General features: G+C 44.7%; 2 protein-coding genes across 3 annotated transcripts; one reads left to right on the forward strand and one right to left on the reverse strand.

Annotated features, from left to right (window-relative positions):
- The first annotated feature begins 25,356 nt into the window (after positions 1–25,356).
- BTG4 (BTG anti-proliferation factor 4) lies at positions 25,357–42,499 on the forward strand. Of its 2 annotated transcripts, none has more exons than XM_085646442.1 (5): positions 25,357–25,493; positions 28,511–28,745; positions 33,388–33,525; positions 36,000–36,204; positions 42,121–42,499. In XM_085646442.1, the coding sequence occupies exons 2-5, from the start codon at positions 28,573–28,575 to the stop codon at positions 42,313–42,315; spliced, it is 711 nt and encodes a 236-aa protein (XP_085502568.1). In that variant the 5' UTR covers positions 25,357–25,493; positions 28,511–28,572; the 3' UTR covers positions 42,316–42,499. The 2 variants fall into 2 exon arrangements, with proteins under 2 accessions (XP_085502568.1, XP_085502569.1); XM_085646443.1 differs by lacking the exon at positions 25,357–25,493 and adding an exon at positions 25,610–25,759.
- Positions 42,500–114,118: 71,619 nt separating this feature from the next.
- On the reverse strand, positions 114,119–354,358 carry LOC146861488 (zona pellucida-like domain-containing protein 1). Its single transcript, XM_085645813.1, has 11 exons — positions 354,192–354,358; positions 317,295–317,412; positions 288,721–288,947; positions 263,105–263,292; positions 261,059–261,131; positions 259,312–259,409; positions 243,329–243,415; positions 140,501–140,672; positions 134,656–134,791; positions 119,571–119,600; positions 114,119–117,025 (listed from the first exon to the last, which is right to left on the reverse strand). Exons 2-11 carry the CDS (start codon positions 317,386–317,388, stop codon positions 116,820–116,822), a joined length of 1,311 nt encoding a protein of 436 aa, XP_085501939.1. The 5' UTR covers positions 317,389–317,412; positions 354,192–354,358; the 3' UTR covers positions 114,119–116,819.
- Between the last annotated feature and the right edge of the window lie 222,358 nt (positions 354,359–576,716).

Genomic DNA, 576,716 nt, shown 5'->3' on the forward strand with positions numbered 1-576,716 from the left:
CCTCTGCTATGTCGTTTTCGAGTGCTGCTACTTTGCTGTGTCTTTTGTGAATAGTTGCCATTTGATGGGATATTGCCTACCCTCTCAGGACTGTTTTCAGTGCCTTCCAGTGGGTGAGTGAACTCTCAACTAAGTCTTAATTGATGTTTAGGTAATTTCCAATGTGATGTTGATGAAAGTCTGCGAATTGAGAGTCCCGCAGCCACCAGACGTTTAGCATGCAGTGTCCGAATTACCCTTGGCTGGTCAATTGAGTGCTGTTGTTATTGGAGGGTGATCGGATAGGGCTTGGGGGAGTATGCATATGGTTGCTAGCTTGAGGGTGTGGACTGAAGGCATAAATAAGTAGCCTATTCTGGAGGAGTATCAATGTGGGTCAGAGTAGAACGTGTACTCAGCTTCTTGGGGATGTAGCAGGCGCTAGGTATCAGTGAATACCATCGAGTTTGCCCTTGTATATAGTATTGTGGATTTACGGTTGTGGGAGTTAGCGTCGGCCTCTGGGACCATTACCACATTGAAGTCATCCCCCATGATCATGTGTCCACAGGTGGATTGTATCAGGATATTTGTATCCTGAGGCTGCTGTCTATTTGTGTTTGAGAGGCATAGACCAAGATGATGGTCCAAAATATCTCTCCCATGTGTCCTTCTATCTAAAAAAATCTGCTGAGTTCATCGTGACATGTTTGTCACAGGTAGTGGAAAGCGCTTATGCATATGATAGCGATCCCTCTAGCTGTGGTAGTGTAGCTGGTGTGGTACACTCTAGTGTATCCACCTTGAGAGAGGACGCTGCAATTATTTCCAAGTAAATGCATTTCTCGGAGTAGTACCACTGGTGGTTGGCGCCTCTTAAAGTATTGTTATGTAGCGCCTTTCTTGATCTTATTATTTAGTTCATTGACGTTCCAGGAAAGATCTTGGAAAGTGTTGTTCATTATGACCATGCCAGGTCTCTGGTGTGTGGTTTTGTTTAGGGGATACTCGCTTGCTTGTGCTCTTGTTGTTAATTTTAACGTAACAAAACTGAACTAAGTAAATAGAATACATCCCAACTTCCTCTCTCCCTGCACTTCTCAATGTGAAGTATCTCTCACCCTTTTCCAACATACAAACATTTGTCACAGCTCGTGTGGCTTAATTCTCACTTCAGGTGATCAACCATTTGGATCATGTAAAAAGTCTGTGCGAACACCCCAGCCTATGTGTCTGAGGCATGTCATGGTGGCCCCATGAGGCCCAGCCATACCCACTCCCAGCCTCCCTGCCACCCAGCTGCCCAGCACCCAGAACCCAGGTATGTAGGTGAGCCATTTAGAAAAGGATATAGAAAATTCAATTTGGGGGGTCTACGTAGAAGTCTCGGAGAGGGTTCCTCCAGGTCTCCAGAGATCATTGGGTGGTCTCTTGCATCGTCGTCGTCTTCATCTGTGTGGCAGGGTTGAATGTTGTGGGTGGGTCCTTCCCTCCTTTTAAAACTCTACTGCTGATTTCTTAACGCCCTCTAGTGGCAGATCCCCGACTGGGGGTTCCACATCTCAGTAACCAAATATACAGACAGTCTCATAGAGCTTGCGGGGATTCAAAGAAGTGAGTCTTTCCTTAATTTATGGTTTTCAGCTTAGCTGGGAACATTAGCATATATGTCAGTTATATTTCTCTCAGCTTTTGTTTAACTTCAGAGAAAGCTTTTTGGTGGTTCTGCACCTGTAGTGTATAGTCTGGGTATATGGGAACTGCCACTGAGTCAAGTGTGAGTAGGGCTTGGAGCCTGCCTTGGTTCAGAATAGCATCTCAGTCAGCAAGTTTAAAAATCAGCCAATCATCGCCTATGGGGAGGAGGACTCCTGGAGGTGACCATGCCGCCAGGGATGTGTGTGGCCCCTCAATAACAAAGCATGGTAAAAGTACATCTGTGGAATCCATGTCTTAAGCCATACAGCAGGCACACTTTTCGATGAGTGCCCTCCATACCCTCTGGTATGCTGACAAAGCGTAGGTTATTTCATCACAAACACTCTTCTGTGTCTTCCATCATGCGTTCAAGGTAGCTTACATTTTTTTTCAAGTTGGCGACATCTGTGGATAATGTATGAACTGTATGCTCTGTCATGGAGATGTGCTGCTCAGCTTCTGTAACTCTGTGACTTTCTGTAGGTCTTAGCAGAGCAGTCCCAATTCTAGTCCAACAGTCTCTGAGTTTCTATGGTGGAGCACATTTTAACGAATAGCTTTCAGAATTTGCTCAGGGGTGACTTATGAGGGGGTGGCTTCTGTTGGGGGAGTCTGCTTCTCATGGTGCCTTTTGGTGTTGAGGTGGCATACTTGTCTATTTTGGGCTGCTGGGTAGCTGTCATTGCTTGTGGTCTCCCCATCCACCGCAGAATATGCAGGGAGAGGGGTCTGAGTCCCAGGTAAGTTCGAGAGTTGGATTATGGTCAGTGCTGGTTGCCCTTCTGTCACGCGACTCTCTTCTGTCGTGTGATCATTGCCCATTATCCGTTCCGGTCATACCCTGCTGCTGAAAAGTGTTGTCTGTGCTAGCCCCAAATCTCAGCTGTCATGCAGCGTGTTTGAGGGGATGTACCCAGTCATTATGTGGGCAAAGGTTTCTCTGGTTCTGCTAGCCCAAGGTATCTAAAGGTAGAGTTAGGTTGACTCAGTGTTATTTCCCATATCAGGAGGCTTCAGTTCACCCCCAGCTCTCAGTGGTCACTGCAGGTCTTGCTCAGTGCTTTCTGAGTCCCTTTCATTTGATGGAGGATGGGGGGAGTCACCTCTTACCAATTTTGAGATGTGCTACTGGGCATGGGGAGTCAGCAGATCCTATTGCACCTGGGTGAGGCAGCTGGCTTTATTGCCTTCTACGGCCAATGCATTGTTCTCTGGGTTATCTCCGGGCCCCCCTCTAATATGTCTTGAGAGTGTGATGGGGTCCCTTGATGCTCCTCTGGTAGCAAGATGTGTCTCATGTCTGGTGGGAGACAATTGCCTTTGGTTGGGGATTGTGTCACTGCCCCCCTCAGCTCTATTTTATGGACATGGTTGCATGGTCTGGCACCAATGACTGGCCGCCAATGCGGTAATCTCTGAATCCCCATTATTTGTTATGAGTTAGCTGTGGGGCTACTGCAGTCCACTTCCCTGGTATTAAAAAAGCCATTGTGGAGGTCAGTGAGCCCCACGATGCATGGCTCTCAGGCAATGCCCTAGGCGGGCCCCTGCGATCACTGACCGTCTTTTGGGGTATTCTCCGGGCACTCCTCACCTATATTCTGGGGGCGCAGTATTGACAAAGCACTCTCTGTTATAATCAGGTGCTTTGATGACAGGTGCTGCGCACATTGCTTCTTCAGGCGTCAAAGGCCTTATGAAACTCTGGGGTCCAAATAGCTTTCTTTGGCTGCTTACTGGTAGTGAGTTCTGTGAGATGTGCTACTATAGAGCTACATACTCTTTCACAAACCTTCTGTATTAACCAATCAGGCCAAGGAAGGCTCTAACCTGGTTTGAGCCGCGGGAGGGTCCTAATCTAGAATTGTCTAGATATTGGCTTGGAGAGGATGCTCATGGCTTCTACCTACAAGATGGCTCATGTACTCTACAGTCCCTTTCCTTATTTAGCACGTGCTTGCCTTAATAGTCAGGCCTGCTGGCTGAAGTGTGTGAAGCACTTCCTTCAGATGGGTGAGGTGGTCCTGCCAGGTGGAGCTAAGTAGAGCAATATCATCCAGAAATGTTATGTTGATTTGTGTAGCGCACTAATCATCAGAGATGGTATCTAGCCGCTTGGGCAAGTGTGTGGTCGCCAAGGTGCTTATACGAGGAACTGAGTCATCAGCTTCTTGCAGAACTCAAGAAGTGAGGAAGATGGTCTGATGTGTTGAAGGAGGTCGTACCATGTCTTGGGTGCCATGTAGGAGAGTGACCAACCTCCAGGTTTGCTTGTGCAGATGTGGGGAGCGTGTGCATGTGAAAGCGAAGCAGAGCGTAGGTGTCTGGTTGGTTGGTAAAAGTGTATTTGGCTGTTTAGGTATTCTGGTCCTGTATGGTGTAGGGCTTTTTATGTCTGTGTCTGACAAGTTTGAATTGGCAGGGCTTGGGAATGGGGAATGGGGAGCCAGTGAAGCTTCTGAGGAGCGGTGTGATGTGGGTACAGCATGGGAGGTCAAGTATGAGTCTTGCAGAGGTTTTCTGGGTCCTCTGTAGTCTGTGTTGGAGTTGTTTCTAGAATCAAGCATAGAAAGTGTTGCTGTAGTCCAGCCTGCTGGTGATTAGTGCTTGCGTCATGGTCCCTCTTGTGTTCTGAGGTTGACATTTGAAGATCTTTTACAGCATGCATAGGGTGTGGAAGCAGGAGGTGCACACTGCATTGACTTGAACCGTCATGTTGAGCTTGTCATCTAGGATGATGCCTATTTTTGTCTGTAGGTATGCGTGCTCGTCCTAGCTCCAACAGCCACAAGATGGGGTGCCATTGTGAGGTTTTGTTGCTGAAGACAAGTACTTCCATTTTGACGGAATTGAGCTTCAGACATTTGGTTCTTTTTAGAACTGGGGTCTCTAGTTGGCAGAGGTAGGTACCTTTGACCAAATAGGGACCCTTGCTTCTAGTCAGGGTAAGGGAGATACACACTTTAGATAACCCCTGCTCACTCCCTTGGTAGCTTGGCATGAGCAGACAGGCTTATCCCAAAGGCAATGTGTAAAGTATTTGTACTAACACTCACAGTAACACAGTGAAGACACCACAAATGGACAACACACCAGTTTAGAAAAATAAAATATCTTTATCTAAACTAAACAAGACCAAAACGACAAAAATTCAACATACAGTTACTTAGTAGAATGTCTTTAAAAAGGTTGTTGCAAAAATAAACTTGTAGATGGTAAATGCAACACTTTACTCTCAAAGTACCTGGGATACATAACGCAAAACGAACAAAAGGGTCGCAGAGAAGGCGATGCGTCGATTCTTCCTGAGCTCCGGTTACGATGTGACAAGATGGCGCCTCGATGCATTGCGACGATCAGGTGTGATGCGACAAAAGGGCGTCATTGATGCGATGCGACAACTTGAAGCCGATGCCTGCACGCCCGATGGCCATGCGGTGAAATCGGTGGTTTCCTGAGCCGCGACAGGCCCTGCGACATGCTTTTCCGGTGACAGGTTAGAACTCCCAGCAAGGAAGTTCAGGGAAGCTCGGGGTGAAGTCCTTTTGTTCCTGGGACATCAAAAACAGTAGGCCAGCTTTTCTCCGGTTCTTGGAGACTTTTCTTCAGATGGACACAGCACACAGCAAAGTCCTTCTTCAAGCAGGGGGACACAGCACACAGCAAAGTCCCTTTGTTCTCTCCTCATCAGAAACAGCAAACTGCAGGCTAACCCCAGACACACAGCAAGGGCAGTACTTCTCTTCAGTCTCTTCAGCTGTCCTCTTTGGCAACGGGTTCCTCTTGATCAAGAAGTAGTCAGACTTACAGGGGTTTCATCTCTCATATTTATACCCCAAACGTCTTTGTTCTCTATTTGAGAGGGGTCCTGGACCCAGTCCAAACCAGTTCTGGGTGCACTCTGACAGTGCACAACTTCTTTTGTCATTGTGGGCCAGATGCTTCAGACCCACCGCAGGAGGTGGAGTCAGCAGTGTGGAAGGCAGGCACATCCCTATTCAGGCCCAGGTGCTACTACTCCCACCACTCAAAATGCACATCGGCCTATTCAGCCTAGTGCTGACTCATCCAGACTCCTGGAGCCACCCCAGTCCCTGTCACTCTCAAACCAGACAGTCAATCCACAAACAGGCAGAGGCACACAGAGAGGTTGAACAAGAAAATAGCCACTTTCTAAAAGTGCAATTTTCAAACACAGAATTCAAAAACCATCCTTCCTAAAAGATGTGTTATTAAATTCTGAGTTCAGGGATACCAGACTCCAGTTTTCTATCTCACTCCTATGGGAAGATATGCTGGTAATATGTCACACAGCATTCCCCATTCTGTCCTATGGGCAAGATAGACTTTCAATATTGAAAAACGAAATTGGCAGTATTTCACTACCAGGACATGTTACACACACAAGTACATGTCCTACCTTTCAAATACACTGCACCCTTCCCGGGGGTGTACCTTGGGCCTACCATATGGGTGTCCAATGTGTAAGAAAAGGGAAGGGTCAGGCCTGGCAAGTGGGTACACTGCAGTGGCAGGCCTGAGACATCTTTTTAGGGCTACTCGTGTGGGTGGCACAAACAGTGCTGCAAGCCCACTAGTAGCATTTGAGTTGCCAGCCCTGGCACACTTAGTGCACTTTACTAGGGACCTACTGGTAAAGCAAGTATGCCAATCATGGATAACCAATCACAATAATAATTTACACAGGGAGCATATGCACTTTAGCACTGATCAGCAGAGTTCTATAGCCAAAAACCACAGGTCAGGAAAAACAAAGGAGGAAGAAGCAAAAGGTTTAGGGATAACCCTGCAAAAAGGGCCATTTCCAGCAGTTCTCATCCAGTCTGCTACCATGGACATCTAGTTAGTGAAGTTGATTCTGGTGGTGGTTGTCTTCCCCGTCAGGTAGCTGGTGAGTTGGGTGTCATTGGCATAGGAGATGACGGTGATGTCTTCTGATCGGATGTTGATAGGGAGTGGTGTCATGCATCTGTTGAAAAGTGTGGGGCTGAAGGACAATTCCTGTGGGACTCCGTACATCCTCTCTGGGTCTCTAATTTGAAGGGTGGCAAACTGACCTTTTGGGACCTTCCTGTGAGGAAAGAAGAGATACATTTGAGAGCGTATTCTTGAATGCCAATCTCGTGGAGTCGTCTGATGAGGGTGTTGTGGGAGACAGTGTCGTAGGCCATGGAGAGATTGAGCAGGATGAGGGACGCTGTTTCTCTTCAGTCCAGGATGATTTGAATGTCATTAGTGGCCCCGATGAGTGTTGTTTCTGTGTTGTGGTTCTCTCTGAATGATTGATTGAGTGTTGTCTAGAAGATGGTGAAGTTTGAGATGGGTTGTGAGATGCATGTTGATAGCCTTTTCAATCACTTTGGCTGGATAGGTGAGGGTAATGAGTTGGAAGTTGCTCAGTTGATTTGAGTTGGCTATGAGCTTCTTGAGGAGGGCACAGATTTCTGCAAATTCTTCTTCGTTCGAGAAAATTGCAGACATGCTGGAGGTGTTGATGATGTGGGTCAGGGTGGTGCTGATTGGTCATGTTCTCAGGTTGTAGATGTGATGGGTGCATGGGTCTATTGGGGCCCCTGAGTAGATAGTCTGCATGCTTGTCGCTGTGTCGTTTTGGGTGAGGGTTGTCCATTTGATCATGTGACTGTCTTGTATTTATGGTGGTTTGGTTTGCAATGATATCTCTAGGGTTGGGTTGGTGTGTGAAGTTGCTGTAGATGTTTATGATTTTGCTGTGGAAGAAGTTAGATAGGTTGTTGCACAGTTGTTGGGAGGCAGCGATGTTGACAGTGACTGAGGGCGAGGTGCACTTGAAGATCGGAAAGCTCTCCTTGCAGCTGTTGGCACTTCCTATGATTCAGTCCACTAGTGCTTCGTTCCTTGGTGTCTCCTATTTGCTGGTGATAGTGTCTGAATGCAGCTTTGGAGGTAGGTCCGTCTGCGGTGTTATGGCTAGCTCTCCATTTAACTTCTAGCTGTTTACAGTGTCGTTTGGTGTCTCAGAGGTCTTCTGTGTACCAGCTGGCCTGCTTGTTTGATCTAATATTGTCATGACTTGTAATGTTCTTGCCAGTTCTAGCATGTTGGAGAGCTTCTTGACTGCGGTGCTTGAGGGTTCTGGTCTGTCTGAGGTAAGGGCGACCCTTACTGGTAGCTGCGGTGCTGCCAACAATGAAATGCCAGAGCAGACTGTGCCGTCCAAAAGGAGTACCAAGAGGAAAAACCCTTTAGGGAAAACCTCTGTTGAAGGCGGAGACTCCAGGAACGGAAAGGAAGGAAAGAACCCACAAATAAGAGCAAACACCATCAAGGAGTGGAGAATAGAAGGCAAGAATTCCAAATAGGAACGGAAGGTTAAAAGGAATCCAGATTAGAACTGGAAACGCCAACCAGAAACAAAAGTGCGCCAACAGAAAGCAAAAATACACCAAGCAGGAGCAAAGGTCACCAACATGAGCGAGGACAGACCAGCAGGAGCACGGAGTGTTACAACGCAAGGCACTGAATGATTCAGCCCCTTAAATACCCTTACGCAGGAAGTGATGCAACAGGAAGTGATGTAACAGGAAATAAGCAGTTTCTATTTTGGATAGGGAAAAGGAAATGTAAGGAATAGGAAAGTTCGCCATCTTGGAAAGGGTAAAACAAAGAACCTTCCCAAGGCCCTCTGGGAAATAGGACTGAGAACTCCTGGGAAGAAGAAGTAACAAGATGTTACTAGGAGAATATACTGGAAGCCACAGTGAAATGTGCAAAACAAAAGGTGAGTGAAAATATGCCCCATTGAAGTCCTGGAAGCCGGAATTGCGGTGTTCCTCCTGGGTATTAATGAGCATCAAGGGGCCACCACATGGTGCTGCGGCATGCCTGAATAGACATTAGCGTCGCAGAGTGTAACCGCGATGCTGAAACAGCGTGCAACCATGCAGCACCGCAACACATCTGAGAAGAAGGAGGTGCCGCGGGGGCGGCACAGGCTGCAAAGCGACCCACGATGATGAAACGGGCAGCGCCACGGGCTGAGTCATGGCCCACAGTGCAACAGTTATGCTTGCTGGATTTGATGGGTGTGAGGGAGTCCTCGCAGTTCTTGATCCAGTTGAAGTTGCTGATGTCCTTGTTGAGGTTGTCTGTGGGGCTAGGTTGATCCATGCTGAGGGTGCTGAGCCAGTCTGCTTTTGTGATTTTGCACCAGCTTCAAATTGGAGTGCTGAACCTGGTAGGGGTGTTCACTTGAGATATTTTGATTTTGAAGTGGAAGATGGAGTGGCTCGTCCATGTTATTGGTATGGTAAAGTTGTATTTTATGCTGTCGTTTGAGGTGAATATGGGGTCCAGTGTGTGTCCTATGGTGTGTGTTGATTCAGAGACGAGCTGAGTGAGTCTGACGTTGCTCAAGCTTTAAAGGAGTGCTGTGGAGCAGGGCTTGTGTTGGTCTCTCAGGTGAAAGTTGATGTCACAGAGGAGAATGCAGGCTCTGGACTCGGTGGATGGAGTGGCAAAGTCGGTGATGAGGTTGGTAAAGCTGACTGATGTCCAGTGGGGGTCAGTAGTTGAGGGTCCGATTCAGGGTGAAATTTTCCTGAGATGTGAAGCTTAAAGTGCAGGTGTTCCATAGATAGGGTGCGCAGCATTTGATCAATTTCTTGTAGATATTAGCGAGCCCTCCTCCTAGCTTGTGAAGGCGGTCCAATCGAGTGACCTTGTAGCTCACTGGGATTGCCATGGTGATGTCCAGAGGGGGAGTGAGCCAGGGTTCTGTGATGAAGAGGATATTGAGTGCTTTGCTGCTCATCAGGTCGCATATTTTGGTTGTGTGTTTGCTGAGTGATTGTGTGTTGAGAAGCATACATGCAAGTGGGATTGATGAGCGGGTTTGCTGTGACGTGTGGTGTAGGGTGGGCGGGCGTGTAGTCATTGTTGGTGCTTGTGTGGCGTGTGTGTTGGGAGGGAGTTTTAAGGGCATTGTGTGTATTTGCATGTGGAGTGTAAGTGGGTGGCTGCTATAAAACCAGCAGTGGGTGCAGGTGAAAGCTTCTACTGTGGTGTGAGGGGCAGCAACAGTTGGGGAAAGGCATCTGGCATCTAGCAACCTAAGGGGAGCTGCAGAGGATCACTGAGTGATGATCAGACCAGGGTTACTGGCAATAGGCGCAGTCCAGGTACAGACATGCGCAGTCAGGCTTACCTTTGGTGCACCTTTGACTTGCCAGCAGCGTGCCCGCTGCATGTGTCCAATACACATCCTTGTAGCAGCTGTAATTAAGTAGGTCCTCGGAGAGGGAGGAGTGAAGGGTGCCATGATGTCATTCCTTGGGCTGATGGGTGAATTAATTGAAGTCCTCTTTTTTTGCTTTCTTAGTTTAAAGATTATTTTGGCGGTGGGAAAATCGGTAATGTCAATTCCTATCCAGATTGATGATGTAAATGTAAATTGATACTTGTATAGCGCACTACTCACCCGCAAGGGTCTCAAGGCGCTTGTACGAATACCGCTGTGGAACCCATCCTGGCTTTCCCTGTGAGGCGTCCACTCCTGGGCACCCCCAAGGTGGAGGCCAAGCATCCTTAGCGTTGTGGGGGCCGTTGTGGAGATTAAGCAAGCTATTGCCCAGAGTTGCAGAGTGGGACTCCATGATTGGAATGGCACCGAGGCGAGAATTATCAGGTCCGTGGAATTTTTGAGCCCAAGACCCACCGAGGCGGGGAATTGAACCCTGGTCCCGGGCTAGACCTCTGCATCAGGGTCTGCCGCTCTAATCATTGAGCCACAATGATGGGAAATTCAGTGATGTCACTTTCTGTGCAGGTGAATGATGGCCGATCCAGTGATGCCACTACATGTGCTGATGAGTGATAGGAAATCAAGCCCTCTTGCTTGGCTTCTTTTAAAGTCAGTTTTGGTGGGAAACCCAATAATATCACTTCCTGTCCAGATATTTTGCTATAAAGGCTTCCAGCTTAGACAGAACTCTGTTCACCAACTGTTGGAAGGTGGCAAGGGCATTTTTTAAACCAAACGGCATTACCCTAAATTGAAAATGGCCCTCTGGTGTAGAAAATGTAGTGGCACATGCATCATTGGAAATTGCGGTCGCAGCGAATCTGCCCCTTTGCAACTGCAATTTTTGCATTTGGGATGCATCATCCCAAATGTAAAAATCATTATTTAAGTAATCGCTAAATTTGCGATTACTTAAATTGTGATTGCATTTAGGGAATCGCAAATTGTGATTCCCTAAATGCTATGCAACAAAAAAATAGCAATTTCGCATTTAAGAAACAAAAATTAACATCAACTCAAAGTTATATATCACAAAAAATAGGGATCAAAGCATAAATGCCCGCACGAGTCTTAACATCCTATAATTTAAACACAAAACAAGGTGCAAAGAGCCTGGGACACAATCCCCTAGGCCCCAATATACAGAAACCAGGAGAAACCCAATTGGTTCCTCTAGTACCATACAACAAAATAGCTCAGCACACTTGTGAATATTAAATATGGACAATCCACAATAGAATATGTCTACAGCACAATTGTTTTCCCAAAAAGGAGTCGATATGTTCTGTTGGTATTGAAATTCATCCTTTATTCACATATTTTTTGCAACCGCCAACGCGTTTCGTCCACAATCGGACTTCTTCAGGGCTCACAGTATAGACTTTATCAATTTTCAAGTATCCATTTCCCGTGTATTTGACCAATTGATTTGAAAGTAAGTATATCCAGACACAGTACATCTATAATTTTCAGAGAGTAATGAAACATTTTGTTTTCATTTTTTAAGAGCAAGCAGTGGTCCGCGTGGTAAAATATCAAGGTTTTGTGACCACATTTCGGTCACAAAACCTTGATCCATAACACTGGAAATCACTATTTGGAAGGGGCGCCCTCCTAAATAGTGATTTCTACACCCAAACTGTGATTCTGGAGAAACGCAGTTTGGATGTTTGTACATTTGGAAAAGCATTTTTGCCCTATTAAATAGCCCGATTTTACAAATTGGGCTATTTGCGATTGCAAAAATGCTTCGTACATTTGGCCCATAATCACTATTATGTATCAGTTCTAGGTAGGTATCTTTAAAAAAAAATGTAGCCCAATCCTGGGTAGCTGGAGCATAGAGCTTAACTCAAAGGCAAACAAGTGGATAGCATTTATCAGTATCAAACAGTTAATAAGTAACAAAAACAAGACAATAAACATCCAACAATTTATAAAAATAGTATATATTATTATCTTCAAATAGACACCAAAATGACAAAAACCAGATGCAGGGATCCGGATTTATGATTTTTGCAAGTTTTCATAGGTCACTGCTTCTTAGTCTAAAAAGTTTACAAAATTTTGTAAATCAATGCTTTTCACTCTTAGTGGTAGCCTATGAGCCTCGAGCGTTAGAGTCTAGGGCAAAGTCAAAGTTTCAGGCTGACCTTGATGGAAGTCCCGTCGGATGCGGGCGCAGGGTGGTTCTGGTCAAGATTTTCACGTAGCACTTAGAAACTGCAGCTTGTTGCAAGCTTTGAGCTTGACGTTGATGGAAAGGTGAAGTCTAGTGGTCCATTGACGTCTTGGTTCTGTACGTTTTTCGAGGCTACCCACCAACCAACAAGTATGAGCCTCAGACTCTGAAGCCAAACATTTTTATTTTTGCTGTAGGCTCATAAGTTCTAGTTCTTGGAGAGAAAGACCTGATGGGCACCTCTTGGGGGCTTGGACATGATCTCTCAGGCTACACTGACGGGGTTAAGGGCAAGTCCAGCGGCTACTGATCAGGAGGGCACTGTGCAGGTGCAGGATAATTTAGTTTTTATGTACTCGTAGCTTAACAGAAGGCTAGCCAAATAGCCCTTAGAGTACACTCACTGGTCCTTGGCACAAGTAAGAGCAGGTCCAGCTCTTGCCACAATGTGCTCAGTAAGAGTAGCCCTTCTCTTTCTGGAGTTCTGTCGTTGGGCAGGTGCAGCAGATGTAGTCGTTCTTGGTGCAACTTTTCTTTCTGGAGTCCACATGCTCAGCAGGTGCAGCCCTTCTTATGTCATTTCCTAGCTCAGGGTTCTGAGGATGGGGACCAGATGTGCAACTTCTATGCCAATTTTGAGTTTGTGGGTTTGGAGGATGCACTAGCCAGTAGGGCTACAATTCCCATAGGAAACCACTACCTCTTGCATTATTTCCTGTGGGATTTACACTATAGTCAAACAACCAGCAGCATCAGTTTGAAAATGTGGTGGTCACTACACAAAAAGAGGCACTTTCATACAAACATGAACCCAACCTCTACTTATCGGGTTGTGGTTCCAGTTTTGGGCTGGACGTGCTGTTAAAATGTAGATCTAATATTTGGGAAGCCTAAGCCTCCCTCACCTATGGTTCTATATAGTGTTGCTCTAGGGACTATAGGTGTGTGATCCTTCTACGCAAAGGCTTGAAGTTTTCTTTGAATGTTTTCTGTGGTGGATATGGGGAAGCAGAGGAGATGAGTTTGCACTAGATAAAAGGAGCCTCTGCAAAATGTTAATCTTCACTGAGGTCACCTGGCCTTCTTAAGAAATTTTTAGCTTACCTCCACGTATAAATTCTTATATAAAGTGCGCAGGAGGGAATGGACACTGCACTGATACAAAATCAATGTGGTACTTGGAAGAGTAAACCCAGGTATATGATTGAATCATGCGCCCATGTACAGCCATTTTGTTCAAGCGTCGGATGTGTTTTTTTAAATTTGCCGCTATGCCCATTCCACATGATTTTGTATAATTGCCAAGGAATCCTGAGGCCTCTGTGAAGTGTGGCAGTACCTTAGACTTCGAATCTGGGAAACTTGGTTCGAGTCTCGACAATGATGCTGAACATCCTGTGATTCTGGGTAAATCAGTTAATCTCACCGTGCCTAACAAAAAAATGAATGTGTCCTCATGTAATGCAACTGGTGCTATGTAAAGTGCTCTGATACCCGATTCGGGTCAAGTTTGCGCTATATAAAACTCTGTAAAAAACAAAAAAAAGTACCTCTTTCATTGCTGGAAGCAGGGTCTCTAGTTCAGTCAGGAAGAAGAGAACATTGTCTGTATATAATGCAAGTTTGAATTCTTGCTTGCTCCCCTAAATCGCTTGATAGATGTATTATTCAGCACCCTATGGATGAAGAGTTTCATTGCTTAAGAAAATATTAGCAGGGACAATGAGCATCCCTGCTTGTGCCCCTCATAATAGGTACCTTGAGGGAGTACTTGCCATTTGATGGGTTCTGATAATTGGCCAGGATCAGGCACTTCATTCACAGGCCAAGTGGGATCTTGTCTAGAAGTTTAGTAATTAATGTAAGGCCAACTGACCCTATTGAAGGCCTTCTCCACACAGTGAGAGAATGACCATCAGTTTCTTAACCCTCTCAGCCACTTCAATTAATGTATTGACAAGTCTAGTGTTGTCCCTCGTGTAACGGTTTCTTGCGAAACCTGCTTGTTGTAATGAGATTAGGCACAGGCAACTAATATGAAGGCAAAAATATTTACATCTGTATTAAGGAGTGCAATGCTTATATACAATGAACAGGCTGATGAGTCTTTCCCAGGTTTTAGTAGCAAGATGAGTTGTGATTGTAGCATAGTGTCTCTGACAATTCCTCGTGCAAGAATGTTATGTTAATGTTATGTTAAAATTATTTATATAGCGCTCGCACACCAATTGGTTTCTTGGCACTGAAATGTTATATACTGCAGCTAGAGGTGTTGCTAGAAGGGTGGTGAATGTTTTAAAAAAGAAGGCTGAAAATCCATCTGTGGTCGGTGCTTTTCAATCAGGTATGTTGCTGATAGCTGTTTTAACATGCTCCTCAGTGATTTCAATCTCTAGGGGCAAGAAATGTTCACACTGTTATGAGGCATTATAAGATTCCTGCTCTTCTGGTGATAGATGGTCTCCTGAAAATAGTGTCCTGTAGTAGGTGGTGAAGCAGTACAGTATGCTCTTAGTGTCTGAGTGAAATGCGCCATGCATATCTCCTATGTTGCAGATGTGGTTCCTCATGCACTGGGGTAACAGTGGGAGTTGCCTCTGTGACTGTGAGCCCAAGAATAGATGCTGCCTCAGACACTTTGCGAACTCTCTGCTGCGTACCTTTGAAGGCAAACAGTAGTTGGAAGTGGAACCCCCACATGTAGAGTATATTTTCTCTGCAGAGGAGAGTGGTGATATGAGTGACTTCCCTGCATAGCGCCAGTGTAAACGAAGAGGCATCTAGGAATAATGACATTATAGAGTCCCTGAAGAGGATTGGCTCCTTGCAACAAATGGCTTGTAAAATGGCTTCTGTTGGACTTGGCCCTCTCTGCAAAGTCACCCACAAAAATGTTGCCTTCACTCCTATTTTTGATGAATTCATTTTTGCTGGCCTTAGGACTCTGTACACTTTACTATGGTTAACCAGTGCTAAAGTGCCTGTGCTCTCTCCTCTAAACATGGAAACATTGGCTTATCCCCAATTGGCATATTTACTTTACTTATAAGTCCCTAGTAAAGTGATTCTACATGAACCCAGGACCAGTAAATTAAATGCTACTAGTGGACCTGCACACCTGATTGTGCCACCCACTTAAGTAACCCTTTAAAACATGTCTCAGGCCTGCCATTGCAGCCTGTGTGTGCAGTTTTAAACTGTCATTTCAAACTGGACAAATAAACCTTTAGACAGGCAAAAACCTTCTTTTTTAATAGATATAATGAACCCCTAGATTAGGCCCTGGACAGAGGGTAGGGTGCAGTGTATTTGGCAAGTTGGACATGTACTTGTAAGTTTTACATGTCTTGGTAGTGAAAAACTCAAATTCGTTTTTCACTACTGCAAGGCCTATCTCTCTATAGGACAACATTGAAGTTACCTTATTACATTTAATTAGCTGTAATTTCAAAAATGGGTGTAGGTAACCAGCTTATGTCTTTGGAATTGTAATGTAAAATTCATAACTCATGGTGAAGTCGGATTTTAAACTACAATTTAGAAAATGCCACTTTTAGAAAACAGGCATTTTCCTGCCATAGCCATTTAGTGCCTGTAACCTGTCCCTGGTTCACATGCCTGGGTAAAGATGACAGTTGGGCTTTGTGTATTCCTTCTAGACAGCCACACACAATAGAGAGCTTTGCTGTGCCAGGATGGGCCATCACAGGCAGGATGAGAGGGAGGAGCTGAGCACAGCCCTACTTAACTTGAATAGGCTGTGCCCTTTCTCTACACAACATGGTGGTGCTGAATCCTTGTCACTTCGCACAGTCCGGCAATGCGCAGTTCCTTTAGCCCAACCCTTCATGTTACAGCATCGACCACTCGCGTGGAGCCACACAGTGAAGCACTGGCCGGATCCCCATTGATGACAACATGATCTTCACGCTGCTGCGACGACCTCCCGCGGCACCCGACCATGCTCTTCGAGCTACATCGACGACCATCTGTGACTCTTCCCCGCTTCTTGTGGCCCCCTCCACCTCAAATGGGACTCTTGGAGCTGGACTGAGTGGGTAACTTTTCAGCGGGACTAGGTCGGTCCCTGTATCTGACCTGCGCTCCATCATGGTGAGCCTGAACTTGTGATTTTTTCCTGATCTCACACCACTAGAGAGTCATGGTTGGCGCTTTGGGCTTTTTGGTGCTATTTTTCACTTAAATCTTTAAAAACTCATAACTTCGGTTCTACTGTTTGGGTTTTTGTCTTTTTGGTCTTGTTGTACTTATTAAATATTCCTCTATTTTTGTAAACTGGCGTGGGATCCATTTGTGGTATATTTTCACAGTGTTATTGTTGGAAGTGTTGCACAAATTCTACACACATTGCCTCTGAGTTAAGCCTGGCTGTTCTCTGTCAAGCTACCCGAGGGTTGAGAACAGGTTAATTTAGGTTTTGCTTGTGACTTCACCCTGAGAAGAACTGCGGCGGCTGCTTGACCAGGGCTCACATCTCAGTCAACCAACAACCTCATTTCTTACAACTTCATTGTCTTTTTAAAAAAAACACTTGATGAGCACATCTGGTGTTGGGTTTCTCTTATGTTACAATGTTGATAGCACTCTGCGCATGCAGTCGAAGTGTAATTAATCTGATGGCGGATTTGGAAAAAGTTGTTGGAATACGGCAGACACATAGTTCTTAAAATCTTTGTTGAGGATCCCCCTGGGAATGCCTCTGATGAGAATATTGCTCCTTCCGGAATGATTTTCAGTATTGTCAGTCTTACCGACGAGGTCTTTGTGTTGCTTTTTAAGGGAGGAAAATCTTTGAGAGAGTTTGTCTTTCTCATGCAAAGTAGCCGTTAAGTCATTCTCAACTTGGTCAATGTGAGTTTCTGTTTATTAGATGGAGTGCTCTAGATCTGAGATGGCGCCGTTATTGTCTTAGCACTATGCTGAACGGTCTTTGCCGAATTCCGCTAAGAGTGACTGAATATCCCCTTTGGGGGTAGAAGCGTGTAGATTAATGTCAGAGGTTTCTGATGAATCAATCGAACATGAAGTTTTGAAGTTCTCCCAGCATGTCTCTGCTTTTTGGGCTTATAGCATGTGCAAATGGACAATTCTTTGTGGCTTTCATTTTAACTACTGCCATGGTGTAGACAAAGGAATCTGTCCTGATGCAGATCATTGATGGCTGGTGGCCCTAGGGAGGCCGGTGCGATAACCAACAGGAAACCTCTCAGCAAGGCCCCTAGAGCACAGCCACGGTTAAGAATTAGGCATCTCATGTTATGTCTTTTGGCCACAGGTAGAGTGGTGGGGGTAGGGTCAGCTGGTATTATTGGCTTTAGACAACAGGTAATGGAGAGTCCAAAAAATGGGTGCTCAGGATGTCAGTCCCAGCAATCCTCGCACCCCTCTCCCTAATTCCTGCCTTATCGCATGGGCTCTGATGCTTTCTAGACCTCCTAGCTGGCTCGCTCCTCCACACGTTCATCCAGTGCAACCTCTCCATACATACCAACTCTCCCGATTCAAATAAGAGGCTACCAATTTCATGGCTAGTTTCCCGCCTCCTGATTCCTGCATGCAGAAACCCATTTTGGATTGCCGAATCATGATCTGCTGGAAACAAGGCAGCTTGAGCATGGAAATATATGTCTTGAGACTGAACGCTATGTCCTTAATTCTTGGAGGGGGAGATTCGAGGGTATGACATGCATCATACAGGCAGTTTTACATAGCGCATACAACAAACAGAGTTTATAACTCTGTTTTTGTTTGTGCCATGTTCTTAAACTGCCAGAATTTAAATGATGTTTGTCTGTCACCATACCTGCCAATAGACCTGATTCAGGCAGATTGCCTCTGCTTCAGTCTAAGTAAATGGGGAAAATAAATTGTCCTGCCTATTTTTTCAAAAAAATCTCCCACTTGCCTTCTCTAAAATATTGACATGTATGCCTCTCTGGCAGAAGAAACCCTAGCCTACTTCTGTCTGCTCATGTTGTTGTGAGTTGCTGATCACCGTAGTCGGAGTCCTCCTCCCCCTTGATAAACCCAGAGCTCAGTGGCTGCGCTGACCCCGATCACGGACAAAATTTCGAATTTGAAACCATTCCACCGGTAAGTTTGCGAGCCTCAGATATTTTGTTTTTACATGTACTTAGGAGGAAGAGGTGGACACCTGACTCCCAGGAGCCCTCTCTCTCAAGTGAAGTGTCCCACTCCATTAATTCGCTTGCCAACCATTGCAGCCAGAGCTCATAGCACGGAGCTCAGCCAGGACACGTCTTCTCAGGTCTGATCCCTGCTATGCCCTCATCTCAAACCTGGTATTTCTTTTGTTGGATAGTCTCTTTGTAATTTTAGGCTGTAGTGACAATGCACTGTCTACTCTGAGTAGGTGAATTTGTTCTGCTGTTCTGAAAACATTTTTATTGGTCAGTAGAGAAGTTCCTAGGGTGTGTGGAGTGTAGGGTTGCTGTAGGAGCAGCGTAATTTTGGCTCCACCCTTCCATGTCACAAACATAACATAAACGTGCACCTAGCACTTGTTTCCTGTGTGGCCTAATGACATAACTATTGTAGTGTATTCACTGTAGAATTAGAGAATTATTATACAGTGTGGCTTAATTAATTAAACGATATTTACTGTTTAGATGATTAAGTAGAAACCATCCTCATACTATAAAAATGTAGTTACTTTGTATGCCACATGTAATATGAATACAATGTACTGACATTTTACGTTCATTTGTGTTTGAAAATGCACACACATATTAAATGTGCACCATTGAATTAATACTTTAAAGTTGTCCTGACTAGGCCTGTTTCCCATTCTGCATAAAATGCTGTTTTCCATTTCTGCATGCGTGTCCTTTTTCCTTGCAGGTGCGTTCACATGGTTTGTTGTTAGCTTGAGAATAGATACAAAACTGTACTAGCAATAGAGAGAGAGCCTGAGAAGAAGACCTTGACAAGGAAGATGGGGAACAAAGCAAAACCAAAGGAAATGATAGACGGAGGGTTGAACATTGCAATCACTCACCCCCAGTCAACTGATCTGGGTTTAATCCATCACCGTTCTTTAGCCCACTCTGCCACCCCAGTTAAGACATGGCCATATGCAAATCAGTCTGACCCTGTGCCTCATGGGAACAGTCCAGCCTGAACTGCCAAGCCATATCTTCCCTGGACCGGAAACAAGCTTCCTAGGACCGGTTTCCGGCATTTCAGCCGTCTTCAGGAAGATGGGGAGCCAGAGCTTTAACTGAAGAGTTGTTTTCAACACTATTGCAATGTTCCCATGTTCAGTGAGGGACATTTCGTAAATGTTGCAGTTTACAACTTGAGAAGGAAAATGGACAAACAGAACCCCGGATAATGCAAACAGAGGGGTAATATCTAAGGGATTTTGGTGCAGTAACTGAAGTCTACACTATCTGAGATTGCTACCAGTTTCCCTTTGACTTTGAGAGTTTTAGACCCCTATGCTTATTCCCTTTGACTATTGCTGAGTGTGGCTTCAATTTACACACAATTCCCCTGGCCCAAGAAGTCTCGTGACCAAGCTTCTGAGATACTGACGCCTTTCTTCAACTTCCTTTACGTCCTTTACTTCCCAAACTTTTCAATATTTTTCTGCATTTCCCTGAATTTTAAGATCCTTTTAGACAATTGGACCATCCTTTTAGTTTAGACTTTAACCTGGATGATTTTAGATTTTACATTTATAGAAGAGAGAACCAGATACTCTTCTCTGAGCACCAAATCTTGTTATTGATCCTTTGCATTGCCGTGACTGAATTACTTGTCTGCCTCATACTAGTACAACTAAACTTGTTTAAGAGATTGGGTTTCCTGGTTCTTATTTGTACCTTTACAGCCTGGTAATAAGATTTGTTTATCCTAACTTGACTGCAAACTTGTAATAAACCATTTTAACTGCAGTCACTGATTCCTGGTCCTTATTGTGCAACCAAAATGGAGTACACTGTTAATTGAAATTGGTTGATGTCCTGTTAACTCCCCTCTCCTCTCAGCCAGTGAAGAAAGATCCATTGGAGGACCAATGGCAAGAGGGTTGGCCCAGGGCTCTGGACCACTATGAAACAGAGATGTCTGCCTCACGAGGTGAGGTACAGACGCCTCTCTGAAGCCAATCTGCAGACTGCCGCATGAATAGCAGTTTCCACCTTTCCAATTTCTTGCAAGCTAGATACAGGGGACCCCATGGAAAATGTATTTGTGAACAGAGGCTAGTCTGCCATATCGCATGCTTGAGGTGTGGGTAATTAACACACATGGTATGGTATTCCCTCATCTCTCTGGTGACCATTGTGTGATACTGGTATTAAAGCTGTTCCTTGGCTTTGCTACATCCTCAGAGAGTAAGTAGACGGACGAGAAGTTTTGGTGGTAATGTCCTGATAATTCAAGGATAATCTCATTTTTTTATTCCTTTGCTTGTCCAGGCACTTACTGCTCATCTTCTTCCCTGGTATCTTTTACCACTTCTACTTTGTGTTTAGTTGTACAAGAAGTGTTGGTGGAGATATGACTTTACATAGACAAGCAGGGTCCTACTTAATGACTCAGATAGCTAAAAATGTGGCCCATATTTGGAAGTTAGAGCAGTTTTGAACTTTTAGACACGCTGCAGACGTATTTTGCACGGTATGGGAGACTGCATGGAATTTGAACCTGCTGCAGCAATGGTTTCTTTTAAAGCAGGGTAATCAAAAGTAAATACAGGTCCACCGGACCATAAAACAGGCCTACAAACAGCCAAAAACCACCAAAAACCGGCCCTCACACTGATCTATCAGACCAACCCTTTGGGCACTGCCTGATAGCCCTATGTGCCTGTGCAACCCTGTAGACAAGATCGGAGGGCCATGTGGGGCATTCCGAAGACTTCATTGTTATTGCTGTTCTGTAGTGTCTGAATGAGGCACACTAAAAGCTCTCAACTTTCCCAGGTCACTGCAAATTTCATCCAGTCTAGATTTTTGCTTTGTGGTCTGGGGCTTGTAGTCATTATTTTATAATGGGTTCATCAGGACTACAAGCCAGAACAAGCATTTACAATGCAATGGTCTCGGCATTGTTAAAGTTAGAGCTATTGGCATTGCTCATGTCATTGTTTTTGTTTTTAAAACATTTAAAGAAACGGCAGTTATTTACAATGTCAATAGCTTAATCTCTCTCAAATGCGAGACCTATTGCATTTGCACCCACACACAGAGCCACACACACAAAGCCACCCACACACACAGAGCCACCCACACACACAAAGCCACCCACACAGAGCCACTCACACAGAGCCACCTACACAGAGCTATTCACATAGAGCAACCCACACACAAATAGAGCCACCCACACAGAGCCACCTACACACACACAGAGTTACCCACACACAGACAGAGCCACCCACGCATAGAGCCACCTACAAAAAAAGCCACCCACACAGAGCCACGCACATACACACACACACACACACACATAGAGCCTCACACACACACAGAGCCACCCACAGAGCCGCAATGTGTGGCGCAAGCTGCAGGGGCCTCCTGAGGAGGGCCCTGGCACTTATATGTTTTTTACTTCTATATATATTTTTTTTTCATAAATTAAGCACTGCAGTAACCACGAACTGTTCTGAGCATCAGTATGACTGTTCTTCTTAAATTCCTGAGTCCGGCCACAGATAAAAGGATCGTAGCTGGAGAGCTTCTAGTTGGAGACGCCTGGTCTAACTGCTCATGGTGGAGAGAGCTTTGATGACACATTGAGGCACCACGTTGATGTCATACGTATGTTGTGTAAATTCATATCAATACATTTGAACGGTGCTCGTCACCATTGTTACAAATTCGTGGCACACTCACAGTCTGGATCGTACTGACCTAGGAGCGCCATCAAACAAACATGCCCGTTTGTTGGTGTTAAGTTGCATGAGGTTAGTAGAAAGTTATTTCAATGCGGAGTTAAAAAGGGGTTGGCCAACAACAACTTTAACTTGCATTGTTCATTTAAGTCAAGTCTTGTGTTATATTGTGTATGTATTTACCAGAAGGTGAAAAGCCTACAAATCACTTGCTGAATAATGTATATTTTTAGCCGCTTCTCTGGCCTGCCCTCAAGCTACAATGCCCACATCACATTTAAAATCGCAGCACCCATACATTTTATATACACTTGAACCTTTGGATGAATTGCGAAATCCTTTGTACGAGACGGTCCCTGAAGCCACAATCCCTGCACAGCTCAGCATACATGTGCGTGTCTACTGCTGATATGTTTTAAAATGCAACATGGCATTGAATTCTCCTAAAACGCATGGATGCAGAGCCTTAAACACCTTGTAAAGAGTGTATGTCAGTGACACCAATATGATCTTTAATTCAATATGTACCATTTAACACACCCTTTCCAAGTCAGATTTCTAACGCCACGGTGTACCAGGACAGCAATTGAGTTAGAGCGCACAATAAAAGTACAAGCTCCCGGTATTCAGGCAGAGGGCGCCCTTATCGATGGTCGGGGGAGAAGAGGCAGCCGCGGGCTGGAGGACACTGGCACCCGAGGCTGGTCGCCTCCAAATGTTCCTCCTCCGACATGAAAAATTCAGGCTGTTTTGCTGTACCCAAACGGCTCTTTAACCCATTTTCGGAAGCCCGGGCATTCCCAGGGTGGCTGCTAATGAATTTCTGCTCCAGCGGCTCAAGTGAAGAGAGGTCGGAGGAAAGGGGAGCGCGGAGAGGGGAGAGGTGGGGGGAGGAAGCGACAGGAGACGGGGGGGGGGGATAGAGAGAAGGGACACCGAGCAGGAGGAAGGGAAGGCTAGGCACATATCAAGTAGGAAGGGACGAAGGACGAAAACAAGAAAAAAAGATTTAAAAAATGGAAGAGACAGACACACGTACCCGGACCACTAAAGCTCATAAGAAAGAAGGTGACGCCGGGTCTCTGTCGGGCCGTCTCACAGACAGGAGGCCTGGGCGACGGGTGCACCTCACAGCATGCAAAGCAGGTGTGAATCCGAGCTTCAGGCGAAAACATGAACATGGGAGCCGAGAGCAGGGGGAGAGGACGAGCACACCACTGCCTTTCTCCGAGGTTAATGCCTCAGAGAAACGAAGCGTCGTTTTGGGATTCGGGGGCGTGTTTTTCTTTCTCAAACACGCCCAGAGAAAGAATCGAAAAAAACACACCCCCGAATCGCAAAAGGATGGGGCTTGTTTGGAGAGACAAACCTCTTCTCCAATGGCTGACCAGCATTTCAGAGGTCAGCCAATGGAGAAGAGGAGAGTAGAGGGGCGGGTTAAAGCCCCACTACTCCAAGTCATTAAATCTCGCGAGCGAGACTGCGCAAGCGCAGCCTTCGCTAGCCGAGACCTAAAAAGTATGATAGGGATTAAATGCTCACACATGAACCCTGGAAACTTGAAAGTTCTGTGGATGCAACTGAGTGACATAGAACTAGGATGGAGAAAGGAATCAGAGAGGAGGAGAGGAGTTGGCCTAACGGCTAGGGCGGTCGGCCTTGAATCTGGGGAACTGGGTTCAAGTTTCGGGAATGACAGTGAACATCCTGTGATTCTGGGAAAATCGCTTAATCTCCCCGTGCCTAACAAAAAAATTAATGTGTCCTCATGTAACGCAACTGATGCTATGTAAAGCGCTCTGATACCCGACTCGAGTCAAGTTCGCGCTATATAAAACTCAGTAAAATAAAAAAAATATATTAAAAAGTATGAGATGACTGGTAATATGTCAGGGCATACCATGTGTTGGAAGGAGGTGATTTATACAAATAAATCCTGGCAAAGTTGTCCGAAACTGCCCATTTCGTTCAGACTCCTGCAGCAGATATTCAGGGTTGCCAGATCTCTTCATACCTGCAGGACACCAAGGCCCATGTTTATAATGATTTTGTGTCTGGTTGCGTCACTTTTGAGATGCAGCGCAGACGCCAAATCATTTTTGGAATTTATTAAGCCGTGCAAAGCGTGGATTGGTAAACAGAAAGTACCGCAAGGAGCCTTGCATTACTTTGCATTGGGTAGGCATTACATGGGTGGAGCATGGGCATTCTCATGCTTCCACCCATGTATTTTCACACAAATTCAGCTTTCCAAAGACTTGTAAACCTGGGTTTGTGCCAAAATGGTGAGCTTAGCCGACAGGAGTAACAAGGAGAAATATCTTTATTTCTCCTTCTTACTTCCTATTTCCGTGTGTGGTGCATTCTGCAGAATGAAGCACACATTCAAAGAGGAATATGCCTCTAAGGATTTTTTGTGTAGGAAGGTATCCCAATTTGCAAGGGACACCTTACTCAAGGGTGTCTACACTGTGCTAGGCAGCAGGCAGAACACCAGCACGAGGAGAAATGCTCCATATCTTTGTGAAAATGGAGCATTTCGTTCACGTGAGTCCCCTTGCTGTACCGTGTTGCATAAACAAATAGTAAACGTGATTCCAGGTCTAAAGCCCTGGGCTTTCTTATCAGAAATCAGTGCATTCTGGGAGTTGCAGTCTTCCTTGTAAATACTACACAAACAATAGATCGGTTGCATCCTTATGACACGGAGTGATGTAGCAATGCCCATTCCTTGATAAAATCTGTTTGCTAATACAAAAATCACATGTTCAGTCCTGAGAATCTATTTAACATCCTAATGCATTCTGTCCTTCTGCTGTAACTTGCAAATTGTAAGGCCGGCCCTGGACTCGTCGTGATGTGCCCAGTGGCATGGAATCCTCAGAATAACCCAACCGCCGCTGAGCTGCCAATTAGCTCAGTGTAGTGTGCCACATATGATATGACATGGGACCACGTGGTAATGAATCGCTGCTAAGAAGTGTGCAAAGATCTCACGTTGACACATGGCAGGTGTTACCTGCTCCTCTCAATTCTCCTTTTCTTGCAATCCGATGCGTGCAGGGCGTCAATGATAACGGAAGAAGAAAAACTAAAACTACCAGAATTCAAATAAAAAAACACCGAAGCAAGGTGAGCTACTCGTACGGCCACGTGACGACTTGAAACCTTGGATTGTTGCCTGGGGTAACGTTTACCTCACAAAATAGCATGTATTTCTGTCAATGAGGCGCGTGCGGTGCCGAGGCGGAGAAAAGCTTCAATAACATTTTCTGATACGGGAGAGGGATTCAGCTCTCCGTCCCAGGTTTTGGCTAGCCTAATCAGTGTCAGGCGACACACCTGTGAGGCTGGCTGTTTGCCTCAAGCAAGCCTACCTCAGCCTGTATAAAAACGTGATTCGGTGCTCGCAGCGTTAGTAGGGAGGAAGGACTGGGATCTGAATTCGAGGGGTGAGTTTAAGGGGAGTCTTGTCACATGGGTGTCTCTGAAGTCGAACCTTGGCTGTTCCTTAAGGCACCGGTTTATTTGTTTTCTTTCTACTCCGACTCCGGTGTTTTCGTGTATGGAAGGGGCGACCAGGAAAACCTGACTTTTAGGGAGAGGGGCTTTCTTTCCAGACTGAGCTGGTTTAATTCCCTAGATTCCTTCACCTTTTCCCGTACAGAAATTGTCAGTACTTGCAATGCGCAAGGTATGGTCTCCAGGCCTAAATATTGTGAGTAAATGGTGGCTGCTTTTTATATAGACTTTGAGAATTTTATTAGTGTTCGCAATGGTGGCAGACTCCATCCCCTGGCACTCGAATGCACCCCGATATGTCCCTGCAAGTCTCAGATCCTGATTAAATGTGGTTTTTCAAATATACATTACATGATGTATGTTTACCTAAACTCGAATATTTTCACTATTGCTACACGCTTTGCAGAGGTTTGTAAACCAATCCAAAAGCTTGCCTTGTTCACATAAATAACATTCCCAGCCTTCCGTAGCCCATTTTGATATCCTTAAACATAACCCATTATTCGGTTAGCTTACTTTCCCCTTGAGCGCGTCCCAATTTTGGTGTTTCACCTCTTCTTGTTCCAGCAGGCTGTATATTTCATTGGTAATTGACCCTCGGTTTGAGGGGGCCTCTAATAGACGCACGGTGTCTTTATTTCCTATTTACAGAACTTGGCTTTTCGCTTCCAAATCACTGTCATAGGGTGTCAGTTCAAAAGGAGCAACTGCGGACTACATCTCCCAGAACACTTTTCATGTTGGTGTTTGGTACAACACGTATTTGTACCTAGTGGTATGTCGAACACATTACACCCATCCAAGCACGTGTATTTGGTGCTTTTTTTTTTTTTTTTTTTTCTGCTTGGCGTAGACTGTAGCTTGTAGCATGGCCAGCGGTGTCCCTGTTCAATGTTGCCTGCTAGGGCAGGGCACAATTAAGACTGGACTTCCAAACGGACATTTGAAGCAGACTCTGTATTGCAGGTGGCTAAAAGAGAAGCCTAGCGCGGTTGCCTAAAGGAGATTTTACAGAAAAACTGTGTAGTACGTTGCCAGTGTGCTTTAGAACATCTCTTCCCTCTCGGAGAGGCCTATGTTCTGAGTCTGCCTTGAGGCTGCTCCCACCACTCAAGAAAGCAGGTTCTCAACACAGGCTCCCCTGCTGGGAACTTGCCTTCGAGCACTGACTGGGGCCAGTGTAATTAGCTTAATGCATTTACCATCAAGGTAACTTAAATTTCCCGTCCCTGAAGAGTGCTGGATTGTACAAGTGTTTCTCGTTCCATGCATTCCCCCTCTGCGGTGTCCAAGCAATACTTGTGCTGAGAGGCATTCTGACTCTTTGGGTGTGGGTACAGCTGTCAAACATAATTATTATTAAAAATATGCATGCAGGGATAGGCCCTTTTCACCCTATGTTCTTTTTTAGGTTTCGCTTGAGCTGTGCTTTCGAAATCTCTTGTATTTAATATATCTTAAAAGGGGGCTCTGATCAGTTCCCGTGGCCGAATTACTGTGTTCATTCACTTTTGTGTGAAATTTTTTTTTTTTTGGGTTAAACTTCCCCTGTTTGCCCACATTTACCATACGAAGTATCACAGCTGGTCACACTATTTTAAGTCCCATTCACTGTCAAAATAAGATCTCTTCCTGTGGCAGAGGCAGGCTGCTTCTAACAGTTTACTGGATTGCTTGCGTTTGTGGCATTTACTATTAATGTCTCAGTACATCTCATTGCACTTTGTAGGCAATATCGGATTTTTTTTCCCCAACTTAATCTATTTGGTCATTACAATCAAATTCTAAATGTTGTAATGGACATTGTGCGGTAAAAATAAAGTTAATATACATGTGCCATGCAGTAGTTTAATACCAAACAGGCAGGGCCCGATTCACAGAACTAACTTAAGACAAAATCCTAAACTTACTACCATTTTGGTATTCACAGAAGGCAATTACTCATTTCGGTATTCACAGAAGTTAGGACTCTTAACTTTAGGACTCCTAAACTGAGAAAAATCCTAACTTTAAGACTTTTGGTATTCACAGAAGGCGTTTAGGAGTCCTAAAGTTAGGGCTCCTAACTTCTGTGAATACCAAAATGAGTAAGTGTCTTCTGTGAATACCAAAATGGTAGTAAGTTTAGGATTTTGTCTTGAGTGAGTTCTGTGAATCTGGCCTGCAGTCACTAGTGCTGTTACCTCGCAGACAACAGGGTTATGATCTGAATGGTGCAGAAGCACTGGGGCCAAAAGTTGTCATAACTCCTCTTAAAAACATACCGTTATTACAGCAATTCTATTTCCCTCATTTAATTTTTTTAAAAGTTTGCTATTAATTACCTGCACTGTACAACAAGTAACAGCACAATATATTGCCTTTTTGTACAGAAACCAGTCATAACACTTAAACAGATTTTCTGTAACTTGTATTGTACAACTACTCAGCAAGTTTCAACTTGCAACAAAAAACAGTTTATTAATCACATAGGCGAAATGTAATGCATTTAGCAAGGCTTGTTTTTTTGACCAGTTAATTTCAGCCAGTGGCTTCAGATCTCGTCAATCGTAGCTTGACTCAGTCAAGGTTAGTGCTAACTCTATGAGGGCCTACTTTTCAACTATAGCTCTGAGTCCCTCCCATGTGTTTCTCTGTAAAATCGCTGTTAGACCATTATAGTCAGAACATTATAGTCGGACTTTAATGCTCCATTTTAATCTCAGGCAGGCAATGTGAATATTAGCTGAATTGCCTGTGGTTTCACATTTGTCTAGTGTGGATTTAAAAGGCAAAAAACAAAACTCAAGCAAGTTGCATTACCTCAATCCTATTTGGGCTCATTGCCACACCATAACCATTTTTCCAAGAAAATAATTCTGGACCTATACATGCAGACTTGTAATTGGGTGTGGTGTGAACGTTTTCACTGCTTCGGTTTGACCATTTTTTATTTTTATTTTGTAAGGTTTTTAGTGTTGGTGTGTCCTTTTTATTGGGAGAAGTTGAAAAGGGGGTGAAAAAAGAAAAATGAAGGACGAAATTGCTGCCACAGTCGTTTTTGTCACCAGACTGGCAAAAAAACACGAGAAAATGAGCAAGCAGAAAATCGAGCAGTTTGCAGCTAAACTGACAAGTATCCTGTTTGCAAAGTACAGAAACCACTGGTATTTGGAGAACCCGTCGAAAGGGCAAGCTTTCAGGTGAGCAAAAGGGATAACTGGTTCAGATTTGCAATGGAGGCCAAGGTTACAAGATTTCTCCGTGGCATCAAGGGCACTATATTCAACTGGTGTGTGGTCTGTTTTTTTTTTTTTTTACCTTGGTTTGAGGTGAGCAGAACTATAAATCCCAGAGTTCATTGTATGGACATGTTCTGGATTGAAACACGGTGGTACTTTTGACATGTATGTAGTCCTTAATGGAGGTTTAATTTGATGTGAAGCTTAGGCATTGAGTATTTAGTTTTAGTTATGATGCACAGCTTACATTGAGGGGTTTATGGCTTTATAGAGTGCTGCAAATCAACAGTAAAGAATAGGAGCTGCCATGTAGACCTCAGTGGAACCAGATCTATACTTGATATCTCGCTGACATTTTCAGTGAACAGCTTCCCTTCCAGCACAGCTCCGCCTTGTTGCTGCTGCCAATGACCCTTGCAGGTCTGTGTTCAAGGCCCTCCTCCACCTGCACCTCATCCCTGGTGGTCCAGTGGTGATCTGTTATGCTGCTCTGCCCTCTGTGCAGCAGATGCATCAAAGGCAAGCCTGTGAACGTCTGCACTGTGCCCAGTGCCATAGAGCCTGGTCCTTGGACTATCCACCGCTATGGGGCCAGCACTGTCCACGCCCTCACAACCAGACACTACTCTGCCTGCTAAATTGTGTTGCTGATCGACACCCAGGGCCCATTCTCCTGCCACAACTGCAGCGGCACCATCGCCTTCCATCGCACATCAAACCGACCCACCGCACGACACACAAAAACCAGACCTGATCGCCTTCGCTGTATCCTAATCAGCACACGCTCCCTCTACAAACATGCCGTGGAGATCTGGTATCTGCTCGACTCAGTCTCCACCAACATCGCCTTCCTCATGGATCTCTGGATGAATGCCAGCTAAGGCCCCAGATGTAGCCATCCCAGAAGGCTACAAAATCAGGTCCACAAAGACCGTTCCACCTGAGAAGGAGGATGCATCACCATCGTACATAAAAACCCACTGCATCACAACCAGTTTGGACGACCACTCTACCACCATGGAACACCTCCACTTCGAGATCCAGCACACCTGAATACCACCCTCTGCGGTTCCCTCATCTACAGACCTCCTGGACCCCCACCCCCGTTCAGTGAATCCTTAGTCAACGTTATCGCACACCCCACTCTCACCTCCATTGACTACTGCCTCCTCAGATTTCAATTTCCACCTGGACAACTACAACAAATCATCCCTACTGGAGAACCTTGCCACCATCAGACTAGAGCAACTGGTCACCTTTCCAACTCACTCAGCAGGAAACGCTCAACCCAATCTTCTCCAAGCAGCAACATCTCCTTTAGCCACACATCCGAACTACAGTGAACCGACCACCACTGCGTCCACTTCTCCTTCACCAAACCCACTGTACACCAGCACACCCCATGCAAAACTGGAAGGTCACCGAAGACCAACTCACCACAACCCCACCACGGCTATCCATGAACGCCAATTCCTTTGCACGCAACCTCCACTCATAGATCTCCAACTGCGCCACCACAGTGGCCCCCCTCAGGAAACACTCAGGCAGGCAACCCTCCAAGAAAGCCAGCTGGTTCTCTCCCTCCAAGAGTCCAGGTGCACCTGCAGATGGCTTGAAAAAAGATGGAAAAGCAGCACGGCCTCAGACCACAAAGCCTTCAAAACCCCTGTCAATAACACCACCACCTCTTCAAATCAAATAAGAAAATGGCCATACAAGAACACATCAACTCCAACACACAACAGCAAACTACTCCACCGTGTTCAAAAAGTTCACCAAACCTGGCAAGGAGATGAGACCTAGCTCACCCCCGACCTCTGGACAACCTTGCCACCTTCTTTTACCACAAGATCAAGGCTCTCTACAACCAACCTCCCCACCCCTCTTAGCTCCTGGTGACACCACTGCACCCAACGGACCCAGACCCTACTCAACTGGACCTCTCTAACCACTAATGCCCTCAAGTTCATGAAGAACATCATCTCTAAGCCCCCTCTGATCCCTGCTCACATCACATATTCAACAGAGCCAGTGCTTCCATTGTACCCAACTTTGCTGCACAGTCAACTGCTCCATCGAGTCCACCACCTACCCTGTAGACTAGAAACATGCTGAGATCAACCCCCTACAGAAGAAACCTTCTGCCGACCTGACGGACCTCAAGAACTACAGACCCATATCCCTGCTCACCTTACCAGCCAAAGTAATTGAGAAGGCCACCACCTAACTATGAGTTCAGAGACTCAAACAACATCCTGGACCTCTTCCCAATCTGGATTCAGAAGCAACCACAGCATCGAGACTGCTCTCCTCACCACCACAGACGACATCCACATCCTCCTCAACAGAGGCGAAACCGCAGCCCTAGTTCTCCTTGACCTCTCCGCTGCTTTCAACACTGTCTCCCATGACATCCTCTGCACTAGACTTCATGATGCCAGCATCTGTGGCCAAGCCCTCTACTGGATCCACTCCTTCCTCACTGGCTGAACAGTCTGACTTCAACCTAGTGCCAAGGGGCTTCTCCCTGAGACTTGCCCATTTCAACAGCTACATGGCCCCACTTGAAACCTTTGTCAGAAACCACAGACTAAAGTCTCCTATGCCGAAGACACATAGTTTATCCTCTTCCTCTTCGACAAACTCACAGCCGCCAAGAACCACTTCCATAGCAAAATGAAGGCAGTATCCAATTGGATGAATGACAGCTGCCTCAAGCTGAACTCTTAAGACAGAAGTCCTCATTCTGGGCCCCATCCCTCCGCCTGGGACGGCTCCTTTTGGCCTGCAACGCTCTAAACCCCCGCGGACCATGCACAAAACCTCAGCAGTATCCTGGACTCCTCACTCTCAAGGAACCACTAGATCAATGCTGTCTCATTCTCCTGCTTCCACACGCTCTGCCTGTTCCGAAAAATCTTCAAGTGGATCCCCACAGAGGCCAGGAAAAGTCACACACAGTAGTCTGCAGCAACACACTCTAGGCTGGCACAACAAATGCTGCAGAACATCCAAAATGCCTCTGCCAGACTCTCTGAACATCCCTCGCTGCAGCCACTTCACTGACAACCTGAGACCTCCACTGGCTCTGAGTCAACAAAAGGATAACCTACAAGCTCTTCACGCACGACTACAAAGCCCTCCACAATGCCCGACCAGCTTACTTCAGCCACTGCCTCTCCCCCCCCCCCCCCCCCGCCCCCCCCCCCCCCAACTGGACATCTCCGCTCTGCCCATCTGGCACTGGCCCCCATCGGCAGGACCACTCGTGGAGGAATATCCTTCACTGCAAGAACCTGGAACTCCCTTTCTCTGCATCTCGGGCAATCGCCATCTCTGCCTCAATTCAGGAAGGATCTCAAGACCTAGCTCTTCGACTGAACAGCAGACCCATACGGATGAGTAGTCATGCTCTACAAAACCCGGGTTCATCCGCATATTAAACATCAACCCGCTTGTAGCCATTTTGCCGCTTCGCCTCCAGTCCTGGACCGCATTCTTGCACACCATTCCAGAGCTGCAGGGATTCACCGCTTTATCAAGTCCCCTTTTCTCTGCATCACCTATTCCTCCCTGTGAGAGCTAAAGTTGGTTTCAGACAGGCCTGCTGACATTTTGTTTACTGTGATCGAGTAAAGCGGCTCCTAGTGTAGGACACTGCACTGTGTATTTGATATAACTGCAATTTGTAAATTTGTGATGTAATGTAGTTTAACCTGAGATTGTAGTTTTTTGTCTTTTGTTGTCTTACTCCGCTGGGACTGGCCTTCGTTCAGGTTTTTCTTGTGATCTGCACTTTGTCATTTGGCTTTGACCATACCACTCACAGAATGGTTTTTTGTTTTGCAAACTTATAATCACTGTCTTGGTTTTAATTTGGTACATCCAGTGCACATGGGATAATGTAAGTGGCAGGAGCAGGTTTATGAGCGAGATGTGGCAAAGAGGACTTTGTATTGCTGTGGCTTATTAGCCATTCATAATAAAAAAACTTGCATTTATCAAAGCTAGCCTTCTTATGTGGTGATGTACAATATGGATCCATGTTAAGTTTTCAGACCTAGCATTAACTTAAGATTTAGACTCGTTCTATGGAAATTTATTTGATGTACTGGTCTGGGAAATATGCCATGGGCAGTCTTTCTGCGCCTATGAGGGACACCATGTTGTAATGGGACTAATGCATATTGCAGTAGTTCAGCCTGGCTGACACCTCTCATGCAGGCATCCGTCCAAGACATAGGTCAGGAGCAGATGGGGTGATGGTGTGTGGAGGGGCCCTGCTGCATCCCATCTCCTATGGAGGGTTTGGGATTCCCCTAGTACAATCACACATGGAGTGTGCTGTGTAAACTTGTGCTAATGCATCCGGTTCCAATGCTGGGTGGGGTGGTAAAAGCTGAACAAAGTGTCCACAGATGTTTCAACCCCTCTGTCTGACCCCGCAGCAGTCCACGTTGCAAACCCTCCTATTCTGTGGTATTCTCCTTCGCTGACCTTTCATCATGGTCTCATTGCCGCTAAGGTTATTCATATTCACTGCAGAACTTGTTATTGTGTTTGAACCCGTTCTTGCTATTCCTTTCGGCTTTTGTTCCAATAGGTGCATCCGGATAAACAAGCAACAGCCCACTGATTTGTTGATGCAGAGGGCGTGTGCGGAGAGCAGTGTGCACTTCAGTGACTTGGGTTTGCCGGCAGAGATGACCATATGGGTTGATCCGTTTGAGGTGTCCTGCAGGTAGGTTCTCCTTGATTCTCTATTTGCATGTCTGAGTTGGCATGCAAAGCCTGTTCTTAGTGCCCATACTGTATGGCCTCTGTCGTATGTAGTAGATGCTGGTAAGGCTTAATACCCTAAAGTGTACTCTTGTTGTCAGTCCTTTCTGCATGTTTGTGGCTAAAATATGCAGGGACTCCTGACCTTCTTGCAGTACCACTCTGAAGTTGGCAAGACCAGCTTTCAATGGATGATTCCACTCTTGGAGGTTGGTTGAACCTAATTATTCCGTATGTCTTGATTGTTGGAGACTAGAAGTTTTAGATAACCTGAAGGCTACAGAAATGATCAACAATCTAGTCTTTGAGGACGGACTAGTTTGAGGTCCAAATTTTGCTGGTTCTCTACTGCTGCTTGCACGGTTGTTTTTAAATTTGTGGTGCTATCCCTGAAGGACTTACTTCCAAATTGATAGTGGACTTGCCAGCGGCTGGAAACATGGAAGGCAGTGCAGCCATTTTAATCTAAAATGGAGTGTGCGCTCAAGAGGTTTTGGTATTTGGAGCTCCATGTGGTACAGGAAAAATCTGGTCTATTAGGGCACACAAATGCACAAAGTTTTGAAAGATGTCTTGACTTGTAAAAAGTGAACTAGTTACCATAGTAGATATTATTGGGTTTGACATTTGCCTTTTGAAGGTAGTTTCCTGATATTAAAGAAGGCTTAACCCGTGATTCCCTGTGGATTAGAAGAGGCTGATGGGTTTCCAAAATGTTGGACAGAAGTTTCTCTGGGGCAACCTTGTTTTGAATATTTGAATCTAAATTTACTCTTTAAGCTAGTGTTCTGCACCCAGGTTATTTATTTAATCTAATGGTAAGGTAACTACCTTTTTAGGTCAGACCTGCATAATTTATTAAACCAGTTTGCCTGGCTCCTTGTAAGAATATGCATGCATCCAAACATCAGTAGACTATATCCTGGACCTGTCTTACTTTACCCCTCTGCTTTAGGTTGTTTTTGGGAGGCGGTGCTTTATTTTATTGAGTGCTCCCTTTTAACCTTTTAAATGTTGGCTCTTCATAGAGCTGTCCCAACGTTGGTATGAAAAGCCCCTTGTATCCTGTTTTAGCAGGATATGAATTGCCTCCCAATAGAAGAGCCTCACCAACGTTTGCCCTGTGAGCCACATTGCCATTGTGTTTCTCTTCTAAAAACAAATACCCTCCAGTGCTCCTTGCCACCTACGTTTGTGGAACAAGTGGAGCTCTTTCCCTAATAAGAAAAAGGAAGCTAGTGTGATTGGCGAGGGTTCCCGTGAATGCCCCTTATAGCTGGTTGCAGAACAACTACTGACCATGTCGAAGAGGTCCATTAGATTAATTGTGTACAAAATGTATTCTGCAAAAAATGTTGTGGACTTTCGTGAACCTATGCAGGAATGTACCAACCTAGCATTTTTGAAAAGTGTTAAAAGTTGACTGCCACCAAAATGTATGTCCTCCTTTTTTGCTGATTGCAAGTATGGGTTTATCGGGAGAAGTCCTGCTTTCCATATATATGCATGCATTAATGACTGTTCTTAGGAAGTTGCTGCCATTAATGTCCATTCTATTTACCCATTGTAATGACATTGAGTAGACTACCAGGCGTGGTCCCTTAACTGCTCCATGAGAACCCTATCTGGGCAAAGTTATTGCCCCTACATTCAGGATGCCACTGATCTATATATTTAACCAGTTGTATTCTTTAACTTGCACAAGCTTCGCTCCAGTGCCTGAAGGTAACATCAGTGCAGCTAAAACTATAAAAATATGGTGAGGCGCCAAGGCACCAACCTTGCAATATACTGTGCCCCTGGGTGCGCACCTCTCTCCCTGGTAAGCGTCCACGAGCAGGAAAGGGAAGGACTTTCTTCCTACTCAGTGGACACCATTACAATCCATCCTGGAGCTGCTCTCCTGCTGAGAGCAGTTCCAGGATTTGTGAGAGCAGGCTAACCCAGCACTCCTTTTGTGGCTGGAGGCCTTTGCCAGCAATTTCTCTCCCCCCCCCCCCCCCCCCCACCCCCCCGTCTCTCTCCAGCGCTTTCACAGCCATGCGATTGCTGGGTGCGCCTTGCATGTGTTGGGCTGGCCGTAGCAATAGAGCTGGCCAACCTGACATGCACACCATGGGGGCAGCTGTAATCCTGCAATTGCAGGATTTCGCCCCGACTGCGGCATTTAAGTAAAATAGCATTGACCTGCCATTTTACTTATGTGTACCTGCTGTAAGCACAGCAGGCATGGTAATGCTCGTCGACTGCACCAGAGGTGCCGCTCCTGGGTAACATGCCGGCTGCCCAAAGGTGGCAGTTTAACTTGGGAAGTGTAGTGTTGCATTGCTCCCTGGCTTAATATAACCAGTTTGTATTGTGCATTGTAGGTATGGGGAAGTGTAGTGTTGCGTTGCCCCCTGGCTTAATATAACCAGTTTGTATTGTGCATTGTAGGTATGGTGAGAAAAGTCGGCCTTTCACAGTTGCCCACTTTGATGGGGGTGTGAGCAATGAGTTATCAAAGTTCGAGATCTCCAGGTGTATCGGCATTGCTGTTGAAAAATCCACTTTTGATTATTCTGCAATCTCCTCGGATGAAGAAACCTCCATCGAGCCGAAAACCATCCCAACTGTCAGCAACCCAAATAGTATCTACCAGGTATGGCTTGCATAAGAGAACCTATACACATGGATTTTCCTTCAGTATATCCATAGTCGGTGTAATCTATAGATTTAGTCTTGACAGAGGGAACTTGTCTGTTTTGGGGCATTACTGTATTGCGTCAAAAGCGGTCTACTTCATAAGCCGCTAATGATTTAGGGATGGGCACAATTGTGGGGGTACAATGCCTATGGAGTGCCTTTGCCAATTTATAGCCACTAATGGCAACCGGTCTGCCTTTAATATGCTTCACTTGGAAAGGCATACCTCTCAGTGCTATACAAGAGTAGTTTACCTCTGACGTACGAGGAATAGAGAACCAAGAAAAAAAAAATATTTTTGCTCTGGTGTGATGGAACTGTGGCCCAACCAAAATGAGATGCTCAGGAAAAGAGCCGCCAAGTGCATAGAGCACCATGAAGTGTCCTAAAACAAGATCACTTTATTCCATGGTAACCTGTGGAGGAATTGACAACATTTTAGAAGTGTTAAGTAACAGACGCAGCAGCTGCATTTTGCACAGCATGAAGGTGACGGATAAGATTTAGGAAGGCCAAGTGAGCCTGCTTTACTATAATCCAAGCTGGATGAGATGGCTGCATGGATCAGCAGTCTTCTCTCTAACTCTGAGCGAGGGAATCCTTTTCCCAAGCTCTTCAATGGAAAGGAACCTGTAACAGCTTTTTTTGTCAACATGGGGCAGAATGGAAAATTGGGCGGGTGGGGAGGCCTATGGCTTAAAAGATTCACCCCCCCCCCCCCGAATTTTTTTCTTAGCCCCCCCGAAATTTGGCTCTAGTTGTGCCTCTGTGCCATACTTTATTGATGCAGGGCGTGGTGCACCTGTAGTGTGTAAAGTACATTTAACTCCATATTTCTGCAGGTTTGTGCTTTGCAGTCTGCACACTTCCGAAACAGAATGAACCATAGTTAAATGCTTTCACTTTATGCCCGGCAGGCACATAAAGCGCTCTGCACCAGAAAACTCCATTATATAGCCCCAGAGTTTACAGTACCTGTTAGACCAGTGGTTTTGGTCTGGTTAAGACTCATCCAAGCCAGTCGGAATCCTCCGTTCCGATTAGGAGAACGATACACTTGCCCGATAACTTGTGCTTATGCCTGGTAGCTCGGCAAAAGCAGTCCGGCTTATCCTCGGAGCTCGAGTGTAAACTATTGACACACCTCTCCCCCATGTGGCACACTACATATGCTAAAAAGACTACACCGTTTGCAGAAAACACTTGTCTTTGTATTTTACACACAGACTAGATACGCATTGTGTATACACTTTACTTTTTTTATGCAATTGTTGGACTCTCCCATTACCAGTTCTTAAACTACACATCATGACCCAGCCCCTCAGTCTTCAAGAACACCAGCCAATGATGCATGTTGCCCCAACTGGCGCCATGTGAACTAGACAGTTGGAACCACCTAACCAGGAAAATCTGTTGGTTTTGTCCATTCGGATTAGACCTCCAAGTGCCCGACAGCACCTGCACGAATGTGGGATCGCTATCCTCCCCACCCCCCCTCTCTGTTTACAAAAGGCAAGAGGTTGTGACCTGCAGTAGGCCCCTGAAGTCTGCGTTAGATGCCCACAAGGCACTCTAAACCCCATATCTGGTCTCTTTCGGGTTTTCTAAAACAAAGCACCCTGTGGTGTGGGTCCAGGGAGATGGAGCCAACTTCCTTGGACAGAGGCTGCAATGCCATGCACTGTCTTCCTCAGTCTGGAGGCCGAAGACCATCTCTGCTCCAGGCTCAGGTTTACCCAACACACCTTTGATATCACACACTCTGGAGCACAAGCACAGGTCCCTTGGTTGCAAGCATAGGTCCTTCAGACTCTGCAAGCTTCCCCCACACTCCTTGAACGCCTCACGTCCTGGTTCCTTAGCTGGCTGCTGATCTTGTGCACACTCCTCTTGCACAGTGAGATGATGGTGTATATCCGGACGGTCCTTTCCCAACCACGATCACTTCCACCTGTCTCCACTGCACCCAGTGTTGTCCTCATGATCTTGTGGAGTAAGTGAGATCAATTGTGTCCCTGGCACCATGTGGACAGGAGGGCAGCTCACTCACACCTTGGAGAGTACTTCAAGACTTGGGCCACAACAGATGACACTTAGCTGCTGGCCAGCAATATCCAGGCTAAACCCCCGAAGTGATAGTTCTCCCCCCCCCCCCCCCTCTCCCCCGCCGCCCCCTTAGAGCCCCCCTCTCCCCCGCCGCCCCCTTAGAGCACTACCAGCTCCAGGTCTGCAGATATTCCACTTGCAATTTTTCCTGCCCTAATGATTTGTCAATGTGCCAGCATCAAACCAGCATAGTATGGTTCCAAATCCAAAAGTGTATGTACAATGGAGTTACTTTAGATTTCAATAGAGAAGTTTGCCAATTGCATCTGCTTTCGGAGGCCGAAGACCCAGTAGTTATACCCACCATGACCTTTGAAGATACAATCCATTCAAAAGGCCACCTTTGAAACGCACAGGCACTCTAAATTTTGCCCAACCTCTTCCCAACTCCACACCCTGTCACCAGGGAGAACTCTGATATAGCAGACATGCAGAACCTTGGCACTTAGCTTTTTAAATGCCATACTGAGTAACAGTAACCCGTGCACACAAGCCCCACCGGGGCAAATGTGTTGTATAATCGGAGCTACATCTGTGGCAGCCCATTCAAAATGCATGCCCCTGGTATAGGTCTTACCCCCATGACAAGGGACTTGCAGCTAACTAGCAAATCATATATACACTGATCCACAGTATGCATGTGATGAGCACAGCTTTTTGATACTGCACAGCAGTGCCAAACATGCTTTCATCCTAAGGTTAGCGTCCAGAGCAGCAGAAAACTGGAAAAGCAAAAAGTCGCTGGAAAGCTCCCTGGAAAGGACAATTTCTAACCGGAACATCAACCTTTTTGGTCATGGTGGCAAGAGTGAGGAGTGGGACAAGCCAGTAGCTGCCAAATGGAGGCCTTGTTCCAAGGAGGATTACCTAGAACCAACACCACTTTTCTACATTCAGCTTGAAGAATGAATTAAAAAGGCACTTGTAAAGCAGGCTCTCTCAAATAGAGCATACTGTTGCTAGCGCATAAACCAACCTAATTTACCAACCAATAAACAACCTAGAATAAGCAACAAAGACACCTCTAATCGTAAACTAGTTAAATTAGGCAAGGAGTCAGTTCCTCTGGGGTGATGTGGGCTAGATACCTGGAACCGCAAAACACAACACTCAAATTGTGGTCCATCCAGTGCTTTATTTTTAAATTGGCAAACTTTTTTTATAATACACACACACAACTAAATACTATAATCAAAATAACAAACACTTGCACGGTTTCAGGCGTAATTACAAATTGGAACCCCAAGTAGATAGGCCTTGCAGATTAACCATGCTACAGATCATGTACTCTACATAAATATCATAGGGAAGGCACAAACTGTAAATGTAGCATGCTCCTTGACTGTATATTGGAAAATGAGGCTTTTCAATCCAAGGTTGTTTATGCTTTGTCAAGTTCACAATGTAAAGGGATAGGCTATTGGGTTGTGTCGCATTAAAAAATAAATTGGCCCATTGTTTTGTAATGTAAACATTAATCTTGTCTATGCCTAGGGATCATCGAACATTTTAGGCTGACCCAAAGTATACATGAACAGGATATCTTCTTGATACCTCAAACCTTTACAGCGGCCAGACATAAAAAAAAAATCTGACAATGTAATAGAATGGTGTCCAGTGCAAAGTTCCTATTTTGTCTAACATTAAAATATGTGATGTCACTTCCTAGAGATTATGGAGTTCACAATGTAAAAGTAATTTCTATTGCTTTTGTCCGAGTAAACCATGGAAAGCCACTGTGAATGGTTTTTGTGAAACAGTTTAATGTAAAACACATTCTTATTGTACTGAGAGTTGGGTAACGCAAAGCACTTCCTTTATTGGCTCTGTCTGCTATTGATGAACTGTCAGTAACCGCTACAGATGGCCTGTCTACTATGAATAGAGCAACTGCATAGGCGGATTAACACCACTAAATTTCAATCCAATGCATGTAGACCAGATCAACACCTGAGCTCAGCCACGGTGCTTCTCTTGGGGTGAGTTCTCAGACGGCTGTGCTGCCAAGCCTAAAAACAAAGGGTTTGTCAGAAGGTGTAACCCAAACCCTTGCCTACCACTTCAGCTTTAAAAAAAAAAAAAAAAAAAAAAGTTGGAGAATGTTTGTCAATAGGTAGTCATTAAGACTGTTTAACCATCCACCTATAAAGGTCTATTGGCATAACGTATGCTTTTCAAGATGAGTGACTGGGTTACTGTCTGTCAGATCATAATAAACAGTAGGCATTCGTTTTCCCAATCTCGCCTATAGTTTTGATGTTTGTATTGCACAGATTATCCTCGATATGGTAGGTCTGGGTTAGCTTTGGTGACCAGCAAAGCATTTTCAGTGAAAGCACAACTTCTGCCCAATCCTGTAGGGAGAAGATCAACATGTAAATGTAACCCAAGCCCCCGCCCCCTCAGTTTTTATTTTTGGTCTGGAAATGGATTAACTGTCAAAATTAATCTAAACACCAGTATCCTTCAGAGGTGAATTGCTATAATGGTGGTCGATGCAAACTATAGGAAAGAACGAATGTCGACAGTCTATAAATGACTATGCATTCAGTAAAGTGTGGCACAACCTGACTAAAGTTGTCAGCATTTAACCAGCAAAAGGTGGTTTCCTTCATTTGCAAGATTAAATGTAACTCATGTTTATGAAGCCTAGCTAGATAAGTTACCCATTTTGCTATAACTGGAGATTAATATAAATAGTCCCAGCAATATTTAAACTGCCTACCAAATTGTAGGTTGCATGTAGGCATGATTGAGTCTTAAGTGGTGTGGTACTAGAAGAACAAAGTCAGGAACAAACCACTGTGGTCAACGTAGGCTACAATCAATGGCTACAAATACAGGTGTCTCATGAATTTGATTCTTTGCTGTCTGAACAGAGGAATCCAAACGTAGAGTAGATTTATTGGAGTCAACACCTGTTAGACTTCCAAATGGAACTGAGTTGATTTTTTTTTTGTATTTTTTTTTTTGCTGTGTGCTAGAGTATGGAGTTGAAGGGACTTGTACTTAATGCTTGTATAGATCAGCATCAAATTATACTTCTTGTTTTACTCTGATATTGAGTGGTTCCCTTCCAAAGTTTTCAGTGACTTGTCACCTGACATCTCTTCACACCCAGCTCATCTAAGTCACTAGCTTGAATCCAAAACCTATGTTTACTTGGTAGCTTAAATTACCTTTTGTCTTCTGAAATGTATTAATTCAGTTTCACAGTGCTTGAAATTAAACTTGTGAGGCACATATGCAAGATGTTTCCAAAGAGAACTGGGGCTAGTAGAATGGTGTGGTGATTAGGCAGTTGAGCAAGATCGAAATGGCGGGGGGCAGGAGGGACAGACCTGTTGTGATTCAAATGCCAAAAAGCCATTCATTGACCACTTTTCAACCATGAACTAAGAAGTAGGTGGTAGTTGGTAGCAAACATTTGGATTGTGTTGGTCGCTTTTGGTGACATTTCGGTTCTGGGAAATCGTCCACCTATTTAGCTCTTGAACAGGTGTGCAGTGTCTTTAGCCCCCCCCCTTTTTTTTTTTGTATGTCATGAGCTGCTACTATTTGGCTCAGCAAGATGTTCAGATGGCCAGAACAGATATGGAGATGTTTTGCCTTTAAACTTGTTGACCTCACATTTACACACATTTTAAGTAACTTTGAAATGAGACTATTTATGAACTTGAGTATTTCATAGAGGCATTCTTCAGTGTGTAACAAGCCTCTTATGTTGGATGTACTAATTTTACGTTATTTCCTTTTTTGTTTCCAGTCTTGTGATTACAGCCATCACACTAGCCCTGTGTGGTCCCAGTTTTCTCGGAAGAAGGTTCACCCCAATGATGGCTACCATCCTCACAAACAGGGCTTCTATCCTCCTGCTAAAGGCTTCAAACCATACCGCCCGTCTGCTGCATTTACAGGTCCCAGAGTGGACCGCTACCACTGGGTGAACACTAAACGCTGAGGAAGCACAAAATGCTAATTTTTTAAATTGTTTTTAATCTATAAAAAAGAATGGCACTTTTCATATCCACATTCACTTAAATATTTAAAACCTAGAGTCTAATACTTATTTACCTTTATGTGTTTGTATTAACCAACTTGTGTGGTTGACGAGAAAAAAAATAAATTGCATATTTTTATCTTCATATGGTGCATTATCTGGTTTCCTAGAGTGATTTTAAAATTAAATTATATTGAGCTCCTTTTTCTTTAAAGGGTCTCAGTTGCTTTCTGCTAAGGTGGTCAAAATATGTGGCATTAGGGGTTCATTGGAACACTTGTACTAATTGGCTCACATTCCAAGAAATATTACAAAAGTGTAAAGAGAAAATGCCATGTCACCACAGTACAATGCAGCTGAGAGAACACTGATATTTGTCTTTAAATTCATGTTATGTCATGGAGATCCGTTTATGGAGTACAGATCTAATCTTGGGGGTGTTTAATTTTTTTTAAAATTTTTATCCCAGGATTTATTGCCTTGTATTTATGACAAAGCCGCATGGCATGAGCAATATATACGCAGATTAATATGCAATTTAATACCAAAAGTTGGAAGTGGAGGGGCCTCATGATACACTTATGGCCATTCTCTTTAGTAATGGCCCCTTACCACAGGCAACTAGGGTAATACAGGCCATATTGCCCTCTGTAAATCTGTATGTATATACTATAGTATCCACTTTTTTGGTGCCTTCGATTTGTTGAGCAACTCTTCAATTGTTTTAAATTTTTATTTCAGGATATATAAAAATACACAGTCCAATCCCATGCATAATCCACATTGTGCATAGTGGATGACAAAGCGAGTTGTGGTTGGTGGGGTAAACACCCACCTTGACATGGAATGCAACTGAAACAGTTCCATAGTTAATCTGTTTTCACTTACCAATGTAAACTAAAGAAATAATCTAATTTCTGCGCACTGGGCATTTCCTGTGACTGGTATGTTAGCAAATTAACCACGTTGCTATATAACTACTGGTATGAAATTGGTAGCACTCTGTCAATTCCTTACCTGGAGCATAATGAAATGATCATATACTCTGTTTATCACCATGGTAGAATTCTACTTTCCATTTACTCTGTTGGTGCTTGTTATCTCGCTTCGATCTATTGATTGTCGCAGCAGACATGTTAAATATTATAATGACACTGGTTCAAGGGGCAGGGTCAAGACTGATTTGCATATGGCTCCATTCAAACTCGAATGGCATTGGAAACAAAACCAACGATGGATTTAGGCCCACATCGCTGTACTGGGATGAATGTTTGATGTTGTGCAGCATTCTTTTCATCAATTGTTGTTTTTGCATTTGCCACCCAGAGTGGGAGTGTTCTTCCCAGACGTGGCACCCGTGCTCTCCATGCCACTGGAGTCCAGCTACCCTAGCTGATTGGTGAAACCATTAAACCCGTCCTTGGATGCTTGTTTCGTGTCCAGGGAGAGCCTGGAAGTTCGGGCTGGACTGTTCCCATTGGGCGCAGGGTCAAAACTGATTTGCATTTGGCTGGGTCCAAACTGGAATGGCATGGGGAGCAAAACCGCAATGGATTTAGGCCCAGATCTCTGAACTGGGGTGACTGTATGACCTTGTTCTGCAGTCTGTCCCAATTGTTTTTGCATTTTTTTTTTTTCTTTTCAGCAGGCACATTCTTCAACTCAGTAAATTGAGTAGTCTGAATTCGCAATAACCACTTTCCACATATTTTGAATATGTAATCTTTGAAACTCCATCAGGAGTTACAATGTGGACACCCAACAAATTTCGTCAGTGTCTGTATGGTACTTCTAAAGAAGCTATTGAAAGAGCTTAGAAGCCATTCTAGGTCGCTGCAATTAGTTATTCAGATGAGCGAATGTCTTTTAAAAAGCTTGCAGCCTGGATGGAGGCAATCGGTGCCTGAAATCGACACCAAACAATTAGTGTTTCGGTGGTGCCAGTAACTGAGTGCAGTCAGTCTGAGGTGAAGGAGAAACTGAGGCTGTGTTCAAACATCAGAACTGATCTATATGCTGAACATGATAAAAGATCATTCCTGCACAGAGGGCTCTGTATGTGCCAAATTTCACGATAGCCACTTAACCAGAATTTAGATAGCATGGGCCTTTTTACTGAAGCCATTTGTACAAGCAAGTCCAATTTGAGTACAAAATGTCTTTAGATTGCACATGTAATTTCAAAATCATGAATTTTGGTTTTGCTGTTGTAAATACATTGAAGGTCTGAGAGTGAAAATCTAATCCCATGAAAGGATATTGGGTATTTCAGAACAAAAATGCTTTGGTTTGTGCCCACCCACAGACCTCATTAAGGAGAGTTGTTATATTCTGACACTTTCACCCCTGAAAATGTCAGTTTACTTCTGTTTAATGGGAAGTGTAAATCCCCACACAAAGTGGGAAGGGGAAGCCCATGATATGAGGGGGAGGTCTTGATGTAGATAATTGAGTTGCCATGGGGACAGGATGATGGAGGGAATGTGTGCTCTGGAGTAAAACGCAGCAACTGAATTTCGGGATTATTAGAATGCATGTTTTCATTTGTTTCATGAAACTGGAATAAGCAAATTTCCATAATTGTGCCTGGGTAAACTAGGGCGGAAACGGGTTTTCAGGAACGATTTGAAAGATGAGAAAAATAAATCTGCTCTATAAAGGGTTGGAGTTGAGCTGATGATGTGATAGAGGTGCTGAAGATTTAAATGCCAAACTACTTGGGGGGAGGGAATGAGGCAGCACAAATTGCTTTAAAAAATTAAGGTTATAATAATCTTGACCTTTTCCTTTTTTAAATGTATCTTTTATAGATTAAACAAAACTGGACATCCAACAGGGAATATCTCCAAGTAAGCTGGTGCAGAATTTGTAACTTGTGTTCCTGGCTGTATACTTATTTTGATTTAGTACTAGGATGCAGGGTTTGGACCAGATTAAATGTCCGCATTTCTCAGACATGCAAAACAACTGGATTAGCAAAAAAAAGAGATCTGGGTCTTTAAAGCAACAAATTCTGATAAAGGGAAGGCTCCCAGTCTGCATGGTTTTCATTGTTGCAACCAATTTCAGTATGTACTGATTGCATGCTATCCAAACAGTTTAAGAATGTGATGAAACCAAGTGGTTTTCCATAAATCAAATCGAAACCATACACAGTGCTTTAAATCGTGGAATTTCCCTCCCAATAATGTAGACCTAAAGGTACTTGATTAATCGGTTACAAGGATGGAGAAGTGCATTACTGCCTTTAGGTTCATTCCAGATTCCTTGAAAGAGGAACACCAAGGTAACAGAAGACTTTGTACAAAATTGATTCAAATAACTTCTCAGTGATGAATCCCTGGTGATATTCTAAATTCCAGGAAGGCCAATGACCATGTGAAAGTATTTGTAGTCCACAGTATGCCCTATTTGTAGTGGTTCTAAAGCCTCTATATGGGGAACCTATGACTAGTGTACTTATGACAGGGAAGCGAAAAGACCATCCTTGACGGAGCAATGAAAGTGGTTGCCACTTTTCACAAGTTCTCTTTAAATATGGCAAAGAAGGAATTAACTGACTCATTGCCATGGAGTCACTGTCGAAGTTCAAAAATACAAAGTAATTCTTCACGCTGATATTTTCTGATAACCAGTAGTTAAACAAATTCTCATAATTGTACAACTTGATGACCTTAAGTTTAATAGTATTACATTAAATGGACTAAGTCTGTAGCTAGAGAATTATTGGGCTGAAGAAATTGTTAATAACTCAATGTTTAGAGAAACCAATTCCATGGCTCAGAAAATTATAAAGCAATTAAATTATCTGTTGGACTGACCAGTAAAGGGATTAATGGAATCGTGGGACTGAGTGTGGGGGTAAAATTAGTATCTTAAAATGCTACATTTTCAATAACGTCTTTGTATGCTCACATTTTGTGCAGGTTAGTTATTTAGAGATTTGATTTGGAACAAAATATTTCTTTCTAAAATACTAAAGTCGCTACAAGCCATTGTGGGTTTGGTTGTTATAGGTACTGGATGTCAGATTGATCTGATATCTTAATTGAATTTATTGATTATCGAGGCCAGCTTTTGGAATACGGTAGTTTTTCTACATAAACCTACTAAAAACATTAAAATGTCTTTAGAAATTTGAAAGATGCATCCAAAATAACATTTTAAATTTCAGGTAGAACCTACTGCTCTCATTTTTCATAGCTTAATTTTTGCTTCCAAGAAATTGCCCAGACGGGGATATTAACCTATTCTGCATAAGCGAAGTGGCGATACAAACTTGCAAAAAAAGACAGTGACTATCACTTTTAAAAAAAAAAAAGCATTTTCGTCACTTAACCATACTTTTTTTATATATATCTTGCCATTGACTTTCCCTGGCGCTTTCTACTGTAGGAAGTAAGGCTCAAGAACCCATGGCATTTGTGTTGGAGTATAAACCCCCCCGCCCCCCCTATGGGTATTAACTTGTTGCCTAATTAACAAGCAGCAGCTCCCAAATTAAGGAGTACTTGTCCATCACAGTTTTGGTCGAATGAACACACTCTTTAGAGAAGTGTAAAGTGTTAGGCTGTGTACAGTCATGATTTTTCGATTGCTAAGTTTCTAATACTTTTCTTTATGTAAACATTGCTTGTCGATTAGATCAGTGATCCAGAGGTGTGATGTGTCCATATTGATAACTCTTTTGTTTAGTGAACATTCTTGGTGCTATACATAGACCGATGTAGCAGGGGCAAGAGTCATTTTAAATCTGTTTTCTATTTGAAATGGTCTTAAGTTTGCATAGCCCCATATGACTGGTTCTAGACATTTTTAATTTTTTTTTAAATTATTATTTAATACCTAAACTTGTAGGCAATGATAAAACTGCACCTTAGGTTTGTGAAAACGTTCAGATTTTTTTTCTCTAACTCTCAATATTTAGTTTTTGCATATTTAGTTTTTGCATTATCAGTATAGCACCATCAACTGAGGATGTAAAATTGATTGCTAAGGTTTCAAAAGACCAGAATCAATATAGTTTTGAAGGCAGGAGGTTGACTATGGCGGGAGTACAGCATCGTCTGAATAGAGAATTGGTACTGTGCCAAAGCCTACTCTTAGTGAATCTCAATCCAAACTATAACTTGTTCATCCAGAACATTAATTTAAAATGAACTAAGCCTATGAAATAATGCTGCTCAAATCTTCTAACTTGACAATAAGAGGCCAGCTTACCCTGCCTCCTTTTCTAAATAGTACAGGAGGAGGCCAATGCTAAGGAGGATCTTGTGAAACTTCATACCCTTAACAGATTGCCTGACGACAAAACAAAAAACCATCTTAATTAGTCTTATCAATGGCGCTGTAAGAAGCGGGTCTTCTGCTTAATTTAGCCAAATAGCAGAAAAACCAACTTGTCTTTGTTAAACTTGTAAGACAACGTTTTCCAAGTCTGCATGATCAGCGGATAATGAGCTACAGTGGAGAGCATTTCACAGGCATGTGGTTCTAAACTGTTAATTAAATCTACCAAAAGCTGTAATGCTAAATGGCGTTTGGATAGAATAAATATTGTCCACAATGTAGTTCAATAAGTAGAGGGAAAACAAAAAATGTGAATGTGTACATAGCCCCCATCATTTAAAACAATATCCCGAAGATTAACATGGGATGAAAGGAGGTGGGTTGAAATGTGATTTGAGATTGGAATGTATGGTTCATTTGATAGTAAATTTAACATTAGGGTTAAAGTCTAATTTACTTAAAATTGAAATTTCCTTAAAGTAAGGAACACTAACTGAACAGACTTTGTCTGTGTAAATTGTGGAAAAAGTAAGTCCTTCTTTGAACTAATCGACCTCTAGGTGACAAAGGCTGAAGTTTAATATTGCACAAAGTTGTGCAATAAGGTAATTGCTAAATGTCTATACTTTGGATTGAGAGGAAACCCTTTATGGAAATGTCAACTACTTTAAGGAATAGCATACACTAGTATTCTCAGGGTTAATTCGAATATGGTGGTTATTTTTATGCACCAAAGGAATTTTTGTGGAGCAGTTTGGTCACCAGCTATAATGCATAAGCTCCAGTTAATTAAAGGCAATTAGGAAACCAATTGGAACAGACGCGCTTATATTTCAAATATATCCATCCTGGTTTTGGGATATTCTAAAAAGCAATGTCAGTGGTATATCCTCCTTTCAATACAATTCATTAGAAATCTCATAGACCAATCATATTACAACAGTCACATATTTGTACTGTGAATTCTTCCTTTTTCTTTAAAGCCTTAAATCAGACCAGCCAACTCGTTTCGTCTAAGGGATTCATCAGGGTTTCAGATTGGTAGATATGAAAAAGTAGATTCAAGCAGTCCTATTAATATCTGCATGCTATCCTGAAAATTCGCTCTGTATGGTCACCCAGCTCAAAACTGTTCCTATAGAAGTTTATTCATTATATACAATAAGGCTCAGCATTATGAGTGTCCCTCCAATCAGTAGTCAAAGGTGTAACATCTTCACTGTTCGGGGCAATGTTTGACACATCTTACAATCTCCAACGCAACGTGTGAAACGGCACGTTGGGTTAGCGATTGCTCAGTGTTGCTTTGGACATGTTTTAGGCTTGAAGGCCAATTTACACAAATAGCTGTTATGATTTGTTCAACTGACTGAATGTGAATGCTAAAGACCTGCATGAGGTGTTCCTACTGGATCAGAAAATCGATTTCTGTAGGATGTTGATTTATCTATTTAGATCAGTTCCCTCATTTGAAGAGTGGGTTAATAAGCAGGTAGGCTACTAAGCAGCAGTTTTTCATTTATAGAATAAGTTGTGTTTTGTACGCTTTCCTATTTTAAATCTATTTTTATGTCGTAGATTAAATATAACACAGTTCTGGTTGGAGCTATGTATTGTTGGATGCCTCTTGGACTTGGCCCGTTCTGCAGAGTTCTCCTCAGACCTTTGTCTTCACACTTCTGTTTTCTGGACCCATTTTGTTGGCTTTAAGGACTCTGTGCACTTTACCACTGCAAACCAGTGCTAAAGTGCTTGTGTTCTCTTCTTTAAAGATGGTAGAATTGCCTCGCACCCAATTGACCCATTTAATTTACTTGCAAGTCCCTAGCTAAGTGGTGCTACATGTACCCAGGGCCCCTAAATTGAATGCTACTAGTGGACCTGCAGCACCCATTGTGCCATCTACCAAAGTAACCTTAACTTTTCGCAGGCCTGCCACTGCAGCCTGTAGTGTAGTTTTAAACTAATTAAATCTTTTTCCAGGTCTAAACCTTCCTTCTTAATACATATGTCACTGCTCTAAGACTCTTATGCCTCATATGGCATGGTGCATTATATTTAACCCCTCCGCTGCTAGGCCTCCCCGTGCTAAGCCTTTTTTGGGCTATTTGGGGTAGTGCGCGCTTAGGCCCCTGTCATTTTTTGACCACAAGGTATCCACGCCAAATTTGCGTCCTTTTCTTCCAACATTATGGGGATTCTAAAGGTACCTAGGGTTTGTGGATTCCCCTGTTGGGGTCCCAGAAATTAGCCAAAATACAGCAATTTGTTTTTTGGGGCAATAATGGGGGAAAAACGGGCTGCAAATGAAAGAATCTGTGTTTCTCTGCAAAGGGTATCAAAAAAGGGTTTGTGGGGTTGAAATCACTGTTTTCCCAGGTTTTAGGGAATGACAGACTTTTGTCAGAAAACCAACATTTTTTTACAGTTTTGGCATTTTTCTGGGACAGCCTTTTTTTTTGTTGTTTTTTGTTGTTGTTGCTATTTTGTGTTCTTTCAACCTCCTTCCAGTTAATGGTAGAAATGGGTGTGAAAGCAATAATGGATCCTGGAGAGCTATACATTTTAGAAAGGTAGATAAAATTCTGAATTCAGCAAGGGGTCATTTGTGTAGATCCATCAAGGTTTCTTTATAGAAACTAACAGTTAATATAGGGAAAATTAGTTGAAGAAAACAGCATTTTGTGTCAACGTTTTTACCTGTAAATTCTTCCAATTATGACAGCTCTTTGACAGCAATATACCGTTACATCCGCTGGACCTTCCTGGTTGTGGGGATATATAGGTCTTGTAGGTTCACCAAGAACCCGACAAACTCAATCAAACTGAGCAGCAATTTACAATGGTTTTTTATGTTCCGGGTATATAGCAATTACTGTGGGAAAATGTATACATGGAAAAATCGGTATGAAAGACCAATTATCGGTCCTTTTTCAAAATGACTACTTTTTTACACAATGTCCTTCATTTGGAAGGCATAAATGCATCAAATCAATAGGTAATAACAGTTGCTTTACATATCTGAATTACCCTAAGTCTCCCGATAAAAATGGTACCTCACTTGTGTGGGTAGGCCTAGTGCCCGCGATGGGAAACAGCGCAAAACGCAACGTGGTCACACCTCAATTTTGCAGTGAAAAATGACCCTTTTTTTGGCAAAGTGCCTAGCTGCAGTTTTTGAACCCTAGCTCTGCGGGCACCTTGGGAAACCTAGCAAACCTATACATTTTTGGAAACTAGACACCCAGGGGAATCCAGGATGGGGTGACTTGACTGCCTCGCACCAGGGTCTGTTACCCAGAATCCCTTGCAAACCTAAATTGTCAAAACACATTTTCCTAAAATTGCTGTGGTGGAAAGTTCTGGAATCTGCGTGGATCTACACTTTTCCACCCCACCCGCGTTCCCCAAAGTCTTACAAAAAAAAAATGGTACCTCACTTGTGCGGGTAGTTCTAGTGGCCGTGACCGGAAACTGCGCAAAACGCAACGTGGTCACACCTCAATTTCACAGTGAAAAATGACCCTTTTTTGGCAAAGTGCCTAGCTGCAGTTTTTGAACCCTAGCTCTGCTGGCACCTAGGGAAACCTACCAAACTCACACATTTCTGAAAACTAGACTCCCGGGGGCTTCCAGGGAGGTATGGCTTGCATGGATGGAACGTTTCCTTACCCAGAATCCCCTGCAAACCGGCAGCCCCCACCCCTAATACCCCATAAGAAAATCACTGGTGTCTAGTGGGCTTTCTACCCCCCCGGGGGGGCTGATTGGGGGGGCTACTGTCCATCTGCTCCCTGGTGGGGGGCAGAAATGCAGTAATGGTGGTGGGGGCATTGGCATGCCCATTTCAGGCAGCCCCACCCTAAAAAAACAACTGCGCAGAAAAAATCCCTGGCGTCAAGTGGGCTTTCTGCCCCCCCGGGGGGGGGGCAGATCGGGGGCTGCTGCCCCATCTGCTCCCCACGGGGGGAAGAAAGGCTGTAATGGTGGTGGGGGCATTGGCGTGCCCGTTTCGGGCAGCCCCCATCCCCCCCCAAAACAAAATCTCTGGCATTTAGTGGGCAGAAAGACTAATTCTGTGCCGGGGGAGGGGGTATTGGCATGCCCGGTTTGGGCAGCCCCCACCCCTAATAAAGTACTTATTAGAGAATCCCTGGTGTCTAGTGGGATCTCTATCCCCCTGGGGGGCAGATTGGAGGCTACTGCCCCCATCTACCCCCCCCGGGGGGGCAGAAAGACTGATGGTACCAACATAATTTATGGGGGAAGCAAAGGCCCTTGCCCAAGGGGCCGCGCCCCCCTCCCTGGTGCCTAGTGGGTGGATCCCTGCTTGGGGATCGCCCTCCTGGGGTGATCCCTAAGTAGGGATCCACTAGGGAGGGGTACTATTGGAAAGGGGAGATTCTCCCCTTTCCAACGATACCTCTCCTGAGTTTCTACGTGCTCAGGGGGCTGAAATAGCCCCCTGAGCACTTAGAAACTGAAATGAGCCTCTTGGCTCATTTCGGTATCGCTGAAATGACGTTGGCGCGACGTGCGCGCCGATCGTCATTTCAGGGAAACCAGGGGGGGAGGGGGGTTACTACCCAGCTCCTGAGGCCATTTTAGGTTAAAGGAAATCCCTCTGGTGCCCGCACCAGAGGGATTTCCTACACAATGTTTCATGACGAGCTGGACTCGTCATGAGCACACGACCACTGTGTGCCATGACGAGTCCAGCTCGTCATGAGCATCGTAGGGGTTAAACAGGACACTTCTTCAGTTTTACATGTCCTTGAATTGTTTACTAACATGGGTTACCTTATTATATTTTAGAATGATGACTTTGTATTGGGAGCAGATGGGATATGCTGTTACAATTCAAATGAATTGTAATGTAAAACCCTCTTCAATGGTGAAGTCTGATTTTAAGTTACCACTCTGAAAATGTCACTTTTACAGAGTTGGCATTATCTTGTCCTAGCAGTTTGTGCTTGCTGGGTCTCATGACTGTGAATAGCTCTGTTTTTTGGGCTTGTGTATTGCTTCCAGATAGTTTATTTGTAAAGCACCAGGATCTACCCCCGAAGGGGCATCTCTGCGCTCGGACGGGCAGCGTGTAGAGAACGGTCTACTGAGAATCAGAAACAAAGGAGAGGTCTTAAGCTGTTTCCTAAAATGGAGATAGTCTGTACACTGTCTTAGCTGTAAAGGGAGCTTATTCTAGTAGCGGGGGCCCAGATAGGATAGGTACTTCCCACCCTGTCTGGTCCTTTTAATTCCAGGTACCACAAGAAGGGATTTGCATCTTGAATGGAGAGACCTCCGAGGTGTGTAAGGGATGGATTTATCAGCAAAGTAAGTGGGGCCAGACTTAAACAAGGCCTTCTATGTAATACAACAGACCTTGAACTGCACTCGCTCCCGTATGGGGGAGCCAGTGGAGCTGATTAAACAAAGTTCGAGAGGCATTCCTGGGGGGGGGGGGACATTAAGGATCAGGCGTGTCGCCGTGTTCTGGACAACCTGTAGTCTGTTGAGGGCAGCCTCGTTGGCGGAAACCAACAAACCATTACAATAATCCAGGTGATTTAGAAAAAGTGCCTGGGTCAACGTCTTCCGGGTCGAGTCAGGGAGCAGAGGGAGGATGCGGCGCAGCAGACCAGCACATGAAAACTGGAGCCGGCTATCTGGACAGCATGCTCCTTCATGGTGAGAGCCTGTTCAAGACGAACGCCTAGATTTTTGACACTGGTTTTTGCAACGGGGGTGGGGGTGGGTTACCCAAATCAGTTGGCCACCAGAGAGGGGTCCACAACAGTTGGGCCTCACCAAAAAGCATGATCTCCAACTTTCCCACGTTGCACTGAGGGAAGTTACTCCTCATCCATTGTGAGATACAAATGGAAAGAGCCACTGGGTATTGTCAGCGTAGGAGATGGGGAAGGGGGTAAACCCACAACTCCTTAACAGATTGGCCAAGGGAGCCACAAAGTCTGGCTTAAACAGGAGCCCTGTGGTACTCCCTTGGTCAGTTCTGTTGGAGCAGAATGATAAGGACCGAGGTTAACCGCCTGTGAACGAGAAGATAGAGATTTGGCTCTTCAGTGGTTGATGAGTTTTCGAAGTCCAATCTCCTGAGCAGTATCTTATGGGAAACCGTGTCGAATGCGGTGGATAGGTCCACCAGCACCAGAATCGTGGAGTGGCCTCTATCTAGGGTCATCCTGATGTTATCGGTGACCGCTAGTAGGGCGGATTCTGTGCTGTATTTAGGTCGAAAGCCTGATTGTGAAGGGTCGAGACTACCCGTCCGTTCGACATGGTTAAAAAGGTGCGTGTTTGTGCTTCTCCAATAGCTTGCTCAGGAAAGGGAGGAGAGAAATAGGACGGAGCTTAGAAAGCTCAGTCAGTGGGGCCTTGGTGTTCTTACGGATAGGCATCACCTGTGCTGCTTTCCATTCCAAAAGGACCAGGCCCTCTTTGAGGGAGAGGTTGAGAAGATATACAATGGAGGGGGACAGATGAGAAGAAATGGAAGTGATGATCTTAGCCGGGATGTTATCCAGCGGTGATCCTGATTTTACAGTACGAATCAGTGATTCTACCTCTACCTGCGTAACCAGGGGGAAACTTTCCAACAATTGAGTGGCTGTCTGCATAAGCACTTTGGGAGGCATAGTGGTGGTAGAATGCTTCCCTGACCGAACTGATTTATCATAGATCTCTATTTTTTGTGTGAAGAAAGTTCCAATGTCATCACACAATTTTTGTGTAGGAGCCACTGGGTTCTCGCACGCTTTTGGGTTGGTGAAAGACTGTAGAACACTGTATAGCACTTTTGGATCATTTTGAGCCTGATCTAATTGTAGTGCTATATAGGCTTTCCTTGCTGCCCTAATTTTCTGGTGGTCGGCCAGAGCTGTATTAAACCGGTCTCTATCTTCCTTGTCATGGGTGAGACGCCTCCGTTTTTCATGCTTCCTACAAATTCGTTTTTGAGCACGAAGTAGGGGGGAATACAAGGCATTCTGGGGGCGCTTGGGAGTGCTAGGGATAGATTTCAGTGGAGCTAACTGATCAATAGCACTAGAAACTGCCAGATTGTACTTGGCGAGCACCTCCTCTATATTATCTGATTCTGATATCCGTGGCTCTGCAAAAAAGGCTATAAAGCCCTCTGAGGTAACTCTTCTATTGTCTGCAAAGATGATGGGTGGCTTGGATAGTGTTGGTTGTCTTCCTAGGGGCCCGGATGAAAAATTCTGGGTGTGGACAGGATGACTGGGAGGGGCTGAATACAGCACTATTCACATTTCAAATAGCTTTCCCTCTTTCCCACACAATATTTGACACCAGGCCTGCCCCGCCTTTTGTTACCTCCAGACAGTTTGAATCCTTGACAGGAAAGTAATGTTCCATAACCAGCAGAGCTGTGTGTATTCCCCCCCCACCCCCCCCCCCCCAACCGCCCCACCCCCCCCCCCACCCCCCCATCCCCCAGGATTGTTTGGTCCTTCAGAGCACTCCTGGATGTGTGGAAGTTACATAAGGGCTGCCTTGGTCTGAGAAGAAAGACTGGACCGGCTCACCTTCATTTCAGGTTATCCTGAGTGACCCCAAGGGTCAGTTGGCCAACCTCCAGTGTACGTTAAAGGGAAACGAGATTCAGAGGCCCTCCTCCAGCTGGCCTGCTGCACTGGACCTTTCTGAGCCTTGCTGCTGGCCTCTGGTTCTAGTGAGTCCTGATACCCCTGAGGTGCCCCCAAGGTCCTGGACCCTTGTCTGGCATCTGAGTGTACTCCTTCCTGCTTAATTGTGGTTTCCATCAAATCTGGTGTGATGCACCTTGACACAGGACCTTGCATTGCAGCTTCTGATTGGTGGCCTCATCAGAACTGATTCAGTGTGATGCACCCTGATGCAGGACCATGCATCTTGGCACCTCCTAATGGACTGTTTCATCTGAACTGATGCAGTTTGGTGACCCTCGATGCAGGACCTGGAATTGCAGCCCCTGCAGCTCCTCAACAAAGGACTTTGCATTGCAACACTGCAGGGGTCCTGATCGGAACTGATTCAAAGACCTGCATCTAGGACTTAAGGTACAACTCTGGAACTAGCCTGGGCCCTGTCAACGGCCCATGCTCCATTGCGGTTGTTCTGAACTTTGTCCTGGTCTGGCATGACCAGATAACCGCAGTTAACGCTTGGTGCTTTCAAGTGCTATTTTTAATCTGAACTTAAATTCTCTGGTTCTACTGATTGTATTTTTGTAGTTCTGGTTTCTTCGATTTTTCTAAATTGATGTGAGATTTTTCTTGTGCCTTTAATTTCTTGCATTTGTGGGCTGCATAAATTCTTTACACATTGCTTTAGTTAAACCTTACTGCTTTGCGCCAGGCTACCAGAGGGTAAGCACAGATTAATTAAGCAACTTCTTTTTATTGGTGTCATCGGAGCAGGATTGTGGTTGTTGCCTGAATGGTCTCCCCTCCCCCCCACAAATAACCTAATTTATATCACCACTGAGCCCCACTCATCACTGAACCCTGAAAACCCCTTACCCCCTAAACATCACTCAACCTTAAAAGACCTTGCAGTCCTACATTCTTCCTATCCATGACTCCTAAAAACGTCACACCCCAAACCTCCACTAATTTGTGAACCCTAAAAACTCTCATTACCCCTGAACTCACCTATCCCTGAACCCTAAAACCCCCCTCAGGAATCCTAAACACCATCCATGACCCCTAAAACCTTTACTCGCCCCTAACTCCACTCTGCCCTAAAAAAAAAATCCTTTGTAGGAAAGTGACCTTTTTTTATATGACCAGACCCACTTTTTGGTCCAAATGCTGATGGCTAGTACCCCGACCAGAGTGACTGTGCTCTCTCCTAAAACTTAAGTTTGGCTTGGTGATCCTGAACTCAACTGCGTCATCACCATGTGTGGCACAGTCACTTACACTGCCTTTAATGTATGCAAGGCACCTCTAAGGTAGTCCTTGAGGCAGGATGCATTATTTATAAAATATGGACATATAAGTGCAAGCCTATATATCCCTATCGTAGTGTTCACAAATGGAAACTACTATGTGTTAGCGGTCCAAAGGATTAAAAGGGCTGCCAACCGGGCACCCTTGAGATTGGCAGCTCCATTATGGTACCACTGTCATGTTTGCTATCAAACAACGTGCCTTCTCACACCTGACATTATTCTCATGTTCTGGGTGACCTGGCGTACAACTAGAGTACACCTAAGAGGTTGTCCCCCAGCTTCACTGTACTCTGGCAGGCAAGCCCGCGCTTGCTGCCGCCGCCAAGAAAGGATTATGACCTTCTTATTGTCAGTGTGATTGTTCCCAGGAGCGTGAAATTAAGGCTGGGCAGGAAGGTCACACCTCCCTCCTCCCCAGCTGGCTACTGAACTGGTACATCAGAGCGGTGAGATTAAAGGCTGCACTCCTTGTATGTCCCCTTGAGGAAGAACCTGCATTCCCATTGCCCCAGGTGAGCTTGTACCGAAGCCAGCAGGAAAATTAGCTATTTAGGAGGTGTACACCCCCGGAAGGCTGGCCACACCTAGTGTGTGTAGCCTGGTCTGTATGCCTAAAATTGAATTTTGCACCTACACCACTGGATGTGTTCACCTTGGGGTGAACTAGTTGCCCATTAGCTACGAGCTTCCACACCACTAACTCCCCTAAATCTAGAATTTAAGAGACCCTCTGACACCAGCAACTCTGATCTGAACAACTTCTAAGAAGGACCAAGAGGATACCCATGTCGCAGACAACAGGACTTTGCCCACTAGCTCAAAGCAAAAGAGGGATACTTTGTTACAGAGGCAACAGAACTGGAACTGAGTGAATGACCTTGGCTTGAACTTAACACTCCTGAAGAGAAGGACCCATGTGGAAGCCAGGATCACCCTCCATCTCCCCTGAACTAATGCCCTGCAAACTGCAGGTACAAACGCTCACCGGTTCTGAAGAATCGCTGGCCTTTGGACCCTTCAAAGGGATCCCTTAAATCAGGTGGTCTAGTGCAATGAGGGAGTTGTAGACCCCTTAGTTTCATGCCAGTGTTACTCATCTGGGCTCAGTGAAGTTCCAGAAGCCTCTTGTTGTCCTTTCTGCTGCCAAGGCTTGTTGGTCACCAATCGGGTAACAGTCCTGCTTCACTCTCTCAAAATATCACTCCCACACGGTGGCTTCAACACGATGAAGCAAAAGACATACAACACAATAACACCTAGAATGGGGGTTCACTTTATAGAATTAAACACATCAAAGACTTTCTTGTTAGAAAAAGGCTTGGGGTTTTATTTATGCAATGCTCTCTAACAGAAAGGCCTTCCCAGATGTTGAAAGAAGAACATTCAAATGTGTATATAGAGATATATATTTATATGCAAGCAATAACACACTTGGCAAATGCATGAATAATAATGAATAAACAAGCAGCAAATAATACTGGACGTCCTGCAAGAAATCAGAAAGATATATACACTAAATACATCCGATGATTACACTTGAATGTGCACACAGGCACCCACACATTATCACTGGACTTGGATGTGCATACAAAATCACTCACACACATCCCAAAGTCAATACTCAAAGAAACAAATCACCTCACCCGATCGTTCGCTCGACGTCCTTGCCAACTCAAGCTGGAGGAGCCTGTTGACAGCCAGGCAGGGACACGCGATCAGGACTCAAATCCCAGATTATTTTTTGTGATGACCGGTCTGCCCCACAAATGAACTCCCAAGCTGCCTGCCAAGACCCTCCGCCTTAATACCTTTCGCTCAATCTAAGGCGAAGGTTCTAGAAACCTTGCATCCTTTAGTCTGTTACGAAAAACAGACCTGACCGTACTGGTCTGTGTTAAGGTCAAGACAGAAGCTGGCCAGGCCCCTGTATTTTGACTCCGAAACAGAGCTTTACATTTCACGCATTTATCCGACAACAACTGCTCTGAAAGGCACCAAGCCCACTTCCCACACATTATCCCAGCAAAGCTTTTTTGTATTTTTTTAAATTTTTTTTTGAATTTCAAACAGAGACACAGCAAAACGACATCACAGATGTTGTCACACAAGGCACCTGAAGCGATCATGACATAATAATCGGAAGAGAACAAATCATGACCAATGAGAGTTGCACATTCTCTTACGGACCACTAACCAACCTAAATTTGAGCATCCTACCTCCAGTGACCACTAAAAAATAAAAATTTTTAAAAAAAGGGCAATCAGCATTCAATTTAGGGACCCTCTTCCTCAGTAGTGGTGTAAGTCTGCAAATATTGTCTGAGTGGCTTCCATATATCATTAGGTCTAGATGTGACCGGCAGCTCCTCAGCGTAAAGTGCAAGAGTTTCTCTACAGTAAATCAAATCTGAAATCCAATTTTTGAGCTGAGGACCCAGCCGTCCCTCCCAAGACATGGCAACACGCCGTTTGGCCAGCAGCAGGGCAATACGCACAAACCTTCCCATCACCCCTTTCACGTGAGGCACATAGCAAAGCAAACAAGTGACTGGTGTACATTGCAGCTCAACCCCTGACATCTTGTAAATGTGACTGAGGATCTCTTTCCAGTATGTAAACACCCCAGCACAGTTCCATGCAAGGTGAGAGAAATCTGCGTCGACGTGTCCACATCTTGTACACTGCGCGGAGTCACGGAGCCCCATCTTATGTAATTTGCGGGGAGTGTAGTACACTTGATGAAGAAATTTTATATGAATAATACATAAGTTACCGTTAGGTAAAAGTTTACCCATCAAGGCACATATTTGTTCCCATTCCTTTACCGTTAGCGGGACCTCCAACATCGCATTCCAGCGTTCTAGGCAACGATCTTCCCCCCTCTGCGCCTCCTCCTGAAGAGGTGTGTAAAGCCTAGTAATTAATTTCTTCTTTGTGGGTGCAACTAATAGCTGCTATAGAGAAAGGAGAGTCTGCGGCTCTGCCGGAAACCCCGGGTAGTGACATTGCAAAGCCCGCCTAAGACGGAATATAGTGTATGTGAATAGAGGTGTTGGGTTGGTGATGAAGTCCAACCCTGTGTCCAGCATGCACAAGCCTCCTGAATACAAATCTCGCATGTGTGTTAGTCCCACATCCTTTAACGCCCTGATTGGGCCTGTCTCCCGCATCACCGACAGAGCCGCATGTCCCGCCAGGGGCAACACCGGTGCATATAGAGGAAGCTTTCCCGTTATCTGGCCCATTGACTGCCACGCACCCACTGTCACATCAATTGTATTAATTTCTTGTTTCGGAGTGCCCCTGTGGACATGGGTAAGTATCCCTGAAAGTGGTATATGGTATGCATCCCAGTCCTCCGTTGCTACATGCGGGGTAAATTCATGTGGCCTGAACCAATAGTAGGCGTATTGCGCCTGTGCGCAGAGATAGTACAGAAATCGATCAGGTGCCCTGAATCCGTCCCTTACATACGGAAGCGTAAGTGTGGTCCAGCTGATTCTCACCAAATTCCCTCCCCATATCAGCCTTAAAAGTTGTGTTTTAACTTTGGCAAAGAAATGACTGGTTAGTCTGATAGGAATGTTACAGAATAAATACAAGAAGGGAGGTAATAGCACCATTTTAACCACTGCCACCTGATCCGCCAAAGATAAAGGAAGATGTAACCACCTTTCCACCTGTTCCTCCAACTGAAGTAGAGCCCTCCCATAATTCTCTTTTATGACTATCTCTGGATCCCGATGCACCCAGACACCCAAGTATTTGACAGGTTCAGTCGTCCAAATCAGTGGAAACTCTAAGTGGGGGGGGGGGGGGGGGGGGAAACGCGTGCACCCCGTTAATGGCAGTATCACTGATTTCTCCCAGTTAATAGAGAGTCCAGAGAAGAGACCAAATCTGATGCATTCCCGCAACACTGTGGAAAGGTAGGTCTGTGGTTCTCGTATAAAAAGGACCATATCATCCGCATATTGAGAAATCCCAACCGGCCTTTGATTAAAATTAAGTGCTGCCTTTCTGTGGCGTTGACGGAGAATACAAGCGAGCGGTTCGAGCATAAGAGCAAATAATAGAGGCGACAGCGGGCACCTCTGTCTGGTGCCTCTGTCCACCCTAAAGGGAGCCGATGTGAGGGCACCTACTCTCACCCTCGCCGATATGTCCCTATATAATAGTTGCAGCCAGCGTAAAAAGACATTGGGAAAACCCATTCTCCTTAAAATATAAGACATGTATCCCCATGTGATGGAGTCGAAGGACTTTGCGGCGTCAAGCATGACCGCCGCGGCTTGGAGATCGGGATTTAAAATATGATACATGGCAAATATTGTACGGAGGTTATTGGATGTGGAACGACCCGGCACGAAACCAGATTGGTCCGCTAACACCATTATCGGGAGCAGTGGTTGCAGCCTAGTGGCCAGTATTTTTGCTAGTATTTTAGCATCAAGATTTATCAGCGATAAGGGGCGATATGATTCACATAGCGTCGGGATCTTTATCCTTCTTTAACGGAGTGATAATAAGCGCCTGTCTGAGTGATGGTGGCAGTATCCCCGAGTCGTGGGCATCCGCGTATACCTCTAATAAGTACGGTGAAATAATATCCGCATACTGTTTATAGAATTCGGAAGTCAGCCCGTTCGGGCCAGGGGCCTTGCCGTTGGGAAGTAATTTAATGGCTTCCCTAATATCAGACTCCCCGACAGGATGACCTAGGTATTCCCGGTGGCGGTCCGCAAGCCACACACAGGCCACCTCCTCTAGATAGTCAGACAGAGCAGCTTCATCACAAGGCCCACGAGAGGTATAGAGCTCGCCATCCCAGCGAAGCTTATGAAATCCTCCATCCAGCAGAAAAAAAACCCACCTTGAACGTGGATAAACAGCTTGAGCAATCTGGGGGCCTGCCTGCACGTGCAGAGCAAGACAGTCAGGATTCAAGATGAGATGAGGCCATGTCAAAGCCAATAGTAAGAACGTCATAATACTTCCAAATGTACAACACAATGCACATTTGAGCACCACTGCTCAGAACACTGCATTTCGAGACCAAAATGTACATTCCACACCTCTCTCTCATACTTTCAAATGCACATCCCACACGTTCTGTTCTTGGTAAGCTATTCTACTCTGTGACAGCTCCCACTTCAAGACTGCAAGATTAAATCTTCAAGAGAAACATATGCAGGACGTACATTCAGGCTAGGGTAAAGTAAAACACTGAAAGTCAATTAAAATGATGGTAGTCAAAGGTCCTCTCGTGGTGTCAAACCATAAGGGTGCCTCTAGCACTACAGTAACCGACCCCCCCACACTCTATGCTGCATCTACAGAGAACACCGTGCAGCCATCCTCTGATGTCTTGCAACACCTTGTAAGCGGTAAAAACAGCACTACGTGCAGCTACAGTTCAGCACTAAGGAAAGCCAAAACAACTCTGCAATTGGACTCTACAGGCTAGGTAAAATTGATCTGACTGTTGTAGCATGGTCTTGGGGCTTTCATGACCATATCCCTATAAGGATTCCAAGTAATTCGACCGCAAGTGACCAATTGTCAGTAGTTGATTTTTCATTGACTGCAATGTTATTTTGTCTGTGTTTTACTGAACTGATTTAATATTGCCTCGATAACTCCGGTTATATATATGCTATTCCATTCATTCTGGTTTCTAAATTAGGTTTAAAAATACACTTTTGTATAAATTGGTGTTAGATTTCTCTTGAATCATGCCAATTACTTATTGTTCATGTGGTACACTGAAATGCTTAACATTTGTTCTTCTAGTAAAGTCTGACTGCTCTTTGCCACTCTATCAGGACTGAGCTAAGGAATTTGTTGTGATACTACATGGTAAGAATACCTAGCCCTACCACATAATATTCCACTTTCCTACATTGGTGTTAGTGGTGGTGATCCTGAACCTATGTTTTTATAGTGCCACTTGGTCACAAGTGATTATTGCATGAGACATCTACTTAATTTTCTTAAGCATCAAAACTGATTTTTTTCAAATGTTTTAAAAATCTTCTAATTGGATTGTTGGGGGGGCATTCCATTAGTACAATTTAAAAGTCTCAGTAAGTTAGGAAAAAGTTTTTCCAAATTTTTTATACGGTCCCAACTACTAATTAAAAGTTAGACACAGCGGAGGTTGGTCACAATCTTAACATGGCAGTCCACCCAGCCCTGAGGGATCTAAGGGTATTTTGTGTATAGCAAGGGGCTTTAGCTACAAGATGCCAGCTAAAAAGGAGGAGAGTGAGAGAGAGAGAGAGAGAGATAAAGAAAATGAACGGAGAGTGAGGGACATGCCTCCGAAGATGATCTTGAAGAGGATAAAGCCCTGGCCCACACGAGCAATTATGGGGCAGAAGGTTAAGACTTCCACCCTTTCCCAGACCATCCTTGCCTTGCCTCACCAGTGGGAAGTGACAGAAGTCACTCTAGTTAACCCCTCCCCGCTCCCGAAGGGTTGTGGGCCTCATTGAGGATTAGCTTGCCAAATCTCCCTGAAGGAGATAAAGCTTGAATTTGAGGAGGGGAGACTAGCGCTTGAAGAGAAAGCTGTTGGCAGCAATAATAGTACCAGGGTCAAGGAGTAATCATTTGACCCTAGAATCTCCCAAAGGGATTGTCTCTGAGGTTAGTGATAGTAATGATATTGACAAGTGGTTTGCAGCTGTTGAAACGGCGTGCAGAATGAGGAGAATAGCACACAAGCACTGAGGCTCTGTACTTTGGGTGTTGTTCTCAGTGAAGGGCAGAGAGACTTGTGTCCCTAATGAAGCAGCAGCCAAGTCCTATCAGCATATAAAGGAGACCTTGATAGGATTTGGACTCACTACAGAAGAGTACAGAGTAAGGTTCAGAGACAACCACATAAGTCAAAACCAGAAAAATGGGTGGTCTTTGTGGACTCTTCAGTCAAATCACTAAGTGAAAGGCAATGAGGTGGACAATTATGATGGGCTGTATAATTTAATTAGAAAGTAGTACATTTTAACTAACTGTGCCACATAGAAAGTACATCAGCATTTAATGGATTCTAGGTTGTCTTCTTCCAGAGAGCTGGGTAAGATAGCTGACAAATGGGTCAGTCAGAACCAGGGTGTCCAGAAAGACTAGTGGTGGAAGTGACCATAAAATGGGTTAAAAAACTCCCAAGTAGGGGGGCGTGGCCAACCATCATGGCTGATCGGACGTGAATCCGGTCGGCTCCTCTCCTGTCCCTGTACTAATTAGCTAGTCTACGGCACTTTTAGCTCCCAAAACTGCCTCACCTGCAGGGTGTGGGAGTCGAGCCGCAAGGGGTATCCCCAGAGGCGACCTGGAAATCCCGGGGGCTGAATCGTGAAGAAGGTGCATCACGGAGACCGGAGCCCCCGGCGATACCCAAATTGGCGGCTGACTTCAATTCTGCTTCCTGCTCCAAGTGCGAAGGCCACGAGGCATAAGAAGACCCAGCAACACCCGAGGAGGCAGCGGACATCGGGACACTACATTCCTGAACCCCCTGGCCGCCCTGGCAGTTTCTTTGGTGATGCGCGACCTGCAGAGACGCCTGAGCCTGGAGGGTGGCGCAAGTGTTGAGACCCCCCTCCACAGAGAGAAGAGACCTTCAGGGGCACAGTGGCCCCCAGCGCCTGACGGTAAGTGGTGCATCTGCCCAGGAGCGAGGTGGGAGGGCGGGCTCCACGAATATAAGCAGGGTCACTGGGAGCTCCCATTACCGGACCGGAGCCTCACCTTAAGATGGCGGCGGTCAGGCGCCATCTCCTATCCTCATGGGGGAGCTCGGTCTGCGGCCCTATATTGAGGCTGCTGCCTCTGCCTTGAGCACCAAGAGGTGGACGGCGCATTCAACGCTATGTGCACTGCTTCCCGCCCAAGCGGTACTTCCAGCCTACACAGGGGCGCAGGGACGGGGTGACTAAATAATCCCCAAGGTCCCCCCGGAGTGGGGGACTACCCTCCTTCCTACTGCAGAGCGGCCCGACCAAGCGGAGGGCGTAGGTCCCTATGCCACCCAAAAAGGCGTAACCCACAAAGGTCTCCAGCTTCTTCACCCACTCCTAAAGGCATGGGCAGTGACGGGGTAACACATCCAGACGGAGCGATGGCACTCTCACGGGAGGATCTGATGGCCTCACTGCGTGAATTCAAACAAGAACTTAGATATGACATCAAGGCTGACACGGGAGCCTCTTTCGATGCGTTCAAGGCTGAATGGGGTGGCGACTGGTGTCACTGCAGGCAGATGTCTATTCGATAGGGGCCCGGGCTCTAGACCTGGAAGCAAAATATCAGGAACTGGAGGATCGCGTACATCCCTTGGAGGCCCACTCTCATGATTTGAGTTCCCAGCTGAAAGCCACGGTGCTTCGATGCGAGGACCTTGAGAACCGCTCTTGGCAGGACAACATTTGGGTGAGGGGCCTGGAGGAGGGTTGCGAAGGTCCCGATCTGGAAGCCTTCATGGTGGGTCTCTTTTCGACGGTGCTGGGAGACTCGGTGGACCCGCTCAAGACCTACCTCTGGCTCAGAGTGGGTTCCCGCACTGCAGGTGAAGCAAAGAAGCCCACGGACGTCCTAGCAAAGTTCAGCTCCTTCAAAATCAAGGATCAGGTTCTCCAGAAAGCGAGAGGATCTGACAAGATATCCTTCCAGGGCACGACATGTTCCCTTTACCAGGATGGAGCCCAAGTCATTCTTGCCAGACGACAACTATTTCATCCAGTCACGACAGCACTGCGAGACCGCAAGACGAAATATAGATTGACTTACCCCTTTGGAATAGCCTTCTCCCATGACAATAAGAATTATCACTGCACGGAGTTGGAGGAGGCGGCATCCATTCTGGGTACCGATTTGCTAGCTCCATCCTCAGCTCCACCCTTGAGCGGTGGAAGAGCCAACGGGCCCAAGGAAGCAAGGGGGGGTCCTTGGCTACAGCAATGGAGGTCTGGCAAGAACACTACGGGTTGAAGAAGTACCTGCTCCACGCTATACACATGACGTTCTTCATGCAGGGCCCTTGGTCGGGCTCGCTGCTGATGGGGCCTGCAGGGGCCACAGATTCCTGTCATTCGGACATCGTTCACTTTGTTGATTGAAGCTGAGATTGGAAAGGGAGTTGGGAGAGGGTGCTCCAATCGTCATTGGCACCCGAGGTCTTTCCTAGGTCTAAACATTCAGGTGTCTATGTAACAGGACAATGGGCCATGAAGGCGGACTTTGGACCGCCCCAGATAATGCTTGATTTACGGTTCTCTGTAGTGATGGAGGACCCACGAGCGTACAGTTATAATATGTTTTTGTTCTCGTTCGTATTGTTTAGGTGTCACGGTTCTTTACTTTTTCATTTTAGATTGCTGTGCTATGACGGGAGGGGGAAATGTGAGAGTGGAAGGTTAGCGCTCCTCAGAGCTCAGTGGATGAAACAAGCGGAGGGGTCGCACATTAGCTGATTGGTGTTAACTCCTTAACGTGGAACGTGAAAGGCCTTTATTCCCCTAATAAACGGAACAAAATTTGGAAATTCTTACACGATCATCAGATTAAAATAGCTGCCCTACAGGAGACACATCTCCCACATACGGAGGAACAGCGCTTGAAGCATAGGGCCTATCCACAAATCTTCCGTTCCGCTGCACACATGAAACACAACGGGATGGCGCTCCTTTTTCATACCTCGGTACCGTTTCATCACTATGACACTAAAACGGATAAAGAGGGGAGATTTGTGATGGTTAGGGCAGAGCTACAGGGACGGGCCTGCACCATATCCACGATTTACGCACTCAAAATAGGGCAACACGACTTTCTGCTCTTTTTTTTAGCCACGCTAGAGGAGTTTGCACAGGGAGAGATCCTACTGGTCGGAGACTTCAACTTGATATGGGACTTGGAGTTGGCCACCTCACACTCCCAGAGGGCTCCAGGGGGGATATTTAGCAAAACACTGAAAGAAGCTTTGATGGAGCTGGGAATTGTAGACGCTGGGAGGGCGACCCGGGACTATTCCTTTTTCTCACATTCACATAGGACATACTCCAGGATTGACCATGCATTTATAAGCCAGTCCCTTCTCTATACAGTGACGGGATCTCAGTTTCACGCGATCTGCCTCTCGGACCATGCACCGCTAGAGCTGGTTCTTGTCTGGCCTGCCCCACGCTCCAAACTCGCTAGGTGGTATTTTCCCAACTTACTCTGTCGAGACAGACTCCTTAGGGATGACTTAAGAAAAGAAATTACATAACTTTTTGACCTCAACAACCCGGACTAAACCTCACTAGCCAACAATTATTAGGGGGAAATGTATTGAGCTAGAGGCCACGCTCAAGGCGCAACCCAGGGGAGAATGCCTTCTTCTCGAGGGTGAACTTTGCTCCGCCGAAAACGATCCCAAGTCCACTCCTTTGGTACAAACACTATGTAAGGTTTCACAGGTTAAAGGGAAACTTCAAGCTATCTACACTAACGGCGCGAAAAAGACCCTTCTACGACTCCAAGCCCGCAATTATGAGGGAACAAGGTGGGTTCGCTGTTGGCACATCAGCTACGAGTGCAGCAGGAACTTGTCCCCCACCTGGTGATGCTTTTTAATGAAATCGCTGCCACACACAAGGTGACCCCTTCGATGGGTGAGGCGCTGATCTCCGTCATTCCCAAACAAGGGTAAGACCCCACCGACTGCCCTTCTTACCGTCCTATAGCGCTCCTAAATCTGAATGCTAAGCTTTACTCCAGAATCTTGGATACCTGCCTGGAAAACATCATGCCGTTTCTCATGCAGCCCGACCAGGCGGGCTTTATCAAGGGGAGGCAGACCCATGATTATCTATGAAGAGTAGTTCACCTCATTGAGAAAGCACAGAGGAAGGCCATCCCTGCGGTCCTTCTCTCGCTCGATGCGGAGAAGGCCTTTGACTGGGTCGACAGGGTCTTTTTGACGCGTACCCTGCGTTGGTTTGTCTTTGCCGAGACCTTCATCGGCATGATGTGGGTGAACTACTGCGCTCCACGCTCAAAGGTCGTGGTAAATGGGGTCACCTCGGAACCCTTTCTCCTCTAGAGGGGCACCCATCAGGGGTGCCCTTTATCCCCTCTCCTATTTGCGCTCAGCATAGAACCTTTTGCGGAGCGCATGTGCTCCAACCCGGACATAGGGGGGGTCCCATTTGGCACATACGAACACAAGGTATCCCTATTTGCCGATGACATGCTTCTCCTAGTTACGAGGCCGCATTCCTCTCTCCCAGCAATCCAGGCTGAACTCGCCTCCCATGAGCAGGCCTCTGGCTTTAAGGTAAACCTCTTGAAATCCTTCCTCCTTAATATCACGCTGCCTATGGAATCCATGCAGGCTATTGAAGGTACGACCCCCTTCTGGAGGGCGCACAAAGATTACCTACCTGGGCATCAAACTCACCCCCAAATCGGAACACCTCTACAGAGCTAAGTAGCCTCCTCTCTTGCGTCAGCTTAAAGCTGATTTTGCTAGATTGCGGACGGCCTACCTCTCCTGGATAGGGCGGGTAAACGCTATAAAAATGAACGTTCTCCTGCGCTTACTATATCTTTTCCAGGACCTTCTGATCGGCGTGGATCGGGCGCTTTTCTCCGAATTGAAAACAATGATCACCTGCTTTCGATTTAGTTCCTTTACAGGCAAAGATCGCCTTTTCCTGGTTATACATCCCTAATAGCCTAGAGATCCAAATCTGAAAATTTGGAGGCTCGGTATCTTTCCACCGGGCGGTAATTATTATTCTATAGACTGAAGTACCCAGGAAAAGAGATATTTCTTCTGCCTTAGTATGATTAAGTGTGTTATCTTTACCCAAAATATATAATGTAGGAGATTCCGCTACAGGGTGCCCAAACACTTCCTGCCAGAATCCAGCAATCATTGTACGCAACATTGTTAGTTTATCACATTCATATAACATATGTATTAGATTAGCTGCTGTTCTACCACACCTTGGACAGTCTGATGTAGGCCTTTTCCCCCAGGAGTGAAGTTTGGCCGGAGTAAAATATAAGTCAAAGATGGTTTTATAAAGTTGAGCTTTCAAATTAGATGACATAAACACCTGGGTCGATAGGGTCAGAGATGAATCAATATCAACATTAGGGTTATTTAATTTCCGAGACCAACCTACTTCGGTGGATTCCAAATCATCTTGCCTGTTTTCTATTAATATACCATACAAAGTGCCAATCCTTGACTTGGATCTTAACATACAGTCGATTAAAGCGATAGTATCCAAAAATATATCAGCGGCTTTGAGATTTAAGATTGTGTTGATTTGTATGAATTTGAATACACTATTTATTGGGATCGAAAATTTGGATTGCAGTTGTTGAAATCTAGGCCCTTGGGGGGTGAGTAGAAAATCTCCTATCGTTAATACTTCTAAATTTTCCCAGAGTCTAGAGATAGCGTCATACATATGAGGTGGTAATATTGATGAATGCCATAAGGAAATATATCTGTTATATTTTGGTATTTTCATGTGTCTCATAATTTTCCTCCATAAAGACCAGGCGCTTGTTACAACTTTAAATTTTACTTTCTTGAAGTAGGACGGTTCAATCTGTTTTATTAGCAAGCCATTGGCCCTTTCTCCAATAGATAATTCAAATATTGAGGGTATGTAATTTGTCACTCCTTCATTTCGAGTCGGTCTAGCCTCGAATAATGGCTTCATCTGTTGAAGAAGTGCAGCCCATAAGTATAAGCTCAAATCCGGAATTGCTAACCCTCCTCTAATAATGGGTAGGGAAAGCTTCCGGGAAGATCTCCTAATCTTCCCATAACCCCACATGAATTTACCCATATGGGATTCGAAGCCCCTTAAGATTATATCATCAACTAGAAGAGGGACCGCACGAAAAAGATAAAGAATCCGGGGTAAGATATTAATTTTAAGATAGTTACCCCTTCCTATGATCGATAAGTGTAGTCCGTCAATCCTTTTCAGGTCTATCTTTACTTTCTGCAGCAATGGTTCGTAATTGATATTAACTATCTCATCTATTTTGGCGGTTATTCGAACTCCTAGATAGACAGCAGAGTCGACCCTTCTGAAATCAACAAAGTTAACATTGCTAGTGCAGATAACCATCGTTTTATCCCTATTTAAGGAATAACCAGATATCTTGCCAAATATTTGAGTGATATGCTCTATTTCAAGTATAGCCTCCGTTGGTTGTGGTGTCATTACTGCAACATCGTCAGCATAAGCTAATATTTTTGTATGATGATGGCCCAATATTACCGGTTTGATAGCCTCTGATTTTAGTAATTTCAGGATAAGAGGGTTTATATAAAGGGCAAAAAGGATAGGTGAGCATGGGCAGCCCTGCCTAGTCCCTCGAGATATTTCAAACAGTCCTGATTCTTGCCCCATTACCACTACCCTTGCCCTTGGTGAAACATATATTGCCTTAATAGCTTTCATGAAGCAGGGTCCGATGTTTGTTTGTTCTAATATGGCCCACAAAAATGCCCATGATACCCTATCGAAGGCCTTTTCGGCGTCTAGGAGGATCATCGACACCTGATCCCCCGTAGCATTCGCAGCATTGAACAATGTAATAGCACGTCGGGTATGATCCGTAGTACCCTTGTCCGGAATAAAGCCATGTTGCCACGGGGAGACCAAGTGTTCGACGACCCCCCTGAGCCGATTAGCCAGGATCTTAGAATAAAGTTTAGAGTCTGAATTTATAAGGGAAATGGGTCGATACGAGGAGGGCAGGTGAGCCGGTTTATCTTTCTTTGGGAAGATTACTATGTTCGTTTCTTGCCAAGACCTAGGTGGAATTCCACATACCTGAATCCCAATAAATAAGTCGAGTAATAGAGGCATTATACTATTGCCCATAATTTTGTAGAACTCAAGGGGTATTTTATCCGGCCCAGCTGCCTTTCCCGTTGCGAGTTCTGCTAGGGCAATTTCCAATTCAATTTGGGTTATATCTTGATCTAATTCAAGCCTCGTGATATTATCTATACCTGGTCCAATTTCATGCTCGATTGCCCATCTAGATAAAATTTCCTTAATTGTGTAAAAATTTAAAGAATCCTCATTTTTATATAATGTACCATAATAATTTTGAAAAACTTCTAGAATCGATTCTGGTGTAGTGTATTCTTGGCCTTCTTGTTCAATACGCGTGATAGAATTAATAGATTGGCTCTGGCGAGTTCGAAGTGCCAGCTGCTTGCCCACCCTATCCCCCATTTCATAGATCTTATTTTGGTGTGATTGGTATATCTCAGCCTGCCTTTGGGTGAGTTTGGTATTAATCTCAGCTTTAAGTAACGCCATCTCCCTTACAATTGGACCACCATCCCTACCTTGTGCAATAAACTTAGTATGTTTCTCTTCTATTTCCGCTAATTTTCGTAGCTGTAAGTCATTATGGCTTACCTCCTCTTTCTTCTGTCTGGCTACATAACTAATTGTCTCCCCTCGTATTGCAGCCTTGAAGCAGTCCCACACCATGCCTCTGGATGTGCTATAACGATTATCGTCAATAAATCTCTGCGCCCAATTTTTCATATAAACTACGTAGTCGTTGTTTACCAGTAGCTTCCTGTCAAAAGACCAACTTGAGCGGGGTCTATACATGTTATTTATATATACGGTGAGTATTAGAGGATTATGATCCGAAATAATCTTTGGTAGTTTACTAATTTGTGCAGTACTCGTCTGAGTTTTTGATATCCAAATATAATCAATGCGGACATATTTCTGATGTGGATAAGAAAAGTATGTATATCCAGGGTCAAAACCATGCTTCAGATCCCATAAATCAACCAAGCCTAAACTCTCTTTTAGTTGGACGGCGGCATTAAATACCCTCGGCTTATGACCAGCATATATTAATTGATTTTGTGTCTGTAGTGTATTTTTTCCAGGGAAAGAAATGTTAAAGTCTCCATAAAAGATCAGCTCCTGAGGCAGCTTGAAAGTTCAATCTCGAGGTCATTAAACATTGTAGGATCATCGTAATTAGAAGCATAGATAGAGCATATTGTCATTCCACTTTTGAGTTCAACAATCGCCCATCTACCAAGAGGATCAGCCAATTTACGCGTAGCCTCCCCCAAAAAGGTTCTTGCTAATATGGCGACCCCCCTTGTCCTTGTTGTTTGACTAGTACAGACTAATAGATTAAACCCCGGAGCCTTTAGAGCTTCTCGCTCTGCCCAAGGTATGTGGGTCTCCTGGAGACAAATTATATCTAATGTGTTGGACCTTATTAACCCCCACACTTCATCCCTTTTTTTCCTGTTATTTAACCCCGCCACATTCCATGAACACAGTTTTATTTTCGCCATATTATATTGTAGTTGAATTTCGAACCAAGTCTACTTATCGAAAAGATGAGAAAAATCTTAACATCTTTAAATTTAATAGCCCTTTTTCTATTCTTAACACCATATTTGCAACTGTGACCACCAAAAATATTTTTAATTTTTAGCTCCCTCCCCTCCCCCCCCCACTCAAGGTCCCACCCCCTAGCCTCCCACCCCTTCCCCACCTATGAGGCAGCCTGGGTTTTGACTCACCCAGTTGTAGAAGGCTGTGTGGTCCGTGCGCCTAAGCTTGCCCCCTGCCTGATTCTGTAACAGTATATAAATTGTCGTCCCTATAGTGAATAATAGTACATAATCAGCATATTCAATTAGCTTGTTATTTCGATATTCATTGCCGAATATTTAGATCATATTAAATCTATTTCGTGTTCATATCATTTATATAAAAAGTTTGTGAGTATCGACAGATAATTGTGTCGTATCTATTCCATGGTGCTCTTCCTTGTCTCTTTACTTATCATTACTTTGCTTCGCTCTCTCTCCCAGATCCTTGAGGTATGCCTCCGCCTCAATTTCACTTATAAAAGTTCTCGTGGAGCCTTTGTAGATTACCTTTAGACGTGCCGGATTCTGCAGAAAGACGGTAGCTCCCAGTTTTTCCAAAGGAGTGAAAAGTTGGCGCATACGCCATCGTCTTTCCACGGTTGAATGTGCGAAATCCGGCCTTGCGAAAAACTTAAAGCCCTTATATTCTCTTGTCGCCGTGGGTCTGGCCAGATCATATAAAATGTCACGCAATAGATAATTTCCAAAATTAACCAAGAGCGCCCTGGGATATTGCGATGGTTTATCTGAGCATTTAGGTAAAAATAGAGGGAAGCGATGTGCTCTACAAACTTCTCTGTCCATTTCCCAGGAGTTGAGCTCCGGGAATGATGATTTTAACAAATTACACATGAAGCCTCTCGGGTCGTTTCCCTCTGAGCCCTCAGGTATCCCAAGAAATCGAAGATTATTCCTTCTAGCTCGATTTTCTTGATCTTCAGATTTTATCATTAGGTCCTTAATTAATCCATCATGTTCTTTAATCTGTTTTTGTAGTTTACCCACGTCTGATTCCAGGTTCTCTGCCCGGGTTTCAACAGAGCACATTCTGTCAGAAATCTCCAGACATGTGCTGCCCACTTTATTGATAGCACCTTCCAGCTTTTTGATGGCGATATGGTTCCTTTGGCTATCTTTTTTAACGTCATGATGAAAAGTTTTTATTGAATTAAGAACTTCGCTAAGTAAGGGCTCCCTTTGTTTCGTCTTCTCGGGATCTTCCCGTGTGTCTATAGAGTTCTCAAGTCTTTTGGATTCAGGATTTATTTTCCCGTGAGGGCTTTTTCGTGTCGATTTAGATCTACCTATGATTTGTTCGGTATTACTGCCAGGATCTGTAGTTTCATCATAGTTTAATTTTGGATATCTCTTGTGTCTATTTCTTTTTTTCCCTAATTTTTTTATTGGTGTAATGTCATGTATGTTAATGTCTCTTTTATCGATATCTGTAGTAGAGGATTTTTTTCCAGCTAGTTCCTCTAATCTCGACTCATCACTCGTATCGCTCTCCTCGCTCGATTCACTTGAGATAGATACTCCGGTTTCGTAAATCTCAGATTCGGATCCATCGGAGATTGCACGTGGTATTGAAATTTGGAAACCAATTGAGGATTGGAAAAACGATAGTATAAATTGTATATAAATAAGCTTAAATTGGATGTAACTATTATTCATCTTTTCTAATCATGCCCTTTTCTTCTGTATATTAAGTCTTAATGTGCTTTCCTTAACATCATTACTATTCTATATATTTTATGTATTGAATTTTTTTATGATTTAAGCGCAAAAACATGTATCTCATTGGTTACTTCATTATGTTTATGCAACTGTGATTTCCAAATAAAAAAAAAAAGAAAAAAAAAAAAAGAAAACAATGATCACTAAGTTCATTTGGCAGGGGCAGAGAGCACGGCTCTCTAATCGGGTGCTAGAGCGATCAAGGGAAGAGGGAGGTCTGGCCTTACCGGATCTCCTGGGTTACTATAGGGCAGCTCAAATTAGGGTGATTATAGAATGGTCCCTTCGAGAGTCGGAAAAGCTCTGGCTCTATATCGATCGCCAAATAACAGGGAGAACGATCTGGGATCTCCAGTGAAAGCACAAACAGCACCGACCACGCAATGCCTATATCAGCACCCCTACGGTGACCACCTTGGGGGTTTGGGATGCACTGAACAGATCCACTCCTCTCACTATCTTCCCTTCCCCATACACACCCACACATTTCAACCCCGCACTATAGGAAGGCCCCTTTGAAGCTTGGCGGGAGGGGGGTTGTCTCATGCTCTCACACCTGTTTGAGGGGGGGAGGTTGTTAACCTTCACGGAGTACTCCCAAATCTTTCATCTTCAGCCAGCGGAGGAATTCCACTATGTGCAGCTTTAGCACTGGGTCCTTCAACCACAGATAAAGCAGGCTGCCGCCAAGGAGCTACTCCCCATTGAGAAATGTGTCCAGTCTCGGGCCTCCTCAAGGGGGACCATCTCCTTCCTCTTCTCACTCATACGGGCGTTTGGTTCCCATCACATCCCTAGATACCAAAGGTGCTGGGATGCTATCCTGGACGCCCCCCGCTACAGAAGAAACAATGGGCCTCCCTATATAGAGACATACCCAAGTTCAATCGCTTAATGTTTTTAAGGGACGCACACTACGAAATTATGTACGACTGGTACCTACATCCCCAGAGGCTTCACACTATCTTCCCTCACTGCTCAGACAGGGGTTCGAGAGGCTGCGGGCTCCTGGGAGACTTCAGGCACATCTGGTGGGATTGTCCCCTCATTAAACCCTTCTGGAAGGCGGTTCTGGCACAAATCAAACTGATCTTCCAGACACACTAGAACACACACTCTTCGGGATCCGGGACTCCACCTTGAAGCGCCAGATGCATGGGGACAGGTCTGTAATGTGGCTCTGCCTCAGGGCAGCTAAGATGGCTGTTGCGGCCGCATGGAAGAAAACAGAGGCCCCCTTCCTCACTCAATGGCATGCCAGGCTCTGGCGGGCATTGGTGATGGAGAGAATGGCAGGCATCGTGGAGGACTCTCGTAAGGGATTTGACTATGTGTGGGCCCCTCTGGTCGAGTACCTCTCGGAGGGGTTGCCCCTGTTTGCTTGTGGTCCGAGACTGCAATCTCTCCATCTTTTTCATATCAAGGACTCCTAATGATTCCCCCGACATGTGGAGGAGGCTTCAAGGATGGAGGGGTTCAACCTCCCCTTGGGGCCAGGCCTTTAACAGCAACTTTCCTTGGATCTACTTTGACCGTGACACCTTAGTTTGAATATTTTGTGTTGTTTTTCTTTGTTATAGGGGGAGGGGGAGGAAAACAGATCGCAAAAGTTATGTGGATCTCCATTGGGTTTAAGATGTTGATTGTATTTGGGGGTCCTGGGGGAAACCTGGGAGTTGCACGTTGAGAATATCAAATAATATGCCATTCCTAGTTCACAAACTGTATACGATACTATAGCACTCTGTAACAATCGATGTACACATCGCGTTGGGATCGCCTTATCCGCTATGTTGTTTTCCTTTCCTGTGTATTGTTATATCTTTGAAATCAATAAATAGATCTTTGACAAAAACTCCCAAGCAGGGTAATAAGGTGAGCAACAAACAAAATAATGAGTTCTCTAAAGGACCTCAGGAGGGTGGGCCCAGAGATTTCTCCTAGTCCATAAGCAAAGGGTACCAGGATAGAAACTGGGATCCAGCAAAGGCTTCTGGGTTATGTCCTGCAGGTCACCAGGTAGGTCATAAGAAAGAAGATGCTGCATGCTCCAAAAATACCCCTAATGGCAGACAGTCCAAGGGATTGGCTAACATAGGAATGGGGTAGATGCGTATTCTGGAGAGCCCGGAGCTCACACAGAGGCTACTTTAATTTCCCTTGGTGGGTTGGATATTGAAGCCCTGACTTTCTTACCTCCAAGCTTGGAGAAGTATAGACGAAGTCCAAAGAGCAATGAAACTTTGGCCCCTGTATCCCTTAGAGCCTCTACCTGTGTCACTATTCTTGCAGCTGGACTGACACCAGGCAACATCTGCTCTGGGGGAACCAGAGACCAGGTTACCAATGCTGCCAATGAGACTAAGCTCCATCCAATAACGTTGGTAAGGTATGAATGGGGAGGGGTTACTGGTCCAAAGAAGGTGGTTGTGTCCTCTGCCAAACCGGTGGAGTGTCTATTGGGATATGATCTTGAGACTTCTGCATGGGCAGAGGTAGAGAGGAAGCCTCATGAAGAAATGCAGGATCTCCCAGAGTGGGTGTGTGTTACTACCAGAGCACAGGCAGCACACCAGGGAAGTCATGGGGCCTTGAATCCTGAAACAGTGGACCAAGTGCCCCGACAAGAGAAAGGGCAAGAGGTCTGCTAAGGCCGCCTCTAAGATATCACAGGAGCAGGGGGAGATTTCTGCTGAGGGAGATGCCCTGGTGCCTCAGGAGGGAACTGCAGCTGGTGGAGTCTAGCCTAATCTGGCAGAACTTTAACTGCAGAGTGGCCCTCCTAAGAGGACCTGTGCCAAGGGCTAAAGCAGTGCCCTACTCTTGAAGGCCTTAGGCAGCGAAGCTGCAAGAAAAGAAGCAGGAGATGTCTGTGGTACCCGCAGGTTCTTTTGGTAGGATGGGCATATGTACACTGAGGCCAGAGACCCCAAACCTGGGGTAACCAGGAGAGTGGTGGTCCCCCCACATGTACAGAGTTCATCCTTACTTTTTTTATTTAATTTTATTATACAAACAACTTAAAATACAGATGCATCATGACCAGGCATAACAGTACATGAGGCTTTTTACAATCTTGTTGAATTACGTTTTAGGTGTCCGTATATAGGTTTCCCTGATACATGTCCTTCTATAGGCACAATTATATAGGCATAGGATCCCAGTCCTTATTTAGGCATTAGCCATGTTATCCAAATCCAGGCATGGTCACCTACATCCGTCCACCCCAACGTCACAGCGAGTTCTTAGAAAACAGACCCTTAAGCTGTTGGGAGTTTCCATAGCCCAGGATTATTGATTTCTCCAGGAACTCATTTATTATGAATGAACCGCTATACCCTAAGGGTTCATTCATGACGTCTTCCTCTGTCCGACTTTACGTCAATGCAAACATTCCTAAGCACCTTCCAGGTATAAATATACCTTCCCTTACCATGGCAAGCCACGGCTTGGCAGCAAGACTTGACACTGCTCGCCACGGCAGCAAGCAAGGAGGAGACATCGACTTAGAGGAGCCCGAGTCCCGGCCTGATGCACTGACAAGACGCTGTCATCCCTGCTCACAGAGAATCCAGCTTCCAGTGTTCTGACTCCCTTCGCGGGGTGTTAGAGTTCGAGAACTGGATAGAGATTCCAACCTCTCTCATTCTTAAAGTATGGCACTGACTAGAACCTAGAGGGACTCTTGGCATACAAACGTGGCATACAAACTATAGCATACCATACTATAGAATACGGCACCTACTTCTGACCTTGTCCTACACTTAGGTACACTGGAGTAGAACTAGTTAGAGAACGCATCGTATGAGTACTCACATTTTTAGCCTATGTTATTTATGTATATGAATATCTGCGTCATAGCTAAAAGATAATGCTAGCGCAGTATTATTTCTTTCTACTGTTTACGCTGTACATAATATATCTTGCATACTGTGTAATGATTGTAACAGCACACATCTCTTACACGAGAAATAAGACTGTTCAATAAATCCTTTTATTGAAACGCCCGTCTACTCTTTCTGTGTAAGCTCTGCAGAAAATAAGCATGCACGATTAGCTGAGTGAAACTGCTATCTATTGTTTCTACGATTCTGAGAGTGTTCCGATTCTAAAGGGAAACAAAGTTGTCATGTTTATGCGGTTGACAGAAACTACTCCCTTCTTGTTTCACAAGGAGTGTCTAGTGGCCTCTGAGTTAGCTGGCACACAAAGTAATTAAGTTTAATATACTCTACAGGGGCATACTGACCTCAGTCCTATGCCAAAACTATAGTGTATATTATTCCAATGCGTAGAGCCTATTAGGGAAATAGGAACTACACTACAATCTGGTACATAACAAGGCGAGCATATGAAAAACACAGCGTTTATATAAGCACCACCTGGAACAAATAGTACATCCGCATGCTATCCCCCAATCAATTCTCCTGACAGAAGACGTAGCTGAAGCCAGCTTCTCCCAGGGCTGCTCACGTACCCCAGACAATGTACCTGCACCGTCATGCTTGTGAGGCAACTTCAACCTCCATACTCAGTGTCCACCTATACCTGTGTCTCAGCGGGATCGAACCCTGTACTTGCAGTCTTACTAAGGAGATAAGTTTGATATGGACCCCAGCAACTCTCGGGCCGACTCGTGGGAGGGAGCAGCTCATTGTATATATCAGTGTGTGTGTTGCAGTATAGCATGTCTGCTTGCCATTCTTTTATTGTTGGTAGCGGGCCCCCAGCCCATCTAATTGCCACTCTGCGCCTAGCGAGAAGACGACCAATGGCTAGCAAGGGGTGCACCACTTTCTCCACGTTAAGATCCCAACCCAGCAACGCCCGTCTACTCTTTCTGTGTAAGCTCTGCAGAAAATAAGCATGCACGATTAGCTGAGTGAAACTGCTATCTATTGTTTCCACGATTCTGAGAGTGTTCCGATTCTAAAGGGAAACAAAGTTGTCATGTTTATGCGGTTGACAGAAACTACTCCATTCTTGTTTCACAAGGAGTGTCTAGTGGCCTCTGAGTTAGCTGGCACACAAAGTAATTAAGTTTAATATACTCTACAGGGGCATACTGACCTCAGTCCTATGCCAAAACTATAGTCTATATTATTCCAATGCGCAGAGCCTATTAATCCGGTACATAACAAGGCGAGCATATAAAAAACACAGCTTTTGTATAAGCACCACCTGGAACAAATAGTACATCCGCATGCTATCCCCCAATTAACTCTCCTGACACCAGACCTAGCTGAAGCTAGCTTCTCCCAGGGCTGCTCGCGTACCCCAGACAATGTACCTGCACCGTCGTGCTTGTGAGGCAACTTCAACCTCCATACTCAGTGTCCACCTATACCTGTGTCTCAGCCATGAAAGTGCTCTCAGCGGGATCGAACCCTGTACTTGCAGTCTTACTAAGGAGATAAGTTTGATATGGACCCCAGCAACTCTCGGGCCGACTTGTGGGAGGGAACAGCTCATTGTATACATCAGTGTGTGTGTTGCAGTATAGCATGTCTGCTTGCCATTATTTTATTGTTGGTAGCGTGCCCCCAGCCCATCTAATTGCCACTAGGCGCCTAGAGAGAAGACGACCAATGGCTAGTAAGGGGTGCACCACTTTCTCCACGTTAAGATCCCAACCCAGCAACGCCATCTTAGGATCAGGTTCTAGGTCCGCACTGATAATGATCCCTAGCTCCTGGAACACTGCACCCCAGAAGGATTGAATCCCGGGACACTGCTAAGCTAGGTGCCAAAAGCCCGCCACATCTCTCCCACATCTTTGGCAATGGGAGTTCTCTGATAACCCATATCGAAACTGCCGCTCTGGGGTACGGTAGGCTCTGTGCAGGAATTTAAAGTGGATGAGCCTATGTCTCCCGTTAAGGGAGAAGGACCAAGTTTGGGAGCAGCAATATTGCCATTCTTTGTCGCTTAGTGGAGCACCCAATTTGCGCTGCCATTCTCGCCTGACTTTTAGAACTTCCACCAAACGGGTGTCCTGCATGCTAGTGTAGAATCTAGTGATCAGTTTAGAGGGTTCACTGACTTTGATGAAAGTGGAGAGGGCACCCATAGCCTGCAGGTTTCATCATATCACCACCCAAAAGGGCGTGCCAAGTATGCCTAGCCCTGAAAAAATGAAACGGCGCTGTGCCTGATGGCTGAACTTCCGGATTTTGTAGAGCCTCCCGGCTACGCATCAGTCCATCCATAAAGAAATCTCACATTTTTTGGATGCCCACAGTCCGCAGGGCTTGCCTGCCCCCACCATCTTGCCCCAGTGAGAACCACAGGCACCAGTTTAATGAGATCTCTGGTGAATAAAAGAAATCCCCGGCCGGCATGTGTAGCAATGTTTGCCACGCCTGCGCTGTAGTGGCCAATGAGTCAGAGATGTGCTGTCACCTAGAGACTGGTTGGAATAGCGTCTGGAGTAGGGTAAGCGGTCCAGCCACGTTCCTCTCCAGGTACAAACAGGGCGTGTCATGTGGGCCATGTACCCAATAATAAGCAGATGTACTGTTTGCTGCTCTATAATACTTCTCCAAATCTGGGGCACCCAACCCACCCAACTCGTAGGGCAAAGTGAGGGAGTCCCACCGAATCCGGGGCTGTTTCCCCACCCGAGCTAGTCGGATTAGCTGTGTGCACAATTGCTTAAATAGGGTGCACGGTAGGGGGATTTGCATGTTTTGAAATAAAAAGAGAGAACGCGGCAGAACCACCATTTTCATTATGGCAATTCTCCCCATTAATGACAGAGGGAGCCTAATCCACCTATCCACATCTTCTGTGAGTTTCTGTGCGGCAGTTGCGTAATTTTCCCAAATTACTACAGCGGGGTATTTGTGGATCTTGATGCCTAAATACCACACTGACTTAGCAGTCCACGCAATGGGAACTCCAGAGTCGTCGTGGCAGGAGTGAGAGGAAATATGATGGACTTGTTCTAGTTGTTACGCAGCCCCAAATGCCTGCCAAATTGGACCACCTTGCGCAATATAGGGGACAGGTTTTTGTCTGGATTGCAGATGTACAGCAGGGTATTGTCCGCATACGCAGATGTGTTCAGCGTGTACCCTGAGAACCCCAGCCCTCTGTGAGCATGATATTTGCTGATAGCGCAGGCCAATGGCTCAGCCATGATCGCATACAAAAGTGGGGACAGGGGGCATCCCTGTCTTGTGCCCTGCGTGATGGTGAATGAATGGGAGACTACATCTCCAATCCTTACTCTAGTGGTGGGAAATGCATATAAAATCGACACCAAGCGTAAGAATATCTCCCCGATGCCAGGATATAGATCGCCAGTGTCTGTACTGTAGTTTCTTTTTCATGCCAGTTCACTGTCAACCCAGCTCATCCACGGACTGAGCCATTACTCTCGGCAGCTCTGTCTCCGAATCCTCTGCTGCATGGGAAACAACCATTACAAAGCATGCGCTACAACGCATGCCATTACCCTGCATGTAACCACAACGCGAAAGGCTTGCTGCAGGGGGTAGAAGGTGTTGGATTTAACTCCAACATCTTCTCTACTATTTCACACACTGGAGTTGTAATAGTAAATTTGACTATTCCAACTTCCAGCGCAACCCCGACAACAAGTCGAGGTAAAGGTATGTGTTGTAATGGCATGCAGGGTAATGGCATGCGTTGTAACGTCATACAACCCTGCTGCACTCGTTACTGGGGAGTTCTCCAACCGTCCGTCTTCCTGGTCATTCCATGTTGAGCTAGGGCTGGATACTGATTGGCTGAGCTCTGCCACCACTTTAAGGATCTTGCAACTTTCCTCCTGAGCTTCTGTCGTGGTCGGTGTCCTCGTCGTACCACAATCCGCACCTTTCCCCGTTGACGACCCTGGTGAGCTTCCTCTTGATCCTCGTCCCAGGCCAGAGTCCAGCCATTCTCAAGACTCCTGCGGTGTCTGGAAAAATTGAACTCCCTTCATCCCAACCACTCGCAGCCTAGCGGGGAATAGCATTGCATATGGGAGCTGCAGCTGCCTCAACATCCTTTTCACCGCCGCAGTGAAATCTGGAAACACCATTACTATACTATTCCCAATCTGTAGCACAGTCTTCTGCTGAGCCTGCTTGAAAATATGGTCCCTGTCTCTGAAATGAAGCGGGCGGCCTATTATTGGTCTTGGTGGAACTCCCGGTCTAGATGGCACTCTATGCACCCTTTCCAACGCATAAAACGGAGAGAGTCCCTCTGGAGCCACTTCCCTTTTGATCCACTCTTCTAGGAATTATACCACATCTTCTCCTTCCTCTTTCTCGGGTACTCCAACAATGCACAAACTATTTCTGCGCGACCACCCTTTGCTGTCTTCTGCCCATGCCTACAGTACCTTTATTTTCTCGCTCGCAGGCGTCCCAGTAGAGATGACAGACCTGAAGAAATCTCTCACTGCTGTCATCTCCACGGGGACGACTGCGAACGTTTTTTCAGTCCCAGTTATTCTCCGCTAGGTGGCGGTGGTCATCTCTTAAGAGGTTGAGGTCGGTGCCAAAAGCATCAATTTTCATTTCAAGTGCTTCACAAGATGCCGTAATGGCCTCCATAATGTCCGCCAGTGTAGGGTGCGTAAATACTGTGTCCTTCCCTGTTTCTAGAGTCTCGCCCTCTTCATCCGTCTGGAGGCTCCCGCCTCCTGTGGCTATGGTGCCATGTCCCTTCTTCTTTGGTGTTTCCCCATGCTGGTCGTCCACTTTGCCTCTCTGCCTGCGGGCCTCTGTTTCTGTTCTGGTGCTTATTTTTGTGTGCTGGTTCTATTAAGCCTCCTTGCAGTGTCGGGCTCAATATTTCGTTGACCGCATCACGGTTCACACTCTTCCTGGTACTGCCTGGCCTGACCCCTTCTGACATCCAGGGTCCCGTCCACTCCCTTCACTGTGGGCTCGGCAGGTCTCCACCCCGTCAGCAGTGTTCTAGGGGTTCCCCAGTCAGTGTCTGCAGCTGCTCTGATAGTTATGGCACCCTCATGCACTTTTCATGGGTCCTTATACTCTCTTATACTCCTCGCCTTCTCAGTACAAGAAAAACTGCTACTGTCCTGTGTAGCTTCCCGAAGTAATCCCAGGGTACTCCTCGTCATATCCGCACTCTGAGCTTGTCACTCTCTCAGTACTGCCTCTCACTCTGCTACCAGGCCTGTTCTCGTTAGGCCCCCGCTTCTTCCGCTGGTAGAACCTCCATATCCATGGACCTTCGGCCCTTCACCCTTCTCCTCTCCATCCTGCTTAGCCCTATCAACTAGGCTCGCCCTCCCCAATACGTCCACTCTCGGGGTGTGCCAGTCTCTTATTATTGCCCCACATGCTGCTCACAGGCCTTCTCGTGATATGTCCTCGAACTCTCTGCATGTAGGCCCTCCAATGCTACACGCCTTCCAGCCATTCGTCGCACTCCTCCTCGTGCTGCTCGGCTCCCCTACATTGGTCCGCGTCTCTCCATATGCGCCCTCTTTGAGCTTGCCAGCCTCCTATTACAGTCCCATATGATGTGCTCAGAGCTCTGCATGCTAGACCCCCGCTCTCTGTTGTTGAAGGTTCTCCAGCTCTAAGTGTCTTTTCGGTCGCTCAGTTCATTTTCCTCCACGCTGGATGGTCCGTCCAAACAGGCTATAATTGTTCCGGGCTACTGCTCCAGTCGAGCTCCCAGCTAGATATGCACCCTCTTCTTTAGTGCGCTCCCTCCTCTACAATCAGCCGCGTTCAGATCTGCTCTGGTCTCTCCGATGATCGCACCTGAAAGCAGGCCCTCAGCCTGTCTCCTGCCACCTGCTGCCTCTGCCGTTCCGTCCCTACTTCCGCTCTTCGATGCGGCTGCCTCAAAGCCTCCTTAGCAAGCACTCACTGCTCTCGGCTATTATCTGCCCTCAACCACCAGCATGGCGGGTGCTTCTTCCAAGCTGCCCCATGTCTCCATCGTTCACTCGTCCCTGGTTTCAGGGCCCAACTCACGCTGCGGCCGCCATTTTGTCCGCCGTTTTTCGCAGAGTCTTCTTGCAGGCGGCCGCGGGTCTTCGGTTTCCGCTGCCAATTGTCACTCAGACCCACCGCATTCTACTCTGGGATGCTTCAATTGACAATTCCTCTACTTTGTAGAGGGGCAGGGGATCAGGATCTTGCCGGATGGGGAAATCGGAGACCGATGCTCCGAGGCCAGCTCCTGTCATCTTCGGCATCAAGTCACACCCCCGCTAGCCTGGCTTATGAGGGGTGATCCCAGAAATCCCAGGATGCATGTTTCAGGTCCAGGGCGGACCTGGTCTGGCAGTTTGGGCTGGACTGCTCCCATGAGGAGCAGGACCAAGACTGATTTACATATGGCTGGGTCCAAACTGGGGTGGCTTAGTGAGCAGAAGAAAGATCATAGATTCAACCAGATCTGGGGGTGAGTGTCTGAAAAGTTTCAGCACTCTGTCCATCAGCATATTGTTTGACATATATGTGCAAGCCTATATGTCCCTGTAGTGGTGTTCCCCATTGAACACTGCTATATAGGAGAACATAGGCTGCCAACTGGGCACACATCATATTGGCACTCCATTATGATACCACTGAAATAAGTAATGTTTGGTATCAAAGAACGTGCCTTCTCATCCCCTGACATGATTCACATGCCCTGGGTGACATGGCATGCACCTAGAGGGAACCTTAGAGGTCCCCCCACCCTCCAGCTCTACTGTGCTCTGGCTGCCCAGCCCACACTTTCCTGTTCCTGCTGCTGCCCAGACAGTATTCTGACCTGCTGGCAGGCAGTGTGATCACTCCCAGGAGTCGGAGACGAAGGCTGGGGAGCAAGCAGGTCACACCTCCCTCCTCCCCAGCTGGCTAAGGAATTGGCCCATCAGAGTGGTGAACTTCAAAGTCTGCACCGCCTCTGATATGCATCTGGTCTGTCCCCCTGAGAAGGAAACAGCCCTCCCCTGCGGCCCAGGCCTCCTACTTCGCAGACCAAATAATGGCAGCAAAATCAAAATCCAAGGAAATCTTCCATCTGGTTAAAAAATGCATCACCGTTAATACTGCCCCCCCAGCTCCCAAAACACTAGATCAATGCAATGAACTTGCAGACTTTTTCCATAATAAAGTAACCCAGATTTACTCCGCATTCCCGGCAACAGCCAACAAGTCAATAACACCCAATCTGATCTTTTCGGGCGACGTCCCCCCCCCAGGACAGCCTACGCTGGACCACTTCTCTCCATTAAACCTGGATACACTGCAACAACTAGCAGGCCAAGTCAAATCTGGCTCTCCCCTCGACCCTGCCCCACCAGAAATATTGCTGCAGGCAAGCCAAACCATCCTTCCAGTGGTGCTAGAGCTTCTCAATTCATCTATATCCTCCTGCTCAGTACCCATTGGATGGAAGAGAGCGATGGTACGGGCTTTGCTAAAAAAACCCACCCTAAACCCAGAAGATCACTCCAACTACCGCCCAATCTCTTTACTTCCTTGGGTAAGTAAGGTGTTGGAGAAGCACATAAATACGCAGTTGACACAATTCCTGGAAAGCCATGCACTTCTTGATCCATCCCAGACAGGTTTCAGGCCTAAACATGGTACCGAAACCGCATTGCTGGCAGTTGTCGAAGAGTCGCGAAGGATATTGGATCAGGGAGGATCAGTGGCAGTGATCCTCCTTGATCTAAGCGCGGCCTTCGACACTGTCAACCATGCCACCCTGTTGAACCGTCTGCACAACATCGGGGTCGGAGGCAATGCTCTAAAATGGCTGGAATCATTCCTGTACAACAGATCCTTTCAGATCTTCGACGGGGACATAATATCAGCCAGAAAACCCCTGAACTGTGGAGTTCCACAGGGCTCCTCATTGAGCCCGGTGCTCTTCAATGTATATATGAAACCATTGGCCGGGCTCGTTGAACCGTCAGGAATAAAAATCGTATCATATGCTGACGATACCCAGCTAGTGGTTTCACTGACCCAGGAAGGCGCCGATCATACCCCAGGAAGTCTGATGAACTGCCTAGAGGACATAAAAATGTGGATGACAGGCTCCTCCTTAAAACTGAATGGAGATAAGACCGAGCTTATGCTCTTAGGCCCCGCAATACCCACATTAATTCCTTCCATGTGGCCTGGATGTCTGGGCTCCCCTCCCACCCCCAAGGAGAGCGTTAAAAGCCTAGGAGTATGGCTGGATAAAAACCTTTCTTTCTCAACCCAGGCTACTAAATTATCCGCCATCTGCTTTGGCCTTCTGAGAATGTTAAGGAAAGTCCTCCCCCTCCTCCCTTTGGAAGCCAGACAAGTGGCAGTTCAGGGCCTCATTCAGTCCCGGTTGGACTCAAACAACGCCCTGTATGTAGGGGCTCCCGAGATGTCCATGCGAAAACTACAGGTGGTCCAGAACTGTGCAGCCCGCATCCTGCTACAGACCCCAAGGGCGCAGTCTGCTAAATCCGCACTAAGCAGCCTACACTGGCTTCCAGTGAAACAGAGAGTGGCTTTTAAGGCACTATGTATCGCGCACTGAGCTTTCTGGAAGTCAGGTCCAGCGCTCATTAACAAATTGGTTACTCAATACCATCCCAACAGAACCCTTCGGTCTACGGAGGCCTTCCTGGCCGTAGTCCCGAGAGCCAGGACCGGAGGAAGGTCGTTTTCCTTAAATGCCGCAAAGATGTGGAACACACTCCCGCTACAAATCAGGTCCAATTCTAACCTACTCTCATTCCGTAAACAACTGAAGACCTATCTATTTGCCAGGCCCACCTAAATCTTATTCTCTGTTACCCCCCTAGCTCTGTTCTCTGCACTCTAGCGCTTGGACGCCCTTGGGCAGCAATCGCGCTTTACAAATTACAATACAATACAATACAAGCACGCTGCACCCGGGCAAGGTGGGAAAACAGCTATGCAGCAGGTGAACCCCCCCCCCCACCCCCACCCCCTGGAAGGCTGGTCAGACCTCTAGGGTTTGCAGCCTGGTCTGTACACCTAAAATGTAATTCTGCCATCTTTAGGAGGGCAGAAATAGTGGATTCTGGGTTGAAAAGGTGACTTACACCACTGGATATGGTCACCTCGGGCGACTAGCTGCAGGGACTAGCTGCACGTTGGCTACTAGCTCCCACACCTCTTACCCCCCTAAATCTATGATTTAAGAAACCCCCTGACACAAAAACCTATGATCTGAACCACCTACTTCAAAGAAGAACCAAGAGGATGCCCCTGTTGCCTACAAGAGAACTTTGCCTAACAGCGCAAAGCAAAAGAGGGATACTTTGTCCCAGAGGCAACAGATTTAGAACTGAGAGAACGACCCTCTTCCGTGGTTAAAACTTGACACTACCAAAGAGAAGGACCCTTGTGGAAGCCAGATGCACCACCAGTCTCCCTGCAGCCTCGGGTGACCCCTTTACCACCAAGTGGCAAAAGTCCTTTGCAAACTGTAGGTAAAAACACTCACCGGATCTAAAGGATCACTGGCCATCGGGCCCTCTAAGGGATTGCCCAAATACAGGTGGGCCAATGCTTTGTGGGAGTTGTAGTTTCACCTGCTCTGAAGTTTCAGGCCACTATGTCACTCTCCTGGACCCAGTGAAGTTCCATAAGCTTTTTGTTATGCTTTCCGCTGCCAAGGCTTGTTGATCACCAATCCGGTAACCGACCCCCACACTTGACGCTGCATCTACAGAGAACACTGTGCAACCATCATCTGACGTCAGCAGCTGTGTACCTGTTGTGTTTTTACTTATTGTTTCTTGTAGCGCCATGTAAGCAGTGGCTCTGTTCAGCACCATGGAAAGTCAGAACAACTCTGCAAAGACTAGGTAAAATTGATCTGACTGTTCTGGCCTGGTCCTGGGGCCTGCATGACCTTATCCCTATAAGGGTTCCAAGTACATCGACCTGCAGGTAACCGATTGCCAATAGTGAATTTTGCCATTGACTGCAATGTTATTTTGTCTATGTATTTTACTGCACTGATTTAATATTGCTTCACAAATCTGTAATTCCGGTTATATATATGCTATTCCGTTCATTTTGGTGTCTGAATTAAGATTAAAAATACTCTACTTTTTATAAATTGGTGTTGGATTTCTCTCGAGTTGTGTCAAATACTTCTCCTCTATATTGTTTCTCTGAAATGCTTAACACATGTTCCTCTAGTAAAGCCTGACTGCTCTTTGCTACTCTACCAGGACTGAGCTAAGGATTTATTTGTGTAAATCCAAGGGCCATTTTTGCGGTATTGTAATAATATTACATGGTAAGGCTACCCAGCCATAACACATAATATTCTACTTTCCTAAACCTTTCTTCATCCGAACTTCATCTTTGTACCTGTAAAACCAATCACCACCCTAATCTTCTCCCATTCCTGAACCCTAAAACTGTTTCTGGCCATTAACTCAATCCATTCCTGACCCCTAAAATGCCTCAGCACCCCTAAACTCTGACCATTCATGAACCTTGTACTTCCCCTAAACTCCAACCATCAACCAAACTTTAAAAAAAACACAGCCCTAAACTTTGCCCATCGATGACCCACTAAAAATCCCTTGCCACCCTTACCTCCACCCATTCCTGATCCCACCTATACCAGAACTCTAAAGAGCCCTTAGTACACCAGAACTCACCCATCCTAACCACTAAAAACTCATTACCCCTAAACATCACCCATCCCTGACCTCAAAAGACCCCTAAACTCCACCCAATTTTAATGTAATTTTGGATTATTCCTTAATTATCTTTCCTCTAAAATGTTTCCTTTAATTTTCGATTTTCTGCATTTCCTTAAAATTGTCTTTAAGTAAAATTAGCTTTCTATGATTTGGTTTACTCCAATGTGGTTTCTCTTTTTTTGTTTTAATATTAATTCACTTGTGCTGTGAAGCCTCAATATGTTGAAGTGACAGATGAGTCAGTAGAAGTCTAGCGTGGAACTAGTCTTACTAGTCACACGATGCACCCATAAAACCCTCAACAGAGCATATCCGTTCACACCAGACACATACCAACACATGCATCTAAAATGTTGTATCGTATTGTATAGCGCTTACTACCCCTGAAGAGGCGTTGAAGCGCTTTTTCGGCGAGTAGCGCGCTACTCCGGAACCCATAAAGGATTAGTGTTGAGTTAGTATAGTGAAATATGAAAGTAATTTGAGTGGTGGATAGGTTAGTCAGTTATTTGGATTCAGAAGGCTAGCGGAGGGATAGAAAAGGGGAAAAGGTTTGCATTTATATATCGCTTGTTACCCCTGATGGGGTGTCAAAGTGCTTTTTTCTGCGAGTAGCACGCTACTCCGGAACCTGAAGCCTATTAATTTATTCTTAAATATTACGGTAACAGAAATTGATTTGCTGACTGATAATGTATATAGAGCATCACAATCGGATGGAAATGCCTTACCATAGAAAAGATGAGCTCCAACAGGGTAACTAGGGAATTTAAAACATGCCTTGGGCAAAATTGTGAAAGTGTGGTATTACCAACATTTTCGCTTGCTTAACTGGGCCATGAAAGTCTCTCCTGTGTACATTGATGTCTAATCATGTTTGCCACTAAATGATACCTTCCAATTCATGGGCACAAAGGGATGTTCCCACAATGGTGAAGGCAGTCGGTGGCTGAATCCTCACTTTGGAAGGGTCCACGTGTTCCACAGGATGCCTTTAAACGACAATGGCACAAGGCAGGAATGCAAGGTCAATTTTTAGGCTAACGTTGTGCGCATTACAATCCTGTTCCCCTTTCTTAGACATGGGGTGCCTGCTTTTTGGATAAAGTAAAATGTGACACTATGGTGGTACGTTCTCGTTTTTATAGTGTTTCATGTACGTGAGCATAACCATTCCCAAACATATTCTGATGGAAATTGTCATCTGCCATGGTTGCAGTTACAGCAGGTGTATTTTCGCTTTCTGTAAAAACAGCACCTGCTCCAGGTGAAAATATGAACACAAAAGCCATTATGGGCCAGGCTCGGTATCTGTGTATTTAAAGGGTCCATAGATCTCAGTATCACTGTACCACCATCTAACGATCTGAGTTTGGCTGAACTACAGAAATGCCTTACACCAATATGCCCTGTCCAACTTTACAGAGATTGCAGGACCATCAGAGAGAGAGCGAGAGAGAGAGCTCTGTAAATGGGGACTAACATCAAAAGTGTTTCTTCTGCAAAGTTCCTGAGGCTAAAGAGTCCTGGGACTTATGTTGGAGCTAATTGTAGTGCTCTGGGTGAGACTGGGAAGACGTCATGGGTGGTAAGTATGGAAAGAAGGAAAGGGAAGTGTTGCAATGGGAGTGTTCACAGAGGATCACGTGATAGAAGACTGTGAATAAAGATCATGTAGTGAGAATAGGATAGGCAGATCAGATGTCATGGAAGGGAAGAATGGAGACAGGTGGGAATTAAGTGAAGCAAGATAGATGCGTTACTGACTTTTTGAAAGCAGACGTGGTAAAGAACGAAGACCTCGTCCGAACGTTAAAGATTTTTTTTCTCCTTTTTTTTTTTTTTTTTTCCCTCACCAAGAGGACTCACACCTGCTGAAGCTGCTACCGGTCTACCAATAAGTCTCCTGTTAATCTAGACGTAGCCTTAAAGAATGGCTTTCACATTGCTTCTCGTATTCCAAACAATCTTAAAGTGGTTTCTATCCTATACAACTAAATTCCACTCTTGTTTTTTAGTATATTCTCACAATTTTGCAGCGAGCTTTGGAACAAGGCTTTCCTGTTCCTTTTCCTGTATTCAGATTTACCATTTACATTCCTACTGCCCTATCCCCGAAAGCTCAGTGTTGTCAATAAATGTTTAATCTTTTTGCCCAATGATGTTCTCTTTAACCTTCTAAATGACTTCTTCATCTTTAGTTTATTTATTATTGGCATACCTTACGTTTTAGGATTGGTACTGTGCGGAGAGGTCCCCGAGGTCCAACATCATGTATACTTCATGACACATGGTTCAATACGCCTTTAATCTTTTCTGAAAGATTCAGAACCCCTTCTACAGGGAAAAGGGGACCATAACGCACATGTCTAGTCATGCTGAGTGACCTTGCCATGCCGAAAAAGGGCATCGATTTCCACCGTTCAATATCCATTGATCACTGCAGACGGATTTTTGACTACTTTCCGCTCCAGAATTTTTAGACACCTTGTTGCATGGTAATTTAACCTGTAGGCAAGGTAGGTCCAATAACCAAGCTCTGACTGCATGCGCGTTGTCCCTGTAATATGGCAGTAGATTAGGAAATGCACATTGGCGTATTTGACTGTTATTTCATTTGCAAAACGTGCATGGACTGTAAGTGGCAAAAGCAAATGTGCAATATGGGATGGAGAAGGACCTTATGCCACACACACGTGACATGTAAAACATGACATAATGGGATGCCAGCCAGCCATGTTCACTACAGGCAAGGTTGCAGTGCTGTCATGTCAAACTAAGCTGTTTTTGAAATTTGAGGCTTAAGTTAGACACCGGGTCAACTGCAGGTGTACTCTGAAACGGGGGCACCCAGTGTGTAACAGTCCGATGTAAAAACTGGAAGTTGGGCAAAGAGCAAGTTTCAGGGATTCTGTTAACGTGGAAACTCTGGCAGTTTATGGTAGAAACCTGCACAGTGCTCTAAAACGTCAATATGACACTTCTGGCCAAAAGGCAACTAGGAGCACCTTTTGAACTACTTTGTAAAAAACATTTTTTTTGCAAAAAATAGATTTTAAAACAAAGTCACATAATGAATGTCTGACATTTTGTTCACTTTTGGCTTCCATCAAATTGATTTTAAAACCAGACTGCTCAAAGTGGCTACTGTTGCAGTAACATTTTAATGAGTTAATGTGCAAATCGAGAGCGCGAGATTGAGTGCAAAATTCCTCCATATTTAGTACTTGCTCAGTGACAAAAAGATGTTCTGGCCACACTGTGGTTATCAGAAAGACAGGTTACCTTGATTAAAGGATTTGACACAGACAGATCAGCATTCTCTGTGCTTAACAAGCACTTTTGAAAGAAAAGGATTTTAGGCTGTATAATTTAGCCATAAACAGAATTGTCCATCTGTCATCCCAAACAAATGCCAGAGGAAGTACACTGCAGGGGTCGCTTTAGAAGAGAGTTGTGTCATACACACCTTAGCACCACACTTCAATGTTTACCTTTGATGGGGAATTGTCTGCCCCTGATAAGCATGGGAAAGTTTTGAGGGAAATGGAAAAGGATAACCTGACAGCTGACCTTGACAATCTAAAGAATAGAGCTTGTGGGATAGGTATTGTCCTAAAGCAAAGGAAGTCCTGCAAATGGGAGGTGGGATTTGCGTGTGAATTGTATTAGAAAAGGCTCATAAACTCACCAGCCACTAGAGAAATATTCCCATAAAAAAAGGATGGAAACGAGAATACTGATGAAACAGAAAAGGAAAGAAGAAGCCTGCAGGAATCATTCTTTGTCAAGCTGGACGAGGATTGTGGAGTGATTTACTTAAGCTGTCTCTTGAATGGGTGCTTCTAGGAGCTAGTTTCATGGCCAAGACAGCAAGACACTTGCCCACCACAAGAGGAAAGAGCTCAGGACCTATCCTGTAGAGCAACTGCTGTCGTTCATTTCTGGTGTCCGCTGAGGAGGAACAGGAAACCAACAATCGAGTACAGGCAGTAATGCTATGGTGGCCAAAATCAGCAACATTATAAGCAATAAGATATTTTGCTGTGGTCTTGAAGAGAGTGATTGATAAGCACGTCGCTCACAGTAATTATGGCATGGCAGTCCCTGAATAGTTTGGGAAATTTCGAGCATCAGAATTTGCTGATAAAGATCTTTTTCTACAACTTTTTAAAGTTTGAACATTTGTGTTCAGCACTTACTTTCTTAAGATGGACAGCTGCATTCATAGAGTTTTAAAATACAAAAACTATTCTCTTTCTGTAGGAGAATTGCCAGGTTCAGTGCTAAAAATTAATATACTGCAGCCCGTGACCAAGATGTAATCAATCAATCAAACATTTGTAGAGCGCACTACATACCCGTGAGGGTCTCAAGGCGCTGGGAGGGGGGCAGCTACTGATCGAACAGCCAGGTCTTGAGTAGCCTCCTGAAGGTCAGCAGGTCTTGGGTCTGTCGTAGGCTCAGTGGGAGGGTGTTCCAGGTCTTGGCGGCGAGGTGGGAGAAGGATCTCCCGCCGGTGGTTGTTCTTCGGATGCGCAGGACGGTGGCGAGTGCGAGGTCGGTGGAGCGGAGCTGGCGGTTGGGGATGTAGAAGGAAAGTCGTATGTTGAGGTAGGCTGGGCCGGTTTTGTGGAGTGCCTTGTGTGTGTGGATGAGGAGCTTGAAGGATATCCTCTTGTTGACGGGGAGCCAGTGCAGGTTTCTCAGGTGGGGGGTGATGTGGCCGTGGCGCGGTACGTCAAGGATCAGTCGTGCCGAGGCGTTTTGGATGCGTTGCAGTCGTTTGATGAGCTTGGTTGGGGCTCCCGCATAGAGGGTGTTTCCGTAGTCAAGTCTGCTGTTGACGAAGGCCTGGGTGACTGTTCTTCTTGTATCTGTCGGGATCCACCTGTAGATCTCGCGGAGCATGCGGAGGGTGTTGAAGCAGGAGGAGGAGATGGCGTTGACTTGCTTGGTCATTGGAGTGCGTTGAGACGAGGATGATTCCCAGGTTGTTTGCGTGGTCGGTGGGTGTCGGGGCTGCCCCCAGTGCCCTCGGCCACCAGGAGTCGTCCCAGGCTGAAGGGTTGGAGCCAATGATGAGGACCTCCGTTTTGTCCGTGTTCAGCTTCAGTCGGCTGATCTTCATCCAGTCGGCGACGGCCTTCATTCCTTCGTGGAGGTTGGCTTTGGCGGTGATGGGGTCCTTGGTGAGGGAGAGGATCAGTTGAGTGTCGTTGGCGTAGGAGATTAAGATCCCTGGGGTATGCCGCAGATGATCTCGGAGGCTTCGGATCAGAATGGGGGGAGGCGGATGCTCTGGGTTCTGCCGAAAAGGAAAGAGGTGGTCCATTCCAGTGCCTTGTCTCGGATCCCTACGGCGTGGAGGCGTGCGCGTAGTGTGCGGTGGCAGACGGTGTCGAAGGTGGCGGAGAGGTCCAGGAGGATGAGGGCTGCGGTCTCACAGTTGTCCAGCAGGGTCCTGATGTCATCGGTGGTGGCGATGAGGGCGGTCTCGATGCTGTGGTTGCTGCGAAACCCTGACTGGGCGGGGTCCAGGATTCTGTTTTCTTCGAGGTATCGGGTTAGCTGTCTGTTGACGATTGTCTCAATGACCTTGGCCGGGAACGGGAGCAGAGAGATGGGCCGGAAGTTCTTGAGGTCTCTAGGATCTGCCTTGGGTTTTTTGAGTAGGGCGTTGATCTCAGTGTGCTTCCAGCTCTCTGGGAAGGTCACGGTCTTGAGGGAGAGATTGATGACATTGCGCAGGTGGGGTGCGATGGAGCTGCTGGCTTTGTTGAAAATGTGGTGCGGGAATGGGTCTGACGGGGAGCTGGAGTGGATTGTGCTCATGGTCTTGATGGTGTCATCGATACTCACGCTGGCCCAGGCTAGCAGGGGGTTGTGGTCGATGGTGTGCGGAGAGTCTGTTGTGTTGCTGGCTGTTGGGGCTGTCTGGGTGTTGAAGCTGTCTGCTATCTTGCGGTGGAAAAAAGTGGCGAGGGAGTCGCACAGGGCTTGCGACAGCGGGATGTCGTTGGTGTTGGTGTTGGAGCTGGGGTTGGATAGTTCCTTCACGATATTGAAGAGCTCCTTGCTATTGTGTGCGTTGTTGTCGAGGGGGTCTTTGAAGGAGGTCCTCTTGGCAGTCCTGATGAGGTGATGGTGGTTGCGGGTGGCGTCCTTGTGGGCTGCGTGGCTGTCCGGTGTCTGTTCGCTGTGCCAGTTCTTCTCTTTTTTCCGGCAGGCTCGCTTGGAGCCTAGGAGTTCTGGGGTGAACCAGCTGGCCCTCTTGCTGATGTCTCTGTGTGGGGGTATCGTCAGCGGGGAGAGGGTGTTGGCGCAGTCGTCGATCCAGCGTCTGAGGCTTCGGGCAGCATCGTCGGTGTTGGAGGGTTCGGGGGGTGGGCTGAGTGCGAGGTTTGCATGTAGTTGGTCTTCGGTGATTTTTCTCCAGCAGCGGCGGGGGATCTGTTGGGTGCGGTAGTGTGTGGTGGGTTTCTGGAAGGTGAAGTGGATGCAGCGGTGGTCGGTCCAGAGGAGTTCGGTGGTGTGGCTGAAGGAGACGTGGGGGCTTGAGGAGAAGACTGGGTCGAGCGTGTGGCCGGCGGAGTGGGTAGGCGTTGTGACGAGTTGCCTCAGTCCGAGGTTGGCGAGGTTATCGATCAGGGTTGCCGAGTTGCTGTCGTTGTTGTTCTCAAGGTGAAAGTTTAGGGGACGCAGTGGCAGGAGCGGCAAAAGGAATGGAAGGCAAGGGTACAGAGTCACTGGGGCAACGATGGGAACAGAAGGAAAAACTGGCACAGAATCACGGGGTAACGATGGGAACAGAAGGAAAGAAGGGTACAGAATAACGGGGCAACGATGGGAACCGAAGGAGAAGGGCACAGAGTCACGGGGGTAACGATGGGAACAGAAGGAAAAACGGGCACAGAATCACGGGGGTAACAATGGGAACAGAAGGAAAGAAGGGTACAGAATAACGGGGGCAACGATGGGAACCGAAGGAGAAGGGCACAGAGTAACGGGGGTAATGATGGGAACAGAGGGAAAAAAGGGTACAGGAGAAAATACAGGCACAGGGGGAAGACAGACAACAGCAGTCACAGACACCAAAAAACAATAAGGGCAATACAATGAATGACACCGACAACAGGACAGACCTGAGGCCTACCACTGGCCACCAGGGATGAGGTGGTAGCCTGATGGTGGAGGAGGGCCTCAACTTTCCTCAGCAGCGGCAGCTGGGGCAGGGTCAGGATGTACGAGCGGTGCTGTGTGGAGGGGGAGCGATCTACCTAACAAGGTTAAGGGTCGCTCCACTTTTGTTCTAAAATTCCTGGTTCGGAAATTGCTTTAGAAGCAAAAGGCATCCAAATACCCTTTTTTCTTCATCTTTCGTTTATATTTATTTCAGGGTTGTGCCATTTTTATCATTAACATGTTTTCTTTTACCTACGTTGGTTTCAGAGGTTAATAGTTTATTTCTTAACTTTAACATTCTGGCACGTCTTTTCATACCCCATAAGCACCTGCTCTGAAGGAAACCTGTCTGTTTATGCCAAGTTATCACATGAGTCTTCTCAGGAATCTGATTTTGCTTTTCTTTCAAATCTGTTTTATTGAGATATGCATAAAACATGGATAGACAGAAACATCAAACAACAAAAAGAAACTACAATATTAATAGAGAAGGAGGAGTGGAGAGAAAGAAAAGAGGGAAAAGACCAAGACAGATTTTGCTTTTAATCCTATATTGTTTAACTTTGTGGAAACTCAGCCACAGATCACATAAAATGTGAGGCCTGCTCGCCCAGTGTCATCAATCCATTTCCTTAAATGTGTATTTACCAATTGGGATGAACCTGGGTCAATCAGCTGAGGATAAAAATGAGCTCGTGTTTTCTCTAAGCCAATCATATCCCAGTGGTTTACTGTTTGCATATGTTAGGGCGTTTAAATAAAAACAGTAAACACAATACTATAGGTTATAGTAAATGTGCAGAATTAATGTACAACCTTAAATTAAAGGAAAGTGCTTTTCAAATTATGAAAAATGTACACAGCTGCCACAGTTACACCTACTAGCCCTCAAACTGTTAAAATTGCACTGCTAAAAGTTGTTCACACAGAAATGCTTAACATGAATTGATTTTCTTAGTAAAAAGAGGAAATCATGGACAATGAAGATACTGCAAAACGTGTAACTCTGACCTCCACAAAAGATGCTACTTCATAATAAGATTAACATTTTATAAAGTGATTCACATATTTCTTGTAGATGTGTTTCTATTTGAATAGAGCTTATTTTTTTATAACTGATTAGGATTAAGGGCCATATGTAGGAAGCCAAATTGCGATCGCAAATGCAGAAAATCGCCGAATTTCAGCGTTTCTGATCGCAATTTGGGCAGTGTGCTATGTAGCACACAAAAACCCACATGCAAAATAAGGAATCGCAAAATCTGCGATTCCTTATTTTGCTAATGCATTTAAGGAATCCCAAATTGTGATTCCTTAAATGCAATGTAGGAAGCACCCAAGTTGTGCGATTTTGGCTTAAGGAATTGCAAATTACCACCAACTTCAGGTTGGTGGTAATTTGCGATTTCTTTGAAAAATGCACTTTTTTGCATTTTTCAAAGTGCCCTGTGGAGCACATACATGCCCTTAGCGCATGTATGTGCGCCACATGTGCACACATGTTTATTTCAAGGGTGCAAAAGGGTGTCCTATTGACACCCTTGCAACCTTGAAATTGCATTCTCAATTTGCGATTCTCTAATTGAGAATCGCAAATTGAGAATGTCTTCCTATTCATTCCTATGGGCCTTCTAGCCCATAGGAATGAATGGCAAGGTATTCCTTATTTGCGATTCTTAAATTTGGGATTCGCAAATAAGGAATAGGTGGGAATCGCAAAATATTTTGCTAATCCTACCTACATTGCGTTTTGCAATTCTCTAATTGCGATTCCCTAAAAATTGCAATTAGAGAATCGCAAAACACGTTTTGCCTACATATGGCCCTAAGTCTTTTAAACGGGAAGATGTGCAACCATATATGAAGAATTAGCACATGATGTAGACTTTGACCTCTCCAACTAACCTGTATATCCCTTTTAGAATATGTAGTTGCAAATTATTTTACTTTTCATTAAAAGATGTTTCAGCTTTTACATAGTTTATTGTGTGGACTTTAGTTTCGAAGGATGGATTGGTACAAGTGGACTTGGGAAAGCTAAATCTTAAGCAGAGCTGAACCGTGTTCGAAATTAGTAGCAACAAATATACCCAATTATTTGATAGACTATTGTTCTCTCGAAGAAATGATGAGGAGTAATTTGGTTCCCAAGAAAATCTCGGACGATGATTGGATGGAAGAAGACAGGGGAGGCAACTGTTGCAGATTCTAACAAATGTGTTGTTCATATAAGTGCGCGTTCCTAGATTAGGGGAAGACTTCTCTCCTTACCTCCCTTTTGCAAACGTCTTACACTGGCTTGCAGACACTCTTTGTCCTCAGAGCTTTGATTGAGAACCTTATCCCATTTGCCCCAGACCCTGAGCTATAGTGTGCCGAGACTCTATTGAGTTTTTTTAACTTCTCTCTATGGGACGTTCTGCTTTGATTCAGCATGAGAGCTGCGTCTGGATTGGCATAGGGGGGGGGGGGTCTGGGAACCTGTGCATTAAGCCTGGGCGTAGTGGGCGTAGTGGGGCTACGTGAAGCAGCACGTAGTGTGGCAAAATCTACGCACACTCGCGCACTCCGCGTAGCCCCACCACCCGCCTCCCGCCCGCCCTCATTTTAAACTAATTTAAAGAAGGTTAAAGGTAAATAAACCACCTTACCTTCAGTGCGGCGTCCCGGGGCTCCCTCTTCTTGTTTGACGGTAACTTTTTCACGCAAATGCGCATGCGCGGATGCCCGCGCATGCGCATTTCTCGCGAGAAACGCGCATGCGCGGGCGTCCGCGCATGCGCATTTGCGTGAAGAAGTTACCGTCCAGCAAGAAGAGGGAGCCCCCAGGATGCCGCACTGAAGGTAAGGTGGTTTATTTACCTTTAACCTTCTTTAAATTATTTTAAAATGAGGGCGGGCGGGAGGCGGGTGGCGGGCAGCTCTGCTTCGATGCGGCGTGTTCGTAGCGCTGCCTGCTATGCCTACTTCGTAAATGGCGAAGCAGGCAGCGCTACGTGCACTCCGTGGCCGAAGCGGAGCACGACGCCCAGAGTTACTGTGCATGCACTGTCGGTAGTCGAAGAGGAGCAGTAGAGCACTGAGGTGGTACCTGGCAGGTAAGCGCTCTTTTTTTTCTTTGTATTTTTCTTCCCCGTGCTTTTTCTTTCACAACAGCCGCCACTGCATTAATGGTGTCATGGAGTACCTGCTGCTATAATGGTTAGATCATTCTGTGTGACCCCAATTAAAGACGCCGCAGGGACTGCTTGCAAATTAGAAACTAATTAAAGGTTTGGAGACCAAAAAATAGTAGGTTTGTTGAGAAAATGGGTAACAGAGAAAATTTACCAAGAAAAATGAAAGGCTGCACATTATCACATCACATAATATCCTGCTTAGCCATGTTTAACTTTGTTCTGTTTATTATAGATTTTTTACAATTATACTCCCTATAAGTCCTCCATTTTGCACATGTGATGGCATCAAAATGATGGAAAACACTTCTGTTCTCTGGATAGTGATATTATTTACACACTGTAGGGGATTAATAAAGAGCACAGATAGTCCACCCTATTGATGCCATCAACACACTGTAGGTAATTGTGTAGCAGCTCAAGGAGAGGAGTGGAGTCTGCACCTGATGTGTTATGTATACACGACATGTGGCTAGTTAACTGTACAGACAGTGGAGAGGAGTCTACACTCAGATACCATCTGCACATTCCAGAAGGCTGGTTAACTGTGCAAGAGGGGTGGGAAGTATACAACTGTGTTGGCATGAGTACACTAGAGGCGGCTGTGTAAAGTGCATAAAGTGGAGAGGCGTCTACAATTGTGAAGTTGTTTCTGGTACTCTACAAGAAGCGGTTTATAGTGCAGCCAGGGGGAAAGATAGGTGTTGCAAACCTTCATTTGACAAGCACACAACAGGTGGATTCACAGTTCTTCAAGAGGACAGACAGCTCTGTGATTTCCACAGCCGAATACCAGTGGTGATTAACAGGGCATCATTTTTTTTATTTCTTCTATTTGCTTTAAGTACTTCTCTGGCCGGTGAGTTGCACTGCCAGCATTCAGTTTGGTATGGAGACACAAATGCTGACTATACTGTGCAGTAGTTGCTAAGTAAGCTTAATTTATTGATTTAAAATAAAGCAAAAAGAATTGTACACACTGAAAAAATATGTAATTCATTTTAAATGACAATTGATTGTAAAAGGCAAATGGATTTCCAGGTCGTGTATTCTGTTTTGTAGGGTTACACTTCACTAAGAACTTTGCAAACCTCCTCAGTGGCAAATGTGTGTTTTTGTTTCATGTAAAACCTTGGTTCAGAACATTGGCCAGTAAGATATGCTAGGAAATATGGTAGAAACATTCAGCATGCTTATAAAATATTTTCTGTTATCTATGCTACCCAGGGACTTATTTAAGAATTTTTTCACTGGATCAAAAACAGGACAGATCCTTTTAGTGTTCTGCTTTTTATGTAATATGGATTGAGACAAAGAACATTTTCTCTTTTTCTTCAATCTAGGTCTTTGTAACATGACAAAAATGGCATACATTCTGATAGCTGTTTCTAAACATATATACATATATATATATATATATATTACCTACTGGCGGTCGCCAGTAGGTAGTTATAGTTAGGACCCTGTTTCCATAGGAAATCCGCAACATTCTATTTGGAATAACTTTGGCGCCCGTCGACGAATCCTCGCGAAATTTTCAAAATAGGTGGGGCGCTACGCTCCGCTCCTACCCTGAAAGTCTCGGGGGGATTCGTCAAGCAGGGGCCGAGAAAAAAGGGGGGTCCCAAAACGCATTTTCCCCATGCATTTTTCCATAGGACCTTTAGACACAGCTACAGCCCGAACGGCTGAACAGAATTACTTGAAATTTGGCAGAGAGGTAGCCATAAGGTCAAGGAAGTGCCTTTTGCAGGTCTGGTGTAAATCTGTTCAGTATTTCCTGAGAAAATAGCATTTAAAAGCATATATATATGTGGGCGGAGCCTAACCACACATCTCATCCTGAGATCTGATTGGCTGTCAGCACTTCATCCAAGAAGTGTTGGCAGCCATCTTGGGACCAATATACATGATAGCACCTCATTAAAAAGCATTGCAGTTAATAGAAGGTTTTAAGACTTTAGTTACATTATAAATCATTTGTTGATGGTACCATACTCATTTTAGGAATTAAGGTATGTTCTAAGGTGATTTCACCATGTGAAAAAGCCTTCTGCTGGGATATCATGATTGAGAGAAAAATATTTTCTCATGCTTTTACCACAGAGGTTTGGAAGGTGATCTATAGGCTAAACTGAGAGCTTATTTTCTGTAAATTCACATTATCTTTCTCAGTCATGTGAGAATGAAGTCTGACATTCTCAGTAAAACATGTACATCCAACAAGGGCAGAGACTGTCAGTTGATTCCTTTGTGTTCTACTGCAGCTTCCCAGAGTGTTCCAAAGAACTACTAGAGCGCTAACAGTCCTACTTATGATAAACGTATGGCACACCTGAAGCCATCTTGCTTGGATTAAAGTGGTAACTCTTAAAACATTTAATTTAAAAAGGAACAAAATGAGGGGGCTCATTTTTCCATAAAAAGTATGATTAGTGCTGCAGAAAGAAAAATTAGGGCACATTTTGAGTGACTTCTCAAATCCTCTTCTATTTCATTAAAAAATTCTGACATGCAGACTGAAACATGCACTTTCAATACCAGCAGCAGTTTTCCCTGGTGAGCAGTAGCTTTACTACAGTGATCTAATGAGCAAAAAGAGTGCTAACATTCTGAATTTATGGCAAATGTGTGACACATCTGAATGCCTTCTTGATGGAATCAAAGTAAAAAACTGAAAGTATTTCCTACTGAGGAGACTGCAGTAAATGAGGAAATTAGGAAACTTCATAACAAATAAGTCTCCCAAGATGGCCACCAGAGACAAAAGAGCCCAAATGTAGCCCAAATATCACCCAGATGTAGCCCAAGTATAGCCCAATGACAGAATGTCCCAGAATGTTCTTAAAAACAACTAGAGCGCTTACTGTCTTCATTATGACAAAAGTATGGCACACCAGAAGCCATCTTGATTGGAATAAACTGGTAACACTTAAAACATTTAATTTAAAAAGGAACACAATGAGGAGGTTCATTTTGCCATAGAAATTATGATTAATGCTGAAGAAAGAAAATGAGGGCACATTTTGAGTGACTTCTCAAATCCTCTTCTATTTCATTAAAAAATTCTGACATGCAGACTGAAACATGCACTTGTAATACCAGGAGCAGACTTCCATGGTGCAGTAGTTTTACTACAGTGATCTAATGAGCAACTAGAGTGCTAACATTCAGAATTTATGGCAAATGTGTGACATATCTGAATACCTTCATGATGGAATCAAAGTAAAAAACTGAAAGCATTTCCTACTGAGGAGACTGCAGTACATGAGGAAATTAGGAAACTTCATAACAAATAAATCTCCCAAGATGGCCACCGGAGACAAAAGAGCCCAAATGTAGCCCAAAATCACCCAGATGTAGCCCAAATATAGCCCAATGACAGAAGTGTGCAAAACACTTATTATTTTGTGTTTTTGCAGTGTTATATAGTGCAGACTTGTCAGGTATTGGAGTGCTTTACATGAGCATTGGTTACATCACACAAGAACAAATTCATTTTGGTTGTAGACATGGGGAGACTAAGTGATTTGACCAGAATCACAGAATGTCGAGCTGAAGCAGAAACTTCAACCTGGTTCCCCAGTTGCAAAGTCTGCAGTTCTGGAAGTAACACCACATCCTCTCCCCTAAGTGCAACATTTAATCAAGTGGTCAACTGGATAAAAAAACATAAAGATAACAAATAATTTAAAAGTGCTTTGTCGCTATTTGAAAACTCAGAAAATATGTCCTTATTTTAGTCTTTTAGAGCACTAACCATAATTTTGATGCCAATAAGACCCTCTCATATATGTAATTTCTAAAGGAAATGCTCTAGGTATTACAGTTTTGATTACATCAAGATGATGTCAGGCGTTCCACACTTTTGTAATAAATATAGAATGTTAGCAATCTAGTTGTTCATTAGGATACTGTTGAGAGGCAGAGGCCAGGGGCACGGACTCTGAAAATTGAAGGCAGGTAGGAGGGTGCAAAGGCAACAATTTAACCACACTGAGCAGGCAGGAAGGGCCGTGGAAGCACAACAGACTATGGAGGGCAGTGGAAAGGGGGGCAGGGGCAACAAACCAACAATACAGGACTTGCAAGAGAGGCTGTTGGAGGGAAGATCTATTACGGGTCAAGGAAGCTAGGGGCGGTCCCCAGATCCCCGGGAGCCACCACAGAACTGAGCAGGAGAGTGAGTCAGGGACAAAAGGGGCACCTTAATTTGAGCCGGGGTGCCTAGGAACGCTTGCTCCAAAAATGAAGAAAACAGACATATGAGACATGGAATTGGAGGCAGAATACAATGGCAGTTTAATGAGAAGATGCAACTTCAAAGAAACCGCAGAATAGAGACATAAAGTACAAAATACAGAATCCAGATAATCATACAGCTGTCATAATATTCTCTGTATCTCAATTAATGTACTGACAGAGAGAGAGAGAAAACACATCTATAAATGCATCATGGGAAACAAGTTACACCAAGGAAAATGTTACCTAGGAACACTCACGTTTACTCTTAGAGCAAGCATTCCTGCAATTACAATACAAAATCTTTTAAATGCAAAAGTAAAGAGAACAATGGTTAAACATAACATGACATTTCATATAGGTAAAATAGAATAAGATACTTCAAGCAAAGCAGAGCAAGACATTTTAAGCAAAGGAAGACAAGAGCTCCCAGCTCTTGGGGAAAACCTGCACTGCCTGTTAACCTACATACAGACGGCGAGGTAGTCCGTCGATATCTGTGGGTGCTCCCTTTTTATATCATTTTGTGGGCTCCTTTGCACGCTACATCTACCTACGTATGCTACCCAAAAGCTTCGTCTGCAGATTTTACCAGACATTTCGTCATTTACCCACTTAATGCTGACAATGGACTGGGTGAAAAGGTCAGTCTCTCAGGCCAATTGTTTATCATAAGTTCCATAGAGCAAGCAGAAAATAATGGGTATTGTACGGGAATTCAATATATTCATGTATAAAATCTCCTCAGTTCTCCTAACTTGACGCTCTGCGGTTGCCACTTCCTTAAAAGCGGGAAACCTGCCCAGGAAGCAAGTACCAGTCCAGGATGCAGCCTACTGTATGTCGACAGCTTCAGGGGGATGTTGAACTTTGATACCGAGCACGGAGCACTCGGGTAGGGTGGGGGCTACTAGTTTGGATCAGAAGGCCTCGCAGACCTGCCTTCAGACTGCTATACACTAAAATTGCAGAGCTATGGTCAATTTAACAAAGAGGCCTACATATTGAACAGAAGGGCCTACACAGGGGTTTTATGCTGGCTGAGTGGTAAGGATGTCTCAGGATAATTATATAGCAACACAGGACCCGCTGGTCAATTTAATACGGCCTACAAATGCAGCTGGCAGGGCAAGGACAAGGGTCTCATACTTCAGGTGTGGACAGAACGGGGCAGGGGCCCCCTGTGATACAAAATCTACCCTCCTTCAAGGCTGTGGCAATGTAATAGACCATTGTGGGCAGAAGGAAGAGGCAATGGTAGTAAAACCATACATGCCAACAGACCCGATTCAGCCAGGAAACGTCCAATGTTTTAAAGCTCAAATGGGCTTTATTTGATCTGTCTCCTGTCTACAATATCCTCTTTTTCAATGTAACTCAAAGGGGAAAATCAATACCCCAGTTTTTTTTCAAAATCTCCCTCTTACCAAGTTCAAAATGTTCGCAAGTATGGTACATTGGATCATGGAAGGAAATGGGATAGGGACATGGACTTGGATAACAGAGGACAGGAGGGACATGGAGAGGTGCACCAAACTGACCCTGCAGGGAAGGCATCAGGGTTTGCAGCAGCACAATACACCACACAGGGCATGCAGGACGGGAGTGCAGCACAACAATCCATAGAAAGCAAGAGGGAGGGGACAGGACCATGCACATGGACAACAGAGAACAGAGGGGCAAGAGGCAATGGTAGCTAGCTGACCATAATGGACAGACAGGAGAGAAAGCTGCAGCATAACAGACCATAAAGGGCAGGAGGGACGGATCAGGGGCATTACAATGGAACAGACAAGCCAGGAGGGAGGGAGTAGGGCTGGGGGCAAGGGGGCAGGGCAGGAGCAGCAAGATAGCCATGGAGGTCAGGCAGGATGGGCACTAGAAGCAAGACACACCATGAAGAGCAACAGTGAGACTGTGATGGCATACACACAGACCATGGAGGGAAGGTGGGAGGGGGTCAGGGGCAGCTAACTCACCACACAGGGAAGGTGGGAGGGGCCATGGCAGCACGGAAGACCATGCATGGCAAGTGGGAGGGTTAGTGGCAGCACAATGGCTATGATGGGCAAGAAGGAGGGTGGAGGGGCATGCACAAAGGACGATGGAGGATAGAAGGGAGGGTCAGGACCTGTGCACAGACAAGAAAGTTCAGGGGAAGGGACCTCACAACAGACCACACGGGGCAGGCAGGAGGAGCAGTTGCAGCACAACAGACCAGGGAGGGCAGAAGGGTGTGGCAGTACAATGGACCATGTAGGACAGGAGGAAGAGGATAGGGGCATGGCATGTGGACAGGCAGGGTGGAGGTGGCAGGGACAGGTTACAGTCATCTGACAATGCTAGGCAGGTGGGAGGGGAGTGGCAGCTCAACAGAACACTCAGAGTAGATAGGAGTGGCAGGTCCATGGGACATGGTGGGCAAAAAGGATGGAGCAGGGGCATGCACAAAGACATCGGAGGGCAGGGGGAAGGAGAATAGGGGCAGCAAGCTAAGCACAAAGTTTAAGCAGGAGGTCAATGATGGGGCATAGAATTGGGCAATGGAGGGCAGGAGGAGTGGACTGGTACATCATACTAAATTGAGGGCAGTGGCAGCACATCAGACCATGCATGGCAGGAGGGAGGAGGCTAGTCCATGGATTCACACAACAGAGGATAGGGAGGAAGGGGATGGGGCAGCAAGCTAACTGTTCAGAGAAGGCGGGTATTAGGAACTTTATTGTTTTTAAAACATTGTGTCTGTGCGAACTACTTAAAATATGAACAAGTATGCAGCATAATCTCACTTTTATTCAGGAAGAAGAGGACGTTTGTGACTGTGACTCCAGGCTCACTTGGCAGAAACACCCCCTGACCCTCCACCCCCTATCGCAAAATGTAATGCCCGTGAAAAGGGTAGGTGAACACAGTGTTATATAGAACATAGTCCTGAGAGCACGATTGAAAATGAAAACTAGATATAGTGTATGGTATAAACTATGCACCAAAAAGTGTGATATAAGATGAACCGGGCGTGAAATATAATATGCAATACATTGTGCGCAATGACAGATTCATTGGAGAGCGCGAGATAGCACAGGCACTAGCGCGTGCTATGCGATATGCGCCTTGGAGTGTAATATGCACAGGGCAGTGTTGTGTAACCTAACTAGTCTCTAAAGTTGTAATATAAAATATGTGCTGGGGAGTGTAACGTTGCATATGCACTGTGACAAAGATATGGATCCCAGATTGTAATATGTATGGCATAGCACTGTGCGTTATAACATAGGCATCGAGAAAGGCACGTTAGATGGGGCAATATAACCCGTGCGAAGACAAGTGTGGCATGACATATTCACGGGGTGGTGTTACAGTGCACATGGGCTAGAGAGTGTCATAGCATATGCACTAGCTAGTGGAATACAACACAGAGGTGTGTGGCACTCGGCAGGCAATGGTGGGTGTAACACAGCATTGGGCTCTGTCAGGAGCACGCTGTGACTCTCAAGTGATGTTCGTCCCCTTTCCAGAGAGTAAAATAAAAAGTATTACACATCCAGCAGTGGATGTGTGTTTTATTAACCGTGAGGGGGGTTTCTTGCATAGTTTTGGTCGAATTTTTGTCGAATCCCCTTTGAATGGCTTGGTGTGCATGTGTATTAAATGTGCCCGTTAATAGCTACCCATGTTTGTATAAATAAACGACAAGGGTGTCTACCAGGATTAGGCACGGTAGGGCATCAGACATGTCAGAGCTTCACTAGTGGTGTAAATACATTCCACGTGGATTCATTGCATGCATAGTCGCCTTTTAATGAATATCACGCAAATCGTCATGGTGATAGGTACGTACGGTTTGTCCAGCATGTCCTAGGTGTGTCTATAAATATATATTTTTTAAAAATAATAAAAAACAGTGGCCGGCCCTGGGGATTGGGGTCAAAAAAATATAATTAGGAGACTGGCCCTGGGGGATGGGGTCATCAGGGCCAATAAATTAGAATAAGAAGGGGAACCAAACAGCCCCCCTTCTTAAAAAACTAAAATAAATAAAAGACTGGCATCGTGCCGGAGGCCATGCCCCCTCCGTGCAGCACTCTGCAAACGCGCCCCCAACAGGCATCTCCAGTATGCGCCAGGGAGCTGCGCTGCAGCCAGGTGTTCTGAGGCCAAGCCCCTTTTTACACCTCTCTGCAACGCAGCTCTGTGGCGCTTACTGGAGGTACCTAGTGGTCTAGTTTGACCCTAGGGACCCTTAGGATTCAAGGGGACTTAATCTCTCAACTTAGAACAGCCACAGGGCGCGTTTACACAGTGGTGAAGGGAGGGGACGGGGCCTGAGGTGACGTGTGCAAACACGCACTATGGCACGTTTTAAATTGGGGATATAATTTCCCTTCAATACTGAGGGCCCCTGGGGGCTAACTAGCCCACCAAGTGCTTCCAGTAAGCGCCACTGAGCTGCATTGCAGAGAGGTGGTCCAGGCCGTGCCACTTTTTACACCTCTCTGCAACGCAGCTCTGTGGCACTTACTGGAGGTACCTAGTGGGCTAGTTGGACCCTAGGGACCCTCAGGATTCAAATGAACTTAATCTCCCAACTAAAAATGGACACAGGGCGTGTTTACACAGTGGTGAATGGAGGGGACGGGGCCTGAGTTAACGTGTGCAAAAACGCCCTGTGGCCTGTTTTAAGAGGTAGTTTTAATCTCCATGCCCTATTATATACTAGGGGCTTACAGAGGAGGTCATGCTAATCACAGGGGGACCCCAACGCATAATGTTCCCTAGTGTATGTAGGTGTTTTCACTGTATTCTAAGTGTCTTTTAACATAGCACTGGCTCTAGGACTGGTTAGTCAGACTCAGTTACCACCAGTATCCGTCTGAAAAAGTTGAGGGTACAGGATGATTTTGCAACAAGGCTTCTTTCTGCTCTTCTTTTTGTTCTTTCTGCACGTTATCCTTCTTCCTGCACTTATCTTCGTATTTGAGGACTTCTGTTGCTTCTTTCTGCACTTCTTTTGTTTCTTTCTGTGCATTTTTTCTTCTTTCTTCATATGTCCTATCTCTGTAGGCATAGTTAGAAATTAGCATTTAAAAAACCTTTGAAATTCACAGAAAAAACCATAGGTTTCAGGCACGTTATAGTTAGGAATTAGCATTTAAAAAACCTCAGAAATTCACTGAAAAAACCATAGGTTTCAGGGGTGTTATAGTTAGCTGGACTTTTCACTTGTACAAAACCATTGAAATTCCCCCGTTATAGTTAGTTCAGCTAACTATAACTCGCGCGCCCGCAATGCACTGCTGATGACGTCACATATTACATCACTCATGACATGGTCAGTGACATCACTCATGACATCACTGATGACATCTCAAATGACATCACTGATGACATCACTGATGACATCATCCTTGTGATAGAGTGGCAGACCTCCTCTCACCCTAATATAACCTTTGATACACACATTCAAAAATAGAGACTAAATTTTTCAAAACAATGGACATACCAATACCAGTTACAACAACCTCTTCAGTAATTCTAAGATCCACATACACATCCACTCATTCACCAACAGTCCTATACAGTCACTCATACATGTACTCACTCATCATATGGACTCATACACCTATACATCCTGTTACACAATGCCACTCATCCATAGAGTTACTCACACACATAGTCACTCATGCTAATAAAGAATCAAACATACATTTACTTGCATATACAGTTATACACACACCACCATACTTACTTCTACGGAAACTTACACATACTTATTCTTTTAAACAATCACTTATAGAAACACATACTTATTCATACAGGAACTCTTTCAATCTCTCACTCTCACATATACTCACATATATACACCAATAGTCACATATACTAGTTTAAAACATATGTAGTTACTCATAAAGACACTATTGAGACAGTCATTCACTCACTAACACACCCATACACACACTCATCCACCCATACAGTCCTGCACACATGCTGTGTTCAACACATACAAACAGTGAGTCACTCATTCATGCACCTATGCACTACGTAATACCCCCCACCGAACCATGCAGACACTCAGACTGATACTCAAAAAACCAACTAATAACCTATATAGACACCCATGTAGCTACTCACCAACCCATGCAGCCACTTATACACAAAGTGAGAGACTGATACAGATATTTACATATTTAAACATTACTCACTAAGCCATGTATTCACTATGATACACTTAATCAGTCAGTTACACAATCAATTTTTCAAAAACAAATCATCCATTTAGACACTTATATACCCATTTATTCTTCCATCGACCTTGAGATATACATATATAAAACATATTTAATTTTCAGAAAAACACACATTCACTGGATGATGTCATCAGTGATGTCATCAGTGATGTCATTTGAGATGTCATCAGTGATGTCATGAGTGATGTCACTGACCATGTCATGAGTGATGTAATATGTGACGTCATCAGCAGTGCATTGCGGGCGCGCGAGTTATAGTTAGCTGAACTAACTATAACGGGGGAATTTCAATGGTTTTGTACAAGTGAAAAGTCCAGCTAACTATAACACCCCTGAAACCTATGGTTTTTTCAGTGAATATATATATATATATATATATATATATATATATATATATATATATATATGTATATATATATTATAGTTAGGCTGACATTTCACTCGTACCAAACCAGAGATATTCAGCCGTTATAGTTACCTAAGTTAACTATAACTTGCGCCCCCCCTAGGCACTGCTTATGACCTCACGTATTACACCACTCATGACATGGTCAGTGACATCACAGATGACATCAGTGATGACATCTCAAATTACATCACTGATGACATCATCCACATCATCTCTGACGCACCCACTTACCCCCTATAGAATCTTTTATACACCCACTGCCACTCCCACACAACCATTCACAAACCCATTGACAGAGTCATACCAGTACTTACACAGCCACTCACTAACTCATTGATGTACACACACATCCACTTGCTCACCCATACTGCCACTCAAACACCCGCTCAGTCACCAATACAGCGATTGACATATCCACTTGTATACCCATACAGGCACTCACACACTGAGTGAGTCACCCATTGAACTAGTCACACACCTACACACTCACACATACAGTTAATCATGCAGGTACATACTAACCCAAACAGTTACATACACATACACTCACTTGCTTATACAAGTAGTAACCCACACCTACACAGTCACTGACAGAAGCATGTACTCATCCATATAGCCACTCTCACATTCACTCACTCATGCATACAGTCACTCATATACCCAGTCACTCACCTATACTGCCTTTCCCATATCCAGTTACTCACCCATACTGACACAAGCACTCAATCACCGACACAGCCATACAGACACTCACTCACTCATACACCTTCTCATACATGCACTCACTACCCCATACAGGCACTGACTCACCCACTCACTCATCTATACAGGCAGGCACTTACCTCCTCACCCAGACACCCATAGAGATAGTCAACCAATCAATCACCTATGTAGCCATTCAAGTACCCACTAACACACTCATACACCCCCTTAGACATCAACTGACAGACAGATACATTCACACAACCAGACACTCATCCATACATTCACTGAGACACCTAATCACTCACTTATACAGTCAGTCACGCACCCACTCAGTCTCCAGGCACTGAGAGATGATGAGCGTGGCAGTACGGAGGAAATTGAAAATAGGAGAAGGGTTGTGCCGCAGCCCTCCATCTGCTAAAGTCTGAGATTGAAGACACAGCGAAGCACGGAGATCGGCGTACTACTCGAAGGTAAGGGAGTGATAGGAACGGGAACCGGAGGGGACTCAGGAGATTCACAAGCTGCCAACGGGTTAGTGCGTGCAGCTGTGAGGCGCATTTACATTAACTTAGCGGGTATAGACTCAAATTTACCGCGAGGTAAGGAGAGAAAAAGGGATCTCCATGAGAGCGGGAATTGTAGCAGCAGACTCAACACAGCATACATGAAAAACAGAGTCGAAAGGGTGAAAACATGACATGGATCAATAGCGTCTCTTCCTGAGGTAAAGAACACAGTCAACGATAAAGGGTATTTAATTACTGAGGTCATTGTGTCAACACTGGAAATATTATACTCACGAAATACAACCTGACTCTAGAGGGAAAACTGTTCTCAACAAAAAACGAATGGAAACAAATACGCATGAAACAATTGAACACTGTTGCTTTCGAAATTAAATTGATAAAAGGAGCAAGGACAATAAATAAGAGAACAAACGACTGGAGAATGGAGGAAAGACAGGCCAAATGGAGGTTGGCAGCAGAACGTGCCATTCAAGAGGGTGCGAATGTAAGAGGATTGAACGGAACAGATAATGGAAATAATAAAACACCAATACAATTGGTGAGAGACCTAGAACGCGCACGACGCGCAGAGGCCAAACAATGGTGGGAAATGACATCACTCACTAATTATCTGGAGTGTAAAAGAATACAGAGGAGGCTAAGGATAATGGTGCTACCGACATATGAAGACATGTAAGAGGACTTGATTAATGAGTGGTGTGGGAATACAGAAAAATGCTCAGTAAGACTAATTAAGACCCTCATCGAACATGCAAGAAGAAAAATGAAATTGCAATCAGAAAAGATTGAAATAATTAATAAGGAACTAGAAAAGTATAAAGAGGCAGCCAACATAAAAGACCAGATGAGCAAAATGGAGAAATCCTTACAGAAATATGATGAGGAAATTATGGAACGCAAAGCTGGAAAGTTCAAAAGGGACAGATTGGATTACCAATATGGACACATTTATACGTTTGCCAAAAGGTTTGATAGCCTTAGAGCAAAGGAAACATGTATTCCCTTCACAAGAACACCATAGAGGGAGAGTGACATAAGCTAATTTGCCGACCATGTTATGAGTGATATAATATGTGAGGTCATAAGCAGTCCATCGCGGGGGCACAAGTTATAGTTAACTCAGGTAACTATAACGGCTGAATATCTCTGGTTTTGTACTAGTGAAATGTCAGCCTACCTCTAACATCTCTGTAACCTTTATTTTTCTTAGTGAATTTAGTGAATATATATATATAAATATGTGATCAAGACAGTGTTTCACTGTCGAAACGCGTAATGCTGGGCACTTGCCACAATGTATGGTGCTGATATCCCTGCAATAAACGCACTATAAGAAACCCGTGATACATATATATATATACATACATATACATGCTTTACATATAAACCATTTTATGTGTTTGGTGTAGATTTTAACAAAGAAATACTATTCGTGAAATACAATTGAAAAATAATGTTTTTCAGAAAAATTAACTACAAACTGATTTTGCACTATCTTTCTTTTTTTATGATAAGAAACAGAAATACCCATTTCACCACAATCTTAGACCTGTACTTTGTATTTGCAAAGTAGAGAAAATGTATCGTCTCAATTTTGTAAAATCTAAAAACATTAGAAAGAACATAACACATTATCTATTTGATTCATGTTCTGCTCAGGAGCAAATACACCTCTCCCCCTTTGCGTATTACACAAGCAGCAAAAATGGCACTGGTGGGTTTGCCCTTTTTGTACCACCCCAAAAGTCTTGTGTTGTGGATCCAGATGTGTCTCCTTCAGACCTACGACTCCTGAAAATGTTATGCAGTAACTTGAGTAGAGTTCAATTTCAAATAGTTTCCTCTAGATTCAAGTTGGATTTTGTGCACGGTATTACATGTAGGCTATTGTGCAATTGTAGAAGCTCTCACACTATAAGCACCTATCAGTCCCAGACTTCCATAGCAATTGAGAAAGAGTCCTACTTTACAGCAGGACTTTGAAGCAAGTGAGTTTTGGTAATAATCACTTATCACGTCTCTCCTTACACACTACCAGAGAGGAACCATCTACACCGTTTCTCCACCTGTGGTCAGCCAGTCACAGTGTTAGTGCCTGAGACTGACGCGGTCATCTGTCAATCAGACATCCTACTCTGAGGAGGTGCAATGTTCAGTCTGCTTTGAGGATGTGCAGAAACCACAAGGACACATGGAAGTGAAACATCAGTGAATGTTAAGAGTTTCACTGAAGACACCAGGGGGTAGACTTTCAAACAATTTGCACTGGGTTACACAAAATGTTTTTGGGGGAATTTACTTTCCAGCGCAAAACTTGTTATGCACTTCAAAGTACCCTAAAAGTACCGCAAAGCACTGTTTTGTTTTACTAAGCGCCAAGGTGGTATTACATAACTTACATAACTTACACAGGTGGTACATGGGTATTCCCATTCAACCGCCCATTACTTTTGATGCAAAACTGTATTTACAAAGAATTGTAGACAGGGTTTAGCGCTAAAAGTTAATGCAGCTTCAGAGGAGGCACTAACAGGAGAAATATTTGTATTTCTCCTTTCTTTTCAGACTTTGCATGTGTGCTGCCCTGTGCAGAACACATACAACGTGGGGAAAGCTTTTAAACTTGTCTAGGCAGGGATTTTGTGCAGGAAGGATACGCTTCCTGTACAAAACCCATGCAAGGAACGCACACACCCTAGCACTATGGCACATAGGTGTGTGTGCGCCACTCAGCAGCTGAAATCAGCGCCGGCACAAGGGAGAGGGAGAGAGAGAACCATGGGGCATATTATCAAGAAACAGCGTTAAAATTATCGCCGCTTTAGCGGCAGAAAACTGCAGCTAAAGCGGCGATAATGGGCTTTATAATATGGCCTTGAGAATTCCCATAGAAGCCCATGTTCTGGTGTCAACATGGGCTTCTATTGGAATTCTCACGGGCATATTATCAAGCCCATTATCGCCGCTTTAGCAGCAGTTTTCTGCTGCTAAAGCGGCGATAATTTTAACGCCGTGCTTGATAATATGCCCCCATATCTCTAGATATTGCGCTCTCCTGCGCCCTCCCTGTCAAGCAACGCAGCCTCTTTGGGTGCTGTGTTACGTGTATTTTTTTTAAATCTGACCCCAGCTGATTAGCACACACATTGCCAGGCACAACCCTCATCTCTATAAACAATGCGTTATAAATGATTGGAGCGCGAGCATTGTGAACAAAGTATACATGTTCCTTTTGACACTAGAGTACTTATGCACAGCTCGTGCTTGGCCCCGTCAAACAGATATTTGTAAAGACGCTAAATTAAAAGATTTAACCACACCTTTCAGCTGCAATGTGCATTGGTGAAACACTAATTTTAAAAAATGTACAGTTATGTGTAGTTCAAGTCAAATTTGTCAATGATTCCAAATTGACTGAAAGTGAAGTAGTAGGCGAATGTGATACTGGGTTTTACTTGCTTTTCACGGAAAGTGGATGATGAATTTTCAATTATGCAGGGGTAATAATAGCACAGACGACCTGAAGAATATGCAATCGTATTTACTTCAAAAAGGATAGCATGAAAGGGAGAATAAATGTGATGTTCTTGCAGAAGAATGAATCAAAGTTTCTTTTACTGCTTGCTTACAATTCAGTAAATTGTCAGTCTTCTGCTGGTTTACTTCTAAAACTGAATATTTAACCCCTTCAGTGCCCATGATGAGATAGTCTCGTCATGGAGCGCGGTTGCGCTGTGCCCATGACGAGACTATCTCGTCATGAACCCCGCCCGCTAATGAAACGCCCGGCACAGGGCGTGGAAAGGGCGGGGCACTGAAGAGGTTAAACCGTTTGTTTTCTCCAAGGCAGAGCAGAAGTCTATTTATTGCTTGCTCAGTACAACGTGGCTTTATCTTGTCGGCTTGATTTCCCACTTGCTTGCAAACCACTCCCCCTTTTGTATCCCATCTCCTCAAGGTGCCCCAAGTCAGATGACCTCTATTTTCCAAATAAAGGTCATTATGAGTTTGAGGCCCAGAATCGGGAATAACGTGCAGAATCCAGAATTCCGGACTTGTTAATCTAGTGTTTTTCCGGATTCCAGGCCCTTTCCTGCTCACTTCTTCCAACTGCTTTTAGTAGAGGGAAATTGTGAACCGCATTGACACTTACCAATATTAAACTGGAATCAACAATATTTTCCTTCTTAGCTATACATTAAGGGCCTCATTTACAAAAAAAGATGCAGCACTGCAAACCATTTTGCTGCGCCGAGCTGCACCATTTTAAAAGCAGAGGTGTGTGTTGTATTAACAATAATATGACAAATCCGTGTGCTTTCCCCTGTGAAGGCGCACAATTGGCTTCCATGCGCCAGCACAGGCACCCTTGTGTCATCTTCTAAGGGTACCAGTATTGTGAGGAGGATTGTTTTTGTGCAGGAAGGGACGCCTTCCTGTACTACAACAATAATTGATGGCATTTTCCTCTTTCTATGCATGCTGCAGAATGCAGTACACGTAGAAAGAGGAAAAAACGAAGAGAAATAAAAGTATTTCTCCTCGTTGCGCCACTCCTATGCCTCCACTGGGGAGGCGTAGGATTCTGACGCATTCCCAGCTTTACAAAACTTTGTAAATCTGGGAATGTGTCAGGTTCCATGGACATTGCATGGGAACACCCACAGCAACACCCATGGAATGCCCTTTTCAGGCAGAGTAATGCGTGAAAGGGGCCCATATTTACAAGATCATGAAAAGTCATGCAGAGTGACTTTACATAGCATTGTAAATATGAAGACTCGCACTGCGCCGCCGGTGAGTCACAAAAAGTGATGCACCTGTGGCGAAATGGCCTTGTAAATGAGGCCCTTAATGTCAAAAAGCCGAAGTATTGTCAACAGGATCCAGCAGAGACCATTTGTAATGGGTCAAGTCGAATTTCCACCCTGCAACGCTTGGGTTCTGTGTTTCATTTGTAAACTGTGTACTGATGATCACAGTGAAGAGACTTCATACAGTGTCCCAGCAAGGAATAATCACTAAATGGTGTATTTGGCATAGAATCAAATACACCTCTTCTCTTCGGAAATAAGCATTCAACTTCCAGCTGCACATCAAAAGATCAACATTTCTTTGATACCAAATAAAATACATATTCTAAGCATTCAACATTCTAAAATATCTAGCCAACCAGGTGTGTATATAATCTGAAAACACAGGCCCTTACTCCACCACAAACGTGGCGGTGGTCCTGTTGGCTGTACTGCAAATGCATTTAGTCTATGGTAGTTGTTATACACAGACGGGGTATCCGCCACATTTTGTTGGAGTATCCTGGCAACCAAGATCTGATTAAGGCCCAAAGTTTTGGAAATGGATTACAGATACAACATGCAAAGAAGGACTGTTCCATTAAGTAGAGAATTTGTTTACAGCAGACGTTAATACCCATTCGCACAAGTTGTATCCATTCCTGGGAAACTCTGGATGCAAAAACTATTTTCTTCAGGCATAAAATTAATGTAATCTTGAATAGGCAGATTCAGTTGAATTATGCTTTCTTTAGTCATATGCATGTTTGAAGAAGCAGATTGACTGCTTGCCAATCATGCAAACATTAGGTTTTCAAAGTGACCCATTGCTGGAGAAAGACATAATATGATTTTGGTTTACAGCACTGTAATGGAAGTAATGGCACATACTATCCAAGACTCTATTTTTGGTCCTTGACATCTCAACTTGTTTGCACACCATTCACATACATTAGTCATGTGAATGTACATTGATCTGAGTGTGGCTTGCGAGGAAGTATGAACAATTCAACATAGTAGTACTGTATTAGATGAAAGTCTACTTCACTGAATTACAGAGGCTGTGGTGGCTTTGCAGGTATCATATATATTGGTTGTCCACTGGAACCCCAGTTTACCGCCTGGGTAGCGCGTAGGCGGTATAGTTTGTAGGTAGTGACGCTGGCAACGATGAGCCCAGTGCTAACAATAACAGCAATTATAAGGCCGATCAATAGTCCAAACAGGGATCCGGATGAAAGTCCCATTCCAGTGGATGCTGTAAGGGTAAGGAAAGCTGGGCTTCAAACGTCTACAAGATCATCAGTGAAGTAAAGCAAAAGACATGCAAAATGTGGTACAGGCAGAAGACAATCTACATCAAGCTGAAAAACTAAGCATCACTTTTCATTGCCACAACAGTATTTACATAGAAGGAGAGAGAAAATACATTACTCGTAATTGTCTATTATGGTCATATTACCATTGAATTGTTCCGCTGACATCATAAACTACAAGGCCAAAGGCTGAGTTGTTCATAAACGTCACCAGAAGCCTGAAATGGCAATATTGGACTGGCTTAAACATCCTATCTGTTATGTATTTTATATATTACAGGTTTATTGTGGGGCAGCTAGCTTGAAAATGTTTTTCTTCACAGTGCAGCTAAAATTAAGCATTGATTGGAAGTAGAAGGTTTAGGCTTCGTTTACCTTACTTGAATAAATTATTAATGAAACAATGGGTAATGGTGAGGGTCAGTGGATTTAAGTGATTCAGTGACTGCTACATTTACCACACAATTATGGAGTTATTACATATGCCACATAATTTGCAAAATGCACAGCTTTCACCAAAATGTTTTTTTCTATCACAAATTAATAATAATACTGACAGAGAATGTGGTGTGTAATTTGTGTTTTTTGCTCCATAATTTAGACAACCTTACTGCATAATTTGGTCCTTCATACCACGTAATCCTAGTACCTCTGACAATGTCAAAGCTCTGCAGAGTGGTGTGGGGGCTATCATTATGATAATGAAATCTGAATTTCACAGGGAATATTTCCCATATTTTACAGTTGTCTGTGAAATATGGGTTTTATTCCTTTGCATTCTGTTCAACACTAAAAAAAAGTAAAGGCTACAGGGATTTATAGTTAAGCTGACATTTCACTCATACAAAGCCAGGGAAATTCAGCAGTTATAGTTACCTGAGCTAACTATAACTCACGCCGCAATGCATAGTTTATAACCTCACATATTACATCACTCATGACATAGTCAGTGACATCACTGATGACATCATTGATGACATCCGTGATTACATCATCCAATGATTGTGAGTGTTTTCTAAAAGTTACTGAGTGTAAAGCATATATACTAAGGTAACTCATTGTGCTCATTATGGAAGTGCCTGTATGGGTAGGTGAGTGAGTGTGTAAGTGGTGTATAGAAGAGTGACCGGGTATATAAGACACTGCATGCATGAGATAGTGGGTGTGTGAGTTTTTGTATCCGTGAGCGAGTTGGTGTGTCAGTGCGTGCATGAGTAAGTGAGTGGCTGTATGAGCGAGTTGCAGAGTACATGAGTGGCTGTCTTGGTGCATCAATGGGTGTGCAAGTGGGTGTATGGGTGTGAGTGTGTGTATGAGTGGCTGTATGTGTGAGTGAATAGGTGTTTGAGTGGTTGTATGGGTGAGTAAGTGACTGTGAGAGAGGTTGTATGGGAGAGTATGTGGTTCTCTGAATGACTGTATAAGTGACTGAGTATTTGTATTAGTATATGTATAAGTAACTGAGTGGCTGTTTGAGTAATTATGTGGGTGAGTTAGTGGCTGTGTGACTGACTGTGAGCTTTATGGGTGTATGAGCGGATGTGTAAGTGCGTCTATGTCTCTATGACTGGATCTGTGACTGGCTGTATTGGTAAGTGAGTAGGTGCATGAGTGGCTGTATATGTGAGCTAGTGGTTCTGTTACTGGCTTATTGGGTGTGTTGATGTGTTACTGGCTGTATGGATGAGTGGCGAGATGTGGGAGTGTTTGGATAGGTGCAATTAACCCACATTGAGTTATGAATTCTCTATGCTCACCCACTATCTGATTGCAAGGAGGCTGTAAAACTGATATTTTACAATAGTAATAAGCCATCACCAAGATTGCATCCAGGAAGAGGCACAGATTACATGTTCTACACAGAGAAAGCCATCAAGAAAATATAAGTAGATAACCATAGAGCAATGTTTATTGAACAAACTGCAGCCTCAAATTTAAAAGTTAAATGTAAGCATCTATCTGCAAATTATTTACAAAAAGGAACATTTCAACTTAAATATTTGTTATTCAGGTTGCTCGGCATGCTTGGAAATTATTTGAGAAATAGTTACATTTTACCTATAAACCAAAAATTAGTGCCCCAAAACAGGGATATGTCATAAATGTTTTGAGACTTAGGCTCTAAAATTTTAGAATTGAAGATAGTTCCAGATATTTACTATTGTTAATTGCACATAACATAGGTTGCTGCAATCTTAATAGCAGTTCAATTTATAAGTCAAAGTAGCCCTTACCTTTGATTAGCTATAAGAGCATTTTAATCTTGGTATACATTTCCCCACAGAGGGTCAGTTCATTGAGATGAGACAGGAGTAGGAGAAAAGGTAATAGTACGATTTTTGCATGAGAAAGAAAAGAATAGTTGGTAATAACCAAATTAACGGGAGTGTGTAAAAGAGGAAGGATATATTTGAAATATTCAGCAGAGCTATTTTAAGTCACAGTCTGTTGCAAACACATCGACAATATCACTACAAGAAAACTTACAAATGTCTGATCCGCTGGATACTTGTAAATCTGTGTAGAATTAGAAAAAGAATGACCAACATCAGAACTCTTTCCCATTACTTATACACATTGCTATATAGTTAGATATGTAACTCATGAGTAAAGTATGAATCTCTGTAAACCTTTATTAAGAACAAACCATTTAGAAATGTCCCTGCTATAAATGGAAAAAAAAATACTATTTTATAATATATCTCTTTGTTTTGTTTAATTTATAATGACAATAATGGAGTAAAAGATGGAATTGGCAATTTTTTCTCTAAATGAGTTGTTAGTGAAATGTTACATCCTCAAAGACAGATTGTACACCGTGACTAAAGGCAAAATAGGCTATTCATAATTTCTAGTTTATCAGTGTATAGTTGAGGCAGTTTGTGGATTGTCAATGTGATCCTTTAATGATTGACTTATTCATGTTTGACACAATAAATGTAGCTATCATTTTTCTAAATTTAACAAGAGTGACTGACCCAGGTAATCTACCAGCCGCTATAATTAAATGAAATATAGACTGGTAGTCCAAGGGCTGTGATCAAGCCACTATATGACAAGGATAACCCAACTCTTCCAATAAATGCCTGCTTGTTCAGCTTAATAGCTATAGGAGTGAAAGTCTATTCAAAGATAATCATGCTAACCTTAAAGTAATGGGTTAAGGACAAAAACCAAATCCTCATTGAACAGGTGTCTTCAGGGAGGGTCACTCGACCATTGATCACTACTTTAGCCTCTGAGTAATGACAAAAAAATAAACTAGATATGGTCATGCGGTGCACTGTTTTCCAATTATGAAGCAGTGCTTAAAGAAATACGGGAGGTTACCGGATGGGATATCGCTAGTAATATTAAACAGACATTGTTAGGGATCCTACCTGCACCCAAAAGGAAAAAGCTCACTAGGAAGCTGATCAATCTCGGGCTGGTGTTGGCCAGACGACGGGTTGTTATTGAGTGGCTGAATCCCCGGCCACCAAAACATACAGCTTGGAGGTGGGATATGTGCAAGTGGGTGACAGCGGAGTTGGGAAGAATGAAACTAACCCAAACAGACATTAAAGCTGAGTAAGACATTCTGGCATGGTCCTTCATGTTGAGAACGATACAGGGGACTCAAATGCCAGTGTTCCAGACAGTCATGATAACAGTCAACGTAAGCTTTATTCGACAATAAATGTTATAAAAGCTGGGTACATAAAAAACAAATTTCACAGTTTAAGCTCTGACTATAAAAAAACGAGTTGATGTATAAAATCGATACAGAGAAGCATATATAAAAATAGAGGATAGATTTATAGCAAAGTTTAAAACATACACACAGTAATATTTTAAGTTAACCCCTTCGGTGCTCATGACGGAACGGTTCCGTCATGAGCCACGGTTGAGCTGTGCTCATGACGGAACCGTTCCGTCATGACCACGCCCGCGCAAGATTCCGTCAGCACAGCGGCGGAATTTGCGCAGCATGGAAGGGGTTAAGACAAAAAAATAATTAACACTTTAAAAGGTCCCGGCAGGACTAAAACATAATTCATTATCATTATTGGCAAAGGCCTTCCTTCAATCCTTCACTCATGATAACACCGACCCCTAAAGACAAAGATTAAAAGTGGAAGAGGAATAGATCATACCTCAGTATCCATATACTGATAAAGTCTGAACTGTGAGGTAAAACTGTATTTTCTCCCCTTTCTAGGTCTAGCTTACACAGCGCATGCGCTGTCTGCAAGACGATTGTATCTTTCCTCTTTGGGTTTTTGGCAAGTCCATCATTGCCATTCGTTATGTGTTGTGCCATTCAGAAATACTGCCATTTTATTGGGGCTTTCCCTGTAATTGTCCCTCCTTTGGGGCTTGGTTCCCTCGTAGGCGATTTCACTTAGTGAATCTTTTTGTTGCCTATCACACTCTGTTTACCTTTCCTCCTGTTACGGTGTGTGATGCCCCTCCTACCATCTGGGCATTTGCAGCGTCAGTCAAAACACAGTGTTCAGAAAGAGAAACGCACTGAAGGTTTCCCTTGTTCGTGTGTCTCTGCTCGGGTATACTTAATTGATGTTTTGTAAGCGACCTTTCACTCCACGGATCGCGTTTCACCACTGCTGTTATACCTTACGGTTTTCCAACAAAAAAACAGCACTGCTCGTATTATTAGTTACGGTTTTGAAAAAAAGGCACACTTATGTGTGTGAATTACAACAAGAACGTGCTTATCTTGCAGGTTATGTTCGTTAGAAAACAAAATATATTTCTAATGTTGACATTTTAGGGGTCGGACACATTACATTAGAAAGGGGACTTCACGCTTTTATATTAGCGAATAGGAAAACATACATTTATTGGCTTGCATTTAGTTTGATGTGTCCTGGTGTAGGAGTTTAACCTTTTTTTAATTGGGCAAACTCGACCTCAAGATATCAGAGGCTTCACACGATGAGCACCTGTTGAGCTACAGATTGACACATTCATTTTGTGAGGCACTGAAAAATTAAGTGATTTTCCCACAAGCACAGGACGTTCAACGTCCCTGCTGAGACCCGAACCTGGTTCCCCAGCTCACCCGCTCTAGCCAATAGGCCAAATCCTATCTATTGACAGCACCAGGGCACTTATCTTGTGAGGTTTACGGGTTACAGACATATGCCTCTAAGGACACACAGGCACATGCATCAACCATTTTTGTGAGCGCAGACGGTGCGATTCGCAGAAATCGTCTGTTTGTGCCCACAAAAAGGGCTCTTGCGATGCATCAAAGTTCAAGGCACTCGCAATTTAAGAATTCGCAATTAATTGCGATTTCTCAAATTGCGATTGCATTTAAGGGATCGCATTTTGCGATTCCTTAAATGCAATGCAAGAACCACTTTAAAATAGCGATTTCGCTATTTGGGGCCGCAAATTACAGAGCAATTAAACTGGCCGGTAATTTGCAAAAACTTTGAAAAATGCACTAAAGTGCATTTTTCAAAGTTTCATGTTGGGCACACACATGCCCTTGGGGCATGTGTGTGTGCAACATGGGTGCACATCACAATTTCAGGGGTGCAACAGGGTGTCCTTTTGACACCCTTGCACCCTTGAAATTGCATGCGCAATTTGCGAGTACCTATTGGTACTCGCAAATTGCGCATACAATCTCCCATTAATTAAGGACTCGCAAAATGCTACCTTGATGCATGTGCCCCCCAGTGTTTAGAAAGGAATGTGTCGTTTCTTTTTATACCTTTGCTCCGGTATACTTAATTGATAACAGTCCATGTGTTTTTTGAAAACACAAAGGACTAATCTGGTTTACTGGCTTAAACCTGCTCGTTTCAGTCCCCATTGTTACAACGCATATTTTTCTATAAAAGACACACACTGATTACTTCTAGCAGTTAGGGGATCTGGACAGGTTCTTTTTGCCTCGCTCTCTCTCATTCTTTATCTCAATCTTGCTCTATCTCTCTCTCTTTTCTCTTAGTGACTTTTGTCTCTATGTTCACTCTGCCTTTCCCCTATCTTTCCAAGTATCTTTATATCTCATCACTTTATTTATCTCTTGCCTGCACATTGTCACTCTTTCTCTCGAATCCTCACTGTTTTCGTCTCTATTCTCTATGCCTCTCGGTTCTCTCTCCGAATATCTCTAACTGTCTTGCTTACTCTGCTCTCTCTCTCTTTCCTTATCTTTATACTTTGTTTCTTTCTCTTCACTTTACCTTTCCAATAGCAATTATATTTCCAAATGTTTTTTGCACTCTTTATCCCATCTCGCTCTATATATCCTCTATCTATACTACACATCCCTCCATTCACTTTATATTTCTGTTCACTAGTCTGTTTGTCTTCAGCCTATTTCTCAGTGACCTCTATGCATTTTCTTTGGTATCCATTATCTTAAAATACACTTCTCTATGCCTGCTGTCCCTCAGTCGTCAGCGCTATGCCCCTTTCTCACTATAACCCTATATCTCCAGGTCCATATGCATCAAGGCTGTATCTTTCTTCTAAATTCCAAGTATGTGTTATTTGCTTCATGCATACTGACTTTTAAATTTTGGGCCAATCCTTAAAATTTGAAACGCAAAAATGTAATTGGTGGTTCTACTTCAGGAAGGCTGACGTGCAGCATGCACAGAGATGCTATCAGGTTGGTGTTGTGGAAATCATTTACGCAAGCAAAAAAACAAAAGCTACCACGCCGGAAGCCGTTTGTTCATTATCTACGTTCCTATCTTTTGGAAAACTTAACTAGGCACCCCCAAACAAAAGATAAAGTAGATTTAAACACATGCTCATACATTTTACATTCGTTAGGGAAAAATCCTTGCATAGATCTGCATTATTTTACAAAATTGTTGGAAAAGACTTCTGTTTCTTGTAAAAACAGTGCTGATGCAATGACTTTATCTTACAAAAAAAAAAAAAAAATTACATTGGTTGCATTTAAATATTCCACACATTCTCTTTAAGCTCTGGTTTAAATATTTTTCTTGTACAAAACCAAAAGCTTATCCTATGCTTTTTGCACATCATAAACACACTGTATGATTTTGCGAAGCGTGGTTGGGTTACTTTATACTGTATTTAGTTTGCACTTTTACGCTTCGGTGCTGGCATTTAAACTTTTGCAAACTAAGTTTTATTTACTTTCAGTACCCCTGAGTGTGTGGGAAAAGTTGCAGTTTTTGGGGTTTTCCAATCAGATCCTTTTAAAGAGAAAAACATTTTTTGACAAAATGAAAATACAACATGCTTATATTGTGCCATTTGCACATTTTAAACATGCAGTAAAAGTATTAAGAAGGCGTTATTTGCAGTGCGTACACTGGATTTAGTTTAGGCTTTTGTGATTCAGAGGAACAGTTGTCAATGTTTTTGGCCACATAATTACACTCTACTCCATACCACATAAATACATTCCATATAATTCCACTATACACTCCATATAATTCCACTCCATGTCACAAATCAACACTCCACATAAATACACACCACACCAAGCCACATAATACCACTCAACATAATTTCACTCAACATCACACAGATTCATTCCACACAATTCAAAAGCCACACAATTATATTCCACATCATGTAATTCCACATCAAAAAACACAATTCCACAACACATAATTCCACTACACACCACATACATCCAATCTACACCACAAACATCTACCTCATGCCAAAAAATTCAATACCACACCACATAATTTCACTCCATGCCACTCATGACATTTCAGGGTGGTAAGAGGACAGAGAAAACATTGGTTCACCTCCCATACAGTCTGCTCCCTCAGCACTGCTATACATAGACAACAAGCATTCAACTCCACATAATTCAACACAATGCCACACAATTCCACAACACTCAACAAAATTACACTCAACATAATACTTCTCAGCACCTCATAATTGAACTCTACCTAATTACACGCAACTCAATACCACATAAATATACCCACCCCAAATAAATCCACTCTAAGCCTCATAACAATCCAGATAAATACACTCTACACCATGCCACATAATTCCACTCAACATAATTTCACCTAACGCCACACTGTTCCATGCCACACTATTCAACTCCACACAATCCATTGCACACCACATAATTTAATACCAGACCACATAATTCCACTCCACAACACAATCCCACTGCACGTTACATATATCCAATTCAAAACACATAATTCAACTTCATACCACAACATTCAACAGCACACCACATAATAAAACCCCACTACATAACACTCCACAACACAAAATACTACTCCAAATATTTACACTTCATGACACATAATACTGATATATGCTCAATAACACATAGGTAAAAGACATTGCCAATTACAAAGCCAATAGCTCTAACAAACAAACAGGAGACCTATTGCATTTCTAATGCTTGTTTTTCTTTTTCAGTGAATGGGAGAGGGTAAGTACTGGCAAAAGGAGGGGACATGGAGGGGGCGGAGAGGGATGGGGGCTAGTGAATAACCTTTAAAAGTTTTTGTACACGTTTATTGATAATAGATATATTATGTTGTGACAACCATAAATGTAACCAAAATTATATCATTCACAGATATGGATGTAAATTGTTATCAGAAAAGTTAATAAAATATATATTTTAAAAAATCAACTAACCAGAGGGGGAACCTTTTCTGCTGGTATGTTGATTTTGGAGCTGCATTTGACTCAGTAGTCTGTTAAATTAAGGAAACACTGATTCAAATGGAAATTCCTAGTGGCATACGGGCAATACTGAGTAAAACATACTCTCAGGGAATTGGGCAATGGTGAAAATTGATCAAGAGGTTTTCTGCTCAGGAAAACCACAATCTATATGGGTTATGGCAGGGATGTGAATTGCCCACTCTGTTTTTTCCCCAATTTCTGGCTGGCCTTCCTTTGGTGTTAGCACAAACCATCTCAATTCACCAAAGATGTGGGACATTCATGCCTCTTGCTTTTTTATGCTGAGGACCTGGTATTACTGGCTTTACGTGTGCTTGTAAACATCGCCCCTTTTCATGCAACACTTTGCCTGTTAGGGGCATGACATGGGTGTTCCCGTGGGTGTTCCCATGCAACACCAATGTCCACTGATGTATTCCAGATTTATGAGCAATCGTATACCTGGAAATGCATCAGAATGCTACGCCACCCCAGGGGTGGCATAGCGAGGTGCAACGAGGAGAAATGTTTCCATTTCTCCTCGTTTTTTTCCTCTTTAATGTGTGCTGCATTCTACAGCACACATTGGAAGAGGAAATCACCTCAATTGAATTGCCCCTTCCTGGCACAAAACAATCCCCCCACGACAAAGGCATCCTTGCACCATTGTGCAAGTTTGCCTTCCTTGGCACATGGCAGCAGTTTGTGCGCTAGCGCAGGGAAAAGCACAGAGATATGACATATTGTTGTAAATATGTTGCATCCCTGTGCTTCTAAACTAACGCAGTGCGGCGCAGCAAAATAACTTGCGGCACAGCGCTACATTCTTTTTTCATAAATAGGGCCCACAAGTAATAAGTATGGTCAAAAACGAATCCACCAATTAATCTAGACAGATCCAAAACGATGGTGTTTGGTTCAAAACATAGTCATTTTATATGATTGATGGAGAAAGATCAGATTGAGCAAAGTGGTAGTATCTAAATATTTATTAGTTCTGTTTGATAAACATTAAAGTGGCTATATCATCAATCACAATGTTAGGTCCAAGCATTGGCATAAATCGGAGGATTACATAAAATTCATTAAAGACTATTTGTGGCCTGTGGTCTTCTCCAATTACGAAGGCATATACAGCAAAAGTTCTGCCCCAAGTTTTATTTGGTGCTGAGCCAGTTAGTTTAAATGACAAATCCTCATTGGAGGCTTTGAAGAACTACTCCATAAAACAATTGCTTCATCTTCCTAAAGCAGCAATGGCCAGAGCCATCAGGTTAGAATTAAACCTGACTGCTTGGCTGTAGTGATGATGTCCGTAGCCAGGATGTAGATTTAAATAGATTTATTAGGTTCAGTTACAGGTAGTTGAGTTGTAGAGAAGCAGCCCCACCAGGAGCAGTCTGCCTGCTTCTCAGCCCATACTCCAACTGTCACACTCAAGCATCCAGGCACCCGAACATTCCATTCAAGACCATCACACCAACATTCCATGCATCACATTCACACTGGCTGGACAGCTAGGGAGAAAGTAACAGAGAGTAACCAGATAATTATAATACAGGTTACAACACTGGCATGATCAAGTGGCTCTACAAACATAGCAATATTGTAACAAATTGCTATAATCATCTGAAAATAAGATACCACTATTTTGTATTACAGAAATATTAAAAAGGAAACTAAAATGTGCTCAAAGAGTGAAAAAACGGATGTGAGCAATGAGAGGAAGATACAGTGTGGGAGATAATGATCCGGGGGTGCCTTTAACATGCTCTAAAACAGACCAAAATATGAAAATTAACAATGTTTCAAAATTAGGGGATTTTCAGTACGGGTAGACTCAAAGCAGTCAACTTCTTTGTTTATGCACACCTGGGCTGAGTTTTTACAATGATTAAACATTTCCATATCTAGACAAACGATAAGAAGCTTATATGCAACAAGAAATATTTAAATTTAGAATCAGCTTTAATTTTTATTTTTCAAATCCATCTACAGTGAATGTATTGCACTTTAATAGAGGCTTTTCCTGGTGCTCTATAGAAGAAAAATGTACAATTGAGCATATTTTACTTGATTGCATGTTTTAATGACTCTTCATTGTTGCTTTTTAAAGGCAGGTTTTTAAAAAATGTGTGGCACCTTGGGTAGAGATTCAGCAAAACGGCTTTTGAGAGAAATTTGTCATTTAAATGTCGTTTTCACTTTAGGCCACTTTTTAAATTGAGGTATGCACATTGAAAATTATGTCTTAACCTAACTGTTTTATGGGGAGGGTGCCCAACCAAGATGGCCGTCAGGACGTACCTCTAGGGAGGTCTGTCTCCCTGCCACTGAATCCTTTGTCATCCTGCTGCACTACGCATGCATTCTGCCCAGCATAGCAGTAATTCCTCTTCCCCACATCTGCTCTTTGTGTGTGGGGAGGGTCGGCAGATTTGTGACCGCACCAGAGGAGCTTGCCGGGAGGCAGAGCGGATGCGACATACCTCACGGCTTGGGGCCTACTGAACCATGCTCCCTGAGACCAGTAGGGAGCCTCCAATGGAAGCTGATACTGTGCTGCAAGGATCCTCGCCAGGGGCCTCTGTGAACACAGTGTTGAGGCCCCCATGGATGCCCATGGCACTTGGGCTTCTGAATCGATGACATCACTGGACTGTGCGGCTAGAGTGCTGTCCGTGTTCGTGCTCCCACGAGGGCGGTCCGAAAAGAACTGCCCCCGGGAAATACTCTACCCGGTTGCCTGTGAGTATTCTGCAGTAGGGGCCCCTGTGGATGCTTGAATTCCCTGGAGGAGCTGCACCTCCCTCGCCTGCTGACGCCGTGACCTAGAGGACATCTCGACATGCAGGGAGACTGGTGTTTCTACAGGTCTCATGAGGGGGCCCAACTGACTCCACAGCCCTTCCACCTCCCTCATTTGCAGTGGGGAGCTGAAGGCCCATTAAATCGGCCCTAGGGGTGCTGCTGAGTGCCTCGCAGGGCCAGAGCATGAGTGGCACCCAGCAGGAGTGAGCTGCAGCTGTAGCAGAGGCTGGGAGCGCACTACGCTCCCTTAAGAGGAGTGACATTTCGGGTCCTGTGGTTGCCCTGACAGCTAGAGGATGATGCAGGCAGTGGGGATCCTGTGGTCAACGACATGAAGAGTCTCTAAACAATAGTCCCCAGAGCATAATTACCATAGGGTCTGCAAGGGCATTTTAAGGGGACCCTGCAGGAGTCAGGATACGGTGGAGACTACAGTGGTGGGAGAAGGCATGTTGAAGGCGCTGGCCTGGTAAGTCATACACTAAATGGTGACAGGCACAGGAGTGCCCTGGTGGTGAGTGGGCTCTGGACTGACCTGGATATCCTTGCTGCGTAAGGGGTCACAAGGCACCTGCCTGCCCTATGGGACACTTGTGACTCTTAGACTCTTGATGGGTGCAGGAAGAGGTGGAACCCCGAGCGGTCTTGTAGTCACTGGCTCGCCATCTGGATTTGCCCATATCTATTGAGTATTAAGGCATGCCCCTGGACTGCGGCTCAGCTGGGAGATTGTTTTACAGCTGGGTAACTGTGGCCTGGACTTCTCTACAACCCCTGTGGAATTGTGACCCTCAGTAGTTGCATCCAGCCTGCGGTGGAATTGTGCTGAGTCCCTGTCCACATGCTGCTTTGATCATGCTCACTTGGGAAGCTGTGGTATACGTGGCCATATAGGCTTGTGCCACAGCCCCCCTGCCTGGTGGCTGCTGTTGACTGCCTGAGCAGGCAACATGGGACATTGCCTCCTGGACTGGGTTGCGTGATTAATACCTACTGCTTGCACCTCTACGGTTGCAATATGGGGATAGAAAGGCCCCAGAGACAGCAGCAGGGGAATACAATTGCCCATTACACCACCCCTCACCAGACCACCCACAGAATCACTCTGTAGGAGTGCCAGGGCACCCCAGAACGATGCAGAGGATGCTGAGGGTCATTCACGTAGGGGCAATGTGAGCCATCTGTGCTTTCCAGAGAAAGTGAAGTGACAATCCGTGGAGCACTTCCTGGAGCATTGGGTGCAGCACACACTAGGTCCTAGGGGTTTATCTGACATTTTTGTGGTGGAGGGGGCACATATGGTGTTGGAGTAGGTTCCTCCCCTGGATGCCCACCCGAGGGCCCTCATCGCTAGGTTACTGAATTACAGGGATAGAGAAGAGATTTTGAGACATGCCAGAGAGGCCCCTGTTCCTCAATCCAAGTACTGAAACATTACAATTTACCCCGACTATTTGAGGAGGCTGCAGGAGGTGCGCAAATAGTTCCTTGTGGTCAAGAACAGGTTGCGAGCAATGGAACTCAAAAATAATCTCCTCTACTAAACAAAACTTTGTGTCATTGCAGTGGTAAAGTCCCATTTCTTTTTCAGCCCTGAGGACATGTGGTCCTGTTTCGGCATGTCAACTGATCCCTTGGTGTGCCCTTCAATTGAGGCAGAGCCCTTCCTTACTCGCAGTGGGCGGTGGGGGTGTAGGCGGCCAGCCCCATTCCGGGGTGGCAACAAGCTTGTTGCGATGGGCACTGGAGGCATTGGGGTTCGGGGCAATGGCAAAATGGATGCTGCGGTGATTGAGCCGCTGCAGGTGCTGGAGACAATGCTGAGTGGGTCATAGCGGAAAGGAGAATCCTCAGATGCTTTTTCTCAAAACAGTGATGTTGATGCTGATACTGTGCCACCTTGATAGCTTTTGTGTTTCTCTGATTGCTGGGAAACTCCATGTGCCTGTTCCTATTTCTAATGGGGGAGTTGGGTGTTTGACCAGCAATGCCTGATGGAGGGACTGATGGGGGCCCATGCCGGTGCCACTGATGAAGGTTAGAAGCAGTTTTAAGCATGCTAATGCTGATTGTAGGCATGCACAGGATCCGTCCTTTCCAGGAAGCATGAGTGCCCTATGGGTGTGACTGATTGCCTGAGGCACCAGTGTTTTTTAGAGATGTTCTTTATTTTTTTTGTATTTGTATGAGGTTGTGTGCCTGGTGTGTAAGACAGGGAGGTGTGGTTCTCTTCTGTGTTGAGTTTCTCCTTGGGGGTTGGGTAGCAATGGTTTACATCCGGACACAGTGATCTCTTTGGGCATGTACGCTGGTGTAGTTTAGTCCTATTTGTCCAGGGTGGAGGTGATTTGTTAGCTATTTTAGTTTGCTTGCTTGTTTTGTTACCTTCCAAGTTGGTTGCTGTCATGTCACAAGGAGGGGTGCACTGGTTTAACTACACACATTAAAGTAATGAGTAAGCCCGGATCTTGTTACTCCTCTCTAGGATTGTGCGTGAGCTGGTGACCTCTAAAAAATGCTATAGGGTGCTCTCCCTCCTTAAATGTCATAGTTGCAAGGCTAGCCAGGAAATGGAGGGGTTAGTTGTTTTTAGCCAACTATTCAACTTGCTCACATGGTGTCCTAACATAGTTCACATCTGTGGCTCCCTTTGCCCTGTTCTACATGGAGGCAGATATCGAGGGGCATAATTTGTTACTACAAGGCCAAGTTGATGGGGTGGGGGTAGCTATTGTCAACACATATGAGCCCAACATTGATGATGAGTGCTCTTATCTGAAGGTGCAGGATGTTCTTTTTGCCTGCGCTGGACTCGCGGGTGCTGACCTAGGGGTCTTTCACTGCATGCTGGATGGGGTCCTCGGCCACCACCCCCTATGACCTATCACTAAGCCCAGGCTGATCTCTTCCCTTCGAGAGGGTATGTCCCAAATGGACCTTTGTGATGTTTGGAGGGCTCCCTACCCCACCTTGAGGAAATATACCCACAGTATTTTTAGCAGACTTGATCACATATTGCTTTCTGCCCCATTGTGTCCCAAAGTCCTTGCGGTGACACATTTGTCTCACTATCTTTCCGATCATGCTCCTGTCCACTGCAAGATTGAGTTGGAGTGGTGGTGCTCAGTCGCTATTATCTTGGAGATACCCCCCTGAAGTGTTGCAAGTCCCTGTGGGCTAAGTAACATTGGGGGGTGCCCTGACCGACTTCTTTGACATTAACTGGTCCTCTACGCACAGTTGGTCCACTGAGTGGGAGACAATGAAGGCTGTGATTCGGCAGTGGTGTATTGGCCTCTATTGTGGTGTGCTGAAAACTTTTCTGGCTGAACTCATTCACAGGGAGTCCGTACTAGCACATATTCAGCACTCCCTCCAGATGATGTGGAAGGGCGGCAAAGGGCAAGTATCAGCTCATCGGCAGGTTGCGACTGTAAGGGATAGGCTGAAAAAGTACACGCTGAAATATTATCGTCAGTTCCTCCATAGAGAGGGGTATAGCTCTGGTTGGTTGTTGTCTTTATCCTTTAGCAGGAGGCGGTTTGCCTAACTATAGTTCACCTTAGAGCCTCACAGGTTTAGGAAGTTTGCACACAAAGGGCTGTAGTGGATGTCCTTAAGCCCCATCTGGAACAGCAGACCTGGAGCACATTGATGCCTTTTTGACTGCCCTGCCGCTTCTGAGATTGGGGAAAACTGCTGATCCAAATTTGGGCACAGATCTTGGAAGAAATCTGGATGGCTCTTGCCCACCTACCCAAGGAGAAGGCTCCGGACAGTGATGGTTTGCCCTCTGAATTTTTTCAGGCCTTTGCTCCCAAACTCATGCAAAGATTATTGGAGTTATACTTTGAGGTAAGGGATTCCGGGGTACTCAACCCATCCATGCGAGACGGTTGCACCTCTATGAGCTTAAAAGCAGGTTCCGATGCCTTGGACCCATTCACCTATCAACCACTTACAATGATCAATACCGATACGAATGTGCTTTGCAAAACACTGGCCCTCAGGTTGCGCCCAGTGATTACACATTTAATTCATGATGACCAATTCAATTTCATACCCAGGCGTAGCAATACCATGAACCTACGATGGTCATTGCACGTGACCCACAAGGTGGAAGGTAGAGACGAGGAGCTGGCAGTTGTCGCCATTTATATTACCAAAGAATTTGACATGGTCGACTGGCACTACCTCATAAGAGTGCTGTAGGAGATGAGGTTTGGTGTACATTTCCATGCTTGGGTGTGCCCTTCATATACCGGTCCCACGGCTAGGGTAAGAGTAGGAAGGTTATGCTGAGAGCCATGGTTGTTGGGTATGGGCACATATCAGGGATGTTCGTTGTCACCCCTCCTCTTTGCTATAGCGTTGGAGCCAGTGGACATCCAAATCTAACAGGTTATGATAGGATAGGGATTAGAGTGGGAGCGGTCAACCATCTGGTGTCTCTATCTTTCAGCTCGTCGGAGCGCTCTTCCCTTCCTATTACACTACCTGGAGGCCTTTGAGCAGCTATCAGGCTTAAGAATTAATCACTGAAAATCATTGGTGTTCCCTCTGTGAGCTTTAGTTGACAGTGCCCCTATCACATTACCGGAACAACGACTATGCTGGGAGATGGATCAGTTTTGATGCCTAGGAGTTATGGTGGTGCACACGCCCAGAAATGCATGCAATACAATATCGGGAAGGTCATTGAGGGCCTATGGTCCTCTGTCTGATTCTGGAACCCCCTTCCACTCTCCCTATGGGCTGAGTGGTAGTTTCCACGATGGTGTTTTTCCCACATTGTTTATACTCTATGCAACACTCATTCGATGCTTTTTCCTGTACAGTCTTTAAAAAAATACACTCAATCATTGCTACGCTGATAAGGGCTGGTGGTAGGAGTAGAGTGGCGAGGGATTTCCTGTTCCGGCCGTTGGATGAGGGGGGAGGCTAGCAGTCCAGTCTGGAGCTCTATTACTTAGCTTCTCAGATCTAGCATTCTGTGCATTGGCTTGCAGAGGGGGTGGTAATTTGGAGAAATCTCTCTTATAGGACGAGGGGGGGAACCTTCTCTCCCGCAGCTTCTGATGGCAAGGGGCTGGGAAGGCAAAACTATGTTTTATGGTGTTTTAAAGAAGTTTCATGTATTAAATGTTGTTTTTTAAAGACTAGAGATTTAATAAACTCTTTATTCATACCAGTGTATACATTGTTATAATTGGTACTACTAATATTTAAATGCATCTACTCTGCTACTTGTATAAACGTGACAATCTTTTCATCTGTCAAACAAAGATAAGAATGGTATTTAAAACTGAAACTTTTAGATGCGTTTGTTGTGCATCAGATTTATATTAATTAAAGCCTTTAATAAGCTTAGCATTTGCAAGAACTGTAATATTACTTACACAATGTTGTTTGAACGAAACAATCTTGTTAATACAAACACACGCAATTATCCACATTTAAGTGTCATGCATGATATGAAGCAATTTTAAAGTATACTTGGTCCTCCTAATCACCGTTTTTTAAAATTAAATTTTTTAAATATTTATGTTTTGCCTTTTTTTAGTTAATGGTGTTGGAAAAGAATGAATCTGCCTAGATGAAATTCAAATATGACCATGTTAAAACCATGCAATATTAGAATTAAACACGTGTGATCTTCTTAGTAGATAGTAACTAGGGTCTAAGACAAGCTAGCCAAAATTAAATTTACTGATGGTCCAATGGTAAACGTGTTTGGTGTTTTATTCCCAGGTTTTTTTATATATCACATCCACATATATTTATGGTGACACTTAAATGTGACTATTTATTGCATGTAATTGTGCTTTTTAGGCATACTACCTTATGTAAAAAGTCCAGAAAGTGAATGGAATATTGAATTGTGTCTGAAGCATGTTAATCCAATTAATTTCTAAAGCAATATAGACTTTCTGCACTCAAAAAACAAACATCAGTGTAATGAAGCCTGTCCTGTTAAACGCATAATGAAGAAATGTTAACGATTTTACTTGCCTCTACACAGGCTTTGGAGTCATCTCAACCCACTTTAAATATTCCTGGAATAATGTGTTGTCACAGACAAATCTTAGTTATGATATACCTTCACTGGCTGTGTATATTGGTCCAGAAGAAACAGTCACTGAAGATGATGAGCCCTCTGAAGAGGCAGTGCTGACTTTAGCTGATGCTCTTTTCCTCCTAGCAGATCCTGTTATATTTGTCCCTTGGCTGCATCCCTGTTTAGAAGTGAAGACAACATTTTCAAAATAAAAAGTATTTTAATTTTTTATCCTCACAATTAAGCCAAGATTCATCTAATATGACAGAAACCCACAATCCAAGAACAGAATAAGAAATAATGTTTCTTTAAGAGAAATGTGAAATGACAACACAGTAATGAGAAGATTTGGGTTGTGCAATGCATGGCTGCATCAAAACACCACCTAATTACAGTCCTACACTATCTTACCTAACTGAACTCTGATAATGTAGTTTTCCACGCTTTTATTTCCATTCCAAGCAGTGCTACAAGTGGGCATGAAAATTGAATAATTTTACCCTTGCCCTGAAAACTTTGTTATGGCAGTGTTTAGTGGCACTGATCCTCTTTAAAATACCACATTTATATTTAATTACTTAGGTGCTTATATTTGGTGTGCCACTCTATCTTTTTGATTGAATCATCACCCCAGCAAGTTGAAACTCCAATTACATATTCTAGATTTAAGCCTCAAATACCCAATTTGTAGAAGAGCAGTTCTCTAAATCCACCTTTCCTTGCCCCTCACCCTTAGTATGGAATATTTTATCTTTTCATGTTCCTTCTGTAATAGTATTTGTCTCCACATCACCACACATCAACCAGTACAAACTATCAACAATTTGAAATGTTTAATTTGATACCACCAATCAATACAAGAATCTTTTCCTATGAAAAGAATAATTAATCTTGAAACTTCATTCATTCAACTACTCAAATATGAACCTGAATTAATTAGATATTTATAGCAGATGATGGAAAACATAGAAACACAAAGAAAACAAACAAGCACTCTTAACAATACCCCTTCAGCTTCAAAGTATCACCCAGATCCTAAAATCCCAAACGATGATTTGCTTTCATATAATCTATTGATCTTTTTAGCATTGGACTTACAAATCTACAATATTGCTTATTCAATAACAACACATCAAACTTAAATAAGTCATTCTTATAGATGCAGAAACATATTTTGGATGATTTGATTTTATATAGCTCTTCAAAATAATCTATTCAGCTGTTCTAAACATTGGATGCAGAAATACTTCATCCTCATATTACTTTTAATGCTCTGGATAAAACTGAAGGGGGGTTTTGATCATAGGCTAGATTTGCCAAGAAGATGTTAATATAATTTGAATGTTGTGTTGCATTTTCCTCCACCTGGAAGTGTATTATGGATCAATAATTAAATCACAAAAGTATGAGGCTATGTTGGCAACACAAATAGTATAACTGGATCCAATATCCCTTATTATGAAGCAGACGGAGACAGTGTTTCTTTTTTATCACCGACCTAAGGTCAAATCTTATTCTGACCTCACTTTTGCTCACCACAAGTTCTGAACAGGTAGCCCCTTGCTTGTACTTGCAACTGTTCATGTGGCCAACTTCAACATGAATGGAAGGCTGCACAAGTGCTTACGGTTTGTAAGAAGGCGAATGTTCCTGCATCTGACTTGGGTGATTATCATCCAATTTCACTTCTACCACTGATGAGTAAACTTCTAGAAGGATATAATAATTCAAGGCTTATGAAATACTTAGAATCACAAGGCTGCCTAGATTCACCACAGTCCAGTTTTAGACCAAAGCATAGCACCAAATCTACTCTTATTGCTGTTATGGACTACATTAGACTATCCCTTGACAACAATCAGGCTGTGATGCTGGTGTTTTTGGATCTGTCGGCAGCCTATGATGAGGTGGCACGCCACAAACTACTTCAACGACTGAAGCAGATTGGGATCTGTGGACTTGCTCTAGAATGTTTTTCTAGTTTTTTTATTCAGCGCACACAAATCATTAACCTCGGACCTATCCATTCCTGCACCATGGAGCTCAAGCGGATGACACCCAACTTCTCTTATCATTTGACAAAAACACGGCCTCTACCAAATCACTTTTCGCAGAAGGTATGAGAGCAATTCCTGGTTGGATGACTGAACATTTTCTCCAGGTAAAAGTCGATAAAAAGAAGATTTTATTATTTGGTAACGATCAAACTCTGTGGTCTTCAGAATGGTGGCCACCAGAGCCAGGTACAGCCCTAGTCCCTAAGTCAGTGGCTAAAAACTTGGGGGCCTGTTTGGACCACTCTCTCACTCTGAGGGATCAGGTGGTAGATACCTCCGGTACCTGTTTTCATATCCTGAGCCTTTTACATAGAGAGTTCCATCTCCTTCCTCTATCGGTACAAAAAACTTTGATTCAGGCCTTGGTGATCAGTCGTTTAGACTATTGCAATGCCCTTTTAGTGGACACAAATGAATCTTTGCTGAATAAGCTTTAGGTTGTTCAAAACACTGCTGCCCGTTTGGTTCTTAATATGCCACCCAGAACAACCTCTCTCCCTCTTTTGCGTCATCTTCACTGGCTACCTATATGCCAAAGAATTAAGTTTAAGATCTGTTGTTTTGTACTTAAAGCACTAAACGGCAAGGATTCTAGCTATCTAACTGAAAAATGTATCCACTATCAGCCAAACAGACGTCTATGTTCTGGGCAGAAAGCCCTTCTTGTTACCCCCCGTTTTAGGAAGTCTTGTGCTGGGGGCAATGCTTTCTCCTGCCTTGCTCCATGATATTAGAATTTTTGGCCTTTACACCTTTAAAAGTGTAATGACTTCCACCTATTTAGGAAACTCCTGAAGACTGAACTCTTCTGTAACTGATCTTCCTGGTCTGAAATCCTTGCTCCCATGGCGCAGAGATACCCCTCAGGACGTGATTCAGGCACTTTACAAATTCCTTTATTCATTTATTCATTGTAACTGAATTTAAAAACTACTCAACATGAATTAATTAATATTAGTCCAAATTAAAAATCAAAAGCAATTTTTGCACTAGGTCGACTTAGAGAGTGTTTGTTTTCCTAACTTAAATGCTGAGTGCTGTTATTAAACACCATTGAATGGATCTTACCAATGCGCACCAAATGCTGGAAGGTGGTTTATTAGTAGGTGCAGGTAGGTACCTATAGCTAGTAATAAGTCCACAATAACAAATAAGGTCCAGTCAAGTCTCAATAAATTAATCCTTGCTCATCTCTTGGTCGCTTGGCTGGAGAGCAGTCAGGCTTAACTTAGGAGACAGGTGTGTAAAGCATTTCATACCACCAAAACAATAAATCAGTAAAAGACACAACACAATAAAAATCCAACACCAATTTAGAAAAAGAAAGAATATTTTTATTGTTGAAATGACACCAAAACAACAAACAATCAATTTAGGGAACCAGAGATATACATTTCCAAAGATTAAATGTATACATTTGCTTTCTAGCGCTAAAAGTTAAAAGCGTCAACGGTGGCTATCTAGTTGTACTGGACAGGGACCAAGTCAAAGTTTCTGGCTGATCACGATGGAGCACGAGTTCAATATATCTAGTGGTCAGGGCCGGTCAAGTTTTAACCTTTGCATATTTGACTTTTCGGAGCTTTTTGTCTTGACATCAAACAATCGGTTTTGGAAATCTGGACTTTGGTTCGACAACGGCGGCCTACTGTAGCACGATGACTCGGTGAGTGCTGGAGGTCTTTTCTTCGTGGTCGACATTGACGCGCTCCAGAGCTTTCAGCAGGGCAAACATGCACTATCAGGCCAAGTCACGGTTCAACCTCTCTGGTTTGACTCTCGTTGTCAAGGTTGGTCTTCTTCTGGAGCTTTTTCCAAAAAGTTGTCTGAAAGTTTCCTTAACTTTCAGAACTTCTTCTGAAAGGTCCTCTGAGGGTCTTGAAGGGTCCACAACACCAGCCAAGGGTCCAGAAGCTCTGATGATTTGCTTCTTGGGGTTTGGGACTACAATTCCCACAATGCACCTGGTCAAGTCCAGTAAAGTCCAGGTGTAGCTGGACAGCTGGGCTTGTCCTTGTTGGAGATGATGCAGGTGACTTCTTCCAGCACTTTCTTCCTGTTGCTGACCAGGAAGGTCCCTTCTTGATGTTTGATGCCAGGCAAAGTCTTCTCTTTGTGAGGATTTGAGAGTGCAGCAGGTACAGTCCGTATGAGTGCAGTACTCTCTCGTGCAGTGCAAGGGTTCAGCAGGGCAGTTCTTCTGATGTTTCTAAGCAGGGATTTGAGGTGCATGTCAGCTCTCCCATATTTATTCCAGACTCTGGTCTGGCAAGAGGGGGTACACTCCCAACCAATGGAGTTCCAGTTGCCACCCTGCTATGACCACTTCCTGGAAAGTGTGGCATATATTTTTGGCCCAGAACCTCCACAAAAATCAGAGAGAACATTTCTCTTTGGAGTTGTGGTCTGGCTAACCCAACCCACAGGTGTGGCTAACCTTTCCCTACACTCTCCTTCCAATCCCTCTCCTAATCTATGTAGAGGGGCTCCTATCTGGCTGGGTGTGCAGGAAGTGGGGCTGATCCTGGTTCCTGTGCTATATGTGCTTCTCCCTTTGAAGACCAGTCCTGGCATCTGCAGGCAGCAGATTTCTTCCCACTAGATGTCTCTATTGTTCCAGCCTCAGGCCTCTTCACACCTAATCAAGGAGCAGCTTGGCTCAGGCTGTCAAAGCCTTGCCAATCAGAAGAGGCTGCCACAGTACTGCTTTAGGTAACTTCAGGAAAGCAAGTTCTAAAAGTAATTTCCTGCAATTGTTATAATAATTCCAACCTTTTCAATTGGTGAGATTGATTGCAGCTATTAACTTGATACTTCTAATTATGCTGTAGCTCACTCCTGTCAAACGTAAGACAATATTAAAGCTTTAATAAAGCCTTCCCATGTTAGCCTGTGAAGCTAGCAGCATTACAATGGGGAAAAATGTCTCTGGCTCTTTTTCCCTCATATATAAAATATATTTTACAATGCCCCTGCTTTTAATTACAAGGCACACAACCCTTGGGACTCCTAGGGCAGACCATAGGGGTGCCTTACATGTAATAAAAGAGTACTTTTAGACTTTGGAAGCACTTTTAATTCCAAAGTCGAATTTGGATACAGTTTTATTTTAAAACTAGCCTGCACGGCAGGGCTGGCTTTAAAATGACAGCAGGCACCACAGCAGTGCACACTTAAGTGCATTAAATCCACTGAGTGTCTAAACCTACATGCCCTACTATATACTAGGGGCTTACAGATAGGTGGCTGAACCAATCGAAAATACACCAATTACTAGATACCTATTAAACAGAGCACTGGCCCTGGGCCTATTTAGTAGAGCCAAGATCACATTCAGAGTCGGTAACCACCAGTATCAGTAAAAGAAAATGGGAGTAATCACGGAAAAAAGGATCACTTTCTCATAAGGTCAGTAAAGGGCTGGTCAGCATTCAATTAATGAATTATTAAATGCACGTATGCCGTCTACTGTGAACAGAGTAGAAATACCTTATTCTGGTCTGTCGATATGTAGTAGATATCATAAAGGGAACTCACTCAAGACAGCTCTTATAACTGGCCTTATACATGGCAAAAATATCCACAACGTCCACAATTCAGGGTTCTTAATGCTAGGAGTCTCTTTTTCTATTATTTCCTTGATTTTTCTAACACTGATTGGAGGTCATTAACAGTGATGGATCAATAGAAATTTGCAAATGTTTCTGAATGCCAAATTTCAATTCAAATGTAACTAAAATTAACTATTGAAGTATGAAAATCCACCCTTCCAGCAATTAATTCTTAAAATTCATCAATAAAGGAATTCCAGTTGAGTTGCTATACTATACCTGAAGAAACTGTGCGCACTGGTCAGGTTGACATAATCTGGTGATGCAATGCAGGAAGATGGTGCAAGGCTGCTGGTTTATGTACTTTATGAATCGGAAAGTCTCAAAACTAAATTGAGCACGCTTACTGTCGCCGTTTGAAAATACTTCAGTCCTGTCTTGGATATAGCAGCTGAAAAATTAAGATTATTCAAAATGTTTATTGTGAAAGAAATACACATCATTTGATCAGACTGTTTGAGAATGAGACCTTGAAACAATCCAGCACAACTTTCCATCAACAAGTCTTACCTCTGCCCTCTGTGTCCCCCTGTGATGTGTGTATGTGTGTGTGTATATATATATATGTGTGTGTGTGTGTGTGTGTGTGTTTATATATATGTATCACAGATATATATACACACACACACACATAAATATATTTATATATATATATATATAATATATAATAAGTGATGTCTTAAGCAGCGCATGATGAGGACATTATAGTTAGTCCACTAAACTATAAGTGGCATATTTCAGTGGTCTTTTCTTTTTTTAATGTTAGCTGTTGTCGTGTTACTACCTAACTGTAACATCACTTTAGGTTGTGTTGTTTTCAGTGAATTTCTTTGGAGGGGGTGGTGTAAACATTAATTAAGGTCTTAGCATATAACCTAACTCTTCATATCTCCAGTTATAATGATTGGATTTTTGTCATTTTGGTCTTGTATTATTTTTTTAAAGTCAGGTTTATTTCTCTAAACTGGTGTGGGATCCTCATGGTGAGCTACCAGAGGGGAAGCACAAGTTAATTTGGGGTTTGCTTGGTCCTTAACCTTACTAGGACTGTAGGTGCTGCTTGATCAAGGCTCACACCCCAGTCAAAATGTAATAACATTTCTAACAATAACTATATTTTCACTCTGAGTTTTGTTTTTCAGTGAACATATCTATATGTCAGAGTGGATGGCACAGTGCTAATCCTATGCATAAAGGCTTTGATAGAAAGGCAGATGGTTGAGGTTAGCAAATTGAGAGTGTCGCTGGTGTTGAGGGTGTTCTAAACAGAAGCTGCTCTCCAACTAAACTTGAGAACTAGCCAGAGCTCTCTGCTTCTATTTTGCAAGATTTATTCATCACTCTATGCCTGAAAGGGTTTTGTTTTGATATATATATATATATATATATATATATATATATATATATATATATATATATATATATATATATATATAAGATACTGGCGGTCGCCAGTAGGTAGTTATAGTCAGGACCTATTTTCCATAGGAAATCCGCAACATTCTATTTGGAATAACTTTGGCGCCCGTTGACGAATCTTCGCAAAATTTTCAAAACTTTTGCCCAGCAAAGGTCCGCTCCTATCCTGAAAGTCTCGGGATGATTTGTGTAGCGGGGGCTGAGAAAAAAGGGGGGTCACAAAAGTTTTTCCGCATACAATTTCCCATAGGACCTTTAGCCGCAGCTACAGCCCGAACTGCTGAACGGAATTACACCAAATTTGGCAGAAAGGTAGACCTTGGTGTAAATCTGTTCAGTAGTTCTTGAGAAAATCAAAAGTAAAATCACATATATTTCTGGGCGGAGCCTAACCACACATCTCATCGTGAGATCTGATTGGCTGTCAGCACTTCATCCAAGAAGTGTTGGCAGCCATCTTGGGACCAATATACATGATAGCACCTCATTAAAAAGCATTGCAGTTAACAGGTTTTAAGACGTTAGTTACATTATAAATCATTTGTTGATGGTACCATACTCATTTTAGGAGTTGAGGTATGTTCTAAGGTGATTTTACCATGTGAAAAAGCCTTTTGCTGGGATATCATGAATCATGTTTGAGAGAAAACTATTTTCTCATGCTTTTCCCACAGAGGTTTGGAAGGTGATCTATCAGCTAAACTGAGAGCATATTTTCTGTAAATTCACATTATCTTTCTCAGTCATGTGAGAATGAAGTCTGACATTCTCATTTAAACATGTACATCCAACAAGGGCAGAGACTGTCAGTTGATTCCTTTGTGTTCTACTGCAGCTTCCCAGAGTGTTCCAAAGAACAACTAGAGCGCTAACAGTCCTACTTATGATAAACGTATGGCACACCTGAAGCCATCTTGATTGGAATAAAGTGGTAACTCTTAAAACATTTAATTTAAAAAGGAACAAAATGAGGGGGTTCATTTTGCCATAGAAAGTATGATTAGTGCTGCAGAAAGAAAAATTAGGGCACATTTTGAGTGACTTCTCAAATCCTCTTCTATTTCATTAAAAAATTCTGACATGCAGACTGAAACATGCACTTTCAATACCAGCAGCAGACTTCCCTGGTGAGCAGTAGCTTCACTACAGTGATTTAATGAGCAACTAGAGTGCTAACATTCTGAATTTATGGCAAATGTGTGACACATCTGAATGCCTTCTTGATGGAATCAAAGTAAAAAAATGAAAGTATTCCTACTGAGGAGACTGTAGTAAATGAGGAAATTAGGAAACTTAATAACAAATAGGTCTCCCAAGATGGCCACCAGTGACAAAAGAGCCCAAATGTAGCACAAATGTCACCCAGATGTAGCCGAAGTATAGCCAAATGACAGAATGTCCCAGAGTGTTTTAAAGAACAACTAGAGCGCTAACAGTCTTACTTATGACAAAAGTATGGCACACCTGAAGCCATCTTGATTGGAATAAAGTGGTAACACTTAAAACATTTAATTTGCAAAGGAACAAAGTGAGGGGGTTCATTTTTCCATAGAAATTATGATTAGTGCTGCAGAAAGAAAAATTAGGGCACATTTTGACTTCTCAAATCCTCTTCTATTTCATTAAAACATTCTGACATGCAGACTGAAATATGCACTTTGAATACCAGCAGCAGACTTCCCTGGTGAGCAGTAGCTTTACTACAGTGATCTAATGGGCAACTAGAGTGCTACCATTCATAATTTATGGCAAACGTGTGACACATCTGAAGGCCTTCTTGATGGAACCAAAGTAAAAAACTGAAAGCATTTCCTACTGAGGAGACTGCAGTACATGAGGAAATTAGGAAACTTCATAGCAAATAAGTCTCCCAAGATGGCCACCAGAGACAAAAGAGCCCAAATGAAGCCCAAATATCACCCAGATGTAGCCCACATGTAGCCCAATGACAGAAGTGTGCAAAACACTTATTTTTTGTGTTTTTGCAGTTTTATATAGTGCAGACTTGTTAGGTATTGGAGTGCTTTACATGAGCATTGGTTACATCACACAAGATCAAATTCATTTTGGTTGTAGACATGGGGAGATTAAGTGATTTGACCAGAATCACAGAATGTTGAGCTGAAGCAGAAACTCCAACCTGGTTCCCCAGTTGCAAAGTCTGCAGCTCTGGAAGTAACACCACATCCTCTCCCCTAAGTGCAACGTTTAATCAAGTGGTCAACTGGATAAAAAAACATAAAGATAACAAATAATTTAAAAGTGCTTTGTCGCTGTTTGAAAACTCAGAAAATATGTCCTCATTTTAGTTTTTTATAGCACTAACCATAATTTTGATTAGGATACTGTTGACAGGCAGAGGCCAGGGGCACGGACTCTGAAAATTGAAGGCAGGTAGGAGGGTGCAGAGGCAACAATTTGACCACACTGGGCAGGCAGGAAGGGCAGTGGCAGCACAACAGACTATGGAGGGCAGTGGAAAGGGGGGCAGGGGCAACAAACCAACAATACAGGACTGGCAAGAGAGGCTGTGTCAATATAATAGACCATTGTGGGCAGAAGGAAGAGGCAGTAGTAGTACAACCATACATGCCAACAGACCCGATTCAGCCAGGAAACGTCCAATGTTTTTAAGCTCAAATGGGTTTTATCTGTCTCCTGTCTACAATCTCCTCTTTTTCAATGTAACTCAAAGGGGAAAATCAATACCCCAGTTTTTTTTCAAAATCTCCCTCATACCAAGTTCAAACTGTTCGCAAGTATGGTACATTGGATCATGGAAGGCAGGAGGAATTGGGGTAGGGACATGGACTCGGATAACAGAGGACAGGAGGGACATGGAGAGGTGCACCAAACTGACCCTACAGGGCAGGCATCAGGGTTTGCAGCAGCACAATACACCACACAGGGCATGCGGGAAGGGAGTGCAGTACAACAATCCATAGAAAGCAATAGGGAGGGGACAGGACCATGCACATGGACAACAGAGAACAGAGGGGAAAGAGGCAATGGTAGCTAGCTGACCATAATGGAAAGACAGGAAAGAAAGCTGCAGCATAACAGGCCATAAAGGGCAGGAGGGACGGATCAGGGGCATTACAATGGAACAGACAAGCCGGGAGGGAGGGAATAGGGGTCTGCACATGGAAACAGAGGGCTGGGGGCAAGGGGGCAGGGCAGGAGCAGCAAGATGACCATGTAGGTCAGGCAGGATGGGCACTAGAAACAAGACACACCATGGAGAGCAACAGTTAGACTATGATGGCATACACACAGACCATGGAGGGAAGGTGGGAGGGGGTCAGGGGCAGCTAGCTGACCACACAGGGAAGGTGGGAGGGGCCGTGGCAGCACAGAAGACCATGCATGGCAAGCGGGAGGGTTAGTGGCAGCACAATGGCTATGATGGGCAAGAAGGAGGGTGCAGGGGAATGCACAAAGGACCATGGAGGATAGAAGGGAGGGTCAGGACCTGGGCACAGACAAGAGAGTTCAGGGGAAGGGGCCTCACAACAGACCGCACGGGGCAGGCAGGAGGAGCAGTTGCAGCACAACAGACCAGGGAGGGCAGAAGGGTGTGGCAGTAAAATGGACCATGGAGGACAGGAGGAAGGGGATAGGGGCATGGCATGTGGACAGGCAGGGTGGAGGTGGCAGGGACAGGTTACAGTCATCTGACAATGCTAGGCAGGTGGGAGGGGAGTGGCAGCTCAACAGAACACTCAGGGTAGAAAGGAGTGGCAGGTCCATGGAACATGGGGGGCAAAAAGGATGGAGCAGGGGCATGCACGAAGACATCGGAGGGCAGGGGGAAGGAGAATAGGGGCAGTAAGCTAAGCACAGGGACTAAGCAGAAGGTCAATGATGGGGCATAGAATTGGGCACTGGAGGGCAGGAGGAGTGGACTGGTACATCATGCTAAATAGAGGGCAGTGGCAGCACATCAGACCATGTATGGCAGGAGGGAGGAGGCTAGTCCATGGATTCAGACAACAGAGGATAGGGAGGAGGTGGATGGGGCAGCAAGCTAACTGTTCAGAGAAGGTGGGTATTAGGAACTTTATTGTTTTTAAATTGTGTGTCTGTGTGAACTACTTAAAATATGAACAAGTATGTAGCATAATCTCACTTTTATTCAGGAAGAAGAGGACATTTGTGACTGTGACTCCGGGCTCACTTGGCAGAAACACCCCCTGACCCTCCACGCCCCATCGCAAAATGTAATGCCCTTGAAAAGGGTAGGTGAACGCAGTGTTATATAGAACATAGTCCTGAGAGCACGATTGAAAATGAAAACTAGATATAGTGTATGGTATAAACTATGCACCAAAAAGTGTGATATAAAAAGAACCGGTGCTTGAAATATAATATGCAATACATTGTGCGCATATAACAGATTCATTGGAGAGTGCGAGATAGCACAGGCACTAGCGCGTGCTATGCGATATGCGCCTTGGAGTGTAATATGCACAGGGCAGTGTTGTGTAACCTAACTAGTCTCTAAAGTTGTAATATAAAATATGTGCTGGGGAGTGTACCGTTGCATATGCACTGTGACAAAGATATGGATCCCAGATTGTAATATGTATGGCATAGCACTGTGCGTTATAACATAGGCATCGAGGAAGGCACGTTAGATGGGGCAATATACACGGGGTGGTGTTACAGTGCACATGGGCTAGAGAGTGTCATAGCATACGCACTAGCTGGTGAAATACAACACAGAGGTGTGTGGCACTCGCCGGGCACTGGTGGGTGTAACACAGCATTGGCTCAGCCAGGAGTACGCTGTGACTCTCAAGTGAGGTTTGTCTCCTTTCCAGAGAGTAAAATAAAAAGTATTACACATCCGGCGGTGGATGTGTGTTTTATTACCCGTGAGGGGGTTTCTTGCATAGTTTTGGTCGAATTTTTGTCGAATCCCATTCGAATGGCTTGGTGTGCGTGTGTATTAAATGTGCTTATCAATAGCTACCCATGTTTGTATAAATAAACAACAAGGGTGTCTACTTGGAGAGTACCCACCGGCGGGGGCGCCGGGATTAGGCACGGTAGGGCGTCAGACACGTCAAAGCTTCACTAGCGGTGTAAATAAATTCCATGTGGATTAATTGTATGCATAGTCGCCTTTTAATTAATATCACGCAAATCGTCATGGTGATAGGTACATACGGTTTGTCCAGCATGTCCTAGGTGTTTCTATAAATATATAATTTTTAAAAATAATAAAAAACAAAGGCCGGCCCCGGGGGATGGGGTCCCCGGGGCCATAAGTGGCCTGAGGAGGGGGCAACGCAGCCCCCCTCCTAAAGGATTTTTATTAAAAATAAGGCCATGCACTTGGGGTTGGGGTTCCCAGGGCCGATTAAGGCCTTGGGAGGGGGGCCCCAAGGCCCCCTTCCAAATTATTTTAAAAAAATAAAAAAATTAGTGGGCAGGCCCTGGGAGATGGGGTCCCCAGGGCCAATAAATTAGAAAAACAACGGGGGCCACACAGCCCTCCTTCTTAAAAAAATAAAAGACCGGCATCGCGCCGGAGGCCCCGCCCTCTCCTTGCAGCACTCTGCAAACACGCACCCTGGCCAGTTGTAAGTTGGGGAATTAATTCCCCTTCAATACTGGGGGTCCCTGAGGGACAACTAGCTCAACAGGTATCTCCAGTATGCGCCAGGGAGCTGCGTTGCAGACAGGTGTTCTGAGGCCACTCCCCTTTTTACACCTCTCTGCAAAACAGCTCTGTGGCGCTTACTGGAGGTACCTAGTGGGCTAGTTTGACCCTAGGGACCCTTAGGATTCAAGGGGACTTAATCTCTCAACTTAGAACGGTCACTGGGCGCTTACACAGTGGTGAAGGGAAGGGACGGGGCCTGAGGTGGCGTGTGCAAACACGCCCTGTGGCATGTTTTAAGTTGGGGAAATAATTCCCTTTCAATCCTGAGGGACCCTGGGGACCAACTAGCCCACCAGGTGCTTCCAGTAAGCGCCACTGCTCTGCGTTGCAGAGAGGTGGGGCTGGCTGTGCCCCTTTTTACACCTCTGCAATGGCACTTACTGGAGGTACCTAGTGGTCTAGGTGGACCCTAGGAACCCTCAGGATTCAAGGGGACTTAATCTCCCAACTTAAAACGGCCACAGGGCGTGTTTACACAGTGAGGAAGGGAGGGGACGGGGCCTGAGGTGACGTGTGCATACATGCCCTGTGGCGCGTTTTAAGAGGTAGTTTTAATCCCCCTGCCCTATTATATACTAGGGGCTTACAGAGGAGGACATGCTAATCACAGGGGGACCCCAACGCAAAGTGTTCCCTAGTGTATGTAGGTGTTTTCACTGTATTCTGAGTGTCTTTTAACATAGCACTGGCTCTAGGACTGGTTAGTCAGACTCAGTTACCACCAGTACAGGATGATTTTGCAACAAGGCTTCTTTCTGCTCTTCTGTTTGTTCTTTCTGAACGTTATCCTTCTTCCTGCACTTTTCTTCGTCTTCGTCTGTGATGTCATCAGTGATGTCATCAGTGATGTCACTGACCATGTCATGAGTGATGTAATATGTGACGTCATCAGCAGTGCATTGGGGGCGCGCGAGTTATAGTTAGCTGAACTAACTATAAGGGGGGAATTTCAATAGTTTTGTACGAGTGAAAAGTCCAGCTAACCATACGCCCCTGAAACCTATTTCTAAGGTTTTTAAAATGCTAATTCCTAACAATAACGTGCCTGAAACCTATGGTTTTTTCAGTGAATATATATGTATACATACAGAGAGAGAGAGAGAGAGAGAGAGAGACAGAGCTAAAATAAAACAAAGGTTAAATAGAAGTGGCTTAGTGAGCAGAAGAACGATGATAGATTAAAGCCAGATCTGTGACTGGGGGTGAGTGGTTGAAAAGTTTCAGCACTCCGTCCATCATCGTATTGTGTTTGCCAAGTTCGCCCAAGGGGCCAGGGTATGTCCAGATGTGGGTCCCTTGCTCACTTTGCCACTAGATTCAAGCTAGCCTGGCTAATGAGGGGTGAAACCCCAAAATATGTTCCAGGATGCTTGTTTCCAGTCAGGGAGGACCTGGCCCGGCAGTTTGGGCTTGATGTTCCCATGAGGAACAGGGTCAAGACTGATGTGAATATGTCTGGGTCCAAACTACTGTGGCTTAGTGAGAAGAATAATAATGATGATTAAACCCAGACCTGTGACTGGGGGTGAGTGTCTGAAAAGTTGCAGCACTTCATCCACCATCATATTGTTTTTGCTATGTTTGCCCTGAGTGGCCAGGTTATGCCCAGATGGGGGTTCCTTGCCCATTTTGCCTCTGGATTGAAGCTACCCTGGCTGATGAGGGGTAAAACTCCCAGAAACTGTCCCAGGATGCTTGTTTCCAAACCAGGGAGACCTGGCCTGGCAGTTTTGGCTGGACTGTTCCCATGAGGAGCAGGCTCAAGACTGATTTGCATATGGCTGGGTCCAAACTGGGGTGGCTTAGTGATCAGAAAAACGATAATGGATGAAACTTAGATCTGTGACTGGGGGTGGGTGTCTGAGAGTTTCAGCACTCCGTCAATCATCCTATTGTGTTCACTATGTTTGCCCTAAGTGGCCAGGTATACCAGATATAGGTCCCTTGCTCACTTTGCCACTGGATTCCAGCTAGCCTAGCTGATATGGGGTGAAACCCCAAAACCAGTCCCAGGGTTCTTGTTTCAGATCCGGGGAGGACCTGGCCTGGCAGATCGGGCTGGACTGTTCCCATGAGGAACAGGGTCAAGACTGATTTGCATATGGCTGTGTCCAAACTGGGGTGGCTTGGTGAATGGAAGAATGATGATGAATTAAAGCCAGATCTGTGAATGGGAGTGAGTGTCTGAAAAGTTGAAGCACTCAGTCCATCATCCTATTATGTTTGCTGTGTTCACCCTAAGTGGCCAGGTTATGCCCAGACGTGGGTCTTTTGCTTACCTTTCCACCAGATTCAAGCTATCCTGGTTGATGAGGGGTGAAACCCCAAAATCGGTTCCAGGATGCTTGTTTCCGGTCCATGGTCCAGAGGCCTGGCAGTTCGGGCTGGACTCTTCCCATGAGGAACAGGATCAAGACTGATTTGCATATGGCTGGACCCAAACAGGTGGCTTAGCGAGCAGAGAAAAGATGATGGAGTAAACTCAGATCTGTGACTGGGGGTGAGTGTCTGAAACATTTCAGGACTCTGCCCATCATCTTATTGTGTTTGCTAAATTTAAGTAATAGTAAGGAAAACTTTATGTTTAATATACATACAAAACGTAAACCACACAAACATTACAAATTCAAAAGTTATATTTATGTGACAAATTGATCATTTACACATCATTTTCAAATTAGTACAAGTCATACTTGAAACTCCCATTTGCACTTGCACACCTCCTTTAAATTAATATCACTCTTGCACCTCCATACACAGTCTTTTCACTTCACTTGTCACATTACATTAACTATAACTCGCCTATTCTTCATGCACTAGCTATACCCTTGGATAAAACATAACTTATAGCATGTGAAATCATTGCATTAATAAAAACACTTATGACATCTGAAATTATATTACTTGCCAGAACACAGTGCATTGTACAGTGGCGAGTTATAGTTAATGTAGTGTGGTGAGTGAGGTGACAAGATGGTGTACAGAAGTGTGTGAGTGATATTAATTTGAAGGTGGTGTGAAACTATAACTTTATAATTTCTAATGTTTGTGTAGTTTAAATTGGATTTGTATACCAAACATAAATAAAGTTTTCCTAACTATAAATTATCTTTAACCTTTGTTTTTGTGTGAATTTTGATGGTTTTATAATGTTAGTAACAAATATTTTGATATTTGGCCAGTTTAGTTGTGTGGAATGGAGTGTTATAAAGTGAAGTGTGGTACAATATACAATATGGGGGAGCTGAGCCCCCCTTCCCCCCTCAGCGCCTTGAGACACCTTTGGGTGAGTAGCTGCGCTTTATAAACCTTGATTGATTGATTGATTGATACAATATAGAGGCGGATAGTGTTTTAAAGTATACTGTGGCACAGTATATTGTGGTATAGTAGAGTGGAGTAATGTGGAATGAGGTATACTGGAGTGGCGTCCACTGGAATGGCATACATTGGAGTGGTGTAGATTGGAGTCGCATTCAGTTGAGTCGCAAACAGTGAACTTGGATTCAATAGAGTGGTATATACTGGAGTGGCATAGAGTATAGTGACATACAGTTCAGTGGCATGCAGTGGTATAGCATAGAGTGAATTGTGGTAAAGTGGAGTTACGTCCTGTAAATATTGTAGAGTACATTTGTGTACCCTGTACTGGCATACAGTGGAGTGCTACACACTGGAGTGCAGCACAGGGTAGGGGCATAAACTGGAATAGTGTATACTGAAATAGTGTACTACTGAAATAGAGTACAGTGGAGTGGGGGTACAGTGGAGTGCCATACAGAGGAGTGGGGTACAATTAAGTAGTTTACAGTCGGCTTATGTAAAGTGGAGTGTGGTACAGTGTAGTGTTGTAAAGTAAAATTGCTTAAAGAGGAGTGACGTACATTGGAGTTCATTACAGTGCAATGGTGCAAAGCGGAATAGCATATACTGCAGGGGTACAGTATAATAGGGTACAGTGCAATAGCATACAGTGGAGTAGGCTACAGTGGAGTATTGTAGAATTGAGTAGTGTTCAGTGTAATAAAGTTGAGTTTATTGGTGCTAAGTGTTCAAACGTACATTGGAATGGCATATAGTGGAGTAATGTACAGTAGAGTGGTATATACTAGAGTGGCATAGAGTGTAGTGACGTACAGTTCAGTGAAACTCAGTGGTATAGCATAAGGTGGATTGTGATAAAGTGAAGTTACGTCCTGTAAATATTGTAGAGTACATTTGTGTACCCTATACTGGCATACAGTGGAGTGCTACACATTGGAGTGTTGTACAGGGTAGGGGCATATACTGGAATAGTGTATACTGAAATAGTGTTTGAATGAAATAGTGTACAGTGGAGTGAGGGTACAGTGGAGTGCTATACAGTGGCGTGGGGTACAATTAAATGGTTTCCAGTGGGCTTACGTAAAGTGGAGTGTGGTACAGTGGAGTGTTGTACAGTAAAATTGCTTAAAGTGGAGTGACGTACATTGGAGTTCATTACAGTGCAATGGTGCAAAGCGGAATAGCTATATACTGCAGGGGTACAGTGTAATAGGGTATAGTGCAATAGCATACAGTGGAGTAGGCTACAGTGCAGTATTGTCGAATTGAGTAATGTTCAGTATATTAAAGTTGAGTTTAGTGGTGTTAAGTGTTCAGACATACATTGGAATGGCATATAGTGGAGTAGTGTACAGTAGTGTTGTACAATTTAATAGGTTTAATTATAGAAGTGTAGAGTCTAGTGACGTAGATTGAAGTGTGGTTTAGTGGAAGGGCGCAGAATATAGTCTTGCAAAGTGAAATAGCATACAGTGGATTGTGCTAGACTCCAGTTGCATATACTGTATTTTAGTAGAATGGAGTGCTATAGAGTGGGAGCAGTGTACACCGGAATAGCATACACTCCAGTAGTGTACCATCAAGTGGGGAATAGTGGAGTAGCATATAGTAAAATTATGTAGAGTGGAGTTCCGTACAATGTAATATCATACAGTTGTGAGCAGTACAGTTTAAGGGCGTCCAGTAAACTGGCGTACATGAAAGTGTAATTGAATACATTGGGGACCAGTACATTAACATAGAGTATAGTGGTGTAGATGGGAGTGGTGTACAGTGGAGTACAATGGAATAACGTATAGTGGATTAGCATACAATGTTGTGGTGTATAACGTAGTGTAGGAAACTGGAGTAGCATACTCCAAATAGCGTACAGTAGAGGAGCGTAAAGTCAACAGTTATAGAACGGAGTGGTGTATGGTGAAGTGTGTAAATTAAAGGAGACATACCGTTAAAGTGTGGAAAAAGATGTCAATGTTGAATCTCCAAAATATATATTGTAATATGTAAATGTTGGGGGGGTCTCAAAATGTGCTTAATCCACTGCATTTTACATTCACTTTTGTAGCTGGTGCATCGTGGAAATCGTCATTTGGACTTTGTTTAAATTTAGCAGGATTACATATTATAGTGTCCAGATGATTATTTTGGATAGTGCAGACAAGGAGTGTAACTATTTTATACGTTTTAATGTATTTAAACTTTGTGAGATCTGTTGCCATGGTATTTTCGCTAAATGTGGGTGTATTTTGCTGTAATACCACGGTACATAGTGATGGCAAGTCATTCGCTGATTCACTAATGACTCCTTTACGAAAGTTAAAGGCAGGCATGTTGTTTTTAGGTACCCTCTTTATGTGTTCTGCCTTACACCTTCCGATGTAGGTAAATATTCAGTTTGGTATTTTTGGCCTACCCATTGACACTTTCTTAAAGGGTAATAGGTAGTGCGAAATATTTATAAATATCCATATGTATTTGTTTAAAAAACATACGGGGCAGCGAGGTACTACCGCGGAACTCCCCAAAAACATTCTATGGTTACTATTTTTGTTTATAAATTTATATATAGCTTGGTAATGCGTTTTTTTAAAGGAGTGCGGTAATTTTTTGTAACTTACGTGTTACTTAATGGACTTTGTCAGCATATTTAAATTTGTGAAATTTTGAAAATAGCCTTTAGCACACTATGGGGGAGATTTACAAACATTTCACGTAGCGCAATGCAGCAGCTGCAGATGGTGCGCTGCGCTACATAAAAAGGAGAGAGGAGGAGAGCTCCCTCTTTACTAAAATAAGGCACTCTTCTCCCCTCTCACTGGTGCCAGTGCTGAAAATAGCAGCCGTGCGCCAGAGACACCTTTGCGCCATGGTGCAAGGGTGTCTCCAAGAGTCTAGCATAGGTTTTGTACTGGAATTAACTCTTCCAGTACAAAATACTATGCTGAGACTCGCTGCAAACCTTTTCACTCTTTGTATACGTGCTGTACAGTGCAGCACACATGCAAAGTCGGAAAAGGAAGGAGAAATGAAAGCATTTCTCCTTCCTTGCGCTTACGTGAAAGGGGTGCAGTTTTCTCACCCTAAACCCAATCTACTTTTCTTAGTAAATTGGATTTAGCATGAGAAACTTTAGGTGGTTGCATGGGAATGCCCATGCTCCACCTTGGTGCACCCCATGATGCAAAGTACTGCAAAGCAGCGCTATGTGCTGCTTTGCGTTACTTTTCTGTTTTTTCCAAAATAACATGGTGTGGCACTGGCTGCAGGGCCTGGCCAGTGACCAACCCCCTGCATGCAGTCAATCCCAAACCTCTTCATACAGCCCGCTCCCTCAGCCAATATTGGCCCCCGGAGATCCCATCCCCCGGGGGCCCGTACAGTAATGCAAAATACAAATGTCTATGTAAAATGCATTTCATTTTACAATCATTTTACCCCCTTTGTTCTTTGCACCCCCTTGAGCAAACACCGCAAAACTTTCAGTACTCGGACAATAAACCGAATGCACATTTTGCAAAGTTATTAATGGGGGAAAATCCCCCAAATCTCTATCTCTGGTGACCTTAAATATATATGTTCACTAAAAAAGTCACAGGGTACAGGGGCGTTATAGTTCGGTTCACATTTTACACACACAAAACCATAGAAATTCAGCAGTTATAGCCACAGTTATCTCAAGTAACTATAACTCGTGCCCCTGCCACGCACAGTTTTTTCATAAATGATTTTACAGCAAATGTTGCACTGATATTATCAAGAATGCCAAAGAAGATGTCAGAGAGATGTAATATACGAGGAATTAGCATTCAATGGCGAGGGTGCAAGCTATAGTTATCTTAGGGCACTTGTTATAGTTACGTGAGATAACAATAACTGCTGAATTTCTATGGTTTTGTTTATGTAAAATGTGAACCTAACTATAACGTCCCTGTGACCCTTGTTTTTTGGGTGAATTTATAAGGTTTTTACAAAGTTATTTCCTAACTATAAAGTCCCTGTAACCTTTATCTTTCTGAGAATTTCAGTGTTTTTAACGTAAAGTAATATTTAATTAAAATACGTTAATCGAACCTCCGCTAAACATGGCCTTTGGCCATGCATTGAAGGGCATTGGCTGTAGGGCCTGGCCTGTGGCCAACCACCCGCATGCAGTCAAACCCCTTCATACAGCCCCGTCCCAGAGCCAATATTGGCCCGGAACACCCCAATCACCCGGGGCCCATCCAATAAATAGTGGGCATCTTGGAGTCCACCCAGGGCACCACCTCTTATTTAAAAAGGGGAAAGGGACATGCTGCCCCTTCGCTTTGCCAATCTGGCCCCGAGGACCCCATCTCCTGAGGCCTGGCCTTATTCTTAAGGGGGAGGGGTTCATGCAGCCCCCCTTCCCAGGCTAATATTGGCTCCCAGGGACCTCATCCCCCGGTGCCCAGTCAGTATGTACAGGGGTACGGGGCATGCAACCTCTCTCCTCAGGCCAATACTGGCCTGGGGACCCCGGGGCCTGGCCAGATGCTGAGGGGACTGGTGGCGCACAGCCTCCCCTCTCCTGGCCAATATTGGCCCTGGGGTCCGCATACTCCAGGGTGAGGCCAGTCACTAAAGGGGGCAGGGGCACATAGCCCCCCTCCCTGGGCCAATATTGGTCCCGTGGACCCCATCATCCGGGGCCTGGCAAGACACTAAAGGGGGAGGGAGGCACGCAGCTCCCCTCTCGGGCCAATATTAGCGCTGGAGACCCCATTTCCCGGGGACTGGCCACTTTGTTCAGGACAGACTTGGAGGTACCCATGGACACATCTTATCAAAGATATTGGACGGTAAACTTTCTACCTGTATTGTGGGGTGTCTTCATTAAGGACGAAAAATGCAAAATAGAAATGTTTTCGTGTCAGTCGTTTCAGGAATTTGGATCTAATTTTCTGTTTGAGAGACTATTGGCTTTGAGCACAGACTTACTGTTCTTCTCATTACCTTTTGAGCCCTGATGAAGTTCCCTCTGAGGATCGAAACGCGTTGGCTGATGTCCACTTTTTACTATCTACTACAATAAAGAGAAAATGAGGATTAACTTGGAGAAAATTAACTCTACTATGGTGCACCTTCCCCTTCCCACAAAAACGTTATGGTGGGTGACCTGGAGCCCACTCAGGGCACCCACTAGATTTTTGTTGGATTCTGGGGGAGGAAATTTAATGCCCCACAGCCCCAGCTGGTTCCCCACCACCTGCGGGAGCCGGCGTTGCTCCCACCCGCAAGGAGCAGGTTAAAATGCTGAAAGCGGTCCTAGGATGCTTTTTTCCAGTCCAGGGAGGACCTGGCTTGGCAGTTTGGGCTGGACTGTTCCCATGAGGCACCGGGTCAAGACTGATTTGCACATGGCTGGGTTCAAACTGGAATGGCATGGTGAGAAAAAAAACAATGGATTTAGGCCCAGATCTCTGTACTGGGGTGAATGTATGACATTGTTCTGCATTCTGTCCATCAATTGTTGTTTTTGCATTTGTCACCCAGAGTGGGACGGGTATGCTCAGACGTGAGTCCCGTGCTCTCCATGCCAATGGAATCAAGCTATCCTGGCTGAAGAGGGGTGAAACCCCGAAACCGGTCCTAGGATGCTTGTTTCCAGTCCAGGGAGGACCTGGCTTGGCAGTTCGGGCTGGACTGTTCCCATGAGGCACAGGGTGAAGACTGATTTGCATATGGCTGGGTTCAAACCGGAATGGCATGGTGAGCAAAAGAACGATGGATTTAGGCCCAGATCTCTGTACTGGGGTGAATGTATGACATTGTTCTGCATTCTGTCCATCAATTGTTGTTTTTGCATTTGTCAACCCGAGTGGAACGGGTATGCTCAGACGTGAGTCCGCTGCTCTCCATGCCACTGGAATCAAGCTATCCTGGCTGAAGAGGGGTGAAACCCTGCAACCGGTCCTAGGATGCTTGTTTACAGTCCAGGGAGGACCTGGCTTGGCAGTTCAGGCTGGACTGTTCCCATGAGGCACAGGGTCAAGACTGATTTGCATATGGCTGGGTTCAAACTGGAATGCATGGTGAGCAAAAAAACGATGGATTTAGGCCCAGATCTCTGTACTGGGGTGAATGTATGACATTGTTCTGCATTCTGTCCATCAATTGTTGTTTTTGCATTTGTCACCCAGAGTGGGACGGGTATGCTCAGACGTGAGTCCCGTGCTCTCCTTGTCACTGGAATCAAGATATCCTGGCTGAAGAGGGGTGAAAACCCGAAACTGGTCTTAGGATGCTTGTTTCCAGTCCAGGGAGGACCTGGCTTGGCAGTTCGGGCTGGACTGTTCCCATGAGGCACAGGGTCAAGACTGATTTGCATATGGCTGGGTTCAAACTGGAATGACATGGTGAGCAAAAAAACAATGGATTTAGGCCCAGATCTCTGTACTGGGGTGAATGTATGACATTGTTCTGCATTCTGTACATCAATTGTTGTTTTTGCTTTCTGTAGGCACTAGCAACATTTTTATCTGTTCCCTTGCCCGATTCACAGCGGGCAGGGAAACAGATCAAAGTGTGCTCCCAGCAAGAGGGAGCATTTTACATGCTCCCGCCAGCTGGGACCAGACTTACTGTTTGCTCTCGATTGGCGGTAGTTTTCAAATAGCTCCCACCAAGCGAGAGCAAACAGCTATGTCCCGAGAGTTGGCACATCAGGACATAGTGGGAGCCAGCCCTGGGGGGTGGTGGTCCCCAGGGCCATTAATGGCTCTAAGAGGGGGGCTGTGTGGCCCTCCCTCCTTTTTGTTCTGCATGTCCATGACCCACGGGTTGATGGTCCCTATCATGAAAATAGTCCGGGGAGGGGGCCATGCGGCCCACCTCTCCCTTCTCTGTGATGGTAGTCCCCGGAGCTGAAAATGACCCGGTGAGGGTGGGGGTCTCACAGCCCACTCTCTGTTTTTCACAATGGCCTGGCCTAGGGGAGTTGTGGTCCCCGGGGACATAACTTGTCGCAAGGGGAGCTGTGCGGCCTGCTTCTCCTCTTCTTTCTTGATTAATGGCCTTGCCATGGGGAAGCGGTGGTCCCTGGGGCTGCAATCAGCAAAGGGGGGTGCGCTCCCCCTCCTCTAGTTATATACATAAAGACACTCTCCTGGACCTGGCCCACAGGTGTGGCATATACCAAACAAGCGCAAGTGCCCACGCTTTTTTTTCTATTTAACCACAGATGTGCAGATCCTCTGCAAATTTGCAGTTACATTTTTTTAAAAACTTTTTGGCCTCTGTGGGACTCCACCACCAGACCTAGGGGGTCAGGGTATTTCTACTTTGTCCCTTGTCTGTTTTTAAAGTTTTTTTCTTGGGACCTGTCTGGCTGCTAACTCTTCCTGGTTGAAGTCTTGGTAGCCAATCAGATCGCATTTGAGATATCTGTGATTTGCAGACCCTCCACGTCCCTAGATATCTATTAATCTTTTTACGTTAATAATTCCAAAACTACTGAACGGATTTGCTCCAAATCACAAAATGGTCTCTATCTGTGCCATGATCTTCCTTTCTGCTAAATTTAGTGTAATTCTGTTCACCGGTTCGGGCTGTAGTCATGTCCAAAATCCCAAAGGGAAATTGCAAGGGGAAAATATGTTTCGGAACCGCCCTTCTCCTCAGCTCCTGCCTCATGAATCATCCCTAAGGTGAATTGTGAGCTTGTTTTGAAACTTTTGTGGCGATTTGTCAAGCGGCACCAAAGTTATTGGCAAAACAAAATGCTTCATCTATGAAAACTAGGTCCCAACTATAACTAACTAACTAACTATGTTCACTGTGAAAAAAACACAGGTTTCAGGGACGTTATAGTTAGTTAGACATTTCACTTGTACAAAACCAGAGATATTCGGCTGTTATAGTTAGTTCAGCTAACTATAACTCACGCCCCCGAAATGCACTTCTGATGATGTCACATATTACATCATGCTCAGTGACATTACTGATGACATCTCAAATGACATCACTGATGACATCATCCAGTGACTGTGTGTTTCTGTAAAGTTTAAATATGATATATATATATATTTTCAAAATAGGTGGGGTGCTCCGCTCCGCTCCTACCCTGAAAGTCTCGGGGGGATTCGTCAAGCGGGGGCTGAGAAAAAAGGGGGGTCCCAAAACGCGTTTTCCCCATGCAATTTTCCATAGGGACCTTTAGTCCAAGGTACAGCCCGAACGGCTGAACAGAATTACTTGAAATTTGGCAAAGAGGTAGTCCTCAGCTCAGGGATGTGCCTTTTGCATATATGGAGTCAATCTGTTCAGTAGTTCCTGAGAAAATCAAAAGTAAAATCATATATATATCTGGGCGGAGCCTAACCACACATCTCATCCTGAGATCTGATTGGCTGTCAGCACTTCATCCAAGAAGTGTTGGCAGCCATCTTGGGACCAATATACATGATAGCACCTCATTAGAAAGCATTGCAGTTAATAGAAGGTTTTAAGACTTTAGTTACATTATAAATCATTTGTTGATGGTACCATACTCATTTAAGGAATTGCGGTGTGTTCTAAGGTGATTTTACCATGTGAAAAAGCCTTCTGCTGTGATATCATGAACCATGTTTTAGAGAAAACTATTTTCTCATGCTTTTCCCACAGAGGTTTGGAAGGTGATCTATAAGCTAAACTGAGAGCATATTTTCTGTAAATTCACATTATCTTTTCAGTCATGTGAGAATGAAGTCTGACATTCTCAGCAAAACATGTACATCCAATAAGGGCAGAGACTGTCAGTTGATTCCTTTGTGTTCTACTGCAGCTTCCCAGAGTGTTCTAAAGAACAACTAGAGCGCTAACAGTCTTACTTATGACAAAAGTATGGCACACCTGAAGCCATCTTGATTGGAATAAGGTGGTAACACTTAAAACATTTAATTTACCAAGGAACAAAATGAGGGGGTTCATTTTGCCATATAAATTATGATTAGTGCTGCAGAAAGAAAAACACATTTTGACTTCTGAAATCCTCTTTTATTTCATAAAAAAATTCTGACATGCAGACTGAAACATGCACTTTCAATACCAGCAGCAGATTTGCCTGGTGAGCAGTAGCTTTACTACAGTGATCTAATTAGCAACTAGAGTGCTAACATTCAGAATTTATGGCAAATGTGTGACACATCTGAATGCCTTCTTGATGGAATAAAAGTAAAAAACTGAAAGTATTTCCTACTGAGGAGACTGCAGTAAATGAGGAAATTAGGAAACTTCATAACAAATAAATCTCCCAAGATGGCCACCAGAGACAAAAGAGCCCAAATGTAGCCCAAATGTAGCCCAAATATCACCCAGATGTAGCCCAAATGTAGCCCAATGACAGAACGTCCCAGAGTGTTCTTAAGATCAACTAGAGCGCTTACTGTCTTACTTATGACAAAAGTATGGCATACCTGAAGCCATCTTGATTGGAATAAACTGGTAACACTGAAAACATTTAATTTAAAAAGGAACACAATGAGGGGGTTCATTTTGCCATAGAAGTTATGATTAGTGCTGAAGAAAGAAAAATTAGGGCATATTTTGAGTGACTTCTCAAATCCTCTTCTATTTCATTAAAAAATTCTGATATGCAGACTGAAACATGCACTTCTAATACTAGCAGCAGACTTCCGTGGTGAGCAGTAGCTTTACTACAGTGATCTAATGAGCAACTTGAGTGATAACATTCAGAATTTATGGCAAATGTGTGACATATCTGAATACCTTCTTGATGGAATCAAAGTAAAAAACTGAAAGCATTTCCTACTGAGGAGACTGCAGTAAATGAGGAAATTAGGAAACTTCATAACAAATAAATCTCCTAAAATGGCCACCAGAGACAAACGAGCCCAAATGTAGCCCAAATGTAGCCCAAATATCACCCAAATGTAGCCCAAATGTAGCCCAATGACAGAAGTGTGCAAAACACTTATTTGTTGTGTATTTGCAGTTTTATATAGTGCAGACTTGTCAGGTATTGGAGTGCTTTACATGAGCATTGGTTACATCACACAAGATCAAATTCATTTTGGTTGTAGACATGGGGAGATTAAGTGATTTGACCAGAATCACAGAATGTTGTGCTGAAGCAGAAACTCCAACCTGGTTCCCCAGTTCCAAGGTCTGCAGGTCTGGAAGTAACACCACACCCTCTCCCCTTGGATGCAACATTTAATCAAGTGGTCAACTGGATAAAAAAACTAAGATTACAAATAATTTAAAAGTTCTTTATCGCTATTTGAAAACTCAGAAAATATGTCCTCATTTTAGTTTTTTAGAGCACTAACCATAATTTTGAGGCAAATAAGACCATCTCATATATGTAATTTCTAAAGGAAATGCTCTCGGCATTACAGTTTTGATTACATCAAGATGACGTCAGGCAGTCCACACTTTTGTAATAAATATAGAATGTTAGCAATCTAGTTGTTCATTGGGATACTGTTGAGAGGCAGAGGCCAGGGGCACGGACTCTGAAAATTGAAGTCAGGTAGGAGAGTGCAGAGGCAACAATTTGACCACACTAGGCAGGCAGGAAGGGCAGTGGCAGCACAACAGACTATGGAGGGCAGTGGAAAGGGGGGCAGGGGCTACAAACCAACAATACAGGACTGGCAAGAGAGGCTGTGGTGATGTAATAGACCATTGTGGGCAGAAGGAAGAGGCAGTGGTCATACAACCATACATGCCAACAGACCCGATTCAGCCAGGAAATGTCCAATGTTTTTAAGCTCAAATGGGCTTTACTTGATCTGGTTCCTGTCTACAATCTTCTCTTTTTCAATGTAACTCAAAGGGGAAAATCAATACCCCAGTTTTATTTCAAAATCTCCCTCTTACCAAGTTCAAAATGTTCGCAAGTATGGTACATTGGATCATGGTAGGCAGGAGGAATTGGGGTAGGGACGTGGACTCGGATAACAGAGGACAGGAGGGACATTGAGAGGTGCACCAAACTGACCCCACATGGCAGGCATCAGGGTTTACAGCAGCACAATACACCACACAGGGCATGCAGGACGGGAGTGCAGCACAACAATCCATAGAAAGCAATAGGGAGGGGAAGGGACCATGCACATGGACAACAGACAACAGAGGGGAAAGAGGCAACGGTAGCTAGCTGACCATAATGGACAGACAGGAGAGAAAGCTGCAGCATAACAGACCATAAAGGGCAGGAGGGACGGATCAGGGGCATTACAATGGAACCGACAAGCCAGGAAGGAGGGAATAGGGGTCTGCACATGGAAACAGAGGGCTGGGGGCAAGGGGGCAGGGCAGGAGCAGCAAGATGACCATGGAGGTTAGGCAGGATGGGCACTAGAAACAAGACACACCATGGAGAGCAACAGTGAGACTGATGGCATACACACAGACCATGGAGGGAAGGTGGGAGGGGGTCAGGGGCAGCTAGCTGACCACACAGGGAAGGTGGGAGGGGCCATGGCAGCACAGACGACCATGCATGGCAAGCGGGAGGGTTAGTGGCAGCACAATGGCTATGATGGGCAAGAAGGAGGGTGCAGGGGCATGCACAAAGGACCATGGAGGATAGAAGGGAGGGTCAGGACCTGGGCACAGACAAGAGAGTTCAGGGGAAGGGGCCTCACAACAGACCGCGCGGGGCAGGCAGGAGGAGCAGTTGCAGCACAACAGACCAGGGAGGGCAGAAGGGTGTGGTAGTAAAATGGACCATGAAGGACAGGAGGAAGGGGATAGGGGCATGGCATGTGGACAGGTAGGGTGGAGGTGGCAGGGACAGGTTACAGTCATCTGACAATGCTAGGCAGGTGGGAGGGGAGTGGCAGCTCAACAGAACACTCAGAGTAGATAGGAGTGGCAGGTCCATGGAACATGGTGGTCAAAAAGGATGGAGCAGGGGCATGCACAAAGACATCGGAGGGCAGGGGAAGGAGAATAGGGGCAGCAAGCTAAGCACAGAGGCTAAGCAGGAGGTCAATGGTTGCCCATAGAATTGGGCAATGGAGGGCAGGAGGAGTGGACTGGTACATCATGCTAAATGGAGGGCAGTGGCAGCACATCAGACCATGCATGGCAGGAGGGAGGAGGCTAGTCCATGGATTCAGACAACAGAGGATAGGGATGAGGTGGATGGGGCAGCAAGCTAACTGTTCATAGAAGGTGGGTATTAGGAACTTTATTGTTTTTAAAATGTGTGTCTGTGCGAACTACTTAAAATATGAATAAGTATGCAGCATAATCTCACTTTTATTCAGGAAGAAGAGAACGTTTGGGACTGTGACTCCGGGCTCACTTGGCAGAAACATCCCCTGACCTTCCACCCCCCATCGCAAAATGTAATGCCCGTGAAAAGGGTAGGTGGACGCAGTGTTATATAGAACATAGTCCTGAGAGCACGATTGAAAATGAAAACTAGATATAGTATATGGTATAAACTATGCACCAAAAAGTGTGATATAAGATGAACCGGGGCGTGAAATATAATATGCAATACATTGTGCGCAATGACAGATTCATTGGAGAGCGCGAGATAGCACAGGCACTAGCGCTTGCTATGTGATATGCGCCTTGGAGTGTAATATGCACAGGGCAGTGTTGTGTAACCTAAGTAGTCTCTAAAGTTGTAATATAAAATATGTGCTGGGTAGTGTAACATTGCATATGCACTGTGACAAAGATATGGATCCCAGATTGTAATAAGTATGTCATAGCGCTGTGCTTTATAACATAGGCATAAAGGAAGGCACGTTAGATGGGGCAATATAACCCGTGCGAAGGCAAGTGTGGCATGACATATTCACGGGGTGGTGTTACAGTGCACATGGGCTAGAGAGTGTCATAGCATAAGCACTAGATGGTGGAATACAATACAGAGATGTGTGGCACTTGGCAGGCAATGGTGGGTGTAACACAGCATTGGGCTCAGCCAGGAGCACGCTGTGACTCTCAAGTGAGGTTTGTCTCCTTTCCAGAGAGTAAAATAAAAAGTATTACACATCCGGCGGTGGATGTGTGTTTTATTAACCGTGAGGGGGTTTCTTGCATAGTTTGGTCGAATTTTTGTCGAATCCCCTTTTAATGGCTTGGTGTGCATGTGTATTAAATGTGCCCGTCAATAGCTACCCATGTTTGTATAAATAAACGACAAGGATGTCTACTTGGAGAGTACCCACCAGCGGGGGCGCCGGGATTAGGCACGGTAGGGTGTCAGACATGTCAGAGCTTCACTAGCGGTGTGAATACATTCTACGTGGATTCATTGTATGCATAGTCGCCTTTTAATGAATATCACGCAAATCGTCATGGTGATAGGTACATACGGTTTGTCCAGCAACACAGCCCCCCTCCCAAAGAATAAAAAAAAAAAAAGAAAGAAAAAAGGCCATGACCCGGGGGTTGGGGTCCCCGGGGCCGATTAAGGCCTTGGGAGGGCCAAATTAATTTTTTTCAACTAAAAAAATTAGGGTGCAGGCCCTGGGGGATGGGGTCCCCAGGGCTAATAAATTAGAAAAAGAAAGGGGGCCACACAGCCCTCCTTCTTAAAAATAAATAAATAAAAGACCGGCATCACGCAGGAGGCCATGCCCCCTCCTTGCAGCACTCTGCAAACGCACCCCCTGGCCAGTTGTAAGTTGAGGAATTAATTCCCCTTCAATACTGAGGGTCCCTGAGGGCCAACTAGCCCAACAGGTATCTCCAGTATGCGCCAGGGAGCTGCGTTGCAGACAGGTGTTCTGAGGCCACGCCACTTTTTACAGCTCCATGCAACGCAGCTCTGTGGTGCTTACTGGAGGAACCTAGTGGGCTAGTATGACCCTAGGGACCCTTAGGATTCAAGGGGACTTAATCTCTCAACTCAGAACGGCCACAGGGCGCGTTTACACAGTGGTGAAGGGAGGGGACGGGGCCTGAGGTGACGTGTGCAAACACGCCCTGTGGCGCGTTTTTAAGTTGGGGAAATAATTCCCTTTCAATCCTGAGGGACCCTGGGGTCCAACTAGCCCACCAGGTGCTTCCAGTAAGCACCACTGCTCTGCGTTGCAGAGAGGTGGTGCAGGCCTTGCCACTTTTTACACCTCTCTGCAACGCAGCTCTGTGGCGCTTACTGGAGGTAGCTAGTGGTCTAGTTGGACCCTAGGGACCCTCAGGATTCAAGGAGACTTAATCTCCCAACTTAAAATGGCTACAGGGTGTGTTTACACAGTGGGGAAGGGAGGGGACGGGGCATGAGGTGACGTGTTCAAACACGCCCTGTGGTGCATTTTAAGAGGTAGTTTTAATCCCCTGCCCTATTATATACTAGGGGCTTACAGAGGAGGTCATGCTAATCAAAAGGGGAACCCAACACATAGTGTGCACTAGTGTGTGTAGGTGTTTTCACTGTATTCTGAGTGTCTTTCAACATAGCACTGGCTCTAGGACTGCTTAGGCAGACTCATTTACCACCAGTATCCGTCTGAAAAAGTTGAGGGTACAGGATGATTTTGCAACAAGGCTTCTTTCTGCTCTTCTGTTTGTTCTTTCTGCACGTTATATTTCTTCCTGCACTTTTCTTCGTCTTTGAGGACTTCTGTTGCTTCTTTCTGCATTTGTTTTTTTTCTTTCTGTGCATTTTTCCTTCTTTCTTCACATGTCCTATCTCTGTAGGCATAGTTAGAAATTAGCATTTAAAAAACCTTTGAAATTCACTGAAAAAACCATAGGTTTCAGGCACGTTATAGCTAGGAATTAGCATTTAAAAAACCTTAGAAATTCACTGAAAAAACCATAGGTTTCAGGGGCGATATAGTTAGCTGGACTTTTCACTCGTACAAAACCATAGAAATTCCCCCGTTATAGTTAGTTCAGCTAACTATAACTCGCGCGCCCGCAATGCACTGCTGATGACGTCACATATTACATCACTCATGACATGGTCAGTGACATCACTCATGACATCACTGATGACATCATCCTTGTGATAGAGTGGCAGACCTCCTCTCCCCCTAATATAACGTTTCCTACACACATTCAAAAATAGAAATTAAAATTTTCAAAACAATGTACATACCAATACCAGTTACAACAACCTATTCAGTAATTGTAAGATCCACAAACACATCCACTCATTCACCAACAGTCCTATACAGCCACTCATACATGCACTCACTCATCATATGTATTCATACACCTATACATTCTGTTACACAAAGCCACTCATCCATAAAGTTACTCACACACGTAGTCACTCATGCTAATAAAGAATCAAATATCCGTTTACCTGCATATTCAGTTATACACACACCACCACACTTACTTCTACAGAAACTTACACATACTTAGTCTTTTAAACAATCACTTATAGAAACACATACTTATTCATAAAGGAACTCTTTCAATCTCTCACTCTCACATATACTCACTTATATACACCAATAGTCACATATACTAGTTTAAAACATATGTAGTTACTCATAGAGACACGATTGAGACAGTCATTCACTCACTAACACACCCATGCACACACTCATCTACCCATACAGTCCTGCACACATGCTGTCTTCAACACATACAAACAGTGAGTCACTCATTCATGCACCTATGCACTACGTAATACCCCTCACCGAACCATACAGACATCAGACACTCATACTGATACTCAAAAAATCAACTAATAACCTATATAGACACTCATGTAGCTACTCACCAACCCATGCAGCCACTTATCCACAAAGTGAGAGACTGATACAGATATTTACATATTTAAACATTATTCACTAAGATACACTAAATCAGTCAGTAATACAATCAATTTTTCAAAAACAAATCATCCATTTAGACATTTATATACCCATTTATTCTTCCATCGACCTTGAGATATACATATATAAAACATATATAATTTTCATAAAAATACACATTCACTGGATGATGTCATCAGTGATGTCATTTGAGATGTCATCAGTGATGTCATGAGTGATGTCACTGACCATGTCATGAGTGATGTAATATGTGCCGTCATCAGCAGTGCATTGTGGGCGCGCGAGTTATAGTTAGCTGAACTAACTATAACGGGGGAATTTCTATGGTTTTGTACGAGTGAAAAGTCCAGCTAACTATATCGCCCCTGAAACCTATGGTTTTTTCAGTTTTTCAGTGAAAAAAATAAATATATATATATATATATATATATATATATTCACTGAAAAAACCATAGGTTTCACACATGTTATAGTTAGCTGGACATTTTACTGATAAAAAACCAATGAAATTCCCCCGTTATAGTTACTGTAGGCAACTATAACTCACGCGACCGTAATCCTCTGCTGATGCTAATACTGTATTTAGACACTTATTTGCCCATATCTTCTTCCATTAAATTTTAGCTATACATATATTACAAATATTTTTTTTTCATAAAGACACATATGTCATCAGCAGAGGATTACGGTCGCGTGAGTTATAGTTGCCTACAGTAACTATAACGGGGGAATTTCATTGGTTTTTTATCAGTAAAATGTCCAGCTAACTATAACATGTGTGAAACCTATGGTTTTTTCAGTGAATTAGCAAGGTTTTTTAAATGCTATTTCCTAACTATAACGTGTGTGAAACCTATGGTTTTTTCAGTGAATTTGTACGTTTTTTTAAATGCTAAGTTACTTTACGCCATTTGTGGCGTGCGCGCCCACTTAACGCAGTTCGTTCCGTGCACGGTTTTTATCAGCTTTTATAAGCCCTGTACATTTGGTGGCCTTCGGCCACCAAAAGCACAGGGGGTGAGGTCAATGTGGATAGTGTTTTTTTTATTTCGATTTTATAATTTCATGTTGCCAAAATTACGTTTTTTTTCTCTATTAATAAGCCCTGCACATTTGGTGGCCTGCGGCCACCAAAAGCACAGGGGGTGGGGTAAGTGTGGATAGTGTTTTTTTTATTTTTATTTTTTTACCGTAAGCGTACGGTAAGCTTACGGTAAGCGTACGGTAAGCGTACGGTAAGCGTACCCCGCGAAATTGCCGAAAAAAAAATAAAACCGTTTTTGCTCTTGGGGGATGTTTGGGGACTCCCTCAACATGACTATGTGGGAGGGAGTTGTCAAAACAGCCCCGTAACATGTTTTTGGCCATCATGTTTGATAAACAACACTCAGTGCGAGAGACAAAATGGCGGACGCCGCTTCCTGGTTTCGGCCGATTCGAATGTTTACTAAGATCTAAGAGCCAATCAGAATCGCGCTCGCGCACGCCACCGTAAGCTTACGGTAAGCGTACGGTAAGCGTACGGTAAGCGTACCGTAAGCGGGCTCAGATATATATATTGATTTAAAGGCTATTTTCTCAGAATCTACTGAACAGATTTACACCAAACCTACAAAAGGCACTTCCTTGACCTAGGGACTACCTCTCTGCCAAATTTCTAGTAATTCTGTTCAGCCGTTCGGGCTGTAGCTCGTTCTAAAGGTCCTATGGAAAAATGCATGGGAAAAACGCGTTTTGGGACCCCCCTTTTATCTCAGCCCCCGCTTGACGAATCCCCCCGAGACTTTCAGGGTAGGAGCGGAGCGTAGCGCCCCACCTATTTTGAGAAATTTGCGAGGATTCGTCGACCGGCGCCAAAGTTATTCAAAATAGAATGTTGAGGTTTTCCTATGGAAACGTGGTCCTAACTATAACTACCTACTGGCGACCGCCAGTAGGTAATATATATATATATATATATATATATATATATATATGTTACCTACTGGCGGTCGCCAGTAGGTAGTTATAGTTAGGACCACGTTTCCATAGGAAATCCGCAACATTCTATTTTGAATAACTTTGGCGCCGGTTGACGAATCCTCGCGAATTTTTCAAAATAGGTGGGGCGCTATGCTCCGCTCCTACCCTGAAAGTCTCGGGGGGATTCGTCAAGCGGGGGCTGAGATAAAAGGGGGGTCCCAAAACGCGTTTTTCCCATGCATTTTTCCATAGGACCTTTAGACACAGCTACAGCCCGAACGGCTGAACAGAATTACTTGAAATTTGGCAGAGAGGTAGTCCTCAGGTCAAGGAAGTGCCTTTTGTAGGTTTGGTGTAAATCTGTTCAGTAGATTCTGAGAAAATAGCCTTTAAATCAATATATATATCTGAGCCAGCTTACGGTGCGCTTACGGTGCGCTTACCGTACGCGTACGGTGGCGTGCGCGAGCGCGATTCTGATTGGCCCTTAGATGTTAGTAAACATTCGAATCGGTCGAAACCAGGAAGCGGCGGCCGCCATTTTCTCTCTCGCACTCTGACAGGGGGTTGAAAAACAAAGTGCAAATCATGTAAAGGGGCTGTTTACACAGCTCCCAAGCACCTAGCCATGTCGAGGGAGTCCCCAACGATCCCCCAAGTGAAAAAAGGCAATTTTAATTTTTTCGAAAATTTCGCCGATTACGCTTACCGTACGCGTACGGTAAGAAATAATAATAATAAAAAAAAAAATATCCACATTCTCCCCACCCCGTGTGCAAAAGGTGCCCAAAGGGCACCTTTTGTGAATGGCTCATCAGAGATAAACAAAACATATATTTTACCTGTCACAACGATGCTCATCATATGACCTCCATGTGCGCACGGTGCGCGAAGCGCATCGTGCGTTCATGGCCCATCTAGCGTAGCGTGCTCACTGTGCGCGCACGGTGCGCGAAGCGCACCGTGCGCGCACGGAACGAACTGCGTTAAGTGGGCGCGCACGCCACAAATGGCGTAATGTAACTTAGCATTTAAAAAAACGTACAAATTCACTGAAAAAACCATAGGTTTCACACACGTTATAGTTAGGAATTAGCATTTAAAAAACCTTGCAAATTCACTGAAAAAACCATAGGTTTCACACATGTTATAGTTAGCTGGACATTTTACTGATAAAAAACCAATGAAATTCCCCCGTTATAGTTACTGTAGGCAACTATAACTCACGCGACCGTAATCCTCTGCTGATGACATATGTGTCTTTATGAAAAAAAAATATTTGTAATATATGTATAGCTAAAATTTAATGGAAGAAGACATGGGCAAATAAGTGTCTAAATACAGTATTAGCATCAGCAGAGGATTACGGTCGCGTGAGTTATAGTTGCCTACAGTAACTATAACGGGGGAATTTCATTGGTTTTTTATCAGTAAAATGTCCAGCTAACTATAACATGTGTGAAACCTATGGTTTTTTCAGTGAATATATATATATATACACACACCAGATGCAGCCCGTGACTACACGGGGAGCCGTTTGAACTTTCACTACGACTCACACCCCGGCAAACCTCTGTGTGGGGGCTTGGAGCGTCAAAGGGACCCAAGAAGGCTTGTTGTCATCTATCTTACCTGGACTGGTCATCACCTCACTTTGTGGCCTTTTTTTTCTCCCTGTCATTTTCCCCACGGAACCCACAGCCGGAAACACTGCACTCTGGGAGTTGGAGTTCGATGTGTATTGCAGTGCAACACGTGATCTGGGGCTCGATGTCACCCTCCAATGGGGGCTTTGCAGGACATTTAAAGGCAGGGGCGGGACAATCTACGTTTTAACAGCGGCATCTGAAGAAGGCTAACAGTGCCGAAATGCATTATGCCCATGCTGTATTTAAATAAAGTCTTCCATGGTTTTCCCGAAGAGGCCTCGTACCTTTCCTTACTTGGAGTGGTTTCCTTTGGATACTTACGCGCCGGCCAGTGGCGTGAACGAGGCTCCGTTCCTTCAAGCGGTGGGAGTAATGCTGGCATTTGCTGTTTCAGCTCATGTTGTTCTCCAAGTGTTTGGAATAACTCCTGCTCACCTCCATCACAGGCAACGCCAGGGAAGCTGCCAGATGCAGCCCGTGACTACACGGGGAGCCGTTTGAACTTTCACTACGACTCACACCCCGGCAAACCTCTGTATGGGGGCTTGGAGCGTCAAAGGGACCCAAGAAGGCTTGTTGTCATCTATCTTACCTGGACTGGTCATCACCTCACTTTGTGCCCTTTTTTTTCTCCCTGTCATTTTCCCCACGGAACCCACAGCCGGAAACACTGCACTCTGGGAGTTGGAGTTCGATGTGTATTGCAGTGCAACACGTGATCTGGGGCTCGATGTCACCCTCCAATGGGGGCTTTGCAGGACATTTAAAGGCAGGGGCGGGACAATCTACGTTTTAACAGCGGCATCTGAAGAAGGCTAACAGTGCCGAAATGCATTATGCCCATGCTGTATTTAAATAAAGTCTTCCATGGTTTTCCCGAAGAGGCCTCGTACCTTTCCTTACTTGGAGTGGTTTCCTTTGGATACTTACGCGCCGGCCAGTGGCGTGAACGAGGCTCCGTTCCTTCAAGCGGTGGGAGTAATGCTGGCATTTGCTGTTTCAGCTCATGTTGTTCTCCAAGTGTTTGGAATAACTCCTGCTCACCTCCATCACAGGCAACGCCAGGGAAGAGGCCAGATGCAGCCCGTGACTACACGGGGAGCCGTTTGAACTTTCACTACGACTCACACCCCGGCAAACCTCTGTATGGGGGCTTGGAGCGTCAAAGGGACCCAAGAAGGCTTGTTGTCATCTATCTTACCTGGACTGGTCATCACCTCACTTTGTGCCCTTTTTTTTCTCCCTGTCATTTTCCCCACGGAACCCACAGCCAGAAACACTGCACTCTGGGAGTTGGAGTTCGATGTGTAATGCAGTGCAACACGTGATCTGGGGCTCGATGTCACCCTCCAATGGGGGCTTTGCAGGACATTTAAAGGCCGGGGCGGGACCATCTACGTTTTAACAGCGGCATCTGAAGAAGGCTAACAGTGCCGAAATGCATTATGCCCATGCTGTATTTAAATAAAGTCTTCCATGGTTTTCCCGAAGAGGCCTCGTACCTTTCCTTACTTGGAGTGGTTTCCTTTGGATACTTACGCGCCGGCCAGTGGCGTGAACGAGGCTCCGTTCCTTCAAGCGGTGGGAGTAATGCTGGCATTTGCTGTTTCAGCTCATGTTGTTCTCCAAGTGTTTGGAATAACTCCTGCTCACCTCCGTCACAGGCAACGCCAGGGAAGCTGCCAGATGCAGCCCGTGACTACACGGGGAGCCGTTTGAACTTTCACTACGACTCACACCCCGGCAAACCTCTGTGTGGGGGCTTGGAGCGTCAAAGGGACCCAAGAAGGCTTGTTGTCATCTATCTTACCTGGACTGGTCATCACCTCACTTTGTGCCCTTTTTTTTCTCCCTGTCATTTTCCCCACGGAACCCACAGCCTGAAACACTGCACTCTGGGAGTTGGAGTTCGATGTGTATTGCAGTGCAACACGTGATCTGGGGCTCGATGTCACCCTCCAATGGGGGCTTTGCAGGACATTTAAAGGCAGGGGCGGGACCATCTACGTTTTAACAGCGGCATCTGAAGAAGGCTAACAGTGCCGAAATGCATTATGCCCATGCTGTATTTAAATAAAGTCTTCCATGGTTTTCCCGAAGAGGCCTCGTACCTTTCCTTACTTGGAGTGGTTTCCTTTGGATATATATATATATATATACACACACCAAGGTGTATTAAAGAGTGAGTGGGTGTATAAGTGTCTGAATGGATGATTTAGTAAGTGTGTGACTAGCTGTATAAGTGAGTGATTAAACATGTCTTACTGAATGCATGGGTTAGTGACTAAACTGTGTGAATGTCTGTATCAGTCTTTCAGTTGGTGTGCAAGCGGATGCATGGGTTGGTGAGTAGCTACATGAGTGTCTATATGTGTTATTGATTGGTTGTCTGAGTATCTGTATGGGTGCCTTAGTGTCTATGTTGGTGGGTGGGGGTGTGGGTGTTTCAATGGGTGTATGGGTTCAAGAGTGCATATGTGAAGGGCTGTATCGGTGGGTGAGTGTGTTTATGAGTGTGTTGGTAAGTGAACGGATGTCTCAATGGTACATGTGTTAGTAACTACATATGTGAAAGGCAGTATATGTGAGTGTTGGAGTATGTAAATGACTATATGTGAGAGTGAGTGATTGTGAGAGTGGCTGTATGGATGAGTGTGTGCTTGTATCAGTGATTTTATAAGAGAGTAAGTATGTGTTAGTATCTGTATGAATAAGTGAGGTGGTGTGTGTATAACTGTATAGGTGAGTAAGTGGGAGTGTGATTGATTTTTTGCATGACTGACTAGGTGTGTGAGTAACTCTATGGATGAGTGGCAGGTGTGAATGTCTATATTGGTGAATCAGTGAGTGGGTATGTAGGAACTGGTATTGGCGTGTCTATGGTTTCGTAAACGGTAATCTGTATTTTAGAGTGGGTGTATCAAAGATTATATTAGGGTATGAGGAGGCGCATCAGATTATCACATGGATGATGTAATTAGTGATGTCATTTGAGATGTCATCAGTGATGTCATCAGTGATGTCACTGACCATGTCATAAATGATGCAATATGTGAGGTCATCAGCAGCGCATTGCGGGGGAGCGAGTTATAGTTAGCTCAACTAACTATAACAGCCACATTTCTCTGGTTTTGTGTGAGTGAAATGTCCAACTAACTATAACGTCCCTGAAATCTGTGTTTTTTTCAGTGAAATTCTTAGGTTTCCTAAATGCTCATTTCTAACTATAACGTCTCTGAAACGTATGGTTTTTCAGTGAATTTCAAAGGTTTTTTAAATTCTAATTTCTAACTAAAACGTCCCTTGAACCTATGTTTTTTTCAGTGAATTTCAAAGGTTTTTTTAAATGCTAATTCCTAACTATAACGCCCCTAAAACCTATGGTTTTCTTCAGAGAGTTTCAAAGTTTTTTTTTTAAAATGCTAATTTCTAACTATGCCTACAGAGGTAGGACATGTGAAGAAAGAGGAAGAAAAGTACAGAAAGAAGCAAGAGAAATGCAGAAAGAGGCAACAGAAGTCCAAAAAGACAAAGAAAGGTGCAGAAAGAAGCAAGAGATATGCAAAAAGAACCAACAGAGGTGCAGAAAGAAGAGGCCTTGTTGCAAAGTCATCCTGTGCCCCCAAATTTTTGCTGACTGGTGCTGATGGTAACTGACTGACTAACCAGACCATTAGCTAGTGCTATGCTGAAAGACACTTATAATACAGTAAAAACACCTACAGACACTAGGGTACACTATGGGTTTGGGTACCCCTGTGATTGGCATGACCTTCCCTGTAAGGCCCTAGTACATAATCTGGATTAATTTGGAGAAAATTAACTCTACTCTTGGTGCACCTTCCCCTTCCCACAAAAACATTATGGTGGGTGACCTGGAGCCCACCCAGGGCACCCACTAGATTATTGTTGGATTCTGGGGGAGGAGGTTTAATGCCCCACAGCCCCAGCTGGTTCCCCACCACCTGCGGGAGCCGGCGTTGCTCCCACCCGCAAGGAGCAGCTTAAAATGCTGAAACCGGTCCTAGGATGCTTGTTTCCCGTCCAGGGAGGACCTGGCTTGGCAGTTCGGGCTGGACTGTTCCTATGAGGCACAGGGTCAAGACTGATTTGCATATGGCTGGGTTCAAACTGGAATGGCATGGTGAGCAAAAAATTATGGTTTTAGGCCCAGATCTCTGTACTGGGGTGAATGTATGACATTGTTCTGCATTCTGTCCATCAATTGTTGTTTTTGCATTTGTCAGCCCCGAGTGGGACGGGTATGCTCAGACGTGAGTCCCGTGCTCTCCATGCCACTGGAATCAAGCTATCCTGGCTAAGAGGGGTGAAACCCCGAAACCGGTCTTAGGATGCTTGTTTCCAGTCCAGGGAGGACCTGGCTTGGCAGTTCGGGCTGGACTGTTCCTATGAGGCACAGGGTCAAGACTGATTTGCATATGGCTGGGTTCAAACTGGAATGGCATGGTGAGCAAAAACTTATGGTTTTAGGCCCAGATCTCTGTACTGGGGTGAATGTATGACATTGTTCTGCATTCTGTCCGTCAATTTTTGTTTTTGCATTTGTCACCCCGAGTGGGACGGGTATGCTCAGACGTGCGTCCCGTGCTCTCCATGCCACTGGAATCAAGCTATCCTGGCTGAAGAGGGGTGAAACCCCGAAACCGGTCCTAGGATGCTTGTTTCGTGTCCAGGGAGGACCTGGATTGGCAGTTCGGGCTGGACTGTTCCCATGAAGCACAGGGTCAAGACTGATTTGCATATGGCTGGGTTCAAACTGGAATGGCATGGTGAGCAGAAAACAATGGATTTAGGCCCATATCTCTGTACTGGGGTGAATGTATGACATTGTTCTGCATTCTGTCCATCAATTGTTGTTTTTGCATTTGTCAGCCCCGAGTGGGACGGGTATGCTCAGACGTGAGTCCCGTGCTCTCCATGCCACTGGAATCAAGCTATCCTGGCTAAGAGGGGTGAAACCCCAAAACCGGTCTTAGGATGCTTGTTTCCAGTCCAGGGAGGACCTGGCTTGGTAGTTCGGGTTGGACTCTTCCCATGAGGCACAGGGTCAAGACTGATTTGCATATGGCTGGGTTCAATCCGGAATGGCATGGTGAGCAAAAAATTATGGTTTTAGGCCCAGATCTCTGTACTGGGGTGAATGTATGACATTGTTCTGCATTCTGTCCATCAATTGTTGTTTTTGCATTTGTCAGCCCCGAGTGGGACGGGTATGCTCAGACGTGAGTCCCGTGCTCTCCATGCCACTGGAATCAAGCTATCCTGGCTAAGAGGGGTGAAACCCCGAAACCGGTCTTAGGATGCTTGTTTCCAGTCCAGGGAGGACCTGGCTTGGCAGTTCGGGCTGGACTGTTCCTATGAGGCACAGGGTCAAGACTGATTTGCATATGGCTGGGTTCAAACTGGAATGGCATGGTGAGCAAAAACTTATGGTTTTAGGCCCAGATCTCTGTACTGGGGTGAATGTATGACATTGTTCTGCATTCTGTCCGTCAATTTTTGTTTTTGCATTTGTCACCCCGAGTGGGACGGGTATGCTCAGACGTGCGTCCCGTGCTCTCCATGCCACTGGAATCAAGCTATCCTGGCTGAAGAGGGGTGAAACCCCGAAACCGGTCCTAGGATGCTTGTTTCGTGTCCAGGGAGGACCTGGATTGGCAGTTCGGGCTGGACTGTTCCCATGAAGCACAGGGTCAAGACTGATTTGCATATGGCTGGGTTCAAACTGGAATGGCATGGTGAGCAGAAAACAATGGATTTAGGCCCATATCTCTGTACTGGGGTGAATGTATGACATTGTTCTGCATTCTGTCCATCAATTGTTGTTTTTGCATTTGTCAGCCCCGAGTGGGACGGGTATGCTCAGACGTGAGTCCCGTGCTCTCCATGCCACTGGAATCAAGCTATCCTGGCTAAGAGGGGTGAAACCCCAAAACCGGTCTTAGGATGCTTGTTTCCAGTCCAGGGAGGACCTGGCTTGGTAGTTCGGGTTGGACTGTTCCCATGAGGCACAGGGTCAAGACTGATTTGCATATGGCTGGGTTCAATCCGGAATGGCATGGTGAGCAAAAAAACGATGGATTTAGGCCCAGATCTCTGTACTGGGGTGAATGTATGACATTGTTCTGCATTCTGTCCATCAATTGTTGTTTTTGCATTTGTCACCCCGAGTGGGACGGGTATGCTCAGACGTGAGTCCCGTGCTCTCCATGCCACTGGAATCAAGCTATCCTGGCTGAAGAGGGGTGAAACCCTGCAACCGGTCCTACGATGCTTGTTTACAGTCCAGGGAGGACCTGGCTTGGCAGTTCAGGCTGGACTGTTCCCATGAGGCACAGGGTCAAGACTGATTTGCATATGGCTGGGTTCAAACTGGAATGCATGGTGAGCAAAAAAACGATGGATTTAGGCCCAGATCTCTGTACTGGGGTGAATGTATGACATTGTTCTGCATTCTGTCCATCAATTGTTGTTTTTGCATTTGTCACCCAGAGTGGGACGGGTATGCTCAGACGTGAGTCCCGTGCTCTCCATGCCACTGGAATCAAGCTATCCTGGCTGAGGAGGGTGAAACCCCGAAACCGGTCCTAGGATGCTTGTTTCCAGTTCAGGGAGGACCTGGCTTAGCAGTTCAGGCTGGACTGTTCCCATGAGGCACAGGGTCAAGACTGATTTGCACATGGCTGGGTTCAAACTGGAATGGCATGGTGAGACAAAAAACAATGGATGTAGGCCCAGATCTCTGTACTGGGGTGAATGTATGACATTGTTCTGCATTCTGTCCATCAATTGTTTTTGCTTTCTGTAGGCACTAGCCACATTTTTATCTGTTCCCTTGCCCGATTCACAGCGGGCAGGGAAACAGATCAAAGTGTGCTCCCAGCAGGTGCGAGCATTTTACATGCTCCCGCCAGCTGGGACCAGACTTACTGTTTGCTCTCAATTGGCGGTAGTTTTCAAATAGCTCCCACCAAGCGAGAGCAAACAGCTATGTCCCGAGAGTTGGCACATCAAGACATTGTGGGAGCCAGCCCTGGGGGGTGGTGGTCCCCAGGGCCATTAATAGCTCTAAGAGGGGGGCTGTGTGGCCCTCCCTCCTTTTTGTTCTTCATGTCCATGACCCAAGGGTTGATGGTCCCTATCATGAAAATAGTCCGGGGAGGGGGCCATGCGGCCCACGGCTCCCTTTTTCTGTGATGGTGGTCCCCGGGGCTGAAAATGACCCGGTGAGGGTGGTGGTCTCACAGCCCACTCTCTCATTTTCACAATGGCCTGGCCTAGGGGAGTTGTGGTCCCCGGGGACATAACTTGTCGCAAGGGGAGCTGTGCGGCCTGCTTCTCCTCTCCTTTTTTGATTAATGGCCTTGCCACGAGGAAGTGGTGGTCCCTGGGGCTGCAATCAGTATAGGGGGGTGCGCTCCCCCTCCTCTAGTTATATAAATAAATACACTCTCCTGGACCTGGCCCACAGGTGTGGCAAATACCAAACAAGCGCAAGTGCCCACGCTTTTTTTTCTGTCTAACCACAGATGTGCAGATCCTCTGCAAATTTGCAGTTAAATTAAAAAAACGTTTTGGCCTCTGTGGGACTCCACCACCAGACCTAGGGGGTCAGGGTATTTCTACTTTGTCCCTTGTCCGTTTTTTTTTTTTTTTGAAACCGTTTATTGCAATCTCAAATAGTTACAGGTATGGGCCTACAACCGTCTGGCCGGCCGCTAGAGTGGCAGAAGCATATGACGTATATACAGAAAAATCTCTTGGCGGTGCAAAAAGGTAAATCAGGAGATATCAGTAGTGCAGGCCACATAACTCCAAACCCACAATACGGTTTCCTTTTGTCGAAACACAACAACACAAAAAACCACACCCGCAAGGCAACCCGCAATCCCAAGTGACAGCACGCGCTCCTTAAGTGGGGGACCCCAACCAATCGCCAAACTCTGAAGAGGGGAATGAGAACAGATCAGGGACTGGGGAACCACGTGCCCGTGGCTGGGGGAGGGGGTCGGCTAGGGGGACGGAGCTGGTGAGGCAGCCGGCAGCAGTGGCGGCTCGCAAATACCCCCGCGATAGGCGTTCCAGGGGCCCCAGATTTTCACCCACGCCCCAGGCTTACCCCTCGCAACATACACCACCTTTTCACGAAACATACACCAATCCATGTGTTCTTTCCAGGCCGACACCGCCGGGGGCCTCTGGGATCCCCACAATTGAGCAATGTCACGCTTAGCTATCATGTATCCCAGAGTCACCCACCGCGTCTGCGGAACCGAGTAGTCAGTTGGCTCCCACACATTCAGCAAGCATCTCCTCGCTTCAGGCAACAGCGCGACACGCGTAACCACTCGCAGGACCTCGTGCACACCACGCCAGAATCGCTCCACCTTTGGGCATTCCCACAGAATATGCAAGAAAGTTGCCAAAGCACCACAGCCACGCTTACACAGTCCATCCTCAGCAAAGCCCATACGTAGAAGCCTTGGCCCCGTCACGTAAACCCGGTGGAGGATCTTAAGCTGGACGAAGCGAAGGCGAGCCGGGATGGCCACCTCCTTCGGAGAGGCCACCGCGGAAATCCAGTCCTCGTCGTCCAATTCCAGCCCATCGGCAACCCAGGCCTCGCGGAGGCCAGTCAGCAGGCCCGATCGGTCGTTGATCAGTTTTTTATATATAAGGGAGATCGTGCTGTCTGGGACATGGCCATCCAGCACTCTGTCCTCCAGGGGGGAGGACTCCGGAATGGACGCGACATCCGGGAAGACGGAGCCCAGCGCGTGGCGGACTTGTAAGTACCGAAAGTACTCACTGCCTTGCAACTGAAACTCCGTCTGCAGCGTCTCGAAAGTTTTGAATCCCCCCCTCGTCCAGAGATCTCCCACTGTGCTGATGCCGATCGTGTCCCACTTCTCGAAGCCCTTCGAGGTCCACAGGGAGCCCAACCTCGCAGACGCATATAGCGGTGACGCCCGGGTCAAACGGTCCTTCCACCCCATAGCTGCGTTAGCCGCGTGCCATACACGCACCATGACACGCGTCGGTCCCGTCAGGCGAGGGTCCGGCGCGCCAGAGTAGAGCGCTCGATTGTAGTCGCCACCGGGCAGGAGCATCTTGTCCATTTCAAATGCCGGGTTCAGGGCGGGCCCGTAAAGGCCATGATTAATCGCAGCTAGCTGGGAGGCCCAGTAATACCGTTTAATATCCGGGAGGGCAACCCCCCCATCGTACCACGGGAGCGTCAATTTAGCCAAGGCAATACGTGGCCTCCTGTCCCAGAACAGGCGACGCTGCAAACTCTCCACCTCACGGAAGTAGCGCGCCGGGACCAAGTCCATAGTGTTCTGGAGAGCGTACAGAAAGCGCGGCAACGACATCATCTTAAACAAGGCCGCTCGGCCGAGCGGCGAAAGCGGCAGACGCCGCCAACGCACCACGTCCTCCTTCAAGCGCTGGAGGGGGGGCAGCAAATTCCGCTCGTAGCGGGCCTCCGGGTCCAGAGTAATATATATACCCAGGTACCGAAACCCCTGGGAGGCAATCTGGATCGGACAGTCCCGTGGTAGGACCGGAGCCTCCCCGGCAAGCACATATACACAGGATTTCGCCCAGTTGATGACGAGGCCTGAGTTGCGACCGAATGAGCGCAAAACATCAACTAGGACGATCAGTGATTTACGCGGGGAGGCAAGATATAGAAGGATATCATCAGCGTAGAGGGACACACGGTCCTCATGCTCGGGGGTCCAGCGGAGACCACGGATGGAAGGGTGCCACCGCAGCCACTCCGCCAGGGGCTCCAGGGCCAATGCAAACAGGAGAGGCGACAGGGGGCAACCCTGTCGCGTGCCCCGTCCCAGTGCGAATGGGGCCGAGACTCGTCCATTCACCACCACCTGCGCCAATGGGCCGGAATACAACAACTTGACCCAGCTGATGAAGCCCGGTCCGAAGCCAAACTTCGCCAGCATCGCCCAAATGTATGGCCACTCGAGCGTATCAAACGCCATGGTGGCGTCCAAGGACGCCAAGATGGCCGGTTCCCGCACGAACGGGACACGCGCGAGCACCCCGTGCAAGCGTCGCAGATTAAGGGCCGTGTTGCGATGGGGTATGAAGCCGGACTGGTCTTGGTGGACCAAATCGCCCACCACGCCGACCAGCCGGTTGGCCAGCACCTTGGCGAGGATTTTGGGCTCCGCGTTCAAGAGCGAGATAGGCCTATAGGATGTGACCCGCTCACGGGGTCTCCCCTCCTTGTGGATCCCCACGATCGTGGCCAGACGCTGGTCCGGCGGAAGGGAACCCCGCGAGCGGGCCGCCAGGAACATCGCGCGCAGGTGGGGCGCCAGTACATCCGGTCGCAGCTTATACAGCTCGATAGGGATGCCATTGGGGCCCATGGCCTTGCCAGATGCGACCGAGCGGATAGCAAGGGCAATTTCGTCCGAGGTGGGAGGAGCGTCCAGCGAATCCCTGTCCTCTACCGAAAGGGAGGGCAGCGCGATGTCCCGAAGCAGGGCATGGGAATCCTCCTCCGAGCAGGGAGAAACCGGGGAATACACCTCGCGGAAATAATCCGCGAAGCAGGAGACAATGGCGTCCGGCTCGGTGACACACACACCATCCCTCCTCTCGATCAACGGAACCACACGACTCGCTCTCTCCTTTTTGTCCAACCACGCAATCAATTTACCAGCCTTATCACCCACATCATACAGTCGCCCCTGTTGCTCTCTACTGAGGCCCCTGGCCGCCTCCGTGACGAGGGCCCTATAGGCCGCCTGCTTGAGGTGTAGAACATGCAATGTGGCATCCGTCACCCCGCTCCCCAGGTCACCCTCTAGTTCAGTAATTTCGGCCTCCACCCGGGTTACCTCCTCCCGCTCGCGCCTCCGGGCATGGGAGATAAAGGAGAGGGCCTCCCCTCTGAGAACTACCTTAAAAGCCTCCCACAGGGAGATAGCCGAAGGGACAGACCCCACATTCTCCTCAAAGTACCGCTGCAAGGATTTGATCAATTCGGCTCGAATAGTGGGGTCGCGCAGGTACCAGGCATTGATTGGGGCTACCCTGCCCTCCCCCCTCGGGAAGACATCAAAGTGCAACAGTAGTGGGGAGTGATCTGAAATACCCCGCGCCAAATGGCGCACCTCTCCCACTCTCCCAGCATAGGCCGCAGGGACAAGGACATAATCAAGCCACGAGAGGCTACCATGGGCACCCGAGTGGAAGGTGTATTGCAGCTGCGCGGGATGCTTTAGTCGCCAGCAATCCACCAATCCTAGTGTATCTAAAAGGCCGGACAGCCACGCCTGTGCCCGGGGGAGGTCCCTGGGGGGATGACGATCCATAGACCCAGAAGCCACCGCATTGAAGTCCCCCCCAACTACCAGAAGCCCACCCGGGAGGTCAAGGAGGAGGCGCCCCAGGTCCGCAAACGTGGTAGATTGCAACCCCGGCGGAACGTACACTGATACAAAAACGACCACTCTGCCCTCCATTCTACCCACCAAGACAGTGTAACGTCCCCTCTCATCATGGCGCACCTCATCAATCTCCAATGGGAGCGAGTTCTTAATCATGATGCCCACCCCCCGCGAGCCCGAAGTGAAGCCCGAATGGGCCACCAAGCGATAGCCTCGCCGATTCATGGCATGAAAGGAATTGCCTATAAGGTGTGTCTCCTGCAGGAAGACCACATCTGGTGAAATTCGTTTCAGATACTGCAGGACCACACCACGCTTAATCCTATCCCCCAGTCCGTTAACGTTCCATGATAACACAGTCAAATCCCTACCCCCCATCATACATGGAAGCCATCAGTCGTCCCCCAAAGAGCATCTCGAAAACAACAATACAGTAAAGGGTTCGCCTTGCGGTGCAAACAAACAACACTCCACCCCCGCCCACCCATCCCAACAGAACTCCCCCCTCCCTGCACCCCTGCATGAGCCCAGACAGCCCCCCCAAAGTGCAGTGTGCCTGTCGCCCCATAGACGAAAAACTAACTAGTCCCCCACAGGAGGAGGGAAAGCCCCCAATGGACCCCGTACGACCTCCATAGGAGGGGAACATACACGATCAGTGAATGGTAACCGGAATGTTGTCCAGAGCAAGGCCTACTATTCACCCCTCAGTTCTGATCCGGCGAGCCCTCCCCGCCAACCGCACCCCCCCCCACCCCCCCGGCCCCGATCCCCAGGCAGAGTATCCAACCAGTCCCCAGCCGCCTCGGGACGGTCAAAAAAGTGCGTGCGACCATCCACCTCCACCCTCAGCTTAGCTGGAAAAAGCATTGAGTACTTAAGGTTCAGGTCCCGTAGGCGACGTTTAACTCCGAGAAAACTCAGTCTCTGCTTTTGGACCGTCGGAGTAAAGTCAGGGTAGAAATTCACATCCATATTATCGAGCTTGACCGGTCCCTGTAGCCTGGAAGTCTGCAGGATAGCGTCTCTGTCCCGAAAGTTAAAAATCCGGGCAATGAGAGGCCGCGGCGGGGCTCCGGCCTCAGGTCTTCCGCCGGGGACCCTGTGAGCACGTTCCACCGCAAAAAGTTTACTCAGCCCCCGGGGCTGGAGACGGGTGAGGATCAGGTCTTCCACAAACAAATCTGCCGCCTCCTCCTCCCGTCCCTCCGGCACCCCGACAATGCGAACGTTGTTCCTCCGGGCCCGACCCTCGGAGTCCTCCAATCGACGGTCCATCAGGGCGCTCGCCTGGCCAAGCCGATGCACCTCCTTTTGAAGGGCCGCCACGTCTGTAGTGAGACTCGAGGTAGTGTGGGCCAGGGAATCGACCCGGTCATTTGTTTTAGACAAGTCGGCTCTCACCAGGCCCACATCCACCAGGGCCGAGTCTATCTTCTGCGCCAGGGTATCAAAGCGCTGGTCCACCGAGGCCTTCATCTCGGCAATGGCGCCCATGACGTTCCGGAGGGTCAGATCCGCGGGCTGAGCAGACGCCTCAGTCGGGCCCGCGGGGGATGTACGCGGTGCCTCTGGAGATCCCTTCTGGAGGGTGTAGCGGTCCATGCTGTTAGACTGAGGTGCCGGGCCACGGCGGGTCAATTTCACCTTTGCCCGGTCGCCATCTTGCTTTGTGGACATGTCGCGCTCCCAAAGTCGTGCCAATCTCCTCGAAAGGGCCGATAAACCAGTTCACGGGTTCCGGGGGGGGGTGACCACTGGATCGCAGGACAACTCACAGCCGGCGGGCCAGCCGGGCACCGGGACAAGGCCACACCACCGCACCCCGCTCCGCAACCCTACCTCGCTTGAGGGCAAGGAGGGCGCAAAAGCGAAAGTGAAAGCGCGGGGTACGCGAGTCGCCCAGCCCTGCCCGCCACTGTTGTTCGCTTTGTCCCCGGATCGCCCCTCAACTCCAATCCGGGGGGCCGGCGCGGAGAAGGCCGCAATCTTCGATCGGTGCTCCCACCGGTGTCCGGGGTCCGATTCGAAAACGGAAAACGGGTGCCGCCTCAGCTCGGGTACACAGACACAGTCCCCTCATCAAAGACAGGATATAATCAGGATTAATTCAGGAGGTCGCGGAGGTCCTCGGGAGCTTCGCACCTACGCGGCCATCTTGGTTGCGCGCTAGGCTCCTCCTCCCCTTGTCCGTTTTTAAAGTTTTTTTCCTGGGACCTGTCTGGCTGCTAACACTTCCTGGTTGAAGTCTTGGTAGCCAATCAGATCGCATTTGAGATCTCTGTGATTTGCAGACCCTCCGCGTCCCTAGATATCTATTAATCTTTTTATGTTAATAATTCCAAAACTACTGAACGGATTTACACCAAATCACAAAATGGTCTCTATCTGTGCCATGACCTTCCTTTCTGCTAAATTTAGTGTTATTCTGTTCACCGGTTCGGGCTGTAGTCATGTCCAAAATCCCAAAGGGAAATTGCAAGGGGAAAATATGTTTCGGAACCGCCCTTCTCCTCAGCTCCTGCTTGATGAATCATCCCTAAGGTGAATTGTGAGCTTCTTTTGAAACTTTTGTGGCGATTTGTCAAGCGGCACCAAAGTTATTGGCAAAACAAAATGCTTCATCTATGAAAACTAGGTCCCAACTATAACTAACTAACTAACTATGTTCACTGAAAAAAACACAGGTTTCAGGGACGTTATAGTCAGTTAGACATTTCACTTGTACAAAACCAGAGAAATTCGGCTGTTATAGTTAGTTCAGCTAACTATAACTCACGCCCCCGAAATGCACTTCTGATGATGTCACATAGTACATCATGCTCAGTGACATTACTGATGGCATTACTGATGACATCTCTAATGACATCACTGATGACATCATCCAGAGACTGTGTGTTTCTGTAAAGTTTAAATATGATATATATATATATATATATATATATATATATATATATTACTGAAAAAACCATAGGTTTCAGGGTTGTTATAGTTAGCTGGACTTTTCACTTGTACAAAACCAATGAAATTCCCCTGTTATAGTTAGTTCAGCTAACTATAACTCGCGCGCCCGCAATGCACTGCTGATGACGTCACATATTACATCACTCATGACATGGTCAGTGACATCACTCATGACATCACTCATGACATCTCAAATGACATCACTGATGACATCACTGATGACATCATCCAGCGAATGTGTGTTTTTCTGAAAATTAAATATGTTTTATATATGTATATCTCAAGGTCGATGGAAGAATAAATGGGTATATAAGTGTCTAAATGGATGATTTGTTTTTGAAAAATTGATTGTGTAACTGACTGAGTAAGTGTATCATAGTGAATACATGGCTTAGTGAGTAATGTTTAAATATGTAAATATCTGTATCAGTCTCTCACTTTGTGTATAAGTGGCTGCATGGGTTGGTGAGTAGCTACATGGGTGTCTATATAGGTTATTAGTTGGTTTTTTGAGTATCAGTCTGAGTGTCTGCATGGTTCGGTGGGGGGTATTACGTAGTGCATAGGTGCATGAATGAGTGACTCACTGTTTGTATGTGTTGAACACAGCATGTGTTCAGGACTGTATGGGTGGATGGGTGTGTGTGTGGGTGTGTTAGTGAGTGAATGACTGTCTCAATAGATTCTTTATGAGTAACTACATATGTTTTAAACTAGTATATGTGACTATTGGTGTATATATGTGAGTATATGTGAGAGTGAGAGAGTGAAAGAGTTCCTGTATGAATAAGTATGTGTTTCTATAAGTGATTGTTTAAAAGACTAAGTATGTGTAAGTTTCCGTAGAAGTAAGTGTGGTGGTGGTGTGTGTATAACTGTATATGCAAGTAAATGTATATTTCTTTATTAGCATGAGTGACTATGTGTGTGAGTAACTCTATGGATGAGTGGCATTGTGTAACAGGATGTATAGGTGTATGATCTACTGGCGACCGCCAGTAGATAATATATATATGTATATATATACATATATATATTATCTACTGGCGGTCGCCAGTAGATAGTTATAGTTACAACCTAGTTTCCATAGGAAATCTCAAAATTCTATTTTGAATAACTTTGGCGCCGGTTGACAAATCCTCGCGAAATTTTCAAAACTAATGGGGCGCTCCGTTCAGCTCCTACCCTGAAAGTCTCGGGGTGATTCGTCAAGCAGGGGCCGAGAAAAAAGGGGGTCCCAAAAAGCGTTTTCCCCATGCATTTTTCCATAGGACCTTTAGACACAGCTACAGCCCGAACGGCTGAACAGAATTACTTGAAATTTGGCAGAGAGGTAGGCATAAGGTCAAGGAAGTGCGTTTTGCAGGTCTGGTGTAAATCTGTTCAGTATTTCCTGAGAAAATAGCATTTAAGAGCATATCAATATCTATACGCGTGCACCGTGCGCGCACTGTGCGCGCACCCTGCCGTGCGCGAGCGCAATTCTGATTGGTTGTTAGATGTCGGTAAACATTCGAATCGGTCGAAACCAGGAAGTGTCGGCCGCCATTTTGTCTCTCGCAGTCTGAAGGGGTGAAAAAAAAAGGTGGAGAACGTGAAAAGGGGGCAGAGTGGACAGTTCCTGACCCCCTAGCCTTGGTCAGGGGGTCACAGAAGGACCACCAAGTGCGAAAAAAAATAATTTTTTTTGGTAAAAAAATCGTGAGGTGCGCGCACGGCGCGCGCACGCCGAACTGTGGGTGCTCGGTGAAAAACCTGAAAAAAATAAAACTTAATAAATACATAACTTAGCATTTAACCCCTTCGCTGCTGCGGACATTCCGCTGCAGCGCTGGGGGGGGCAGGGGGGCAGCGCGGTGGGCCTGTGCTCATGACGGACCCGCCCCGTCATGAGCCACAGTTGAGCTGTGCTCATGACGGAACAGTTCCGTCATGACTCCGCCCATTTGCGTTGTCGCCCCGCACAGGCGGGGAAACAGCGCCGCGCAGGCGGAGCGGCCGCCAACAGGATTGTCATGACGGAACCGTTCCGTCATGAGCACACGGCAACCGTGGCTCATGACGGAACGGTTCCGTCATGAGCGGGGAAGGGGTTAAAAAACCGTACAAATTCACTGAAAAAACCATAGGTTTCACACACGTTATAGTTAGCTGGACATTTCACTTGTAAAAAACCAATGAAATTCCCCCGTTATAGTTAGTGCTGGCAACTATAACTCACGCGACCGCAATCCTCTGCTGATGACGTCAGATATTACATCACTGATGACATATGTGTCTTTATGACAAATAAATATTTGTAATATATGTATAGCTAAAGATTATTGGAAGAAGACATGGGTAAATAAGTGTCTAAATACAGTGATGTAATATCTGACGTCATCAGCAGAGGATTGTGGTCGCGTGAGTTATAGTTGCCTGCACTAACTATAACGGGGGAATTTCATTGGTTTTTTACAAGTGAAATGTCCAGCTAACTATAACATGTGTGAAACCTATGGTTTTTTAAGTGAATTTGCAAGGTTTTTTAAATGCTAATTCGTAACTATAACGTGTGTGAAACCTATGGTTTTTTCAGTGAATATATATATATATATATTCCGGAGTGTGCCGTGCTTGTTGTTCATGGGGAACAAGCGTTGGTCTTTGTGTTTGGTCCGCGGGCTGGAAGCGGACAAAACGGCACCCCCTCCCGATCTGGAGCACCTTGGAGACACCATCACCTTTGGAAACTTTGTTTTGTGGCAAAACAAGGCGCCCCCCCTAACAGTTGTATTGCCATCTGGCTTCACAAGCTGTAATGGGGAGGGAGGAGGCATTATGGTGTGCCTGACGAAGGAACCAGCGAGGTCTTTTTTACACCCCCGTGGGCACTCGAGCTGGTTTGCGGACTGGGCTCATGAATGTGAGAGCACCACTTGATGTTTGGAGCGCCTTGAAATATATTCAATCGCCCACTCGGACTTCAAGTCCCAGCATCCCTTGCCTGTGGGAGTGTCATCGCCTTGCACAGCACATGATGTGGAGGAGGGGCATGTTAAATTTTTAAACAGACTCAGAAGCAACAGCGACTGGACTGTGTGCTGACACTCGATGGATCTGCTGACACCGGCACTGACGAGGCGACTCATCGCCGAAACACATATGCCATGGCTTCACGAACTGCCAGCATGTCAATATGCCTGTTTCTCATGGACTACCAGCAATGTGATTTGTTGATCTTATTAAAAGCCCTCGCAAGATTCCGGAGTGTGCCGTGCTTGTTGTTCATGGGGAACAAGCGTTGGTCTTTATATATATATATATATATACACACCAAGGTGTATTAAAGAATGAGCGGGTGTATAAGTGTCTGAATGGATGATTTAGTAAATGTGTGACTAGCTGTATATGTGAGTGATTAAACATGTCTTACTGAATGCATGGGTTAGTGACTAAGCTGTGTGAATGTCTGTATCAGTCTTTCAGTTGGTGTGCAAGTGGGTGCATGGGTTGGTGAGTAGCTACATGAGTGTCTATATGTGTTATTGATTGGTTGTCTGAGTATCTGTATGGGTGCCTTAGTGTCTATGTTGGTGGGTGGGGGGTGTGGGTGTTTCAATGGGTGTATGGGTTCAAGAGTGCATCTGTGAAGGGCTGTATCGGTGGGTGAGTGTGTTTATGGGTGTGTTGGTAAGTGAACGGATGTCTCAATGGTACATGTGTTAGTAACTACATATGTGAAAGGCAGTATATGTGAGTGTTGGAGTATGTAAATTACTATATGTGAGAGTGAGTGATTGTGAGAGTGGCTGTATGGATGAGTGTGTGCTTGTATCAGTGATTTTATAAGAGAGTAAGTATGTGTTAGTATCTGTATGAATAAGTGAGGTGGTGTGTGTATAACTGTATAGGTGAGTAAGTGGGAGTGTGATTGATTTTTTGCATGACTGACTAGGTGTGTGAGTAACTCTATGGATGAGTGGCAGGTGTGAATGTCTGTATTGGTGAATCAGTGAGTGGGTATGTAGGAACTGGTATTGGCGTGTCTATGGTTTCGTAAACGGTACTCTGTATTTTAGAGTGGGTGTATCAAAGATTATATTAGGGTATGAGGAAGCGCATCAGATTATCACGTGGATAATGTAATTAGTGATGTCATTTGAGATGTCATCAGTGATGTCATCAGTGATGTCACTGACCATGTCATAAATGATGCAATATGTGACGTCATCAGCAGAGCATTGCGGGGGAGCGAGTTATAGTTAGCTCAACTAACTATAACAGCCACATTTCTTTGGTTTTGTGTGAAATGTCCAACTAACTATAACGTCCCTGAAATCTGTGTTTTTTTCAGTGAAATTCTTAGGTTTCCTAAATGCTCATTTCTAACTATAACGTCTCTGAGACGTATGGTTTTTCAGTGAATTTCAAAGGTTTTTTAAATGCTAATTCCTAACTATAACGTCCCTAAAACCTATGGTTTTCTTCAGAGAGTTTCAAAGGTTTTTTTTTTAAATGCTAATTTCTAACTATGCCTACAGAGGTAGGACATGTGAAGAAAGAGGAAGAAAAGTACAGAAAGAAGCAAGAGAAATGCAGAAAGAGGCAACAGAAGTCCAGAAAGACAAAGAAAGGTGCAGAAAGAAGCACGAGATATGCAGAAAGAACCAACAGAGGTGCAGAAAGAGGCCTTGTTGCAAAGTCATCCTGTGCCCCCACATTTTTGCTGACTGGTGCTGATGGTAACTGACTGACTAACCAGACCATTAGCTAGTGCTATGCTGAAAGACACTTATAATACAGTAAAAACACCTACAGACACTAGGGTACACCATGGGTTTGGGTACCCCTGTGATTGGAATGACCTCCCCTGTAAGGCCCTAGTACATAATAGGGCAGGGGGTTGAAACCACCTCTAAGTCAGAGGTGCAAAAAGAGGCAAGAGAAGTACAGAAAGAAGCAAGAGAGGTACCAAAACAGGCAAGAGAGGTGCAGAAAGAGGCAAGAGAGGTTCAGAAAGAGGCAAGGGAAGTGCAGAAACAGGCAGGAGAAATGTACAAAGAGGCAAGAGAGGAGCAGAAAGAGGCAAGAGAGGTGCAGAAACAAACAAGAGAAGTGCAGAAAGAGGCAAGAGAATTGCTGAAAGAAGCAACAGAGGTGTACAGAGAAGCAATAGAAGTACAGAAAGAGGCAAGTGAGGTGCAGAACAAAGCAAGAGCAGTGCAGAAAGAACAAACAAAGGTGCAAAAAGAGGCAAGAGGGGTGCAGAAAAAGATAGGAGAGGTGCACAAAGAGGAAAGAGAGGTGCTGAAAGAGGCATGAAGGGTACAGAAAGAGCAAGAGAAGTGAAGAAAAAGCAACAGAGGTACAGAAAGAGGCAAGAGAGCTACAGAAACAGGCAGGAAAGGTGCAGAAAGAGGGAACAGGGGGGCAGAAAAGGCAAGAAAGGTGCAGAAAGAGGGGAGAGGGGTGTAGAAAGAGGTGAGATGGGTGCAGAAAGAGAGAAGAGAGGTGCAGAAACAATCAAGAGAAGTACAGAAAGAGGCAAGAGAATTACTGAAAGAAGCAACAGAGGTGTAGAAAGAAGAAAGAGAAGTGCAGAAAGAGGCAAGAGAGGCGCAGAAAGATGCAAGAGTCGTTTACACACCATTAGTACCAATTTAATACCCACATTTAGCAATAAGTAACAGGTGACCATTCTAGGTTTGCACAGGGCCTTCCACCATGCTGTAACACTTGTCGCTGCATGTTTGGTAACATTTGAGACGTTTGAGCTAGAAGCAAGGTTTTTTGTTCAAATCTGCAGATTATGCAGCCGATGATGGATCATGTGGCAAATGGGGTAAATGTATAATTGTGCAAAAGTAGGTGCAGCCAAACAGTCCCATAATTCCAGTGGCCTTGCTCATACCTCTGACTAGGTCCAGAAGTGCTCCTCAGTGGTTCCTGCTTTTTTTTGACTCATTGAGTTCATAGTTTAGATTCTATGGAAATGAGGAAGACTTAAAACTGAGGTTACAACTCCACAACACAAACTATCATATCACACAATTACTCTCCATAACACATAATCCCACTTTACAAAATTCCTACACACTAAATACCACATACTTTCTATCCACATAATTTCACTGCACAACATACCACATAATTCATTACACACAACCTACATTCACTCCACTCAAAGAAACATTAATAAAACACTTTCACATTTACAACGCCAATAGCTCTATCTCGTGCAAATGCAAAACCTATTACACTGCAAAGGCTTCTTTAACTAGTAGTCACATTTACAGAGTGGTGGAGTAAGTGGGCCTCCGACCATCGCTCAGGAATTTCGCTGTGCAGGACTAACAGGAGGTACCAGGAGGGCTTCTTAGCCCCCAAAGCCCCTCAAGAGTAAAGTGGACTTCATCCCCCATCCTGTAGTTTGCCAGGAGGCGCGTTTGCAGAGTAGTGGAGAGAGGGGGCGTGGCCTCCAAAGACGTCTTAGCAATCCCACCTTGTGGGTCTTACTGGAGATAACAAGAGGGATAGTTTGCTCCCAAGGACATCCTTGGGGGCCATCTACCCTCCTATTACCTCCAGTAAGTCCCACACAGCAGGATTGCTAAATTCTCATAGCAGGCCACGCCCCCTTTGCTCACCACTCTGCAAACGCGCTCCCTAGTGCGCTCTTGGATGGGGATTGAAGTCCCCTTTGCTGCTGGGGGTGGTTAGGGACCAACTAGCCTACTTCTTACCGCCAGTAATCCCCACAAAGTGGGATTACTGAGAGGTGAACACAGGCCACGCCCCCTTTCTCCACCTCTCTGCAAATGCACCTCCTGGCACGCTCTTGGTTGGGGGATGAAGTCCCCTTTCCTCCTGAGGGTCCCTGGGATCCAACTAGCTCTCCTGTTACCTCCAGTAAGCCCCATACAGCTCGTTTGCTGAGAGTGCTCAAAGGCCACCCCCCTTTTTACACCACTCTGCAAAACCCAGATCCTGGCGCACTGCTGCTCGGGGGATGAAGTCAACTTTAGTCCTGGCAAGAGGAGCTGCTGACATGCATGCAGCTACCCAGGGACATGATCCTGGGTAATTGTGGTTGTCAGTGTGCTACACCTCGTTGTGCTTGTGTGCCATTGTGTCCATCTTACCCCGTCCCCCAGTCCCTGTTGGTTACACTCCCTGTTGATGTTGTGTCAGGTCCTCTCGAATTGTGTCCATACTCCCTACTCCTTGCACCGTCTCCACACTGATGACTGTGGCCTCGGTTTCCTCCAGCTCCTCCTGTTGTGCAGGACTGCCACCTCCTGTCGCCATTGCAGCCTTCCTGTTGGCAATGGGTTTGTGCCTGGTTTAGGTTGTCACATCATGCCAGCACTTCTAGGCCTCCTCGGCACTCCAACTGCATTCCAGGTGGTCTACTTGCTGGTATTGTTCTGTCACTTCCGTGACACTGATCTGGTTTTGCTGCGGCCTGCTCCCCATCTTCCTCTCCCTCTTCTCCTCAGCTGTCCCTGTCCCCATTGTGCCTTGCTGTTGGTCTGTGGGGGTTGTGGGGTTCGCGTTGGCCTCTGTGCTCGGTCAGGGTGCATCCATGTTGCTACTTGCTTTGACTTGTTTCTGGTGTGTTGTGTCTGTGGTTTTTAAGGTGAACCAGTTCCAATTGGTAATGCACCTAGGGTGCATTGGCATTAATTTAGGGAGAAAGCAGCAGGGATGTGGGTCTGATTAGCAGGCCTACACCCACACTAAGTCATAAAACCAGTGAAGCAAAAGCAAAAATTTGGGGTGACCATAGGATAGCAGATCCTACTCTCCTACACAACCCCCCCAAACGCAGGGACATTAGACTAACCTTGACCAGTTGTGTCTTCATGTTCTAAGTGGAAGTACCGGGAGAGACCATCTGCATTACCATGGTCAGTCCCTGGGCGGTCCCCCACTGTAAAGTCCATCCCCTGTAGGGAAATGGACCACCTGAGTAGTTTGGGGTTTTCACCCTTCATCTGATTTAGCCATAAGAGGGGCTTATGGTCGGTCTGAATCTTGAAGTGAGTTCCAAACAAGTATGGTCTCAACTTCTTCAGGGCCCACACCACAGCAAAGGCCTCCCTCTCGATAGCTGACCAACGTTTCTCTCTAGGGGTCAGCCTTCTGCTAAAACAAGCAATGGGCTGTTCTTGACCATCTACATTAAGTTGTGAAAGCACAGCTCCCACCCCCAACTCAGAAGCATCTGTTTGGACAATAAACTCTTTGGAGTAGTCAGGACTCTTCAGGATAGGTGCAGAATTTTATGTACCAGCACTTCCCCAACCATTTCTATCCCATTAGCAAAATTTCTGGGTTGGGCGTGGAACCTAAGGGCGAAAGCCTCTAGCAAATCACAGATAATTCCCTCTCAAGCTATCACCATCGCTGTTGCCTAGTGCCAAATTCTGTAAAATGTTTTTACAATGCTGCAGCCCAGGGGTTTTTTTAATCATACATTGTTAGAATTGCTGTTAGTCTGATTAGTTTAATGCTCTTTTAGAATTCATTTTAGCTTATTTATTGATGATTTTAATGTGTTTTTATATGTAATGTTTTTTGATTTGTGTTTGTGTCTTTCATGATTTTGTTAAATCGAATAAAGACTAATGGTACAGATAGGTGCAGAGCACATGGCCTTCTTCAGGTCTACAAATGCCTTTTGACAGTTTACTGTCCACTGAACCTTTTTGGGCACCTTCTTGGATGTCAGATCATTAAGAGGAGTCACTATGGACCCATAGTTCTTAACAAACTTCCTGTAGTACCCAGTCAGGCCCAAGAAAGCTCTGACCTGAGTCTGGGTAGTTGGAGGGGACCAGTCCTTGATGGTCTGGATCTTACTCTCCAGTGGTTGAACCTGGCCTCCACCTACAAGGTGGCCCAAGTATACAACTTTACTCTGCCCTATCTGGCACTTAGTAGCCTTGATAGTGAGGCCTGCCTTTTGCAGGGCCTCTAGTACTTTTGTCAGGTGGATCAGGTGATCCTCCCAGGTGGAGCTAAAGACAGCAATATCATCTAGATATGCTGCACAGAAGTCATCCAACCCAGTAAGGACTTGGTTCACCAACCTTTGAAAAGTGGCAGGTGCATTCTTCAGACCAAAGGGCATTACCACAAATTGGTATTGACCTTCTGGGGTTGAGAATGCAGTTTTGGCCTTACACTCCTCAGCTAACCTGATTTGCCAATAGCCAGCTGTCAAATCAAATGTGCTCAAAACCTTGGCAGAAGCCAGTCTATCTATGAGCTCATCTGCCCTTGGAATTGGGTGTGCATCTGTCCTAGTGACACCATTGAGTCCTTGTATTGTATTGTATTGTATTGTATTGTATTGTATAAAGTTCTTCTAAAGCGCTTTCTGTCGCCCTACGGGCATCCTGGCGCTAAGAGACTAAAGAAGAAAACCTGAGACAGTAGGAACGATTGCCATTGTGCCAAGAATGTTACACTCTAATCTCTGCCAAAGAGCCATGTTTTAAGATTCTTCCTAAAGCTCAGCAATGATGTGGCTTGGCGTAGATCTTGGGGGATTTGATTCCAGAGGCGGGCTGCCGCCGTACTGAAGGCCCTGCCTCCCGTCTTAGTGCGTTTAACTCTGGTAACCACTGCCAGACTTTGGTTGGTGGACCGAAGAAGTCTTTTTGGTTCGTACCATGAGAATCTATCGCACAGAGGGGGAGGACCGATTTTGTGGAGGGCTCTGTATACCATGACCAATGATTTAAACTCGATCCTTTTATTGATCGGGAGCCAGTGAAGGTCCCTCAATGCCAATGCTGTTGAGGAGTCACGTTGTCTTCCCAAGGCCAGTTTGGCTGCGGCGGACTGTATTCTTTGCAGTCCCTGTACAGTGTACCGAGAGGCACCCAGGAACAGTGAATTACAGTAATCGAGCCTACTTAGGATCACACTCTGGACCACCAGAGATCTAGTCTCGATAGGGAGGAGCGGAAGGATTTGGCGCAAAGCTCTAAGTAGGGCAATACAGGTGCCTATGGTCTTGTTTGCCTGGGATTGCAGCTGGAGGTCTTCATCCATCATAACCCCCAGGTTACGGACTGTTTTTGCTGGCAGTATCGGGGCGTCTTCCGGCAAAAGTCGGAACTCACCCGAGAGATGTTTAGGCAGTCTCGCTGCACAGCAGTGTAGTAGCTCCGTTTTCCCGGCATTCAGCTGCAATGAATTGGCTCTCAGCCATTCTGAGACTTTTTGCATGCAGGCCTGGAAGGAATTCATGGGCACTGCATATTCTCCTTCCAGGGAGAACATTAGCTGGATGTCGTCAGCATAGTTAACCACCTCGATCCCGTAAGATTTTATTAGAGGGATCAGGGGTCTCAGATAGGCATTAAAGAGTATAGGGCTGATAGCTGAGCCCTGAGGTACTCCATGGCGAACCGGGGTCCAGGAGGAAACAAACGGTGTTAATGTCACTGCCTGTTGACGATCGGTCAGATAAGACCGTAGCCATTCCAAGGCGTGACCTGTCACCCCCATATCTTCTAACCTTGCCAGCAACACTGAGTGATTAACCGTGTCGAATGCTGCCGACATGTCCAACAGTACCAACACCGAGGAACATCCACTGTCGGCACGCATTCGAAGTTTGTCCAGAACGGTAATCAAGGCAGTTTCCGTCCCATGCCCAGGCCGAAAGCCAAACTGGTCCCTGTCCAAGATCAGATGTTCTTCAAAAAAGTTGGACAGGGACTTGCTGACTAATTTTTCCAAGATCTTGATTGGAAATGGCAACAGGGAAATTGGGCGGAAATTAGCCGGCACAGAGGGATCAAGTGAAGGTTTTTTCAATAATGGGGTGACCATTGCCTGTTTCCACCTGCTTGGCACAATGCCTTCACTCAGAGATTGGCAGCAAATTTGCCACAGATCTGAAAATAGGGCGGGTCCGAGCTCCTTCCAGATCTTATGCGGAAGGGGGTCCAAAGGTGATCCTGATGAAATCTCCCGCGCTATCTCATGAAAAGAGTCCTCCGTAGGGGGGATGAAATGGCTCAGAGTAATTTCTCTTCTGATGTCTACGCTAATCGTGGAAGGCTCTATAGCATTCTGATCGAAACCACCCACGATAGTGTTGACCTTCTCAACAAAAAAAGTGGCAATTTTGTTGCACAAGTTTTGTGATGGCTGGATAGTACTGGCCATACAGCCCGGGTTACTGAGGTCTCTGACGATGTTAAAGAGTGCCCTGGTTCCATTGGATGCCTGCAGAATGGAGTTGGCGTAAAATTTCGCCTTAGCTTCCCTAATGGCTGCCTTGTATTGCAGTTGTATGATTTTTAAGGCTGTTCTGTCTGCCTCCTGGTACTGTTTGCGCCAGCTTCTTTCCGTCTGTCTACGTACAAGACGTAACGCTTTTAGCTCCTCGCTGAACCAGGGGGCCGAAGGAGTACAACGCACTCTCAGTTTTTTTTTGGGTATGTGGCCTTCTAGTACTGAGTTGATGGAAGTACTATAACTAGTATAGTTTTCTTCCGGTGTAGCCTTTGGATCAAACAAGTTGGAATGTGGGAATAAGGAGGAAGCTCCTCTCCTGGAGAGTTTAGCCCAATCCCTTCCCCACCTAAAACGCACTTGTTTGTCCACAACCCGTTTATCCTCTTGTATCCTAATCCTGAACTGTATTAAATAGTGATCAGTCCAGTTTAGTGGAGTAATACTAATTACTTCGGTTTCAGAGGGTTTGGCGAAGACTAGATCGAGTTTGTGGCCTCCCACATGTGTAGGTTGTTGAACCAACTGATGGAGGCCACAGTTCTCGCCGGTGTAAATCAAGGCTTGTAGATGATTTCCAGAGCTCCCTGTTTCCCAGAGGTTGAAGTCTCCCAAGAGCAGCATTCTGGAGTGTGTGGAAGTCAAGGCGACAATGGTATCCAACAGCGCCTGATGATTGGCGTCCGCACCCGGAGGTCGGTAGCAAACCATACCCGATAGCACTCTCCCCTTTGCCTCCTGTATAAAGAAGCCCATAATTTCATAGCCTACTATGGCTTCAATCGGTAGCACAGCGCAGTCCCACTGTTCCTTAAAGATTAGTCCTACCCCTCCTCCTCTCCCAGATATACGAGGTTTTTGGATGATCTTGTATCCAGTGGGGCAAGCTAGCCCGAGCTCTACTGAGGAGTCAGCATGAATCCAAGTCTCAGTAACGAACAGCAAGTCAAGGTCTAAATCTTCCAGCAGGTTATAGATGTCTTGATGATGTTTAATAAGTGACCTGCTGTTGATTAAACCACAGGAAAATGCCTGATGCTGTCCCTCCCGTGACCTGTTCCCTAGATCAAGAAGGGTATCCCTAGAGTAGCATAGTCTGTCTATGCAGTTTTGGGCAGCGTTTCTGGCGCAGGGCGCGACCGGGGCGCGGACGGGCGCAGACGGGCTTGCCTCTGGCGCGCCTCCGGCGCGCCGCCGGCGCGCCCTCATTTCTCTCTTTCCATCTTGTGTGTGAGGTTTGGAAGACTGTCACCAGTGTCCACCACATGGGTACACCAGTTAGTTTGACTGGGTGTCAAGGAGAACATATGTCTATATGACTGTAAAACTTGTCTGCAGTCATTTTGCTGATGTTCAGTGAGGCTGCCACCTAAGGCCACACCATCAACTGAGCCATCGTCAGGGTTCTGAGACAACAGGTCTGGGAGAGGGTCACTCTCTTCCTCCTGTCCCTCATCTGTAGCCATGAGCAAGCCCATGTCTGCCCTGTCAACATATGCCTTGAGTCTGTTGACATGGAGCACCCTGTGGGGACTCTTGGGAGTTCCTAGGTCTACCAAGTAGGTAACCTCTCCCTTCTTTTCAACAATTGTATGGGGTCCTGGCCATTTGTCTTGGAGTGCTGCTGGGGCCACTGGCTCCAACACCCATACCTTCTGTCCTGGCTGGTACTCAGTCAAAACAGCCTTTTGGTCATGCCAAGCTTTCTGTAAGTCTTGGCTTGCCTCCAGGTTTTTGGATGCCTTCTCCATGTACTCAGCCATCCGGGAGCGGAGACCAAGTACATAGTCCACTATGTCTTGCTTAGGCTTTTTGAGAGGTAACTCCCATCCTTCCCTCACCAGACATAAGGGTCTTCTTACATGGTGCCCAAATAACAATTCAAAGGGGGTGTAGCCAACTCCTTTTTGTGGGACCTCTCTGTAAGCAAACAGAAGGCAGGGTAGAAGGATGTCTCATCTTCGCCTAAGCTTTTCAGGTAATCCTTTGATCATACCCTTTAGGGTCTTGTTGAATCTCTCAACAAGCCCATTGCATTGTGGATGATAAGGAGTGGTGAACTTGTAGTTGACACCACATTCCTTCCACATAGCTGTCAAGTATCCTGACATGAAGTTGGCACCTCTGTCAGATACTACCTCTTTAGGAAACCCTACTCTGGAGAAAACTTCCAGTAAGGCCCTGGACACAACAGGAGCTGTTGTGGTCCTAAGGGGAATTGCCTCTGGATACCTGGTGGCATGATCCACTACCACCAGTATGAATCTGTGCCCAGATGCAGTGGGGGGGATCCATGGGACCCACAATATCAATCCCCACTCTTTCAAAGGGGACCCCCACCACAGGTAGTGGTATTATGGGGGCCTTTGTTGTGCCACCTGATTTGCCACTGGCTTGGCAGGTTACACAGGAGCGACACAACTCCTTGTTATCTTCATTTATGTGAGGCCAGTGAAAGTGAGGGACAAGCCTGTCCCAAGTCTTGTTCTGGCCTGAGTGTCCTGCTAGAGGAATATCATGGGCCAAGGTAAGAAGGAAGCCCCTAAATTGCAGAGGTATAACCAATCTCCTGGTTGCACCAAGTTTTGGGTCACTAGCCTCTGAATAAAGGAGCCCATCATCCCAATATACTTTATGGGTACCTTGAGCATTCCCAGCAGCCTCAGCAGCAGCCTGCTGTCTGAGGGGTTCAAGGAAGAACAGTCTAACTGAGCCTGCCTTAAGTCAGCCCTAGAAGGTCCCCCTGCCCCCAGAAACTCAACCTGGTCAGGTTCAAGCTCTTCAGGGACAGTTCCTTCAGGGGTCTCAAAATCAGTTTCCTGAGAAGACTCATCTCCACTTTCAGGCAGGAGGGAAGGCACAGCCTTGACCCTTCTGTTCTTCTTCTTGGTAGGTGCTTGGTCCATTGTTCCAGGCTCTAAGACCTGAGGTTCAGTGAGGCACTTTTTGGCCTGTGACCTGGTCACAGCAAGGACATGTGATGAAATCCCTAACATCTCTGCATGAGTCCTGTACTCCACTTCTGACCATAGAGAGGATTCTAGGTCATTGCCCAACAGACATTCGACTGGGAGGTCTGCACTTACCACAACCTTTTTGAGGCCAGTTACCCCTCCCCAGGAGAAATTAACAATTGCCACACTATGTGTAGTAGAGACATTGCTGGCGTTGGTCACTAGGTAATTATCACCTAGCATTATCTGTTCAGGGTCCACAAAGCCAGGTGTCACCATGGTGACACTGGCACAAGTGTCCCTGTATGCTTGAGCCATTTTATTGTTTATTAGAGGTGTCTGTCTGTACTTGCCTAGATTACTAGGACTCACAGTAGTGGACACATCCATGTTCACCTCACAAATCAGAACAGCCTGTGTAGGAGTTCTGACTAGGCTAGAATCTCCTTCAGTACCCAAGGTTAACCCCACTACTCTCTTAGCCTGAGGCCAAACACTGCCAACTGTACTAGGGGGTGCAGGTGCCTTAGGGGCTGCAGTGTTGGGGGCTCCAGTTTTCTTACAATCACTGGTCCAGTGAGAGGTGTTTTTACAGATATTACACCATGGCTTTTTCTGACCTTCTTTCTTCTTCTTCTTCGAAGTTTGGGACCCACCCTCATTATTCTGTTGGGGGCCTGGTGAAGACTTCTGGTCTTTGGGTTTCTGTTCCCCACCCTTTTGGTCTGCCTTCTTCTGGTCACCACCCTGGTTCTGGTTCTTTTGCTTAACCCTGGTTCTAACCCATTTGTCTGCCTTCTTTCCCAATTCTTGGGGAGAGGTCAGATCTGAGTCAATCAGGTGTTGATGCAACTGCTGGTTCTGGCAATTATTTAAGATTTGCTCTCTCATAATTAGATTATACAATCCTGTGTAATCTGCAACCGTACTTCCCAGCAACCAGCCCTCCAGAGCCTTAGTGGCACACTCAACAAATTCAGACCAGTCCTGAGTCTGTGTCTTCTGGGTGTCTCTGAACATTAACCTGTACTGTTCAGTGGTTAAGCCTAACCCATCAATCAGAACACTCTTCAGGACCAGGTAGTTTCTAGCATCCTCATCACTAACTGTGAGGAGCTTGTCTCTGCCTCTACCTTCAAAGGAGAGCCACAAGATTGCTGCCCACTGCTCCTGAGGGACCTGCTGTACTCTGCAGGCCCTCTCAAGGGCAGTTATCCACTTGTGGATGTCATCCCCAGTTTTGTAGGGGGGCACAATCTTACTCAGGTTTCTATGATCATAGGACCTGTCTTTCTCCTTAGGGATATTGCTGCCACCAGTGGAATCTAATCCACTCTCTCTAGACTGTCTTGCTCTAGCAAGTTTCTCCTTAGCTAAGGCAACTTCTAGTTCTTGCCTTTGAATCCTAAGTTCAGCCTCTCTCATCTTGGCTTCATGCTCTCTTCTCTGAGGGGAAGTCATCCTCCTCTGAGCAGGGGCATTGGGGCCTTTAGAGCCAGTGGAATGGTCAGATTCACTCGAACTGGATCTTCTATCCCTCTGTCTCTGGTTAAGCCTGCTTGGGGGTCTGTAGGGAGGTATCCCATTTCCAGTCCCATGTAAGCTTAAGTTAGCCTGGCTAAGTCTCCTGACTGGCACCTGGCTGTTTCTATCATCTGAATCTGCCTCCTCCTCATCTGTATCATCTCCCTCTGGAGTGATAGGGGCATTAGTATTATCATCTTCAGATGGGTGAACTCCATCTCCAGACCCTGTAGGGACTGAGTCAGGGGGACTTAGAGTATCAGAGTAATCTAATAGCTCTAGGAGTTGGGCTATAGTTGGGGTTTGACCCTGCTTAAGACCTCTGGTGTTACACAGCTGTCTTAACTCCTGATAGTTTAACATAGAATATTTGGATGGTGCCTTTTGAAGGTCACTCTCAACAACTGGGAGCCCAGTGGCTCCTCCTGCTCCAGCCATTCTCTTAGTGAGGTGGATGTGTTGCAATCTACCTACACTGGTGTTTTCCTACTGTACTTTTTCTAGTTAGTTGTAGTCAGGGTGTGCTACTCCCTTTGCTCTACAACAACTAAGTTCAGTAGAACTTATGTATACTAGTCTTGTTTTTATATGTACCTATTTTCAAAGATTACAATTGGTAAAACACAGCAAGCTCAAATCCCAACCGCTGCTCACCAATGTGAGAAGTTGGCCTGGTATATGCTGCTCACTAATTCTAGTGATCACCTTGTACCATGCCAAACAACCCTTATGGTGGTGGTTGAAGTCAACCTTGATAGACAAGCTATCCTAGTGGTAGCGTGGACAGTGCAGTCTGCAGGCTAAACTCTTGAGGGCATGTGAAGCCAGCTGTTTTACCATACGTAACCTCCTTGAATACCAAATGAAAGGACACCACACAGATATACATTCACAATATATATGTATTTATTTACTTAAAAGTATCCCCTATACTCTTAATGAGCACAGAAGCACATTCGTTTAAAACAAGGCAGTGTTTAACCCCTTCGCCGCGGCAGGAATTCCGCCGCGGCGCTGGGGGGGTTTGGGGGCAGTTGCGGGTCCGCTATGCTCGTGACGGAACCACTCTGTCATGAGTCACGGGTGAGCTGTGCTCATGACGGAGTGGTTCCATCACGTCTCCGCCCACTGCGCTAATCGCCCGCACAGGCGGGGAATTAGCGCCGCGTGGGCGGAGCGGCCACCAACGGCCGCAGCATGACGGAACCCCTCCGTCATGAGCACAGCGCACCTGTGGCTCATGACGGAGTGGTTCCGTCATGAGCACGGAAAGGGTTAAATATACAAAAGTTGCACAATTATGGATGGGCCAGGTGGCCAGCTAAACCATATACTAAAATAGTGGTATAAGAACCACGAATAGAAAGGAAGGAAGGCCTAGGGCCTTGGGAATCGCTGGGACGACAAAGAGCTAACTGTAGTTAGAGACCAGGAGGCACACAGGATGCGTGTGCAGTGTTAAAAGTTACACGCGTGCACCTATTGATTTCAATGGGTGCGTAAAAGTCACAAAGTTAAAGAAAAAGGAGTCTTCCGGATGGACCAGAACCTAACAACTTGAAACCTAGACACTAGAGATGTTTCTCTACCCAGGGGCACCGGAGTGCTAGCGTTACCTCACCCACAGGAAGCGGGTGCATAGGGGTCAAAGTGCGTCGGGTTTCGTCGTGCAGGTCTATGGAGCCTGAGGATGAAGATGCTGCAGGCGGCCAGGCAGGAAGAGTTCGGGTGGATCCAAGGATGGATCTGAAGAGTAAATGACCTGTAAGCAGAGGGGACAGTGTTCAAAGTCACTAGCCAGTGACCGGCGTGGAACCAAGAAGGAACCAGGCGATGTCGGGTGCCAACAGGTGAAGAAAGGAAGCTTGTCTCTGCAGCCACGTGGAAGTGAAGATGTCAATGACGTCCAAGAGTCACTCACGAGCTGTCCCATGAAGGCTCTAGCTGATGGCGGCGTCGGCTTCTTGATTGCAGCAAACAGGCCTTGGCTAATGCAAGCCACGCAGGAGTCGATGAAAGCTTGGTGCTCTAACCAGCAAGGTCAGAGGGGCTGCTCCTTTTCACAGGAGCAAGGGCCAGTCGGGAGCAACCAGACCAGCGATGTTGTTTGTAGATTTCGTCGCCAAGATGGCCACTAGCCAACGGGCCAGTAACCGGGATGACGCGTCGAGTGGCAAAAAGCAAAAGGGCCCCACGCAGATCTCGTGGATGCTGGAGGGCTGGAGGGCTGGTCTTTGGTGCAAATGCTGCTCGGTGTTGGGGCTTCTCAGGGCCCAAAGCACAGCATTGAGGATGCCTCAGGTGCTGCGCAGTCAGCTTGTCGTGGACGTTCCAAGATGGCCGGTCCCACGTCTCTCGGTGCCTCCACGGGTCTCTTCTTTGCAGGGACTGTGGATCTGGCTCAGAGATGTCTGGGAGTCTGGGTCTTGTCGGGTTCTGGGCTCGGTCTCCGGCGGGAGGCGGCGTCAAAGCAGTGGTTGAGTTGCTGGATGGTGCCTGTATTCACAGGGTGGTCACTCCTTGGCCACAAGGGAGATTCTCTTCAGTCTTCTGTGCAGCAGAACGTCGAAGTCCAGTAGTTCTTCTAGTTAAAGTCGAGTTTCAGGATGATCTGAAGTCTTGGGACACAGCTCCTACTCTTATTCCAAATCTAGGGGCCGGATTACCTGCTAGGTCCCTCCTCTGGGTGGGACCAGGAAGGGGGGCGGTTACACCCCCTTTCCTTTGTCCAGTTTCGCGCCAGGACTGGGGCTGGAGAGCCCCAGCTCCGGTTTGAACTGGCATATGCACAGGGACACCTTGTGTGCCCCAGGCATGTCTCAATCTATTCAGCCCTCCCTAACCCACTACACAAAATCCTGTCTGGGGTGGTGCAAGCACCTCCCCTGACAGGAAACCATTTGTCCACACCTCCCAAGCTGGAAGGACTCCCGGCAGCAGGAGTGCAGACTTGTGTCTGTGGTGGCAGCATCCATTTTGTGATGCTGAGGCTCTGTCTAACTTTGCCCGGGTTTCAGGTTAGGTACATGTCGTGTCCCTCTAGAAGGGTGGAATGCTACCCCCGTCGCCAGAATTGGCGAGGGGGTAGTATTCCAAATCGTATGACACCTTACTCGACATGTTTTGATAAAGCCAAACCAAAGTTAGCATTTTGACCGCGAGGTACATAATGCACTTAAGAGTATATGGTATGGCAATATCATGAAACAGCTAAAGGACGTTGTTCCGAAAGCTGCAGACAGGCTCAGCTCATGCCAGAGCACCATCTCACATGAAACCAAGCACTCTGCCTCCAGGATTGTTAAGGCCTGCCATAGGAGTGGCTGATAGGTTACCATGTGTCCATATATGTTAGATATAGATATACTATATCTAAGTAAGAGGAGATTACACCAACTTACCCCAGCTGAGTGATCAGCCAGTTGTGTCAAATAGTGAGGCCAGGCCAGGGGTGGCATAATACATGCTGCAGCCCCTGGTAGGCTTTGGATACACCTATGCCCTGGGTACCTGGGGTACACTGTTACAGGGTCCAATAAGGTGAACCAGTTCCAATTGGTAATGCACCTAGGGTGCATTGGCATTAATTTAGGGAGAGAGCAGCAGGGCTGTGGGTCTGATTAGCAGGCCCACAGCCACACTAAGTCATAAAACCAGTGAAGCAAAATTTGGGGTGACCATAGGATAGCAGACCCTACTCTCCTACATCCATGACCAGTTTTTTAGCTTCTTGCTTTATTAGATACTGTCTTTGGGCAGTTGGAGCATTTTTTAAAGGAATTATGTGGTGGGTTTAATCCTCATCCCATCCAACAGGATTTTTGTATAATGCAGGTGCTTGCGCTACCTCCCACTCCTGCGCGAATGTGTGTTTTAGGTGCCTGGGAATATGGTTTGAGAATGCTGGTAAAATTACTGTTTCTCCTTTAGGGCAATCCATGATGAATGCTGGCGTCCAACCTCGTTCAGCTAACAAAATGTCATAGCCAAACAACAGGCTCTCCCAAAATAGACGTCTAACTGTCCTACATCTATCCCCCTCCATTTGGAGTGTTATTCATATAACTCATGTGGGACACTTACCCTAGTATCAGGTGTTTCCAGTGAGATATAATCATTCAAGTCCGCTGTCACCAGAAATTCCATCAAGTTCTGTCGATTCACTGTTACTTCTGCCGCACTAGCATCGTCAGAGCCCATTTCCCGTTCAGTAGTTGAGTCCTCAGATTTCTGGGCATGTCTGATCTTTAAGACCTGCAACCTTCTTCTTTTTGAAATGTGGTTTTTGCTTTGGTTTCTCTTCTTTTTTAGAAGTTTAATCTTGAGCGTGTTGCTTATCTCTGGACTTTGTACGCTCTTCTTGTCTGTCTGACCAGCCTTCCCTCTCAGAGTTTTTCGATGAATCCTGAAAGGAATGAGAGGAACGTGTATCAGTATCCTGATACCTGACAGGATTCCTAATGTTATCCCTATTCCTAAGGTTATACCTCTTCTCGGAGGGCTCCTGTGGAGGAGTTCTACCTCTGGATTGAGATGTTTCCTTTAAAGTTTTGTTGTTTTTTATTGTCCCACTTCTTTTTTGTTGAAGCAGGTATCTGCTTGGAAGAGTCCTTTTCAGGACTGCCTAGAATGGCATTTTACCCATCACCACGTGTAATGTCTGTGGTGTTATTTTAGTTGCTGTACCTTGAGCTTGAGATCCATTTGTTGCAACTATTGCTGGTCGGACTGTAAGTGTCCTCATGACGTATTGCGTCAAGTTTCTATATATTTTTATCAATCCTTTGTGTTGTGTGAGTAAGTCTCCTGATGGCATTGTTTCAATGTCAGGACGTGGTGTGTAGGCCGCTAATATCGGCCATGTTGCCCTTTCTCTTCCGAGCGGGCCGAGTCTTAATCTTCTTCTTATGTGGCGTAGGGCCCCTTTAAACAAGTATTAGTGTTCCTGGTATGTGAGCAGAACCTCAATGTCTTCAAATGAACAATATTCAGCTGGTGCATCTGCTTCTGTGTATGAGTCAAATGTTTTTGTTCTTGAATTTGCTGCTGGGAATGTAACCTAAGAATAAAATACCTCTGTTCTGTTTGATTTGTATGCCTCAATCACGAACACTACTAAGCCACCCCTACATGATAAACCATGCGCGAGCAATTTCAGGGTGACTGTAGTTCTAAACTTTGGTGCAATATGTAATGCATTTGCATCCTCCTCATCTTCCGGTTAGTCATTGTTTTTAGAACACTAAATACCTTTTCAAGGGAACCAAGATACAGTGTTTTCACACAATTTTAGGAACACTTTGTCCTTCAAGCTTGATTAACCAATAGCCAATAAATAGGATTTTTTAGCCTACTCAGTTGTGGCGGAGTTTGTGGCCACCCACTCCAGACGTCTCTGGTGTTTTGTGAGTAGGGGGTCTCTGAGAATAGCACAACTGAACTACTCAGATTCTGCTGTTAAATAAGTATCCAACCAGCATTGGCGGCACCATGTCGTGTAGTTCCTATATAACTTATGCAGGATCTGCGCGTTTGGATAATATAAACTGTGGGATTGGTGGCAGACTGATTCTGTGCACCCCTGCCGAATACATTAGCCTGTCTGTATCAGATAGCTCACAGTGCTACTAGAATCTCCTCTTATCGGGGAGAGAATAGTTCTTGGCAACCTCAGAACATGACAACCCTGATCCCTCAGAATCGTGGAATCAATATACTACTTTTCGCTCAGTCACTCATGCTCATTTAGTTTGTCTCAGAGAGATACACAGAATAAACAGGCTGGGCGTTTTCAGCAAGAATGTATTGAACAGTTGTTATTCTAGTGTAGAACAGATGAGCTGAAACAACCATTAGACAGTAGCAGAGATATATGATGAGAAGCACTAGGAAAGTAAATGGATGGTATAGATCTACCATCTTGCAACAATCATGAATACATACAAGTATATAAAACACATGATAAAAAGTGTGTACTCCTACAATGCCTCCCTAACTAGATGTACCTAAATGTACCTAGCATCTGTGTAGGTGATATGCCAAGAATCCCTTTAGGATCTCGTCAACCCCATTACCTGAGAATGAGAGAATATGGGACCCTGACCTGGTCTCGAGTTGGACAACCCGCTAGGGATGTTAGCCCACTGCGAGCTGGAGTGTCTGCATGCAAGAACCTCAGCGTCTCTGGTCAGTGTGTCAGCCGGGAAGTCTCAGTCTCCTCTGTCTTTCTAAGCAAGACATGATGTGTATATATATATACCCATAGGTCTCCCCAGGGGTCCTACCTTGCTGTGTTACTGTGTCGGCCTAAAGGATGACGTCGGGCCTGAACTTTATACAGAGATATTATACAGGAGATTTTCGTCCTGCTGTTAGTCCTCCTGTGTTTCCAAGAAGCCTCATGCATAATGTATGAGATTTGAACTAGGGAACAACCTGTGTTCTGAATGCCCTGTCGTTTCTAGGTAAAAGGTCAGTCCCTATGAACCGTTATGTATGTAATGTAGAGAAGAATATAGTTGAAAGATTGCAATGTTACCTGCACCTATATAGGGTACATATATGGAATATAACAGGGGTTGGGTGCAGGCCTACCCACATGCCAGGGCCTATGAAAAATCCCGGCAAAATGCCACGCATTACAGAGAGGTTGGCATAGTTACGTATGGTATTTAAATCTTAGGACCCGATTCACAAAGTTCAACTTACACTTTTGTGTAATTTTTCTCTTTTTTGGTACTCACAAATAAACAATACCTCAAACCATACGGACATACTAAACAGTACACTGTGTGGCTGGTATTACAATTCATGAACTTCCCGAAAAGATTTTAGAATGATCATGAACTACTCAAGCAATGCTAGTGATATTAGGAATGTGCTCCAAAGAAATTGGCGCATCCTTGAATCAGACACGATTATAGGGGAAGATCTACCAGGGTCACCCCTGTTACCATTTAGGAAGGCACTTTTGTTGAAAGATCTTCTGGTACAGTCTGAAAGAGAATAGACATTCAATTTTTGATAAAGTGAAAAGTTTATTCCCTTGTAGAAAATGTAAGGCTTATAAAAACAATCATAAAGTCTTGTCATATGATGTACCTGGCCTTGAGGCACCCATGAAAATCGGGAAGTTAATGAATGGTAATTCCAGCCACACGGTGTACTGTATAGTATGTCCGTGTGGTTTGAGGTATATTGGAAGTAAAATACACCCTACGTGGGTGCGGATCTTAGAACACCTTAGGGCCATTGCCACCAAAGATGTAACATATCCGGTGGCAAGACATTGTGTGAGTCATCATGACAGCAACAGGGATCTGTTGAGATTTTTTTGCATAGACCATGTACCCAAAGACTTAAGAGGAGGAGAAAGACAACTGCTGCTCCGTAGATTAGAATCAAGGTACACCATTCACACCCAAACTACTGATATCAATGGGGTTGAATAGTGGGGAGGAGATGGGAATACACTTTTAATCTAAAAAGTGCAATATGAGGGCATGGATACCACAATTATGTAATCAAGAAATTGAGAATCTGAGATGACACCTGTTTATTGGGGAGACATAATACAACATGGGAAAGCAGTATTACACACATTGCCTATGAACTCATTTCATTATGAAGTAATGGTGTGAGCACTCGTTCTGCCCCTTCATGGCAAAATAAATATATTAACATGTTTCTGTAGCACAAGGGGCATCAAGATTAATTGGTACCATTTGCCCATACAGGGCTTTATATTTTGTGTTTTTCTGTATATAACAGTATATTTGTAGAAGTATAATGTGTAACAATGCATGCTCTAAGATAGCCGAAACCAAAATGAGGTGGACAGTTAATTTTAAGTCCGTTATCGATGTTGATGAACTTCTTAACAATCAATGAATCATGTATTTATTGAAATCGCTTCATGGTGCCCGCTATCATTGAGAAAGGCGGTTGCTGAAACGTGTCCGTGTATACCTACACCCGAATTAAATCTGGGTGAATTGCTCCCGCGAGTGCTGGTATTTCTTGTACTCCGCAACTTATAAATATATATAGTAGAAGGATTCATTGGAGCATTTAGTGACCAGCTCAAAATCGTCTCCACGTGAAGCAATGTACTGAGATTGATGACTATTCCATCGGGAATCTCGTACGCATTGTCTAATGAATTTTTAGAACATATTAAGTGATTGTTCGAAACATGATTTTAGCACAGACCAGCATAGATAAATGAATGCATTATTTTGTTGTAAAACTATTATGGCCTTTGGCCGAAATAAAGTATTTATGATGATGATGAATATCACTGATGACACCTGAAATGGCATCATTGCTAACAACACTATGCATGGTTGGGGCAAGAGTTATAGTTTGAACAACCAGCAAGGCATCATTCTGGACAACAAGCTAACCATGACGACTCAGGTCATCTCCGTCTCCTCCTCCTGCTTCTTCATCCTCCACAAGCATCAAAAGATATTCAAATGGCTACCCCAAAGCTCAAGACACACCATTACCCAGGCCCTCATCTCCAGCTGACTGGACTACTGCCTCGCTCTCTACGCAGGGATTGCAGCTCACCTACTCTGATGGCTATAGACCATACAGAACACCACAGCCAGACTTGTCCTGGACCAACCGAAATCACCCCCTACCTCAAGGAACTCCACTGGATCTCTGTACAGAAAAGATACCTGTTCAAGCTTCTGACCTATACATACAAGGCCCTAAACCACTGCGGACTCACCACCAGAACTTCCATCAGCCCACCAAACACCTCTGCTCTGTTTACCTTTCTCTAACACTCACCCCCTGCATCTTATGTAGCAGATGCAGAGGTCGCTACATCTCTTACCTAGCAGCGAAGACATGGAACAAGCTACCCTTTCATCCACAGACCTCCACATCTCTTCCAGAGTTCTGAATGTCCCTACAGACCTGGCTATTTGGCTAATCAGCTGGACCATGCCAGCGCCTGGATACCCCCACGAATGACAAGTAGTGCTCTACGAATCTATTGATTAATTGATTGATTGATTGATTGATTGATAGTTTCTTCATTTGAATATAACTGATGAATTTTACTGTTTTTGTACTTTAAAATATTACATTTTAATTGACATCTTCAACCATATATACCATCAATTTAATCTTTATTTCTTTTCAGTGAATATATAAATATATATATCCTACACAGTGGCAGTCACCACTGTGTAGTTATAGGTAGGTCAGGGTTTCCATAGGAAGAGTTTTTTTTGTTTCGCTAATGACTGAAGGGCCTATGGCCCTTTCTAAAAATTATTTTCTTCATCCCGTGGGACACTCTCTCAAGAGTCTTGTGGGTGCAAGTGGCCAAAGAGACTTCTGCAGGATCACAGCGCCCTAATAAAACGTTTTTTTCCAATTTGACCCTGAATGGTTTCTCATAGACCTACCACTTTCCTGCCCCCTTATACCATAATAATTTTTGATTTTCAGGACACTGGGACAAAGTACCAGAATCACGTAATGGCAGTTGCAACATTTCTGTTTGGATTGCAGCCAGCCAATCAGAGTGAGTGCTCCAGCGGTACTCAGAAGACACTCTTGCTTTTGCGAGAGCAGAATGGCTGATAGGAAAAGGCTGCATGGCCAGTATGATCATTCCATTATTGAACATTGCGTGCCCACAGGAATCTCATGAGACTCTTGCGTACCAATCCATCCAGATATCTATACATTTTGAAACTCTGGGGTAGATGTACTAAAATCTCATGCAAAGTAGCACAGCAGGCAAAAAAGCTGCACTGCATTGCGCAGGAAGAAGAGGGCAGGAAAGTGCCATATTTACAGAAATATAGCACTGTCCTCCTCTCTGCCTAGCGCCGGTGCTGAAATTAGCTGTTGTGCACCACGCACACACTTTGATTAATAGTGCAAGGGTGTCTATTTGAGTCTAGCATAGGTTTTGTACTGGGAGGATAGCCTTCCAGTACAAAATACGATGCTCAGACTAACTTTGAACCGTTTCCCACTTTGTTTGTGTGCTGTACAGTGCAGCACACATATGAACTCGTAAAAGGAAAGAGAAATGAAAGCATTTCTCCTTTATAGCACCTAATTGAAATGGCCTCTATTTGTTTTCATGCTAAGCCCAGTCTGCTTTTTTAAGTGAATAGGGCTTTACGTCAGAAAGCTTGGGTTGTTGCATGGGAATGCCCATGCACCACCCATGGTACACCCTTTTGGTGCCATGTAATACAAAGCAGCGATATGCGCTGCTTTGCGTTACTTTCAAGTGAATTTCCCATGCTAAACAATTTTAGCGCTGGGAAGCAAATAGGTAAAAAAGAGTTTGCTTCAATTTGCTTCACTTTTGTGATGCAAACACTGTGTAAAATCTTAGTAAATAGACCCCTAGGTTTCTTCATTTTCAAAAAGTACTGATTGGGTTTACAACAAATCACCCAAAAATAATTTGAGCAAGTTTCCAGCTTTCTGCCAAACCTGGTGTAAATCAGTTCAGCCATTTTGGCTGTAGCGCTATCTAAAATTCCATATGGAAATTGCATTAGGACATTACATTTTGGGACCCCATTTTTCTTGGCCCCTGCTTGATAGATCACCTTAGAATGTTCCAGCAAGTGGCTGAGGTGGATGAACTTTTTTGGTAAAGTTTTGTCAAACTGCACCAAAGTTATTAGCAAACAAATTGCTGCCTGTCAATGATTTCACTTGGCTACACCCAGATAGCTATAAATAGTGATCCTTAATTTGTTAAAAACTTCTAAATGTAATTAGGCCAAATCACAAACAGCACATAAAGATCTAGCTTTCTGCCAAATTTGGTGTGAATCCGCTTGCCCATTTATTTTGTATCGCTGTTCAATTTTCCTATGAAAAATTGCATGGGGAAAACTTGTTTTGGGACACCCTCTTTTCTTGACCCCACTAGACGGATCACTGCAACACGTTCTAGGAATTAGTCTATTTTGGGAAAGTTTCGTGAAGATTCATCAAACGACGCCAAAGTTATTAGAAAACTAAAAAATCTATTTCCTGTGGAAACGTGGTCCTAACTGAAACTACCCAGCGGTCACTTACATATATATTTATACTTAGAACTTGTAATAATATGTTAGTTTTACATTTGAAAAAATCCTTAGAAATTCATTGAAATAAACAAAGGTTAAAGAGGCATCATAGTTAAGTGAAAATGGTGATTAAAACATAACACCAGTTATATTTATTTCAAGTAACTATAACTCGTGCCCTAAAGTAATTATAACCTGCAGACTCACTATGCACTGATAATTACGAGACATATTACATTACTCATGACATCTTCTATGACATCATTGTTAACGTCATCGTAATGACAATTAATTGCAAAACTGTGTTTGGTGGGCGTACATCTCCCGTTTGCACTCAACCCTCCCTGCCCATGGCCAATGGCCGTGCGTGGCATGGGTTTGGGTGTAGGGTCTGGCTTGACCTTTGGCTGTGCCTAGCGTGTGGTTGGGAACAGGCTCCGGCCACAGTCAGTCAGACTTACTGACATTGTCAAACTGTCACTAAGGCAAAATATACGCAGGGTGTCTATTGGCTTTATCAAGGGGTGAGCATATTGACATATATAAAGCAAGTTTATCATTTTTGTCCAAAAATCACCAATAACTTTAATCAAATATATATTTCACTGAATCACGCAATGCAATGTTTGTGAGTGTGTCGATTCTCACCTGTATTTCTGCAGGAGCAATAGGAATACAATGATGCAAGGTCCCAACTTCCTCCCACCACCAAGACTGCCCAGTGATGTCAAAGCAAGTCAAGGTGGAATGGTGAAGAGGGGAAGGGAAGAGAAACAAAGCACAAGGTCCCACTGAGTCAGCCCATGGAGGTGTGCTACCCAAGGAATCACTATATGTCTCCTGTATACAAAGAAGAGAATAGGGACATCAGTCAATATGGACAACCCTACAGGATTATCCAATAGGACTAACAATGAATCACATATTTAAATGACTCAGTAGAAATACCGCAAGTGACTGCATACACAGGAGAAGTATACATTTTATGAAACTGAAAAGAGAGAGTATAGGTATGAGTTGTAGAACAGGTACCTTCTATATATATGTTTTTCTTGTCCTTATACTTATGTGTTTGTTAAACATGCAGAAACTAAGTATTAAACTATGTTTTGTCTTTTTTCCTCCAGCATGTCAGTACCATAAAATAATGGAATTAGCAATTGCTAGAACATCATATCAGATAAATACGGTTATATGAATCATTAAGACAAAGATTAGGCGCCAAAAGCACGTTACCGCCTTAGTAGTCCTTACATTCTTTATATGGATATTATCTTTATGTGCTGCAGGGTGCCAGCACTCGAATCAGTAGCAAAGTTGAAGCAACAGAGTTCCAGGTAGTGGATCAGAAGCGATGTTGAAGCTGAAGAGAACGCCGAACCAGAACACGGAAACTGACGACCAGCAGCCTGCAAGAAGCGTTGGCCGCAACGTGGTGAGCCCGGAAGCAATTAAGTCAACTAGAATGTGAAGCGATCTTCCTCCTGGTATGGCGGATTTTATGCTGGCAATGCTTCGCCCCTGCCACAAACGAGGCCGGGAGCGGAGCAAGCCCGACAGATTGTTGTGAAAAATAGTTAATAAAGTTTTATTTAAAAAAATAAAATGTTTCTGAGTGATTCTATTTAAATTTTCAGCCCACAAAATGAAATCATAACAACGCCTACAAGAGGACCTTGCACTCCAGGCTGAACAGTATACAGCTCAGCCACAGCTAGGAGTGCTTTGTTAAAATATGGTAAGTTCACTGAGGTCATGGATTTATTAACCTAGGAAGCTTACTGTTTATTTTTTAATGTCGATGGTGTGCTGTTGTACTTTCTGCAGCCCTGCACAGCATTAAAGAACATGTTTGCTGGTGCCCCTGCCTCTTAAAGGGGCACCACCAGCAAGAGAAACAAGCATTGGCATAGCCAATAGGTCGCGCCTTTGGGACCTTATAAGTGTTTAACCATGCAACAGTTCATGGTGTTGCACCAAGGATATTGTGCTGCATAACTAAATACTTATAAGGTCCCAAAAGACAGGCAGGAACAAAGATAGAGTTGCCTTGAGTTTGATGACGGGGGTTGTTGCAGGTAGAGGAGGGGAGAAGAAACAGCCAGTAGAGAATGGAGGTACGTGAGAGGTAGGTACATGTAGAGGAAGGTATGAGGTAGGAGACATTTATAGTGAGGGAGAGACAGTGGGGACCAAGATTGGTTGTTTCCCATGAGACAAAGGCAAATAAGAAGTAAGACAGAAGAGATTAATGCATTCAGAAAAGAAATATGGGCAGTAAAGGTTACGTGCGGGGGTGACTAACTAACTACACAGAAAGGGGTGGCATGAAGGAAGAGGCGCAGGCAGACAGGCAAGGAGAGAGCCATAGCTACATAGTGTGAGAGAAAGCCTGGCAAGTAGGGGAGGGAGGGACAGATGTGGAGATGGGCTATGGCAGTCACAGAAAGGGCAGGGACAGATTGGAGGAGAGGCGTAAGGGATGCCCTCAAGTTGGGGTGGGGTTGGATTCAGATAGAGCGAGGGAGTGAGCCAGCAGAGACAAGGAGAAAGTGAAGGGCATGCTCATGGGAGGCAGACAGTGAACACTGACAGGCACAGATGCGATAGGCAGGAATGGAGAAACGTGCACAAATAGAGTGAGAGGGAGGGAGGGCTTGAAGAGAGGCATGTAGTTCTACAAGGTCAAAGAGAAACAGGCTAAAGTTAAAGAGAGGCACAGGCACATGCTGATAGCAATGGGTTTGCAGACTGAGTGCGAACTGGCAAAAACAGACATGAACAGAGGGAAAGAGATACAGGCAGATTGAATGGAAGTGAATGGGGAGAGTTTTGACAGGGAGATTGCACAGAAGAGGGACACTGGTGAACAGGACATGGCAGAGAGGAGCAGTAGACATGCAGGGAGAAAGGCAAAACAAGCAGAAAGAAAAAAAAATATATATATGTAGAGAGGCAGTTGCTGACTGGAGGGAGACTTAGAAAAAGACGGACATAGAAGAGAGAAAGGGATAATTGGGAAGAGAGCGGGACAATGGAGGAGATATAGGTTTTCCACTGATGGGCAGAAGACGTCGAGATGTGAGTGTGAGAGAAAGAGAGGAGAGAAAATGTGTAGAGAGGATACATACAAGCAAGGAAAGATGGTAGAGAGAGCAGGGTTAAAAGAGAAAGAGCAGATGGCAGAGACAAGGAGCGTTGAAAGAGATGGGGAGGACCGGCATGTGGGGAGTGAGAAAGAGAGGTGGATACTGAGCAAGATAGAGAGTGGATAGGCAGCTGGAGAGGAGTGGAGGAACAGGGCCAGGAACTGGAGAGGTGATCTGGAGGCGGAGAGCGCAAGAGGCCGGAAGGAAAGGGAGAGATGCAGTCAGAGGCCCTGTGTCCACAGTGAGCAGTCTGCTGGGGGTTGTGTCCAGAAAGTGTCGCGTGGAGGGGGCGGGGCTTGATTAGGTCGCAAGTGATGCGCGACGAGGACACGGAGCAAGTGCAGTACAGCGAGTGCCAGTATGCCAGAGAAAATAAAAAATACAAATACTGAGTTAATAATTTTTAGATAGGTATTGCAGTGCACATCCTTGTAATAGTCTCTTTGACTGCCTTTAAATTATGCTTAAAAGCAGTGTGCATCCGCGTAATATTACTTGTCTGTAAGCTGTTGTGTCAAACGAACAGGGCTCAGATGAGCAGCTCACACGGGACAGCTCGGGTGAGACTGGATACAGAGCACAGACTTCAGAAGGACAACATTCAAAGTTGCATCAAAGGCTACTTAAATAACAAGCAGCAGCTGTTTTCAAGCACACTCATGCTTTGTGGCACCATCCACCTTGTGGGAGCGAACAACAGCCAATTAGCATGCGCGCCGCTCCTTGCTCCCGCAAGGTGGATGCCGCCACAAGCACGAGTGTATGCTTGAAAATGAGCAGAGCGGCGGCTAAAGGCCCTCCTATGCGTAGGCGAGACCTAAAAACACCAGTAATTCTGCACTATTGCAACTTTTTCTCTGAGGGAAAGGAATTACCAATGAAATTTGTGTTTTTGCTTTATGTTGCTTTGCTATCTACTGATATATTCCATCATGTTTTACTTGGCGAAATGTATCCATTGAAATCTCACCACGTGCATTCATAGCATTTGAGGTAATGCAAATTCACACTAACTCCAGTTTTCAGGCTAATAGTTACCACAACCAAGACAGTAATGAGTGCCACAAGCTTCATCTCAACAAAGCCCATATCACTCTAGTATTGCACGAGACAACTTGAAGGAGCATTAAAGCCTGAGGCTCTCAAACACTTAAGCTTTACAGCCCACTTTAATAACAAAACGAGGGCTCATCTGTCCAAGGCAGTGGGCCCATGGTTTGTGTTCCTGTATGCACAACTAAAAAGAATTTACATTGAGGCTTCTCTCTTTTGAAGAGACGCACAGCCAGGCTATTAATGGGAAGATTGGTGCACAAACGAGTGCAGCTTCCTCATGGTAGCCAGGAGCATCAAACAAAAATTCCAATTTTCATATGGGAACACCACCAGTGATGTTTACTGCCAAGCTCGCCAATCATGAGAATCCCACTCGAGCCGCTGTTGAACGAAAACCCTGCATTTGAAAGTAGAGTTCATAGGACAATCTCAGAACACAGACATAAGTGTTCTTGGCTCCCAGTGCCAGAAACTCTTTTGGAACTCCTAGAAACCAGTAAACAAGGCCCAACCCTTGTCCACGATTATCCATCACCTACAGAACTTCCACAAAAGACAAATATGAAAGCACTTGTCAAACAACCTTCCTTGCCTTAGGTTGGTAATGCTCTGTGATTAGACAAGTCAGCACTGTCTTTAGACAGAGTCTAATGGTCACAAGAAAACGCTGGAGTCTACACTGCAGGTGTGAGATTCGAGAGACATGGGGCACATCTACATTTGGGTATGGTAAAATTCTTCTCCCCTAAAATCTCCACAAAGAAAACGGAGAAACGATTTTTATTTATGCAAAATGCATAAGGCCACTAGATTGCCTGAAAACTGAAAGCAAGGGTATAGCTTTAATATTAAATAAAGAGATAATCGCACGACTTGGAGGAGAAAATGTCTCAAAGTTGTGGCTCACATTGTTTTCGCTGTTCCACAAGATATTTTCTACTCAACCCAGTATCCAGAGAGAAAAATTATGGAAAGAGCATAACTGTAAATTCTGCTATTCCCGTATTCCAGAGAAGAGTTCATATTTAAGCCACAAAAGGCAAGTAACTCTTTATTTTCCCCATTTTTCAGATCAACAATGCACTACCTATGGAGAGTTTCAAGGCACAGTTTTACTGTATTACGTGGGTGGATTTTGGCTTAAGGGGAACACTGCAACTCGTTAACATGCCTAGATATTGTCCACAATTTAGCATATGCAAAAAGCATAACTACTTCATGCGTATGACGCTGTAATTTGACTTCACCAAAGGCCACGAGCAGTGTGTGCAATGGATGAAAACGCCCACAAAATGCTGGCGAGACCCCATCTTACAGTTTGTGAAAGGCAGCTCAAGCCTGCATTGCTACGACGGCCAAGGCTAGCTTGAAGCATTTACAACATGTTGGTACACTGTCCGTGCTCGAGTATGTGTGAGGGCGACGTCAGATCTAGTGGGAACATGTCGTATGAGTAATGGTTGGTGTTAATAAAGCGATCCCTTCCACAACAGCAGGAATAAAACAAACGTAAAGCAGTCAGTTCACACACCCACAGGTGGGCACCCATGAACGCAAATGAACAGTAGCCTGGAAATGACAGGCACATAAATCGCCCATAAACCCACTTTGAATGATTAGGAAAAAAAGACTAATGAAACAAGAGCTAACGCTGAAGCCGGACGAAAGTGAAAGTGATCGCGATGCACTTAATGAGGCTGAAAGTGATCGCGATGCCCTTAATGAGGCCAGCAGAGTGACGAGATCTGTGGTGGGGGAGGGAATTAAAGCGCGGAGAGAGGCACGCAAAGCGCGCGCCCGCGCACATGCACTCAGCCTCTAGGCCGGCCATGGCAGCATCTGGTAGCACTTTTTTTTACCCCTTTACAATAAGTCGAGCAAGCAGCTTGCGCTGCTCTAGGCTCGACCTAAAAAGCTCTAGTGCATTATTGGGTGCTCCTTGCAGGAGCAGTGAAGAATAACTGAGCTGCTCTGGCCACTCATTTATTACTTTTTTATTTTATCTTTGTGCATGACCCAGTGCCCACACATCTTACCTTTTCCATATGGGTATTCGGGGAGCAACTGGGCTCCTGTGGGCCCAGCCGGTACCCATTATGAGTACTAGCTGGAGCCATATTTATTTCCTTAAGTGGATGCTCTGGTGCCCGCCTAAGAAATCCACAGCTCAATTTTTGTTGTGGGCTGCAAGGGCAGCCCCAGGTCCCCCACGGCCCCAGCCAGCTCTCCTGGTGGGAGCCGGACCTTTTTTAAATTTGAGGTGGGTGCACAATGCTGGCCATGTTGGCAGCTGCAGGGGAAACCTACAGCCCCCGGGGCCCCTTCCGGATCCCTGGCCAGCATCATATTTGGTGTTGTTGGGAGCCAACACCTTTCTTTTGATGCTCCCCTGGGCAGGAACAGCATTTTTAACTGCTCCCACCAGGTGGAAGCAAAGTTCTGTTCCATGCCCTGGAGAGTGTGAGCAGGGTATGCTGGGCAGGAAACCACAGTGCCACAGGGATGGGCTCCCCAGAACACTGCTGAGTATTGGGTCCCGTGGAATGGGGTCCTCGGGGATGATCTAGGCTTAGTGAGGGGTCAGGGAGGGTGGCTAAATGCCCCCGCCTTTAAGTCAAAATAATGTCCTGGGAGATTAGGTCACAGGGGTCTGAAGAGACTCAGAGATGTGGGCTGCGCGTACTCCCCTTTAATAAAAAATCAGCCCTGGGGGATGGGGTTTCGGGCCCTGAAGAGTCTCTGGAGGGGGATTGCACTCACTGGTCCCCTTATTATTACATTTGGTCCAGGGAGAAGTGGTCCTTGAGGCCTGAAGGAGACTCAAAGAAGGGGGCAAAATGACCGCTCCCCTCCCTAATCATTTCCGTCACCACCCTGTGACCTGGCCTACCCTGGAGGTGTTTAATTTCTTACAACATAGAAGTCTGCACTTTTACAAACATTTTGGCTGCAGATTCGAGGATCCACAGCAAATTTGTGGCGAAATGAAAAAAGAAATGTGGCCCCAGGGGCGTCCCTCTGGCCAGGCATAGTGTGGCAGGGTATCCCTACCCTGCTACTTATATCTTTTTTTTAATCTTTTCTAGGATAAGGGACTGAGTCTTGAGTCCAAAGATGGCTGCCACCTCATTGTTGTTCATATAGTGGCAGCAATTCAGCTCTCATCTAGAGATCTGTCGGCTCCATGGATCCTCCACAGAATTAAATATACAAAGTATCTTCGGCTTAATTTCTCAAACTCTTTTGAAAGTGTGTTTTGGTTGTTTGGGATAAATATTGGTAAATATGTTCAGTAGTTTCACAGCTGCTAGTATGTTTTCTTTAAGTGTTGAGTTTGCTTAAATGGGTAATACTTTTGTATATTCTGGCCTTATTAGGCCATTCCACAGACTCTAAATCAGTTCAACTCAATAACATGCTAATCTTATTATTGTATGGCATATACTTTCTTAGTAAAAACTGTGCGTTTTATGGACCACATAAATGTCAAGACTGATTCTATACACACAATTAGGGTATGTTGGCCTTAGTCCTGCTAGCTCACAGTGTACCATCTGTACCTCTAACCAGGAAAGGTAACAGGAGGAATATGCAACCTCAGAACAGGACAACCCTGACTCTCCAAGGATATCAGATCTAGAACCTTTTCATTTGGTATCTCAGGCATCCCCAAAAAGATACACATGAAATACACAACATGGCATTTCAATATTTATTGAATCATTATATTTCTTGCGTAAAATATGTGTGCTGCAATAATCAATAGAAGGGAAGAGAATAGTGTGATCACCAATACAAGAATGGTAAAGAAAAGAAATAGTTCAACCATCATGCTGTTTACAAAGAATATATGCAAACATATAAACACTGTTATATTTTGCTCCTACCTAGCGCTACCTATCAAAGCGTGCCTAGGGTGAGTGAATCTGTCAAAATACTGTAGGGGTATCTAACTCCCCAGTTGCCTTTGGGTAAGTCTCATCAGGAAGCCCATCTTGGTGGAGAATTGGGCTTTATCCCTCTCAGGAGATAAGCAGGAATCAGCTGAGCTGGAATTCTGGGATGTGACCTGTAAAATGCTCCTCTAACTAATCAAGAGAGTGATGTTGTTTATCTAAGAAGCATCATCCATGCTGCCATGCCGAAGTACCAGTCAGGCCGCTATTGTTTATCCTATTGAGATAGCTCAGTCAACCAAACTGACAATAGCAAACAACAACATTTTGCGCAGTGAACTTAGCCCGTGTACAGAATGTTCAAGTTATTTGATAGTTTGCTACGAAGTGGAAATATAAGCAAAGCTGTTTCAGAGAATAATTTCCTGCACAGACACTCAAACACATTTGTGCCAAATGTCACTGTGTTTTAGAAAAGAAAGCACCCTAAAAACATCAGCATGAAAAATGGTGGTGTTCCTATCATGCCTAAATGGCACCACATGAGACATTTGAGGTGAGCAGAGTGAGAGTATCACTGGTGTTGTAAAGTGCTCTGTACAAAGGATCGACTCCATCTGAAATTTGGAAACTTAAAAGTGCTCTTTATTTCCTATTTTGAACAATTTATGCAGCCCTTCAAAGCTGAAAGGGCATTGTTTGGACTTATAATAGTTGCTCCATTATGTCTGGACATGGCAATGCTTCTCTGACAAGCTCTAATTAGAGTGAGGCAGATGTGTCAGGAGCTGCTTTAAATCATTCCAGGTTGGCTTGGATGGTGTTTTACCACCCCAGAGATGTAATACTGTGCCTGGAATGCTAAAGGTCTTTTATCTTTTTCCATTTTGGCATAGATGGCACTAGCTGATCCAATGAACAAACGCTTTGCTGCAAAAACTGTAAAAGGCTTTCTCTCTTTTCTAGCTCGGTGTGGATGACAATGTGCTAAGCTATGTTTCAAAACTCTGCTGGAAAAATATACATTTGAGGTGAGCAGAGTTTATGTTGGTGATGTTATACAATGCTCCATATAAAGGAGCCATTTTCCACATAAACTTTTTCAATGGGCAGAGCTGTTGCCAAGATGGCGCTGGATGTGTGATCCAGTGCTCCTCCATGAGGAGAGATTAAGGCAGCCTGGGTGCCCCATTCCCCGTCCAGAGCTGAATATGAGTGGGGCAAAGTGTATGGCATCTGCAACACTGAACCCAAGGCCCTAAATCCTAAATGTAGAATTGGTGCTTTTGGTAACATTGTTGCTAATGCTCCAGGTGCGTTGTAGCCAAGATGGCAGACACTACCTTGATGGTCCCCTAGTTTTGACTCATAAGGCTAGGGACTGTCAAGCTACTCCATGCAGTGAGCACAGGGGTGCCACACCCCATGAAGCTTGCTGGCTATGAAGAGGGGACCCATGCATTGCTTCAGAGCCTGCCAAAACTGCAGGCCAGGCACCATCACTGATGGCAGCAGCCTAGATGGCTGATGCCTCCCACCCAGATAAGTTCCAATCACCCATCATCCAGATCATGCATCAGGCCCCTGGGAGAGTGAGAGGAGCCTGGAGTGACTGGCATTTGCCTTGGACATGGCCCACACACTTTGCTACAGGTTTCCTATGTGGGAAGCCAGTTAATATGCAGATAATAACTTTTCCCACTTGACATCTGTTTCAACAATTTTAGCACTTGTTCTATATCAGGGATCCCCTAGCCTTGGTTACTGGAAATGATGCCGGGTACTCTTTAAAAATAAATCTAAATAGCTATATCTGTAGTCACTGAAAAAAACAAAGGTTACATGGACGTTATAGTTAGGCTCAAATTGCACTCATACAAAACCATAGAAATTCAGCAGTTGTAGTTACCTGAGTTAACTATAAATAATGTGCCCACAATGCACTGTTGATGACCTCACATATTACATCACTCATGACATGGTCAGTGACATCACTCATGACATCACTAATGACATCTAAAATGACATCACTGTTTGCATCATCCAGTCGTGAGTGTTTCTGTACTACTAATGAGTAATACTATTTCTTGCATATATTATATGAGTAGCTGTGTGTCTGCGTGCATCTATGTGTGAGCGGCTATATGGGTATGTAAGTGCTACCTAAGTGTATGTGTGAGTACCTGTATGGGTGAGTGAGTTGCTGTGTGATTGGCTATATTGGTGAGTGAGTGGGTGTGTGAATGACTATATGGTGAATGTGTGGTTGTGTGTGTGGCTATGTGGGTTGTTGATTGGCTGTGTGAGCGGCTGTATGGATGACTGTGGCTCTGTTGAGAGGATATATGGGTGATTGAGTGGGTGTGTGAGTGGTTGTACGGGTGAGTGAGTGGATTTTTAAGTGGGTGTTTGGTTAACTGAGTGGGTGTATTGGAGAGGGAGTGTCTGTGTGAATGGCTGTGTGGGTAAGTGCATGAGTGAGTGCTTGGATGGATGTGCAAATGGGTATGTAAGTGAATGTGTGGGTGAGCGAATGAGTGTGTGAGTGGCTGTAAGGGTGAGTAAGCGTCTATCTGAGTGGCTGTATGGGTGTGTGAGGGGGTATGTAAGTGATTGTGTGGGTGAGTGAGTGGCTGTGTGAGTGGCTATATGGGTACGTGATTGGTTGTATGAGTAGTTGTATGGATGAGTGAGTGCCTCTATGGATGATTGAGTGGCTGTGTCAGTACTTGTATGGGTCTCTGAATAAGTATGTGAGTGGTTGGGTAAGTATACGAGTGGGTATGTGAGAGGTTGTGTGAGGGTGTGAGTGTGTGTGTGAGTGATTCTGTGGATGATATCATCAGTGAAGTCATTTGAGATGTTATCAGTGATATCATCAGTGATGTCACTGACCATGTAATGAGTGATGTAATATGTGAGGTACTAAGCAGTGCATTGTGGGGACTTAAGTTATAGTTAGCTCATGCAACTATAACTACTGAATTTCTATCGTTTTGTACTAGAGAAATCTGTGCCTAATTATAATATCCCTATAACCTTTGTTGTTTTCAGTGAATTTCTAAGCTTTTTAACATTATATTTCCTGACTATAACGTCCCTGTAACCTTTGTTTGCTCAGTAATTTCTATGGTCTTTAACATTGTATTTCCTAGCTATAACATCCTAGTAACCTTTGTTTTTTCAGTGTATTTCTAAATTTTTCAAAAACTTGATTTCCTAACTGAAACCTGTAAACTCTGAGAGTGGGTGTATGAGTGGCTGTATAGGTTGGTGACTGGGTGTGTGAGTGCCTGTATGGGTCTGTGAGTGAGTGTGTGAGCAGTTCTATAAGTCTATGAGTGGGCGTGTGAGTGGCTGTATGGGTCTGTCAGAGGGTGTGTGAGTGGCTGTATGGTTCTGTGAGTAGATATGTGAGTGACTGTATGGACCTGTGAGTGGGTGTGTGAGTGCCAGTGTGGATCTGTGAGTTGGTGTGTGTTATGTTTTTCTAATATAACTTACTATAGTGCACACATCACCTCTGAAGAGCTCTGAAAATTTAAATATGACTGTTGTTAGCAAATTCCTGAATTTAACATATTTAGGACAAGTGTGAATATGATGGGGCAAGGCATTCCAATAACACACACATCTTGTCAAGCAAACTCAAGGGACAATAAGCAAGGCTTGTCCTTACAGCGCAAATTCATAGCTGGACTATAATAGTTACATTTCTGGAGTAGATAAGTAGGGCCATTGGCCATTAAGGGCTTATGGATGAGACAGCAGATTTTGAAGATTGTCCTTTTCCTAATAGGTAGCCAATGTCGGGCTTTGAGCATGTTATAAGCCACTCACCTGAATCCCAGGTGGTTCCGAATGGGCAACGCTGGATCCCCAAATTCCTCCTAGGGTCTGTACCCGATGTCAGGATGTAACACTGTATCAGCTACAGGTCCCATGGGGAAAAGGGGTTGGGATTTTGGAAAGACACAAGATGCTGTGGTTCTCCTCTGTGATGTCTACAGTGGAACCTCAAAAGGGGATTGTCTCAGATCTTGGGGTACACCTGGTCATACGAGTTATCTGTAAGGCACACGGACAATAGGTAAGTATACAATGGTAAGATCAATTATCTTTGATTTATTTTGTCTTTTTAATTGTGACTCATACCCTAAACAGACATCTGAAAAGCATTGTCTTTCCAATGAATGAGTTCAGGCACTCTGAGCTGAAAACTGTAAACCGCTGGGTTTTGAGGAGGATGTTCTAGCAGGAAAATTAAAAGTTCCTAACAGCGCTACACAATAGCTCGTTGTTTTGCTGTGTCATCATATACTGGAAAAAGTAGGTGATTCAAGAGTTCTTGAGAACAGACTGCTTAAAACTAGTTAAGTGTTCAAGGAGGGCATAGCTATAATTGGTGTCTTGACAGAGCCCTGTCAGATGCTTTTAAATGATATTCTTAGAATTTGTCTTTAGAAGGCTACTGAGCTCAAAGCGCAAAAAATATCAATTGTAAATGAAAATACCTTGAAGCCAGATTTGTTTTCTCTTTTATCTTGTCTCTTCCTTGTCTTTTAGGATTATTGGTTCAAACCTGAAGCTGCTGACAGGAGCAAGTCACTGGAGAGGCTGGAGCAGCATCAGGAGGCATGCTGGAGCCGAAGGGGAACCAGTTGAATGAAACAGGTGAGTGTCCAACAAAGAGACCAAGCGAGGAAATCAAGATAGGAACAATCTATATATAGGAGCTGGCCATGTGGGGAGGAAATGCCAGAAGGGTAATTAGGTCCAACAGTGCCCCCACAAGCTTGATTGATTGTTGCACAGTCGGAGTTATGGGAAGTTCAGTACAATTAACTGAGTAGTTATTCCAAGTGAGGTTAATTAACAACACCTGCTATGCACTTTTGAGGTTATGAAAAGTTCAGCACAAGCTTGAACATTAGCTCTGGCAATTATCTATGTGAAGTTAATTGGCAACACCTGCTGCTGATAGTTTTTTGGGGAGTGTTTGTAAAGCTCAAAACAATTAGCTCTAAATATTACCAGGTGCACCTGTTTCTGTTGTTAGGCTTTGGGAATGTTCTTGATGAGCAATGATCACATAGACAGTTCTGACTAAGTGAATGACAAGGCTAATGATTCCCACTATGTTACCAGTAGACAAACGCACAGCAAACCCAAACCAAGAAATGAAAGTGTCAATCTGGGAAAAGATCCTGGACCATATCATAAACTCATATAAGGTAGGGCAGTGGCTGGGGAATTACACAGCAGAGACTCAGACCCAGAACCAGAAGGGAGATTGCATACAAGTCGTGTAGCAGTATTCTGGACAACTTGCAATTTAGCCATTAAAGTCTCATTTTCAGATGCAAGTAAAAGCATTGCCATAGTTTTATTTGCTGATAATCAGTGCCTGAACAAGGGTCTTCCTAACAGAGAGAGGATGACAGAAGGAAGCCTTCTTCAGCAGGCAAATCGAGTTAAAACAACTAACGTTAGTAGCTATGACCTGTTCTTTCATAGACAAAGACTGATCTACTTTGAGGCAAAGATTCTTAACTGACTGGGTATAGGAGTGAGGCCTAATTGTATAGGCCACCTGTCTGAAGCCCAGAGTTGCTGTGCTTTCTCAATCAGCATGATCTCTGTTTTCGCAATATTTAATAGAAGACAGTTTGTGACCATCCAGTCTGCAATTGCTTTTATGCCGTTTAAGAACTGGTCTTTGACAGTGTCCAAGTCTTCCTCAAAGGAAATGCTAAGCTGTGCATCATCAGCATAAGATATAATTTCAAATCTGAAGGTTCTGGCGATTGTAGATAGAGGGCCCGCATAGATGTTAAACAGTTTGGAGCTTAAACAAGAGCTCTTTGGAACCCCCTTATCAATCAGCATAGTGAGAGAATTGAAAGTACCCAGCAAAATAGTCTTGGATCTGTTTCTTAAGGAATCCAAAAGCCACTAGAGCTGTGGAGAAGTGTGGCTCAATGATTAGAGTGGCAGACCCTGATGCAGAGGTCTAGCCCGGGACCAGGGTTCAATTCCCCTCCTCGGCGGGTCTTGGGCTCAAAAGTTCCACGGACCTGATAATTCTCGCCTCGGTGCCTATTCCAATCATGGAGTCCAACTCTGGGCAATAGCTTGCTTAATCTCCACAATGGCCCCCACAACGCTAAGGATGCCTGGCCTCCACCTTGGGGGTGCCCAGGAGTGGACGCCTCACAGGGAAAGCCAGGATGAGTTCCACAGCGGTATTCGTACAAGCGCCTTGAGACCCTTGCGGGTGAGTAGTGTGCTATACAAGTATTAAATTTACATTTAGCAAAAAATGCCAATCTCACGCAGCCTTTGAATCAACCTAGTATTAGACACAGTATCAAAGGCTGCAAATAAATCTCGCAGCACCAGCATTGATGGCTCATCTCTGTCCAGGCAAAGTTTTAGAGAATCAGTCACCACAACCAGGGTGGTCTCCGTACTGTTAGAGGAGCGAAAAACAGATTGAATGGCTTCAAGATATGTTTTTCCTCAAGATAAGCCGGAAGTTGAATATTTATTAATCCTTCAAGAGACTTGCCTAGGAGAGGGAGCAATAAGATAGGACGGTAATTTGCTGGATTACTAGGGCCGACATTAGCTTTGCTTTATATAAGTACACCTTGAGCTGATTTCCAAGCATGGAGAATCTTCGCCATGTCAGCAGATAAACTGAACAGTGAACAGACAGCAGCAGTAATCTTCTGGGAGGACATGGATCCAGAGGAGAGCCAGATTTGTTTTTTTCCAGAATCAAGTCAAGTCAAGTCAAATATCTTTATTCGATTGTAATCTTTACAATCATAAAAGTTCATATCACAGATATACAATCATAAGCAAGATTTCACAAATAAACAATAAAAAAGTTCATGTCACAAATATACACTCATAAGCAAGATTTCACAGATAAACAGTACAGAAGACACATCTTCCAGTTCCGTTTTTGGACAGCAAAGTTATGAGACAAGATAAGATACAGAGTTATTATAAAACCAGAACAGCAGACAAGTTGAACAAGTTAAAAATATAAATAAGTATACAAAGTTAAAAAATAAAGGAGAAGTACAATGTTAAAAGCTGCATAATTATCCCTCCATACTTTTCCTGAAAATAATGGCTAATTTCAAGAAGCTGCATATATATAAAGTGCAGTCGCTATTTAAGAGTTGAAGGTAATAAAGAGCTGGTTTAATCTGTGTGAAATTTAACTTTTTTAAACAAGGCTTTAAATATATCTTCCGCGGTACTGTGTAATAAGGACAAATAAATAGAAAGTGCACCATGTCTTGCGGAGACTTCCCGTCGCAGCCGCAAGCAGGAAGCACTTGACCTCGGTGTGCCCCTTTCGGAGTTGCCAACAGGAGGTGAAATAAATCAAAACGGAACCTTGTCAGTAAATAGCGTTCAAAGCCAGACATAGGCCATGATAGATACGGTTCCATACATAGGCTTGTTTGGAGTAAGGCATGTTTCCTGACGCTAGCTTTCAACAATTCGCCCTCCTCCCGGGCAAAATACCTAATGGACGAAAATGATTTTTTCACAAAGGTAACATCAGCTCTAGTTATAATCTCTGGGGCTGAGAACAGGTCAGGACGTCCCAGTTCCGTGAGGCGGTCATTTATATACCTCAACCATGGGACCTTGAACTTGCCGTCCCAAGTTAAGGCTTCTTTTAATATATCATGTGTGAGAGGTATATCTTTGTTTAGCCAGGAGGTCAGCCAGCATAACAGGGGGCTTGCTGCTAATCTATCACTGAGAAAAGGTACACCTAGCTCCTCATGCACCGAGAAGTTTCCAGTTCCCCTTGGCAGCCTCAAAACCTTCTTTAAAAAATTATTTTCTGCAATCTCCAGGGCTTGCGTTTGGCTGTAGCCCAAGAGCTCGCTGCCATAACAGGCAATTGCGACGCTCTTAGCTTGATAAAGTTTAAGTAAAGCAGCCACCGGGCTGTTACCCATTTTTCTAGCAAACCCGAGTATGGCTGCATTGGTGCGTGTTACCTCGCCCTTCTTTTTTACAACAGCTGGGCCCCAGGTTAATTGGTTATCAAGTAGAACCCCAAGGTATGAGAAGGTTTTAGAGTTTGGAATTTTTTCCCCATTTATGGAGAACAAATTAGGCTTTCGCGACCCTTGGCCTATTTTCATGACGTATGACTTTGAGTTATTAATACTCAAGCCTCGAGAACTCATGAAATCATAAAATGAGTTTAAAAGTAACTGAAGGCCGTTTGCCGTCCTGGAAATAAGGACGGCATCGTCCGCGTAGAGCAGAACCGGGACGCCTTTTCGGCCGACGTAGGGGTAATCAGCTCCTGTTTTTATCAGGTAATCCTCTAGCTCATTAATATATAAATTGAACAAAAATGGTGCTAGGATACACCCTTGACGGACTCCCCGGTTGATTCTAATGTCACTTGTTACTTTCAGATCTTGGGTGTAACGGACATTAGCTCTGGTATCTGAGTGCAAGTCAGCCAAAACATAAATTAGATTCTGCTCAACACCCATCTTTAACATGATGTCCCACAATTTACCTCTATCAACACAATCAAAGGCGGACGATAGGTCCATAAAAGCCATGTGAATGGTTCCCTGCCGGGCCAGAGTGTATTTGCCTACAATCAGGTATAAGTTCAGGCATTGAGTTATTGTAGAATGACCAGGTCTGAAGCCATATTGTATAGAGGATATGACTTTGTTCTCCGACGCCCATGTTGTTAGCCTATTCAAGATTACGCCACCTACCACTTTAGCTACAGAATTAATTAACGATATTGGCCTGTAGCATAGTGGACTACTACGGTCGCCCTTCTTGAACACAGGGACTATGGTTGATTGTCCCTAAGACTTTGGGCATCCAGAGATTACAGCTGCATTTATCACCTTTGTGAGAACAGGTGCCCATACTGAGATACGAGATTTAAAAAGATCCGGTGGCAAGCCATCTGGACCTGGAGCCTTATTACCAGTTAAACCTTGGATAGCCTTTTCTATTTCATTGTCTGAGAAACATAAAAAGTTCTCCTTTGGTATTAAAAGATCATATACTGTCTGTTGATCATCACTTTTAAAAATTGCACTAAAATGAGTAACCCAATCTTTCTCTGGGATGTTTGTACCTAGTGCAGTATCACTCGGGTTGTCGAACAAAGGTTTGTTTACAATTTCCCAGAATTTACTACTATTACCCAGGACTGAGGGATCAAGCAAAGACTCCCAAGTATAGGCTTTTATTTCCTTTTTCCGTTTGACAAGAGTTTTTTATATATCAAACGGAGATTTTTAATATTACCTGGGTCTCTGGGTTTGTTTTTAAACGCCTTTCTTAAGTTTTTACTTGCCGAGGAGCATGCATTATCAAACCATTTAGGATTGTTTTTAACCTGCCCCTTCACTGAAACTGATAACAGCGACCCTACTGTTGTCACTATACCTTCAAAAATGGCTAAAATTTGCTCTGGGGGCGTACATGTTGATACACAATCCATTAGATCCCTGCCACATGTTTTGTTAATTTCTTTATAGAAATTTTCTTGATTTACCAGATGCCATTTCAGGCGACGTTTTCCATTGATGCAATTTAATATGCCCACATCTTCACAGTGCTTTCGCTGTTCAAATACACCCCCACTCAATTTAATGGAAAGGGGGTTATGATCACTGTGGATGTTTGTTTGAATCATAAAATTAGAAGCCTGATTGACAAGGTCGGCAGATAGTAATATGTGATCTATGAATGACCCAGGACCAGAGCCTTTGAATGTTGGAACATCGTAGACTTTGGTCTCAGGGACTAGTGACATAGCTACAAGCAAGTTGTTTTCATTTAGCAAGTCATTTAAATATGACCCATGCCTAGTGTGACGAAAGTGGAATCCATCCATGCTGTTACACCCCAGGACACCCATAGGGGTGTCTCGGGGGTTACCGCAGGGATGTACATTAAAATCTCCTGCGATTAAAACGTTACACGGCAATGTACCTGGTCCTTCTTTCAACAGTTCATTCAATGATAGTATATTACACTCCCCTTCGTTAGTTATAGCATTATAAAAATTAACTAGAGTTAGAGCATGTTTACCTCGCTTCAGTACAAGCAATTGAATATTACAATTTAGAGTTTTAAGGCTGGTTATATCGCACAAAAGAGCCAAATTAACAAAAATAGCAAGACCCCCCTTTGCTCTGCCACTAGCTGAGGGGGCTGCTGGCCTAAGGAAGCTTTGATATCCTTCAATGAAGGCATTATTTTCTTCCATCCATGTCTCTTGGAGGCATATAATCGTAAATTTTTTAACACAGGCGAGCCAGGTTGGATCACTTATTTTATCAGCCAGGCCTGCTACGTTCCAAGAGACTAAATTCATATTACAAACAGCAACATTCTCTATATTAGATACAGCCTCAATGGCAATGGGAACTAATATTCGATCAGGTTGTTCAACACTATTAGCTCCCACAGTTTCTGCTGCAATAGGTTCTAAGTGTACATAGGTTGGATGAATATTAAAAGCTTCTAACTGATAATGCATTGTACTAGTATGCTCAAAGCCATCAAGTTCAGAACTATCTAAAAACAGATCTGTGACTATTTCTGTGGGGTCATTACTATCTAATTTAGTAAGAGAGGGGGAAAAATTCTCGACATAGACAAGGTTACTAGGTTTAAAATCGATAGACATAGATGTGGCTGGTAAATCGTACAGTCAATCAACACCCTCCAAACCGTTACGCTCATAGAGGGCGTTGAACCTATTTGAGGTAGGAACATTATATTGGATGTTAGGATATGTTAAACGGGGAGGATTATGATTATTATATAATCCATTTGTGTCCTCCCAACTCTCAGGATGAAATGTTGAGAAATTAGCTTTACTGGACATACCTAATCTATCACTTCTAAAATGACTTTGGTCCTTTATAGTATAGGGTTCATAATTCCTCAGGGTTGCACCATTATAATTTGAATTATGCACAGTGTAGTTTGCCTCATCCTCAATAGTGGGATATAAATTACTATGATTTCTTGATGGATAGAAATAGCTTAAATCCTTGGTGCGAATTAAGCTGTGGATCAGATTGTCCTTCCAACTGGTGATATGCCTTACCGCTCGATTGTCATCAAAAGTAACAACAATACAGTCACCCTCAGTTGATTTAAATCTATGGCCCACCCAATCGACCCTCCTAACGTTTGTGATCTTACCATTGATGTGACGAGGGAGCGGCCTATGGCTGGTTAACCAGTGGCTAACTTTGTTTTTCAATTCACCATATCTCTCCGTCTTACCCATATCTAATTGCGGTACACCTATCATCACTATGGTGTAAAATTGGGATTCAGGAGGGAGATTAATGTGACTGGGTTTCTTGTTTTGTTGGGGCTGCGTGTACTTTTGCGCTAGTCGTGTATTATGGGTTGATGGTACTGTAGGGATAGGCCTATGAGGCTCAACCCGAACATCAGGTGGTATGGAAGATGTACCTTCCGTGGCCCATTCACTCTCATCACTACCGGATGAGGGTCCCGTCATAATAGTAGGCATAGCCGGAGAGATTAATGCATTATTACGAGTACTCGTATGTTGATTAGGATTAATCTGGTCTTTAGCATTCGGTAGCATAGAGGGTTTTAAGTTGTGACCCATGATATCTAGATTGTCTGTCTGGGTGAGGGTATTAGTACATTTAGGCAAATTAGTAAAATCCTTAGATTGAAATTTATCAAGATTCATTAAGGTTTGTTCTATACTAGATATTTTCTCATTTATAGGCTGGAATAGGGATGTGATCATCTGTTCCAATCTCATCAAATATGATTTATCAATTACACACACCTCATCAGTCTGTGTTGTCTCACTTATGGCAGATTTGCTGTTCTGAAACGAATTTTCAATAGGCAATATTACTGCTTGCTCTGCGGCTGTTGTAATTATATTAGAAGTACTGGTTATTGGTTTAGCCAATCTAAAGTTTAACCATACATCTTTAGCTGAGGGTTTATGTTTGCCTATGGGTTTATATGTCTTCCTCATAATCGATTTTGGTTTTGTTTTTTTCCTTCCATAGCGCAGTCTCTTTAGTTTTGGAGAAGGAGATTTATCTGCATCTATGGTGTTAATTAAAAGGGAGCTTTCTGCAAGTACAACCCCTGGGGGAGTCAATGACATGTTTCCTAGATGTAATGAACATGGAATAACCCCACCAGTAGAAGCAGATTGGGGACTGCCTTCAATACTAGTCGGTAGAATGAGAGGGGCTGGTGACGTGTTTCTTCTGCAGCTATTACCGTTAGGCAATCCCGAGAAGGACTGCAGTAATAACGAATCCTCTACACTGATAATAGACTCCACAGTGTTATTCTGCACTGAAGTGTGCATAGAAAGGTTCGGAAAACATAGGTTAGGAGTAAGTGAGAGGCGTCTCTCCGTGTTTTGGATTGCATCAGCGACCACTCCAATGGTTTTTTGCAACATTAGGTCTATGGCTGTAAGGGATGGTAGTGGTGTTGCTGGCACAGACTTATTTCTCGTGGTTGATCTAGTCGCCATAGTGGTCTTTCTAGACTTGGTCATTTTGAACTAGATATCCAGCTATTTTGAAATACAATAGGATACAGGTGCCAGGATAATACAGATTAGGGTTTACAAGGCACACAAATCTGCCAAATGGCATTTAAATGACACAATGATATCACCTTACAGCGATGATACCCTGATGCAAGTTGTTAGGGGGATTGCCCGTCCCGTCTCCTTAGGTCCCCTGAGGGCCACAGAGGGCCCGCCCTTTGCCCGGGCTTAGCCCAGCGCCGCCCGCGCGCGTCCCGCGACGCGGGGGAAGACCTCTCAGTTTTAAACGCCTCCTGGCGCGAAATGGGTTTCCCCGATGACGGCTTCCTGCCGCAAGGGATCGTGGGTACTGTAGTTCCTCCCTCACTGCGGCCGCGCTACTGGAAAAGGACGCGGCAGCGGGGAGAGACCTTCGGCGGGACCAGGATTAGCGACACAAGCACCAGCCAGGTAAGATTCCAATGTTTGTACAGCAAAGCTCCCGCTCTGCCGGGGAAAACCTCTCAGTTTTAAACGCCTCCTGGCGCGAAATGGGTTTCCCCGATGACGGCTTCCTGCCGCAAGGGATCGTGGGTACTGTAGTTCCTCCCTCACTGCGGCCGCGCTACTGGAAAAGGACGCGGCAGCGGGGAGAGACCTTCGGCGGGACCAGGATTAGCGACACAAGCACCAGCCAGGTAAGATTCCAATGTTTGTACAGCAAAGCTCCCGCTCTGCCGGGGAAAACCTCTCAGTTTTAAACGCCTCCTGGCGCGAAATGGGTTTCCCCAATGACGGCTTCCTGCCGCAAGGGATCGTGGGTACTGTAGTTCCTCCCTCACTGCGGCCGCGCTACTGGAAAAGGACGCGGCAGCGGGGAGAGACCTTCGGCGGGACCAGGATTAGCGACACAAGCACCAGCCAGGTAAGATTCCAATGTTTGTACAGCAAAGCTCCCGCTCTGCCGGGGAAAACCTCTCAGTTTTAAACGCCTCCTGGCGCGAAATGGGTTTCCCCGATGACGGCTTCCTGCCGCAAGGGATCGTGGGTACTGTAGTTCCTCCCTCACTGCGGCCGCGCTACTGGAAAAGGACGCGGCAGCGGGGAGAGACCTTCGGCGGGACCAGGATTAGCGACACAAGCACCAGCCAGGTAAGATTCCAATGTTTGTACAGCAAAGCTCCCGCTCTGCCGGGGAAAACCTCTCAGTTTTAAACGCCTCCTGGCGCGAAATGGGTTTCCCCGATGACGTCTTCCTGCCGCAAGGGATCGTGGGTACTGTAGTTCCTCCCTCACTGCGGCCGCGCTACTGGAAAAGGACGCGGCAGCGGGGAGAGACCTTCGGCGGGACCAGGATTAGCGACACAAGCACCAGCCAGGTAAGATTCCAATGTTTGTACAGCAAAGCTCCCGCTCTGCCGGGGAAAACCTCTCAGTTTTAAACGCCTCCTGGCGCGAAATGGGTTTCCCCGATGACGGCTTCCTGCCGCAAGGGATCGTGGGTACTGTAGTTCCTCCCTCACTGCGGCCGCGCTACTGGAAAAGGACGCGGCAGCGGGGAGAGACCTTCGGCGGGACCAGGATTAGCGACACAAGCACCAGCCAGGTAAGATTCCAATGTTTGTACAGCAAAGCTCCCGCTCTGCCGGGGAAAACCTCTCAGTTTTAAACGCCTCCTGGCGCGAAATGGGTTTCCCCGATGACGGCTTCCTGCCGCAAGGGATCGTGGGTACTGTAGTTCCTCCCTCACTGCGGCCGCGCTACTGGAAAAGGACGCGGCAGCGGGGAGAGACCTTCGGCGGGACCAGGATTAGCGACACAAGCACCAGCCAGGTAAGATTCCAATGTTTGTACAGCAAAGCTCCCGCTCTGCCGGGGAAAACCTCTCAGTTTTAAACGCCTCCTGGCGCGAAATGGGTTTCCCCGATGACGGCTTCCTGCTGCAAGGGATCGTGGGTACTGTAGTTCCTCCCTCACTGCGGCCGCGCTACTGGAAAAGGACGCGGCAGCGGGGAGAGACCTTCGGCGGGACCAGGATTAGCGACACAAGCACCAGCCAGGTAAGATTCCAATGTTTGTACAGCAAAGCTCCCGCTCTGCCGGGGAAAACCTCTCAGTTTTAAACGCCTCCTGGCGCGAAATGGGTTTCCCCGATGACGGCTTCCTGCCGCAAGGGATCGTGGGTACTGTAGTTCCTCCCTCACTGCGGCCGCGCTACTGGAAAAGGACGCGGCAGCGGGGAGAGACCTTCGGCGGGACCAGGATTAGCGACACAAGCACCAGCCAGGTAAGATTCCAATGTTTGTACAGCAAAGCTCCCGCTCTGCCGGGGAAAACCTCTCAGTTTTAAACGCCTCCTGGCGCGAAATGGGTTTCCCCGATGACGGCTTCCTGCCGCAAGGGATCGTGGGTACTGTAGTTCCTCCCTCACTGCGGCCGCGCTACTGGAAAAGGACGCGGCAGCGGGGAGAGACCTTCGGCGGGACCAGGATTAGCGACACAAGCACCAGCCAGGTAAGATTCCAATGTTTGTACAGCAAAGCGCCCGCTCTGCCGGGGAAGACCTCTCAGTTTTAAACGCCTCCTGGCGCGAAATGGGTTTCCCCGATGACGGCTTCCTGCCGCAAGGGATCGTGGGTACTGTAGTTCCTCCCTCACTGCGGCCGCGCTACTGGAAAAGGACGCGGCAGCGGGGAGAGACCTTCGGCAGGACCAGGATTAGCGACACAAGCACCAGCCAGGTAAGATTCCAATGTTTGTACAGCAAAGCGCCCGCTCTGCCGGGGAAGACCTCTCAGTTTTAAACGCCTCCTGGCGCGAAATGGGTTTCCCCGATGACGGCTTCCTGCCGCAAGGGATCGTGGGTACTGTAGTTCCTCCCTCACTGCGGCCGCGCTACTGGAAAAGGACACGGCAGCGGGGAGAGACCTTCGGCGGGACCAGGATTAGCGACACAAGCACCAGCCAGGTAAGATTCCAATGTTTGTACAGCAATGGAAAATGCTTAATGGAAAAAGGTCCAAGTTTTTCCATGCTACACCTACAGTTTAGAGGAGGAGCATCATAGGTTAGTACCGCAACAGACTGTTCCATAGGCATAATACATTTCCAATAGATGTAATTTATTTTATCCTCAAAGAAATCCGCTATGCAATTACATAGGTCTTGCAAGTCTAAAATCGCCTGGGAGCAGGCTGAAGTATTAACAAAGCCATTTAGGACTTTAAACATTTCTTTAAAAGAATTTCCTTCTTGCTCAATTTGAATAATAATATGGGATTTGCGTGCCAATCTAATATTCAATATGCATCTTTATCGCTCTGGTTTTCTGTCCTTTTCCACCATCTTTCTAGCTTTTTACAGGAGGACTTCTCCTGTCTCAACTCACTGGAATACCAAGGAGTTCGAGGATATGGCAGAATTTTCAGCCCACTTTTTAAAGGTTTGATGCTTTCAAATGCCAAATTTAGAGCATATTAAATTGTGCTACAGCTATGTCCAAGTTTAGGTCTTGGGAAGGCATGGAATACACAAAGTAAGTTTGTGAGTGCCTGTGGGGTCTGTGACTCGGTCTGAGAGTAGCTCTATGAGTTTCTGAGTGGGTGTATGAGTGGGTGTGTGAGTCTGTGAGTGGGTGTGTGAATGCCTGTGTGGGTCTGTGAGTGGTGCTATGGGTCTGTGAGTGGGTGTGTGAGTTTTGCTTATTTTTTGGGAGTAAAAATATTTGACAATAGTAACTGTCAATCACTATAAGAAGTGTAATTATAGAAGCAACTCACAGTGCCATAGTAAGTGTTTTCTGCTGAGAAGTGCCCTGTGCTCACCGTTAGCCTTGCAGTCCTTCTGAGAAGTTCTGGTCCTTTCCCTCTGCATGGTAGAAGTGCAGATAGTCAAATTCCAGCAGGGCTGTGCTTGCTTTATGTTCCTGTGCTTTGCAGCAGAAGTGTTTGGAAGGGCATGACTCCTTGCAATTCAGACAAGGGTGCTGTCACTGAGTACTCATACAAGACGAGGTGAACAGATCTCCTATGTAGTGATGGCTCCACCACAGAGCAGAGCCAGCAAAGTAAAAACAAAAATTATGTTCTACCATCATTTTATTTTTCGTTTGCCAGCGTGAAGGAGCCATAGAGGGTCGTGGAATGGGAGGGGGAGTAGGAGTGCTTGTGTTGTCCCAGGCTGACCAAAACACACATGCACACTTAGGTTTCTCCAGCCCAGCTGCATTCAGCAGTCGGGCTAGAGAAACCTCCACAGACTCCCTGGTCTAAGCAGGGTGTCTTTTCCGCCTGCTCAGACCAACCCCGGCACTGATCTGCTGCACAAGGATTGGCTGGGAGTATGTCCTAGTCACTGCTGGGACACAGGAAATGGCCAGTAGAAGCAACGTGACACGGGAGGTGGCCGGCAGAATCAGGTAAGTTTTTACAATTATTATTAATCCCCTTTTCCCCCACACTCACTCTCCCCAGGTGCTACCCCCGCCCCAGCACCCTTTGTTACTGGGGGCGCCACTGCTTCTATGCGAAAAATTTATTCTCTCAGCCACGTCTGATGCCTGCCACAGACCCTTGCACACGTTGTACATGTCACAGAGATAAGCAAATGCCCCACAGCTGGATTTTCCAAATCTTACTGTAAGTGACAAACAGACGCAACATTTTGCATACATCAAGTGTGTTCAAACCACCTCTTCATTTAACAGATGGCTCGGAAAATGCAGTTTTCCGTACTCTCTGCACGATGCCTGCATTCAGGCTAGTAGACATTGCAAGTGATAATTCAATTCTAACTAAGAAGGGGGGACACGTGACCCCTCCCCTTTTAGTAATATGGGGTAGGGTACCTATGGGGGATTTGTCCGCAGGGCCTGGCAGCAGGCACGGTCCTGCAGCTAACTCCTGCTCACATTGGCTGAAGGCTGTGCATGGTTCAGGCTTGAGTGCCTATGGGGGGGTTGGTCGCAGGACTTTACCCCTGGCCAGGCCCTGTGGCCAACCCCCGCCATGCACAGTAATATTTTATTGCCATACATAAAGCCAATCCCACCTTCGGCCATGCGAGGCGTGGGTGGCGACAGGGCCTGCACCCAACCAGCTACGAGTGCTCTACCGTCTTTGTGCATGGCCTTTGGCCAGGCACAGTATGGGATCACCTGCAAGGCCGGTCGCTGGCCAGGCCCACCTCCCAACTCCCTGTGAGCACTCTGCCCCCCACTGTTTGCAGCCTACGGCTATGCACAGTGTGAAACTTGTCTCAAGGCTTAGACTGGGGCCAGACCTTGCACCCACCCCCTTAAGGAAGGCTACGGCACACAGCACCCAGCCTTCTGGCATGCGCAACATTCAGTTGGTCTCGCAGGTCCTGCTACACTCCGGCAGACTTACTTAGTTTGTCAAAGAGTCACAGCACCAACATATAAAAAGTGGGCCTATTGGCTTTCTCAGGGGGCGACCATATCAATATATAAAAAGAACATCTATCATCCTTATCCAAAAATTAATCAAATGTATATTTTAGTAATTCACACAATGGAATGTTTGATAACAGTGATCATTATAAAAATGTTTAATAAAGTTACAATAAAAAAATAAAATCAACATCTCTGTGAGTGTTTCTTTTAACATAGTTTTTATGATTGTGTTTTGTAGGGTGAAAAATATCAAAAAGAAAGACTCAGAGACATCTTTTTAAAATAAAACGAACATGTCTTTGAGTCTTCTGTTTATCATTTTTCAGCCCATAATATGCAATCTTAAAACCAACCACAAGAGGGCCTTGTACTCCTGCTGAAGAGCATAAATCTCCAGCTAAGACTGATAAAATATGGTTAGTTCTCTAGGGGTCATGGATTGAATGACCCAGACAACTTACTGTTTCTTTTAATGTTGCTGGGGGGATGGTCCAGTTCCTCAAGCCCCCTGCAACATTAACAAAATGCTTGGTTGTGCCCTGCCCCTTCTAGGGATATCACCAAGCTAAATGTAATGTAAATAGCCCTCACAGGGTATTTTTGGGCACTCATTCAAGGAACAGTGAATAATAAATGAGGGCTCCTGTGGCTCATTTATTATTCCCTTTTTTAACACAATATATTGTTGTGGGTGTCTGGGTGCCGATCTGAGACACCTACATTTTTCATATGGGGGCTGTAGGGGGAGCCACATGCCCCCGTGGCCCCAGCTGGCTCCTTGAATGCGAGCCGGCTACTTTTTTTGGTAGATGAATGCCCTGGTGCCCACATGGGGAACCCACAATGGCAGCCTGTTTTTGGTGCCTGGGGCAGCACTTTGGCCCCCACAGCCCCAGCTGGCTCCCCTTGTGAGAGTTAGCCACTTTTTTTGTAGGAGGGGGGGTGCCACATGACCACCTGGGGCACCCACACTGCAAGGGCCATTGGGGACCACGTAGGGAGCCCCAAGACCCCAGCTGCCACAGCCCGCTCCACAGCCAGCACCATGCTGGGTGCTGGCAGCAACAAAGTTGGGCTCCCTTTTCAGGTGAGTGCAGGCAGGGAACCACAATGTCTCGGGGGCAGGCTCCCCAGGGCACTTTGAAGTATCACGCCCTAGTGGATGAGGTCCCCCAAACCAATACCATCATGGGCAGGTGGCACATGGCCTTCCCCTTTTTAAGGGAACTTTGGCCCCCGGAGATGAGGACCCTAGGGCCCTATAGTGGTTTAGGAAGGTGGGCCATATACCTCCCTATATTTTGTAATCTACTCTGGGTGTGGGGTCCCCGGTCATCATTGAGGCATGGGGGTGGCTGCATGCCCCCTCCCCTTTATTTACTATTTAGCCCCAGGGGATGTGGGCCCCAGGGCCTTGTCGAGGCTGCGGGGGTCATGGACCCCTCCCATTTTAATAATATGTCAGAGTCTGGGAATTGGGTCCCCGGGCCGTAACTAGCTTGGGGAGGGGGGCCCATGCACGCCCCTTCTTGCCAAATAATTAGATATATTGATCCCTGGGACCTACCCACCACAATGGTCATTTCAATTTATAACGCAATCCCGTGACAGTACTACAGGGTTGCAGATTTTAAATTTTTTATTTTCACCGAAGGGGAGGTCCATCTGGGGGGGCAGGGTATCCTTACCTTGCCCCAATATATATCTATACCTTTTTTTAACAGCTTACAGGACAGGCGCCTAAGTCCCCGGTGTCCTGTAATGGCTGACGCAATATTCTTGTTCATGTGCAACGAGCCAATCAGAGCACTTGCTCCCGCGGAAGCCGCACTCCCACGGGAAGTGATAAAAAGCCCCCTAGGCCAATCAGAACACTCTATTTTTTTAAGTTGAGCTTGTGGGACTTTCACGAGCGTCCCTCGAACCTAACTGTCTCGATATACAAATATATTTGTATCTTAATTTCTCAGAACTACTGAATGGATTTACACCATACACCAAATCACAAAAAGCACGCTTTCTGGAGCAAGATCTAGCTTCCTTCCAAATTTGGTGTAATTCCATTCAGCAGTTTTTGCAGTAGCGGTGTTCAAAAGGTCTTGTTCAAAAAATTCTATGGAAAATGTGTAAGAATTTTTCGCTTTGGACCTCCCCATTTTTTGGTCCCCACTTGACAGACAACTGAAGCGTTCCACAAATAAACTAGGCAAAACAAAAAGGTTTTCTGTAGGTAAGTCAAACAGCACTGAAGTAATTTGCAAACCAAATAGGCCATTTCGTATGGAAACACAGACCTAACTATAACTACCCAGTGGCAACCGCCACTTGGAAATATATAGTTAGAGATAGATAGATATTTATACATATAGATAGATAGATAGATAGATAGATAGATAGATAGATAGATAGATAGATAGATAGATAGATAGATAGATAGATAGATAGATAGATAGATAGATAGATAGATAGATAGATAGATAGATAGATAGATAGATAGATAGATAGATAGATAGATAGATAGATAGATAGATAGATAGATAGATAGATAGATAGATAATGTGGCCTAACAGCAATAGCTTCTGACCTTAGAACTGTTGAACCAGTTTTGATTCCTAGCCTCGACTTAACATCCTGTGATTCTGGGCAAATCACCTAATCTTCACGAGCCTAAAAACATGTAACTTAATCTGAAAATGATTAATTACTAAATAGACAACTATGCCTGTGTTAAGGTTACACTGTGAGAATATTGCTCCCAAACTGCCACTCCCATACAAGGACACATACAAGGACACAGTAAAAAGGAATGCATTTACACTAGGCCATAAAATGCAATCTGCAATGCTTTCAGCATGATTTGGGTGAACGAGCATCCTTATATAAAGGTCTGTCATTGCATAGGTATGCATGCCACGTGCTGCAGCAAGAGAGGAACTCTGAGGGAGGTGGGTAAACAAGATGCTTGTCTGGGCGCTTTGAGACTCCTCTCGGAAAGGGTGGTGGGTCAGAGTAAGCTACCTGCTATGCTTACCTTGGAGTCTATTACATGCCAGATATAGATATGAGGCTACCAGCAACATATCACTCTAGGAAAGCAAGAATACCTTAGAGTACAATACAAAGGATAGGTTTCTTCAACACAAGATTATCAAAACAATTATGCAGCAGAGGCTCAGAAAGAATAAAGAACAAGCTAAGCAGTATTTGCTGCAACCAAAAGAAGGTGACAACAGATGAAGGCAGCACAGTCCTAGTCACTGACAACCAGTGGGCCCTGATCTGGGCGACTTTTAATCTGTATTTATCTGTATTGTATCCTTCCTCAGAATGTGACACCCTAGGTACTTTATATTTATTTGCATGAACTTGTCCTTAAGTATCATATTCTCGGCTATACACCAGCATAGTGTGTGTGTACTTTGGTACTTTTGGGCAATATGCCATGGTTTGTAGCTGGTTGTCTTTATTGTGATGGAAATGCTGAGGAAATGTACACTTCTGTGAAGTAGGCAAATTTGAACTTTTTCATCAGTGAAATTCATTATATCAGCTGTGAAACTGTTTGAGGTTCTGTTACCCAGCAGCCCAAATCAGAAGCATGATATCAAATTAGCACTGCAACCTTAATGGTAATTCGTCACAATTGGATACAAGGGGACATTTTTAAAACAAAATGTTCGAGCATGGTGCTATGCCAAATTTGGCAGCACCACGCACCAACATTTTTTAAACGCAGGGATGCTCCATATTCACAAGAATTTCCCTGTGTATCCCCTAGCACTGGTGCAAAAAAAGCTGCCTAGCACCAGAGATGACACCCTGCCGCAATATTGCCAGGGTCCTGTGCTGCAGGGGTGATTGTTTATGTGCAGGAAGGGACATCTTCCTGCACAAAAACAATCAATATTGTGGATTTGCTTTGCAGAATGCAGCACACATGAAAAAAGCAAAAATTATTTATAATTTCTCCTCGTATCGACGTACTAAGACCAGATATTCCCTTAGTTTTTGATGCTGCCTCAGCCTTGTAAATCTAGAGTAGCATCAAAAATCAATGAAACGCCCACTGCAACACCCACTGTACACCCGTTTGCATGCAGAGGTCTGCAGCGGAAAGTGGAATATTTACAAGGTGGCGTTAAGCCACGTTAAGTAGCTTAGCGGCATCTTGGAAATATAGGAAATGGCGCTACGCCACCGGAGCGGCAAAAAAGTGATGCTCCAGTGCAAATGGGGTTTGTAAATATGCCCCAAAATCTGACTGGAGAATCAAAAGCAGCCCTGGCAAAAAGGCTCAAACACGCCCCCTGAAGTATGCTTCTTGCTCTATCCCTCTCAAGCTAACGATTCTCTTGCGCGTTCTCTCTATCTCTCTTTCTCTCTGATCGCTTGTGCTCTCTCCATCTATCTCTCCATCCTTTCTCTTTATCTCTGTCTCAAACCCCCTGTGCCTGCTGCAATTATCTTTATGTAGATGGAAATTGTGACAGAGGCACTGGGTGCAACCCTGGGCTTTCAGAACTGGCCACCAACAATCCAGCCCCTCGGGAAAATTCTTGTGGAATAAAAGGCCACTCCGACAGTGATAAGAAGTCAATCTCCAATCATTTAAAGAACTTGTTTGTGAAGTGCAAGCTCATCTGGGTGCTCAAAGTAGTACGTTTTGCACATATATGTTATTTCCAAACATGTAGTAGCTCTGTGCCTATATGAAATCTATGCCCTTGACTACATTGTTAGAGATTGGTTCTGAGAGACAATATGTCCTCATCCCATTCATGTGCGGAATGTGTGTAGAGTCCCTCCATGTTCATGCTGTTCAGTAATGTTCCCCTTGATAGCGGGCAATAGCACCCCCATTGCCCAGCATATGGCAAGGACCTGGACATGACTTTGAGCACTTCTTACATATAGCTCTAGCCAAATATCCTTCCAGCCAGAGTCCCTGTATGAGATATAATTTGATGCCCATCATGTCCTTCTTTCAGGGGTGTCAGGAAGATTGGCGGTGTGAGGTTCAGATATTCCAACATTCACAGTGGCATATAATGTTAAAATACATTATGCAACAACCAGGGTGAATTAAAGGGGCGAAGAGGCGGTGGAAAGGGAAACGAATGTGGATTGATGGGGTACCAAGTGAGAGAAAACACAATATTTTGCAAAATAACCAACTTTTTTCAAGATATTCCAAACAGACATGGAGGTTGTGTGTGTGCATTCATGTCTGAAGCATGTAAAAATTCCTGGTGAAATCCGACAGACACCTCACCATACCCGACTGAACCTAACTATTTACCAGAAAATACATCAGGGGTAGTTACACCCCAAACACCCCCCTGAATCTACGCCCCTGCCTTCTGTCTGTATTTTGGGTAAGTGTAGAATCAGCTCTGTCTGGTATCAGGTACCACATTTGTTCTGTGGTGTTATCCGGGATTGTTTGTAACACCCCCTTCCATTTGCTCTTGTGCTGCATGGTTGGGTCTTCCTTCTGTCCCATGCCATCCCTCACACTGGAGAGATGACTCTTTAATGTATCATATTGCCTGAAACATACATTAGAGAGTTTACTCTCCAGCGTCAATTTATTAAGGACACCGAAGGAAGACTCAAGAACGATTTGCAAAGTCTAGCTGGTAAAAGTCAGAAAGCTACACCATAGGTTCACTCCAAGGGTTGGAGTAGATTTGAGATGTTTATTGAAGTTACAACAAATCACAGCATTACAGCTGGAAAATGTATAACTGTATTGCATTACAAGGAGTATTCTAATAGCAAACTTTACACAATTAATTTTCTGCCATTGGACAATTATAACTGAGTAAATGATGTAAAAATATGTGTTTGCAAACATTTTTTTTTCTTCAGAGGGAAAACATTGTTTGACACCATTCCAATCTTTTATCCCCACTCACTGTAAAATGCATCATTCATCGCCGATTTGCTCATTTACACAAATTCTCAGCATTTAAAAAGTAATAAAATATTGCAGTACCCTGTAAAAAAGTTGTGTATATCCTCTTCTACAGATGTGACGATCATAGTTGGTGTCGCAAAGCACTGATCTAGCAAAACGTTGAAACTAGGAACGAATTAAACGTGTTGTGAGAAATTCTGATTATACATTATACATACAATTAATATTGAATTCCAAAAACATTAGAAATCATTAAATTAGGGTAACACAAAATTTACATTCTTTCCCACGCTTTGCAATAGTTGCAAAGGAATATGTACACTTACAATGCTATATTCAATTCCTATTCACATCTTTTTATGTGTTAGAAGTAAACCAAGTCTATCTAAAATACCTACTGATTCACTGTTTGATACCACACACATTTAGGGCCAAACTTTGTACACAGGATGGGAATGGAAAACGGCAGAAAGCATTTCAAACAGCTAAAGAAAAGGGAAACCTCTTAACAAAGATATTTTAAAAAATAATACACATTTACTAGTCACTGCTTTAGGAAAAGTATATCTTTACTGTCCCAGGAGGAATAACACTTGTATAACCATCCAATGTGAATTTAGATCTAACGTTTTAGACTTAGGGGCCTATTACGATCTCGGTCGGAAAGCCTCCGACCTGACATCGGAGTCTTTCGGACCGGGATTGTCAGTTTCAATTCTAACCACTTAATTACAATGTAGGGGTCGGAATTGAAACTGGCCGGTTATTCTGTCTTGATTCCTCTGGGCTCAAGGAGCCCATCGGCCACTCGGAGACTGTCCCGTAATCCCAATGGACAGCATTTTGCAGTTGAAATTATGATGCTTGGTTTCCCACAGGCTTTCCATGTCGGGCTTTCCAACATGGAAAGCCTCTCAGAAAGCGAGCATGGGCCACCTTCTCTTTGCAGCCTCCATTTGGGTGCTAGGGGGCACCTATGGTGCCTCCCTTTTCACCCCTGCACCATGTGACAGGCACCCTTTGGTGCCTGCCACGTGGTGTATGGATGAACACAACTTCCCTATTTCCCTATGGGAGCTTGTGCTATGGCCGGTTTACGGCTGTAGCAGAAGCTCCCATAGGGAAACGTGAGTGTGCGATTGCATCGTAATTAAGCGGTCTGTTCCAATTCTGAGATGATATCGGTCGGCGGCAACTCTGACCGGCATCATAATCGGCCCAAAAAGAAAATATTTTTATCAGTAGGTGTAGTCAATGGGCCATGGGGAAAGATGAAAATAATTAGTATTATTAGTGGAATAAGGCTCTGGTCACTGGAGTACCAAGTGGCAGTGTTTTGCAACACAACACAAAAATACCTCCTTGGTTATTTTTTCTCTGGATACATTTCAACCAATAGAAGCCGATAGCTGGTATTGTCTACTGAAGTTCCGATAACTTGTCATCAGCAGCAACTAATGGTCACATTATGTGGGAAAGTATAGAAACACTTCCAAACTTGCGCAGAGAATATTCGATGGAAATTAAACATCCTTGACTTTACTCCACAGGGTCACTATGGCAGCATTGACCGACCACACAGCTCTCATTCAGATTCATTCATCTGTGCAGAATCCATCAGCCCCATAACGGAGGCACCTTTGGCGCAAGGGTGCCTGAGTTGGCACATGGTAGCCCACTGTGCGCCAGCGTAGGCGATAAGGACAGGAATGCGCCGTATCTCACAGACACAGCGCATTCCTGCCCTTTTCTTTTGATGCAGGGCAGCGCAGCAAGATTCCTTGTGGTGCTGCCCTGCGCCAATACCTCATAAATGAGGCGCTCAATTTAAATGTTAAATAATAATATTTTTAAAACATTACATTAAGTTAAAATTATGTTTTTAATGTTTGCACTATAAAAAAAAATGCAACCTAGAGTACAAAAAATTATTTTGTATTAACAATTATTTAAATGGTGTATAGAATTGATGATCAGTAATGTAATTATGTTTTAATAAAAATAATGCTTTTTTTTACATTTAAAAAAGGTTGAAAAATCTTTTAAGACAACTTAATAATGATGTGTTATATGTAGAATGTTTTTAAAATAAATAATATATAATTATATGTTTAAACAGTTTAAGTATTTATCATTTATCATTAGTTCCCATGTTTTTTTTAAATCCCTACCTCCTTAATAGATCGAGGGGCTAGCCCTCAAGCTGTTGGTATCCTTTTTACCAGATAGAACACAGGAAGTTGCTTTGGACCCTTTTGTGTCCAAATGATTCATCCTGCCATGCGGTGTTCCGCAGGGTTCTGCTCTTAGTCCAACTCTCTTTAACATTAACGTTAAACCGTTGATCTTTTGGACTTGATCTTACATCCTTTGCAGATGACACCCAAATCGTGGTGCCACTGTCCTCCTCAAACTGCTGGGAGGCTTCAAATTTCTGTGTCTGCATGTCAGCCACAGGATCTAGATGAATCTGAACTGTCTGAGATGAAACTCAGCCAAAACAGAGGTCATCATATTTGATAATACACCCTCCCTGTGGTCATCACCTTGCTGGCCTACAGAACTTGGCTATCTTCCAACCTCAGTATGTAAAGACAGAAATCTTTGTGTTATCATGGATAACAGACTCACTTTTTAACCTCAGGTCAATGCGATCGCTTTCTTCACTTTTTAGGTTCTGAGGATGAAAAAAAAAATTCTTCCCTCCATTGCATTCTAGGCTCAAAAAATTGTTACCACTGCACCTATTCTTTCTAAGACTGATTACTGCTGCAATTCCTTATTTCTCAATATGTAGCAGCAACATCTAAATAAGCTGCAGGCTTTGCAAAATTCTGCTGCCAGAATGATCACAGGGACTCCCAAATGTCAATCAGCGGCTCCAGCCATAAAACATTTGCATTGGTTGCGAGTCATATTCAAGGCTCTTTGCAATACCCACAGAGCCTTGCACGGGATTGGCCCAGAATTCCTTAAGCATTAATTTAAATGGTATGTTCCAGGAATATGACTACGCACCTCTGGTTCTTAAAAACTTGTTATGAATAGATTCAGGAAAACCAACTGGGGAGGCTGAGGTTTCATCATCTCTACGGCAAGGAATGGAAAGCACTTCCTCCTTTCATTAGAACAAGCCCAGATCTTTTCCAGTTTAGGAAGAATCTCAAAACATGGTTGTTTCCATAATCTATCAGATCTCAATCTCCCCGTTTGGTCTATAGTGCATTGACACCTCCGGGTAATGTTTGTGCTGAATAAATCCCTTTAACATAACATAACATAACATAACATAACATAACATAACATAACATAACTTTCTATGTGAAGGTTTTGTACCTCTGAGTGGCCATAGGTGGTGTTAGACTTTCTCTTGCTCTGAGCTGGAGTACATTTACTAATATTTTGGGTGTTTTCAGGCTGTAGTATTTATAGAAGGGCAGTTTCTAAATAGCAATGAACGTACCCTTTTGTGGGAGGGTGCATGTACCTCCCTAAACACCTTTCTAATCCTTCTTACTCCTCCCTTAATCCCTCTACTTTAGTCATAAGTAGTACTACTATATGTACTACAAAAGGATGTTTGTAATTAGGTCTATAATTGTTTGTGAAAGGATACATGATTGATCTTAATTTGTGTTGTTGGTTGCTGATGGGTCTCACTTGCACTTAATCCTTAAGACCAAGGCAGGTGAGAGTCATGTCTACGGGTGGCAACTCTGTTCATCAACCACAGTCCCTGGTTGATTATGGCCTCCTAGTTCCACCACCCTGGCTCACCCAGGCCCAGGGACTCAAGTCATGGTCATCGCCGTGTGTCTTCATCATTATTGGAGCAGATGTTTCATGATCTGTCAAATTGTTCTGCTCAGTTTCTCCTCATATTGGTTAAATGATCCATGGTTCACTTTGCGGGCTGTGTAGGTAACTGTATATCATTTATTGGTTTAATATATTGCCCATTGCATGAGGGGAGCAATGGTCGTAAACCCTACCAGATGGAGGTGGGGGGAGTGGAGCAGGGTGGACGGGGATAATGTATGCTTGAGGGTGACTGTTCGAGGTGGGACACAGAAAACTGAGCGCATAACTACATAGCGCCCCCCTGACTACCGAATGGACACAACACATGGGCACCTGTTTAGGGTGCCAAAGTTTTGTTGAGGCAAGTTCTAGGTTCTTGACCAGGGATGGGGAGTTGGAGCTTTTTTAGTTTAGAATTAGGACTCCCAGTTGTCAGTTTTTAATGATTTTTACAGATACATACAGACATAAGACTAGTTATTTTCCTCTATGTATTTATTCTTGAATACAGAAAAATATGGGAAATAGGTCTTCTTTGGATGATTTTTTTCCACTGTCAATCATGAGTGCCAGGTCAGTAAGTGTACGGATTGAGAGGTAGGGGAGATGAAAAAAGATAATAGATTTGTTAATTAAGCTTGATTAAGTGCGGATCTACAGTTATTTATTCTATTCTACAATACAAATGTTTTCAGATAAGGCAATTGCACTGTATACTGCTGAAACCATTTGGACATTCAAATGCGAGAAAACATTTGTCAGTCAAATAAATGGGGGAAAATACCCATTGCAGCTTCATTTAAACAGAAAGCACAAAATAAAAATGGATAAATACAGAAAACATGAGCAAGAAATAAATATGGATAAATACAGTCGAAAATGTCATAAAAATAAATGCCATAAAACGGAAACTCTATTTATCAATCGACTGGTGCAGGTGTTGGAAACCAGACTGGCACAGCACGCAGTCCGTCCAGGAATACTGATGAGGAGTTGTGATGTATACTCTTCAACACAAGGGACATAATGCCTGATACATTCACAAGTATCCCATCTTGATTAAATATACTCACCTGGAATGTTGGTGGCATGGACTCCCACATCAAGCAAACAGAATTCATGCCCATCTTAAACGCAGAGGTATACATTTTGCATGTTTACAAGAAACACATATGATCACCACAGAACTTGCCAAGCTGCATCAGAGATGGTGAGACACACTGGTGGGCATCACATACTCTAACTAAACCAGAGGGACACAATACATGGCATACCAGGAGGGCTGGTACGTAACTTTAGGGGGGCTGCGTGATAGAGAGTGCAGAGCATTGACAGCCACATAAGTTCCTAACCCATGGGTGGCATCTTTCCTCACCACATTCAGCTCCCTCTGCAATCTGACCCAACTTTACCATGCATGGGGGAGGGGAATTCAATGCAGTACCAGGCATGGAGAGTGACAGATCGCTTCCCCAATACCCGGTGCTTACTCGTTGGCAGTGCCAAAACTCTATCACAATGGACCATGAAACTCGCGATCACTTAGGTGTGGAGAGCCATGTACCCAAACAGTAAGGAGTACTCATTACATTCCTTGGTACACACCTTTCACACGCACATAGATGATTTGTTCAACTGCAGCATGACATTTGCAGGTAAACTGATAGATACAGAGTACCTGGGTTGCAAGCTCTAAGATCATAACCCTCTTAAAATGACCATAGTCTTGGGACTCACTTTGCCCTGTATCCTAACCTTGAAACTGCCTTGGGGTTCATATTAAGCAATACTTTACAGAGAACGAGGGGACAGCATCTGATTGCTAGAACGGGATGCATTTAAGGTGGTATTGAGGGGTTTGTATAGCAAGACGTTCCACAGGACAAAATTCACACTGAAGCGGGACCTCAACACATTGAAGGACCGCATGTGCACACTTGAATGCGGGACAGTGGGAGTAGGACAAGCCTGAAATGATCTCTCCAATGCTCGAGCAAATTACAGTGCGGTACTACACAGGCTGGGGTGCCTTGAACATAGGGAGAGCATAGCATTGGGAGGGTGACTAAACAGGACACGGACACCCAGAATTTATGGAAGCACTTAGATGGCTTACCACTGCTCCCGTGGCTCTGGTGAGAGAAAGGAAAGCTAACCACCATCAATCTGCTATTAAGTATAGCTCGCTGGTGCTGGAAGTAATACGTGCACGTGCCGGAGTTGCCCCTTTAGTCCAGACAGGAGAGTGCGACACTGGCTTACTTTAATGGTACATGCCCTTAGATGGAGGGGGACATCACAGTATTGGGGAGATCTGTTTCAAAAAGGAAATTTGCAGCTCTTTAATGTTCTGCAAAAGACCACTAACCTGGGACCTGGTAGCTTTTTGCTCTATGCAGAAGCGAGCAACCTGCTCTGGGAGAGCTGGGGAGTGGGAAACTTGGAACGGGCGACCTCAAAACCACAACAAATATTATTGACACATGGGTTTGGCTGGCACACTGTCACGGCCCTTTACACAACTCTGCTGCATCGCACTACATAACCACTAGGACGTCTTGAAGAAAAGTGGGAGCAAGTGCTAGGCGGGGATTTATCAGACCAACAATGGTCGAACTGCTTAGCGATAGTCAAAGGGGTCTCCAGTAATGCCAGAATGAGCTACTTCCTGTTTAACTACCTCCACCACACCTATTTAATGCCTCATATAATAGACCACATGTTCCCGGGAACTGAAACAGTGTGTTCAACATGTGAATATTAAGATGTCGATTTCCAGCATATGGCATGGTGCTGTACAGTTATGGTGGGATTCTGGGACTCAATACTGCCATATCTAGCAGAACTCACAGGCTATCTGGTGCCTAGAGCTGCCTCACAGAGCCTGTTGGGGTTAATGACCCACTCAAAAAAACATAAACATGTAGCACAGTTTATTGCTCTGCATTGGTGCTTCCTAAACGGCACATTGCAACATCACGGTAGGCTGCAGTGGCACCGACACTCGGAGACAAGGTGTTCGATCTACGATAATGGACCCATGCCAAGATCAACATGATCAGGGGGTAGAGGTGCGTGCTACGCTGCATGTGACACCTACCTGGAAAAAGTGGGACCCACATCGGACACACACCCTCCTTGAGCAGCAGGTACACTGTAGTGGTAGATCAGACATGGGAATGCTCAGGAGAAGTTAGTGCGTGCTCAGAAAGGGACCATTGAATGAGAGAGGATGGCATTATGAAGCAGTTCATGACATGATGCTAGACACCACACTAAAGTTTCACCTTTATTCTTAATAGTTCAACTACTCCTATAACACAGTGCATTTGAAGGGTTATTGCTATTGTTAGATGCAAAGTACTGCCGTAGTTGTCACGCAGACATATATAATGTACAGACTATTAGTGTTATGTATTTATCTATGCTGATACCGTTGTCTGGACCGGAAATGCAGTGTTTGTCGATGTTTTACAAAACTTAATAAAGAGCTATGACAAAAAAATCTTGGGATCAGCCATGGGCTTTTCAGGAGAAGAAATACAAGCACTTTCTTCCAGTGCTTTGGATCTGCGTCTAAGGAACCATGAAGGAGCTTGGTCAAGACTGTAGTGAGTGGAGGTGAAAGGGCTTTAACCACCTTCATTGGACATGGGTCTAAAAGTGAGCCTGAATTAATTGAGATAATTTTGATTAAAACAAGTTCATCAGTAGATTAATATAAAGAGACTAAAGTGAACGCACTTTCGTGATCTTAGTCTGCTGCAGAACATTATTATCAGAGTGAGTGGTAGAAAAAGTGTCCAATGTTATTAATTTTAGATTGAAAGAAACTGGAAAGACCCATACACAGCTGAGGCAAAGGAGTAACTATATATTAAGTTGCACTAGAATTAGCTAAATTCTTGTAACTTGAAAAAAAGATCTTTAACATGGTGGTGGATTTAAACTGGGCTTTAAAAATACTGACCCTAACAAGTCTAAAAATGTTCTTGTGCTTACATAGCTCCATAGAATATTCCAGTCTGTCTTGAGTAGTTTATGAAGAGAACTAAACATGTTGACATCTGTTGGAGTTATTTTATTGCTGCAGCTACCTCAGGGGTAAACCAAGGTGCTAAAGGGGTGCAGTGAAACGTCTTTTAAAAAAAATCTTTTTATGCAAGTTTCAAGTATAACAGCATCAGAAGTACATATTCATTGCAGCATAATTTTTTTTTTTTTTTTTTTTGGGAAACCTTTATTACAAAGTTCAAGAGATATACAAGTATGGGCCTACAACCTTCAGGCCGGCCGCTAGTAGACAGTGAGATCATAAAACACATTCATAAACACAAGCAGCAAGCAGTATAAAATCCCACAGATCAAAAATATAATTTGCGGCCACATTGCCCAAACATCCCAAATGGCGGTTTCATTTTAGATGAAAAACGAAAAACAAACCCACAAGGCGGCAAAAGTCTAGGCGACAGTATGTGCTCCCCTCGGGAGGGCTCTACCAACCTACAAGAATAGGAGGGGGGAGAGGAGCAGGGGCAGAGACAAAGTGGTCACGATAACACAGAATTAAGGGAATGTGCAGACTAAGGAGACAGGGCCGCCGCCAAGTCGGGCGTCAGTGGCGGGGTACAGATCCCGCCGCGATAGGAGTTCCAGGGGCCCCACACCTTTACCCATTTCCCAGGCTTACCTCTCGCCACATACACAACCTTTTCTCAGAACATACACCAATCCATATTTTCCTTCCATACCGAAATCGTGGGTGACCTCTGGGAGCCCCACAATTGTGCTATGTCACGCTTGGCCACCATATATCCCAATGTCACCCACCACGTTTGCGTCACCGTGTAATCAGTTGGCTCCCACACATTCAACAGACACCTCCTAGCCTCGGGGAACAGCGCAACATGCGTGACCGCTTGCAACACTGCATGCACACCACGCCAAAATCGAGTCACCTCCGGACATTCCCACAAAATGTGGAAGAAGGTCCCTAACATGCCACACCCACGCTTACACATCCCATCCACCGCATATCCCATACGCATCAGGCCCGGTCCCGTAACGTAAACCCTGTGGAGTATTTTGAGCTGGACGAAACGAAGGCGGGCCGGTATGGCCACCTCTTTCGGGGAGGCCACCGCAGATACCCAATCCTCGTCGTCCAGCTCCAATCCATCAGCGACCCATGCCTCACGGAGGGCGGCCAGCAGTCCCGAGCGATCGTTGATGAGCTTTTTATAGATCAATGAGATAGTGCCATCCGGTACATGCCCGTCTAGCACTCTATCTTCCAAAGGGGAGCACTCCGGGATGGACGCGACCTCCGGGAACACGGAAGACAACGCATGGCGAACCTGTACATACCGGAAGTACTCCCTGTCATGCAACTGGTATTCCGCTTTCAGCACATCAAACGTTTTAAATCCCCCCTTCGTCCAAAGATCGCCCACCCTGCTAATGCCAATCGTGTCCCACTTCTCGAAGCCTTTCGTCGTCCACAAACAACCCAGTCGCTCAGAAGCATACAGTGGCGTCGCCCGGGTCAACCGATCTTTCCACCCCATCACCGAGTTTGCCGCATGCCACACCCGTACCGCGACCCGTGTAGGACCCGTCAAACGTGCGTCGAGCGATCTAGAGTAGAGCGCACGATTGTAGTCGCCACCCGGCAACAGCAATTTGTCCATTTCAAAAGCCGGATTAAGGGCGGGCCCATAAAGCCCGTGGTTTATCGCAGCCAGCTGGGAGGCCCAGTAATAACGTTTGATGTCGGGGAGGGCGACCCCCCCATCGTACCACGGGAGCGTCAGCTTCACGAGGGCGATCCGCGGCCTCCCATCCCAAAACAGTTGCCGTTGCAGACCCTCCACCTCCCGAAAGTAACTAGCCGGAACGACATCCATCGTGTTTTGTAAGGCATATAAAAACCGTGGCAACGACATCATCTTAAACAGCGCCGCCCGGCCGAGCGGCGAGAGCGGCAAGCGCCTCCAACGCGCCACATCGGCCTTCAAACGTTGGAGGGGGGGGAGTAGGTTCTGTGTGTATCGGGCCGCAGAGTCCAGGGTAATAAAAATACCCAGATACTTAAATCCCTGTTGAGTAACCTGGATAGGACAACCCCGCGGGAGGATAGGAGCCTCACCTGAGAGGACATATACACAGGACTTAGCCCAGTTGATGACTAGGCCTGAGTTCCGGCCAAAGGAAGACAGCACATCCACTAACACAATCAACGATTCACGCGGGGAAGCAAGATACAAAAGAATATCGTCCGCGTAGAGAGAGACTCGATCCTCACACTCAGGAGTCCATCGGAGACCACGAATCGAAGGGTGCCACCGCAGCCACTCCGCCAGGGGCTCCAAGGCGAGCGCAAAGAGGAGAGGCAACAGCGGGCAACCCTGTCGCGTGCCCCTACCCAATTCAAAAGGAGCCGATACTCTACCATTCACCACCACCTGGGCTAGCGGTCCGGAATACAACAATTTCACCCAGCCAATGAATCCCGGGCCAAACCCAAACTTCTCCAGCGTCGCCCAGATATATGGCCACTCAAGTGTGTCGAATGCCATAGTGGCGTCCAGGGACGCCAAAATGGCCGGCTCACGTATGAACGGAACCCTCGAGAGCACCCCATGCAGACGCCGCAGGTTAAGCGCGGTGTTGCGATGAGGGATAAAACCGGACTGGTCCTGATGGATCAGATCGCACACCACGCTGACCAGCCGATTAGCCAGCACCTTGGCCAGAATTTTCGGTTCCGCATTCAAAAGCGAAATGGGCCTGTAAGAAGTGACCCGATCACGCGGCCTCCTCTCCTTGTGAATAACCACAATAGTGGCTAGACGCTGGTCCAGCGGGAGGGAACCCGCCGCCCGGGCCGCGAGGAACATATCACGAAGATGCGGCGCCAATGTGTCAGGCCGCAATTTGTACAATTCAATGGGAAGGCCATTAGGACCCATGGCCTTGCCAGAGGCGACTGAACGTATGGCCAGGGCGATCTCCTCAGACGTCGGAGTCGCGTCCATCAACGATTTATCCTCCTCCGAAAGGGAGGGCAACGCAATATCTTTAAGCAGGTCGCGGGAATCCTCTTCCGAGCGAGAAGATACCGGGGAATACACCCCGCGGAAATACTCCGCGAAGCAATCAACAATTTCACCCGGATCAGTAACATACACACCCTCCACTCTCTCAACCAGCGGAACAACTCGACTCGCTCTCTCCTTTTTATCCAGCCACGCAATCAGTTTTCCAGCCTTATCACCCATATCATACAGTCGCCCCTGCTGCTCCCTACTCAGGCCCCTGGCCGCTTCGGTGACTAGGGCCTTGTAGTCCGCTTGTTTGATCCTGAGAGCATGCAATTTGTCGTCCGTGACACCACAATCCAGGTCACCCTCCAACTCAGTTATCTCAGACTCGATACGGGTCACCTCCTCCCGCTCACACCTCTTGGAATGGGAAATGAGGGACAGGGCTTCCCCCCGGAGTACCGTTTTGAATGCCTCCCACAGAGAAACAGCAGACGACACTGATCCCACATTATCTCCAAAATATTGCTCAAGGGATTTAATCAAATCTGCGCGAATTGCGGGATTACGCAGGTACCAGGGGTTGATCGGGACCACCCTCCCCTCCATCCCCGGGACAATATCAAAGTGTAACAAGAGCGGGGAGTGGTCTGAAATACCCCGAGCAAGATGCCGCACCTTCCCGACCCTCCGCGCCTGCGCCGCTGGCATCAGAACATAATCAAGTCTCGAGAGACTACCATGAGCCCCGGAATGAAAGGTGTATTGTACCTGCGCAGGATGTTTTAGCCGCCAACAATCCACCAGACCCAGGGTATCCAAGAGGCCAGACAACCAAGTTTGGGCCCGGGGGAGATCCCTGGGTGGGTGACAATCCTCAGTTCCGGAGACCACAGCATTAAAATCCCCTCCAACCACTAGGATCCCCTCCGGCAGCCCAAGAAGAAGGCGCCCCAAATCAGCAAAAGTAGTCGTCTGCAACCCCGGCGGGACATAAACAGAAACCAAAACAACCACTTTACCCTCCCATCTACCCACCAGAGCCGTATATCGCCCCCTGTCATCATGGAGCACCTCGTCGACCTCCAACGGGAGCGAGGTTTAATCATAATGCCCACACCCCTCGAACCAGAGGTGAAGCCCGAATGAGCCACAAGGCGATAGCCCCGCCTATTCATAGCACAGAAGGAATTACCAATAAGGTGTGTTTCTTGCAAGAACACAATATCAGGTGAAATCCGTTTTAAAAACTGCAGGACCACCCCCCGTTTTATCCTGTCCCCCAGTCCGTTAACATTCCAGGAAAGAAGTCTCAAGCCCCTACCCCCCATCACAGGCAAAACCAATCAGTCCCCTCCCAGAGAGCACCTTGAATAGAACACAACAATATGTCTGCCTTGTGGTACAAACAAACAATACCCAACCCCAACCCAACATTCCAAACAAAACTCCCCCCTCCCTGCACCCCTGCATGAGCCCAAACAGCCCCCCCAACTTGCAGTGTGCCTGTCGCCCCTGCATGAACTAAACTACAAAGACCCCCTAGAGGAGGAAAGAGAACCCCCTTGAGACACACCACAACCTCCACGGGAGGGGGAGCAAAGCACGACAGTCAAGAAACCCTGAGCACAGCCGAAGAGTGGCATCATCAGGAATTAGCCCCAGTGTCAATACCGCTGGCCCGGTCCAGTGGGCACTCTCCTCCCGCAGCCCCCACACCCTCTCGATCATGTCCCCTAGGCAAAGTGTCCAACCAGTCCCCGGCCGTCTCCGGACGGTCAAAGAAATGAGAGCGACCCTCGGACTCCACACGCAGCCTGGCCGGGAAAAGCATGGCGTATTTCAGGTTCATATCTCGGAGCCGCCGCTTGACGCCCATGAAACCCAGCCTCTGCTTCTGGACCGCTTGCGTGAAGTCAGGATAGAAGTTCACCTCCACGTTCTCCAGCTTGAGCGGCCCCTGCACTCTAGAAGCTTGTAAAATCGCATCCCTGTCCCGAAAGTTGAAGATACGGGCAATAAGAGGCCGCGGGGGAGCCCCGACCTTCGGCTTGCCACCAGGAACTCTATGGGCCCTCTCCACCGCAAAGAATTTACTCAAACCTCGAGGCTGCAGACGATTAGAAATCAGATCCTCCACAAAGAGATCCGCCGCCGAATCCTCCAGTCCCTCTGGCACCCCGATAATGCGAACGTTGTTCCTCCGGGCCCGACTCTCGGAATCCTCCAGTCGCCGATCCGTGAGCGCACTGGCCTGCCGGAGCCGACGTACCTCCGTCTGGAGGGCCGCCACCTCAGTCGTGAGGCCCGACGCGGTGTGGGCCAAAGAATCCACCCTGTTATTTGTCTTGGAAAGATCTGCCCTAACAAGGTTAACATCGATGAGAACCGCGTCGAGTTTGTGCGCCAGGGTATAAAATTGTTGACCCACCGAGGTCTTCATCTCCGCGATGGCACCCATGACGTCCTGCAAAGTCAGATCCGTCGGCAAATCCGGGGCATCAGCGGGGCAGTCAGGAGACTTATGCGACCCGCCGGGAGAACCTTTCGGTAGGGTGTAGCGATCCATAATGTTGGCTTGAGTTGCAGCGCCACGCCGGGTCGATTTGGCCTTCGGCCTCTCTCCATCCTGCTTCGTCGCCATCGTCCTGTATCCCGTACACCCACGAGTCCTGCCGCGGAGAGCGAACAATCGAGGCCAAGGACCCCAGAGGTCGCCTCAGAAAGGCGGAGCAGGTCCCCGCAGGGCAGGCAGGGTCCCCCAGCGAGGCAACCAGCACACACAGAAGCGCCGTGATCCCACTCGCGACAATGGCAAGAGGGCTCAGAAGCGAAAGTGAAAGTGAGGGGTACGCGTCTCGCCAGGCTCGTCCCGCCGTTGTTATTCACTTCTCCACTGGATCACCCCCCAACTCAAGTCCGGGGTCAGGAGGGGAGTAGGCCGCAAACTTCAATCGATGCCCATCACGGCACGGTCCGATTGAAATACGGAAAACGGGTACCACCTCGGCTCAGGTTCACCAACACAGTCCCCTCAACCGAATCAGGATGAAGACAGGATAAATGTTGGAGGTCGCGGAGGTCCTCGGGAGCCTCGCACCTACGCGGCCATCTTGGGTACGCGCTAGGCTCCTCCTCCAGCATAATTTTTGATATTCGTGAATTACATTCTATACCAATATAATAGACATTGACAGCTTGAATCAAAATTTGCCTCAATTTACTGAAATGATCTTTGTGTTCCGTATCTTAGTGTCATGTCAAGGGTCCCACCCTACAATCTCACACCCCGCATCCCCGATCTCTCATCACCCCACAGTCCTGCATATAGTCGCAAGGGACTTCGGACAGATGTCTATCCAGAACCTTAGAGTTAATCTTCCTCCTATCTAATGAGGCTCACTCGCTGTTCACCCCCGTTGGGTGTAGTGGGTTATTCAGTAGGTATGTTCCCAAGGTATCCCTGGGATGAAAAAATTCAGTGCTGCCAATGCGGCAGATAGAAATTCTCTGTGTGCCTCCCCCATCCACCCAAGGGCTATGTCCTCCAGGTATGAGGTCAGCGCAATTGGTTGCCACCTCCGTGTGGTGGACAGGCAGGAATAGTGCAATGAAATGTCCGAGTAGGGTTTTCTGGGATAAACAAAATCCAGTGCTGCCATGATAAAATAGTTAACGATCATGGCACGGCTAGAAACTTTACCTTCTAAAATAGGGGCAAAGATACTCAAAGACAGTGTTACCGTTTTTGCACTATTTCGACTCTTTATAGTCAGATCTGCTAGGAGTAACAACTTGTAGGGGGTTAGTCAATACAGAAAAGGCCTTGGGTGTGTTCTTATGGTCATTGGATCTCACCAGCAGGGGAGACGGGCTGCACAAGTGATGAAAATGGGCTATACCAGTGGTACAAGTTGACCGCACATTGATGGAAATGGACTCTGTCAGTGGTAGGAGAGGGTAGCACTCTCCTAAAAATGTTTGGCCCTAGCACGTCATTGTTTTTCCAAATTTAACACGGGTACACAGTATTATTAAAGCTGCACAAGACTATGTCTTCCTGATATCAATGTGTTATGATGTGTCCCTGCACTATTAGGAAAGATAGTGATGCCTAGAATGATTTTAAGCCATCAAGTACTATGCTGACAAAGCCAAAACATGTGTAGAGACTGAGGAGGAGAGCTGTGTAATGCTCCTAGAGGAACTATCTTAGTTTTACTCTTGTTCTTCTTACCTAATATTTGAAGATGCCCTGCTTCCAAACAAATGTCTTGCATGAATCTTCACAATATATCAGGACACTATGACACACAGTGGATTTAGATTCCACATCATCACTCTGGTCGCTTTCTTGAGTTCAGAAGAGAACATTTTTCCACTAAAACCCAAACACGTGTAACTGCTTAACCCCAGAATTCTTTTTTTAATGTTATATAAGGTACTAAATGACATTTTTGTTTGAAACTACCCTTAAAGTCATTGGCAAAACATGAGCTACTCTAAGTACAGATCGAATAAAAATATAAAAATGTGTTCAGCAGCATTAGAAAGTAAAAAGTAGGGCTTTTTGTATTTTAAATTCGTTGATGATCGGCAATAACATTTTAAGCAGGTGGTTGGATATATGTATTTCCAATGTTTGGATAGAAATTGATGCACTCAATCGAATGTTTGTGAATTGTCTGGCCTGTTTACCCAAATAAATGCAAACCACTCTGGATAAAACAGCTATATTTACGGTTTGATTACCTGGCTGAAATTAAACACAAATCTTATATTGCCTTATCTTCTGTAATGAACTCAAGAATTTGAAGTTGATATACATATTTCTGGAAAAGATTTGACAAGGAGATGTTGCAGCCTGTAATGCAATCGACTCTAATTAGACAGCCGCTTCCACTTTCATAGTAGCCAATGAAAGAAACCTGAAGACACCAAGTATTTGCCTTGATATAGTTATGGTCTTTACCTTCGCTGGTCATGGTTCAAAGTTGTACATTTGACACTTGTATAGGAGCCAATAACAACGGATGCTAGTTACTGAAAACTGAAAGGAAACCCCTAAATTCAGGGCCATTCCCACAACATTACTGGTGTACAGCATATAACACTTCTTCCCTTTTCCACTTTTCAAGTCTTGCTGTTCTACAGATTTCAAATCTAAAGTCTTTTTTCAATAACAGTTGTGTGAAAATGACTCCTCATAAAACTTACTTCGCTGCCAGGCCAGTGGCATCAATTTGAACATAGATTTTAGTCTTGAGCGGTAGTGCAGTACCGTTCTGGTCCAAAGTCATGGAGAAGTTGGCATCCTTGTAATAAAACATGATAGTTACTTTCTTAGTGTTCTACATTAGTTCATATTATTTTACACATTTAGACGTTACATCTGGGCCTTAGGATGACTGACAAATGTCTTACAATTTCATGGAAGTGCGTGATGAAAAAAAGTTGACATTCCTCAATGTTTATTGGAAGAATTGTGACCCAATCACATGCACAAAAACTAAAGATATGAGTTTAAGAAGTTAGCAATGAAAAGACCAGATAAGTCAAAAGGCACAGAATTCTAACCAATTACTACTTGGTTGGCATTATGATTGCTAATAAAATTTCAATTGTAAAAAGATTTGGTTTGCTTAGGTATCAAGCATGATTTACTTAAAACACTGCACCTCACACTATTATAACACAGTGGCATTTAGTAGACAGTAAAACAATCATGAAATCATATTAACACAATTTAGCATAGGTGTATTAAAGTAAACTATTGCATATTAAATGATCTTTCTGATGACTCATTTGTATTCTCTGCTTTGCATACTCAATAACTGAAATAGCTACACACTATCTGATAGTATCTTATCAACCTATGTGTTAGCAAAACTGATATCCAAAAAAGCTTCTCCTCCTAGACAATTGTCTCTTGTAGTATGTAGTGCTCTGTGGGTTTTTTGTGAGTTAAAAAATTGCAGAGTTGTTGGGAGGATCTTCCAAAATATGTTGCCAATTGCAATTCACCAAAACTGAATTGATATTAGGGGTGGGCAGAATTTGCGAAATCCACTTTCGCAAATTATCGCGAAAATGTTAAAAATTATCGCAAACACGTGGAAATATCGCGAAGATGCGAAAGTTATTTTCCCGCATGTTCGCGAGATTTTCTGCATGGTTGCGGCTCGCCAACTTACCCATGTGGTTGCTCGCGGGCGCGGCCATCTTGTTTTCAGTTGTCTCGCGGTGCATGATCGCGAGAAGAAAGACGTGATCGCGCGACGCATGACGTCACTGCGGGCGCGAATTGTCGTGAGACAGCGCAAATGGCTAAAAACAATACAACATCTGATGGAGAACGCGACCGGATCAAGAAAACTTGTCGGCGAACGCAGGGATTCAGGTAAGGCGATCGCGCACACGCGAGAATGTATTATTTTACAGCGCGAGCAAGAAACAAATTATTGCCAAGCTGCGGAATGCGGAAATTTTGACATTTTCGCGCTTTCCGCGGAACGCGAAAATGTCAAATTATCGCAATTTCCGCGAACGGAACAAAATTTTTGCCCAGGCCTAATTGATATTACATCATTGCTAGACATTTGACTGATTAAATGCTTAGGTCTTCTCTCTTGGTGTGCTTTAAACACATATAATGCATATGAAGAAATCACATTATCTGAATTGTTTTCACACTGCATTGTTTCGATTCTGGATTGGTGTCGGGGAATTTTACTTAGGTGAAACGTTTGCAATACCCCAGTACTCAATTTTTGGGCAGAGTTGGGCAGATTTAAAATACTAGAGTGACATGCTAGTATGATGTAGTATACTTAGTCAATGTTTGTCTATTTACATGTCAGAATTGCTCCATTGGCTATAAACTCATCTTCCCAAGTTAATCTTACCCAAGTTAATCTTATCATTGGAGTATGACCAAACATTTAATTGATGGTTTAATACTTACCAAGAATAATTTCATACTTAGTGTGCTGATGAAACTGCCATTGTTGGTGTTCACTGCCACACTCACTGCATACCTTCAAAGTAAATGTCAGTGTAAGTAAAGAGCCCTCTTTATTTTAAAGTAATCCATTGTATTCCTTCTATCTATATATGTATCTATCTATTGAAATAGATATAGAGGTAGACATAGATGTAGATATAGATATAGATGTAGATATGTAGGACTACCACTAAAAGGAAAACTCAAGTAGCCACATACATTTAGTCATTATCTCAACGCAACATGCCCTTATGTGCTCAGTTGCACAAAACAGGTGCCTAACATAAGAGGTAATAGAGTTCATTGTGATACAATTATACCCTATTATATTTATTCTTGGTAATTGCAATAAACATTTTGCACCTGTATTGAGATCACATACTACATAACTTTAGAGGGTAAAGCTAAAAGCTAGTCTTGCACCAAATACTTTGCACTTTAGTAGTATCAGAAAACTTGAATAATTAGTGATAAATGCAAAATTAAACTTTCTAATGAAGAGTCGTGGACTTATATCTAAAATGTTCTCAGATTAATAACAACGTAAAGCAAGCACAGTATGCTCTTCCAGCACACTCTACCTCCATTCATGACAATTTACTTTCAGATTCATATACAAGAACTATATCTTTCAGGAGTCACAATATTAAGTCAATTTTGCTGTGTGTCACTGTTGTGACCCTACTTCGATTCCATACATTATAAGCTCTACATGTAACCACTTTTCCAGCACATAATATAGTTTCAGTCCCATGTGTCTACATTGCCCTATCTTTCTGAGATGCACCAAAAATACAAATATTTAGCCAATTCCAACTAAAATTCCAAAACTTAGTCATGTTCCTGGAAATTATTAGTCACATCTGTTAGATTTACCAGGCTCCGAAATGAAACTGTGAACTTTTAGAAGACAAAGACAACCATCAGGGACCTCTCAGCGCTCCCATTGAGATAGGAAGGATGTGAAGAGTAAGCCAAATGTGTCAGACAATCACTCATGAACAGGTAAAATTATTACACATAAGTATTGGTATTGTGCAACAGACTAATATTGATCATAAACTATTCTAACGTAAATAATATGATTATGAATGTTCACTAATAGTTCAGTGAACAAAATGAATACAAGGGTAAATGATAAACACACACCAATCATATTTCATCATATATCTCTAGACAATTATTATAGTCAATATGTATTTTATCACTAGTTGTATAAAGCATAGTTTGTATTAGAATATCTATGCCAAGTCATGTATTATCCTGCATACCGTCATGCCGTGAAGCCTGAAACTTGAGATTCAGCTTTTTGCAACCCTCAGCAACCAATGCAACTCTTTTGCCTAGCTCTAAATACCTGTATCTTTTATACCTTTTCTTTACATGGTAGTGTATAGAATAGAGAGGGTCTTATTGTGTTATACTCTAGTTTCAGATATACTAATCAAAGAACAATATTTGTGTTCAGATTTCAGGAAATACAAATAAGCTTCCACAATTGCATCTTGTCAGTCCCTCTGATATAGAACTGTATATTCTATGTACAGTATATAAAAGCAATTTATAGTTGCTGCGCCTCTGTGAATACTTGTTAACATGCTACATAAAACAGCAAAATAAAATATGTGGTGTAAGAGACATACAGAATTTTAAATCTGAGAGTATTCACAAGACCGTAGTTTATTATCAGGCACTAAAATACATTGTTTGTATAAATGATGACCATATTAACACGTAGCAAGGCCTGTATTTCATGCAACACCACTTTTATATGTATTATAAATCAAAAGGCTATGCCCTACACTTCAATCTGAGATAGCAGGTTCCTAATATGGATAATGTTTTCGATTAACAGAGGCATTGCATTGTTGTATTACTCTACTTCAGCTTAATGAATCATTCTGGGTACACACACCACAAACAGTTGTCACATGAGGATACATTTAACTGCAAACATTCCCATCTGGTGAGTATTCGTCCTACATTCAACATCTAAAAAGTACTTACGTTGAAAGTCGGGTTTGGTTAATCAAATATTGCAGAGGGTAGTGACAAGAGAAGTTGTAATATAAGCTTGTGCTGTAACTTATGGATCCTGTGCCTGCTATTGAAGGGGTACTCACAAAACCAGACAAAACCACGGTTTGTACGATGGAAAAGTCATTAAATATGCCACTCCCCACCTCATCCTGAATCTGAAAAATAAGGAATGAATAGGTAATTATCTGCCAAATGAATTGAAATAGAAAATAACAGTCACTGTGTTTTGCATGCACTAGGGTGGTTGCTTTAGAATTCTAACCATTTACCGTCTAAATTAGCAAAATAATATTATTCATCACCAATGCTGATTGTCAAAATAATAGTACATTCTTAGGGAGAACCGCAAGTAGGGCATGCCTAATTTAGAGATACCTGAAATGTTCCGATTGCGCTAACTCGTATTCCTGCTGCAGCCAAGGAAAAGGGACCACCTCACCTGACTTCCACAAGTCACCCACCTTGGATATACCAATAAGCTCCCAACGATCAAACCCTCTTGAGCGAATCAGCTTGCCCAATCGCTCACTATACCAGAGTGGTGTGACCTGTGTAAGTTTCCCATCCCATCCCAAACTTTTAGTAGCCGCCTTCCACACCTGTACCGCATGTCCAGTTGGGCCAGTCAGAGCAGGTTTCAACAACCGTACATAAAGGGCCCCTTCAAAGTTGCCTCCTGGGAGAAGCCATCTGTCGATCTGGAAGGCTGGGTCGCCCTGTGGCCTATACATACATTAGTTAATCGCCGCTAGGTGTGATGCCCAATAGTACTTCCCTATGTCTGGAAGTCCGATGCCCCCATTGAACCATCCCAGCGTGAGCTTGTGTGTCGCGATACGAGGTGGCTTACGCTCCCACAGCAGGTCCCGCATGATACAATCGATTTCTTTAAAGTATGAGGGTGCAACGGGATATGGAGTATTATGCAGAGCATACACTAACCTGGGGAGGGACATCATTTTGAACAGGGCAGCACACCCCAACAAAGATAGCGGAAGCGATTTCCAATGTAGGACGTCAGCTTTAAGACGCATGAGAGGCAGCAGGAGATTACGATCATAAAATCTGGACGGATCTTTAGAGACCCAGATCCTCAGGTATTTGAAGCCGTCAGTAGCTTCTGCCAATTGATATCCCAGAGGAAGCGAAGGTCTCTTTATATAGAGGGCATTTAACACAGATTTGGTCCAGTTTATAGAGTATTCAGCAAATACATGGAATATGTCCAGGACCACATTAAGGGATTCAGCCGGGGACGCCAGATAGAGCAAAATGTTGTCCGCATACAGCGATATACGCTCTTCCCAGCTGGACGTCTATTTGAGGCCCCTTATGGCGGGGTCGTTGCAGACCCACATTGCCAGAGGTTCGAGGGCCAGGGCAAAAAGAAGCAGGGACAAGGGGCATCCCTGCTGCTGCCCCTACAAAGAGTGAAAACGGGAGATTCCCTGTTATTAACCACTAATTGGGCGAGCGGCTGTTGGTAGAGAAGTCGAACCCAGCTCGTGAATTCAGGCCCAAAGCCCAATTTGAGAATGACAGCAAACATATAAGGCCACTCGATGGTATCAAATGCTGAAGCAGCGTCAAGGGAGACCACGACAGCGTCCTCTCTAATTGTGTCGGCACGGCACAGTACTCCGTGGAGCCTACGCAAGTTGAGGGTGGTGTTCCTAGCGGGCATAAATCCCGACTGGTCTGGGTGGACTAGATGGGTAATGACCCAAGCAGATGGGAGGCGAGGACCTTTGCAAGGATTTTCGCTTCGCAGTTGAGCAGTGAGATGGGATAATAGTACATTCTTGATAAATTAGTTCTCTGGAACATTGAATATGTGTTCAAAGTCTGACTCCTTTGATTTTGTTTCAAAGAAATTGTGTGTATTCCTATATACTATAAATAATGTACTTTTCTTAATTTACTCATATCACAACACCTTTGACAAAGCTCCAAAATCTATTCACCAATACATTTATTTGCTTTTGGTTCTAGTGCAGTTTAGAAATACAACCATTAGCTATCATAGTATTGTATTTAAGTGCCATTCAAAAAGAAGATCAGCGACAATTATAATTATCCAACAAATTTATAAAAAGCATACATAGATATTGAGTTATTTTACAGAACTCACAATGGTGGTCAATGTGTAGAATTTGCAAGCTCTGCTTGGATCAAAAGCCGAAAACGAAAGAACTCATCAATTCTAAACAGCAAAAACATAGCTCATCAAAAAATAGCAACTTCTGTTCTAGATGTGAAGGAAACTGGAAGGAATGCGCAAATAATCCAGACATAAACTGAAAATGGTGATTAAGAAGAGCATGCCTTTTAAACACACGAGTCTGGGTCATAAAAACGTTTTGACTGCTACTATTAGACCTGTCATACATTTCCCACTAACTTTTTGCCTTTAACCTTCCTGTTTTGCTGACTTCGTTTTTGCTGACCTTAGGACTCTGCACACTTTACCACTGCTAATCAGTGCTAAAGTACTTATGCTCTCTCCTTAAATCACGGTAGAACTGGCTTATACCCAATTGGCATATTTTGTTTGCTTGTAAGTACCTAGTACAGGGGCACTACCTGTGCCCATGGTCTGTAAATTAAATGCTGCTAGTTGGCTTGCAGCACTGATTGCACCACCCACTTAAGTAGCGCTTTAGATATGTACCAAGTCTGCCATTGCAGCCTGCATGTGCAGTTTTAAACTGCCATTTTGACCTGACAAAAAAAACTCTGGCCAGGCCCAAACCTTCCTTTTCAATGCATGTAAGTAACCCCTAGGGTAGGTTCTGGACAGCTCAGAGGGCAGGGTGCAGTGTATTTAAACATTAGACATGTACATATGTTTTAACCATTTCGATGCTTGTGACGGAGCGGTTCCGTCATGCGCGTCGGTCGCGCTATGCGCATGACGGAACCGCTCCGTCACGGCCCTGCCCGCGCAAGAACCCTTCAGCACAGCGCGGTAATCCGCGCCGCGCTGAAGGGGTTAAATGTCCCTGTAGTAAAAAACTCCTAAATATATTTTTCGCTACTGCAAGGCCCACCTCACCTATAGCATAACATTGAAGGTACCTTATTACAATTAATAGGTTGTAACTTCCAAATGGAAACAGGTCAGCATCTCATGTTTGGTGTCTTTGGAATTGTAATGAAAAATCCTCTTTTATGGTAAAGTCGGATTTTAAATTACAATTTTGAAAATGCCACTTTTAGAAAGTTGGAATTTTCCTGCCTTAGTCACTTAGTGCCTGCATTATGTCTCTAGGTAACATGACTTGGTGTAGCTGACAGTTGGGCTTTGTGTATTCCTCCTAGACAGCCACACCCAACAGAGAGCTTACAATTGCCTGGATGGGCGTTCACTGGCAGGATGGGAGGCTGGAGCTGGGCACAGCCCAAATTATACTTGAAAAGGCAGTGTCCTGCAAACCCCATGTGGTTAGTCTTGAGCCAGGGCAGGGGAGGCAGCAACCCTATGCACTTCAAGAGGAAACCTCTATATGCTTCTCCCACTTCAAAGGAGGCACCTGGTATAAATTTTGGACCTCAGACACCAACACTTCAGTACACTTCTGGACCTGTGGAGACTACCAGGAAGAAGGATTGCTGTGCTGTTGAAAGGACTGCCACTCTCCTGGACTGCTACCCTGCTGGACTATTGCCCTGCTAGACTACTGCCTTGCTGACTGCTGCCTTGCTGCCCTCCTGTCTGAGTCAGAGAAATTGAACCTGCACCTGACCCTAGAACTCACACAGTGGCTCCAAGGACTGGTTTGCTGACCCCCTGTTCATAGCCACAGGGACATAACAGGCTCCCAACCACCTGAACATTCACCCAGATTCAGCTGAAGTAACCACCGGACCCCCAAGTGGTGCCCTTCAGGTCTTGGCCACTAGTGTGGCCTCAGTGAAGCTGAATCAAAGTTTTTGGGCTCCTCCTGACAGCGAACAGGCTCCTTCGTGCCATAACGTTGTCGCTCTCACAGCCTGCCAATGCAAAGTTCCGTCAGCCCGACTTCACACTACAGCATTGACTTCTTGTGGGTATGCCACCCGATGCTCTGGGAGACAGTCCACATTGAAAACAGGACCTTTGGTGTACAGCGATGTCTTCTGCGATGCCCGCCCTGCTATTTGAGCTACAATGGTGACTGTTTGTGATGCTTCTCTGTTCCTAGATGCCACCTCCACCGCCAATGGGACTCTTTACGCTGGACTAAGAAGGTTTGATTTGATTTGGCATTTGTATAGCGCACGATTGGTAACTTTTCTGCTGGACCAACATGGTCCTTGTATCTGGCACATGCTCCATCACGGTCGGCTGAACTTGTGACTTTCTCCCGGTCTCACACGACCAGATGGCCACAAGTGGCACTTTCTCATGTTATTTTGACTTACATCTTAAAATTGCATATCTTCAGTTCCACTAGTTGGATGTTTGTTGTTTTGATATTGATTTGCTTATTACATTTTGTTCTATTTTCCTAAATTAGTGTGGGATTTTTCTTGTGTGTTCACTTCATTACTGATAGAAGGGCAGCATAAATACTTTACACATTTCCTCTAAGTTAAGCCTGACTACTCTGTGCCAAGCTAACAGAGGACTGTGCTCAGGCCAATTTGGGGTCTGTATGTGCCTCAATATGACAAGGATTCTCGTTGCTGTTTGAGTAGGGTTTTACCCCGCTCAACCAGTAACCCAATTTCTTACATTGGTGATCAGCGGTGAGGATTGGGACTTGTGTTTATGCAGTGCCATACAGTTATTTTGTGTTGCCCTGAAAATCCCAGATAAATAATCTGAAACCAATTAGACTTTTGAATTATCCTTGATTGGCCCTTTCTTCTCCCATATTCACTCTTATTCTGGCATTTGACTCTGCTGTGGGGGAATGACATTGACAAGGGGTTTGAAGCTTATGACGTAACAAAACAGATGCTTAGGATCCTTGAGGAGGATTGGGGAGGCTAGCCTCTGGAAGCATATCCCTAGTGAGGGGAAAGATGCCTTATATGCCCTAGAAAAGGGGGGACAAGATGAGGTATCCCTCCCCCATTAAGCAAACCCTTGTCAGGAAATATATCCTCACCGCGGACAAGTACAAGCAGAAGTTTAGGGACAGCAAGAAGCTGCCCCAGCAGTCTTTGGTGGATTCCGTGGATTATTTTTTCAAAGCACTGGATGGTTGAGGGAAGGGCAGAGAGGTGAATGATTACAAGAGGCTCTATGATCTGTTTGCAAGAGAGCAAATGTTCAGTAATCGTTTTCCAGAGCTGTGCCAACACTTGATTTATATTGAGCTCCCTCACCCCAGGGAGCTTGCTAAGGAGGCAGACCACTGGCTCAACACCAGGGTCCACAAGAAAGTATCTGGGGGAATCATCACAAGAGTGGGCTGCTTCCTCATCGGAAGAAGTAGAGGGAAACAAATAAAAACAAGAAGTTCTCTAAAGTTTCCCCAAACATGTTTTAAGGCCCAGGACTCCCAATCCCCACCAGAGCAGAACAATAAGGCACCACTTAAGTGCTATGAGTGCCAGCAGGTTGGGCACTACAAGGGGGATGCCAAGTGTCCCAAGTGGGCACAGCCCCACACTGGTGGGCAGACACCGTGGCTGGCTTGCGTAGCGCTTTGGGAGGAGATTGCTCCAGATATGATGGTGTGTAGTATAGAGGTTACCCTAGAGTCCCTGGGTGACAGAGAGATGGTGTGAAGGGCTAACATGCCTAGTAATACAAAGAAATACAGGCAGTGGGTCACCATCAATGGCAGAGGATGAAGGCTTTGAGAGACACTGGAGCCAGACTGATAGCTGTCAGATGTCATCTGGTGATCTCATAGCAGGTAGTCCTTAATGAATTCCATCAGCTTATTATAGAGGAAAACCATGAGAGTCACTATCAAGTGCGCTGGTTCCCCTTGATTGTGGAGGGGGTCTCAGATTCCTTGAGGGTAGCTGTGAGTCCATCCAAGCTTGTGGATTGTGAACTTGGCAATGACCTAGAACACACCATCTGGAAAGAGCGAGTAGTCAGGAGTACCTGGGCCCTGAAAGAATGGCTCAGGTGCCTGTCAAAAAGAGGAAGGGCAAGGGGCACATGAAGCTCGCTGTTGAAACTCGCATAGTCAGCGAGGAGGCTGAGCCTGAGGGCAACGCCCTAGAACCTACAGGGTAAGACATTGCCATCCTGGGGAATCTACCTGAACAAACCACCTGTCAGAAATATGGGGGTCCCACCAAGGAGGAGTGCTGCAAAATGCAGGGGAGTGCCCTACTCTGGATGGCATATAGTGGCAGGCTGAGGCCCAGGAAGCTGGTGACTCCTCTGGTGGTCACCTGATCTGTTAGGAGGACGTTCTCCAGTATAGCAAGTCTACGTTTCCTGAGTCTGGTTAACCCATGTGTTGGTGGTCCACCAGTGCTACAGGGCCGTCCTACTGGAGCTGGCTCATGATGTTCCCCTGGCATGGCATCTAGGGCAGGACAAGACTTTTGAAAGGTTTGTCACCCACTTTTATTAGTTCTGGATGAGGATGGTCTCAGATGTGTTCTGCAGGTCATACCCTACATTCCAGGCCAGTGGCAAATCAGGAGGTAAGTTCTACGCTCCCCTGCAGCTATTTCCTGTCATTGGCACTCCCTCAAACAGGTGGGCATCAACATTGGTGGGCTTCTGGACCTCAAGACAGTCCTAGGTGACAGGTTCATCCTGGTCTTGGTGGACCACGCTACCCGGTACCTGGAGGCTATACGTCTGACACCAATGACTGCACACATGGTTGCCAGGGCACTGATCACGATCTTTACCTGTGTGGGATTAGCCAAGGAATCAAATTCATGTCTGCATACTTGGAGTCCATGTGGAAGGAATGTGGGGTAACTTATACGTTTTCCGCACTCTACCAACCCTAAACAAACAGCCTTGTTGGAAGGTTCAACCGTATCGTAAAATACATGATATTATGCCTATCCAAACACTTGAGGCAGAAGTGGGACGTCCTCTTGCCATACCTGTTGTTTGAGTACAGGTAGGTACTACGGAAGTGTTTAGATTCAGCCCCCTTTGAGCTTCTGTACAGGCAGCCGGTGTGAGCGCCTCTCAGTATGGTATGGTATGGTTGTGAGCAAGCTCCCAAGAAAGCCCCTCAGGATGTGGTCAGCTGCATGCTGGTAATCGGCACTTGGATGAAGCACTTCTAGAAGAAGGCTAAAGAGAATCTATAAGCCAGCCAGGATGTCATAAAATGGTGGTATGACCAGAAGGCCCCTCTGGTCGAGTTTCACCTTGTCAAAAAGGGTGGGCAATGGAGCTTGTGGAGCCAAGGGCCCTACTAGACTGATAGTCTGGGCCCGAAGAGGAGAAAGAACTCAAGAGTGCGGTCACCCACCTGGTAGATCTCAAGAAACCCAGGAACCCTTTAAGGATGTTGCAATACAATCAACTCAAACCTCACTTTGTGAAGTCTGAGGTTGCCATGCTCTTGGTCACGGATGATGGAGTGGAGGGGGAGAGTGAACCTCTCTGGGACCTTCTTTTGCTATGGAGCAGGATGGGTCAGTGGAGGATGTCAGCCTCTACCCTACTGTGACCGTAGAGCATCAGAGGGACTTCCGCCAATTGCTGGGGAAGTTTGCCTCTGTTTTATCCCTTAACCCAGGACTCACAACAAGGTGCGCCCATGATATTGATATTGGAGACAGTATGCCTGTGAAGAGTAACATCTACAGGCTATCTGATAAGGTTTCGCTGGCCTTAGGGCTCTGTGCACTTTACCACTGATAACCAGTGCTGAAGTGCTTGCACTCTCTCCTTAAAACATGGTAAAATTGACTTCTAACCAATTGACATATTTAGTTCACTTGTAAGTTTCTAGCAAAATGGCAAAATGGCAAAATGGCACTACAAGTGGGTTTGCAGAACTGATTGTGCCATCCATTTAATTGCCCTTTAAACATATCTAGGGTCTACCATTGCAGCCTATGTACGCAGTTTTAGAATAAAATAAGCTAAAATAAGCCTTTTGCCCAAACCTTCCTTTTTAGTACATGCAATGAACCCTAAGGAAGGCCCTGGTCATCCAAGAGGGCAGGGTGTAGTGTTTTTAAAACGTTGGACATGTACTTTTTAGTTGTACATGTCCTGGTAGTGAAAAACTCCTCAAATCATTTTTTCACTGCTGCAAGGCCAACCTCTTCCATAGGATGACGTTGGAGTTATCTTATTATATGTAATAAGCTGTAACTATCAAATAGGAAAAAATAACCAGTTCATTTTTGCTGTCTTTGGAATTGTAATGAAAAATCCTCTCTTATTTTAAAGTCTGAAATTAAATTACAATTTTGAAACTGGCACTTTTACAAAGTTTGCATTGTCTCGCCTTAGCAATTTCATGCTTGCAGCCTGTCTCTGGGTCACATGAATGGGTGGAACTGACAGTTGGGCTTTGTGCATTCTCCTAGACAGCCACACACGATGGGGAGCTTAGGTGTGTTTGGATGAGCCATCTCTGGCAGGATGGCAGGGCCAAGCTGATCACTGCCCTACTTACAGTTGAAGAGGCTGTGACCTGCCTCCACCCAAAGAGCTTTACACCCCAGAAGTAGTCTGGAGCCAGGGCAAGTGGTGCAGAAAACCTGTGCACTTCAAAAGGAAACCTCTAGAAGCTTCTCTCCCTGCAAAGGAGGCGCCTAGTATTAATATTTAACCTCAGACACCCACTTTTCAGTACACTTCTGGAGCTGTGGAGTCTCTGTAAAAAAGGACTGCTGTGCAGCTGAAAGTATTTCCACTTTGCTGGACTGCTGCCATGTGTGACTACTGTCTTGCTGGATTGCTGCCACGCTTCCCTCCTTCCAGGGTCAGAGGGATTGGACCTGCACCTGAACCCAGGACTACCAGAGTGATTCCAAGGGCTAGTCTGCTGGCCTCCTGTTCAGAGTTACAGGGACATAACAGGCTTCCAACCACCTGAACCAGCATGCAGATCCAGCTGGAGTAAACCTCTGACCCCTAAATGGTGCCCCTCAGGTCCCGGACCCTTGGTGTGGCTTCAGTGGAGCTGAATTGAAGTTTTTGGGCTCTTCACGACTGCTAACTGACTCATTGGCTTCAAAACCTTGTCACTCACACAGCCTGCCAACACCAAGTTCCGTCAATCTGACTCTATCTCTACAGCATTGACCGCTGACAGGGAGTGCCACCATGTAGCACTGGCCCAACCATACGTGCCAAAAACAGGATGCTCGTACTACATCGATGACGCAAGCCAAGCCCGCTCTGGTGACTCTTCTCTGCTCCTCACGGTCCCCTCCACTACGAACAGGTCTCTTTTCTCTATGCTGAGAAGTAACCTGATCCCTGTACCTGACCCGTGCTCCATCGCGGTCAGCCTGAACGGGTGACTTTCTCCTGGTTTCGCACGAACAGATATTCACAAGTAGTGCTTTGGCTTTTTTGGCACTATTTTCACTTAAATACTTAAAATTGCGTACCTCCAATTTTACAGATTGGATCTTTGTTGTTTTGGTCTGGATTTACTTATTACTGTTTGCTCTATTTTTCTAAATTGGTTTTGGAGTTTTCTAGTGTATTTTCACTTTATTACTGTTTGAAGTGCTGCATAAATACTTTACACATTGCCTCTATGTTAAGCCTCACTGCTCTGTGCCAAGCTACCAGAGGGTTAATTTGGGTCTACTTATGCCTCACCCTGACAAGAATGTTGGTTTTGCTAGAGTAGGGATTTACCCCCCTCAACTAGCAACTAGGCATGTGCGGTAACCTCCGCTCTGCCGGCTGATTCTTGGAGTTTTGCAACTCTGCGCCCTTCTTGGAGAGCGGCAAAAAACTCCACTCTGCCGGATGGTGGGGTTTACCAGTGCCCACTCCAGCTCCCTCGTTCCTCTCATGACTTAATTAATAACCTTGCTCCCATCCACTCTTCCAACTACCTCCTTCCCTCCACCTCTTCTCTCTCAGCCTCAAACAGTATTCAGACTAGCTATTTGTTCTGAAGGGCAGCTCCCTTAGTGCTGTGGCACTGTAGGTATTAATACTGGCAAGTATCCAGACCGACTTTCCTTAACAAAGAGAGTGGTAAAATGATTGTATTACCTGTTTGTTAAAGTATTTAAGAGAGCGTATGTTTTAGGAGCTCGGAGCTCATGTGAACCCACCAGCTTGCGGAAATCTGCGGAATTACGATTAGTTTTCCGGTAACTCTGTGGAATTCCTCTGAGTTAAACTCTGCAAACTCTGCTCAGGCCTGCCAGTAACCCAATTTCTTGCAGGCCTTATTTTGTGTTCTAGGTGGTAAGCTAAGACAATGATTGGTGCAAATATTTTTCACCTCTGTATTACGAAAACAGGTCTCTAGAGGTGGTTATGAGACACAAGAATGTTTGTACTTATTTGTGGTGTGACTATTTGTTTTTGTGGAGATGTATTCTGTTATTTTTGTACTGCTCTGTCTTTGTTTTGCTTTATTGCTATTTGATGTTTTTATGCTTAATTGTGATTGTTGTTTTGCGTTCTGTTTTAACTGTTTTGAGGTGTTGTATCCTGTTATGTTTTGTGTTGGTCTGTGTACATTCTTGTATTATGTTCTGTAGTTTTAATTTGGCATGTCTACAAATGCTGCACCATTTTAGGTTAAAAGCAGCTAATGCCTTTAAAGTTCACGCAACATGGAACCGTTTAGCACTGTTTGAGTTGGTAACATACCATTGCTTGAGCGCTTCAACAATGTAAGACTCTAGATAGCCTGAAACAATGGCAAAGACCTTGAGCCTTGCCACATAAAGTGAACACTGGAAATGCTAAGGTAAGGCTACCACAATTTTAGGCAAACTGGTCTCTTAAGTAAATTCTCATCAGACACCATCAGCGGTCAAGGTTATAGAACTATGTGTGCACAAGCTAGACTTTTTATCTAAACGTCACCTCTACTACGCTCACTCTCAGTCGCCCACCGCTGTAAGTCCACTAACTCTAAACATATAAACAATGAAAGGAGAGAAACAATTTTAAATAACAATTATGAATCAATTATTCTATGTCACTCAATTACTCCACTTCACAGGCATTTCGTTGTTGAAGAGTCTTTTACTCATTAAAGTTCATTACACAAAATTCGTATTCTTCACATTTTTGTTGATCTACTCATATTTCCTAAATGATCAAAAGCAAATTTTTTAACAGTCTCAGCCTACGCGTTTCAACCTAACATATGACTTCATCAGGGCTGAAAGAATAAAAATAAATATACCAATCAGTCTAATAAACACTCTAAATGATATATTACATTATTATACACTGATTTAAGTCCCAACATTAATCCAGTCTGCCTATCTCCATTCTACATTCATATCAAAATTGTGCTGGATGGAAGACATATATTCATTAATGTCATAGTCGACATATTATAAACTTCATTCTGTATTTACATGTTATGAGTCAACAACCAATATCTTATTGACAATATTTGTACTCATTTATCAATGTTCTTACATGCTTGCGCCAAATGATAAGACATTATTGTTCAAGGATTTAGAACCTCCTGGATGATATGCACCCTACATGCCTTTCTTTGGTAGTTGAAAAAACCTAACCCCATTTAGGAATAACGTTACTACTCTACCTTGAATTTAAAAGGTTTGTACTCATTCGTACCGTAAGATATTTAGAAGGTGTAGCATAAGGCATCCTTGTATTGGACTTCTTTTCCTCAGCGTCCTCAACAACCTAGTAGAATGAACAGAATCTGGTTTCAAACGTTATGATTTTAATAATAAAACTACATGCTATTAATTGTGAATCAAAAGGTCCACGTACCAGTATTTAATCCCTGAGCACCTGAATTGTAAACTTAAGTTGCTTGAAATGGCCAAAATCCCTTTTACCTATCTGCAAAGAGATAAGGTACCTTCAATCCATACCGTATTCAAATCAACTCTTTATATCTGTGCTATTGTGAAAGTTTATTTAAAAAATAAAGCACCCCTACATACCGTTATTTATTATTCACAAGTCTTTCCTCCATACTCAGTTGCTATCTTTTCGTGCAGCGTGTTGTTCTAATGTGTTCAGTCTCCAATTCACAAGTTAATTGACCCGATTCGCTGTAAAATATAAACAAAAAGCAACCCTCTATTCTAATTAACTATTTCAAATTTTGATTGAAATATATAAGAACCTTAATCTTTATCTATCTAAAGCTGCTGTCTGCTTACCTTGCACCCCATTCAATAGAAACGTCTCCGATTCACCACATGTCTCGAATTCCACCATGAAACTCGTGTCTTACGCATCAGTATTTAATCTGATTCCCACCAATGAAATTCAGAGCATGATTCACACGCCGACCAATCAGCTTTGTTTCCTCTCAATACCGAAGATTCAGATGACTTGCGCGTTCCCTTTCTGGTCCGCCGTAATAATAGACCAATCATTGCGTCTCCTGCGTGCTACATCTAAAAAACTCTACCGGATCCCAATTGACCAATCACATTCTATTTCGGCATGTTCCTTCTCAGGTCCGCCTATTTTCTCAGTTTCCGCTTCCGCTAACAGACTCATGTTACATAACCAATCAGCAATGACTTATATATTGCGTGCAGCATTGTTCGCTGCTGAAGTTCCGATCTTTTTCTTATGCGTACACTATTTACGCAATATAGGTATTTTAGTATCAGTAAAATGTGACATATTTATATATTCAATATCCCACTTCCTACGCTATATTCCCCTCTTTCTTGTGATCTATTTTAGTGCTATATTATACTCCCTTCACGATCGAAATTAGTATTACTGAAACGAAAACACATATTTTTCTGATGCTATTTCAGCAATTTCATTACAATACAGTGTTACTGATATGAATTACGTGCATGAGTTCTACTATCTCGAGTCCCAAGCCTATTTCAGCCTCTCTCGTCATTCATTTACATGTTATATACAATTAGCCTCTCAATTGGAGTTACCTATTAGTTGATAAAACTACAAAAATCACATGAACGCTTACGAGTTTCATGACAACTAATATTCTACTCATCAACCAATTTACAGTCCACAATGGGTGGTTTTTTCATTTTACCAAGCCCATTATTTATTAATCATCTTATATAACTAAGTCACTCTATTCTTACACATTCCTTACTGAATGTTCCAAAGAAGGTTGTTTAAGGATTCTCTATGGTTATAGAATCCCGATATCTTTACAAACTCACAATCTTGTGATGTCCCTGTTCCTACCACTTTTTAGCCATGGCTGATTCTTACTAAAAGTACGGTCTAACTGACTACATCACTCTACTTCAAATGCCAACTTCATACAAATAATGTAATTCATTATCACTATTAAGCCCCAAGCTTACTGCTCTACATTTAATTATCCACCTGGCTTCTTGTTGGCGTACAAATAATTCACAGTTGCCACCCCTAGGTTTTAGCACGATTTTCTGAATACCATGGAACTTAATTCCTGCTATTTGTTCATGATTATCCTTAATATCTTGATAAATGGGAGATTTTTCATCTTTGTTTACAATAGCTCTTTTATGTTCTTGAATTCTTAATTTCAAAATTCTTTTTGTACTCCCTATGTATATCTTATTACATTCACACAGGATGATGTATACCACCCCTACACTGTTACAATTAATGAATTCATTAATCGTATACTTCTTCTGGGTATTGTAAATGAATTCTTTAGTTCTGTTCATGCCTAAGTCACACACATTACAGGCACCACATGTAAAGAATCCTTTAGGAGGTGATAGTAGCCAATTGTGATCATGTAATTTCACAGGTTCAAGGTAATTTCTTGTTATTAAATTCCCTATAGTCTGACTTTTTCTAAATGTCACTGTTGGTTTATCAGAAATAACATCTAGCAGTCCTGGTACACCCTTCAATAAACACCAATTTTTCTGTAAAATTCTGTATATTTGATTTTGGTGTATACTATAGGTTGTAATAAAAGCCATTCGATCTTTAGTGCGGTTTTTTGCTTTTGTAGCAAAGTAGATTCTCATTTTATGGACTTAACTCTTTCTTTCGCCTTTTCAAGAATATCCTGAGAATACCCCCTGCCTTTCAGACTCACTTGTAGCTGTTCCAAAGATTCTTTGAAGTCGGTATCTAGACTGCAATTTTGTCTGATCCTGATCATCTCTCCAAACGGGATACTCTTAATCACCGCTGGAGGATGAGCACTATCAGCTCTCAAAATCGAATTTGTAGCTGTTTTTTTCCCGAACAACCTACTTTGGACATTATCACCCACCACAAATAATTCCACATCTAGAAATTCTATTCTGTCCTTTTGATGACACATTGTGAATTTAATATTACAATCATTGTTATTTAAATATTCAAAATACCTTCTTAAATCACTATTTGTGCCTCTCCATATCATCAGGACGTCATCAATAAATCGTCCTCAAAATAGGATAGAATCTGTCCATTTCCCTGTTTGTCTGCCCCAGGCATGCTCCCTCTAATATCAACCCATGAACAGGTTGGCATAAGAAGGAGCAAACCTTGAACCCATCGCTGTTCCCCTCGTTTGGTGGTACCATTCTCCCTCAAATAGGAAAACATTATTTTTCAGTATCAAAGAACTCATTTCTGCAATCATCATAGAATGTTCTAAAAGTCTTGCACTTCTATTTCCCCAAAAACGAGTAAGGGCTAGTTCTCCTTTGTCGTTGTCTATGCAGGTATACAGACCTACTACGTGTTTAGTACATCCATGGTGTTCCTGATGTATGAGGGCAAATTTATGACCAATGGTTTCAGGAATAGATCCACAAATTCTGAGATATGTTCAGTTAAACTACCTATACTGGACACTATAGGTCTCCCTGGTAGATTCTGGAGTGATTTATGAATTTTGGGTAGAATATATATGAACGAATAGGTTGGATCTGTAACATTTAAATATTTATACTCTTGTGCATCTAACAATCCTAGTTCTTTCCAAGAATATAATATTTCAGAAATATGTCTGCCAGCTTCTTTAGTTGGATTATGGCTGAATTTCTTATAACAATTGATATCACTTTGTTGTCTTTTAATCTCATTAATATAATCCTCTCCTATTCATTACAACTATGTTTCCACCCTTATCGGCTGAACGTATTACAATATTCACATCATTCCTTAGATTAGTGATCGCAGACATTTCCTCCATTGACAAATTTTTATTACTACTCTGAAATGTTCCACTCCTTGTCCCACGTTCCTCCAATCTATTCAAATCTTCCAATGATATTTTCACAAATAAGTCAATGGCAGCATATTGTGGACCCTGGGGTGTAAATTTAGAGGTCAGCTTCAAACTACTCGTGCAATCATAGTCTACCTCTATACCTAATAATGATGCCACATCTCTGACCCCCAAAATCTCACCTTCAATTATGGAAACAAGAGTTTGTACATCTCTCAAGTGTGATATCGACATTTCAGAAGTTATGTTATGTTATTTACTTTTATTATGCGCACAGATACTCAAAGAGTGTCCCGGCGCGGCTCAAGGAAGACAGAACAAAGACCCAGCTCTACGAAAAGAGGTAAGTTTTTAGCAGTTTTTTAAAAACCCCAGTGTCTTCAACAATTCGGAGTGAGAGGGGGAGCGCATTCCAAGCGCGGGCGGCAGACACGGCCAGGGAAGCACCACCTAGTCGATGGCGCTGGAAGAAGACCTCAAGTGTCTCCCCGGCACGTAAAACAAGAAGCGTTTCTGTAAGTAGCCCGGCCCCAGCCTATGTAGGGCGCGGTGCGCTATGGTGAGAGATTTAAAAGCTATCCGGGCCCTGACTGGTAGCCAATGAAGGGAGCGACGGTAGCCATGAACATTCTGCCTGGGACCCAGCCCGCCCAGCATACGAACAGCCGCGTTCTGGGTCACTTGAAGCTTATTGAGAGCATAAGCTGGGAGCCCAGCATAGAGGGCATTGGCATAGTCCAGACGGGATAGAATGAGTGCCCGGACCACTGATTCCCTTGGCCGCTTGAGGCAGCAGCGGAAGGAATCTTCTCAGAATTCTGAGAAGACCAAAACAGCGACCTGTCAGATGCTTAACCTGACTGGAGAAGGAAAGATTACTGTCAAAATAGATGCCCAGGTTCTTTGCGGTCTGACTGTTGGAAACAGGCGGTGGGAACTCGATAGGCCAGATAGACTCTCTGAAACCTAAGGGGAAGTCGCCGAACATCAGAACCTCGGATTTATCCTCATTGCATTTTAAATGTGCCGACGCCAACCATTCAAAGACCGAGGAAAGACACCTCTGCACAGGGGCCACCGAGGACCCCTGTTTGTCCCAAGTGAACAGAAGTTGCGTGTCGTCGGCGTAGGCAATGACCTTAGCCTCCAACTCCTCCGCTAGAAAAACCAGAGGAGTAAGGTAGATATTGAACAAGAGGGGGCTAAGGGACGAACCCTGGGGAACACCCGTGCCAGCTTGAAGAGGTGAAGAGGCCACCGGGGGTATCCAGACTTGCTGGTATCGGCCGTCCAAGAAGGATTTGATCCAGCCCCAAACCGCGCCCGACACACCAATCTTCGAAAGTCTGTCAAGCAGCAATGAATGGGGGACAGTATCAAAGGCCGCCGATAGGTCAAGCAGCACAAGGGCAGCCTTCCCGCCGGCGTCTAAACACTCCCGAATGGCTTCTGAAATTTCCAAAAGAGCACCTTCCATACTGAAGGAGGGGCGGAATCCCGATTGGGCAGGGTGAAGAAGACCCGCACTCTCGACAAACTCCGTGAGCTGTCTGTTCACTATTTTCTCACAAACCTTAGACAGACTAGGTAGGAGAGAAATAGGTCTGTAGTTTCCCGGTACTGAAGGATCGAGAGTAGATTTCTTCAGAAGGGGGAGAATTTTGGCCTGCTTCCAGCAACTAGGGACCCTGCCATCCTGCAATGATAGATTAATGATGGAATTGACTTCCTCATTCACCGTCTCTGCCACCGAAGCCAGAAGTCTTGCTGAGCATGGATCGTCGGGAGAACCAGACTTCAGCCCTTGAAGAATTCTCAAAGTGCATGACAAATCTACCGGAGAGAACTTAGACAGGGAATGAATGGTAGGCAAAGCAACAGGAGTGGAACCTAAAGAGACAGGAGGAACCACGGGCCCAATAGAGACAACCGGGGCAGAGAAGCTGCCTTGTATCTTTAGAATCTTGTCCCGGAAGAATGTAGAGAGCGTCTCACACCAAGCAGTGGTTGCCGGTAAAATGCAGCTCTGCGCCACAGGGGACATGAAACTTTGGACAATAGAAAAAATTTCCTTAGCGTTGTTCTGGGCTTGATCGATCTGAGTGGCAAAGAACGCCCTTTTAGCAGAAGAGATCGCTTTATAGTAGGTTTTCTGACCCTGCCTGAGCTGCACCTTCGCTGACGGGCAGTAGTTGCTGAGACGCCAAGAGCGCTTCAATTTCTTGCAGCCCTGCTTGAGGAGGCGCAGATCCTCTGAAAACCATGGTTTGGAGGGGGAAGCCCTTGACTGTCTAGCTGAAGTAGGTAAGGCAACTGCCACCCAAGAGCCCAAAAGCCAGTTGGAAAAAGCAGCAAGACACTGATCAAGATCTTGTGGCAGAAGCGGCCTGTTGGCCGCCAGCGCCCTGGCAAAAAGTAAAGGGTCAACCTTTTTGAACGCTGGTTTGTGACCGACCATTGGACTGACACTGGGCGGGGTCACCACCCATGAAAAGCCAATTAGATAATGATCAGACCAGGGGACCGGGAGCGGGGCTTTAATTGAGATAGGGAAATTGGAAAGGATAGGATCCAGAATATGGCCACCAAGATGAGTAGCCTGATTGACCCATTGAGAGAGCTGCGCTGATTGGCAAATATCGAGAAAATCACGTGTGTCCTTTGAGTTATTTTGATCAAGATGAATATTGATATCGCCTAGAATCACATAATGGGAGAACTGTAGAGCTCTCATAGAGACCGCCTCCACACAGGCCTGAAGGAATGCATGGGCCACTGCCGGCGGACGATAAATCAAGGACCCACCAAGAGAAAAGTGGGCCGAGCAGCGGATATTAAAATCCAAAACTTCACAGCCGTCCCACGTGCTGAGAGAGCACTTATCCAGCGCCCACATCTCTTTGAAAATAACAGCCAGCCCCCCACCTCTCCCTGTGGTACGATCCAATCTGCTGATTTTGTACCCCGGAGGGATAGCCAAGGTGACGATTGGGTCGGAGGAATTGTCAAGCCAGGTCTCCGTGACAAATAAAAAATCCAGAGATTTATCGTCCAGGAGCTCAAACACCTCTGAGTTACACTTTTAGTACAAGAAATTACTGATTTCTCCACAGTTGAAAAAACTTTTTAGTTTCAATTTTCTGGCAAATATATACAAATCACTTTCTGTATCAGTAAAATTACAATAACTGTTTGGGCAAAATGACAAGCCTCTCTGTAACACTGACATCTCATATTGATTCAAAACACTATCTGAAAGATGAATCACTTTTAAATCACATTCCTGTTCACCAGATTGAGTTTCTATATTTTACTGATACAGAAATTGATTTGTATAAATTTGCCAGAAAATTGAAATTAAAAAGTTTTTTTTCAACTGTGGAGAAGTCAGTAATTTCTTGTACTAAAAGTGTAACTTCTGAGATCTCGATATCACACTTGAGAGATGTACAAACTCTTGTTTCCATAACTGAAGGTGAGAAATTAGGGGTCAGAGATGTGGCATCATTATTAGAAATAGAGGTAGACTATGATTTTACGAGTGGTTTGAAGCTGACCTCTAAATTTACACCCCAGGGTCCACAATATGCTGCCATTGACTTATTTGTGAAGAAATCATTGGAAGATTTGAATAGATTGGAGGAACGTGGGACAAGGAGTGGAAAATTTCAGAGTAGTAATGAAAATTTGTCAATGGAGGAAATGTCTACAATCACTAATCTAAGGAATGATGTGAATATTGTAATACGTTCAGCCGATAAGGGTGGAAACATAGTTGTAATGAATAGAGAGGATTATATTAATGAGATTAAAAGACAACTGAGTGATATCAATTAAACCATAATCCAACTAAAGAAACTGGCAGACATATTTCTGAAAGATTATATTCTTGGAAAGAACTAGGATTGTTAGATGCACAAGAGTATAATTATTTAAATGTTACAGATCCAACCTATCCGTTCATATATATTCTACCCAAAATTCATAAATCACTCCAGAATCCACCAGGGAGACCTATAGTGTCAAGTATAGGTAGTTTAACTGAACATATCTCAGAATTTGTGGATCTATTCCTGAAACCATTGGTCATAAATTTGCCCTCATACATCAGGGACACCATGGATGTACTAAACAAAATTCAGGATATAGTATGAGATGAAGATATGAGTTTTGTGACTTAAGACGTAGGAGGTCTGTATACCTGCATAGACAACGACAAAGGAGAACTAGCCCTTAATCATTTTTGGGGAAATAGAAGTACAAGTCTTTTAGATCATTCTATGATGATTGCAGAAATGAGTTCTTTGATACTGAAAAATAATTTTTTCCTATTTGAGGGAGAATGGTACCACCAAACGAGGGGAACAGCGATGGGTTCAAGGTTTGCTCCTTCTTATGCCAACCTGCTCATGGGTTGGTATGAGAGGGAGCATGCCTGGGGCAGACAAGCAGGGAAATGGACAGATTCTATCCTATTTTGGGGACGATTTATTGATGACGTCCTGATGATATGGAGAGGCACAAATAGTGATTTAAGAAGTTATTTTGAATATTTAAATAACAATGATTGTAATATTAAATTCACAATGTGTCATCAAAAGGACAGAATAGAATTTCTAGATGTGGAATTATTTGTGGTGGGTGATAAAGTCCAAAGTAGGTTGCTCTGGAAAAAAACAGCTACAAATTCGATTTTGAGAGATGATAGTGCTCATCCTCCAGCGGTGATTAAGGGTATCCCGTTTGGAGAGATGATCAGGATCAGACGAAATTACAGTCTAGATATAGACTTCAAAGAATCTTTGGAACAGTTACAAGTGAGAATGAACGGCAGGGGGTATTCTCAGGATATTCTTGAAAAGGCGAAAGAAAGAGTTAAGTCCATAAAAAGAGAATCTACTTTGATACAAAAGCAAAGAAACTGCACTAAAGATCGAATGGCTTTTATTACAACCTATAGTATACACCAAAATCAACTACACAGAATTTTACAGAAAAATTGGAGTTTATTGAAGGGTGTACCAGGACTGCTAGATGTTATTCTGATAAACCAACAGTGACATTTAGAAAAGTATAGGGAATTTAGTAACAAGAAATTACCTTGAACCTGTGAAACTACACGATCACAATTGGCTACCATCACCTCCTAAAGGATTCTTTACATGTGGTGCCGGTAATGTGTGTGACTTAGGCATGAACAGAACTAAAGAATTTATTTACAATACCAGCAAGAAGTATAACATTAATGAATTCATTATTTGTAACAGTGTAGGGGTGGTATACATCATCCTGTGTGAATGTAATAAGATATACATAGGGAGTACAAAAATAATTTTGAAATTAAGAATTGAAGAACATAAAGGAGCCATTGTAAACAAAGATGTAAAATCTCCCATTTATCAACATATTAAGGATAATCATGAACAAAAAGCAGGAATTAAGTTCCATGGTATTCAGAAAATCGTGCCAAACCTAGGGATGGCAACTGGGAATTATTTTTACACCGACAAGAAGCCAGGTGGATAAATAGATGTAGAACACTAAGCTTGGGGGTTAATAGTGATAATGAATTACATTATTTTTTATGATGTTGGCATTTGAAGTAGAGTGATGTAGTCAGTTAGACCGTCCTTTCAGTAAGAATCAACCATGGCTAAAAAGTGGTAGGAATAGGGACATCACAAGATTGTTAGTTTGTAAAGATATCGGGATTCTATAACCATAGAGAATCCTTAAACAACCTTCTTTGGAACATTCAGTAAGGAATGTGTAAGAATAGTATGACTTAGTTATATAAGATGATTAATAAATAATGGGCTTGGTAAAATGAAAAAAACACCCATTGTGGACTGTAAATTGGTTGATGAGTAAAATATTAGTAGTCATGAAACTCGTAAGCGTTCCTGTGATTTTTGGAGTTTTATCAATTAATAGGTAACTCCAATTGAGAGGCTAATTGTATATAACATGTAAATGAATGACGAGAGACGCCGAAATAGGCTTGGGTATTGAGATAGTAGAACTCATGCACATAATTCATATCAGTAACACTGTATTGTAATGAGATTGTTGAAATAGCATCAGACAAATATGTGTTTTCATTTCAGTAATACTAATTACGATCGTGAAGGGAGTATAATATAGCACTAAAATAGATCACGAGAAAGAGGGGAATATAGCGTAGGAAGTGAGATATTGAATATATAAATATGTCACATTTTACTGATACTAAAATACCTATATTGCGTAAATAGTATACGCATAAGAAAAAGATTTGAACTTGAGCAGCGAACAATGCTGCACGCATTATATAAGTCATTGCTGATTGGTTATGTAACATGAGTCTGTTAGCGGAAGCTGAGAAAATCGGCGAACCTGAGAGGGAACATGCCGAAATAGAATGTGATTGTTCATCTGGGATCCAGTAGAGTATTTTAGATGTAGCACGCAGGAGACGCAATGATTGGTCTATTATTACTGCGGACCAGAAAGGGAACGCGCAAGCCATCTGAATGTTCGGTATTGAGAGGAAACGGAGCGGATTGGTCGGCGCGTTAATCACGCACTGAATTTCATTGGTGGGAATCAGTTCAAATACTGAAGCGTAAGATGCGAGTTTCATGGCTGAATTCGAGACATGCGGTGAATCGGAGACGTTTCTATTGAATGGGGTGCACGGAAAGCAGACAACGGCTTTAGATAGATAAAGATTAAGGTTCTTATATATTTCAATCAAAATTTGAAATAGTAAATAAGAATAGAGGGTTGCTTTTTGTTTATATTTTACATCGAATTGCGTCAGTTAACTTGTGAAGTGTAGACTGAATACATTAGAACAACACGCTGCACAAAAGGATAGCAACTGAGTATGGAGGAAAGACTTGTGAATAATAAATAACGGTATGTAGGGGTACTTTATTTTTAAATAAACTTTCACAATAGCACAGATATAAAGAGTTGATTTGAATACGGTATGGATTGAAGGTACCTTATCTCTTTGCAGATAGGTAAAAGGGATTTTGGCCATTTCAAGCAGCTTGAGTTTACAATTCAGGTGCTCAGGGATTAAATACTGGTACGTAGACCTTTTGATTCACAATTAATAGCATGTTATTTTATTATTAAAATCATAACGTTTGAAACCAGATTATGTTCATTCTACTAGGTTGTTGAGGACACTGAGGAAAAGAAGTCCAATACAAGGGTGCCTTATGCTACACCTTCTAAATATCTTACGGTACGAATGAGTACAAACTTTTTTAATTCAAGGTAGAGTACCAAGGTTATTCCTAAATGGGGTTAGATTTTTTGAACTACCAAAGAAAGGCATCTAGGGTGCATATCATGCAGAAGGTTCTAAATACTTGAACAATAATGTCTTACCGTTTGGTGCAAGGATGTAAGAACATTGATAAATGAGTACAAATATTGTCAATAAGATATTGGTTGTTGACTCATAACATGTAAATACAGGACAAATTTTATAATATGTAGATTTTGACATTAATGAATATGTGTCTTCCATCCAGGACAATTTTGATATGAATGTAGAATGGAGATAGGCAGACTGGATTAATGTTGGGATTTAAATCAGCGTATAATAATGTAATATATAATTTAGAGTGTTTATTAGACTGATTGGTATATTTATTTTTTATTCTTTCAGCCCTGATGAAGTCCTGTGTTATGACGAAACGCGTAGGCTGAGACTCTTAAGAAATTTGCTTTTGATCATTTAGAAAACATGGATGGATCAACAAAAATTTTAAGAATAAGAATTTTGTGTAATGAACTTTAATGAATTAAAGACTCTTCAACAACGTAACATAATCTGCCTGTGAAGTGGAGTAATTGAGTGACATAGAATAATTGATTCATAATTGTAATTAAAATTGTTTTGCTCTTTTCATTGTTTATATGCTCTCTTATGTAGCTAAGGAGCTGGAACAGCACTATTTTAGCACTAGACCATGGCAAATGGTTGACTCTCATAGGAACTTTCAAGGCATGTGCTGTTTTTTGCTGAAAATATGACAGCATTTGATGACATAGCTAAAGTAAACAGAAAAACAGAACAAAATAGCATATACAATGCAATGTAAAAACAATAATAAAATATAACATGGATTATTACAACAAAGCAGTCAAAGCAGAACACAACACCCCAACTGCAGTACAAACAAAGTTAGATTGCAATGATGCAGCACAGAAACAAAGCAGCACAAAAACAACAGAACAAATCACCACCACAATGAAATGTCACAAAACAAATGTGCACAAATGTTTCTGTCACACATTACCACCTCGAGCATTCTGTTTCCATAATGCAGTGCTAAAAGCTGCTTGGAACAAGCATTTGCAATGCAATCGGTCTCACCTTTGGGACCTTATATGTATTTAGCTGCGCAGAACATTAGCCTGGGTGCTGAAACATCTACTGTTCTTTACCATGGAGGGAAAGTAAGCACCAAACTGCGTGAAACGCCAGGTATGGGAACACATGGAGATAAATATTGCCTTTCAGTGAGAAATGGTGTAGTCCAAAGCTCTGTTTTTAATATAAAATCAGGGACTTCGTGGTCATATCACTGAAAATACAAGATTTAAAAAATATATTATTGTCTACGGTTGCTCGTGGAAGACAATTTCTATTGACTGGAATCTAGATAATGCTAAAGTAATTCTGGTATTTTACTGACCTTTGCTGGTCGTTTTCTATCAAGAAAGTTAAATAGTGGCAGTTGGCAGAAAAAAAAGAAAGTTCCTCAGCAGAAAGCAATTCTGGTATTTTACTAACCTCTGCTGGTCGTTTTCTATCAAGAAAGTTAAAGAGAGGCAGTAGAAAAGAAAAAAAAAGTCCCTTTGCGGAAGCAGACAAGTCCTAGGGCTGATCTCCAGAGCCCACAAAGTACATATACATATAAGTATATAATAAGTATATACTAAAGTATATACAAGAGGTCTCGAATGCTTGACCTAAAAAGCATTGCCCTAACTTACCAACATGGACATGAAATAGCATGTGTTGTGATCCGGCCTGTATCTTAAATTGGCACTTGCAGTGCACACTTTATGTGATACAGCTAGGAGCCTTAGGACTAAGGGCTTCCCAACTTCAGATAATGTCAGTTTCATTCTGAGCAAGGGAGTACATTTCATAATATATGAAACGAGTTTTGTTGTTTAATTAAACAGGTTTATTAATGACATATGCGCAACCTTGGGCATTCTGTGGTTATTATGAACGGCTCTGGCGTCCCAAATTATTTTATTGGGAGTTATTTGCCTTATCAACTCGCAAAAACTCCTTCTCATCATTTGCGGCATAGCTGAAATTAAGAATTAAAAAAGTTTCTGTATTTTCTGTTGTGGGAGTATGGAATTTTTACCGTACAACTAGACGATATATTGTTTATATGAATAAGAGGTAAAAAAAAAATCTTAATTCAGTAATATTTGCATGCTCTACACTGTAAAAGGAAAGAGGAATATTGTTCCTGACTTTCAGTACGGATTGATTGCTAATTTGAATGAAAATTAATAAAATATTGATTTAAGGAAGCAATGTTGGCTGGATATGTAAGTGTATATTGACAAGGCGTTTGAAAAGTTATGTGATTTACATAAGTAACACTGGTGCATTATAAATGTGAGCTTTATGAAGTTCATGTCGTTGTCGTAAAACTATGTAAACCATTAAAGATTTAAAAAATAATCTGCCACTTATCGGAAAGAAAATTGTGTCGGCCTTGTTCCAGGGAACTCATTTTTGGAGATTAGAGGGTTTTAAGTGCGCCATTATTTAAAAAATAGGGAAACTGGGGTGAAGGGTCGCAAATTGATTTTCTCAATGACTCATAATATGGTCAAGTCAGGTTTAGAAGCCTGGTCATCTGCATTCCAGAGTAGATGCATGAGTGAACTCCAAGAAGAAAACCTGAGATCGACATTTAGAAACTATTTTGGTCAATTTAATAGTGTGTTTCCTTCTGGACGTTATTGTAAAACTATGAAACGCCCCATGGATTATGAATAAATATCTTTATACAGAACCCTTTTTGGTTATTCATGACTGTCACACCAGGTAAAATACATAACACAGGGAAATGAGACAAGCATGTCTGTGGTTATGAAAACGTGTGTGGTCAAAACAGTCTGATCATAAATGTATTCCGACATTTTCTGTGGAAAAAGTTGTCCAACCCTAGGGGGACTATTTATATCATTGAGTTTATCTCTTGAATATTTGTGGGGTTAAAATTACCAGGTAATTGAAGAATGTTTTTTATCTTACCTTTAATGTGTTCGGCTTACTTCATGATATGAAGGAACTTTTCCACTTACTTGGATAACATTGCCACATGCATTCTGAGTCGTGGCATTCAGAGGGAAAGAGTAGCTGACCACTGGGGGGCTCCTGGAGTTGTCCAACGTTCCCAGGCAGTTGGACTGGTTGTGATTTCCGTTTATAGCCAACAGCAGCGGGTCGTACATGGCAAATAGAGCTGGGCAGATGTTAATTGTCAGGAAGATGTTTGATGATCCACAATTAACTGTCAGGTCACTGCTCACTGAAGATACAAAATAAAATTGGAGCCCAATATAGTCTCTCTTGCATATGTGAGAAAGACGTGGTCAAGTACATTATATGTAGAACAAGATAACATGCACAAAAATTGTATTTATGAACTTCGCTGTTCATAGTGAAGCATCATAGCCAGAACAACCTTTCATGGAGGGTTTCCACCTCAGAGACCATGCACGGGTAGCAAGTATGGGTCAACAAATCTTAGCTGAAGAAACCCTTGAATAAAAAAATGGAATGAATTGGGAAGGGCAAAGTGTGCAAAGGGTATGTACATACCCAATCAATATACACTACACATTTCAGACTTTGTTGCAACAGTACTTATTTTTCAAAGCAAGTTAGCTGTATCACGTTGTATGGTGCCGAAGAGGACAAAATAAAAAAATTAATTGGCAGAAAGGGCTACATTGATTTCTTGGCCATCAGGAAACTGGCCAAAGGCAAATGCTATTCTTCATTGTATCACCCATCTACAATGCTCCCCATTGTCCTCATAAATGAAAAAATATCGCTCTGCTTATCAAATGCCTGTCCTGAGGTGGTACTAGTGTAAAATCACGCTGAGCAAACCAATCCATTTTAGAAAACCCCAAGAAAGGTCCTGTTACATTAGTAGTGCTTCCATCTTCAAGATGGCCAACCAGGACGACTGTCATGCGCTCATATCTAGCCCCGATAAGTATTACCTTTCAAGTGCTTACACTGGAATTGCTATTTACCAGGGATCATGCTGGTGCACTGTTCAGGTTTAACAGTGCCATTTAGCCTTAGCAAGATTCAAAGTGTCTTTTCTTGTGTTTACTGGTTCAGTGCTCATTTCACAGGAGTTTCCAATGTTTATTTATCAATCCAGCAGGATTATGTGCGAGTGGTGCTGAGCAGAATGTTTCAGAGTTACAATTCTTAATTCTGGTCCAAATTCTGATCCAGAAAGTGCTCCCTGAGGAATCTTTAGTTCTGACTGAGGCAAGCATCAAAATCCAACATGAAGTACATTTGAATCCACAAGGAAAATAGAGAGTTGTTAAATTGCAGAAGAATAATAGTTTATTAAACCATAGAAGAGTTAGAAACTCAAATCATAAGATTAGTTGTAAATCAAAACCCAATACATAAATATGATATTCTATAGATTGAAAGTAGCTCAGAAGTCAAAGCAAAAAAAAAAAACTATTATAACTTTTTCTCAAAAGGAAAATCAAGCAAGATCAGTTCTGCCATAAAGGGAGCATCCCACTATGCTAAGTCAGGGAAAAGTTTCTGCTTAGAAGTCAGGAAAAAGGGTTAAGCCATAAAGGCATCTGAAAAGGATCTGCTCTAAAGTGAAGTGAAACGGCATCTGCCTAAGTGTCAGCCAAAGATACATTTGGAGAATCTTCTACATTGCATTAGCTTAAATCACGCAATTACTAACACTTAATACACCTACACACAATTTCATGAAAAAAAGGACAAATCAGGTTTAACACAAGATAACACAAATTCATTATTTTTACAAGGTACTCGGAAATGAGCTTACACTAAACGTCTTTCGGATTTTCAATTATCTGCAATATAACAAGATAGATTTGCTTTCAGCAGTACTCTGTAGGCACTCTTTTCATTTCACATGATAACACTAAACAAAAGATACTTCATTTGAGATTGCTGGTTCAGTGTCTCCTAAATGTGGCCTACATTAGATATAGTCGATGAAAACATGAATACAAACTCAATACATTCCCCTTTTTACATGTTAGTGCAAAACATTTAGGCCAGATGGACTAACTTTACTGTTGGCGATTACCAAAAAGCAAATTTTTGCCATTTGCTCTTTGGTTACTGCAAACAGTAATGTGCTCAAGTGTGTTTTATGGGGAATGGCCAAGATGGCGTCTCGCTGGGACACTGCTTTTCGGCTCTCTGCTCCCGCTGGGCACCTTAATGTACTCCCAGCGGATACAAGCGCGCCGAAGCCTGTCCTGGTGAGAGCCGCTGCACACCCAGGGACGGAGCGGAGTCCCGTTCCTTCAGGAGTGAGGTCACTGGGAGCCTGCGGAGGAGCAGGCGTGAGCGCGCCTGAGCCTCGAGAGAGACCGCGACGGCGGGCCTGTGCCTTTGATCCTCGGTGGGGGCTTGAGGCGGCCCCCCGGAGCAGTGTTGGTGGGCAAGGGATGCCTCAAAGTAACTGCCACCATGCAGAGCCTCAGCTGGCAGTCGGGGTCGCACACCAGAATAGTCTGGCTTGGCTTTCAGAGGCGCAACCAGCGCGATTCCTTGGCTCGGCTGGCTTGCTTGGGCCTTCTTGGGACGTGGACACTGGGGCATCGGCCGCCTATGCCCTGCAGGTGAGAGAGCCTGCGTTGCCTTCTACTACAGGCAAGACCCATACAACACCACAGCCGATCTCCTGGCGAGCCCCGGAGTGACAAAGGGGGGCGGCCATCAAAATAACAAGGCCGTCCTCCAGAACCGCACCAGTTGGCGCTGATCGGTGCACGCACCAGTGGCAGAGGAGGCGAGCCCGGGCACCTCGCTATTTCTGGGACTGGCGACCTGGTCGGCCAGTATGGACCTTCTGTGTAGTGGGCCTGGCCTGAGGGGGTGGCCAACAGCATCTGACAGATAGAGGCCCTGCCACAAACGGACGCTCTCCCGCTCGCCATCAAGGGTCTACTTGCGGCCCCTCCTCTGGTTGTGCATACAAGGGCTGCCTCCACCACATACTGTCGCTCGGGTCGGCACCCCCAGCGGCAACAGCACGATTGTGCCTTGGAGGCCTTGGGGTTGGGCCTGGTCTGCACGCTCTGCAGGGGAGTGTGAACTGGTCGGCTCAACAAGGTCTCCCTTGTGCCAGCCTTGTGCCAGATTGAGGGGCCAGAGACCTATAACTGGTGGACGCTGTCGGGTTAGAGTGGCCTTTCCTCCGGGGTACGAGCAAACGTAACTGGTTGCAGGGCCTGACCCCACTTGTTTTGACGAGCCCCAAAGGTCCACTACTAGCCGAACACCCATGCAGTCATCCTCCTCGGACAAGACGAGAAGAGGCCACGACGCAGAGTCCCAGTAGCGGGACGGGCACACCTCCCTCGGTGCTTGCAGAGGAGAGAGTGGGGAGGGCCTAGCGTACAGGTATCGTGGCGCATCTAAGTCCACTAACGCTGCCCTGCTCACTGAGCACCCACCCTGCGAGGCCCAATGGAACCATCAGAATGGCGGCACCAAAAGACAAAAAAGACAGGTCAGTTAAGGACTTGCTCCTTAAGTCGGCGGCTCAGCAGACGGAGGGCACATCACCGGCAAAGCACTCGGACGAGGCGGAAGACGGCGGAGCATCAGAGGATCCAATCAGCCGATCTTTCATGGTGTCGCTATTTTCCTTGCACGAGAGGACTTGTCTACCATGAAGCGTGAGCTTTCAGCAGACTTGCGGTAGGTCCCGCGCGATGTGGAAGCTTTGGGGGAACTAATAAATACACTGGAGGAATACGAAGCAGTTCAGTATGAAGAACTCGAGCACCTCCAGCAAGAAGTCCTCAAACTGCAAGAGCACTTCATGGACCTCCAAGCCCACACAGAGGATTTAGAGACCTGTTCTCGCTTGAAAAACATCCGCATTGGTGGCATGGCACAGGGCGAGGGGAACAGTGACATAGAGGCGGGCCTCTTCTTCTCCATTTTGGGGGAGACCCCTGAGTTCCCCATCAAGTTGGACGGCACTCATAGAGTGGGCCCCAGGAGGAAGGCACCGGCCCCGCTGGCAGATATTCTGACGTGTGTCCACGATTTCCAACTAAAGGAGCGGATCCTCCGGGAGGCCAGACGTTGCCTTGATTCACCTACCAGGGCTCAAAGCCTACACTGTACCAGGACTTGTCGGCCTCCACCCTACTAAAACGCAAAGCCTTCCACCCGATCATATCCGTTCTTAGAGACGCCAGTGTCAAATATTCTTTGGGCCACCCCTTCAGACTGATCTTTCAATTAAAGGGAGAACTGAGACAAATTCGATCCCTGGCAGCGGCATGTGACTTATTAGGCATCAAGGATCCTACAGGGGAGACACCATCATGGAACAACCTGCCATGCAGCCACCGCAGCGGACATGGGTGGACTACAATCAAGCCTTTTAGCCCATCAGCAAGCCCTGATCCGGACAATATTGCTAGGGAGCGCCAAGCAGTCCTGGTGTCCATCCCAGGGGTGCATTTGGAGTGATTTGATACACCAGGACAGTTGCTCTGTATTGTGCAATTACGACTTCTGTCGGTTGCTGGACATAGTCTACTTTACTATGTGAGCTGCCTGGGGGGGGGGGGGGGGGGAGCTGCCGACCACGTTTACCCTAATCTCTATCTCCTGGGAGCAGTACGCTCTGGATATTGACTGTTTGCTATTTTTCGTCTTTAATGTTCTCATTTTGCTGGGATGTTTACTTGTCTGTATTGGGTTCCCCTCCACTCTCCACACATATTGCTTGGCCTGCCTGTATGTTTACAATCCCTACCTGGTTAGAGCCCCTGTGGATGTTGCCTTACACAGGCCTGGAAGGGGTATGCATGATACGCCCCATAGCAACCATAACGCAAGGCGCTTCCTTCACTTGCTCGGATGAGTATTAAAATCCTGACCCCTAACGTGAAAGGGCTTAACAACCCTACCAAAAGCAAAGCTATCTTGTCTCATTTGGAAAACTCCAAAGCCCACGTCTGCTTGTTACAAGAGACCCATCTGCTGCGAAGCAACACACATATTCTTCGCTCTAGGGCCTTTCCCCAGCAGTATTTCTCCTCTCTCCCAAACAAAAGTGCCGGCGTTGCCATTCTCATTTCGTGCTCTTTCCCTGGGGTGGTAGGGGCGAAGGTGTTGGAAATTCGGGGAAGACTCATGGCGTTTTCACTTACTGTGGGGCCACACACAATCACGATAGCTACCATTTACGCTCCCAATGAAGGTCAAGAGGCATTCCTACGTGAAGCGGTGGCTGACCTGACATTCTCCTCTGACAGACAAATACTTATAGGGGGCGATTTGAATATTGTCTTTGATAGCCAATGAGACCGTTCAGCGCAGAGGCAGAGTCCGACTGGCGCCCTATCAGACAGCACGAGGCAGTGGTTTCTAGACCTGGGGTAGTTTGATGTATGACGTCGCTTTTAGCCCCACATGAATGAATACAACTTTTACTCCCACTCCCGCGGAACTTATGCCCGCCTGGATTATTTTTTGGGGTCCAGATCTCTTCTCCCCTCACTGTAATACTCGAGTATTGAACCACAGTCGTTGTCAGACCATGCAGCACTGACCACGGCCCTGCTGCCTCCACCTGCATCTCACCCATCCTTCTCGTGGAGGCTCAGGGATACTCTACTCCACCGTCCTGAAGTTATTACACGCCTCACTAAAACGTTACAGGATTATCTGACCATGAATGATACTCCCGATACGTCTCTAGTATCCTTGTGGGAAATACTTAAATTGGTGGCCAGAGGAGACCTAATAGCTACATCTTCTGCAGATAATAAAACTCGCAGGGAGAAATGGGAGGAGCTTTCCCAGCAGGTCTCTGAACTAGAAGAGATTCACAAGAGAACGGGAGCACGGAGGGTATGGAGGCAGCTAAAAGCTGCACGAGCCCAATTGGCTAGCTTAGATCTTGACCAAGAAGAATACGCAGCCCTTCGACTGAAACACATGTTTTACTTTGGGGGAGACAGATGCGGCCGCTTATTAGCGAACAAACTTCGAGCGCAGCATCAGGCGGTGGAGGTTTCCATGATCATAGACGAGGGGGGCTCTGAACTTACGCAGGAGGCAGACATTTCTCGCGCCTTCAGGGACTTTTATGCCAATCTTTACACTGCGAAACAAATCCCGACAACAAAATCCCGCGGCTTATTTTAGAGACATAACACACTCCCCCTATCTCCCGACCAGGCTGCCACATTAGCTAGACTGATCCGACTGGAGGAGGTAATTTCGGGTATCGCAAGGCTCAAGCTCCTCAAATCTCCTGGCCCGGACGGGTTTTCAGCCATTTTTTATAAAAACCATTGGCTCAGTCCTGGCCCCAATTTTGACATGATTATTCAAGGCCATAGGTGACGCTTCAGAGATGCCCCCCATGATGCTTATGGCTTCAGTGGTTGTTTTGCCCAAGCCTGGGAAAGACAGCTGGTACTGCGCCTCGTATATGCCTATCTCCCTGTTGAATATTGACCTCAAGATCTTCACTGGGATATTGGCGAATAGACTAGGCCTGTTGATGCCTGGACTAATAGAACCAGACCAAGCCAGATTTGTGGCAACGAGGCAGTGTAGTGACAACACCAGGAGGTTGCTTCACCTCATAGACAAGTCACACCGCCAAACAGTGGAGATAGTGGTGCTTTCTGTTGACGTCGAAAAGGCATTAGACAGGGTGCACCGGCCCTTCCTGGAGACCACGATGGAGCAGTTTGGAATAGGACATCAATTCCGCAGGTGGGTGCTCGGTGGGTATAGCCACCCTTCGGCCACCGTCCATTCGCAATCCAGAAGCGTGGTTCATTGGACGCAGGGAGGCGGTTTTTTAAATATCAGGCCTGCTATGAGCCTTGTAGACTTGCCCAGAAGACAAATTACTTTCAGTGTAAAAACCTATACTAGGGTTATTGACTATACATTGGGTCTGCATCCAGTCGCGACTCATCTATCTGGCGGGTACAGGATCTATGACAGGTGAACATTTTCAACATTTTTAAACTACAGAATAAGAACCTATGGTTTATAAAAATAACTAGACGGTGGCTCCAACGAACAATCTTTATACCCTATGGGCAATTACCTAGCGGTTTTTAACTTTTGGACATCATCAAGATCCCTTCTTCCCCGATATGAATAATGAATAATTACTAATAAGGAAGACTAACAGTCCTCTATACACTAGAGAAAACTGTCCTGAAGAAGGTGAACATCTGTCTACTCACCGAAACGCTGCGTCGACTGTGTTTTCTAAAAATATGATGATGATATGTCTGTTTATGTATAAAATTTGTTTTTAATCTTCATAATAAATTTTAAGAATTTTTATTGAATTTGTTTGATGTACCCTATTATTATACAATTTTAGTAATCCTTTCTATTATCCCTTTTTGTATTGTTTTTGATATTGTTGATTAATTTATTCCCAATGTGATTTATGATATAATCTTGGTTATACTGCACCTCTTAGCAGGGACACTTTTGTTTTCCAGAGCTTATTCACCCTGTCCCTATTCTTGTAGTAGGGTGCCTCCTATTTGTTGATCATGGGCTGAGAAGAAACCACGGATGAGTAGGGACATGTTCTTCTGATTTCCTGGGGAGGGTGGCTTGGGAATGCCCAATCTGGACTTTTATTACAAGGCATCTCAGATCTGCATCTTGTTGGAGTGGGCTCGGCCGGAATCCGAGAATCATTGGCTCTTTATGGAGCACGCGTCCACCAAACAGTAGTTCAAATAGAGTGCGTCGGATAGATGCTTGAGATTTACTGCATAAAACCTTCAAAAGTAAGCTGATTAGAGGTAACCAAGAAGTGCTAATTGCTGAATAATGCCACTGCTCAGTAAGTACTCTTAAAACTGACCTCGCCTTTTTCTCCTATACCACAGTTCTATGAATGGAAGTACTTATAAAGGTACTACGTGTTATGCATAAATCCAAAGTCCACTATGACCAGAAACTAGCAATCTAACCACAGAGCAGAGTGGTGAAGTTGGTGATGAGGTTGGTAAAGGTAGCTCGTGGTCTGGCTGGTCGGTAGGCAAGGTTTCTGTTCAGGGCAAAGTTTTCAGGGATTTGCAGCTTGAAGTGCAGGTGTTCCTTAAATTGGGTGGCATTCTCTGTGGATGTTGTGCATTTGATGGATTACTTGTAGATTTTTGTAGCCCGCTGAGATTGCTGTGGTGATGTCAGGAGCCGATGAGCAGTTGAGCCATGTCTCTATGATGAAGAGGATGCCAGGTACATTGCTACTCAGCGGGTATCATATTTCAATTGTGTGTTTGCTGAGTGATAGTGTGTTGAAAAGTATGCATGCAAGTAGGTGTTGACATGCAGGCTCTATGTGTTGTGTATTGTAGGTTAGGGCTGTAGACATTGGTGCTTGTGTGGCATATGTGTTTGGAATCAGTCAATCAGTACTTGTATAGCGCGACTAATCACCCCTGAGGGTATCCAGGTGCTGTGCTGTAGGATTTAGTCGAAAAGCCAGGTCTTGAGTTTCTTCCTGAAGTCTATTAGAGAGAGTTATGCTCAGAGGTGGAGGGCAATCCAAGACTTGGCAGCGAGGTGGGAAAAGGAACAGCGTTGGTGGATGCGTGGAGTATGTGCGAGGGTGAGGTGGGCGAAGCGGAGGTTTCTGGATGGTCGGTGGAAGTTCAGATGGTGGTTCAAGTATGCCGGTCCTTGGTCGTTGAGGGCTTTGTAGGCATGGGTCAGTAGCTTGAACTGGCATCTCTTCTTGATGGGGAGCCAGTGGAGGTCTCTCAGGTGCTGGGTGATGCGGGTCCTTTTAGGCACGTTGAGGATCAGTCGGGCTGCTGCATTTGATATCAACTGGAGTCTTCTCATGAGTTTGCAGGTAGTGCCTGCATAGAGTGCATTGCCATAGTCGAGTCCATTGGTGATGAGGGTCTGCATCACTGTTTTTCTGGTGCTGATGGGGAGCCATTTAAAGATTCTGCAGAACATGCAGAAAGTGTGGAAGCAGGCTAAGGAGATGGCGTTGACATGTTGTTTATTGGAGAATTCACAGTCCAGTATGATGCTAAGGTTCCAGGCATGGTGGGTGGGTCTGAGTTCCGATGGCCACCACGTAGGTGAGGCTGCTGAAAATGGTGGTCTTAATGCCAATGTCTGATTGTCAAGAGGTAGTCAAACAAAATTGTATCATATCTATGATCAAATTAATTGATCCTTATGTGAGGGAGATAAATATATACCGGAGAGAAACACGGCAATTACTTCAGTGGAAAAAATATTTATCCACATTTAATGCAGAGTTCCTGTGAGGCGGAATGAAGTTCTCTGTGGCTGATGGGCAGGCAAACTCTCTTACGATAGTGAAGAGTTCCTTGGTCTGGTTGTTGCTGGTCTCGATGCTGCTTGCCAGTGCCTCCCTTTTCGCATCTCTAAGTCGGTGGTGGTAGTTGTTGAGGGACAACTTGAAGGTGGCTCAGTCAGTATTGTTTCTGCATGTGCGCCATCTTCTTTCTAGGTGTTTGCTTTCGCATTTCAATGCTCTGAGTTCTGGGATAGTACCAACTGGCTCGTTTGGTGGGTCTGTGGATTTTGGCTGGCTTGTTGGGGGCTACTTGGTTGGCGGTGCCGGTTTTCTAATCGTCGAAGTACTCTACTGGTTGATTCAGGTTGGTGGAGGAGTCTGGGTGATGCTCAGGGCATCGGTCTATTGGTGCTGAGTGACTTTGGCCCAATTGTGGAAGGGGGCGATATGGCAGGCGGGGCTGGACAATGGAGTGATCGGACCAGATGAGATCTGAGGTGTGGCTGTATCTGACTCTGTTGCTTGGCGTGAAGATGGGGTCTAGCATGTGTCCTGCTCTGTGCGTGGGGTCTGAGAACAGCTGCACGAGGCCGATGTTGTCCATTTGTTCCAGGAGGTCAGTGGAATTGGTGTCTGTGGCGTTATCCTGTTAGAAATTGAGGTTTTCCATGAAGATGTAGTGTTGGGATTGATGGTGTCCTTAAGGCAGGTTAGAGGTCCTAGGGATCAGTGTGTGAGGATGCCTTTGATGGTGGTATTATCGTGGTGTGGAGTTGGAAGTTGAGGTATTCCATGTTCAGTGTGGGTTCTTCTTCAGTGGTGGTGCAGATGATTGATTCCTTGGTATGATGGCGATGCCACCTCTGTGTCTGTTGGTGCGGTCCCGTTGTTTCATCTTGTCACCAGTTGGTACAGCGGTGGCAATGTCAGGGACCGATGTCGGGGGTGCCAAGTTTTTGACATGAAGGTAATGTTGGGGGCGAGGGTGAAGATGGTGTCCCAGACTTTGGTGACATGTTTGCTGAGTGATCCGGTGTTGATCAGGTGGCACCAAAGTGGTTTCATTGAAGTGGCAGCTGGCGGGGCTTGTGCAACACTGATTTTGGCCGCCTGAGGTATGGAGGCAAACTGGCAGTGGAGGCAGGTGAACAGTCCTGCTGTTGAGGATGGAGATGCTAGGCAGCAGTTGTTGTTGTATCTGGGATCCAGGGCACAGAGTTCTGAGGTGAAGTAACTGTGGGATTCTGGGGGGCCAGGGTTCCTGGTGCTGGGCACGGTCCAGCCCCGGACAGGGGCAGACTGGCTTGACTTTGGCATGCATTTGGTGAGCCAGCAGTGCGGCCGCACTGCGGCCTTCATCAATTAGGTCCTGAGAGGGGGGAAGGATGCTGGAGACACGGGTGGCGGGACATGGGAAAAATTGGAGGCAGGAAACGGCGAGTAATCCTGGAAGCTAACAGCACAGGAAACTGGAGAGCAGAATGGCGCTGAAGGCTATAGTGGCTGTCTGATGAGGCTTCCTCCAGGCAGGTGAGGCCTTGCAGCGGTCAGGCAGTCGGAAGAGGTGACTGGCACCAAGGGGAACTGGAAAGGACCTGCTCAATGAAGCCATGCTGCGGTCTTCATTAAGTAGGCCCTGGGAGTGGAGAGGGGTGCTGGGGAGGTGGGCAGTAGGAGTCTGAAAAAACAGGAGGTGGGAAAACAGTGAGTAGTCCTGGAGCCTAAGGGCACAGGAACCTGGAAAGCAGAATGACGCTAAAGGTTGCACTGGTTGTCTGATAAGGCTTCCTCCAAGCAGGTGAGGCTTTGCAGCAGTCAAGTGGTCGGAAGAAGTGATTTGCACCAAGGGGATCTGGCGAGGACCTTCTTAATGAAGCCGCGCTGTGGCCTTCAGTAAGTAGGTCACAGAAGGGGGCCCTGGGGAGGTGGGCGAAAGGATGTGGAAAAAACGGGAGGCGGAAAAACAGTGAGTAGTCCTATAGCCTAAGGGCACACCAACCTGGAGGACAGAATGGTGCTGAAGGCTGCACTGGCTGTCTGATGAGGCTTCCTCCAGGCAGATGAGGCCTCACAGCAGTCAGGCAGTCCAAAGAGGTGTCTGGCAGAATGTGAAAATAGTATCAAACTAAAACTTACTATGCTTGTTTGATGCTTCAAAGTAAAGCAACCTTTATTGTCAGAGTATTTAAAATTGTTTCAGCAAATTGTTAACTGCCACATGAAAATGGTAATGTAATATTTACATCCAATGTTGGTTACATCAGTGCAAACACAAATATGCTGCACTATTGTTACTTCCTGTACTGTGCCCTTCACTGCTTCTTGTGGTTACATTCCGAATGGGTTGTGCCCGCATGTTGAGCAGTAGGTGTATAGCTGCTGCTGCTGCGTTGCAATGAGCATGCATCTGTAGCAGAGAAACTGCTGACACTGGAGAGTTCCGCATCTCAAAGGTCAGCAGCAACACCGCTAGATATTTGGCCAGTTTGTAGTACCTTGACTGCAGGGGTAATCTGCTCTAAACCTCTTGAGATGTCCCCACTAAAGTGGCCCAATTCCACTTGGAGAGTTGCTGTCCAACCAATTAGGTTGAAGTGGCATGTGCCAATCTCCCAATTAAACGGGTTAAGCCTTCCATTCATGCTGCAGTGCTTCTCTCTCTACGCCTTTGATTGGCATTATCCTCTGCCATTAGTAAGCATAACGTTTCAAGGGCATTGATTAAGCTGTCCTTTTTTGTGTCCATCTTTGCTTTGTTTGTGTTTGGTTTCATGTGCCTTATTGACACAAGACACATGAAATGCATTGCTACATGTTTTGTAGTTTTTTTATAACTATTTTCATCTGCTTATGTTGCACATTTTGAATTTGGAGCATGGAATCCTCAAGGCTTCCAAAAATGATGCTTGGTTGCCATGAGATGCCTCACGGTGCCAACTGCGAGCACACACTGGGGCATGCTGCTGTTGTGGCCTCACAACTGGCTGCAGGAATGGACTATGAGGCTGTTGGACATCATCCTGATCCAATAATGGTGCCTATGGGGAGTATGAAGCACTGCTTCAGTGCCCAAGAGGTGTTATTGGCTGACTATCTATTTCAATAGGACTTTCCATCACCATTTGTGAGTCATGTTGTCCTTCCATATTTGTGCCATCGTCTTTCTCATGTTGATCTGTTTAAACGATGGACTTACAATTAATTTTGGTATGAGTGAAGAGCACGTCTGACTTTTTAAAATTATTTGTTTAGTAAATTACTGACTTCAATGAGTGAATTATTGACTATATATCCCATAATGCACTAAGATGATCTTTGGGAAGGGTATGCCCAGACGTGGGTCCCGTGCTCACTACGCCACTGGAGTCAAGCTATCCTGGCTGATGACGGCTGATAGCCAGAAACCGGTCCTAGGATGCTTGATTCCGGTCCAGGGAAGACATGGCTTGGCAGTTCGGGCTGGACTGTTCCCATGAGGCACAGGGTCAAGACTGATTTGCATATGGCCATGTCTGAACTGGGGTGGTGTGGTGAGCAAAATAACGATGGATTAAACCCAGATCTGTGACTGGGGGTGAATGTTTGGCCATTGTGCAACATTCCGTCCATCATCTTGTGTGTTTTGCTGTTCACCCTAAGTGGGAAGGGTATGCCCAGACGTGGGTCCCGTGCTCACTACGCCACTAGAGTCAAGCTATCCTGGCTGATGACGGCTGATAGCCAGAAACCGGTCCTAGGATGCTTGATTCCGGTCCAGGGAAGACATGGCTTGGCAGTTCGGGCTGGACTGTTCCCATGAGGCACAGGGTCAAGACTGATTTGCATATGGCCATGTCTGAACTGGGGTGGTGTGGTGAGCAAAATAACGATGGATTAAACCCAGATCTGTGACTGGGGGTGAATGTTTGGCCATTGTGCAACATTCCGTCCATCATCTTGTGTGTTTTGCTGTTCACCCTATGTGGGAAGGGTATGCCCAGACGTGGGTCCCGTGCTCACTACGCCACTGGAGTCAAGCTATCCTGGCTGATGACGGCTGATAGCCAGAAACCGGTCTTAGGATGCTTGATTCCGGTCCAGGGAAGACATGGCTTGGCAGTTCGGGCTGGACTGTTCCCATGAGGCACAGGGTCAAGACTGATTTGCATATGGCCATGTCTGAACTGGGGTGGTGTGGTGAGCAAAATAACGATGGATTAAACCCAGATCTGTGACTGGGGGTGAATGTTTGGCCATTGTGCAACATTCCGTCCATCATCTTGTGTGTTTTGCTTTTTATGACCCCTTACAAAAAATTCTCGATTATATTTCTTTATTAATGCCTGAAGAAGACAGTTTTAGGGTAACAGATGTTAAAAGACAAAACATTTTACACTTAATTTGTGATGTTGGTGGTGCTGATGTATCAATACAAGCAAATCCCTCACCTCCCTCTGGCCCCAAGATCTCCACCATTGACCCCAGTTTACTGGGTGGGGGGAACAGTAGAGATGTCACATCCTATTGCCCTGGGCTCACTGGACCTCATTGCAACCTTCTTTTCTTTGCCAACCTGAGGTCATATTACTGCTTCCAGATTTCTTTGTTGGGGCACTCGGTGAATCCTACAGCACTGATTTTCTGCTGCATCTCCTGCCAAAGTTTCTTTATTTGTGCCTCCGAGACAGTCATGGATGACCTTCAAAAGAGGGCGTCATGATTGCGTCAGCACTCCTCTGTCAGGAGTTCAAGTTCTTCTCCTGAAAACTTGAGTTTTCTTCTTCCGCCCCCCTGACTCCATCTCTGCTTCTTGGCTAGCCATTGCCAGGGTAGGAATATGTGACTTGCTCGTACAAGTTGCATTTTGCACTGGAAGCTGTGCACTACATCCTCTCTCACTGCTTTCCAGGTTTAAAATGAGAAGCACTTCCTGGTTTTGAAGTCATCACCCAAAACCAAAACGTGATTTTCTCTATTTGCGGTTCCTGTTCGCAATTTGCGATCGTGTTCGCAATGTTGGCAATCACAAAATGCAATTGCTAAACTAAAGAAGCAACCACATTGTTAGTTGCTGATTGTGAACGTTAACCGTACGTACATTCTGATTTGCGATTTCCTAATTACAATTCGCAAAAAATCACATTTTGGAAATCGCAAATCAGGACTTTCATACATCTAGCCCTTATTTCTGAACAACACATTGCACTCTTTCACCCTACAAGCTCTTTCAGAATACTTTTTAAAAAACACCTTTGCGGCAAAAGCACTTTGCGCGAAGTGAAGCTCTAGATGTTTTTTCCTATTTTTAAATATAAAAAAGGAAATATTGAGTAGGTGTTTTACAGCTTTATTTGTTCTTTTACTTCAGTGACGATCATGTTTCCTTTGCAGCCACTCGATTTCTTTGCAACCTTTACACTAATCCCTATCATATTTGCTTTTATGTTTTAAGTAAAAGGGATGGGCCAACGAGTAGTGATATGTTCTGTTTATGAAGGATTAATTTCATTGTTTTGAATTCAGTGGATGATCCACATTTTTCTGTAAGAGGTGTAGAATAGTGCAATGTGGAATGAGCTGAGGGCCTCATTTACAAACCCATCGCGCCGCTGATTCATCACTTTTTTTGATGCATCGGCGGAGTAGTGTGCCTGCCCATATTTACAAGGCCATGTAAAGTCACCCTGCGTGACTTTTTATGGCCTTGTAAATATGGGCCCCTTTTGCGCCTTATTCTGCGTGAAAGGGTCGTTCCATGGGTGTTGTTGTGAGTGTTCCCACGCAACATCCATGGAACCGGACACATTTCCAGATTTACAAAGTGTCGTAAACCTGGGAATGCATCAGAATCCTATGCCTCCTCAGGGGAGGCATATGAGTGGCGCAACCAGGAGAAATACTTTTATGTCTCCTCGTTTTTTGCTCTTTCCATGTGTGCTGCAGAACATAGAAGGAGTAAAATGTCATTAATGATTGTTTTGTGCAGGAAAGTGTCTCAACAACAAACATCTCTGCAATGGTGCAAGGGTGTCTGGGTTGACTCACAGCTATTGTTTTTGTGCTGGTGCAGGGGAGAGAGACAGGAATATGCTGTAATTGTAGATATGGCGTATTCCTGCCCTTTTATTTTATTCAGGAAGACTTGCTGTGCTACCGTGCCTCAAAATATAGTAAATGAGGCCCGACTTTTCAGTCACTGAGAGAATGGTGGGGTTAAGAGTTGCCACTGTCATAGAGAAATACTACAACTCATTTGTCTCCACTAGAGGACAAGTGAAGTGTGTAAATACGAGGATTTATTTTCTTTGTGAACTAATGTGCTTTTTTAACTTTTCATTCTTTGTGAACTTCACAGAGTTGTTTAAACACAAATAGCAAGAAAAAATGATTTTCAAAAGTAGTTTTGAGAAAAAACCCTGCAAACTAAATACACTTTTAGTGGTAGAGCTGTTTTAAAAAAGACCTTGTAGGAAAACTCTCTGCTAAAAAGCATATGAGGAAAAGTTCTTCCTTGAGTGTCATCAGGCAAAATTGTAGAACTCGGCAGCCTTTGCATATCACATTGGTGATGGAGGTTGAAACGTCACACATGCTCAGTGACAAGTCCACGGGCCACCAGGGGCTAGCTCAGTAATGGGAAGGGAGAAGAAAGTCTGAAATTTGTCTTTTTTTGTCCATTTCCTTTTTCTGCCAGAGCAGTACAAAGTACAGAAGATCAATCCTTCTACTGCCATGTTGCAATCTGGATAGGGGGAAAGAGGGATTATGGTTGGAGTACATTTTTGAGATGGTTACCAAATGATTCCCTGCAGTCACCAAGGATATAGTGCGCCTGTTCTAGGTTTTAATTGAACAACCAAATATATTCTGGGAATTGTAGTTGTATTTCTTTTCCAATTAAAATAACATATCTAACAGTAATGATTTTATGGAGGAGACATATAGGACACAGACATTGAGTCCATGGTCAAAAGGAATCATATGGTACTTTTACTCTATATATATGTTTCAACATCCGAAAGCCACCTCTTTAGCAAGGAATAACCGACTTCAGACTTTTATGGGAAGGTGTATATCTAGGCTTCTGTATCCCCCTCTGTTCTTTCTAGTTTTCCAACACATGGTGATTCTTCTAGTTCAATATTTGGAAGTTAATCTACTACTTCACAGTTACACGCAGTCCTTGACTTTATGCCACCAATACTCAAGAATCATATTTGTAGCCTTGTGTGGTGGTTCCTTTCTTTACGCTTGGCTTCATCACAACTGTCATATTAATTATTTATTAATTATTTTCCTCACATTTTGCTTCAGTGTAACTTCTAACATGTGCCAAGTAATCAAAAGACAGCACAGGAGCCACAGAGACATTTTAAACTAGGATTATGTACAAATAACAACTGCCATTAAAGTTGTGGAAGATTCAAAATGTTTGTACTTCATGAAAGTGAAACGTTTGTGAACTTCATACACCATCCCTATCAGAAGCGGCTCCTCCGCTAAGGCGGAGTAGCATTGCCCCACTGCTCTCAGAGCATAGCAGCAAAAAAAAAATGATAAGGTGACTTATTATCATTTTATTTTTTGTTGCTGTAGGTCTGGGTTAGGGTGGGGCGGGTCTAATGGCACTAAGGTGGGGTGGTGTGCACATGAATGTTTGGCTGGCCCTCTTGGGCCGACCAAACAGTCATGCGCACTCTTCATGTTCCCCACGAGGCTGCATTACACAGCCTGGTGAGGAACATGCAAAGCCTCCCTGTTCCACCACATTGAACCATGGTGCCCAGACCAATCACAACTCTGCATTGCAGCCAGAGTTGGGGAAGCACTGCTGCTGCACATTATAAAACAGGGGTCATGAATGTGTCTGCTTTTTACACTTAATAATAAAAGAAATGCTTTCTAAGGAGTGGACTGCACATGAGACCGCCTATGTTTACTTTCATGCCTCAAGATTAGAAAATAACGCCTGCTAGTGATTTGTATTTGGGTCATCATCCTCTGAGTAGCATCATACACTCGCTCAAACCTGCAAAGGGCTGCAAACTGTACTGTAGAGAGTGTTTCTAATATCTCGTGCTGTAGAACCTGTGCTCTTTTAATTGTCTTACCGAGGCATCTCCGCCCATTCCCAGACACAACCTTTGTGTAAAGGATAATTCTCACAGCAGGGAGCACTGCAGAAGGTAGGGGCATGCACAACAGAGGCACAAGTAGGTGTGAAATCTCTTTACATCAACCTTCCTCACACAGCAATTTGGGACAGACAAATAACGGCCTGCTCAAGAAACTGCCTCACCTTGAACACAAGGAACTACAGTCTCATCCTCACCACTATCATCTACCAAAGCACTCTCACCTGTACCATCTGCAAAAAAGATAGTGCTTAGGAAGAACCAATCCACAAGAAATTCCTTAAGGGAGTCTTTTCTCAAACCCCTCCATCTTCCTTGTCTGGATCACCTCCTCCCTCCCACAAACATGCATGTAATACATATCTAATGTCTGTGAAGTCTCTTCTCCCCCCTCATCTTGTCCCATCATAAACCAAGGGCATCCAAATGGATCCCCTTTAATACTTGAGTCAAAATGTAAGGGTGAACATCAAAAGACATCTGCTTCAGCATGTTCAGAATCTCCTTTCAATGTTTGGATTATTTACCTATACATTTTCTCAGCTTTTCCGTTCACAAAGTTACTGCTCTGTAAATCCCCTGATGTTCCCAATATACACATCCAGACATTACTTTACTCTTCCAACCCCTGCACTGATCAGCTGTTCTTGCTGAAGTGGTGGTCTAGTGGTGTTTGAGCATTGAGTATACTGTTCATCTGTATCTAGTGCCCACCAAAAATAGCTAATAGAGCACTATATCCCATGTAAATAATATTTCTTTCTACAGAGCTACATCCGTAGATTGCGTGATACGTTAAAAAGTCTACTCTATGAGGGGCGTGGTCTTGGCACCACGCAAGATGGCCAACTGAACTTTGAGCTCCGCCGCACCGGGTCCTCTCGCAAGCCGCGGGTTCGTTCCCTCGCACCTTTTATACGGGGACTTCCTCTTCATCTGCACCGGAACATGCCGTGAGCATAATGATGGGCTTTTGAAGTGTTAGCGCATCGCTTTTCTACTCATTTTTAGCATTGATGCCTCATCACGGAGCGGCCGCCATCTTGTGCAATGTGCACCGAGTGAACCTCTCTTTTTTTTTTAAAACTCCTCATACAATATCCTGACTTTCTGGACGTTGCTGGTGGTGGACCACCTGCAGATCATGGTGAGCCGCTTTTTGTGCTATGTTTCTTGTGTTTTATGGCGATTATTCACAGCATTCCACTGCTCTTCTTAGCGGCCACTATTTTGTTTTCTAATTACCTCAGATTGCCCCTCTTGACTGCTGTTTACCACAAGTTCTATTAATGGGCATTGACTTATATTTTTGTTTTGTCATCGACCCTGAGAAATCACTATGTGATTTGCCTGGACGTCTTATCTTTTTACGAACATCTTTTTCATGCACTGTCTTTTTTGCAGTTGTCTTCAACTTTGAAGGTACTTTTCCCCCGCACTAATTTTGTTGTACCTTATATCTGGTATTAACAATAGCGATCCTCGTATATGGGCAGAATACGTAAACCGCAATTCATCTTCAATCCCAAACCTTCCTCCGTGGTGATCCCTTCACCTCCCACACCAGCTATAAACAATGCTTTATCATTGTATACAGACATGGCTGGTGTGTCTTCTAACCGTAACCAACCGTCGCAGGCAATGCAGCATAAAACCTCTCCGCCTACATCAACATCTAAGCGCCTGAAACAAGACTCTCCCCCTCCAGATAAATCACCTCCGACTATTTCCTTGGAATTGCTACTAGATGAAATACGCGCACTACGCCCATTTGTGGAAGAAACGAATAACAAAATGCAATTTCTGAAGGAAAAACGGTCCTCAATGGAGGGGAGGGTATCTACAATGGAACAACAACTCTCGGTAGTGCAAGCTGACTCTCAAAGACTTAGTTTGTTGGAGAAAGAGGTTCATAGGCTACAGCATCATACTGAGGATTTGGAGAATCGCAACAGACGGAACAATCTTCGTATTTATGGTCTACCTGAAGCCTTGGAAGGTGATGACCCTGTTGCCTTTTTCACTTCTTTTCTCCCAAAATTACTAGATATGTCTCCGTCAACATCTCTTAATATCCAAAGAGCTCAAAGACTTGGACCTCGTCCTTTGCTCTCCTCAAATTCAACTTCAACTCCAACTTCAACTTCAATTCGACCCCGTGGTGTCATCATCCTCTTCCTGAAATACACCGACTTACTCTCGGACCTTGCTGCTGTTCGTACAAAGCAACTACTCTCTTGGCTTGGTCAGAGGGTTTCTCTATCTCAAGATGTCTCCAACGCTACGGCTGCCCGACGCAATAAATTTCTCAGTCTTCGATCACCTCTCCGTACCTTGGGTGCCCGCCATGACCTCTTTCACCCCTGTATCTTCAAGGTGACTTTCCAAAATCACACTCTCTCTTTTGAGGAACCGGCGGAGCTCAGGGAGTTTATTTACTCCCATTCTTCAGCCAACATGGATACTTCTGATGGTCCTCCCAATGGTTGACATTTATCATTTGACCTCATCTTTTTCTTGGTTATATAGAATGTTCACACAGTTATATATGTTCTAAATTAGTTTATCTATGTTCCTGTTTCTTCCCTTTTCTAACGCTTTGTAGTTATTGAATAAGGACTATCCACTTAAGCTTTTCTCGTCCATAATACACTCATTCTTGGTGTGTTTTCCATGTTATTTCTTATATGTTTACTCTTTCTGTTCTGGTTTACCTGTTACTTCTATGCTCCATTACTGTGCTTCTCCTCTTACTTACTTTCTTCTTTTGTTATCTCTTTACTTCTCTTTCACTTTTTATATTCAAGGTTGTTGCGCTGACTATATTTATGTTTCTGTACTCCTTAATATTTTGTCTGACACTTGTGTATCACCCATTTTCCACTAATTTTTTATGTTTGTCTAACCCCTTTTATATTTATTCAGGTTCCATCTCACATTTTCAAAGTTTAAAGTTTAAAGTTATTGGTCCGTCTACACTCCCCTATTTGTCCTGGTGTGATTTGGACTCCCTGTTCGGACGTTCCATCTTCCGTTCGTCGCCATTGCCCCAGTCTTATCCTGTATTCGTCCCCCTCAGGTATGTTTTTTCAGCCGTCCCTCCTGGATATGTACTGTCTCTCCTTGTATTTCTCCTCTATTCCCTATATTTCTCTCCCCTCTTTCCTAAACCTTTTTCCCTATTCTATGGTCGTTATTCCCCATATTTTCCTGCTGATGCATATTTGGTTCAGTGTAAAGTTTTAATGTTTTCGCACTTGGAATTGTTTCTTCTTTCATTTTTCTATTAATGCATATTTGGTTCTGTATAAAGCTTTAATGTTTTTTCATTCAGAGTTATTTCCTGGAATGTGAAAGGTTTTATTAACCCAATTAAGAGACAGAGAATCCTTTCCCACCTTGCTTCTTATAACCCTGACCTAGTACTTCTGCAAGAGACCCACCTCACTGAAACTGAAGCGTTAAAATTAAAAAGAGGCTGGGTGGGTACAGTTCTATTCTCTCCTTCTACTAATTAAAAAAATGGTGTCATAACTCTATGTCATAAGAAATTGAATTGCAAAGTTTTATCCCAAGAAAATAATGCAGAAGGTAGATGGCTACTAGCTAAATTGTTAATTAATAAAGTTCCTTTAACCGTTTTTAATGTGTATGGTCCTACTGCTCCTTCTGGCCTATTGTTCCACAATAATGTGTCCAATTCCAGAGTGATCTTTTCATACTAGGAGGTGACTGTAACCAAGTTATAGACCCATTTCTTGATCGTGAATCTAAAGTTCGGTTTATTACTACTAAGACCCACAAACATTTTCTCAACACTATTTCCCAAGCACATCTCATTGATTCCTGGAGACTCTCCCATCCTAACTCTTTGGACTTTTTTTTCTCCTCCTCATGCTTCTCTTTCCTGCTTGGACTATATCTTTCTTTCTCAACCCCTCTCCCAAAATCTTCTCTCCTCCTCTATAGAACCTATTCTTATCTCTGATCACACCCCAATAGTAACAGATCTTGATTTCCTCCCTCCACATCCCAAATCCTCTCGTTGACGCTTTAATAACTCTCTCCTCTTAGACCCTTTCTTCTCTTCTTCCTTTCGCTCTTTTGCAACTGAATTCTTTGATCTTAATAGTACTCCCAACTCATCTCCACATATCATATGGGACTCCTTTAAAGCTACTGCAAGGTGCTTTATCATTGATTTCGTCTAAAAAAAATAAAAAAATTTACACTTCTTCGAAACAATTAGTTCTACCAGAATTAATCCGAGCTAAACTCGCTTTTAATAAAACCACTACTGACAATGCGTCCTCTTTGCTTTTGCGTTGTAGTGCTCGCTATTATGGTGGTCGTAACAAGGCAGGGAAGCTATTGGCAAACTATCTCAAAACACGCAAAGACCGTACCCTCATAGATGCTATATATTCCTCCAACGACTCTCTTCTACACAAAGACCAATTCTTAATTAATTCAAACGCTTCTATCAAAATCTTTACACTCCAGAATCTCCTCCTTCTTCTTCTGCCATCCAGGAATATCTTGATAAAATTCCTCCCCTCTTCATCTCATCTTAATCTTCCTGCTCTTGAATCAGATTTGTCCCTGACAGAACTATCCATTGCCCTAAATTCTCTCACCAAAGAGAAGACTCCTGGCTCAGATGGTTTTCTGTTGAATTTTATTTGCACTTTTCTGACCTCTTACTTCTGAAACTTTTAACACTTCTTCATTCTTTCTCTTTAGCTGGTAAAACAGAAGGTACCTTTCAGGAAGCAACAATTTCTTTGATTCATAAAGAAGGTCGAGATCCAAAAAATTGCAAAAATTATCGACCGATATCTTTGGTAAATGTTGATTATAAATTGTTTGCTAAAGTGCTTACTCTACGTTTAGATCCTCTCATGCCTCACCATATTGGGAAGGAACAGTGTGGCTTTGTCAAAGGAAGACATACCTCTGATAATTCTCGGGTTTTCCTTAATGTCCTAAACAAAATTCCCTCTTTATCTACTTCTCTAGCGGCCATATCTGTTGATGCAGAGAAGGCTTTTGATAGAGTAGATTGGTCTTTCTTATTTGCCTCGTTATACTGGCATGGTTTTGGTCCCAAATTGATTTCACGTATCTCTCTATTATATTCTGCCCCCAGAGCCTTGGTATTAGTTAATGGTTGTATTTCATCCTATTTTCCTCTTCAACGCGGAGTTCCTCAAGGATGCCCTTTATCCCCTCTTCTTTTTGTCCTAGCTCTTGAACCCTTTCTGTCTTCTATCTGTAACAATGACTCTATTTCTGGTTTTCCTTTTATTTATCTCCGAACCTGACACTTCTATCTCTCCTTTGCTATTTGAATTTGAATCCTTTTCCCAGGTCTCTGGTTACAAGATCAATTTGGACAAAACAGAAATACTTCCCCTCACTAAATTTTGTCTTCCCCATTCTATCTTGTCCACTGGTTTCGCATGGAATGATTAAAAAATTAAATACTCAGGCATATGGTTTTCCAATTCTATTGCCTCTTCGATTAACCTAAACATGACTGCTGCTTTGTCTCGTATTGATAAATTACTTTCTTCCTGGAATCCCCTTTTTCTTTCTTGGTGGGGTCGATTAGATTCAATTAAAATGATGATCGCCCCTATTTTAATGTATATACTTTCTATGCTTCCTGTCCACATTCCTGCCATATACATGAAACTTATCTATTCATGTCTTTCTAAATTTCTTTGGAAGAATAAGAAAGCTAGAATTGCCCTTTCTTCTCTTCGTAAGACCAAATCTAAAGGTGGTGTGAACTTTCCCGATTTTCGACTTTATCATAACTCGTTTTCTCTTCGTCAAGCCTCGAAATGGCTCTTATCCGAACACTCTCCTTTTACTCCTCTCTAGCTATCCACTGAACAAACTCTATTATTAACATTCTCCCTCAAGGAAATAATGGCTTTTCTGTCACAACTTCTCATATATCCTCCCCCCTGTTTAGACACACTTGTTCTCTTCTAAAGCCTTTAGTTTTATCTAACCCCCTTTCTCGTGATGCCTTCTTGGATTCTCCCATTTTGCATAATTCTCTCATTCTTCTCAATAACAGACCTATCTTCTGGAATTCTTGGAGATCAAAGAACATCATATGGATTAAACACCTTTTTAATGGTCTCTCGACACGTTCTTTTACCGAATTTCAAGCCTTATTCCACTGTTCTCGTTTCTTTTTACATAAGTTTACCACTCTCATGGCAATTATTCTTGATGTATACTATTCTCTTCCCCCCTCATCTCCTACTGATTCCCAAAACTCTCTGCTTAAGCTTCTCCTCTCCTCACCCAAAGCCTCTCTTATATATAAATATTTCTTAGCCCCCAACCCTTATCGAGTTAAATCCAAATTGGAACTTTCCTGGGAGTCTGATCTGGGATGCAAATGGACTATCTGTTTCTGGGACAAACTTTGGTCTAGATCCTTAAAAATCTCTCGCCCTGCCTCTCTTACTCAATCTATGTTTTCTCTATCATAGACTTTATCTTACCCCTGTCTCCATGGCCCGTTTTTCTCCTGACTCAGACTCCAATTGCTGGATCTGTGGTTCCTCCGACGCTAATCCCATGCATCTTCTTTTTCTCTGCTCCTCTGGCTCCAAATTTTGGAAATCCATTTGGTCCTATATCTCTCGTATCTTTAAACTTTCTATCTCTTACTCCATACCCCTACTGTTTACTGGAAGCTTCTCCGACTCTTTATCTATACCTTCTCATAATCATGGTCTTTTTGATCTCATGCTTGCTCTGGCCTTTCAGCACATTACCCTCAATTGGAAAACTCTCACTAATCTTTCTATACAACACTGGTGGAATAGCCTTTGCCACTTTCATAGACTTGATGTTGCCTTCGCCTCCTCCTGCAAACCAACACTTAATAGAGAGTTTTTTTGGTTACTCCTTACTACTTATTTAGATCAGATTGTTTTAAAACATAACTCCTCCTTCAATTCTGAAAATGTAAAACCTCCTTGAATACCTTCTCTCTGTTCTCTTTCTTCTACCATCCAAATTGATTTGATATATGTTATTAATTGATCAATGATTTGTTCACATTTCACTTTGTTATGCAATGTAATATGCATTCTTCTTTTATATTAATATGTTCTCCTCCTTCCTTCCCCCCCTTCTTCCCATTCCTATTCCATTTAAAATCTTAAAAATAGCTTTTATTTCTTTTACTGTACTAGCCATATCTTTTGTTATAATTCTGTTTCAGTATTCGTTTTGTTGCTGGTATTTTTGCCTATTTCTCTCTTTGTTCAATAAAGCTTTTCAAACATAAAAAAAGTCTACTCTATATTCCAAAAACCCTGCATTAAAACCCAACCTTCACTTAAATCCTCTGATTTTCACCTCTCCTTTATTCCTTCAGTGACATTTTCCTACTCTCCATCCCTGCACTCCTTCTCTCTCTGAACACAACCTCTTCTGTCCAGAGGCTGGACTAGGTACTCAAAGCAACCCTGGCAATTGTGTCGGACCCGCCCCCGGAGTGAGGGAGGTGGGCATGGGTAAAGCACTGCTGCTTTTGTTACTGGACACCGATATTGCAGCATTGCTGAAAAACCGTACCCCAGTATCAAAACTAACCCTCACCGCTACAAAACCGCTCTACCCTTCCAGCCTCCCGAAGAAACACCTGATTCCTGGTACAGCCTGTTTGTCATATGTGTTTACCTTACTCTCTATTATTGCATGTCTACAAATTGCCCACACCTCTTTTCAAAGCTCATTCAGGACTCCTTTGAAAATAATACCCCTGCATCCTCTCTAGTTAATTTATCAATTCCACCAACCATCTGCATGAATTCACATACCCCCACTAATGTTCACACTTACGTCCTATTAATTCCTCCCACCACACAAAAACATATGTAACTGCATGCAATGGTGTCCTTGGGAGCACATGATTAATTAATTCCAATAACCAATTATGATAAATAAATACTGGACTAACCACTAACATGGGTTCCCGGAGCATTTTGCTGCCTGGCGTACAGCGCTTCAAAGCCTTGTCAGGGGTAGTAAGTGCTATATAAATACAATTTAAAATTACAATTACAAGAACATACTGCGCTTTTTGATCTTTGCAAACAATGCTCATTTTACAAATGAGCACAAAGCATCATTTCCTACTCATAAGTCAATTTGGGTTGAAGACATCTTTTTATATATGGTTAAGAGTCACCCCCTGTGAAAGAACCAGAGTCTTGACGGCTGAAAGCCGATGTCTAGATGTTTAACATTAGGTAAGGGGTTTCTCGTGGCATGGAGTTTTCCTGCCTTCAGTGCAGGGAGATCAGTTCTGCACAAGATTCACTTATCTTCTGCTCAACTACAAGGTTGCTTTGCCTTTGTGTGATCCCTTCATCTAAAATCCTAAATGTTTCTGGATAAGGACGAAGAATGCCATGCTTGAAAAATCACCAGTACTAGAAGTTGACACCCTGCTAGATGATCACCCTGGACACGGGATAAATATGTAACAATATATTTTCCAAAGGGATAAGTGCCATTGAAGTGCTAGAGTTATTCCTTGAGTTAAGCTTCTCACTAGAACCTCAAATAAAAGGTCACACAGCCACATTAAACTTTTATGGTGCCATTCAGGGTGGCTACAAGGTACACCCACCCAAATTGGCTCTTTTGTGATTCACAAACAAGCTCATAATTCTCACTGAGAATTTGAAAAATGACTACTGAAACACCAAGTTATGTCATTTTCTAACACATACAGGTATATATATGTTGTTGCTCATTTTAGCAATTTATTTATGTATTGCCAATTTTAGGTTTCTGATTTAACCGGTAAATATATGTGCATTGAACTCAGTGTACAGACAATTGGCCTTCAGAGCCACATGTTTATCTCACAAGTGAAACAGTCTGTTTTCAGTGAACTTGGATGGATTTGTCTACTGTTCAAATCACAGTATGGAGTGCAGATTTGGAGTGCCCAGTGACGGTCGCTTTTGGTTTGTCAAAATATTTTTTATGGTTAAATTATAGCTTACTCTGTGACCACCCTTCATTTTTGCCAGTTTATAGGAATCAATGATTGTTTATTTTTTTCTTGATAGCAGAACCCATCACACTTTAAGACTTTCTTGCTGCTTCTTTATGATATCTGCTCCATTTTCTACTAGCAGATCTAGTACTCAAGACACACAGTGGTTTCCAAAATATGGTGGGGAGGGGGTCAAGGTGGTCAAAAGGAATACTGTAGCATCGTTGACGCATGGGGCTGTTGTGTTTGCATTAAGCCTTGCTTGACATATCCCAATACATTACTATGAGACTGCTTTGAGGTTCCCCAATCCATAAGCTTAAGAGGGACAAAAGGTCCTCTAGCCGGTTCATGATGACACTAAAAGAGAACTGCGGTCATGTTCACTCATATTGCTGGTTGGGAAGGGGATCGACTCCAAATTAGCATCATCGACTATTCTTGCCAGGTCAATTCTCATTTGGGATATTTACATTTTAATAGCTCTACTTTTAATATTCAGTTGAGTCCTGATAAAATAAGATAAAATTAGACATCATGGAAGGCCAGTGGTTTTATCCTTGAATCTCATATTTGATGAAACACGAGAATCTACTTTTAAGGATATTAACACCTCTCCACAAGATCCATTTGTAAACACAAAGCACAAATTACAGAGCCCAGCTGGGTCACCATAATAAGTCTTACCCCAGTGAGTGCTCAGAGATCCTTTGGCACTCATATGAAAACTGCATTAGGTAAGCTTGCTCCGAAACACTCTGGGCCCAATTTCGATGAGTGTCGGAAAGGCTCTTACGACACTCATCGTCAGTTTCAATTCCAACCGGCTGATTATGTTACAGCCAGTTGGAATTGAAACCGGCTGGTCATTTCGGCTGACTTCCGATGGGCTCCAGGAGCCCGTCTGCCAGTCGGAGACCGGCCCGTAATCCAAATGGAAGGTGTTTCCACCTTCTGGATTGCGATGCAGGTTTCTGGCAGGGATTCCATGCCAGCCTTTCCGACAAGGAAACCATGTTGGAAAGGGTGTTTGTGGATCCATAGCAGGGCCTTCTTCCATTTTCGGCCTCCAGTTAGAGGCCGAGGGGGCTCCATATGTGCCCCCTTGTTGATCCCTGCACCCACGGGTGCAGGGATGAACACAGACTCCCATTCCTCTATGGGAGCGTGTGTTACAGTCGTATCAAGATTAGACGGTCTGGACCGTCGACCGGAGGTTGGTCGGTCCCATTTCCGCGACGTCTGCCCGACATCGAAATAAGCCCCTTTGTGTGTAAGCAATTTTGCTAGTGGTCTCAACTTCTTCTGCAGACCTTTATGACTAGGCCTATTCCTCAGCCATGATCCATAAAGGATTTTAGTGACATATTCTTGAAAATTGTCCCAGTCCTATAGTTTACCTTGGGATCTTAGGGTATAATCACAGTTTTATGACCCATGCCATAGTACCCTCTCAGGCAGTTACAGCTAAGTTCTTCCTATTGGGGTTTTATTTTTTCTCATTTAATTTTGGAAGGATAGGAAGTTAATAAAGCTTTACAATTTTAAGAACACTTTATTTGCATCCTATATTCTTTATCACAACCCTCAGGCATTTGTATGTAATCTCTTACTTGAAAACTCTTTTTCATTTGGTTCCTACACCTTTGCCTTCTTCCTCTCACTTGAGAGTCTATAAGGTGAATGGTTGCCAAACACATGTCCACAATAGTCCCCAAAGCTTTGTTTTGATCAGTTCTTCTGTTTCAGGACTGAAAAAAGGCCATCACTGCATCTTCTTCCTTTGCCAGTCGTGGACGTTACATGAGGTGCTGTGGTGTCCATAAGGTCCTTGTTCTCATGCCACCATTACACATATCCACTTATTTTCCTATAAGTGTGTTTCTGCTCCTATGGATGCCCTACCTCATGCCTTTAGCAGGGAGGTTACAAACCATCTACTTCATAAGACAATATATCACCACAAATCAATAAGAGTCATCTCCAGAAGAGTTCAATTTCAAACCTAAAATACATCTTTGTTCTATTTCACCCAACAAAAATTAAATTGTGTTTTTATGAAACAGAAAGTGAGACCAGAAAGTGAGATAATATAAGAATTACTATCAATTCAACATGGAGTGACTGAGTAGCATCATACTTTTTTGGTTAAAGGTTACTTACCTGGATATCTGAGGTATGCGTCCGAACAGTTGTATGTGATTCCATGGCATGGCTGGGCAAGGAAAACCAACAGCAGGGCAAAAAAGGTCCTCATACTTGTGCCCCTCCCAGAGGCATCCTGGAATTCAATGAAAACAGAACAGTTGAATTTGGAGCGTATCAATCAAAAGCTACTCAAGCAAAAGTGACTCAAGTCTAACTCTTTAACCTTTACCCTTAGCAAGCTTTGTGAAGTTGCTCTCAAAACTTTGCAAGCTTTACAATACATGTGCAAAGTTTCTGAATTTTAAACTGCAAGTAAGAAAATCTGCAGAAATAGGTTTGGGGGGTTGGGGAAAAACATAAAAAACTCACTTGTTTTGGGTGAATCTTCTGGCAAAATCACTGTGGAAGAATATTCTTTTGCTGGAAGACGTTTGCATTTCCTCCACTACTGATAATAATTCTGAATTTTTCTGAAGTATATTTTTGATGTCCTGCACTGCTATGTCTCTACAAAGAGCATAAACTGAGATTTTTGTGCATGTTGGTGAACTGCACTGTACCCCTGTTAGACCTGTCAGCCCTTTGGCAGTTTCCTCCTCATTTTTTATTATTTTTGTCCCTTGTCCCCTTCTCATTTTTTTTTTCTGTCTACCAAACTTTTTAGGTGCTAATGTAGAGGTTCTGGGCGCCTCACCCTCACTACCTGAGGGAAAGGCGCAAGGTGCTCCTCTGAGGAAAATAGATGAGGTAGGTGAAATTCACAAAATGGTGGCTCCAACTGTCACCTCAGCACCTGGGCCATGACTGTCATGAGAGATTCCGGAACCTTCCGGGTCCCTCTGGCAAGTCAGACCCAAGGTGATAAATAGGGGTGACAGGAGGGCAGCCATTTTAGGTGAGAAGAGACTGCGTGGTAATCAGGAGTAAGGCGCCTGTGTGAGGAGGTGGTTGTACTTGGGAGGAAACGGACTGATCTACGGATCTGCACAAATTCCCAATCCTAGTGACATCATCCCTAACCTTGCGACCGGTCCCTGAGCGCAGTCAGTGATCTGGTTGAGCAGCGTTACTGGGGTTCTCACACTTGGCCAGAATCCCCCAAGGAGACCCAGGATTGCTGGCTGGGATCATTCCATCCCGCATACCTTCTTGGTTGAAGCGGAAGAAGTAGACTGGCCATGGCAATGACCCTTCATCCCTAATCAAGGAGGAGAGGTTTGCATCTGTAGCTAGAAGGGCCGTGACATTCCAGACAACTGCACCGGAGAGCTCCCGGCGGCGTCTAGTACAGCCCCCCCCCTACTGCTTCCCGTTATACTACTTTGCCGAGTTCCTACCTGGTATGGACCCCGCCACCACCCAGTGATCGGCAAGTGGCCAGTTACCCACTGGAAGGGCTCGCTGATGTCCCGAGTGCTGAAGGGGTGAGGGGCTGGGAGCCAGCGACACCGCCGATCGTCTGAGGAGAGTTACGCCAGGAAGGAAGGAGGCGTGACTGACTCAGAGGCCACCGTCCTCCGATCACATGGAGAGGGGCTGAAGCGCCGCCCTTCCCTTTCCGTAAAGTTGTGGAAAACCGCGCCCCGAGCCTGCGTCGGAAGGCGGTGAGCAGGCAACTTCCAGGTCCCCGGTCTGTATCGACACAGTGTCTGGCTGACAAGAGGCCGTAGAGGGGGAAAGCCGGTATTGTGGAGAGCGCTTGAGTGTGGATCATCTTCCCGGAGGGGAACTCCCATTAGGTTACTCATCGGGGGTCGGGGTTGGTGGGAATTACCTGATTCTCATCCCCGTGGGGAGCGATCACTTCATCGGCGTGAGGCCCGACTCTCACAACGTAAGAGAACGCAACTCCAATTCCGGCTGGACTCCGAGAACAGAGGACACCGGGACTGAACAGTAAGCTGGGCAATGAGTGAGGAGGGAAGGGGGAAGAAAGAGAGAGTCCAGAGTAACACGTAGCTAAGTTCAGTCATTGTCGTGATTGACCCCTGTAAATCTCTCACACGCAAAGTTCCCGGATAGACAACAGAGACATCTATGCGAGTAACGCCTTGGTATTGTGGAAATGAAATGTTGGGAATAATTGTAAACCTCCAGTTGCCAGGGTGATGGAAATGCCGATAATGTATGCCTTGTTAGCGGGTGGTGAAATAAGTTGCTATGGTGCCTAGAGGTCACCTGCTAAAGACCGTGAACAAAGTGAACCTCGCATTTACTGCCAACTGTAGTAGTCATTGAGTAGAGGACAACCTTAAGGTCCAGAAAGGACAGTTAAGGGAGCCCGGTTCAGTAGAATGTTGTAAAGACTATGAACCATCTGATGTACCGGGGAATGTAAATGCTTTGAGAAGCGTGTCTAGGTGGAATTAAATTGACGCTCCAAGAGCATAGAGTTGGGGTTGGGCAACAATGGTGGGGTGAAGATGAATGCTACATTGGGGCAACGAATATCAAACTAAATGTATTGAAATGTTTCATTCAAAGAAATGAGGTTGTTTTACCACAGTTAAAAAAAGAAAGGATAAAGACTCCTGGTAATCCTTAACATTAAACAGTGTAGTGTCTTTTTTTTTAGTAGAGTGCGCTAGATTGCGGACTGAGTAGGATGCAAGCACGAGACGCTATGTTGAGAGGTATGCCTGTTAACTTGAGCCAAGCTACCCCCCGGACCTAGGTCCAACAACCCCATTATGTAATGTTTTCCTAATTTAAATAATTCTCTTTTTTCCTTATTTAAGACCAAACCTGTACTTGCAGACACTCCCTACTCTCTGGCTGGCATTGGCTGCTGTTCATTGCTAAACATTCCTAAGGTAAAACAGTCCACATCCTCAGCAACATTTTTATATTCCAAATAAACCCTGAATCATTCCAATTGTATAATGATTCTCATTCATTCTGTAGGTACAGGCTTAAGGCGCTTCTGCTTGCTTCCACCCAATGTTATGGTTTAAATCATGTTTCTTCAAGTCCTATGTGGAAGAAAACGTCCCTGCAGGTCAAGGTGGTGTTTCTTCGTTATATCACACAGTGGGGGAGTGCTGGTTCCCACATGACAGCTTCCATGTGCACATTGGAGCCTTTCACCTGCCTGTGGTAGAGATTCTCACTGTGGGATAGTATGCTAGCCAAACGTTTTCCAAGCAGATATACAGATTATTTCACCGAGCCTCCTTTTTGTTCATTATCAAATATGAGAGCACCTCTCTATGAGAACATCTTTCTTGAGTTTTATTTAATAGCCCATAATGCCACTCCATCTACAATAATAATCTAAGCAACATGTACAGTACACTGATAGACTTGGACCTAGTTGCTTCAGTTTTAAGCCCTGAAGTGTTCATCAGTGACGCTCGCCACAAAGTGAGATACGGTCAGCAGTCTCACTGACCCCTTCCTACTCTCTGAGTAAGGGACTGCCGCCTCCTCTCATTGGCTGAAGCAAAGTTAGCTAATGAGAGGAGGCGCCAGGACCAATCCTCCAGCAACCACCAAGGGTTCCTTTCCACCACCTGCGGTCACCGCTGCGTGTCGTACGTTTTTCTTTTGCATGTGTGTGAATGTACGTGTATTAGTGCTTGTGTGCTGTAAATGGGTGTGTGTATGTGAATGTGCTTGTAAATGGTGGGTGTGCATGAGTGCGCATGTAAATGTGAGGATGCATGTGTGTGCGTGTGGTCACCCGCCCCCTGCCTGCCGAAATTAGTGGCAATTACTGCTACTGCATTGTCATAGAGGCGGGGGCAGGCATCTTTCTCAGATCATGTTTAAAATTAATAATTACTTCTCAATGCAGAAATATAGTCTGATGAACTACTGAGAATGTTTAAGTGTTTTAAAGAATTTTTGAATTTTGAAGACACTTTATCACATTCTAACATCATGTTTGTTGCAAGACTTACATATCAAATATTTTCAAGGATTGGCCTGTATACGAGCTCTTTGAGCCAACACCGACCCTTGGCTCAGTTGTGGCTCGCCTCGCCCTGTTAATTTTTTCAGCTCACCCACCTCTGTGTTTACAACCTAAGTGCACAGTGTGACATGAACAATTATGTCACATTCGAATTTCGTTGTCCTTCCACTGTCTTGTGCCAGCTCTCTCTGTAGACATAATAGAAATACTTCAGCCTGCTATGTCTCTAAAATGCATGCCATAATCTTTTAGGTGTGTTTATTTAGACGAAAAGACAATATGTTGACATCCAAAAGATATTGAAAATAGCAGCTATTAAAATTATATCTACGAATGTGGTAAAATAAGCATTTTTAATGGCTTCTTCAAATTGTGGTATTTTTAAGTCTTGCATACCGACAACTTAAGCTGTCTGTTTTCGAAGAACTATTGTGTTTATTACAATAAAAAATATAAGTAAATATGTAAATAACCCGAGGGAGTAAAAAGCGAGAAAGGCCATTGTGTTTTGAGTACCGCTAACGGGAGGCTTGGACCCTATGCAACACTATGCGACACTACGTACTGCCGTAGGAGGAGGAGGCCACAGGAGGAGGTCGCAGACATGGTTCTCAACCTCCTGGCCCTTTCAAGCTGTTTCAGACCATGGGGTCCACGGGGGAATACAGGGGGTTTGACATCCACCACCACAGGTCCTCCCTTACTCACCGAAGGAGTTCTGAAGAGAATTTACGGCTTCGTGACTGTTGACCAGGCGCGGCGGATGAGGCTTTGGGGGCATGGCCCGCTTTGCAGCGAGTGCTGTTTTTGGCTGTTGGTGTCAGCCGTTACAGTCGCAGACTTGCCCCTCTGAAAGGCAGTCAGCCCCCGTGGTGGGGTGAAATACCCCTGATCATTGATATTGGCCATTGAGACTACTTTCTAAGGAAGATTTACGCTTTTACCCCCAAGAGACTCAAACGACTCTGCCCACCTTTTGACAAAGTGTTCTCTTGCCGCTCCCTTATGTTCTGTTGAAGACTACTCTGCAGGGGAGGTGAGGCGGTGCTGGAGGAGTGCTGGTGGGGCCTGCCGAACTGAGATTTGGGAACAATTTGCAGCACAGAAAAAAGCATGGTGGGAAGTGCAGATTGCACCGAAGGTATGCTGATGTGAGAAACAACAAGAAGGTTACACTACTCAGTCCTGGCTTCGAATGGCGTGACGCAGCTTTAGACGCTGTTGACAGAGGTTGAGGCATGATTGGTGCGGGAGTGGTCTGACCAGGTTCAGGTGCGACTTGCACTTCCTGAGAAGCTCCCCCGCCTCGGGCCCAGTTGTTGTTAATTGTATACCTTCCTCACGCACTCATTACTCAAATAAACGCCAGGTGCTGCTGAAGCTCAATTTACAAGTACATCCAGCCGCAAGTCAGAATGAGATCAGGAAAGGTACGTGGGATACCTAAGCTCAAGGCCATCTTGAAAGCCCAACGACAATAGGTGCCTCGCTCCAACACTTATTGAAGGAGGAGCAAGATATAAACCTTGCCCTGGGATAAGAGGGGCAGCAAATGAATAAATCAGTCATCCTCTTTTCGACTAAGTTCAGTTCAAAAATTTTTATTCGGTATATACAACAACCATAAAAGCACAATAAGTTCAAAAAGAGATTCTAAAAAAGAAAGAAAAAAGAAAACGAAAAAAAAAACAGTGTCCGCCATACAATAGACGATCCAATTAGTTACATATAAATCAGTTGACCAGCACAATACCGTGTCTTACATCAATTGCTTTTTGTATATATGACGCGACATAAAAACATATACCCGGATAGAGCAGTAAGTAATTTCATAGCACATTATATTTTATGAAAAGTGGTTTTAAATAAAAATGTCTAAAATGCAGATAAAAGTTGCAAAAGAGCAAAAAGTGCAAAGTGCATTGTTTTGATTGCTCATCACAAGGACACAGGGTAGTGGGAAGCATTTTCATTGTAGAGAATGCGACTAGGTGATGTACCTTTCCTAATCGTAATCTAATCAGAACAAAGCGATGGGAGGGCTTGGTAACTGTAGACAGATAATCTTGAAAACCCATTCCGTGTTCAATCGTTTGGTAAAATGAAAAATGTGGTTTGCTTCCCTACTACATTCATGCAGATCTCTTTTTTGTGGGACAAAAATGTGTCCTTTATCTCCTGTTTAGGTAAAGTTATCACCTCTCCTGGGTTGGCATGGAGCTGGAACTTAAATAATTCACTATATTAATCAATAATATATTTTAACCACGGGATATGTAAACTTTTATCCAGGAGGAGGCAATCCTTGATAATAGTTTCAGTAAATTTAGTTTCGTCTTTGACCCAAATCGATCTCCATAATAGTAGTGGTTGCATAGAGATCAGATCGGATAAGTAATCTATACATACTTCTTGATGAGTTATTTCAATAGATGCTGAGGTAGGTAAACTTAAAAGACGTCTTAAAAAAGAATTTTCTTCTTGTAAAATCTGGATACAGTTGTAGCCCCACACCCCTGCACCGTACAAGGCGATTACGACACACCTAGCCTTATATATATATCTACCATATCTTTTATACGGCGGTTGCCTAGCTTTGATGCAAATCGAAAAATCCCATGTGTACTTTTAGTCATCTTTGAACGGACGTTAGTTAATTTGTGCATCCAGTTCCCATTGCCTGAGTATGTTATTCCCAGGTAGCTAAAATTGTTGACGGTTTCCACTGGGGTACTGTCGATATAAGAAGTTTTGTTTTTCTTGGGATTAGGGCCACACACCATAGTAAATGTTTTTGTTTTAGTACTTAGCAATTTCCTTCTAGCAATAAAAGTCCTAAATTTGTCCATTAATCGTTGTAGGTCAACTGGGGTTCTAGAGAGTTCTATCATCTGCATAAAGCATAATCGGTATAGGACTACTAGCAATTTGGGGGGCATCCACCTACAACAATCAAAGGGCTTTGTTGACCTCATTTATAAATAATGAAAAAGCTGTGGTGCTATGATGTAGCCCTGGTGGATACCTGTGCAAAATTTGGTGTGCACTCACCACGCTGCCCGTATCGAACTTTTGACAGTGTCTCATATAACCTTGCGAGGAAGAAAATTATAGGTTTTGGAGCTCCAAGGTTAAGCAAGGATTGGCCACAAAATAGCATAGTCAACGAGGTCAAAGGCACTGCTAAGGTCTGCAAAGCATAAATATAATCTCCCCTGCTTTGCATCTGTATATTTACCTATTAAAAGTTCGAAATTACATTGCTGTATTGTTCCTAGCCCTTTCCTGAAACCATATTGCACTGGGAAGAGTATCTCATTTTCGTTGGCCCACTCTTCTAGTCTCACCAGTAATACTTTGCTCATCACCTTTACTGATGAGTCAAGGAGCAAAATGGGGCGATAGTTTTCAGCTTCCGATTTATTGCCTTTTTAAAAAATAGGAATAATAACTGATTGACCCCATGGCAACAGTGTAGACTCTGTCACAGCGGTATTAAAAACTCTGGTAAGGATGGGGCTCCATAAATCTGTTACTGCTTTATAGACGTCTCACCCAGCCACACACCCACTCACCCAGCCACACAAATCGATCTGGAAGAGGCCATACCATCTACAAGCCCACGACCCTCACTTTAAAAAAGGAAACGTAAGCGATTGAGAAAATCTAGAAAAAAGAAAGATGAAGAAATTTCCAATGGCGCAATTTCTGCTAAAAAACGAACACATCAATGTCTTCTGGACAAGAGGTCAGGAACAGCTTCGAAACAAAATTCAGATCTAAGTGTCACCCCATATCCGATATTCCAGAGATCGGTGGAGTGCCTAGAAGTCTTGGATTCCATTACTGCTTCTGCATTAAATGACTGTACTGGTTACACCAGCATCAAGAATGCATGAATGCTCAGAAGCCCTGAACCAAGTTGTGACCGTTGCATCAAGTACCTATTCTGAGCCACAATCCTTAAAAAGGCATGTTTCCCAAATAGACACACTAGCCCCCAAGGTAGACAACATAGGTATACTGGAATTACATCGAGGTTCTGAAGGCTCCCCAGATAGCCCTTTTCCGATCACCGATATGAGGCCCTATATCCAAGATGAACTTGAAATACACAACTGACATCCCTCCCCGGTAGTGGGTAACATTGCACCATGAAGAGTTACCGTAGTGGATCACCAAATCAAAAATCTAAGAGTGCCACAGTTATACCCTCTTGTTACTCATGTTGCTTAACCGCTGGGGTTACCGTCAGTGGATTTTGAGGCAATCTCCAAGAGTCAGGTACAGATTCAGGTCTGAGGCATCTTAATTCAAAAATGTTTACAGATGGAGCTAATCCCTCAATACAATTCAAAGGGTTTCCATGACATCTTAAAGCAGAGTGCAGTGCAAAGATTGCTTGAGCAGTACAAGGCCTCCTGCATATTAGGACAAATAGTATAGAGGCATTTGAATTCAGTCCCAACCCTGAGCTTCAAGGGAACGGCATTACTACTATACCTGGTCAGATGGAAGCATTACAGCCCAAGTCTGGTAGCATTGGGGACAATTTGCAGCTAGAGGAATCAACATGAGGAATGTGGCAACAGCTTGTTACCCAAGTTCCTACCTACTGCCGCTGTAAACGAAAGGTATGTTAAGGAGGGCGATAGATCCGGAACACCCTACAGCAGTCTGGGGAGGCCTACAAATAACAAAGTAAATTATTCCATTTCAAATGGCCCAGCAACAGCCCAATCCTGAGGATTTTCATCAACTAGGGATTATTAACAGCAAACCTCTTAGAGCCGCATGAGGCCAGGCCCCTAGAGATCAGCCTTGTCGAATTTGTGCAGGGAATGTGAATGGCCTTGAGGCGAAAGTGGAGGAGGATGATTTTATCTCATTTTTACATGTCTGAAATTGGACTCTTGCAAGAAACCTGGCAGCAATTGCAGACTCCAATCGTAGGATTCAAGAAATACCTTAATACAGCAATAAAACAGGTGAAGTGAGGTAGGGCCAAAGTTGGAATGATGATTTATATTTCAAACGACATCTTGTGGATTCATTAGGAAGTGGACGTCGGTCAATCATGGATTCAGTGTGTTAATATTGTAATGGATGCACATGTCACACTATTATTGTAAATCTGTACATCCACCCTGCCTGTAAGAAGAAATTGGACAAGATTCACACCCTCATTAGCCTACTAAAACCTTTGAATGCTATGTAGCCACAAGCCTTTGTATTACTGTCCAGCAATTTCAATATGAATTTATTGCAAGGCTCTCATGGTAAACCTTCAAATTATATCCCGGTAATAGTGGAAAATCAAACAAGAAGGGATGTACAAGGCAAGTCCTACATAACAGACCTAGAAGACCTGGGCTTCTATACGTTTAATGGGCGAAATCCATTGGATAATCCACTGGCCTTCACTAGAGTTACAGATAGGTCAGGCTCTTCTCTAGATTATACCCTGGCTGTCACTGATCTATTCAAGAGGCTTACCAATTTCTCAATAAACGTAAGACCAGAAAGTGACCACTTTGTTCGCACATTTAATCTGGAACTAACTCCCCCCCCAGGCCCCAGAAGAACAATCGCTTTCAACATCTGCTCATATATGCTATTTGATGCACCTTATACGGAAAGATACGTCATTAGGCACAAATATGGACTTTAAATCAACTACCTTTCACAGACAATTGGGGGTTTCATTTCAGGTCTGTTGCCTGTTCAGGAATGGGAACATTTTGTAGAATTTCTCATTACAAACTTCCCTACAACTCCATCAAGGCATCAAGGTATAATCCACAGGGGAACGAATGCTTCACACCACAGTTACGTACCACGAAGAACCAACTGAAAAGAGAGCTTAGGAGGGCCCGTCTGTGGGATGGCCAACCCACCCAGGTTTTACTGTCCAAAATAACAAAAATGAAATATAACTATAAAAAAAAAACTAGGGAAGTGAAACATAACTTCAATACGGGCCTTTGGATCAAATTATTACATGCAAGTAAGCAAACCCTAAATTATTCTGGGCCGAAATAAACAAATTGGTCAATGGGAGAAATCAGCACTACAATGTTGACATTACGGAGGCAGTGTGGTTAACACACATTGCTACAGTTTACAATTCAGTGGATCAAGACCCCCCCCCCCCCCCTCCATCCTCATTATCACATGCAGAGCCTGGTTCATTTAGCCAGGAGAAGCAACAAACTCTGCTCTAGTCAGAGACAGGTTTCCAGCCGAACAGAGATAAAGAAGCCTCCAACCTCCTTATTTAAAAAGAATCTCAGATTCTGTTCCTCATATCTAACTCAGCTTTTTATTTACATCACAGTATCAAACACTATTCCAGAGTCATGGCGCGGCAGTATCTTTCAGCCTATTTACAAATAAGGTGAATGCTCAAATCCATCTGACTACAGACTAATCGCCTTAACAGACATAGAAGTCAAGATGTACACTTCAAATCTGGTAATTGATTTGGAGGATTGGTCCAATTGTTCAAGTATAATCCCAAAAACTCAGATTGGCTTCAGGGCAGTAATGAACACACTAACAAACCTGTTGGCGGTAACCCTCCTGGCTGAACAAGCGAACAACAAATCCAGTAAACTGTACTCCTATTTCGTTGACCTCGAAGCCACCTTTAATAAAGTTCCAATGGCCCAGTTGTGGAAAAAAATGGAAAAGTGGGGTACGACACCAAAACTGTCGGGAGGCAGAAATCAACCTATATTCCAATTTATGGGTACAAATCAAGATAGGGGATGGACGAAGAGTTTCAAATAACATCTACACAAATATGGGCTTAAAGCAAGGGTGCATTCTTGCACCCTGTTTATTTAATATTTACATGGCTGACCTCAACAGCCTCCTGTCCATAGTGCCGGGGGATCCTCCCAGGTTGGGCATGGTACAAGTAAGAACACTCCAATATGCTGATGGTATTGTCCTCCTCAGCAAAACCCCCAATTGGGCTGCAGCGTTTGATAAATCAGTTACTGGGGTACATCAAACATTTGTGACTGAGCATGAATTATAGTAAAACCAAGGTTCTTTGCTTCAAATGTCGAGGTAGTAACAGGGCAGCCAAAATTCACTTGGCGGGCAGATGGCAATGTCTTAGAACAGGTCAACATCTATAAGTACCACGGAGTCCATCTAGATTCAAATCTAACCTATAAAATACATCTACAATCAAGACAACCTATTGCAAATAATCTGCTGCTTGCTTTTAAAACCTTGAAACTAAAGACATTGAACACCTCAACGTGCCATCTTCTTCAGGTTGTGGGAGCCAAATTAATGCCCCATATATCTTATGGCTCGGAATTGCTCAAAGGGTAAGATTCTGTAACCATAAACAATCTACAATCTAATCTTTAAAAAAAACTCTTTGCCATTCCTCTGTACATGTTCCAAGCCCTAATCAGACTTTAATTTGGATTACTCCACCAGGGTCCATGCAGGCAGGGGCCCTGAAAATATTCTGCTGGAGGACAAGGGCAGCGGAAGCAAACTCGCTTGCACATCAGTGTTGGGTGGAAATAGAAAGGCAGGTTCACATAAAGACCGCTGTGTTCTCAGCATTACAGCACTCAATCGCAGCACTGCAACTAGAAGATGCTAGGCTCACTCCTGTGGATTACGCCGCTTTTAAACGTAGTACAAATAAATCAGCTAAACGTTAATCCTTTGTCATGGACAAGGCTACTGTAGCAAGGAAAGGGCATGCATTGGTGGTCTTTCCATTGCACGCAGCTTGGGGTACCCAGTCGTATTTATCTGCGCACTTCACAGAACCCAAGAAACATGAACTCCTGCTTTTATGTCTTGGCATGTTCACATCTAAGGCTCTTACGCCCCCGCCCTCCCCAGAAACAGCACTGGACAACTTCAGAGTGTGTGCTCTGTGGCCAAAATGGCTGTGTGTTGCCTTGTCAACAGAGAGACAAATACTCCTATGCCCTACTCTAAGAGCTCTGCAAATCAGGTCATGTCCACCATCTGTCATCACCTTACTGGGGGGAGTTTCTGTGCAACTAGCATGCAAAACAGCAAGCTTTCTGAGTTTAGCTGCGGAGAAGCTGGTGAAAGCCAGTATCTGACTTTTTAACCTGACTTTTTATCCTTTGTCACCATTTGAGATTAGGAAGTTGGTTCCTGCCAGAGGTTGTAGGCACACAGCAGATTTGTATTCTGAGGTTCAGTCTGTATTTTATACTTTTAAAGTAATTAAAATGACTATGCCAAGGATTGTAGTATACATTGAAATCGCTCGCCCCACAACGTCCGTAGACCTTCTAATCAAGAAAAACAGTATTTTATTTAATATACTATATAGTAAAATAGATGCACTTTCTGGCAAAGTTTTTGCACAGCACGTATGCACTTTATTGCTTCTAGAAAAAAGTGTTTCCCGTAAAGTAGGCCTTGGTCATTTATTATCACATTGAGTGTAGCATTTTAATTGAAAGTATTTCATTTTTATTTTGTGAAGATTCAACTGTTCAAAGTTAAACGTGATATTGTGCACTGATTTACTGTATTTTTTAACCATATGGTTTCAGTGGCTACATTGTATTATCATGGTAATATCTTGGTATGCTTTATGTACATGTAATGATTTTAATTAACTATGCACAAACAAACGTACTTACTTACTTAGCTAGAAATAGGTAACCCTCAGCCTCCCTGGATAAAACCAATAATTACACAAGAGAGGGTTAGCCTGTCTAGAAATTAACTCTTAAGGTCTGAAAGGTCAGTCATCTGGTCTCAAATTATCTTAAGATGGTGGGTGGATCTGCACCCAGGTAAATTGGTGCGTCCCTGGTAAGTCAAGGATATATTAGTTGGAGTCTCACAGGTACCACCAGTGGCATGCTTCATTATCGGATCCCACCCCCTGTACCTACTGTGAGTGGGTGGGCTCAACACAGTTAGTAAGTAGAGCTCTTTGTCTAAGGGATAACAAGTGCAATTTAAAATTGCCTTCAGTATCCTAAATCCTGTTTACGAGCAAAGTCCTTTGGCACGTATAAAAAGAGTGAGATATTTAGTGAGTACAATCACCCCTAACATCAATGTGTCGACGTTTTCAGCCTGTACCTAGTGGCGCCAAGGGTCAATAGGCTTTAAATAATTGGCAACTACCAACTCTGAGTATTAGTTTATGCAAACTTTCTGAACCATGAAAACATACAGACCAAAGTGGACCTTTCCCTGTAATGGTCTATATCCTCTATTAAGTAGGACTTCATGAGGTAGTGGGGGCGGGCGATCCCTGCAGTCACACTTTCATTAGGGGACTTCATTCTCCCTTACACCTACTTTGGGTCCCCTTACTCCTCCAGTGCTCTAAAAAATATACACATAGTGGGCTTTCATTCAGTCGGTCCCTTGCTCTTGATTGTATTGCTTTTGTGTCTATTTCACATCTTTGCTTTTTATTCACTCATTTTCCTCTCTATTCCTTTTGATGGCCTGGCTCTGGAGCATTGCATATATTTTCTTCTGACTGTATGACTTGTGTTCTTTCACTGCTTGCACTAATTAAACTATTTTCATGGGTTTTCTTGCTATATCCCTCAGGTGTTCCTTATCCCCTCTAATCCCTCCTACTCTCCATGCTACTTCCCCATCCTCTACAGTTATTCCAGTGCTTTATTGCTAATATTTAACCCACAACCCCACTCCACTTTTGCTCCTCTTCCCTCACCTAGCATCCCCACTGCTCCTGCTAACTGATGGCACTGAACCACGCCCCACCACCTTCACTCACTCCCCTGCTGCTTCCCAGTCTCTCCTGATCACATTTTTTTTTTAAACATTACTTTTTATGTTGGGGTTGGTAGTTGCAATTTGTTGCCCCGCTACTCATTTTGTTCATTTTTAAAAACTTTACAGCTCCAAGATAAGCATCTGCCATCTTGGAATGGTAAAAAATGGCTGCCTTGTTATGCCATTTGCACGTGCATGTGTGGTGACACATGCTCTCATTTATAGCATGGCAATGCTGTATAGTATCAGCAAACAAGTATTTTTGGGTTTGAAAATGCAAAACAACATCTTCAAAAAGCATTAGCAAAGCCAAAAAGTCTGTATTATTTTCAAAATAAGAGACCTAATGCCATTTTCAATGTTTCTTTAATGTACTTAACCATGTGCTGTTATTTCTTATGAATTTACATCTGTACCACCAGTTGACTGCATCCATTGCATAACATGTGCATGGAAACATTTGTGATTATGCCCCAAAAAATATTCCGATGAAAGGTCTGGTAAAACTTCTCTGTCACAGAACTATCAGATGGTATGTGCGAGAATAAACAAGAATTGTCAAAGCCCACAATTTTGGCTTCAATTCGTTAAGCTCATGCATAAGTGCTTACCTATATTTCCATTTCTTACCACATTAAAGCTAGAACTATTTGCTTTATGAATCCTTGCTAAGTTGTGAAATCAAAACACGAGCATGCTATAAATTAAGTTGATTAGGAAAGGGAATTAATGGGCAGGGAACCCATTGATACATGTTAATTAACTTGTGAGTAATGATGCATGACAGCTCCCAGATATACAATAGCGCTACATTGTTTCCACAAGTAATCGACAATCCGTGTAAGATTTATTGTAGGTTTGAAGCTTGTTTTCATGAGCCTCAGTTTTTAGAGATCGGAAAATGCTGAGCTGTGTTCATGCAGCTCGTAACTTTCTGTGTGGGTTTGTGTGGTTAGAAAAGGCAGAACTCACAGGTTTCCCATTCCCATTCCTGGGAACCTCATCCAGTTCAGGTTTTATTTCTTTGTTTACTGGGATTTGTAGATCTTGTGCTCCTATTGTGAAATCGCATTACAAGACCCTCAGTGCAGATACAAAACCTGGAGTTAATGAGATATTGACGCATGGACATGGGAAACTGGCCTGTAGGATTTCTTGGGAAGCACTAAGCAGTTTATGCTCTTATCACGCCTAATTTATGCACATTGAATTCTATCTTAAAAGCGGTATTTATTATGTCAATCTCAAAGTCGAAGTATTTAATTATCTGGCTCATTTGCACACAGCACCGATTTGTAGACAAAACGATTATCATGCCTCTACCTTGGAATTCCTGTACATTTTCAAACATTTCCTAATCACACCTGAGCAAATTCAAGGTTAGAAGAAGTGTCATGAAGTATAACTTTTTTTTTATCAGTGGCGCAGTGCACACTTTATTTTATTTTTTATATGTCCAAATTGTTACGGTTTTAAATAACTAAACAATAAAAACAAATACTGGTACTGTTACATGGAAAACTGGGGAGCTCTAGCAGTTTTCTGCAGGTTTGTGGAAGAGTTAACATTCCCAGAAAGCAATGATCCATAAGGGAAAGTATTCTATTAGGTACTTATATGGGGCAGCTCTATCCAGAGGAGGGTGACAGATCGCTTTACAAAGAGCAAAACAAACATGAGAGTATTACACAATATCATATTACAAGCAGAGGTGAGTCACATAGCAGAGATGCGAGAAAATTGTCACAATAAAGGCCAACGAGAAGAAGGATGCGGTTGGAGTTGGAGAGAAGAATCCAGGGATGGTGATGGCCAAAATGAGACAAGTGCATCTTGAGACGGATTTGAGTCTAGCCAGTAACCATTAGATGTGCCTACAGTTTAGAATTTACATTTGAGTTGACAGGTCAGACCTTGTGGTGTGTCTGGGAGGTCTTTAGTTGCAGTGGCAGGTGCAAGGTAAGTGGTTATATTTATTTTCTAATTTAATTTTATCTAACCTGTCATCTGTCAACTTCCTCCCAAACCTGCCCCGCCTCCCCGCTCTTACCTGTGCCGGCCGCCACTGTTTAGTAGATCTTAGTTCCAATTTTGGTGTGAATTGGACAGAGTGAACTTACAAAGCATATTAGTTTTCCAAGGCCTATTAACTGGTGGTCCTTGACACCATTTAAACACGTTATATTGCGGCTTGCGACCAGACAACTGTATCCTTCACCACTAGGCTGTGAGCACATGCGAAAGTGTCAATAAGTAGGGAACAGCAGTGAGGTTCCACATATAAATTAACTTGGAAGCTCTGCTACATGACAAAACAATTGAAAAGTTGAACTTCTACAGAAAAGGCCATGAAGAAAGTTTATTATCCACTCTGAGGAAGTCCCTGTTTAGGACTTGCAACCCTCACCCACCATTGGGGGCATCCTTCGTCACTGGGTTCCCATCCAAATAAGGACAATCACAAAGTGCAATAATATATGTTCTATGAGTCCTTTTCTGTACCGGCTCACCTTACTCTTTGTTTTGTGATGTTCTAAGGAGGATGTATTGTAGACCTTAAATTCTTCCCACTCCCCTCACTAGTATATTGGGATCGGGGACATGAACATGACTGAAGCCACAAAGATGATGTTATAATTTCTGGCAAGAGGAACCAAAAATCAATGACCACATTGATCAAATATCATATGCTAACAAAATGTGGATACACTCCTTCTAATTTAGAGGCATTGTTAAACAGTGTTTTCAGTCCTGAAATATTAAAGCAATGACGATTTTTAAGGGGTTGATGGGCACTCTACTTAATTTTCCAAAGCAAAATACCACAGATTCTTGCTGTTTTGTCTCAATCATAGCAGCTTATTCCCCTCAGTGCACTGCTACCACTAATTACCAAGGCGAAATGTTAAATGTAGGATTATGCCTGTGCTCTGAATGTAAGGCTAAAAGGTGAAGGTCAGATTACCTAATAAAAACACTTTAGTTCATATCCTAAAGGGTACAACTAAATTCACATGTGCCCCTAGTTTTGAAAACCAAAGCAAAGATGTTGATAAAGAATTCTGATTGAAGATTAAGTGAACATATGGCATAGCATATTCCATAGCAAACTATGATTCTTTCATATTGTCTCCCTGAAATGTTTTGTAAAACATTCTCTTAAATTGCACATACACCAGCCCACATAGCTGACATTGAACTTTATCATCATTAACGCTATGAAACTTGCCAATTCTATACATTAACCTGTACCCAGACACAATCCATGATACTGAATAATGAATGTGCCATGCACAATAGTCAAGTAAGGTGGTCAATACATGGTTGAACTATCAGCGTCCATAAGTACACATGTGTAAACCATGGAGGACAGCAGAGTTCTCTTCAGTGTAAATCATGGCCTCAACATTTGGAAAGTTTTTTTTTTAAAACACAGGACCACCATGAATTCTAAGGAATGGAATAAAGGAATAAAACTGGGTGGAAAGTGAACTCATATAATCTCTTTTCCTTATTGTAACATTACTAGTTGCTTGTGAACATATGCTTGATTACAGTGTATAAAATAATGGAAACATTGCTCATTATGATGAGCACTCAACAAACAAATATTTGTGTAATATGCGGGTCACACATATGAATCTGGTCAATGAGTACCACTGAGTGCACTAAAATGACCTATATTATGCAAGTGCTGACATGTAATTCAGTGCAATCTGTAAAGACTATTGGTGTGTATAGTTAATTAACAAAATATAGAAATGGGTACCTGTATATTATATATAGGAGACAGTACCCCCTGCTGTAGATTATAAGGATATTGCAAGTCCCATTGGAGCTCCATGACCATAAAGAGGAACGAGGTCAAAGAGCGAGTTCCTTTATAAAGCTATGGAACTCCAAGGTGGCTTGCAATATCCTTATAATGAGGGGCAGTGGGTAATTTATCCCTTATAATACATGGTCACACCATCACCTTTCCCCAAACCACCTAAATAATTGGTTTGTAGCTCTTTCATATGCAAGAGAGAGCATATTTGCAAACAAGAAAAATAAATCCAACACAAAATTAAACACATCAACAAAGTTGTTAGATATTTGTTGCAAGAAGATATTAGATTCCATGAGGTGCAGTAGCTCAGAAAGTGTAGAAACATGCAGTCTTTTCTATGATTACCTAAGCAGTGCAAAACATAAAAATGTTTCCATAAATATTTATTTTCTTCTAGCCACTGTACAGCTAGAAAAACGGAGCAGAAAAAAGAAAAGGCGCATTTTGCTTTTGTTCTTTAAACATTGTTTTCGTTCTTTAAACAGCTGCTTTAATTATGCTCTGTGACCTGACCAGTCTTTCCTCTTGGCTGCTGGCAGCAGGTACTGTGAGGTCAGTACTCAACTGTAATAAGTCATTACACTTAAGTTCTTACGTCATTTCTTTATAATAGGCGACTGGGTGCATCGCAAGTTACCTATTATTAAGAAATTAGAGACGGGTGTTTGTTTTATACAGGGATTGCAGAAACCCATGCAATCTAACCTTATTTTAAATGGTTGGCTATGTTTTCTGTGAAGAAAAGGCTGTGATTCTAAAACCCAGCTTACACAATGATTATGTCATACCCGTGAATTATTTCCCATAATTTACAGAAATTATATAATTTCCCATGAACTATCGAGTTCATTCGCTGAGATGCCTTCTTATCTAGTTTCCTTCTCACAATCTAATTAGTGTGAAACACCTCAATGCATTTGGAAGAGCATAGCTCACAATGGGCAGCTTTATCGTGGTCCTTTATTTAATCAGAATTCTCTAATAACTGGGAAACGAAACCTGATAGCATCTGCAAAGTCTTTCACTTGAACATACAAAGGTTCTCCTTAAAACAACAAAAAATGCCTTTATTAATACCCTGCTTACTGAATAATATGTGTTTTTTCATTTTATTGTAGACACTCAATCGGTAATCGATGATTTAATCGACTATATTTTAAAAAAATATATAAAATATTATGTCTGCATTTGTATTTGTCTTCCACGGTATTCCTAATATATTACCAAATAAATTAAACATGTATTTTCCTATTTGAAACAAAATACATTTCTTTTAGCCAGCAGACAGTGCGAACAGTATCACAGTTAAAGAAACGACCTTTTACGAATCATTTCTGATAAATCTCTTTCTAAATTTGTAATCGTCAGTAATCGATAAGTAGTACTTTATTATGATCTGTTTGCATATTAGTTTAAAGGAATTCTGCGCAGTAAATTACGCTCTTACCACATCTATCATACCTTGAATAGCAGAAAGCTGGTTGTAAAACTAATTTACAATAAATTGGCTAAAACAAGTTTGTAATATGTTGCAGACAGGGGTCTTCATTTCCAGAGTAAATATACCACGTATATTCTTTGTTTGTTGAACCAGATTATGTCTTGCCTCAGAGCAAGCAAGACACAAGAATGAAAAGCATATGGCATCAATCTGGGACTTTTGTGACCTATGGCCTCTTTCCTCTGTTGAGTGATGGAACTCATTAGGTCGAGCCGTTGACAGCACTCTCGCTTGGGAGGGGCGTTGGGATGAATGAACTCATAAAGTGCACAACCACTCAAACCCAGCATCCTGGTGCTAATTTTGTATGCATATCCTGTTTACATAGTCCAATGCAGGAGAGAGAATTGAAGAAGCGAGTTAGAATAAACCATGACATAAGTCTTTAGGTGCCGAGAACAGGCATGTTTTGAGGTTCTTCTTAAAGCTGGCTTCATTGGTTATAGTAGAAGAGGAGCCAGAAGTGGGTTTCAGGCTTTAGCACCTAGAGGGGCGAAGGATTTTCCACTGATTTACTTCAATCTTAAGGGGGAAGCAGTCAACAGACTGGAATGAGATGATCTCAGGGTTCTGATAGGCCTATACTGCAAGAAACCATTAGATTGATATTTCGGATCCCTGTCATGAAAAGCCATAAACACGAAGACCAATGATTTAAAAAGAACTCTCTATGGATAGGCAGCCAGTGCAATTCTCTAAGGGGCATATGTATCAAACGATTTTGTATTCGCAAACGCTGCGATTCGCAAAAAAACAGCGTTTGCGAATACAAAATCGCAAAATGAGATGTATGAGCCATTTTCGCATCGCATTATTAAGGAATCGCTAATTTTGCGATTCCTTAATTTTGCGTAAGCATTTAAGGAATCGCAAATTGCGATTCCTTAAATGCTATGTAACACGCACTCAAGTTGTGCGATTTCTCCTTAAGAAATCGCAAATTACCACCAACTTCAAGTTGGTGGTAATTTGCAATTTCTTTGAAAAATGCACTTTTTGGCATTTTTCAAAGTGCCATGTGGCACACATACATGCCCTTAGGGCATGTATGTGCGCCATATGCGCACACATGCTCATTTCTGGGGTGCATCAGGGTGTCATCATGACACCCTTGCACCTTTTAAATTATTCTCAATTTGCGATTAGCAAATTGCGATTCGCAATTTGAGAATGACTTCCCATTCATTCCTATGGGCCTCCTGGCCCATAGGAATGAATGGGAAGGTATTCCTTAATTGCGATTTTGCAATTTGCTAATCGCAATTAAGGAATATTAAGAATTCGCAAAATATGTGCGAATTTTTAAATACATCCCGTTTTGCAATTCTCAAATAGCGATTCTCAAAAAATCGCTATTTGAGATTCGCAAATGGAGATTTTGATACATATGCCCCTAAGTTCTTTAGAAGCAGAACTATTCCTGGGAAGTCTCAGCACTGTCTTAGCTGCTGAGTTTTGCACAACCTGTAACTTATGAAGAAGCTGTTTGGAAACTCTTAAGTCAAGGCTGTCACAGTGGTCCAGCCTTGATGCTATGAGTGCAAAGACCACTGGTTTCCTGGCAGCCAAGAAGAGGAATTGTTTTAAAGATTTAATCAGAGAAAAGCCCATTCCTGCCACTGACAGTACTTGTGGCCGAAAGGACAGAACATTGTCATGTTTAACTCCAAGGCTTCCGGCCACCTCTACTAGGGCGAGAGGCAGAGTCAGGCCACCAAACCTTCAGGGAGAACAATTGTGTTTCACACATAGGAGTATTTCGGTTTTATCTATGTTGCATTTCAAGTGCTTTTTTCCATCCAATAAATAATGCCCGTGAAGCAGTTTCTGAAGTTCAACTCTGACCCAAAGGAGCTTCCATGAAGTGATAATATCATTTAGGTATCATGAGCATAAGAAGCTGCCGAAATACCAAATGAGCTAATCACTGATATGAGAGTGGCCATATACACTTAAACAACGAGGATAAGGTTTTCTCCTCAGATGAGAACTGCCCAATGGATATCATTTGTATCTTGTTTGTAAAAAAAGATCGGAACCATGACCAGGCATTGCCGATCATCCCAATTTGCAAGAGATACTGAAGGAGTATTGAATGAGCGATAACATTCAGTGCTGCTGAAAGATCTAACAGGATCAGTAAAGTATTATGTTCACCATCCAGCGTCATCTTTATAGTCTTGGAGACCTCCAGCAAGGCTGATTCCGTAGAGTGTCTAGGTCTAAAACTAGATTGACAGGGATAAAGAGCCTTCGATTTTTTTTTAGAAAAGTCATCAGTTGTTCATTTACTAGTTTTTCCAGAATTTTAGTAAGTACAGCAAGAAGCGATATAGGCCAGAAATTTGTCACGATTGAAGGGTCAGCCTGCGTTTGTTTTTTAAAGGGGTCTTACCACTGCCACTTTCCAGAGCTCTGGTACTACTCCCCAAGACAGAGAATTGTTCAAAATGTAGTTAATGACCGGAATGAACACTTCAATAGCCTTGTGGAGAACAGCAGGCTGGCAGGGGTCTCGCGGCCAGGTGAGAGTAGCCCGCTCGGATTGTAAAAGGGTGATGGGCCGAAAGCCCGCTAAGGAAAAACTCATGAGTTGCCTGCAAAGGATGACTAATCTCAGGTATGATTTGTACAAGGCCTTTTTGGATTTTTCAATTTTCTCTTCGAAGAATTTAGACAATTTGTCACACAACAACCGGGATGGAGGAATCTCTCTCGACAAGGATTTAGGCTGAAGAAAGGCTTTTGAAATTTGATGAATCTTCTTAGGATCAAAATTAGTAAGCTCAACCTTAGAAGTATAAAACGTCTTTTTTGCCTCTCTTATTGATTTGTGGTAGATTTTCAGGGCAGTTTGAAATTAGAATCAATTGTCCGGTCTATAGGCCAATCACCATTTAAGCTCTAATTGTTTACAAGGAAGCTTTTCTTTTGCAAGTGAGGGCGTGAACCAAGGTGCTGAAGGGGCAGCACATCTTCTCATGGGTCCGGATAAGGGAGCTAAATCCTCTACAGCCACCAGTTTGCACTGGTTGAATGATTCTGAGTCATTCAACAACACTCCTGTGGGATGGGGGTGGGGGAGACTGTTTAACATGTGAAAAGTGCTGTGATGCTGCCAGCATTGTCCGTGTCATACCACTTTTATGTTCTTTATGTTGCACAGCGGCTGTGCTGCTGAGCAACATGGCTAAAAACATTGACAAAGCTAACAAATCTTGCATAGGTAAGACCTAGTGGCTTTGCCAATGCTTGCTTTTAGGTCTCGCCTACCCAATTTCCCATCCTTCTCCATGTGTTTTTGTAAAGTGCTGTTCATCCACTCACTCTTTCATCATCCTTCTTCCTTACGTCCAATGCTGTCTTCTTTGCTACCCATACCACTTGTTGGGATGGGGCTGTCAACTGCATCGAGTACAGTCATATTTTCTGGCCCTGGGTGCCTCACAGCATGTATCTGGTATGGTGGTGTTTGATTATGGCTCTGGGGCACCCTAATCTATTGTAAGCACAAAAGCCTAGGCCTCTCCCTTGATATAAGTGACATCCTGGACCTGTCCTGTGACATGGAGGGTTGCACCAAGGGCACCATTATTGATAGTGAACTATTGTCCCTGTCATGGGTTTGGCACATTGAAAGTTGGTGGCAGCGCACCATGATTTATGAATCTGTGGCTTGTTACTAGACCTTTTAATCTGTGTCACTGAAGTGAAAGCCTACTGGCCCACTAATGTAAGGTTTTGCTTCTATGCACTTATTCGACTCCTGGCAGTAACAGCCCATCTATATGTTGTGTGTATAACCTGAGTGATTCAGACATGGTGTGTGAGTGAACAAGAATGATGAAGGTCTGTGGAATCCATTTTGGATAACCCTGGCCTGGTCTTTTGGACAAGATTAGAGGTGAGGTTGTTTTCCTGACAGTGGACGTATATTGCTGACTATTTTAAAGCTGGGGAAAGGAGACCTAGACCATGAAGGGAGGAAAGGGCAAATAAGGAGCTTGTAGAAATTAATTAGCCCTTTTGTTGGACAAGGGCAAATGATTAGTCTTCCTGGAGCACTGCCATTTGATGGATGATAGAGGTGAATTGTCAAACTGCAGACTCTGTCTTTTGGCTTTCACTGATCACTCTTTAACTTAGTCCAGTGACATCCAGGTGCAGAAAACTCAAATCACTTTGTGTCTCCGTAGCGGGTGCTGTTGGCTGTAAGCAAGCATGCCGTGAGAAGCCTCTCTGCACAGAAAGGCTGTGTCTGGAGAGCGGCCCAGATGGAACCCTTGAAAGGATAACCTTCCCAAACTGGTTCTGAAAGTGCAGACAGTAGATTCACACTGTATAAAAGTGGGACCCTGCTTGTGGTTCTGGTTCCGGGTTCTCTGTGACCAAGGAAGTGAATGCTCTGCAGTGTACACAGAGGGCTGCTGAACAACCTGACCTGGTGTCTACCTTAAAGCCAGCTTCTGAGTTGTGAGGGGAAATAACCTGGGTCAACCCCTTGCAGGAGGGACTGCATGCCTTTTGTGACACAACCTAGAAGCCATTCAGTTTGCTGAGAGAGAAAAGGAGTCTGACAACCCTGCAAAAGGAGTACCTGTCCTGGAGGAGCAAGGAGCAGCATTATCCTAGTTCTGGAGGGACTTACAGCATAGGAGGAATGTGGAGAGTGAGCTGTGTATCCCTGTCCTTGTTGCAGTCTCTACAATAATGGTTCCTGGTGAGAACTGTGATGACGTGCCCTGAAGATCCCCAAGTCCGGCTGTGATTCGAGTCCAGTCTGGCTTGTGCTAAGCTGTAGTGCCCAGAATAAGTGCGACCTGTATATGCCATAGTACCCAGAAGAAAAAGCCTTAACTAATTAGCATTGCCCAGAATTTTTTAGGACAATGTACTGCTGTTTTGCCTAAAGATCAGCATGGAGAAGATCGTCCCATGCCCGGATGAACGAATCCCAGGGCCCTGTCCACCTATTCAATGGGTGTTAAAGTCTTCAATAGGGACAGGCATCCCTGCCTGTAAGACTGCTGCCTACGTCATCAGTGACACGCAGCACTATCATCACCGAGGACACATGTGCCAAGTGGGCAACCACAGTCCAAGAACCTGTCGGAGATGCCGGTCTGTTGTTTTTCCTCCCAGCTGGAAGGAGCAGGTGTGGTAAGAACTGAGCAACTGAATGTAAGAGAGAACTGATCAATTTAACTTTGAGACACTGAGCAAAACTTGCAATAAAGGGAACAATCTGCATCTGAATCATAATCATGATATTGCCTTAATCCCAGGAGAGACCAAACTAGGACAGAGAAAGAGGAGGGCCAGGCAGAGGTGATGATTAGAGGCACAGCACAATATCAATGTCCAAGACACTAACTTTTACCTTATATATACTGTGTGTGTAGCCTTTTGTTCTGGTGTACATTGAAGTGTATTTCTTTCTTCAAAGTAAAGCACTGCAATGGACAATTGGTTATTGTGCTGTTGTGTTATTGCTGAGCCTTGAGGTCAGGCACCCACACCATGCCTGGGAGTACTATGGCTGCTCACCATTGCTGCCACTGAGAATCAAATGCTGAAGGGGTTGTACTTAGAAATGTTTCCAGAGCACAGTCGAAGGGATCCCAGGACATCAGAGACAGTGGACCTCATCCCCAACGATTGAGGAGCAGTGGCCCATGCTTGCCCAATATCCCCCCAAACAGGGTCTGACACCAGATTAAAACTTTTATTTCATATCATTTGTTTTCCCAAGGCGCCAGCAGCTTCAGGGCCAAGTGATGAAGGGCCACTCACTCACTTTTTCAAACTTTGAATGAAATGTTCAACTTTTTTCTTTTTAACTTACCAGTCTAACGTGGGTGTCCACCATGTTAGATGAGTAAATTTAAAATGGCCACCTTCATTATTACGCATGCATACCTGCACATCTTTAACAGAAAACCCATTCCAAGATTGTTAGCCATATATGAACATGCATTGTGATTCATGCACACACATGCCATCAGAAACCAGCTCTGGCAATGCCAATTGATCAGGTTTATGGAGGAATGTGCTTTTTCTGCACTGATGAGTGTAGACACTCAAAAAGTCATAATACACACACTCTCTCTCTCATTTTGCACTCGCGTATCCATTCATCAATCCTCTGACTCATCCTTCCATTTACTGTCCGACACAAATGCAACTAAGCACACACAAACTCAACGACACATGCCCGATATATCAAAAGAATATATGTAAAAGAAAGGAAACATGCTGCCTTCTAAACACAGCAGGCATACGTTTGCTATACCAAACTAAACATAGCAGCAGGTGCTTACCTTACAAAGGTATTGTAGGTAGTCTTTTGTTGTTTTAAAATTCAAGCATAGCCACATATAGAACCAACATGTTGGCCATCTTGGAATGGTAAAACAATACACTATGGACAACATAATTCCATATGGATCTCCTGGTTGAGAGGAAGTGGCCATGTGGAATGTGGCGCCCTGCACATGAAATGAGTGGCATGTAAGCAAATATTAGCACTGCCTGGAGAGCTGTAGTGACCTCATAAGAAACATTAAAATAAAAAGAGTTGAAGCAAAGAAATGAAAGGGGAACAAATAAAGGAGAAACTACAAAACTAAAAGACTTACCAACATGCCCTGAAGTGCACTCATTTTCAGGAGAATGCACATATGTGATCCGAAAATGCCATAGTTCATAGGGCAACAGACGCAATGACTGTTGCAGACCAATGCAGTTTGCTGTCATGGATGAACGCAGAGTGTAAATGAAACCCAGATAGACCTGTTGCAGACAGACTGGACCCAAAGGCTCTCTGTGCATCTATATGGATATATATTTTTCAATATGGGTGTATGCATTATAAAAAAAATAATAGAAGATCCTGACAGACATCTAAGAAGAGATTCTATCACAAATTATTACAGAGCAAATCTTCTTCCCCAAAGTTTTGCCAGAGGCAGTAACCAACACCAAAAGCATTCCCTGCAAGGGTAATTTGACAGTTCCTGCAATAAAATACCTGTATGTACACTTTATTGCAAAGAAATAAAAATCCACCTGTAAAATACCTGTTGACTTTTAACATATGCTTTTGACAATCAAGATTGGGCCTATGGCAACAGAAATATTTTTACCAGGGAACCAATCGGGCTATAGCTGGTATCAATGGCTTAGCACCTTGGTGAACTGACGCCTCCTATACTGAGCATAAACTTTCCCACAAGGCAACCATCAGGCTTACAGTTATACAATTACAAAGTATACAAAATTACAACTAACAAAGCAAAATATTATCTTTTCTAAGATGGCCTACCATGGATTTCGACAGTAAAAATCTTCTATATCCACGTTTTCTCAGAGGAAGTAATCAGCTCGCAAATGCTTGCTTACCATGGTAATCTGTGAGATTCCATGTAACCAAATATCTATCGGTAGGCTCTAATACAGAGAAGTAACCACCTACCCTTAAGTGCCTATAGACTTTAACATATGTTTTTCACAACTATTAGAACATTGGAATGTGGAGCACTCCATTGTAGACAATGGAGTGCTCCCTGCTTCTACGGGCCGGTAAAGGCCTGCAGAGCAACATTCCAATGTTTTACAAAAGCCTCTCGAAGCCCAAGGGGATTTAAATCCCCTCGAGCTTCGAGAAGCCTTTGTTTAATTTGTTAGAACATTCTGCCCTCTAGTGGCAGAATGTTCTAATAGCCTTATAGCCCTTCGTAGCAGGGCTAAACTGCTATTAAAGTCCCGCTGCTTTTATTAAAGTCCCTCGCCTTCGGCTCGGGCCTTTAACGCTGCAGGGGGCCTTTAATAGCCGGTATAGCCCGCTACGGCAGGCTATAAGGCTATAATATGTCAGGCCAGCTGCCTTTCTCGTAACTCTTTATAAACAATCAAGCCCATGAATTTTATCGCTGGCTCATCACAATAACTAACTTAGACCTACTGTGTTGGTTCATAAGGCTTTCTGCATGGCAACAATGAGGTATACAGTAATAATTTAAAATATAAATTAAATATATTTGTCAAAACAATAGAAAATCCCTACTAATAGAGCCTAATAAACATTAACATAGTGTCAATTGTTTATCCCAATGGTTTGTTCAGGGGGATCACCAGCAAGAAATTCCTTGTCTATTTCAGTAAACAAGAGATTCCAAGTACCAAATGCCTGCATGCTGGCTTTAGCTCAGTGTAATAACCCTTAAAAGCTGCTTGCCTTCAACACATAGTTTTCACAATAATTGAGTAAGGCCTACTTGCTTTGTCATAACTTTTTATCCTAAACAGATCACACCTACGGAATCTGAAATAACATTTTCCCAGTGAACTGATAAGGACTCAATCCTTTTCTAATGACTTGACACTATAAACAACCCAAGCCTACGGAACTGTGAGGAGCTGGCAACCACCAGTCAAACATTAATAAAATTACAAATATGTACAAAATTACAGTTAGCAAAACGATATACAGCCCCTCTCAATAGGCCCTAGTAAGAATCGTCACTGTGAAATTCTGCTCCTAGGGTTTGTCACAGTAGGTGAACGGCACCATTACCCTTGCCTACGATGGTAATATGTGAGATTGCATTTAACTAAATACCTTTCCACAGTCTACAAGATAATATGCCAACAATGCACTATTGGAGGCCTATTCGGTTTACTATATGCTTTCCAAAATAATTAAACCAGGCCTACTACCTTTTTAATTCACTTTTCACAATAAACAGGCCAGACGTTTGGCATCAGGCATACCATTATCCTGGCTACAACTCAAGCCCATGGCTGTTATTTTTGGCTTGACACCATAATCAACAATGGGCTACTGTCCTGAGCATAATCTTTCCAACAGGGCAATAATCAAGCATACAGTCATAAAATTGCAAATGAATACAAAATGACAGTGAGCAAAGCAAAACAGTATCTCTCCTATCAGAGCTTAACCATGATGCCCACTGTGCATATGTTCTGTGCTCATGCTTTGTCAGAGGGAGCAAGCAACACCAAAACCCTTGCCTACTAAGTTAATCTCTGAGATTCCATGTAGCAAAAAACCCTTCTTTTGGCTTTGATTCCGAGAAATAACAATCCACCATTAAATACCCATTGACATTAACATATTAATTTCACAAGTACGTCAGGTCTGGTGCCTTTATCATTACATTTCGTAATAAACACATTTGGCTTATAGCAAAGATCATGAGCTTGCCACCACAACCAACTCAGTGCTGCCCCCATCGAGTATAAACTTTGCCACAAGTCAAAAAGTTCAACACATACAGGGCCTCATGTAGGTAAATAAATTTTACCGGTTCTTAAATACCGAGCCGTACCGAATCGGTAAATTAGAATCGGTAAGTTATATGTAGGTAAAAATTCGGTAACTGTTACCGATTCGGTAACATTCGGTAATCACGAATCGGAATTCACCGAATCGGTAAATACCGAGGTGGTATTTACCGAATCGGAAAATACCGAGGTGGTATTTACCGAATCGGAAAATACCGAGGTGGAATTTACCGAATCGGAAAATACCGAATCGGAATGTACGGATTCGGTAAATAAAATCACATGACTTGACGAAACAGCTAATCCTGTGCAACGACAGCCCACCCAACCAGGAAGTGCCCACACCCAGGCAGGTGTACATAATTAGCCGAAGTGGCCACACCCAGGCAGGTGTACATAATTAGCCGACCCTGGAGAGGCTTGGAGTGCAGAGGAGAGGCAGGGAGCCGTTGCATGTGCGAGCGGGTAAACGAACAGCATGTCCAGCCAGAGAACACAGAAAGACGGAGGGGAAAGGAGGAGGAAGCTGAAATTTAGCCCCAAGGAACTCCAGGTGCTGGTGGAGGAGGTGGTGAAGCAGCACCAGAAGCTGTTTGGAAGGCAATCCCTGCAAGTGCCTGAGGCGGAAAAGCGCAACATATGGCTGGCCATCCAGGCGCAGGTCAATGCTGTGGGAGTGACCCACAGGGACATTGAGGTCCTCAAAAAGCGCTGGTATGACCTGAGGATTGTAACCAAGAGGAAGATGGGCGACATCCAGAAGGAGGCCAGCCAGACCGGAGGTGGAACCAACAGGGCACCTGCCCTCACCGAACTGGAGGAGCTGGTGGCGGCCACAATCCAGCAGGAGAGCGTCGTGGGTCTTGGGGACGCCGACAGCTCTGCCAGAGCCGCAACACACCAAGGTAAGACGAAAGCACAGCAATGTAGCCCCCCCCACCCCTATCCCACATCCCCCATTGTGAAACGAGAATCACACTGCAGTCCACACGTGTCAGTGCAGACAGGCAATGCATTCCGGGAGATGTAGTCAGGGCAACACTAACCATGCCGTAAATGTTACAGGGCAACAAGGCATGTCACGCACTCGAGGCACAAGGAGACAGAGGACATATTGGAATGTGAAATGTGTTATTGTGACGCTTGCAATGCAGCCCTTCGGGGACACTGAGCCAATGTTGTATTTCTGTCCACAGATGTGACATCATGCAGGACAGGGCATGCTGCAGGAGAGACGGCACACCGGCCACAAGTATCACCTCTAGCCAGCACAAGTTCAGACCAGGGAGCAGGCCCACTGGCAGCCGCACCACCAACACAGCCAGCCTCGCCGCACCCAGAGCCAGCATCACCTCACCGAGAGCCAGCATCACCACAACCAGAGCCAGCATCACCACAACCAGAGCCAGCATCGCCACTCATGTTCGAATCACCGGCCACATCTCCGCTTGCAGGTGTGAGAATGAGGAGGCGTCCAGCAGCCAGGCTACGAGCCTTAGACACCTCGTCAGACGACAGCATGGGCCCAGAAGACCGCACCGGGCCCCAGGAAGGGAGCCATGCCACTGTGCCCCACATCTCACAGGCAGCACAGACGGGAGCAAGAGGGCGCCGCAGGTCGCGTGTCCAGAGTCCACCAGCACCCACTGACGGCCATGGTGTCTTCTTGGGTCTCGAGGGCCAAATGTTGAAGCAACAGCGCCTGCAATCAAAGGCAGTCATGTCAGTCCAGAGGCACATGCGGGTGATGAGGACAACATTAGTCAACATGGACAGTAACATTAGCGGCATGGCTGCGGGCATTCGGGACATGTCCCAGTCAATCCAGCAGTTGTGCAGCAAATTAGATGCTGACATCGAAGCACGGCGCCGGGAACGCCAGAGAAGGGACACTACCAGCAGGGCACTCAACCGTCTGGCAACTGCGACTTCTCTACTGTGCCGGCGCTCTGTGACGATGCAGGAGGGCCTAACACAGTGCTGCAGCGACCTGTCTCGGGGGATGGTGCAGGTGACAAGTGCACTAGGGGTGCTATTGACTAGTCAGGCGTCGACAACTGCTGCAGGGGATGCTGCGGAGAGCATCGACACCAGCAGCAGCATCACACCCCCCGTCCCAGAAGCACGCAGGAGCAGCAGGCGGCTTGGGGTTGGCTCTAGTGAGGATGCACAGGCCGTGCAATCCACCACTGCAGCGCGTATGCGCAAACATTGATGTAGCCCTGCTAAGCCACTTCCCATTGGGTGACGTAACCCTGGACATACTCCTTGTATAGATGGTATATTGCCTGATTGGCCTGTTCATGTGTTCATGGCGTGGTGCCACATTAAAACTACGTCAGGACTTCTCACAACTCGCTGTGTCCCCTCACTTACTCAGAAATAGTTGCATGTGATCTCTGCCCGTCTCTCTCTCCCATCGATTGCAGTTGGCACTCTAGCTGCATTGCCCTCTGGCTGGCCTGACTCATCCTCGTTGTCCTCAAAATATGTTAGTTCCACATCTGTACCTTTTTTCGTGGCAAGGTTGTGCAGCATTGCACAAGTGGCAATAATCTTGCAGCAGGTGATGGGTTTGTACTGGCGTGCGCCTCCGCTCTTGTGCAGGCAGCGGAACCTGCTCTTCAGTAGTCCAAACGTGCGCTCCACCACATTGCGTGTTGTTTTATGTGCCACGTTGTATCGTCTCTCACTCTGGGTTGCTGGGTGTAGGTAGGGAGTGAGGATGAATGACCGGCATGCATATGCACTGTCGCCTGGATGAGTAAAAGGGAACCATCAGTAACATGCCTCTATACACTATGATTTGCAGGTTTCAAGGGGCGTCACTGTTACTTACCTAGCAGGTATCCCTCTCCGAATTCTCCGGCACTCAGTCGTGTGTAGATCCCACTATTCTGGAAGATGTAAGAGTCGTGGGTGCTCCCAGGAAACTTTGCAACAATATCTGTGATGATGTTCCCTGCATTACAGATCACCTGCACATTGATGGAGTGGGTGGACTTCCTGTTCCTGTAGATGTGCTCTGTATCAGCTGGTGGACAGATTGGGATGTGTGTACCATCAATACAGCCGATGACATGGGGGAACTGTGCCATGTGATAAAAGTCTGTTTTTGTTTTCTGCAGTGCAGCCTGTGTGTTTGGGAAGCTTATGTAGTGGTGCATTCTCTGCATCATGGCATCCAGGAACTTCCTGAAGAAACGTGACAGGCAACTCTGGGATACCCCACCCACCGCAGCTATCACCACCTGATAACTGCCGGATGCCAACAGATGTAGGCTGCAGAGCACCTGCACATGTGGGGGTATGGCGTGCGCCCTTCTTATTGGCTGGTCCAGGAGTGGGTGAAGGTCCCTGATTAAGTCCATGATGGTTTCGGGGTGTAGCCTGTACCTCTCATGTATCTCTGCATCAGTCAGCTGGAATAGTGTGATGCGCTGTCTGTAGATTTGTTCCTCCCGTCGCCACACCCTCAGTCCTGCTGCCTGTAGACGTAGGCGCCTTGCAATGACGTACATGGCGGCCATGTTGTCCACGCTGTTGCATTTTGGGTTTGCCTATATGCATTGTTGATGGTTACCACCTGCTTTCAATCCGTGTTAATTACCGACTCTTATTTACCGATTTTCCTGGATTTCTTAATTACCGAGTGCTCCTACATGTCATTTTCAATTTTACCACTTCATATTTACCACTTCATGTTTACCGAATCGTTAATTATGTATTCGGTAAATCTGATTCGGTATTTTAGAATTCGGTAAATATGATTCGGTATTTACCGCCTCATATTTACCGAAAAGTGGTTTTTGGACTCCTACATCTCACTTGTCTGAATACCGGTCGGTAACGGCATATTTACCGAAAATCGGCCGTTACCGACCGGTATTTGGCTACCTACATGAGGCCCACAGTCTTTTTAGTGAAAGCACACAAATTGAGTCCAATCTAATCCTGTACTTAGGGGGAACCAACCAACATGTGGGTGAAGTCTAAGCCCCTACTTCAGTAAGACTTTGAAAGCTCTTTTTTGTTGATCACAAAAGGTCAAGTGACAATTGCACTGCCAAAACAGACCTAAAAATCCATGTAGGCTAATAATTGCCCTCCTCATATCTGTGCTGCTACCAGAGAAAAAGACTATAAATTATCTAGTTATCAAAGACTTTTTTTTCTCAACAAAATGTTATTGTCAACAGCCGTAACAGCCCAGGTGTATCCAGGGTTTTCAGTAACACAATATACATAGTAGCAGTGTTAATGTCAACATTTGCAATATAAAAATATAACAGTTTAGATCTGAGAATATCTGAACAGGTACCCAAACAATAAACAGCAGTGCCATGTATCTGATAGAAAGTCTAAAACATGTAGTTCCCAGTCACCCAAATCAAATGACTGTATAGTTATATCTCAATTTTTTTCTCATCATCCTGTCATCACACCAATTCCCTACTTGTTGGTGCAGGGGGAATGGGCTCCAAATATAGTCCACGATAGTCCGCCCACCTCTTCCAAATCTTGGGGTGTTTCTAGGGGCACCCCTCACCATGAATATTGGTATCTCTATCCCCATGCAGAAATCAAGCCCCCTCTTGCACACCCCAACTAATGGTGGGGACATGTCTTTCCATGCCCTGGCGATATCATTTTTCGCCAATGTGGGGGTATGGCGTGCGCCCTTCTTATTGGCTGGTCCAGGAGTGGGTGAAGGTCCCTGATTAAGTCCATGATGGTTTCGGGGTGTAGCCTGTACCTCTCATGTATCTCTGCATCAGTCAGCTGGAATAGTGTGATGCGCTGTCTGTAGATTTGTTCCTCCCGTCGCCACACCCTCAGTCCTGCTGCCTGTAGACGTAGGCGCCTTGCAATGACGTACATGGCGGCCATGTTGTCCACGCTGTTGCATTTTGGGTTTGCCTATATGCATTGTTGATGGTTACCACCTGCTTTCAATCCGTGTTAATTACCGACTCTTATTTACCGATTTTCCTGGATTTCTTAATTACCGAGTGCTCCTACATGTCATTTTCAATTTTACCACTTCATATTTACCACTTCATGTTTACCGAATCGTTAATTATGTATTCGGTAAATCTGATTCGGTATTTTAGAATTCGGTAAATATGATTCGGTATTTACCGCCTCATATTTACCGAAAAGTGGTTTTTGGACTCCTACATCTCACTTGTCTGAATACCGGTCGGTAACGGCATATTTACCGAAAATCGGCCGTTACCGACCGGTATTTGGCTACCTACATGAGGCCCACAGTCTTTTTAGTGAAAGCACACAAATTGAGTCCAATCTAATCCTGTACTTAGGGGGAACCAACCAACATGTGGGTGAAGTCTAAGCCCCTACTTCAGTAAGACTTTGAAAGCTCTTTTTTGTTGATCACAAAAGGTCAAGTGACAATTGCACTGCCAAAACAGACCTAAAAATCCATGTAGGCTAATAATTGCCCTCCTCATATCTGTGCTGCTACCAGAGAAAAAGACTATAAATTATCTAGTTATCAAAGACTTTTTTTTCTCAACAAAATGTTATTGTCAACAGCCGTAACAGCCCAGGTGTATCCAGGGTTTTCAGTAACACAATATACATAGTAGCAGTGTTAATGTCAACATTTGCAATATAAAAATATAACAGTTTAGATCTGAGAATATCTGAACAGGTACCCAAACAATAAACAGCAGTGCCATGTATCTGATAGAAAGTCTAAAACATGTAGTTCCCAGTCACCCAAATCAAATGACTGTATAGTTATATCTCAATTTTTTTCTCATCATCCTGTCATCACACCAATTCCCTACTTGTTGGTGCAGGGGGAATGGGCTCCAAATATAGTCCACGATAGTCCGCCCACCTCTTCCAAATCTTGGGGTGTTTCTAGGGGCACCCCTCACCATGAATATTGGTATCTCTATCCCCATGCAGAAATCAAGCCCCCTCTTGCACACCCCAACTAATGGTGGGGACATGTCTTTCCATGCCCTGGCGATATCATTTTTCGCCAATGTAAGGCCAAGGAGTAGTAAATGGCGCTTGTACCTGTTGCCCCCTGTTCCTTCAGTGATATGTAGCATGGCCAGTCGTGGTGAATATGGAATATCCCATCCCAACACTTCCGAAAGGCAAGTGACCACCTCTCGCCAGAACTTTGAGAACGCCGTGCATTGCCACACAGTATGTATGAGAGTGCCGTCTGTGATTTTGCAGCACAGACAAAGAGGAGAGTTGACTAGTCCGGCCATCCAGAGCCTGTGTCTAGTGAAATAGACCTGATAGAGGTATTTGAATTGTATGAGTCGTAGGCGTGCCGCGATAGAAGCGCCACGCGGGGACTCCAGAGCCACTGCCCAGTCATCATCATCTAGGGGGCCTAGGTCTTTTTGCCAGGGGTCATGTGTTCTGTCCAGTGTGGTGGGGCTATTAGTCATGAGTGTTCGGTATATCTTGGTGATATTGTGGTCACCTAAGTCCCCCGTAAAGACTAGCCTCAAGAAGATTAATTTAGAGTATGTCTTCCAGTGTGCAATGTGGGGGGAGAATGCATGGCTTAATTTGAGGTATTTATAAAACTGCAAGAGTGGAGTGTCATATTATTTTTGAAGCTCCTGAAGGGACTTTAAAGTCTGACCGTGTAGAACTACCCCCACCACAGATATGCCGATGGCCTCCCAGCCTCCAAAACCGGACATTGATAACTGTGGTAGAAGGCCATTGTGCCAGAGAGGAGTATCCTTTGTCAGTTTAACCCGCCACCCCCTTCTGCGCAGCGTTTGCCTCCAAGTCACAAATACCATCCTAGTTGTTGGCAGCAACATTTTGAGCATCGGACCCCAATATAGGATCGTATATAGTGACATAGTGTCCATTAACCAACGGTCGACCGCATAAGCTGGATCTCGTCTATCCTCATACCACCAGTTGTTAAGGATAATAATGTGTGAAGCAGAATGATATGCCTGGACATCTGGAGTCACGGTACCATATGTAGACTGAAAACAGGTTCTTAGGGCCACCCGTGCTGAGCTCCCACCCCACAGGAAGTGGCTGAGGATTGCATTCATTTGTCGAAACCAGGTGGTTGGTATTGGAAAGGGTGGTTTTGAAGATGATAGTGGAGGCGAGGCAGGGATACCATCTTCAATATAGCAGATCTGCCAAACAGGGAAAGTTATGTAAGACATTTTAACTGCATTAAAATATCCTGTGTGTGCCCCTGAAAGTTTAGGCTAAAGCATCTAGATACATTTTAAAAAATGACCACAGCTGGGTGCAGGGGTAGCACTTTTTCGTGGAATTGCCCCAACTTCTGCCCAATCACAACATGCACTCCTGGCTAACGTGAGTGTTGCCAAAACCTCCCTCCTGGTGATTCTCACATTATTCTTTGGCGACCGGTACGCAGACACGCCAGATCATAAAATCTCATTGGCAAATAGTTTGGTATTTTAGAGCTGTGGCCTATTGGCTTTAATGTTTCTATATCTTCCTTGAAAAAACATTGGAAAATATGATATGGGCTACTTTATTCTATGTAAATGGATATTTATAAGTCCTGGCGACATAAATATAGAGCACACAGATGAGTGGTTTGTAAATGGTCTACAAATGTTAATACAACTCCGAGTTGGATAACACACCGTTTCAACCCTGCAACTGCACATGAAACTACATAGACACTGCAAACAATACACCTCTTTAACACAACACACCAACTTTATGTTCTTTGTCACTTGTTCATGACGTCTGTACAGCCATGCTTACGAATGAAAGCTCTTTTCACAATTAATCCTGTAGGTAAGGACAGAGAGCCCCTTTATAGGGTTAATCTCAGTCGGACCACATAGTGTGCATTACAAAAGCACATACTATCCAGCAATACACAAAATAACACATCTTTAAAAACACATAAAGTAAATACTATATTCACATTTAGAACAAAGCATCCTCTACATACCAGTTCTTTGTTTCACCATGCACCCCGACGACATAAAATGCAGTGTGGCAAGCTCCTTACATCTAGCACTAAACTGAAGGTCAACTTTTTTTGTTTAAACGATACAATTTTCAACAAATGAAGAAACTGACACATATAGTGATTTGCCAAGGCTCACAGAAAGGGGCCAACTGGGGAAACCACGCCTGGATTAGCATGTCAATACCTTGCATGTACAGATGGCAGCAAGCACCAGGCCACTTCCCCGCTCGTGCAAACTCCCGAATTTCCCCTAGTTGGGACACTAACTTGCATTTTTTAGGAGCAGGCTAAAATGCACACCAGTTCAGCAGTACAGGGCAGGCCCTACAAAGGAAGTTATAGGTGCCATATATAGGTAACAGGAGCGGACGAGCAAACCTCGCTGTGCATGAATGAGCCCAACCTCCTCACTTCCTGCTTTCGGCTCTTACACACAGGCTGGCAAACAACACCCAATACATCGCATTGTCACACTACAGGCTCACTATACATTACTACACCCTTTCTAAACACAGCCGCAAATGACCGTAAGCGCCGAAACATAACATATTGGCTATTTCGAGCATAAACAAAGATGTTACCAGCAGGAAGGCTGGGTGCCTGGGTGTCACACGGCTGGGCCTGGCTTCCCTTGCTAGCGTCTTCTGTACATTGCAGCTATAGATGGGAGACGGGTTCGCCACCTGGGAACCGATACTCCACTGCAGGGCTAGTACAGGGGTTCGATTTCATAACACACCCCACCCTGTGTCCTTCTCGAGTGCATCTGAAAGGAAGTCTGTTCTGGCAATGAACTGTATACTGCATGCACTCCGAGATTTTCACCAGTAAGAAAGGTGGGCGGGGAGGAGTTATGGCCTCAAACAATACACAGACATACCTATAACAAGTTTACATAGCCCCCACCCTCCAGATCTTTGAGGGAAAAATATCCAGTCCTGTGCAAACTTGGGAGACCAGTAACACGTGCACAAAATGCCCAAAAGGAAATATTGTTCAATTTTATTTAGCTCACACCGCAAAATATATTTCTTTAGATGAAATTAAATAATTGGGGTCTTGTTTACTTTGTTTTGAAGCACGTGAGCGCAGCAAGCCTTCCTGCTGCGCTGGCGTGTTTCCGGCTGCGCTGACGTATGTCAAAACAAAAGGGCAGGAATGCGCCTCATCGACAAGATACAGCGCATTCCAGTGGTGTAACGAGAGTTGAAAGGCCCCCGCAAGGTACACAGAGGGGTGCCTGCTCTGAATTTAATACAGAGCTCTCAGGCCTGAGTACTGTGCTGAGGGGGCCCTCTGCAGCTCGGGGGCCCTCCGCACTGCAGGGGCCTGTGTTATGCCCCTGGCGCATTCCTGTCCTTCTCCCCTGCACTAACGCACAAACAGCAGCCGTGCACCAACTAGGATACCCTTACATCATGTTCCCAAGGTGCCAGTGTTGCGGGGATGATTGTTTTTGTGCAGGAAGGGACACCTTTGCCACAAAAACAATATTTGGTGGCATTTTCCCCTTTCTATGTGTGCTGCAGAATAGTTAGATACACCCAGGAAGGGAACGTGACTGATTCTTTTAAATGTCCTAGAGGGGTAAGACAGGGGTGTATACTGGCCCCATTTTTATTCATATTATATATTAATGGGCAGCAAGCATCCTTCAGTGCATTACAGGCTGATACCCCCAGAATAGGCCAAAGATCTGTTCCAGTCTTATTATACGCAGATGATGCGGTATTGCTAGCACGAACCCCTAGAAGCTTGCAGGTTTTATTAGATGGTTTTGTGGCCTTCATGAGTGGGTTGGACCTCTCACCGAACTTGTCAAAATTGTATATGATGGAATTGGCAAGCAGATCACAAGGAACAATACCTACAAAGTAGGTACTCAGAGGTTAGTGAAGGTCCCGGCCTTTTCTTATTTAGGTATGTTATTTGATGATAAGCTTAATTTCAAACTTTTGCAGAAGGGGACGATGCTAGAGATTAGAAAATCGATGGGAGCAATCGCAAATTATGCACATAGACTGGGAACATGGTCAACGGGGGTAATAATAAAATTGTATAATTCTTTCTGCATTTCGAGTGTGCTATACGGCAGTGAGGTATGGGGTTATGCAGTGGCTAACACTCTTCAAACCACAGAAAATAAATACCTCAGAAGAATTTTGAAAGTGCCCCAGGGTATTGCTGTGTACACAGTACACGAAGAATTAGGCAGAAAGTATATAATAGACTGGGTGGCGATTAAACCATTGTTATGTTGGGTGAAGATCTGGACAATTCAGGAGGCGGGTTTGAATTGATTAGTGATTGAGATTGCCTCTCACTTGATCATGGTTTAAAAATCCCATGGTTAAAATATGTTAAGGATACCCTCACGGCCCGAGGGAGAGCAGCTATCTTTACACACGTGACACACCGAAATCACAGGATAAGCTTAGAGTGATATAATTATTTTTTAAGCATGCCATGGCTTTAAGGGAGGAAAATGTGGTTCGAGGGCATGTCCTAGTAAAATCAGTATTGGGAATGGAGAATGATTTATTGATTTTAAAAAATGCTTATGATAGATTTTTAATTACACATTTTAGATGGAACCAGTACAGAGATCCCTGTGGCTGCGACAACAGGTCTCCACAGGATACCTTACACTTTATTTTTTTAATGTAAATATTTTACCTATCCAAGGTGTCTGTTTCTTAAATCACTTTTAAAAGAAATTAATTTTAGGCATGTCCGTGTCTCCTTATTGTGTCTGCAGCTCCTCCCAAACGCCTACACGCTATTCTGTGTTGTTATCTTTTTAAGAGCTGCCCTAAAGTCTAGATATTCTAGACGTGACTAAATAGGTAGGGGGGTCTGTTTTTTTGTATACTTCATGCTGGCTCTGAAGAACATGCCCAGGATCACATTAGTGGGTTCTTTTTGTGTCAACATCTAGAGCGGATGGTGCTTTGGTGGGGGAAGTGATTAATGTTTACGTTGTTAATTTGCGAATTTTGCACATGGTGTTATGCAGTAAACAAATGCTCCTGTTGCTGATGTTTTATTTCATTTTAACGTTGTCTCTTTTATGGCTGTGACTAATGCCGAATAAAGTTTTTTATTATTATTATGTCCTACCTTTTATTTACACAGCACCCTGCCCAATGAGTTACCTAGGGCCTACCTTTGGCGTGACTCATGTGTAATAAAAGGGTTGTTTATGGCTTGGCAAGCAGTTTTAAATGCCAAGCCGAAGTAGCAGCAAACTGCCCACACAGTCCCTGCAGTGGCAGGCCTGAGACATGGTTAGATGGCTACTTAGGTTGGTAGCACAAGCAGTGCTGCAGGCCCACTAGTAGCATTTGTTTTACATGCCCTAGGCACATACAGTGTACTTTACTAGTGACCTATAAGTAAATTGAATATGCCAGTTGGGTATGAGCCAAGGTTACCATGTTTTAGAGAGAGAGAGCACATGCACTTTGGCAATGGTTACAAGTGGTAAAGTGCACAGAGTCCCAAAGCCAACAAACACGAGTACAGAATACAGGAGGGAGGCAGGCAAAAAGTTGGGGGTAGGTCACTCTAATGCTGTCAGGTCTAAAAATATGTAACAACAGTAGACACAATAGCAGCACAAAAAGAAGCCAAAGCATCCACAATCACACTCATTACCACGGTTGCAACAACAGCTGCAACAACAGTTGCAAACACGACAGGAACCACTGCCACGAAAATCACATTGACTACAGCAAGGATAGCATCAGATCCCAATTTTATGTTCAGATTTCTTTTATTGGTTTCAGTAAAACAACAGGCATGTAACAAGCATATGTTGTACATTCGAGGAATAGTCCGTCTACGGGACTACTCTCCATAGAGGTTTACAGTGAACAAATAAAACCCCCTCCCCTTCCCTCCCCTACTCCCTACCCTTCTGACGAAGCCAGTATCTGATACAAAGTCCTTCAGGGCACCATTCGGGTCTAACCCTTTGAATGAGTTGGGTTTACTGTTGTGCGTGGTCCTCTGCCTCGGCTCTGGGAGGTGGGTCAGCTAAGCGTAGCGTTCTCAAGTATTTGGGACATGTGAGCTCCATAAACTCCAAGGTTAACAGTTTTAGGAAAGGCTACCACAGGTCGTGGAATGACACAGTTGTATTCATGAGGGATAAAGATATTTTCTCCATTCCAAGTATGCTCCATAACCTGTGGAGCCAACCCAGCCGGGTTGGGACTATTGTAGTGCCCCAGTGGGACAGAATGTTTTGGAGAGCTGCCCCCAGTGCTAAGGCCATCTGTTTGCCTCTAAGCGGAAAAGTGATCGGGTTCAGGAGGCCTATGAGAGTGTAGGCTGGGAAACGGGGAATTTGGGTGTCGAAGTGGGAGTCAATATCGTCTAGTGTCTGTTTCCAGTAGTCTGCTAAGACGGGACATTCCCATAGCAGGTGTGTCAAAGTACCCAATAAACCACAGCTTCTCCAGCACCGGGGGCTTCGTGTCGGGTTGCCCCTGTGGGGAGGGGTGATGTACCAATAGGTTACGATTTTTGTAGCTGTCTCAATACCTGCTGTGTCTCTCGGCCCCCTCCCGCACCCCAGAGTGCATTACCCAGTGACGGATCTATGTATAGTGGTAGCGTTCCGTCTCCAGGAGATCGTGCTCCCTGCGAAAGTCAGGGAAGGCTATAGGGCCCATAACATCGAAGAGGTGCCCAATAGATCACCGGCCATCCTTGGTCCAATGTGTGAGCTTCAAAGTGTCTAGCCCTGGTGTAAAGTCTGGATTGTTCACTATGGGTGTGATGGGGTACGGGAAGGTCGAGAGGCCCCTGGTGTCAGCTACCCTGTCCCATGCTAAAAGGGTGGGATGGGTCACTTTGGAAAAATATGGGTTTCTTTGCCTGGCAGATTTGGTAAGGAAAGGGACACCCCAAAGGGGCTGTCTGGCAAGGGATATGTGTATGTAGATATGAAGAAACAGAATAGTCTCTTTAGTCAAGGGAAACCATTTAGGTTTTTAAGAAAGGCCTCACCCACCAACCTAGTTGGTGGCATGCTTCATCATCGGCCCCCACTAGGGGTACCGAATGTACCCCAAGTGTGCTGCGACGCCTGCAATTGCCTTCGGGCCTGGGGACTTATGCAATTTTGGTTTAGATATAGGAGAGATGACCTCTTCAAGTTTGATCGGGGACTCGAGGACATCCGCTTGGCTCGAGGCCAAGGTGGCAGTATTCACCCCCTGCAAATAATTAGCAGGGCCTTCCGTTGGCAATGTCTGCGACCTGTATAGGGATGCATAGAACTGCCGAAAAGTTTTGGCTATGCCCTGATTGGTGGTCTGCTCCTGCCCTTGCTGGTTAATGACTATGGAGATGTGGGATGACTGTCTTTGTGCCCGCAGTCTATGAGCCAGGAGCCGCCCGGTTCTATCTCCCCCTATATAGAAGGTGTGTCTGGGGCGAAGGGCAGCGTACGTGGCCCTGTCCAGGTCCAGAGCCGCAGACTGCCCCCTCACCACTTTGAGTTGCCTCCAAACCCTAGGGGAGCCTGTCCTGTGATAGATACGCTCTAGTTCAGCCACTTAATTCGATAGTTCCTCTCTTTTCTCCCTCCTGATCTTATTGTCCGCTGCAGAGGTCGCAAAGAATTCACCCCTGACTACCGCCTTCAGAGCTTCCCATACAACCGCTGTCGACATCTCCGGGGTATCATTAACGGTCAGATAATCAGTTATGGTTTTGGTGACCTGCTTAACTACAGAGGGACATTGCAGCTTCGTCTCCCGAAGACGCCAAAGGCGATGAGCGGACCCAGGGCACCCCAGGGACAGGGAAATACTCACGGCTGAATGATCGGACAGCGGGCATGGAGAGATCTCTGCCTTTTGTGTCTGTTGTGTCAATGTGTCTGACATTAGTATATAATCTATGCATGAATACATTTTGTGGGAGTGTGAGTAGAATGTGTAGCCTCTAGAAGACGGGTTGTATATACCCCACACATCTGTGATTCCGGCCTCAGTCAAGAGATGTCTCCCAGTCCCTGAAAGGGCCCCTGTCTGCCCAGGTTAAAGTCTCCCCCTAATAGTAATGGTCTGTCCGGGGAACCGGACAGCTCCTGAATCGCCTTTCAGAGAAACCCCTTCTGGCCCTCGTTCGGAACATAAACTGTGGCTATTGTGAATGTATGTTGTCCCAGTGCGCAGGTATATGCCAAAAGTCTGCCTTTAATCTCAGCCTGCTTAACCACTATTTTGCCCTGGAACCTGGCCGAGACAAGTATAGCTACCCCTGCTGTTTTAGTGGAGTGAGATGAGAACAACTGGTGGGTAAAGGCCCTAGACCGCAGTCTATGGGTATCCTTCGCCAGGAGGTGTGTCTCCTGGAGGAGGCAAATATGGGCTCCGGAATTTTCTAAGAAGGACAGGATTGAGAGCCTCTAAATTGGGTTGTTAAGAACCCTTTACATTAAGCGACAGGATATTAAGTTCCGCCATCATTATAGGTCGTGTGGAGAGGCGTATAAACAACTTGTACAACTAAGTCCACCCCCTCCCTTGGATCCACTGTCTCAGTGCCCATCCGGATCACCAGGTGGGCATCCTTGCTCATGCTCCTGTGGGTTCTGCTATTTGTAGGAGATGGAGGAGAGAGCCCCAGTACCCCATTTGGGCAAACTACACAGGAGGGAGGAGAAAACCCGTAACACCCCAAAATAGAACATACACAACAAAAAACAGGAAACCTTGAACTTCGTTAAAGTCTTGGGTGATCAGACCCATGCAGGGGGCGGGAGATATCAGCAGGATCCAATCCGCATCCCCGCCCCGTCCCGCCCAGGCTCCTTGTAATGGCAACCTGGAAACATCCAAATAGAAGCTTCTGCCCGGCATCCCCCATCAATGCAGCATGACCCATTGGGGTTTAGTCTGCCTCTCTTTCGCAATAGTCTCTGGGTCCTATCGGAGACGAAGCGGATAGCGGGCGACTCTCTTCCAGCCATCAAGCCCAGGAGTGCATCCTCTAGACACCTTTTGCGAAGGCTCGATCAGTTCATCATCCATGAAGCCGTGCACCCACATGGCTTCTTGCAGGGAGTGGGTTTGGACCAAAGAGCAATCCCATCTGAAGATTAGGTGGAAAGGGTGGCCCCAGGAGTAGGATATGTCCTCAGAACGCAGGTGGGAGGTGATCGGCCTGAACTCCTTACATTTTTGTAGGGTTGATGCAGCTAAATTCTGGAAGAGAAGGGGCTTAGTTGAGCGGAATTCAATCGGGTACTTGGCCCGGGCTTCTCAGAGCATCTTTTCCTTAAGCTGAAAGTCATGCACACATGTGAGTATGTTCGGGGGGGGGCTGTAGCAACTCTCCTTGGGCCAACAAAGTGGATTCTGTCCAGCTTGATCCACAGCTCCAGCGGGGCCCCCAAGATGGAGCGGAAGAGTTCCTCTATGAAGGCTCCAATATCTTGCCCGTCGGCCCCCTGTGGGACAGCCAGGATCCAAATGTTGTTCTGCCGGGAGCAGTTTTCTAGGTCCTCCGCATGCTCCTGGAGGTCCAACTTCTGGTTTTGCAGGCAGAGGACCTCTTGCTGGAGCTGCTCGACCTCCTCATCTCTTGCCATCACCTGTGTCTCGAGTGCGTCCACTCTCTCTTCCACAGAGTCCAGGTCTCTGCGCACTTCCCGCATCTCCTGGGTGATCTCCTTTTTCATGGTGTGAAGGTGGTCCTTCAAGGAGGCGAAAAGGGACTCCAAAAAGGCACATGTGACCGAGCTCTCCACAGCTGCTGCCTACATATCTGCAGAGCTGCTAGCCAGGGATGGGAGAGTCTCCGAGCTCCCGGCGCCGGACCTGAGGAGAAGATCCTTGACTGTCCGTTCCTTCTTCAGCTTGTTGGACGCCATGTCAATAGTGCTATGGTCACTTCAGTTGCGACGGTGAAGAGTGCCGGAGTCACCCAGGGGCTGGCCGTCCAAAGTCTCCTGCTCCGTAATCGCTGGCAGCCCGCTACCCTGTGCAGTGGGGGTAGACCTAATATCCCGCGATGTCCTCCGGAGGCGGGCCACAATCCTGCCCATGCCCGATGCTCTCTCCAATAGGCTATCTCTTCCGATACTCCACGCTATGGCCCCGATCGTGTGCCGAGTGCACGGGCCCCTCAGCCAGCAGTGCCACGCCTCCCCCGCAACCCAGCACTCAGTCCGGCTTCAGGCACTGGGGGTACTCACAGGCGGGGGGGTTAGAAACACATGCTCTACTCAGCTCTGCGCCGGTTCCCCCTCACTGCTTTCACAGCTAGCAGCTAACTCAAGATCGGGGCCTGGGCCTGTCCCGCTCCGGGAGAGCCAAGTCCGCCAAAGCAGTCTCCTCACTCCTCACTCCAGGGCCTCTGCCAGATCAAGAAAGGTGCCACTACTCTCCTGCAAGCCCGGCCCGGGGGCCCAGTCCTCTCACCCAGCAGTCGGCCCGGGGTCAAGTCGCTCGCTTCAGGCCCAGGGGGCGCCCAGAGCCTCCGGCCCCCAGTGCTATCTCTGCCGCCCGTCCCGTGCAGCAGGGGGTGGGGGAATGCACTCTGGAGCCGCTTGCCTCCCTCCGGCATCACTTGTGGGTCTCAGCAACTCAGGCCTCTCCACCCATCGGCCTCTCGGATCAACCTCCTTCTGCCTCGGAGGCCCGCGGCCGTCCGCTCTCCAATGCCCTGGTCGCAGCTCCTCTCCGGCCTCACTCACTGCCAACGCTAGGGCTGCAGGGGAAGGTCACCGGTTCCCCGGCACGGTCCAGGTTCCTCCCTGTCATCTCGCTACTGCTGGCTCCTCCGCTGTTGAGAGCTACGGCGCCGACCACGTGGCACTCCAGTAGGCAGCTGGTCCCCTCAACCTTTCCGGACCAGTGTTCCGGCGCCATTCCCAGTCCAAGCAGCACTCCGGTATCGGGAGTCAGGGGGAGCACCAATTCTATGCTGGTTCCCGGTGGCTAGACGTAAGGAATTCGGCAGGGCTCAGGCGGTTTCGCAGAGAAGCGAGCAGGCACGTCCTACTCGTCCGCCATCTTGGCCACGCCCCTCAGATCCCAATTTTGACCATACCATGGACAACAGCAGTCCAAAACGCGGGAACCACAGCAGGCAGCAGTCACAACTGTAAATACAGCAAATACAAAAGTAGCAGAAACATCTAGCATAAAAGGAGAGACTACAGCAATAACAGTAGCTTTCATAAAAGCAAGTACAACAGCTGCCACCATGGCAAGACAAAAGTAGCTGACCACAAAGGATCAGTGGTGGTGGAACAATTTTCAGAACATGGGTGCTGCCATCACTAATACATTACTGAATACATAGGGAATGTGAAAAAACCAAAAGTCACTTAATGAACAAGTTTACCAAAGAGTCACGCCCATTAAGCAAGAGAATGGTATGGGTGTGGTATGTAGAGGAGGGTTTATTTCCGAGCACACTATTGCTAATTTATTACGAACATATGGCGTGGTAGTGTACTGTCATTTACAGACAGCACGTTTTCGATTGACACGACTACTAAATATCCACAGCAAGCAGTTTTACTGATAAAACTATATAAGACACACGCAATAGACAATGTATGGAGTGGTAGCATTTGCACATCGCCAGGTAAATGTTGTCTAAAAACCTTTGTTTCCATCCCACTTCAGAATTACAAAAAACGCTACTTTATTTGTGATTTCCTAACTGCCAATAAAGTTTGAAATATTTGTAGAGCTCATCTACTGGTGTTTCAATTTGATTGTGTGTTTGGAAACAAATAGGCATTCTATGTCCTTTCCTTTCCTACTCTCTGTACAACAGCAGGGTTGTCACATAGTTCACTGTCATACATTTTCTAAATGTTTCGAGTTCTACCTTCATCTTGTCATTAACCATCGATAGTACTGGAATGGGTTTTCGAAGAAGAAGGGTTTCCCACCTCTATTCTAATGGACAATGGGGTTCAACTGGTGTCACATGAGATTGGAAAGAATCTTGGGCACAGGGGCATCAAACACAAGAAATCTGCTGTTTTTTTAACCTGAAACAAATGGCATGGTGGAGAGTCTGAACAGGGTGCTAAAGGAAACCCTACAAATGGCTGTGGCGAGTAATAACTAAGTGTTGGAAGAACCACGGGTATCTCCCCTTTTGAATTGTTCAGGAGGAGGAAAGCAAACACATTGATTTGTCTGTCTTGGGTAAATGAAAACGGAGGACAGAGTGTGAGGGTGGAAGGTAATGAGGAACAAAAAGAAATGAGACAGACCACAGGAGATTTGGAAAGGAAAGCATTAGTTGACAGCTGTAAGGCAGTAAGGACGATGGAAATTCAGGCGGGGATGTGATTAGAATCAGGAATCCCCGGCTAGGATTCACAAAGTCCCAGTTTTTAACTCCTCTTAAAGTTGTCAAGGTTTTCAGCAATGCTGTAAGAACTGAAGATCATAAGATGTGGAACGTGGGAAGAGTGGTGAAAATTAGAGATGAGTCTGAAAAAGCATGATGGTAACAGGTACAGCAATATTAATTTTTATATATCAATAAATTAAAGAAATGTTCCTAGTGAGCATAAAGTGAGAAGTTCCAGGGTGTTATAGAGACCTGAGTATTTAAAGGGATATGTCTGAATATTTTTCTCGAAATGTGTTTTTTTGTATTTTCTTAGAACATGTATTTATCTGTTGTGTTGAGAACAGGGAGGTTTGTGGTAACCCCACTATGTTGTAATTTATTGTGTGAGTACTTTACGTTTGCCTCTGTGCTTGTCTCTGAGGGTGGAATGTAATAGCAGTGGAGTGCAGAGTTCATGGATTATGTCTGCATGGCACTGGAATGTTGTGTTTTGAATAGAGGGCAATTAGGAGCGGCATTTAGCAGTGACACGTGTGGCGGCAGAGGTGTTCTCCTAGAGATTGCTACGTTCACATAGTTCACTGAACGAAATCCTCCCACTTTGTAGTCAAAGAAAGAAAAATAAACACTGAACTCCATGTTAAAAGAATAAGCAGCAATTTGTCAGTAGACACAGCCTGACATTTGAACTCTGTCTTTGAAACACAGCAAAATGTGAAGGCATTATTGTTCATTTACATTCTGCATCACCCCCAGCACCCCTACTTTCAGTGTCTATGCAAAGGATGCACCACAGCAGCAATCACTGATCTAACAACAACAGCCATCATAGCAGTGACCACTGCTATCACAATGGCAGTGACAACAACAGCACCAAACGCTGCCAGCAAGGCAGGGGCCAAAGCAGTGACCACCATTATAGCAATAGCCAGGATAACAGCAACATCATCTGCCACAAAAGAGGGAAACACAGCAACAACACCTTCCACCACAGCTGGGGCAAAAGCATCTGTCAACAAAGCAGCCATAACAGCTGAAACCACATCAGGGAAAACATCAGTAGTATCATACTCCCAACTCTGACCATCCCAGAGACAACAGCAGTCAGTCAATCAATCAATCAATCAATCAATCAATCAATCAATCAATCAATCAATCAATCAATCAAATCTTTATTTGATCTCTTTAAAACATATCATAAAAGCACAGTTAAGATCAGCGGTCGTCAGAGAACACCAGTTGATAGCAACTTAAAACCCTTAAAGCAGCTAGAATGACCTAAAAAATACATAAATAAGTATTATTAAAAGGTTTTAAATCATTCAGTACGCTACATGCATTATGGTCAAAAAGAAGTACATTTACATCGAATTACGCGTTGTCTTTTTTATTATTAAATAAAACCATAAAGCCTTCTATCAACCTTGCAACTTTCTCCTTTTTATACAGGCCCACAGAAAAGTAGCTACCAAAAGACAAACAAAGGGATCGGACAAAGATTTTAAAAAGTAAAGTGCCACCCGGCATTCTCTAAAGTTATGATGCCTTAGAATTGGAAGGATAAGATTGTCTCTTTCTGTCTCATAAAGCCCACAAAACAAGACTAGGTGCAAATTGGATTGAGGGGAATGGTTATTGTGGGGCACAGAGTCAGGTCTGAGTGTTTGAACCTTCTCTCCGGGTAACCTCACATCAATGGGAGGAGATTCAAACAGAACCTCAATAGTATATATCTATGCTATGCTATTGTGATGCGTGAAAGGTAGGAATAGCCTCCCTTTGGCCTAGGGGGGATCAGGTGATATGCAAGGACTGCCTGTTTGCTATGTTTCCTTTCCCTATGAACATAGTGTGCACTCAGCATAAAAATATCAATCAATTTCTTTTTTGGAATCTTCCTGCATGCAATTTGATCCTTAAATAATTCTCCTAACCCAATTGCTGTAAATTCTGACTCCACATAACTCAGCCATCTATCTTATTATAATCCAGTTTTAAAAAATGTTAATTATATTTTGTGTTAAATTAACGGTGTTCCTATGCCATATAGAAAACCAGAGTAAGAGCGGCACTAGTCTGATGGTGTCTAACATATAGGGTAATCCCCAATTTTGTTTGTAAAATATAATTGGGATAAGAGGACGGGAGAGACACTAGGGTCTTAAAAAAACCTTCTTCAAGTATTTGGAGATGGTTGATAGACACCATGCCCCAGACACCAGCCCCATAGGTGGCTGCTGACTTTGTCCTGGCCTCATAAATATTTTTTATTGGGTCAAGGGAACTGGCACCTAACTTTTTGGAGAAGGCCTTAATAGCCATGAATCTACTTCCCATTCCTAGTACTCTTCCCACTCCCAGGTTTAACCAAGTTTGTTTTTTGTCAAATAAAACTCTCAAGTATGGCAAGGATTCTATCGCTTCTATTTTTCAGGAATCCATATGGAAGTGGGGGGGTTTATCACATTCGCCAGCCCCTGCTTTGATGACAAAAGATTTCCTTTAATTAACTTTTAAGTCTAGCGAAGCTATAAAAGATGCATATCTTGTTATGAGATGTTGGAGAGCTAGCCCCGTTCTAGCAATTGATGGAGCGGGTAGTACAACATTTTGTATACCCCCCTATTCTGCATGAGATCACTAATTGAATAATCTATTAACTATAATATTTAAATGAGTTTGCATGTGTTGTTAATCAACATTATTAATATACAAAATATACGTGGGATTTGCATTTTGCATGGCTAAATAACCTTTATGACTAAAATCCGTACGCATTCTAACAGTAGTATATGTAATAAATAGAATATTCCATGGTATATGTTGCCTTTGTGATGTCTCTGTAATGTTGCTCGAGAAGACAACGTAAAGGGTGAATATATACGCTTTAAATGTTGCTATACGCTAGATAAATACAAGCACATAAAGGGATTAGTAAGGGGTTAACATTAGATTTATTATTTCTGTGCATTAATTACTCTTTTGTGTTTGTTTCGCTTAAGTTGGTGTTTGGGCCTAAATAAAAATGGCCGCCGACTCGACATGACGATGTGGCCACTGTCCCACAAGGCATGGAGCGAACAGCGCATGTGCAACATAGATGACTGCGGCCTCTACATGACCCGTAACCCACTGTACTAAGACAAGATCACTGTGGGAAAACAGCCAAGTGACAAAACAAAGGACGTTTACAAAAGAAACCAGAATGGACTAAACTGTGACCTCACTCCTCAAACTGTGCTAAACCCCATCGGACGATCACAACCAACCAATCACGACTGTGCGAAATTACCAAAATGTAACTTTTACTGTGATTTTGGTATATAAGAACATGGTAGAATAGAGAGGGACCTACCAATTTTTCCTACCCTACTGACGATGACCACAACGACGACGGTGACGCTACGCGAACTCTACTACTTAGGGTGACTGCTGCGTTCCTGAATCCTAAATGGTCCGGATGCTGCCCAATAATCTGATTACAGCGAACTTTTCCTAATTCTATGGGCATTGCTAGATGCTTGCACGTCTCCGGTCTTGGCCGATCTTTGAGACTGTGGCGTGCTGAGCACAGAACTTGAACATTAATCTGCTTTGACGAATGACGACTGGCTTAGAGGACTCCAGATAGTCAGAATTGGTAAATATGATGTTCTGCGATTTAATTGAAAATTTGATATAAACTATCCAAACGCAAATTTACCTTTGCTAAGAAATTTTAGATAAACAGATATTGATTGACAAAGAATAACTTTGTGATTTATTTATTTATTTATTTATTTATTTTTTTGAAACCGTTTATTACAAGTCATAAAAGTATACAAGTATGGGCCCACAACCTTCCGGCCGGCCGCTAGCAATAGTAGGAAAATACGACATACATTTATGGAACACGTGGCGTTACTGAAGGAGCATTTCACAGTAGGTAACAATGTCAAAAGCCACATCATCCAGGCCCCATTATGCGGTTTCATTTTAATTTAAGAACAACAAAAATTAAAACCACACCCACAAGGCAACCCACAATGAAAATAGCAGCACGTGCTCCCCAAGAGGGGGGATCCCAACTATACACAGAAGTGTGAGGAGGGGGAAGAGAACAGAGCGAGGACTGGGGGAACTCAATGCCCGGCAGCGGGGGAATGAGTCGGCTAAGGGGATGGGGCCGGCGAGGCATCAGGCAGCAGCGGTGGTGCGCAGATACCCCCTCGGTAGGCGTTCCAGGGGCCCCATACTTTCACCCATGTCCCAGGCTTACCCCTCGCCACATACACCACCTTTTCGCGAAACATGCACCAGTCCATGTGTTCTTTCCAGGCCGAGACCGTCGGGGGCCTCTGGGATCCCCACAGTTGAGCAATATCACGCTTGGCTATCATATATCCCAGAGTCACCCACCACGTCTGCGGCGCCGAGTAATCAGTCGGTTCCCACACATTCAACAGGCATCTCCTCGCTTCAGGCAACAGCGTCACATGCGTAACCAGTCGCAGCACCTCATGTACACCACGCCAGAACCCCTCTACCTCTGGGCACTCCCACAAAATATGCATAAAGGTCCCCAAAGCACCACACCCACGCTTACACAACCCATCTCCAGCATAGCCCATACGCAGAAGCTTTGGCCCCGTCATGTAGACCCGGTGGAGTATCTTGAGCTGGACGAAGCGAAGGCGAGCCGGTATGGCCACCTCCTTCGGGGAGGCCACCGCAGAGGTCCAGTCCTCGTCGTCCAACTCCAGACCGTCGGCAACCCAAGCCGCACGAAGGGCAGTCAACAGGCCCGAGCGGTCGTTTATGAGCTTTTTGTATATAAGTGAGATCGTGCTGTCCGGGACGTGCCCATCCAGCATTCTATCCTCCAGGGGGGAATATTCCGGGATGGAGGCAGCGTCCGAGAAGACGGAGCCCAGCGCATGACGGACCTGCAAATACCGAAAGTATTCACTGCCCTGCAACTGAAATTCCGTCTGCAGCATATCGAACGTTTTAAATCCTCCCCTCGTCCAAAGATCCCCCACTTTACTGATACCTATTATGTCCCACTTCTCGAAGCCCTTAGAGGTCCACAGGGAACCTAACCGCTCAGACGCGTATAGAGGTGATGCCCGGGTCAAGCGGTCCTTCCACCCCATAGCTGCATTGGCCGCGTGCCAGACTTGCACCATAACACGCGTGGGGCCCGTCAGACGAGCGTCGGGCGCGCTAGAGTAGAGCGCTCGATTGTAGTCGCCACCTGGCAGGAGCATCTTGTCCATTTCAAATGCCGGGTTTAAGGCGGGCCCGTAGAGGCCATGGTTAATGGCAGCGAGCTGGGAGGCCCAATAGTACCGTTTAATATCCGGGAGGGCAATCCCCTCATCAAACCATGGGAGCGACAGCTTAGCCAGAGCAATGCGCGGCCTCCCGTCCCAGAACAGGCGGCGTTGCAGACTCTCCACCTCACGGAAGTAGCGCGCCGGGACCAAGTCCATAGTGTTCTGCAAAGCGTACAGAAAACGCGGCAGAGACATCATCTTGAACAATGCCGCCCGGCCGAGCGGCGAAAGCGGCAGGCGCCGCCAGCGTGCGACATCTACCCGCAGACGCTGGAGGGGGGGAAGCAGATTCCGTTCATACCGGGCCTCCGGGTCCAGAGTAATGAAGACACCCAGGTACCGAAATCCCTGCGGGGCGATCTGGATCGGACAGCCCCGCGGGAGAATAGGAGCCTCCCCAGAGAGAACATACACACACGATTTAGCCCAGTTGATGACGAGACCGGAGTTACGACCAAACGAGTGTAAAACATCAACTAGCACTATAAGTGATTTACGTGGGGAGGCTAGGTACAGAAGGATGTCATCAGCGTATAGGGATACGCGGTCCTCATACTCGGGGGTCCAACGGAGACCACGGATGGAAGGCTCCCACCGCAGCCACTCCGCCAGGGGCTCCAAGGCAAGCGCAAAAAGAAGCGGTGACAAGGGACAGCCCTGCCGCGTGCCCCGGCCCAGCTCAAACGGGGCCGATACTCTTCCGTTCACGACCACCTGCGCCAATGGGCCCGCATACAACAGTTTGACCCAACTGATGAATCCTGGGCCAAATCCGAACTTCGCAAGCATCGCCCAGATGTATGGCCACTCAAGCGTGTCAAACGCCATGGTGGCGTCTAAGGACGCCAAAATGGCCGGTTCCCGTATAAATGGGACGCGCGCAAGCACCCCATGCAAACGCCGCAGATTAAGGGCCGTATTGCGATGGGGAATAAAGCCAGACTGGTCCTGATGAACTAGATCTCCCACCACACCGACCAGCCGATTGGCGAGTACCTTAGCGAGAATTTTGGGCTCCGCATTCAGTAATGAGATAGGCCGATAAGAAGTAACCCGATCCCGAGGTCTCACTTCCTTGTGAATCACCACGATTGTAGCCAGACGCTGGTCAAGCGGGAGGGAGCCCAGCGAGTGGGCCGCGAGGAACATTGCGCGGAGGTGAGGCGCCAATGTATCCGGTCGCAACTTATACAGCTCGATAGGGATACCGTTCGGGCCCATGGCCTTGCCAGAAGCGACCGAGCGTATGGCGAGGGCGATTTCGTCGGAGGTGGGAGCGGCGTCCAGCGACACCCTGTCCTCCCCGGACAGGGAAGGCAGCACGATATCCCTGAGCAGGGCACGGGAATCCTCTTCCGAGCAAGAAGAGACAGGGGAATACACCTCGCGGAAATACTCCACGAAACAGGAGACAATTTCTTCTGGCTCAGTTACACACACACCATTCGTTTTCTCAATCAGCGGGACCACACGATTCGCTCTCTCCTTTTTATCCAACCACGCTATCAGTTTACCAGCCTTATCACCCACATCATACAGTCGCCCCTGCTGCTCTCTACTAAGGCCCCTGGCCGCCTCCGTAACGAGGGCCCTATAAGCCGCCTGCTTGAGCTGGAGGACATGTAGTGCAGCATCCGTCACCCCATCTGCTAGATTACCCTCCAGCTCAGCTATTTCAGCCTCCACCCGGGTCACCTCCTCCCGCTCGCGCCTCCGGGCGTGGGAAATAAGGGATAGGGCCTCCCCTCTGAGTACTGCTTTGAAGGCCTCCCACAGGGGGATAGCTGAAGGCACTGACCCCACATTCTCCTCAAAATAGCGCTGGAGGGATTTAATCAAGTCAGCGCGAATGGTGGGGTCGCGCAGGTACCAGGAATTGATTGGGACCACCCTGCTCTCAGCCCTCGGAAAGACATCAAAATGCAACAATAGCGGGGAGTGGTCCGAGATACCCCGTGCCAAATGGCGCACCTCCCCCACCCTCCCGACATGGGCCGCCGGGACAAGGACATAATCAAGCCGTGAGAGACTACCATGGGCCCCCGAGTGGAAAGTGTATTGCAGCTGCGTGGGATGTTTTAAGCGCCAGCAGTCCACCAATCCCAGTGTATCCAAGAGGCCGGATAGCCACGCCTGTGCCCGGGGGAGGTCCCTAGGGGGGTGACGATCCACAGTCCCAGAAACCACCGCGTTGAAATCCCCCCCCACCACCAGAAGCCCCCCCGGAAGGCCAAGGAGGAGGCGCCCCAGATCTGCAAAGGTGGTCGACTGCAACCCCGGTGGGACGTACACTGACACAAAGACAACCACTTTGCCCTCCATTCTACCCACCAAGACAGTGTATCGTCCCCTGTCATCGTGGAGCACCTCATCAATTTCTAACGGGAGCGAGTTCTTTACCATGATACCCACACCCCTCGAGCCTGACGTGAAGCCCGAATGGGCCACGAGGCGGTAGCCACGCCGATTCATGGCGCAGAAGGAATTGCCAATAAGGTGTGTCTCCTGCAGGAAGACCACATCAGGCGAGAGTCGCTTCAGATACTGCAGGACCACACCTCGTTTGATCCTGTCCCCCAGTCCATTGACGTTCCAAGACAACAAAGTTAATTCCCCACCCCCCATCATACACCGAAACCATCATTCGTCCCCCCGAGAGCACAGTAGAACCAACACAAAAAAAGGGTTGCCTTGTGATAATAACGAACAACACCCCATCCCTACCCACCCACCCCAACAAAACTCCCCCCTCCCTGCACCCCTGCATGAGCCCAGACAGCCCCCCCAACGTGCAGTGTGCCTGTCGCCCCATAGATAGTTAAACTAACTAGACCCCCAGAGGAGGAGGGAGAACCCCCAAGAGACCCCACACAACCTCCATAGGAGGGGAACTTAAGCAATCCGACATATATGCAAAAGTGGCATCATTTTTGTCCCGAGCGAGGCCTAATATTAGTCCCTCAGTCTTGATCCGGCGAGCCCTCTCCCCCGGCCGCTCCCCCCCCTCCACCCCGATCCCGATCTCCAGACAGAGTATCCAGCCAGTCCCCGGCCGCTTCGGGACGATCAAAAAAGTGTGTGCGACCTTCCACCTCCACTCGCAGCTTAGCTGGGAAAAGCATGGCGTATTTGAGATTTAGGTCCCGAAGACGGCGCTTGACACCAAGGAAGCTCAGTCTCTGCTTCTGGACCGCAGGGGTGAAATCAGGATAGAAATTAATGTCCATATTTTCAAGTCTAATCGGTCCCTGTAGTCTGGAGGATTGCAGGATAGCGTCTCTGTCCCGAAAATTAAAAATCCGGGCGATGAGAGGTCTCGGAGCGGCACCGACCTTAGGCCTTCCCCCGGGAACCCTGTGGGCCCTCTCCACAGCAAAGAATTTACTCAGCCCCCGTGGCTGGAGATGGGTAACAATCAAGTCTTCCACGAAAAGGTCCGCCGCCGCTTCCTCACGTCCCTCAGGCACCCCGATGATACGGATGTTGTTCCTCCGGGCCCGACTCTCGGAGTCTTCCAAGCGACGATCCATCAGCGCACTCGCCCGAGCAAGCCAGCGCATCTCCGCCTGCAGGGCCGCCACATCTGTCGTAAGGCCCGATGCGGTGTGGGCCAAAGAATCGACTCGGTCGTTGGTCTTGGAGAGATCGGCCCTTATCAGGCCAACATCTACGAGGACCGAGTCGATCTTCTGCGCCAGTGTGTCAAAACGCTGGCCCACAGAGGCCTTCATCTCGGCGATGGCGCCCATGACATCCCGCAGAGTCAGATCCGTGGGCAGATCGGGGGCATCAGTAGGGCCCTCAGGGGACCTGCGTGGCACATCAGGAGATCCCTTCTGGAGGGTATAGCGATCCATACTGTTGGACTGATGGGCTGCGCCACGCCGGGTCGATTTTACCTTTGCCCGATCGCCATCTTGTTTCGTGGCCATAGTCCCAGTCTCCCGATCGCACCAGCCACGTCGTGAAGGGCGGGCAAGCCGGTCCACTGGCTCCGGGGGGGTGCCACCCCAGATCTGCGGGGCGGATCACAGCCGGCGGGCAGGCAGGGCCCCCCAGCGAAGCCACACCAACACACAAAGCCCCGCGACCCAACCTCGTATAGACGGCAAGGAGGGTGCGAAAGCGAAAGCGAAAGTGTAGGTTACGCGAGCCACCAAGCCCTATCCGCCGCTGTTATTCACTTCGTCACTGGATCGCCCCACAACGCAAATCCGGGGTTCGGCTAGGAGTAGGCCGCAAACCTCAGTCGGTGCTAAAGTCGGTGTCCGAGGTCCGATTTGGAAGCGGAAAACGGGCGCCACCTCAGCTCGGGCTCACCAACACAGTCCCCTCATCTGGGACAGGATATGTTCAGGATAGTCATAGGAGGTCGCGGAGGTCCTCGGGAGCCTCGCACCTACGCGGCCATCTTGGTTGCGCGCTAGGCTCCTCCCCCCGACTTTGTGATTTATTGAGAAGGGTAAGATCTAAATCTTAAAATGTGTTTAGCTGGTCCTAGATCACCATCAACCATTCCAACTATTTGGTCCATTGGCCACATGGGAGGAGTGCCTTGATGTTTAGGATTGAGATCTGTAGGTAGAAGGGATATTGATGTATTTTCTGCAAATTAACCTTTCTTTCCCTATAGGATATAAGGTATTTCCCCCACATGTCGAGCGCTTGAACCACTCATCCCTCCAACTTTGTGCAGACCGGTGAATGGATAGTGTGAGTGTTGGTGTTATGGGCCCCACCAATGACTGTATGAGTGAATGAGTTACTGTGATGTCGGGTCTGTAACGAAGGAAGGATATCGGTACGGGTTAACTTTCAACGTTACCAGGGTTTTTGCGCTCCATCAGTTTTTCTGGTAGCAAGATGATGGTTTTATTGTTTTGGTTTGGTGATTATTGCTTGTAAATTGCTTATTGATTAGTATTGGTTTATGTATTAATACTCTATGTTGAGTCACGTCGAGTTCTATGTTGTTTGACGGCTTCTGGGCTGTAGGAAGTCGGAAGTTTGTAAAGGTTCCGTAGTAGAGCAGAGGTAAGCGCTGCTCTTGGGAAAGATGGAATTGTTGTTGCCCTGTAGGTACACAGGGGAAAACGTCTGACGATTGGAGTTGCACGACACATTGTCTGGGTTCGATTCGGTAACATCGTCGTGTGTTGCCATTAGGGACATTTTCTGTATGAAAGAAGTGTATGGTAGCGAAGGTCACTTGTGAAATTTTGGTCTTAGGTACCAGGAGTCCAGAAAAGGAGCTCTGATAACGCTTATCACTGGAAAGGTAATGGGTGTTCCCTAAGCTTGTTAGAAGGATAAAGTAGAGGGAAGTGCTACTTTATTAACGAAGTGTCATGATTCTGTAGTAGGGCAGACTGTTCGCTGCTCTCCGGAAAGACAAAATTCTGTGTAAATGAACTACATTTTCTGTATGAAAGTGCGTGAATGAAATAGCATTCGGGTTAATTGTGAAATTCTGGTCTTATTTCTCAGAAGCATTGCGTCTCCAACTAGGTGTCTTAACTCCGGAGAAACGGTTAGCGGATGCTTGCTAGAAGGGTAAGGTCGAGGGATGTGCTACTTTATCACCGGAAGTAACGATTCCGTAGTAGGGCAGAGGTAAGCGCTGCTCTCGAGAAAGACGGAATTCTTGTGAAAAAGGTAATTGACTTTTCTTTGGTTAGCGAAGCGGACAATGGTGGTGTTTTATGTCGTTACCAACAGAATTGTAAATCAGAAAAATGTAAGAATAGTTACCAATAAATTTTGTAAAGGAGGGGTCGGCAGGAGCTGCGACAGCGAGAAAAGCTGACGTCAGAAAGACCGCACTGGGATTGGCTAGTCAGTGAGAAAGGTAGACGCCCCTGAGTGATGTGTTAGTGTATGCCACGCAAGGAGTGGAAAATTACAGGGTGACGTAGACGCTGCTGATTGGTGCGTAAGTGTGAGATGCGCTGGGTTTGGAAAATTACAGAAGTGACATAGACGCTCCGGATTGGTGCGTTAGTGTGAGTCGCCTTACGATTGGTGAAAACAACAGAATAGTCGTAAGGAAAGACTAGCGATACACGAAAGACAAAAATGATGTATTACGATCCAACAGAAAAAGAGAAAAAGTCCTGGTTTGGAAAAATTAAGAAATTATTTAGAAAGGACAAACCGATTGTGACTAGGGAAGGGCAGTTGTTTCCTCCTCCGAAAACACCCGCATCCGTTATGGTTGCGAAATATGGATATCATACTTGTATTTGGTTGGACAATTGGGCGAAGTATACGAAGGATGATGGAGTTTTGGCATTTCCAGAGCATGGTTCATTTAATTTAGCGGTTTTGAGAAATTTGAAAGAAAAGATGATGAATTTAGAACCGAGACCTGGACACATGGACAGGAGAATCATGATGACAGAATGAGGAGATGGCGAAGTGCAAGTATGGCTGATGGTTTGTTTCCTGTGAGACATACAGAAGAAAATAGTGGTAGAAAATGTACAGAAAAGAGACATAATATAGAATCGGGAGGGTATGAAGTGAATGAGTCGGAGGATGATGTTGTTGACGACATGTTTTATAAAAATCCACCCCGTATCAACCAGATTCTGTCATGTTGACACCAAGTGCCCCAATGAGAGAGATTTTACGAATCATTAAAACTGAACCAGTACCCCAAGAGTTAGGGAAAAATAATTATTTCAGAGAGATAGAGAGAAAACAGGATAATAAGGTAAGTAGTGAAAATTCAGCAGAATTAGCAAAAACAACCTTGGAATTAACAGAAAAGATTAGGGAGTTAACTAAAAACTTAGAAGCCATAACTGTTCCCGTAACCATAGGTCCAGTAATGCCTATTTTTGATAAACAGAAAGATAACAAACACTGTCTAACGGTCCCTTATAACAGTAATAAACAGACAGAGAGGCCAAGGATAAATTCAGAAGAGAACCCATGGAGACAAGCAGTGAGTACATCAGAACAGAGTACGCCTAAAAATGTAATAGCAAATCCAGGTTTAGTTGAAAGACTAATAATATCCACAGATTCCATATCAGAGACTCCAAAAGATTTAGAATGAGGTAATGAGGAAAACACCAGTAGGTCCTACTTCAGAAGAACTAAGTGAATGGTTAAGGAGTCTACAGAGAAAAGACAGAGAATCTCAATCTATAGATGTGGCCAAATTAAGGATGGTTTTGGAAGAATTAATTGTAGGGACTATCCCCACGGAAAAATTAAAATCTTATCAGGATGAAGAATTACTCTTTATGTGCAAAAGTATAACCTGGAGAGCAAAGAACCTACATGAAAGATTAGAGGAAGTAGCAAATAAAATGGGTATAGACATTGAAAAGGTAAAGGCTTTACATAAACCATATCGAGTAGATTTTACTGAAAAAGATATTGAAAATTTGAACACCACAGGACGAATAATCCAGATTAAAGACATAATTATTTTGTTGAGAAAATGAGGAGATGTGGATAAATGGAGAAGTAGGTGGTTTAGAAAACGAGATGATGCCTCAGAAAAAACGTTTGCAGCTTTCCCAGTAAGAGAAAAGGAAAAGATAGTGACAGAATGCCCTATGAGAGAAATTCCAGGAGGGGGATATGTACATGTTCCTTGGACTAGGCAAGATATTTTGTCATTTACAAATGATTTCCCTCGACTGCGCGAGAAGCCAGTTGAGTGGTATAGACAAGTGGACAGATTTGTAAAATTATCAAAAGTTTTGTGGATTGATTTAAACAGCCTTTTTGACATAATAGTACCAGCAGATTTATGGACAGAGAGTAAAATAGTAATAGACTGGCCTACAAAAGAATACCCTAGAGATCTAAAAGACAGGTGCCCCTGATCCTGAGGTGATGAAGAAATATGAACAAGTAATTACCTTTTTGAAAAACAAAGTACCTCCCAAAGAAACAGATTGGGTAAAAATAGACCGAACTCATCAAGAAGCTAAGGAGTCAGTAAACGCATACTATGAAAGGTTAATTCTGGCCTTTAAGCAATTCAGTGGTGACAAAAATTTGAGCGAAAAGGATTTAAGTCATTTTGTATACAGATTTGTATATGGACTACGCCCTGAAATTAGTGAAATGAATAAGCAGCATACAGTGGATTGGCAAAACAAGAAAATAGATGAAGTATTAAGACATGCAAAGTATTTTAGTGATGAAATTGAGGCCGAGCAGCGTAAATTAAAAGTAAAGGCTATGTGGGCACAAGTAAAAGTGGCAGAAAGACAGGAAGCACAATTGATTGAACAAGCAAATAATGCAGGACCAAAACCTAGATTTAATACTGGAAAAGGAAAGGGACAGTTTAACATTGAAGAAGTCAAAAAGAAATGGCCATGTCACAATTGCGGAAGAATAGGGCACTGGAAATCCGAGTGTAAATTTCCCCCGAATACTAATGGTGATAATGCATCATTGAATCCACAGGTGCAGAAAGAGGTGAGTGGTCAACCGCAGCGACAGCAGCATGTTGTTACCCAACAGAATCAGGTGCCAAAACCGCCTATTCCACAGAGCGTAAATTCACAGAAATACAGTAATGAGACAGGATTCTACAACGAAGAACAGGTAACTAAGCTGCCGCGCGCTAGCACCGTTTCGCAGTATTGGCTACAACGCGATGAGAGTGAGTCAGAAGAAGGTTATTGACGGTGCCGAAGGGAGGAAGAAGAGTGCGTACTTGGCGCAACTCTAGAAGTAGACCTTTTGTAGATGGAAAGGTAAAGGATGAAAATATTACTTTCCTAGTAGATACTGGTGCTACTCGATCAACTGTTAGGTCAGCTGATGTTAAAAATCTTCCTCTCTCGGATGCATCAATCCAAGTGGTTGGAGTATCCAACAGACAGATCAAAACGTATCTCACAGAACCAGTAAAGGTCAATAGAGGGAAATTTTCCAAAATGCACCGCTTTGTCGTGTGCGATTCAAGTACTGTAAACCTATTAGGACAAGACCTGTGAATTGCACCATATTCTGTACCCCTGATGGAATAGCATTTGAGACCCCTGATGAAGATGTATTGTATAAAATGACCATGGCTAACATGGAAACTGAGGTCAATGAAGCCTATGCTGTGTTCAACCCTGACGAATTACCAAAAGAATTAAAACAGACAGGGAAAGCAGAAGTCTGGGATTTTACAGGAGAAGATGTAGGATTGATGAGAAATATGGATCCCGTAAAGGTAACAGTGAAAGAAGGAATAAGCTACCCAAATGTTCCTCAATATAAATTGACATCTGAAATAATTGAAGGAGTAACCCCTATAATTGAGAAAATGATTAAACAAGGAATTTTGAGAGAAATAATGAGTAGTCCATGTAACTCACCAACGTGGGACTGAAAAAGCCTAATGGAAAGTTCAGGATAGTGCAGGATTTGAGAAAGATAAACAAAATTGTAGTGTCATGCTGTCCTATTGTACCAAATCCATCTGTGATTTTTTATAAGATTCCTCATGATGCAGAATGGTATACAGTAATTGACTTATGTCACGCTTTCTTTTCCATCCCGTTGCACCATGATAGCCAACAAATTTTTGCGTTTCGTTTTGGCGAACGTATTTGGGCTTGGTGCCGAATCCCACAGGGGTATACGGAAAGCCCCTCGATATTTAATCAGATATTAAAAAAGTCTTTGGAAGATTTAGAAATGACCGAGAATTCAGTGCTATTCCAGTATATCGATGACCTGCTTGTGGCATCGAAAACTCGAGAAGCCTGTGTGGACACCATAGCTTTGTTAAATCATTTGGCAGATGGAGGACTTAAAGAGTCACCATCGAAATTTCAATTTTGTCAGAAGGAAGTACAATATTTAGGTCACAAAATTGAAAAAAGATTGAGGAAAATAACTACAGATAGGATCAAGATAATAAAAAGTATGAGCGCTCCCATGACGCAAAGAGAGGTGAGAATGTTTCTTGGAATGGTTGGGTATTGTCGTCAGTAGATAAGTAACTTTTCCCTGATCGCAAAACCTTTGGTGCGTCTGACGAGAAGTGATGTGAGAGATCCCATTGACTTAGATAGGGAAGAACTAGCAGCATTTAAGACATTGAGAGACAGTCTGTGTGAAGCGCCAGCGTTAGGGATGCCTGACTATTAAAAGGAGTTCGAGTTGTATTGCAGCGAGAGGAATGGATGTGCACTCTCTGTATTGATACAGAAACATGGAAAATTGAGAAGACCAATTGCATATTTCTCAGCTATGCTAGACCCTGTAGCTGTAGCCTTACCAGGTTGTTTGAAAGCAGAAGCTGCCACTTGTAAAAGTCTGGAACAGAGTGAGGGAATTGTGATGGGATATCATGTACGAGTGTATGTACCTCATGATGTGGCAATCCTTTTAACAAGGAGTCGTACTCAATTCATGACACATAGTCGTCTGACTAAGTATGAGAAAGTCATATTAGGTGCAACGTATGTGAGCCTTGCGAGATGCTTGAATGTGAATCCTTCAACGCTACTACCTGATGCTGAATATGTTGAAGTCAGGGACGAAGTGGATCATGATTGTTTGGATGTATTGGATTTCTGTACAAAACCTCGTCCTGATATAAAAGTTGTACCCTTGTCTGAAAGTGACTTTGTGATGTTTGTAGATGGGTCATGTTTGAGAACAGATGAAGGAAATCTGAGTGCAGCATATGCAGTGTGCACAGTTGCAGCAGTAATGGAAGCATCTTACCTGAAGGGAGTAAAATCAGCTAAGGTTGCTGAATTGATAGCTTTAACTAGAACCTGTAAGATCGGAAAGAATGTGAGAGTGACTGTGATAACTGATAGTCAGTATGGTTTTGGTGTTGTGCATGATTTAGGCCAGATTTGGCTGCAGAGAGGATTTTTGACTTCAAGTGGCACTCCTATAAAGAATGCTGAAGTGGTTGGAAAGTTGCTTGAGCGATACAGCTGCCAAAGCAATTGGCTGTTGTGAAGTGTGCAGCACATGTACAAACTGCTGATTATATTGCGGTTGGGAATAAGTATGCTAACGATATGGCCCAATATTGTGCTCGTAATCAGAACTCAGTGAACAGGGATAAAGAGAGGGAAATGAATTCCTTGCCACTAATGTTAACTAACGTTGTGGGTACTTGGGAAGAAGTGAGGCAATTGCAGGAAGAAGCAGGAGACGAGGAAATGAGACAGTGGGTAAAAGCAGGATGTGCACCAAGGGAAACAGATCATGTGTGGGTTTATCGAGATGGAAGACCAGTCATGCTTGATAGCATGATATCTGCCATGGCATGGATGTATCATGGACAGGGACACATAGGGAGGGACGCGATGATTCGGTCCTTCAAACAAACGTGGTTCAATGCTAAATTTAGACTTCTAGCCGAGAGCCTTTGTCAAAGATGCCTTATATGTCAGCAGTTCGATAGGTTGAAAAGGAGGGCCTTTCACCAGAATTCAGGTTGATTTCATTGAGATGCCACCTTGTAATAGGTTAAGGTATGTCCTAGTAATGGTCTGCTTGATTTCTAGATGGGTAGAAGCATATCCCACAAGAAGGAGTGATGGAATTACTGTAGCAAAATTGCTTTTGGGGGAATTCATCCCTAGATTCGGATTCCCAGTTACAAATGAATCAGATAGAGGAAAGCATTTTCATAATGAGATCATGAAATTGATTTGTGAAGTATTGAATGTACAACAGAAACTACATTGTGCCTATCGCCCAGAGGCTTCTGGTGTGGTGGAACAAATGAATGGCACTATCAAAAACCGATTGGGGAAAATGTGTTTAGCCACAGGTTTGAAATGGCCTGATGACTTGCCTCTGCTACTCATGACTATTAGATCAATTCCAGATAGAACCATAGGTTTGAGTCCCCACGAAATAATCACGGGAAGAGCAATGCGCCATGTATTCCTACCAGTCAACAAGCTGTTGCCTATATCTGATGACTTGGTGTTGGATTACTGTAAGGGGCTGGCTGACGCAGTTCATTCTGTGTTTCATCAGGTTGGTTTGGATGCCACCACCCTTGAAAAGAAGCAAGCTCATGATCTGAGCCCAGGAGTCTGGGTGAGAATCAAAGTACACAGAAGAAGGAACTGTCTAGTCCCACGTTGGGGAAAACCACGTCAAGTGATTTTGACTACAACAACAGCTGTGAAGTGTGCTGGGATCAAGAACTGGATTCATGCTAGTCACACATTGAGAATCCCAAATCCAGTGGATAATCAAGAGCGAGAATATTATGACGAGTCAGAAAGTAGCACCGAATCGGATGCTAAAGAAGTAAGAACAAGAGAAAACCCTGAAAGGGGTTAGACAGAGCCAAATTTGATAGTTGCCCCAGAAAATATTCCCTCGAGAAAGAGGTTGCAGATTTCTGATACTAGCTCAGACTCAGGGACTGCACAAATACCGATATGCTCCGGAAAGGAGAAAAGCAGTGAAGAGACAATTGGAGAAGTTATTGATAAAGAAATTCTTGATGAAAAACTGAGAGAAATTCCACCTGAAGTAACAAAAATAGATGAACAGGTGCCAGATACAGAAAGTGAAGGAAACAGTGCTTAATTTGTGCCGGTGCTTTCCGGTGCTCAGCACCGGCACTTATTTTTTACGGCCGGGTCTACGCATGATATCAGCTCACTACATTCCAGTAATGCTACAGTCACACTGTCATCCTGGTAAAGAGCTGATATCCCACTGTAAATCCATACCTGGGTTTCAATGTTGGGCTGATTCAGCGTGGATTTGCACGTAAAATATTTGAATTTGGATGGCGTAGCCGCCTGCTTTATAATGAGGCACAAACCTCCGGAAAAACTGCCTGGGTGAGGTGCTTGCCTCAGCCAAACTAACAGCAATCATAGCGCTTGAAAGCCCGGCCTCGTCCCTCCTTAGAGAATCGGCAAGGGTTTCCTCCCGAGGCTGACCAATGGGGATAAGTGTCCTCACTTTTCACCCGCCCTAGAGCACTGAGCAACTGCAGCACTAGTCTATCAGCTAAAGAAGCAAGCAGAGTGTCACGCAGCAGCAGCCCTATATTTAAAAGTTTTAGCACAGGAAAGGCAGTAAGTAATGATTTAATTTTCGTAACATGCGCAAGTCTGTCTTGTTTAATGGTTGAGGTACGTGCCCAGAAAAGTGTAACCTGTTATTTCTTGCGCTTGTTTTTACTTAAAGTATGGTAAATTCATTTGCAAATTCTACAGCAGATGACCTGCCATACAATCCTGATTGCCGTGCTACCCGAGTGTTGATTATGTGTCTGTGTGTTGTTTCTACAACAACCAGGTTTCCAGCTTTCATGTTTTTATTCGAACCATGTTGTGTTCTTTCTTACTGTATTTTGCAGAGATCTGAAAAAAGCATGACGAGCTGAGAGCTAGGGCTTTATAAATATAAAGAGAAAGTGAAACCAATGGTGGTAAGGAATGAGGAGGACGAGTTTGCTTGAAACATGGATGCTAGTGATTGCAGTATTTGTTACATAAGGATTTAAATTAGTAAATGATTAACCCCGTCATAATTGCAGTTAAGATTATGTCCATTAAAGAATTATATTACAATGTATTAAACATTGCACACATTTGATAGAGGTTAGTGCAATCGAGTCTGCCAAAAATGTGTCTTGGAATTGGTTTAATGAAAATGCAGCTCATTACAAGGCAAATGTAATAAATGTTATGCACAATTACATTACGCCCACTTTGTGATCAGGACATAGGCTTCAGAATGAAAAAACTCAGTCTCTACAGTGTCAGGTGTAGTATAGTTACCAAGGAAGTGGTTTCCCCAGCAATGGTGACCATGTTAAAAGTGTTCCCCAAACTATTCTTGTGGCTTATTCACCAGTTCAGAAATTTGGAAAGGTGGGCAAGTGGGTTGATCACTAACATCTGATCGAGTGAGCCAGCTATTTTTCCCGATGCCCACCACTTACCATGCTTAGAGGCATGGTTAAGGACTTCATTCGTACAGTTCAATACGTGGTCCATGTATAAGGGATTTGGATGAATTCTTGTAACTTGCGAGACAGGACTCTCACCTTGGATTTTCTTTAACATCCCATTGCATTCTGGGATCTGTAATCTTGGTTTACTTTAATTGTACCCATTGTACTAAAACGAGATTACATAGTTTACAAAAACAAAAGAACATGACTGGATGAGCCTTTCCCTAATGATGTAGAGCCATCAAGGCAACACCAGTAAAGTACCTTGGTTTCCATGGGCGACGTGGGGGTGATTTTTCCCTGCGATTAAGACAAACCATCAATTGATCAACTTTTGCTCCATACAAAACCAGAGTGCACCATGTGATGAGCATTGTTGTTTTCTTTAACCAGCATTGCACCAGAGCACAGAGGGCATCAATATTCTTTACAAAAATGTTGTTATTGGCAAAATAACTTTCCGCCTCCATTCCTGTGTTTCCGCCCCTTCTTTACTTTGCCTGTCCATCCACTCTTGTCTATATGTCTTTCTTTGCCAGCTCAACTTTCCCCAACTTTAATTTTTTTTAACAGATGTACTCCATTTCCCTCTTTTTAAGATCCTCTTTCTCCCATATGTCTCTGTCTCTCTCCTTTGCTTGCACCCTTCATAGCACTCACTCACTCGCTCTGTCTTCATCCATCTCATTACTTCGATTTCTTTCTCTTCCTCATGTTTGTCTCTCTCTTTCAGGCTCTGTCTTCTTTCTCGCTTGTTCTTTGTCTCTAATCGCATTCTATGCTTCCACCTCGTTTGTATCCACTCATTCTGTCTCCTTTTTTTCATTCCATCCTTTTCTGACTCCCTTTAATCCAGGTTCCCTCCCTCCATTCAGCTTTGTGTTTTGCTTTTTCTTTCGCAGTACACATCTGTGTATTCTCTTACATTAGTTGTACTTTCAGGTACCCTTTCTGGTGCACATGTTGTTGAAGATCTTTCAGCAGCACTACACCTAAAGAGTCAGAAACCCTTGGCCTACCCAGCAGTATAGGCGTTTTAAGGCATGAGCAAAGAGGGCCCATGCCTTGGGCCCCAGCCTTTCAGGGGCCTCCTTATAACGCTAGCTCTGTTCTGCAGAGAGTCCTGCCTTGATTACCATGACTAATTCTTTTTTAAACAGATTGTTTTAAATACCGTTTTCCTTTTTAATGTGGGTGATATGAAGAGACATGCTGTTTTTATGTTTCATGCAACTTCTATAAAAAAGTTTCTTTTAGACCAAAGCAGTACCTCTGAAATGAGAAATGGGAGGGCATTACAGAGACTATTTGCAGCAATATTAGTGTGCTGCTGCTGCGTTGAATGTTGAAAACACAAGTTATAATCCCTGAATATTGATGTAAACACATTTAAAATTTGGACAAATGTTCCTTGATCACATAACGTGCCAGAGGCATGTGGTAGTGGGCAAATATCAGCTGCCCATATGATGTGCATAGGCTTTCACAACTTGCCATATATATTATACCAACCAAACAGAAGCCTGCACAAGTGGACATTTCTGACTTGGGTAGGTAACATTTGCAGACCTACATTATATGCACTGTAATGCTTAAAGTCATCTGCACATCTGGAAAGTGTTATTTTCAGATACCATGCTACAGCATTACATAGTGTGCATATACAAAGGGTCTGCATTGTATGCTATAGGCATATCTGTGACAGTACATTTTACATGAGCATATGATATAGGCACATTTTAGAGACCTGATATGGCATATATTCAGAGGTTTTAGATGTGATATGATATACTTTATTCGATAACAAGGTATCATAAAAGTAAATACAATACAGCATAAATAAAAACCAGAAAAATTAGTAAAAACATATATAAATACACCTAAAATTTCTTAAAAGTGCATAGCTAAGAATAAAAGGCACAATGAATAAAAAACATAACAAGACTAGAGGAATACAACAAACAGATACATATCAAAGATAGGGCGCTATTTCATATAAATGGCACAGTTACACAGTATAGCTGTCTAGCCGGTACTTGGTACAACTAGCTTGGTTCGCAATTGCCATGCTTTTCCTAAGTATTTAGCAACCCCACAAATTACCAGCATGGATGTGGTATCCGTTGTTAGGATACGAAGGGCTACTGAGCACTGCCTAGTTCCCAGGTTTCTACATACTGGGCTTAGCCAACGTTTTCTAGGTGCCCTGTATGCTTTACAAGCAAACAGGAAGTGACCCAGTGATTCACTTGGATTAGAACATCCCGGGCAGGCTGTTTGATGGAATTTAGAATTTTTCCAGCTATTAGTAAAAACATTCAAGGGTAGTGTGCCTAATCTCATTTTAAGGAACAAGGCTCTGTCCCTTGGTGAAGAGATAAAATCAAGAAACGGCTCCAGCTTCGGTACTGGTTTGTAAGTCAGAAATATGTCAGTTAAAGTGCCCAACTTTGGATTTTTCAAATCCGTTGCTTCTATACTTGCCCAGTATAATTTCTTGATAATATCTTTTGGCGGAGGCTGCTGTGAGAACCATTCTTCTTTTAGCCCCAAGTTGGTAACCAAGTCCCTAAAATTTTTCAACCATGAGATCACCCCAAAACCATTTAGAGCAATGAGTTCGTCGAGGACTGCGGCATAGTTACTAAGTTCTGGAGTCCTTCTGAGACGAACCCAAAAAAGTAGGGGGCGAAGCCCAACAATATCTTTAATTGAGCGACGTCCCAAATCATAAAGTAATGGTTTGATAGGGGTGGAGACTGGAAGGCCCACTAACTCTCTCATGAATTTATGTTCTGCTGTAACTAAATCAGGAACTCTTTCTGATCCCCACAATTCAGAGCCGTAAGTTGCGGCAGACAGTGCCTTGCCCTCATATACTAGTAAAGCGGGGCTGATAGGCTTACTAGAGGTCAGGCGGTGGTCTCTAAGGATTGCTCCTGTCACTCTCTTAAAATTTAAAGACATCTTAGCGATGTGGGAATCCCATTTCATTTTAGAGTTTATCCTGACCCCTAAGTAATCAAAGGCATCCACTTCCTCCAATAAGGTGCCATTTAATGCAATATTGATTTTCTTATATTTTTTGTTTCTAGACAGTACCATCAATTTGATCTTAGTAGTATTAACAGTAAGGCCACGATTATTGCAAAAGACACTAAACCTGTCAAGCAGTTTCTGAAGGCCGGACGGAGTTTTAGACATGAGGAGTGTGTCATCTGCAAAGAGGAGGGTAGGTATTTTTTCCCCCGCCAGGGCGGGGGCATCCGCTGAGTCCTCCCTCAGATGGTCTGCCACACCATTAATAAAGAGGGAGAACAAAGTCGGAGCCATCACACATCCCTGGCGGACCCCCCTCTGAACAGGTATTCGATCAGTCAATTGGCCTTCACTCCCCCATCTAATTCTTGCATACGTGCCATCATGCAATCTTTTTATGAGTTCCAAAAGATATCGTGGAAGCCCCATATCATGCAGTACCTGCCACAATTTAACCCGGGGTACGAGGTCAAAAGCGGTTTTAAGGTCTATAAAGGCCAAGTACAGAGAACCCCCGCCAATCAGGACAGTCTTCCAGTAGGTGGCCACAAATCTGAATACTTGGTCCATAGTGCCTATTTTCTTCCTAAAACCAGCTTGTAAGTGTGTTAGGATGTTTCCCTCTTCAAGCCAAGTCCCCATTCGTGAATTAAGAACCCTACCAACCACCTTTTGGATGACGTCAATTAAGCTTATCGGTCTGTAGATGGCAGGGTCCTCTCTCGCCCCCTTCTTGTGTATTGTGACCACCTCGGCGCCCTTCCAAGAATCTGGGACTACATGGCCCCGTAACAATAAATTCATCATATTAAAAATAAGACTTGCCCATGCTAAGGGGTCATGAAGAATCAAGTCTCCTGGCAGCCCATCTGGGCCTGCCGCCTTCCCAGGTGCTATGCTTTTAATGGCGGTCTGTACCTCCACAAGTGTAAAGAAATCTGTTAATTCAAGCTGTACAGAAACTGGGTTAGGGTCTGGGCTGGCAGTCGCGAGGTAGTCGGTCTCTACGTCGCTACAGTATAGGTTTGAAAAATGCACAAACCACTGCTGCTCGGTAATATTATTGGGGATTGGATCAGAGTCTCTTCTGGTTAATTGGGTTATTAGGGCCCAGAAGGTACTAGAATCTTTTAAAAAAGCTGCCTTCTTTAGTGCTTGCCAATGATCCTCCTCCCAAGCCCGTTTAGCAACTTCGATGGATTTTTTATAAACTTGTCTGGCCAGCCTAACAGCTACAGAATCTCTTTAGCGTAAGGCAAGTGAAATAGCCTTCCTCTGGGTTCTGCATTCAGCAGTGAACCATGGATTGCCTCTCCTAGCTGCGGGGTTCGTACCAGCGTTTGACCCTTTAATTTTAAAATGAGTGCCTATGTCCTCAATAAATACTTTATAACAATTGTTAAGCTCTACACAATTCGTCTCCACCGACGTAGAATTAAGGAGAGCAAATTCTGCAGCCTTAGCGGCAACTTGAAGGTGTATGGAAGATAAGATGTCCTCATGACATGATACTTTGTGCCATTTCAGCCTTCTGTTGCAGTTTGAGGGGATTACTGCTTTTGATACTAAATTCGAATTTAAGGAGTTTGTCCTTGTATGCCATTTTATAACTGCACAGAGAGGGTTATGGTCACTATCTGGCATCTGTTCTACCTTCATATCAACCACATACCCCCAGGATTTTGTATCTATGATGATATAATCAATGTGCGATGGCCCATTTAATCTATTAAAAGTCATAGCCCCATAAGGGTCGGAGAGGGTTCTTCCATTTAGTGCTCGAAGATTGAATTCCAAAGTGAGACCGGTGATCTGCAGTGCCCTCACTGTCCATCTCTTGATGGGACTCAAATTTAAGGGAGGGATACTGTTTTTAATGTCATCCTCACTGAACCCTAAAAGATCTACGTCTCTTAACGGTTCATATGTGTAGTTTAGATCACCGCCTAAAATAATATTGGAAAGGGGAGGGATGTCTGTCAAGGCATTTTCCAGGGAGGAAATGGTGACAGAATTTTGATTAGGAGGGCCTCCTCTTGCGTATACATTAAAAAGATCAACTCTAGAGCCATTCCATGGCCCTTTAAAAGATAGATGAAGAATGTCTACTGACTTGGCATTATGGACTTTGATATCCAAATTTAGTGCTACCTTAATCCATATGTGTAGACCTCCCGAAGGGCGCCCCACACCCTGGTGCACTGCCGGTATATAGAAAGTAGAATAGCCGGAAATATAGAGGGGGTCCAGGCTCCAAGTCTCCTGGAACATGCAGATTTCATGTTGGTTAACAAAGTCAAGCCAGTCCGGGCTAGTCAGATGCTTCTTAAGGCCTGCAATGTTCCACGAGAGTATATGGATTGTTCCAGAGTTGCCCCCCCCCACTATCTGATACATCCTTGGTCGAAGGAAGGAGACAGTGGTCACTAGCTGATTGTACCTTCGATAAATCACAGAGAGAATGCTGAATGTTGTCTTCTGGGGAAAGTCAATCGACTTCCTCTAGTCCTCTTAGTGGGGAAAAACGATTAAAAGTAGGTAAATTAAAAGTAGGGGGCCCTGCTTGTGGCCGAGAGGACATATTAGGGTATGTTGGGTTCCTGGTTAATGTCTGCGGGTAAAAGTAAGTTAGGTCAAAGGTTCTAATGGCACTATGATATTGGCCTTGGAACCAGTTAACTATGTGTCTAGTTGCTCTATGATCTCTGAAGTTAACAATGACTACATCACCTTCGATGTCCTTTGGCCGTGAGCCCACCCAACCAAGCCTACGGACATTCAAGAGTTCACCATTTATGTTAAGAGGTAAGGGCCTATTCTTTCCCAGCCAGTGCAGGACCTTATTTTTTAAGTCATAGTAGCCCTCTTTCTTGCCTACCTCTAGTACTGGGACTCCTGTCATAAGTACAACATAAGGAGCTGCCTCCGGGGGCAGGTCTATATGATGACAGCTAGCACCATGCATTTTATTTGAAAAGGTGCCAGGGAGTACATTACTTGTAGAAGGGTGGGGACCATTAAAAGACAGGGTAGCAGTTGTCTTTCGGTTGGGTGACAAATTAGTTACGTTTGGTGATGATGGAAGAATTTTGGCTTTAGTTATCTGTAAACCATGTAGCCCAACATCTGGCGCGCAAGCTGGGTTAGGAGAAGAGTTACTATTTGATGGTGCCAAAACCTTAGCTGATGTCTCTTTTGAATGGTCGATGTTTTTCAAGATCATCTGCTCAATTAACCCAAGATGGTTCGACACACCCTTCATCCTTTCTAGCAATGGGAGAAGAAGTGATTTGACAAGTGTCTCAAGTCGACACATAATGTCGTTTGTTAAAGAATCATAATTATAAGGATCCGACTCCGTAGCTATGTCTATAGGCTGTTTAGCAACTGGAGGGGGACAATTTGCAGTATTTTCTACTTGGTTACACTTGTCATTGCCAAAATGGTTCACCTTATTGTATTTCTTTTCTCCCTTCTTCCTTTTCTTTAGAGGGGGAGGACCTGTGTTATTACTTCTCCTTCCCTTCTTTTGTGGGCTAGGAATAATGGCAATGGGCGTAGCCATAAGAGCTTGCGAATTCAATGATATACAGTCCAAAGAGTGATTAACATGAGGATTAGGAACGGGGGATGTTAAATGTGTATGAGGTTGTGTCACTATCTTGCTGACACGAATAGGCGAGGAAGATCTACAGGCAATCTGGCTCTTATTTAAACAGGAGGTAGGTGGAACCATCGCCGGTGAAGCGGCCGTCTGGATAGGGCCGAGAGAAGAACGTTTAGATTGTAAAAGTTCGGCCGATAGACGCCGCTCCACCATGGCAATCTCCTTTTCAAGAACAGAAGCTGCTCTAGTGATGAAATTGTCCAGCGTGCCTCTAACTGAGCCTCCCAGCATGGATGATTTACGTGTTGGTGTTCGTGTTGACATTATATTCAATAGTCAGATGGGCGTGCCCGTCAATGGGAATTTACAATATCACAACCACAAATAAACAGAGCACACAAGCGAAATCGGTAGTCAGTCAGGGTGAACCACTTAGCAAAAACAGATGTACAGACAGTACCTTTGAGGGTGGTGTAATGATCTTAGGGAAAGGGCCCGGCCCGGCCTCCTCCTGCCCCAGACGGCCACAGACGGCCCGCCCTTTGCCTGGGCTTAGCCCGGCGCCGCTCGCGCGCATAAGCGGCGTCAGCGGCTCCCCTGCCGCACGGGATGTTGGGAGGTGTAGTCCGTCCCCGCACAGCGGCCGCGGCTGGTAATGGCGGCAGCGGGGGACGAAGAGCAGCAGGACAACGAGGCGAAAAGCACTGAGGTGAGTGGCTTCACAGGCGCTCAGGACACAACCACAAAGTCCGCAAACAGGAGCCCGCTCTGCCGAGGAAGCACCGGTCTTTCTGAGCGCCACTTGGCGCGTAAGCGGCGTCAGCGGCTCCCCTGCCGCACGGGATGTTGGGAGGTGTAGTCCGTCCCCGCACAGCGGCCGCGGCTGGTAATGGCGGCAGCGGGGAACGAAGAGCAGCAGGACAACGAGGCGAAAAGCACTGAGGTGAGTGGCTTCACAGGCGCTCAGGACACAACCACAAAGTCCGCAAAGAGGAGCCCGCTCTGCCGAGGAAGCACCGGTCTTTTTGAGCACCACCTGGCGCGTAAGCGGCGTCAGCGGCTCCCCTGCCGCACGGGATGTTGGGAGGTGTAGTCCGTCCCCGCACAGCGGCCGCGGCTGGTAATGGCGGCAGCGGGGGACGAAGAGCAGCAGGACAACGAGGCGAAAAGCACTGAGGTGAGTGGCTTCACAAGCGCTCAGGACACAACCACAAAGTCAGCAAACAGGAGCATATTACAGGACTGAATAATGTACTTGAATCAGTTACAGGCAGTGCATATGCCAGAGAGTTGCATAATGTGCATCTTAAAGAGTCCAATATTCTTCATGTGATAGATGCCTTCATAGTGGGCTCGTACCTCTCAGCTCTATAATCCCATATATTTTTTGGTAACAAGATGAACATGAATCAGTCAAATGCAAATTCCGCAAATTCTCAGAGCAAAAGAATTGAGTAGGGTGTAAGGTGTGGTACTCTCTTCTTCTAATAGAATGTCCAGTGGTAGTTTAGGGGGTTATTTGAAAATCAAGCCTGAGGAGAAACAAAACACAAGAGAAGTAGATAGTAATTCCAGCTTTACTTTAGAGTAAGGCCTTTCATGGTCTGAAAAGGTTCATTATCTGTGATTCCAAAAGTTATGACATCCAGTCTCTTTTGTGGGCTTGCCTTGATTTTAACGGTGGAGCCACTGGAGGTAGTGGGTGAAGCCGGGGAGTGGGTGTGGTCTCCTACAAAAATTTGAGCACCTTTACTTAATATTTTACAAATTAAGCACTGGAAGGAAAGATTCTTGCAGAAGACCCCCGAGGAGTTGTAGGGGATCCTAACATCCAGTTAGAAGAAGGGACAGCTAGTCAGCAGGAAGATATTGTGCAAGAAACAGGAGGAGGGACAGAAGTAGGGAAAATAAAAGAAGTGTTGGAAAAAAGAACGACAGAAAGCAAAAAGCAAGTTGAAACAGAAACAGAGGAAAGCGATGAGGAGGTACCAGAAGGTCGAGTCCTGAGGAAAAGAGCATGGAGAGCTGAGAAGAATGATAAAGGAAGTAAATCAAAAAGATCAGCAAGAGATGAAATCTGGCCTAATAAGATAAAGAGATTAAGATATCGACTGACACGAGTGAATTCACCAAGAGTAGAGCAGGTGAATGAAGTATCGAGTCAGGAAAAGTCAAAAGATGAGAAATTAACTACAACAGACGAAAACAAAAGAATAAGAAAGCCCAACCAGAAGTATAAGTCGCCAGAATGGTCGTATGTGGACCTGCCTGAAATAAAAGAAGAGGCGGACAGCCAAGAAAATCCAGAGGTGACTGTACCGGAAGTGGTTGAGGAAGAAGAAGAATCGAAAATCCTGAGAGTTATCTTGTCCAACATCGGAGAAGAGACGGATGTTCAGGAAGGTCTGTACCAAGATTATGAGAGAAAAGTGAAAGACGATCAAATGCCAAACTGAGCAAGACAAAAGTGCTGCTAATGGAAAGAAAATAGAACACTGGAAAAAGACATAAACTGATAGAACCAAGTAGGTGCTTAGAGCCTTGGGTTAGACAAAACTAGTTGTGAAGTAGAAGAGGCTAAGTCAAAAGACACTGGTCATTTTGCAAAAATGGCAAACACTGAAAGTAGAACAGCTAAATGTGTATTTTTACAGAGATGGTTTAAAATGTGTTGTTGTTGTACAGGATTACTAATGCTTCTATGGAGTGTGTTAGCATTGCTGATTTCATTTACAATAGACACAATAGAAGGACATAGTGAGAATAAATCTAATACTAATATAGAGAAGGTTCAGAAAGTATATCCAACTAGAATAGATAAAAACTATCTACACAAAGACAGGTCTATAAATGATTTCTCTAACAATGTGTTTTCGAAACTTGTGTATGAGTATGTTAAGACAATGGATGTGAGGGATTGCTACGTTTGTATGCAGTTACCTGCATCTGTATCGGAGGGAGTGACCTATCATCACCTCCCTGTAACATATAGAATAACATGTAGTGTGATAGCTAGTTTGTTTTACCAAATAGGGAAATTAGAATATTATTTTTCAGATGTGGATAACATATTTTCACAAGTACCTGCGATTAACAAATTAAATAAAGTAAAGCCCGCAAAAGTGTTAGGTGAATTTTTCTTAGAAACTAAAGAACTAACATTAGAATATATTTTTAGAAATAACTTGACTTGCAGTTTAAAGAAAGAAGAAAAGACGTTTTTGGATATGGTTGAAGAGAGGAGAAGACAGTTTGGGATGTTGAAATGGAAAAACATTTGAAGGGAGAAGCTAGTCCAACTATGGCTTTAAATTGGCCTCAGAAAGGAAAATTGTGTATTAGAAGGAATCAAACTGCATATGATAATTACTTTGTAGGTAATAGTGAGTGCCATGATACATATAGAATCATAGGTGGATTGGGATTTAAAGGAGGAAATGATCCAGTTTTTCCTGGGTTATATTTTATCTTCGGGAACAAGGCATACTATCGTTTGCCAGACCATTGGTATGACACATGTTATGTAGGTCTGGTCTTTCCAAAGATATTCCACATGGGAAGAGGAGAAGATGGTGTACATAAGTTAGGTAGTCTATTAGCTCGTAGAAGGAGAGAATCTTGGTAAGAAATTGTAGGAGACATCTTTGGAGCATTGATACCAGCAGTGGGAATATCTCTGAATGCACACAAAATTTGAAAATTATCAACAGTAGTGGATCGCTTGTCAACAAGCACCGCTGGAGGATTTTTATTGGTAAATACTGAAATGGTTGCCATGCGTGCTATGGTAATGCAAAATCGACTTGCCCTTGATATATTATTTGCAAAAGAGGGTGGAGTCTGTGGAATGAAAGTTCAACATATAACTGAATTGCATGAGGAAATTACACCACTGGAGGTTGAAAGTGTTTGAGAAAAGATTAGGAAGAAACTTTCTTCTATTAAGGATTTCTTATTAAATTTAGGTGGTACGTTTATAGGTAGGATCTTATTTCCATTAACCTGTGTTATTTTTATAGCATTAGTTCTAAGATTAGGATGACTGTGTCATAAAAGAAAGAAAATGCAGAAAAAGTTAAAAAGAGAAAATTTGAAAAGAAGGCAAAATAAGAGACAAGAGAGGGAATTTGAAGAAGTAGAATTAGAGGAGATGAAGGAAAGCATGTATAAAACAGCTAGAAGAGAAGAAATTGGGGAAACAGAGATGTAAATTAACTGAAAGGAATTCATATCTCTTTCGTGACAAATTGAAACAAAATGTTTAATTGTGTGGTGATAAAATCACCAAAGGGGGGATTGATGGAGCGGGTAGTACAAAATGTTGTATACCGCCCTATTCTGCATGAGATCACTAATTGAATAATCTATTAACTATAATATTTAAATGAGTTTGCATGTGTTATTAATCAACATTATTAATATACAAAATATACGTGGGATTTGCATTTTGCATGGCTAAATAACCTTTATGACTAAAATCCGTACGCATACTAACAGTAGTATATGTAATAAATGGAATATTCCATGGTATATGTTGCCTTTGTGATGTCTCTGTAATGTTGCTCGAGAAGACAACGTAAAGGGTGAATATAAACGCTTTAAATGTTGCTATACGCTAGATAAATACAAGCACATAAAGGGATTAGTAAGGGGTTAACATTAGATTTATTATTTCTATGCATTAATTACTCTTTTGTGTTTGTTTCGATTAAGTTGGCGTTTGGGCCTAAATAAAAATGGCCGCCGACACAACATGACGATGTGGCCACTGTCCCACGAGGCGCGGAACGAACAGCGCATGTGCAACATAGATGACTGCGGCCTCTACATGACCCGTAACCCACTGTACTAAGACAAGGCCACAGTGAGAAAACAGCCAAGTGACAAAACAAAGGACGTTTACAAAAGAAACCAGAATGGACTGAACTGTGACCTCACCCCTCAAACTGTGCTAAACCCTATCGGACGATCACAACCAACCAATCACGACTGTACGAAATTACCAAAATGTAACTTTTACTGTGATTTTGTTATATAAGAACATGGCAGAATAGAGAGGGACCTACCAATTTTTCCTACCCTACTGACCGATGACCACGACGATGACGGTGACGCTACGCGAACTCTACTACTTAGGGTGACTGCTGCGTTTTCCTGAATCCTAAATGGTCCGGATGCTGCCCAATAATCTTATGACTGCGAACTTTTCCTAATTCTATGGGCATTGCTAGATGCTTGCACGTCTCCGGTCTTGGCCGATCTTTGAGACTGTGGCGTGCTGAGCACAGAACTTGAACATTAATCTGCTTTGACGAATGACGACTGACTTAGAGGACTCCAGATAGTCAGAATAGGTAAATATGATGTTCTGCGATTTAATTGAAAAATTTATATAAACTCTCCAAACGCAAATTTAACTTTGCTAAGAAATTTCAGATAAACAGATATTGATTGACAAAGAATGAGTTTGTGATTTATTGAGAAGGGTAAGATCTAAATCTTAAAATGTGTTTTAGCTGGTTCTAGATCACCATCAACCAATCCAACTATTTGGTCCATTGGCCACGTGGGAGGAGTGCCTTGATGTTTAGGATTGAGATCTGTAGGTAGAAGGGATATTGATGTATATTCTGTAAATTAACCTTTCTTTCCCTATAGGATATAAGGTATTTCCCCCACATGTCGAGCGCTTGAACCGCTCATCCCTCCAACTGTGTGCAGACCGGTGAATGGATAGTGTGAGAGTTGGTGTTATGAGCCCCACCAATGACTGTATGAGTGAATGAGTTAGTGTGACGTCGGGTCTGTAACAAAGGAAGGATATCAGTACGGGTTAACTTTCAATGTTGCCAGGGTTTTTGCGCTCCATCACAATCAACACCGCATCGTCGGCGCAGGGTAGTATTGGTATTGGGTGAGTGTCAAACACGGGGACGTCTGGGGATGAGCCCCGAAGGGCTGCCACAACCCCGTTTGTGTAGATGGAAAAAAGAAACGGGCGAGGACACATACCTGCCTGACTCCCCTGTAGCTAGTACATTCCCCATTTTTGCCGTAGCGAACACATGCAGTGGTATTTGCATATAATTGGCGGATGAAATTAATTATAGGTGGCTCATTCCCTATCACCTCCATTATATGCCAGAGCTTGGGGTGGCTCACGCAGTTGAATGCCGCTGAGAGAACCATAAAGGCCATATAGATGTTTCCACCCTTCGCTCTGGTGATAATTTCAGGCACTGATCTGTAGTGCCCTTTCCCCTCTGAAACCCATACTGAGCCTGCATTAAAATATTATTTTCTTGTGCCCACTCTTCCAACCTAAATAAAATGAGCCGGCCCATGAGTTTGGCGGTTGTATCCAGCAGGGAAATAGGCCTGTAATTTTGTGGGCTTCCCCTGTCCCCTTTTTTGTACATCGGAACAATTATACTGTGCTTCCAGGAAACTATAGCTATACTATTAAAAGCATTGGTTAGCAATTGGGCCCACAGGTCTTGATTTTCCCTGAAGAGATCTATCGGCACCCCATCCGGTGCAGGTGCTTTTCCTGCAGTACAGGAGGCCAACCTTCTTCTTACTTCTAAAAGTGAGAAGGACAAGTTTCCCTGCAAATTCAGTTCTATGTAGGTAGAGGGTAACATGTGGGGAATGTTAGAGCAGAAAATATGTTCAGTGTGCCACCTATGCTTCTTCGCTTACATGTGTATCCATTGGCGTGTGCTTAAGGTTTTTAAAACAGGGGGCATTATTTACTTTCCAAAAATCTCTACTATTTCCCATCCTAGCAGCCTGCTCAAGTTCGTCCCAGGCTTCCTCCCTCATATCCCTTTTTCTTTTCCTTCTTGCTGTCTTATAGTCACTACGTAGCAATTGTATTTGTGCTGCGTTTCTAGGATGGGTTTTCTAGATTTAGTACAGGGGGGGTCAAACCAGCGTTTATATATTAAACTGTTTGGCGGTTTGTAGTGAGTAAGGGCCAATTTAACTTTCCCATAAATGTCTGTAATGTGTGATACTAATAATGATGGACAGGTCGCTTGTTCCAAGCAATTGAAAATATTATCCAATATGTTCACTATGATCCCTAGAACCAATTTCTGCTTCTCTATTTGGGCCCATTTTAGTTGGTAGCCATTTTTTCTTGACAAAACTATATTTTCTTCTTCCTGATGCTGCTTTACTTCCTCGCTTATCAGACTTGGGGGTATGTTTAGGATGGCATGGTTGCTAAAGCTCGAAAATACATTGTCTACGTGAGTCACCTTATCATTAGAAGGGGTAGTGTTGGACTTGGCCCTTTTTGCAGGGTTATCCTAAACTTTTTGCTTCTTCCTCTTATTTTTTCCTGATCTGTGTTTGTTGGTTTTAGGACTCTGGGCACTTTACCACTGCTAATCAGTGTTTAAGTGCATTTTCTCCTTGTGTAAATTGTTATTATGATTGGTTCTTCCTGATTGGCAAGGTACCCCCCTGGGCAGTGTGCAGTGTATGTGAAAGGTAGCACATGTACTGATGTGTGAAACATGTCCTGATAGTGAAATACTGCCAATTTTGTTTTTACCTATTGAAAGGCTATCTTGTCCCATAGGACAAAATGGGGAATGCTTTGTGATATTTTAAAAGCATATCTCCCCATAGGGATAAGATAGAAAAATAAAGTTTAGGCTCTCTGAACTCAGAATTTAATAACACATCTTTAACTAAAGATGGTTTTTAAATTGTATGTTTGAAAATGCCACTTTAGGCATTTTCTTGTTTAACCATTCTGTGTGCCTCTGAATGGTTGTGTATTGACTGTCTGATTTTGGAGTGACAGGGGCTGTGGAGGTGCATTCTTTCAGACAGCCATCGGGGGAGTTTATTGTGTGTACTGCCTTTCCTGAATGAGTCGGGACTGGGCTGAATAGACCTGGGCTGCATTCAGAGTAGGGGGAGGAGTTCTCACTAGCACCTGAATTGGCTCGGTCTGCATTTAGAGTGCTGGTAGGAGATTTTCCTTGTACCTGAATAGGGCCTGTCTGCCTTACACAATGCTGTCTCCACCTCCTGTCAGACAGCTGCACCAGAGAGGAGAGAACTGGTTTGGACGGGGCTCAGAGACCCTTGCACAAAGAGAACAAAGACATTTTGGGATATAAGTATTAGACCTAAAACCCCTGAACTTTAGACTATTTCGGGAATCAAGAGGAACCTTTGCCAAGGAGAAGAGCTGGAAAAACTGAAAAGTACTGCCCTTGCTGTATGTCTGGGGTTGGCCTGCAGTTGCTGTTTCTGCCAAGGAAAGGAGAAGGACTTTGCTGTGTTCTGTGTCCCCTGCTTGAGAAAAGTCTCCAAGGGCTTGAGTAGAGATTGCCTCCTGTTTTAAGGTCTTAGGGACACAAAGACTTCACACCCAGCTCCCTTGAACTTCCTTGCTGGGAGTTCTGACCTGCCACGAGGTGCCTGTAACTGTGTTGGGCCTCTGGAGGTTGCTCCTGCTGTTGGGAGCTGGAATAAATGTAAGAGAAGTAAGAAAACCTGTTTCTGATGCTGTCAGCGACGCCCCGCCCTGCACCGAGGCCCGGGGCACCGATTGTGAAGTGAACAACGCACCACCCAGCCTGCTCTGCAGCGCCGACTCCCTTCGACACCCACTGATGCCTGCAGTTATCGGGTGTGACCAACGCCAGCGCTCGCATTGACTCCGTCATAGCCAGCTTCCTGTTATTTCGGCACCGATAACCGCCGAGGGTGACTCCATGAACTTGCTGACTTCGCATCATCACCGGAACCGACGCCTCACTGCTGACGCAACCACCTTCCCCTGTCCTGGACACGACACGTCACCTCCTAGAGGACACAACGCCTCACCTCCCCAAGGAGCTGGCCTTGACATCGGCAGCAACACCTCACTTCCTCGATGCCGTGCATCATCACAGACTTTGTTTCCAAGGTACTGTTTGTTTGGGGGTCTTTGTGACTCCATGCCTGATGCCGCGCTCCATTCAGTCGACGCCGTACTATTGTTGTCACGCCGCTGCAATAGCCTCAGTTGGTGCTATTTCGCTTCTACAAGCTTAATTTTGCAATATCCTTTTGAAAGTCATTTTTCTTAATACTTATATGTTGGATTTTTGTCGTTTTGATCTTGTTAAGTCTAGCTAAAGATACTTTATTTTTCTAAACTGGTGTGGTGTCCTTTTGTGGTGTTTTCACTGTATTACTGTGAGTGTTGGTACAAATACTTTACACACTGCCTTTGGGATAAGCCTGTCTACTCGTGCTACCAAGGGGATGAGCAGGGGTTATCTAGTGTGTATACCCCTTACCCTGACTAAAAGCAAGGGTCCCTATTTGGGGACCCCCATTTCTAACAGGTAGCGACTGGAATGAAGCCAATGATGGATTCATAGTCATTCGTCTGAAAGGTTTCCCTATGTGGCCTGAATTCATGTTATTAGCTAGTGCCATGTTCCTGGTGTATAACATCCTATTAAGGCTATTTCCATATTCGTTATGGACAAAATGCAGAATTGAATTGCCCTGGGGATCTTCAAGACCACAAACACTGTCTTCATTATGCTTACAAAGATGTATATTAAATTCACCCATCCAGGGGATATTAGGTGCTCCATTTTTGGCAATCATGGTGAGTTTGTCTATCTCACTGTTCAGCTCAGCTACCACTAAATGCATGTTTCCCCCGAATTCTTTATTATAATAATTAATTAAAAGCCAGTCTCCTTCGCTGCCAGTCTCTAGAAGAAGCAGGTGGAAAAGAGTATTCGGGCAATCGATCTTCCTTAGTTTTATTGAAAGGGTGTTAGGAATTAAAGTTAAAAGACCCCCCTTTGCTCTACCTGACACTGATGGTGTTGCTGCTGTCTGGGAAGAGCGATAGCCAGAGACAGAGATAGGGCCCGCAACCCATGTTTCCAGTAGGCATATAATATACTGAGTTTGCCAAAGTTTGTGACCGTGTTCATTACCTAACTTGGGGGCGATGCCAGCCACAGTCCATGATACTTTACTGATTGAGTGTTTATATGCATCTTTCCGGGTATCAGTAATTTCAAGGCTCCCTTGAATATTGGGAGCTAATCTAGCTGATCCAACCAGTCCCGTTGTAGGATCAGGGCCGACTAAGGGTAGTCAATCACAGGCTTCCAGATCTGTCAGGGCGGTGTATCTGTTTTCCAAACTCAACCCTGGAATACTAGTGATTCCCACTCTATGATTCCATGATGGGCCTCCCCTTACCTGCCACCTCTGTTCATTTCCACACTGTGTACAATGATTATAAAAGCACTCTAGTGACAAGGGAACAATCTGAGTGCCCTGTGGGGGGGATTTTGTGTAGCTGACTTAAAAGTGATCTAACCACATACACATTATTAAAATCTGTCAACACACAATCACCCGATAAGGTTTTACTGGATGTTCCCAGCCACCCACCCTCCTGGCCATAATAATTTGGTTGGACAAAGGTCCACCCCTCACACCCAAGTTAGTTAAATGACCTGAGAGCCAGTGGAGGCATTTGTCCATTAGATGGATTTTCGTTTCATGCTGGTCCTCCTGCCAAAACCAGAACCAGACCAAGTGGGGAAGCCACAGGTGGAAGGTGCAGGGCCTGGTGCGGGTAAAGATTTGTCCCCTTCTTAGGTCTTTCTGGCAACCGGGGATCTACCCTTCCCCGATCACCAAAACCCCTGAGCAGTTTGAAGTGCTTGTAACAGATGGAACTGGCATGATTTCTTCAGTTACCTTCTTGGGGTTTAGCTTACAAAGGCGTGTATGTGGCAGTGTGTAAGGTTCTGTTTCAGTACCGTGATTTAAGGGTGGACGCTATTCTGAGTTAGCATGTGTGGGGTGTTGATTGAAATCCACAACTTGACACACAGACCCGGGGCACAAGGGCTCTGTGGAACGTAAGTTGTTTGCACCCTGGGCCTCAGTGCGAGATACTCTCTCTTCAATCTGTGTTACTTTTAATAGGAGAGGGTCCAGTAAAGTAGAGACCATTTTTTCTAGGCCTTTCCACATGACGTCATCAGCCATCCGAGGGAGTGGAGTCAGGGTCGGAATCGAGGGTTGGGATGTACCGGTTTCCGTATTTGTGTTCCCCCTTGGTTTTGTTACTAGGGTGGTTCTGGTAGGCTTTAGCTTCAGGGCCCCGCCACCACTTCGTCACTTGACCGGTGGTTCATTGTTAGAGTCTGGATGGGGACGAAGGTCGAGACCCCTAGTAGATATTACGGGGGGCAGGTGCCATAGGAGGAGATTCTGAGTGGCTAATTGTATTGCTGTCTGATGGAGGTATTTGAAAGGACTGTGTGGGGACATTATCAACACTTTTGCCCCCTAATGAGGACCGCTTCTGAGAAATCGAGGGCCCAATGATAAACGCCGCTCTGTTAATTCAATTTCATGTGTAAGTACACTTGCCGCCCTGGTTATAAATGTAAGCTTGACTACTGTCCCTTCACCTGCTTTCCGCTTCACCTTTGCACACTGGGATGCAGCAAATCAATCATTTTTTGGCAACAGTTAATATTGACACAATACCTTGTGAGAGCTCCAGTTGTTGGAAAGGAGGCCCAGCTCAGCCTTCTCTGGGCTCCGACGGGCTTGGACGGGTCCGCCCTTCTCCCAGGGTTAGCCCAGGCGCATACCCCCATGCGTCCCGCACCACAGAAACGCGGTGAGTTTATGTGCGCAAGAACAGCAGCAGGGTAAGTCGGGGATTGAAGTCCTCCCTCACTGTGACATGTCTCCTCCTTCTCCTTCCCAGTGGTCCAGGCAAACAGCTACAATCGCAGTGGGAATGCAACGCACTTATGTGCCCGAGAACAGTAGTAGAAGAATTCGGGGATTGAAGTCCTTCCCGCGGTAACAGGTCTCCTCCTTCCCCTTCTCAGTGGCTCAGGCAACCAGCTAGAAAAGCAGTCCTAAAGCAGGGACCAAATCAGCAGCCACACTTGTAAATACAGCAGACACAGCAGTATTAGCCAAGTCTACCACAGCAGCAGGGTCTACAATAGTAACAGCTGGTGTCATGAAAGCAAAAACATCTGCCACCATGGCAAGACAATGACAGCTGCCTACAAAGGATGAACCACAGCAGCAATCACTGCTGTAACAACACCAGATACTACATCAGTGACTCCTGCTGTTACAATGACAGTGCAAAAACCAAAGGAAATGATGGACGGAGTGTTGAACATTGCAAGCACTCACCCCCAGTCAACTTATCTGGGTTTAATCCATCACCGTTCTTTAGCCCACTCTGCCACCCCAGTTCAGACATGGCCATATGCAAATCAGTCTGACTTTGTGCCTCATGGGAACAGTTCAGCCCGAACTGCCAAGCCATGTCTTCCCTGGACCGGAAACAAGCTTCCTAGGACCGGTTTCTGGCATTTCAGCCGTCTTCAGCCAGGCTTGCTTGAATCCAGTGGCAAAGTGAGCAAGGGGCTCACGTCTGAGCATACCCTGCCAACTTATGGCGAACAAAGCAAAAACCAAAGGAAATGATGGACGGAGTGTTGAACATTGCAAGCACTCACCCCCAGTCAACTGATCTGGGTTTAATCCATCACCGTTCTTTAGCCCACTCTGCCACCCCAGTTCAGACATGGCCATATGCAAATCAGTCTGACCCTGTGCCTCATGGGAACAGTCCAGCCCGAACTGCCAAGCCATGTCTTCCCTGGACCGGAAACAAGCTTCCTAGGACCGGTTTCTGGCATTTCAGCTGTCTTCAGCCAGGCTTGCTTGAATCCAGTGGCACAGTGAGCAAGGGACTCACGTCTGAGCATACCCTGCCAACTTATGGAGCACAAAGCAAAAACCAAAGGAAATGATGGACGAAGTGTTGAACATTGCAAGCACTCACCCCCAGTCAACTGATCTGGGTTTAATCCATCACCGTTCTTTAGCCGACTCTGCCACCCCAGTTCAGACATGGCCATCTGCAAATCAGTCTGACCCTGTGCCTCATGGGAACAGTCCAGCCCGAACTGCCAAGCCATGTCTTCCCTGGACCGGAAACAAGCTTCCTAGGACCGGTTTCTGGAATTTCAGCCGTCTTCAGCCAGGCTTGCTTGAATCCAGTGGCAAAGTGAGCAAGGGACTCACGTCTGAGCATACCCTGCCAACTTATGGCGCACAAAGCAAAACCAAAGGAAATGATGGACGGAGTGTTGAACATTGCAAGCACTCAGCCCCAGTCAACTGATCTGGGTTTAACCCATCACCGTTCTTTAGCCCACTCTGCCACCCCAGTTCAGACATGGCCAGGCTTGCTTGAATCCAGTGGCAAAGTGAGCAAGGGACTCACGTCTGAGCATACCCTGCCAACTGGGTATGGTCAGACGTGAGCCCCTTGCTCACTTTGCCATTGGATTCAAGCAAGCCTGGCTGAAGACAGCTGAAATGCCAGAAACCGGTCCTAGGAAGCTTGTTTCCGGTCCAGGGAAGACATGGCTCGGCAGTTCGGGCTGGACTGTTCCCATGAGGCACAGGGTCAGACTGATTTGCATATGGCCATGTCTGAACTGGGGTGGCAGAGTGGGCTAAAGAACGGTGATGGATTAAACCCAGATCAGTTGACTGGGGGTGAGTGCTTGCAATGTTCAACACTCCGTCCATCATTTCCTTTGGTTTTTGCTTTGTTCGCCATAAGTTGGCACGGTATGCTCAGACGTGAGCCCCTTGCTCACTTTGCCACTGGATTCAAGCAAGCCTGGCTGAAGACAGCTGAAATGCCAGAAACCGGTCCTAGGAAGCTTGTTTCCAGTCCAGGGAAGACATGGCTTGGCAGTTTGGGCTGGACTGTTCCCATGAGGAACAGGGTCAGACTGATTTGCATATGGCCATGTCTGAACTGGGGTGGCATAGTGGGCTAAAGAACGGTGATGGATTAAACCCAGATCAGTTGACTGGGGGTGAGCGCTTGCAATGTTCAACACTCCGTCCATCATTTGCTTTGGTTTTTGCTTTGTTCGCCATAAGTTGGCAGGGTATGCTCAGACGTGAGCCCCTTGTTCACTTTGCCACTGGATTCAAGCAAGCCTGGCTGAAGACGGCTGAAATGCCAGAAACTGGTCCTAGGAAGCTTGTTTCCGGTCCAGGGAAGACATGGCTTGGCAGTTCGGGCTGGACTGTTCCCATGAGGCACAAGGGTCAGACTGATTTGCATATGGCCATGTCTGAACTGGGGTGGCAGAGTGGGCTAAAGAACGGTGATGGATTAAACCCAGATCAGTTGACTGGGGGTGAGTGCTTGCAATGTTCAACACTCCGTCCATCATTTCCTTTGGTTTTTGCTTTGTTCGCCATAAGTTGGCAGGGTATGCTCAGACGTGAGCCCCTTGCTCACTTTGCCACTGGATTCAAGCAAGCCTGGCTGAAGACGGCTGAAATGCCAGAAACGGTCCTAGGAAGCTTGTTTCCGGTCCAGGGAAGACATGGCTTGGCAGTTCGGGCTGGCCTGTTCCCATGAAGCACAGGTTCAGACTGATTTGCATATGGCCATGTCTGAACTGGGGTGGCAGAGTGGGCTAAAGAACGGTGATGGATTAAACCCAGATCAGTTGACTGCGGGTGAGTGCTTGCAATGTTCAACACTCCGTCCATCATTTCCTTTGGTTTTTGCTTTGTTCGCCATAAGTTGGCAAGGTATGCTCAGACGTGAGCTCCTTGCTCACTTTGCCACTGGATTCATCAAGCCTGGCTGAAGACGGCTGAAATGCCAGAAACCGGTCCTAGGAAGTTTGTTTCCGGTCCAGGGAAGACATGGCTTGGCAGTTCGGGCTGGACTGTTCCCATGAGGCACAGGGTCAGACTGATTTGCATATGGCCATGTCTGAACTGGGGTGGCAGAGTGGGCTAAAGAACGGTGATGGATTAAACCCAGATCAGTTGACTGGGGGTGAGTGCTTGCAATGTTCAACACTCCGTCCATAATTTCCTTTGGTTTTTGATTTGTTCGCCATAAGTTGGCAGGGTATGCTCAGACGTGAGCCCCTTGCTCACTTTGCCACTGGATTCAAGCAAGCCTGGCTGAAGAAGGCTGAAATGCCAGAAATCGGTCCTAGGAAGCTTGTTTCCGGTCCAGGGAAGACATGGCTTGGCAGTTCGGGCTGGACTGTTCCCATGAGGCACAGGGTCAGACTGATTTGTATATGGCCATGTCTGAACTGGGGTGGCAGAGTGGGCTAAAGAACGGCGATGGATTAAACCCAGATCAGTTGACTGGGGGTGAGTGCTTGCAATGTTCAACACTTAGTCCATCATTTCCTTTGGTTTTTGCGTTACAATGGCAGTGACAACAACAGCATTGCAAGCTGCCAAGGCAGAGACCACAGCAACGACCACTGTTATAACAATAGCAGGGATAACAGCAATGCCATCTGCTGCAAAAGAGGGAAACAGAACAGCTTCCACAAAATCTGGGGCAGGAGCAGCAACAACTGCTTTGACCAAAGCAGCCACAGCAGCTACCATAACAGTCACTACCCGGGCAGCAATAGTTGATACTGCATCGAGAATTGGCAACTGTTGAAAGCACAGCAGGGACCACGGCATCATTAACAGCTGTTTTTACAGCAGGGACAACATCAAGGATCACTGCTGTTGCCATGCCAAGAATCACATCATGGACCAGATATGCCATAACATCAGCAAAAATAGCACCAACAATAGCTGTTGCCACAGAAGGGCCAACAGCTGCAGCAACAGCTGTGACCCCAACACCCAACACCAAAGTATCAACAACAATTGCAACATTAGTTGGAAGCTTAGCAAGGGCCGCAGCAATGACAGCTTCTGCCACAACTGGAAATTCAGCAGAGACCAAATAAGCAAACCACTGTGATAGGGACAACAAAAGTGATCACAACGGTGACCACAGAAAAGCTACAAGAAACGACCATGGCAGGAACAATGGCAATGAGGACAGCTTTTGCTAAAGCAGGGACCACAGTAGCAACAACACTGCCGCACCATCATGGAACACAGAAACAACTATAATTGCAACCTCAGCAGGGACCTCAGAATCAGCCACATCTGCTACCACGATTGGAATAACAACAGTATAACTGTGACATCAACAGCATTCACAACTGCCACAATTCAGTGATCTCAGCAGGGATCCAGTAATGCTCCAACAATGCCAGGGACAACAGGAACTACAGCAGGTAGCAAGGCAACATTATTCACAATTGTACCCACTGGAGGGACAACAGTAACCTCAGCAGCTGTCATGGAATCAGGAAACTCAACAGCAACAACAGCTGCCACCACATCAGAGGCACGTACAACGAAAGCTGCCAGAAAGGTAGAAAAACAGCAGCAACCACAGTGGTAACCCCTGAGAAAAACCAAAAGCATGATGAATGGAATGCTGCAATTAATCTGAGCTACTAAAAATTACTCAGTTCTGTATTTCAGTCAATCATGTTTTTCTCACTGTGCTACGAAAGACGGAAACTCACCACGTGCAAATCAGCCTTGGTTTGTTCAAAAAAGAGCAATCAATTTTGAATCCATTTTGAAATGCTAAGCTGTGTGCCCTTTGAAAATTAGATTGTTGGGCCTCATCCGTGAGTTACAGTTTGAGTCCTATGGCACAGGCAGAACAGGACCTAAGACGCTGGGTATACCCTCTGCACTCAGGGTGTCTCACTAAGAAAACAAGCACCGGAAAAGTCTATTGGCTTGGCTTCAATGTGCTAACATATGTCAACACATACATGCACAGTCCACCATTTTGTTTGAACAACATTCGCATTTCATCTCTTCTCGTATTCCTAATGCGGCATTCTTTGCTTGGGTGAGTTCCTTTCAATTTGTTCCTCAGTATGAGTAAGAGGAGTCCATAAAAATCTACAGAGCAACTACCTGCATAGAAATGGATGTCCCCACAAGAGTATACTGGCAAATGGCTTTTTCCTAGAGTTACTTTAAAATATATCAAATATCACCAGCAAGAGAATTATTAGCATATTTTAACATTGGCTCTAGAGAGAAGCAACTATTGAGATGAAATAGATGGTTGTTACTGTCCCCACTTTTCATTATCTATATCGCTGACTGTGAGAACCTGAACCCTCACGGATAGTGGCGACATTTTGTTAGCGCTCATCTCACATTATCTCTCTTCTGGTCTTGCCGGGCTCATAAAATTTAGTTTTGGACTTCATCATAATTCTGTCACCTGATATTTGATTTGGTTGGGGTTCCTACTATCTACAGTGACTGTATGTAAGTAAATCTTTATTGCTTGATTGCTAAAAATCTTAGCAACCAGCTGCATAGTAAAACACATTATATAAAGTAAAACATCACTTGTTACAATAAAATTACAGTGATTTCATAAAATACAGAAGAATAAAACTTACATTTAATACAATTATTATATGTATTATGTTAGGCGCACAATGTCTGCTGGGACACCATCCTCCTAGGAGTTTGCCTCAGTTCAGATTTCTATGAAATTAGGTGTAAAATCCTTTCTAGATTAGTGGTAAGTCTAAAATTGATCATTCCCAGTGAGTAAATACCAGTAAATTAACAGCAGTCTGGATTGCTAGCCAGTTTGTTGGGAGGCAGTCGTGATTAATTTTGTTTTTACTACATTCATGAAACGAACAAAGCTACAGGCTAACCGGACATCGCCCTCCTTGAAGCAAGCCTTCACTGCCTGTGTGCATGTGCTTATCTGATTTTCATTCAGGTGCTGCTTTAGAAGCTGTCTTCATTCCAGATCTAAACTCTTACAAACGCACAGTAGATGTAAAACGTTCTCTTTGGGATTGCCGCATAATCTGCAGTGGGTAGTTCGATGTGTGCGTTTCCACAGTGGCAAATGCGGTTTTACTGGTAAAATTCCCAGCCTCATTGCCAAAAGGCTTTCCTTCATACTTCTTGTGAAGCTTGTACCTAAGTATGGCTGTGGTGTGCATCTCGAGTAGCTCGGAATCACAAACCAGCTATGAGCCCTCTTATTTAGGTCTGTTTTATCTTCTTCGAGGGAGACAATCTTTACTGATTTGTTTACCAGGGCCTTAAAACTGTTATATGGAAGATCGGATTTCCACCTATAAAGCGAGCAGCCTTATTCCTGACTGAAGATAAACCATAGCAGGGCAGTCGTTTTTCCTTGTCATCTCTTTCCACAAGTATGAGTTTAATGAACCAGACTAAGCACTTTTTATTTTATACCAGCATTTGGCATAGACACCCTTCCGTGTTATTTACTGCTTTTGTAGGCCAAGCTCTAGCCTTATTTGTGCTGGAGAGATGTATTGTGGGACATTGAATATTATTCTAGCAGCTTTGGAAACCACCTTATCCAAAATTATTTCATCTTTCCCTCTCATTGATTCGCTGCCATACGTGATTGTTGGTAGAAGCTTTGCTCGGAATACTTCTAGTAAAAGGATAATATTAGGGCCAGTTATTTTGTGCTTGGTGTTTTTTAGCGTAACAGCCAGTAGGGTTCCTCTTCCTTGGATGGACACTTTTTGTTTGTGGTACGTACCCATACTGTCAAAAATTATTCCCAAATATTTGTAACTTTTGACCGTCTCCAGCTGCCTTCCACCCAACAGCCATCTGAATTGATTCTTGGTGCTTCGCTGATTGAATACCATAATTTTGGACTTCTCATGGTTTATATTTAATCCGTTCTTTGTGGCAAAATTGCTCGTGACGTTTATCAGATGCTGTAGGCCAACTAGGGTTCGGCTGATCAATATCAGGTCGTCGGCGTATAGTAAGTTTGAAAGTGTCAGACCACCCAAGTTCGGAGAATGGTGATGGCAATTATCGAGATCAGTTGAGAGGTCTGGCACAAAAAGGTTAAACAAGGTTGGAGCTAGAACACAGCCCTGTTTTAACCCTTTACTGGTTGGGATCCTCCTCGACAGGCTGTCCCCGATCCCCAGCTTAATTTGGACCCATGTCTTAGAGTGGAGTATAATTATCTGGTTCAGAAGGGTTGGGGCTATTTTCCAACCAACTAGTTTAGCCCACAGTTTCCCTCTGTTAACGCTATCAAAAGCAGCTTAATAGTCGATGAAACAGACAAATAGTGTTTTTTTATTGCTTCTGTGGCATCTATGAAAAGAGAAAGAGACAGAATATTTGTAGTTGTCCCCAGGTTTTTTTGAAAACCTGTTTGGTTGATTGGGATTAGATCGTTTTCCCCTGCCCACTCGATAAGTTCAGCAAGTAGTAGGCCGGCGTAATATTTGGTCTCAATGTCAATGAGTGCTATGAGCCTATAGGTCTTCGGTTCATTCTTGCTGTCTTTCTTGTGGATAGGTGAGATGATCTATCCTTTCCAGGAATCTGGAATTCTCCCAGTTTCCAAAATATTGTTAAAGAGTAGGCCCAGGCGCTTCTTCATTTTGGCTTTTGGAGATTCTATTCACAATCGTTTTAATTGAAAAGGAGGATGCGAGCTCTGGACCTTGATGTTTTAGGGACTGCCGCTCACTCTGACATGCCTCTACGTCTTGTGTTTTTTCGCCAGCTTCCAGATCAATAAGTATTTTTACCCAGGCATCCTCCGTTATATGTGAATTAATTCATGGTGCCAATGGGTTCTCTATGCTCTTGACTGTGTGCCAAAACCTGGTGCTGTTGTTTGATTTTGCATCATATAACATTTTTGCCCATGTTGTTTCAGCAGTTTTCTTTTTCGCTAGCCAGATGATTTTATTTTTTTTGGCCCTGAGCTTCCTTAGTTCCCGCTGTGTGTTGTCGACGGGGCCATTTTGTTGGAAGCTACGAATTGCTCTGTTTATTTCGCCCCTTATTTGTCTTAATTCGGCCTGGTGGATTGCCGATAGATGAATTCTCTGATTGATGTTGGCCTGCTCAATGGTTCCTGTTGGATTTTTTGCTCGACTTTCATTGAGCTAGATAGACCAAAGTTTTCAGTAAAGCTTTCCCAAGCTGTTAAGATGTTATCATACAATAGTTTGTTGTCCTCCCACCATTTCTTTGACACTGCCAAGAGTTTTCCTGGTTCACGTGTGTTACATTTTATTCTCCTGTGGTAAAGTGTGGCGTTTGTGCATGAGTCAGCAGTTGCGTAGGTGAGCGCCGTTCCTTGCATGGCAAGTATGAACTCTTGTGGTTGATGATCACTATAGTTTAGCATGCCGATCCTGAAATGTTTTATCAAATAGTAAAGTGGTAAGGATGAAAAAGTATATTCTATTGCAGTGTCGGTAAGCGTATTGTGGAAACTTGCAGCTTGGGGACGATCCCCCGTCAATCGACCGTTTAGTGCTACCAAGGATAAGCTTTCTAGATCCTTCAGCAGTTCTTTAGAGATTTCAGTTGGCTTGCCCAACTTACACTTACCCTGAAGTGGGATCCCCCATGCTGTTTGTTGGTCTTCTGCCGGCCTGTCTAAGTCACCACTCCTTGTAAGGAACATATTAAAGTCGCCTGAGACGATATAGTTTGAAGTTGCCTTCTCAGTAATTAGTTTGGTTAGTTCTGTTACCAGTTGTTTCGCGCCATTTCTTTTGTTCCGGGGGTGTAAATAGGTGTTAACAAGTATTAACTGCTGTTTGTCTTTAGGACCAGCTATGTCCAGATGAATAGTTTTTATCTCATTTGTTGGAGTACTTTTACTTGTTAGTTCTTTAACAGTCGTTATGGTTTTAATTGAGGCATAAGTTGTTAGGTCTCCTTTAAAATGGCCGAAGTTTGCGTTTCTAGTTGCTGGGAGGTGATATGATTTGAAACCTAGTAGGTGAAGTGGATCTACCAGCCACGTTTCTTGAAGCAGAAAGGTCAAATTGTTGAAAATACATCAGCAAAGCACTATCCATTGTTTTAGTTCCAAGTCCGTTTATGGTCCAGGAGCAGAATTTTAGATTTGAAGTTTTTGCTTCCTGTTCTAATCTCCGTCAAGGGGACTCCCTTTTTGTGTTTATGGTTTTTGCTATCCAAGACCAATCCTGTAGTTTGTCGGTTTCTCCTTGACCCTGGATGTCCCGATTGATGGAGCTGTTTCTCTCCGAGGTCTCTGCAGAGGTACTGCGTGCCCCCTTAAGCACGGAATTAAAACAGGCCCGGAACTTCTCCTTCTTCTTGGTCTGCTGTTGTTGGGCTCTTGATGGTAACAGAGTAGTGGGTCTGGATACCCGACAGCTTGATGGAGATGCAGTCAGATCCCCCGAGTTTCTAGATGATGCTTTTCCTTGAGGATTTTCTCCACTATTTCTCTAGTTGCCCAAACTGTCTTGAATGAATGAATGAAAAAAGTATTTGATAAAGCGCACTGTGGCCAAGCGGCTTCCTGGCGCTGAGAGCTCTGGCCAACAATCACAGGGGAAACCCAGGGCAGGAGGGTTTTCAGGGCTTTGCGGAAATGAGAATAGATAGGGATAGAGCGCAAAGATAAGGGAAAACTGTTCCAGAAACGGGGGGCCAGAACAGAAAATCTGGTACCTCCCGTTCTGGACTTATGGAACCGGGGAACGTTGAGGAGAGCCAAAGAGGAGGAACGGAGGATGTGGATTGGAGTGTGAGAGGAAATAAGAGAACTGATATAGAGCGGGGCAGAGCGGGCAAGAGCCCGAAAAACTAAACAGCCAAGTTTAAAAAGGGATCTCTGGTGAACGGGAAGCCAGTGAAGGAACTTGAGTACAGGGGTAATGTGATGGGTTTTAGGGAAGTGAAGAATGAGACGGGCAGCCTGGTTCTGGATTGCTTGTAGGCGACGTGTTTGATAAGCTGGTATGCCCACATAAGGCTGTTCCCGTAATCAAGGCGGGAGGTGATTAGGGCCGAAATGATGATTTTAAGAGCTTCAAAAGAAAAAAAACGAGAGATTTTCCGGATAAGCCGAAGAGAAAGAAAACAAGAAGATACAACAGAGCTGACTTGGGCATGCATGAATAGGTCCTGGCTAACCTTAATACCCAAGGTCCTAACAGAAGAAGCAGGTGCAGGAGAGGGACTGAAAGTGGAGGGCCAGAAGGGAGAGGACCAAGGACTGGATGAACCACCCGTCAAGACCAGCTCAGTCTTGTCCGGGTTGAGTTTAAGATGATTTACCTCATCCACTCAGAAATAAAGACCAAAGTAGAACGAAATTTAGAGAGAGACAGAGAAGGAGAGGAAAGGTCAAAAACGAGCTGGAGGTCGTCTTGGTTGCTTCATGCTCTGAGAGGTGTTTAAAAATGTCAAATTCTACTGATTCCAGATCTTGTGAACCGATCCCTGCCAGACTGCTAATAGCAGTTAGTATTCAGAGAATGTTACCTCTGTTTTGGATATCTCCTCGTCCTTTGGATTTGTACTCCGGAAGGAACAGAATTGCCTTGGGGTCTCCCTTCAGGGTTCATTCGGGGGAGATACACTACATACGGATTTGCCACTTCTCCCTGCGCTTAAGTATATCACGTTTTGTTATCTGCTCTTTCTGCGGTGTCCGGGCTTTGCTCTTTTTCCGTGCACCATCCACTGACGCTTTGCTGTTTCAGTGGCCTTATTCTATTTGTTGTTTTCACTTCTAATTTGGCATCCCTCGATTTTAGTTGTATGGAATTTGCTATTAAGGGTAACGTGTTTTGTTGCTCTTCCATTTCTGTGGGGTCTGGGTTTTTCTCGTTTTCCGTGTGCCGTCTGCTGACGCTTCGCTGTTCCACTGGCCTTGTTCTGTTTGCTGTTTCCACTTTTGATTTCGCATTCCTTGTTTTTAGTTGATCAGTGTGTGCCATTGCAACTGCTATTACCGCAGGGGCAGATTCACTTTCCGCTGTAGTTTCCAGCTGATTTTCTGCCTGTTCGTTTGAGTTGGTGAGTCCGAGGGAATTATGCTTGCTTATGTTCACCTCTCCTACTTGTTCCGACACTGATGGGCAGGGGGCGTCAATGGCATTTGGCCCAAGCTGCGCGTTTGTTGGTCCACCGCTTGCACTTCGTACTCGCTGCTGTCTACTCGGGGATTTTGATGCAGTTTGAAAGAAGTATTTTATTGATGGATTCTTGTTCCTTCCTTTGCTCCTCTGTTTCTGATGCTGTTTGGATGTTTGCCATTTGTTCGACTGGGGGTCCCCCTCGTCTGAGTGACCTATCTGCTTGTTGCCACTGCTGGTGGTCTGTACCAACAAATGGCATTCAGGGGAGACTGAAGGCCCTGAGAGGTCGGTTCTTGAGATCTTGTTTACTTTTGACTGTTCCATGGGTTCCCAGTTCCTTGTGTTGTTTTGGCTCTGCGATCGCACCTACGATATGCCCTGTGTCTTTCCCAGCTGCCATGGGGGCGGTGACCAGAGTGTTTCCGTACTTGTGAGACTCAGGTCGCTCTTTTTGCTCCTGAACGGGTGATAGCATTTCCTTGTAACGATCTTGTTCTAGTTTAGTTTTGCTAGTTTTTGACTTGCCAATATTTGAACATGTACTTTTTAGATCCGTAAGAAGATCACCCATCACTATAGGCAATGTTACTGGTTAGTTGGCAATTAAATGGCAGGTGCAGCTTGGAGGAATTATTACCGTTTCAGATTGGGCTCTTTTTATAAAGTTTTTCATTTCCAACAACTTGCTGTCAATGCTTGTGACGTGCAGGGCTAGACACTTAAGGAGGGTAAGTTGAATGTCCATCTTGTCCGAGTGATATTCCAGAACGTTTGTTGAAAACTGCATGGTGTTTAAGAGAGATGCCCATATTTTGTTTTCTCCTGTTGGTGTTTCCTCCTGGCTCCCCTTCGTAGCCCTTCCTATCCCTTGAGTGGCTGTTTCTCCTTTGTCCTCGGTGGAATATGTAGGGACCAAATTTCCCATTCTTCAGACGTGAGGAAAGACGTGTTGTTGACCACGTGGTTCTGGGGATCTTCTTGTTCGCTCCTTGTCTTTGCTCCTCTGACCCCTGATGTAAGGGGGATGAGCTCTAACTGTGGTCCAAGGAGAGGTAGGTTTTGTGGCTTGGCTTTGTTTTTATCCATCCGAGGATCTCACTAAACTGGGTCTTTACTGTCATCGCTGTAGTCTTCGCTGTGGTCCTCTCCTTAGTGTTATTAGTGTTGTTAATATCTTTGGGGTCTTCGAGGTCAGGGTCATTGACATTGGGACTCAATTGTGGGGGGCATTCACCCGCTGCTTTAATTAAGAGTTGGTCTAGAGTAGGGGTGGCTGGAGTGCCCACAGTTTTAGACGCTTCTAATACTGAGTGCTGAAAGTGCTGCAACTCCATGGGTCATTACGTTCTGGCACGTTCGTATTTTAATGTCTGGCTCCAATGGTATTCTTAATGGTGATCTAGAAACCACCAAAGTAGTGGGGAGGGGCAGAGTTCCTGTGCACTGTGTGCTTTCTTCATTCTCTTTCCCAGTGTTTGTGTCGGTGTGTTTTGCATTTTGCTGAGCTACATATGCTACCGATGGATCTGCTGCCTCTTTTACTGTCCCTTCAATTGTCAAGCTGGGTTGAGCCATGCTGCATCCTCCTGATTTGGCCAGTTTGGCCGATGAGCCTTTGCCTGTTGAGTTTTCCGGATGTAGTGGGGAAGGGAGGTCCAGTTGTTTGTTAATACTAAGATTTAACACTGCACTAGCATCTTTCACAAATGAAAATTTGGAGTATATTTTAGGTTGAAAGTACTTTTTTCCCAAGTTAGCTGGTGACTGCGCTGGTCTGTCTACTACTCCGCCCCCATCTATATCTACCAGCATGTTCATTAGGATTCCGAAGTCCTTGTGGGCAATCACCTCTGCGATTGATGCTGCTGTAGCCAGCAGCATTATTAGTGTTAGTATGGAAAGGCGACTTTCGGTTGATTCGGTTGATTCTCTTAGGATCTTATTTTTCTTTTTCCTGTTTTTAATAACATTTGTTATGGACCGCCTCTCCTTGCCAGACCTCATGGTCCTTATATGCTGACAGTGTCTGTGACAGTTTGTTGTTGCTTTTTGATGTTGTTGTTATTTGATTAACTTTGATTAACAGTTATTAATGACAATAGGTTAGTTTGTTGGATAATCTGCAGTCCCCGCGGCCCCCCACACTCCTACGTGCAGCTCCGCTCGCAGGTTCACAGGCTTGGGCTGCGCAGCTGGACCAATGGTGAAGGGGGAGACGGTGAAGGGCTGGAGCAGGTGCTGGGGCAGGGGTGAGGACTTGGACAAGCGGGGCTCGCAATGCTGTGTTGCAGGCTGCACCTGGGCTAGTCAGGCTGCCTCTGCAAGATACCAAGGGCACACACTTACTGCGGCCAACCACTAAAGGGCAGCTGTGCTTGTCTCCAATAGTCTCCAATAGTCACTGCACCCTCTGTCTCGAGCAAGCTTCCAGCAGGGTCTTTTCTCTCTCCACGCTGGACGACAGGGAGGGTTATGGTTGTGGTTTGGCAGGGGCTTGGCAGGGACTTGGCAGGAACTTGGCGGCGTGAAGCGTGAAGCAAGCCGAGCCATGAGGGGGAGGGTCGGCGGTGAGTCCCACAGGTTTTCCTCGCTCACGCCCGCCCGGGAACTTCAGCCTCTTACCACCTCACCACCTCACTGCCTCTCGCCGTTAGCTCTGTTTTCGTTCTGTTCCGTTTCGACCCGCTCCACTCGCTTGTCCTGTTGGCTCTGCCGTCAGACTGCTTTCTCTCTCGCAGCCGCAGCCGGAATCACGTGATCGCTCGCTCGCTCTCAGTGCTTCCTCCTTCGCACAGTGAGAAGAATAGGTGTCTGATTGTGACCATGTGAGAAACATCTAGAGTGACTGTTCAATTCATAACTCTTTACCATTGATCTCCTAATTTATGGGAAGGCTTTCCACCACTAATAAACATCCTCATCAACAGGTTCATATTGTCAAGGTGGCCAGCGAATCTCTTAATCTTGCAAAAACATCTGTATCTGGTACCAAATCGAAAAGAGTCAAAAATGACCCTCCATCTCCAGTTCAATCATCCTCTAATCTTGTTTTGGACTCAATTCTAGACAAATTACGTGCACTAAAACCTTTCATGAAAAGTTGCAGCTGATTGAAGACCGCTGGATCAACATGGAAAGTAAAATGTTTGAAATGGAGCAACGTATAAGCACTCTATAGGATGTGGCTATAAAAGTATCGTTGATGGAAACAGAAATTCAAAAACTCAAATTACATACAGAAGACCTTGAAAATCACAAAAGGAACAAGCATCGACTGTATGGCTTACCTGAAAATGTAGAAGGTCCTGATCTTTCTTTTTTAAAGACATTTTTGTCTGACCTTCTTAATCTTAAATCTTCCACTCCTCTTAATATCCAGCGGGCCATCATCTAGGTTGTCCTCAGCCTTAATCTAACAAACCTTGTGGTATTATTATGATATTCTTAGAATTTACTGACCTGATGCCCGTTTTCAAAATTGCTAGAAAAAAACGCCGTCTTGTTTGGTCTGGTCATAATATTTTTATCTCACAGGATCTCTCCAATGCAACCAATGCTAGACGTAAAGAATTCCTAGCTCTTCGTCCTCAGCTGAGAGATTAATGAACATTCGCTATTGCATTCTACATCCTTGTCTCATTTGATGATCCGTCTAAGCTAAGGCTGTTCTTACAAACCATCACTAAGTCAGCTATGAAAATATAATGCTCAGAGTTCTTAAACTGTTAAATAATTTATGCCTTTTGGCAAAACATTTTTTCTTGTATTATCTTCTTCTTGCCTTTCAACTATGAATTACATGGCCTAATTATCTCTATCCTCTACCTCTCTCAACTTCTTTTTTCTCCGTTATTGTTTTTGTTTTCGGGTGTGGACATGCTCAATTCTTGTTCCTTTTGTTTCTTGCCTCAGATCTGGCTCTCTGTCCTTGATCTGTCTCTTTTTCTCTTTATCTTTTCTATTCTTTCATTCCATCTTTTTCTGTATCCTTTCTTTCGTTCCCTTCTTTTCCCATATCTTTCGTTTCTTGTCCTTACATTCACACTTGTATATATTTGCTTTGTCCCTATAGGTGCTTATTTTTTCTGTTATGTTATCCGACTTTTGATGACTGGTTTCTCTTTGTCCCCATTGTTACCTTTGCAGTTTGTCATCATTGTGCCTGCTCCCCTGTTTCCTAAACATCAACATGTTTAATGTTGTATCGAGGAACATCAGTGGTCTGGGTCATCCTGTCAAGCGTCAAAAGGTACTTTCTCACTTATCTTAATGTAATTGTCAGATTGCTTTTTTGCAAGAAACCCATTGTAATGATGTTGAATCGCTCAAGCGTCAATGGGGGGGCCAGGTTGTCTTCTCTCCAGCTATCAATCGTAAGGGTGGTGTTGCCATCCTTTGTCACAAATCTTTGAAAATACAAATTGTATCTACTGAAAATGACTTGAGTGGACGATGGGTAATACTTAATGCCATGATCCATAAAAAACAAGTTAAAATCTTTAATATTTGTGGACCCGTTAGGTTTGATACGCATTTTTGGAATACTATTAAATTAAATTTATCTTCAATCATCAATCCCAATATTAATGTTGCTGGTGATTTTAACAATTGGCTGGACCCCTTTTCCGATTGAAAATCAGATTATAAATTCAAACCAGATAAATCACAATAAAGCATTTCAGGCTGCTATTGCCTCTCATCTACTCTATGATGTTTGGAAGTAAACCTGACAAACAAGAGTTCACTTTCTTTTCAAATTTTCATCACACAATGCCTCGCACTGACTACATTTTGATTTCAAAATGTCTACTTCCTTCACTCCAATCTTCGGAGAATGGCTCCATTTTTATTTCTGATAATGCCCCTGTTTCATTCACCCTTGATTTGGCTCTTGCTATGCCCAAACATGCTAGATGGAAATTCAATAACTCCTTATTATCTGACCGATCTTACCTCTCAGAAGCTTCGTCTTTTATAAAAGACTTTTTTTAAATTTAACAAATCAAGTGAAACCTCTGTTCATAACAATTGGGGTGCCTTTAAAGCCTCTTTTAGAGCATTTACCATCACCTATTCTGCTAGAAAAAAAGCTATTAAACTCCCAATATCTTTCCACACTCAACCATATCAAGACCCTTGAACATGCTTATTATACCTCTAAAATCCCTGTTCACCTTTGGGACATCATCAAGGCTAAATCGGATCTAAATAAACTAGCTACAACTGATGCTTGTAATATTCTCCTCAAAATAAAATCCAAATATGACAGGGTCAAAATAAGGCAGGTCAAAATGTTGGCCAATTATCTAAAAATTAAATCAGAAAGAAAGACCATTGGCCTTATTCTAATACGCTCACTAACACTTTACTACACTCTGACTTAGATATTGTCAACGCCTTTCAGACTTATTATCATTCTCTGTACATGGAAGATACTCATCTCCTTGTTAATGATACTCAGTCATTTTTTGATGGTCTTCCCCCCTGTTCTTTACCGGATGCTATGGCTCTCTTGGAAAAATATATATTACCTCAGGAGATTTTAGATGTAATTAAATCATTAAAAAAATCTAAAGCTCCTGGTCCTGACGGTGTTTCTATTGAACTTATTTACTCCTTCTCGCCAATCTTTGTTCCACACTTGCATGAACTCTTTACATCCTTTCTACTGCAATCCAAACCGGAAGGTTCCTTCCTTGATGCTCTCATTGTAATTATTCCGTTATACCCTTCAATACACTACAAGAGCGTTATGATTTATCCTCTTCTTGCTTATCTCAATATTCCCAACTATCACAGGAACTTCAATCATTTCTCTCAACCAAAAACTTCCCTTCTAATGCTACTCCATTTATTCCTTTAACTCATTTACATAATATCCCTCCTGACTCTAACCTGAAAGATTCCCTCATATATATAAACTGTTATCCACTCCTAACTCTGAAAGACCAAAATATTCAGTTGAATTAACTTGGGAATTAGACCTATTGTTGAACCTCTCGGTTCAAAGGTGTGCCATCCTTTGTCATAAATCTTTGAAAATACAAATTGTATCTACTGAAAATGACTTGAGTGGACGATGGGTAATACTTAATGCCATGATCCATAAAAAAAACGGTTAAACTCTTTAATATTTGTGGACCGGTTAGGTTTGATACGGATTTTTGGAATACTATTAAATTAAATTTATCTGCAATCATCAATCCCAATATTAATGTTGCTGGTGATTTTAAGAATTGGCTGAACCCCTTTTCCGATTGAAAATCAGATTATAAATTCAAACCAGATAAATCACAATAAAGCATTTCAGGCTGCTATTGCCTCTCATCTACTCTATGATGTTTGGAAGACAAGTAAACCTGACAAAAAAGAGTTCACTTTCTTTTCAAATTTTCATCACACAATGTCTCTCGGTTCAAAGGTGTGACAGATTATGGCACAACATTTTCACCACTTCCAGAGCTGCTAATATCACTCAATCGCTCTTTTTCTTATATAATAGAGTAGTTGAAGCACCTGTATTTATACATAAAAATTAACCCTTCCTCCTCTCCTCTATGCTAGTCATGTCTTTCCTCTACTGGCACATCACTTCACTTGATATATCATTGTTCTAATGTTTTTAAATTCTGGAAATCCATATGGTCCAAATGTTCTAAGATATTTTATTTTTGTGCTCCATTATCAATTCAAAATGTGTGATCTATGTCTGCTGATTTCCAACTTACTCCGTTGAAGTTGAAACTGCTTGACCTATTCATTGCCCTTGCATTTAAAGTAATTCTCACCTGTTGGAAAGATAACTCTAAATTATGTATGTTAACATGGTGGAATTTTATTTGTAACAAACACAGAATTTCATCAACATCTCAAAAAATCAAGTCTGATTTACTTTCGTTACCTTTTACTACTTTCCTATCTGCACACTCATCCTTACACTAATAACTACCCATATATTCTCCTTTCCTTCCCCTTATCTCCGCTACTCCTTTTCTTCCCTCTTCTTCTTCCTATCTCTCTTCTCCTCTATCTCATAATTATATAAATAATCAATACCTAATAGGAACCTTAATTTCTATTTTCTTAATTTTTCTTTCCTTTTAACAAGGTTGTAGTTTTCTCAGTTTATCTCGTAACGTAATATAGCTTCCTTGTATAGTTTGTAATGTTGGTACTTTCTCATTTACTAAATAAAAATTATTTAAAAAATAAAATAAATAAGTTTGAAAATAAACAAAAACAGACGTAGGAATCAAACTACATCAAACCACCTAATCTCAGACACATCTCATCCACAAGAAATGTAACCGTTTAACGTCAAAACTCACTAACCTCCTCTTGCTTTCTGTTGAAGAAAAAATCTAATTTAAGTTCTGCTACTAGTTTACAAAACAGTTAATCTGAACAAACATTTGGTCTATTCAATTAACTCACAATTTAAGGTGATGTGGAAGGTATTAGAATTAGAGGCAAATTCTCCCAGGATGTGGACTTTACAAGGATCAAAACTACACATGAACAAAACCAATCCTCCACGATTGCAGCAACTACATATCAATCAATCAATCAATCAATCAGGAGGTTTATAAAGCGCGCTACTCACCCGTGAGGGTCTCAAGGTGCTGGGGGGTGGGGGGAGTGGCTCCGGATCAGTCGAAGAGCCAGGTCTTGAGGTCTTTCCTGAACGCTTGCAGGGTCGGGGAGCATCTGATGTTCACGGGGAGCTCGTTCCAGGTCTTGGCCACAATGTAGGAGAAAGCTCTCCTGCCAGTTCTGCTTCTGCGGATGCGAGGGACCTCTGCCAGGGCGAGGTCGGCATAGCGGAGGTTCCTCTTGGGTACGTGGAAGGATACTCTCTTGTTGAGGTATTTGGGCCCGATGTTGTTAAGGGATTTGTCAGCGTGGGTGAAGAGTTTGAAGGTGGCCCTCTTCTCGATGGGGAGCCAGTGGAGGGCTCGAAGGTGTTGGGTCATGTGTTTGTGACGCGGTGTCCCGAGGACGAGTCTGGCTGCGGCATCTTGAATGGTTTGGAGTTTGTATAGAAGAGTTTGGTTGATTCCAGCATAGAGGGCATTTCTGTAGTCCAGTCTGCTGGTTTTGAGTGCGTGGGTGACGGTCCTTCTGCAGTCGGGGTGGATCCATTTGAAGGTCTTGCGGAGGTTGCGAAGGCAGTTAAAACTTGTCGAAACGACGGTGTTGACTTGGCGGTTCATGGAGAGCGAGGAGTCAAGGATGGTGCCGAGGTTCCGAGTGTGGTCTGTGGAGGTGGGAGGGTTCCCAAAGGCGGATGGCCACCAGGTGTTGTCCCAGGCGGAGGTGTGGGGTCCGAGGATGAGGACCTCGGTCTTCTCTGAGTTGAGTTTCAAACAGCTGTCTTTCATCCATGCTGTCACATTCTGCATTTCTTCCTGGAAGCAGAATCTGGTGTCCTCGGGATTCTTTGTGAGTTAGAGAATGAGCTGAGTGCCGTTGGCATAGGATATGATGCTGAGCCCATGCTGTCTGACGATGGCGGCGAGGGGGGCCATGTAAATGTTGAAGAGCGTGGGGCTGAGCGAAGATCCCCGGGGTACTCCCCAGTTGATTTCCGTGGGTTCGGAGAGGAAAGGAGGGAGTCGAATCCTCTGGGTTCTGCCGGAGAGGAAGGATTGGATCCAGTTGAGGGCGGCTCCTTGTATCCCTGCGTCGTGAAGTCTGGCTGTGAGCGTGCAATGTGAGACGGTGTCGAAGGCTGCGGAGAAAGAATGAGGGCCGTAGTGTGTCCCTGGTCGAGTAGTATGCGGATGTCATCAGTGGCTACGAGGAGGGCGGTCTCGGTGATGTGGTTGCTGCGGAATTACATGAATTACATAAACATATATGAAAAATCACGAAACACTAACTACCCTAATTATGTTCAGAAAGCAGCTAAACCAAACATTTTGTTCTCTTTTTAAGATATTGGTTGATCCACTACTGATTCACTACTAAGTATTCCACTCTTTCTGCATTACTCTGATGTTTGCTCCTTGCCTTTCCTGTTACCATGTAAGCTAACTCTTGGTTTCTTGTCAAGCAACCAATATGCTGTGGGTGCAGGAGTGCTATATATAACTGATGAATAGGAAAACCAGGTGACAGGTTTGATTAGGTGCGAGTGGACACATGTCTGCCTGCTACCTTCAGCCAGTCCTGAACACATGTTTAAAACCATCGTGGTGCATTCTGGGACTTATAACTTCTATTTTTATTATATGTAAGGGGTTAAAATGCCAGCCAACAAAGTTATTTAAATAAACGAAAAAAGACGTGAGTGAAGGTGTCTAACTTGCTAGAGGTTAACATGCAGCTGTGCAGCTGTGTGTTTTCATCGTCTGGGCGTTGGCTATTACTTACTTTTCAGTTCAGCGGCAGCAGCACACCACTTCCTGTGAAATAAAAACTCAAATCCCCCAATAATATTCCGGGCCTTTTACTACATACAGCCTTGTAAGTTGGAACACTGCAAGGATGGTCGCCTCTTCAGGTAAACTAGCACTCACAGCTGGATTAATCACTCTCAAATAAGTAAAATATTGTTTTTAATATTCCCTTGTTAGTTTTTAACTTATTTGGCATCACCCGATGGTGGTGCCCCGAGGCGTGCCTTATGGAAGTGCCTGACCTTGTTATCGATACAGTAAAAGGACTTAGAGGTCAGGAGAGGCTCCCTTGAAAGTACTGTACATCGGTCGGCAGTATAAGTGGCAACCTGATCTGAGCAGGTTTTGGCAGCCATGCTCTTTTTAGGATTACGCTTTCAAGAAGGAACATGATTCCTGCTTCCAGGCGCAGACAAGAGAAAAGGTTTAAAATCTTAAACTGATCCTTCTGTGTCTCACTGAGACAGTGTAGCATTTGTATTTTTTTTAAGTACAGCATACCTCCCTACGGCACTATGCTGGCTTTACCGCCATCACTAAAATATCCGTATCAATTGTCCTTTCCCATCTAGCCACTGAAGCGTAAACACTTCCAGGAAAGAGGCGGGGAGGGGAAGGAGGAACGAACAAAGCAAAGGCTGACAAAAACCCAAAAGAAATCAATAGGGTAGCAGAATGCATTTGAAAAAATACTTGAATATACAGTTCTTTATTTTTATTATTTATAAGGAAGCAGGTGGGGGTGTTCAAGCTCAATCCAAGTAAGAAATCTCAGTAGGATTTGACCTGGTGACTTGCACGTTACAAGGAGTACTGTTCAGAAGGTACACTAACATTGCTACTAAACTGCATGACTTTTGTAATACGTTACAAGCAGTGGTCGAAGTGGTCGGGATTGGAGCGGCACAACGTGCCCATACCTTTTTAATTGAAGGAAAATTGTTCTCCTACTTTCTGTGGAAAGATAACCGTCCCCTGGCGGTTAATTCTCGAGCTGAGATGCTTCTGCTGCAGTTTAAGGCAGTGAGTTTCCGCTGCTGTGAAAGCGAAGGCAGGCAGGTAAACAAGCCTTCCTGCCAGGGTGCCTGCTGGCCTGAAAGAAATGTAAATGTGTGCAACTGGTCAATCTGCAAATGTAAAGGGAGGTCAGAAGCTGGTATTGGCTTTAATTAGTGGAATCACTTGTCACATCCTGATGAGATAGATTTATGGTTTATGAGTGGTGTTGGAAAGGAGTTACCAGCTGAGTTGGGAAGTGTGTGTTTTTTAAAGGAGTTTACGGCCTGTGTTACACCCCTAGCTATCCTCCATTGCTCCAACTAGGATTACATTCCTGGCTTTCTGGAGACTTCTGTAGTGCATTAAGGAATGGAGGTTTCATAAAGCCCGCTAGTGCATTTCCCACAGATTAACTTAACATGCTTTTATTTATTTTACATTTAAGCTGTGTTATTTTAGCTGAACTCCTTCTTCATGTCCAGCAACAGAATCAAGTACAGCCACACCACAGAACTCACCTGGTCAGACCACTTCACCATTGCTGGACCTCACAGCACTACTCCCAACCACCACAGTGACCCCTGTCTGCAGCTGGACCAAGGTCACTCAGCACCAAAGGACCAATGCCCTCAGCCTTGCCCAGCCCATTGTCACCACAAACCTGAATCAGACTGTAGAGAAATTCAATGCTGGGATCACGAGTGCCACTGACTGAGTCACTCCCACTAAACCAGCCAGAACGCACAGATCCACCAAACGAGCCAGTTGGTACACCCCGGAGCTTAGCACATTGAAACACGGTTGTAAACAGCTGGAAAGAAAGTGGTGAACCAGCAGGAACAACACTGACAGAGCTACCTTCAAGTTTACCCTCAACAACTACCACCGCCAGCTCAAAGCTGTTAAAAAGAAGACCCTGAAACACTAGATCGAGACCATCGCCAACCAAACCAAGAAACTCTTTACCATCAGTAGAGAGTTCACCTGCCCGTCAGCCACCGAAAACTCAATCCCTTCCTCACAGCTACTCTGCGACACTCTCGCCGACCACTTCCACAACAAGACAGCAATCATCTACAGAAACTTTGATCCCCAACCCACCGACTGCCTCAATATTCCATCAACCACTGTCGCCAACCACCCGAACACAAACACTCTGATGAACTCCATCCACTCTAGAGCACCCACCAACCCATACCCCCACTGATGTTTCAACCTCGCCAGCTCACCTTCATCCTCAACACTTCCATCGTCACAGATGCCTTACCTGATGCTTGGAAACACGCTCTTAAAGAAACCCTCTGCAGACCCCAGTGAGCTCCAGAACTACTGTACCATCTCACTGCTCCCATTTCCCATTAAAGTCCAGGAGAACGCCATCAATCTCCACTCATCGAACACCTGGAGAGAAACAATCTGATGGACCCTTCCCAATCAGGATTCAGAGCCAACCACAGCACTGAGACATCCCTGATTAGGCAACAGATGACATCCGCATCCTACTTGCCAGGGGAGAATCAGTCTTCCTGATCCTACCCGACATCTCTGCAGCCTTCGACACCGTCTCCCACCACACACTCATCGATCGACTGCACCAAATAGGAATCACAGGCAATGTGCTTAAATGACAAGATGAGAGGATCAATATACCTAATTATTGTTTGGAATGTATAAATAGGTCTTTTGGAGAAAGTGTTAATTCGCAACACTTGAAGAAAATATATTATCTTTGCTCTAACGAAAGAGCTGATTATTTCTTTAGGTCCTTTCAGATAAAAAAAAAAATTCTTGTTTTTCAGATGTTTGTTATATTTATTGTTTCTTGTTTTAGCAGGTAATGGATGAGAGTATATGAGGTTTGAATGACCAGAGGTATAAATTATTTTTGGTGTTTGATCTACAGTTTCGTTATTTAGCTGCATATAGGAATGTATGTTTTTGAAAATAAATCATCTAAAAAATCTTTTTTACAGAAATATTACAAATAAAATCCACAAAAAGCAAGACTTTTTATGTATGTTTGTCCGATATATGTTTAGACATTATGGCTGTATATACAGTTGTTTTGAAATCTTGGGTCCTTTAGGGCTCTTAGCGAGCATCTATGAGATGACGAGAGAGTCCACCGATCAAAAATATATATCTAGGTATGAAGCCTTGTCTTTTGTTCTTTTGATTGTATTACCCTGATCTTCCTCTCTCCTATCAGTTTTTTCCAGGGCCTCTCTTTTTGTTGTATGATAAGTGTCGTATCAAACAAAGTCAGGGAGTACTCCCAATCGACAGAAGACTGTCTATAGGGTATTGGAACGTAGAGCAAGTGAAGAAATAATCTTTCTTAAGAAGACCCCTCACTCACCAACCTAGTTGGTGACATGCTTCATCATCGAGGTCCCACCCGGACAGCCGAGTGCCATCCTGGTGCGCTGCGACACCTGACTACAGTGGAGCTGGTTTTTTGGATGAAGGTGAATAGTGAATTTAGATTAAAAATTGGCCAGATTGAACCCAATTGAAAGTATTTTATTCCAGGGTAATTTGGACACTGGTTAAAAAATAGTGAAGATACCAAGGAAGGTTAAATTGACCTAAGGTATCTTATAATTAATTAAACAAGTGAATTTTTTTTTGAGGTCTACATGTTTCAACCATCAGTTGCTATTGCTTGGTTTTCGTCACAGACCAAAGAACGTGACCCGGGTGGTGCACACTCGCTAAGGTGTGCCCTGCCCTTGGTCAGTGTTTGAAACCTAACCTTCACTATTTTTTAACCATTGTCCAAATTACCCTGGAATAAAATACTTTCAATTGGGTTCAATCTGGCCAATTTTTAATCTAAATTCACTAGTCACCTTCATCCAAAAAACCAGCTCCACTGTAGTCAGGTGTCGCAGCACACCCGGATGGCACTCGGCTGTCCGGGTGGGACCTCGATGATGAAGCATGTCACCAACTAGGTTGGTGAGTGAGGGGTCTTCTTAAGAAAGATTATTTCTTCACTTGCTCTACGTTCCAATACCCTATAGACAGTCTTCTGTTGATTGGGAGTACTCCCTGACTTTGTTTGATACTGTACTGATTAGGGGACTGGGAGTAACCCCCTCCAATGGTTACCCATTGTGAGAATCCCTTTCTCTCCATTTTTGTTTTGTATGATAAGTGTCCTCAGGAAACAAGGATGCTCACCCTGAGAGTTTGCAATAGTACAGCAAACTGCTAGTGTGGGCCACGTGGACCCCGAATCGATGCAAAGCGGTCTGCGGGTGGATTATATGGAGTCAAAGCCCCTCTCCAGCCCATTCACAGCCAACGAAGAAGTTGAAGACCTTGCAGAAGAACACATTCGAAAAGCCTGCCAGAATCCACTGGCAAGGCCGAAAGAAGAGATACTGCGACTCACCATAACACAGAACCATCACCCTTATGAAGTAAATGCTAAAAGCAGTGACAACCAGGTATGAAAGCCGAAACGTAGTTACCGGTACAGGCGATTAAAAACAGCACAACCTCAAATTGGATGTGATGACCCAGGCTCAGGCACGAGGCTGGGTCAAGAACGCTGCCTGAGCATATACTCTCAATGACAGTAGAAGGAAGCACAAAATATACTGCGGCTGCATTACTGAAGCCAACACCACCACTCAACATAGCAAAGAAACAGAGAATCAGTGCCTTGTGGTCTGCATGGATCGAAACGTTCAATAATTTCATAGATGTGCTAGAAAAAGAAAAGGATAAGCAAATCATTGAATATTTGAAAAAAATTGCTGGTGATGGAGTGAAAGAAGTGCTGATCTCACAAACATATGCAATGGCGGTACCAAAAGATAAAAGAAGCGTTGGAAGTCAAGTTCAATCCAATGCCAAATGTTGACTATAAAAGGTAAATTTTCAACCAAGTATGACAACAGGCTGGTGCAACAATGAATGAGCTTGTTGAGAGACTTGACACACTTATCAAACACTGTTAGATCTGTGACTTCAATGATGAAGAAGCCATGTGCCTCAGAGTCAATGATGGTTGACTTTCAAACTCTTTCAGAAGACGTATGCTGAGGAAGACACTCAGAGCCTCATTTATGAGGCCCCTTGCGCCACCCGAAGGTTACTTTTTGTGACGTTCAGTGGCGCAGGAGAGTGCACGATATTTATCAGGCAGCTCTAAGCCACCGTTTTTGGCTTAATGCTGCCTAATAAATATTGTTCTCTTTAACACAGTTTTCTGCGTTAAAGAGGTGTGCAATGGGTATTGCTGGGGACATTATCAGCGACATCCAGGACTTTTTGACACTGCCCCGGATTTATTGTAAATTGTAAATCTGAGGCAGCGCCAAAAACGTACACCTCCCCATGGGAGGCGTAAAGGAGGCACAAGAGGAGAAATATCTTAATTTTTCCTTGTTTTTCCTGTTTCCATATGTGGTGCATTCTGCAGCACACATAGAAAGAGGAAAAAGCCTCTTGTGATTGTTTTTATTCAGGAAGGTTTCCCTTCCTGCACAAAAACAATCATCCCCTCAATGCAGACACCCTTGCACCATGGTGCAACGGTGCCTGCATTGGCGCATGGCAGCCCATTGTGCGTCGGTGCAGGGGAAAAGGACAGCAATGCGCCATATCTGATAGAAACAGCGCATTCCTGCCCTTTTCTTTTGCCGTAAGGTAGCGCAGCAGGAAGGCCTGTGGTGCTGCCCCACGGCAAAAACTAATAAATGAGGCCCTCAGTTTAGAGAATATGCTAATGGCTACAAAAGCAGAAGAACAAGCAGATTGTCAAACTGCTGATATGGAAGCCAGAACAGTGCATAATGAATCAGCGTTGACCATGAAAAGTAAGCAGAAGCACAAAAAAGATGCATACAAGTCAACGTCTTCAGATAAGAAAACATTATGCTTCCGATGTGGGTTTTTATTTCCCATGAAGGTAAATATTCCCACATAGGACAGATATGCAAAGGCTGTGGGAAAGAAAACCACTCCATAATGGTCTGCAAAGCAAATAAGAAACCAAATGCATCACAGCAAGAAGAGAAGATGGATTCAAGAAGGTTCCAGAAGCATTCTCGTCATGCAGACAAGGCCAAAAGGCGACATCAGTTACGACAAATATGAACCAAGCAAAGTTGATCATTGTCAAGTTCATCTATCATCGATAAAGATTCTTCAGTGCCATTAACAGGCGCTAGTGAAGAAGACAGATGTGCGTTGATGATATCTACTAAGGAACGACATGCACATGTAGGATTAGCTGCTTGCAAAGAAAATCAAAAGTCAAAGAAGAATCACCGAAAGTGAGCGAAAAAAATTATTTGGACACTGTTCCAAAATTACATTAAAGGTGAGCGGTTGCCCCATGTCCTTTATTATAGACAGTGGTGTGTGGATCAAGATCATGCTAGTAAAAAAGTTTAACAGCTTATCGCCTTTGCCATGCCATCCCTGTCAAACATGAAGGAATACACGTGGGCTGCATTTAAACCACTACAGAGTCAATGGTCATTTACAGCAACCATGAGACATGAAATGCTGTCAGTGCAAGTGCCAATTCATGTTCTTCAGGGCGTTTCATCTAGTGCATGCCTTCTTTGCTTTGTCACTGCTGCTGTCATGGGACTGATATCTCTTAACTACAACCTCCTTGCTCAGCCTGAAATCATGAGTTAGTTCCCTTCATTGTTTCATGGCCTAGGAAGTCTCAAGAAAATGAAACGGCAACTTCATATTAATGAGGACCTTCGCTCTGTTCCCCAGCGGCACTGCAGAATTGCTAGAAACACTGTTGAAGCATGACATCATTGAATGCTCCACGAGCCCTACGCTGTGGTTTCCACCCAGAGTTGTGGTGCCGAAAAAGGATAGTGGAGGGGCAGTGTTCGTTTGTGTTGATATGCACCAGGCCAACAAATAAGTCGAGAGAGAAAGACATCTTGGTTCCCACAAAGCAAACATAATTAATCAACTGAAGGGAGCCAAAGTCTTCTACCCAACTTGACCTGAACAAATTATACCATCAACTTGAGCTGGAATAGGACTGTAGGTACAGTGCAGCTTTTTAGACTCATGTTGATTGGTTCGTATACAAAAGACTGAATTTTGGAGTGTCTTCTGCTGCTGTGATATTTCAGGATGTTATTCACCTAGTATTTCAGCCTGTTACACATGCTTTCAATTACAGTGATGACATGGTGGTATTTATAACAACACAAAAGGAGCATGACAAGTGTGCTAATTACTTACTGATGCAGGTCTCACTCAGAATGCAGCAAAGCGTGAGTTCCACAAAGCCAAACAAAAATTCTTTGGGCGCATTTTCTCTGATGGGGATATAAGTCCTGACCCTTATAAAGTGCAAACATTGGCGTCTACCTGCCTCGCACAAGATCTAACCATGCTGCTATCCTTTTTAGGCATAGCCAGTTGTTGCTCAAGATACATTCGGGACTTTGTTATAATGAGTGCACCATTAAGAGGCTTAACATAGTGAAATGCCCCAATCCAGTGGTCTCCTGAATGCAACCAAAGTTTTAAAGAAATAAAACATGTGAATGAGAATGCAACTGATATGGCCTATTTTGTCCACAAATTGCCCCTGTGGGGCTGGGGGAATTCTTGCTCAAGAAAATTGCCTTTCTATTGCTCAGAGACACATTTTGACCCATGCCAGTAGAAGCCTGTCTGACACAGAACATGCCTATTCTCAGCTGGAAAAGGAGAGTCTGGCTGTAGTGTAGGCCTGCAAACACTTTCATGTGTTTCCATATGGAAATGTTTCACTGTCATCACGGACCACCAGGTTTTGCTCACTATATTTGAAAACCCAAAAACTAAGATGCCCTCTTGCATCGAGAGGTAGGGGTTGCGACTGCAAGAATACGACTATGCGATTGTCCACAAGCTGAGGAAAGATCTAAGCCTTGCAGATTACTTTTCACAAGTGCTGCTACATCACCACAGATCAACATCCAAAGTGACTGAAGAGTATCTCAACTTCATTGTGAGGCCCAGAACGCCAGCAGCTCTATCCATTGAACAGATTGTTGCTGCTACCAACACATATAAAGACATGCTCATCCTCAAAGACCTCATTACAACACATTCTTGAAAGAAAAGTATGCAGTCCTTTGCTGATGATGCTGAATTTCAAAAGTTCAAAAATGTGCAGGATGAGCTACCCGTCTCCCGAGAAGGTATCATATTGAAAGGCTACATTTATTTATTTATTTTAGAGGTTTTATATAGCGCTGGCTGGACCAGAAGTATCAGAGCGCTTTACATGTGTGTAAGATAGTTACAGTCACAAAAACTAAAATCAGCAAAAATCAACAGCAGGGAAGAATAACAGGTTACAAAAGAGAGACGGTTTGTAATTATACAAATACAGGTATAAGAGCAGGAGCAATTTACAAATCTAAAAGGAAAGATAGGAAAATGGGTTAGGGTTAAGACCCCCAGTATCTGTTGAGGAGGTGCACTTTCAGATTCTTTTTAAAGCTGAGATAGGAAAGGTTGCATCGCAGGTCTTTGGGGAGGGCATTCCAGGTGCCTGGGGCATTACCTGAGAAGGAGCGGGATTGAGTGGATTTCTTTTTTAACAGGGGTGGGACAAGGAGGAGAGCGTTCGTACTTCTCAGAGCTCGGGAACTGCCAGCTATGCAGTGTTTGTTGGCGAGGTAAGGCGGAGTGTTTTGGTAGAGGGCTTTGTGTGTGATGCCAGCATTTTTGTAGGCAGACCTGCCTTCGATAGGGAGCCATTTAAGAGTTTTGAGGACTGGGGTGATGTGGTCGAAACATTTGCAGTCGGTGATGAGTCTAGCTGCAAGTTTGAGAACAGTTTTGAGACGAGCTAGGTGGATCTTAGGGATTCCGGTGAGGATGGCGTTGCCTTAATCAATTCTCGAGAGGACCAGGGATTAAACTGCTAGTTTAAAGTCTTCTGATGGAATAAAGTGCTTGATTGTTTTGAGATGGCAGAGAGTGAAGAGGGCTACTTTAGCTGAAGTTTTGATGTGAGAATTGAGATTAAGGTTATTGTCAATGGGGATACCAAGAGGTTTGACTGAGTTGGACAAGGAGAGAGAGCAGTTGAGGGCATTGAGGTCGGAGATCCAAGTTTGGATGGGGAGAAGGTTGGTTTTTGGGGAGAAGAGAATGATTTCAGTTTTTTTAGGGTTCAGTTTGAGATGATTTATTTGGAACCGGGATTGAATCTTGGCGAGGGTGTTGTTAAGGTGTAGGATATCAGCGTGGGTTTTGATCTTGTAGTACAGTTGAGTGTCATCAGCGTAGAGGTGGTAGTTGATTCCAGCTTGTTTAAGGATAAGAGTGAGGGGTTCCATAAAGAGGTTAAAGAGAGATGGTGATAGGATAGATCCCTGGGGGACTCCTAGGGATACCGGAGTGGGGCTAGAAAGACAGTTGTGAATTTTGATTTGCTGTGTTCGGTGTTGTAGGTAGGAGACAAACCATTTGTGGGTGGTACCATTAAGGCCAAAACAATCTCTGAGAACATTAAGTAGTGCAGAGTGGTTGACGGTATCAAACGCTGCAGAGAGATCAAGGAGGATGAGTAGACACGTTTCGCCATTGTCAAGAGAGTGATGGATGTCATCAACAATATTTAGCATGGCAGTTTTGGTACTACAGCCTTTTCTGAAGCCTGATTGAAAGGGGTCAAGTAGGTTAAAATGTTCAATGTGTTTGTCTAATTGGAGCAAGACACATTTCTCAAGGGGTTTAGAAAGAAGGGGAGGTTAGAGATGGGGCGGAGATTATTTAGGTAAATTGGGTCGGCATTGGAGTTTTTAATAATGGGGGAGATTTGACCAAGTTGAAGAGAGATAGGGACACATCCTGTGGCCAGGGAGGTGTTGATGATTGTGGTCCAGGATGGTGCAATGATGTGTTTTAGGTCCTGGATAAGGTTTGAGGGGAGAGGGTCTTTGGTGTGGGATGATGGCTTAAGTTTAGTGATGATGTTGAGAACTTCGTATTCAGTAACAGGGAGGAAAGTATGCCAGGATGCATTGGTTTTTAGTAGTGAGTTAGAGTGATTGGGAGTAAGAGGAGAAGTGTGGGTGGGATGGGGAGAGTTTCTGGAGGGGTGTAGCATTGGGTGTGTATATAGGGGGTTAAGGAGAGGTGGAGAATCGGGCATGTGAGCGGGGGATCGGGGGGAATGGAGACAGCGGTGAAGGGTTTAGAAGTGATGTCAGGAGTAGGAAGGGGGCTGGTTGGGGTAGCAGTTGAAGGAAAGGATCGGTCAATTGTGGAATTTCTTTCAGAAAAGTGAGCGATTTCATCACATCTAGAAGTTGAGGACAACAGGATGGGCGGTGCGGTGGAGGTTTGGTTACGAATAATGTTGATTAGTTCTCTAGGTCTGTTTTTGGCCCGATCGAGTTGGGTACGGAAGAAGGATGCCTTTTCGTTAAAAAGGTGTTTCTTGTATGGAGTGTTAGGTTAGCAGGAGAGGGATGATGCCTCCAAGTTCTTTCCATCAGTCTAAGAGAACGTCTTTCCTTATTGAGTTCAAAGGTAAACCAAGATTTGGAAGGGATGGTCCTTTGATTTTCAAGTTTGGTTGGGGCAATTTGGTCGAGGACATCAGTGACGGCTTTATTAAAATGCTCAGTAAGATCATTTGCATTTTGAGAGAGAGGGGAGAGGAGCAGTTGGGCTTGGATTTTTTACTCAAGAACACCAGGGGGATCTGTTTAAGGTTTCTTGTTACTTTCTTTGGTTTGATGAACGGGGGGGAGGAGACCTAGTGGAAATGGTGAACAGGATGAGGTGGTGGTCAGACCAGTCAATAGTGATGATATTGGTCAGGAATATAAGTGTCCTACCTGAGAGCATGAGACAACAAGTTGTTGAACTGGCCCATGTTGGACATTGTGCGATTGTTACCACCAAAAGAGCTCTGAGAGACCGAGGGGCATATGTACAAGAACTTAACGCAGCTGTAGCATCACATTTTTGACATTACTGCAGCTTTTTTTAGAGCTGTATGTACAAGTTGCCGCTAACTGCAGTTAGCGGCACTTTTCCTTGGTAAACATGAACTTTTTAAGATCACCACTTCTGTTAGTGGTACTTAACGAAAATGAGATGCAAGGTGGGCGTTTCTGTGCAAAAACTGCTGCTAACCCCACTTCGCGATATTTACAACAAAATTCCCATATGGTGATAACCCCCCCAGAACTTCAGCTAAGTCCAGTTAGAGGCAGTTTTTTAAGACCAGAGAATAGCTGGTCTTAAATTTGGTGCAAACATTTGGGGCCTCATTTCAGAGGTTTTGGTGCTGGACAGCAATGCAAGGAATGTTGCTGCGCTGCCCTGCGACAAAACAAAAGGGTAGGAATGTGCACTATCAACAAGATAGGGCATATTGCTGGGCCTCAGTCATGAAAAGTATTGAATCGCTGCGACAAAACAGCATTGCAACAATTTTCACTGCACCCTCCTTTCAACACCATGAATGCGCCGTATTCAATGTACAGTGCTCCATGTCGCAATCAATGACAGATACATCTGGAATACTGATGTATCTGGCAGAGCTAAAGTCATGCATTGCTACAGTTGTGTTGCAAGGATGATGCAACTCCAGCAATGCATGGGACCAGCCAATCCCTATGGCACTGCATCACCCTTAGGCCTGGCATGAGGCAGCCGTAAGGTTTTGACGCAGTGGTGTCCTAGAATTGTCGTATTGAAATCTGAGAGACTTCACTGCGCCAATCCTACAAGGCTTTGTTGCGTGGTAACGCCCACCCTACATACATCATACCAAACACAGGTATAATGTGGCACATGGCTTCACAAGGTCACGCAGATGCCTAGATGTGTCACCTGTAAATATGGCACAACGTGGTGCAAGATTCACGCTGCTAGTACGTCAAAAAAATGATGCACCCGTGGTGTTAAACTGCCAGAAAGGGCTCAGGATTAAGCCTCCCTGTCTTTTTCCCCTACGATGGTGCACAATGGCTGCCATGCGCCATGGTGCACGTATGACTGTGTTGCGGAGTTGATTGATGTTGTGGCTCCATCTCTACACAAGACGTCTGCTGGTCCGTCTGGACTAGTGGATGGCGGGAGTGAACTAGTTGCCCTTCTTGGAGTGTTGTTTGCCTGGTCTTTTCTTGAGGGGTGCCAGGGTGTCGGCACAGTTGGAGATCAATCAGTGGAGGTTGTGCGCTGCAGTGTTGGCGTGTGTAAGTGTTGGCGGAGTGGTGGTGCTGAGGGAGTTGGCGAGAAGTTCCTCGGTAGCCTTGATCCAGCTGCGACCGGGGGGCGATGATGGAGGTGGTGTACGGTGGGCGTGGTGAAGGCGTGATGTCTACAGTGATGGTCGGTCCAGGAGAGCTCTGTGGTGTGGCTGTAGTTGAAGTTCCCACTGGCTCGAGCAAGTTATGTTATGTTATGTTAATTCGGCTTTTAGAGCTCACTTTTACCCAAGGGTGTCCTGGTGCTGAGCACTGTATAACTCTTATCCCTCTGCACCTAAACTTATTCTGTGAACAACCACGTTTTCAGCCCCTTCCTGAAAGAAAGGAGATCCGTGGAGTTCCTAAGATGCATTGGTAGCTTGTTCCAGGCATTAGTGGCACCTAAGATAAAACTCCTGCAACTCCAACTGGCCTTTTTTGCTCTTGGAACGATCACTCGCTTTGCTTCCATGGAGCGCAGCACTCTCCCAGCATGTGTCCAGCTATGTGGGTTGGTACAGTGACTAGCTGCTTGAATCCGATATTGGTGAGGTTCCCCAGGAGGGGGATGGTGTTCTGGTCACTGAGCTTGTCCAGGTGGAACTTGAAGTCTCCGAGTCGGCTGTAGTCGGTATATGGTAGAGCCTGGGGTGCGATGAGGTCTACAATGGCATTGGTGAATGGGGGTTCATGGCCTGGGGGTCCTGTAGACGAGGGTGCCGCTGAGGGTGGTGTTGGGGTTGGTCCTGACCTAGAAGTGGAGGTGTTCCATGGTTGCCTTTGGGTCATTAGAGTGCGTGGTCAGTCAGAGTGTGCTTTTGTAGACGATGGCAATGCCACCTCCTGGACGGTTGGCTGGTCCTTGAAGCTGAATTTGGAGCCATCGGCAATTGCGATGGCGATGTCTTGCCCACAGCAGAGGTTGGTCCAGGTTTATGTGAAGAAGGCAATGTCTGAAGAGGTGATGTCGAGGATGTCCCAGATTTCTGTGGCGTAATTGTGGAGGCACCGTGCATTGAGGATGATGCAGTTGAGCCTGTCAGGTGTGCTGTTGGTTGGCTGGGCGGCAAGAGGCGCTGGTGTGCTGATGTGGCAGGAGGTGCATTTGTAGTTCTATCTAGATTCCGTTATTCTAATTTTTTACTAGGACTGTGGCTGTGTTTCTTTCAAATCGCGGGCTTTGAGAGCTTCTGTTCTGAGTAGCTCCTATATATCCATAGAGGTAAGCGCAATGATCTATCCGCCTGCGACTCCTATTTCTACTTATGTGGCTTTTAGAGAACACTTTTTGTTTTTGTTTTAGTTAGGATTCCAATACCGCTTAATGTTTGCCTTTTTCTCTTTTTACTCTTTATAGAATAAATTCTAATGATTGTCCTTCTTTAACTGATTTATCTGCAGTGACTGCACCCGTTTTTCTGATGAATGTTTTGTGCTACTTTTTACTTCCCTCTTATTTTGATGCAATCCTTGTCTCTGGCACAAATGGCTGACTCTAGTGTTCTTAAAACTTTAATAAGTTTTTCATACGACACTCTGTACTGATGACCGTTTTTGAATATGTTTATTAAACCGATATTAACTATATACCTTGAATGTGTTTTATGGATATCTGTTTATGTTGTCACATATATATATTTTCTTTTGTATCTCTTTTGACAGGTCCCTGGGAATCTTCTTTATACTGTCTTTTTGCATCCTGAAGAAGGTGGTACCCCAATTGGGGGTTTTCTCACCCAAACGAGCATCGGCGCTCTGAACGGGGCCCCCCCTCCTTTTTGATTGTATCTAAGCTAATGCTCTGTTTTTTGAATTTGTAACATTATAATTTTGTATTAATTTGAGCATCTACTTAACTGTTTCTCTTGAATCCAAGGTCGGTGGGGTCTTAATGAATATTTATGTTGTTCCTTGGTGCAAGTGTGATGTGTGTATCTGGTTTGCGGTATGAATTTGGTTTGAGTTTGAGTGAATGGTTTGATTAAATGACAATTTACTGGGACCTTTGTATTTGGTTGTGGATGACCTGTTAGCTATTTTCATGTATTAGTATTTATTAATTGTTTTCTTTTTGTTTAACAAAAAACATAAATCATCTTTATTCATATTTATATGAAAAATTCAATAAAAGACGAATATTATTTTCTGTTTTGGTCTAGATATTTTGTTCTCTTCGGTCCGGTCAGAATGTCATTAGTTTAATTTATGATACATTGTACTTATTGAAACATATGGGTAGAGTATTTTCTCGTTTTCCAATTCGCATTTGTAGTTTAGGCAGGTGGAGGGTACAAGGGTATTTTTCGGTGATTTCTAGATGGTAGGCAGCGTGGCATCCAGGGTCGAGGGCGAAGAAGGAGCTGGTGTCGTAGCGGTGGAGTGTCCGAGAGGCAGGCTCCCTGGTGCTAGGTGCAGTACAGGGGTGGACGGACGCAGACAGGCTTGCCTGCTGTGCACCAGTGGCACGCCCGCTACACATGGCCGCACAGCATCCACCATTAGGTAGTGCTGCAGGGGGGCTGGACAGCTGGGAGGCGGGATACGCGGTAAAGGACACTGGAGGGGGTGGCTTACGCGGGGAATCTCAGCGGCAACTAGAGAGAGGATAGGGTAAAAGGAACTGCAAAAAAGCAGTGGAAAGACAAAGCCAAACAAAGCACAGATAATAAAGATAAAGGTAGAAAAGCAACAGAGAAGAGCAGAAAAATGAACAGGAACAGCCAAAAAGAGGGACAGGAGTGCAGTCAAGCTGAAGAGTAGTGACGCTCTACCACAGGACAAACACGGATGAGGTGTAGACAAGAGCATGCAGGTGGAGGAGGGTCTAGAACGACTAACCTCCTGGTCAGAAGAACCAGTAGTAGCAGATGGGGACAGCAGCAGCAGCAACCAGATGGCGCAGTGCTGTGGGAACAGGAAGTTCACTAAGAGTTAGTCCCCAGTACACCCAAAAGCAAACTACCAGGGAGCAAGGAAAGGCAGCACCACCCGGTTGCTTCTTCCGATCAAACAGTGGGGACCAGACCCTGTGTTCCCCATCGAGTAACGGTGGATCAAGTTGCATACCCAAGGGCCTGGGCCAGAACCAGCCACCCTGCCACTGGCACCCACTGCCGCCAATGGCCACTCTCAGGTACTTGAGCTAGTTAGTGGACTCCCCCACCAGTCTTGCGAGGTGCCCTCGGTGATGTAGGTCAGCCGCAGCTCAGGGATTGCTCAGTTCATGGTGTGTGTCACCCAAAGGTGCTAGGCCTGGGCCCAACTCACCCCGGGCCTCTTCCGCTACGTGGTCCACCTTCTCCTCACCTGGACATTGACACCGGGGCTCAATGCACTGCACTCTCTTCAAATCTATGATTCAGCCAGCTGGAGCCTCACCCAGGTAGGATTTCACAAGCCTGGGTACAGCAGTCGCCGCCAAGTCCACTGGGGAACCTCCTGATGCAGGTGATGCAAAAGGGCGTGAAGTTGCAGCGCTCCCACCACACAAGTTTGGTGCAGCTCAGGGGCATCACCCTCAACAACGTCCGGCCAGCGCAACATCCTCCGGCCTGGGATGCAGAGAGGGGCGGCCCACCATTGGGAATCTCCACCGTGCACCCCGGTGTAGTGGTGGCGCCTGGTATGCGATGTAGACCTCCTTATGTTGGTCTGCAGGAGCGCCTCTACCGTTCACAGCTCCAAGGTGCGCCAGGCGGTCATCTCACACAGGTAAGCAACGTGACTCCATGCGACCTGTTTAGACTTCACCACCAGGTAAGGGTGATCGCCAACACCTCAATGTCTACTGCCATGGCCCAGAAACTACACAGCACCTCTGCCTCCCAATCCGGGTCACAGAACTGTCCCCACTTTCAAGGTTTTGGCTGCGATGGTGTTGCAAGGACTCCGCTATGAAAAGTGATGCATCACTTTTTTTCCCAGCAATGCACCTCATTTCATAACGATAGCCCTGAATCTGCATTTCCCCTTCCCCTGGGACTCTGGCTGGTCATCCTGGCTGTTGGAGTGTTTGGGGGGTTGTTGGTCTGTGCTGCACTTGGCCCTGGCTGCTCCATTCTGCACTCCATTGGTTTTATTTCCTATTTTTCATTGAAGGTGGACTTATAAGTCATGTTGGACTGACTAATATGAGTTTTTTTGCCGCTAATGTGCCTGCTGTCACGTTTCGCTTGCTAACGTCAAAATTTGTCTCACCTTGACGCTAGTGATAGCGGCAGTTTTCACCGCAGCTAGCTGTTACTATCGCCATGTAGCGACGTACTGTAAATACATTGATAACAGGGCAATAGTTTTTGGTTAGGCGGGGTTAAGAAAACTGCTGCTAACTAACGCTAACGCTAGTTAGCGGCTGATCTTCTACATATACCTTTGAGTGTGGTTCCCTCGCCCAGAGGAACAAGTTGAGAAAGAGCTGAAAGTGTGCCACCTTTGTAACTGTTTCTCTCCCAAGGTGATGCAGCATCCATTGACAATATCTAATCTTCCTACGCATGCCTGTGAGAGAGCAGCAGTTGACTTCCTTGGGCCTCTAGGAAATGGACATCATTTCATGGTAGTAATTGACGAATATTCAAGTTTTTCATTGGTGTAAGACTTATCATCGACAGCCCATGACAAAGTGGGGCATCCCATACTATTTGCAAATCTGATAATGGCCCACCTTTCAATAGCAAAGAATTCAAGGAGTTTCTTGGTTGACTCAATGTCAAGCATCAAAAGAGTACACCTCTCTGGCCCCAAGCAAATGGTGTTGTTGAACGATTCATGGGCACCCTCAAGAGAGCAATTCAACGAGCATCAATAGAAGGAATCGATCTAAACCAAGCCCTTCATGCCTATTGATCAACTTACCACTCAACAACTGGTGAATGTCCTGCCATTGGGAGAGCCATCGGAATCACATTACCACAATGGACATTGGACTGATCAATGAATGCCGATAAGGTTCGTGTCACAGACACTTCTCAAAAGTGCAAAATGGAAACATATGCCGACCAGCATTGATGCGCCCAGGAAACAGTCTTCGACAAAGGGGACTGGGTACTGGTCAAACAGACACGGAAACCGAAAACGGACCCTCCTTTTGCTGTTGACCCTTTGAGGCTTGTAACCTGCAAAGGAAACATGGTGCTGGTGCTTCGTGCTGGAAGGTCCATCACACAAGACTCATCACTCGTTAAACACCTACCTCGATGTTTGCTAGCTCCTGAGTTCAGGAGTGAGGCAACCCCGCCTAAATGTCCAGACTAAGCACCCGAGCCTCTGTCATCAGTGCATAATTAAGATGCACCTCAACTACCTCATATCAACCAATCTGGCAGACCAGTGCGAGCGCCTCAACTAACTCATTGAGGAACTATGATGCTAATGGTGTCTGTACTTTTTATTTAATAAAGGGGGAGGTGTAGTGTCTTGATATTATGCACAATAGGACCTTTGTGGTTTTGGGCGGAATCTAAACAGGAATTACATAAGCTGCTTGGAGGTGTTAAGGTGTGATTATAAAAGCTGTGACGCAATGTGTGCAGTTTGTGATCATATGTGGAGAAATATAGGTGTCATGTTACAGAGCTTCGTGTGTGGCATGTTCATTTGCAGGCTCCTGGGCTTGCAAAGAAGCTAAAAAGAGTAGCTTCACTTTAGGGTTTTGTGATATGCTCACCCAACTGTCATCAATGAAAAATCAGATAGTATAATCATCATCATCATCATCAAATCCTTTATTTCGATTGTTTAAAATCATAAAAGTACATAAGTAAAACAATTCATTGTGATATATTCGGTTAATACAATAAACATGATAAGAATGAAATAACATACTGTTTTATCAACAAGCAGGGCCCCCCATTTTGTTTAAAACAATCAATCAATCTGTATTATTGCGTATTAATTTCCTACGAATTAACCACATCGCAAGTAAAAACTTGGAAACTGCTACCACGACAAGTGGATTTAAATCACTTCGCAGAATCCTGAAAAAATCGAGGTAGCTCCTGATACCTAGATTCAAGCATAGCTGAATAATCCATTTCTTCCGAATACCGACATATGCTGGGCAAAAAAGCATAACATGTATCATAGTTTCCTGTTAAGATAAGCACCCCGGGCAATTGTGCTCAAGGGCACCCACCCATTTGTCAGTAAAAGAATAGAGGGGGAGTGTCCCATATCTGAACTGTAGAAACAGCTTCTTTGCTAAAGTGGGCTGGATAACATCGAGGTCGGGTACAAAGGCGTAGTAACACTTAACATCCAAAAACAGATCGGTCAGGCTAGAAGGCCTGACTAAACGATAAGCTTTTGTTAGAAAGTAATCTGTAAGGGTAAGGGCAAGAGTTTGTTTGGAGATGCCTAAGGTAGAATTCTCTGGGTTAGTCCAGAGATGGGCAAGGCCAATGTTGGTTAGTGTCTGCCTAACATACTGGAGCCAGGGAATCTTATCAGCCCCAAGTAAGCCCAAGATTACTTTCAATTCGTCTCTGTAGCATGCCAACTCTGGTGTACTCCAAAGCCTTTTCCAGTACATCACCGGACGTGTGTCAATAACCTCAGAAATTGGACGGCTATTAAGATCCATCCTCAGTGGCATAAGCGGAGTATTTATTGGAAGTGATAGGAGTTTCCGCAAGAAATTATTTTCGGTAATGGTCAAGTCGTTTGCGCTAGTAAAACCCCATAGCTAAGCCCCATACAGTGTAGAGGATCTAGTTTGAACACAGTGGGCCCGATTCACAGAACTAACCTAAGACAAAATCCTAAACTTACTACCATTTTGGTATTCACAGAAGGCACTTACTCATTTCGGTATTCACAGAAGTTAGGAGTCCTAACTTTAGGACTCCTAAATGCCTTCTGTGAATACCGAAAGTCTTAAAATTAGGATTTTTCTCAGTTTAGTAGTAGTATAGTTAGGACTCCTAACTTTAGGACTCCTAAATGCCTTCTGTGAATACCGAAATTCTTAAAATTAGAATTTTTCTCAATTTAGTAGTCCTAACTCTAAACTTAGGACTACTAAATTGAGAAAAATCCTAATTTTAAGACTTTCGGTATTCACAGAAGGCATTTAGGAGTCCTAAAGTTAGGAGTCCTAACTATACTACTACTAAACTGAGAAAAATCCTAATTTTAAGGCTTTCGGTATTCACAGAAGGCATTTAGGAGTCCTAAAGTTAGGAGTCCTAAATTTAGGACTACTAAATTGAGAAAAATCCTAATTTTAAGACTTTCGGTATTCACAGAAGGCATTTAGGAGTCCTAAAGTTAGGAGTCCTAACTATACTACAACTAAACTGAGAAAAATCCTAATTTTAAGACTTTCGGTATTCACAGAAGGCATTTAGGAGTCCTAAAGTTAGGAGTCCTAACTATACTACTACTAAACTGAGAAAAATCCTAATTTTAAGGCTTTCGGTATTCACAGAAGGCATTTAGGAGTCCTAAAGTTAGGAGTCCTAAACTTAGGACTACTAAATTGAGAAAAATCCTAATTTTAAGACTTTCGGTATTCACAGAAGGCATTTAGGAGTCCTAACTTTAGGAGTCCTAACTATACTACAACTAAACTGAGAAAAATCCTAATTTTAAGACTTTCGGTATTCACAGAAGGCATTTAGGAGTCCTAAAGTTAGGACTCCTAACTTCTGTGAATACCGAAATGAGTAAGTGCCTTCTGTGAATACCAAAATGAGTAAGTGCCTTCTGTGAATACCAAAATGGTAGTAAGTTTAGGATTTTGTCTTAAGTTAGTTCTGTGACTCGGGCCCAGTAGATTTCTAAAGGGGCACTTATAATTTTTGAGCAACAGTTCTTATGGACTTTAAGGATGCCCCCCACCGCCTGGTTGAGTTTTAAATTGGCTTTAGAAATTTGTGGGGACCAACCCATCTTGTCGTTTAGGGTCAAGCCTGGATACTCGAAAATAGAAACCCGATCCAAGGCGACTCCTTCCATTTTACGATGTGGATAATTAGAGGATTTTACATTAAAAGCCATGTACTTGGTTTTGCCTATGTTGACCACCAGATTCCTTTATTTACAAAAGGTTGTAAACTGATCCAACACCCGCTGCATGCCCATTGGGGATTTGGACAGCAGCAGGGTGTCGTCAGCAAACATGAGGGCAGGGAATTTTCTGGAGGCCAATTTCGGCGCATCTATGTCAACGGCATCAAAAAGATCGGTAATAAGGCCATTAAGGAAGAGGGAAAACAAGGTTGGGGCAAGAACACAGCCCTGCCGAACTCCCTTAGCAACAGGGAAAGGACCGGTCAGATTGCCATGTTTTCCATAACGGACTCTAGCATAGGTCCCGTCATGGAGAATCTTCAATTGATGACATAAATAAGGCGGGACACCCATGTCCAGCAGTAGGTGCCATAGCTGGTTGCGATCCACCATATCAAAAGCGGATTTCAAATCCACAAAGGTCATATATAGGCTACCCCCATCCAATATGACATGTTTCCAATGGAGCAACTGGAGCCTGAATAGTTGGTCCATAGTAGACGTTTTGGCCCTGAATCCAGCTTGAAGTGGGGTTAGTATATTATTCTCTTCTATCCAACTCTGTAGGCGTTGGAGAAGAAGCCTAGAATAGATTTTTTGGCTCACATCTATTAGGCTTATAGGCCTATAATTACCTGGATCGATGGGGGATCCCTTTTTAAAAATGGGAATAATTTCCGCACCCATCCAGGTAGAAGGAACCGGTGAACCTTGTAGGATGGTATTGAAGAGAATTTGGAAATAAGGGGCCCAAACCTTTGGTTCATCTTTGTAAAGGTCCCTTGGAATGCGATCTAACCCCGGGGCTTTATTGGCTTGGAGCTGGTCCAATGCCAAGTCCACTTCTGATAGGGTCCAGGGGGGAGCCAGCCAGGAAGGATCCTTGGACATTATGATAGCTGGGGGATCGATGCACCTACTTGTGTTAATCGAATACAGTTTTTCAAAATGAGAAGCCCAAGCGTCTTCGGAAACATTTGGGTCGATCATGGTATTGCCCTCAGAGTTCCCAGAGTGGACAAGATTCCAGAATGTTCTTGGATCTTTTGCCACAAGAGCTTGTCTCAAGGCGACCCATCTTTCCTCTTCCCACTCAGACTTAGCTATAAGGATTAACTTTTTGTAAGCTCGCCTAGCTTCCCTTATAAGTAGGGGATTGCCTCCTCTAATGGCCCGAAGTAGTTCCTGTTTGGCTAACCTACAATTCTTAGTAAACCAGGAATTTGACTTGCCTGGCTTCTTTATATTGAGCGGGCCTGAGATGTAAAAGGAACCGCCCAATATAGCTACTAGATCTTTGTGAATTTTGGCCATATCTAAGATTTCATCAACTGCACTGTTATTAGCCTCTCCCTTAAACACCTTGTCAAGTAGGGGGAGAATATCAGAGTACAAGCTGGCTATTGCTGTTTCAGACTGTTTTATAGTTTGCCAGCGAATCCTCTTCCCCCCTTGTATAATTCTTAAATTACCCACTGGAGGAGTAGCTGTATCTAACCCTGTGTTCAATAGATAAAAGTTTAAAACAACTGTCAGGGGGTCATGATCACTTTCAGTACGTCTAGTAATTTTAAAATCCAGGACATTGGGCCATAAGTCTAGGCTCACCAAAACATAGTCAATCACAGATTCATGTCCCATTCCTCTATAGGTTGGCTGTCCCGGAGTATCTCCGCTAAATCGACCATTACATGCTCTCATAGAGAAGACATAAGTAAGGGAAGTTAGCTGGAGGGCCTTCGGGGTCCAGATTTTAACTGGATACATATTAATAGGAGGTATAAGTCTAGCCTCGTCTTCTTCTAGTGTGAGTGGGATCACTCCAGACAAAGGCTCAAAGTGACAATTAAAATCCCCACCTATCATCAACACTACCTCGTCTCGGAGTGATTCCAGAAGTAGTGACAGGGAGTCTAGAGTGGAGGAACGACCACCTCCTTGAGTACATCGCGAATAGATATTAATAAGTGCAATCTTTGGGGTCTTTTTATGTGACAAAAGAATGCATAATATATCGGTGCTTGTCGTATCAACCCTCTTGATATTAAAGCCAAGATGGGTGCCTACCCAGACGCACAAACCCCCCGAGGGCCTCCCTCGATGTCCCTTTACAGCAGGAAGCATATATGTGATATAGCCCGATCGATGGATGGGTTCAGATGACCAGGTTTCCTGGAAAAGACAGATTCCAAAAGGGTCAATGAAAGAGCACCACTCTGGATTACCAGTGTTAGTAGCAAGACCCGCAATGTTCCAGCTAAGAACTTTGAACTGGCTTTCAATATTTGGAAGAGTTTCTACATGATTAGGATAGACAGGTGGGGGGCTATGGAAAGTGGTTGAGTCTCAGAAACACCCCTCGAAACCAAGAGTTCAGTGCAGGCATCCCGCATAGAACCGTTGGAATTGACAGGGTTGGCTTCTGCTGCCGAGGATGCTAGACCCTCAATAAGAATCACCGGCAGTTCACCATGGTCTCTCTTAACATCAATATTATCTATGGTGAGAGTATAGGGAGGCGTGCAGATGGCTTGTGACTCTAGTCATTCCACATCATCCAGCAGGCTATACCTGTTAGAAGTTGGAATGGCTGAGGCATCGTCGATAGGACGCCTACCCCGCACACCATTTCTGGGATACTCCCAGACGGCAGTGTATTTGGACGGAAAGAGAGGTCTAGGACATAAAAGAGGGGGTTTGGAGAGTGGAGGATAAAAATAGCCTAAAGGAAACGTTTTAATGTTGGAAAAGACATTATCAAAGGTGGAGCTACAGATGTAGTCAACCACCTCAGGGTTTTGAAAATTGACTATAACGCAATCACCTCCTTCGTTTTTTCGTGTATGTCCCACCCCACCAACTCTTCTGACAAATAGGATAGGGGATCGTATATTTGTTGGCAGGGGTCTATAAGTGTTCAGCCAGAACATTACTTTGTTTTTAAGTTCCTGAAAGGATTCTGTGCTCTTAGTGGAGAGTTTAGGGACTTTTGTTAAAATGACCACATAAGATGCACTTTCGGGAGGGAGGTCAATACATGGTAATTCCAGCGAGTGGGATACCTTAGCAGGGGTTTCAGGACAATGATTGGTTGTAGGAGAAATAATAACAGGGATGTTGTTAGCAGGGGGAATAGTTGTAATAGGCCCCTGACTAGATCTCGGACGATGGTTACATGCCACTCCCTGTTGTTGGGTCGACTGAGTATTAGGAGGGTCTAGCAAAGTTAAAGGGGTCTCAGAAATATTGGGCTGACTTTGGCATGAGTGTGGACGAAGTATAGAGCATTTAATATTTCCGTCAAGTTTAACTAGCGCAGACTCAAATGCAGTCAGCCTATTTTCTATGGCAATCAGTCTATGCTCAATGGGTCGAATGGCTAACTCTAATACAGAAGACATTTTTCCTAGCAACAAATCCAGATCAAATGGAGGTGTTGCTACATCAGGAGGGGAACAATCAGAGCGAAATAGACTGTTAGTATTTGTATTTGTCGATACAGTCACGAAGGAATCAGAAATGTCAAGATTTTGTTTCTGTATTTTATTCCTCCTACATTTTGGTGATATCCCACTAGAGTTTCAGGCTTGTTAAAGGGGCCCGAGACAGGGGCGGAAACAATGGTGGCCGTATCCATTACTGAGTCAAGAGGGGCGTTGTTGGAAATTGATGGGCGAGGTTGGCCTTTATCAGTGAGCATGGTCGCCGTATTTTCAGTGGAGGCAACAGGGGAGCGACAGGAGGCAATGGTACCCAATGAGGAGCGTTTTGAAGATAGGGGTTCCATTGACAACCTGCGCTCTGTAATAGCAATTTCATGCTCAAGTATGGAAGATGCTCTAACAATGAATTTGTCCAGCGAACCAGCAACATGATCAATAGAGCTTGGCTTTAGGCCCCGTTTGCTTACCATAGTTGCCCTGAATTTCGATCAGCTGTAGAAGTGTTTGCTGTGTTGAAACAATCAAAGGGTGTGGCCGGACCGGACTCTCTCGGACACGAACGGGCACAAACGGGCCCGCCCTTGGCCCGGGCTTCGCCCGCGCTGCGATCCGCGCTGCGGAAATACGTGGGCGGATTTAAGAAGGTGAAGAGGGGGCGGGGCGTTAGGAGGAAGAACAGGTGAGCACTGTTAGTGTAGCGCAATGCTTCGTGGTCCTCACAGTCCCGTGGGTGTGAAGATCAGCGGCCAGCCTCTAACAACAGCGTAGCGTCCAAAAGTCACAGGGAGCAACAAGGAATCCCACACAAGAGTGCCTCAGCCAGGATTTTATACAGCTGGAGCCAGCGAACGGCTCCCGCGTAGCGGGGGCCGTGAGGCGCGGCGTATGAGGGAGAATCAACGGGAAGAGGAACAGGTGAGCACTGTTAGTGTAGCGCAATGCTCCGTGGTCCTCGCAGTCCCGTGGGTGTGAAGATCAGCGGCCAGCCCCCAACAACAGCGTAGCGTCCAAAAGTCACAGGGAGCAACAAGGAATCCCACACAAGAGTGCCTCAGACAGGATTTTATACAGCTGGAGCCAGCGAACGGCTCCCGCGCAGCGGGGGCCGTGAGGCGCGGCGTATGAGGGAGAATCAACAGGAAGAGGAACAGGTGAGCACTGTTAGTGTAGCGCAATGCTCCGTGGTCCTCGCAGTCCCGTGGGTGTGAAGATCAGCGGCCAGCCCCCAACAACAGCGTAGCGTCCAAAAGTCACAGGGAGCAACAAGGAATCCCACACAAGAGTGCCTCAGCCAGGATTTTATACAGCTGGAGCCAGCGAACGGCTCCCGCGCAGCGGGGGCCGTGAGGCGCGGCGTATGAGGGAGAATCAACGGGAAGAGGAACAGGTGAGCACTGTTAGTGTAGCGCAATGCTCCGTGGTCCTTGCAGTCCCGTGGGTGTGAAGATCAGCGGCCAGCCCCCAACAACAGCGTAGCGTCCAAAAGTCACAGGGAGCAACAAGGAATCCCACACAAGAGTGCCTCAGCCAGGATTTTATACAGCTGGAGCCAGCGAACGGCTCCCGCGCAGCGGGGGCCGTGAGGGCGGCGTATGAGGGAGAATCAACGGGAAGAGGAACAGGTGAGCACTGTTAGTGTAGCGCAATGCTCCGTGGTCCTCGCAGTCCCGTGGGTGTGAAGATCAGCGGCTAGCCCCCAACAACAGCGTAGCGTCCAAAAGTCACAGGGAGCAACAAGGAATCCCACACAAGAGTGCCTCAGCCAGGATTTTATACAGCTGGAGCCAGCGAACGGCTCCCGCGCAGCGGGGGCCGTGAGGCGCGGCGTATGAGGGAGAATCAACGGGAAGAGGAACAGGTGAGGACTGTTAGTGTAGCGCAATGCTCCGTGGTCCTCGCAGTCCCGTGGGTGTGAAGATCAGCGGCCAGCCCCCAACAACAGCGTAGCGTCCAAAAGTCACAGGGAGCAACAAGGAATCCCACACAAGAGTGCCTCAGCCAGGATTTTATACAGCTGGAGCCAGTGAACGGCCCCTGCGCAGCGGGGGCCGTGAGGCGCGGCGTATGAGGGAGAATCAACGGGAAGAGGAACAGGTGAGCACTGTTAGTGTAGCGCAATGCTCCGTGGTCCTCGCAGTCCCGTGGGTGTGAAGATCATCGGCCAGCCCCCAACAACAGCGTAGCGTCCAAAAGTCACAGGGAGCAACGTGCTATATAGCTCCTCATCCTGCAGTTTTTTGTGCATTTCACTAACATCACAAGGATTGAAAGGTGAGTTGGCCATGCTTGGATTCAAGTGTTACAGCAAACAAATGATGGACGGAATGCTGACAATGCAAACATTCTTCCCCAGTCAAAAGATCTGGGTTAAATCCATCCTTCTTTTGCCCACTATGCCACCCCAGTTTGGACCCAGCCATATGCAAATCAGTCTTGACCCTGTGCCCCATGGGAACAGTCCAGACCGAACTGCCAGGCCAGGTCCTCCCTGGACCGGAAACAAGCATCCTGGGACCGGTTTCAGGGTATATCACCCTTCTTCAGCCAGGCTAGCTTGAATCCAGTGGCACAGTGAGCAAGGGACCCACGTCTGGGCATGCTTGGATTCAAAGCACATCGCTGCAAGTTGCAGAAGATGTAATTAATTCGCTAAGCTATCTTTACATCTTATCTTGCCAAATAACTTCTAATAGTATTTTTAAATGGAGGCAATAATGAATTTAGATTATTGATGCTAAGAAGAGTTAATCATCAAATTATTGCAAATGTAACCATCAATGATACAAATACTAAAAACAAATCAAAGACATATCCGTATATATTTACAGTGCAGATGAATTCATAAAAATACAATATTTCAAAAGATTCCTCTAGTTACCATTTCCTAAAAACACAACCGATGTGCTAACACACAAAACACCCTCCCTGGACCCGCTTACCCTCACTGATCAGATAGGAGGAGATAAATATTCAAATCAAGGCTACTCGTTTTTTCTGTTGTAGATGGATGACAGGCGGAGAGGAACCACTTGCACCAGTGAGCGATGAGTGGCGAGCAATTCTCTGCTATTGAAAGTTCTCACCCAGCATCACAAGTCACAGAAGTTGGGTTGGCACCGCCTGATTTTCATGTGGGGAATCACTGTTTTTTGTGTGTTTAAAAAGCTTTGTTGAGTACCAAGAAAAAGATACAAAGGGCCAGCAAATAAAAATTGAGAATGATAAGTAACAGGGTACAAAAAAGAAACAGCTAGCAATAAAAGCAGAGAAGAAAGCTATTTACATTTTAAAACGGCAATAAGGGCAAGGTAAGAAGGGGAGGGAAGGGAGGGAGGAAAGGAATACACTTACAACTAAAGAATAGGTTAAATTGCATGACCTTAAGACTATAAAAACAATCTTATGACAATTGAAGAATCAGTTTGCTAATAAGAAATTAGAGAAAAAAGAACAGAGAAATGTAAACATGTACGGAGGTTTAAAGTTTTCAGAACGTATACGAGAGTTTTTTGTTATTACACTCTTATCTAGATATAATGTTAGAGGCAACCAGAAGAGATCTCTATTAACAAATGGCTTACAGGAGGAGGCAGAAGCAATATCTAGTCGGTGATAATGACACAGATTATTCCAACAGTGCCGGACAGAAAGTTGTGTTGAGTTTTTCCAATTAAGTGCAATTTGTTGGAAAGCTAAAGCCAGCAAAAGGTAAAATAGACCATGCTTATGAGTAGGGAGATCCAAATATTCTAATAAACTCTCTTTGAAAAGAGTGACATTGGAAACAGGAAAGTGTATATTAAATATAATAGAAATATAGGAATACATTTTACCCCAAAAAGAGATAACATTAGGGCAGAGAAAGAGAAGGTGCATAAGGTCAGCTGTGGGGGATCCACGGTGAACATCCTTAACATCGCGGTTAGTACACCGCAATGCGGTTACATCGCAATCCTTACAACGAACGTGATGTAACCACGCTATGCCATTACAACGCAAGTCTTTACATCGACTTGCGCTAGATGGCGTGCTAACATTACAAATAGTGTAGTTTACTATCCCAACACCTTCCCTACTGTTAAGTGGACTGGAGTTGGAATAGTAAATTACACTTTACTAATGTAAGCACGCCATCTAGTGCAAGTCGATGTAAAGACTTGCGTTGTAATGGCATAGCGTGGTAACATCGCAGTCGTTGTAACGACCGCGATGTAACGGCACGCGTTGTACTCACTCGCGTTGTAACATCATAAATCCGGGATCCACATGTCCAACAGTTCATATTAGTTGAGTGAGAAAATTTAGCTATAGATATAGGAGTGAAATATAATCTATGATATAGAAAGAACATAGATTGAATGACAGAGGCAGATCTAGAGATTTTGAGAGATCGGCTACAAAACTTGCCCCAGAAGGTGATGCTCCATTCACAGCCCAGATCCGCTTCCCAGGCAAGTTCCACCTTACTCTTAGAATGAGCAGGATCAGGAGATAAGGGGTGTTTATAGATTAGGGAGGCCTTAGGAAGGGTTGTAAGGATTTTAAGAAGAGAATTCTCTTCAAAAGAAAGAGGAATTGAAGGAAGAGAATGAAATGTCAAGAATGATTGCCATTAAAATAGAAAATCTATGCCAAAAAGAATGAGGGCACAAAAATGGATTGAAACTGAGGGAAAGAACAAAGGGTTGTACCATCAAATAGGTCATTGACCCAAGTTATTCCCCTAAGTCTCCAGGATTTCTAAAATAAGGTTCTGTTATTAATGGTAATAAAGCGATTATGCCATATCGGAGAACGTAAAAAGGACTCCCTTGAATTAATATTTGGTTGGGTCAATGGTTTTAACAAGGAACACGAGTGCTTGAATAGGGAAAGAGTAGTTTGGGGAGTCTTGGCTGAAAAGGCCAGTGCCTCCTTTGTAGAAAAGGGTGTAAGCAAAGAGAATTCAATAGAAAGCCATAAAGGCGTGAAGGGGGAGGATTCTGAAAGGAGCCATTTAGAAGCTTGACAGAGGCAAAAGGATTTATGATACATTTGAAAATCAGGAAAGACAACACCCCCATTGGCTTTTGGCTTCTGAAGATATGATAAGGATATTCTAGATTTTTTATTTCTCTAAAGAAATTTGGAGAGAAGAGAGCCTATCTTCTTAAAGTAACATGACGGAATACAAATAGGGAGCATAGAAAACATATAAAGTAAAATAGGAGTAATCATCATTTTAATGGAGTCAAGTCGTCCCCACCAGGAGAGAAATAGGGGATTTCAAGAGGAAAGGAGTTTGTCAATGCGGAAAAGAGCCTCTATGATATTTAGTTTGACAGCAGCAGCTATGGAGTTAGAGAACCATGGGGCATATTTACAAGGGCCATATCTCTGCTTTTTTGGCTTTTAAAGCCCAAAAAGCGGAGAAAAAAATACCGCCCTATTTACAATTAATGAGATGCAAAGTGGGCGTCACTGGGCAGTACAACCTTGTAAATATCGCTGATGTGCACATCGCGATATTTACAAGGTGGCCCATGCATTTTAGCATACGTTAGTTTTGGCCAAAAACCGCTGTTTTCGCCAACAACTAACGTCTGCTAAAATCATGACTAACCCATACCTAACATGGGGGGTGGATTCTTGTGTTACGACCACATGGTCATATCAACAAGCATATCGCCGTTTTCCAGGGATCATCGCTGGAAAACCAGTGATGTTCCCTGCAAAACGGCGATTACCCCGCTATCGCTGGAATTCATATCGCCATTGCGCTATGTGTTGTAAATACAGCGCAAGCATGGTGATGAATTCCAGCGATAGACGGCGATAAATATAAAAGCGCTAAACGCGCTTTGCGATATTTATCGCCGTCTGTTGTAAATATGCCCCCATATTCCTAAATACTTAATTTTAGATTTATTCCACAAACCCAGTCGAAGAGAAAGATTGCTGAGTGCAGAATTTGGTGAGAGGAAGAATTTATGTTTTATCCGAGTTAATCTTATAACCAGAAACCAGGGTGAATGAAGAGATTTTGCGTAATAAGGGAGGAATAGATACTTCAGGGTTGGAAATAAAAAGTAAAATGTCATCCGCATAAGCAGAGAGTTTCAAATGGTGATCACCATAGGGAAATTCGGATATTGAATAATTATTACTGATAGATGATAAAAAAGGGTTCGAGAGCTAGGATGAAGAGAAGTGGGGAAAGAGGACAACCTTGATGAACTCCGCGCTGTAAAGGAAAGTGGGAGGATGTACAGCCATTAACTAACACTGATGCTCTTGGGGCAGAATATTGCAGGGAGGTAAGAGAGATCATTTTGGGGCCGAAGCCATGCCAGTTGAAGGTTTCAAATAAAAAGGACCAATCAACCCCATCAAATGCTTTTTCAGCATCAATAGAGATTGCCACTAGGGAGTAAGAAAGAGAAGGAATTTTGTTTAAGACATTAAGGAATAGACAAGAGTTATCCAAGGTTAGTTTACCCTTGACAAAGCCACATTGTTCTTTACCAATCAAGTGAGGCGTAAGGGGTTCTAGCCTTAGGGCAAGTAATTTAGCGAATATTTTACAATCTACATTAATCAGGGATGTAGGGCGATAGTTTTTACAAAACACAGGGTCACGGCCTTCTTGATGAATCAAACAAACTGTGGCTTCTTGAAAAGTACAGTTTGTTTTGCCAGAAAGAAAAAATTAATGGAAGAGATGTGGAAGTTTCAGAAGTAGTATAGCAGAAAAATGTAAATAGAATTCGACCGTGAAACCGTCCGGGACAGGAGTTTTTCCTTTTTTTAAAACTTTTAAGGCACTGGAGATTTCTTCAAGAGATAGGTCAGATTCAAACGTAGAGACGTTGAGAAGACCATTAGAATGTGTAGGGATGTTATTGAGATAAGATTGGATAAGGGAAATAGTAGATGGGGATTCTGGAGTATACCAATATTTATAAAATGACATAAATTCATCGAGGATATCCTGATCCTTATGGATAAGCTTCCCATCCGAAGAGTATATGGAGTCAATTAAAGTTTGATCTTTCTGCAATTTAAGATAATTGGCCAGAAGTTTACCTACTCCTATGTCCGCCATTGTAGTGAGCGCTGCTACGGAGTAGTATAGATGATGCATTATCAGTAGTGACTTTATTAAAATTTAGTTTAGCACAAACAAGTTCTTGGATGATAGAATCTGACAGTGAGGTGTAAAATTTGTGCTCCAGGGATTTAATATTTGCTAGTGTAGCTTTATGTTGTTGAAGGAACCATTTCTTTTTTTTGAGACATAGTCTATGATAAAACCCCGAGTCGTAGCTTCAAAAGAATCCCATATTATATGCGGGAGAATATTGGGATCATTATTCAATGCAAAAAAATTGTAAAGTAAATGAAGAAGAGAAAAGAGGGTCCTGTAGAAGGGAATTGTTAAAGCGTAAACGGGAAGTGATGGGATGTGGAGGGAGCAAGTCAAAATTAGGAACAACCAGAGCATGATCAGAAATAACAATAGGTTCAATTGAAGTAGAGATAAGATTTTGAGGTAAGGATTGCGAAAGAAAGACATAGTCTAATCAAGAAAAAGAGTTATGAGGTGGAGGGAAAAACAATATGTAAAGAGCAACACGTTCAACAGTGCAGTAATGATGTAAGAAAGGAGAAAAAGGAGAAAGAGGGAGAAATAAAATTGCAATTGGGTCAATTAAAGGGAAAGGAATGGAGAAGTGAAAGATATCAAGAAAAAGTGTAAATAGACAAGCACAAAAAGAAGAGATTGCAATAAAATCAAGAGAAGGAGAAGAAGAATGGCACTAAAGAGGAAAGAGGAAAAGGGAAAGAAAAGAAAGGGCAAGAAGAGACAGTGCATGCCTGAACTGACGACTGTAATACGTACCTTCACACAGGGAAACAGAGGGAAGAATGAGAGGCGGAAACGGACATACGAAGATAGCACACCCAACAAAGGGCAATGCACCACACCAGGACGTCAATTCATCATAAATAGGAACGGGAACATGAGGCGGGTACACAATAAATTCCAAAGGACCTGTAATAGGAATCAGAAAGACGTGTAATCAGAAAGGCGATGAAACAAAGTAACAAACTTCAATAAAAGCAGAATCAAAGAGATTAACACTACATAAGAACTAAAAGCAAGACTTAAGAGGAGGACCAGCAATCTCCATCGAGGAAGTAGAATGAGAGTGAATACATTTTCTAAGATCTGCAGGATCCTCAAATGAAGAAGTTTTGTTCAAAAAGGTGATCTTAAATAAGCAAGGATGGAATAAGCCATATTGAGCACCAAGAGATCAAAGAGCAGGGCGAAGGTCCAGGAATTCCTTTCTTCATTTAGCGGTGGCAGTTAAAACATCTTGAGAGATGAACAGTCTTTGTGTTTAAAGATCTTTTTATTCAAACATAAGAAATAAAACCATACAAACCAAATCATGGCAATACAATACAATAATCTCACAAAACAAAAGGCTCAAGACAAAGCTAATATATACATTTAGTCGTTGGGAACAATTACAAAAAACATACATTATCGTTCCATATTCAAAGCTATTAAGTATTTTCATTGTCTACCATTAGGGAGGGGGGAGGGCAACAGGGGTGCACAACAGACCTCTACATTCGTTCCATGGACTCCATATTTTGGACAATTTTTGTGGGCACCCCCTACTTTCATAAACCAGCCTCTCAGCCTGCATGCACCAATCCATGTCTGACTACCAATCCTTGTAACACAGTTGATTTCCACCCTGTAAGAAACTGGCTCTATATATACTGCACCAAAGTGAGGTACAGTGTGTATAGAGTCCAAGGGTCTCCAGAGGTTTGGCAGAGGTTAAAGTTAAATAGAACCTTACTCTCTAAAGTGATAGCTTGGTCGAGCAGTAAGGCAGTATCAGAGGACAGTGTTAAGCATTTGCAGGCACATGCATCAACCACAAAACCGGACGCAAACGGGCAGATTCTCAGAATCTGCCCCTTTGCGACCGGTATTTTTGCATTTGGGATGCATCATCCCAAATGCAAAAATCGCAATTTAAGGAATCTCAAAATAGCGATTCCGTAAATAGCGATTGCATTTAAGGAATCCCTCATTGAGATTCCTTAAATGCAATGCATTAAAGTTGAAAAAATAGCCATTTCGCTACTAGCGGGAGCAAAATACCATGAAGCTGGACTTCATGGTAATTTGCTAAAACTTAGAAAAATGCACTTATTTGCATTTTTCTAAGTTTCATGTTGCGCACACACATGCCCTTAGAGCATGTGTGTATGCAACATGTGTGCAGAGTTCAAATACATAGGTGCAATAGGGTGTCATTTTGACACCCTTGCACCCTAGAAATTGCGGGAGCAATTTGCGAGTACCTACTGGTACTCGCAAATTGCTCCCGCAATCTCCAATGCATTCCTATGGGCCTGGAGGCCCATAGGAATGAATGGGAAGCCATTCATTAATTGCGACTCGCAATTTGTGAGTCGCAATTAATGAATGTTAAGGAATCGCTATTTTAATAGCGATTCCTACATGCATAGGCTTTTGCGAGTCCTTAATTGCGATTCCTTAATATTCGCAATTAAGGACTCGCAAAAGCTTTTCTTGATGCATGTGCCTGATGATGTACACACTCAGAAAATGAATTCACACACTCAAGAACTAAACTCTTGTTTTTGTATAAAAAATATACTGTTGTTTTATTCCTAGACCCAAGCAAGCCTGGTACAGGTAAGCATATAAATACTTTGCAGTAGTAAATTGCAGTATAACTTGTACTGATTTTGGTTACAGTTTAAGTAAGCAGTTGCAACACTTAGCAGGTATAGTACATTCGAATGAATGGGCTTTTAAAGAAAAATGCAGTTAATTACTTTTCAGATTACTTTTGCTAACATAGGGCTGGATCCTGGATTCAGCACTGGGACATTCCCTGAAAACAGTTGAGTAAAGTCGTTTTAGTTAGAGGTACGATTTTTAAAGAATATTATTTTATTTCAAAAGTTGACACTTTTTCACATATAATCACCAATGTTAGCCAATGGGAGGAAATTTACTTAGCAGGTAAGTTACTTTTGGATTACTTTTGCTAACACAGGGCTGGATCCCAGATTCAGCACTGGGATATTTCCTGAAAACAGTTGAGTAAAGTCGTTTTAGTTAGAGGTACGATTTTTAAAGAATATTGGGCCATCTTATCAAGGAACGGCGATAACATTATCGCCGCTTTAGCGGCAGGAATCTGCCGCTAAAGCGGCGATAATGGGCTTGATAATATGCCCTTGTGAATTCCCATAGAAGCCCAGGTTCACACCAGAACCTGGGCTTCTATGGGAATTCACAAGGGCATATTATCAAGCCCATTATCGCCACTTTAGCGGCAGATTGCAGCCGCTAAAGCGGCGATAATGTTATCGTCGTTCCTTGATAATATGGCCCAAAAGTGTATGTCAAAAGTTGACAGAAACCTTTTCACATAGAATCACCAAAGTTATCCTATGGGAGGGAATTCACATAGCAGGTAAGTTACTTTTGCGTTACTTTTGTAATCCAGTGCTGGACTCCTAGATTCAGTACTGGGACATCTACTTAAAACAGGTAAGTAATTACGTTTTTGTAGTTTGTACGATTTTTAAAGAATATTCTTGTATTTAAAAAGTCGACACTTAGAAACTTTTTGGGAGAAAAACTGTCAATGTTATCCTATGAGGAAAGACAGGTCATCGGTTTCAAGGTAAGTATTCGGTCTTTGAAGTTAGGGTTCTGAGGCAAGACTCAGAGGTCTCCCAGGGTCAGTGAGGCACTGTTGTTGGACCCCCAGTGGCACTAGGGCGGCCGGGTGCAGAGTGTTGAGGCCCAATTTTATCCCATTGAGGATAGGGGGACTCCGGTTGGTGGCTGCTGTCAAGCAGGCCACGGGGCTGTGGGAGCAAAGCTCCTAGGGTTAAGTTCAGGGCAAGTTGGGGACCAAGTTAGCACCCTTAGCGGCACTTGGGCGGGCGGGTGCAGGGTGCTGTTTTGAGGTCGGGTGCCCTGTTGATTTCAATAGAGATTCTCCAGGACAAAGAAAAACTGCAGGCTCGGGGACGAGGATCTTCCAGGAGTGACCACCACTTCGAGGAGTAAGTTGGGATGTTGAGGGTTGGTTAGTCACCGCTGGGTTGGGCACACACGGCCGTGGGGTGTCGGGTGCAGGGGTGCCTTGGGACGTCAGATTTTCTTACCCGCTCTGGTCGCAGAAGGGGGGTCCTCTGGATTGAGGCTGCAGGCGTCGTCAGGAGGTTTGAGGCAGGTCAGGGGTCACCGGATCTCGGGTTGGGATCGCCGGGGGCACCTCCTCGTGGTATTTTTCCACTCAAGCTGGAGCCAGGTTTTGAGGGTGCAGAGTGGGCTGGACTAGCGGGTCCTGGGTGGCACCAGAAGCTGCAGTTCAAACACGTCCGGTGTTCATGGGAGAAACAGTTTGGAAAGTGAAGGCAGGCAGGTCCTCCGGGGTTTTTGAGTTTGCTGTCTGCTGGACACGCCGGAGTTTTGCAGGAGCAGGTTCGAGGGGGAGACAGGCCTGTAGGGCTGGGGCCAAGTCAGTGGGCATCTTCCTCTTCTCAGCTCTGCACGGCTTCTCATCCTTGTTCTTCTCTTCTTTTTCTTGTGGTTGCTGGATCTGACGAAGGAAGGTTCAGGGTGCCCCTAAATACCTAAATTTAGGGGCGTTACAGGTAGGTAAAGGGCAGGGACTAATGGATCCCTTCCCTGAGGTGGGTACACCCTCTATTCTGCAACTCTCCAGTGGGAGGGGTGCAGGAGTCTGTCCCTGGTTGACTGGGTCCCCCCATCCTCAAGATGGCGGGGACTCAAGGTTGTGATTCACCTTGCCTCCCCCACCTTAGGGGTGGAGTTGGCAGAGGTGGGCACACCTCTCTTCCTCACTTGTTTTTCCTGCCAGTTCTCCCACCCAAAGTGGGGGTTAGAACCAGTGGGGACCAGTTGCTGAGTACAGCAAGTGGTCTGGAGCAGCTCACAAAGGTGGCAGGCCTTTGAAGCTTCCCCTGCCCATCCTGGGGGAGGGGACCTAGCACCTCATCCCAGGATGTGCATTGTTGCAGGCCCTCGAGAGCGGATGGCTCTCGACCCAGGGGTCCAGCAACATGTCTGGTGGGTGGCAGCCTAGGCAGCCAATCAGCCAGGACACTGGTTGTGGGTCGAGTTCAGGGGGCATTTCTAAAATGCCCTCTGTTGTGCATTTTACATTGAAACCCCCACACTGGCATCAGTGTGGGTACAATGTGCTGAGAAGTTTGATACCAAAGTTCCCAGACTTCAGTGTATCCAGCATGGTACTGTGGAGTTCGTAATGACCAACTCCCAGCACCATATACTCTTTAATGGTACACTGCACTAACAATGTCTGAGAATGGACTCTGACACTGTAGGGGCACAGTGCTCATGCCTCTGTACCCTCACCACTGGCATAGTGCACCCAGCTAGAGGGGTGACTGACCTAGGCCAGGGAAGTGGTTGTTAGGCATGGCACACAGGGATGTGTGCCATGTCGACTCTTCACTTTTGATCTGCACCAAGACACGCAGCCTGCAAGGCAGTTGGTTTGTGAAAAGGTAAAGGGCCTCTAAGGGTGGCACAATTGGTGCTACAGCCCTTAGGAGCCTTCTCTGGTCACAGTGCCCTGGGTACATGGGGGACCATTTACCAGGGACCTACCGGTGGCCAGAGTTGCCAATTGGGTTTTGTTTTGGGGAAAGAACACAGGCCCTGGGGTTCTGATTGGCAGGGCCCCAGAGCACATCACGTCAAAGAGCATCAGTAGTCTGGCAACAAAAAAAGGGGGGCCTCTTCAGTGTCCTCACCCCATCTTTTTAGTTTGGGTTCAGAGGTGCATACATCTGCAAATTCTAACTTAGCTGGGGCAAGGCCCAGCTCACCCACAGAGGTTACCTACAACTTGAGCAACCCCACCATGACCAATAGGGTCAGGGGGCACCCTTTTAGCTCTTCCCTGATAGGTGAAGTAGCTAACTCACAGGCTTCCTTGGGTTGGGGGGCCTGTCTGCTGTTTTAGGGAGGGGGTCACCACACTTGGTAGTGAACACCCTTCTTCCACCCTTTGTTCTGCCAGCTGAGGAGCCACCAACTCAGACGGGACAGTTGCCTGCGTAGTCAGGTCTTTTTGTTGGCTAGGGGGTACTTTACCAGTGCCAATTTTGGGGTTCTCCCTTACTGGGATAGAATCTCCCTGGCCCGCTGGAACTGTGGCTAACAGTTGCCCACCATTCCTACACTGGTTCCTCTTTTTTTGTGGAGCTTGTCTGCACTAACTGCAGGTTCAACCCCCCCAGGTTTCTTGCGTGAGGTCTGGCACTGGGCCAGTACCTCTCTTTGGCTCAGACCAACCCCTGGGTGGTCATTCTAAGGCACCCAGCTACTTCTAGGGGCACTACAGCCACAGGCCTAACAGTGACTCCCCCTGGACAGTCCTTACTCTTCTGGTTTCCCCTGGGATATACTGGTTTGAGAGAACTAACCTGGCATGCACCACAGTGTGACTGGCACATGTGTCTCTCAGGGCAGTGTCTGGGATTCCATTCACCAGTAGGTGGTGGAAGTGTCAATTCCCCTCTGGAATTTCCAGCTTACTTTTTGGGCCCATACTCCAGTTGAAGGCTAGGAGGACCTCCTCATCTGAGGAACCTTCCTCCAATGCTACACTGGCAACCCCTGAAGTCACATTAGTAACTCCTGGGGCTGCACTAGGGGCCTTGTTTTTAGGACAGCTAGGGTCCTTAGTGTGGTGTCCTGCCTTTTGGCAGTTGTGACAACAGACTCTGTTGGGGTCCCAATTCTTGCCTTGGTACCCTGGCTTAGGTTGTGAGGTGTCTTTGGGCCCACCCTCCTGGACAGGTTTTTGGGGGGCTACCTGGGACTCCTTACTCTTTTCTTTAAGGGGTTCACTATCTTCTGGGGAGGCTTTGTGACCCCTTTCTTTTGGTCACCCCCAGTGGACGTCCTAGTTACCCTTGTTTTGACCCAGTGGTATGCCTTCTTTCCCAACTCTTGGGGAGAAATTGGACCTAGGTCTACCAGATACTGATGCAACTTTTCATCAATGCAGTTACTTATTATGTGTTCCTTCATAAACAGGTTGTAAATTCCATTAAAGTCATGCACATTGTTTCCAGTTAACCAGCCACCCAGTGTCTTTACTGAGTAGTCTACAAAATCAATCCAGGACTAGTTCAGGGTTTTGTGAGCCTCCCTGAATCTAATTCTGTACTCCTCAGTGGTGAGTTCAAATCCCTCAATCAGAGTTTTCTTCATGAGGTCATAGGACCCTGCATCTGGCCCAGAGAGGGTCAGAAGTCTGTCTCTGCAGTTACCAGAGAACAGGAGTGCCCCCCAGAAAGTCTTCTTCACCCTCCTGGCTTCACAAGTGCTCTCAAAGGCTGTAACCACTTAGTGATATCATCACCCTTCTCATATTTAGGGACAATCCCTGTGGGGATTATAGGATCATAAGATTGCTCTGTGGCCTTATTATTTGTATTGCTGCCACCATTGATGGGTGCTAAACCCATCTCCCTTCTTTCTTTTTTCTAGAGCCAGGAGTCTGGACTCTAGATCCAATCTTTTGGCCAGCCTTGCTAAAAAAAGAAAAGAGGCTGCCCTCAATGTCCTCACTGGCAACTGTACCACCTGTGTGGCCTCTAGGTCCCCAGAGGTTAATTCTTGGAAACAAGGGTCCAGGGACCCTTACTTCCCTAGGAAGTGATGGAGGGGAGTTCCTATCCCCTTCTTCCTCACCTCCTTCCCCTTCTGGTGAGTCATCACCATTCTCAGAGGGGTGGTCCTTGGCATACTAAGCCAACAGCTCCTGGAGCGTTTGTTTGGTTGGATGCTGGCCCATGGCTATGTTTTTAATTTTGCATCAGGACCTTAACTCCAGAAAAGATAGGTGGAGGTAAGGGGTGAGGTCGAGCTCCGCAACCATGTCCTCTATGCCATTATTGTTATCTTCACTAATAGCTGGGTTCTGTTTTTGAGACATTCTAACAAAAAGTTCTAACCCCTCTACCCTTGACTATAGTGACTTTTTATTTTCTAAAATTCTACAGGGACTTAAGCAAGGCCCTAACAAGACATTTAGTAGTTTGGTAGAAAAATGGCAATTTGAAAAAATCTGAATTCTAAAGGCAATTTAAGAGTTCTGTCGTGTGAGCAGGTGGTAACCAAGTAGTCCAACAAATGCAAGTTTGTGTCCCACCGCTGATCCACCACTTGGAAACTTTTTCACATAGAATCACCAATGTTATCCTATGGGAGGAAATTCACTTAGCAAGTAAGTGACTTTTGCGTTACTTTTGTAATCCAGTGCTGGACTACTAGATTCAGCAGTGGGACATCTACTTAAAACAGGTAAGTAATTACTATTTTATAGTTTGTACGATTTTTAAAGAATATTCTTGTATTTCAAAAGTTGACACAAAAACTTTTTCACAAAGAACCCCCAATGTTATCCTACAGAAGGAAAATCAATTCACAGGTAAGTTACTTTTTAATTACCTTTCTTACTCAGTGCTGGACAACTGGGTTCAGCACTGGGACCTTTCCTGCAAACAGTTTAGAAAATTCGGTTAGGTTATTTGTGCAATTTTTAAGGAATATTCTTAGTTTTCAAAAGTCGACACAAAAACTTTTTGGGAGAAAAAGTGTCAATGTTCTCCTATGAGGAAAAACAGGTAATTGGTTTCGAGGTAAGTATTCGGTCTTTGAAGTTAGGGTTCTGGGGCAAAACTCAGGGGTCTCCCAGGGTCAGTGAGGCACTGTTGTTGCACCCCCAGTGGCACTAGGGCGGCCGGGTGCAGAGTGTTGAGGCCCAATGTTATCCTATGGAGGATAGGGGTCTGCGGTTGGTGGCTGCTGGCAAGCAGGCCACGGGGTTGTGGGAGCAAAGCTCCTAGGCTTAAGCTCAGGGCAAGTTGGGGACCAAGTTAGCGCCAAAGAGGCACCCTTAGTGGCACTAGGGCTGCCAGGTGCAGGGTGCTGTTTTGAGGTTGTGTGCCCTGTTGATTTCAATAGAGATTCTCCGGGACAAAGAAACACTGCAGGCTCGGGGACGAGGATCTTCCAGGAGTGACCACTACTTCGAGGGGTAAGTTGGGTTGTTGAGGGTTGGCTAGGCACCGCTGGGTTGGGCACACACGGCCGTGGGGCGTCGGGTGCAGGGGTGCCTTGGGATGTCGGATTTTCTTACCTGCTCTGGTCGGCTGGTGGGGTCCTGTGGATTGAGGCTGCAGGTGTCGTCAGGAGGCTTGAGGCATGTCAGGGGTTGCCGGATCTCGGGTCGGGATCGCCGGGGGACCTCCTCGTGGTATTTTTCCACTCGAGCTCGGGCTGGGTTCGGCGGGTGCAGAATGGGCTGGATTTGCGGGTCCTGGCTGGCACCAGAAGCTGCAATTCAAACACGTCCAGTGTTCACTGGAGAAACAGCTAAGAAAGTGAAGGCAGGCAGGTCCTCCGGGGTTTTTGAGGTTGCTGTCTGCTGGACAAGCTGGGGTTTTGCAGGAGCAGGTTCGAGGGGGAGACAGGCCTGCAGGGCTGGGGCTAAGTCAGTGGGTGTCGTCCTCTTGTTAGCTCTGCATGGCTTCTCGTCCTTCTTCTTCTCTTCTTTTTCTTGTGATTGCTGTATCTGAGGAAGGAAGGTTCAGGGTGCCCCTAAATACTAAATTTAGGGGCTATACAGGTAGGTAAAGGGCAGGGACCAATGGATCCCTTCCCTGGGGTGGGTACACCCCCTATTCTGCCACTCTCCAGTGGGAGGGGGGCAAGAGTCTGTCCCTGGTTGGCTGGGTCCCCCCATCCTCAAGATGGCGGGGACTCGAGATTGTGCTTCACCTCGCCTCCCCCACTTTAGGGATGGAGTTGGCAGAGGTGGGCACACCTCTCTTCCTCACTTGTTTTTCCTGCCGGTTCTCCTGCCCAAAGTGGGGGGTAGAACCAGTGGGGACCAGTTGCTGAGTAAAGCAAGTGGTCTGGAGAAGCTCACAAAGGTGGCAGGCCTTTGAAGGTTCCCCTGCCCATCCTGGGGAAGGGGACCTAGCACCTCGTCCCAGGATGTGCATTGTTGAAGGCCCTCGAGAGCGGATGGCTCTCGACCCAGAGGTCTAGCAACATGTCTGGTGGGTGGCAGCCTAAGCAGCCACTCAGTCGGACACTGGTTGTGGGTCGAGTTCAGGGGGCATTTCTAAAATGCCCTCTGTTGTGCGTTTTACATTAAAACCCACAGTGGCATCAGTGTGGGTACAATGTGCTGAGAAGTTTGATACCAAACTTCCCAGACTTCAGAGTATCCATCATGGTACTGTGGAGTTTGTAATGACAAACTCCCAGCACCATATACTCTTTAATGGTACACTGCACTTACAATGTCTGAGAATGGACTCAGACACTGTAGGGGCACAGGGCTCATGCCTCTGTGCCCTCACCACTGGCATAGTGCACCCAGCTAGAGGGGTGACTGACCTAGGCCAGGGCAGTGGTTGGTAGGCATGGCACACAGGGATGTGTGCCATGTCGACTCTTCACTTTTGATCTGCACCAAGACACGCAGCCTGCAAAGCAGTGTGTTTGTGAAAAGGTACAGGACCCCTAAGGGTGGCACAATTGGTGCTGCAGCCCTTAGGAGCCTTCTCTGGTCACAGTGCCCTGGGTACATGGGGTACCATTTACCAGGGACCTACCATTGGCCAGAGTTGCCAATTGGGTTTTGTTTTGGGGAAAGAACACAGGCCCTGGGGTCCTGATTGGCAGGGCCCCAAAACATATCAAGTCAAAGAGCATTAGTAGTCTGGCAACAAAACAAATGGGGGGGGGGTTACTGCAACAGAAACCCACTTTCTCTCACACCCCTCCATGTTCTAGTGATGTTTCGCTTCGCCACCATACATCCCAGTGTAACCCACATCTTCTCGGTACGTGACAAGTCTGTGGCATCCCAAATATTATGGAGACACATCCGAAGGGAGTTGTCTATGTTGGAATCACTAATTCGGGTCATACCAGCAATCACTTTCCCCCAATACTCTCGCAGGACAGGGCAGTACCACCATTGGTGTATAGAGGTGCCATCTAGGCCACAGCTACGTTGGCAAGCAGGGGAACCCAACACACCCATCTTGACCAATACAGAGCTGGTGTAATACCTCTGATGCAGCAGTTTAAGTTGTATGAGTCTGAATCGCGATCGGATCGCTACTGGGCGAGAGGATGCTAGCGCCTCTCTCCAATCATCATCATCCAGATCTCCAACCTAGTCAGCCCACTTAGCCCGCAGTTTATCCTGGGCGTCTGGAGTGTGATGGAGGATTTTCCGGTAAGTCAAACAGATAGCCTTCTCTGAGATATAATCATCCAATAATCTATCCTCCAGAGGAATGGAAACCAGTACCTCAGAATCCTTAGGACTGGCTTTATACAATGTAGTTCTAGCCTGCAAATAACAAAAAGTTTCTCAAATGTGCAATTGATAGTCCTTCTGTAGATCAGCAAAAGGAATCACTCCACCCCTCGTCCACATATCCCCGACTGTAGTACTACCTATCAAATCCCATCCATCGAATCCCGGTTGCCGGTAGGGAATACCCAAGCAGCTGGATTCCAGCAGGGGGGTCACTTGTGTTATTGTATCTCTCCACCCCAAAGCCCATGTCGCTTTATGTCATATCCACGGTGGCTGACATGGGAGTGAACCTGGGTGCGTATCGTTTACCCCCGTAAAGTGCTCTAAGATAGGAGCCAGGTAGCATATTGTGCCAGTCCATTCTATATGCGGGGTCCGAAATAGGTCGATGAGCCCACTGATTTAAAACAACTAGTTGGGAGGCCCAATAATAAGACCTGATGTCAGGCAGGGCGAGACCACCATTGTACCAGCTCTTTGTCAATTTAGTATGAGCGATACAGGGAGGCCCCCGTTCCCAGAGTAATGCCCTAACTTCAGAGTCAATTGAGAAATAAACAGTCTTGTACCAGACCCCAGAAGCTGTTTTTTGTTTAGCTGCATTTAGAACTTGTAGAAAATCAGGAAATTGCAGAAATAAGAGAATTACTCCACAAGGCTTGGACGGAGCAGATGAGGATGACAGACGCGGCCCCAGTCTATGTGCCTATTGAATATTTAATTTGGTCGTTGTGGGGAGGTCCAAGAGCTGTGGAAGGAAAGTGGTAAAATATGTAACAGGGTCATCACATTCAAGGCCTTCAGGCAGGCCACATAAGCAAAGATTGTTGCAACGATTTCTGTTTTCAAGGTCTTCAGTCGATCTTTTTAGTTGCAACACCTCTTTCTCCAAAAGTGTAATTTTGGAAGATAAATCCTGTACATTGCTAATTTGTTGTTCCACCACAGATATGCAGGAGTCCATAGATGACCATTTGTTATCCAGAGTCTGTAGACAAGTGTTTGTTTCCTCAATAAATGGTCTTAGAGAACTAATTTCCTCCAGGACGATATCCAAGGAAATGGGAGACATAGATTTGGGTGGAGAAGGAGGATCCTGTTTAATTCTCTTGATGGCAGACAAAGGTAATTGTGCTTTAGATGCCATGGTAGGCGAAACTGTAGGGCGCTTGCGCCAATTCCTCAGAAGACGCGAAGAATTATTGGAGGAGGCAGAGTGGGTAGAGCAAGACACTGGTTCGTTGGACTTATGTCTCTTGGTGGAGTGTAGTAATTTTTTGCTCCTAGTCATGAACCAACACAGCCAGAGACCAAGAAAAGGCTTATATGATAAAGCACAAAAATTGATGTAAAGTACTCCACAAATTTCAGAATTCTGTTAAATAAATGGACCTCCCAATACAGCAAACCATTCAGTAGAAGAAAATGAGGAAAAAGATGATAAAAAGTGTGGAAAACAGCATTCCAGAGAGCAACAGGTTGAATATTGAAGAAAAATCGTGCAGGCCAGAAAACAAAATGGCGACCGCAGCACAAAGCGGCTGAAGAGTCACCTGAAAACTTTAGGGTCTATCCAGGAACATGGTGAGCTCTAAAGACATCTTCTACTGAAAAAGGTGTTTAGAAATGGAGAAACACCCGCAAAATGCCGAGAACGGCGCTGGAACCGCTGCATTTACATCGACAATCTCTGCTGCAGCGCAGAGCTCCGTGATTAGGCGGCCATCTTAGGTCGCATCGCGCCAGCAAATCCTTGGAATCAAAGTTTAATAAGGCCTCCACACATAGGCAGCTATGTTCACCAATATAGCATTACCAATAAAGTGCTTTGAGGCATACCTCACAGATTTTATGTTGACCTAAATGTGGATGGTGTAAGTCGGTCCCACTGAGACCTCTGAGACCTGCAACTTTGTAAAATGGCCCCTGGGGGCCCTCATCCAAACTCAATGGGGTGGGGAGTACAAATGCTCACACTTTGGTGAGCCATTATGTGGTACCCTCTACACTAAGATTTCTGCTTGGTAATCCATTCCCTCCTCTACCTACCCAAATAAGTGCACATTAATTCCTGGGATACTCAATATATGGTTCCTGACCCGCTCGTGGCCCTCCTGACCTTTACATGTGGCTCTCTGGTGAACATCAGCCCAGCTGCTATTTTTCTGAATGAACACTAATATTCAGAAAGATGTTTAATGGGTAATCGATTATTTGCAGGTTACTGAGGGAAAAAAAGAAGCACAGAAGTTTAGGAAAACTTTCATGTTTAAAGACATTGTGCAACAAACAAACACTTTAGGAACCCTTTAATGTGTAAAGACATCATGCAACACACATGTGCAAATATGATAGTCACTTCAAATTAAAAAAAAAAGTAGTTATGTGGAGGTGTTTCATCTTACTACATCAGATTATATCTCTGTATGAGAGACATCGATTAGAAGTGATAGTTTTAAAAATGAAGGTAGAAACATTCATGCCTTCCCCTATTTCTGATGAAAAATTCATTACTGAACCAAGAGGCAAGTCAATTGTCATGTGTAATCCCTAAGTAGCCGAAATTGTTGTTATACAAGGAAGGGAAATAACCATTACAACATGGTTATTACAGCGTGTTACCATCACAACATGGTTGTAACAACTCAACTGCTGTTACAACTCATTACCATTACTTTGCATATACCTTTACAATATGTGCTTTTACAATAAATTTCATTGTAAAGGCAAGAATGGTAAAGTCATATGCATTTTAAATGTAAGTATTAGGTAAGTATTAAGTGTTTGTGTATAAGGGTGTGTATGGGTGTTTAGAGTTTAGGGTGGGTATGGGTTTTTGGGTGCAGGGTAATTTTAGAGTTCAGGGTAGGTATTGGCTTTTGGGTGGCAAAGGTAATTTTAGGGTGGGTATGGGTTTTTGGGTGGCAAGGGCACTTTTAGGGTTTAGAGTGGGTATGGGTTTTTGGGTGTTAAGGGTACTTTTAGGGTTTAGGGTGGGTATTGGTTTTTTGATGGCAATGGTAATTTTAGAGTTTAGGGTGGGTATGGGTTGAGGGGTTGTGGAGCTTTAATGAAATGTACATATATATATATATATATATATATATATATATATATATATATATATATATATATATATATATATATATATATATATATATATATATATATATATATATATATATATATATGTTTTCCTAATACACATATATATACATATATATATACACACAAACACACACACACATCGTTATATTATGTGTGTTAAACTATATATAAAAATCATATGTATACATAAACCTCGAATCTTCAGTAACACTTCCACCTCAATCACATCATAGCAATTATAGAGACCAAAGCAAAGGAGGGAGCTTTGACCATGATCAAACAATTTGGTGAAATCGGGAGTACCACATAACAGTACAGAACTCCTTGTTTCAAGGCCAATACCCTTCTCAGTACGCCACTTTGTAGTGAGTGGACTATGAAACTTTGGGGACTGTTTACAAGCCTCTTGCGCCTCCTGTGTGTCACTTTTATGGCAAAAGTGACGTACCTGCGGCGCAAGGGGCTTTTAAATAAGCCCTGTTGTGTTCTCTCTCCAATTGGGTAAAAGCAGAATTGTTTTTGCAAAAAGGGATTGTCCAAGAACACATAATTCCTGACAGGGAGTATGCAGGGGTTAATCAAAAACATGTCTTCTGGTTCCATAGTTTCAATCTTGCTCATTACACAACAACTGGGGTGAGAATGGTTCCAATAATAAGACTCAGTTGCCATTGTCACCAAAGAAATGCTACTTAGTTTTGAACCTTGCCCAGACTTTTAATACCGAGATCACAATTAGCGTATTTTGTCAAAGTGGTAAAGCTAGGATTAAATCTTAAGGGGGAGATGTATTAAGTTTTTGCTTCGTGCTTGCATCACAAAAGTGATGCAAAATGATGCAAAATCTTTTTTTTGTAATTTACTTTCCAGCGCTAAACAATTTTAGCGCTAGAAAGTAAATTACAAAAAAAAGATTTTGCATCATTTTTCATTGCGCTGCTTCGCGTCACTTTGCGCCATGGGGGTGTACCAAGGGTAGTGCATGGGCGTTCCCATGCAACTACCCAAGGTTTTTCACACTAAACCCAATTTACTAAAAACAGTAGATTGGGTTTAGAGTGAGAAAACTGTGCCCTTTTCAATTAGGCGCAAGGAAGGAAAATGCTTTCATGTCTCCTTCCTTTTTCGACTTTGCATGCGTGCTGCACTGTGCAGCACACATACAACATGTGAAAAGCTTTCCCTTATGTCAAGCATAGTATTTTGTACATAAAGGGTACCCTTCCTGTACAAAACCTATGCTGGAATTATACACACACCCTAGCACTTCGGCGCTACGGTGTGTGCATGGCGCACGGCAGCTGTAATCAGTGCCGGTGCAAGGGAAAGGGGAGGAGATAGACATATCTTTGAAGATATGGCGCTCTCCTGCTCACTCCCTGTCGCGCAACGCAGTGCAGCCTCGCGGGTAGCTGGGCGACTTTTTTGTAAATCTCCCCATAGTCTTTTCAACTCAGTGGCTAAAATGTTCCTACTGTACCACATGGTGGTGTGTGTCCACCTCAGTAAATTGCACACCCTGTTGAAGGTTCATATGTTTTATAGCACTGGTTACCTTATTTGAGCCTGCTTGTAAACACTTCTAATGGTTACAGTTTAGGGACTAAAATCATGAGAAGATTGTGAGGCCTAAGATACATTTGTTCATTCCAATTGAATAATCAAGTTACTTCCTTTGTACACATGACTTCCTAAATGTAGTGATAGCAGCTTAGACTTCTTACTCAAGGGTGTGATGGAGGATTTGCGACTCAGATACAGCATAACACAGTATTGACAACTCTGAGTGTCCTCTAGAGACTAAGGGGCTTAATTACAAGCCCATTGTGCCGCCAGTGCATCACTTTTATTGATGTACTGGCAGCGCTCTTGTAAAGATACCCTGCATGACTTTTCATGGCTTTATAAATATCTTTCCCTTTCATGCATAACTCTGCGAGAAAAGAGCGTTCCATGTGTGTTGCTGTGGGTGCTCCCATACAACATCCATGGAACTTGATGCGTTCCCAGATTTACAATATTTTGTAAACATGGGAATGTGCCAGAATCTTACGCCTCCCCAGGGGAGGACTAAGGAGGTGCAGCGAGGAGAAATACTTGTATTTCTCCTAATTGTTGCCTCTTTCTATGCGTGCTGCAGAATGTAGCATGCACAGAAAGAGGAAAATGACTTTAATGATTGATTTTGTGCAGGAAGGTGTTCTTTCCTCCACAAAAACTATTATCACCTCAGCGCAGGCACCCTTGCAAAATGTCATAAGCGTGTCTGCGCTGGCGCACGGCTGCTGTTTGTGCGCCGGTGCAAGGGAGAAGGACCGAAATGCGCCGTATCTTGTAGATACGGTGCATTCCTACCCCTGTATTTTGACGCACAGCAGTGCAGCAGGAAGGCTTGCTGCGCTGCAGTGCGTCAAAACATTGTAAATGAGACCCTAGGTGCCTAATTTCGAATGGAGCATGGAATGGAACCCTCAAAATAACTCACAGTCCACACCATGTACCTGCCTCTCTCACTCCACACCCATTTTATGCCTCCACACCCTACCCTTCAGACATCAATGCGGCTCTGGATCACACCACAGACCATACTTTTTGGCCCCAAAGAAATTGTTTATGAGTTCACCTGAAGTGCTTCCATTAATGCTGGATATTTTCATCCAGAGAATGGAAAATTCGCCAAGTCAGACTTAGGGGCATATCAACAAGCAGGCGATAAAAAATTATCGCCGCTTTTTTCTAATGAGATGCAAAGTGGGCGTTCCTGACCTGGCATGACAGGAGAAATGTCGCTAAGCGACATTTCTCCTATCAGCAAGCCTAACGCTATGAAGCATTGCGTCAGGAAAAGTAGCGATAACCCCTGTTATCGCTACTTTCCTTACGCCTGCTTCAGGACTGACTTAGCCATAATATCCTATGGAAGGTGGATATCATGGCTAAGTTTGTGAGTCCCTATCAACTAGCTAACGTGAGATTATCGCTGGGTTTCCAGCGATAATCTCACGTTAGCCAGTTAGCGCTAGGATTTTTATCGCTGATGAGATAAGCGTTGCTAATAGCACGCTATCTCAGCGATAAAAATCGGAGCTAGCCGGCGATAATTATCCGAGCGCTAAGTGCGCTCAGCGATAATTATCGCCGGTTGTTGTTGATATGCCCCATAGTTTTTCTGTAAAGACCACCTTTACCTTATAGCTGCATTCCCATTTCTGCAAAAGATGCATTCTGCTACATGGCTCTCTTTATCAACACCCGTTATCTCTATCTCTAGGCTTTCACTTATGCCTTTAACAGCATCCATCTTAAAGATACTGTGTTCTATTTAAAGCACTTACGTTTAATGCAGCCTTAACTACACCACTTCTATATTCTGCAGTCAATATCTCCGTCCCCAATGCATTTTCAGAAGCACAACACTTACTGCCAGATTAATGCCTATTGTGGATTCTCAGCACATAAGAACAAATCACCGCTTAACCTGCCTGAGCTGCAGAACTCTTCTGGGGGGAGGGGGCACTCTGACAACAAGACGAGACGTTTGCTGACTACACACACTTGTAAAATGTGTATTGCAAGCACTTAGGTTAAGAGTGCAAGGCAAGCGCGTGCATTTTTTCATAATATCCAGTATTTCATAAAGGAGACATCTCAAGCAACCACGTGGCAGGTGCCCAAAGTTTCAAGGAGCTATCCATGCTTATCTGGTTGGAGTGAAATCAATGTTTACTTTCTGTTGCCCGAAATCCCACACATTTAAATGAAGAGCAAATGGGACATTCCTCTTTTTGTCCCCATAATCTGCTGCATGGATGGTGAAGGGGTTCTTTTTGATTAGGTTTAGGTTGGAAGTGCGAGTTTGTGCTTTTAAAGCTTTACAATACTTCTTTAGGCCCGTGTGACGGACATTACGAAAATAAGGCTAAACTATCACAATCTGTGCATTCTGACAGCTCCGCAGCGCACAAATTTCCTGATATCGCCACTGTTTTTGGTTTTTCTATATACTGTAAGAGTTGAGCAATTTTTGAAGAATCAAAAGTTCAAATTTATTTTCAGCTAATAACGCCCCCCCCCCCCCCCCAAGCTTTCTATTGTTCCAGAAGAGTCCCTGGCACTTGGTCTGATAGGTGGGTGAGAAAACAAATGTATGCATTTGCACCTGTAATGCAATTAATTCATTTGGAAAAGAAGGCAGGGAACTAATGCAAATGACTTCAGTAATGAAAATGAATTGATGCTTTTCAAATGTAAATGTATTGCAGACCATTTTGTTTTCCCTTTTTGTAGGTCAAAGTCTATCAGACAATTCAACTGTTTAGTTTGTTAAAGACATGTTGGAGATATTCAGGAAGCTTCCCTGGCAATGCATTCCCCCCATTGCTTATAATTGGCTGTGTGGTTTGAAAATCAAATTTTCTGTCTTTCTAGTTTCTGGCTTTATTTGTTTTAGGCTGTTCAGTTTGAGTTCTTTCCTCCGAAGAAGCAAAGGATTTTCACACTACATCTTCTTGTATTCTTCCAGGAGTGCTCCTTTCTGTAAACAGGCCTGTAAATCTTGTGCTTATCTTTGTCCTATTTGCTGTGATTCAAAGACCGAGGTCAAATGTCAGGCTCTGTCGTCCAAGGAAGCTTTGTGTTTACTTTTCTTTCCCTGACTTGGAAGTGAGAGGATTTATGTAACCATCTTACTGGATACTGGAGGTAGGAAAGGGTTTATTTCTAGCAGAGAACATGATTTAAATGAACTGCGCAAGTATTTGAGAACATATGCGAAATAGGAAAGCACAAATGAAGTACCTTTGTTTATTAACTTTGAAGTGTGTGGGAAACAAATATTTAATATCATCAACACAAATCAATACACTTGGTGATGCCATTTCCGCACATTTTCGTTTGTGTGCTGTTTAGTTTTATTATATGCCACTCTACTCTGCACTACTGCACTATATACCAAATGCACTCTATGCCACTCTACTCTGCATCACTGCACTCTACGCCACTGAACTCTGCAGTACTCCATTCTATGCCATTCCACTCTGTCATTCCACTCTACATTACTATACTGTAGTCTATTCTATGCCACTGCACTCTATGCCATTCTACTCTAAACCACTCTACCTCACTGCACTATATGCCACTCAACTCTGTGCTGCACCACTGCACTCTATGCCACTGTATCCTACACCACTGCACTCTATGCCACTTTACTCTGCACCACTCCACTCCACTCTACGACACTGCACTCTACTATGCATCACTCTAATCTATGGCACTGCTTGCTACAATGCTGCATTGTACAACGATGAATTCTGTCGCTGCACACTACACCACTATGCTCTGCAACACTTTATGCCAATACACTCTACACCAGTTCTCTCTACTCTACACCAATTGACTATATACCACTCTACACAACTCCACTCTATACTACTGCAATACACAACACTCTTTTCCACTTCACTCTACACTACTCTACTCCACTTGTCACCATTCCACTAAACAATACTCCATGCCACTATCCTCTACGTCACTAGGTTTAAGCCATGCTAAACAGCAGCCACGCAGGTGTACAACATACCTAAAACACATTGGCAACGCGAATAGCTCTTGCATAGGCGAAAGCTATTGGCTTTGGCAATGCTTGTTAGATGCTGCCTTCCCTGTAAGTCAGATCAATTATTTTTTCCTTTGCAGCTGTTTGTGGTACAGGGCCTGAACAGGGAGCTGCAAAGCCCTCACAGAGCGGGGGCGATGAAAGATCGGGTGTGATGAAAGAAGGACAGCTGGAAAGGATTTCTGAGGAAAACAGCCTTTACCATGCAGGCTTTCCAACGTAATTGCTTTACCGCCCATCAATTGCAATGCAATGCCTTTACCACGCATTGCCATCACCACACATGTTGTTACCAGGCATATGCCTTCACCATAAGGTAAGTGTGTGAGTGTGTGTGTGTGTGTGTATATATATATATAAATTCACTGAAAAAACCATAGGTTTCAGGCACGTTATAGTTAGAAATTAGCATTTAAAAAACCTTAGAAATTCACTGAAAAAACCAAAGGTTTTAGGGAAAGTTATAGTTAGATGGACATTTCACTAGTACAAAACCATAGAAATTCCCCCGTTATAGTTAGTTCAGCTAACTATAACTCGCGCCCCCGCAATGCACTGCAGATGACGTCACATATTACATCACTCATGACATGGTCAGTGACATCACTCATGACATCACTGATGACATCTCAAATGACATCACTGATGATGAATACAGTGAAAACACCTACATACACTAGGGAACACTATGCGTTGCGGTACCCCTGTGATTAGCATGACCTTCTCTGTAAGGCCCTAGTACATAATAGAGCAGGGGAATTAAAACTACCTCTTATAATCCTCCACGGGGCGCGTTTGCACAGTGGTGAAGGGAGGGGGTGGGGCCTGAGGTGACGTGTGCAAACACGCCCGTTGGCGTGTTTTAAGTTGGGAGAGTCCCGGGATGCCCACCCCCGGGGCACTGCTGTTTGCAATGACAGGGCCCTGTGGCGCGTTTTAAGTTGGGAAATTAATTCCCCTTCCATCCTGAGGGCCCCTGGGGGCCAACTAGCCCACCAGGTTCCTCCAGTACGTGCCACAGAGCTGCGTTGCAGAGAGGTGTAAAAAGGGGCATGGCCTGGACCACGTCTCTGCAACGCAGGTCTGTGGCGCTTACTGGAGGTTACTGGTGGGCAAGTTGGCCCCCAGGGGCCCTCAGGATTGAAGGGGAATTAATTCCCCAACTGAAAACGCGCCATAGGACATGTTTGCACACGTCACCTCAAGCCCCGCCCCTCCCTTCACCACTGTGTAAACACGCCCCATGGCATGTTTTAAGTTGGGGGATTAAGTCCCCTCGAATCCTGAGGGTCCCTGGGGTCCAACTAGCCCACCAGGTACCTCCAGTTAGCGCCGCAGGGCTGCGTTGCAGAGAGGTGGTCTGAGGCCACGCCCCTTTTTACACCTCTCTGCAACGCAGCTCTGTGGCGCTTACTGGAGGTACGTGGTGGGTTAGTTGGACCCCAGGGACTCTCAGCATTGAAGAGGAATTAATTCCCCAACTTAAAACGTGCCACAGGGCCCTGTCATTGCAAACAGCAGTGTCCCGGGGGTGGGCATCCTGGGACTCTGCAGGAGCCAGCCCTGGGGGTGGCAGTCCCTAGGGCCATGAAGGGCTCCAGGAGGGGGGCCACGCGGCCCCTCTCCCAATAATTGCACAGCCCCAGGGAGATGGTGATCCCCGAATTTAAATACTAGTGCCCCGAGGAGGTGGCGGACCCCGGGGCGTGTGGGGGGGCTCGAGCTCCCCCCACAGGTCTACTATTATTTTTTTTAAAGCCCCTGGGTGGCGGTCCCCGAGACTTGGGGGCCTCATTCATTAAAAAAAAGCCCCGGGAGTGACGGTCCCCGGGGCTGCGGGGGGGGCTGTGAGCCCCCCACAAATATTCATAGAAAGTCCCGGGGTTGGCAGTCCCCGGGGCTGCAGGGGTCCCCTGGTCCCCCGCAATAATTTTTTACCCATGCCCCCGGGACTTGGCCAACCCGGGGGCTAATTAATAACGAAGCTCGGGAGCCCGTGCTCTGTTTTTTTTTTTGCGTCCGGAACCGCAGATCCTCCGCACATCCCGCGATCTACCGAGGCACAAGATGGCTGCCAACACTTCCTGGTTTGGAGTGTTGACAACCAATTAGCATTAAGCTCTTGATCGGGAGGGTGCGCGGATCCTCCGTGCCTCCAGATATCACTATCTTTATTTCTTAATTTCTCAAAAACTACTGAACGGATTTACACCATTGGTCGCTTTCTGAGCCAAACAGTACCTTTTTGACAAATTTGGTGCAATTCCGTTCAGCAGTTTGTGCTATAACTGTGTCTAAAATTTCCTATGGAAATAACATGGGGAAAACTCGTTTTGAGACCCCCATTTTTTCTCGGCTCCCGCTTGACGAATCACGCCCAAACTTTCAGGATAGGAGCTGACCAGAGCGCCCCACCAGTTTTGAAAATTTCACGAAGATTCGTCAACTGGCACCAAAGTTATTGGGAAAAAAAGGTTACAATTTTCCTATGGAAACTAGATCCTAACTATAACTACCTACTGGCGACCACCTATAGTTAGGACCTATTATCCATAGGCAATCCGCAACATTCTATTCCCAATAACTAATGCGCCGATTGACGAATCTTCGCGAAATTTTCAAAACTTTTGGCCAGCTCTGGTCCGCTCCTATCCTGAAAGTCTCAGGATGATTCGTGTAGCGTGGGCCGAGAAAAAAGGGGGTTCCCAAAACGTGTTTTCCCCATGCAATTTCCCATAGGACCTTTAGCCGCAGCTACAGCCCGAACTGCTGAACGGAATTAGACGAAATTTGGCAAAGACGTAGTCCTCAGTTCAGACTTTTACCATGTGAAAAAGCCTTCTGCTGGGATATCATAAATCATGTTTGAGAGAAAACTATTTTCTCATGCTTTTCCCACAGAGGTTTGGAAGGTGATCTATAAGCTAAACTGAGAGCATATTTTCTGTAAATTCACATTCTCTTTCTCAGTCATGTGAGAATGAAGTCTGACATTCTCAGTAAAACATGTACATCCAACAAGGGCAGAGACTGTCAGTTGATTCATTTGTGTTCTACTGCAGCTTCCCAGAGTGTTCTAAAGAACAACTAGAGCGCTAACAATCCTACTTATGACAAACGTATGGCACACCTGAAGCCATCTTGATTGTAATAAAGTGGTAACTCTTAAATCACTTAATTTAAAAAGGAACAAATTGAGGGGGTTCATTTTGCCATAAAAAGTATGATTAGTGCTGCAGAAAGAAAAATTAGGGCACATTTTGAGTGACTTCTCAAATCCTCTTCTATTTCATTAAAAAATTCTGACATGCAGACTGAAACATGCACTTTCAATACCGGCAGCATACTTTCCTGGTGAGCAGTAGCTTTACTACAGTGATCTAATGAACAACTAGAGTGCTAACATTCTGAATTTATGGCAAATGTGTGACACATCTAAATGCCTTCATGATGGAATCAAAGTAAAAAACTGAAAGTATTTCCTACTGAGGAGACTGTAGTAAATGAGGAAATTAGGAAACTTCATATAACAAATAAGTCTCCCAAGATGGCCACCAGAGACAAAAGTGCCCAAATGTAGCACAAATATCACCCAGATGTAGCCCAAGTATAGCCCAATGACAGAATGTCCCAGAGTGTTGTTAAGAACAACTAGAGCGCTAACAGTCTTACTTATGACAAAAGTATGGCACACCTGAAGCCATGTTGATTGGAATAAAGTGGTAACACTTAACACATTTAAATTGCAAAGGAACACAATGAGGGGGTTCATTTTGCCATAGAAATTATGATTAGTGCTGCAGAAAGAAAAATTAGGGCACATTTTGACTTCTCAAATCCTCTTCTATTTCATTAAGTAAATTCTGAAACGCAGACTGAAATATGCACTTTGAATACCAGCAGCAGACTTCCCAGGTGAGCAGTAGCTTTACTACAGTGATCTACTGAGCAACTAGAGTGCTAACATTCAGAATTTATGGCAAATGTGTGACATATCTGAATGTCTTCTTGTTGGAACCTAAGTAAACAAGCATTGAAAATGCAAAAGGTCTCGCCCTCGTTTAAGTTAAAGCAATTCTGTTTGTAATTAGGTGGCTTTTTAGCTTTGCTTGTATTAGTGTTTTTCAAACTTTCATGTACATAACATGCATATGTATGCATATATGTATATGTATGCATGCATTTATATTGATATAGATATGCAGATTATATATATATTTATTTGTGTATGTATATATAGATGTACACATACATATATATAAATGCATATGCATTAATATGCATATATGTATGTGCATATGTGTGCATGTAGAGAGAGGTAGAGCGATGTAGAGAGGAGAGGTAGAGAGGTAGAGGTAGAGAGGTAGAGGTGTAGAGAGGTAGAGGTGTAGAGAGGTAGAGGTGTGGAGAGGTAGCGAGTAGTAGAGAGAGAGGTAGAGAGAGGTAGAGAGTAGAGAGTGAGTAGTAGAGAGTAGTAGAGAGCAGTAGAGAGTAGAAGAGAGAGTAGTAGAGTGAGTAGTAGAGAGTAGTAGAGAGTAGTAGAGAGTAGAAGAGAGAGTAGTAGAGTGAGTAGTAGAGAGTGAGTAGTAGAGAGTGAGTAGTAGAATGTGAGTAGTAGAGAGCGAGTAGTAGAGAGTGAGTAGTATAGAGTAAGTAGTAGAGTGAGTAGTAGAGAGTAGTAGAGAGTGAGTAGTAGAGAGTAGTAGAGAGTGAGTAGTAGAGAGTGAGTAGCAGAGAGAGAGAGAGTAGAAGAGAGTGAGTACTAGAGAGTAGTAGAGAGAGAGTAGTAGAGAGTGAGTAGTAGTGAGTAGTAGAGAGTGAGTAGTAGAGAGTGAGTAGTAGTGAGTTGTAGAGAGTGAGTTGTAGAGAGTAAGTAGTAGAGAGTAGTAGAGAGTGAGTAGTAGAGTAGTAGAGAATGAGTAGTAGAGAGTGAGTAGTAGAGAGAGAGTAGTAGAGAAGTAGAGAGTGAGTAGTAGAGAGTAGTGGAGTAGTAGCGTGAGTAGTAGAGTGAGTAGTGGAGAGTGAGTAGTAGAGTGAGTAGCAGAGAGTAGTAGAGCGTGAGTAGTAGAGTGAGTAGTAGAGAGCGAATAGTAGAGAGCAAGTAGTAGAGAGTGTGTAGTAGAGAGTGAGTAGTAGAGAATAGTAGAGTGAGTAGTAGACAGAGTAGTAGAGAGTGAGAAGTAGAGAGAGTAGTAGAGAGCAGTAGATTAGTAGAGAGTGAGTAGTAGAGAGAGTAGTAGAACGTAGTAGAGTAGTAGAGAGTGAGTAGTAGAGAGTGTGTAATGGAGAGTAAGTAGTGGAGAGTAGTAGAGAGTGAGTAGTAGGGAGTGAGAAGTACAGAGTGAGTAGAAGAGAGTGAATTGTAGAGAGTGAGTAGTAGAGAGTGAGTAATAGAGAGTAGTAGAGTGAGTAGTAGAGAGCGAGTAGTAGAGAGAGAGTATAGAGTGAGTAGTAGAGTAGTAGAGAGTGAGTAGTAGAGAGTAGTAGAGAGTGAGTAGTAGAGAGTAGTAGCGAGTGAGTAGTAGCGGGTGAGTAGTAGAGAGAGAGTAGTAGAGAGTGAGTAGTAGAGAGTAGTAGAGAGAGAGTAGTAGAGAGTAGTAGAGAGTGAGTTGTAGAGAGTAGTAGAGTAGTAGAGAGTGAGTAGTAGAGCGTGATTAGTAGAGTAGTAGAGATTAGTCAGTCAGTGTCAGTCTGTGTCAGCCAGTCAGTCAGTGTCAGTCAGTGTCAGTCAGTCAGTCAGTCAGTGTCAGTCAATCAGTGTCAGTCAGTGTCAGTCAATGAGTGTCAGTCAGTGTCAGTCAGTCAGTGTCAGTCAGTCAGTGTCAGTCAATCAGTGTCAGTCAGTCAGTCAGTGTCAGTCAGTCAGTCAGTGTCAGTCAGTCAGTCAGTGTCAGTCAATCAGTGTCAGTCAGTGTCAGTGTCAGTCAATCAGTGTCAGTCAGCCAGTGTCAGCTAGAGCAGCTCTGCTGACCTGGTTCTCTGGCTCTAAAGCAGCTCTGCTGACCTGGTTCTCTGGCTCTAAAGCAGCTATGCTGACCTGGTTCTCTCCCTCTAAAGCAGCTCTGCTGACCTGGTTTCTCTGGCTCTACAGCAGGTCTGCTGACATGGTTCTCTGGCTCTGGAGCAGCTCTGCTGACCTGGTTCTCTCCCTCTAGAGCAGCTCTGCTGACCTGGTTCTCTCCCTCTAAAGAAGCTCTACTGACCTGGTTCCTCTGGCTCTAAAGCAGCTCTGCTGACTTGGTTCTCTGGCTCTAGAGTAGCTCTGCTGACCTGGTTCTCTCGCTCTAAAGCAGCTCTGCTGACCTGGTTCTCTGGCTCTAAAGCAGCTCCGCTGGCCTGGTTCTCTGGCTCTAAAGCAGCTCTGCTGGCCTGATTCTCTGGCTCTAAAGCAGCTCTTCTGACCTGGTTCTCTCCCTCTAAAGCAGCTCTGCTGACCTGGTTTCTCTGGCTCTACAGCAGCTCTGCTTACCTGGTTCTCTGGCTCTAGAGCAGCTCTGCTGACCTAGTTCTTAGTCTCTAGAGCAGCTCTGCTAACCTGGTTCTCTGGCTCTACAACAGCTCTGCTGACCCAGTTCTCTGGCTCTAAAGCAGCTCTGCTGACCCGGTTCTATGGCTCTAAAGCAGTTCTGCTGACCTGGTTCTCTGGCTCTAGAGCAGCTCTGCTGACCTGGTCCCTTGGCTCTAAAGCAGATCTGCTGACCTGGTTCTCTCCCTCTAAAGCAGCTCTGCTGACCTGGTTCTCTGGCTCTAAAGCAGCTTTACTGACCTGGTTTCTCTGGCTCTACAGCAGCTCTGCTGACCTGGTTCTTAGGCTCTAGAGCAGCTCTGCTGACCTGGTTCTCTGGCCCTAAAGCAGCTCTGCTGACCTGGTTCTATGGCTCTAAAGCAGCTCTGCTGACCTGGTTCTCTGGCTCTAGTGCAGCTCTGCTGACCTGGTTCTCTGGCTCTAAAGCAGCTCTGCTGACCTGGTTCTCTGGCTCTAAAGCAGCTCTACTGACCTGGTTCTCTGGCTCTAAAGCAGCTCTGCTGACCTGGTTCTGTGGCTCTAAAGCAGCTCTGCTGACCTGGCTCTCGCCCTCTAAATCAGCTCTGCTGACCTGGTTCTCTGCTTCTAGAGCAGCTCTGCTGACCTGGTTCTATGGCTCTAAAGCAGCTCTGCTGACCTGGTTCTCTGTTTCTAGAGCAGCTCTGCTGACCTGGTTCTCTGGCTCTAAAGCAGCTCTGCTGACCTGATTCTCTCCCTCTAAAGCAGCTCTGCTGACCTGGTTCTCTGGCTCTAAAGCAGCTCTGCTGACCTGGTTCTCTCCCTCTAAAGCAGCTCTGCTAACCTGGTTCTCTGCCTCTAGAGCAGCTCTGCTGACCTGGTTCTCTGGCTCTAAAGCAGCTCTGCTGACCTGGTTCTATGGCTCTAAAGCAGTTCAGCTGACCTGGTTCTCTGGCTCTAAAGCAGCTCTGCTGACCTGGTTCTTTCACTCTAAAGAGCTCTGCTGACCTGATTCTCTGGCTCTAAAGCAGTTCTGCTGACCTGGTTCTCTGCCTCTAGAGCAGCTCTGCTGACCGGGTTCTATGGCTCTAAAGCAGCTCTTCTGACCTGGTTCTCTCCCTCTAAAGCAGCTCTGCTGACCTGGTTTCTCTGGCTCTACAGCAGCTCTGCTGACCTGGTTCTCAGCCTCTAGAGCAGCTCTGCTGACCTGGGTCTCTGGTTCTAGAGCAGCTCTGCTGACCTGCTTCTTAGGCTCTAGAGCAGCTCTGCTGACCTGGTTCTCTGGCTCTACAGTAGCTCTGCTGACCTGGTTCTCTGCGCTCACGATGCACGCACCGACTTCACAAAAAATATATTTTTAAAAAAATATAAGTTTATTATAAGTACAAATATATTATTTTTATGAATATCTTAGATAATCTCTTGCCCTAATATGTATATTAAAGACACATACATATCATTTTGGAACATAAATTCTTTTTTGCGGGAGTCACGCACCCAGCGCGCCCCAGCATGTATATGACGTCACGCGGGACCCGCCACCGCACAAGCATCTCGTACCGTAATGCGCTTGTGTTGCGAATGCGTGGGAGCAGGAGTCGCGGATTGGTCGCATACCAATCGCGAACATCACGTAATATTAAATGTATATGATGTAACTGAAAAACACGCAGCCGTCGCACACCGTACATGGATCCTTCACAACTTTTCTAAAATGGCGGCTAGAATCGACGCACCCACTGTGATGTGTACTCTGTAAGTGCGCGACTCCAAAAAAAAAATGGTAAAACATTTTTTTTTAAAGAAAATAATATAAATATATTAAAATAAAAAATGAAAACAAAAACATTAATCAATATTTCAGTTTGAATGTTTAAAACATTTTTTTTGCAATTTTCAGAAAAATATATAATGTTATTTAATGAATAAAATATTTATAAATAAACCTTTAAAAAACTATAGAAAATCAGTACAAAAAAATAGGTATGAATACTACCACACTTAAAAATTAGCATTTAAAAAACCCTTGAAATTCACTGAAAAAAACCATAGGTTTCAGAGACGTTATAGTTAGAAATTAGCATTTAAAAAACCTTAGAAATTCACAGAAAAAAACATAGGTTTCAGGGGTGTTATAGTTAGCTCGCCTTTTCACTCGTACAAAACCATAGAAATTCCTCCGTTGTAGTTAGTTCTGGTAACTATAACTCGTGCGCCCGCAATGCACTGCTGATGATGTCACATAATGCATCATTCATGACATGGTCAGTGACATCACTGATGACATCACTGATGACATCTCAAATATGAATACTCCCTTTGACAGCGACCATGATCTCATGGTAGGCCTAGACATTGAATCTTTATACACCAACATACCCCATTTGGAGGGCCTCACTGTCATAAAATCACTTCTAGACACCCGTCCCAGACCCACTCGCATCCCGTCAAATTTCCTCATGGATTTACTACGTATTGCACTTACCAACAACTACTTCCTATACAAAGACACCTTTTTTCTACAGATCAGTGTCAGTCAGTGTCAGTCAATGAGTGTCAGTCAGTGTCAGTCAGTCAGTGTCAGTCAGTCAGTGTCAGTCAATCAGTGTCAGTCAGTCAGTCAGTGTCAGTCAGTCAGTCAGTGTCAGTCAGTCAGTCAGTGTCAGTCAATCAGTGTCAGTCAGTGTCAGTGTCAGTCAATCAGTGTCAGTCAGCCAGTGTCAGCTAGAGCAGCTCTGCTGACCTGGTTCTCTGGCTCTAAAGCAGCTCTGCTGACCTGGTTCTCTGGCTCTAAAGCAGCTATGCTGACCTGGTTCTCTCCCTCTAAAGCAGCTCTGCTGACCTGGTTTCTCTGGCTCTACAGCAGGTCTGCTGACATGGTTCTCTGGCTCTGGAGCAGCTCTGCTGACCTGGTTCTCTCCCTCTAGAGCAGCTCTGCTGACCTGGTTCTCTCCCTGTAAAGAAGCTCTACTGACCTGGTTCCTCTGGCTCTAAAGCAGCTCTGCTGACTTGATTCTCTGGCTCTAGAGTAGCTCTGCTGACCTGGTTCTCTCGCTCTAAAGCAGCTCTGCTGACCTGGTTCTCTGGCTCTAAAGCAGCTCCGCTGGCCTGGTTCTCTGGCTCTAAAGCAGCTCTGCTGGCCTGATTCTCTGGCTCTAAAGCAGCTCTTCTGACCTGGTTCTCTCCCTCTAAAGCAGCTCTGCTGACCTGGTTTCTCTGGCTCTACAGCAGCTCTGCTTACCTGGTTCTCTGGCTCTAGAGCAGCTCTGCTGACCTAGTTCTTAGTCTCTAGAGCAGCTCTGCTAACCTGGTTCTCTGGCTCTACAACAGCTCTGCTGACCCAGTTCTCTGGCTCTAAAGCAGTTCTGCTGACCTGGTTCTCTGGCTCTAGAGCAGCTCTGCTGACCTGGTCCCTTGGCTCTAAAGCAGATCTGCTGACCTGGTTCTCTCCCTCTAAAGCAGCTCTGCTGACCTGGTTCTCTGGCTCTAAAGCAGCTTTACTGACCTGGTTTCTCTGGCTCTACAGCAGCTCTGCTGACCTGGTTCTTAGGCTCTAGAGCAGCTCTGCTGACCTGGTTCTCTGGCCCTAAAGCAGCTCTGCTGACCTGGTTCTATGGCTCTAAAGCAGCTCTGCTGACCTGGTTCTCTGGCTCTAGTGCAGCTCTGCTGACCTGGTTCTCTGGCTCTAAAGCAGCTCTGCTGACCTGGTTCTCTGGCTCTAAAGCAGCTCTACTGACCTGGTTCTCTGGCTCTAAAGCAGCTCTGCTGACCTGGTTCTGTGGCTCTAAAGCAGCTCTGCTGACCTGGCTCTCGCCCTCTAAATCAGCTCTGCTGACCTGGTTCTCTGCTTCTAGAGCAGCTCTGCTGACCTGGTTCTATGGCTCTAAAGCAGCTCTGCTGACCTGGTTCTCTGTTTCTAGAGCAGCTCTGCTGACCTGGTTCTCTGGCTCTAAAGCAGCTCTGCTGACCTGATTCTCTCCCTCTAAAGCAGCTCTGCTGACCTGGTTCTCTGGCTCTAAAGCAGCTCTGCTGACCTGGTTCTCTCCCTCTAAAGCAGCTCTGCTAACCTGGTTCTCTGCCTCTAGAGCAGCTCTGCTGACCTGGTTCTCTGGCTCTAAAGCAGCTCTGCTGACCTGGTTCTATGGCTCTAAAGCAGTTCAGCTGACCTGGTTCTCTGGCTCTAAAGCAGCTCTGCTGACCTGGTTCTTTCACTCTAAAGAGCTCTGCTGACCTGATTCTCTGGCTCTAAAGCAGTTCTGCTGACCTGGTTCTCTGCCTCTAGAGCAGCTCTGCTGACCGGGTTCTATGGCTCTAAAGCAGCTCTTCTGACCTGGTTCTCTCCCTCTAAAGCAGCTCTGCTGACCTGGTTTCTCTGGCTCTACAGCAGCTCTGCTGACCTGGTTCTCAGCCTCTAGAGCAGCTCTGCTGACCTGGGTCTCTGGTTCTAGAGCAGCTCTGCTGACCTGCTTCTTAGGCTCTAGAGCAGCTCTGCTGACCTGGTTCTCTGGCTCTACAGTAGCTCTGCTGACCTGGTTCTCTGCGCTCACGATGCACGCACCGACTTCACAAAAAATATATTTTAAAAAAAATATAAGTTTATTATAAGTACAAATATATTATTTTTATGAATATCTTAGATAATCTCTTGCCCTAATATGTATATTAAAGACACATACATATCATTTTGGAACATAAATTCTTTTTTGCGGGAGTCACGCACCCAGCGCGCCCCAGCATGTATATGACGTCACGCGGGACCCGCCACCGCACAAGCATCTCGTACCGTAATGCGCTTGTGTTGCGAATGCGTGGGAGCAGGAGTCGCGGATTGGTCGCATACCAATCGCGAACATCACGTAATATTAAATGTATATGATGTAACTGAAAAACACGCAGCCGTCGCACACCGTACGTGGATCCTTCACAACTTTTCTAAAATGGCGGCTAGAATCGACGCACCCACTGTGATGTGTACTCTGTAAGTGCGCGACTCCGAAAAAAAAATGGTAAAACATTTTTTTTTAAAGAAAATAATATAAATATATTAAAATAAAAAATGAAAACAAAAACATTAATCAATATTTCAGTTTGAATGTTTAAAACATTTTTTTTGCAATTTTCAGAAAAATATATAATGTTATTTAATGAATAAAATATTTATAAATAAACCTTTAAAAAACTATAGAAAATCAGTACAAAAAAATAGGTATGAATACTACCACACTTAAAAATTAGCATTTAAAAAACCCTTGAAATTCACTGAAAAAAACCATAGGTTTCAGAGACGTTATAGTTAGAAATTAGCATTTAAAAAACCTTAGAAATTCACAGAAAAAAACATAGGTTTCAGGGGTGTTATAGTTAGCTCGCCTTTTCACTCGTACAAAACCATAGAAATTCCTCCGTTGTAGTTAGTTCTGGTAACTATAACTCGTGCGCCCGCAATGCACTGCTGATGATGTCACATAATGCATCATTCATGACATGGTCAGTGACATCACTGATGACATCACTGATGACATCTCAAATATGAATACTCCCTTTGACAGCGACCATGATCTCATGGTAGGCCTAGACATTGAATCTTTATACACCAACATACCCCATTTGGAGGGCCTCACTGTCATAAAATCACTTCTAGACACCCGTCCCAGACCCACTCGCATCCCGTCAAATTTCCTCATGGATTTACTACGTATTGCACTTACCAACAACTACTTCCTATACAAAGACACCTTTTTTCTACAGATCAAAGGTGTAGCTATGGGGGCTTGTTTTGCTCCAAATTTTGCTATACTGTATGTCCATCACTTGGAAACCACCATTTTTCTTACTCCCTTGAATCCCTTTCTCAATAGGATTAATCTATGGCGACGCTACATAGACGACATCCTTCTACTTTGGCATGGTACACATGAACATCTGGTATCCTTCATGATCTGGCTTAATAACTCTCAGAACCATCTCACTTTCACCAGTGATGTTAGGACTAATGACCTTCCTTTCCTTGACCTTACATTGCATGCAGAAGAAGGATCTATAGGGACAAACCTCTATCGCAAACCTACAGAACGCAACACCTATGGCCAGTTCCTTCGTATTCGAAGAAATTGCAAATGACGTAAGGACTATTTTAGGGAGGCTGCCATTCTATCTGAAAAATTTATCTCCAGAGGTTACCCGAAACGCATCGTTTCTCGTGCCCAAAAATGAGCCTGGTATTGCCACAGGGAGATCCTTCTGGCCCCTTCAGTGAAAAAACCTAATTCTCGCATCCCTTTTGTGTCCAACTATAGCCCTTCAAGTAATCTGATTAGCAAAGTGATAAAAAGGAACTGGTTGATTCTTCGGACTCATGCTCAATTCAAAGAACCCCCCCTTTTTTCATACAAAAGGGGCACCAATTTGTCCGATAAATTGGTTCATGCCATTACATGGCCCATAAAAGATAAAAATACTCAATCAGTGACTACTCTTTGGGGCCTTCCTCCGGTTGTAGGCCATTACAAATGCCAAACCTGTGCTGCCTGTAACCTCACGCACAACACCAAGGACTTTGCTACGCCAGATCAAACATACCAACTGAAAACTTTTTCCAATTGTCGTACCAACAATGTTATCTATGCCATCCGATGTCCATGCAACCTTCTCTACATCGGTCAGACAACACAGATGGTAAAACAAAGGATTTTTCAACATCAAAGCCGCATAAGATGCAATGTAGAAACTGCACCTCTTGTTGCGCATTACAAAGACAAAAACCACTCGGAAACCGATTTGATTTGGCAAGTAATTGATCGCCCAACACTCCCACTACGAGGGGGTAATCTCCGACTTTTGCTGAATAAATGCGAATGCCGATGGATCGCACGCTGTGACTCAGTCAATCATGGATTGAACACTTTGGACGAATGGAATACAGTCACTAATACATCTTAAACTTCTCCATCTGTTTCCCTTGATTGTTTTTTGACATGATTCATATTAAATGTTCCACCGACTTCTGAATAACCTGCTGGCCCTCACGTTGCCATCATTTTTTGCCTCTTTCTCCCCTTCTTTTCTCCTCCCCCCCTTCTCCCCCCTTCCCTCCACCTTCCTCTTCAAAACTGTAGATATCCGATTTCCTTTGGGACACATGTTACTGATGGACAAATTACTCTGTGGTCCACTACCATTGTTAATAATGTCAACCTTCTTGATGTACATTTCATTGACAAGTCCTTCCATCGTACCTTATTTTCCCTTTCCTTTCCTTTTCCTTTCTCCACAATGCATAGAATAATGTTTAAGCATACTGTGGTTATGTCGCCTCAATTCTCAATTTGTTTGTTAATTGTTGTATAATATAATTGTTACATATGTCATTTTTGTCTGACAGTTTGTGTTAGCCATTCATCCTCACACTGAGAGTTATTTATTCTTTTAATGTTGTGTCTTACCATGCGTAGCAATATTCGTGATTTATGTTCTGTTTTGCCTATTGCTCCCTTCTTTCAGCCTCCTTCCTTTTTCTTCTCCCCTTCCCTTCCCCCCCTTTCCCCCCCGCTTCCTTCTCCCTTCTAAATTATCAGCTGTTTAATTTAATTTTAATTTACTGTTGTCCGAATTGTAAATAATATATGTGTCCAAATGTGGCTAACACCAGCCTCGAACCTCTCACTTTCGGTGTTCCTTTCTTGTATGAACCTCGTTCTACAATTCCTTTCCCCTTTTTCCGTCCCCACGGGGCACTATCTGACTCTTACTAGTTACTGGTCCAGCCCTCTTCCTGTCCTGCCCCGATCATGTGACAAACTGCACTCGGCCTTAGCAGCGTTTCGATATACATGCCGCTATCGTCATGGACGTTTCACTCGCCCGCATCTGACCAGTTTAGGATTTGTTCCCGTCCATCGACCAAGTCACCTTTGGACCCACTTGCTTTAATTTTTTCTGAGGTAAGACCTACCAGCCTAAGACCTGACAGCCTAGGACAAATTTGGAATTTGTTCCTTCATTTAACTTCCCTAACTCCCTCCTTCCTTTTTTATGGACATAGATTCGTTTTCCAATGCCCGGCCCCCGGACTCCTATTGTTCCCGGTTGCAGCAATGTTTGACGCTGACCCTTGAGTGCTTATACCATTGGTAATTACCAGACCTTTATCCCTTTGGTCACATGATTTATCGATATAATCAGTTTCACTTACCGTGTTCCCTTCCTTTTCCCTTTCCTTCCTAGATTACGCGCCGATTCCTGCCCGCGTTTGTTCCACTTCTATTGGACTCATTGTACTTACCTATACTACGCTCAGGTATTTCTCTCCTACTCTCATTTGTGGTCACTCTTTACTCAGGGCTTTCTTTTTCTTTTTCAGACTATTCTAAAACTCTATTTCTCCTCCCCTTACAGCACACGTTTAATTATGACCATTGTCCTGATGATGGCCTGAAATTAATCAGGCTGAAACGCCGTCGACAATCCTCAGCAAAGAACTTTGGCTTTCCTGTGGTCACCTAAAATTTGTTCAAACCAGATTGAATATAATCATTTTCCTTGACCACATTGTTATTATATTATTAATTTTTCGCCGTTCACGCTGTCTTTACCCATTGTGTCACTGCGCCGTTCACTATCACTAGCACGCCCAGTGCTCACTTTTGTGTGTTTTGGTCATTTGTACCTTTATTGTACTGTAGTGCTGTAACAACTACCTACAATATATATCCCTTTTCTATTTTTCTTGTGGTCTCCCTTCCTTTTTTCCCCTTCCCTTTGTGATTTACATCACTGATTTGAAACTTGCTATTTTAAATGATATCCAGTTGAGACGTTGTTGTTTTGCTAAAAACCCTGTTTGTATTTGGCATGTGGCCCAGTAAGTTGGTGGTCCCCGGGAGGGGGTCAGTGATGCCCCCTATTTGTACGGCAATCAGCCCCGGGGAGGTGTTGGTCCCTGTGACAATATTAGTCCCGGGAGGCCCTGCACACCCCTCCCTTATTACACAAATGCCCTTGGGACCTGGCCAACAAGAACACTTTTTGGCCCTGCAGGGTCCTTGTGTGCCCCCCAGAGGCCTAGGGGATCAGGGTGTTTCTACCCTACCCCCATTTCATTTATAAAACAAAATCAGTGACTCGGTTAAAGCCGAGTCACAAGATGTCTGCCAACACTTCCTCGTTTAAAATATTGGCAGCAAATCAAATTTCAGTAGGATCCACAAGTCCACTGCAAGGACTAGCATTCCCAGATATCTGTCTTCTTTCAACTTAAATATCTCTAAAATTACTAAACAGATTTACACCAAATCACAAAAACCACTCTTTCTGGACCAACATCTAGTTTCCTGCCAAATTTGGTGCAATTTTGTTCAGCGGCTCTGGCTGTAGTCGTGTTCGAAAATGAAAAATCTCCATAGACTTAACATGAGGGAAACGTGTTTTGGAACCCCCGCTTTTTTTCGACCCCCACTTTTGTGAAAAGTTTGTGAAGATTCATCAAGATGCGTCCTACTGGTTATTGCCAGTAGGTAATATTATATTTAGATCGATCTATCTATCTATCTATCTATCTATCTATCTATCTATCTATCTATCTATCTATCTATCTATCTATCTATCTATCTATCTATCTATCTATCTATCTATCTATCTATCTATCTATCTATCTATCTATCTATCTATCTATCTATCTATCTATCTATCTATCTATCTATCTATCTATCTATCTATCTATCTATCTATCTATCTATCTATCTATCCATCTATCCATCTATCTATCTATCTATCTATCTATCTATCTATCTATCTATCTATCTATCTATCTATCTATCTATCTATCTATCTATCTATCTATCTATCTATCTATCTATCTATCTATCATCTATCTATCTATCTATCTATCTATCTATCTATCTATCTATCTATCTATCTATCTATCTATCCATCTATCTATCTATCTATCTATAGAGAAAGAGATATTCAGTGAAAAAAACAAAGGTTACAGGGATGTTATAGTTAGAAAATAGAATTATAAAAAACATAGATTTTCACTGAAAAAATCAGAGGTTATATGGACTTTATAGTTAGACTCAGATTTCACTCTTACAAAACCATTGAAATTCAGCAGTTATAGTTACCTGAGCTAATTATAATTTGCACTCCCGCAATGCATTGCTTATGACCTCACATATTACATATTTGGTGCAATTACGTTCAGCGGTTCACATTGTAGTCATGTCCAAAATTATAACGGAAATTACTTTAGAAACACACTTTTTTATTCCCCCTTTTTCTTGGCCCTCGCTTGACGGATCACCCTGAAGCTTCCTATTCACTACTAGATAGAGTAGGGCACTTTATTGGGAAACTTTCGTGAAGATTCGTCAAATGGCTTATAAATTAATAGCAAACCAAAAGCATTTTTCCTATGGAAGCTAGGCCCTAACTATAACTACCTACTTGGCGCCATTTGATGAATCCTCGTAAATTTTCAAAACTAGTACAATACCCTCTTCAGCTGCTATCTTGAAAGTTTCGGGATGATCCATCAAGCGGAGGCCGATAAAAAAGGGGGTCCCAAAATCCTTTTTCCCATTCAAATTCCCGTAGGAATTTTAGACATGACTACAGCCCTAACTGTTGGAAGGAATTCCACAAAATTTGACAGAAAAATAGCTGTTGGTTCAGAAAGCAACTTTATTGTGAATTAGTGTAAATCCGTTCAGTTGTTTTTGAGATATTAAAAGATATCCTAATTTGGATATATAGGTAAGCAGATCCTCCAAGAATCTGACAGACTGCATGCTCAAATCTGATTGGCTGCCAACACTTTAACCATCAGCCGAGTTCCACAAAAACATTTTTTTTTAAAAGAAAAGGGGGCAGGGTAGGAAACCCCTGAACTGGTAACTGTGGTCCTGATGTCCTCCTGTGACCATGATAGGGCCAAAAAGCACTTTTTCAATAAACGTTTTGCCACAGGAATGTGATGAAGCCTCTAATCTGAGGCAAAGTTTAAAAAAAAACAAGTGCAATCTCCCACTCATGTTTACATTATAACCCCTGAGTGGGCTGGTCCCGGGGGCATGTGGGCTTTTTAAAAAACAGTACGGAGGAGCACAGGGTACTCCTCATTGGACTTAATTACGCCACGGGGACCAGCACCTCCCGGGACCTAATTTTAATAACGCAGGGGTGCTCGGAACACCCAAGAGGCCTGGGGACCAACACCTCCCCAAGCTAAGTTAAATATGGAACAAAGTTTTTGTGAATTAACTTAAATCTATTCAGTTGTTTTTGAGATATTAAAAAACAAATCTGGGTATATAGGTATGCAAATCCTCCAAGTATCCGGCAGTCCCCATTCTCAAATCTATTGGCTGCCAACACTTTAACCATCAGCCAACACCCACAAAAAACATTTAAAAAAAGAAAAGGGGGCAGGGTAGGAAAACCCTGACCTGCTAACTGTGGTCCTGGGGTCCCTGTGTGACCATGAAAGGTCCAAAAAGCACTTTTTCAAAAAACGTTTTGCCACAGAAATTAGATGGAGCCTTTAAAAAAAAACAAGTGCAGTCTCCCACACTTGTTTACATTACCCTGGGTGGGACAAGTCCCGGGGGCATGCGGGCTTTTAAATAAAAAAGTAATGAGGCACATGGTGTACCCCTCATTGGGCTTAATTATGCCCCAGGTACCAGCACCTAATTTTAATAACACAGAGTTCTGGGGACCACTATCTCCCCGCGCAAAGTTAAATATGGAGCGGGGTCTGAGCGGACCTCCGTGCCCCAAAGACCACCACCTCTCCAGGGCTTTCATTTTTTAGAAGTAAAGCGGCCCCCCTCCCGGGCCGGGTGCAGCCCCAGGGACCACCACTTCCCAGGGCAGGCCCTTGAGAATCAAACAAGCGGGGCTATGTAGCACCCCCTAGAGCCAAACATGGCCATGGGGACTGCCACCCCCCCAGGACGGACTCCTGCTATGTCCCAAGGTGCCCACCCCTGGGGCACAGCTGTTTGATTTAGCTTGGCAGGAGGTGTGAGCTCCTGCCATGTTAATGCACTCCTCTACCAGCGAGCGGAAGCTGTCAAAGTTCTCCCACCTGCTGGAAGCAGAGGTTTCATCTCTTTCCCTGCCCACAGACATGCAGGAAAGGAAAGAGATAAAACGATTGCTCCTGCACAGAGGGAGCTGCCTTACCCAAAGCTCCCTTGGTGCAGCAGCAATGCCAGCTCCTGCAGGAGGCAGGGAGCTGGCTGGGACCATAAGGGCCTAATATAAAGGTGAGAAACGAGCAGAAAGAGGCAGATTAAAGGTCAGAAATGAGTTGAAAAAGGCAGAATAGAGGTTTGAAATGAGCAGCAAGACTCAAAAAGAGGTAACATAAAGGTCAACAATAAACAGAAAGATACAAAACAAAGGTGAGAAATGAGCAGAAAGAGGCAGAATAAAGGTCAGAAATGAGTAGCAAGAGGTAAAATAAAGTTGAGAAACAAGCAGAAAGAGGCAGAATAGAGGTGAGAAACAAACAGATAGAGGCAAAAACAGGTCAGCAGGCAAAATACGGTAAGAAACAAGCAGAATGGGCAAAATAAAGGTCAGGAATGAGCAGAAACAGGCAAAATAAAGGTGAGAAACAAGTAGAAAGAGGCAGAATAAAGGTCCGAAGGGAGCAGAAAGAGGCAGAATAAAGGTCAGAAATGAGCAGCAAGAGGCAGAATAAGGTTCAGAAATGAGCAGAAAGAGGCAGAATAAAGGTCAGAGGGGAGCAACAAGAGGCAGAATAAAGGTCGGTTGGGAGCAAAGAGAGGCAGAATAAAAGTCAGAAACAAGCAGCAAGAGGCAGACTAAAGGTCAGAAATGAGCAAAAAGAAACAAAATAAAGGCCAGGAACGAACAGAAAGAGGCAAAATAACTGGCAGAATGAGCAGAAAGAGGCAAAATAGAGGTCTGAAATGAGCATCAAGTGGCAAAACAAAGGTCAGGAGCAAGCAGAAAGAGGCAAAGTTAAGGGAAGGATGAGCAGAAAGCGACAAAATAGAGGGCAGGGGTAAGGAGAGAAGAGGCAGAACATTAGCAGAGAAGGCACAAAACCAAAGGCAGCAGAGGGCAGTAGACTACAGGAAAGCTGGACAGGAGGACCATCACATGGGGAGCTGGCACGAGTACCTGTTCCCATGTGCCCCCCTACTTTTTAGGTTGAGCATCAGCAGTGACCTATTGTATCTCTCTGTGTGGCTTTGGTAAATCCACCCATTGTTTTTGGCTGTTAGCAGCCGCATTCAGAAATGCTGGTTTCTTTATTGGTGCTACTCTGTTAAAGTCCATCCTTTGCATGTTTAGCTGTCTTTCCGGCAATTTCACTCAGAGTATTTTGGTTGGCCATCACACAGTACAGCATGTGATGGCCTCTATTCCCTCCTCCCATCTGGGTATTGCAGGTTAGACTTTTTTTTTGTAGTTTTACCTAGTGCGCACCGGACCCGAAGGGAGATTAAGCAATTTGCCCAGAATCATGGTGCTCGGTCCGACCACAGCTGTGCAGAGCTGCTCGCAGCCAGGGCTGGTTTATTGACTGAGATGGTCCGGTTTCTTGATTGGGACTGCTTCAGCTTTTTACCTGAGTCGGTGCCTGGTTTTCCTGCCTAGTAGTTGTTGTTGGTGCTTCTCTTGTGTTTTTGCGGTGGGTAGGACTCTGTCCAAGTCACAGGGCAATAGCTGCTCTTTAGCAGAGCACCCCCGAGCACTAGACAATCCAGGGTCGGTGCAGACCAGCAAACACTCCTTCCTTCCTTCCCTTGAAAACATACCTTTCCCACGCCCAGCCTCTGCCTGAAACCTGACATGGTGCCCCGTTTCTCTCTCGGAGAGGGGAGGGGTTTGCTGTCATGCCCAAATCAGCTTTATTGACAAGTGTTGGGAAGTGCGTGTTTTTAATACCCCTTGCATTCCAACAAGCGTGTACAGGGACAGAGACATATAATCACTTTTCTTGTGGAATGGCGAGGGGCTTCCCGGTAACAGTGGCAGGTGGCAGCGGAGAGGGGTGTTTATAGGGTGCGTGTTTGCTGTGATAATTGGGGGGAGGGTCTTACCAGATTGCTGGTCACGGTGACAGATGTGCACAGCCCCGGGGGGCGTAGTTATCAGTATGCATTGTAACTTCAACAAACCCTGGGCTCTTCTGCGTTGCCCTGGAGCACTGGTGAGTGTGTGTTTCATGGGAGGCGCTGGGGCTGATTTTTGACATACATGTCTAGGAGATTGATCCTTAGTATGTGAAAAGAGCTGCAATGAGACACACTCTCAGAGTTGCCAGGGGACCCTGGGGAGGGTTAATCACTCCAGCTCTCCCCTGGTTTGACCCCTGGCACCTAGGCCCCTCCTGAGCCCACAGAGGCCCATTGTGTGCCGACTGTAATTGGTGTGCGCCCACCATCTTCTCACCGGCATCTCCAAGCACTAATTGGACTGGTCTCCCCCTTTCTTCAATTAATTTGTACTCTTTCGAAGCAATTGATCCGGGTTGAGGGTGCACTCTCGGTGTTAGAGCTGAGGGGAGACTTTTAAGAGCTGTACCCGTCCTGGATGGGGCTGATGGCCCATCACAGAGTACCTCCCCGGCCAAACTATTATGTGCACTCAAGTGGACGGCTGGCAGCATTATTTTTACTTCAAGTTTTTAAGTTCATAGCACTTGACTGGACGTTTCTCAGACTCTCGGTACTTACAGGAATTTCTAGAGGGTATCGTAACACACACCCAAACCAAGGCTTTTGTGCCTTTATGTATTTCGTACTTTGTGAATTTCACGTGATTTGTGTTGCCTGTCCAAGAGCACACCTGTGCAGACAGTGCATCTGACTGCAGAGAACAACAAACTCCCCCAGAGCACAGCGCTACAGATAGTGAATTACAAGTAGACAGAATATATTTAATTGGCTTCACAGGTGTAAAAGGTGTTGCCAAAGTAAATACTTTATGTACATGATGCTGTGGTACAGTCTCTCCCGTGGTGGTCACATTTGTTCTCTGCTTCTTTATTTGCACGTTTTATGTAAAGTCTCTAGTTAGTGATGTAATTTGCAGCCCCCCCACCCTGTGCATGGTAAGCCTCCTAAAATGAAGCTCAGTTTTTACTTCACTTCAGTGCTTGAAATGGAAAAACAGAAGTGCAGGTACTCTGTATCAGACTCAGAATACCTGCTTGTTTCTGAGCATTGCAGGTACTCTACAATTAAAAGTATTAAGTCTTTCTTGAGAAGTGCAGGTAACCTCCCTCTCAAAATAAAAAAGTGCCGGTACTCAGTACCAGCCCATTTAAAGCACTGCATCACTGATACGAGTGAGGACTGTGCTTACTTGAATAGTGTTTGGGGTAGGTGCTCTGTAGGTCTGTGTAGGTGGCACTGTGTGGAGGACAGCCTCCTGTGTTCGTGGTAGGCAGATTCCATCTCGGTTTGTGCTTGGATCTTTGTTGGCCAGCTTCTGTTTCTACGTCTATATGTGCACTATGTTTGTCTGCAGTGTTGGATTTTCACCAAAGTGGGGGATTGTGCACAATTAAGTTATCCTTCCAGTGAGATGTACCGTTTTAGAGTGTTGAGCAGTTACAGGTGTGTCTCCCAGTACATTGTGTGGTGTTTCCCTTGGGTACTGGCCTCGGTCCGCGTGGACCTGTGGTGGAAATTGTTTCTGCATGCTGCCCCTGAAAGGATTTGTGAAAGTGTGTGTGTGGTGCTCGCCAAAAGAGGGGTAAATGTAGTGAAGTCAGAGGGCCACTTCCCTATTCTCTGTTGCTTTAAACCGGGGCCTATCACAAACAAACATTTGCAATGCAATAGGTCTCGCATTTACGAGAGTTTAAGCTATTGGTATTGTAAATGACAATGCCTTTTATTTCTGTTTCAAAAACCAAAACATAAATAAAAGGCATTGTCATTTACAATGCCAAGAGCTCAAACGTGCATAAACGTGGGACCTGTTGCATTGCAAAGGCTTGTTTTAAAGTGCACCCACTGACAGACCCACTCATACACTCACACCTACTCACAGACTCACTCACAGACTCATTCAACCACTTACAGACCCATTCAGAGACTCACGTACCCACTGACAGAGACACTCAGACACTTATGCACCCATTCACACATCCATTCAGAACTCATTCTCCCACTCACAGACCCACTGAGACTCATACACATACTCATAGACCCACTTAGAGAGTCACTCATACTCCCCTCACACACTTATGAATCTACTCACAGAACCACTCAGAGACTTACACACCCACTCACTAACCCACTGAGACACTCATGCCCCCACTCATAGAACCATTCAGACACTCATATACCCACTCACACACCCACGCAAAGACTAGCAGGTACTCCCAGACCCACTTAGACACTCATCCACCCACTCACAGGGACACTCATGTTTCCTTTCATAGACCCACTCAGAGACTCAGGCACACACTCACAGATCTACTCAGAGAGTCACGCACCAACTGATTGAACCACTCAGACACTTACTCAACCACTCACAAACCCATTTGAACACTCACAGACCCTGTCACTCACCCATTCAGATACTCATCTATCTGCTCACAAACCTTCAAAGACATTCATGTACCCACTCACAGACCTATTCAGAGACTCACAGACCCTTTCAGACACACAGGCACCCACTCACAGACCCACTCAGAAACTCATGTTCCAGTCACAGTTCTACTCAGAGACTCATGCAGTCAATCACAGACCTACTGAGAGACTCATGGAATCACTCACAGACCCACTCACACACTCACTCACAGACCTACTCAGACATTCACACATCCACTAACAGGCCCACTCAGAAACTCTCACACCCACTCACAGACTTACTGAGACACTCATACACTCATTCAAATTCACTTCGGAAAAAAAATACAGGGATGTTATAGTTAGGAACTATCATTGACAAAACCTTAGTAATTCACCGAAAAAACAAAGGTTGTAGGGACGTTATAGTTAGGCTTAGATTTGGCTCATACAAAACCAGTGAAATACTGCAGTTATAGTTAGCTGAGCTAACTCTAACTTACTCCCCCGCAATGCACTGCTTATGACCGCACATATTACATCAATCATGACATGGGCAATGACATCACTGATGACATCTCAAATGACATCCCTGACTACATAACTCATGATATCATCCAGTCAGTATGAGTGTTTTTAAATGTTACAGATATATACTAAACTACCTCAAAAGTTAGATATGTGAGGGCCTGTACCCCTTGATTTTTCAGTGATTGTCTAAGGTTTATTTACTTCTATTTGCTAACTATAATGTCCCTGTAACTTGTTTCTTTCTGTGAATATATATATATTTTTTCACTTAAAAAAACAAAGGTTACAGGGACAGTATAGTTAGGAAATAGAAATAGAAGTGAAAAAAACAGATATTCATTGAAAAAAAAGGTTACAGGGATGTTATAGTTAGGTTCAGATTACACTTGTAGAAAACCAGTGAAATTCAGCAGTTAAACTCACCTGAGACTAACTATAACTTACGCCCCATAATCTACTGCTTATGACCTCACATATTGCAGGTAAGTATAACATTCCTGTAACCTTTGTTTTTTTCAATGAATTTCTAAGTTTTTTTTCTATTTCCTAACTATAACACCCCTGTAGCCTTTGTTTTTTTAAGTGAAATTCCAAGGTTTTTCAAATTCTGTTTCCTAACTATAACATCTCTGCATCCTTAATTGAAATTCTATGTTTTTTTAACTAGTAGTTGCATTCACAGAGTGGTGGAGAAAGGGGGCGTGGCCCTTGAAGACCCCTCAGAAATCCCACTGTGTGAGACTTACTGTAGGTAACAGGAGGGCTTCTTGGCCCCTAAGGTCCCTCATCACCCAAGAGGACTTCCTCCCCCAACCAGTAGTGTGACAGGAGGCGCGTTTGCATTGCAGAGTGGCGGAGAAAGGGGACGTGGCCTCTGAAGACCTCTCAGCAATCCCACTGTGTGGGACTTACTAGAGGTAACAGGAGGGGAAATTGGCTTCCAAGGACCCTCAGCAGCCAATGAGACTTCAACCTCCAACCAGTTGTGCACCAGGAGGCGTATTTGAAGAGTGTCAGAGAAAGGGGGTGTGACCGCGACAACCTCTCAGCAATCCTGCTGTGTAGAACTTACTGGAGGTAACAGGAGGGGGGATTGGCCCCCAAGGACCCTCAGGAGTAAAGTGGACTTCATTCCCCAACCAGTACTGCACCAGGAGGTGTGTTTGCAGAGTGGTGGAGAATGGGAGCCATCCTCTGATGACTTGCCAGTCTGGCTGTGTGGGCCTTAGTAGAGGTAACAGGAGGGGTTGTTGGCCCCCAAGGACTCTCTGCAACCAAGGGGACTTCACCCCCAACCTGTTTAGCACCAGGAGATGCATTTGCAGAGTAGTGCTGAAAAGGGGCGGGCCTACGACGACTTGGCAGTCCGACAGTGTGGACCTTAGTAGAGGCAACAGGAGGGGTTGTTGGACCCCAAGGACCCTCTGCTACCAAGGGTACTTCATCCCCCAACCTGTTTTGCTCCAGGCAGCGCGTTTGAAGAGTAGTGCTAAAAGGGTGTGTGGCCTCCGATGACTTGCCAGTCTGGCTTTAAAATGTGAACATCCTCCCAAGGACGATTTTGGCCCCAGGAACCTATTCCCTGGGGCCCAGCCTTTTTATTTAGTTTTTAAAAAATTATAAGAATAAGAAGAAGGTGGCCCCGCGGTCACCCTCTTAGGCCAATTTTGGCCCGGGAACCCCACTACCTCAGGCCCAGCCTCAATTGTGGGTGCCCTGGTCCAACCCAGGGTACCCACGCACAACTGTTGGGGACCGTGGGAGCCCCGCAGTCTCCGCCAGCTCTCCACCTCCTGCAGGAACCTGCATTGATTTTATAGAGAGGGAGCTTCCGAACATGCAGCTGCTTCTCTGTGAAATCAATTTAGCTCCGCTCCCAGCAAGAGAGACCATTTTTAATGCTCTTGCTTGCTGGAAGCGGAGCATTTGCATTGGCTTGGTGGGAGCTGTAAAGCTACCACCCAGCCATAGCAAACAGCTATATCCCGGGGTGGGCACGCCAGTAAATAGCAGGAGCTGATCCTTGGGGTGATGCTTCTTAGAGGGGGGCCGCTCGGCCCCCATCCTTTCTTTGATTTTGCCACAGGGAAGTGCTGGTCCCCAGGGCTGCGGGGGGCGCATGGACCCCGGGGCTGCAGGAGACCGCATGGCCCCACGCAAAAGCCTCAGGGAGGTGGTGGTCCTCAGGGCTGCAGAGCATTCTGTGCGCTCCTACATTAATTTAAATTATAGCCCCCAGGAGGTGGTGGTTTCTAGGGCTACAGGGTGGGGGGGGGGGGTTCTGTGCAGCCCGTGTTGTTTTTAGGGAAAGCCCTGGGAGGTGGTGGTCCCCAGGGCTGGAGGTCTATAAATAAGCCCTGGGGTGGTGGTGGTCCACCTCCCCAACATTCATTTATTAAGATGTCCCAGGGAGGTGGTGGTCCCCAGGGCAATATTTAGCCCCAGGAGGAGGAGATCATGCACCCCCCCTCCCTTATTACATTGATGCCCCAGGACCTGGTCCACCCAGGGGGTGATAATTAAGGAAGCGCGGGAGCCCACTCTTTGGGTTTTTTTTCAGCAGGATCCCAAAGAAAAGTTTTTTTGTAAAAGAATTTTGGGCCCTATGGGACCCCGCCTAGAGGTCAATGGGGTCAGGGTATTTCCACCCTGCACCCTTTTCTTTTTTAACATTTTTTTGGGACACTCAGCTCAAGCCAAGTCCCAGGATGACTGCCAACACTTCCTGGTTCATTCAGATCTCAGCACGAGATCAGAAGGGGTAGCAGATGCTCCGCATCCCTATATATACAATATTTAATTTCTTTAAATTACTTCACAGCTGCTGAACTGATTTACACCAATTTACAAAAAAGCCGCTTTCTGGACCAACAGCTATCTTTCTGCAAAATTTGGTCTAACGCCATTCAGCCGTTCGTGTTGTAGCAGTGTCTACATTTCTGATGGAAATTAACATGGGGAAAGCATGTTTTGGGCCCCCCCCCCTTTTTCTCTGCCCCCGCTTGACGAATCACCCTGAAACTTTGAAGACAGCAGCTCATGTGAGCAGCAAACTAGTTAAGAAACTGTTTGTCAAACCATGACAAAGTTATTGGCAAATGAAAAAACATTCTTCCAATAAAAACTACGTCCTAAAAATAACTACCCAGTGGCAACCGCCAGCAGATAAAAAATAAAAAAATAAATATATATATATTCACTTAAAAAAACATAGGTTTCACACATGTTATAGTTAGGTGGACATTTCACTTGTAAAAAACCAATGAAATTCCCCCGTTATAGTTAGGTCAGATAACTATAACTCGCGCGCCCGCAATCCAGTGCTCATGACGTCACATATTACATCACTCATGACATGGTCAGTGGCATCACTCATGACATCACTGATGACATCATCCTTGTGATAGAGTGGCGGTCGCGCGAGTTATAGTTATCTGACCTAACTATAACGGGGGAATTTCATTGGTTTTTTACAAGTGAAATGTCCACCTAACTATAACATGTGTGAAACCTATGGTTTTTCAAGTGAATTTGCAAGGTTTTGTAAATGCTAATTCCTAACTATAACGTGTGTGAAACCTATGGTTTTTTAAGTGAATTTGTACGGTTTTTTAAATGCTAAGTTATGTATTTTTTTTTTTTAAGGTTTTTCACCGTGCGCGCACCCCGCGATTTAAAAAACAAATTAAAAAAAAAGGTTTTTTTCACCCTTCGGGGTCCTTTAGAGACCCCCTGACAAAGGCTAGGGGGTCAGGAACTCTCTACCCTGCCCCCTTTTCACGTTCGCCACCTCTATTTTTCACTCTCGCACCCACAACAAACAAAATGGCGGCCGACACTTCCTGATTTCGACCGATTCGAACGTTGACTGACATGTAACCACCAATCAGAATTACGCTCGCGCACGTTAGGGTGCGCGCACCGTGCACGCACCGTGCGCGCACCATGCGCGGCTATAGATATTTATGTGCTTTAACTGCAATTTTCTCAGGAAATACTGAACAGATTTACTCCATACATGCAAAAGGCACTTCCCTGACCTGAGGACTACCTCTCTGCCAAATTTCAAGTAATTCTGTTCAGCCGTTCGGGCTGTACCTTCGACTAAAGGTCCTATGGAAAAATGCATGGGGAAAACGTGTTTTGGAACCCCCCTTTTTTCTCGGCCCCCGCTTGACGAATCACCCCAAGACTTTCAGGGTAGGAGCCGAGCGGAGCGCCCCATTAGTTTTGAAAATTTCGCGAGGATTCGTCAACCGGCGCCAAAGTTATTCAAAATAGAATTTTCAGATTTCCTATGGAAACACGGTCCTAACGATAAATATTTACTGGCGACCACCAGTAGATAATATATATACATATATATATATATATATATATATATATATATATATATATATATATATATATATATATATATATATATATATATATATATATATATATATATATATGTACATTGAAAAAGGCGTTGTGCCAAAAGGCGTCTGTCAGTGCTGGCTTATGGCTTGTAAATAAAAATGAATGAATTCTGCCCATGCAATAAAGGCTGAACAGAAATGAACTGTGGGACACATTAGCAAGGGCAGTATCCCCATTTTAGCGGCACTTTTTGCCGCTAAAGTGGCGATATTTTTATCGCCCTATTAGCAAGCTGTCGCTAACAGCTGTTAGCAACAACTTACAAGCGATAGCGCTGTTTTTGTACCGCTTTGCATGTCAGCGATATTTATTGCTAATGACATGCAAAGGAGGCGTTCCCAACTTGAAAGCGACTGAAAGCAGTCGCAAACACACCTTCCTCCTATTACCAAGGCCCGCAAAGCGATACAAAAACACACACTAACTGCGTTTATGGCTTAGATTTTACACCTGGTAGAAACCTGACTTACCCATTAAAGTCAATGGGAGGTCGATTCTACGGTTAAGTCCTCACCTGCCTATTAGCAAGATTTCCATTAGCGATGGGATTTTTATCGCTGGATATCTCACGCTATTGTTGGGATTCGCCGTTATCGCTGGATTTAATATCGCCTTTGAGATAAACGTTGATGATAACACGTTATCTCTGCGATAAAATCCAGCGATAGCCGGCGATAATATAAACAGTGCTAAGCGCGCTTTGCGATAATTAGCGCCAGTCCTTGCTAATATGCCCCTATATTTGGCAGGAAGATAAATCTTGGTATGCAGATTGTGCTTTTTGTGATTTGGTGTAAATCCATTCAGTACTTTTCGAGATATTGAAGGTTCCCAAATAATTGTATATTTTGGCAGTTGGGCTCGCAAGAGGCCCGCGAGTCTCCAACAAGAGCGCAAAATCAAAAAATGGAGCCCTGTGATTGGTCGAGAGGCCTGTATTTCCTGCGAGCCTTCACGCTCTCACTGGAGAGAGAGGCTCCTGTGAGTCTCGCAAGTGCTCTGATTAGCTAGCTGTTGGAACAGTAAAAATTAAATGCTTGCCGTTACTGTTCGCTGTGAAAAAATTAGAGGGGTTGTGGAAATGAAATAAAAAATCTATATAAGGGTTAGCAGAAAGGTCCCCCTAAGTTTACGAAGCCGGGATAACTACTGTGAAGAAAATAAATGAATATTGTTTTTCTTTAATTTTTACGATCTTGTGAGACTCTTGCGGGATTATGAATAGTAAAAAGTAGTAGACGAGTCCTCAATACTCTGTATTAGTAGGAATGCACATTGTCATCCTTGTTTTGAGAGGAAGTGTGTAAGAGATAAATAGCGTGATGATTAGAAGGTACATGTTTTTTCAATGTTATGATCTTGCCAGTCTGCCAAGGGATTGTAAAAAGTAGGAAGGAGTAGGTGATGTTTGAATACACTCTGGTATGCATACTTGTAACTGTAGGAAGGCATCTTACTGGAGATGGTGTTTATCACTCTAGTATTTATGCTCATTTGTTTGAGAAGAGTTGTGTGTAGAATTAAGACTCATTCAAACATCCTACTACGTTTACCAATCATCTGAGATAGAAGTCTGAAAGGAGAGCCCAGTCCCTCCCCACACCCTATTATGCACCCCCATCATTACAGAGAAAGGTCTCAGCAGAGAGGCCAGTCCCTCCATATACCCTACCACCCAACCCTGCTATCTGGAAGAGAGATCTGAAAAGAGAGGGAAGTCCCTCCCTACACCCTACTCTGCACACCTGTCATCTGAGAGACAGGTCTGAAAGGAGAGGCCAGTCCCTCCCCACACCCTACTAGGCACACCTATCATTACAGAGAGAGCTCTCAGCAGATAGGCCAGTCCCTCCACACACTAAAAGAGAGGATACTTCCCCACACACCCTACTATACACAGCTATCATTGGAGAGAGATAGGTTTGAATGGAGAGGCCAGTCCCTCCATATGCTCCACTACACACACCTGCCATCTGTGAGAGAGGTCTGTAGGGGAAGGCAGTCCTTACACACACCCTATTCTGCACACCCTTCATCTGAGAGAGAGATCTCAAAGGATAGACTAGTAGCCCCCATACACCCTAATATGCATATCAGTCATCTGAGAGCGAGGTCTCAAAGGAGAGGCCAGTCCATGAGCACACTCTACTACATATACCTGTCATGTAAGAGAGAGGTATCAAATGAGAGGCCAGTCCCTCCCCACACCCTACTAGGTACACCTGTCATTACAGAGAGAGGTCTCAGCAGAGAGGCCAGTCCATCCCCACATCCTACTATGCACATCTGTCATCTGAGAGAGGGGTCTAAAAAGAGAGTTCAGTCCCTTCCCACATACTACTATGAACATCTGTCATTTGAGAGAGAGGTCTGAAAGGAGAGGCCAGTCCTTCTCTACACCCTACCACACACACACCCATAATTAGAGAGGTCTCAGCAGAGATGCCTGTCCCTCCCCAAGCACTACTATGCACATCTGTCATCTAAGAGAGAGATCTAAAAGGAGAGGGCAGTCTCCAATGCACACCCTACTACTCACACCTATAATTTCAGAGAGAGGTGTTAGCCAAGAGGCCAGTCCCTCTACAAACTCTACTACGCACATCTGTCATCTGAGAGAGAGGTTTAAAAAGAGAGCCCAGTCTTTCTGCACACCCTACTATGCACACCTATCATTACAGAGAGTCTCAACAGAGAGGCCAGTCCCGCTACAAACCCTATCACGCACACCCATAATCTACGAGAGAGGTCTAAAAGAGAGCCCAGTCCCTCCCTAGACCCTACAAGGCACACCTATAATTGCAGAGAGCGGTCTCAGCAGAGAGGCCAGTCCTGCAACCTTGCCCAACTAAACACACCTGTCATCTGTGAGAGAGGTCTAAAAGGAGAGAGCAGCTATTTTCCACACCCTGCTACGCACACCAATCACCTGAGAGAGGGGTCTGAGAGAGAGTCCAGTACCTCCCCACAACATACTATGCAAACTTATCATGACAGAGTGAGGTCTAAGCAGAGAAGCCAGTCCCTCCACACACTCTTCTCTGCACACCTGTCATCTGACAAACTGTGAACAATATTCTGTTTTGTGACAGTAATAATAAATCATTCTTTTACTAAAATAATGTCAGAACACAACATATATTATGAAGTTACTCTACCTTACATACACACATAAAATATATTTCCTTTAAAAATAACCGAAATTCACAAAAAAAACAAAAACAAAGGTTAAAGTAACATTATAGTTAGGTGAAATTGTTAGTATGAACATTAATGTTTCAAACAAAAGAAATACACAGAAATTTACCAGTTATAGTTAGCTAAGCTAACTATAACTTGCGCCCCCGCCATGCACTGCTTATGAACTCACTTATGACATCGCTCATGACATGTTCTATGACATAATTTATGGCTTCATTGATGACATCTCAAATGACATCATTGATGATAAATTAACCTGTGCCTTACCATCTGGTAGCTTGGCTCAAAAGCAGTCATGCTGAAGCTATGTGTAACATATTTATACAGCACACCAACAGGGATAAAGTGAGAACACAACCAAAGAAAAATCCCACACCTACTTAGAAATATAGGTGTCCTGCGTCGAGGATGAGCCACGCAGTGGTGGCTCATATGGGCTGCGGGCAGCGATGCGAGATCTGACGTTGAGGATATGCTACGCATTGGCAATTCTGATTAAGCTATTGACAAGACTTGCAATGCTAGGTCCTGTGTTATTGCCACGGATGCTGGTGACTGAGGCTTGCAATGTGAAGTCCTATGTCTGGGCTGTGTCGCTCAGCGGCGGTTCTGATTGAGAACTGTGAGGATATGCATCATGCTGTGTCGGTTCAGCCCAAAAGACTAAACCTGTGCTGGAAGAGCACCTCAGGCTCACTCCCAATGGTCCAGGACTGGGATGGCATCATTTGGGGTGCAAGACTCACAGCAGATAGAGTCCAGGTCCTGGGTGCAAGGTGGTTGGAGCTTTTTCTGTCCCTCAGGTTCTGATCAGAAGGACATCGGACTAGCACTGGGAGTCACTCTGGTGGGCCTAGGTTCAAGATGCAGGTACAGTCCTTTTCATTCAGGCAGCAGGGAGTAGGGCAACAGAGTAGCAGGCCAACAGAGTAGTAGTCCTTCTTGGAGCAGTCCTTCTGAGTCTTCCACATGCACTGAGGTGTACTGAAGAGTTGGGTCTGAGGGTCCAATATTTATACTTAGGGCCAATTTTAAAGTAAGAAGGTTCCAGAGGTTTCCACACCCAGAAAAGTCTGCAATGTCCTGCCTCCCTGCCTTGGCACAAAAACCTCATGTGAAACCCTTTGTGCGGATGCTGAGGCAGAGACTTTGTGATGTGCAAGTATGGTAGGTGACATCTCAACCCCCCTATTAAATCAGAGATGGACAATCCTGCCAACACCTATTCCCCCTTTGTCTCAGTTTCTGGGAGCAATACACAAAGACCAACCTCCAACTACACCTGTTCATGTAACCCAATATACAGACTGTAGGCACCAAATAGTTGAGACAAGTAAATTCTATCTTTCTAAACGTGCCATTTTCAGAGTTGTGACATACAATCTGACTTTACCATTAAAGAAGGTTTCCAATTCCAATTCTTTAGACACCAAAATCGATATCTCTGCTGCTCTCAATTGAAAATGATCATATACTAAATGTAATAAGACAACCCACTTTTATCCTATGGGGAAGGCAGGCCTTGCAAATGTAAACAATGAATTAAAGAGTTTTTTACTACCAGGAAATATAAAAGTTAAAAGTACATCTCCAACTTTTTTTAAATGCACTACACTCTGCTCTCTGGGCTGTTTAAGTCCTGCCCTAGGGGTGACCTACACGTATTAAAAAAGAAGGTTTAGGCCTGACAAAAGGCTAATTTCATGAGGTCAAAATGGGAGTTTAAAACTGCACATACAGGCTGCAATGGCAGGCATAATACATGTCTGAAAAAGGCATACTTAAATGGATGTCACAATAGGTGCTGCAGGCCCACTAGTAGCATTTAATTACAGGTCCTGGGTATCTGTAGTACCACTTTACTAGGAATTTACATGTAGATTAAATGTGCCAATTAGGTGAAAGCCAATGTTACCATGTTTTAGGGAGAGAGCCCAAGCACGTTTGCCCTGGTTAGGAGTGGTAAACTGTGTAGAGTCATAGGGCCAGCTAAAACAAAGTCTGAAAAAAAGGATGTTTGAAGGCAAAAAGTTGGGGGAAAACAATGCCAAGGATGTCAGACCCAAGAGTACCCATGAAGTAATCGCTTTAATTCTGGGTTTTTTACCCACGGAATGAAAAGTATCATTCTCCAAGTCAGTCATCTTTTTTCTCAAAACAACACCTTTACCTTATGCTTCCATTCCGATTTCTGCAATAGATGCATTCAGCCACTTGGCTGCATTACCACCACTCTTTACCTCTGTCTCTAGGCATTCACTGGTGTGTTTAACAGCACCCATGTTAAAGTTACTGTGTTCTATTTAAAGCACTTAGGTTTAATGCAGTCTTTACTACATCACTTTTATTATCTGCTGGCAACATCTCCGTCCCTAATGCATTCTCATAAGCACAACTCTTACTGTCAGATTATTGCCTATTGTGGATTCTCATACACAGAAGAACACATCTCTTATTCACCTGTCTGAGCTGCAGAACTCTCCTGGGTGGAGGGAGGCACTCTGATAACAAAAGAGGAGACGTTTGCTGACCACATACACTTGTAAAATGTGTATTGCAAGCACTTGGGTTAAGAGTGCAAAACAAGTGCATACATTTTTCATAATATCCAGTATTTTTTATAAATGAGACATCTCAAGCAACCACTGGTGCCCACAGTTTCAAAGAGGAATCCATGCTTATCTGGTTGCAGTGATTTCAATGTATTACTTTCTGCTGCCTGAATCTTCCCACACTTAAATGAAGAGCCAATAGGAGATTGACAGGGCTCCCTCTTTCTGTCTCCTGATCTCTTGTATGGATGGGGAAGGGGTTCTGTTTCATTTGGTTTAGGTTCCAGGCTTGAGTAATTTTACAACAATTCTTTAGGCCTGAGCGATTGAAGTGACAATAATGAGGCTTATCACAATCTGTGCATCAACAGGACCCACACGTGGTTTGATATTTTCATGACATCTCCACTTTTTCTTTTGTTTTTCTGTGTGGAATAAGCCCTGGGGATAACTAGAGCATAAAAAAATCAGGTTTAATGCCAAGGATGTTGATGGAATTCAACAAACTTTACCACCTGCAGCTAACAGTTGGGCCAGCAGCTGCTATGCCCCCCTCTGGCTTGCTTTATTGTTCCTGATGTGCCCATGGCACATGCAGCCAGGTGATTTTAAGAAAAACATGCATTTACAACTGAAATGTAATCAATACATTTGCAACGGAATGCAGACAACCGATATAAGTGACTTTAGTTTCGCAAATTAATTACAGCATTTCAAATGTACATGTATTGTGATTCATTTTGTTTTTTCCTTTTTGCTGTCTTCCCTTCAATTCAGCTCGGTTATGTGTTTGTGAATATGAGGATAGTATTCGTGAGCGAGGTAGAATATATTTGATCTGAAAAAGTGTCAGAAAAGGAAAGACTGAAGACACATACTCTAGCACCGAGTAGAAAGGGCACAAGGGAGATACATACAAAGGAGATACATCTGCGTCATAGAGCCTCATATACAATGAATTGGCGCAGGGCAGCACCGCAAGTCATTTTTCTGCGCTGCCCTACGTCTATTTGAAAATGCAGTAATGCACCGTATTTACTATATACAGTGCATTCCTAACCTGTCAGCCAGCGCCGGCACACAATTTGAAGCCGAGTGCCAACGCAGGCTACCTGCACTATGGTGCAAGGGTGTCTGTGTTGTTGGCATGATTGTTTTTGTGCAGGACGGGACACCTTTCTGCATAAAAACCATGAGAGGCGTTTTCCTTGTTCTATCTGTGTTGCACAGTGCAGCACACAAGGAAAGAGGAAAGAACAGGGAGAAAGGAAACAAATTCTCCTCATTACGCCTGCTCTGGGGATGTTGTAAATCTGGAGCAGCCTCAAAATCCATGGGTGTTGTTGGCAAACACCCACATCAATGCCCATAGAACGCCTTTGCGCTGCCTTGCCTTACTCCATATTTGCGTCACCTCATAGATATGATGGAGAGGCCTGCGCCACGGAAGCGTCAATAAAAGTGATGCTTTGGCGGTGCAGGTCAGTTGTAAATAGCACCCACAGTGTGTAACATGAATATGAAAATCATAATATCTACTATCCTCATGAAAGCATATAGTAGAATTGCTGAAACTATGACATTATAGTCAATAATCGTAAAATGATTGAGAGAAGAGAAGTCTTTAATAAATAATACACATAGCATCGTCAGATGGTGGAAATAAGAAACTACGGCCCAAATTTTCAAAACAAAAATGCTGCGCTGCATTGCATGACAGAGCAGGAGCAGGGGAGCGCTGTATCTATAGAGATGTTGCTCTCTCTTCCCCTCTCCGTAGCGCCAGCACAGGTTTTAGCTGCCGTGCGCCAGGCACACACCTTCACGCTATAGTGCTAGGGTGTGTGCAGGAGTCTACCATAGGTTTTGTACTGGAAGGGTACCCTACAAGTGCAAACTTTTCCTACTTTTCCTACTTTAAATGCCTGCTGCACATTGCAGAACGCATGCAAACTCAGAAAAGGAAGGAGAAATAAACACATTTCTCCTTTTACCGCCTCCTTTCAAATGGCATCAACGTTTGGCGCTAAACCCTGTCTACTATTGTTGGTAGATAGGGTTTTGTGTCAAAAGGCATGGGTGGTTGCGTGGGAACACCCATGTACCACTCATGTAATGACCCCTTGGCGCTGAATAACGCAAAACAGTGCTTCACGCTGCTTTGCGTTATTTTTAAGGTACTTTCACTGGTAAGTAAATTAGGAAAAAACTATTGTACTGATTAGCATCACATTTGTGACACTATTCCAGCGTAAAATGTTTGTAAATCTGCCCCTACGAGATCTAAAGTTGACTATCCTCACCAAGAGTTATTAAGGTTATTAGTAGAGAATGTGTGGGTTGGGTTTTTAACTTAATTATATTTGTGAACTTGATTTGGTCTTGAAATTTCTGTATTTTGTAAATCTAATGTCATTTTGATATGTATATTAAATAAAAAATCTGTATTTTTGGACACACTAGCTCCCAACCTTTTTTTTTGTTTATTTGACTTTTGTTCATCTTAGTTTAGTACTACTTTTTGCTAAGGTGGAGGAGCGTCGCCCAACTGCTCAAAAGAAAAAAGAAAATGATAACAACATATCGTCTAGATTCATTTTAACATCCCTCTGAGGCGGAAAGCCAGAGGTTAGAGCGTATGAATTGGTTTTTAAAACAAATTGATCTTTGCTGTTAGCGCTTGCACTCGCTATTTTAAACTGGCTTCTGGCACTCACCCTGCTCGGCTGCTTCGCCCACTCCTCGCGTTCATGGCGCTGGAGGCTGGGCTTGCAGCTGCTGGGTTCCAGGGTCTGGTCGCACCTGCGCTGGGATTGCCCCGCCCAGTTGACCTATTTAAATCTGCACTTTTCCCCCGCTCGCACTAGATTCATTTTAACATCCCTCTGAGGCGGAAAGCCGGAGGTTAGAGCGTATGAATTGGTTTTTAAAACAAATTGATCTTTGCTGTTAGCGCTTGCACTCGCTATTTTAAACTGGCTTCTGGCACTCACCCTGCTCGGCTGCTTCGCCCACTCCTCGCGTTCACGGCGCTGGAGGCTGGGCTTGCCGCTGCTGGGTTCCAGGGTCTGGTCCCACCTGCGGTGGGATTGCCCCGCCCAGTTGACCTATTTAAATCTGCACTTTTCCCCCGCTCGCACTAGATTCATTTTAACATCCCTCTGAGGCGGAAAGCCGGAGGTTAGAGCGTATGAATTGATTTTTAAAACAAATTGATCTTTGCTGTTAGCGCTTGCACTCGCTATTTTAAACTGGCTTCTGGCACTTACCCTGCTCGGCTGCTTCGCCCACTCCTCGCGTTCACGGCGCTGGAGGCTGGGCTTGCCGCTGCTAGGTTCCAGGGTCTGGTCGCACCTGCGCTGGGATTGCCCCGCCCAGTTGACCTATTTAAATCTGCACTTTTCCCCCGCTCGCACTAGATTCATTTTAACATCCCTCTGAGGCGGAAAGCCGGAGGTTAGAGCGTATGAATTGGTTTTTAAAACAAATTGATCTTTGCTGTTAGCGCTTGCACTCGCTATTTTAAACTGGCTTCTGGCACTTACCCTGCTCGGCTGCTTCGCCCACTCCTCGCGTTCACGGCGCTGGAGGCTGGGCTTGCCGCTGCTGGGTTCCAGGGTCTGGTCGCACCTGCGCTGGGATTGCCCCGCCCAGTTGACCTATTTAAATCTGCACTTTTCCCCCGCTCGCACTAGATTCATTTTAACATCCCTCTGAGGCGGAAAGCCGGAGGTTAGAGCGTATGAATTGGTTTTTAAAACAAATTGATCTTTGCTGTTAGCGCTTGCACTCGCTATTTTAAACTGGCTTCTGGCACTCACCCTGCTCGGCTGCTTCGCCCACTCCTCGCGTTCACGGCACTGGAGGCTGGGCTTGCCGCTGCTGGGTTCCAGGGTCTGGTCGCACCTGCGCTGGGATTGCCCCGCCCAGTTGACCTATTTAAATCTGCACTTTTCCCCCGCTCGCACTAGATTCATTTTAACATCCCTCTGACGCGGAAAGCCGGAGGTTAGAGCGTATGAATTGGTTTTTAAAACAAATTGATCTTTGCTGTTAGCGCTTGCACTCGCTATTTTAAACTGGCTTCTGGCACTCACCCTGCTCGGCTGCTTCGCCCACTCCTCGCGTTCACGGCGCTGGAGGCTGGGCTTGCCGCTGCTGGGTTCCAGGGTCTGGTCGCACCTGCGCTGGGATTGCCCCGCCCAGTTGACCCATTTAAATCTGCACTTTTCCCCCGCTCGCACTAGATTCATTTTAACATCCCTCTGAGGCGGAAAGCCGGAGGTTAGAGCGTATTAATTGGTTTTTAAAACAAATTGATCTTTGCTGTTAGCGCTTGCAATCGCTATTTTAAACTGGCTTCTGGCACTCACCCTGCTCGGCTGCTTCGCCCACTCCTCGCGTTCACGGCGCTGGAGGCTGGGCTTGCCGCTGCTGGGTTCCAGGGTCTGGTCGCACCTGCGCTGGTATTGCCCCGCCCAGTTGACCTATTTAAATCTGCACTTTTCCCCCGCTCGCACTAGATTCATTTTAACATCCCTCTGAGGCGGAAAGCCGGAGGTTAGAGCGTATGAATTGGTTTTTAAAACAAATTGATCTTTGCTGTTAGCGCTTGCACTCGCTATTTTAAACTGGCTTCTGGCACTCACCCTGCTCGGCTGCTTCGCCCACTCCTCGCGTTCACGGCGCTGGAGGCTGGGCTTGCCGCTGCTGGGTTCCAGGGTCTGGTCGCACCTGCGCTGGGATTAGCCCCTCCCTCCTCAACCCCTACATAATGCAGACCCAGCTCCGACGGCGCAGCGGGCGGGCTCAGCGGGCGCGCCGAAGGCGTGCCAAAGGCAAGCCCGTCTGCGCCCGTCCGCGTCCGGAGGCGCCCGGCGTCCCGAAACTCTGCACCTGTGGGCCCCACCACTGACCATTCAATATCCTATACCCCGACGAAGCTCCACAGCCTTAATGTTGCCTCTTCTTCCTGTTCTTCGCTGGATTGCTCTGACCCGGCCCCCTTCAGATGCGCGCACTGCAATTTCGTCCCCACTGGCTCTTTTACCTCTCATCTACTACGCCCCTCTCCCTACAAGTTCTGGAGTATTAATTGCCGTTCCCTGCCCAAGCATAGTGAACATATTTTTGATTTTCTATCTTCCACCCAGCCTGATGCTATGTTCTTGACGGAAACCTGGCTTCAGGCGACCTCCGGTCCTGACATTGCATGTGCCTTGCCACCCGGCTATGTTATTGTCAGGCAAGACAGAGCGTCCGGCAAAGGCGGGGGAATCGCGATTATTTTTAAAGACATTTATTTTGGGTCTCTGGATGCTGTCCCTTTGCCTCATTGCGAAGCCGCACTTTTTAAGCTAGTGGTTTCTCCACGATTAACCTTATCAGGTTTACTCATCTACCGTCCCCCTGACAAACCCACACAGTGGTTAACCTCATTTACGGATCACATCACCCCCTTTGTTATGAAGGCAGCTAATTTTACTATTGTAGGAGACCTAAATATCCATCTAGAGGACCCTCTGAATCGATTAAGTGGCTCACTTTTATCCGACTGTGAAGCCATCAATCTAATACTACTTAACAAGGGTCCCACTCATCAGGCTGGGCACCTACTTGACCCTGTCCTCTCTAACATTCCGCTTGACTGCACCTATCCTGCTCTTCCCCTTGACTGGTCTGATCACTTTGCCATCCATTTTACACTACTTGCTGACCTCAATAGGTGTTCTCCTCCTCTCGAGAAGATTCCTCACTCTAGAGCCTGGTCTAAACTTGACATCTTGGCCTTTAACGCCTCTTTGATGGCCAGCTGCCCAGACATCAATCTCGAGTGCAATGCCTTGGCTCAGGAAGTGTCACATTGGCTTACATCTAACATAGATCACCACCTTCCATTGCGCCACAGGCCACCTACCCCCCATCTTGTTCCCGCCCCGTGGTTTACCGATGCCTTAAAAATCACTAAATCTAAGTGCAAACATCTGGAGAGGCTATGGCGGAAATCATATTCGAGTAATGACAAACTAATCTATCGTGCAGCACTCAGGCTATACCATCAAGCCTGCCGAAAAGCAAAAGCACTCTTTGTCTCTCAGTCCATTGCTAAGGCTATAAATCGACCTAAAGCCCTATTCGCCATGGTCAAGAAACTGGCTGGCTCTAACATTGCCCCCACACCTCCTGTGCTTGGAGAAGCGCAATGCAATGAAATAGCTGACTTCTTTCTATCTAAAGTCAAAGCCATTTATAATACACTGTCCCCCATCCCCCATGTCCATGTGTTTAACCCCTCCACTCAGGCTCCATCGACTCCTTCAGCTCAGGACACATTGCTTTCCAAATGGCCTCTGCTGGATGCTAACTCACTGTCAGCCTGTCTCGCCAAAGTTAATTCAGGCTCCCCCTTGGATCCCATTCCACCGAACATCCTCCGTCAATTTTCTTCTGATGCTCTCCTGATTATTCAAGAACTTCTTAACTCTTCTCTACGGGAAGCCATTGTCCCAGACGATTGGAAAAGGGCTCTGGTGGTGCCCCTTCTGAAGAAACCTGGCGCCGACCCTAAAATTCTCGCCAACTTTCGGCCCATTTCCCTACTGCCCATGTTCTCTAAGATCCTGGAGCGTCATGTCAACTTACACCTCACTTCACACGTGGAGTCCAATGGCTTTTTACATCCTTCCCAATCTGGCTTCCGCGCCCAATTTTCCACTGAGACCACTCTGTTGGGGGTCACCGAGAACCTTCGTTTGCATCCCGATCACGGCCAGACTACGCCGCTTATTGTTCTGGATTTAAGCGCCGCTTTCGATACGGTCTCACATTCCATTCTTCTGAAAGTTCTGAGATCTGCAGGGGTGTCGGGCTCGGCCCTTGACTGGCTGTCCTCGTTTTTAGACCATCGCACCTTTCAGGTGGTCTCGTCTGGCTCCTCTTCCTCGGTTCGTTCATCAGCGTACGGGGTCCCGCAGGGGTCCTCGCTGAGCCCACTGCTTTTCAACATATATGTGAAGCCCCTTGCCTCCATCGTCGAAGACTCTGGTCTCTCCCTATATTCATACGCCGATGACACCCAGATCATTTTCTCCCTCTCCTCGGCGACTGCTGATTCTCCTTCCACTCTCAAACTTGGACTTAGGCGAGTCCCCGACTGGATGCAGACTAATCTCCTGAAATTAAACGGCGATAAAACTGAAGTGCTCATCCTGGGCAAGCAAAAACATCTCTGGGGTCCTTTACATTGGCCGGCTGAAATGGGTCCTGTACCTATTCCAGTGACTCATGCCCGCAATCTCGGTTTTATAGTGGATGACTCTCTCTCCATGCGTCAGCAGGTGGTGAAGGTAGCGGCCACCTGTTTTTCCATCTTGGGTTGGCTACGTAAAATCTTAGGGATGCTCCCAGAAGGTTCCAGATGCCAGGTGGTCCAGGCCTTGGTCACCTCTCGCCTGGACTATGGCAATGTATTATATCTTGGCATCACTCAGGAGCTTCAGCGAAAACTTCAGCTGGTACAGAACTCTGCTGCTCGCCTCCTCTGTAAGGTCCCGTGGAAATCCGCAATCTCCCCTTTTCTCAATGACCTTCACTGGCTTCGCATTACTCACCGAATCAAATTTAAGGCCCTCTGCTTCTTGCATAAAATCAAGCAAGGGCGCGCTCCTGGCTATCTCATGGCCTTGGCTCAACCTTATTCCCCCTCTCGCACTCTCAGATCGTCCACTCAAGGCAATTTTAGGACCCCTCGTTTCAAACTGTCCAGAATGGGCGGCTGTTCTTTTTCCTGTATCGCCCCCAAACTGTGGAACTCTCTCCCGTCCACACTGAAATTGGAACCATCTCTCATCAAATTCCGCAAGGACTTAAAAACCTGGCTCTTCTCCGCACAACTTCTTTGATGTACTTTATGAATCTACTGGCGCCGGGAGACCCCTTGTGGGTAGCTGTGCGCCTTATAAATTCAATACAAAAATACAAATACAAATATGCTGTTGAATAGGGCATTGGGCACAGCAAAACTCAACCAAACTGTCAATTATGGATAAAAGATCACAATATAAAAGTCCTCAAAGCAATGGGACCATCGTAAATGTCATGCACAAGCCCCACTTTGAATCTCTCAAGCCAACTCCCTCACAAGGGTACCTGCTTTGACACAAGGCAGCACATTGTGCATCAGCCCAAGGAGAGGACAGGAATGCACCATATAATGTTAAATGTGGTGCGTTCCTGCCCTCCACCAGTCACCATCGCAGCACTGTAAGACGTCTAGCTGCGTTGCATGAAACCTTGATAAATCGGCCCACTCGTCTCTAACTGTGTGTAATTTTTTACAGGCAAACAGCCCTACCCTTCTGTACAGCGCTGTATAGCGCCCTAGCTGTGTGAAGAAGTAGAGCTATGCAGATCTTTATTTGCTGGTAATCAGTCTTTTAACTTCTGCAAATGTTTTTGATATTAGGAATTTGCTATTAACCACCACTCTATGGCAAATCTATTTTTGTTCCTCCTGGTGAACCTCTTTTAATGTTTGCCTTTTTGTTTTTTCAAGACTGTTTTACTTTGTTAACCTTAAAGATATATTTGAGCATATTTTAAATGTTGACTTGTTTTTAATTGTTTAATGTTTAACAATTTTGCAAACGTCCTTGTATTGCTCCTTCATATGTTTTCGTAGAAAGTTTTACAAAGCTCTTTTGCTTTTCTCCCCTGAAAACACTACCTTTTCATTACATAGTGCAGTATGTTGTATAGTACTACATAAAAGGGTGCCCCTCTTGTTCCGCCTGCTATAGAACCTTGGGTGCTGAACTTTCCTCTTCTTCATGACCTCCACCTTTCGCCTCTCCATCTCAACTCGGGAAATGTGGGTCAAGTGATGGGACCAAATATGCTTCCACATTCAAGAGTCATGGTCCTTCTTGTGGGCAAGACAAAGGGATTCTTGATTCTTTACAAACCCTCTCATATCCCTGTGGAAGTGGGACAGAAGGCCATTTCCACTAGTCACCCTTTACAACATGAGGAGGGAAGGTATTATTTCTACCGTCCTTCCTTTAGCAGGGTGATGGCATTTGCATGACAGCCTGAAATATTCCCTCTCTTGTCCTGGGACATAGCAAGAGTGATAGGTATCAGGTGGTTTTCCCCATTACTTTTGGGTCGTGGGAGGGTTAGTTTACAGTGTTAATGAAGGGTTGCTGACATCTCTCATCTCTGACTCTTTTACTAGAGAAGCTGGCAGGATTTGGGGCAAATCCCATTTTCCTTTTCATCACTAGGGGCCTCATGTAGGTAGCCAAATACCGGTCGGTAACGGCCGATTTTCGGTAAATATGGCGTTACCGACCGGTATTCAGACAAGTGAGATGTAGGAGTCCAAAAACCACTTTTCGGTAAATATGAGGCGGTAAATACCGATTCATAGTTACCGAATTCTAAAATACCGATTCATATTTACCGAATACATTATTAACGAATCGGTAAATATGAAGTGGTAAATATGAAGTGGTAAAAATTTAAAATGACATGTAGGAGCAGTCGGTAATTAAGAAATCCAGGAAAATCGGTAAATAAGAGTCGGTAATTAACACGGATGGAAAGCAGGTGGTAACCATCAACAATGCACATAAGCAATCCCAAAATGCAACAGCGTGGACAACATGGCCGCCATGTACGTCATTGCAAGGCGCCTACGTCTACAGGCAGCAGGACTGAGGGTGTGGCGACGGGAGGAACAAATCTACAGACAGCGCATCACACTATTCCAGCTGACTGATGCAGAGATACATGAGAGGTACAGGCTACACCCCGAAACCATCATGGACTTAATCAGGGACCTTCACCCACTCCTGGACCAGCCAATAAGAAGGGTGCACGCCATACCCCCACATGTGCAGGTGCTCTGCAGCCTACATCTGTTGGCATCCGGCAGTTATCAGGTGGTGATAGCTGCGGTGGGTGGGGTATCCCAGAGTTGCCTGTCACGTTTCTTCAGGAAGTTCCTGGATGCCATGATGCAGAGAATGCACCACTACATCAGCTTCCCAAACACACAGGCTGCACTGCAGAAAACAAAAACAGACTTTTATCACATGGCACAGTTCCCCCATGTCATCGGCTGTATTGATGGTACACACATCCCAATCTGTCCTCCAGCTGACACAGAGCACATCTACAGGAACAGGAAGTCCACCCACTCCATCAATGTGCAGGTGATCTGTGATGCAGGGAACATCATCACAGATATTGCTGCAAAGTTTCCTGGGAGCACCCACGACTCTTACATCTTCCAGAATAGTGGGATCTACACACGACTGAGAGCCGGAGAATTCGGAGAGGGATACCTGCTGGGTAAGTAACAGTGACGCCCCTTGAAACCTGCAAATCAGAGTGTATAGAGGCATGTAACTGATGGTTCCCTTTTACTCATCCAGGCGACAGTGCATATGCATGCCGTTCATTCATCCTCACTCCCTACCTACACCCAGCAACCCAGAGTGAGAGACGATACAACGTGGCCCACAAATCTACACGCAATGTGGTGGAGCGCACGTTTGGACTGCTGAAGAGCAGGTTCCGCTGCCTCCACAAGAGCGGAGGCGCACGCCAGTACAAACCCATCACCTGCTGCAAGATAATTGCCACTTGTGCAATGCTGCACAACCTTGCCACGAAAAAAGGTACAGATGTGGAACTAACATATTTTGAGGACAACGAGGATGAGTCAGGCCAGCCAGAGGGCAGCGCAGCTAGAGTGCCAACTGCAATCGATGGGAGAGAGAGACGGGCAGAGATCACATGCAACTATTTCTGAGTAAGTGAGGGGACACAGCGAGTCGTGAGAAGTCATGACGTAGTTTAATGTGGCACCACGCCATGAACACATGAACAGGCCAATCTGGCAATATGCCATCTATACAATGAGTATGTCCAGGGTTACGTCACCCAATGGCAAGTGGATAAGCAGGGCCACATCAATGTTTGCGCATACGCGCTGCAGTGGTGGATTGCACGGCCTGTGCATCCTCACTAGAGCCAACCCCAAGCCGCCTGCTGCTCCTGCGTGCTTCTGGGACGGGGGGTGTGATGCTGCTGCTGGTGTCGATGCTCTCCGCAGCATCCCCTGCAGCAGTTGTCGACGCCTGACTTGTCAATAGCACCCCTAGTGCACTTGTCACCTGCACCATCCCCCGTGACAGGTCGCTGCAGCACTGTGTTAGGCCCTCCTGCATCGTCACAGAGCGCCGGCAAAGTAGGGAAGTCGCAGTTGCCAGACGGTTGAGTGCCCTGCTGGTAGTGTCCCTTCTCTGGCGTTCCCGGCGCCGTGCTTCGATGTCAGCATCTAATTTGCTGCACAACTGCTGGATTGACTGGGACATGTCCCGAATGCCCGCAGCCATGCCGCCAATGTTTGTGTCCATGTTGACTAAGCTTGTCCTCATCACCCGCATGTGCCTCTGGACTGACATTACTGCCTTTGATTGCAGGCGCTGTTGCTTCAACATTTGGCCCTCGAGCCCCAAGAAGACACCATGGCCGTCAGTGGGTGCTGGTGGACTCTGGACACGCGACCTGCGGCGCCCTCTTGCTCCCGTCTGTGCTGCCTGTGAGGTTTGGGGCACAGTGGGATGGCTCCCTTCCTGGGGCCCGGTGCGGTCTTCTGGGCCCATGCTGTCGTCTGACGCGGTGTCTAAGGCTCGTAGCCTGGCTGCTGGACGCCTCCTCATTCTCACACCTGCAAGCGGAGATGTGGCCGGTGAATCGAACATGAGTGGCGATGCTGGCTCTGGTGGTGGTGATGCTGGCTCTCGGTGAGGTGATGCTGGCTCTGTGTGCGGCGAGGCTGGCTGCGTAGGTGGTGCGGCTGCAAGTGGGCCTGCTCCCTGGTCTGCACTCGTGCTGGCTAGCGGTGATTTTTGTGGCCGGTGTGCCGTCTCCCCTGCAGCATGCCCTGTACTGCATGATGTCACATCTGTGGACAGAAAAACAACATTGGCTCAGTGTCCCCGAAGGGCTGCATTGCAAGCGTCACAATAAATCATTTCACATTCCAATCTGTCCTCTGTCTCCTTGTGCCTCGAGTGCGTGACATGCCTTGTTGCCCTGTGACATTTACGTCATGGTTAGTGTTGCCCTGACTACATCTCCCGGAATGCATTGCCTGTCTGCACTGACACGTGTGGACTGCAGTGTGATTCTCGTGTCACAATGGGGGATGTGGGATAGGGGTAGGGGCGGCTACATTGCTGTGCTTTCGTCTTACCTTGGTGTGTTGCGGCTCTGGCAGAGCTGTCGGCGTCCCCAAGACCCACGACGCTCTCTTGCTCGAGTGTGGCCGCCACCAGCTCCTCCAGTTCGGTGAGGGCAGGTGCCCTGTTGGTTCCACCTCCGGTCTGGCTGGCCTCCTTCTGGATGTCGCCCATCTTCCTCTTGGTCACAATCCTCAGGTCATACCAGCGCTTTTTGAGGACCTCAATTTCCCTGTGGGTCACTCCCACAGCATTGACCTGCGCCTGGATGGCCAGCCATATGTTGCGCTTTTCGGCCTCAGGCACTTGTAGGGATTGCCTCCCAAACAGCTTCTGGTGCTGCTTCACCACCTCCTCCACCAGCACCTGGAGTTCCTTGGGGCTGAATTTGAGCTTCCTCCTCCTTTCCCCTCCGTCTTTCTGTGTGCTCTGGCTGGACATGCTGTTCGTTTCCCGCTCGCACATGCAACTGCTCCCTGCCTCTCCTCTGCACTCCGAGCCTCTCCAGGGTCGGCTAATTATGTACACCTGCCTGGGTGTGGCCACTTCGGCTAATTGTGTACACCTGCCTGGGTGTGGGCAGTTCCTGGTTGGGTGGGCTGTCGTTGCACAGGATTAGCTGTTTCGTCAAGTCATGTGATGTTATTTACCGAATCCGTACGTACCGATTCGGTATTTTCCGATTCGGTAGATACCACCTCGGTATTTTCCGATTCGGTAGATACCACCTCGGTATTTTCCGATTCGGTAATTATCACCTCGGTATTTACCGAATCGGTGAATTCCGATTCGTATTTACCGACTGTTACCGAATCGGTAACTGTTACCGAATTTTTACCTACATATAACTTACCGATTCTAATTTACCGATTCGGTACGGCTCGGTATTTAAGAACCGGTAAAATTTATTTACCTACATGAGGCCCTAGGTGACCTATCAAACAGGGCAGGGACAAATATTCATAAGAGGTTAGCTTATCTGACTACTTAGGAATGCTGCACCATCAACTCTCTACCATGTTGCTTTCTTTTTTCTAATTTTCTATATTCTTATGGGGTTTGTCCTTTCAATGTTTTCAAAACAGTGGGAGAAATAAATGTGTGACTGTCCAACACACATGCACATAGTGTTGCTATGTATCCTGGTGTCATGTTACCTGTGTCAGGGTGCATGAACTTTTTGAAAAATAGATCTCCTTTGGCATGCACACCGCACACTCAGAGGATGTCTTATATCTCCAAAACTGCTGAATAGATTATCACCGCACCAAGAGAAAGCACTAAATGACTGAATGGCAGACAGTACCATAAAAATCTAGCAACCATCGACTCAGTGCCTTTGCAGTGATGCACGTACACAAAAATTTCCGATGGGAAATACCATTATATTGGTGACTCTAGACATTATTGTAGGATCCATCTTTACAACTTTTGAACCCTTTAAACCAAATGTGGCACACTCTTCTGTGCCCTTCATCACGTTTTTTTCTTTTCTGTAAGTTTGGTGCAGATTGATCAAAGGGAAACAAATGTATTTAGTGTGAGAGAAGTCGTTTATTATATAGCATGGTTGTGCAACTGCAATGTGTAATAAAGGCATAATTCTTGATCCAGTCAAGTCAGGTTAGTTTGTTAAACCTTATCTCAGTTCTGGGGAGCTGTGCCTCAGAGCCCTCAAGCTTTATCAAAGGAACAAGTTTAAAGCATTAATAAGTACCAAAATAGTTGAATAAGAAAAGAACATAAAACAGTAAAAATCTGACACCAATTTATTTAAATAGGTTGTATTTTTATCTTTGAACAGACACCTCAACAACAAAATCCGGAGATATGAATTTTTAAAGAAACAATAATTTGCATCTTTTCACTAAATGCAAAAATGGCTAAAAGAATGCTCTTGTGTGGACAAGTTCTGACAGGGATTCAGTTGCAGGGACCCAAAAGACCCAGTTGAACAGATACAGCACAGTTAAAGCAGTCTGCAGTCCAGTTCCAGGGTCTATGGGAGAACAGACATATCTCAATGGAGTGGTCCCGATCAAAGGGATATAGGATGCTGAAGAAGTTCAAGGAAACTGAGGATGCTGAGCCGGAGTTGAGGGTGTGCCTGTGGCCAGTCCTTAGTCCATGAGTATGGTGGGCTACATAGGCTCAATGTGCCTTGACTTCTGAGAGACTTCATTGCAAAACCAGTTGCCACTGGCTTACTGGTCTCCGGTTACAGCATAACCAGTAGTTCCCTTTAACTTTCATGAACTTTTATGCTCCGGTGACCACACTGCAGTTGCACGGTACTCCTGGGTCCAGCATACTCAGGTCCAACTTTCGAAGGTCAGGACTCGGTTTCCCAGGCTGCAATTTGGCATCCTGTGGTGATAAGTCTTGTTGGCACTGGGCTTTCAAAGGAGCAGGCTTATCAGCTTTTATGGCCAAGTGGCTGTAACAGGTAGTCAGCCAACTGACAAATGGAGTCACCTTCTCTGTCTGGGGCTTAAGATTGACTTGTCCTTGAGCGGGACCCCACAAGCACAGTCCTTTCTTTGTGTTGCCTCTGTTTGCTGGGGCCAGGAAACAGCAGGGCAATTGTTCTTTGGTGCACTCTATAGTACAGATGTGATCTCAGGTCTGGGTCCCAGGGGTGCCACTTTTATTTCCACTATGAGCTTAGGGGATGTACTGACTAATTAATCAATGGGTAACCAGGAGCCCCCCCCCCCACTTGAGGACAGCTTCCTACAAAGTGTGGCATCTAGCTGGCCCAGAATGCATCATTCTGCCCACGACCAACATGGCAAAATCCTTCTCTTTGAGTGTGGAGCTCCCTACCCCAAGCCAGAGGTGTGGCAATCTGGGACTAAATGCCGTCTGAAAAAGGTTTGACAGTGGCTTTTCCCTCTCTGCCCGAAATGCCTGCCGGGCTGCTAAGAGCAGCCCTTCTCATGTGTGACTACAATTCGTACTTATAAGGCGACGTCCCCTTTGATTCTCGCCTTTAGGCTCACATCCACTCTGGGCATCCTGCCAGGAGGAGGTCACACCTCTAATCCTGTCAAATCCTTTGTTCCTCTTCCTGAAAATCATTCTCTCCTCTCCCCAGTAGGGCAGAAATCTTTCTCGAGGAAAACAGCTTGCATGAAACTATAAATGGCTACCCAAAACTTTGCACATCAAAGTGACAACTTTCAAAAGTTGCCATTTGTATGAAAGTTAGTTAATGTAATAATTAATTTGATACCTTGGAGTGTAACTACAAAATCGGCCCAGGATGGGGCAGACCAACTCCTCTTTTCTTTTAGACTTTGGCCGGGCCCAGGGGTGGGGTCCCCAGGGCCGATATTGTACTGGGGAGGGGGCAGTGTGCCCTCCCTTGTGTACCTTGCCAGGCCCCAGAGGATGGGGATCCCGGGGCCAAAATCTGTCCAGAGAGGGGGGCCATGTGCCCCTTCCTGAGTAAGTATGGTGCCAGGCCCCGGGTGATGGGGTCCTTGGGGCTGAAATTAGTCTTGGGAGAGGGGCCACATGCCCCCTCACCCTGGAATATGTTACCAGGCCCGAGGGGATGTGGTCCCAGGGGCCAAAAGCTTCCCGGGAAGGGGGCCTGCAGGTTGGCTGCAAGGGTCAGGCCCTGCGCCAATCCCCTGCCATGCACAGTCAAAGGCCATGTGCAGCATGGGTTTGCCTGCATGTGAGGTTGGCGACAAGCCCTGCAGCAATTTCCTAACCACGCACACCCAAAAGCTGTGCCCGGCTTTATGTTAAAAAAACCTAGGAGTTCACTGAAAACAACAAAGGTTACAGGGACGTTATAGTTAGGAAATAGCATTTAAAAAACCTTAGAAATTAATTCACTAACAAACCAAAGGTTACAGGGATTTTATAGTTAGCTTCAGAATTTACACACATAAATCCATAGAAATTCACCCATTATAGTTAACGTTTTCTTAAGAAACTATAACATGTGCCCGAAGGTAACTATAACTCATGCAGTTGCCATATACTGCTAATTACCCCACATATTGCATCGGTCATGACAACTTCTATAACATCACTGATAATATCACTGCAACATTTGCAATAAAATTATTGATGAAAAAATTGTGCCTAGCGGAGGCGCGAGTTATAGTTCCCTTAGGGCACAAGTTACAGTTTAACTATAACTGCTGAATTTCTTTGGTTTTGTGTGTATGAAATCTGAACCTAACTATACCGACCCTGTAACCTTTGTTTTTTTAGTGAATATATATATATATATATATGTATATATATTGTACATAGTTATAGGGCCTTGCAGCCTTCCCCTTTCATCTATTGGTCTAATGTGTCATTCATATTTTTCATCCTCTCTCTGTTGCGTAAACCACGGGAGCAGTGGGGAAAACTATTTGTTATATGTTTGAGTATTAAACTCCAGTATAGATTGCCTGTTACCATAATGCCTTTGCAAAGTATGACACATCCTGTTGTCACTTTTTGGGATAGAACAGATCACTATCCAAATTCAATGAAAATGTTCAGATCCCAATTCACAAAGGAACCTGAAGTATAAGATTAGACATGAAGTCAAAGGGCCCAATTTGCAAAGGTAAACATAGACCTAAACATATTTCAGGTCTAAGTTTACCTTTGTGAATTGGGCCTTCAGTGTTTTCAAATAATTTGATATTGCTTGCAAAGCAATAATTGTTGTGTCTTTGTTTCATAGATAGTCTAAAAAGGTGTTCTACACACAAAGGAGTCTCTTGAATTATCATCTTCAAGTGGTTTTAGATGCCTGATTAGTCAGAAAGTCGCACAAAGGATGAGCCAGTGTCGTGCCCGAACATAAAAGCAACCTTTTTTTATCTTAGACACACAAAAATATCCTGTACCTACACACACAATAGGTGCCTTTTTGAGAGTAGGATGACAGGCAGTACAATATATGAAACTGTGATAGAACATCAAAATGTTCTCTCCATTTTGGATCTTTTTGCAAATGACAAGGTTGATAAATCTCAAATATAGATCTTTACAATATGATTTGATAAAACTTCATATACTCTTCTTTGACAATGTAGCAATTTTTGTTTTAATAATAGACCTCATACCACGCTAGATATTTGCAGCCACTTCAATATGGCCGCCTTATCTACATAAGTCTGTGCGCTTTTTGACACCACCCCCAAACATGTGATGCTATATCGCAAGAAGACGGAGCTTTCTCCATTGGCACGTTGCCCTTAAGGATGGATTTAGTATTGGCTCCACCATGCCGTGACCGGTCAGCATTCAGTGCAGGAGCCTTTTTGCTTTCAGGAAAACGCTATCACTACGAAGGTAAGAGCGTAGTAACTTTAGCCTTATTCTACTGGCCCCACACAATTATAAGAGACAATAAGCGAGTGCTTCAAAGGAGCTGAGACTGGTTTCGCTGGGTTCACTTATGGGTATTTCACAGCGAGGTAATCAAGCCATGTTGGCTAATAGCTATAAAAGTATTAATTTTGGGGCTGTCATATTTATTTTGAAGAAAATCTTTCAAGGTGTTCGAAACTAGAACTGTATCACAAGCACCCCGACACTCTCGAGGGGGTGGGCATTAGTGTTAACTACTCTGCCATGCTGTACACCAAGCACTAGACTGCGAGGCATATAATTTAGGACCCACATACGTACCGTAGAAATATAATCATGCTAAAATGATTCCCTTCGGGATACTTTTCATTCCGCATACAAACAGAGGACCCTCGAAACCGCTAAAAGGTCAAGCCATCTATGTCTCTTAAAGAGCCAACAACATCGTTGCTAACACTTAGGAGACAGTTATTTTCAGACTCCACAGCAACTTAATCAATATTACTGTCAATACTTAGAATAAAGTCACTTCTTTTCATATGTATAAACATTTGATAGAGCTAAAAGACCATCCTTCTTTGCAGTCTGATAGCACTTTGGAAGAAATACAACAACAGGGATCATTTTTCTGACACCCCAATCTGATTGAAAGGAGCATCATGAGAGATGTGCCGCACCAGGGTAAGATGTTTTATGCTCTTCACTAACTCGCAGACCCATTTTTATACTGGCTTGTCCAGTATCTAATTAAGGAATGGGTCTCTTCCACCCATAGACAGAAATATCGCCATCTCCCATGAGAACTGATCGTGTCTCACTATGGCAATAGACGACAATTATTCTGAACATATTATGACCCAGACTGGAAGTGATCTTTGTCTCTTGAATAATCATAGGTAAACTAGACTCATTGTATTATGTTTTGCTCTGGGAGTTACATCTAATCTCCAATATTTTTTTTCTCTCCATGCCACAGACGGTGTTGGATATCTTCTCTTCCCTATTAATCTTTGCAAAAGGTGGAGAGACACCACTTAGATTTCTGACTGCTTTTTCACTCAGGGTTCTTTATGTGCACCTTTACTGCGTGCACTGAGAGCATGCTCACATGATGGCAGGTTTGCTTTCATAGGCACTTTGTTTACCTGTTAGTACCACATGTCCATTAAATAAGAATGTATATCCTTTTGACTAAGTAACACATATACATGTGTCAAACCCACTATGTCTTTATAATTGTTTCGCTGAAAACCCCTGGCCTCTCGTCTTGCGATTCATTTTACTTACCTTGGTCCTGAGGAAGGTAGCTTGGCCACTGAAACATGCGTAGACTAACAATACCTATGAGGAGTGGTCGCTGAGAGAAAGCTCCATCATAAGCCTCTGATGGTTGTGATCTACAAATGCTATAATAGTGTAGGATCTGTCCTCAAAAGACCTACATTGGATCACTCATTTTGTTGAATCTCTTTTCTTTTATGTATGTATGCAGTTTCAATGAGTAGGTATAACTGTTTTAGAATGACTTGTTGAAGGATTTTTGTGGGGTTATGTGTATGTCTAACTAAAGCACTTTAGTATTTAATACAATGTTCAAATATCAATATGTATTGACAATGATTTTTGTATTTGTATATTAAATGTATATAAAAAGAGAAAAAAAAATAAAAACCTTTTTGTACTTAAAAGACCTATATCAGAGATTGAATATAATAAATCATAATTTTCTCTGCAATTGTTTTTGTGTGCTGTATATAGATGTTGCGTTTGTAGCATTTCTGAACATTTTATCATCATATCCAAAGCAATATAGGTCAGTTTAGAGGTTTGTAGCTAGCTATAATTCATTTCCCCCTCCTCTTGGACCTAAAAGCAATTAGGGGGTGCCTTTTTTCCTTACATAAAAGCAACCTGTGCAATACCAGGAATTGGAAATGATATGCAGGAAACAACAGCTTGTTGTTTGTTGTTTCCGAGTAGTTTACTAAAGGAAGATCGTTCACACATGTTGCACTATTTAGGCAATCTCAAACTACATTACATAATAGCGCCATTAATTTCGGATAGGAAGCCCACTGAGAACTTCCCTTATGTACCCAAACTCAAAACACTTGGCTACATCTGATCTATTACCCTTACCTCAAATTGGTTGTTATGATTATAATGGTAGTCTTTTCAACTTTATGAATTTTCTGTATTTGTGGGTGAGACGTTCATATAATGTGGATTGGCGGCCATGATAAGGTAACACTTGAGGGGACTTTGACTAAGAGGTAAGTGACCAAAGTCTACAATACAGAATTCTGAATAAAATACATTTAAGTGCATATAGTATTTCCCACACATGCAATAAGGACCTGGGACACATTCCAAACCTTTTATTTTTATTAGACTACATTTAACCCCTTCAGTGCCCATGACGAGCTGGACTCGTCATGGGCCGCGGTGGCGCTGTGCCCATGACGAGTCCAGCTCGTCATAGACCCCGCCCGCTAATACAACGGCCGGCACAGGGCGGGGAAAGGGGCGGGCACTGAAGGGGTTAAAGTGCCAATCCGTGAATAAATTAAATGACTATAATAAACCTAATTTAAAAAAAAAAAATAAGATGCTTAAACAAAAGTTAGGGATAAGGTTAGTATGTGGATCAAATTATGAAGCAGTTACTTAACTAAAATTAATATACATTTAAAGTATATATTTTTGTATTAATTTAATAAATTAGAACATTTTATACACGTTTAAAGGGTAAAATATAGTATTAGAATTAGGGTTGATGATTGTAAACACATTTTAAAATATTACAGTTAGCGCTGAGTTTAGGGTAAAGCAAGAATATTTAATTTAATTTAGATGTAGTAAAAATCAACTTAAAACGACAAGTGTCAAATAAATAGCAGGGGAAATAGTGATTAAGCAGTGGCTAAATTAATGCTATACATAAAAGCCCTGATTATGATGGCGGTTAGACGAGCGTCCGACCAGCATTGCGTCGTAATGGAAACAGACCGACTAGTAGTAAGCAGTTCCATTCGATGAATTAGTATGCGACCGCCCAAGAAGCAGTTGGAAGCATCCATTTTCTCATTGTGGCTTGTGCTGCGGCTGGAAAAGAGCCACAGCACAAGCTGCATTGGGAAAATGGATGCTTACAAACATCCATGCACAGTGTGCCAGGCACCATGTGGTATGGATGTGCGGGGAGGCACCACAGGTGTGTACCAGGCAGCATAGCGGAGGTTGCGGTGAAACGGGTGCCTAGCTAGGGGCCATCAAAGTCTGTTTATGACAGCCTTTCAATTGCTGTCAGACCACCATTGAAAGTTTCCTTGAAAGGGAAATCGTAATACATACGGTGGTGCCTGAGCAGGCACCACCCCATTGTAGGGGATTACATTCGGCCCAATGGTGGGATGGACTCGAGCCTGTTGGAATTGTCCGTCGTTCCCTCTGCATTCTGCCTCTGACTGCCGCGCATCATAATGCGTCGGTCGGTCCCCAGAACTAGGTATCGGTCAGACTGCAGCGACAGGCCCTCGTTGATGTCCGACCAACATCATAATGAGGGCCAAAATGTTGAGGAAATGGTACATTATTAAAAAGGCCCAGAAGATGCAAGATTAGTGAAGGACAGGGAAGGAAATGGTATGTTTCTTTACAACATTCCAAACTGAAATCTCATGTCAAGCAATTCAGATCCATCAGTGAAATTTGACTTCAAAGAAATTAGTGAGGTTAAAAAAATCTAGAACATAATAGATCCTAACTTGAGGACTCCAGAAAACCTCACATCCTTCTTGAAGGCACTGAATTAAATAAATGTTTAAGGAAGCATTTGACCCACAGCCAATATCAACTTACCTCTCCCACCAAAGAGATGCAACCACCAAAATCAATACACAAGACTACAGTGTGTAGAGATGACACACTGGAAAACAATGATACACTATTTTATTGATAACAATAATTCAAGTGGTATTGCATCCTGGCAAAGGTTTGATCCATCTCAAACTATTCTCTAAGGCAAGGGTGTCCATTATAGGCCCAAGTGGGATAGATCTACTCCAAAGTCTCAGAATATCCATATAAGAAAAAATGTATATTCAATGATCTAAACTTAAATTCTTTATGTAGAAAATGGTGATTCTAAAAAATTGGCATGGATTTAGTTGACTTGGCCCTTCCTAGGATACTCCTGCCCTAAAGAGATTCAGAAGTACAGGACAGCCACAAATCAGCATGTGCCCACTTTAGAAATCAAAGCATGAAAAAGGTAGATAAGCCTCTGTGTCCCTGCCCTGCTAGTAGCTTAGAAGGTTACTCCAGAGAGCAAACTTTTAAGCTGTAAATGCATAGCACCTAGAATGCTATTTCTGAAATCAGGAGCATGAAGTAACATTGTCGGGCATCCACATGATGTAGTACGGTGGACAAGCCTATTAATGATAAACAAACATTGATAAAGCCAAAATGGTCTCGACAATCCGAGAGCTATTGGCATTGTCAATGTCTTTTAGGCATGTTGAATAGTATGGCTGAAAGTCATGTAAAAAAAGTGCTATGACCCAGTGTGCACTGTATTAAACTCACATTTGAAAATCGCTTTCATGCACAGTAATGAAGTAAAAGGTGTTGATGAAATGAAATATTTCAACAAGAGCACACATTTTAATTGGGGAAGCCATGATTTATCCAAGTTTTCTTATCTGCCAGAACCTGGCAATTATCTTTAAAGGCCGGGCTGTATCCCAGTGAATTGTTATTATGTCTCAAAAAGACAGTGCATGTGCTGTCTAGCCGAGACCTATACGTGTATTTTACAGCCAGGGCAATTTCGAGTGAGCTTTTAACAACACATTGCCCACAACCAAAGTGAAGGAAATCAAAATAAAAATACCTTGGGGATGTATTCTTGAGTAGTGCAAGAAGTGGCCTATTCGTAGAAAATGCATAGAGAACATGGCTGGGTTGTGGCACACAAAGGAATGGCAGCACCTTTTCTTGCACCACGTATCTGTGAACTCTGCTCAAATACTTGTTAGGCGCGCAGTGCATGTCTACTTGTGGCTAAGTGTGTTTTGTCTTTGAGTTGTATGTCCATATGTGTGTATTTTATGATGAATGTATGTTTCTAGGGCTAGCGCGTATCTATGTTTATTGAGTGTTTATGGTATGGTGTTATTATCTGTATAAGGATGTGGTGCACAGATATATGTATGACTATATGTGTGGTATTGTGTATGTTTAGGTTCCAGTCAATGTGTAGATATAAGTACTTTATATGAACACAACTTCATGTCAGTTACTGGGCTCTGTGGCAGAGGAAACTGAGAGTAACAAGACAGGGTGCCTTTTTTTCGTAAACAGTAGAGAAAACTGAATCCCCCCCAAAGCAAATCATGTGGATTTTGTCAACTAAATTCAATGTGCAGTGACTGGTGAGTCACCTTCACCACCATCTTGCCCAAAAATGTTGCACAAGAAAATGTCATGATTTCTCTATTTGTTTCTTGAATAGATTGGTTTGTGACAAAAACAAGTCAATTCATGAAAGACTTCATTTGTAACAGAAACACCACACCAGTGATGGGAAAATAAAGTATTTGTTACAACCACTATTCAATTCATGAATAGCAACATGCACATCGATATTCAGTAATCAACCTCATTCAGTTTTCAGTCTTCAGCTAGTGAGGCAGAGCACAGTTCAAACAACACAGCGCAACACACAGTTAACCTTTTCTGTTGATGAACGATCGTTTTCACTTTGAGCGTGATAAACATGTTTGTCTTTGTCTTATTCTGTTCTCAAAGCAGCAGGGTTGGGGGCTGTAAAATGTATCAGGATTGGCGCGAGGACAGGTGACGAGGTGTAAAAATAAAGTCGATTTGCAAAGGAAAGGAAGCAACAGGATTGGTGGCGAGTGGGAGGAGACATGGTGTCTGAAAACACGAGCACTAGTGTGGCATGCTCAAAGACAAAGAAAAAAGTAGCTCCTAAAACAGGAGCAGTGGATGGACACAAGTACTTGGTATATGCTCTGGGGTAGGGCCAAACACAAAAAAAAGGCATGACACATGCATGCCATGGACAAATGAGGGCAAAGGATATGCGAGTGATGACGGACCGAACGAATGGTAAACATCTGGGCATGCTGAAGCCCACAGATTGAAAACAACATATCTCTGCAAAACAGAGTATGCGCTGTTGAGCCGAGAAATAAAAAAACTTCTCCAGCCTTAAAATTATGTGAAAGAACCTGCTAAGAAATTTTTCCATCCGAGAAATCACTCATGCACTTATTAAGAGCTGGGAGTTCAATGCCTCCTGGTGCAAACCCGAGTTCGTACATGGATCGAAGCTCAGAGCGCTGCAATAATTATCGCACTCCAAGTATTTTTCTTTGGCACCTTTTAGCAGGGCAAACCTGATGACATTTATTGAGAAAAAAAGGCCTGGAAAGAAAACCAACCATTCAGAATTAGATGGGTTAACTACTCATTCAGAATTGTGCATCATCTATGCAGAAGAAATACGTCATAAGGAGACAGAGATTAACCTCTTCAGTGCCCATGACGAGATAGTCTCGTCATGGAGCACGGTCGCGCTGTGCCCATGACGAGACTATCTCGTCATGAACCCCACCCACTAATGTAACGCCCGGCACAGGAGGGGGAAAGGGCGTGGCACAGAAGGGGTTAAGGAAGCTTGGATATAGAAGGTTCCCATTTGGGACCCTGCATTGCAATTATATAGTCCCTTCTCAGTATTGCTACTGTTGGGGTGGAAGCTTGAAGCAGTGCTCGAAAATGTGTTCATACCAGCCCTATATTGTACGAAGTGCATGTAGGAAGACCAGCTGTCCCCCAGACAATTATTTATTTTTGGGGAGATTACATTTAAAAAAAATGCTTTTTATTGTTTTCTTCAAATAACCCGTTACTCTTTAGAAAGAAACGTAAAACTTGGTTGCTCAATCAAGTGGGTGAAATATACAAATTTCCAGTCTAGCTTTTACCACCAGGATACTCTGTTGGGGGTAGAAGTGTTGTATCAAATGTCATTAATTCATACAATGCTAAATATTCATTTTATTTTTAACACATGTGGGTAGCTCTCACATAACCAACTCTCATATCCTTCTCTACCATCTAGTGAAGGTGTGCAATTGATTAGCTCAGAACATGCTCTAAACATGTTGCTAGTGGGTATTCAGTATTTGTGTAACACATACTGCATGCTTTGTCCTTCGAATGGAATAATACAGGCTGTAGTTCCAACTAACACATAACATAAATGTAAACTAAGCAGGTGGATAGAATTGTGTTTTAGTTTAGGTAGTAACAGAGAAAGGGACAGACATTTCTTCTTATGTATCTAGATTCATTCAGCTAGAAATTCTGTCTGTAGTTGGCAGAGGTAAGCACATTGTCCAAGTAGAGACCACAGTCCTAGTCAGGGTAAGTCACAACACAATCCTAAATTATCCTGTGCTCACCCTCTGTTTGCACTGCACAGAGCAGGCAGGCTCTACTTAGAAGGCAATCTGTAAAGTATTTGTGCAATAACCCATACAGTAGCACAGTGAAAACCCCACAATAAGACTCCACAGAAAAATAGAGTATATTTATATGAGTGAAATAAGGCCAAAGCGACAAAAATCAAAAAAGTAGAAGTTGAGATATTGAATTTTGGAGAAAAAAATGTAGTAAAGCACTTAGAAGCAAGTAGCGCTAAAAAGGTTACTTTAGGTCGTGCTGGACTGGGGTAAAGTCAAAGTTCTGGCCAACCGCAATGGAGCTCTGACCGGCTACAGGGCCCACGCAGGTTCTGGTGAAGAAAGTACCTTTCCTGGTCGCAAGCAGAGAGATGCGTCAATCTTCTCCATGTAGTGAAGGCGTTGTGTTAGTTCCAAAGACGGTTGCCGGTGTCAAGAGGCATTGAGTGATACGCTTGTTTCTGCCATACAGTCGAAGGGATGCATCAGTCTCTTCAAGCTACAGCGACGGTAATACACTGTCTGATGCGTCGATCTTGGGAGACAAAGAGCTGGTTCTGAAGCTATGCACCAATTTTATTCGTGCAATGGGGTCGATGAGCTGGAGCTGCTACAGGCAGACCTGGGCCACTTCCAGTGAGTCAAGGTCAGGGTCATGAGTACAGACTTTGATATCCCTGAGTCTCAAACAACAGGAGGCAAGCCAAAAATTCCTTGGAGATCACTTGGAAGTAGGCAGAGACCAGTTCTGCTTCAGCAAAGTTAGAGAGCAGCAGACAGCAGGGCAACAAGCAGAAAAGCAGGCCTTCAAGATCAGCAGTCCAGTAGAGTCCTTTGAGCTGCACAGCAGTTCTTCTGACAGAGTCCAGTGTAAGTCCAGAAGTGTCTAATTTGTGTGGTGAGGGACCCAGTACTTATACATGAATATGCTTTTGAAGTAGAGGATACATCAAAGGCTGGCCTCTGAAGTGCACATATTCCCTTTCACCCAGTTCTATCTGCCAGGCTAACCCGGGGGGTTAAATCAGTGTTTTGTGTGTGGACAGGACACTACCTATTTAAGTGTGTCACCACTCCCCCCATTCCTCTCTCGGCAGGAAGACACACCAGAATGCAGATGAGTGCAGATGAGTGCTCAGAATGCAGATGAGACTTCAATTCCTATATTTGTGGCTGTCTCGAGGGCATGCACAAAGTGTAGCTGTCACCTAACCCAGAAGTGTATTGGAGGCAGGCTGTAAGGCACAAAAGAGTTAAGACCAGGGGAATGTTCACTTTATAAAAGTGGTATTTCTAAAGTAGTAATGGTAAATCCAACTTTACTAGTAAAGAGGATTTATCAAGACCATTCCAAACATATGAATCATGAAAAAACTACTCTCTTTAATCAGGAATTCCAGCTTAAAAGTGTATTAAAGGTTTCCCAATGCTAGCCTATGAGAGAGGAGTAAGCCTCACAGTTGTGAAAAATGGAATAGGCTGTTTCTCACTACCAGGACATGTAAAAGCTGAACATACATGACCTACCTTTTACTTACATCGCACCCTGTCCTTTGGGTTACCCAGGGCCTACTCTGGGGGTGACTTATATGTATTGAAAGGGGAGTTTAAGGCTTGCCAAGTAATTTTAAACGCCAAGTCAAAGTGGCAGTAAACTGCACACACAGACCCTGCAACAGCAGGTCTGAGACAGGTTTGAACGACTAATTCAGTGCTGCAAGCCCACCAGTAGCATTTAATTCACTTGCCCAGGGTATATGGTGTAGCACTTTACAAGGGCATTACAGGTAAACTAAATAAACCAAACAGGTATAAGTGAATCATAACATGTTTAAGGGAGAAAGCACATTCGCTTTAGCACTGGTAAAGTGCTCAGAGTCCTAAAACCAGCAAAAACAAGTACAGAAAAATGGAGGGAGGCAGGCAAAACATTGGGGGAGACCACCCTAAGACTGTCTGGTCTAACACCTCTCATCTGATCTAATTATCACAATCCGTATAACTCTTAGACTCCATGACCTAATGAGATAAACCAACAATTGACTTTATTTCTCAAATGGACTAGTTCATGTCACAGAGTTCTAAAATCATTTCTACTACTGGCAATAAATGTTTGTACTAATTCATCCCACTGTTGTGATTGCGGGTATTTTCAAATCCACCTATCGTGCACTGTAAGAAGCATCCTACTCTTTGATCCTGGCCACCTCTCTAATACATTTCTCAATCAGGAAAGTGACGGACCACAACATCATAACTTTTGCCCTTCTTCCAACCAGAAATGTGAGATCCAGCCCTTACTATATAGCCTTACATTGGTCCTTATCATCCGGCCATCACTTCTAGTGTGTTTGCTATTTCATCCCAATACAATCCATCAGACCACCCCACATTTGCTCCAAATTAGGAAATAGTTGAAGACTCACCTCTTTAAAGAACACTGTATCACAATGGAGGGGCGTAGGGGTGGTTGCCCTGGGTGCAAAATACTTAGGGGCGCAAAAATGGGGCATAAATTGTGCTGCGCAATTCTTGTCTTGCCTCGGGTGCTGACAACCCACGCTGTGCCACTGTCACAATGTATTAACCATCTCAACACAGCTATATCTCCTCTTACTCGTTGACCATATGCTTGTGTTTGACCATGTACAGCACTCCACTTCTGTTTGTCTAAGTTCACATCATAGAAATATCATATACTTACATACAAACACACTTTGAGATTACTGGCCAAAACCCCACCCTATGCCAAAAATCCATTTCTGCTTGACTTCAATGAGTACAGTCAAAGCTCACCGGAGGGAATATTGATCCTCTATGGGGTCATGTACAACCTGTGTAAAAGACTGAACTGAATATACTTGAATCTGTTGTTTCTTCACACTGTGGAGATGTGCTATAACTCAAGACTATTCTGTCTCATTAGATACTCGTACTAAATAAATCTCCTCTTTATCCCTCAAGCCATCCACAGGAATTCCAGATATGCTCAGTAGTCTCCTGTAGAGACAGGAGCTCAACCATCTACGACCCCAATTATGTAGAAAAGGTGTACTAGCTCATGAGTTTGGTGTTCAGTATCTCTAACCTCCTATTTCACATACAACACATCAGCCATGCCCTATGCAATACTAAATGCATTTTTATGGAGCCCAAAGTCTGTCTTCTGAATGTGAAATGGCACCAGGGACCCCATACCCTCAAACAGATCCCAAAAATCAATATTTCCCCATGTCCCTCATTTAGCAAGCTCTTTTGTAGAGTAGTAACCTTAAAGCTCAGTGGATTCCTTCAGCAGGCTTTCAAAGAAGGCATAGTGTGTCAATTGATTGTGTTCTGGAGTGCTCTCCAACACCCACCCAGGGCCACTCTCTTCAATATTGGAAGCAATAGCTTTATAGATATTGGTTTGAGGAACAGATGGTTTAGCATGCCCCCTTTGAGTCAGCCTCCGGTATACTACCTCAGAGAGGTACCAGCCAGCTAACGAGTACACACCGATTCAAATTGGGAGGCCAAATCAAAGAGTAATCTGCTGCACCTAGCCCATCTTGAGACTGGCAACTTCAGTTTGGACATTGCCACCCTGCAATGACCCGCATTCCATATTAACTTACTCAATAGCAACTCAAAGTCTCATAACACTGATTTTGGTACAAGTGTGGAGAGGTTAGCGAGATAATAAAGTAGGCATGTGAGCATCAACATTTTAGCTAATACAATCCACCAACCCACAGTCAGTGGTAGTGCTCTCCACCATGTCATCTGGACGTGCTGTGCTGCTCCCAGGTAATCGCCTTGTATGTCTATTTCTATGTGATAGATCCTAACTCCTAGACACCAAACAGTGTGAGAGTCCCATTTAATGTTGACATATTTCCAGTATATACGATTTGGGTCAGGTCATACAATTATATGCACATATTTACAAGAGCATTATGTGTGTTCCTTCAGTGCTGTTTGCTAGGTTAGACAGTTGAGACTCCCTCCATCCATTCACCTCTAAAAGCAGCATTCTGATCCTTAGCCTGTTGGGAGTTTCCCCTCAATCTTTTATGGCCATTTCATGCCTGCATTCGTATTCACTTAATCTCTACATTTTTTAATGCAACCCGTGCCCCTTCAAAGGACCGAGGCTGCTTTGAAAAACCAAAATTGGAATTCATTGAATTGGCACTTGGGGCACACGCAGCAGTCCCCTTAACCGTGGTCTACTCCCCCCAATGCTAGCCACCTCCATTAACATTGTGGAAGCTGTCTACCAGGGACAGCTTCCACTTTGCAAATGTATTACCACCCCCTTTGGGGTCTCTGTAACAGATCACTAGTTTGTGACTGCACTTGAAAATGCAAACCATTGATACATTCCAACCAACTTGCATGCACACCGGTCTTTGTTCGGTATAGGACGCAGTGTACACTGCGAGTAAAACGACATTACATTGTGACCTATTTATTTTAAAGTGAGCAAAGCCGGTGGTTTGCAAATCTCAGGCACTGGGACCAAAAGCATTATTTGAACACCTTTCTCCAACCATATCCAACTTTTTCCATAGCAAACCCCATGATTGAAAGCTTGTGCATGGGAACTCCACCTGAACATTTGATTCCCCAAAGAGCTCCCACAGCCTCATGCTTCTTTAGGCTGCAGGAGCCAGTGGGGATGGAATGTGGGTACAGAAGAAGGATGAGCAACTCCCTCAAACTGCCAGCCTTGCGAGACAGATGCCTTCTGCTAAGACTACTGCCATTACCACTGATCCACCATTGATCCACCTGCGAAGGCAACTGTGGCCAATCTATAATCTTAACTGGGATCAAGGTGAACTCCTTACCCCCTCTCCACTCACTGGAGAGAAAAGTACAATTGCTTAATGCTTCTGGAGGAGTTATGCTGAAGAATTAAAAAAAATATCATAACAATATAAATAATTTAGAACAACTCTCATATTTACTAGATCATGCTTCTTTCCCATCCTCTTCTCTTTGCATAAAACCTTGAAAATTGGTATGTTCTTTATTTGTGATAAGTGAAATATTTACTGTGACCTTACTTATCCAGGTGGCAATGGTCACCCCTCTTTGCTAGTTCTTGTCTCCATACATCAACATAATATCCTCTCGGTTTTCCTATCCCCTTCTATCCTCTCCTTTTTGCTGTCAGTCAGTTAAATTCTAACCTGGCCTCTGGGAGACGGGCTTGGATTGGTTTGTCAACCACACAACAGGCATACACAGGTAGTACTGGTGGCATGTACGTCTGCAGCACTCAGCCACATGAGGAGCTAACCTCTATAAGACTGGGGAGTTGAGTAGAGTAGGGGTGTAGCTTCATGGGGGGTGTTTGGGATGTTACACTCCCCCAAATAAATGTATTTTCTGAAACATAGTCAGGTACAGGTGCTTTCAGTCGGGTATTGTGAGATGACAGTTGGATTTCACCAGGGATGTTTACATACACCGAAACAAAAACACACACACACACTCTCTCCCTCTCTGTTTTGAACGACTTCAAAATATTGGTTATTTTACAAAATATTGTGTTTTCTCTCTTAACACTTCTACCAATCCGCATTCGTCTGTTGAAAATGGCCCTTTTTGCAGGGTTAGCCCCAAACATTTTGCTTCTTCCTACTTTTTCCTGACCTGTGGTTGTTGGCTTTAGGACTCTGGGCACTTTACCAATGCTGATCAGTTCTAAAGTGCATATGATCTCTTTGTAAATTGTTATTGTGATTGCTTACCCATGATTGGCATATTTGTTTTACTAGTAGGTCCCTAGTAAAGTGCACTGAGTGTGCCAGGGCTGGCAACTCAAATGCTACTAATGAGCTTGCAGCACTGATTGCGCCACCCACATGTGTAGCCCTGAAAAGTTGTCTCAGGCCTGCCACCGCAGTGCCTGCGTGCAGTTTGTTAACTGCCATTTTGACCTGGCCAGTGAATCCACTTGCCAGGCCCTACCCTTCCCTTTATGTGCACATAGGACACCCGTATGGTAGGCCCAAGGTACCCCCCCTGGGCAGGGTGCAGTGTATGGGAAAGTGAGGACATGTAGTGATGTTTGTAATATGTCCTGATAGTGAAATACTGCCAATTTCGTTTTTCACTATTGAAAGGCTGTCTTGCCCATAGGACAGAATGGGGAATGCTCTGTAACATTTTTAAAAGCATATCTTCCCATAGGAGTAAGATAGAAAATTGGAGTCTGGTATCCCTGAACTCAGAATTTATTAACACATCATTTAGGGATGGTTTTTAAATTCTGTGTTTGAAAATAGCACTTTTAAAAAGTGGCAGTTTTCTTGTCTAGCCTTCCTGTGTGCCTCTGTCTGGTTGTGGATTGACTGTCTGGCTGTGGAGTGACAGGGGCTGGGGTGGCTACAGGAGTCTGGGTGAGTCAGCTCTGGGCTGAATAGGCCGATGTGCATTTGGAGTGGTGGGAGGAGTAGCCCTGTACCTGACGAGGGCTGTTCCTGCCTTCCACAAAGGACTGGCTCCACCTCCTGCGGTGTGTCTGAAGACCCTGGCCCACACTGACAAAGGAAGAAGTTGTGCACTGGCAGAGTGCACACAGAACTGGTTTGGACTGGGTTCCGGACCCCTTACACAAAGAGAACAAAGACATTTTTGGGTATAAATATTAGAGCTGAAACCCCTGAACTTGAGACTACTGCGTGAGCAAGAGGAACCTTTTGCCAAAGAGGACAGCTGAAGAGACTGAGGAGAAATACTGCCCTTGCTGTGTGTCTGGGGTTGGCCTGCAGTTTGCTGTTTCTGCTGCGGAGAGGACAAAGGGGCTTTGCTGTGTGCTGTGTCCCTCTTGCTTGAAGAAGGACTTTGCTGTGTGCTGTGTCCATCTGTAACCTGAAGAGAAGTCTCCAAGGGCCTGAGTGAGCTGGCCTCCTGTTGCGGAAACACAGGGATACAAAAGTTTCAAAGACCATCCTGGAATTAAGAAGAAACCTTTGCCAAGGAGAAAAATGCGAGAAACTGAGAAGAAGGACTGCCCTTGCTGTGTGTTCTGGGATTGACTTTCAGTTGCTATTCTGCCAAGGGAAGGAGAAGGACTTTGCTGTGTGCTGCGTCCTCTATTTAAAAGGAAATCTCCAAGGGCCTGAGGAGAGCTGGCCTCCTATTGTGGTAACTCAGGAACATCAAAGATTCCCCCCATTGTCTCAGCGCCGCTGTGTGCGTGTGCTTTTTGCAGCCTGAGACTGTCGTGTGGTCCGCTGTGTCCGTGTGCCTGAAGCGCACTATGACCACACTGAGCCCTGCAGCGCAATCGTCATACCGCTGCTAAATCACCATCCCGGCTCGAGCTGTCATCTGAAGAGGAGCTGCGAGTGTCTGTAACCGCCGCCAGCTCGAGCTGTGAAGTGCAACAGGATTTCTGCGAGCCGGCATACGAAGAGGAGCTGCGAGTGAACGTCACCGCCCCCGGCCCAAGTTATCTGCCCAAGATCAAGGAGAAGAGAGGGAGCGCTGTAACCCGATAGGCTACAGCGTGTCGCCTGCCAACGGGAGTCCCCCCAGCGAGGGAACAGCTGCTACCGTCTGAGCCACCCAGCAGGACGTCAACGCAAAGGAGGAGGTGAGCAAGGCATTCCCCCAGGTAACGAATGGACTCCTCTCCAGAGCCGCTGCGTGTGTCCCCGCCTGGGGCGGGTTGTGAGTCTGAAAAACTGCTCCGGTCCTCCTCGTATAGCGAAGCCTGCGCTTCGAGCACCCCTGTTGGGCCATACTTGCCCTGAAGAGCGTGGCAGCACCGGGCCCGTATTTGCGCATTACAACTTGATCATTCAATATTTGGGGGCATAACTTTGCACACGCTGACCGCGGAGTCAGCCTATCACGTGGTAAGAAGCCACAACCACGGGTGCAACGTGAAACGGTGCCAAAGCGAACTGTAGTGTGACATTATTTTTAAACCTACAAAGAAATATGAACCTGCAAGTTATTTTTTATAACATCTTGAAAAGTAAATTAACCTGATTACGCATATGTTGGATTTTTGTCGTTTTGGTCTTGTCAAGTTAGATAAAGATACCTTTATTTTTCGAAACCTTTGTGGTGTCCATTTGTGGTGTTTCACTGTGTTACTGTGAGTGTTGGTACAAATACTTTACACATTGCCTTGGAGATAAGCCTGTCTGCTGCGCCAAGCTACCAAAGGGTGAGCAGGGGTTATCTACAGTGTGTTTCTCCCTTACCCTGAATAGAAGCAAAGGTCCCTATTTGGTCAAAGGTACCTACCTCTGCCAACTAGAGACCCCCATTTCTAACAGTCTCCCTTTTCAATGCCCCTTAAGGTCCCCTCATGCACCCTGCTTGTTGTATTGAAACATTGTATACCAGTCTGATTGTTGGAAAATCTGAACCCCCCACCCCAAAATTTTACTGACCATACTACGCCCCTGGTTCGCCTCACCAGAGGAATTAAACTAGGAATGTGGTAGCCAGGCACACATGCCAGTCATACCTAAGATGAAGTTATGTAAAGCTGTTAAAGGTAGGATATAGCAAGTCACAAGTGGTAATTGAAGAACTTAGGTTGTCCATGAATTTTTATTACAATTTTTTAAATCCACCCTCCTCTCTGGTGTTTTTATTGGTGAAAAAGTGCCAAGCAGTCCTTTTCTTTACTGCTTATTGTATAACATTTAGGAGAAAAAATACCTAACACTATTTTACACATTATTCTCTATTATTAAAAGCACTTAACAATTCACTATGAGCCGCTTGCGCAGAGTGAACGTGTAAATTATGAGCTGATATGATGGTTGCCCTTGTATGTATCATATATTTTATGTCGCCTGTTGATGCGTTTTTGTATTCCTTTCAATGTATTGTCAATTGCAATGTTCTTTCTGTTACTTTCTAGTAACTGTAGATTGCACATTTATCTTTCTTTAAAAATGATCGAACTAATTATGCACATTTGACCATATATTTTGTTATATTGCTGATCAAATGAGGCACATTAATTAAAAGTCGTTTTCCAACGTTCGTCCTTCAACCTCCTCGATTTTCTTCAACAAACGTTCTTTTTCCAAAGAAATCTCTGACAGCTTCTCTTCGAGTGATGGATCGGTTGAATGGGCTTTCAGCTGAAGTTCCTTCTTCAAAATTTCTAAAAGCTCCTGGTTCAGATTATCCCACTCCTCGTCTAGTTCTTCCCTAAATAGAAACAAAATGAGTTTAACGCTGAAATAAAAACACCATTCTACACCTGCATCCAAAACTTATTTTAGACTCGATGGTGATGAGGATATATGTTTGAGCTATTGTTAGACTTATTTATAAATGTTGCAGGTATGTGTATTAACTTTCTGAACAAATGCAAAAAGAATAATTGATGGACAGAATGCAGAACAATGACATACATTCACCCAGTACAGAGATCTGGGCCTAAATCCATCGTTTTTTTGCTCACCATGCCATTCCAGTTTGAACCCAGCCATATGCAAATCAGTCTTGACCCTGCACCCAATGGGAACAGTCCAGCCCGAACTGCCAGGCCAGGTCCTCCCTGAACAGGAAACAAGCATCCTTGGACCGGTTTCGGGCTTTTCAGCCCTCTTCAGTCTGGATAGCTTGATTCCAGTGGCACAGTGAGCCCAGGACCCACGTCTGGGCATACCTGGCGCGAGAAAGCAAAAGACACACAATTGATGGACTGAATGCAGAAGAAATCAAAACGTTCACCCCCAGTCAAGAGATCTGGGTTAAATCCATCATTCCTTTGGTCGCCATGCCACCCCAGTTTACACCTGGCCATATACAAATCAGTCTTGACCCTGTGCCTCCTGGTAACAGTCCAGCCCGAACTGCCAAGCCAGGTTCTCCCTGGACCGGAAACAAGCATCCTAAGATCGGTTTCAGGGTTTCACCCCTCTTTATGCTTGTCCTGATCATATGCAGCGCTTCGCTGACTTTTGGCTAGGTTGTCGCAATAGAAATATCATGTATACCAAATGGAGACCTCGTAGCATACACAGTGGTTAAGTGTTTTCTATTCAGCATAGATCGTGTAGACATATGGTCTACAGTTCTATTGCCATCCCTTCTTTGAAATTCAACGGAATGCTGAATTGCTCTACAATTGTTTTGGTAGCAAAAAAATTGATATAAAACGAAATTTTAAATTCCTGTTAAATACAAATGTTTATGTTTAAATTGCTGTATGACCTTAGAAAACGAAGAGTACTGAATGCAGGGTGAAAATGCTTTAGATATATTACGCTTTGTTTTCTATTTCTTTCTCATTCTTTCGATTACCATCTCTGGCATTGTGAACGACTCTCCCTTTCCTCTCTCTTTATGAGTGTCTGTATCCCCTTTTCTTTTACCATTCCACTCCTCTATTGTCTCTTTCTGTTATTTTGTCTCTGTTTCTCCCCCTTTGGTCTCTCTTTGTCTCGAAGATATCTCTTGTTTTCTCTTCTATGCTCTTTCTCTCTTTATATGTATGTCTCTTACTCTATTTGTCTCCACCTATTTTATTTACACATAATATGTGTAGCTATCTTTGGAACATTAGAAAAAAGTCATAAATCCTAACTAATCTCCCTCTCTCTCTCTCTCTCTCGTTCCCTTTCCATCTCTTTCTCACTCCCTTGGTTTCCTTTTTTTTCACACCCTCTGCCCTCTTTATTATTTTCTCTTTCTCCCTCTCCTGTATTTCTCTTTCAACTCTCTCTCTCCCTCGCTATCACTCTATTGCCCGTATATGCAAAGAGGCTGTCTGTTTGCAAATCCTGCAATTTGCAAAATGACATACTTTTAAACAACATAACCACAAGTCACAATGTACCAATGGAACAGTGTCAGGTGGAAGAGACCTTCCAACAAGCAATTTTCACTTTGCGACTCATTGCAATTCAGAAACATTAGGTGTCTGAAAGGGGCGTTCCTCTACTTCTAAATCACTGTGCTAAGTATCAATGGTTTGCAGCCATACTCACAGTTGATTGAGCACTACTTTCTGAAAGATGCAACTGTCGTCGCGCTAGTAGTTGCTTCCAGCGCGTGCCGGAAGACCCGGACGGCGTGAGCGCGTGTATAAATAAAGGTGGATGGAGCTGCGCTAGGCAGTCCACGCGTAACAGAGACACTGTATGTGTGTGTGCCGTTATTTCCGCGGCCGCAGCGCCCTGCCGATCACGATTGTACCGGGTGGGTGGCCCCCCCGGATGTAACACTGGCGACTAGGCCAGTGCAACCTCACACCTGCTGGTACTCCCTGCTGAGTGGTGCCGCAGTGCCTCCACTGTCCAAGGCATCAGCGTGGTAGCAGGCCTAGCCACGTGGTGGCATGTGTCTTCCCAGACGTGGGAGCAGCGCCAGAATAAGTGCAACTGGACCGGTTCTCCCCAGCACATAGCATCAACCCCGCAAGGCGCTTCACATCCACAACCACCAATGGTGAGTCGCGCATAACGCGGGAGAAGACCGCACGGACCGGCCCGATCCGGCTCCGCCTGCCCACGTGCGTCAAGTCCACGCTCATAGGCGGACAGCGCAAGGCCTAGCTGCACTCACCACGACCACCATGGGAGACCAAGACAATGGTGTGCAAGCCCCAGTGACAGCACCGCCACACCACCCCCCTCAGGGGTCCTGCCACCTTTCAGCAAATTAGCAGACCCTGCCATGGCAGCACCAAGGTGGCAAACCTGGCTCGGCTGCCTGGAAAATTATTTTGTTGCCACCAGGGAAACGGACAGAGCGGTGAAGCGCTCACTGCTTCTCCACTATGCAGGAAAGGAGATCTACCTACTGTTCAAGCATCTCCCTAACACAGGGCCCCTCCGAGAATTACGCAGCAGCGGTCGCTGCCATGAACGCACACTTTGACCCCCAAATGAACCCAGACTTTGAACATTTCAAGCTGAGGCAGGCCAAGCAAAGAGAGGAGGAGTCAGTGGACACTTTTCATTCACGGCTGAGAGAACTTGCCGGTGCTCACCTCGTGGGGGACAGAGCAGCAGAGGAAATCCGAGCGCAACTGATTCTCGGAATCCGCAGCAAGGTCCTGCGAGGCCTCATCCTCTGGCAGCCAAAAATCCCTCTGAATGACATGCTCATGTTTGCACGATTCCATGACCTTTCAATGACGCGGGCAGAGGAGATGGACCTCGCGCTCATGCGCAGCACTGCTAAGAGTGCCATTGTCAAGACTGAATGGGCTGACGCAGTCAGAACGGAGGAAAAGGCCCACAAGCCATGGGATCTCCCGCCACACAACCCAAAGAGTCAATGTGGGTACTGCGGGTATAAGGAACACCCCCCACAGTCCTGCCCTGCACAAGGGAAAATATGCACAAACTGTGGTATTGCGAAGGAAGACGCAACAGAGGGACGGGAAGCGACCTCAACAGATGTGGAGGATGGTCCGCCAGCTATCGTGTGTCTCGTTGACACCCCCATCAGGGGGGAAGCGGAAGGAACCAACAGTCTACCAGGAGGGTGATTCAACATCGGAGGAAGAAGAGGAGATATACCTAGTCTCGTTCACCCAAGCCCTAAAAAGATGGAGATGGCCCCAACCTCGATGCATAATAAAGATAGCAGGGTCAGAAGTCAACGCAGTAATTGATACCGGGCCGTCAGTGATGGTCATGGGAATCCAGTAATACAACAAGTTAAAGCCCAGACGCGAACTCAGGCCATTAAAGACGAAGATCTTCGCATATGGAAGCGGCACGCAGCTACTCCTCCGAGGCAAAATGACCGTGCCAGTGTGGTCCGAAGACATGGAAATCACAATTGACATCCACGTCATCAACTGGAAGGCAGATACACTGTTGAGCAGCCATGCAGCAAAAGACCTGGGACTAGTAAAATTTGCCAGAAGTGTACAAGCGGACCAGACCAAAGAACTCCTCAGCCAGTTTGAAGATCTTTTCAAGGGACTAGGACACATCAAGAGGGCCCCCATCAAACTACACATAGACCTGATTGTCACGCCAACCGCGCTACGGCACAGGAGAGTTCCTTTCCACCTCAGACCGCTAGTAGAAGAAGAGCTGCAGAAGCTGGAAGACCAAGGAGTCATAGAGAAAGTGTCAGGGCCCACGCCATGGGTGTCCCCAATGGTGATTGCAGAGAAGCCGCGCCATCCGGGGAAGATCAGACTCTGTATCGACATGCGCCTTCCCAACCAGGCCATCCGACGTGAACGCCACATAACGCCGACCATTGATGACATAGTGGCTGACCTGAATGGTTCCAGATGGTTTTCAAAACTGGACCTGAACGCTGGTTATCATCAGCTGGTGTTAGCGAAAGAGAGTCGATATATAACCACATTCAGCACCCATCTAGGGCTCCAAAGGTACAAACGTCTGAATTTCGGCATATCTTCCGCCGCTGAAATCTTCCAAAATGCAGTCAAAGAGATCATGGTCGGTCTACCTGGGGTGTTGAACGTGAGTAACGACATTCTCATCCACTCACAGACAGCTGAAGAACACTACCGGCACGTTAGAGCCACTCTGAAGAGACTCCAGGACCACAGGGTCACCCTGCACAGGGAGAAGTGCCTGCTGTTCCAACAAAGTATAGAATTCTTTGGCTACACGTTCACACAGGAGGGCATACAAGTCGACCCGCGGAAATCCCAAGCCATCAAGAACGCATCAGCCGCTCTCACCATGGCTGAAGTCCGCAGCTTCTTGGGGATGGCTACATACTGTGGTCGCTTCATCCCGGACCTAGCCACCCTCGCAGAACCACTCCGAAACCTCACCCGAGCGGACACCATGTGGCAATGGGGCCCAGTTGAAGAGACGGCTGTCCGAGCTGTCAAAAATGCTCTCCTCAATCACACCACGCTGGTGCATTTCAACCCCGCTAGGCGAACAGAAATACTTGTGGATGCCAGCCCTGTAGGCCAAGGGGCAGTCCTGGCTCAGGAACAAGAGCCCGGATGATGGGCCGTCCTGGCATATGCCAGCAAAGCACTCTCCCCAACCGAGAAGCGATACGCTCAGATCGAGAGGGAGGCCCTGGCACTCCACTGGGCCTGCAGACACTTCCACTTATACATATAGGGGCACCCCTTTACCATCGTCACGGATCACCAACCCCTGGTGCTGTTATTCAAAGGATCAGCACCCCACCCACCACCGCATATCGAACGGTGGGCCATCGGGCTCCAGCACTATGAAATGGATGTGGCCTATCGGCCCAGCGCCAAGAACCCTGCGGACTTCCTCTCAAGAAACCCAGACACAACGGAAGTGGGGCAGGACGAACCAACCACCGATGCCACCGAAGCCCACCTAAACATGATTTTAGCACTCACATGCCCTTGAGCGTTGACCCTCGGAGAAGTGGCGGTGGCCGCCCGAAGAAGACCCCGTCATCACCAAAGTACGGGCCGCCGTCCAAGAAGGGCAGTGGTGTCAATTTCTGCAGTTAGCCAACTCGTGGACTGGCCCCGAGAAAGAAAGCTTGATACATATGTAGGAGAGTCAGGAATGAGCTGAGCCTCACCCAAAGAGCAATCCTACTCAGAGGGCCACACATCGTCATCCCCACGTCCTTCCAACTACGAGCAACACAACTTGCCCATGGAGGGCACCAAGGAGTGGAGAAGATGAAGGCCCGCATTCGGGAGAAGGTCTGGTTCCCAGGGATGGATGCCAGGGTGGAAGAGACAATCCGGAGGTGCCTCTCCTGTCAGGTGACGAGTGGGCCTGAGAGACCTGCACCCATTCACACCGAGGAACACGGGCAAAGCCCCTGGTAGAAGCGTGGATTTCGGGAGCTTCCCGGGTGGCGGAGTCACCCTAGCCCTGATTGACAGCTACTCAAAATACCCAGTGGTGGAGGTCGTCACCTCAACAGCCTTCTCGCATGTAGGCCCGGCCATAGACAAGATCTTCGCCATGTTCGGATGTCTGGAAGAACTCCGAAGTGACAACGGACCCCCGTTCTAGGGACACGAATTCCGAGAGTTCCTACAACACCACGGCATCTGGCACAGGCACATCACCCCGCAATGGCCGCAGGCCAACGGGGAGATTGAACGATTTATGAGAACAATTAACAAGGCTCTTCGCATTGCAGTAGCGGAGCAAAGTGATCCAGAACAGCAGCTGCAAAGGTTCCTATGGGAATACCGGAGCACCCCTCACAGCTCCACACACCAAGCGCCCTAGGCGTTAATGTTCAACAGAAATCGGCGGGGTGGACTCCCCACAGCACCGGGGTGGACCCCTCCCCCCATTTAACAAAGAGGGCGCCCTCAGGCGAAGAGAAAAGCACAACAACACTGCCAGCCAAGCCAGGAGAGCGGTGTCCAGGCAGCTGCCTCAAGGGGATACTATCATCATAAGAGACCAGAGGCCAGGAGGGAAATTCGGGACCCGATATGAGCCTGGTTACTGGACAGTTGTGGAGGTGAAGGGGACCATGGTGACAGTCGAAAAGGAGGGGGAAACCGTGGCCCACAACATCTCATGGTTCAAACAAGTAGTCAACCCTATCCAGTACCCAGACGCCACTGCCAACCCCGAAGGACTCAGCGCCAACCAAGAAACACCTGGAGAGGCAGAGGGCAGCGATCCAGAACCAATGCTGCCACCTGGTAGTCCGAAGGCAACCCAAGAACCCCCGGACTCACCCCGGACGCCCAGCACCCCGGCCCCTGCACCCAGCGCCAGCTGGGGCCAATCTAGGTATGCTCTGAGAGACAACCCCCAGCCGAGCACTCGCCTGAGAGACTTTGCCTGCCAAGTAAGTGAACTATGAGATCCATGAGAATCAGTCAAGGACTGACTTGAGATGGGATGCAACGGTCATTGTGCTAGTGGTTGCCACCAGCGCCTGCCGGATGACCCGGCCCCTGCATTCACGCCGGACGTCTTGAGCGCGTGTATAAATATAGGTGGGCGGAGCTGCGCTAGGCAGTCCGCGCATAACAGAGAAACTGTGTGTGTGCGTGTCGTTATTTCTGCGGCCGCAGTGCCCTACCGATCACGATTGTACCGGGTGGGTGGCCCCCCCAGGATGTAACGAAAGGGAAGTTGAGTCCAATCACAAAGTGAAAGCAGCCCTGCACAGTGGTGAGACAAAACTTGAGAGGGCTCCCCTGCAAAGTACATGAAGCCCCCACCACCTAGTCTGGAGCTCTCAGTCCAGGGGCCTGCTGCCAGTGCACTGTACTGGAGGGGGACCCTGGAGTGAACCCCCACCACCCGCCCGCACCGTGGGTGCTGCAGGGGTTAATGTTACTCCTGTAGTTCCCTTTCTGCTTTGCAAATTTGGGTTGTTGGCATTGGGAAAAGCAGACAGCAGTCTAGGCAGGGCCGGCGCAAGGCATGGGCAGTGTGGGCAGTTGCCCAGGGCCTCCCACTCAGTCTACCAGCATGGGGCCTCGCACATATGCAACACAAAACTCGGTCCTCATGTACTCTTGCCGATCCAATTGAAAGAAAGGTGTCTCTTTGCGATTGGGCTTATTGGAGGGGGCCCTCCTCCCTGTGCCTCTCAGGGATGGTATGGGTAGGCCTATGGGTGGGGGACACTTCCTCTTCTCCCAGTTGCAAGGAGACACATTTTGCAGGTTTGTCCTGCAAATAGGCCTCCTGCCCGGCAGCCAATTCAGAGACACTGCGTGACGCCCTTTGTCCAGCACTTTAGCCCCCCCATAGTTTTAACTCTCAGACCCCAAGCAATTCTCACACCTTCAGCAGGATCTGAGCTGTAAAAGAGATGCTTGTTTGTGGCTGAGAGGAGGAGCTGCGGCTCAGGAGAAGTCCCCACAAAGCAGCTTGCGGAGCCCTGAAGGTGTCACTTTGAGACTTAGAGGGGCGTCGCACATTCCCCTTCACCCGGGGCCCCAAAAATCCAAGAACCGGCCCTGAGTCCAGGGGATGCCTGCATGCTCGCCCCCCCCCCCCCCACCATTGGCAGAATGCCTTTTTCACATTTCGATTAAAGCCCTTGTCCCTTTAAGGGAAAGAGAAAGGCGGGGCCGGGATCGGCCCCGCCGCAGATATGGTGGGGCACGACCCCATCCCCCCCCTCGCCTGTGCACCCGGCCGGCGCGTTCCACTGCGTCACCGTGACGCGGTGGGCGCGCCACAGCGGGGATTGGCTCGCGACGGCGACCCCCATGGCCCGGAAGTGATTAAGGTGCTTCCGGGTCAGGGGGGGGCAGGGGACAGGCCAGTTAGAACTGGCCTGCCCCTAGTGCATAGATAAAAGGCCGGGAGTGTGGGACTCGGTCTCTTTGTCTCGCGCTCTCCCTGCATCCGGACGCAGCCTCTAGGAGGCTGCTTACTTTTTGTTGCCCACCCTCCATCCCCTGTTGCAATGTGGTTATTGGTGATTGAAATTGACGGTGTGGTTTTCTTCCTTAGGCGTTTTTTCCCGTTTCCAGGTCTTCAATCGTCGTATTTATTGCTATTCCTTGGTCAGGCGGTAAGGTCATGACTAGTGAGCAGTAAATTGAGAAGGTCTTTAGGGGGCGGCGTCATTCTCAGATGGGGTCGCCCAGGGGGAGGGACAAGGGGTCTCTCCTATAACTCCAGGGGCAGTACATGCGGTTGGCCGGATGGGTGCGGGGAAAGGGGGGAGTCACGCTTTCTTTTAGGCTGGTTGGCCACCCCGCACTGGCATGGACGTCACTAAATGGCGCAGAGTGCAAGACCCCCCAAATTTGCATGGAGTTCAGGGAACGCATGGGGGTAACCGGGGGGGGAGTACCCTCTCGGTAAGCGGGCCCTCTGCGCATGCGCAACACTACGGGGGGCGTGATAAATTGATAAGGATCTGACACCAGTTAGTGACCTTGCCGTAGGCCCAAATAGGATACACAGAAAATAATTAATGTATGATTATGATCATTATGTTAGATTCGGATAGGAGAACTATGTATTAGAGATGTGTTAAGGTTAGCCATCTGAAATTGTGCATATGATTGTAATCAAATGTCGTGTTATGTTTCTGCGTATAATTTGTGTAAATATTGTTTATTTCAAAAATTTTAATTTTGTTTTCATATTTTAATAAATACGGCCGGGGGTTGTACGACCCCCGCCTCCAAAAGTAATTACCTCTCATGTCCCTCATTAAAAATGTGTTTATGCGCAGGGGGAGGGGGAAATTCGGTAGTCCCAGACCATAGACGGATCTGAACGAGCTGATATTATGGGAATGCAAGAGTGGAGGATCGCAGGTCTTCATCTCCGCACTGAGGCCCATCCCGTGGAATTCTCAAACAGAATCAATCAAACCTTATTAATAATAATATTAATGGAGCAGGTCTCTGCAGATTCTGCTGAATGACTATACTGCAGCGGAGCCGTAAATTCAGTGCTGAGCGAAATGAAGGTCGGGTCAGACATCAGTCAGTGTACAAAAACACCCAAGTATTGCACCTTCTGTACTTCACTGTCTTATTTTTTCAGTTTTTTTACCGATAATATTTATGGATATGGAACTTTTTAAGCAACTCACCCCCAGTCTCTTTATCTCTCTGACTTTCTCTCTCTCTCTACACCCACCTCTCTCTCTCTCAATCCTCCCACTCCTTTTGCTTTATAATCTCTCGCTCTCTCCCTCCTCTTTATCGTCTCTTTCTTTCTCTCTTCTCTTACTCTCTTTCAGCTCTATTTGCTCTCTCCATCTCGTTACCTCGCTCTCTATGGTTTTCTCTCTCACTATATCTCACTGACCCTCTCTTATTATTTTTTATTTTTTCCATGTAACATTTACAAAAGTGCCTGGAACTTTTTTAGAAATCCATACCGAGTTTGAGGTTTTATATTCGTTTCTTGCCAAGGACGACCGAAGTATTCCCCTTTCACAGCAGCCATTTGGCCTTTCAGCCAGCCCTCCAACTGGTGATAGGCCCGCAGATCCGCGCTGCTCCTCACGCCCTGGAACAGAGTCGAAAACAGAGAAGAAAACAGAGGAAAAAAAGACAATGAGCATTAGGAACTTTCCACTTACGAGTTTTACGTTGTGTTTCTTCTTTAAACAGTTCTTTTCCCAGGAAGCGGCAGGTGAGTTGGTATGTCTCTTTTTGTGCTTGCTGGGAAGGGGAACTAAAAACGTAGGGACATTTTTATTTTACCAATGTCACTTGCACCGCAATTGAGTCCAGCTCGAGGCCTTTGCAGTGCCACGTGCCCTGTTCTAAGCAGCACGCCTGCTCTAGGTGAATGGGATGCAGTCTGACGTACGGGATGTTTGGTCTGTCGCACACCTTATTCTGTTCATTTAAAGAACATGTACCTTGTGTAACTTCCGCAGACATTATATTCCAGGTCGCAGTGTGCTCATAGAAAGCAACTAGTATACCCCATCGGGGTTCTGCCTCTTCGAATATCTTCTTTTCGGCTTTTCCTATAGTGCCCCCTGCATTGCTGTTCTACATAATGACCACATAATACCGTAGGCGTCCCTTGGGTGAGATGAACCTTATACAGACAACCGAAATGACACAAAAACCATTCTACGACCAACAGCACCCTCCTGTCCACTTCCAAGCGTCTTCCTTCTCTCTCATGTCCCCCGTTTCTCTCTTCCGTTTATACTCTTTCCTTCTACTATACATGCTTAATTTCTTATTTTCCTTACTTCTGATTTTACTCCCTTGGAGCTTAGAAATAGTTTTCAACAGGAGAGGCGCCCTACAAGCAAGCAACTCGAGGTATTATCATGCGGTTTTCCATAGACTGCAGCCTTCTCTCTTTTCTGACCCTGTGTCTCTCTCAGATTCCCTTTTGTCTCTCTCCACAGTGCTCTGAAGAAGCAGGCTGGGTACATAAGCACTGCACAAGCATCCACAAGAAGCAACATGACATACATTATCCATCAAGTCCCACAGCTCTTATTAAACAGTAATGATGTGCCATGAATCCCAGAGGAAGATAGTGAAGGTAATTTATTCTTCAATAAAGAGGTGGAGCTGTCCAAAGCCTGAACTCAAGGAATTCTTATAACCGGAAGTGCTTAGACTCTACTAAGGATGACCCTATTTCTGAAGAGAAGAGAACTCGTCAATCTCTTTCAAATCTGCTAAAGAAATGCTCTAACATTTGTTTTTCTTTTTATTTCTTACTCTTTATTTGAAGATTCTCTCTTTATTTTTTTTCCGCCCCATGGTAGGGCAAGGGTGTCAGAGATGTTTTTTCTTGTTGCATGTTTTTTACATTCGTCCTATTGCACATCCTGGACCCATCAATGATTTGAAAACTTAACTGTGCAGGTGGCTTTTTATTGGCCATCTTTTAAATTTGGAACCTGCTTTAAGGAATGCATAGTTCATTGACCAACACCAGACAAACAAGATAGTGCGCATGTAGGACAGTGCAATGCCTCATGTGCATATAATAGTGTATATCATGTTAATTTTGCTTTGCATTATGCCAATTTGTAAATGCAACACTGTGTCATATGCTTGGTATTAGTCTAGTATTTTCTTTTTTCACTCCACTTTCCTGCCCTTTAGAGATCAATGAATTGAGTAATAACATTTACCCACATCTTGCTTTGGCTTACAAATTGGCACTGCTTGTACCAACTATGGTTGCCAGCAATAATCATAGTTTTAGCTGATTAAAACTGGTAAAGAATTACTGTAGATCAATAATGACAGATGAGCGATTAAATCATTTGATGCTCATCTCTTATGAAACATATATCGCGCATGAACTGAACTTGGACAACACAGATTCAAAGGGGAGAATTTTAAAGGATCGACATGTTTTAGTTTAAGGTACCACTCCTAGCCACAAACCTTGATTAATTTTTCACATAGTTCCATGTTTTATGATTTCGGTCCTCTGTTCTTTTATGAATCGGGGTCTATCTGACCTAAATATTTAGCATTGCAAAGAGAAACTGATACACAGAATTTTACCAATTTACTCATAAACCAAAATAGAATGACAACAGGCCATTTAAATGGTAATAAACATTGTGCAAAGGTTCTGATAGTTCCAGTCCATTGGAAATGAATCAATGAAATTCATGTAATTCATCAGGTAAAAACTGTTTGTTTCCAGCTCTAATTGTCCTATCACATGCTTTAAGTACACACTAAGAAAGGTTAGTTATAGTATACTGCAGTGTACAAATAAAAAGTAGACACTTGATGTTCTATGCTAACTAGTGTGTCTAATGGCTATATATATGTTATTGCTACCAAGAATGTCTGATGTCCTTGCTTTTCCAAATAACTTAAAACTAAAGTCCCTCACCCTGTCCATTATCCTCGATCAGTGGCCTCAGCCCATACCTACTCTTTTCAGTTGGGTCCACCCCACTGCTTGTTAGGAAATGTCAGACTCAGACTCCTGTAAAATGTTCTCACTCCATGTCAGTCCTGGAGACACACTTACTCCTTTATCTATTTGAGGCTGGAGCTGGCAGAGTGAAACCCTGGATTCAGGACAGTGTGACCCTCAAAACTCGGTGTCAGTGCTTCAGTCATATTCACTCCTTTATCTGTCTGGAGCTCACAGTGTGAAACCCTGAATGCTGGGAAGTATGTCCTCCATAAAGTCACTCATACTGTGTTCTTCTGCCACTCACCCAATATCAGTCCTTAAGTCACACTTACTCCTTTCCCAGTCTGTAGCTGGGAGTAAATAATCCTGAATGCTGGAGTGTGACTCTCATAAAACCACTCATACTGTGTACTTCTGCCACTCAATGTCAGTGCTTGATTCACATCTCATAACCCTAAATGCACAGAACGAACCCATCCTCTTTCTCAAGAATTTACTGACAAACTGGCAAATTATTACACAATCAAGTAGACATGTTGGACTACTATTTAAAACAAAGGAAAACTACCAGCACCAACCCATTTCCAACAATCCTCTCCAAGGTTAGGCTAACTCAGCTCCTACATTCCTTCAAACAACTATCAGAAAATTAATTTATGGATCTTGTCAAATCAAGCAGTCCTGTGCCTATGACCCTTTGACCACCATAAATCTTCAATAATATTATTTTAACTACCACTGCTGCTACACCAGTCAGAACAATCATCAATAATGACTTAACTAAATAACTTTTTCCAGAAGACTTAAAAAGGGCATACATATGCCCATTATTTAAAAAAAGAAAACTGGACCCACATGACCCAAACAACCAAAGACTGATTACAAATAGACCTTCCCTGTGCAAACTAATAGAAAGAGCAGCATTCACCCAGATGTCACAATTCATTGAAGATAACTCCATTCTTTTAAACTTCCAAACAGGATTCCGGCGAGGAAGAGACACAGAATCTGCCCTCACCTCTATCTGGGATGACCTTAAAACACACAGTAGACTGTAACCGGGTCACTGCACTGCTTCTCTTGGACATTTCAGCTGCCTTTGACATATTTTATCATGACACTCCCATCCAAAGAATCTACAAAGCTGGCATAGAGGGGAATGTTCTCGAATGGATTACATCCTACCTTAGATCATATCAAAGATATCATAGATTATCGTCAATAAACTATCGGTGTTTGAATCCTTTGAGTGCCAGCATGTTTCTTCAAAGTTGATTAATGACGAGAATTATTTTTGACAGTTGTAAGCAGGTCATTCTACCGCTACCGAGCACCAGCCCCATCCCGCAATGAAGTCAGAGACCAGCAGGAGGTTTGCCTTTGTATATATATATACATCACAGCTGTGAATGAAGATTATTGTGACTAACCTAAATCTGATTCGTGCTAGGAGTAAAGGAAATAATTTCTATAGTAAACGAGCTGGGGTATATATAGCTCAAGGCATTTATATCCATGAATCGTGCTAGTAGGAAATGCACTAAAGAAGCATGTTGGTCGAAACGTAACAAATTTATGTACAAATACCTTTACATCAGATTCATTTTCTTTGGCAGAATGTATCTTCACAGAGAAAAGATCGGCAATGAGATCTGTCCTCTTCTGAGAGAAAGGTCCACCTCTTAGCAGAATGTCGCAGATCAGTTTTGAGGTTTTCGAATCCTGCAGAGCAGTGGATGTCATCAATTTAGCAAGGAACGCATCACAGAAACACACCTTCAGTGCCTATGGGAAAGACAAATCTCTTAGCCTACATTGAAAGGTGTTCATTTTCTATCACTTGATAATTATTTGCACAGTGCCTATTAAGATGCAACCTCACTTTGCCTTGTGTGCAAGTCCTGATTGAAGGGTAATCCCCCACTTGCAGCTGAATTAGAATTGTAAGAGGTGTACTTATAACCCACCTTTACAAATGATTTTGCCACACAGGACTTGACACAAATCGTGCTGGCAAACAATGCACTTTCTAAGTTTCTGCTGCTAGAAGGAGGGCAAAGCAGAAAAAAGTGCCATGCTACTCTAGGTCCAAAGTCAATGGGCCCGTTTCATAAAGGTAAACTGGGACAAAAGTCTAACTTTACGACTTTTGGTATTCACAAAGGGCATTTCCGAGTAGGAAATTTAGACTTTTGTCTCAGTTTAACTTACGTTTTGATCTTAAGTGTAACTAAGACCAAAAGTCTAGTCTGAGTTAAATTTAAGACCAAAACTTAATTTAATCTGAGACAAAAGTCTAACTTTACTGCCCGTAAATGCCCCTTGTGAATACCGAAAGTCATAAAGTAAGACTTTCATCTCAGTTTACCTTTGTGAATCAGGCCCTAAATATGCGCACACCCAGTAAATACCCCAATCGATGACATCTGGGTTTACTTATCAGGCAATTACCACCCATGGGTGTACACCAATTGTTTTGAGGTCCTAAATTGTGTGACGCTGTAGTACTGCAGAATACAAATAGTCTTTGTGTGAAGAGATAGGGGAATCAACAAGCTCAGCTATTTACTTCTCATTGTGGATTATGTGGGTACTTTTGCTGAAAAACTGACATACTTATGCTACTATAGCTTATACTGCATTACCTGATTGGAGGGGCCTCATCACAACATTGGTTATCAAATTTGACATGTTATAAGAACACCTCAGTGCTTTCTCTGGTTTTATTGCCTAACTTGCAACTCAGAAACCTTTGCCGGAAAGCGCTTCTAAGGTCAGTTAGTCAGCAATTCTTATACATTGCTCTTATATGAATGTTGCATAGTAGGGAAGATGCTGACTGGGAACAAGAAGACATTCTCGCAATTTCACCACAGTGTGCAACTCTGGTCAAATCAGGTTATCTCCCTCTCACAGTTTCCCCTTTTTTAGTTCCTGCTTGACAGCACTGCTGTCTGTAGACCTATTGCCCCCAACTATTGAAAATATACAGTGTGAGTTTAGGTGTCAATGAGAGGGTCACTACTCTCCTACCACATACTGTTGGATGTTTGGTGTATCACTCAGCCTTCTTTGGAGAGCTTTTGTTGCAGTGGATGAAGGTCCATGTTGCATCTCAGAGGCATACAGACTCATCACACATTACAGGGCTTATTTATGAGAGGCTGACGCTGCCATAGTATCACTTTTTTGACGCTCCGGCTGCGAAGGTCTCTCAGTTATATCTATGAAGTGACGCAAAGCCACTCTGGGTGGCTTTGGATGTCCTCATAGATATGGAGTAAGACAAAGCAGCGCAAGTCGCTGCCTTGCCTTACTCTGCGTCAAGGAGACGTTCCATGGGTCTTGCGGTGGGTCTTACCACGCAGCACCCAGGGATTTTGAAGCTGCCCGATTTACTTAATCACATAAACGTGGGGCAGAGCCAAAATCTCACGCCTAACCAGAGGTGGTGTAACAAGTAGAAATATTGTTATTACTCCTTGTTTTTTCCTCTTTCCATGTGTGCTGAATTCTGCAGCACACATAGAAAGAGCAAAACACCTCTCAGGATTGTTTTATGCAGGAAGGAGCCCCGTCCTGCACAAAAACAACCCTGATTGCTACAGAGGCACCCTTGCACCATGGTACAAGGGTGCCTACATTGATGCTAGGCAGCAAATTGTGTGCCAGTGAAGGGGAAAAGAACAGGAATGCACCATATTTCATAAACATAATGCATTCCCGCCCTTTCACATTGCCGTGGGCAGCGCAGCAAGACTTGTGGTGCTGCCCAATGCCAATTCTTCATAAATGAAACCTCAATTCTTTATCTTTGGCATCATTTTCTGTTTTTATTTGTCACCACAAAAGCTTTTTAAAACTGTTTATTCAGGGCTCAATTTGCAAGGCAGTCCTTTCAGATTTGTGAAAGTTTATGTAAAAGGTGAGATCACGAAGAAACAGTTTGTTTCCTTCTTTGTTTTCTCAACTTTAGGAATCCGAAGGAGGGACTGACCGCCTTCAACACTAGGTGCAGCTTGCTGAGCCTTTAATCACACACGCTAGAGTCTGCACACCATTAGGCTATCACTCTTCAGCCTAACTCCATCAATCCACCCTCTTAGTCTGCTGGTGTCCCAAGAGCCCTCCTCATTTGTTGATCTTAATATCCGCTAAGTAGAGGAAATAGAATTCTAAACTAAGTACATTAACTTACATTACAACCCCCTTGATGTTTCTTTTTCCACCAATGGGAACCAAGATCTAATTAGGGCAAAGCAAGGGAAGCTAGAGTGAGACGGATGTAATTAAAGGGAGAAATACCTGATAAAAGTGCTTCAGAAAGATGGGGTCTGAATCCATGTTGATGTTGCCTGCAGTTATGTGAGCGGAGCAGTGAACTAGAAGAAGGCAAAAACTCCCAACGCTGTCCAGATAAGCTCTCATAATAAACAATGTCTTCTCAGGTTTCTGAAAGTAATGGCAGACATATAGGGTTCTATAAATTCATGTAAATTTCGATTTTGTGAAACATCTTGGTTTTGATTTACAACCCTCATAGACCCTGATTTGAGGAGTACAGTAAATAAATAATTCATGTTTCAAGTTTGCCATGTCAGAATGAGGTGCAACCTGTGGATCATCATTTACTGTTCAGTAATCCAATTTTTTGTCTTGCAGCTTCTCCTATACATTTTGTCAGGTTTTCCTGATGAAATGGGTCAGGGGAAATTTGTTGGGGTGGGTGGTGTGATTATTACTCCCACGTCCGTAGGTCCTCGTCCCATTCATTACTTGCGGTACTCACCCCAGGCAGAAACACTCTTCCATTTCCAAGAATCAGAAGTTTACCTGTCCAGGCATGCCCATCGGAACCGGCGCACTTGGACCCAGCCCGACGGTCCTTCTCGTTGAACCCGGAAGTCAGACACCGCCGTAGCACACCACGTCCAGCTCCGACGTGCCAATAATGACATCCTATCCCCCACAAGTAGGATCTGGAAAGCAGACACTGCCGGAGCACACCCCGTCCAGCTCTGACGTGGCAATCACCCTCAGCGTCTGCCAAGCAGGCCCGGCAGCCGGCAGATGCCACCATGACCTTTAATCACCCCAGCCCGCAAGGGCCAGACTTCTGCTTGACGCCTCTGCCGGCAAGTCTCGCAGGTTCGGAGACTCCCATACCTCTGAAATGGCCGCAACAAGATCACAGCTGCTCCCGCCCAGCAGTAGCAGCCCAGAAAACCTTCACCCCATTGCTGTCAAGACAGAAGAAAGAACAGAACACCTGCTGGGTAAGTACAGTTATCTACTCCCGGTGGGAGGGGGTGGGGTAGGGGGACCCAGCATTCCTTATGTTCTTTTTTCTGTTGGGGAGATACTAAATCTCTATAAGTAATGAATGGGATGAGGACCACAGGACCAGGAGTAATAAAGATTACTGGTGAGTAATAGGACATTATCAAATATGGTAAATACTCTATCTAGTGTAAATGCCCCAGGTAATTATCACACAACGCGGAATTCCAATCCTTCTGCAAACTGCTTTTTTGCGCAGAGATCCAAATTGTGCCCACTAGTAATAAGCAGTGCCTTTGTAGGAAAGCTGTGACATATACAGTAATAGGCCCTTACTGTGTAACACTCCTAATATTTTTTTAAGTGGAGAAGTATTTTTTCCTTTATGATGACCGTTTACCTGAAAAAAAGTTAATTTATAATTGGAAAGATAGGGTGTTGGAATTCATCATTTTTTAAACAGTTTAGAGGTTTTGTATTAATGCAGCAGCCCATATTCACGAAGGTGTCACGCAACGCAGCACAGCTCCCAAAGAGGCTGTACTGCATTGTGTGACAGGGAGAGAGCAGAAGAGTGCCATATTCACAGAGGTATGGCACTGTCTCCCATCTCCCTCGCGCCAGAGCCTATTTGTACTGCCTTGCGCAGGCACTCACCATAGCGCCATAAAGCTAGGGTGAGTGTCTGAGTCTACCATAGGTTTTGTACAAAATACTAAGGCTAGACAAGTTTAAAACCTTTTCCTACCTTGCTGTACAGTCAAGGCTGGATTAAGACCTTTAGAGACCTAAGCACTTAAAAGATGTTGGTGCCACCATATACATATAGTTTAAAATATAAACTATAATAAACCATAAAATAACACATTATATTTTTTAATGAAACAAAACTTACAGTAAGATAGAAACTAATGTTTGTTGTGTATACTTCCACTTTATTTATAGGTTCAGCTGCACCATTTGCAATTTTGCATGAGATGGTCCATGCTAAATCCAGCGATGGAAGATTTCATGTGGTGCCCTCCTTACCTTGATGCACTAAGCATGTGAATATTTTGCTTAATGGTTATTTCAGCCCTGTGTACAGTGCAGTACGCATGTAAAATCAGAAAAGCAAGGAGAAATGAAAACATTTCTCCTTTTAACACCTGCTTTTCAGTGGCATTAATGTTTGGCACTAACACCTGTATACTAGGGTTAGTAGATAGGGTTTAGCGTCGAAGAGCAAGGGTGGTTGCATGGGAATGCCCATGTACCACCCATGTATCGCCCTCTTGACGCAAAGTAATGCAAAGCAGTGTTTGACACTTCTTTGTGTTACTTTTCCATACAGACCAACGCAAATACTAATTTGCCTGGGTTTCTTATTCCCCAAAATGTTTTAGCGTCGGGTTAGTGTTAAAAAGTAATGCTAACCTGTCGCTAAACATTTGTGAATCTTGGCCAGAGAATCAAAAATAGCGCTGAATTAGCCCCAACAAATTGGTTCATGTGCATATTGCATGCTTTTTCTAATATGTCTCATAACCATTTCACCTCAATGCACTTATCATTTACCTGGTAAAAGAATGAGTTTGAGAAGGCATTTCCTTGGCAATCATTTTCAGGCAAACTGGAAGCGACACACAACCTAATATCCGGAGCCTAATGGAATAAAAAAGATTCACATTTCAGATCTTTTTATCTTTGAATAAGCTTAAAAAGTATTTGGAAGAAACATAAAATATTTAGTTTTTCTTGGAAAGATATCCTGTTCAGATGATGCAATTTTATAAATGACAAGATTACCAGCTTACTTTTCCATCTAGTTTACTCATGGTTAATTTCACTTGCCTGTAACCCTGTGCCGTGGCCCGCTCCCTTTTTAATACGTTTGAGCTATAGAAATACCATATACATATGCATTGAACCACATAAACATCAATTGAGGTGTGCAAAGTTTCTCATATATCTCGATTATTGGTCTACCTATAGTTCAAAGATGTTTCCACTTTTTCTGTGTCAAGGCCACTGTGCAAATTTTCAAGTAAATTGGAAATATTTCTTCACGAGTGCTACCTGGTCCTGAAATAGATATGCCCTTTTCCCTTGAGTTTACTATTAAACTACTTTACCTGCAACTTTGACACTGGGGTGCAAAGTCTTAATTTAAATATTAAAACCCACAAGCAGAAAAATGTCTGATCTACTGTGATACTAATAGTCGTATAAGGGGGGAAATAAATAAAGTTTGCCAGAAAAGAATTTGTCAACCTAACATAGAGGTAATATTAATAGTCACAGAGCAGAACCTGGGAGGTTAAAAGCAGCAAACTGTAAACAAAGATGCAAGCCCATTGGCAACATCACAGTTTCAATATCGAAACAGCTTCACTAAAACCGGCATATTGCATCCTTATAAAATATTTAAAATCAGGTACAACCTTTATTAATATTATATATAAATATCTATACTTACATTCATTTGGCATTTAAGAAGCTGTAGAAGGTCGATCCCAAATTGGTATATCACAAATTCCCTTGGGAGCAGGTTTTGTGGGTCGATGTGTATCAGATCCTTTTTTCTTGGCAACTGAGCATCAAACGCATCCCTGGAGCAGGGCCCTCCACATTACGAAAAGAAAACCAAAAATGAATAAAAACAGAACTGAGAAAGAGACCATGAATGATACCAGGAGAATGTTTGATTTATTGGCGTTGCTTGTCTTAGTGACATTTAGCAATTGTAGACAAGAGTAAAACCAAGATATTACTGCTTATTCTCAAATGGATTTACACTCAAATGTATCTTCCTTTCTTTATGTCTAGTCTGATTAATTACTGGTGAGGTGGAAGGCAGAGAAAGATAACATATTGTAGAGGCTGGCACAGCTATGTAAATGGGCTGCATGAGCATATGTATGCAGATTGTACATGGTCTAAACATTTTAAGTGAAGAGATGGGAATTGGGAAAATCCCTTACAACACTCTCAGAAGTGGCAGTAGAGAGACTTCTTTAGACCTTGGTGTTCCTAGACAGAGTACAGAAATGTCCCTCTTGCACTGTGAGAAAACTCCCAGCCTGTGGGGGTTAGTTGTGTAACTTCCAAAGATGACCATTCACCTAGTGGGGTCGATCTTCATAAATACCAGAAATAACATAAGCGACTAAAGGTCTGTCATGCCGACAGAGCTTTGTGGACCTGCTACCACGGTTTTATTTCCCCCAAAGAAGCTCTGATGATGAATGGAGGAGCAGGTTCAGACGAGAAATGGTCTTTGGCTGTCTCTAGATGCATATGTAGTTTGCAGCCTAATGAAACCCTCATCAGTAAGTAGTTAAGTGTGAAATTACAACACTGACTACTGTGCTTTTCAATCTTTCAAATCTTGCATTATGGGATATGGTTGCAAAGAAGGAATTCCTTTGCATCTGTGCCATATTAGAGATGCGGGCAAAGAGGCATAGAGGCTACAAGGAGATGCCCCGACTGTGCGTGACATAGAGGTGCGCACAATCAGTGCCCCGCAACCCCCGAGGGAACAATAGGGAGAAACAGTCGCTATGAGACATCCACCTGTAGGTGGGTGCAGTCACTCACAGCACCGCCTAAATGGGAATCTCGGGATCTAGTTCAAATGCAGACCAACTTGCTGCCTGCAGCGAAAGATTGACTGACGGCTTCACTCAATCGGTCAACCTTTCTTCAATTCACTGTTCAGATAACAGCCTCAGGTTCATTATGATAGGCCGCACTGACCCAGCCTGCACTGAGAGTATCCAGTTAATGATGCACCATGACGTAGATAAGGGCATTGTGTGTTCTGAAGGGCACAAGTCCTAAAAAAAAGAAGTGGGGGGATGCTGACGTCACGACAGAAAGTGTTGTCACGAAAGGTGGCTTGTACCATCAGGCTCAATGCTTCCCCTCACTCACCCCTTAGATGCGATTGCATCAAAGAAGCCAGCGCGTGAGCAGTGTTCTGAATGAGCTCCGATCTCGCCCCAGAGAGGCCAAAGAGTGAATGCGTGGCATCATTTGCTCCAGTTATCGAGCTCCCGGTAAAATAAGTGGGGGGACGCCGTCCACCCGCGTGGTACCCCGACTCGAGCCCTGGTGTTCTGTTTGAAAAATGGCTACAAGTATGTACATGACTACATGTTGTGCAATACCTTTAAAATAGGCTTTTTAATGATTATTTGACATAAATTATAAATTATAATGATCAATGTGAAATTAGCAGAAAGTGTCTTCGTATATCTAGTGGAGTTTAATTTTAGGTTACCTTTTTTGAGTACTTTATTTGGCAAGAGTCCAACTTTTTCGGCACGGACTCTCAACTGATCATCTAATTCCTTCAGATGTTGGAGGAGTGGAGAAGACTCAAAGGCTCTAGCAAGACCAGCATCTGATGAAAACAGAAGGCACAATTAGCTGAGATCTTACTCCTGCCAAAATAACATTATTTCTGCACATAAAAAACTAAAATGGGAACAAATGATTTCAATCACAAATGCAAATGTCCTCTTAATTGCTCATATTCTCTTGTAGAATTATTACTGGGTTCACAAATAAGCATTAGTTACTTGAGAAACTATGCATGGCCTGGTGTATCATAAAGTGTTCTTCCTATTTTGTGTTTATGGGAAAATACTTTAGTACAGTTGGGTCGAAGAGTTAAAGTCCATGTTGAGTTTTCAATCCACAAGTCCATTGCAAAGGAAAGGCTGTGACGCGGTTCTGTGGTAAATCATTTATCAACTCCTTTTTGAAATGTACGGCAATATGTCACTAACGAATCATATGGTATACCTATTGCCTACTGCTCACGTGTCATATGTAGGTGCTACAGATGCTTTACAGGCCATTCTAAATCTATCACAGAAAAGCATGGGTCAAAACACAACTACCCTCTTCCCAAACTAGTTTAGCATTTTGACTTTCATCTTCTCGACTAGTTATCTGACTTGAGTTTTTGTCAACTAAAAAAGACCTCAACGAAGTATCCTTGATATACATAGTTAAAAATTATTCCACTGAGAAGAGTGAGAAAAGACTTATGGAAAAAATCAGGTGAAAACAAATGCAAGGCTAGGGGACATGGAAAAATGCCATTAAAACTTCTCAATTTAGCTGTATGTTTTGTAGCCCTACGTAAGTGTTAGCAGTGCCAAAAGGAAAAAGTATGTTTGAACTAAAAAGATTTCCTTGAAGCTCATATTGCTCTAGAGGTGAGTTTCTTAGGGCTGGATGTGCAAATTCACAATGTGGCATAAGCAATATTGGAGGTCATTATATAGAATCTTGGATAAAAGGAAAAAACCTAAAATGTGACAAAAGTACGGCCGCTAAACCAGGCAAGATACACAGTTGGCTCTAACATTAAAGTTGCTGCATTTATAGCTCACATATGTTGGAGCTTGTAGTATCCTCTCCTGCCTGAATATATATATATGATCACACCACACACAGAGATTGGTATTACACATTTTTATTCTTCAGAGTGTAACCGTTAACTGAACTTACTATGTCATGAATTTGTCTTAACCACACCCAATCACTTACCACACTATTCTATGGAGTCCGCCAGGGATCAGAGGGATTCAGCTATCTCTAACACACACAACACTACATCTCCCCCTTGTTAGATAAAAAGTACACAAAAAATACATACATACATCATAAATCCTCAATGAGTCATTGAGGTGCTCAAATCAATCTTCCAGATCTTGTTGAGTGAGTTTGAGGAGACATAGTAGAGGCATCCGCGGCAGGCACAGTTCCACATGTGCAGTCTCTGGGCTCTCCTGACCATCAGATGGTATGGTCTCAATCTGAACATCTGGAGTCAAAGAACCTGGAGACAGGTGTTTGAAATAAGAAGAACCTCTTGTGATGGACTTTCTAGGACGATGAGCAGTCACCATATATCCTTTGCTAGTCACACCCCTCAGTGGGTCAGCATCAAAAGGAGCATCAGACTTGCCTTTCCATTCTTGCCTGACTATGACTTCATCTCCTCTTTTGAATATAGTATTCCAAGCACAGCGGCGTCTATCAGCATAGATCTTCATTGTGTGTTTGTTTGACTAATCAGTAGTGCGGAGTTTATCAATGTCAATAGATCTTTCAGTGGTCCATTGTGGCAATTTGATTCCCATGGCTCTCCCCTAAACATTAAGGAGGCAGGGCTTTCACCCGTGGTAGAATGGGGAGTTGACCTGTAGGCACAAAGTATAGAGCAAAGAACTGATTTGAGTTCAAACAGTCTTCTTGAGGGTGCTCATAAATCACTCGACAATAGCATTCGCCTGGGGCCAGACAGGTGTACTTTTCTGATGCTTGACATTTAGGTGAGCGAGAACATGTTTAGATTCTTGACTATTGAAAGGCAAACTATTGTTAGATTTCAAAATCTACGGAACAACCCATGTTGCAAAAATACTTGCCAATTTCTCAATGACTTTGTTGTGATTAGTTAACGTAAATCTTAAACCAGGGTGGAACGGGAGTATTCATCAACAATTACTAGTAGATGATGTCCATTGTCAAGGGGTCCAAATAAACCAATTGCAACCTTTGCCCATGCATGCTTTGGAAGATCAGGCATGTTTAACAGATGTGGGGTTGTTTTGGATGATACGCAGTTGCACAAGTGACATGCCCTTAATTATTTTTCAACTCTTTCAACAAGACAAGGGAGCCATTCTTGGTGCCGTAGGGCTGGTGTAGTAGCAACTATCCACGGTGTCCCTCATGAGACAGTTCAATAAATTGTTCTCTCAGACAAACAGGTATGGAAATTCTGGACCCTAGTATGATGATGTCTTCTGGGGGAAATGAAAGTTCTTCCTGCACATTTTTGAACTTCTGGTATTCAAGGTCATCACAAACAGGTTGATTATGTTTTCGCCATGATTGGTGTATAATAATGTCTTTAAGTATTAGCAAATCCCTGTCATTGCTCATAGAAGTAATGGTTTTCTTTACGGATATGGCAGCAGGGATTCTAGACTTCACATTGAAGTTGACACACGCATGAGCTGCTTTAGAAGTAGTGCCAAAACACTGTACTGGCATAAGTGAGACATCGTCAGCAGGGTTTTGATCTTCTCCAGGATGCTGCACAACTGTATAATCATACTCCTCCAGTCAAAACCCTCACCTCTCAATGTGAGAGGACATCTTGGCTTTAGGATTTCTGAAAATTATGAGTGATGCCTGGTGGTCGATGATAATCCATATAGGAAGACATGAAAATGCTCACAAGCATGGCTTTCTTTTTTAGGTTGTGAATAAGCACTTTCTGTTGGTGACAAACTCCTGCTAGCATACAACACAATGTGTCTTGATGCATTAGGATGCCCATTGTGCTGTGTATGCATGGCACGTAACCTCACTGGGCTGGCATCAACAACCATTTGTAGTTTCAGATCAAAGTATGCCATTTCAGTGGCATCGTCAATTATATGCTTGAATTTCTTTAAGCTTTGTTCACATGCAAATGATCCTTGAAATGAAAAATGTTGATATGTTAAGTCTCTCAATGGGGCACTTTCAGTAGCTAAGTCATGTATACACCTTGAACAGTAACTGACCATACCAAGGAAGGATCTCAGTATAGTTACATCTTGTAGGGGAGAAGTGGATGAATACGCTTGTAGTTTAGTAGGTAGTCTGGAGTCATTCCCCCATTAGAAAAGGTATGAATAAAGAACTTGAGTTTTGTTTTATGAAACTCACACTTTGCGGCATTTAAAGTGAGACCTGCATCAGTACGGGCTTTATCATGCCCCTTTCGTGTGGTCCCAAAACCAGTATGTCATCACTGTAATTCAAAGCATTTGTGACTGGCTGTATTATGCGACGAATGACACCCTGAACGAGTTCTGCAGCTGATGACACTCATTCAGTGTTTTATATCTAAATTAAACCAAAAAGAGTCAAGAAGGTAGTAAATGTACCTGCAATTTTCTTCCAGCTTGATTTGATTATGTCTTTTATTCAAATCAAGGCTAGAAAATACTTTGGCACTTTTTAACGGAGTAATCATGTTAGCAAAATGCAAACCTGGATGTTGTTCTCTTTCAATCACCTTGTTAGCTTGGGGCATATCAATGCAGATTCGCAAGTCTTCTCCACTATCCTTCTTAGGCACTACCACTATGGGTAACACCCAGGGTGTCGGCCCTGTGGATTGCTCCATTATGTCTTGCTTTAATAGTGTCTCAAGTTGATTCACAACAGTCTCTTATAAATTAAAAGCAATTCATGATATTGTTGAGCAACAGGACGGATGTCTTCAATTAGGAGAAGTTGTACTTTCATTGTCTTAAGTCTTCCTAGTCCATGAAATAGGGATGGAAACCGGTACTTAAATTGAGCCTGTGGTTTGCGGTGCTGGGCACCGACACTTAATTGTCAACAGTGGTGCTTGTGACCGTCTACCACCAGGTGGTGCTGTCTGAGATGACCACAACAACAATCAAGTTTAGTTGAATATACATTCAAAATGATTATTACCTACCTCCCAAGCCAATCATATAGCTTTGGGCCCCTGGAATAGTTCGAATTGTCACACTTGTGGGAGTGTGATGGTTAGTAGTTGTGTTGTTACTATCTTTGACAGCATTGCAGGGGCCATGTTTGGTGCAAGCCTCCTGGCGAGAGCCCTGATACTTATTTATTTAGAAATTAAGCACTGCCCTGAGCTATATTCTGTGTCCCACCATGGGAACCTTGATGCAGCCCTTATTCAAGGGTACGGTCTATATGAAAGCCCTGTCATTTGACAATGTGTACATTGTGCTACAGGCTATAAAAATAGTGAACACTACTTCTGGAGAGGACTGGAGCACCCCCAGTATGATCAGGACACCCGAAGCGTGACATGAGAATGCCAAAAGTGTTGCATGATGGCTCATGTATGTATGTGTACTCATCTCTGAGGATGTGTCATTGGAGGTATTGGAAGGGACTGACAAGATGTTGAGAGAGGGCATACCTGGTATCACTTGCAACATAGCAACATTGTAACTTTCAGAATGTTGCAGATATTTCCTACATACATGGAATCAATGTTCATCTCAATGACGTATATTGTCATGGGGTGAAGTTATGAGGGACTTTGTTTGTCATGCCATTCCCAAAGTATACATGGAGTTACAGTGGGAGTTAGGTAAACGTAACTAATAGCCACAGTATTAAGCTGTCACATGTGCAACCCGAAAAAGCAGCATACACATCAGTGATGGAACCATTGCCATTACAGATAGCATTCATGTTGATGGAGTGCCAGCCAGGGCCGGACTGGGAACCCAAAGCAGCCCTGGCAATTTTTTAGGACCAGCCCCGGGAATGAGGGTGGGAGTGGTGTACAAGTGTGAAGCACTCCTGCTTTTGATACTGGGGGACAATATTGCAGCACCGCTGCAAAACCGGCCCCCAGTAACAAAGAAACGGCCCCACTGCTGCAAAACCGGCCTCCACCATTCCAGCCTCCCGGGAAAAAGCATGATGTCCGCTACGGCCAGTCCGGCCCTGGTGCTAGCTGTGTTTGTTGCACAAAATTGTGTTCTCTGTGGCAGCGTTGCTAAATTCTTCATGGGTGCAATCAGTGATCCTAATACCTTATGGAAGTGTGAAGTGCAATGTAATTTCCTTGCCACCAGTTGCTTTTCTATCAGTGACTATGGCCTGGCGATACATTGTGGTGCCCGGCTAGAGATGCATCTGAGTATGAATCATGCATGGCGCATGCCGCGTGATTGGTTTGCCAGTGAGAGAACCACGGTTTCCTCAGGGATCCTCCGGAAAATCCCCAGGCCCGGATTGGCGTGCAGATAGTATTTTGACATGGGCAGGGATGTCCTGGGAGCAAGATGGCTGAAGCGAGCTCTTGCTCCCAGTCTACATCTATGCCAAGGATCACATCTGTACAGAAATGTTATCCGCCAGTACGGCTCCCACCCTCCCTCCCTCGATAATTAATATCTCTTCAAATTATGCAGCGCCTAAAATGCTGACATACTTAGAAACAATAAAGAAGGGATCGTTTTTTAATATGGTAATATTTTGGATTTGTGGAAATGCTGACTCCTTTGTCGAGGGATGCACTTTGGCAGTAATGCAGCTATGCCTTTTAAATTAAGGATAATCATCACAGCTCAGCGCTTTGTCCAGGGAGGGGCTTTAGGAGCAGTTAGTAAAACTGCACTTCCCTGCAGATTTATCGGTCTACTTTGACTTTATATAAATATGTATAGATTTAATTTCTTAGCTAAACAAATTGTCAACCCAAATATAGCATTTTAAGAACATTTGATTATTTCATTTGAAACTATAATATTACTTATGAAATATCAGTGTTAGTTGGCCTTACTTCTTGCAAACTTGATAACAGCAGGCTAAGTTGTAACTATATCTGCTTACTTTGGCGAAGACGGTAATGTCACTATTTGCAAAGACCTGTAATTTTGAGGCCAGTTTAATTTGCTTCATTGATCCCCTGAAGTTTATTACAGTTGGATGTCATGGCCAACACACACAGGATATGAGACTTCAGGAAATGTGTACCCTGCTGTCACCTAAGGGGAGGGAAACTACAATGCTCACCGATTGGCCACTCCATGCCTTCTTTCTCCTCTTCCAGAACACCGAGGGGCATATTTTCTGACAGTTCAAGTAATGCATTGCCGCACGGCAAGTTTCTGTGCTGTGTTGCGTGGGTGGAAAAGAGCTGAACAGTGTTACATTTACCAAGATATTGCACTTTTTAGCTCCCTCTATGCACTGGCGCATTTGTGACTGCCTAGCGCTAACACAGACACCCTTGCCTGCGCTACGGGCTGGATGGTTTATATGCAGGAAGGGATATCTTACTACACAAAAACAATCCTTTAGAGGCAGAATGCAGCACACACAGAAGAAACGAGAAGAAAAGAAGAGAGTTCTCCTTGTTATGCCAGGTAGGTGCACAATTATTGTGCAAACCAAGTTTTACTAGTCTTTTTAAATCTGGGTTTTGATCAAAATACATAGGTGGATGCACAGGAACGCCCATGCTCCACCCATGTAATGCCTATCTAACGCCTAGTAAAGCAAGGCTGTGCATTTCGTTGTGTTACTTTGTATTTACTAAAACACACAAATTGACTATGCGTGACGGAAGTTATGATAACAGAAAAGGACACAGAGCAATGTCAGTGGAAACGGAAAGCTAAGTGGCTGATTAGCAGCTCCAAGCCCTTCCAGCCCTGGGGGCAGTGGCAATGCTCCCAGCTGAAACCAGGACTCTTTTTTTGTTCAATTGTTTTTTTAAAATTTTTTACTACCCTTATGTTTTACAAAGCTGGTGCGGTTTCAAAGCAATTTTCACAAAATTATGACATCCAGGATTTTGCAGTTTTGTCCACTGCTGGACAGTGATTGTGGGAGATCGATGTGACTTCTCTTTACTCCCAGGATTTTGCTGTAAATGGACATTTTACATAAGCTCCGTAGAAGGCCTATCAACCTTCCAACCCAAGATCCAATTACGCCAGAGACCTTGCTACAGACCGGCACAACAGCAAAAGCAACCACAGCTGCTTTGATATCACGCTCCTTGTCCCAAGGCCTGATCCCAAAATCATGGAAACATGCGATCATGCCGCCACTATTAAAAAAACCACAGCTGAATCCAGCTGAACCTGTAAATTACCGACCCATTTCACTTCTACTACTGCTTGGCCAAATCGCCGAAAAAAACGTGAATCAGACTCTATCCCAATATCTAGAAGACAGTCATAGGCTTCACAATACACAAATGGATTTCCGACCTCAACATAGCACGGAGTCAGCTCTGTTGGTGGTAACTGAGAAATTAAAGCATTTTCTAGACCAGGGGTGTACAGCGGCCATCCTGCTCTTGGATCTGAGCACCGCATTTGACACGGTAGGTCATTGCACACTGATCAATAGGTTAAAAGAAGCAGATATCACAGGTATGGCGTTAAAGTGACTAACCTCTTTTTTGGATGACAGGTCCTTCCAATTGGTGGAAGGGGAGCATCTCTCAGACACCCTCCAACTATCGCGCGGTGTCCCACAGTGCTCTACTCTAAGCCCTACACCATTCAATGTGTACATGCAACCACTGGCAGAGATAGTACAAGAATTTGGTCTATCCATAGTGTCGTACGCTGACGATACACAACTTGTATTATCAGTGACAAACGACCCCCAATTCCTACACAACAACCTGGGTCCATGTATGACAAAAATAGCTGATTGGATGTGTATGTGCTCCCTGAAACTTAATGGGGATAAAACGGAGCTTATGTTCCTGGGAAACCAAACAGTCCCCAGGAACATCATTAGCTGGCCTACTCAGTTGGGAGAACCCCCCACCCCTAAAACGACCATTAAAAACCTAGCAATCTGGCTAGATGAAAATATAAATATGGAGACCCAAGCAAAGAAACTATCAGGCAAATGCTTTGGATTACTCCATATGTTCCCAAAAATTGTCCCTACCCTCCCTGTACAATCCCGCAGAACGGTGGTCCAAGCATTGATCATGTCTCAGTTGGATTACAGGAACTCCCTATATCTTGGCGCACCCAAATATGTAATCAACCGGCTGCAGGTAGTACAAAATGCTGCAGCAAGAACCCTGCTCCAAATTCCGAGAAAATAATCGGCCTGGGCAGCCCTGAAGACATTACACTGGCTCCCAGTCCAGGCAAGGATCATATTTAAGGCAGTTTGTATTGCCCATAGAGCCATGAATGACAGAGGACCTGCCTTAATAAAAAAACAGGTTGCCCACTATATTCCAAGCAAGGACTTAAGATCCTCAGCAGATCTTCTTATGCAACAGGGTAGAATAAAAAGAGCAAGATTGGGAGGAAGATCTTTTACTCACCTAGTCCCCAAAATCTGGAATTCACTGTCTAGAGATGTACGGATGTTAACCAACGAACTAGCTTTCAGAAAAAGACTTAAAACACTGCTCCTTCCCTAAACCCCGCCTTGGCGGTCTTTCCAAGTTCACCGTTGTTATGTTTCTCCTAGCGCTGGGAAGCCTTCAGGCAGCTACACGCTCTATAAATCCATAAACATAAACCTTTGCCAACGTGTGCCTTAATGTTTTTATGCTAAGGTTTTGCGGCAAAGTTCCAGTTTGCCCACTTTTCCTGTGTATAATGTGAGACTAATCCGGCTAATATAACCCTCTGCTACTATCCTCTAACCTCTCTTTTTCACTGCCCAGTTAATGATGTCTCAGGTGGTTACATGATGCAGGATGGCTCAGTGTGTTAAACATTTGAGGCTGGCATCAACTGTGACATGCAGGTCAGATGCTCATGTCAGCTCGTGGCTTACATAGCCTTCTATCCTTCTGAGGGGTTCAGTAGATTAAATTGGGTAATAAGAGCACTTTTAACACCTATAATTTACAGTATTCAGGGACAACATGTGTGCAGCATAATTCTCAATATAGAAGACATGTTGCTATTGTTATTATAAAAATGTTGAACGTAAAGCTCACTGTTGTCCATGTCGCTAGATTCATGCTGCACAAAATCGCTCATTAAATTAAAAGTGAATTGTGCTGGGTCATTTTATTTCTAAAGCTCATTACTTGAACAGTCTCCACTGGCAGGTCTTGGAAAAAACAAGAAGGTCTAAAACATATCTTTTCCCCCAAGAATATGGTCTCCCGCCATCATCTTGCTTGCTAGACTATGCACCACACATTTGCAAGCTCCCGCTTACTGATCTAGCAGTCTGAAAAAGGGGTTAAATCTATTGGGCAGCACGTGCCATGGCAATTGGGCCCAAAGATGTGAGAGTACCACTGGAGTTGTGAATGTTTTTTGCTAAGGACTGCCGCATTACGATTCATGGTGGCTGATGCAAAGTCATCATGCGCCATGGGCACCCCCAACTTTTTTGCTGACTGATACTGGTAGTAAATGACTCTGACTAGCCCAGGGCCCTTCCTAACCAGGCAGAGGGACAGTGCCATGCTGAAGACACACTTAAAATACAGTGAAAACACCTACTTACACTAGGATACACTATGGGTTAGGGTACCCCTAGGATTGGAATGACCTCCCCTATACGGCCCTGGTACTTAACAGGGAAGGGGGATTGACACCACCTTTAAGTCCATAGTATATAATAGGGCATGGCCGTTTAGACACCAACAGCCCTCTCTGCACTTGCATGTGTGCCCCGCTGAAGCCTGAGGACAGTTTAAAAGCAGCTGTGTGTTGCAGGACTGCTTTTAAAATGTAAATTGTGCCCAAACTTGACTTTGCTGTTTGGGGTACTTTAAAATTAATAAACTACAATGCATTGGCATAGTGGCTACCCCCAGGGTCTCCCCTAGGTGTTCCAGGGGTGGGGGGTCAGGTAGTTATAAGGAGGACCCGTATAAAATGAGTTTTATATGCCTTGGGTTTAGTTAAACTGCATGTAGCTTCCCACATTGTAGTAAAGTGCTTCCCAAAATCAATGTTTGTGCTAGGAGCACTGTGGAGTGAGGATCTGAAATATTTATACATATTCAGAACCCCTAAAGTCTCCCATAGGTATTCAAGGGGTGGGGGGTCCTGTAGATCTAGGCAGGGTCCTTATAAAAGATGTTTTATAAGCCCTGGTATTGGAAAAATTGCCCAAGTAATTCTTCCCATTGCATATCCCCAGCCACATAGGTTAACAAGGAAAGAAGCTATTAAATAATAACTAACGTTCAGGAGGTCATAAAAATACCATTCAAGAACTGGCTAGAATGGTATTGACAACCCAACAATATGCTATTGTTGAATTTATCCCAAAATGTACAGACAAGAAGTTATAAGACTATCTTGTCTGTAAGCCAAAATTCAGCCCTCTAGTGCTCTGACCTGATTGGCCAGAATTAAGTGGATTAACCAGGCTGCTCTGATGAAGTGATAAATAGCCAGGGGGTCAGAGAGCCATACTGGGCTATGCTACATGGGAATGCTATGGCAGGGGGATGGGTCATAAACAATCCTCTTCAAAGCAAGGAGGGGACAGACAGTGTAAGTCAGGTCCAGTTACAGCCCTACCCTCTGAGCCCAGGCAGATGTAAGGGGAGGAAACATATGTAAATGAAGACATCCTGTAGGCTGGTTTAGTTAGCTCTTCTCTCTCTGATGAAAATACTAACATATTGAATTATGGAGAAATAGTGCTTTCTGGGACACCATTGTGCCACACTCTGGAGGATGTGGTCATGCTCTGGGGTGTTGTCCTGCACCTCATTGGACAGGAGTGCCCTTCTACTTGACCATAAAGAACACTGAATAGGTATCTGAGAGGGCAGTTCCTCACACATCTGCTGCCTAAAACGTAAGAAAAAAGAAGGGTCCATGCTGGAAGTTTGATTTGTTCCAAGCAGGCCCTGTACTCTGAAGACTGTGCCTGCTGCATTATTTGGAACCACAGCACATTGTGTCTTGCTTCAAGAGGAATAAAGAGGGGAAGTCAAGCTGAAAACTTGATTTGCACCATCAGGTCCTGCATTCTGACTAAGCCTGGGCGTTGAACTACGCTCCGTTCGCGGAGCTTGCGAAGTTTTGGTAACTTCGCGCTTCGCGTAGAGCGCGAAGTTGCAGATTGCTACGCAATCTAGCGCGTAGCGTAGTAAATTTGCTTCCTCGCGCGCTCAATATTCATTCTCGCGCGCGCGGTAATGTCTTACCTTGATTCTGCGATCGCCAACTTGCTTTTCTGTCTGTTTGCGAGCGCCACGAGATTTGTACTATGGCTGCCCAAGCCCGCGAGAGTGTGCGCCCCCGAACACGTCATTGGTGCGCGCGAACTGACTTCCGGCGGCTGTTTTGGTAAGATCGCGATCCCGAACATGGAAAAACTGCAATCTGGCAAAGAATATCTCGCGAGCTTCATAAAACCTTCTCTAAAATGATCATTTTGCTCAGAAAACTCCTCAGATTGTGATCTTGCTGTAGTCTTTGTGTAAGAAAGAGTCCTTTAATTTTTTTAACACTTTTTTTTTCAAGAGGAAGGAAGTGCCCCTGACACTGCAACTTCCTGTTCCTGTCCAGCAGGCTCCTCCCACGTGCTTTGTGCATGTGTTGTTCACTTTCATTTGGATTTGGAGCTGGAAGGATCACTTTTTGTGTCTGTCTGCTGCATCACACCATTTTTTTGGATTTATTTGAGGAATTTTTGATTTGAGATTTAATTTACGACAAGTAAGTTGGAGAATTGGTGTGATTGTTTCATTGGGGCTTGTTTGTACCTACATTTTTCTGGGATTTTTATTGTTTTTAAAAATTATTGTTGTGGTGGGTGGCCTGTACTACTTTCAATATGGGCCTAGTTGTTTTTCTCTGCAATTTCAGCCAGTAGGGTACCCATAGGTCCATGTTTTGTGGTGTCTGTAGAATTTCTACATCATGTAGGGCATGGATGGCATAGGATTGAAATGCTAAACGTGGCTGTGGTGTATTTCACTGTTGGTGTGTGTGTGTGATTTACCTTTGTTGGATGTGTGTGCTTGTGGCCTAGTAGTCTTCCACTAGGCCCAGAGGTAGTCAGCCTCCAAGCTGTGGTGCGTGATTTTGAATGTACAGTTGGTGTTGTCTGGTGATTTTCCTTTACTCCACGGATGGCTTTGGATTTTGTTGCAAAAGGTGTGTTTGGGGTGCAATAGCATTTTTTGGGTGTGTGCTAAACAAATTGGGCTATTTTGGCCTGCATTTAAGGCAAGGGATTCAGCTCGCGAACTTTCGGTAACTCTGCACAGTGCGACAACGCGGACTTACAGTTTTCGTCATTTTTGCGCTCGCAATGTGCGTGTTCGCGCACGCGAGAAAGCCTTTTTGTACAGTTCGCGATCCCGAACACGCAGCTTTTGCAATCTGGCAAACAATATCTCGCGAGCAACATAGACCCTTCTCGAAAACGCTTTTTTGTGCATTTCTGCACAAAAAACTCCTCAGGCTGTCATTGAGCTGTAGGTTTGGAGCAGGGAGAGGCTGTTATTTGTCTGGAAAACATTTTTATGAGAGGGATTAAGTTCCACAGACACTACAACTTCCTCTTCCTGTCCTTTCCAATCACTTTTTGTGTGTTATTGTGGTGGGGGGGCTGGGCATGTGTGTGGCGGCCATTTTGGGAAGGCATGCATTGTGCCTTTGCCATAGGCGTCCATTGACTGTCTCCCATTTCTTGTGGTTGTTGTGGGTGTGTGGCGGCCATTTTGTGAAGCCATCCAAGCAGTGTGCTTGCTTTTGCCATCCGGTTCCAAGCTTGTGGCCTAGTAGTCTTCCACTAGGCCCAGAGGTAGTCAGCCTCCAAGCTGTGGTGCGTGATTTTGAATGTACAGTTGGTGTTGTCTGGTGATTTTCCTTTACTCCACGGATGGCTTTGGATTTTGTTGCAAAAGGTGTGTTTGGGGTGCAATAGTATTTTTTGGGTGTGTGCTAAACAAATTGGGCTATTTTGGCCTGCATTTAAGGCAAGGGATTCAGCTCGCGAACTTTCGGTAACTCTGCACAGCGCGACAATGCGGACTTACAGTTTTCGTCATTTTTGCGCTCGCAATATGCGTGGTCGCGCACGCGAGAAAGCCTTTTTGTACAGTTCGTGATCCCGAACACGCAGCTTTTGCAATCTGGCAAACAATATCTCGCGAGCAACATAGACCCTTCTCGAAAACGCTTTTTTGTGCATTTCTGCACAAAAAACTCCTCAGGCTGTCATTGAGCTGTAGGTTTGGAGCAGGGAGAAGCTGTTATTTGTCTGGAAAACATTTTTATGAGAGGGATTAAGTTCCACAGACACTACAACTTCCTCTTCCTGTCCTTTCCAATCACTTTTTGTGTGTTATTGTGGTGGGGGGGCTGGGCATGTGTGTGCCGGCCATTTTGGGAAGGCATGCATTGTGCCTTTGCCATAGGCGTCCAAACTTGTGGCCTAGTCGTACAGTAGGCCCAGGGGTACAACTCAGCAATCATCACGGCGGGTTTTTTTTCCTTGCTATTCTTCTTCCTAAGTGTACACTACACAGTACAAATACAACAGGATCCCTGGCCGTGTCAGTCTCTTAATGGCTGGCTATACTGTTGATGTTGTTCACTGACTGCATGAAATTTAATAATTGTGATGACCACCCACGAGACAATAATAAATTATATATTATATTATGGATCTTTAGACTGATGTTCTTCTGGCTTTTTTGCTTTTAGGTGCACAAAAGACAGAGGTGTGTCATCATCATCCACTGTTGTGGTGCCAGACCGACGTCCTGCTGCTGTAGTGTACACAACGTGACGTGTCAGCGACCTGACCAGGCATCTCTGCAACTTGTGCAACTGAGTGCTGTTTTGAAATCTGTTGAAG

Source organism: Triturus cristatus, chromosome 3_1 (genome assembly GCF_964204655.1).
Source record: "Triturus cristatus chromosome 3_1, aTriCri1.1, whole genome shotgun sequence".
NCBI lineage: Eukaryota > Metazoa > Chordata > Amphibia > Caudata > Salamandridae > Triturus > Triturus cristatus.

What these genes read in the sequence shown, in the direction of transcription:
- BTG4 (XM_085646442.1), top strand. Translation starts at nt 28,573, where the DNA reads ATGAAGGACGAAATTGCTGCCACAGTCGTTTTTGTCACCAGACTGGCA. An exon ending in TCGAAAGGGCAAGCTTTCAG is followed by an intron (nt 28,746 to 33,387) that starts GTGAGCAAAAGG and finishes TTGTTCCAATAG; the next exon opens with GTGCATCCGGATAAACAAGC. An exon ending in CCGTTTGAGGTGTCCTGCAG is followed by an intron (nt 33,526 to 35,999) that starts GTAGGTTCTCCT and finishes TGTGCATTGTAG; the next exon opens with GTATGGTGAGAAAAGTCGGC.
- LOC146861488 (XM_085645813.1), bottom strand. Translation starts at nt 317,388, where the DNA reads ATGAGGACCTTTTTTGCCCTGCTGTTGGTTTTCCTTGCCCAGCCATGC. An exon ending in ATACACAACTTTTTTACAGG is followed by an intron (nt 140,673 to 243,328) that starts GTACTGCAATAT and finishes TTAATTTTTCAG; the next exon opens with CTGCTATATCCAAGACAGGA. An exon ending in AGTGCGCACAGTTTCTTCAG is followed by an intron (nt 134,792 to 140,500) that starts GTATAGTATAGC and finishes ACTTCTAAACAG; the next exon opens with GGATGCAGCCAAGGGACAAA.